The sequence below is a fragment of the Oppia nitens genome, unplaced genomic scaffold (genome assembly GCF_028296485.1).
Source record: "Oppia nitens isolate AA-2021 unplaced genomic scaffold, nextdenovo-longstitch-racon4-pilon3 scaffold4_pilon_pilon_pilon, whole genome shotgun sequence".
NCBI classification, from domain to species: Eukaryota; Metazoa; Arthropoda; class Arachnida; order Sarcoptiformes; family Oppiidae; genus Oppia; species Oppia nitens.
Genome location: NW_026533232.1, coordinates 6,560,872 through 7,046,919, shown reverse-complemented (window position 1 = coordinate 7,046,919; position 486,048 = coordinate 6,560,872). Strand labels below are relative to the sequence as shown.

Sequence of the window (486,048 nt, the reverse complement as noted above, 5' to 3'; positions counted from 1 at the left end):
TTTCTTTAATTTTTTTAATCAGAAAAATAGTTTTATCAATATTTTAATTATAAGTTATAATTTATAACATATACTTTCAAGTTATTAAATTAATGCAATGAAATGAGTATTTTATCTCTAATAATATATAATAGTAACAAATACTATAATTTTATTTAAACAAAATTTAGAAAATAAATTTATTTAAAATATAATGTCCTCTTTTATAATTATTTTTGAGATTTACTGACATAAAAACAAGTCAGATATTAATTGATAGGACATAGTGTTTGATAATATTAAATTAATTAAATGTATAAATAAATACCAATTAACATTGAAATTAAGTTATTTGTCTAAAATCAAATTACATGTTTGTATAAATTGTACAAAATATAAACTTATTACAGTATATATATATACTAAAATTACATTTGCTTTTACTAACAGCAATACATTTTTGTTGTCAATTTATAAAACATTTTAAGAAATTGTATTAATAGTATTTAAATTATATTATTATTATACTATATTAAAAAAAGCTGATAATTACGTGTATGTATACTAACACTTGGAATGGCAATTAAAAAGGATATCAAATATATTAAATAATAAATTTTATAAAAATTTATCAAATAGATATTTCAATTAAGTTTTACAATAATACTAATACAGTATTTAATATTTGAAAATTTTAACAACTTTGCCTATCAATAAACAAACTAATTTGTCTATTAATAAAGTTAAAGGCACTGAAATAAGGCTTAAAAGTTTGTTTGTTTGTTTGGATAGTTAGTTATCTAATAATTATGATATCCTCTGTGTTTAGATTGACAAAAAATAATACAGTAATAATGTGATTATTAAATAATAATATTAGATTTTTTTAAATAATATATATATATTTAAAAATTAACATAAAATATTTAGAGTATTGAACAAAACCAGACTTTCGACTGTTTTCTGGTCGGCTCATTGGCTCTCAAGTGATGACTCCCTCGCGATGGGTTCGACGCCTCCTATAATATATATTCAAACATACAATTTATTAGTTATCATAATTGATATAAAGTTTGTTTGTTGTATAAAAATTGTTATCTATTTTATTTGAAATAAATATTGAGTCTTCATTGAGAAATACTAAACAAATAATTGTTTGTTTCAAATGTTTATGTTATAAAAGATACTATATTTTGAGTCATACCTTCTTTGATACAAAAGACGGTAATTGAGTTTAAAGACAGATATTAGCGATGAAATGACAATTTAAATGTCAAAATAAATCAAGAAAATAATAGAGAAAGTGTTAACAAAAAAGTTTAGAAATAATAGTAAAATGATATCAATTGGTCAATGAATCGTCGATTACTTACAAGTTTTTTCTCCATTTTAGTCTTAATATCCTTTGCTAAGGCAAAGAAGGCCTCTTCAACATTGATAGACGCTTTAGCACTGGTTTCCATGAATTTGATGCCATATTCAATGGCTAACTGTTCTCCTCTTTCACGTGACACTTGTCTGCGGTCGTGAACATCACACTTGTTTCCCAAAATCATTTTCTCCACATCACTGCTCGCGTGTTCTTCAATATTTCGGATCCAATTCTTAATGTTTTCAAATGACTTATCATTGGTTACGTCGTAGACCAACATAATACCCATCGCACCCCTATAGTAGGCCGTCGTTATAGTGCGGAATCTTTCCTGTCCTGCGGTGTCCCATATCTGTAGCTTAATCTTCTTGCCGTCCAATTCAATGGTACGGATCTTAAAGTCAATACCTGTTTAATAGACAACAAAATACAAATTATCAGTTATTAGACAAAGCATTGTCTATAGTTGTGGCCAATGATAGCCAATAAAAAATAAAAATAATTAACAAAATTAGTCACCAATTGTTGAGATGAATGTCGTATTGAAGGCATCTTCAGAGAAACGAAACAGAATACACGTCTTCCCGACTCCGGAGTCACCAATCAGTAAGAGTTTGAATAAATAGTCGTATGTTTTGGCCATTGATGTGATGGTGTTGTTGTCAAAGTTGGTGATCACCGACGGAATCAATCAGTGATTGCTCTCAATGTCGACACAACTGTCAAAACAATTATAACAAACAATGAATTCAATGAATGTTTAGAGCAATCAATGAGTGATTCAATGATTCAATGAAATGATGGCAACGTTTACACCAAACAAACCATTGAATCATTGGTAGCAACAAAGGGATCGTTAAGTCATTGCATTCACACATTAATGTTTTTTACCTTTACTTCAATCTTTAAAGCAATAAATTAATTTTTTTTTACTAATAATGCAATTTATTTTTATTTTATTCATAATATTTAAAAATAAAAATACAAATATATATTAGTTGGCCCTCTCTATCAAAATTATCATGCACAACTTATTTGCAGATATATATATATATATAGTCTAGGAAACGCCCTAGATCACATTGTTATCAATAATTGCATTGTTATATCATATTTAGTTATTCTACAATATTATAGATTATTAACGACTATTTGAACTAATTGTTTGCTATAAGGATTAGGGCATACCTTATAATAATTATTATAGACTACAATATCTCTAATCTGTTTGGTTGGGGTTCACATCAATTGATCCCTCGCACTGACCTACTGTTCCTGCCATACAATCAATCCTCACGAAAACAAACTTTGACTTTACCTTTAAGTCTGAAACCAATTAATAAACTTTTTTGTTTTTTTTTTAAATTATCTGTAACTCTTATATAAATATTTATATTTTAAAAAATATGAAAGAAACTCGTTTATAATTATAATAATAATTATTAATATCACTTATTAAATATATCGTAAATTATAAGCTATAATATTAGTAAGTAATACTGTAGGCTATTACCTCATTTATAATCTTTAAAAATATAACTTTCAGTAGTTATACACTAAATGAATAATTGGCATTAATTAGACTTTATTCACATCACTCACGTTATAGTTACTAAAAAGCATTAGTAATTCAAATTAATAACTATTTATAAATACTTTTGTTTTGAATGAAATCATAACTAATAAAATTATATGACAAAATCATTTGAATTGAATTGACTGAAATTCAAGGTTTGCAAAAAAAATATCAAAAATGATGAAAATATAATTCATATTATATTCATTTGTATATTCAATTCTATATATTATTGAATATTTTATTAAAGTGATAATATTATATAACTTCATATTAAAACATTAATTATTTATTTAAAAATACTATTAGACAATATTAAAATTATCAAAAAAGTATATTTCAGTAAATCATAAAATATTTTCATTTTCATATTCAGAAGCGATTCCTTTTTGTCCACTTTTAATGACTGCGGCCTCTCTGTCGCCGGCATTGACTTGAAGTCCAAACCATTTGTTTGTCTCAAATACTTGTGTCTCAATAAGTCTTTTATTCAAGTCATCAACTGATGCCTCATCTATGTCTGAATGATCACTGATTGGTTCTGAAGTGTCATCTAAGTTGTCATTCCAGAGGACTCCTCCATAATGTTTGGTAACTCCGCAAGCGATTTGATATTCAGTCCAATTCAAAACTGGCAGATAATAGTCAATTGAATTGAGAGCTGTTGAACAATAGCATGAGTTGATGACAACAAAACCATTGAGTTCACCAAAGTTTCCTAATTTATATTCATCGATGGCTTGTATAAGTGATATATAATATAATTTTTTATGCAAACGTTTGCTTAATTTCTTGCTTTGACAACATATTTCATTGACATTAGGCAAAGGATTTGTGATAAGAAATCCAATTAAATGACAAGATTTTTGTTTAAACTTTTCAATTAAAGCCACTCTTTTTCCTAACTCTTTCGATCCATTTATTAATCGTTTTGTACTATTATTGACATCTATTTCTAGTAATTTACTACAATTTAATATTAATTCAAGTGAATTGCATTGTCCTAAATATATGACTAAATCATAGCTTGAAATATCGTTTGTAATTTTGAAAGGACCTAACTTTGTATCACTTGTTTTGTCATCTTTACTATCAATAACTGATTTGACACTATCTGTAAAATACCATTTGTCTGATTGTTTGTTAAGTTTAGCTAACGATACAATTGTCTTCATTTTATCATTGCTTTCAAATCTCTCAATTACTTGCATTGCAAGAAATGCATTGTTTGTAGTGTAAAGAAATAAACAATTTATTGGATCTATTTCGACAATCGCTGACTCAATGAAGTCCAATGATTCGGTCTTTACTATAAATTTGGATAAAAACGTGAAAAATAGCAAATATAATAAATAAAAATTAATTAACTATACGAACCATTTTTAGTGAAAACATACAAAACTGGTAGTGAATCAGTCAATTGTGATGTTGTGAGACAAACGTTACCGAAATATATGATGCAATCAACAGAATATTGGTTCAGATGTTTGACCGATAGATAGTCTACACAACACATCATTGAATATGATATACAATAATCACTTTGTGTTCGTTTCTTCAGAATTAAAGCAATTGTCGAACTGTATTGAAGAACATCTGAAGAAAATTGCAAACAAGTCCTCAAATAATTGTTTTCTTCAATCCATTCAACACATCCATTCAAATCAAACAATTCTGTTAATTCTTTTTCTTCAATATCACTAAAACTCATTTTTTTATTATTATTATTATTAATATTACTATTTATACCAAAAATTTAATTATAGTCCAAAAATAACTTTTTTCATTGCATTTAAAACTGTCGCCAAAAATATGATATATTTATTTGACACTTAATATTGTATATTCCTAATAAAAAAGATGGACCAAAAAATTCATAGAAATATTAGTAAAAGTGTTTCATTACCGGTAGTTATTATACTGTACTGTATATACTGTTATTAACTTTTAGCACATGTGCTCTCCTTATATTTAACATTAATTACAACTACATTATTAAATATATATATATAAAGAGAAAACATTTCTACTTCTAGTTTTTATATGTTTTATATAATTATTGGTTTATTTTCAAACAGTGATGTAATTATAACTTTTATTTTATTGTACAACAGGTCTGTCGACGAGATAACTGTGCAAAACAGCGAATGCGTGTCAAGAATATTGTGATTTTTATGTTAAGACTTCTGACTACTGATAATATACTGTAAATATATTTATATAGTATTTGTTTCAACTATTTTTATTATTGGCTCACAATTCAAGGCAATACTAATTTTATTCAGTTTATATTTTTAAATAATATTAAATGTTTATTTGTTTTATAATTAAATAATCCGAAAAATTACTAATTTTTTTTTTAACCAACTGATTTCTCATATTCAACATATTTAATAAAATTTATAATTTAATAAATTAAATAACCTATCTTATCTAAATATTTTCAATATGTGTGAAAATTATTTGGTGCATGTAAAGTGTGTCAATAATTATTTTTTTATAATATAAAGTCTATTTTAAATAATGTTTTTATATCGATTTATTAATTAATATCGATAATATATACAAATAAAATGGAAAATAATGCTCAACAAAATGATACCAAAAATGATATAAATACTAATAATAGTAACGAAAATTATAATGAAAGTGCTTTACAACTCTATAATCTCTCCCAACAATTCCTTAAATTATTTACAAAACTATGTTTTATATATATATTGGGTTATATGGGATTCAGCATCGCTTGGATACTAATTGGAGTATTTATATGGACTTTGAGACACAAATATTTCGCACAAATATATCAAAGAATTAGTTTTTTTAGACAATTGGCCACTAATGAGGAACCAACCATAACCGGTGCCATTAAAGACCTGCCCTCATGGGTCTACTTTCCGGTAATAAACTAATATAATAAACTATTACAAAATAAATAACTTAATATTACTTATATTTCTAATAATATTATACAACAATTATTGCATTATTCTTGCATTACTAATACTGCTTTAAGAAATGTGTTAATTAGTTACTCATTAATCATTAAACACTTGATTAGATATTAATCTCATGGGATTAATGCAATTATAACAAAAAATAAAATACAATACAATATATTAAATTATAGACTTTAGAATTAAGTATTTGTAATTGATAAATTTAAATTTAAATAAAAACTAAATATTATTTATAAGCGTCAATTCTATGAACAACCTAAATAAAACATTATTGTTTAGTTAAACAATTTTAATAAAAATAGGTAATAAAATTGTATTTGTCTAAAAATTACAGCAAATTATTGATAATACTATCTAACTATAGTAAATTAATATGTACATAACTGTACATAACTGTACATACCGTTATATTAAACTATAGTTGCTTAAACAACTGTTATAATAATTATTAAGAAATTTTAATAGTAGTTATAAAAGTAATAAATATAAATTTATTTAAGGACTCAGAAAGAGCCGAATGGATAAACAAAATTGTCAAACAAATGTGGCCTTTCATTGATGAATATGTAAAGACATTAATAAAATCAAGTATTGAACCAAATATCAAGTCAGCACTTCCCGACTTTCTCAAGAGTTTTCGTTTTGAAAGAGTTGATTTGGGATCAATTGTAAGATTAAAATCAGTTATAATTAAAATAACATTACTTTTCATATAAATATGTTGTTATATTTTTAACACATTAAATTATTTATATCATTTAACACGATATAAGCAATATTTAATGCAAACAAAATCATTTACACAGTATATAATGTGTAGAAATAATAACAATTAATTTCAAGTAATTATACAGTATTATCATTTGATTAATAAAAAAAATGTGGTGTATTACAGAATAGTTATAGTATATGGCTTATTCAATTAAGTATTTCAATAAGCATTTAATTGAGCAATATTGTTTTTACAATATTATCAAATAATCATGTTAATATTTAAGTATTTTTTTAAGATAATGCATTAAAATTATTATTATTATTTAAAATCATTATTATATAATCTCGTAAAGCCTTTACGTATCGGAAGTGTTAAATGTTACGATGAAAATACCTCAAGAGATGAAATTATTTTTGATATGGAGATAATGTAAGCGATTTACAGGTTATAAAAAATAGACCAATAAATATGTCATTAAATATTCAACAGTTATGCCGGCAATTGTGACATTCAAATCAGTATCAAGAATATGAAAGCAGGTATCAAACACTTTCAACTTTATGGTAGAATTCGGGTTGAATTACGACCATTACTTAAGGACATACCTTTAGTGGGTTGTGTTTCCGTTTATTTCCTCAATAACCCGGCAATTGAGTTCAGTTTAACTAATTTAGCTGATATTCTAGATATACCTGGACTGAGGTACATATTATTTATTTCTAAATAATTAAAAATAATTTTTTAATTATTATTATTATTAAATTATGATATAAGATATTATCTAAGACAAGCAATTCGTGAAAAATTATCAGCACTTATGGTTTTGCCAAACAAATATGTGTTTCCTCTAATTAATGATATATCATTAAAATCAATTAAATTTTCACAACCCGTGGGAGTTATTAGGCTTGAGATTATAGAAGCGAGAAATCTAAAGAAAAGTGATGTCGGAATGTTAGGTCAGTCCTATAAACCAATTATTAAAAAGTGAGAAAATAACAAATGTATTATAACTATATTAGGATTAGGAAAGAGTGATCCATATGTAATCGTCTTAATTGGTAATTGTGAATATAAATCAAAAGTAATCCCCAATACAGTTAACCCAAAGTGGAACTACATTTGTGAAACTGTAATCTATAATCTTCACGACCAGAATATTGAGATAGAGGTCATGGATGAAGATCAGGGAAGTAAGGATGACTTCTTAGGCAGAACTACACTATCATTAGCCACAATAGCCAATAATGAGTTAAATGAAGCGTGGATTACACTCAAAGATGTCAAAAGAGGTGCAATTCATTTAAAGACAACATGGTTTACATTAAGCACATGTATTAGTGATTTAAATGAAACGATTGAAAATAGTGTAATAGTCAGAAATAAATATGATAATGATAATGATAATAATCAAATTGATTCACCCATATTTGGTGCAGTGGGAGTCATCTTAATCTATTTGGATGGCGCCCGCAATTTACCGGTAACTAAGACAATGGGTGAACCCGACCCTTACTGTGTAATAACAGTGGGTAACGATAAAAATGAAAGCATTGTTAAGAAAAGTACGGCTAATCCCAATTGGGAAGAGGAGTTCAGTTATCTCATACAACATTGTAATGAAAACACTGAAATACATTTCAATATAATCGATAGTAAAGCTGACAGACATTTGGGAAGTGTTTCATTAAAACTTGAAAAAGTTATTTCCTCTGAAAACATGTTATTCAATGAACCCCTGCCTATCTCTGGTCGTACAACTGATTGTCAACTAAACATAAGTGTTAGCTTAAGAATTATGAAGTGCCAAAAATGCCAACAAATTCCCAGTGTTGTCATTGAAGAACCCATAGAAGAGATTTGTGATGAGCCAACCCTACCAACTATTGAGGATATGATTAAAGGAACGGTACAGCCTATCATTCATACAAGTGGTTATCAAATCAACAAAGATGTCATCGAAAAGTCTCAAAATGATAGAAAACATAAACCAATAAAGACTTCTGAAACTAATGGGTAAAATTCAGTTATATTATAATATTTAAATAATAAAATTGTTATTTATTTTTTAGGAAGTCTGAAGTAACAGCAAATTTGAGTGATGATCAAGAAAATCATGTAAAGTATCCGAGAATTTTGGTGACTATTCAAAAGTCAGGCTATACTAGTAAACCATTTTTGATTGTTCATAAGGCTGAGTAAGTAATTGATATTAATATCAAATAAAATTATTGCTTTGTATCTGAATATTAGTAATCTAAACTAACTATTTTATAAATAATAATAGAAATCTACCATTAATTGATGGTCAAAAACCTAATCCTTATGTTAAGATATACGGAACTCAGGGTAAAAATTCAATGACATTAAAGAAAAGTTTAAAATCAATAACAAAAAGATATACATGTAATCCATTATTTGATGAAAAGTTAGTTTTTATAAGTAAATTCTTTTAAAAATTAAATACTAAAAAATTAATCATTTTTTAAAAAACAATATCAGCTTTGAATTGGATAATAAATGGAAAGCTATAGATATATTGGTCTTCTCGAGGAATGGATCAGCTCGTAATGTATTCAAAAAGAAGTCTAATATAATAGGACTGACATCTATTCAAATGAATACATTGACACTGGAATCTCAACTAATTAAACAATGGTATGAATTGGAACAGCTGTCAGACTAAATCTCTGGTCATTAATAATATTTAGTAATAGTTAGTATAAAAATACTGTTTTTTAATACAAATCATAACAGTCTTTATTTAATCAAATTATTCAATAATCATTAAAAATGCATTTGTAATCATATGTTATTATTTGTTATTTAAAATTCATTTGTTAACAACTTATTATAAAAAAATGCTATAATTAAAATTATTTGTTGATTACCTTTACTTGATATCACTGATCATCTATAATACAAGTTTTTAGCGGACAGTTATCTGTTTCAGCATATATAGATTTTTATACAACTACGGTAATTGAGATATAATATCCAATATTTTTGACATATTTTTAGGAATAGAGATTTTGAATGAAAGAGAGAGAGACAGATAATACATATGATATAACTTTTATCAAAAATAATATGCAATTTAAAAATGGATTAATCTTAATAATCTAAAATGTAATTTAAACAATTTATGTCATAAATTTTATATATTAGAAATAATTTCTAATATTTGTAATATACAGTAGAAGTATATAGACTGTAGTATTACAATTAATTTTGTTGCAGTGATTATACTCTCTTTTTAATTCCAATATTACATTACACTTTATTTGTAAAATATATAAAATTTATTATATATATTGTTTATTCAATTAATTAATACTAAATTATATTCATTTTTTAAAAATTGAAAAATTACAGAATCATAATAATAGTCATGTTCTCTCTCTCTCTCTCTCTCTCTCTCTCTCTCAGAATTACTGCTGGTACCGAATCAGCAAAAATCAGAGAACACAGTTATAAAAAAATATACAATAACCAGTGTTAGGAATGACCATTGATGTTAAGATAATAAAAATTTATTGTTATGTGCTCTGACCTCAACAAAACATTATTTCAAATTAATGTGAAAATGTTTTATATTTATATTGTTTTTTGGATAAATGTTTATTTAGCAATCAGTAGTTATGTAAATTTAACAATTGTTTTACAGTTATTTATTGTATATCAAATTTTCATTACCGTATATTATCTAATATGCTATAAATGTACTTATATTGAATATTGAATATTATATTGTTCATTAAACTTAAATATTTGTTATTAAATAGTTATAAATTGTAATAAAAATATTTAAGATAAAAATTGTACTAAAATCTACACTATTAGTAGCGCTTTTACTATTGTCTATAAATATGATAAAAATGTGATGAATAATCACTTACCGTAAATTAATTTGCAAATACCATTAGAAAAAACCTGTCGTACATCACATAAGTTATGTCATTGAATCACTTAAAATATAAATTATTAATATATATATACATATTGTAATAAAGATTATAACTCACTATAATCTGTTATGATTGGGATATCTATAAAGCCAAACAGTATCAATACCGGTGCCAATTATTTCAATAGGTATCAAATTTGGTAATGGGAACCGACAGGCTATTACTTTAACCGAATTTCCACTTTGTTTGCAATCTTTTATAATTTTAGTTTCAAGTAAAGACATCATATCTTCAACACCGAAAATAACGATATTATCATAATTGGATGTATTTATCTATTATGTTATAAATTAAATCAAATAATAATTATAACATTATTAACTTAAATACCGGTAGTACTATAAGACTACTAAATGCATACTTTCCACAAATCTTTTCTTTGAAAATGTGTCAATCGATTGGTACCTAATAATCGTGACCTAAACTTGGAGTATAAGACAAGCCTGAAATATAAAATTTTTATAATTATCGTAAATAATTTTATATTATTGCTTTAATATATACAGTATGATTAAATAATTATACGATTATATTACCGGTACAAATATATGACAATAGGTAATTTACCGGTAATTTAATCAATATTTTTAGTTAATTTATGAAAAAAAAGTAAAATAAATATTATAAATTAGTTATAAAATATTATTTAATAAAAGTTATATAATGCAAACTGATAGTTATTAATTATACAATTTAAAACAATGTTATCAAATTTTAATATTACCGGTAAACTAAATGCATAACTATTTAATCAATTTATTATATGAACTGTCAATCAATTGGGGTTCAAATAAAGTAAAGGTATGTAAAAGACCTGAAGTGCACTGTTATCTCTCTCTCTCTCTCTCTCACTCACTCACTCACTCACTCACTCACTCACTCACTCACTCACTCACTCACTCACTCACTCACTCACTCACTCACTCACTCACTCACTCACTCACTCACTCACACACAATCAGAGCTTATTATTTAATTAATGGGATATTGTTTTTCTACAATCGGGTAATTGATTATAAGATAAGCACCGATAGTAAGTATTATAAGTTATAGCCAACAGATTTAAAATAAAACAATGGCTTTTAAAGTAAATAATACCAGGGATTGAGTTCAACGCCGTGTGATTGTAGGCCAAGTCGGGCGCATTCAATGACCTGTTAAATCAATTCATTAATACAAAGCAAACTTCGGGTCATTTTACGAGTAGTCATACAATTCTTCCGTCGCCCGAACCCAAGTCAATCACTGATTTCGTTTCAGACCGTCTTAATAGTGACAATACGTTACGGACCTGAGTATCGGTGGCCGGAATATATGGTAATACTTGTCGCCGAAATGCTGGCCAAACAAACGGCAAACTAATGGCCAAAAGACTGACTGAAACGCCGCCAAACACTGCAATACCAATGGATGCAATTAATTGCGATCTTTTGGTTTTGAGTTGACTGTTGTCTGGCTTGAAGTGGACGTCAAGTGTTGTGTTTGTCATTCAAGAAGTGGTTAAAAACAGTGGTCACTGTCTTCACGTGTAGTGATGTTTGTGTTGAAAACAATGCGAACATCGCTTATGTATCGCACTATCGAACCATTGGTTTCACGCAATCAATGCGTGAAACTCTCGACTCTCAGCTAAACCTTACGTAACCTTCAATTGACTTAAAAGAGAGTGACTTTAGTAACACTTAATTGAAATAAAAAAGCATTGAATAGTCATATACTCTATAATATAAAGTACTTTCATTTGAATTGAATTTAATTACATTTTTATAATCGTTTTCAACTAATATTAGCTTTCAATTGACAGCTTATGTAAGTTAAAAATAATAGTAATCACTATAGTTATCAAACATTTTCATTACACTACTGTTTAAATGATAAAAATATATTTAAAAAGTATATAAATAGCTATAAAATTGTCGTTTTCAGCGATTTCTCTCTCAAATAACATTTCAATTGAAACCACATTTCATATAAACTTTGAATTAATTGGTAAGAATATGACAAACACTTTAACCACATTTTATCTGAAAATTAATTGTATTATAATATTGATGACAGAGACAACTGGCCGATAATGTCTTCACCTACAGAACACATCCCTTTCCAGATGAAGGCCAACGAAGCCGATTCAATGCTGGACCACATGAGTGCCCTCGACATCGACTCCAAACCACAAGTAGTTCGTTTGACAGGAATTATCTGTACTATTGGTTAGTAATATCGAGGATTTGTATTTGGATTAAATGACAAATACTAACTGACATTTGAACTGTACGATAGGTCCGGCCTCACAGAAAGTGGAGACATTGGTTGAGATGATTAAGTCAGGAATGGTAATCTCAAGGATGAACTTTTCGCACGGAGAGTATGCGGTCAGTTGACACTTACGATTGTTTAGTATTATTATTAATATTTATTGATTGTCTTATGTTTTGTGACACAGTATCACAAGTCAACCATCGATAACGTGAGATCGGCGGCCAAATTGGCGAGCGAACAGTTGCAGATTCCCAACTATCCCGTAGCCATTGCTTTGGACACTAAGGGACCCGAAATAAGAACAGGTCTTCTGGAAGGAGTATGTTTTTAAACGATTTAATCCATTTTTGATTATACTATTATTACCGGCAATTTATTTTAACTGCTATTCAGGGCGCCTCCGCTGAGATTGAACTCGTAAAAGGAAATACTATTAAACTGACAACTGATGAGTCGTATTTTGAAAAAGGATCACAAGATATCGTTTATGTCGACTATAAAAATATTGTTAAAGTATTAGTTCCGGGAAATCGGGTTTATGTTGACGACGGACTTATCTCACTTGTAGTCAAAGAAGTCGGTCAGTAGTTTAGCATATATTTGATTTTATTGACATATCATATAATTTTTGATATTAAATATGAAATTTATGATAAAAGGCGCCGATTTTCTTGTTTGTGATATTGAAAACGGCGGCAAATTGGGATCTAAGAAGGGTGTGAATCTTCCCGGAGCTATTGTCGATTTGCCAGCTGTTTCTGAAAAAGACAAAAAGGATCTCGAGTTCGGTGTCCAGAATGGCGTTGATATGATATTTGCTTCATTTATCCGAAACGGTTCTGGAGTTCGTGAAATACGGGAAATTTTGAAGAAGGCGGGACCCGGCGGTGAAAATGTTAAGATTATATCAAAGGTTGAGAACCACGAAGGCGTCAAAAAGATTGATGAGATTATTGCTGAAAGTGATGGTATTATGGTTGCTCGTGGAGACCTTGGTATTGAAATACCGGCTGAAAAGGTGTTTTTGGCACAAAAGATGATGATTGCTAAGTGTAATGTCGCGGGAAAATCAGTCATATGTGCCACACAAATGCTTGAAAGTATGGTTTCTAAACCAAGACCTACAAGAGCTGAGGTGTCCGATGTGGCCAATGCTGTCCTCGATGGAGCCGATTGTGTCATGTTATCGGGAGAGACCGCTAAAGGACAGTATGCTTTAGAAACAGTGGTAATGATGCATAACATATGTTTGGAGGCTGAGTCCGCCGTTTTTACAAAGGTTTGCATTGTTTATCTATATTTTTGAGTAATTAGTTAATTTGAATCAATTTCATTACAATAAAGAGCGTATTTCATGAATTGACATACAAAACGCCGACTCCGGCCGGATTGACCATTACTATGGCTATTGCAGCCGTTAACGCATCACTCAAATGTGGTGCTTCTGCTATCATTGTGTTAACTACAAGTGGAAAAACAGCGTATGAAATATCTAAATATAGACCCCGGTGTCCTATTATTGCAGTTTCACGTAACGAACAAACCACAAGACAGGCCCATCTCTTCAGAGGTCTTCTACCTTTCCATTACCCTAAACCTAGAAACGAGTCCGAAGAATGGGTTAAAGATGTAGACACTCGACTCAAGGAAGCGGTAGAGTTCGGTAAAAAGAGAGGTGCACTCAAAACTGGTGATGTAGTTGTTTTTGTGACCGGTTGGCGTAAAGGGTCCGGTGCTACCAATACTTTGCGTGTCATTGCTATTGAATAATCGTAATATTTAATTGAATCAAATATTTAACATTTACCGGTAATTATAAAATTACAGAGACATGTATTATTATTATTATTATTATTATGTGAAATTTAGTGTAAAATCCATTGTCTATATTTATAATTATTTAGTTAAATTATATTTTAATTTAAAAAGATCTGTATTTTTATTATTTTATTTAGAATATATATATATATAATATAACCTATATATACAGTATAAATTATATATATATATAAACTAGGATTATTAATTAATTTAAATTATTTAAATAAATTACTCAAAAATACTGTGACTTGTTAATTACATTTATTAAAAATTAATATAACCAAAAAATAACAAATGTTAGAATTAATATTACAATTAAGTATAAAAGTTAACTAAAGACTAGATAAAAATCAAATTCAATTAATTGATGGTTAAATTAAACATTACTTAATTGAGTTTTTAAATATACATTTAGATATAACGTAAATTATAAATTTTATGTGTGTATATAATATATTTATTTCCCAATTATACAGATGATATAAAACAATAAAACATAACAAAATAAATTAAGTCTTAAAAATATATTATGATATTAATAATTGCCATTTATATGTAGTTTTTAATTATTTGTAAATGAGATTCAAATCTAACTCAGAACTTAGTGATGGATATAGTAATCAATATATAATATGTCGTTAATTGTTAATTATTATTTATTTATATTACGGTTATGACCGCATACTAATTTATGGCCATTAAAGTGATAAATAATGATAAATATATCTTAATTTGACATTAAGTTCTGGTTATTAACAAACAAATAATATATACTTTTAAAAATAAAAAATAAATTTCATCTAATAATAAAAATCACAAAATGCTGTATAATTATGGCTTAACCGGCTTCAGCCCAGTCTGTGTTTTGACTCTAGAAGTATGTATAGCTCTATTAGACTTGGTTTGGCCTGTTTTGGGCACCGGAATCATTGACTTGTAGTGACTATTTGTTGAGTTTTCAGTGTTAAGTGTTGTCGGCCGAGGAATCGATGACTGAGGTCTTCGTAAAACTAATTTTGGTTTTCGAGCGATTTCTGGTTTACCCGCGATTTTATTTGACATCTGTTTCGACCTCACCTGTGATGTAGAATCTTTGGTTTCGACTTTGGAGGCAATACTCTCTTGATTTATAACACCATTGATAGAACTGTTAGGTTTTAATTTAATATCTGAGGTGATTGTAGCCAATGACTCCCAGCGTTGTTTTAACTCTTTAAAGCTGTTTGAATCGGTGTTATATTTAGCCGTTTTAGTCGATTCGTAGCCGTTATCGATATTCTCATTAAAAGCATTTTGTGGTGTATTTTGAGTACAATTTTCAGATTGTGATCCTTTATTTATTGATACATTTTGTCCATTAATTATATTCATAAGTTTTTTAAAACTCAAATCCATTGCCAATAATTGGCATAATTTATCGATAGAATTGGTGTTTATATCAGTATATGGCGTCTGAACAATGGGTTTGTCTGCTGAGGTCATCGGTGACTGTCGTGGGGTTCGACAGCAAGAATGGCAACAATTATGGCAACAATGTTGATGACAATGACATGAATTGTGACAGTTAGGCATTGTTACGCTTCGAGGCATTCCTATCGGTATGTTATGAATACCGGTATTATTGAGCTCATCATTAATATGGCACTCGGGTTGTGGCTCACAAAATGCTGAAAATGGATATTCTTGTAATGAAAAACGTTTGTTTCGAATGTATTTTCTATTCGACGACTGATTCTTATTAAATAACTGTCCATTGCTTCGATGAGTTCGCATTCGTACACCATTTGTGACATTTGATTGAAAACTTTCAAAAACTTCTGATTCATTGTTTGTTTCATTAGTTGTATTCGAAATATTGTTAACCTTTTGAAACAACTCTTTAAATTCGTTCGGCAGAAGTATATTAAGTGAATCCCAATCCTTAATGTGATTAAAATTTTGTTTCGAAAGACTCTCAAAATCGTTGAATGATTTGGGCCTTCCTTTTGGTCGAGTCTTTTGACGCATTTTAACGGATACCGACTCTCTGGCAGGCATTTGATGTTTAGTAGGCGACATATAGACCTTTTGTGGTACAATATTAGATTGTTCTTCAAGTATTTGTTCCAAAAAGCTTAAGTCAGGTAATGAATAATTAGGATAATAAACATAAACAGATTTCAATGAATCGTTTGGTGATTCCGGTGTCATCAATGGTGTCTGATTGGGCACATAATTAAGATTTTGTTGAAAAGTCATATCTGATGTAAATGAACTCTGATTTACAAATTGAGTGTTTGCCGATCGGGAGCTCGGAGTTGCATAAATCGGTTGTTTATATCTTTGATTTATATTTTGTTGATTAGATCGTGAAATGAAAGGATTGGTACAATAGTTTGCATCGCTATTATGTGAAGCTTTGGTCAATGGATTTGTTTTGGAATAATTCTTTTGAGACTCTGGTTGTGACTGAAGAAATGGATTTAAATTCAGTGGATTTCGATTGACATCAGAGATGTTAGAATTGATTTCATTTATATCAACACTTTTCATATTGATATCAGTTGTAAACGAATCCGATATATTTTCATCGACTTCTTTGATCGGGAAAGTATACATTCTTTGAGATTCAAATCTTGTATTTTTATATATATTATCATCATTTGTAGTCATATAAGAGCCAAATGTATCCGATTTTTTAGATTTATTTTCTAACATAATATTATTATTAGCCTCGCGAGCCATTTCAAGAATATTGTAATAAATAGGTCTGAATGAAGCGTCGGGTGTATTACCAGCAGTTGATTCTTGAGAACGACTCTCATAACTGAGTGATGGGCTAATCTGTTGACTTGAAAAAGGAGACCTATTCTGCATAAATGCCTTAACTAGAGAACGGGGTGGACTAAACTCACTGCCAGATGAATGCGAGTTTGATGATTGACTACTTTGCAAATCATATAATGGTATAAAACCACTGACCGGACAATAAGGCAATCTATACTCTCCATTCATTTTAAGTAAAGTCTTAACGTCGGGAATACTTTGAGTTAATTTTGCATTCAATTTGATCACACCTTTTACTAATCTATTGCTTTTATTACATAACTTGTCTTCAAGTTGTGAGGATTTTGTCATATTTTTGACATTTTCATTATTTTCATAAAAATTAGATTTATTCAAATCGGATACTTTATCATTATGTAAACCATTGAGTTCTTGAGATGATGTGATACTTCCCTCAAAAGCAATGGTGTAATTCTTTTTGTCTCTTATGGTACACTTTTGTAATAATTTTGATGTATTTTTTTCAAATAAACTCGAGTCTAGACTGTCCACTGAAATATCATTAAAATAATTTTTATCGCCATTTAATTTTGTATTATCAATGTTTTCACTGTTTATAGCATTAGTATCTTCAGAGAGCTCTTCGCCACTATTAAGTGACTGATAAGAACTAGTTTTAGAAAATATAAAAATTGAAATAAAATAAATAAATATTACATTATTATATGTTATACGGTATAATAATGTGTATTCGCCCACATTATTGACCCAAAAGGATAATTACCTTAAAGAGACTGATTCATCAAAAATAGATCGCGAGAGTGACAGAGAGTCATTGGCCGTGTTCTGCAAGAAAACAGCGTTTATGTCCTCACTTCTGAACGTCTCGATGTCTATTTCAGCCAAATTTGCGTCCAATTTGTTACAAATGTTTACATATTTAGACGAGTCGTGTGAAGGAGGCGTTATATAGCTGTTTGAAGAGGAGGCCAACAATGAGTTTTCAAATACACTTTTTGGTGCCGACCGGCAATAACTAGTATTTGCATCGCTATTTTGTATAACATATAAAATAGTCATTTAAATTCAATATTTCATCTATTATTTGTTGTTAAAACTAAACACTCATTAATTGTAATACTGACCCGAATTTTAAATAATGATCTTAACATTTGTACAAAATTATCATCTATTAAATGATTTAATTATAAATCATACTTAAAAAGGTTGTATAATGACTCAGGATTTATTCATTAATTACTATAATAACTAACTTTAATGTTAATGTCATTGTTTAAAAAAATTAAAAAACAAACAATTATTTTATATACAAACAAACCTCTTATATTGATAATCAACTTCTGCACACCACTGAAGATCATCAGTGCTGTCCTGAATTAAAGATATCTCTTCTGAACCGAGTTTTATCTTATCGACGCTTATCAATGGATTGGTTATCTCACTGATTGGACTCTTGGTTGAGGCCATCAATTAGTCAATGAATTAGCTTCATGTCATGCATTAAATTTGCAATATTAACCTATTGAATAAATTTTAAATACAATTAAATATAATATTGATATATATATACTGTATAAATGTATATAAGAATAATTTAATTACTGTATTAATCAATAAAAACTGAAAGCATAAAAGTAAACTCTCATATAAGTGACAACTGGACATCAATTTCTATGTTAAGACATTTATTTTTCATTAACCATATCTATCAAGAAACTAATGGTAGCGCTAATGTTAATCAAAATCAAATAAATTATTAAAATGTTAGTCTAATATATTGTATATATAGTAGTATAGGTATACCTTATAAGAGAAAAATAAATAAGAAAAAAGATTAGTTCATAATAATGGTATCACTAAAAGTAATGAAAAAATTAATTAAATATTAAAGTATAAGATTTAAAGACTAAATCAAAAACAAATCATAAAGTTTTTTATTTATTATAATTAACATCACTATAATGTTTCTCATTTAATAACAAACATATCTTTTAAACCACTAATACATAAACACAATAATGCACTTAAATGTCATCAACTTTGTTGATATCATATATTCATGTATTAAATATATGATAACTTTAATAAATCAATTAAATGGTAACTTATAATAATAATATCAACTTTCAAATTGATAACTAATTTTTAAAAAATAAAAAAAAATAATAACAGATAAGTAATACCAATTGTGACACAAACCTCACGTTTAGTTCATCACTTAAGTCAAGACATTTGAGGCCACGATCTCTTGTATTAAGACATTTGTGTCGAGTCATCAATGGTTTGGTTTGGCGTCAAGAATTGGGTCAACAATTGATGAATATATTTATGGCAACCAATTAAATGAAAAGACAATTATTAGATATAAATAGATTTATAGGAAATGATTAGTCATTTGAGTGATAATAATCTCATCCAATGTCTGAAAATGTCTGCAAAGTGTTTGTCTGTCAAAAGTAATCAATAAATCGATTTTATGTACCAAACAGTCACTCGTATAGCATATCATATATGACTAACTCATGAGTTTGATGGTCAACAATGAGTATAAGTGAACCAATTGGTGATGTCTTTTATGGTGATTGTATTGATTTCGGTAAACGAGTCATATTTGGTCAGAAAATGCGGTAATGAGTCACAGTCTCTAAGTTTGGCGCCCGTCTCACACGTACTTAGTGTACGACCCGTTGTTATTGAGTGTGACATCTAGTGGTGATTAATGTGATTGAATGACGCCATTGATACACATATTGGTAGACATACTGTAGTTGTTGTCTATTGTTTGATATGTATTGATATACAGTATGTAATGTGTATAATGTTGTGTGTGTGCAATGAAAGTCATGGCATAGAGTGTGCCATAGACTGTGCCATAGACTATAGTATAGTATAGTATAGAGTGATGAGTGCAATGAGTGTTATAACAGCTATAACTTCTATGACTACTATAATAACTATAAGTATAACACAATCGCTGTTAGTATTGAGTGTTTGATAGACTGTGTGTAAGACTGAGTCAGCCTTTGCTCAGTCAGTCAGTGATCGCTGTTGTCGGTCGGCAACCATCGCAACGGTAGTAACACCCGTGAGGACATCGGAACCAACTGTCGACCAGCTCTGGTGAGTCTGACGAGTGGGTCATACATACACTTTAGGTGTGTGTGACAGTCAGTGATCTCCGTCTAGTGAGCGGACAATGCAGAACAACACGTCGTCGTCATCGGCATTAAACTCGACAATGAAGTCAAGTGATGGCAGTGTTGGTGTTAGTAGTGTTCAGTCTGACGCCAATCAGCCGCGAACCCTATATGTTGGCAATTTGGACGCATCCATAACTGAAGAATTGATATTAGCCTTGTTTTCACAGATGGGACCCGTAAATGGATGTAAGATAATCCATGACTCGGCCAACTCTGATCCCTATTGTTTTGTTGAGTACAACGACCACCACTGTGCGGCCACAGCACTTCTTACAATGAATAAGCGCCAGTGTATGGGCCGTGAGCTCAAAGTGAACTGGGCTACCAGTCCTGGCAATACGGGACCCAAACCGGACACTTCAAAACACTTTCATATATTTGTTGGCGATTTGAGTCCAGAGATCGAAACACAACAACTGAGGGACGCCTTCAGTCCATTCGGTGAGATATCGGACTGCCGTGTAGTCAGAGATCCGCAAACATTGAAATCGAAAGGCTATGGGTTTGTGTCGTTTGTGAAGAAACAGGACGCGGAAAATGCTATCTCAACGATGAATGGCCAGTGGTTAGGCAGTCGTGCCATTCGCACCAATTGGGCTACACGTAAGCCACCGTCCAGTGGGCGCACACAAGAGGTCGGCCCCGGTATTAATCTTAATACCCGACAATTAACATTTGATGAAGTCTACCAACAGTCGAGTCCAACCAATTGTACCGTATATTGTGGCGGAATAATGACGGGATTATGCGATGAATTGATACAAAAGACATTTGCGCCATTTGGTCCCATTCAAGAAATACGTGTTTTTAAAGATAAGGGCTACGCTTTTATAAAGTTTGCGACTAAAGAGGCGGCAACTAATGCCATAGTGTCGACACACAACGCCGATGTATTGGGACAGACAGTTAAATGTTCGTGGGGTAAGGAGTCGGGCGATCCTACTATCACTCAACCGACCCATCAGTCAGGAACCACTGTTGCCGCCGCACAATCACTGTGTTATCCCTATCAACAAATGGCCGGCTATTGGTATCCACAGACAGCTGGCTATCCACAAACGTTACCGTCGGGTCAGTTTGCAGTACAGGCAGGCGTAGCGCAGTATCCATACTCCCAATATTATACCTCCGCTCAAACAACGGCCGGTTTCAATCCGTCAGCCGCCGCAGGACTGGCAATGCAGATGGCCTGGCAATCGGGAGCCGCTGGTGCTGTTCCCGGACAACAACACTTAGGCGCCCAAACACATCAAACAGGATTAGCACCGGGCATTCAGCAGCCGGCTATGATTGGTGCCTACCCTATGCAAGGCTATCAAGCTCAGTAGTGGACAGTCGGGTCGATATAGTCGGCCACCTATTATTCATCATTAGCTATATTAGTGCACTCATTATATAATTCATACAACAACTCAATTGACTAAACAGCAACACAACAGACGGCAAAGTTAACCAACAATTATAACAACAATAACTACAACACTACTAAACAAACAAAACATCATAACATTGAACTCTATGAACGGGTAAACCATCCCTTCATTTAATTAATTAAATGATTAATTAAAACCCAAATGTTATAAATATTATTAAATAATTACTGACAATGTCTCACATGTGATGCAGAAATGTAGACATTTATATATTGATAAATACATAACAAAATATAGTAATAGTATAGCATTTAATCAATTAATGAAGCGTTCAATACATTGTATGTCATTCAATAAAAATAAATTGAATGTCATTTAATATATTGAATAAAAAATTATGAGTTTTTTGTATAAAGTCTAATAAAAAGTTTAAAATTTTACACAAGAATTTGTAATAAGCTTTGCTTTGCCATTAGTTGATTATAAGAGATATCATTATACAGATTATATATACTGTATATATATATATATATATATTTGTATGTAATAATATACATATAAATTATATAAAATATATGGTAATAATCAAATCATAACTACAAGCAGACAAAATTATGCACAATATTATACAAAAAATGAAATTAATTGAAAAAATAAAAAGTCATATGACATATATTATTATTGTTTTTCATATATTGATTATCAAATGATACAAATTCTCTACAAAAAAATAGAGAATGCAATCCCTGTTAACTAATTTAAAAATAAAGTTTGCAAAAATACATTTAAATTTATATAAATAACTCATAACATTAAAACATCAATTAAATATTCACAGTTAACATTAAAATTGTCAGTTTATTTTAATTATGTATTAATTGAAATGAAAAACTTCATTTTTTCATTTAAAGATTTCTATGTAAATCTTAACTTATAAAAAATCATGTCTTAAGTTATATTATTATTATTATTATTGAAAACATAGGCCTCAAATCTAACGGTGATATTTGTCTCTATTATACCTGTACTATACCATTATATTAAAAAATATAGTATATGATACATATATGATATGATATATATATATATATATATATTGCTAAACATAAATATATACAAATATGGTCATTTTCAGACTCATAACTCCATATATATAACTATTTCATAATTATCTTTGAAAAACTTGTGAGTTGTTTATACAAGTCTTTGGTAATACATGTTTGAAAACAATCATCACATCCAATGGTCCATCATTTGATGGGTTGTTACTTCATAATCGATAAGTTGATCCTTGAGTTGACACAAACTCGAAGAATCATTTGTTATAAAACATATTTAACTAATAGTATACATATATCTGGATAAACGCAATGTTGGGATGAATTTATAGTATTTTGTTATTATTAGTTAATTGATATAATGGTTAACATTCAAGTGATGTAATGAAGAGAAAGCATGCATATAATGTATGGTAAAAAACACTAAAATTGTATATAATTTATATATAATATTATTAAAAGTGTGAAATCGATGAGAAAGAGATAATTATGTTTTTATAATACAGTATATAATAATAAAAACTATGAATTGTATGACACTTTAAAAGGTGCTATAAATTAAATAATTGAGTTTATAATTGATGTGTGATTTGCTATTCAAATGAAAAATCAAATGTTAGCTAACTTTATACTTTTATTTGATAAATTCATACAACATATACAATACATATAAATTATAACTACATAATAATGATTGTTGTTTTGTCAGTTGTATTAAGTTATTGAGTTATATTGATATATACAGTATACATATATATATATATATACAAAAGTAAAACAAAAATACATAATACAAATACAAATACAAATACAAATACAAATACATATACATATATCATACATTCATTTGTAAACATATATAATAAAAAAGTATTAATCACAACATTAGTGCCAATACGAGCATCTATTGTCATGACTTGAGGTTAGACATTGCAGTACTTGTGATGTCTATTATATTGTTTATATCTTAAGTCAAATCCCTTGACTTCATCATCAATGAAGACACAGAAGTTGAGGACTAACTTATAAAATAAGAACGATTTTCTAATGTTATATATAGTTATATGAATAAGAAATTGGTGTAAAAAGACAGCAAATTATATGTGAATGTTCTGTAAGTAACACAATATTATATTACAACAGAGGTATCAATAAAAGCTACGGTTGTTTGAAACGATATTATGTCATAATATTTTAATTAAATGATATTTTGAAACACTATTTCAAGTCAATTATTCTGGTAAATGAATTTGAAAAAAAATGATGAATGCCTTTAACAATAAATAATACAAAAAATGTATAACACAATTATAGATTTGTTATAAAGTCATTAAATATAGACTAGTATTCAGCAAATATAATAAAAGGCAAATGTTTTTGCAATGATTTGTACGTTTATTGATACAAAATATTGAATAAAAATTTTGAATAGTGTTGGACATGTTTAGCAGAAAAATATATTGCTATATTTAAAAATGAAAGTCATACAAATTATATATATATATATATATATATATATATATATATATATATATATAGTATATAAATATATTATTATTATAATTATATATGTTTATAATGAAAACCAAATAAATAAAAAGAGATTCATAAAACTAATTTTGCTCTTTATTTCATTTTAACTCTAGTTTTTAGTACTCTTGTGTTTCATTACTTAATTGTTTTTTGTTTAACATTAATGGTTGGCTATTGATAGTTGCAAAGGATGTATTTTTAACAAAAAAAACTGGTCTTAACTATTAAATGAATTATATTGTCTTTTGATATTTTATCATATATATATATATTTATATATATATATTATACAATGGAGACTATAGATAGTATTGGGTTACAAGTGTAGTATAATTAGTATAACAAAATTGGTTATTTGTATAATATATAAATTTATATATAAAAAACATTTATCACAAAAGATTGAATGGTAAGCGATTCTCTGACAACAGTTGTTTTAAAAGTGGACCAATTATTGTGAAATTATTTTATTTGATCAAATGAAATGAGATAAGATTTAACATTGGTTTTTATTTACACATAAAAAATTGTTTTAAGTAAATATATCGACTCATATTTTTGGTGATCAATATCTATTAAATTAAAATAAATGTTTCAATTGTAAACTATAAGTAGTCAATATTGATAATATAAATGAAGTGATTTTCAGTTTAGTATTACTCCTTATAATCTATTAAATTTATCAATAATATAAATGAGTATATACTATATAGTATACTGTATACAGGTATATATATATATATATTATACTAAACTGAGGATCTGCATTTTATTTTGTAATGGTTAAGTTATTTATCTTACTACTTAGTTAAATAAGTAAAAATTATTAATTGCCAATATTAACTCATTTTTTTTATAAATATTTATAAATTATTACATTTTAATTAAATTATAAGAGACTTAAAGTTTAATAATATTAACAAATTTAATTGTATGAAAATATTATGTTATTATATAACTGTATATAAGCACGACATGGTTTGTCTCAATAGTAAAAATATCTCCACATAAATAGACAATAAGAGCATAAAATTAATATTTAAGTTGAGACTAATTTCAATTATTTACTAATAGATTAGTGAATTAGTTTTTATAACAATGATTTCAAGCTTGTATTGTTTGTATGTGAATGATAGTGAGTAAATGAGTTAGACTTAGTGGGTGAGTGAGAGATATACAGAGAGAGAGAGAGAGAGAGAGAGAGAGAGAGAGAGAGAGAGTTTGGGATAAATGGATGAACTCTAAGATCTCTGGATTTATATTACTTTGAGCCGAGACGACAACACACTCTCACACACGAAGCAGATATACTGAGAAAATAGATGAACATTGTTGTTGTTTTGCTAAGATTGTTAGATAATGTTAATAATGATGATTATTTGAGTAACTGTGCTCTTAGTGTATAACTTTGAACTAAAAAAGATAAGTTTATATATTGAAGAATATGTGGAAAAAGAGAAAAGAAATGACAAATAATTAATAGTCATTGATCTGAATGTGTGTTCAGTTATGCAGATTTATATGTGTGATGGCATTCACATCACATCAATTGCCACCGATTTGTTTGCTTCAGATGGAGAAGCACTGGCAAAGTCAGAGGTAATTAAAAATCAGAATTAATGTCTAATCATTAGAGACCAGATCTCACGCTAAATATATGTTTTATGTTATCAAATGATATAAATATTGGATAATAAGATACACATAATAACATTAACAACATATTAAAAATTCTGCTTGATATTCTTAAGCAATGTTAACATTATATACAGTATACTATCATTTTATTTATACATTAATTTACTTTTAGATTAAAGTAAATGCATTTTCCAATTACAACATGCATTCATGTAAAATGCATTTAAAATTTATACCAAATATTATGAAATTTTTGCTATCTTTAAAAAACAAAAACGTTGATCAATTAAATGCAAAATATGTTAACTTTATCATAAATTATGTAAGCATTTGATACATTAAATTATATTTATCGGTTTTAATTGTAAAGTAAAATAAAAGCAAACAATTTTATATTAGTATGATAATAGATATGGATTCAAAACGACTTTACTGTAATACAGTATTATTGTAGAGTATATGTTAAGCATATTAAAGCAGTCATATTAGTTTTATAACATATTAAACATTTTGATTATACAGTATATGGTTTGATGTGCCTTTAGATAGAAGACAAATATTTTTTTGTTGCAATTTTGTTACAAAAACATATGATAGTAATAGTAAAAGCAATATATTTAAAGCGTTTTCGCTGTTATTTCAATGCATGAAACCGACCGGAAAGCAATGTAAACCACCAGTGATTTAGCCAATGAAAAGACATACCAAATAGACATACATATAGATAGACAATATGTATGGCACCGGCATATGTATGTCAAGTCATAAATACAACTGTTCTCATCAGTGGTCAATCAATTGGAAACATTCTTCACTGCTTTTTCTTTTGTCGTCAAAATATGCATTTAATGTAATAAAAATATTTACTTAATTTTAGGCGATTAAACACTATTTTCAACAATCACTTTGGCGATAACCAAACATCTCTCTCTAATATTTATATTTATTTCATATATAATACTAGATTCTACTGTATAAATGTTTGTTTTTATGTTTTATTACATAATATGTAAATTATTTTTATGTTACATTATTTTATATTACAGATTAAATAACTACAGCAATATATACTACCGGATAATTTAATATATTTTATATGTTATATAAAGTACTATATATTGTGTTTTATGCTTATGTTTTGGTATGAATTAGGTATGTATTTATTTCATGCTTTACTAATTTAACTAATTTAAGAAAAAAAGTAAATTAAGAAATGTATATATATTTCAATGTTTATGTCTAACAACATTAGTTTATATGACTCTCAATTAGTATAATAACTAAGAATTAGCGGGAAATATAATTATAAAAATTAATTGAATTTATAATCAAATTCTTGTTTATACACTCTTTATATATATAATTATATCCATTTGAAAAATTATAAGCTAAATAAATTATAATTAAAATTTGAGCAAGTAGCATTAAATTAATATTTTTGCATAATAGTTTTTAATTTGTATTTATATTTATAAAATATCATACATTATCTGACTTTATATAAGACTTGAGCTGATTTTGTTAACATTATTTGTCTCATAGTTTACTTATTTAGCTTTATTTAGCTATTGTCTTGACTACCTATATAAATATTTACTTAACTTTTTTATTAACAATAAATAAATTTTACTGAACTATATCATTGATATACTTAAAAGATTACATTTGGAGTTTAAATCTTAAATTGACAGTTGATATAACATTACACATCGAGTAGTAAACAAAGAAAAAACTAACTTTTAAAATCAATAAATCACATTAATTGTCAAATAAAGAGGTAATTCCTTGAAATTAATTTGAGATTACTATATATATACCGGTATAATAGTATTTTGTGTGTATGTGTTGGCAATGGCTTATCTGTATTTTTTTGAAAACCCTTTTTGAATGGACAGCACTACTAGAGATATATAATATACTGTATATGCAATACTATTACTTTAGCTTTTGTTGTTTATGTATGTATTTTATTTTATATCTTTAATAATAAAGTCAATGAAAAGTTTGGATAATTCATTTGATGGAGAAGCCAAGTCTCAGATGATTTGCTTCAGTAATTTAACTGTTTATTTGCTTTGTTTTATATCACTATTTTTATTATTCACATCAGAGATGCAATTTGACTATTAATTAATATAAAAGTAAACTTAATGTAACCAAAAAAAAAAACAAGTTATTAATCAATAAATTAATAAAATTCCACAAAATGAAGTTTTTTTTATTCAACATAAATTGTATACGAGTTATATTCAATACTATAAAATTTTAGTAAACCTTATGATTACATTGTTGACTATTAAATTGAGGAACACTATGAAAATGTCTATTGTTTATTATAAAGATATGTGTGGTTCTTATATTATTAATATGAATGCCTCTATTTCTCTATTTCATCTATCATTTATCCCATACCAGTGCACATACAATACAATTGTAAGTACTCTACAAAACAATTTCATTGAATTGCAAGTCATATCCAACAAGAATTTGTAGCCCTATTTCCCTCAATTGTATTACATCTCTATTTTGCTTTTCTCGCACTTATTTTCATACATAATATTCTCAACACTTTTATAACGTTATTATAAGTAAAAGTATTTTGTTATCATTTTTAATATCTATTGAATGAGAGATTTGATACTGAATTGTTGTTTGTATTAAGATTTTCACATTTATTGCTCTATAATTTAGTATTTTTATATTACAATATATATATATATATTATGTACATTTTATTTATACATATATAATATGAATATAATTTTTTTTGAGGATAAATTTTAATATTTTGATCCATTCGTTATGCATATTGTTAGCGGAATTATGTATTCTATGGGCGCTATAAATATAAAAATGTTATCCATTTTTATAAATATCATATGAAAGATGAGATGCAAAATATTTAGAAATATAAGTTATTACTTCAATACTTTTATATAACATCTTAGATATGGCAGTAAAGCAAATCTTGTTAGTAAAATATTATACATTCATCCAGTAGTGCACTTTGCCTACTAGTGCTGAGGACTAGGACTATGTTTTATACTTTTATTATATTATATACAGTATTTTGTTTGTTATAGCATTTTGTGTCACACAACATATATATATACCTCTCATAATAACTCACTTTATTTATATAATAATGATTAAAATACTAGCATTTATAAAGCATTATGCACTTTAATGAAAATACATGACCAACTGTAGCAACTGTGCTATGGATATGGCTTTAAGTTAGTGTTCACTACTTTACTATATTATTGTCTATTATGATGACTATGACTATGACGGAGAAGCAAACAATTTCATTAAAATTTAATGATATCAACTAAAGTACGCAAACATAATACAAACACTATGTCACATACCTGACCAATATATACAGTATATAAATTTATACTGTATATGTAATGAATATATGCAATTTGTGTATATGTGTATATGTGCTTCTCCATCTAAATTACCCATCAATCAGTTTATTGGCTCATCATTACCTTAAAAACATTATTCAAATTCTCTCTTTATTTCATTTTTTAGTAATCATATTATATGAACATAACATATAAAATATTGATAATAAAAAATAAATTATTTTTATTAGATATTGTTTATATAAGAAGTAAGTATTTATTATTTTTTGCACTAAAATTTAGATAAATAGCCCATTTTTAATAATTTAAATCTATGTTCGTCCAAATTGCATTGACCCTCTCATCAGATTATATGGACACTTATTTGATATACTAATAATATGAAATACCAGTAATATAAGTTTATATGCAAATGTTCTCAAATATTGTATAAACAATTAATTTTAGTGAAAATTTAAAACATGCATATATATTATATTATATTATATTATATTATATTATATTTTTTACTTTCTTTAATATTAAATGAAACTTTTTGAAGAAACAATTCTATACTTATAAATAATCTTCAATTATTATTTTGGATTATTTTTAAAAACTTGATATATCTTATAAAAGTTTAATATCATTTCAAATATATGCATCCCATGAGATATAGATGGATACCCAATGTATGACAACTCATTAATTACTTTTCCGGTAGTTTTTCACCACTCCATTAAAGCGGTTGCAGTCTTTGAAGTCATAGATATAACTGTTTTATTGCCACGAATTTTATCAATGCTTTGGTCCAAAAAAATAAGAATCAAATTTAATAGAAATTCTTGTCTAAAGTTTTTAAGTTTTTCTTATTATTTTATTTTATTTTTATTCTTTTTGCATTACGTTTACTGTATTTAAAATGTGTATTTGTTTGAATGTATGTATTGTGTGTGTGTGTGTGTGTGTGTGTGTGTGTATCTATGTATATATGTATGTATGTATGTATGTATGTATGTGTGTGTGTGTGTGTTAAAAAGAAAACGAGAGATAAAATTAATAAAATAAATGTCTTTTTCTTTATTATATCTGTTTAAGTATCATATAATAGACAAATTTATCACACAATATATTTGACTTATTTTAGTTTATATTAATAAATTGTATAATTATTTTTTAATATGGTATACAGAATAAATAAATAAATAAAATGTAAAATTATAAACATTAATTATTGAAGTTAATATATTTAAATATTAACTTTATAAAACTATAATTATGATTTTAATGTATAAACTAAATTTTAATGTATAAAATCTAATTTATTATTAAAAACCTATACATTTAAAAAATAACACATTTTTATTTGACATCTTAAATATTAATGAACAATATATGTAGTAATATGTTTTTATGTTATTAATATTACACTAAAATTTACATTCAATACAATAAATAAAAATCTTAATCTGATTGATAAACTTAAACATTTTATATACCAATACTGTAGTCGACAAGAGATTATGACAGGAATCCCGTGGGACAGGAGTTCTGACTTTGACACAAAACTTTATGTTATGTAACATAGTATAAGATATTAATGTTTGATAGTATTTTATGCAATACATTGTGTTTCTCAATATAAATTTATATACCAATAATTTTAATAAACTATTGAATAATTTAAAAATTTAAAAACAATTAAATAAGTTTTTAAGTTATAAAAGTAAGATACTGTATTTTTATTGGTATTGTTGTTATAATTTATTTTTTATTTGTTTTATTATTATATCTATATTGAGAATAAAATGTTGACCTACGACGAGATATTTTATATTTACTTCATTTATGACACAAAATATTGTATTTTGAATTGAAATAAAAAGATATTGTATTTGAATGTTGAATATGGCAATCGTTTGGTTGTAATGGAGTTATTTTTATAAGAAAGAGATGAGAGAAAACTGGTACTTAAGGTTGGCTTCAATTGCATATTTGCATTGATTTTCACATTAAGCCGTTTGGATAGAGAATTGCTATAACGATAACTATATTAAGGATTTGCACATCTCTTAAACTTGTATTCATTGATAGTTTATTTTTTACGTGTGTTTAGGAATAGACTAATTTTGGTGATGTATATCATTGCAAAAGAAAAGTGATATAACGTTGTGTTCGGTCGATGAAAAAGTTATCTCTTTTTGAAGTCAATTAGGATTCACTACTTTAGTGATACCACACAACTAGCAATTCAATTGATTGCAAGAGAATGTTAGTGAATAAAATATATATACCATATATATATATATATATACACTATATATCTATAACATACCAGTTGCCAGTTTGCGTTATGTATGTGTATATAAGTTATCAATGCAATCATATATATTTCATTTATATACTTTATATATATATATATACTAATAAAATATATAAATATTCTGTGAATATATGGTTACATGAATACTAAGGGCATCTACATTGCACTTGTATGTTAAGTTATCACACCAGCTCATGAATGCTGCAAATTTAATACAATATTATACTGTATATACAATTTCATTTGAATGACTATTACTTTATGGCACCGACACTGATATCTACTGAATATCAGCTCTACTTAGTTAATACAATGAAGTTATGGCGAGAAAGAGAATCAAATGTAGTCTTAAAAAATTGTTTAAAAAGAATATATTCTTATATAAAACAATTTGAAACATTATTTTAAAATAGATATTAAAAGAAAAAATTTAAATTTCTATAAATTGTTTACATAATATATACTGCAAATTCAAATCATTTTTACATGAATGCTATTTCAATTCATTGCAATGTCTAATAATATATTTATATGAGTTAAAATTATTTTTCTGAATAATTTTATATATTGCTTTCACTTTCAATTTTTGCCAATACTAAAGAGTATTACAAAAATTTTCAAAAATGGTAATTTTTACTTTTCTAAATAACAATATTAAATAAAAGCATAATAACAAAATTTTGTTAAATTGATAGCTTGCTTTATAACTTCATCGCAAAATTTGATTTAGTTGTATATATATTTAAGTTGTTTTTTTGTTTACATATATAAATAAATAAATATTTAATTAAAAGATAAGTTAACTTTAATTTTTAATTTAAATAATCTAATATGAATTAATTTTATTTAAATATTAGATAATAATAATATTATTATTACACGTACTTAGAGTTTGTCAATTTTTTTTCTTGTTTTATTAGTAGAAAAATTCCATATTTTTCTTATTTTTTGAAAAATTCTATGGAATTTATTTTGCGGTACTACCTATTAAACACTAATCCACAAAATTTTATCTTAATTTTAAAAATATGTTATATATGTCAATTGTATATTAAGTGGTATTATTAAATAGTTTAACTAAATGTAGTAGTTTTAGTACTTTTTATTATAATATAAAATATATTATCTCTTTTAACTATATAGAAGAGGAAAATAAAACTATTCTCTATTTTTTATGAAAATTAGAGGGAATTTTTTTTTGAAATCTCTTGGAAATCTTGAATTTTCCCTCTTTAAAAGTTGACATACTCTACATGTACTATACATGGTGTGGCAAAAAGATAAATTAATAGAGAAATCTCTTGAAAGTTTCTAAAAGAAATTATTAACTATTATATGTGATTTTGTTGTCTCGATATTTGTTATTTTGTGACATTACATTGTTTTTACAAATAACAATTAAATATTATTATTGGTATTTTAATTATTAATTAAAATAAAAAATTATATTAAACTATAATATATATATATATATATATATATATATATATATAATAGAATGAATAAAATTTTACAAAACTGATTATTTTTGGTATTATTGTATACTAAATGAAAAAATTACAATTTAGAAGATATTACTTACTATTAATATATACTATAATAAATCATGAATTCATTTATAGTCGGTGTCATTAAAAATATGAAATATAGTATAATAATAACAATTATCGGTTTGTCTGTTAGGGTTATAAGCATAGATTGGGGTTTAGGGGACATGTTTTATAGACGTCCAGATTTTCATATTATTATTTGATTTCTCAATTTCGTAATTTCTTTGAAGACATTATAGTTAATTGTGTAAATAAATGGTTTAAGTTATATACTGTACAGTATTATAATATAATATATATCAATAATAACTACATTTGACTGACCCTTTCCCTTACTATTTGAGTGAACGTCAATTAAGTGTATTTCTTGATGTCATATCTCTTATGTATTATATTTGTCTTTTTTATTGATTTCAAATAAGAATTAATCAATAATACAAACAATAATAATAATAATTACAGTAAATGTATTGCAGTCTATCAATAGTATACTCGTTATCTTTAATGTTGTGTCGGACATCATATCGTTAGGACAAACGTTGACATCATTTACAACAAAAAAAAATCATTAAACACTTTGTCTTACGTATGCTTTGTAGTTATATTAATGTAGTTATTTAATTAATTTATATTTTAATAAAATCTATTAATTTATGAATAAAATAATTTTTTAATCAAATAAAACTTGAAATATTTAACGGTAAATAGTAATATTATTTAACTAATCAAAATTTATTAGTACTATACAGGTTAGTACATAGTACAGTATATTTGTATATTTATTAATGATATAAAAAATGATTTGACAAAATATCCAAAACTTAATTGAAATGTAAATTATTAATTTAGATAAAATTGAATTTGTTATAATGGGATGATGTGGTAAAAATAAACGATAATCGTAATAGTAATACAATGATGATGTTGATGATAATGATAGACACATAACAGCAACAAAATGTATTATGTTTTTCTAGATTCAAGTAATTACATTTAACAATATTTTATTATAACCATGTTTTCACATTGTGGTACATGTATTGCGATAATAGGTGATATATGTGCAAATGTGTGTACATTTAATTTGACCAAATAATGTATATAAAATAATCGTATATAAAATGTTTAATATATATATAAATTAATTATTTAAGCCAATGTTAGCACAAAATGATTTATTTGTCAATTAGTCTAAATTAATAAACTACTTCATGTTATTAAAAATTATTTTTCAAAAATGTAAGTGAATTAATTTATTTTATTAATTGATTTACATAGCAATTTTTATATGTAAATTAATGAAAGTTAATGGTTTTAATATTCTTTAAAAATATCACATAAAAATTGCTGAGATTTTTGTAATCAATTACTGTTAGAAACAAGTGTCCGATTGTTAAATGTTTGGCACATAAAAAGCTTTTTCAATATAATAATATATCAGTATTGTAATACTGTATATTTGATTATAAGTTATATCGAGAAAAATGATATAAAAAGCAAAACAACATTTTTATTCATAATTTTATTGCCAAATATATATATATATATATAAGTTGTACTAAACTTACAACAATAATTTGATCAATTTTAGCACAATTTGATCATCATATGCCCAACTTTAAGTGCATCAATCCATTAACTTATACAACACTACTAATAATAAATATAAAATTAAGAATAAGGTTATGTCAATAGAAACTCATTATTATATAATTGAATTTAAATCTATCGCAAGTTTAAGAGAGAAATAAAATTATTTTTCATTTTCCATTAAAATTTGCCAAAATTTAATTTTGTGTTTTATAACAAAAACTATAAACATATAATAGGCACTGAAATTTTATTACATTTATATAACTTTTTTTAATGTGTTTAAAATTTATTCAAACTTTTTTGTTATATTATATTATTGTTATAACTGGATTATATGCGATAATATCTCTACTTTTATTACAACAAAAATTAATTTATTTAATTGAATAAAAAAAGATTTAAAAAAATTTTGATACGATATGAAGGCACGTAAAGTAGTTATCATAACTGTTTCTTATATAAAAATATCCCATAAAAACAATACATTTTAATTATATTATAGAATAGAGATAATGTGCATCAAATTTATGTAATATATGATATATTATATAAATTACTAACTAAAGTAATTATTACAGATTTTTAAAAATATTATAGAATTGAGTTCAATATTATTTCAAACTATGTTTTGTTGTTTTTGTTAATAACAAGTTATAGAATATTATTATTTTATAAGATATGGTGTTTAGATGTTAACAATTATGTCTTTGTCTTGTTTTGTTATACTTAACAGAATTTCCTGCAGTCCTGTAAAATATATTTTAATATATATTTTTTAACATCAAACGTAGCTTAAAACTTTGTATAATATACACATACAATGTATATAAATACAGTATATGAATAGTAAAGATTCCCGTTATGATGTGTTTTCTGCCATTTTCATGCTTTATAACTAATTGTGTTTTATTTCTGTCTTCTATTTTTGGAATATTTGAATAAATAGGGATAAAAAAGTTTTCTAATAAATACAGTAAAATAAACAATATTTCAAATCAAACACTAAATATTAATTATGATATGAACTGTAGAAATAAATTTATTGTCTTTAAAAATATAATTAAAAATATGTATTTTTATTGCATAATATTAGACACAATACTCTTAATGTAATAGTTATTCAATTAACTCAATTTCAATTTAGATTTTGTTTAAATATATGTACAATAATAGACAAAACAATCTGTGAAAGGTTTGAGAATCAATATCTTAAAAAATACAATTTTATATCAATTTTAATACACGTTTTTTGCTAAATTTAGAGTATATACTCTAATTTGTAAACAATTACTAAAATTAATCAAAAAAAATCATAAGTGATTTTATATATTTAATTAAAAAATGCCAAAACGTATGGAAGCAGTCCTTAATGCTGGAAACAATCTTAATGACAAACATAAAACTTTTCACTTATTTAATTTTATCTTTTAAATGTCTGATTTAAAAAAAATATGTTTTAATAACCTTATATAAAAACTTGAATATATACAGTATTTCAGTATTATATTTCAATGTAATTCAAAATTCCAAGTTCAAGAAAATATTTCTATTATAAAGAATATACTATTATTTCAAGGTTAAGCAAGGTTTTGGATCTTAAGGGGTATAGGGTGGGGTAAAATTTGAAAAATTTCAAAATAATCTTGGGGAGGGTATAGTGTGGGTTTACCTTATACCTATATTTAATTTTTAAAGACAATTTTTTCAAAATTTAAAATCTAGGGGTCAAGAGATAATTCCAAAAAAAACCAAAATTCATTTGTAAATAGGAGGAAATTCTCAGAAAAGTAGGAAAATATTCCCTATAAATTTCCTAAAATTTCAAATTATTTTCTTAAATTAATAAAAACTTTAATTTTAATTAGTTTGAAAAATAAAAAATAATACTGCCTTTAAAATGCAAAAATTAAAATACTTAAATTATACAATATAATTAATTATTATTTTAATTATCTTAAAAAATAATATTCTATTTGTAACATAATTATTTTATCTTTTATATGAAATTCAATATTAAACTATTAAATATATTTTATTTTATTTAAAGATATGTTTGGAAATATCAATGAAATGTAAATCAATTATAGAATGATTAATATTTCTAGAACTAAATTAAAATTTCTTTATTAAATAATTTTTTATCAATTGTAGTTAATTTTAAACATTTCTTAATTTAATAAAAACAATATATAACATTTAGTGATAGTATACTTAATATTAGTATAATAAACAATATATACGGAAAAATTAACACTTTAATTGATATTGTTTTTTTGTTGTTAGAAATAACTTTACATTTAAATAATGATTATAAAATTAATATAAAAAACCAAATTAAAACAGTTATATAAATAGTGGTTATAAAATATTTTAAACTTTAAAATTATAGCAACAAATAATAAAATTAAAATTGTTTGTTATATTATAAATTCAGTTTTTATTTTATTAATACTAACGTTGTTATCGCACAGAGTTATTATAATACAGTGTAAGTAAATATTGTATTCTGAATTTTATTAGCAATAATTAATAATTATATTATTATAAATAATAATAATAAACTTATTTAACTGATATTAATTTAATAAAATAAAATGTATTATACTATTTTAAGAATACATAAATTTTTATTTATGATTTTCACATATAAATGTTTAATGATTAATAATTATTTGTTTTGTTAATTAATTGACATATTTAATAAGACGACCTGTTATGTTTTGTTAAATAAATCAATTTGAGACAATTTATATCATAAACTATATTCATTAATTTAATTTTACATTAACACTGTATAAATTATTTAATTTGAAATTTTTATTACTATTTATATGTTATGTAAATTAATTAATGCAAACAATAGTATAGTATTTTATAATATAATTCCATTTGAATGGTAATTAGTGTTTGAATAAAAATTGATAATAAATTTGGTTTAGATTTGGTTGGATTAGATTGTGTTCAATAATTAGCAATAAAGGCAATAAAAATCAAGTTTAATAGCAATCAATGGTTAGTATTGTCTTTAGAGAGTAGCAGTTATGTTATGAGACATACATTTATACATCTATATGGAGTATATATTATAGTTGGGTCACAAATCGTGATGTGAAAACAGGATTCACTACTTTATGCTAATGACCAGCAAATGCCATGAAATGCTATTATAGTGGTTACGGGCTTATGCTTTGACCAAATATTGAGCTCAAAATAGTATATATATATAAAGAATATATATATGTATATACAGTATTGGTATATATAAAGTATAAGTGAACACTTGGAGCACTCTGAGGGCCCATAATTTGTATTCAACTTTTATTATAGAGCATTACTGTTTAGTCTATATTGATATATATATGTAATATTTTGACTTAACAAATATAACAGTAAATATATATGATATGTCTTATAAAATATATACAAATGTTTGTTTGTTTTTATATTTTCTCGTTTTCTCTTTCATAATCGATGCACATATTTGTCGATTTGGAGAAACAGACATTTTATGAGAAAATGTGTCCAATGGCTCAGGTATTATATTATCTCTGTATACATCATGTATATATATATTATCCAAACAGTAGTATTTCGTGAATCAAACCAACAAAATGTAAGTTTTTATGTTATTTTGTGGACTTAACTTTAAGATCACAAAGATTGCTATACCTTATGTCATATAAATATATTGTTTATATATTTATATATATATATACTTGTATTTAAAGAGAGAAGTGAAAAGAGAGAGCACACGATATGTGTTGAGAGAAGTGTATGGAAGAGTATGGAAGTGATGGGAAGCAAACATAAATATTTTAAAGCTTCAAACGTCCGCAGGGATGAAGAGCATGAGGTTTCATATGAGTCTATATCCTAATAGGAGTTGCTATGGAGAGACCGGCACCAAGTCTTCAGCCAATCTTTATCTCAATTTCCATTATCTCTCTCTCTCTCTCTCTTCTTTCTAAGATTGCCATCAAATATTAAACCGAAGTGGTTGTGAGCACACCATAAACCAGAATAACATACATAAGCGGAGCACAAGCACATTGAAACAGTATCATAGTGTATGACCTGCTAACTGATAACAACCTAAACATATACTCACATGAATTGGACACAAAACTGTCAAAATATTAAAATTGATGACTTTGTCTAATAAATTAATTTTTTCACTCATTTTCCACAAACAAATTCTTGTATGGCTTTGTTTTTGTTATATATAAATACATATATATTTCTATTACATTCACACAATATATTTATATTACTTTGTTATTAAGGAACAAATATTTTAAAAGAATACAATATATATGTATATACTGTATATAACAGTAAATAATAAATATTCGGATACATTATACAAAAATCAAGAATTTATAAACAAAAATAAAATAAAATTTTTATTATATTGATAATCATATATTATAGTATAGCATAAAATGTATGGGAGAATGTTCAAGATTTATTGCTTAATAAATTAACTTTTGATATTACTTTATCAATTATTTAAATTAATTCAATAAATAATTCAATAATATATACTTGCAAAATATCATTATCGACAAATAATATATATTTATAAATAAATGTAATTAAAAATGACATTTAATTATGCTGTAAAAATAAATGTCTACAATCTTTTTTATTTGTTATCTAAAAATTTAATGAATACACTATAAAATGCAATTAAAATTACATGATAAATAAATTTTAATATTGAACATTTTAAAAATAAATTTAAATGCATTTATTTGATTATATAATTTTCAATATTTTATAAAATTTTAATTATGTTAATCATAAAATTAATATATATGTTGTTTATCTTATTTTATTAATATTTAATTTTACAATATTTATAAAATATAAATATTAAATGGCACTTTTAATGATATATTAATACATTTTGAGTTATGACATTGTTTTTGATATAAATCTTTATTTATATTTACAATATTATTAGTTGTTATTTTATAATAATTATTACTAACGTTAATAAAAGTTTCTAATATTTCCAACTTTTTCCTGTACATAGAAAATAGTTTTTTTTCACGTAATTTAAATATTATCTTATTTTCAATATAATATCACACATCGAATTTTAATCATTAAATTTACAGATTATATAATTATTTATAAAAACTATAATTAATGCATGTTTATGAGTTATTGCTTATATTATAGTAGTATTAATTATTTTTTAGATTAAAAAAATATATAATTATTATTTTAAAAATAAAATATCTAATTATTATATTTTTAACAAAACGAGCTAAAGAGAGAAAAATGTTGAAAAGAGAGAAAATTGGAGAAATTTTCTTTAAAAACTTCCCATTTTGGTAAAGTTTCGCAAATTCTTATTTTTATAAATATAATTTTTAAATTTCATCGATTTATTATTAAAAACTTTCCTATTCTCAGGGAATCTATTTCTTTGTGCTACCACTTATTGAAACATAAACAACAAATTTTATTTTAGTGTTTGAAAAAAATGTTATATTAAACTGACTATTGAGTGGTATTGTTAAATACTATTAATAAATTTATTGAAGTTTCCGGAAAAATAGGAGAGATTTTATTAGGGAACTTATTTATCTGGGAAAGTTGCCCGAACTATAATATGTAATTAACAATTATTATGTGTATTTTTGTACCCATTAATGCATCTATTAATATGTTTATATTATTTATTTCGTTTTGATTTAATTACTAATTCTAATATTAAATTTTATTTATTAACTAAATAGTTATTTATAAATAACATTATATTTATTGTTTTTCAGTTCAAAAAACACAAAGATTGATAATAGTAAATAATTTTAAAATTGACAAACTATTATATTGGATATTATTTTATATAACTTATACAATTGTATTGTTTGTATTTCACATTTTCTCCACACAAATGACATAAAAACTTGAAATGATGTTCAAGTGATTAACCGATTGAATGACTTAAGTCTATTGAAAACATATTTCTAAAGTTTCCAGACATGAGTTGAGATGAGATGTCTTAATATTACCAGACCTTAGAGCAAATGTATGATATGTTGTTAACATAAACTTAATATAATTTGGTTTCAAACTTAAGTCAAGAAATTTAACTTACGATATGTTTGTTGTGATATAATTATGTGAATGGAGTGTTATATACTGTAGTTTTTATTATGTGACACTAATTTATATTTTTAGTTTAACTGCAAATCAATTGTAAACTTTAAAGTAAAACAATCTTTTAGTAGGTTTTCTTATATATCAACTCTAAAACATCATAAAAACTCCAAACCATTTGTTTTGATTGCTTTCTATAATAAAAACATAGATATGAGACTTCTTTAGTAATTCAGTTATCAAACTAACAGCAAAAATATAATATGAAGTAAATAATTATTTTATAAAAATCAATTCTTATGTAACTTTATATAATGTATTTCCCTTTTTTTGAAAGTCATTGTTATTATAACATACATTGATAAGTTTTCCTTCATTTTGTTATCAATATTTTATTTAAAAGTATAATTTAGATCAAAAGCGCATTAAAACATAAATAAATAAATAAAATTATGATTAAATTGATTTTATAATGAAAAGCAATGTTAATTGAAAATTCTGTATTTTACTTATCACTGGAAAGTTATAGCATTTGTATAGTTTTTTATATTCACTATCTTTTTAACACATTTTTTATTATTGACTTCGATATTAGGTATTTAAATAACAGAATCATTAAATAACGAGTTATCAAATATTTATAATATTTTGATTGCTTACATAAACCAATCTTATTATAGCAATATTTTTTAGTTACAAACAGTAATTCCCGTAGTATTGGTATGTTTTGTAACAAATATCAAATGCATAACAACAAGAATTTAATATTTTTTTTATTGTTAGCAATTTTGTAGACATTAAATGACATGAATGTTGTGCTCACAACACTATAAGAGAAAATGATTTTTTGCTCTAATAGTAATCGTTTTTTATTAATACTGTATATATATATACAGACACATACATACATACATTCATATATTATATGAATAAAAAAGAGTCGAAAAATGAGTCTTTCAAAAGATAATACAATGAATTGTTGAGCCATTGATCGCTTGCCAGTTGACTATCATTTGCTTTTTTATAGTATAAAGATATAGCACTGAATTGGGTTGACTTCGAAAAAGGCAATTATTGCTATTATAGTAATACTGTTGTAAAACATTTGGGGTCAACACTGTCAACAACAACAACAACAACAACAACAACAACAAAACTTTCGATCAGTTGCTTAACACGTGACAAGATTTTTGGATAGGATTTTAAAATCATAATTTGGATCAAATATAGTAAACTTTTTTTTTATTGCTTACACTTTACATTCAACTAATTCTTGCCATAAAAACTGAAATAAATTTAATACATAAACTGCTGAATAATAAATAGAGAACTAATAAGTTAATATTATTAACATTATAAATATATCAATATTTACTTAAATAAATTTGTATTGTTTAATATTATTATAGCAGTGATTAAATTATAAGATAAGTAAAAGATATACACAATTATGTATAAATATAGTAAACTATATTTGAAAGTGTGTGGAGCACTCATTTTAAGAGCTAAACTGAGATAATCAAGTTTTTTATTACACATAAAATAAAATCTGTTTTTTATATAAATTTTACATTTATACAGTTAACACACACCACACTCTCAATCCATTAAATTATTTATATTATTTTTTTATATATATATACGTATATAATGCTATGTATATGTATGTTTAGTTTAAAATTAAGTTTTTATACTATACAATATAAAAATTTTACGATAATTATGTATATTTAATGGCATTAATTTTAAATTCAGAGTTTGGTAATATTATAAAGTGTTACAGTATTTTGATAAGATATAGTATTATAAATATTCATAAAAAGTATTACTAACATACGGTATAATATATATGATTATATAAGAAACTGCATTATAAACTATACATTGTTTTAAATTATATCTAAAATATACATTTGCATTACACTGAAGATGACATAATTTGCAATTATTTTTAATTTTAATAAAATTTGTTAAAAGTTTATATACTTTGTTATAAAAATATAATTACTTTGTTATGAATTTATCACAGAAAACATTTAAATAAATAATTAATAAATTTAATATTTATAAACTTTTCATAAAGTATTTTTATTACAAACTAACAATTATTTTTTTAAAAACTTATTTTATTATAACTACTTATAAGTATAACTATTTTTAAAAATTTAATTTAAATATATTATTATTAAGATAAAATTGTGGCATCAACTTAGTAAATAATAAATAATTCAGCAATAAATATCAAAATTATTGATTTTTCAATTTCATTTTTTAAATAAACACTTTTTTTGCACATTTATAGTTTGTATTTTAACTCAATACATTTGATAAAAAATATATTTTATAATACCACTTAAATATATATACAAATAAAATATAATTTCATTTTGTTTTATATGTTTTATACGCAATTTAATAAATAAATGTAATTTAATGATATATTTAATTATTTTTTTCTGTACGGCAAACATGCATTTCTGTAAAGCCATCTATACATTGATTGATAAATCATTTTATCGATTAACAGTAAAACTATAAGTATTGTTTTGAACATTAATTGTTAATTATACTTATAATATATATATACTGTATTAATTAACAGTTAATTAATCATTTGTTTTGAATCTTTGACATTAAAATATGAATTGATATCTATAATATTTTTTTCACAAATATATCTATTTATAGCTTAATTTAAATTTATATATTTTACTTTATTTTATTTAATATTTATATAAAAAATAAAATTTACTGTATAATACTAAAATTTATTTATTTATTTATTTTTAAATATCAACAACTATTTATATAAATTAAACAATAATAAAAAAGAGCTATCAAATATCTAGCAAAAAATATATATCAATTTTGCTACTAAGTTATAATTATAAATATGATTTAATACTAAATTTATATATTGTATTTATACTTATTTTTATAAATTTTAATATATCATACATAAAGAATTTGATAAATTAATTAATATTTAGAAATTACATATTATTTTAATATCAAATTATTTAAATATTTATTATTTTCAGTTTCATAAAAATTATAATAAAAATCTATTCATATATTAGATGTGTCGTCAATAGAGGGCCGGCACTGGTATCAGTGGATGAGATAGGGTTTACATAATTGATTGAAGTTAACTATAAGGTCTTATTGGTAACGACTGCACAGAGATGTTGTATATTATATACTGTACTTCAGTGTTAAGAGAGAATCTATTGATATCAGTAGTGGTGAACACATAGGAATGTTATGGCAAAAGCACAGCACAGGGAGGCTGACAATCAATGTTTGGATTGTGTTTTGCAAAACAATAATCATATAAAAATTTTTGACTCTTTTAATAATAAAACTAAATTTATAGCAATAAAAACAACAAAACTTATGAAATGCTGTGAAACTCCATGTGTTTAGTTTGCATAGCATTGCACTGAAATTTAAGCATTGCATCCAATTTGTTATTTGTTGGCTATATATATATATATATATTTATATATATATATATATATTTATATATATGGATATCTATACTATATTTTAAAAATCAATTCAAATGATTCAAAATATTTGGCGCTATTTTTATTTAATTTTATTCGCTATTTATCGATATTAAGTGATTAACTATTTTATGTCACATTATATCTCTGGTCTGGCAAATGGATCGCAGCTTTTGTTTGATAGCTTACATTCATTCAAATATAATATTATTGACGTTATTCGCAATATTATCGCAATTATTAACAATTCAAAACTCATTTGTCGTTAGTTTGGTCACAGATCGTGACGCCAGTGGAGTCGTCAGTACTGAGAGTAAGAATCAACTGATCTGGTCATCCATCCAATGGTCTCCATATAACTCATCGACATCTCAGGAAACTAGAAACAAAAGGGATGGTATGTCTTATCAATCCATTTATTATTACTATAAATACACTACTCTTAGTATATCTCATATCATATCATAATTTATATAATAATCCTATATATATATATCATGCCATTTATCATAAATATATGTATACAAGTGTAATCATATTTGATATATAACTTACAATACACTTTATATTAATAATGATCAACATTTTAATTTAACTAATATGTAGTACATTTGAAATATTAAGAAAATGAGAAAATATAATTTTAAATGATGTTTGTTATTATAAAGATTATTAAAGCTTAAAAATTTTGTTATAGAAATATGAAACTAACAAAAGTATATGACTGGAAATTATTAATAAAAAAAGTCATACATCTATTTATTAAACAAATTGTATATAATATTTATACATTAATTTAGAAATATTAGAAAGTGGAAAAAGCTTATGATTTTATGTTTCAAATGTATTGCTTTTAAAAACAACATTAATGAATAAAAATATTAATAATTGTATGTAAAAAACGTTTGTGACATATAATAATAATAATATAAAGAGATGTTTTATTTTAAAAAATAAATTAGAAATGATAAAATATTGTAATGCTAAAAGAAATGCTAAAACCATATTTTAATTTTAAATTTAAATTTATTTTTAGCTTTTATATATATTACAAAATATCTTTTTATAATATCTTAAAAAATAATTTTTATATTTTTTTTGTACCAATTCTTTTATATTTGTTAATAAATTTTCATTAAAAATTACTTTGTAAGTTAAGATTTATAATTGATTAAATTTGAAAACAATTTATCATAATTTATTAAATAAAAACAAAACTATTAGATATATTTAATATATATTTAAATTATATATTTTAAATCTATATTTTATACAGTATAAATAAATAAATGCAATATATCGTGTTAAAATAATATATATCAAATTTATAATATTGATCGATAAATATTTTATAAATAAATCGAAAACAAATGTGAATTATTTATAGAGTTTATTACATTTATAGACAATTGTAAGGTATCTTAAATTTTAATAAATGCTTAAGCCTTACATGCTTTACATTAACTTTAAAGAAATTTAAAACATAATTTTAAAAGACTTTGTTATAAATTTATTTTAAAAATTGTGTTTTTATTTTGATGTTTAACATTATAGAAGCTATGAAAGTATTAATGTTTATAAATCAACAAATAAATAAAATATTATGAATTAAAGCTTATGTTAAAGATATTAAAATTATTTTTGTAGTAATTATTATTAAGAATTTGATAATTACGACTATTATGATTGTAGTTTAATTACATGAGACAAACATAATCACACATTACATAAACATAAAATAGTAGACAATAAATAAAAATATCACATATAAATTGTGGACTACACCAAAATTGTAGTCAATTAGAGATATTTGTTGAAATTGTACCACAAGTTAATTAATAATAAATTATTTAGAAAATCAAATCAGATAATAAAAGTTTGAATTATTAATGATCAAATATACATAATACATAGAATATACAGTATATTATTACAAGTATAACAATTTTATTTATATGATTTACGTCAAGACATTAATTTCAGTTTTAAACTAAAAATTAAAATTTATCCGAAATGATATTATAAAATTTTATCAATAATACATAAGAATAATATATAATATTTTAAATTATTTTTTGACAAATTATTATAATTATCACTTTTAATCTTTGAAAATCTCAATTTTTTTTCTTAATAATATGTTTTGTGAAGCAATTTATTATTAATTAAATTTTTGGTTAAAAACTATTACAATTGACACAAATAAACGTTTGTAACTGAAGATGTGATATGCATTATAGTATTTACTATTTTTTTTATTAATTTTGTCAAATTATAAATTATAATATAATTAAATTTATAAGTCCTTTGCTACCTTACAAATAATAAAATTGTTTACAATTAAATCATTTAGATTATACAGATAAATTAATTCTTTAAAAGTCATGGTTTTCAATATATAATACAATAATATTTTGTAAATTATACTGAATTTTTATAATGAATTAAATTTTATTTTTTACTTATATATATCAATTTATTAATATACATTAAAACGAGTTAATTAAATTAAAAAATTAAAAAGTTTTTTAAAATTTAAAGATACATAAAAATAATAAAATACACAGTATTAGTATTACATAGAAATAAAATTTTTATTAATTATACATGGTCGATACTTATATTATAAATAAAAATAAACTATTTTTATATGTATATTATGTTAAAACAATGATATACAGAATATCAAAGATAAATTAGCAAAAACAAACAATTGAAATATTTTATATTATAATTTAATTTAATTAAATAATTAATGTCATAATTTTTGTTTGGTTTACATGAAAAGTATTTTGTAATTAACAAAAGCTGAATAATCAATATATACCAGAGATTGCATTAATAAGATTGAAGTGTTTAGTGGCACTGATAGACATTATGAAAGGTTTAATTCATGCCATTTATCAGATAAAGAAAAACGTTTAAAAACAATAGATTAAGCAAAAGATTTTTATAGATAAAGTAAAAATAAGTTTTACATTAAAGCAAAAATCATTTATTAGATTTAAATACTTTACTATTTATTTACAGTATTTTATCAAATTGTTATAACTCTTCATTATATATAATATTATTATATATAACGATAACAACCAGAGAATGAGATATACATATAAAGTGAATGAATTGTTTTCACACATTAATGTATTGGCTATACTGTAAAGTAGAGGTTTTTTGGACAGTATTTTTGGAACCGAATCGTATCTGAGCAAAAAAACCGAAACCAAACCGAAAAACATACATAAATAACTAATATATAAATATAATTTTATAATTATAAATTTTTAATTAAGTAAAATAATAAAATTATAATTACTAAATAAATAAAATAAATAATTATTTAATAAATTATATTAAAATTAATAATAGTTAATTAAAAAAATATTTAAAGTATTTAAATCATCTATCATAAAAATATTAATGACAAGATTTATATAAATATTTTTATATGTTATTATTTTAAACTTAAAACGGTTGAAACCATTGAAACCATTTTCAATCTAAAACTGTATTTAAAACCGAAAGCTTAACATAGAAATCGAAACCAAACCACAAAAACCGTGAAAAATTGTTTCAGTTTTATGAAACCGAATCGTTTCTGTTGTTTCGTCTATTGTATAGTAGTATAGCTTAATGTTGAAATTTATTGATTAAAACAAGTTATCTATCTGTAAGCAATTTATATAAAATTTTATAATAAATTACTTGATATTGTAAACATCCATTTTATAAATTAAAACATCAAAAACACTAAAAATTAATTATAATTTATAGCTGAAAGAGTGTATATTGAAAGCAAATTGATGCTGAAAATATTGAAAATTTTAAACCAAAAATATAATATACATTTATTTTAATATACAGTACCGTATAATATAACATTATATTTTTAAATAATATAGTTTAAAAAATCAAATTGTTATATCTTTAATTTTTAATTGTATTCAATTACTGTATATCATAGTTTATGAAATATATAAAATCCTGTATATAAAAATTATATATATATATGAAAATAATTAATCTGTTTATGTTTTCAAAGTACAATATTATGATATACAAACATTAACTAATTGTAATCTGTGATGAATATTTGAATAACATAACAATGTTATTTAGATATACTGTATATTATAATTTACGTAATAATTGATAATAAATGTGTTTAAATATTAGATTTACTGAGATATTAACTATTGCTTAAGTTTCTTATTGATTAATTAAATTTCATTGAAAATACACAATTATTTTTATCTTTACTCATCACTGTCTTTAATAACTGTATTAATTTTAGAAATGAAAATACAATAATATAGAGAAATTTGAAACTAAAATTGACTCTTTAGGCAAATTTGTGTTTCTTATTCTTGATTTTATTTTTTGTTTGTAAAAGACATTTATCTAAATTATTGCTTATTATTAAAGTCAAACACAAACTGAACATATAGTGAAAACTAAATCCTGAAACATTGCCTCTTAATAATGTTTGATTCATAAAATTAATCAATTAATAGATCATTTATCAATATAAAGAAAATACATAAATTTTTGGATTTATTAATAGATACTAAAAATACTGGTGTTTACATTTCAATAAATGAAATTAATTATTTATATTTATAATTAAATAATTAATTTAATTTGAAATAAAATGCTTTATATTGTTTATAATTTAAAATACATTTTAATTGATAAATGACATAAACTATAATAAAGCATTGATGGGCACAACAGTATCCATTTGAGTGAATGGTTTGTCTATCCTATGATCCGGATATTCATTACTTAGTTATGAATTGTTAGAAAATGGATATAATATATGAGATCTAATAGAGACAACAATAATGAAAATAATAGCCAAAGCGTGCATTTGATTCACTCTATTTTGTCGTTAATTAATATAACGTTCATTTAGTATTACGAATAGACTTTCCTCTAAACTAACAATCCTATCATTACTTGACTGTTATTTTTATTTTTCTCTTTCATTATAGAATATAAACTATAAAAACTAGTAATAAAGAAAAAAGAGATTAAAATAAAGAAATTAAGAATTTATAAAAACATTAACTCGTTATTATGTATTACAAACTATATGAATGTGTAGTCATTAACCACTTTTGGATTACATAAGAAAAATGATGCAATTTTTTACATTTTAGTTTTTCATTATTAATACAAATAGTTACGATTATATATTAAAAATAACATTTTTTATAATACATTTTACTGTATATCACACTTGACTAATAATATAAAAGCCAAGTTATATGATATATAAATTTAATTTAATATAAAATTAATATATTTTATACACTAAAAGTTATATACAATAATAATAAAAATTTTCATTAAACTTCATTAAATTTCTAATTTTTATGATGTATTATTTTTGAGAGATTTAAATACAAATAGGAATTTATATATTTTTATATATTTTAGACTTCTAGTATTGAACATTGTTTTTCCAGTATTAAAATATTATTTTTAGTACATATTATATTAATTTTATTATATTTATATTTACAATAAACATCAATAAATTCTATATCCTAAATAATAATTATGTATTAATATAATCTACTTAATTATTTACTAATTTAGTTTAAATTTATATTATACTTAACTTATTATTATAGGTTATTTGAGGACTGAGTACTCGACAATATTTTTTGTTGTTTAATCTGTGAATTGGTTTATTGCTTTATATTTGTATTGCTATTTATTATATTTTTTTGTTGTCCTTACAATTTCATACCTCATGACTGATGTCTGTATACAATTAGATATAATAAATTTGATAAACTTTTGATCTTAAATACAAATATTTAATTAAGAAACATAATAAAAATATTATTATTTATATATATTTAAAAAAAATAAAATAATAGTTAAATATAGTTATGTAAAGTAGTAAAAGTAATCGATTTATATGAAAAGTCTTTACTATAATATATTATCAAAATGTGAATCTAAGTGTCACTTTTGCTTTAAATTCAATTTTATTTATCAATCATTTTCAGTTAAAGATCAATGAATGAATTATTAGTCAACATTGATGTCATAATATATGAATACAATAATAAAAAGTCTCTTTTAGATAAATCATTAATTAAATACTGTACATCTAAAATAAATAATTTTGATTTTATATAATAATTAACAATAATTGACATAAAATTTATTTAATTATAAATATATTAAATTTTATATCAATTCTCTTATATAAAATTGTTTGAAGAAAACAAGATCTTATTAAAGAAATCTCTAATCAAATTGAAATCTAACAAAAAGAGTATGTATTAAATAAGAGATGACTAGACATGAAAGTGTATGTGCCGTCACTTTTGGTCAGTCCTTTTATACAGTATTACAGTTATAAGCCATTGTTTGTGACCAACACATTGTTAATGCTTTTTAAGAATTGCTTTTTCTATATACAGTATTATATTTCATACAAATCCATATCCATATCATTGTATTATATTTTGTGAACCGACATACTGTGAAACCTATTATATGTCAAATACAATATTAAAAATATACCAAATATACCAAATTCACTATTATTATCAAAATTTGACTTAAAATTCTGTGTGTATATATATAAAGTAAAAAATATAATATAATACATAATATGATATTTTAGTATTAATAGAATATTCTGCACTGAATTTATGGATGAATATTATATACACTTTTAAATCCAAAACTTTATTCACCAGACATTTCTATATTGTAAAACAGTAAACAGTAAAATCTATATAATATTTACAGTATACTGTATATTGTATTATAAACACTAAAATAATTTATCATTTTTTTAAAAAATGAATAAAATTGCCTCAATGTTAATGTTTTACCTATAAAATAAAGGTCTCGGAAACACTGTTTTCTATCAATGAGATATGTATTACATTTTTATATTCAAAATTAAAGTGTTACCAGATTATTGGATAAATTAAATTAGTATATTAATGTTGAATTATAATAAAAATGATATATTACTTATTTATATTATAGAAAATACTTTATTTCTGACTATTATTTTCTAAGTAATCAATCATTTTGATGTCATTCAAGATATACTATGATTTATAGTGACTTTAATTAATGCATTGAAAGTGTAATAATAAATAGGGTGTGATTCACATATTACGTTCGCATTTGGGAGAGGGGGTGTCGACCAAAACAAACTTTTGCGAACGAGGGAAGAGTGTACTTTAAGAATCTTAAGTTAAGAACTTTAGTATTTAAATAATTTGAGAAATTTTTATCAAAGTTAATCTTTTGATAAAAACGGTTTGAATATGACTTTTGAATAGAAATAGTTGTATTTCCAGTTTTTTGTGTATATTTTAAAAGTGAAAATAATTTTTTAAAATATTCATTTAAATCACAATACATATCTCCCACAACATGACCACTTCAAACACTATTTCTAAAATTATTGTCCATTCGATGTTTATAATACATGATTTATAAATTATTGATTTAATTTTAATTAAATTATTTATAAATATAATGATTGTATAATGAATATATTATTTCTTATGGTGGGGTTTAGGGCATGTGAACGTAATTTTTTTAAAAATCGCTAAATACGAACAATACAAATGCAAACAGAGAGGGGAGGGGTCTAGATTTCTCAAAAAGTGCGAACGTAATATGTGAATTACCTCTAATAGAAAATATAGTTATTGAACTTATAGTACTTGTAGTTAAAAGTCAATAAATAAGGAAATTAAAAAATAGTTGTTTATTGATATTTAATAAAACAAAACAGTAATAAAAAATTTTGCGATCAAAATATTCTTTAATTAACGCGAAAGATATATAATTAACACTATTTGCTAAAAGTTATGATTTTCAATACTTGTTTGGTATTTGTTGTCATTTTAGTAATCAATTGATTGCTTTGTTTTTTGTTATTTACAAATTAAATGCTTTAATTGTCACTAAACATAATACAAGTACAACACGAGTTTGTCTTAATTTTAATAATTTATTTTTTACAATATAAAAATTAAATGTTATTTAATGTTATTTAATGTTGATATTGTTATATAAATTATATGAAACAAAATTACAATTAAGGTTAAGTAAATAAAACTGAAAAGTTTAGAAAAACACATTTTAAATAACTTTATTGGAAATGCATTATAATATTTGAATTCACATTACCTAATATATAAAATGATAAAACTTTTTAATATTTATTTTTTTTAATTATATACAAAATTTTATAGATATTAGTAAAATTTCTAAGAAATTTTTATTTGTTCAATAATATTCAACTATTATATAATTACAATGCAATGAACACATTGAACAGTCAAAAGAGTAGAGCGACTCTTGAATTATTCATATTTTTTGTTGAATTTGACTTAAATTTAATAAAACACAAGAATATTCTGGTCTCAGTATTTTTGTGACAACTCATCAAAAATGAATCTACTTTTTGATCAATCGATTTATATAAATATATATTTCAATATGTGTCTGATTTATGTAAATCTTATTTGTAAATAAACTGTCACAAAATTTTGTGCTACAATTTAAATAAATATTACTTATGATATATTTAGCATTAATATTTAACAATCGATAAATTGATATTTTATATCAATAAGAATATAATTTGCTAAAAATTTCTGTTACTTAAAATTAATATTTTTACGTTTAAAAAACAAAAACATTATTTTTAGTTATTATAAATTGTTATGAAAAATATCAATAATTGTAAAATGTTTTTCTAAAGTGTGATGTTTTATTGATTGTCTTCAAATAAATTAGTCGCTTATTTTTGAGCAACTTTTTTGACTTATGTTTTAATTTAGTGTTTTCCTATTATCTAATAATTAGTTTTCACTTTATATTTTACTCAAATTTTTATTTCTCTTATTTATATACATTTATTATTATTTATTTTCTAATTTATATACATAGCTAACTAACTATACAATAAAATTCAAATTATTATATTGATTTTTGTATTTTATATTTATTTTATACATATAAATACTCTCATAAAAGTCTATTAAAAGAGAAAATATTAGTTTTTAAAGTTTATTATAATAAGTTTAATAATTTAGACATTTTCTAAAAATTTAGGATATATATTATTTCTCTATAAATTAACTGACAAAACATTAAATGTTAAAAATTACTATATTTTTTTTTAGTTTACGTTACATAATATCCAATAGGTTAGATTAAATACTCAAAAAACTTATACTTTTATTTTGTTTACTTTTGAATATTGCATAAAATAAATTATAGTTTTATTTATATAAAAAATTTTTAAAAACTTTTTTGACAGATTAATTAACGAATTAATGATTAAACAATATTTTATTGTATAAAACAAATAGGTTTTACTGTAAGTATTAGTTTAATATTTTAATAATACATAACCAATATTTATGGTATGATTACTAGTTATGAATATTATAGTATAATATAAAAACAAACTAAAAATGATCGATATATACAATGATTTATGTAATAATCTAATCGATTAATTTAATTCTCTTTTACTGTATTTATTAAATAAGCGCCAAATATTGTGAGTTAAAAATAATTAAATATTTGATGAGTTAAAACCATAAATGATTGCATGTGTGAATTGAATACATTGTTTGCTTATATATTATATACCGTATATATATATATATATATATATAGTGTTAATTTTGTAATATTATTGATTGCATTAATAAATAATAAGTGGAAAGTTTGTAGCATTTGGTCATTTGATTGACTGTTCACACCATTACATCAATATTTTCTATTAGAGAGGCTTTCATTTAAGAGCTGTTTCTTGCGCTTCGTTGGCTCACAAACTTACTCACAATATAACACAACTTATACCATACATTATCCAACAAATAGTCTATAAATTTCATACATTTCTGACTCACAAAATATATTGGCGATCAAAGTGTAGGCAATGATAGTTTCTATCATATACTGTATACTATATACAGTATATATATATATATATATATATTTATATTTATAAATGAGAAAAAGGGAGAAACAAAAGTTGAGTTTCAAACATATAGACAAACTCATAGCACCAGCATTTGAGATGAAAACTCAAGAGAAAGACATAACCATTGAATCGGAGAGTAAACGGAGAGTCCAGATATAATAGTTCCTCATATAGTACTGCATATACCCAATGATAACGCGGATAAAACTATTATTGAAGATATTGAGTGTCAAAAATGGCAAACATTACTCTTTTGTATGTTATTCACCAACCAATCTCTTATATAATACCAAATGTTTATTTAATATATGAAACATAAAATTTTATCTCAATTGCTATTACGGTATTAAGAATTGAAATGAGAAATGTATTTTACAATTTATATAATAAAAAAATAAAGTATTAAATTAATAACAAATCATCATATGTTGGGTCAAACTGTGAAAAGTCAAAGACTTAGCGATAGATTTTGTTTTTTTTTGTCTTTTTTCTCGGAGTATATATAATACTATTATTAGAAACTTTATATTAATAATACTATCCATTTATTATATAAAAAGCTTTTGCTTTTATATATATATATATATATATACAGTAGTATAATACTCTACTAATATTATTTATACAATATTACTGATGTTTTTAATGGTTTCGCTTTTCCATTAGTTTTTCTAGCATTTCATTGCTAAGTATGTTACAGTAAATAATAAGAAAAAATAGATTTGAAAATTTTTGAATTCATTAAAATATTAATGCAGTTTTTTTTAAAAGTAGTGACTATTACTGGAAATCATATTACTATTGTTGTTGTTTTTGTCATATTTGTTATGCAAATATACCATTAAATGCATAAAAGATGAATAATTGAAAGTCGATAGAAATTATTTTAGTAAATTTTTTTTTTGATGAGACAAACCTAAACATTAGAAATATAACATTAGTAGAAAATAAAGCGTTTTATATGTAATAGTATTGCTTAAATCGATTATATGACACATAAAAATAAACTTAAATAGCAGTGAATTTTTTGTGCAATACATAAAATGCTATATATATATATATATATATATATATATATATAATGTATAAATATATATAAATACATACAAAACTTTTTTATAGTGTTTGTATTAAATCAAGAAAGTAATGATGTAATCATATAGAAAACACATTTTAGGGAAAACACATAAAAAATGTTTGAATTCAAATGTTACAAAAATTACTATTTTTATATCATAAAGTGTATGTATGTATGTGTTTGTGTGAGTCTGTGTTTTGAACGAATTGCAAGAATATTTAGTTTAAGAAAATTATTTATTACCATAAAAATCTAAATTGTTTTATTATTATAATGCTTTAACTGTTTTAAACATGAATTTATTTATATAAAATGCTAATATTTTTATTTTTTCTATTACATATAATTTTAAATACGAAGTAAATGATATTATGACAAATGTTTGATTTATATGCAAACAAATTACAAAAAAACATTTGTGTTAACATTAATACATGTATATGTTTTCTAATTAGATAATTAATTTCTATAATATAAATAAATATAGTAGCAATTTTTTAAATAAATATTTTTTAATTTGTTAAAAGTAATATTATATAATTTATAATATTGGATATTAAAATATATCAAATTAAATTAAAATAAACTAATAAAATAAATCAAATTAAAAATATATATTTCCAAAATATTTTATTAACTATTTAGTTATTATTCTATTTACTGTATATTAGTATTATTAATTAGTATTTAATTAAAAATTATTTAATATATATTGTATAAATAGTCAAAATGCTATATATTAATAATTCATTTATGAACCATTTATTTAAAAAATTATTTGAATTTAATGTTTAAAAATTCATTTAATGTTTTCTGTTGAGTTAAAAAATTATTTAAATTTAATCTTACGGAAACTCAATTTTGATATATTAATACTGTATAAAAAAATAATATAATAAATTTTTTTTTTGATATAAATATGATATAAATATGATATAAATTGATATAATCTGTGATTCAATAATGTAATCGGATATAATCAATATATTTTGATTTTTCAAAAAATTTAAAAAATACGCAATTGTTTTAAAGTATATGACTTTTATGTGTTGTTATTAATTATATGCGTAATTTTCCAGAAATTTGTTAGTATTTATTTTTATTATAATAGATAATTTTTTATGAAATATATTATTATGTATAAAAATGGTTTAGAATTTTATTTACGATAATACGATATTGTTGGTTTACTATTATTAATATATGTATATTTATTTTTTCAAAAACTAAATCTTTTTTTAACCATATACAGTATTTTATTAATATGGATTTATAATGTATATTAATAATTATTTAACAAAATATATTATATTGTATTATATATTTTTTATTTTAAAATTATTTTTATACTTGATTTCTAAGAAACTTTTAGTATCTCAACGCTCACTAGTATTGCGGTTATTAATGACTGGTTTTGTATTTTTTTAAAAAAATAAAAAATATAAGAATAGAGTCATAATTCTTGTGTTTTCGACAATCATTTGGGTTTTTATTACTTTTTTCTTAACAAAACTATTATGTTTTTAGATAAACGTTGACTTATTATTGTTTCAAAAGTCATAAATATAAGGGTTTTGTGACGAATAGCTATAAAGTAATAATTCAATGACCATTACTTCCTGACAATCTTTTGCAATATATTTTTTATATTAATATTTATAAATTTATAAATAATACATATTTTTATAAATGCTAAATTTAGATTCTATAAATATAAATATACAGTAAAATATAATTTCCTATTTAATACATAAATTACTAAAAAATTTGTTGTAATTATTTAACAATAAAATATAGTGCAATAGTTCAGAATATTTATATTAAAATAATTTTTTATCTTAGATTTTTTTATTTGTTATTACAAAAACTGATTATAACAAATAATATTATATTGATTGTTTTTTTCATATGAAATTTAATATTATAGTTGATAATAACCTATAATTTATAAATGAAATTCAACTATATTTTAATGGTTTATTTTTATAAAGATATACAGTATGCAGTATACAGTGGATATATAAAATAGTAAATTATAATTTATAAATATATTATGCTTTAAATGAAATTTATGTTACAGTATATGGTTTTGAAATAAAGAATGTTTTTATTAAAGAATTGAAAAAAATAAAAGATATCTTCGTTTGGATTTATTTGATAACTTAAAGCTGATTAATAACTCTCCTTAGAGTTTATTTTGTTTATATTTTTTGAATATAAAATTTACTAAAAACGTGAGTTTCAATAATACTGTATAAAATAAAAACAGATTTTATAATATACTGTAGTCATAGTTATTTAAATAGATAAATTAAAAATATTAAATAACATCATATTTGAAATTTTTCTACTTTTATTTATAAATTTAATTTGTTTTATGTCATTTGTATTAATAACAAATATTTACTATATCATTAATATATATATATTAATTTATTAAATATTTTTAATTTATACAATATATTCTTATACATTAAATTTGTTTTTAAAACAAAGAAAAAATAATGTTAGAATAAAATATTAAAACTATTTTCAACTATCAATAAACTCGTTTACGACTTTTATAATATTATTGTTAAAATCGATTGAATATACGGTATATACAGTATATATATATATGTGTGTGTGTGTGTGTGTGTTTGTGTTTTCTAGTTATTTGTTTTTATATGTTTAATACAAATGCAAACATACTTTTGATGGAGAATTGTTTAAATGAAATTGAGACTAAAATTTATTAGCCCAAAATAATACAGTATATCTTTTATAGTAAATTATTAAATAATACTTATATTGTACAATATATACTGTGGTTGTTATATTATTTACATATTTATAATTTTACTTTTCTTTATATATGATGTGTTATATGTTGTATCATATATTAAATTAAATTCTTGTTTCATTATTTTTTGTTTAGAAACTAACATTAGCTACAAATTACTAATACAGTACTTACAGTAGTTTATTGTGACTCTAACTGTGAATATAAATTACAACTTTTGCTTAAATGACAAGATAACAGTTCACAAATTATTCACACAAAATAATAACAATAAAAACATCACTAAAAATAGATTTATTTGTAAAATACTTGATGTGAAAGCAAATAAATATGAAGGCTGTGGGCACTAGTAGTATATAAAAAATATATTTTACGACAATCTATCCATTAAATAGTACTATTGTTGTGATGAATGTATAGATTAGCGACAAATAGTAAGCGACAAAACAACGATGATTTTGAAGCAATGTTATAAAATATTGTTAAGACTCAACTTAATTGATGAAATATTAACTATATTGACAATCAAATCGGATTCAATAAGGTCTATATCAAAGACCAATTCAAAATTATATTCATTATTCAATATTTTAATGTACATAATAATTAAACACTGAATAAATATTTTTTAATTAAAAACTGTTAAATAACTATTTTACATTTAAAGATAAAATAAAACTAGTTAATAACCTTTTGATATTATTTGTTACTTTTACTGAAAAAAACAGTAATAAAAATTATTTTTCTGTTTTTAATAATAATACAAAATATTTAGTATTATAAGCTAATGTACTAAATGAGGAGATAACTTTATGAAACATCTAGTTATGTGATCACAACAATATAAAAATTTATATATTAATATATTTATAAATATAAAATATGATAAATAATAAAATAATAAAATAATAAAATAATAAATAATAATTTTAATGGAACTAATATAACAAAAATAGATTTTATGTACACTAAACAAAATTGATGAATTATTTAGAAATTAAAATTTTTGACAATTTGTCGATAAAATTATAATAGAAAAATATGAAAATTTAAAAAAAGATAATTAGATAATGTCTTATTTGATTTGACACTATTTTCTATTAAACAACAAATGCTTCATTAAATTATATCATTTAGTTTAATCTACAGTACATCATAATACTGTACATATCATACATTAACACAAACTATCAATGGCTCAAAATTTTATACAATATATTTTTAAAGATTTTTAAAAATATCATTAAATAAGTTATCTCTAAATTGTGTGAACAAAAGAAGTTTCATTTATGTTTTGAAAAACAGTATATAAGTTATGTACTGTTTTGTGTATTGAATTAAGTTTTTTTTGTTAAGAAATTCTTAACAATAAATAATAATCAATTTCATTGACAAAATAATCACTAGATTTTAGTCTACAGAATATTCTGTTTTGAAAATTCTGTCAAAATATATGACAAACAAAATATAACAAGAAATTTATATATAAATTCAATTTTACTGTAAAAGTATTGAAAGATCACTACATTTTAATATTTATATATACTGTATAATAATAATAATACCATTTTTCAATAAACATTTTAATTTTAAAAAACTTTTCAAATGAATGACATATTTTAAAAATTGAAATTTAAAATCAATATTTTATTTAATGTTATTTATTTTTATATTATTTATTATATTGTCATTCAATGCTTTATGGATTAGTTCTGACAATAAAATCATAAAATTTTCAAATGTTTGCCTAAAATGTCAAAATATTTTATAACAAATTAGTTTATATTTGAATTTTTATTTAAATTAAGGATTTGATCGTTTGTATTGTTTTATTTGAATAAATTTTAAACAACTATATTAAAACAAAAAATATTAAAAATTATAATGCAATCACAAATATGATTTTGTTATAAAAATTATTATAATATTTAGGATTAGTTATTTTATTTTAAAATAATAAACTATATAGATTACTTATAGTTGAAAAGATATGTTTTAATTAATATAATAAACAAAAACTAAAATTTTTAATTCAAATATTAATAGCATAAATGTTTTATGAAAATGCACTAATAAATAATTATTATATAAGTTTATATACACTATTGTTTATAATGAATAAATTAATTAATTTACTTTATAAATAGAAATTTATTATTTAAACAAATCTATTATTTAGATAAAAATTATTTATAAAAATTTCTTTTAAATTATAGAAACAGAAGATCCCGGAAGAGCTTACGGAAGGGGTATGTCTATCATTAAATTAAAATTAGATAATATTAATTAAAATTATTTTTATATTTTAGGTGTTGGATTTTTTGTTGGTAATAATAAATATTTATTAGAGTTTAATTTATTTGAATGACTTAAAAAACAAAATAATAATATAATTGATGAATAAATTTGATGAATACAGGAGAACCGTGTGAATCGACGTGTAATCAAATTTTATTTCACGTATTTTGTAATCTAACGACTCATTTGTGTGAATGTCTATCAGACTATCCGGTAAATGTTGACAACAAAATCTGTAGAAAAGGTTTGTTAAAATCAAAAACACAAAGTATTTATCATTTTATATCTACGCTATTATTAACAATAATAACATACTGTCCAAAGCCGTATCACTTGGAGATAACTGTGAGGCCAGTGAAGAGTGTAGTTATTTGGTGACAAACGCTGTCTGTGGTGTCGATGCTAAGTGTCAGTGCAATCAAGGTATGTATTAACATACTGTTCATCACATCTTAATTATAACCCATTATATGTCGTGGCATTAAATTTTTAAATAAAAATGATATCATGTTGTATATAGTGATTATATATACCATCTATATATGTGATTATATGTAATAAACTTATCTGATTTAAGTTAACGGTTGATATCAGCTATGCATTAGTCTACAATTAAATTGTGTGTCAAATAAATAATAGGTAGTTATTAAATGATATTATCAATAATTTGGACAAAAATGTCTTTTTTATTTAGCTTACAATTAAACAAACATAAAAATCAATAAGGATTTTCAGATAATATGTATTGCTATCAAAATTATGTAAGATTTACTGTAAAAAATTATATACTGTATAAACTTAATACTTAAGTAAATGCACTTATCTTTTGTTGAAAAAACAATTTAAGCAAATATCGATACATTATAATATTTAAATACAAAATCAATTACTGTTATATTTAAATGATCAGAGAAAGAGAAAGAAAGAGAGTAAAAGAAAGATTAAATGAAATACAATTTTATGTCACAATTATTTAGTATTATTTCAAATATTTAACGATAAAAATAAACACATGTAATAAAATATATGTTATGTCATCAATAATCGGTACAATTAATCTCTATTTTTAGGTTTTAATGTTAAAAGTAGTGACAAAATGGGAACTGCCTGTGTTGCCGGTATGACATTTATAAAAATAGTTAATTTATACCCAATGGCTGTATTTATTTGTATTTTTAAACATTTTATGATTAGGTGAGTCACCGATGCATTTACGTATAGGTTCGGCCACTTACGAGTTCATCAATAATGCCGATGTGACCACTTTGTTGAGCCTTATTACTAGTCTTTTTATGCTTATATTTCTACTCTGTTTTGTCATCAAATTGTTCAATAAGTGAGTCTTTACTTCAAATTAATTTTTACACAATTATATTGTGTTATATAATTCATATTATTGATAGTTATTTTAATAATAAAATATTTAATTGTTAAGTAATTATTTATTTTATCAATATTTGGTCACAAAATTAGAGCCCGTTTTAATGGCGCCGACGATCGTTGTTATTCGCGATCATCAGCCGTACCCCCCGTTATACTGACCGGACATCTCCAGCAAACGACTCCATCGCGAGACTCGAGTATAATCAATGACTTCCCCTCACGTCGAGCCAGTTATACACTATTAGCGCCTCCGCCTTCAAACTTAGGTATTGTACTATTAATATAATATTCATTGAATTTTGTTGAACTGTTATTTCGGGTAACAGCGTCTCGACGGCCGAGTATGTCATCCATACGATCTCAAAGTTCATTAAGAAGTTATTCATCGTATAGAAGCCAATCGTCGTACAGAAACAACTATAGACCAGGAAATGGTTTCCGAGAGTCTGTCCGACGAACCACATCCTCACCAATCGATTCAATGCAACAAATTGTGTCAAATTCAGCGTTTAATAGTCAATCATATCGTCAAAACCACTTCACACCAAACTTAAGAAACAAAAGTGTATGTATTGAACATTGCATTCAAATTAATTACCAAATAATGGTCAATAAATAAATGACTTATATATTGTAATAAAATCAACCTTGATACTATTATTAGACTAATTAATCAATTTTATGATAATTTAGGAAACATGTATTATTCATGACTCGTCTGGAATCAACCCATCAGTGCCTAACCATTGATTTTCATTATTTTAGTCAATACAACTATTATACAGTAATTTTCAAAACTATCTCTAAATGTTTGAAATTGAATACATTAAGTAAATATATATTAATTAATTTTAATTGAATATAATGTGTATATACAAAAAAAATAAGATTTATAACTAAGATAAAATACAAAATAAATAATAAATTGATTTAAAATGAATTATTATTTTAGCCAAACATTTAATAAATCTTCATTAGATAAGTGTGTGATACATATGATATATAATGTAAATAATATATACAATATACAGTATATAGGCTTTTACTTAAACATTAAAAGTATTATCAAATTCAATTCATAACATTGTTTTAACATTTTAATAAGTATTATATAGGATTTGAAAAATTAAAACATTAAACAAGACATTAAACAGATTTTCAATCAATAATAGTCAATAGTAATGATAATTATAGTTATAATTTAAACTATTTTGTAAATAATAATTTACATTGTATATATCAAATTGTTAATACTAGCAATAAATAAAATATATTTTTCAAATTTAAAGTATTAGTTTTATTTACAACAATTATTTTTCATTACTAATAAGTTTTATAAAAACTTACAATATAATACAACTATTAATTTAAATTATACAATAATTATATAATATTAAATAGCTACTTATATAGCATAATAAATGTTAAATAATAAAGCATGGTCACCAAATTATACTATAGGTTTGGACTTTTTAGATTTAAATAAACTATAAAAATAATTGAAATTCTAACATAAAATTAAGTATTTTAGTTTTTATATAATCATAATTATTTGAAAACTATTATCAGAAAACTATTATTATTTAGATATTATAGAAATAACCTTGATCAAAATTTATTTGTTATATACATACTGTACTTAGGGTTCAATGAGAATCTCATCCTGGTCAAATAAATTATAAATAATTATTTAAATGTTGTGTCATCTATCCAACACTAATCATTTTATTAACTAATTATTATTTAATTACTCTCATCTTATTTTATTGTTTGTCCAAAGTATATAATTAACAGATACTTATATAATCTTAATTTTCATATTTTTCAAATCTTATAAAGATATGTTAATTTTTTTGTGTTTAAACTATCTTAACTGTAATATCTTTTTCTAATGTAATGAAATATAAAAACTTTTTTAAATATTTTTCTGAAAAAATGGAGGAATTTTAATTGTTAACTCTTTTGGAATTTTTTTCAAACCTATATTAAATAAATAAATTTTTATTATGTTTTTTTCTTTCAATAAATATTTTTAAGATAAGTTTTAATATTAAGATAATCGCTAAATCTTTAAAATAATGTAATGTATTTTATCAATTGGTAAAAGTTATATTTTAGCTCAAAATTTGTGAACAATTGACGCTTTTATGTCGATATTAACTTTACTGACAAAAAAAAAGAAATTTGTTTCAAAAAATATTTTTATTATTTGACATAATATTTGAATTAGGATTTTTTACATCAAATAAAATAAAGATTTGATTTAAAAATAAATAGTTTTACAGAAAAATTTGGTTCAATTGAAAAGTTATGATTCCTTAGAAATAATAGTCAATAATAAATAACTTAACATTTAGTAAGAACTGCATTAAAGTAGCAAATGTTTGACACATTAAGCGCTTATGTAGACTATGGACACGGAGGACGTGTACACCTTTTACAGAGAGGAAATTGATCCTCAATTTGCCATAATTTGGTCAAAAGCTGTTGAAAATCCTGATTCTTGTGATGTGAGACTCGAATGCATTAATGGTCAGTACTGTCATTGCCATCAAAGTCTGTTATCAGTCATCTCCCGGTGCTTTGAGGCCGCCTTCAACTGTTATCATGCAAATCGTATTCGTGAGTTACCACCCGATGAGGAACTAGTCATCACAATGCCATACTCAGTGTCCTTCAATGAGTTGTCTGCAATTATTACATTTATTTATAACGGAGTCGTTTCGGTGGCCGAGTCTCGGGTCTCAGAATTTCTAGAGGCATCAAAAGTTTTGGCCATTAATGGTCTTAAAGACATTCAATTATTGTTTATCGATGACAGGTATATCAATACATTAAATAAATCAAATAATTATCAATTGTTTAATATTGATTTAGCACTCATCTGAGTCCAAGTCAACAAATTAATAGTCAAAGTGATTGTCAAAGTGACTATCAAGACTCAGATGACGACAAATCATTATATGAATCAATGGATTTTCAGAAAGACTTCAATCAATTTACAGCAATCAAAGAGTTTACAACTGAAGACAAGATTGATGACAGCAAAAAATATTTGATGAATAATCCCATAAAAAGAGTATTTATAACTAAACCGGAAAAGACAGGTCTTCAGGGACGTCGACCACAAGTGGGGTCGCCATTGATTACCGAAGAGTTCAAATTAGGTGATCGCTATCAATGCAAAGTATGCTTTAGGAGCTACTTATGGAAGAAATCACTCGTCCGTCACTACAAAGACCAACACCCAAATACCGTCCAATTGGTGACCAAATAATTATCAGTTATTTTCTTATATCATTGTTTTATCATTTTGTGTTTTACCGGTAACTCATAACTGTTTCATTGTACTGTATTTATCAAATCTTAATATAATTTAAATATAGTGTTTGTAATTATAAGCATTTATAGTTTGTTATTTAAATTAATATTATATAATTTATATAATGAATGTACAAATTTTTACTATTTAACAATACTGTATATTAATATAATACAATATAATATTATTATTATATGTTAAATTTAATTGTTTAAAACTCACAATTTATATATGTAATTTAAATTGCAAATGTTAAATCTATTATTGTGTAACTTAAATACAATTTTTTAAATGTTAATTTTGATATATTTTATTACATATTAATACAAATATATTTAAGTGAATAAATATTTATTAAAAATCGTTTATATCTTTAACAACAGTTGCATTGTTGGTGTCATTAAAATCCGAGAAGATATTAGACAAAAATGGTGTCAAATCATAATCATTTGAATTATTTTGTTTATTATTATTATTAAATATATTTCCAATAGAGTCTAGAATCGATGGATTTTTATTATTTGCTAACGATTTGGTTAAATCTTGTTGTATGGGATTAAACAAACCACTAATTAATGTACTCATCGGACCATTAATAGATGAATTAGTTTTATTAACTTCTTGAGTAATGGGTTTAATATCGGACGCCTCCGATATATATTGACGGTTATAAAGATCACGAACAGAATAATTAATTAAAGGATTTTCCGTTGGTTTGGGAAGAGATTCAATTGGTTTGGGATTGGGATTAGGATTGGGATTGAAGATCTCTCTGAACGGATTCAATATAAACTCAGAATTGCTATTAACTTTTGGTTGCTTAACATTGTTTGTCTGGTATGGTATGTCACTGATGTATATGTTTTGTTGTCCACCGTTTGTATTAAACAATTGGGGAACAGTTTGTAGGATTTGTGGTACAACTGGTTTTTGTTGTGATGTTTGTGGTGTAAAAAATCCTTGAATAGTATTGACGACATCACCCACTGAATCCATAACACATTTTCCAGCATTAAATCCTTTACATGAATGTCTTATATAAGTGTTTACTGTTGAATCAGTCAATGTTGAGATTAGTTCATCAGATATCGAGTCCGGACATAAATTGGCGGCTTTGGCCACTTTGGCCGCATCTCTCACACCTTCAATACAAGCGGTGTGTCTAAAATGAGTACTTTTTAAAAAAATTATAAATTGAAATTTAAGATAATATAAATACAATATTATAAACTATAATTACTAACTATTAATATAAATTTATAATATGTTTTAATAAAAAAATATACTTTAAAACATTAACATACAATATATTACAACAAACATAGAATAAAACAAATAAAAGTAAGGAATAACTTGTTTTAATTTAAGTTTATGTATTTGGATAATACATATAAGATTATACAGTAGTTATTACTGTATTATACTAACAATATCTATATAATATTATTTGTTATCTAACTTTTTAAACTCAAACAACTTTAATTGACTATAATTTTCAATGACTAAAACTTCAATGTTATACGTTTCAGTTGAATATTCGCATAATATTTCATGTTTATTGTACTTTAATTTTGTAATTTAATGTAATTTATATTTGAATATTTAAAAAGTAATTGCTTTTATAAACAAAGCTTAAGTAGAATCAGTTTAATATAACATTTAAATCTGATATATCATACAGTATACCGAACATTATTGAAGTTAATAATTTAAAAATTTCATTTTATAATAAATATATATAATATAATAAGCATATAAAAAAATATTTAATAAAACATACCAACAAAGCGACTCTTTATTACCGATCAAGAAATCGGTAACAAATTTGATGGGAGAGAAGTACTGCAGACATGTGGCCACACCAGAGCTGATGGTGCGATCACATTGACTGAACAAATCAAAATCATCAGTCAATGCATTAATGCCTTTGATTTAATTATGATATAATAAATTTAGTTAAATTATCAATAAATTACAAACTATTAAAACTATTCTCACCTATTATAAGCAAAATCAGCACAAAAAGTCTAATTGAAAGCTTCATTGTATAAAAAAATAGTTTTCACTTATTATCCAAACAACTAATCTAAATAGTGTTGTGTCAGTAGTTTAACGAAACGAGTATTTTATTTTATTTAAGAGATATCATAATTATGAGGTTTTCTTATATACTTAAATGACTTGTTTTTAATGGATATTATTTCAGAGTGAAAAGTGAGTGCTTTTATATAAATGAAATAAAATGAATAATACATTGAATTTCATAAAGTTTTCCTCCCATTTGTTGCCATTTGTAGCGTCAATACTAGCATATCATGAGTTGTATCTGAAGCTGATGTACTTGAGCTGTGGTTTCACTTTTGCTCATTTGAATGTCATTTTTAATTAAAACATATAATAGAGACATACCATTAGTTTTTTATGTGAGTTGTAATAAACAATTTTTCATTTACTGAATCGTTGATTTCGTTTAAAAAATCATTAATATTTTATTTACAAGTTATTAGAAAATTAGAAGAAAATTACAAACAAATAAAAATATATAATACAACTAAAAATTATTGATATTTTTTATTAGAATATAATTGTATTTAATAAAACAAATTAATAAACAAACTATTATTTTATTTAATTTTTCTTTTGGTTATTACCACTATTTCTACGAAGATCTTTATGTCCATCTGTGGCATCAATTTTACTTTGAGTAAGTTTGAAGACTTCGGGATCAATATAACCGACTGATTTGGTGGGCTTTACGATAATACTGCCGGTGTTGAGTGTCTTTTGCTTTGAATAGCTGTCATCAGTGATGTTGTCCTCCAAACGACTTCTGGTTTCATTTGGTGACTGACACTTCTTTTCCCATTTTTCAGACTTTTCAGACTTTTCAAACTTTTCAGATTTCTCTTCTTTAATAGATTTCATGTTTGTTTCGTAGTCTTCAATAGATTCATTAGATTTAGATTTTGCTCGACTTAATGCCGACAATCGATAGATAAATCTAATGACACTAAATATTGGTATCCATATTAAATAAATGACAATTACATTGAAGACAAGAAGCAACAATAAAGACAATACTTCAGTCATGTAATCATCAGAGGATCCAAGCATTTGTATCTTAAAATTGTGTGGCGAATAATAAATGTCAAAAACAGATAGACTTAATGAGACAATAATATAAAATCCTAAATACGAATAACGAAATATTTGCCACAAAACTGACGATTTGTTGAGCTGTTGTTTCAAAGGACTACAGTGTAAGTTGTAATGAGGTTTTAAACCAAACCTATAGGCAAAGGCTGTGATTTGGGTGATAATGAATGCCAATAGACTGGACACTAAAATTGTTATCACAAAATGCCCGGTTTGTAGATCTCTTTTATCGCCAACAAAATGTGTCAATAGTGTGACCATAATTGTTATGTTTACTTGTATGAGAAATATGCCGAAAACTAATGATTCAAACCAATTGATTTTTGGTTCAAGTTTGACGGCATGGATCTCATCGGGACTATCAACCAATACATTAATAGGTTCCCCATATGACTCGTAATCAATAATAATAAAATCGGGAAAAATGGTTTGTTTGGAGAAAAATGTTAGTTTTGTTGGCTTTACGTTATGAACGATTGCATTATCCAAATCAGTGCTTTCAATATAGCTTTCGACGGCAAAGAATGTTCGCTCACCTGTCATCTGATTATTGATTTCAAAGCCATCGAAGAATATTTTTGAATCTATTTTTAATGCAAATATTAATTTTAAATTATATTAAATTAATTATTGATAAATAGGTTTAAGAATATATCGAACTTTTGGAACTGTTATGAATGGCTCTAATTTTGGTAATCATTGGTAACGGCGAATGTCGAAGAATGACAAACAATCCTATAATACTTGTTTTACAATCACTTTTAATAATATTTGTTTTGTTTTGTAAATTAATGTCAAGTTTTGCCAATTTTACTTTTTGTCTTTTCTTTATGTGAATCAATTCGACTGCAATGATTGCATCGCTGGTGTTAAAGCCATCGGTGGCACCGCTGAAGAATAATTGACACTCATATCTGTTAATCTGTTCGTTAATAACAGTGTCAGTGCGGACTCCTTTGGACATCACCTCAATCGGCGTCTTTGTGTCAAAATATTTGATTATCACTTTTATTATATATACGATGACACAGAATATCCAAACTATTGAACTAAATATCAAAATAGTTTTATTTTTGTTGTCAAAGAAACTCATTTTTGCCAACTATTTAGGATCTAATCGGTGACTAATTATGTTACAATGAAAATACATAAATTTAAAATAATATTGACTAATGTTTTACCACGTTAGTTATAAACATTTTAATTGTTAACTATTTTATTATCTTACAATGATAAATAAATTTATTGTAATACAAGTAATTATATTTATAATAATCAATTTGCGCGCTTTCATATTAATTATAATTTATAATTAAAAATAATAAATTGTGATAATTTTATTTTATTAAAAAATATTTTTAAAAAAATAAGTTTACTCTAATTGTTTTTGATTACAACTAAACTCAGCCGCGCCTCCAATGATACCAAAACATATATTTGATAGGATGTATATAGTCATGGGTGGGATGTTTGGCAATAGTGATGTCAATTGAATTAATATGGGATGAGTTCTTATAAATGATAGGTTTGGCAAACGTGGAAGTGATGGAAATGATGATATCAATGGCAATGACGACAAAATTGATTTCTTTGATAAACTGTTTTGCAAAGATTTGTCTCCTTTTTTTAAAAAAAAGTAATACCAAAATCAATACAAATATTCATAAATCAAAATTTTAAATAAATATATCTATAATACAGTAAAAATATGATATAACATGATATAAGATTGTATTTAAAATAATTTATGACTAAAAAATATTTTTATATTATAACTTACGGAAACAACAGGGACTCAATTGTCGGTTGCAATTGATTGACACAAATGTCTTGTCATTGATGTATAAACTTTTGAAGTACGCCTCAGTATAATTGTTTACCGATATTTTGTTAACGATTTCAGTACCTCCGTGTCCAACACATTGTCTTATATTAGTAGCGCATCCAACCATTGAACACATGGGTAATGGCAATGCAGACAAACCTGTCTCTTGTAATGCATTCATCAATCTTATAGTTAGTGAACTATCGCTATTATGGTGATCAGTATTTTCCCAAATTGTTATATTCATATTCATATGAAGACAATTATATTGATTTACATTAATCAATATAATTACAAATATCACAATATTTAGATACATATTTACAATACCTTTAAAAAATGAATATTTTCAACAAAAATGATTAATTTAAATATTTTGAATGTTGAATGATAAATAAGGACTAAAAATAAATATAATAATATCCGGGACAACAAATTTATCATAATCTGTATAAAGAGCTTAAAAACTTTTTACCTCAATTAATATATTAATGTCTATAATGCAGGGTTGAAAAAATACAAGGTTTTGAATTTTGAATGTATAAAATGTAATACAATGTACTGCTTGTATACAATTTCTAAACAACAACAAACTAATGTTGAAAAATTTATTTTTAAAAATTAGTAAAAATATAATTGCTAGAAAATGCATTGTTGTATAATAATCGTTGTCACAATAAAATGAAATTCAATAAAAAATTAATATTAAATCTATATTTATTATAAACATGGCTTACTTTGCTTATATAAATACTAAGTGTTTATACAAATTTGGTTTGTATGCAAAATTGGCCATATATTATACTTTGTATTATACAAACACTTTGTCTCTGCCAACACTGCTATGTCAATGAATATATATATATACAGTACCTGTATATAACTTACATTTTATTAACAGTATTACTAATAGAGTATTAGACTGTAGTCATGATAAAGAAATCAAATATTTTTAAATATATATTATTATATTATATAAATTATATTATGTTATATTTGGTTATTTTTATAAAAATATTAAAATAAATTATATTATATTAAATTAATAAATTTATTATAATAACTATAATTTTTTAAAGTAAAATAAATTAAAAGATATAACAAACAATTTAATTATATACCACAAGACGATGTATTAAATTAAATATATATACATATATTATACAATAATTTGATTTTATTGAAATTATAATATCTATAAACATCTGAGCATTTTGTCTATAAATGTTTTAATTAAACTCGTTATGCAATATAATAACAAATGTAAAAATAATTATAATTAATTCATTATATATCAAAATGATAATCTATGATATTTTTATATAATTTAAAATACACAACATTTTACAGCAATTTACATATAACACAATTGCCTTTTAATTTTTTAATTAATTAGTAATTTTTATAAATTTTAACATGCACTAACTTGTTAAATATAATATTGATCGTAATATTTATATAACTATTAAATACATAAATATAAATATTTATAATGTTATTACAATATAATCATTAATAATAAATCTATTACGGTAATATTGCATTCAATTAGTTACAATTGTAATTAAAATTATTTTAAATATCCATTAAGTCACAAATGAGTTCACATTAGACACGACAACAAATTAGATGAACGGGTGATCAATGGTCAGGACTGTTGGCATCGATTAAAACCTAAGCATTTAAAGAGTCTATTCATGTGCGTTACGCGACGGTGAGACCGTACAGAGGAACGGGCGTTTCTGATAGTGGTCTCACACGTATCTATGTGTTGATCTATATCTAATTGCGAATCACTTGACATCAATTGACGGTCAGTTGCATTCATATCACAATTAGGTCGATGCAAATCACATAGAAATGGCAGTACAGACATTGAACGAAATTCCTGTCCGCCTTGTTTTTGAGGTATTTGGACGGCCGGACATATGCGCGGATGCTTTTTCTTAACCCAATCATGATATTTAATGTCTTCAATTGAAAAACGTTCATCGGGTGACTTCTTAAGCATACCACAGATAAGTGACTGCAGTAGTTCATCCATATCTGATGGGATGGTTAGCTCACATTTACTGATGTTCTCAAACAACCGATATATGTTGTCGCCTTCAAAGGGATATTTACCGGTTGTTAAGTTATACAAAGTAACACCCGATGACCAGATATCCACTTTAAAGCCTGAAAAATATTCGTTTCCGTCGGCAATCTCAGGCGGTTGAAAAGCGGGCGATCCCTGACTCAGGTAACACTTATCACTTTGTTGAAAGGTGTCCAACATTTCAGAGACACCTAAGTCTGTAATTTTGACTACACCGGCATTTGTCAGCAATAGATTACCCGGTTTTATATCTTTATGTATAATTCCCTGACTGTGGAGGTATTCAAGACCGGAGACTAATTGGCAGAAGTAGTCGTGTGACTGAAATATAGGCAACTTTTTATCGGCAACTGAGTCGAGTAGTTCTTGAAGAACGGCCACACAATACTCCATTATCATATAGAGCTTCCCTTTCGGCTCATTGTATATCACTTTATGCAATCGGATTACATTCTTGTGGTCCAAACGTCGCAACAATTTAATCTCTCTGTAAATGTATTTTATATAAAACATTAGTTAATATATACAACGTTTACAGTAATCTTAATTTTATATTCAATATATCAATATATCTCCAGTATATTTCACTAAAAAATATATAATAGACTAATTCAAGTTATTAAACTTAATATCATATATTTAACATTAGTATACATTTCATGCATAGTGTCAAACATTGATTGTCATTTATTTTATTTATAGAAAACTAATATATTATATATATATATATATATACTAACCTCTTAGTTGTATTTTTATAAAATAAATTACCTGTAATCACATTGCTATAAAAACGATTCAATTTAACTAATTTAGTGTACAATATCACTACAATTTCAACAATTATTTGTACAAAACTAAAAACTTTACATATATTTACATTTATTGAGTTATATTATATTGTATTCATTGCAATTCATATACCATTAATACCTAATTTTTGAGACAATAATTGATGGCAATTGAATGGATAGTAATTTTACAATACTTATTCATAGCTATAAATCTAACTTTCCCCATAAATATCAAACCCCTTTACAATTACATGCAATAATAATAAGTGCTGTCATTGAACACAACAGCTGACAGTAAATCAATACCAATGTCTGAGTGACTAACTGTCCCCTCAATGTGTATCCCTCTCTCTCAGACAACTTTTCTGTTTATTGTTACCATATATTGCATTATAATTGACTTAATTAAAAAAAATAATATAAATTATTGATAGTGAAGACAATGAGAAATTGTTTAAAAATATGTGATATGAATACCATTAGTGGTAGTAATGCATCACTTGTTGTCAAGTGTTGTCAAAGACAACTCTTCAATCAATACAAACCTTTGGACATTTTGTTCGCCGTTCGGTATTTTCCTGAGTCTCCTCTTTTTCATGATCTTCGCTGCCATCCTCTCGAGTGTGTGTGAGTCGAGACACTCTTTGACCTTCGAGTACGAGCCCTCTCCGACTACATCTCCCATCACATACTTATCGACAAACTTTGCCTTTTTTTTCTTCTTTTGATACAAAATCTCGAAACTGTGGACTCTATGGAAAGCAAGTGGTTGTCCATCGATGTTGTCGTAGAGATAGCTCGACATTGTATTGTTATTGTCTGACTTAATGTCTTGTGTCTGACAATCAATGTTTGGCACAATGGCTGCTGACTTCTTGTTGACCGCCGTATCGATCATAAGCCCAGACATAACATGTGTACCGCATGTATACTAATAAATGGTTGGACCAAATGATTGGTCAAACACTATGTCTATGACTGTTATAGTTGTCTTGTAATTACATGCAGTCATCACAACAATGAGTCCAATGTCTTGTGTTTTGCGGACAAAACATTTGTCACTTGTTTTCACTCTCAACACAAACACTGAGAGTGCGTTCAATACATGACTCACACATAAACACTGTTACACATCAATCATATAAAGTATTAATACATTATTACAAATAATATGTACTTTAATACTAATCATTGATTATTAATAAAAATAATATTGTTTTCAACAAACTATAGGCCACTTATACTAAATATTAAAAATTATATTAATTATCATTTGGTTAAACAATCAAATTTTAATAGTTTTAAATATATTTAAATATATTTAAAAAGTATAACAAATATTGTAAATGTGGTGCAATTTTAAGTTACATTTTTCAAATTCAAAAGTTTATCTTAACATTATATGAGATCAATTTATTGCATACAATTTACATTTAAAAAAATTATTATAAAAATTAAAAATAATCTAATATGTGAATAACCAAATTTATTTTATCAATAAAATTATAAATAATTAAAAATTAATTTAATATAATAAAAACTATTAACTTTAGTGAAATCAATTAAAAATCTAAAGAATATATAATTTTCGTATATTATAATTTTGATTTATTTTAATTTTTAAGTTGTAATTATATTATCAAAACTATTTTTTTGAAATAATTATTGTTTTACCAAAGTTACTACAAACTAAACATATTTATTAAATCTAAAATACATTAAATTAAATGTTTTTAAATATTATAATATAATATATTATTTGTATTTTAGAATAATATTTATAAATATTTGTGTAGTCATTAATAAATATAATTTATTTATTCGGAAATTTTTTTACTAACCGTTATAATATAATAAAATCAATTTAATTAAAAACAAATCTTTTAATTGCAATTTGACTCTCTTTTATCGTATTTAACTAATTATATAACATTAAAAATTGATATTAAATTACAATTATAATCATGAATTTGCGCTTAAAATATCAATGGATTGTATAGAATATATAGAATAGATATTACTTTAATGAGTGCATAATGAGTACGAAATGATATTCATAAATATAAACTTTTTATATATTATTATGATATTTCATATACTCTACTCAGTCTACTGTATTAATAAATTATATTATAATATAATACTATTTATAAATCCTAATATATTTTATATAGAATTTTCTAGAAATGTTTTACAATAAATGAATTACTTGTAAAATATTTCAAAATTATAATAAATGCCTTAAAAACTGTCTAAATTTTTTCCTCTAATATTATTTTAGAGATAATAAATTAAATTGATTCCAAAGACATTTCTAATTTATATTTTATTTATTAAATATGTTATATCAAAATCTAACTCAAAATTAAATAAAAAAATAATTAATTTAATTAGATATGAACTCCATTTCAATAAATATTATGATAAATTACAAATGAAAGTAAGTGTTTAAACTTTAAAACACTTATAATAAAAAACATGTGATATTAAATCTATTGACTATACTTAGTATACTGTTTATAACAACCACGAGTTTTGGGTTTTTCTGTTATTTTCTTCAATGTTTGTCATTTAGTGATAAATAACATAAATAATAATCAAATTTGTAATAATCAAATGAAACAAATATTTAAATAATTTTTTCAGTTGATTCATAAAATATAAATTTATGAAACTTTTATTTATCAAATTAAGTTAATAAAATTAAAAACAACTGAAAATTTAGATAATTTATATTCTATAGTTAAAAATTTATTAAATAATATCAAAAATCTCATTAATTTAATATAATTAGAAAATTTTATACAAATATTACTATTTAAGCTATAATAGATATAATAAACATCACTAAAAAAGTAAACTAAATAATATTAATAATTTCTTCGAATTATTGAAAACTGATTTATGTAAATAATTTTTTAATTTTATTACTTTTTTACATTATTAAAAATCACTAATATCTGAATTTGAAATCAATTTTGGAATTGACATTATATGTCACAACAAAATGATTAATTAATTAATTAATTTTTAATTTGATGAATATTTAATAGTATTTTCGAAAATTATAATAATTAACACCCTTACAATTTTTACTTTAAGATTATTAATTATTTTAAATTAACATTAAACTTCTCACTGAATGTCAAATACTTCATTATTTGCTCAAACATTAATGATTTTATTTGTGATTTTATTAAAATAGTATTGAAACAAATTTTTATAATTAAAACTCTAAAATAAAATAAAATGTGTTAATAATTTAAATTATAACCATTTTAAAATAATATTAAGTTAAAAACATATAGTATCAATTATTTCTTTAAAAATTATAAATAAATTATATATTTATTTATAACAGTTAATCATTTGATGGCTAATTTTTTTAATTAAACTACTGATAAAAATACTAATCGAAATATTATTTAACAATATATTTATGACAATTATGATATATTTATTTTAAAGTCAATAGTTTTTTAAATTATTATTTATGCTAAAAAAGAATTAAATTTTCAAATAATTTAATTTATATTAATTATAAACCTTTTTCTGTTATTAAATATATTTTGTATGAAAAAATCGTTAGTAACAAAACTTGAAGGTTATCTAATAAAATATTTGAATCGTTTATATAAATGAAGACTCTCTTAACTTTTATCAAATGATTAATAATTTATATATAAAAACTAAGATAATTGACAAAAACATGGATTTATATAATTATACAATACTATAGTTTATTATATATAAATATAAGTATTTAAAACTTTACAAATGATTTATTTCTTTTTTATTGCATGTGATGTTGTAATATTAAAAACTAATTATTAATATTTGTTAAAAACAACTTTTCAAGTTCATGTCTATTATAAGTATAAACAAGTTATTTATATTTACTTAAGTTTAATTAAATAAAAAAAACACAATAATTGATATAATATATTAACTGTTTTTTATTTTAATTATTAAAAAAACTTGCTTATTATGAATAAATAATGAACAATCATAAATAACAAATTATGAAACCAATCAAAAATAAAGTTATTTAATAACCAGTATATGCATATCAAACCTTATAGATTAAGATTGTTAACAAAAAATGTTTATAATAATAGTAATAATCATAACAATAAAAATGTTGACAAATGATAGCAAAACATGTTTAGTATTAATATTTAAAATAATGAAAAATGATTTTTAACAATAATGCAAATCCAGTAAATTAAGTAATAAAAACATTAAAAATGATGATATGATAGATATTGAAAAGCATTTGAGTGGTCATCAAATACTTTTGTTAAGCAATTTCTTGCTAAATATCGACGACTTTTTGCCGTAAAGGGCGCACTCAAAGGGTCGGACACATTGACTGTACGGACCCTTATCTACTTTGATGAACCCCTGATGACACTCACAACCAATGGCACAGTTAGGTACACAACCTTTAGGTGGATTCAAGTAATTACTGCAAGTAAGCGGACATCGGGTTAGACAGCGTTTGAACGATGAATTTTGGCCACAATCTGTAGATATATTTTGTATTTTTTAACACTTTATTTATAATTATTATTATATTAGTTAAGTCATACCCGTATTAATTTGTGGTACTTGTGGTACACTCGGTGGCAATTCTTGACTTCTCAACCAATCAATCATTAAAAATAAACAAATTATTGTAATTAAAAATTTCATTTTCTATCACAAAATATATGTATAGTTTTGCCAAAGGCTTGATAAGAGTGAATACCAAAACTTTTTGAACAACAGATATATTTATATAACTTTAATGTAAGCATTCAATAGGTTCTCAATTTGAAATATCAATCAAAAGAATTGAACCCTAAATATATATACAGTTTATATATATATATATATATATATAGACTGGGAGTGAGAGAACATCGGAGAAGGGGATGACTGGCTATAGAGTAGAGTGTCCTCTAGGAGTGTCTGACTAATAATAAACACTCCGGTTTGAAGTCCATATGAAGGACTTATTGACTGATTGGGATGTCATTTCTCTCTCTCTCTCTCTCTCTCTCTCTCTCTCTCTCTCTTCTTTCTTTCTCTCGTTGTATATGTGTGTGCGTTATAAAAACTTATAGGAAAAGTTCAGATCAATTAAATCATTTAATTGGTTAACCTATTTAGCAATTGATGTAAAAGTGATAATACTTTTATGTCGTGTGTGTACTACACTATGTAGTCATCAGAATATAAAAAATATAAATGAATGATAATTTACTATCGGTACTAATATTACACAAGTATTTTTTAACTATGTATAAATAGTGGCTTATATTTCTCACATTTTTTAAGATATGATTCTGTAAAAAAAAATCTGTTTAATTTAAAAAATCTTAAAATATGTCAAAAATGTGTCAAAAATTGATTTTGTCATCAAAATCATTGCGCAAAGACATCAAAAATACTTCCGTTCAAAATGAGATACAAATTATTATATATCAGATATAGTTATTAATAATATAATTATTTTTTAAATTATCCGATAAACTCAATTTTTGTGATTTTTGTACACTATTGAGGTCTATTGAAATTGGTTTACAGCCAAACTCATTAAATTAAACGCATAACCAATAATAAGTCGAGTCATCAGTAAAAGTCATGTCTGAAAGTCGTGAATACTCTATTAGTATTGTTATATATTATGTCATACGACAAGAATTTAAAAAAATAGTTTATAATAATTTTTTAAACTTTCAAAGCTATCAATATATTAATTTATTTATAATCATTTAAGCAATCCCTCAAAAAATATATAACAAATTATTTTGATTTATATTTTAAAAAACAAGATTGACGTCAATATGGGTCTGGTTTTTGAGAAATACAGCGTTAATGTAATATTTGTCTTTGAAATACTCACCTTTTGATTACATTTTGTTATTTGAACCCTAATTATAGCATTTAACCTAATGATGACCTGTATATCCTTGTTTTTATCAACTATTTTATTATTTAAATTTCTTCTAAACATATCGACAATGTTTTAATAATTTTTTAAGAATTTCAAGAATTTTCAAAATATTCCAAAATATTTTAATATATTAATTAACAAATCAACAAAATATCCATTAATTATCTTAATTAAATTGATTAAATGTTTAATAGTAAATATTTACAATTTCAGAAATTTTATTTAAATTTTCAACAAAAAACCTGATGTATACATATAAGTTTCAATCTCATTATTTGTATATACAGTATATATATATATATATATATATATATATATATATATATATATATATATATATATATATATATAGACTTTTGAATGTGTGAAACACGTATTTATTGCGGTTAAATATATTGACCCAGGTAATCGATATCTATCATATAATAAGGAACCGTTTGACAAATTTTCAAAACACAAACAGATATGATTATATTTTTCAATAAAAAATAGTACTTTTAACAAAAAATATATACTTTTTAAATGTATAAAATATTCATTTTATTTAAAGTTATTAAATTAGCAAAAAATGTTTATAAACAACGACTTGAGAGTAATTTAGACACTGTGTGATTAAAAACATTAATATTATAATAATAAAGTTAATTTTATATACTATATTATGGTTATTTTAAAACAAAAATGTATCAAAATTAATTTTTAATAATATACTACTAAAGTATTAAAATTGATTTTTAAAAAATAAAATAAGCACATATTTTCACATATTTTGATTATTTTAACACATATTTTATTAAATATTTTAGAAATATCGACAGCATATTTTGATATCTCTATATACAGTATATGTAACTTTATAGATAACCTTGAAAATATCAATCAAGTTAAATAATACATATATACTAATGATGATACGTATATATACTGTACATATTATACACAAATTTAATCAATCGTTTCATTCATTGATCAAATTAAATATATTTCTTATCAGTCAATATCATAACATTTTGTTTATATTATTTTCTCATTTGTTTTTCTTTTAAAAATGAATAAAAATGTATTATTTTGTATAAAATTAAATATTATGAAAAATAAATTCTAAGTTCAATATAGCAATTAAAAATTATCTAAAACTTAAATACAAAATAAAACAAATATAAATTTATTTTGAAACATTAAAATTATGATTAAAATAGTAAGATAATATTAGAAATAAATTATAGCAATATAAAAATCTTGACAAATAATTCTATTTATTGAAAATTTTATGAGATTTATTTCATCACAGTCCATATCAACTTGTATTTATGTAAATAACTTAATTAATGACAATATATGACAATTTAATCATTGTAAACAAATTTGGAAAATTTTGCAATGATTTATAGTTTCTAAATAAACATTTTAAAAATACAATTTTTATGAATAAAATTGTAAAATATACAATATTTTTAGTATATACGTGTATAGTACGTCTATAGTAATAATACTGTAGTTTAGCAATATTCAATTTCCTGATTAATTATTATAAATTTTAAATTATTTAAATTAACAATATTTTAAAATTCACAACAATTTAAAAGTAAAACTAGTTTTAGATAAAATAAGTAATTTTTTTATTTACAAGTTGTAAATTACAACACTTCATATAATTTGCAGTTTAATTCAATTTTATAGACTGCGCGACGCTTTAATATAAAGTTATAATGATATCGTATTAAAAAATAAAATTATAATGTATTGATAATAAAATTGTTTTATTGTTGTGAAAGTATTAAAAATGGTTAATTAAATATCCAAATATATTATTAATATTCTATAAATTATAATTTGAATTTAGAAACTTAAATATTTTATTTATAAAATGTTTACTTTATTAAATTTTTATTGATAATTATATTATCTAAATTAGTTTTGTATAAAATTAAAATAAAGTATAATAATTTAAATAACTTTTAGCGTACTTAGAGTTTATTAAATTTAATTTGACATAAAAATATTTTGCAATATTTCGAGCACTTTAATTAAAATAGTAAAATGTGATAGTATATTTTAAATATAATGTATTTGAATTTATATATAAAATTAGTTTATTTAAATTGATATGATAGTTAAGTTTAACAATTTGTTTGACATAAATTAAATTATATTTAAGTATTGTAGATAATAAATGGTTTATTTATTTAAAGAGACGATAGCAAAATTAGCAAAATATAGTTTATTTATTGATTACTATTTATAATTATTTACTATAACTTATTACTTCCTTTTAAAATCCTTGAATTATCACTATATTTATTATAATAAATTTGTTTTTTGCACATGTTTTTAAATTGTATTTTCCATCTATTTTTCCATAATTTTGAATACATTTTATTAAAATAATATATATTTTGTTTTTTCAATATAAATAGATATTTCTGACTTATTAATATTCCAATTAATATTGAAAATAGATTTATATATATATATATATATTTAATAGTAATGTTGAAATCTAATATACAGTAACATAATTATAGCCTAATAAATTATGTTTATAAAATAATATTATTTATATGATAATTATATTATTTTTTATCAATTACTAATTAATATTTTTATACCTTTGGCTATTTATTGTTTTATTACAATATATAACAAAATTGTATTTTCTTATATTAAAAATAAATTTTATGATATTGATATATAGTTTATAAAATTACTATTAATTTGTTATAAAAAATAGAAATTAATTATTAAACTTACAGTAATTATCGAATTTTATTAATATTAGTTAATGATACTGTATTTATAATGTGTAATATTAGTACTTTATATAAATTCTTAAATATTTAAAAATTATTTTCTTAAGTAAATTGTCTGATGAATTGTTTTAATATTTAGTATTTAGGAATTGTCGCATATATTTGTTAACAATATCTGGTTTATCAAATGGTGTCCAATGAGAACAGTCTTCAATCATTTTGATGGTATAATTGTCACAATGTTTGCAGCTATCGGCCGGTAAGCCATCAGTGAGTGCCAAATCATTGCGACCCCATATGACAAGTGTCGGTGCTTTGATTTTCTTGTTTTTGATATTTTGCCAAAAATCAAGTGCATAGTTGCGTTGAAGGGCCCGATAATAGTTTATTGGGCCGGTTAGTGCTCCCGGTCTACTAAAGTAGTACTTATAGGCTTCAATATCTTCTTTTGTGCCCAACTTTCTGAATATATAGTCAAATGCTTGCAAATCATTGCAAGTAAGTCTCAGTTCAGGTAAATATGGAATATTGAAAAAGTATATATACCTACAAATTGTTATAATAATTAAAAAAATAATAATTTAGATTATTATAGTAAACCGGTTATTAAAAAATTAATTAGAGTACTGTTATTAATTAGCCAAAAATTTACCATGATGAAAAAAATTGTTTCCAATTGGTCTCAATAGTATCCATAAATGATTTGATATGCGGGGCATTACATACAATAAATCTATCAACAATTTCGGGATACTTAGCGCTGACAGTCCAGGCCACGAGTCCACCCCAATCATGTGAAACTAATATACACTTTTGTTTTCCGATTCCGACCACAAAATCTCTGACATCATCTACCAGTTTATCCAATGAATAGTTGGCGACACCTATTGATTCATAATATTAAAGTTAAATTACTGTTAACTAATTGTTTTGAATTAATTAAATAAATTTAGCAAAAAAACGTTATCACCTGAAGGTCGGTCTGAATCTCCATAACCTCTCAGACTAAGTGCTACGGTATAGTAATCTTTACTAAACTCTGGTAATTGATTTCTCCACGAATACCACACTTCGGGAAAGCCGTGAAGGAAAAGCATTAATGGTTTGTTTGGATCACCGTTTGAAACATAATGTAGTTTTATATTCTGTTTAAACATTAAATAAATTTATTAAATAAATTTTAAAAATATAAAACCTTTACTTTAGTTTGAAGGAAGTGATGTTCCCCTAAACGACTGTCCAAAAGACATTGAGGCGGTTGTGGTCGGGGTTTGACTGTGAAAAAAGTCTTTCGTTTGATAATTATTTGCACAATTGTACCAAAAGAAGTCATTCCGCCATAAATAGTTGCCATCATAACGTTGAAGACATATCCTCTGGTGGTTCCCATTGGGAACAAATACGCCGGTGTTATCATTGCCACAAAATTGTTGAATTAATATAACTTGAATATTTAAATTCAAATATATTTTATATGAAAACTAATTTTACAAATTTTAGTAATATTAAAATATCTTTACTATTAAAGTGATTTTAATAATTAAAAATAATATAATACTTTATTTTCATATTTAAGTACAGTATTATGATTAAATAAAAATGACTGTCACCTAATATACTATGCTTATATAATTTTTATGATTATGAAATATAAATACTTACTATTCTAGTGCATATCAGTGCAAAACTATTTTAGTACATTTTAGTGCTAAATTATAACTACAAATTGTAGTCTACAATATACTGTATGATTACAGTAATGATAATACTTTCAAGCAGTAAATTGAGTAGTTGTCAAAAATAATAATAAAAGTTTTTTAAAGTTATTATATTCTATATAGTGTATATACCGTATTATACTGTATTGATATACCAATATACGGTAAATATACTGTATATACTACCGTACATTATATATATTATATTAAATTTACAGTATATGGTATAATTTAGTTTCCAGCATAAACTATTTTTTATTTATATTAATAAATTCAATTATAACAAATTAAGATTAAGAAATTAAAACATAATTCTGTATATTTAAAGTTTACATGTTTACCGATACACATTATAAAACTTAAACAATTAAAAATTTTATTTTTAAACAATATAATTCTATATATTTAACTATTGATATCAAACTATATTGAAGTTTAGAAAAAATTGTTGCCATACACTCAAACTATTGAAACAAAATTATAATATTAATAAAAGGTTATTATTTTGAAGGTTATTATCGGCAAAACATTGATAGCATTAAATAGAGTTTATTTGAATGAAGGTTAGTGTAAATACTAGAGTTGGAAAAATACAAGGTTTTGAATTTTGACTTTATATAATAGAGTAAAATACAAAGTTATTATACAGTATTATACAAATTTTAAAACTAATATACTGTATATTAAGTTAAAAATTACTTTAAGACATTTAGTAAAAATATAATTTCTAAAAAATGCATTATTATTATAATCGTTATTTCTAAGTTATAATAATCAAATAATTTTAAAAAATGAAATTCAAAAAATAATATTAAATCTATATTTATTATAAAACATGATTTACTTTGTTTATATAAATGCTTTTTGTGGCGCTATTTTTTTGTAAACCAAATTTGTCATGTATTTTACATTGTATTATACTGTATATTACGCTTTGTACAGTATTATACAAACATTTTGTACTGCCAACACTGGTAAATATATGTATTTAAATATATATTAATAGTTTATATACTGTACATTCAATTGCAATCAATATTGAATACAACCAATAGGGTATGTGGAAAAAAGGGTAAAACTGGGGGAAATTTAATACACATAAAGTATTGCTAGTATTACTAAAACTGTTTTTTATGATAAATAAATACAGAAAAATACTCCATTATAAGATTTTATATAAATTTAACTAAAATAAAAAAAATATTTAATTTTTGTAATGTAAAAAATAAACGACAGCTTTAATTATTTATAGAAAATTAATTAATTATTTTAACTGTTATTTATATTATGTTATTTTCCATTGTAAATATAATATTTATTTAATCTAAATTATTGTGTTCTCTAATTGACACAATTGCAATCAACACTGATTGCAATATTCAATAAAATAATTTTTTATTAATATCTAATTTTGCACAAAATAATTTGCAATTTAATAGTGCTTGATAACAACCTGGAAGTTTTTAATATATTTTCTATAATTTTAATAATTAAATTTGATAAACAAAATGACAAAATAAAATAATTTAATAATAAAAATCTTTACAAATTAGAATAATAATAATAAAAATGAATTCATATTTTGAAATCAAAAGGATTTTTTCAAAATAACCAAAATGTTAACTAAAAATAATAATAAAAAATATTTTAAATAATGTGAAAAATTACAATAAAATTGCAAAAAAGAAAAAGAAAATACAAATTGTGTGAAAATGAAATAAAAGTTTAGGAAAGAGTAAAGAGTGGACACAAATGATTAGATATTAGATGTCCAATGAGTTTGGTGTTGAGGCGTGACTTTTAACTGGACTTTTTGTCCTTCTCTGGTCACTTCAGCAATGACTTCGTTGCCGTTTTTTATCGACTCTTTGAGTTTTTTGACTACATCTGTATCTCCTCCGATACTAACAATTTCATCTTTTGCTAGAAAGCCTTGTCTGCAATCATACAGTATATATAGTTTTTATAGTCAAACACATCAGTTATAAATGATATTTATAATTAAAGTCAAAACATATATTGATATATAAGACAAATGTTAAGATGACATACGGATTCTGTGTCAACACATTGACCACTGTTTTGTCTTTCAATGTAATTCCGAAACTTCTTCTTTGTTGTACTTCTGGTATTCCTCTTTGTATGTGTTCTTTAGCTCTTCTGATAAACTCTTTAATTGCAAATAAAATTTTAGTCTTTTTTGTGTATCAAACAAATCAATTGAATGATTAATACTCATACCATTCACATCTTTCGAATTAACGGCCAACTGATGGTGATCTTCGATATAACGATTAGCGAAACCAATCATTTTTGACTCTATATTAAAGACGGGTCCTTCAAAAAAATCTTTTGATCCGTTTGTCCACAATTGCATATTTTTTCTTTTATTGTCTGCAAATGTTTTGAAGTGTCTTTGATGGTCTTCAGAGAAGCATTCCGTCATTGATGGCGTACTCAACACTCCTTTGCAGAAACTTTTCTTCACATTCTCCGTGTAGATCATAATTATAGGACTTCCCTGTTGTAGGTTCTGATCAACAATTGTAACATTTTTCAGAACATTGCTTTTAATTCCATTCAATTTAAGAATTGCTAAATCGAGGTTTGGATCCGTATAGACAACATCAGCGGCTAAACTACTAATTTGATTATTACCAGCATTTGCATGATTTATTAGATCGCTTTCATTGTATTTGTCTAATAATTCAATCGGACATTGAAAACAATCCAATACAGTGTGATAAGCGGTGAGAATCAGATTTAACTGATTATCTACAATAACACCGGTTTTAATTCCGCAATCAAATCCCTTGACTTTAACCACACAATTAATCTTATCGTAAACTTCTGTGATTTGTTTGTCATTGAAAGCACATCGCAGACCAAAATGTGATCTAAGTCTTGACTGAAATGTCTGATTCTCATAACATTTATTGACAATTAGTGTTGTTGTCAATATAGGAACCGATACCAATCCTAAGAGTCTAAAAACAAACAAAAAATAGTATTTTTTAAATACATTGAAAACAAAAATGATTATTTAATTAACTTACTTTGTTGTGTTAATCTTATTTGTGATCAATTTTAGTCTAAACATATTGAAGCAAATTTTAAAGACTCGATTGATCTCAAAATCTAAACTTTTGGTCACAAAACCAGTGAAAAATGGATAATTAATTCAATTATTAATGACTAATGTTTTTCAGAAAAAAGTAGCTTAAAATCGAAACTAAATTCAAAGTTTTTGCAAACATTCAAAATCGCGATATAATCATAAAATTTAAGCGAGACTTGTATTTAATAATTTAATTGCAATTTATTATATTAATTATTGAATGCTTTTCATTGCAATTTAATCATATTGTAGATCTCACTAACAATTAAATTAACTGCAAATCGCGCGCTAATTAGTTAATTATTTTATATGTATTTTTAGATGAAAATCAATTGGCAATTGAATTACTGTATTATTTTTTATAGAAAACATAGAATGTATTAAATGCATTGATTTAACTATTAGCGCGTGAAATGTACTAAATTTATTAAAATAAAAAACAAATACTAATATAAATACATTAAAACATAGCAAACCACCATAACTTTCACCACATCTTAACCCCACTCCATCCCATCCCATCACCACTTCCTAACCTCACACACCCCACTCACCTAACCCCCAAACTAACCCAAATATAAAAGTATTATCAATATAATGGTATAACATATAAAAACACTATTAAAAGCGAAACCCCCCTAAGGTAACTAAAGCCCATAGAATTTAGTGATTTCATTAAATTTCTCGTGAATTTAATTATAATTTTATTGAAGTTTTCTTTTTTTATTATTAATCAATTGAGTAGTTTTTAACAAATTTATTACAGTCTTATATATTAATTTAAGTTTAGCTAACGGTTCAAACAAAATGATTAAAAAACTTTTGCTCTTAAACTCAAGTATTGCAAAATCATATAAATAATTATAATCTTTTTGATTAATTCATTAACATTCATAATATTTAATTAAAATTAGTTATTTGTTTAACGCTGATGGTTGACATTAATGGCGAATCAATACATTTATGTAAGGCATTGAAAGACAATACCGTAATAGACTTTGCAATTGCTGTTCCCAATGATAACGTCTATCAAATGTTTATTGTCATCGGAAACAACTACTGGGAACTGGAGTACAAATTAAGTGGTAGTCGTCGTCGACGAGATGTATACGACATGTTAGGCATTCCTTCGGATGGAAATCAAGAAAATTCAAAAAATAATTCAATCGACAATATTAACCAAAGAAGTGGTGAGGATATGTCTGTACCGAAAGGAGAACTCAAACTAAAGAGCAGTTTTAGCAAACAAAGCAAATGGTTGTCCGGTAAATACCAGACAGGATTTGGTCTTAGATATGATGACAACAATCAAATAATTTTGACTTTAGTTGATGTAATAATAATACAATTATAAACTAGTGCTAAACAAAATTGATACAAATTAAGTTCACTCTAACTTTAATAAAATAGGTCATCAATGGTAAGATAAATTGGGCTTTATTTCCAAAAAACATCAAAGTATTGACACCAAAAGGCCAAAAGTCGACATTTAATGCAAACTTCGATGAATTTAAACCAAACGTTGCTTTCATTCCTATTTCATATCTTAAAGAAAATCTGATTTTAGTAATCGAGGATAATATTGGCTCAAAAGCAGCAAATTATCGCTTTTACAAACTAAATGATCCCAACAAAGGTTGGACTGAAGACAAAACTGCTTCATTACCACCGGCCGTTCAAAAGTTGTCAACAATGACTAATGTCTTAATTAAAGGTTTATTTGGACTTCAATTGCCCGGTTCAAGTGATGCCCAGAAAAATGGGTTAATTGTATTGACTGAACGCTGTACACAAACTCCAGCGCCCACTAACCCTTGCAGAGGAAGTATTACATATCATTATTGTATTACACGAGAGTCCACTACTGATCCCATACTCGGAGGAAATATGGAGGTCGGTCTTAGGGATAAAGATATAAGTTATTAATAAATGTATTAAATCATCCATTAGTGTCATCCGGCAAAGTCAAAGTCTCTTATAGATTGTTCAAAGGACTGGTCATCAGAGGTACCTCCAGTGGACTCAGCGAATGCTGACGATGAAGATTTACTATCAAATGGAGGACAAAAATCTACAAATGATAAAAGTGATGACAATCGACAAGTCGATGGACACAATGGAACTACAGATATACTTTCATCTACAGAAAAGACCACAAACAGTGATAGTGGTGGCAAGTCTTGGATAATATACGCCATTATCGCTGTTATCATTTGTGCCATTATAGCTGTTCTTTGCATTGTCTTGTTTTGTGTAATGAGAAAGAAAGGAACTGGTATTCAATTATTCATTACAATTGAAGATTTGTTTTTCAAAAATGTCATAAAATTATATTTGTTTATAGAATCAGAATTTAAAGACAAATCTAACAGTAATTCACAACAAAACTCCGCCACAAGTGATGTCAAAGCGACTAAAGGTATGACAATTATGTTTATAAATGTTAATAATTATCTCCTAAATTGTTAACAATTATTTTTAACAGTCTCATCATCTATTAGTCGGGCACTTAGTGTTAGAAGTGGTATTCCTGATAAAAAATCATAATTATCTGTTTATTTATTTATTTAATATTTATATAATCCAATTGTTTGATGTATCTATATTTTGATTTAAATTTTGATTTATTTGTTTGTTATTTTATTTTTATTATTTCAATATTTTTTGAAACGTTATTTTAAATAATTTTTTCAATGAATTCTATTTTCTTATATAAAACAAATTATTTAATATTTAATTTAAATTAATAAAATTATATTAAAAAGCTAATTAAAAGCTTCATTTACAATTGATCAATAAATTAAGGTTTTATATTTCAAAATATTCAATAATTAATACAACCATTTGTGAAACATTTGGTAAAAATTTACTAATAAAATGTACAAAATTAATCAAATTATATTTCTATTAGTCCTATTAAGTTTACATTATAAACCATGTCATTTATGTCAATGTCCCCCTCAAATAAAGGGTCGTTTATGTGGGGGTTATCTGACAACAGTACTGCCAGCAAACACGGGATGTAAGTTCAAGACTATCTATTCGTGCGACGGATCAAAAAGCAAGTCATCGGCAAAACAAGAGAAATCCTGTGACGACATGCCGTGTATTACCCGACAGGATATCGAAACAGGATTAACACAAGGGGTGTGTTTTCCCAAATACCCGTATATTATTGATTTTCAAAAACATAAGCTTAATGTGGCTGAAAACTATTATGGCTAACATTATTGCATAAACCATATTGGAGTCTAATTTAATTACATTACTATATTTATAGTTAATAATCAATAATTATTTTTTATTTATAATTACAAGTTTGACATTAATCATAATTTAAAAATATACATATTAAATAATATTAAAATTAAAAATGACATAAAATGAAATTTAAATATTAATTTATAATATTAAAACATAAGTAATTGTATATAATTACAAACAAATAATAAATGTCTTGAGTAAAATCAATTAATTGGTCACTCAATTGTTGGTAAATATTAATAAATTCATAAAATTACAATCAACGTATCATCGACTAGTAATTTATTAATACATTTTTAAAAACATGTATATCTAACATACATGTAATTAATATATTTATAAATTGTAATTAATAAACAAATATTAATACAAATTCTCGTATCACAGATGCCATCAATTATAAGCATTTATAAGTCCCGTGCAAATGGGTGTGTGTGTATGTATGTGAGCACCGGGACTAAGTAATAGATATCTACCATTAGAAACTATGTTTGGCACTAAATGTTTTTGACAATCAATTGTATAAGTATTACATAATTGAAACCAAATTGCCTACAACTTTGTCAAAACATTATTGATTGCAATCTCGCATTGATTTTAGTCTCACTTTTAACGTGTTTTAAAATGATATCGATTTTGATTTCATTGTATGTTTGCTAACAGATATAATAACTGTCCATTTGATTGATGTCATCAAATATACAGTATATACTTAGATATATATATATATATATTTAACAGTTAATTAAAAACAATTATAGAGTATATCTATTTTTATATCATTTAAGTCTATTGACATCAATTTTCTTGTCTTCCAAATAGATAGGCGTTACGTGCGATGGTTTGAATGATGAATAGGGACTGTTGGGTACGCCAACCACCAAAATCTGGTTCTGCTTATAGAAGAACCTCCACATTGAGTTGTGATATCCGCGGGGATCCAAATCCCATATCTTGAAACACTTGGCCACTGCCAGCCACGTGGCGTAGTCTTTGGGTGTTATCATACGTATGAATACCACATATGTCTGGCCTCTGGTATTTGGTATAAAGGACTGTTCGCACGGACTCTTGCTGTGGTCAACGACTATGGCTTTTCTCAATAGGTTATGAATGAGACGCTCGTAATTGTCTTTTTTGACACTGATTTATTAAAATAAATATAAATTATAACAATTATTTTAGTTATATGATTTGAATTTGAAATACCTATCGATATCTTTTAGTTTAATGTCAGGCATCGTATTGAAGGCATGTTTCTTAAAATAAATGTCTTGAAAATAGGAGTTCATATTAAGGCCTGAAGAGCCAAAATGATAGGTTCGCGAGACATCGGGAACAATGCATTCGCGTTGACGTCTAATATCAGGTAAACGCATCCACATATCCCAATCCCATAACTTTTCAGGTGTGGGCCAACTCTGCTCTAACTGTTGTTTATAGAGTTTACGGCTCAAAAGCCAACCTAAACCGGGCATTGTCTCAACTCTGTAGAGTAATGCCGGATCAGCACTGGTATGTTCATATCCCTGATCATTCCAAGCGCTAATACAATATATTGACTCGTCTTCATCAAGAAGTTTCATTGTTTGAGAAAAATAAGAGAAAAAATCAGGAGAAACATCCAAATCTTCTTCTAATATAATAGCATATTGAGAGTCAGGGAACAGATTAAAAGTGGCCGTTAGACTAGCCTTATAATGTTGACTAATGCGAGCATTACCGACACCGATAGGTGTGTGTTGAATGCCTCTCAAACCAAACAGTTTTGTTACTTCTAATGGCTCTTCAAAATAGCCGTCAATGAATACAGTAATCATTGATGGATTGCATCCCGAGGAAGACAATAATGACCTCAACATTCTGTAGAGATAATGGGGTCGATTGGAAGCCACAATAGCGACCGGAACTTGTGATATGGGAAGTGAGTGGTTGATGGGTCCGCTCAGAGTCAACGGCGCCGGTTCTAAACAACTACAGACACTTCCATAGCCCTCAATATGCGAACAAAAATTTTTACGTCTTGTGTTATCTTCACTATCACTCCAATTGCATTCACTTTCAGAAGCAGAACTCAATCCGATTTCGACCCGCAAGACAACTGGTGCGCCCCAACTGTTAAACTCAGGCGATCGGCTGTAACTCTCGGCTAACATTTTGCCACCTTTTTGAGTAACCATTGCCCACATGTCTCGCCAACCGATTTGCTGTGATTTCTGTGAGCCTAACCTCTTAAGCACATCACGTGACGATTGTTTCATTTGAAAAGTCCCCTCGTCTTTTATAGCCATTATGATAATCCTCCCGTCTGTGATCATCGATAGGAACAAAGACATGGCTTCATCTTCATGGGGAGAGTATGTATCAAAGAGACGCTGAGCCATAACGGATCCGGTCGACTGGTGAAGAACCAGCACATGTATGCCTCTTCCCTTGTTTTCATCCGAGTCGTCTAATATCTATATAGTGATAATTCATCATCAAATCAATAACCAAATGATACAATTAAATGGATGATTCATTCATACAGTAGTTCCGTCCACAATGACTGAAACTTTTGACTGACTCGACAGTACTTCCACTTTGAGTACTCTGTTTTGGCTCTCCTGTAGTTTAAGACTATTAGGTCTGACGTTGTTTGCTGAGGAATCGTCAGCTATTATACAATAGGGAGAGAAAAAACAAACCATTGAAACAAACCATTACACGAGGGGTTATAAACATATCAATGGTTTTGTGATTTTTTTTTTGCTTTAAAAATCTATTGATTTTACCATTAATTTTAGATTCATTTCGCAGACGTTGAGTAGTGTCCACAATAAACAATATATTTATTATAACAGTTACCATCAAAATGACAAAAAATATAAACTATAAAACAAAGAAAACAAAAAATTAATAAAATTATTATTAGTATTCATTTCTAAAATTATTTGCAATGCATAGTATTATTAGTATAATATTTTTTATATAATACAACTATATTATTGAAATGTTTTTTGGATATATTATATAAAATATAGAATAACATGAAAATGTAATAAAATAAAGTAAATAAAATTGATTTCAAGTAAAATAGAGTCAATAATAACTGTGTTAAACACATTATGTTTGTGTGAAAAGCAATGACTAATTAGATATAATCTTTAGTTGTAATGTTGTGTATCATTAGACCAAATGGTCAAATGTTAGTCACAATGGTTTACAATTGTGTTTATAAATTATTATGTGTACGACAATAGAGAATATAACTAAACTGTATAATCATAATAGTTATCGAAATGATTTTTTCTTTGATGTAATACACCATTTGTTGCCCCATAGAGTATAAAACTGTATACACCATCCCTTATAAGCTATGCCTATATGGTATGGCATCCCATTTGCAACTATAACGGTCTGACTTTCAATAACCAGTGCCACCCAAACAATCAATACAATTGCCTTTACATCACTATTTTGTTGTCCAAATGACAAGTCATGGAAACAAATCTGGCAATTCTTGTATAGACATTGTGTCACAAATAATGGCAAACCATTTGTTCATCCCTTACATTAACAGACAATTCACTGCAAAACTCCATTCAATTTGAGTTTTCCTACCAATCATTTCAATGCTATTCCAATACTATTACAAATACTATTCAAACTTTTCTCTACTATCGATAAGACTGTCTTTATTTTCTTATAACAAAATATTATTCAATACATATAATGGTAAGAAAAAAATAATAGTCAACCAAAAAATCAAATCACTTTTTCATTATATAAATCGCAATAATAATAAAAAAGATAAAATTGTTGTTTGCGAGAAATACATTTGTCAAAATGTGATATTTTATGCAAAATTTATAATATAAAACTAACTATAATTTACTTATTTACACATTATGTAAATACATATTATTTTAATTGATTTTTACAATTCTTGCTTTCAAATACTTTCGAGTTTTAAAAAATAATTTGTTGATTATGTGACTCTTGTTTTTATATAATGATCAGTCATATCTAATAATTGCAACATTAATGACCTAAACATAGCCCATAATACTAGAATTGCTTGTATTGACAAAACAATAAAATTTCTATTTGTATATACAGTTCAGTCAATAAATATCTATTTCTTGATACAAAAAATAATAGTCACGAGTAATCTATTAGTCAATACATCACTGGTTTTGATAAAGTATTTGTGAAAAAAATTAGCACTCCTTTCGATAAAACCATAAATAATATAAAATGTATTGGCTTTGAGATATACAACACTGTTTGTCTTTAATGTTAACCATTACTGAAAATGATTTATTAGATATATTAAAATAATTAGCTTTTGTTTTTGTCAATATATTATATATAATAGTAAATTTTCTCAATATATATATATATATATTATACAATATGTATATATTATTAAAGTTATATATATATATATATATATATATATATATATATATACTGTATATACAGTATATATGATACACACATTATCGCGCATATATAAACACAAATTAGATTAATTCATCTATTTATTGCATTTTAAATGTATTAATATATTAAATTTAAGCAAATATATATATTATATAACCTATATATATATATATTTATATATATAGACTATAGACTATATAATTATCAATATATGACTTACTTGTAAAACTTTTGCAATCATCTTTCGGGGCATAATTGGTGTGAAATAAAACTGTGGACTTGAGTTGATTAAGTTGATGGATGACTGATGATGATAGTGATGGTGATAACTGGATCGCCTCCCAGACAGTGACGGTAGTGAACGCGCCGGTCTTAAGGCATGCATGTCTTGTTTAGATAGTATGTAAACGTCAATTCAATATACAGTATTTATATCATATATATTATATATAAACATGAGTTTTTAAAATGTTAACATTTATAGAAAGTCAAAAGTGATTTCTAATTTATATAGACTGTACGGTATGTATACATATTTCATATCGTGTTTATACAATCATCTCACTATTTATTGTAAAGTGTTTTCCCTCTTAAATGAAACTCTATTTTATAAAATCAATATAAAATATTGTGACTCAACATAACTCAATGATATAAATTATTTTGAGAGCTTAAAAAAATTTGAGAAAAAGAGAGAGAGAGAAAGTATGAGAGAAATATGACACAAATATTTGGATTGTTTATGTTATGTATTATTTTGCATCCAATAAACATAAAAGCAATTCAACGTTAAGGTTAAACCATTAAAAAGACAGAAAGCATATCATATGCATTATTATTATAGGGTATAACTTAATGTGTAGCAGACCTGACATTTGAGCAAAACTTGTTTTTTATGGGAAAAATACTTTTTGACAAAATGAAAATTATACCAAAAAACATAATATGAGTGAAAACGTCGTGAATATTATTGTAAAGTCATTTTATTTATGCTTTTCATTTGTTGGTTGCATTTGAAATGTACTCTCCGGTGACTTGTATTACAAACTATATATAACTTATTTTAAACAATAATTCACTTATTATTTAGGTTTGAATGAATCACTAGTTTCTCTCAGTTTAATAAGGTTTTGATTTAAGATTTTATTTCAAATGTCACTCAATAACATAGATTTTATATAATTTACAAACAATTAACTTTTTTATGACACTTGTTTGTATAGAAAAGAGTTGCATCAAACTAAAACAGTAGACAATATAAGTACTCTCAATTGTAATCAATAAATTTTTGGGCATAAAATTCAATGAAAATAACTGTTGAAACACTTAATAGATTTACAAATAGATGACTGAATTACAGTACAGTATGTCATACATTGAAAAGTTTGTATTGACTGTGAAGTGATCGCTGAAAATGTTTGAATATCTATTGAATTGCGCTTATAGTGTATAACACTAAACACTTTAATATACATTCAATTTATAATTTAGTTAACTTGGGATTTAAACTAATGTTTTTATTGAAAATATAGTAAATTTGGTCACATAATTAATTTTATATTATTAACAAACGTTTTATGTCTATCTTATTAGAGTATTAGAGTATTAGAGTATTACAGATATTTATTAATGAAAATATAAGCATTTGTAGTTTGACTAACCCTTGATTGCAAATTAAATGATAGAAAGTTTATATATTTAGTGTTAGAGAAAAAAAGTTATTTTGTTTTAAAAATGAAGACAAAAGTTGAGCACTGGTAGGTTGAGCTCCTGTTTGCCTCAAAAGCCGACAAAGTGTTTGAGCAAAGGTTAGATAAATATTTAACTTAAGGTAAGCATAAAATGTTTGTTATTTTTGAGTCTCAATTGCAATGAATCTCACGTTGCGTTTAGCTCTGGTTTTTGTGTAATATATTTATAAAATTATATACAATAAACAATACTATAGTAATAGTGATATCTATGATATCAAATGCATTACTTGACATCATTCATAACATTATTGCCTTTTGAAACAATCGTTTCGCTCAAAAATTTGTTTGCATTTTTATTGCAATATTATTAACTAAACGATTTGGTTCAATGAACCTCTCATTTGACACTAAATTAATTGCATTTTATTTCACTAAATAGTATATTTTGTTTTTTAAGAGACGATAAAGCATTTATTAATTCATGTAATTTAGTTAATATGTTTAACATACAGGTATTAATATTGGATCACTTCATAAATACAAATATTATATAATTTTATATTTATATAATAACTATTCAAACAATTTAATTCAATGACAAACAAATTGCTTGCGACAGTATTTATTGCAATACTAAAAAAGTTTATTCTTAACTAATTTTAGTTAAAACAGTTATTTCAAATGTTATTTATATTTATATTGTATTAAATTATATATTATTATATTTAAAAATTATTGTTAACTTCATTTCTTATACACTAAAACATAAATTTAACAATTATTTATAAAATTATTAACGACAGTAAACTTTAGTATTAATGGAAATACTTATTAGTTATCCAATGCATGCAATTAAAAATTAACACTTAAATCAAAAATAAACTTTTGTGGAGTTTTTAAAAACAAAAATTATAAGTAATTATAATTTTAATTAAACTAAATATTTTAAACAATTGCTAAAATAACATGTGATACAAAACATTTACTAGTAATTATACTAAAATGATATCTAAACTAATGAGTATATTAAAAATCTTAATAAAAGTCACGTCTTTTATAATTGAATCAAAAAATAAATTTGTGGCAAACCGTAAATTATATAATTTTTACAATACTATTAATAATATTGATATTAATAAATATACATTTATTAGAATTGCTATTTTTAAAACTAAATACTATTTTTAAAAATATTTTATTAATGCATAAGTCGTATATTTTTTACAAATACTCTTATTATTACTTAAATCATTTAATATAATTTTTTTTAAATGATAAATATCTTGATTTATTGTTTATATGATAATTATATTCGTAGCTGTTTTTAAAGTTTTTATCTTATAAGATATAATTCAAATTAAAAACTAAATAAATCATTGTTATAATAATAAATGGTTTTCATGTAAAACAATTAAATAAACTTAATTAATATATAATATATTTGTTGTATTTATATATTTTTAAAAACAAATTTTGTGAAATTTTCAAATTAATGTTTTTTAAATAAACAATAATTTATTATTATTATTATTATTAAATAAAGTTATAGTGTCAGCTCGGTTAGCAAAAGTGTCATGGACAAATATTACAGTCAGTCAATCTAGTTATTAATGTTTACTTTAAAAATTTTACACACATATACAGTATATTATTGTACATAAAGATTACAGTCATTATTTTTTTATAGTTAATTTATTTTTGTCTAATTTAAAGTTTATTTTATTTTAGAAATTACGAGACTATTTTAATTAAAAAAAAGTTAAAAATTATTACTGTTTTTTAAAAACTAAAAATTGTAATTAATTAAACTTTTTTCGTTAAATCTTAACTATTCAATACATTAAACTGATTTAACAAATTTTCTATTAAAAATGTGATTCAATTTACGGGTATTATTATTATTATACAGTATATATATATAATGTCTTAGAGTGAGTGATATATAATATTTTTATATAATAAATATAACAATTAAGAGATATGGAGGGAAAGTAAACCCCAAAATAATAGGATTAAGTGGTTGTCAATTCACACCGTATTTGATGCGTTAATATCTGAATTTATGGGCATATAATCAGTAAAATTTCTAAGCAATAAAAGTAATGATATTTTATTTAAAGAAATCTAGGATTCATCCTTTAAGGACGACTATAGAAAAATAACAACAACATTACAATACATTTTTGAAATTTGAATTATGTAATTAATCAAGTGTTTCATGTTTACAGTCAATTAGTGTTGTATTATCGTTTCCTTAATTTAATAATATTATTATTTTTAACAACAAGACACTCATAAATTTTGAATAAAAGTTTTGCTCCTGTATCCCACAATTATGACAATTTAAACTTATCCTAATGTTAATTGAAATATTAAATTGATTACTATATTTGTATCCGCTATATATAATCGTCCACCATTTAGTATAATAAAAAATATATAAATAAAACAAACTAACCAGTGTCAAACTTTATACAAAATATACTATTAATGGATACTGTAAATTTATATAATAATCTATTTGATAATTATTTGAATAAAAACAACAATAGATTATTTTATGCTTATAGTTAACTGTTTAGAATGTAATAAATTACTAAAAAATAAATATCTTGAAATGAAAAAATTGTTAAAATCAACTAAACATAGATTTAGAGGGAATGGGTTAATAGATATGACCAAAAAATACAGACGTCTTTAAAGTTGACTGTTATTTAATTGAACATTCATTTACTATTTTACATAAAATATTTATGATATTTGAGCTATTTTTCAACAAAAAGTTGAAATATTTTAATACTGATAAATAACACATTAAATCGACCATTACTTTCCCCTTTATCCTAATAGCTTTATTGCAATATATAAAAATATTTAATATTTTTCTACAGTAATGGTAATTGTCAAATAAACGACTTGAATTTGAAAATATATTTTGAATGCAAAATTTTTTATTAACATTAAACCATTTTTATTTAGGAATTTTTTAGCATGTTTATTTTGTATATCTAATGTTAGATTGATTAGATAAATTATATTCTATTCTATTATTATTACTCTAACATAAAACATTGTATATTACTATGTAAATAGAGTATTAATAACTCGAAACAATAATATTAAATAATAATATAAGGGATATAATAATTAGTAATTATATAAATGTTTGATACAAAATAGACATTAACTTACCCACATGTATGCGGAAGTATTGACACAATAAAACTACTACTTAAAAGATATGGAGACAACTTATGTTGATATATGATATAACCAGAGAGAGTAAGTGAAAACTATAAGAAATATAAATATTTTTATTAATAAAAATATAATTCATTAAATAATTTTTATTTTAAGAAAAACAAAGAAAAAAATAAATTAAAATATTAGAAAGTTTGATATCATTATAAAGCATATTATCAAAAATAACACATTTCTTGTTTGTTATAATGATTAAAGAAAGTTAGCTATACTTTTAATGAGATATATTATATATGAGATGCAAAATCTTTTTATTTCATTTTGTTAACAAAACTAGTAATTAATGGACAAATCCAAGCGTTAATTCACGATTAAGTTAATGATAAAATTTTTGTAAAAATATAATCTTTTAAACAGTGTTACTATTATTAATACAATATAAATTTTATATTTTTATACATACAGTATATACTGTATATAATTTATAGTGTATAATATTTTATACAAAATATATGCCCATCTATTTGACTGTCTTATTGATTGTAAACTTAATAGTTTGTCAGATATAAGCACTCAATAAATCATTGAAAGTTAGCATTTAATACAATATATTAGCTGAAGAGCTCAGTTATGTAATGTGATGTACAGACAGAGAGAAAGACAGTGATTTTCAGTACTTCCAACACTACAATCCATGCATTTAATATACTTTATTATATGTTTGCATATAATGTCTCTAACATAAGCTATACTATTGATTTGTGATATATTTAATGATTTTGAAGCCAAATACAGTTATGCATACATTTATTTATATAATATATGTATATATTGGATGCTCATTAGCAATACTCTGACCAATACTTTACTAAATATAATATCAAAGGAGACGTCAAAATTGATTTATCGAAACACAGTATTTGGAAATTAAATAAATATATGGAAACCAAATGACAACATAATTAATGAGATCAACAATACTATGTTTGCCTATATTCACATCAAATACATTCATATCAAATATATTTTATATGAATTTTCACCAATTTTTATGCAATATATATATAGTATTTTAATGCCATACATTTCATATGTAAATTTATCTTTATATTATACTAAATATATTTACGTCTGGTTAAAATTTTATTTATGATCCAAAATAATATTTCTATAAAAGTTTTGAAAATATGTAAAACTTTTTTTGATATAAATTTATTTGCATATCATAGTGACTAATACCTCATTTTAGGAAAACAGTCTAATAATAACAACAATAAGGCTATTATCATAATTATTATATAAGAAAGACATATAATTCAATACATAAATATTCATTGGTATAAATTGAAATAAATTAATCCCAATAAATTATTGTATTCACTATTTGTATAATTTGACTAAATAGATATATTTATTATTCAATTTGATAATAAATATATACTGTATATAGTATAATATTCATAAATCAAGTGTATTATAAATCGATATCTTAATATTTATATGATATATTATATAAACTTGTATAATGATAAATTATTTATTTATATATATATATATATATATATATATATACAATACCTGAGTATTTGTTTGTAATATTATTGTGTGGACACAATTGAATAAATCAATGAATGAATGAATGAATTGAATATTAAATTTATTGTTAAATTGAGACATAAAGGCCTTATTATAAGTCCGGTATATATTTTATATTAGATTTATAAATAAATATATGATGTAAAATATGTCGATCCTTATAGACTTGGGACCCGCAGGGGTTGTCAGTGTAGACCAAACAAATTGGCAAAACTTATTTGTGTTATATTATATACAGTATTTATTGATGTAAAACACTTATATATATAACAATAATCCTAAACAACCCAAGAATTTATTGATAATAATCTTTACTTTAATATTATTTATTATATTTGAAGCACACTCTTAATAAAATAAAACTAAAGTTTGTTGATTACAAACATATTGAATAAAATCAATGAAAACAACATTTTTCTATTATTTTATTTTTCATTGAAATAATAGATAAAATTGAGATATATATTGATCAGTAATACTAAAATTACAGTTATTTTTACTAAACTTTTTTGTCTGTATTATTTGCATTGTATTAAACCACCTGTATGTCACTTTAGATATCAATTTTTAGTGATATTTAAAACCAATATTTGATTATTTAATATAAGTGAATTTGTGTGATTAAAAGAGCAAAATTTAAAATTAATTATCGATTGTTTTTTGTGTTTCAATTTTAATATCATTTCCTTCAAACATAGTTTATCACGAATTTGGCTCAGCATTTGATCCAATTTTTACATTAATTTTAATTTACACGTTATTATGATAGCCACTATTATATAATTTAAAATTTTACAGTTATTATAATAACAATAACAATAATAATAAATATTAATTTTCAAATGTTTGCCACAAAATATAATTTATTCTGTGATACACGTTATGAACTATTATAACAAGTACTGTATTTTATGATACAATTATTAGTTGCTAACGATTTAGTTTACACGACATGACTGTCCCTTAATTAAAATTAAACCTTCTGTAAATTATGTATAAAATATTGTTATCATATACGGTATTAATGACTTGTTAGTGTGCTATTAATACAGTATATACCAGTATACATATATAAGATAAAAATAATCAAATTTTTAATATATTATATTTTATCAAAAATATTGAAAAATTTAATTTTGAAAATTAACCTAGGGTTTAATTAAAAGTTTAAAACTATTTTATTATTTATAAATTATTTTACATATAAAAATTATATAATATATATATACTTAATGTGACATTTTATAAAATAAAAATACAAAATACTGTCTAAAACATTGCTTTAATACTATTTCATTAAATTTTAATAAATGTACGGTATTTAAATTATTTTTAGCAAAATGAACTATATTTAAAAATACAGTAAATACTGAAAAACATTATCAATATCTAAATAAAATATTTATAAAAATTCAAAATTATATTATGTTAATGTATACATTTATCAGGCAAAAGTAAATTGATATTTACTTAATATTAATGTTATCTTAATGTAAATCAACTTTTGTACCAAATATGGTCACTGATTCAGACGAACTAAGATAAAAGTGGGTAACATATAAAACACAAAATGTTTAGTTATAGTGATCAACAAATTTTTCATAAATCCGGGACATTGACTGGACATCTCTAGGTGTGAAATTGTAATTAAAACAATATAATATAATACAATTAGGGTTAAGGCAATCGGATTCATTCCCTTGTTTTATTTTACAAAAGTTTCACATTTTCCTTACTCACTGGGAATCTATTTTTATGTGGTATAATTTACCATAATGAACCATAATTTACATATTTATCATACGGCTTGAAAAACATATACAGTAGTCTATCAAATTATATATTGACTGAAATACATTTTTTTTGCTAAATATTTGAGTTTTAGTAATTTATATCATAATTTGATAAATATTAAGTAAATTATTATGAAAGTTGTCCGACCACTAAATACAATATAATTAAAAAAAAATTAGTCCTACATTGTATAAGTTATATCGTCACCTAAATTTATTAGATTCAATCCCTAAATTGTCCAGGTCAATTGAACGTATTGATCACTATAATATAAAATATACTGTATTATGCAATTAAATGCTTCGTCAAACAGTGTTATGCTATAGATGTATATAATTTTCGTGGACATTACACTCAAATTTTGTCTAATATTTTATTATTTTTATCTCAAATGTCAAAATTTATGATTTCATTGTCAACTATGATAAAAACTTTGTTTATTGAACCAAATATAATGCAACCAAATTATGCAAACAACAGGTACTGTACATTCAAACTATGAATACAGTGAATAATTATAGCAATAAAACGGTTTCAAATTTGTCAATAGGATTGTCGCATACAGACTATTGTTGGAAAATAAAAAGTGTATTGGCTTTTAAATTGCAGTTAACTTATTAATATTAATAGCGTGTTATTGTGAACATATTTATTAAATGCAAATTTATTGCCCACTACTATAAGGTAACACAATCTCGTATAATACGGTAACACTATGATTGTGTTAATGATGTATAACATTAGTGAGTATAAAGTTAATGAAAATAACAACTATTGAGTTGACTATAAATGTGTTCAATAGTTTGGGTAAAGCGCTCCCGGAAGAGCCTTAAGTCTTATATTATTATTACTATTATATAATCATATAAGTAATGTATGGATATATGGATTGGCAAACAATTTCATACACTTTTCCTATCTTTCGAGTGGAACTAACAGACATTTGGCGTGAAATATAGCGATATATAATACAGTTATATACTGTATATATAAATTGCATATACTATACATAAACCTTTAATATATACATTTATAAATGTATGTTATTTATGCTATTTATGCATAAACTCATTCAACGAAAAAGAAATGCATTTATTTGATTGCATGGCTATTGAAGAGCTCAACTATAATAAAAAGGTCTTCAAAATGGCGTAAAAGAAATTGGGATTTACAGAGAAGGGTGAAGACACTGAAGACATGTCCTCATATAGAGACTCCTTCCATGTCATCAATTGTCAGATAATATCCCAAAAATAGGCATACAATGTGTCGATACAGTTGACAGAGTTCTTTGAATATCAATAATAAAACTTTACGCCAAAGTAGATGAAGGAGAAGATGATATCAAAGTATTTCAAGACATCGAAGAGAGAAAAAGAGAGAAAAAGAGAGAAAAAGAGAGAAAAAGAGAGAAAAAGAGAGAAAAAGAGAGAAAAAGAGAGAAAAAGAGAGAAAAAGAGAGAAAAAGAGAGAAAAAGAGAGACTAAAACTATGAAACCAACCATAGCTTTGTCTCTAATACTGTTTTACAGAATTTGATGGCATATTTCTAACACATATAAGACATATATAAAGACACTGAATCCTAGACCGGGATATATAACATATTAATATATATATATAAATAATATCATATACTGTATGTTCACTCGTCAAACCTCAACATTAATATCTTTTTTCTTCCTCTCTTTTGACTATATTTTGTGTCTATTTACTGTTCATTTACTTGTGATGACAATATCTGAAACACTGTTTGATAACTTTATCACTAGTTTTTTTTAAGAAGCAAAACATTATATTGAAAGACAAAATTGATAACTAAATTGAATGTCTATTAATCAAAAAACAAAAGGGAATTGAAAATTAATGCCACTATTATTCAAATGATTTCTTGCAATACTTTTATATTTATCAAAAGGAAAAATTCAATTTTAAATCCTGTTTTTTATAGCAATGCCTATAAATCTTAAGGCATTAAACCATAAGATTTACTATTTATATATACTGTATGTATAATAAGTCAGGAATGAGTGTGAAAATCAAGTGATTATTATTTAGCAGAAAATATTTTTTTATTCAAAAAATTTCTTTAACTCTATTTGTCTTATTTTCAAAGATCCTAAATGCTTATAAAACTAAAAGTATTGCTAACATCATATACAATGTATATGTATTGCAATAATAAAATTAATTTACAAATAAAAACAAGTTTCAATTTGAAAGAGAAGAGAGAGAGAGAGAGAGAGAGACGAAATTAAATAAATATATATATAGTATGCACCAAAAAGTTGATATAATAAATGACCACAAAATTATAGATCACCTCTTCCTCCTCCTGTCAAACAAACGTTGATAGAGTTCATCCAAAACTTTACCCAAAAAGTTATTTCATTTTTTTTTGTTAAGCGATCGACATTACACTACAAATCATGAGCTGATGCTATAGCTTAAGGGCCTATTTAGGGCCGACCATACCTGAGTTTAGATCCACAATCAATTAAAAACAACATATACTATAAAATAATTGTTTTGCACAAAAAACAAGACTTAAAGCCAATCCCAGACCCCGTCTGAGGCGCTCTACTGTGCGCTCCAGCCGTCAAAAAGTTTGATAGTTTGAAGTCCGCTCAGAGATCCGTAATCCACTTGTTTATAGTCTAACTTCACTGAAATATGGTATTTAGCTGTTTATAAATTGTAAGACCAGTGGATCGAAATTCAAATTATTTGCCTACCGGTGCCAATAAGCATGACATATGTACTAAATATTAAACCACATAAAGTAATGTAATTATGAATATACAGTATAAACAACTGACAAAACTATAATTTTATATAACATTAAACATATATTTTTATAACAATTATAAAATCAAAATAAACTTTAAAATAGAGTTTAGATAAGATTGAGAAATATCTCGATTCTGTATAAACTTACAGAGTTTTTAAAATAAAATCAATTAAATATATTTTAATATAAATTTTTTTGTTATTTTGTATTACACTTGAATATGCTTGTCTATAATTGAAAATTAATTAATATTAAAATTTAATTTGCAATGTTTTTTTTCAAAAACAATATACTAGTAAATGATTTCAAATAAAAATCCTATGAATTATAATGAATATTATAATAATATATATAATTGTGTATATAATAAAATGTGTTGATCTGTGGGTGTAAATGAATCTAAGCTATAATTTATAATAAATCAAAAATAAGAAACATAATAGTTATGAACAATAATAATTTCAATAATATATAGCAATTTTACTTTTATATAAAGTGTATTAATAGAGTATTAAAAATGAATTTTTACAAAAGTATATTAAAATATTATTTAACAAAAATGAGTTTTAAACAAATGCTATAAAAATCTGAATTTCAATAACTTATAAACAACTGTGTATTTTTTGAAATTTTTGAATTTAACATAAAAATGCATTTATAAATTTTCAAATAATACATTTTAAAATATTATTTATTACTAATTGACTTAAATCATAAATCAATGTTTTCATATATACAATGAAAACAAAATAATAATACAATAAACATTAATAACTTTTGAAAAGTCAATAAAATAATATACCGGAATATTTTTTATTGTTATAATTATAAATAAATAAAACATTTCTATAAGGCATATTATTAAAAAATAAATAAATATCTTAATATATTCATATCTTAATTTACTAGTTTTTTCAATAAACACAAGTATTATTTAATACAAATCCATTATATTTTCTATTTATATTATCAATTATAGGTTTTAACAAAATGTTATGTATTTTTTGGCATAAATACATAAAGTATGATAAGGAGTGTAATGTTAACAATCAAGTATTTGACAGATTCTTTGTTTTTCCTAATCAAACTCTGGGTCCTAATTAAAGCTACTTTACAGTACATGTAATACAATGAGATAATTGTTTCAAATATTTATAGAATGAATATAACAGTTAACTAAAATTGTTTTCTTTTGCCAATTATTGTTCATAATATATATGTATAAATATATGCATATAATTGTATTTATAAGATGTCTAACATTCAATATTTTTTAATGTTTTTATATTCTTATTATGTTATATTTAATTTATTTTAAAATTCAGTTCTCAATTGTCATAAATTAAAATGCCTTATATTTAGGATATCATGTCTGGTACAGTACATTGGAAAATATGCTATTTTTATTTTCGGTAGAAATATTATCATTATAAACACATTAATGGCATAATCAGCGCAATTTTTACTGTGTAGCAAATTAAGAAAATTGCTATTTTTAAAATAATATCAATAATAGGTCTGTAATACAGTATTTACGCTTTAAAATACAAATCACTAATTCATAATAATATAAATAAATTAGTTGTAAATGTAGTTCAATACCAACAGTAATAATGTATACAGTATTATAAAAAAATAATATAAAAACTTCATAATATATTATACATTAACCACTAATATTATAATTATTATTAACTTAGTATACAATTAATTTACATTAGTATTAAACTTTTAAAAATAAATAATTATTAAAATTAAAAATGTTAAATATTCAAGCAAAATTAAATACTATTTGCCAAAAAAATAATAAATAAAGTTTTATAATTATTACTAATTAAAACGTTTACATAATTACAATAAAGTTAAATATATGGTAATAATCACAATATAACAATAAATTAAAATAGAGTTAATTATAGTAATAAAATTGTTATCACATTCATAAGTGTAATATTTATTACAATATTTTCATGTCATTAACAAAAAAAAAGTTTTTGTAAAGTTTAACTAAATATTACGGAAATCATTAATGATATGTAATAATAGTAGTTATTTTTATATTTTATATATAAAAACAAAACATCTGTTTTATATCAAATAATTTTATTTTTATTTTTTAATAGTCAATCGTAAAAAAACTATTGAATATCTTAATATTTCAATTACTAAATTTATTTAAAATACAATTTATATTGTATACTAAATTTATATAAATGTTTGTCTTAGACAAAAAATTAATAATGTATAAATGTGATAAAAAAAACTATTTGGGGCAATATTGACATAGAATTTATAATGTTAAACAAATAATAATAATAATTATTATTACAGTATCATACCATCACTAAATGATGAGCTAATTAAAGCTACGATAGCCTATGAATCCATTTGAATGGTTTCAATAGTTAATGGATTTGTAGATTTCATAGATATATGTTTTACGGCGACTCATATACATTAAGTTCATTATCTTTTAATATACATTTGTATAAAACTAATCAAATGCACAACTAATGGATTTGTCATTTTGCTGTTTAAATAAATTGAATGTAATAGAGAGGCAAATCCTAAATGAATGAATGAATGAGTTATTTAGAGACAACTTATAGACGTTTTCATATGTTATTTGTCTTTAAATATTTCTATGCTTTCTATAAGTCAATGAATTTTAAAAATTATTTATAATAAATTATATATTATAGCATTTTGTTTATTAATATAACAAATATTCATGACGAGCATATAAATTAAAGTTAACTTATATGCAAATAAGTATAATAATAAAATTATAATTTCATACTTACTAAATATATTCAGAATATTCTATTAAAAAACAATAAATTTATTATATAATGTTATATAATGTTATATAATACATAATATACTTGTAATAAAGCGATTATACGTAGCTTTTATATTATATATTTGTCATCATTTTTATAAATAAATATATCCATTACTAGTCAAAGACCTTATATTAATAATAGTAAAATATAGACAACCAAAATATGAAAACAAAGTATTAAATAATAATAAGTGATTACTATTATTAAAAATAACTATAAATAATTTAAATTTAATTAATTTTGAGTTTATCAAAAAAGTATTACTTAAATATTTGTTATTATAAATTTTTAATTTAATTTCTAATATTAAATTATATATTTAAAGTAATGATAAAATATAAAACATAATTTTATAATAATTAATTGAAAATATATAATATACGAGAAACATATAATTACATAATAGTCAATTTTCTTGTAATTATACAAAATTATAATAATATAATACTAATAATCAATATATCAATAGCAATTTAGTGTCAACCTTTTAATAATAAAAGATTATAAAATAACAAAACAATATGTGTTTCAAATTATTTTTTATTTAATATATAGGATTTATATCAAATGAATTTTTATAAATAGTAATTATAATATTTTATAACAATAAATACAGTACTATACAATAAAACTAAAATTGAAAGAAATAAATAAACAGAAAAGTTTGTTGTTATGTAATTGAGATTTCAAATGATTTCATTTGTAGATAGATTTTATGCAAATTTCTTGAGACACTGTTTGGTAAACTTTGTTAATATATAATATCAAAATGAAAGCCCATTTTAATCTAATAAAAGTCTGTAAACAACAAACAAATGAAAAGAAATTTGCATAAAATTTAATTTTTCGTTTAGCGCTAACAATAGGTTGTGATTTAAATTGAATTAAATGGTAATCATTAAATGCCATTCAAAAGCAATGGTACAGTACTTTAGCTGAAAGTATTACAAAAATAGTTTAAAAATCGCTTCATTGACTATTTAACCGATCTTTACATAAGAGTTTTCGTTATAAAAAATCGATGTTTGCTTTTGTATGTCTGTTACATAACACAACAGCTAAGCTCAAGTAGCTCTTCATAACCATCCCAAGGCATAACCAATACATCTAATGCAACACTGGATGCCATCATTTGTATGCATAGGAAGTGTTGACTTGAAAGGAGAGTCTATTGTATTGTCAAACTATGTGAAGAAGTGGAGGAATACAAAGACAACAAAAATAGATATTCATATAAATAAATACTAAGAAAGAGAGTGTTTCTCATCTTTTAACTCAAATGTGTTGAAGACATGCAAATGCTTTCACACAACAAAACTCTATTGACTCTTAAAATAGTGTTTTTATTTCTTTCACATTCACTATATTATATTATATATATATATATTTTTGCTTATTTTAGTGATGTTTGCAAACTGTGACACTAAATAGTGAGACAAAAATATCATAAATTTACTGACACTTTATTGGGTGTCTATCGTATCGGATGGAGTGGGAAGTATTGGCCTCACCAGTACTACCATTACTATTAGTTTTTATTTTATCCTATTTAATGAATATTGTCTTATCCTTGACAGTCATCTTTCACATAATATGTATGTCTTTTAATCACATCTTTTGAAATATCAAAACACGTAATGGATTTGATAGTCTTTTCCACTTATCGCACGGCATTCACTCCTTTTTGCTGTGAATTTTAAATTAAACTTTAAATATATGACTACTATATAACTAAACACAATGTAAAGTCGTCTTTAAATTCAATAGCAAAAAAGAGACAAAATGTTGATTAAAACATTTTTAGTTTAATTTATAGTTATAGCCATAGTTTATATTCAAACAATCGCTGTATACTATGCTAATGATAATAATAAATGTTATCATAATTTTATTCTATTATAGCTTTAAAAGTTTAGTGACATTAAAAAATGCCCCTTTAAATGGTTATTATTATTTAAATGATTGTGATATATGTAGAAAATATTATAAATACCATTAAATATTATTATTTTATAATATTTTTAAAACATTATTTAAAAATTTGTGCTAAACAAATGATATAACATTGTGTTTAAAAAATCATGGATTACATTAAAAAATAAAAGTTTAGATTTTCTGCAATATCTGATTAAAAATTCAAAAAATAATAATATAGTTTTTCATTTTTATAATACAAACATTTACCATTTACATCACCAAACAGTATAATATTTTTGTTTTGTTATATATTTGAATAAAAATATGAATAATAATAACAATAATAAAATAATAACTTCATAAAAAATATCATTACGTTTGATGTAAATATTACTTGTTTAACGAAATAAAAGTACAGTACATCTTATATAATGTCACCAAATTTTTAAATAAAATGTAAAGAAAATATGAATATATATCATATATTCAATAATATTCCATCTTTTTTTTAGAAAATATACTATAGATGTGTGTTATTATTAATATATGTGAATGTGATGTATAGTATACATTGCATACATACATAGAAAAAAGTTTTTAAATAAAATATGTGTCAAACATTACATTCATCACAGATTATGTTTCATTTAAACCATAAGTCTGTGAATAAATTATGCAATCGCTTAATATTCGCAACGATTGATAAACTTTTTTATGTAAGAAATTTCTAAATGATTTTTAAGTTTCAGAAAAGTCGGTAAAAATATTTGACTTGACTTTCAAATATAAATTCCAACGAGAATTAGTTAAGGAATAAGAAAATATAATGTATTATATATATACTGAAGTTAGAAAAGAGATGTATAATGTCCTCCCAGTGCCATAAAATAATAAACAGGCAAATAATGCTATATTTATACCATGCATTCATACATAAGTAATATATATATCCATAGATTTATATGAGTATCTATTTATTTTGAAATTTTCACAGAGCGCTGACATTATTTTCAGAGGCTTTTCAATAACAAAAAATATTTTTATTGACGCTTTTAAAATTGCTAAAATTATTTTTTGTTTGCCTGTAATGTTTTATTCATCACCAATATATTTATTGATCATTAATTATTAGATCACCAAAAAATGACTCTCAAGTGTAATACTCTTTTTTCAGACGAAAATTTTTGTGACATTCAATGAATTATCCGAAAAAAATCTAATAAAAAACACTTCACTTGAGAATTGCTTTTTATATAATATTATGGTTTTTTTGAAAAGTTGAAAACCAGGACAACAATAGAAGAGAAATTTGTTTGTGGTTTTCCTAACTCATTGTATTTGAGACAACAATATATATATAAATTTTGCTAAAATTTTTCAGTAGATATGAGCTGTACTTCAATAGTGTTGATAAATTTATGAGAGTATGCAATGTATACATACTTATCTAACACCATATTATAGCCCTTATGTTAACCGGATTTTCTAAATTACCATAAATTTGTTAAAAGAAAGTTCAGTTTTCGCAGACAAAGGTTACACCATTTAAATTTGTGATAAAATATTGCCACAATTTTTTTAGTAAAAATAAAACCATAAAAATCTTAACTATGATAACATTTGCAATGCTATCTATCTGTCAATCTGTTTATCAGTGAAATATATTTTATTTAATATTATCTAAAATATGTCGGATATGAAGTCTTGTTTTTCGGTGCAGAAATTGATACCGGAGCTACGGGTGCCCTCAAAGTACAACTCAACTGTAAATTCATGCTATGCTTTGCCTACAATTCAGATGACGTACTGACAATAATATTGTATAAAAAGAAACTATATTTATAAATATCTTGAAAATCGTAACTTAATTTCGTAAAAGATGTTTCATATTAGAAATGATGAGTGAAAACAATTTTGGTTAACAGTTAATAATAACCAAAAACCAATAAGAAATTTTGTGAACAACTTAACAACAGTTTATTATTACCGGTATTGTCTGACATTGAATTGTAATAGTTATTATATATAAAAAAAAATCTGAAAATTTTAAAATTATAACAACAACAACAAACACAATATTAACAATGTTAGCAAAAAATATGATTTTCAAGGCTATTATGTAATAATGATTACACAAGTGAGACCAACAGTGCTTATGGCAGCGAAACCAACACATTTACTGATGCTGTCATTGCTGTCACTTTTAACAAAAATGTTTTAAAAACTTTTATTTCATATACCATAAGGACTTTTTAAAACATAAAAACATAATAAGGAAACTCATAGTGCTTTTATAATTACCAGTCATAAGGGGAAAAATATCTATAAAAAAAAGTTTTATCGCAACAAAAATGCCTCAAACTTTGACTTTTGCTATGAAAGCCTTGACAATGAAAATTAGTGTCAATAAACTATTGCACGAAAAGGTCAATAGTTCGTTAAAATTTTTATACTATTTTATGCCAAAAACGTTTGGCACATATATATATAAATATATAATATGGTAATACTAAATGCTATAAACATATACATGTGCTCATACCATACGTAGATAATTGTTAAGAGACGGGTGTGAAACTCGTGCCTCTCTTTATAATATATTTTTTTGCAATCAAGAGTTAAGTCAAGAGAGAAAAACGTAAAATAAAACAATTATTTATTATACTGTATATACAGTATATCTTGAATTGAAATTAATCAAAATAAAATTTATAAGCATTTAATAATTTATTTGAAAGATAGCTGTTCACTGACACCACAATTTTTAATGAGAATATTATAACCAATTTTTGCTTAGTTTGCTCATAACGTGTTAATCATATTTTTGTTGTTGTGTTGTATTACTAGTTTAACTTAAATGCAATCAATCAATTATTTTTAACACAAAAAACCATAATCGCAGTCAAACTGAGTTAGTATTATAATAAAAATAATATAAGAGGTTATCCTAAAAATACCAAAATTGATTGGGAATGCAATGAATTATTTATTAGGACATAACCGGAATCACCGTTTGTATTGTTGAGGAATAGTGGGATGTATTGGGATGTATAGGAATGTCATCTATTATTGGAGAGTTAGTCTTTTTCGTGATTTTTAATACCATTTAGTAAATCAATGGTTATCGATGCGTAACACTGACACCGATCTCCTGGATATCTTAACACAAACTTGTTTTAAGTGATACAGACATGCATTTACATAAAATATTTGCCAATTTATCCCATAAAACACTTAAAACAAAACAAAAATATTCACAATTTATTAATGCAAATCTTAGAAAAACTAATTTTAAAACAAAAACTAATAAAAATAATTAATTCAAACAAAAACTAACAATTAAATTTTTAAAATGTAATTTTGTTAAACCTCTCTCTCTCTCTCTCTCTCTCTCTCTCTATTTTTATCTCTCTCACACTCAATCAGTAAGTCCGTTACTAACTCACGTATTGTTTTTATAGTATACAAGAGAAACAAAATGATAAATAAAAAATATTATTTCAATTATACAATTGTTTTTATTTTATGTTTAAGTAATATATATATATTATATTATATCTTAAGGATTTAATTACTAAGTTGAGAGGATTCAGTCTAATAAAAAACTTATCAAATAATTATATGTTATGTAATGCTGTTTCCATTTGATGTAATTATTATTTCATTTCATCTCATAATATTAATAACACGATTATTACTCTATCTATAAATAATAACTAAAAGATTAGTTTTTAAATATAAGAAATCGTACATTGAATGAACTCTTTTTAATTAATATTTTTAATGATATATTTTGCATAGCATTCAATGTATATTAAAATCAAAGTAAATATTAATTTATGGAAATACTTTTTTATATATATTTTATTTCTATAAAAAGATTTTATATAAACAAATACATTATATCTTTTACCACTTTATGACTCACTTATGTCAAGTGATACTTAAAGTCTGGCATCAGATATCATATTAAAATTATTCCGCTTTTATCATACAGTTTCTACCTCTGAGGGCATCCAATGATTTTTTGTGAACAAACAGACATATCTTATTAAAATACTCGTCCATTCATATTGAAGTAAACCTGTAGGTCTTGAGCACCAATTGATTTTGACAAATGATAATAATTAGTACTAAACAAACTATTCAATTGATTGAATGACATGAATGATAAAAAATGAGGTCAGATATGAATTAAAAAAAATCATAAATATTATTATTGTTATAATCATTATTATTATAAATTGTTATTATTTTATTGTCAAATAATTCATTTTATCAAAAAATGCTGTGCATTGGCTTTACTCATATTTTTTTATATACAGCTAATGTATTTTTATACTGTAAAAAAGCAATGAAATAGTCAATACAAGAAGTCATAGTAAAACATTACATAACATTAAAACGTGTCATAAAAAAGACAATAAATAATTAAATAAGTGTTATTTGTTAACAAAAAAAAGGATTTGTAAAAACATATACAACACAACACAAATACAATGAAAAAAGTGCAACAATTTATTGGTAGCAATAATATTCAGTATCGCAAGTGTTGATCAGCAAATATCTAATGTATAAATAGTTTATAGTTTTCAAACTATTATTTTATTATTGTTATTATTATATTTCACACAACTCTTTCGTCTAATCGTTTAATACTTTAGCCAAAAAATGGCAAACAATAAAATAAAATAAAAAGTTTTGGCGAATCTGATGACAATAATAATAATTTGCAAAAATAAAAGAAATTCGTATGAATTGTTAAGGTATTAGTGGAAAAAATCAGTGCTTATATATTATGTCTCATCAGAGCTTAAATACAATAACAAAAAAAGGATAAACTGTTTTTAGACTAACTTTGAATGTAGTTTATACTTGTGTTACATAAATAAACAAAACTTTTTTTTAGGTACAAAAATAAAGTTAACTATAATTATATAAATGATTATTTACTTACTTTACTGTCGAATAAATGATTCAAACGATGGCAAAAACGGGTAAAACAGGGATGTGTTGTATATATGCACTAATGTTTGTTGTGTCCTATTGACTGATTTTTTTGTTGAATCTGTAATACAACAACAAAAAATAAGTTTTCAAAATTATTGCAAACACTTTGTTGTACATAAAATAAGTATTGATATTTTATTTATATAATAAAAACTAGAGTTAAATAAAACGCTTCGATTGGTAACACATTTTATAATTTTTTGTGTAATAGTTATCAAATATTGAATGTATAAATAATATGATGAAAAAATTGAATATTCAATGAATGCACTCCTTAATCTTTTAAAATAACTACATTTAAATATGAATGCATCAATATTTTTATAATAGTTGTGTTTATTTTAGGTTATTTATATTACCAAAAAAATCTAATGCAAAATTTTGAATAAAATTAGAGCATTGTATAAAAATTATTGATAAAAATAATGTTTGTTTGTTATTTTAATGAAAACACGCCAAAAAGTTAAGTGTCATAAAATTAAATTAGTGTTAAAACATATTGCACTATAATTTTAATCAATTTTCACTACTTAATCATTTTTAATGAGAAAAATTCATTATATAACGTATGATGAAAGTTAATAAACAATGTGTAATGTATTATCAAATTTATTATTGTTTTACTACAAACATTGCACTCTTCCATCAAACTTTTGTTTTCATTAAAATTAAAATCAATGTTTAATTAATGGCTTTATTTAGTGACAAGTTTTCTCATTGTTTACAAAAAATTTTAACCCTATTATTATCACTTCATTTTAAGTAAAAATCATATTTTTATAAGTATTCGATATTTTATGCCTCTATTAATATTATAACTATTTATCATTATTATTAACAATTATATAATACAGTGTGTGATATATAAATTATTTAAACAACATTTATTTTCTATGTTGATATTATTTTAAGGTATTTAAATTAATTTTTTATATAAAAATTCATTATATCGTGCATTCAGTAAAAATTAATTATTTAAAACATACTTAAGCTTTCTAATTTTAACAAAATTATTACTATAAAAAACTTAAAATTATAAAATTACTATTAAAACTAAGTAATTTTATGTCCACCCTGTAGATAAAATTATATTATATAAATGAATAAATAATGACATCAGCCTTCAAAAATGTCTACAAATTAACTGCTTGTTTGATAACTTTTTAAAATGACATTTTAATTGAAGTTTTAGGGTTTAATATAATAAACATAAAAATTAGCACTTAATATGAGATGTGCTATTTTTGATTTTATTATTATTCAATTTAATGTTTTTATTAGCGTATAATATACTTATTTTAAAACATATCATAAATAGATTATAATATGAATAAATTAAATGCATTATTAAAATTAACTTACACATTTATTTAATAAAATCTAAGCGTAACATAAATTATATCTAATTTTAAAAGATAATTAAGACTAATGTCATATAATATCAAAAATATTTTGTTTAATGAATAGTTTTTAATTAAATTTGAAAATGTTGGCAATACTAGTAATAATAATTATAATCATAATATTTAATACGATCTTTAGTTGACATAAAGCATAACTAACTAAACATAAAGTGTTAAACAGTTATATATATTTCTCATGACTACTATTTGGTTATAGTGTCCATAAGTTTGCGATTATTTTAATAGTTTGTTAGTAAAGATGGGTTCAGTGGAGTGAATAACTGTGCAAAACATGTGTGACTTAAAGAGATTGTCATTAATTATCATCAAAGAGATTATGTGGTGATAGTCATGGACTGCAATGACTGTCAAAAGAAAAATTCTCATTCAATACCATTATGTGTTGTATGTGTTGTATGTTTTATCTACCAGTACTATGAACTGCAGTGTCTGCAAGTGTTTTGTCGACCGAAACATTACATAACACGAGTATTGAATTAAAAACCGTCAAACAGTTGATGGAGTGCTCTATGGTTTGGATTCAAAGAGGCGGACAATCACCACAAGAGATATATCAACAAAATAATTAAAAAATAACAAAAACTAAACAACAAGAAGATGTCATTAAGTGTATAACTTAACACAATTTAGTCCTTAATCAATGCATTTTATTAATTATTTTAATTATACGTATTGTTAAATTACTTTCAATAAGTATTTTAAATCAATTAAACTTTTTTTTTATTGGTGTCTTAATGGTTGTAATTTGAAAATGTAATGACATATCTCAAGTTTTTTGTTTTTAAAAAATGATATATTCATAGCTATTGGCATATTATTTGATGATTTAATTCACGTTTCATAAAAAATATTACCAGAAATTAGAGCAAATATTTTTATTATAAAAACTTATTCAAGTTTTTTTTAATTGCATTGCATTTTTAATTTTTAAAGTTTATAAACCTAAAAAGTTTTTTTAAAAATACAAACATTTTTTTATCCATTATGCCATACTATATATAAACTAAACTAAAGTAAACTTTTATCGCCCATTTTATAATTACATTTAACCAAAAAAAACTTAATGTTATACTTGTTATGAATTTATTATTAAACTTATTATTTTTCACTGTAAGACTCATTTCTCTTTCAAGACAATAGCGTTTAAAATGTTTTTGATATATAAATGATTTTGCAATCATTCAAAAAGCGATAAAACCATTCAATCAAACAAAACACAAATGTATCAAAAATTGTTTTATTATTATTATATAGTTTAGTGGTGTTATTGTTTGATTTAATGATTTTGTACCAGAAATCTAAATCGATTGAAATGAATTGTATTGAATTCAAGTTACTAAAAGGGTTATCAATAATAAAATAACTGACTGACTGTCTGTACAGTTGTAATAACATGTATGTGTGTCTGGGTTTGTGTGTATATATACACTATGTTTTCACTTAACTCGAAAATACTATAGCTTTTTGATGGCTTAGTTGATGATATAACTCATCAAATGTTGATTTGATGGCAGAAATAAAGCAAAAAAATATTTTATTACTTAACAAATGTCTTTTAATGCCAAGCATTTGAACCGAAAGAATGTCACCAAAAAATATTTTGTTTTCATTTTTTTCTTTATAAAACATTTCAAATATTCTATCAAATGTAATATCTTTTGTATTTGCATTCATGTCTTGAAAATTTTCCCATAAGAAACATATGAATAAATATATATCAGCTATAAGTTATAAATTTAATGATATTATATATATATATGTGTGTGTAATACTATGCAAACATAAAATTATCTCAATAAAAAGCCTTAAAGTTAATATTAAAATAAATAAAAACTATTATTTTTATGAAATGAAAACTTAAACAATAACACATTTAAAGTTAAGACCAAATCAAATCAAAATTTCCCTCAATTTCTACTATCAGTTATTGTATTTTATTTATTATAATTGTTTTTTTTAAAGAATTGTTAGAAAACAATATATTAATATATAATAAATAATAACAATAATAATACAAAAATAAAATGGATATAGATTTAGTTTATTATTATAATAAAAAACTAATTATTTAATAATAAATAAGTTAAAGTTCAGGAAATAAAATGAAAACTTTCATTATTTTGTAATTTATTTTGTTTTGTGAAATATAAATATAATAAATACAATATAAAAAATTATATACAGTGTATAATAATATATACAGTATATTTAAACTATATATTATATGTAATTGATATACAGTAAAATAATCTCACATTTCATAAAAATTTATTCAATAAATCTCACACATATTATATAATTAAAAATGTAGATATTTGAATCAAATTGTATATTAAAAATTATGAGATTTAATATAAGATAAATAGAGATTAAAATTAACATTTTTAGGTTTATTGGTTTCATTTATGGTTTAAACTGATTTTTAGTTAAAGTACTAATAAAGTTAAATTTGAGATTTCAAACTTAAACCCTTAACAACAGGAAAATAAGTAATGCAATTAAATGGTGAGAGAAATATAATAAAAAGTACTGTAAATTTGAATAACATTTTAATAGATTTGTAGTTTTATTTTTATTCTTTGATATATATTTGTGAACTTTTTCAAAATGACATTAAGCTATTATTATGTAATGATATACAAAACAAAAAATATAAGAGAGAGAGAGAGAGAGAGAGAGAGAGAGAGAAAGAGAGAGGTATTTAAATCGCATTTCACTTGAAAACAAATAAACATTCAATACATATATATTATATACCAGTTATATTGTTTAATAATAATACTATATATAGTTTTAATAATATTAAAAACAGTTTTCCTTAAAAAGATTTTTATCACAGAATAAATCACATATTTATTCTATGGGTAAATGATATGATATATACTTTATAATTATTTTTCATTCATCACAACTCAAACATTATTATTATGTAAATTCTGTGACTAAAACAGACATCTCTCAAGAATTTTTTTTTTATTATTGTTATTATTATTGCATTATTATTGTTAATAGTATTTTGTTTTAAAATGAAATACATTACTATAATTATAACGAGTCTTTCAAAATACCTGTTATTTAATTGCGGTTAAATTGGATGCTTTGTTAGAGAGAGAGAGAGAGAGAGAGAGAGAGAGAGAGAGAGAGAGAGAGAGAGAGAGAGAGAGAGAGAGAGAGAGAGTATTAGAGAAACTATTAGAGAAACTATATATTTTTTGTAAAAATATTAATAACATTTAATTTCATTGTTCCTGAACTCTAACTCGTGAATCACAAAACTCAGACACTAAAAGGTAGGTATTGTTTGTGTATATAAATTTATCTATCCTGTATTAGGATGCATGTAATTTATATATATATATACAGTATGTGTGTGTGTGTGTGTGTGTGTGTGTGTGTGTGTGTGTGTGTGTGTGTGTGTGTGTGTGTGTGTGTGTGTGTGTGTGTGTGTGTGTGTGTGTGTGTGTGTGTGTGTGTGTGTGGGTAATATAAATATGAAACTTTAGAAATTATAATTATATTCAGTTATAAAATTTTGTGTTTATCTAATAATCCCACACAAACACAGGCAGACAATGTTAGCTAATATTTTGCCCTCACTTTTAAATCATAAATTTAAAGTAAAGAAAGGGCGGTAAACCCCCACCTCTTTGGTCTAAAAATATGGGTCTTATTTTTATTTGTTTTTCTCTATTATTTTTATCCTTAAAACAAAAAAATCTCTTTTTACTCTAAAAGCTATAATCTATTCACAAATATTACATCATGTGTTTCATGTGATTATCGGTTAAGAAAATACAATATAAATGGTTGGGTATAAAGTGGAGTCGTGTTAGAGTTAATCTATTGTAAAAAATAGCAGCAATACATACATATATGTAAATACTATATATTATATACTATGAGTTGAGTTAAAATAGTTGGCATTTTATATCATATACAATATATTGAAGTATTTTGAAGTTTGTTGAAAAGGTTTGCGATAGTTTTACTACTTATAGTCAGGACTTATATAGTAACTAAACTACAGTTTATATCGACTTTAGCTTTTAATTTAGTTTCAGTTTCTCGTATTACACAACTTTTTGATTCATTATTTCACTTAAGAGAAAAATAATTTTCATGAAAGCCTTCAAATACACTTACAATAGCACATCAATAGCCAAATGTATAGCTCATTATTTTTTAGCACTCATTTTAGTTGATATTTTTTCAAAATCAATTTATAGCTTTCAAAGTTGGAAATTGTTGTTTAAAATTATTCTTTTTTAATATATTTTATTTATAAAGTGATGTTTTCTTTGACAAAAACATACACAACAAACATATATAACTACAAGTTTTTAAAAAATGATAAATAGTTTTTCTGTACTATTATTGCTAAGATATTACACGAAAACTATAGTAAAAATACAGTATATTTTTGTCCACAAAAAAACTATAAATTATTGGCCGTTGTTTTAGACGAATTACAAATCACTGCATGAGATCATTAACAGTGAATTAGTTTTTATATGTATTTATATTTGTTTTATTTTATGTCCAAAAAAACATAACTCATTTCACGTTTTTTGTTTTATTTTTTATTATATTATATAAATGATAAAAATGATAATATATATTCAACACAAATATTCATTTATTTTAGTGTCTAAAATAATTTGAAATCAAAATTTAGGTTTTATTTTAATGACTCTAATGTTGTATTCACCTTACAGTATATGTTAATAAATATTTATAATTATTATTTACATATTTTAATTTTGCTTTTATCTTCATAAGTACCACATTTTTATTTTTAAAATGGTATTACTTTTAAAAAATGTTTTAATATATAGTATTATATAATTTTTGTAAAAATATAAAATAAACCACAATAAAGATTATTTCAAATAAAGTATCTTTGTTTTAATTTTTATACATTATCATTAACATATTAATTATTAACTATATTTTAATGAGTTGTTTACTTAAGTAAATTAAATTGTTTCTAAATGATATTAAATGTCCTTAAAATTTGATAAAATTAATTTTTCCTTAAATGACAATTTTATTTCTTTAGCACTAATTTGCATTAAATGCTATATTATATAAAAATTTAATAAAATAAAGGTATAATTTTTTAGCTACACACACACACACACACACACACGTACAGTATGTAATGTATATGTATATATTATATTTAAAAAGAGGTTAATTAAATACAATATTTTTATTAAAATGACAAAAATATAAATAGTTGTGTGTTGTTTAATAAGGATTTGTTTGCTAATAATTAATGATAAATTAATTATTAATTAGCTTATTTAATGTAATAATTAATAATAGCAGTAATAAAGCTATTATTAAAATTTATTTTTTTATAATAAAATGTTTATGAACTTACATTATATGGACAATTGAAACACACAGTTGTCAAGTGAAATAAATCGATAATCAACTGAGAAATGTTGCATACATTCAAAAATAGTCTATTAAACTAAAATATCTATTTTCTTATGCAACAATAATAATTTTATTATACACTTAATTGTATTAAATTTAGTACTTTTTTATAACCAGTGATTTAATAGTCACATAATGCTGTATTTATACCCGATATTTATCATAAGTATTAATACTTTATATTATCGTGAATGTGACTCGTAGTCAGTATTTGGTCACAACAACAGCACAACAAAGAGTTTTATTGTATTGTTTCTCAAAAAGTAGGGTTTCGTTGACTATAATGTCGATCCCAGCACTTGAATGGCAAAAATCAGAGACAAACACCAAAATAATAATAAAACAAAGTTAACGCCGATAATAGACTTTTCTCGCTTATACTCAGAGAGTGTTATAACTTTTTTTCTCATTCAATAAAACAGTGCGAAAAATATAATAGAAATTGTTTTCTCTTTCAATTTAGTATAAACTTAATAATAAAATATAAATAAATATTAAAGTAATGGTTATTATTATTATCCAACAAAAATAAAGTCTTCAACGAGAAAACAATTGAAAACAATTTCATCAAAAAACAAAACAAACTGTTTTTATAATTTTTTTGATTGCTTTTAATAAATATATAGTCAAATGATTATTAGTCAGTGAGTTAGCGTTTATATTGTTTAGTTAACACCAATCAAATGTCTAGCAATAGGAACAATAGGTTTTAGTCATAGAGATTGCAAACCTTTTATTGCCAGTGAAAAGGGTAGCACAAGAAGTAGTGGTTCACTGTTTTTGGATGCGATGGTTGATAGTGATGGTTGTGATAGTAGTGATGGTTGTGATGGTTGTGATGGTTGTGATGGTCGCTGTTATAATAGTTTTAAAGTCTTATAAATATATGTGAATTTCTTCTGATAATGGATTCAATTAAGCGCTTGTTTTTCCAGAGAACTCTTCACAAGTCAGTCAACAGAGCACTGGTATTACAGCACTAGTATTAGTGGTGCCAAACCAATAGGTATGAGTGCTTTTAGTAATGCAGAAGCCGTGTGTATCGGCAATAGTGAGTACACCTAAGCATATAATATATAGAGAGTTACTGTGAATCAGTGGTTCACTGCTGTGTCAGTCCTTTAGACGAGTATTACTACAACTCATGAGCCATGGCTTTGGTATGCATTCAACAGAGACTCTCAACTGTTCAAAGCATTTGCCTCACAGACAACACATACACGACTCTCAACTAAACAACTGCACAACAATTGCTAAACAAGAGAGGAGAGGCCTGTTTTACACCCGGAGCACACTATTTCATAGTCGGGGGTGATTTAGATGGCATCATCTCATCACTACATTTCGTGGACTCATTGACTCTCTCAGTGCTTACAGTCCGTACCCATAATGAGACACACAGACAGCATATCTTTCTCTCAATTCATTAATATATATATAAATATATTATATATAATATTGTTTTACATTTTTAGATGCGGTTAAAGAAGTGTGAGAAGAGAAGAGAGGAAGAGGAAGGATACGGATAATAGACACTCACATAACAACACATAACAACACATAACTACCCATTCATTAAATGCATTCATAAATGTTGTCTCTGTTTCTCATAGTTTTATTATGACTTGTATTTGAATTACAAAATACTACTAAATCAACTCAATTGACGAAATGACAAAACTATTATTTCAATGAAAAACAATCGCACAGTTAATTGTCGCTAATTTATTGACAATATATGAGCTCACTGTATATACAATTAGTTTATATTAAGTGTAGTGTTTAAGTGAATATCAGTTTTAAAAATCCTGTTTTTGACAGATAAATATTTCCATTAAAAATAGGCTCTCAAAAAAGCACTTGACTTTTTGTTGGACCAAAAATTTTTGAACTCAAAAATAGAGTAAATATATACCATATATATATATATAAAGTTATATATTTTAAAAAATATCTTAAACGTTGTATAAAAAGGTTAATTTACTAAAAACAGCAAATTATTTATATAATTGTTTTAACAAAAAACATGAATCTGTAAAACTATGTCTGGAGTGCAGACATACATTCGTTGAGATGAGAAATAAAATTTATTTTTCGCATTATTTAACAAAAACCTTGTTATTGGTTGTAAACATAGGAAAAAACAACTCTTAAAATAAGTTATAAAAAAAGTTATATAACATCATATTTATATATTATATATTTATATGTGTGTACATCTGTTATAAACTAATAAAAATTCACAGACACGAAAAAATTATTACACATAAGAAAATTGCAGACAAATGTTCACAACATTTAACCTTTAATTAAATCAAAAACTAAGTGATTATTTAAATAACGGATTATTGTGTGCATTATATAAACACACGATTTCTATAAACACATTAGACATTAGACTAGTTTTATTGTTATTGTGGGGTAAAAGCAGTCCTAAATATTATATATATATAATACATATATATATATGGCACATAATAATATAGTGAATAGTTATCATATAATATAATTGAAGCAAACAAACGGCACACTCGTTATCCAAATCAGACAAAACAAGACCTTTGGCCAAAATAGGGCTCAATTTGAGGGCCAATTGACGGCCTATTCAGACACCAGTCAGCGCTTAATTAAAGTCACGAAAATTTCTTATAATAAACGCTATAATAATGTTATTGTTTGTTTCATATGTTGTGTGTATTGTTTGCTATCAAATTGAATATAATCACACAATATTTAATAATACTCACATAACTTATACATTATATTTTGTTTCATTCAAAAACATTTATTCAAGTTATGAGATATGGAGAAAATTATATCATTTTTCAAAAATAATTTCTATGTAATTGACAAAAGGTTTTAATACAAAAGTTAGTTTAACTTTGATTATCATATTTCATGCATTTCTCAAACTGTGGTTCCCATTCCCTCTCTGTGTAAATGTTTGTTTCAAAACACATACACATAATTTCTACTATTTATACAAATAAATATATTAATAAATTATTAATAATATTATATCAGTATATAAAATCAAAGTTTAATAAAAAGTGTTTTAAAAATAATTATTAGCATATATTGAATTGATTTATTGTTTTCGTTAAACCATAGTTGCGGTCCATATATTATCGATTTTCATTTTACTTCCAATACTTAATGATATTTTTGAATATACTGTACATTGTATATTGCAAATGAAAAATTTAATAGCAATAATAACAATATTATTATAATTTTAATGATATATTTGAAGGCTAAAAGGGAGCAAAATTTGGCATTAAATTACAATTAATTTTTTTCACTGTTTCATTTTCATTATTAAATCATTTAATTTATATTCTAGTTTTTTATTCAAAAAAAGTTATGCTTAACTTCATATTATTATTTTATAATACTGTATTATATCATATGTAGGATATAATATCTGCATTAATAAATTGCCAAAATATAACATATGAAATATTAATTGAGACAAATAATCATTTATTTTGTTTTAAATGAATACGTCCTTCATTTATATTAGTGAATACCGTAATAAAAATATTATATAATTATATAATTTAAAAATGTTATTACTTTTAAAATCATTTTTGAATATACTGTATCTTATTATTAGTTTCATTTCGTTTTGTTGGTAATGTATATTATATAATACAATATTATATATTAATATTAGTCATATACAGTATATACAAGTGTATAGTATACAGAGTAACCAAATGATATTCAAATTATCTATATAATAAAAATAACCAATTCATATATTCTACTGTATTTATATAAATATTATTTTTTAATTATAAAAATTTTCATATAAAATAAGTATATAATTTTAAGTTCATTAGTATTACTTATGATAGATTAATATTTATTTATTTATTTTAAATATAGACAACATTTTATTATGATATTATTTTTATTATTAACAACTTTATTTTGATTTTTGGTTAGTACTAGAGATGGGCAAATAGAAATTTTCTAATAAATTTCCCTAAGAAAATTTCTAGAAAGTTTACAAGGAATAAATTTCTATAAAAATTTTACTTTATCATTATACTATGGGATACCCTAATAATATTTTAATAAGGATTTCTATAGCTATTGTAATACTGTACTAATGATACATAATATATACCACACACTACTATATTAATTCTTATTTATAAAATTAATATAATTATCTAATTATAATTATAGTTTTTGTAAAATTCATAATTAATTTATATTTCTAGTTTGATTTAATTAAATGAATTATTTTTTTTTTATTTTCAATATTAATTAAAATACTAATAATAAAACTTAGTTAATCTTTATAGTTAAAATGAATTCTTTCAAGATTACAAATATGGAGATAATAAAATTAACCATGGTCATCTCATAGACAAAAATTTATCTATTATTCTAGAAATTTTTCTTTTTTATCCAACTCTAGTTAGTAATATTTCTCTATAATTTTATGTTTAAAATAATATTTTTTTAATTTGTATACTACAATGAATTTTATAAATTTATAATACATGGCACATCTACAAAGTTGGTCAGTCTAAACATATTATATAACAAAACATAAAATTTTAATCAATATCAATTAACTTTGTTTAATTAATGTCTTGTGTATATTTACTATAATAGCAGTACATTTATATTAATAATTTATTTAAATAAATTAATGATGTAATATAAGTATATTACATTTTTTAATATCATATAAAATAAAACTAAACTATACCTAAACATTTTTTACATTTAAAAAAACTAATTTAGTTTAGCTATTAATTATGTAAATTAATATTAATTTTGTGGCAAATTAATAATTTTTATAAAATAAATAAAAATGTAACATTTATTTATTTAATAAATTATCAATAAGACAATGTTTTTTATTTTTATACTCTTCAATACGAAAAGTGTATAAAAAGTTATTTGGTTTTAATTAATAATAAAAATGTTTGTTTCTCATTAACAAATTTTTGATATAATTATACACTATATAGTATATACTATATATACATCATCTAAATCCACAACAATTTTCAGTACAATCTTCACATAAAATCACGTTTTTGTTTAGACTTGAGATAAGAACTCTAATTAATTATTTTTTTGTTTGTTATTATTGTTTTTAAATGTTTAATAAAAGTTTTACCATTTTTAGCCACAAATTTTATTAATATTTTCTCTATGATACACTATAAAAATATTAAAATCATTTTTAAATATTTAAAATCCACTAATAAATGATCAGTTCAGTCACTAATTATAATGAATGTATCTATTTTATGGCCAAAATTTGTTATCACATAGGAATTGATAATTAGTTTTTAAGGGCCTTTTGTTTTGTAATTTTATCCCTTTAAATGAGATTATTGTTTAAAAAATTAATTTATAAAAATAGAGTGAAATGGGTTTTTATAAAAAGTAAATATTTGTTATTAAATTATTAACTAAGTCTTATGTAAATAATTTTTAAAAATAACACTAAAGTACATTAAAATATTATACTTTTATCATATAAAATAATAAAAACAAAAATATGACATTTAAACCATTTTTAGTGATGCAATCATTTTTTTAATTTTAAGTTTTCAAACATTTGTTTATGTTTAGGATTTTATCAAATATGTATTTTTTAAATACAAACATAATTATAATATTATCTTTAGGATCGATTTGTTGTGTAATAAAAAATGTGTCCAATTTTGGAGGATTTGCTTAAGTTTATCGACACATAATTTAATCATAAGGACAATCACTAATAATTAACTAAAAAAATACATAATATAATCTAAAACGTTAATTATCAATAAATTTTATATTTTCGTTTATCTAATAAAAACTTGAGATTAAATTTATTGAAAACCAATTTAGTTGTACATCCCTAATAAAAAAACACATTTTTATACAAAAAAAAACTATGATTAGTATTTAAGTTATACCGTTAACTATAAAATCGTAATTACAGTTATATAGATTACATAGTATTATTTATTTGACTTATTGTATAAATTTTAATTCAATAATTAATATTTAAGTCAAAATAAGCTCAATAATATAACTTTAACAAATTTTTATAACATCATAAGTAAATCTTAATTTTTAAATTACTTCTAAATGTTATTTTAAAGTAAATTAACTTTAATAACTTATTAAAAAAAGATTAATGGTTTATATATTAGAAAACATAATAAGAGAATTGAAATGTTTGATAATTTTTATTTTAATTATTGTATAAATTTATATAATTCGCTAAATATTGATATGAGAAATTGTAATAATTTGTATTATTGTAATATTAACAATTTATAATTTTATTATAAATACAACTTTGTTATGTATTTATTGCAATTTTGCTAAATAAAGATTATTATTATTATTATTATTAATATTATAGTAAAAATAATTTCAAAGTTTAATATAATTTAAGTTATTTTAAAATAAAAATTAAATTAAGACATCTAACATTCAAAATTGTTATTTACAGCAACAACATTAATAATAATATTTTTATAAAAATTAATGTAATTATAATATAACTATTTAATAGTTATTAGTAATATTATGTTTAAAAAATAATTACTTATTAATAAACACAGTGTAAGCTATGGAGTCATACAATTAAATAATAATAATATTAATCTCATTAAAAGTGCATTAAATGAGCCAATAAAGCAAAACACAAAGTGTCTAGTGTTGACTAATTTGCTATCAATGAGTTGACATAATCATAATATTATGTAATAATAATAATTACAATTAATTGTATGATTTATTAATAAACATTTTTAGCTTTAATAAAAATTGCAAAAACCCTAAACGGATTTTGCATTTAGTCTAACGTTTTTTTCACGGCATTAAATCGGAAAAAATACAGTAATATATCATAAAACAAAAGCAAATTGTCATATCATTAGTCAATTGATCATAAATGCTAATGTCTACAAAACTCTACACCTATTTTCTAATTTATTCAGTTTTTATTTTAACCAAACAATTACTTATTAGTATATATTTATACCAATGTCTGACAAATTACTTTTTATATATATTTATATCTAAAATAAATCAAAGAATCGTTGAATTTTAGTCAAAGTTAATCCATTGCACACAAAGTAACTGATTTTTTTGACGTCTAATTATTTTATCGTTTATTAACACCAAATATGTTTTGTTCATTATTAAGAAAAAAGATTTTATTTTTTTTATTAGAGAAAAAATAATAAAATTCTTAGATTAACAAAGTTTTGTTAAAATAGCTTTTAATAAAAATTCGTTTTTATCCATCATTTCGTAAATAAAGAAAAGTTGTGCAAAATATTGATAAGTCTATCAAATATGCATTTATTGTATCTCTTTTTAACTATTTATAATTAAATATTTATCAAATATGTCAATCTATGGATATAAATTTATATTTCAATTTTTTTTATAAATTGTTGATCTCTAATGTATCTTTTCTTTATTTTGAAAACGCGTTTTTGGTTAAAAATAAAATTGCTATAAATTTATATACCAATAATTTTTTTTAAAGTAATAAACATTATTTGAATAATATTAATAAACATAATATTAGTCACTAGAAATGAATTTATTTTTAATATCAAAAAATCAAGTTATGTTGCATTGTTTAACATTGTTGTAAAAAATAAATAAGTAATATAACATAAAGTGATAAATAGCCAAACTGTTAGCCTGTTTTGGGCATGAATTTGCAATTTTTAACATAACTTTACAATTGCCACTCAACTCATTCAAAGAAATACCGCAAAAAAGTTATCATTTATTTTAAAATTGGGCTAAAATATCACATATAATATCATAATAATGTATGACTTATTTATAATTTATTAGTAACACAGATTCAAATATATGAATAATAAACACTCTGTGTTTAGCCCACTATTGTAAATACAAACGTATATTCAGTACATAAAGGTATACAAGTCATTGAAGTTATCAAAAAGCATTGTTTTATAAACAATTCAAAGAAAAGTTAATAAAAATAGTTTTTATAAATAATAATTTTCTAAATTCATTGTATTTTTATAAATAGCATATATATATATATAAACAATTCAAATGATTAGTAAAAATTCCAAATAATATCTTTTTATAGTTATAATTATTTAAATAAAGCATTTAAATTCAAAAATTTTAATTATTATGCAATTAAAAAAATTAAAAATAATGAGAAATTTTATAATAAATTATATTTAGAAATATGTGGATTTCGTAAATGTAATAATAATAAAAGTTTATATATAATAAATTTCTTGAATATTTGAAATAAAATTGTGAATATTTATATTTATTTCAATATATCTGTAAATTTAAAATTAAATATATTTATAATTCATTTGGTCAAGTAATGAATCATCAATTTTGAAAGTAAAATACACTTTTTTAATACAAATTTTAATAAACAATGTCTAACTCCATTTATAACAACAAATAATAAGCAGACAAATCAATTCAACAAAATAAAAAAAATTATATAATATTTATAATAGATTTTTAGACAACTATTATATAGTAAATAATAAAACGGAAAAGTATTGAATTTTAAAATGCCATATATTTTTATATAACATATACAGTACAATCATATAAAAGTTTATTATACTAAATCAATTGAGTAAATGATTGAGCCGTTTGACATAGTTTTCATATATTAATATTAAACAGACGTTTTCAGGTATTAATAGAAAATAAAAAAATATCATAAAAATAATAAAAAGTAATACATTTTTAATTTGATTGCTACTCGTCATACAAATTGATTGACATATATTTAAATAAAATGCTAATTATATTTATAAGGATTCAACATTTCTCCAGTGACTTATAAAAACATAATTCAATGAAAAATAGGTTTCTGGTTATACTGTATTAAAAATCTTGAGTTATTCATGTGTGTGATGTTATGTGTTATAAAAACAAGCCCTCAAATTATAATAATAAATATTTTATATACATATAATTTATAATGTACATATATATATATATGATAATAATATGTTTTACAATCAATGTCTGTCTCCAATAAAATATCTCTAAACTAATTATTTATTAAAGTATTGATAATCAAAAATATAGTTAACTAACTTTTTAAAAATATCTTACTATTAGTATAAGAATTTTTATTTAAAATACTAAATCATAATCAATTAAAATAAATGTTAATAATAGAGTTTATAATTAATTGATTGTCTAATTAAATAAATATCTACAAAATTAAAGTCGACAGTCAGCATATTTATCGGCAAATAGTTAGACATAAAAAACAGTAAAATAAGGTTTATTACGATAACAAAATAGTCATTTGAAAAATGCATTCATTAATATAATTGGATTTTTCGGTTAAATAAAAAAAAAATCTGAAATAAATGCATTCAATCGGTTTTATAGCTATCCTTTCCTTTTACACTCTTTATATACATTACAATCCCCTCTCCCTATTGAAAGATGCCTTTTTGATGCACAAAACAACAATAACAACAAGTTTTACAACATTTTCAACGTAGTGGCTAAAAGTATATGAAAAATCAAATACACTTACAAAGAGATTAAATAACAAATAAAAAACGTGTTTTGACTTTATTTTATCAAACAATATGACCATAAAATCAGATATATATATATATATATAATATGGATGTTTAAATACAGAAAAAATGTCAGTCAAATTTTATATTATATTATAATTTACATATAATAATATAAAATAAATTTTATGATTTACTAGATTTTCTTTATGCTTTCACTTAGCAAATGAAAAGGGAATTATGGGGATCACTAAACTTTGACGGATGGGTGTAATCTTAGGTTTGCTATCAAATACAATATACTATTGAATCTCAAAAATTACATTATTTAACTCTTACTAATAAACGCCTAAATAAATGTCATTAATTTAGCGTACATTTCAATAAATTAACGATATCTCTGGGATTATGGATTCACAATTAACCTCAAAAATTATATTATATTTTTTAATAACTCGACAAACTTTGCATTTTATTTTAATGACTAATCCTTTTGTATAAAATAAGATGTAAAAAATAATTACATTGTTTTTGTTCACTACATTAGAGATACTGTTTACTCATTTTACTCTATTAGTTATAATTATAACTGAATAGCACCACCAAAATTATATATTATATTTGAAAAATGTTTTATTTTATAAATTACTCATTTATTATAAGTTTTTTAATAAATAAAAGTTCTTCATTCATAGTATAACTAATTTTTTAATGACACAAATATGCACAGTATATATATATAAGTTATACCGTATTATACCATTTTGTTAACTAAAATGCACAGTCAGTTAATTTCATTTGTATCTTACAAATTGTATGTTTGACTTTAAACAAATAATTAGGTTTATATACTATACTGTTTTGAATACTTTTATAAATACATATTTATAAATACTGACTAATGTGTAGAACAAAACAGAATATTTTATATAGAAATCATTGATTATTATTGTTTTTATTGTTTATTGAATATTTAACAATAAAATTTAACATTGATTTCAAGTTGATTAAAATAATATGAAAAACACCCATTCTTTGCATAAAATAGATAATATATTTTTTAAAAATAATAAAATTAATTATTTATATATATATATATTAGTAATACTTATTAGCGATTAAAAAGATTAGATTTTGTTTAATTATGAAAAATATGAATTAAATGAGTATTGCATCTATTATTAAGGTTTTTAGAGTAAATCTATTTGTGTTAATATATATTAAATATAATACAAATACAATGTAAACTATTTTCGGATAAACTAATAAAAAATATTATTAATTGATAAAAAGATTATCTTTAAGTCATCAAAATATACATTTCGTCAAAATATTACCAAAAAAGGATTTAAGTTTTTTAAAAAATATTTACTAAATATAACAAAAAGTATTATTATAATAATAATAATGCTTTTGGCCTGATTTCATACCTCAAAATCTCAATGTCATCAAACAAATTGAACATAAAAATATCACAGTATTATAATTATTATTATTTATGTTTATAAAAAACATTAAACTTAGGAATAAAAAAGATAAGCATAAAAACATTAAATAAATAATTTACGGAATAATCAGTAATTATATCAATAAAACTTTTTGTTTTACTGTATTTTATGTATAATAAAGTATATAAAGTATTTTTTCATACAATAATTTCACTATAAATAAAAAAAGCTACTGTTATAGTAGCCATAACATAATATATTGATAATAAAGTTTATATACTGTATTATAAGTAACTGTGCAGTTGATGTTTAGCTCATTTATCACAAATCATTCATTTAGATTTAATATTATGCAATTTATATAGATATTTAAATATCATGAGTTTTATTTTGTTTCTTAATTGTTTAATACTTAATCATAATATAAAATAAATAAATACTACTCAAAACCAGTAGTTTTTATTTACTCGATTATTAATAATATTACAGTTTTTTCTCACAAAATTTTTATTTTATTTCGATAGCCTTTCCTTCCCATAACATAAATATAAGTTATATTTAAGTAAAATATATGTTGGACTTCAATGGGATCATTGATCTTTTGAAAGTTTTTATTGCATATATATACACACAATATTTATGTTTGTAATTTTTTGTTAAAAACTAGTATCAAATAAATTCAAATATATTTTGATAAAATTTTTAAAACTAGGATTTTATTAAAAATGAATGAATTATACAATGTTTTTAATACAATATTATTACAATATATTTAAATTTTTATTTATTATCTATTATAGGTAAAACACATCAACATATTAGTTCTACTTATTAGAAATTATAAAAAATAAATGTTTAATTAATAATAAAATGTATATAATATAATATATTAAATGATCATTGCATTCAGCATTAAGGATTTTTTAAATAAATATATTTGAGTTGATATAAATGAAATATAATAATTATAAAAGAAAATAATAATATAATATAATAAAAGTATATTAAGTATTATGTAATTATAATTGTTAAATTAAAACTATTTTTTGTAAACAAAACAAAAAAAGCTAACAAAAAAACTAATTGATAAAAACAATTATTTTTTTAAAAAATCAAAATATACATTTCGTCAAAAACACATTTATGTCGAAATAAATTATAAATGTAATGCAAAATATATTATAATATAATTTAGTTTATATAATGCTGCTTACTATACAACTCAGACATATTTAAAAAACTACTATTTATATCTATATATAGGAATCAATCTGTTTTAAGAACATAATATATATATACAATATATTTACCTTAAAATATGTTTATCGTGTTTTCATTTCATTAATATAAGTTACTTAAAATAAGTTACAAAATATTGTTTATTTTATACATAAAATATCAAATATATTAGTGAATACATATTTTAACTTTGTTTGTGATGAGAAAGAGTGAGAGAAAATAAACGGAAAATACATTAATTTCATGCTATAAATGCATTTTTATATAATAAAATCAATGTATGTATAAAAATATGGTAAAAGCTTTTAACTAAAAGAAACTACACTAAACTAAGTTATTAAATATTTGGTTTTATATATTGTTTTTATTAAAAGTTATATTTTTTGTTAATTTATATATTTTGATATTCTTGAGGTTCAAAATTAAAGTAATTTTTAATTAGAGTTTATGTATTATCAAATTTCCTTGTTAATTTTAAAATAAAATAATATCATAATATATATACTGAAATTTAATATGATGTATAGAATTTTTTTTATAAATGTTATGCTTTTATATCTTAATTAATTTAGACTACTTTATTACATATCATACTACAATATATTTTAAAAACATAAAAACACATGCTTAAAATCATATTTCAAACTCATATTAATTATTATATAATAATGATTTAAAATTATTATAATTATTTAAACGCGTTATTTTTTCTTTTATTTTTGAAAAATATTATATTTAGATTTTACATTATAAACATTAGAAGTCTTATATAAATTTATGTGATTTTATTTTTTTTATTTATGCAAATATGAAGATCTTTTATAATAGATATTGCATTTTAGTTAATTTTTCTTAATTATATGATTTTTGCTGTATTTCATAGTTATTTATCTACAGTATATGTACTAATTTACTGATAGTAATATATATAAAATCATTCATTTAAGTGCCAACCAAATGAAAGTTTACATTTTGATAATCTAATTTTGTTTATGTATGAGAAAATTTTATAAAATAAAAGTTTTCAATTTATAAACTATTTATTTAGAAAATTCTTTACAATTAAAAAAATATTTTTCTTAATCTATCGATATATATGTCTAACATAAAAAATTATTCATTTAAAGTTAGAAAAATAAAATATATATTCAAATAAGCGTTTTCCTTTGCATACTAATAACATTAAGTAAATTATTTTTATATTTCAATGTTTTATTAGAACTAAAAAATTGAGATACTTATAATTTAAGATTTTAATATACAAATATATATAATTTATATATAATTACATTGACAATTTTTTAATTAATTTTTTGTTGTTTTATTTAATCTAAAACCTTAAAATGTCATTAAAATAAAATGTAGTTGTAATACATTTTAAAGTATTTTATTTTAGTTTCTATTAAATATATAAAATATAATATTGATAAACATAATTTTATTTTACTATAATATTGATATAAAAGTCAACATAACATATTTAATATACCGGTATATACTGTATAATATACATATCATATTATTTATGCATTATTTTGTTACCAAAGAAAATCGCATAAAAGATATGACACTTCCTAAGCGGTAGTGGCAGACAATTGAGACAATTGATGTCAATTTGATATATCAGTAAAGTTGTCATCACATCTAAACCATAGCATGCATTTTATGCTATTATTACACTATAGGCTGTCTATAATGTCAAACTTATTTATGTAAACATATACATAAGGGTATCGCATAAGACATGCAATCATCACTTTTGCAATTTTCTTAAATTGTAAAGTACTGATCAATAATAATAATAGATATGTTTATATAAAAGTATCAAATAGTTGAGTCACACATAAAAATATACTCACATTTGTGTATATATTTAATAAAATAATTTTCAAATTCTTCTAACATAAAGACAGACAGAAATCGGCTTTTCGTTTGATTTGATTTTTTTTGTTTGTTTGTTATGAGAGAAAAATCTTGACACTTATATCACTAAAAAGTAAATACAGTATAATATAATACTAATAGTAAAGTTAATAATAATACTAATAATACAGGTTTAGAAAATAAATAGTTGAAAATCGCTGGCAATTAAATTACCAAAAGTGATAATTATTTATTCAAATGTTGTAGTTTTATGTGTGAAAATAGTTATTCCCATTCAAACATCAAATATAAATATTATTTTTATAACAATGGAAACATTTGATTTTGCATTGATCTCAATGTAATGTAAAGTAACTTCTCATATATAACTTATAACTTGCAAAAGAAAAACACATAAATATCTAAATGTATAAACTTATGAAAATCACACACAATTCTAATGCAAATACAAACTAAACACAATTATCTAAATAATTATTGTATTTTCCTCTTTGTATATGACTTTAACAAACTAATGCTAATATAAATCGTAGAGTTTTGTTGAATAACAGACACAATGATTATCATTGAAGAGATTGTGAGGAATGATAGGCAAAGTATGTGTTAGTTATGTGTGGTGTGTATGTGTTAGTGTGCACACAGTTATGCATACATACCAGTGCTGCTGACATGCAATCGGTAATCATCTGAATCCCAGAGAAAATATGTTTCTATTGAAACCCAGATGTTATGTTTGGTTTGGGTTTGACTATCGGTCTCAATGAGATGTGCAGCGCATTCATATCAAACCATATCTATTGCCCACTTATATTATATTACTTTATACTATATTATCACTTATAACTTATAACATGTCATAAATATATAATCATTGGTAATATTTACACATATTTACTACGATATATGAGTCCTTGGTATTCAACCGGCACTTAAATAACAATAAATATCACAATTGATTTAAAGTCCATTTTTATGAATCACAATCTATTGTATTAATAATATTGTATAGTTTGCTACAGTGTTGATAATAACACAATAGTAATATTAATTAGTAAGTGATTTATTAGAGATGACTTGTTTTGTCAAATTGTTATCATTTCCTTTGGTCTAAAAATAAATTGAATTTCAAACAAACTTATTGTTTGATTTAATTTTTGTTTTTCTGTCAAACACCTCAAGCAATGTCTATTGTTTTTTACTCTAAACCACAATATTTAACAATTATTTATAACTTATTTATCAAATTTAATATTAAGTCATTAATAATCTATTATAAAAATATGGTATAATTCTAAGTATTAAACTATTAATTTTTATTATTTTATTATAATGTAAGTGTAAAGTAAATTTAATTTTCATATCAATTTAATGTGTATATTGATTTAGCACCCAAGATATGGGTTATGATAAAAACACTTGTAATTTACACAAATATGATATAAACGTTTAGAAATAAACTACATTGCCGATACACGCCCTGATTATAATAATTTTCATTATTTTATAAAATGAATTTAAAACCATTTTTATAATAAATCAACAAATTTTAAATTTGATTTTATAGATTTGCAGTAAATTTTATTTTGTTTTGTTTGTTTAAAATTTGTGTTAAATTTTAAAATTAAACTATAATTACTTTTAAATAAAAAAAATTTATTATAATGTTTATAATAACAATAACATAATAAAAAATATTGATGAATTAAAATTAAATTAAAAACCATTTTAATTAAATAAAATGTGTGTCTTTGATAAAGAATTTTTGTTATTTTTATTTATTTTTTGTAAACAAAAATAAAATAAACACAAAATGTGAAATCAATTTAATTAAAATTAATGCTTTAACAGTAACAACAATAAAAAAAGTTGAGTTCAACTCAGTTAATACCATTAACATTAGAAGCTCAGGGATACCATACCATACCATACCATATCATATAAATAAACAAACAATTGTCGTGCTATGGGTAGTTGTGTCTCAAAAACAAATTCATAAAACTATAATAATAATAATCATAATAATCATAAAAAGACATAAAATTGTTGACTCAAATTGACTAAAATTGTCAATTATGAGGAAACCCACAAAAAATTGTTCAATAAACTGATAAATATTTTATACGTTAAAGAATATTCATTTAATTTTATTGAATATTTATAGTAATAAATCAATCGTATTTATTACTTATTTTTAAATACAGAGCTTTTTTTTTGACAACAGTATTTAATATAAAAAATTTTGCAGTTTATTGAGTACTTAGTACTTAGATATACAACTGAAGTCTATCAACAAAATCAATATTTGTTTCATTGACAATATGTGTATGTAATGTCATCTAATATATCCAAAAACTTATTGATATATCAAACATATAAATCAAACGACATTAAAATCCATCTCTTTATTTATACAATTTGTTGGCAAATTACTGTCTATTTTGTTAAACATTATTTATAGATTGCATTTACTTATATTTGACATAACATTAGATAATTACAAGAATATTTTATCCTAGAGTTAATTAAATTAAGTTATTATATGTACATAATTTGTTTGTATTAAATTATATCATATAAAGTTACGCGTATTATAAAGTTAATATATTTTTCAAATTACCTAAAATCATATCTTTAAATCATTTATAAAAATATGAGATATAAATACTATAATAAATATAATTCAATCTATACAAAATATTAATATTATAACGTATATTTTTGACACAGTATATTATTATTATTTTTTTTATTTTTATTATAGTATAAATTTATCCATTTAAAAATATAAGAAATTAATTTTTATATATAAGTAGTAAATGTATGGATGTTTGCTATCATAGGACACAAAATCAAATAAATCTCCGAAAAGGAAATTGAAATTTCTTGACATAAGAGAAAATATATTCTTTTACTTTAAAAACAACTTTTATTGAAAAGAGAAAAAATATTTTTAAACATAAAGTAAAATACATTGATTTTTTGCCTACACTGTCGATAACTATTCACTTAAATGTTTTTTGTGTTGATGTACAGTATATTTGCAAAAAAGCTTTTTACTTATCTAATAAAATATTTTAATATATTTTTTAATAAGATTATTTACAAACAAAATAATATAAATGCAATATTTATTTTTATTATGATTTCATTAATATAAGCATATTAAATTCTCATATACTATTAAATTAATTAATAATAAATATTAAAAATTACATTTTTATGTAAATGAAAGCCTATAAAATGAGATAATATTATTTATAAACCAATATTAATTAAATTAAATATTTTACTAAAAATAATCTAGAATAATTAATTGTATTTTCAAATTATAATTAATATTTTCAAATATTTTTTAATTAGTTATAAATGCTTACTATTTACAATATTTAAATAGATGATATACTATATTTATTAAAATAATAATTGCATTGTGTCGTTAATGTAAATTAAATGACATTTTTAAAACAAAATATAGATTATATAATAGTTTTTAAATATAACGTTTATAACATAATTGTAATAATAATAATATTAAATCCTATTTTTTATTTTTTATTAACATATATTTTTCTATAATTATATATCCTTAATATTAATTTTGTTTATATAAAACAAAAACAGTATATTTTTATTTAGAAATTATTATGATATAAATAATAATGATTAATGAAATAACTAAACAAAACAAAAATAAAAACAAACATAAAATTAATAGCATTAAAATAAGTAACAAAACTCATGAATTGGAGTCAAACTAAAAATGAGAAACAAATATTCAGCTCTAAATCATTGGTATAAAAGACTAGTTTTATACAACAAAATATATATTAATAAATAATAGTAAGTATATGTCGGCAATAAAATTTAATAATTTGATTTTGTAAAAAAAGTTGTTAAAAAATTTCTTAGAATTATAAATATATCTGTCGTTAAACAAAATTTTTAATTAGTATATATATATATACTTATATTTTTGTCATTTTATTATATATTTTCTTAACATATGAATCGAAAATAATGTTATAATTTAAGGATATCATTTTTATATAACTTTATAATCTCAATAATTTATGTATGTGTTTACCTTATTTTTGATAAAAACATTCTGGTTTTAAAAAAATCACAATCTATTGGTACAAATTTCTATTAAATTATTAATTATTTTTAGCTATTAAATATAGCTTATAATGCCATAAAAAATAAAACAAAACCATAAGCTCTTAGGTATGTATGATTAAAACCCATATATATTTCATGTACAGAAAAGTGGTTAAAAATAACTATAAATCTTACTTAACTGTAAACTTAAACCAAATTTCTTTCACACACAATGATTGGTTAAAAGTTAGTTAATAATAAATCACTAAAAAACTACAATTTAAAAACATTATACAATTAAGACTCAAATAACTGTTTTAGTTAACTTTGATATGTTTTGTGATAATATTAATATATTGTGTTTACATTATAAATATTATGCTTTACAGTATTTAAAAGTTAAAGTTTAATATTAAATAATAAAATATATTATGATATTTTATTTTCTAGAAATAAAATTCATAATTTCAATCATGTTTTAGCTAAATTTTGTTGATAATTCATAAAAATTTATTTTATAAATATTAATATTTAATAGCATTAGTATATGCATCAAAGGATTTTGTATTATCAAAACAATTATCATTATTTTATGCAAACGTTAAAATCGTGAAAATATATCTATTTCATGAACAAAATTAAATGTTTATTAATTTTGTAAAATAGGTTTGAAGTTCAAGTTTATTTAAAATTAGTTGTTAATAAATATATTTTAAAATAAACGTTTTATACTGTATGTGTTTAAAATATACTGACTTTAATTTTACTAATAAATTTTTTAAAAATTTCATCTGACTTTAATTAGTATAAAGTTAAAAAAATACTGCAAAAGTCTTTTTTAATAATATTTTATAGATGTAAGTACAGTAAACATAAATATTAACAGAAGTTACTTATAAGTTATAACAAATAAGTATATTGTAGGAGTAAATGCCATAAATTTATGGATATAACAAAATTATGACAAATAAGTTAATATGATTAGAAAATTTAGTTTTAATGAATATTTTATCGAATTAGACTAACCTAATATGTAAAGTAATATACAGTATTAATATTTATTGTTTAAACTTATTTAATTGAAAATTTATAGTTATATACTCATTATTAATGAGTCATTAAAATCAATTGAAATAGTTTTAAATTATAATAAATAGGTCGGTGTAATAAAATATTAGATATGGAATATCACTAAAGGATTTTAATGGTTTATTTACCAAATATTTATTAATTATAGTCACTATACTGAAGTTTGTTTCATTTATATTTTTATTTTATATTTAAATTTGTATATTTTGATTTTAAATCTTTTATATCTATAATATTGTATTTAAAAATTAATTTAATAGTAAACAAAATTAATCTGAAATGTTTTAACAAATTTTAATATTTATAATTTTAAAAAAATAGATCCGATTTTATTTAAAATAAAAATTATTTTAATATTTTAAAAATTTGGGTAAATAAGTTTGTTATAATGTTTGGTATATATATATATATATATAAATTAACCATTTAAATTTAGTGCGTAAATAAGTGATAATTTAAATCTAAGATTTAACAAATATGTAAAATATGTGAAAAATATTGTATCATTTATAACAATAAAATGTATATTGCTATGATGCTATTTTTATTAACTTTATATTTATAGTATAAGCAATTTATTTTACTGTTTTAACAATAATAAATGTATTTGTAGTATAAAATATGTTTCTAAATATTTTTTCTGTTTCACACAATATACTAACAATTTATAATCATTTTATGTATAAGCTTTGAATATTAAATAACAGTGTAGTTTAGCTTAAAAATATATGACATCCTATTTATCCATTTAAAAACTAACAAAATTTTAATGCAAATTGATTTATGACTTAGTCCACTGATATTATATGATATGAAAGTTAATGAGAATTGCAAATGTTTTTAAATAAAAATATAATACTAAATGTAATTGTATTTTTAATTAGTTTAATAAATTGATGCCATTGTCTGTATAAAATTGTATAAAATACTGATATATAATTTTAATTTAAAATATTTCTACGAATTTAGGACATAATTTCAATGTCAAGGATATGATGATAATTGTTTAGTTATTGTTTTGTATTATACTTTATTAAATATATTGTAAGTCATTTATAAAATGGTTATAATATATCATAGAGTTATCTTTAAAAATTTGTTTGTTTGTCTATTCGTCTATCTATCTATCTATCTATCTATCTATCTATCTATCTATCTATCTATCTATCTATCTATCTATCTATCTATCTATCTATCTATCCATCTATCTGTCCATTTATATTAGTATTTGAAACCATAAATTATTGAACTAAAATAATTTTTTATATACTGGTATTTAATAGTCTGTAATAACATTGATATACAGTACAACTACTCTTTACTATGTAATTGGAGTGAATATATTGGAAAAGTCAGTATTGATAAATGCAATGTTTGACTATTGGGGTATATTTCAGTTATAGTTATATCTAAATGCAATAGTTATAACTTACAATTGTATATTACATACAAGTATTGATAAAATATGCTTCAGTGAAGCGATCAAAATTGCAGTGAATTTCAACTAACAATGTCTGCTATTTAATCGACAACAATGCTATAAATTGTGACTTTTATGATAAAACTATTGATACATTTGATGTCACAGGACGTCATCCGAGAGGAAAGATTAAAGAATTATATACCACTATAATTGCATTCAATATACTCTGTATAATATGAAATGTGGTATATATTGATGAAAATATAGCGGATTATTGAAGGATTCACTTAAAGAAAGAAAGAAAGAAAGAAAGAGAGAGAGAGAGAGAGAGAGAGGAGAGTTCATCCTTTTATAAAACTTATTAATTAGATATTAATATGAAATATGTCTCTAAGGTATAGTGAAAATTGGACCCATAATAATATATAAATATAGTATAATATGTCTTATAAAATATATCGAAAATGTTTTTATGTATACATAATTAAAATAAAATAAATTAATATATTACTAATACTGTATTTTCAATCTAATAATTTTTTTCTGCTATTAGAAATTTACTAAATAAAAATTTATAAATTACTATTATAGCTAATTAGCTATTATTTTCAACAACATAAATTAATATTGATGATTTTTTTTGCGTCAATGTGATGTTGATATTAGATAATTAATATAACATAAAATATTTTTTAATTATGAGAAATACGGAAATAATGTACAGTAATAGTAAACTGTTTGATGACTTTTTATATATGGCATCACTTGAAACTAACATTTTTCATAACTTACATTAAAATAGTTGTGAATTAAAGTATAGATACAGTTAGTACTGCCAACCGTCCGGTTTTTAACCGGAATGTCCGGTTTTAGTGGTTTGAATGTGATGTCCGGTTAGGACACAAAAACGGGCGTTGAAATGTCCGATATTTATTTGTAAAAAATATTTGTTGTAATTTATTTATTACATGCTATTAAACTTTAAAAATATTTACAAATTAATAATAATTTTAATGCAGTATAAGATGAATTATTATTTATAAAATTATTAAATATGAATAATTATTAGTAATAAATTATAATTTGAATAAGTTTATTTGTTAATATCTTAAAAATTAAATAAACTAGCTTTTTGTAATAAATAGATTAGTTATACAATATTGAAGATAAATTTTTTCAAAAATAATAGCAACAATAAATTAACTTGACATTTTTATTTTATAATAGATTATAATTCTCGAATTTTAATGATCAAGGCTAATTTATTCAAAATCTAATTAATATTTTTAAAAATACCAAATGATTTCTAATAATTTGAAATTTAAAGAATTTTATTATTTCATGTACTTTCTAGGATATCAGATATACCGGTGCTAACATACCGGTGCGGCTATTAAAAAAATGTTACTAAACTAATATATATATATATATATATTACTAAAAAACATAGTTGGGATTAAAATATATCATTGCTCTAAACCTAAGTGAGAAAAGAGATATTTCCAAAAAAAACTATTTCTGCCTATTTTGTCACTGATTTTATGTAAAGATATCTATTCAAATAAAAGTTGTCCGGTGTTTGTCCGGTTTTTTAAAATAAAAATTATCCGGTTTTTATTAAAAATGAGTTGGCAGGCCTACATATAGTACTCTTTGAATTTAAAAAAATTAAATATTTATTATGTTAATTGTGAGTATAGTGTAAACATTAAAAATGTAAATTTTTCTTAAAATTAACATTAAATTGGAGAGAATAGAGAGAAACATTTGATGTACACTCGAGATAATGAACTTGTTTTATAATAGTAGAAAATTTTCCAAACAATATATTACAAAATTATGTATACATTTGAAAGCGTATAATAAGCAAAACACGTCGAGAAACATGATATAAGGCTTACGTAACAATAATTTCCATACAAAATGGATTAAATCACAAATTCTTCCCAATTGAGTAAATAATTGTATGAATAAATTGTAATTTAAAATGACTTATAATTAATAATTTTAAAAAGTTTCTAAATTTATTTTAACATTTTTTTTATTAATTGGTTATCATAGCTATTCAAATGTTATTCACTTTTTATGTACTCTACACTCAGCAAAACTTGTACTTAACATTTACAATATTGCAAATTAATATATATATATAAGGTTTGCAACTTTTAAAAAATGTTTAATTTTCTGGTCAGGCATTTGTTGGCAATTAAATATCATTTGTATGCCTAACTAATTGCACAAAAAAAAAATCAATATTATATATAATATTTGGCAGTTAAGATCATTTTAATTATATTGTCATCATATAAGCAAATCGTAGCCGTTGTGAAAAATAATTATAAACATTTTACTGTTTGACAATTTTTAATAATTTATTTTTTCTAAACTATTTAATATAAAATAAATAGATAATATAAATCTATTTTATATAAAAAGCAATGCAGTAATCGATTGCTAAAAAATGACTTAAAATATATTATTTCAATTACACGACTTTTGAGACATGATTTATACAACTTATTTATTTTTACTTTAATTTAATGTTATCGCAAATCGACTTTCAATTAGGATTTTAATGACTATTATTGTAAACCATTGTCGGGATATTGATTGGTGAGCCAAACATGAAATGATTAATAATAATAATAATACAAAAAAATTTCTAAATAATAAAGTATTGAAAAAATAAATACTTTTTATTCTATTATATGTTTGATTGATAAACACGTATATTTATATTTGGCTATTTTTTTAATTACAGACAATTTTATTAAATCATATTTAATTTTGAATTTAATTTTTATAATTATATACATTTACATTGCCAATTGATGTCTACAAAATGCTTTATGGATAAAAACAATTGAATTCAAAAAAAATTTATTGTTCGATAAAATTGCATTTATATTTTTATACCGCTATCTCTCTATAAATAGAGTAAATCAAATTGTATTACATTTTGTATAAGTTATTATTGATTTGTTTTATTTATAAAACATTGAAATACTTATTGTTATCGCCAAATATATGAACATATTCACTAAAAAATATCATGAAATATGCATTAAATTTAAAATATATATTCTGTATAATAATATAATATTTACTGTATATCTAATATATCATTGAATAATACTGTATGTTAGGAATGTCAGTGATATAGAGCCCATAGTTTGACACTAAGATTAAACGGTACTATTAGTGATATGAGTGAATTTATTACATACCAGTGCCAATAGCTTCAGTATTATTTTTTGGACTGACATCTCAAAACATATATTGATAGCCTTTTACCAGTCCGTCAATATAACTAATTCAATAAAAGTTCATATATTTATCAATTGCTAAAACTTGCTTTTATATAGTATTTAATGTATATAATAGACATCATATTTATTTATATGTTGAAATAAATTATACTGTATTACATTTAAACCTTTAATACAGGTAGACATAGACACACTTACGCATACATATTATTATTATATATTATTATTAGTATATTAAAATAAATGGATAAAAAAGAAAACATGTAACTATGATTAAAAATAAAATGAAATTAATTTAATGTTTAATAATTATAATTTCATCTACATTTAAATTTGATAAGTCATAATGCTTACTTTACAACAATTTTTTATTTTTTACTCTCATATAATAAGTGCGAATCAATTGTCATTAAGTTTTATATTAGTACTGTATATTAAATAATAGCAATTTCCTAACAATTTATTGTTATAATAACTTAATAAATATATTGTAAAAAATTAATAAATGTATATAATTAAAATTTTTTATAAAACTCAATAAATAGTATACATTATTAATGAAATTCTACTAAAACTGTCAAACAGTATGAAAAGACTATATAAAGTGCAATAAATGTTAAATTATTTTCACATAAACTCTAAATTTCTGGTTTTAAGCTTTTATGTTATTATATGATACATTGGTTTCGCTATTAGCTAACATAAGATATACCGACAAACCAAAAATTCATTGTTTTTATAAACCCATTAATTAAGAATTTAATAAAACAAAATAAATAACTAAATTAATTTACATAATAATATTTTTTTAGAAATCTTTACAGACTAATACATTTCATTTTGTTGAAAATAACAATTTATTATTATTGGCCAATAAATATTGATTGACTATAAAATGAAAATAATCGTAAAGTTAAGACAAAACAAATGGCTAACTATAAGACTTGTTTTTTAAAACCAGATGTTTTTATATAATAAAATCATATAACAAAAATTAATTATTAAATTAAAATCAAATCAAATAAATCAAGTTCATTGGCATCAAGATATTCATTAAGATTGCTTATTAATGGTATCTATGAAAACAACATAAATAAATTAGTATTATCATAATCTAATATTTTTATAAAAAAATTAAAAAATATTTTTTAATTTATACTCTACAATATTAAAAATTGTATAAAAATATGTATTTTCTAAATTATATGTACACTAAAGAGGAATCTATAATACAAGTAGTAATACTAAATATTATTAAATATTATTTAATCAAATTGAAATTAATTAAAATGTTTCAATCTCTATAATCAATATATTTTCTTATAAATTTAAAATATATTATATTGAATATTAATTGCTAGATTACATAAATAATTTTAATGCGGAAAACATTTTTTATTATTAAAAGGATGTAATATTTTACGCATTTCAAAATTTTAAAATCATAGATATATTTAAAAATTAACAACTTTTTAAATCTGGAAAATATTATTTATATTTTTAGTATCTTTTAAATTATGTAATTTATCTAATATATTTTATATTACAAAGAATTGTAAACAGTTATACCGTATATAATATATATATAATTTATAATATTCAAAACTCTATCAAATATATATATATATATATATATTGAAATATAATAAAAACAAAATATTTTTTTACTTTTATAAAACAAGTTTAATAGCAGTAATATAAGTCGTTATTTAATTATATCATTTTTTTCTTTTAATCATCAATACAAAAATATAATTAAATTTATTTTGTTTTACTTATATGCTATTAATAAAACTTGAAATTAATAAACTAAAATTAAATTTGTATATTTATTAAATAAATTTTTAATATTTGTAAAAATATACTAATTATAATAATTTAGATTGTTTTATATATTTATTAATTTTAAAGCACTTAAATTAATTATGTTAGATAATGTGTTTTCTTATAATTTTATAATACATTTTTTACTAAAAATATATGCTATTTCTAAAAAAGAAAACTTTTGTTAACACAGGGTGTTTGGTCATTAAATTACATAAAATATTCAAATATTTTTAAACAATTTTAAATAACTTCAATTCACATTTAATTTCAAATAAATTATAGTCTATTTAAATTTGATAAAATCTGAGATAAAGTCAACAAAAAGTCTCACATAATTTGACTCCAAATGACAAAACAAATGATGCTATCATTTATACTGTATTTGTAAGTTTTAAAGTCAATGATATAAAATGCCATAAATATTCATCATTAAAAATATTATTAAACCATAATATTTTAATATACCAAACAAAAGATTGAATTACATCACGACTTTAAAATGCATCAAAAGTTTTTCATTAATGCGTTTATTTATATTCATAAATGAGTGTATTGTATATAAATATATATTTTGAGAACATATCACTAATTAGTCTTAATATTTTAGACAAGTTTTAACTATTAACAACAAGTTTAGGATTATTAAGCTTAATATAAATTTTATATAATGCATTATACAGTATATATTTAGTTATATCATAATAATATATATAATTTCATAAAATCTAAAATTTCTAATTAATGAAATGTTATTTATAAAAACTGTCGTATATTTAGATGCCAAAAGTTTGAAAACTAAATAAAAATACTGTATATTTATTTAAATTCAAGTAAAATCTCAAAAACATTACAGTTAATATAATTTTATGTGATATTTAATTTACTGCATTTACCAATAGGTTAGTGATTATAAATATTATCACTTATTATTAATAGTATTCTATTATTATTGAAAAAGTAAAACAAACGGATGTCATCAACAAAGTAGGGAACAGTTATGTTAAGTGTATATTAACACACTTTTAGCTCATCTATAGCTGAAAGCTATCAAAAATTATATTTTTTAAGTCCTTAACGACACATACGAGAGAGTTAGCAGTTTTTTTTGGATACGAGCACTAACTTAATGGTCATCTCATTAATGATAACTTTGAACGGCAAGTAAATAGTATATAAAAATTACAGCAATTTTAAGATTTTTTACTAAATTAAATGTAAATTAAATGCCAATCTAATGCATAAACTTTAATATTTAGTATAAACTAATATTAAAATAAAATAAATACATGTTTAACTTTTGTAATATATATACTGTATATATATTTTTTGAGTCAAATGTGATATCATTAATCAAATTACTGCTTAACTGAATTAATGTTTATTGAAATAAAAATAAAATATAAATAATTACTTAAATGATTGACTCAAACCTCTTAAGAGATTTTCTAGTTTAACGGACGTACAAAATGCCTAAATATGACGTTACAGTCTAACCCATTATTTCATTAAAAAATATGTCTTTTAAAAAATATTTTAAGTATAAATGCACACAAAATAATATTAAACTAACAAAAAAGTCTAAAAACAAAATTTTTAATTACATATAATACATGTTAATATTAAAATATACAGTAAATATGCTGTATATTTTATAATATTATATTAGTGTTTATATTTATTTTATATAATACAATATTTGGAGGCATAAAGTTTTATGTATTAATAGGATTTTTTAAAATTTAATGATTGAATGATTTTTTTGTTGGGTATTAAGGGTCTGCAGAGGAGATCAGTACTTCAATTGATTGGCTCAGAGCACCGGGATTTTGGCTTTAAATGATGTTAGGCTTTGACATTATAGATATTTTTATACCCATAATAGAGAGTAATGTATAGTACAGTAAAGTAGACTAGTTTTTCATCTCAAAAAACACTTAATGAGAGAGTTTAACATTTAAGCGGAAAAAATCAATTTCACTCAATTAACTTTTCATCATTAAAATTGCATGTATTGTACTATAAGTTCAATATAAGAGCCAAACTGGCAAACAATCCACACTATGATAGTTATGTGAAACGTTTTTTCATAGACTAACAGCAAATAAACTTTTTTAGATTATTTTAAATTACAATTTGATATGACCATGATCAAAATATTATATTTAATGCTCAAAGAAAATATTTATATTTATTTTTATAAATTTAATTTAATTTATTTTTACAGAAATATATATATTTATATAATTTATAATGTAATATAATAATTTTTTAATTGTTTTTGATTTAAATTAGGCCTTATTTTGCTTAATTTTAAAGAAATTTTATTATTATATATTAAAATTTGTAATTTAATAAATAGCAACAATCAATAGGAAATATATTTTTAAAATCTATTAAAATTAATAAACTACTAAAATATAGACTTTCAAAAAATATCAAAATATGCAAATATTATATTAATATTTCAATTAAAGATAAAAAAATATATAATTATATTTTCAAAATGTTTATATCATTCATTAAATTATTTTTTTTGCTGATCCACATTTAAAAATTTAATATTTATATATATAAATGTGGTTATATATAGCAAAATAGAAAAATTGTTATTTGAATTAAGGTATTATATAACAAAATCTCTATTCATAAATACTACTCATAAATTATAATATGTCTATTATAGAGTTATATAAAATGATAATATTTTATTATTAAGTAAAATATGCTTTCAATGCATATTACAATATATAACAATATATAAATAATGTTAGTGTATAATGAATATGCAAAATATTTTTAAGCAAATTGGCTTAAAGCCATACATTATATTATAAAATTGTAATCACAATTTGGATGTTGAATATAGTATATACAACACATTGTATATCAAGTAAAACATGGTTTTTATTATTTGGTAAAAGCATTCAAATGTTAGTCAAAAATCTTTGACTCCATTAACGATATTTTGAATGAATGAATGAAATACTAATACAAATTTGTGTGTTTTGTCAACTCGTTTGGGAATTTTGACACAACATTAGGCACTCAACTAAAATCCCAATGAAATAAAAAAGAAAAACAAACTATTATTTTCTATTTATAAGATATATTTATTTTTATTGGTTTTTTTCATTAACCAATAATTTATCAATTTAATCAATTTTAATTTTGTTAAATTACATAAGTATAATTTTTTCAATTTAAGCTGCTATTTGTATTTTTTATATTTAATTGTAATAATTTAGTTACATTGAAGTATTGTGTATGATAATTTTTAGTTATTGAATTAATTTTAAATAACATTTTTTGTATATCACATTTATAAAATTACTTTCATTATTTATAATATTAATTGATAAAAAATCATAATTTATTAATAATATAAATAAATTAAGGTTAGATTATAAGTCTACTACAGTATATTTAGTAAAACAGTATAAAGAATAATTGTATTAGTGGTAAATAAATATTAATTATATGTAAAATATACAGAATTGACCACAAAGTTTAATGTTGTATATGTTTATTGAAATGTGTACAAGAATTTTGAATTATATTACTTTATCTGATAAAATAACTAAAAAATTGAGATATTTTAACACAAAAAAACAAAACAAAAATATGTATTGGATTTTTTTAGAAAATCGTTTTGTTAATTTAGAAATTATCTATAAAAATATTATTGTTTAATATAAAACGGATTCAATAAAAAATTATTTAATAAACTCATCACTATATAAGCAGCAGATATGCGGTTAGTATCTTTGAACGATAACATATTTTGTAATATTTATTATATTAGTATATCAATTGTATTTTCTTTATAATTTATAAAAATAAATTTAAAAAATAAACTTTTAAAAACTACGTCTCTCTCGCATTAGTGTATTGACACAAACAGTAGTTAATGTTTTTTGACAACAAGTATTTGTTATTGTAATTCATTTTATTTTATTTAATTGTTTTATGCTTTTTCAATAATATTTACAATTTATGAAAATATTATTGTGTAATTAATGTTTTTATTTAATTATAAGTAATCTTAAAAATAAAATTAGTGGCGACCTGAGGGAAACATATCAATTAAAATTAAAAATACAAACAAATTTTGATATTTTTAATTATAAATTATAATTTATAATACTTATATTACATTTATTTTATTTTGCTTTTATATATAATTAATCATTAAACCAATTTTTAAAATTATAATTTTAGTTATAACTTTTATTTTTTAGTTTATTTGTTTAAAATTTAATAAATTTTTAAAAAACAAAACAAGTTTAAAATGTTTATAAATATTATTTTTTTAAACTCCGAAATAATTATAATATAATTAGTTTTATATAATTAAATCAAAGTATTGTTTCTGTAATTAATAATATTTAATACAAATTAAATATTTAAAACTTAAAATAATATAATTTCTAATATAGATTAAAATGATACTTTTTAAATAAATTAATTGTTTGTATTAACCATAAAAACAATAAACTAAAAAATTATAAGCCTTAAGATATTATTGATAAAACAACAACAATATTATCAATTTGTGAGACAATTCATATAATGATAGATTTTGGCATTATTTTTATAATAATAAAAGCAATAAATTTCTAAATCATTGTAAGTACTGTAAGTCTCGAAAATGTTTTCAAAATTTATTGAATTGCTATTGTTTTCACTTTTTTTGATTATAAAAATTGATAAAAATAAAATTGTAAAACTTGTAAAACGATTGTAATACTTTTTGTATTTAATAACATTATTGTTTTTGAAAATAAAATTATTTATTTATTATTATTCAATGTATTTGAAAATAAAATAATATATAAGTCTACTTAACATTTAGCTCTACTATCTATACTATAAGATCTATGATTATAATTTATTTGCAATTTAACACAATTTGTGTCCTGTAATACATTAGATATTGAATTGTTTGTCTAGAATTGTGAGTCCATTAACAACAAGTAAACGCTTTTTGTGTTTATTTTCTCAAAATTAAGTCATTTGTTATATAAAGTCATCTAAAAAGACACCAAATTTTCAGACAAAAATCAATGTAATTTTATTTGTGAAAATAAAACCAAATAAAACTTATTTTATATTATGATGGCGTATGGCTTCATATATTGTTGAATCATTTAAAGATATTATTACTGTACATATTGATTAAAATGATACAACCTGTTATATTATCATAATATAGCAATAAGATAACTAATTATAAAACAAAATATAATATTATTAAATGTAATAAAATTCTTTAAAAATAAATAAAAATTTATAAATATTAATGATATAGTATTAATAATACAAATAATATCGATATTAATTAATATTTTTATATTAGAAATTTATTAGTTTACAAGTTCAACAAGCAAATATTAGTTTTTAATATAAAATTTTAATAATAATTGATTTTTAATTTAATAAACATATTTAACATAAATTTTATGTTAATTTAATCAATAAATATAAATAATATAAGAGATTTTTACAAAATTTGACATTTATGATAATATAGATCAAGTTTATTAAACATGTTTTCAGTTTCATATAGATTTACATTTTTCTAAATACTATATTATTAAAAGATTATGAATTAATCAAAATGTAAAATCAAAAAAAAATCGTGATTTGCTTTCGGAAGCAAAAATACTTAAATAGAAATATTTTTCTAAAAAAGTTATATAATATACAGTTTAAATACACGATAACGTATTGTTATTATATTATATACTTATAAGTTAAACATATAAATTATATATATATATATATATATATATATTGCATGAGAAAGTTTTGAGATACAGTTGTTATATGATGTGTACAACACGTTGTGCCCAAATCGGTATATAAGCGAATCGACTCTTTTTCATATGTATTGTGAGTAGTTATCTAACATATTGTGTTATCCGATATACACCACCAAATCATTTCAATATTTACTGTCTGTTCCGTGTGTCTCATCAACAAAAAGATTATGCTTTTTAATATATATATATACTGTATATATATATATATATAAAATATAATATATATTTTTACGTAAAATACAATACACAACTAAAAACATATTATAAATTAGAGAGTCATTTCTCAAACTACATAAAATCCTGTCCGCAATGTCTGAGATATCCATATATTAAACTCTCTCTCTCTCTCTCTCTCTCTCTCTCTCTCTCTCTCTYTCTCTCTCTCAGGGAAGAGATTTTACAAATTATATGTTTATCAATAATCTCATAGAAATTTAAGTCTAATGTAATGATTTTCAAATTAACTTTTCTAAGATATTTTTCAAAATTTTATTTGACATCAATTCTGTCTACTAAATATAAAAATAGTAATTATTATATTTTTGCTATATTTAGAAAATTGCTATAAATATTAAAAATAACAAAATTGTTGACTAATTTTAAGCAAACATAACATTAATTTTTACCATATATATTATATTAAATTCAAAATTATATATATTACTATTGGCAATTATTTGCAAATTAAAATCAATAATTACTTAATTTATGAAAATACTGCATCATATTGAATAAAAAATAAAATTATTTATATGTATATACAGTATTTAATTACATCATTTCCACTGAAGTTAATGCAACAATCAATACATAAAAGTTTTATACGCTTTTAAAGTTTAATTTCTATAAGAATATGAAAATTCTGTTATATTTCATAATGAATTTGTGTCACGAAATACTGTATGTATTCAATAAACATTTATAATAAAAACTATGTGACAGTATATACAAGATATTTGTGTTTTTTGGCTTTTAAACTAATAATAAAATGAAAGCATTTTTATATGTTATAAATATGAAACATGAAATTGCAGGTATTTGACAATTATATGATAGTATATTTGATATATCTGGATAAATTATATCTATGTTTCATTAAGTATTGTGTGCGCATACATCACAAAATATCATAAATTTATATATAATACATACAATATATATATATAATAGTAAATTATTGATTAAAATGATATTTTATAGACTATACTCGTTTTTATTAAATAAATAACTAATTAAATTAATTAAATTAAAATATGTAATTGGTTACTAAGATATTAAATTTATCTAAAATTGGATAAAAATATTGTATCAATTCTATATTTAGTTAATAGCCAATAAATTAATATAAAAATTATATAAATTATATTAATTATTTATAATATATTTATATACAAAAATAAATTAATTATATCGTATTGTATAATATGTACCGGTGCTGAACAATGTAGTCACGAGTATTATGCAAATGAAATGTCATTTATATAAAGGCAATAATCGTCGAAACATTTACTCAAATAGTCGTGCGATGCTTATGACAAATACTATACCATAAATGAACTGTTATATTGAAAGCAATTTATTGATTATTAATATTATTATATGACTTAAAAATAATTTTTATAGTTGAACTTCATTTTAAAAATTGGATTAAATTATATGAAATAATGGATGAGATTTACATAAATCGTACGATAAGGCCGTTTGATGTGTTGTTTCACAGGGAATGGTTCGCCCAGAACTGGCATTTGTCTGTTTACGCCAGTGTTGTGTATATCATATGTGTGGCCAACGGACAGAAGTGGATGAAGTGTCGCAAAGCCTATCGACTGAAGAATGTGATGCTCTTCTGGAATATAAGTCTTTCTTTGTTTTCACTCTGCGGTACCTCAAAGTTGTTGCCGGAATTGATCTCTTCTGTGATGAACAAAGGTTTCTATCACTCGATATGCAACAACTCATTCAAGAAGAGTTGGCAAATAGAGTACTGGATTTGGCTCTTCACGTGGTCTAAACCTCTCGAGTTTGGCGACACTTTGTTCATTATTTTACGCAAACAGAAACTTATTTTCTTGCACTGGACTCACCATATAATCACATTTATCTACTGTTTCTTCGTCTACAGTGACTTACCGGCAATTACTCGGTGGGGTATTACACTTAACTATGCCATCCATGCAATCATGTATTTCTACTACGCTCTCAAAGTTATTAAGATATCGGTTCCCACATCGGCTGCAAAATTTATTACATCCGTACAAACCTTACAGATGTTTATCGGCATAATTACGAGTACCTGTGCTTTATATTATGTGGTCAATGGTTATAATTGTGACGGCAGTGTAAGCACTATTGTGGCCACCATTGCTATGACAGCCTATTATTTAGTATTATTTATACATTTCTATATCGATAGATATATTAATAAAAATTATTCAATTTGTAAAACTGATTAACATTTGAAACACTAAAATCAATAATTTGTATGAATAACTTTTATATATCGTATAAATTATATAATCAGGTATTTATTAATTGTTTTAGATAGAAATCACTCAATTGTATTGAAATTATCAAAATTAACCAATGTCATTTATTCTGATATTATTGCAATACACTGCAAAATAAATATATTACAAAAAATATAATTAATCTATTTATTTATACTATTTAATTTCATTTGATTGCCAATTTAACTATATTTATAATTAATTATTTCAAATCATTTTTAAAAATTAATTTTTATAATTAACAATTAAGTGATTTTGCTTATTGGACACCAAAACATAAACAATGGTTTGTATATTATGACAAAATATATTGTAAATTAAATTACATTTAATAACTAAATACATTAGATATTACAATATATTAATTCAAATTTTTTTTTCAAAACTTTTCATATGAATTAACAAAAATTGTGATTAATTTGATTGTTTCAATGTTTTCCACTTTCATCTGTTGACTTCACATCCAAACAAATCAAATAATAACCAGAATTTTCATTTGACAACAATATCATCACTAAGTGATACGGTTTTTACAAACAAACAAAATAACATTATATTAAACGCCTTGAATGTATAGTTTAGACCATTTTTGTATTTTATTACTTTATCTTATATTAAAGTAAATACTGCATATTTCTAATGTCAATTTATATAAACATTTAAATAATTTAACTAATTTTACATTGTCAATATATCATTTTTAAAATTTTAATAATTTAAAAATAAAAAAGTAATATTAATTATATATTAGTTAATCTGTGGTAAAACTAAAGCATAAATCATAATTTAAGTGTTATCTGTTGGTAATTATAACACATGTTTATCGATAATTACTCTCAATAGATAATCAAAGGGGGTCTTAAATGCTATAAGTAGTTTAAAACTTATTTGAAGTAATATTTATAAAAAAAATTATATTATGAAAATCGTTTATACTTTAATTTAAATCAATCAAATATACTATAGATTTAGCTTTAAATAAATTTTAATTAGAAATGAATGAAATTAAATATTAAAATATTTCAAATTAGCGATTTTCTATAATTAATCCGTAAAACCTATTAATTAATCAAATTAAAAGTCTTTCATATTAACTATACTTATAATTTTAATTAAAAACATCACGAAATTAATTTCGAAAATAATTACAAATTATGTAATATTACTTTAATAACATTTTGTTTCAAGCAAAACGTGATTTTGGTTGCCCTCTATTGTGGGGTCAATGAAATATATTATAGTTGTAAATTTAATTATTGATTTTAATAATTAAGTAATTTATTTTTGATCATTTTTCAATATTTAACATAAATACTTTTTGTATATATTAATATTAATATAATAGAATATACTCTATACTAAACATTTATTACATATTATTTACATTATTTACGATAGTTATATCCACTAATCAATTGAAATATTTAATTACGTTTAGCTAGATTTACAAGATAAGCAATTAATCAATTTATTAAAATTCAATAAAATTCAATAAAAATAAGATTTTAAAATAGGGTTTATTGTATCCAATAGTGGCTTAGGTTAGAATATGGGGATAAATATTATTTCGTATCTCGATTTTTGTGGTTATTGAAGTTAATTGTTATATATAATACATTTAAATATCTTATTAACAATGCATACAAGTAAATGGTGAATGAGATGCCAATAAAGTCTGATTTGATTTGATTACTTATACTATAAAATATTAATAAAACTTTAATCGCATTATAAAAATATAACACAAATAATAATTTAGGAAACAATTATTGAAGTGTTAATTCATTAAAACATATAAGTCATTGATTGTTACCATTTCACGTGCAGTTAAAACAATTAGGATTTGGTATAAGTTAGGGTAGTTTGATATGTTTTAATGTGTTTATATTAATATTTGTTTTTTAAGTAAATAAAATTAATTCATTTCATGAGCTAATAGTTAAATCAATTCAATGAAAAGAGTGTTGTATTGGACGCGACAATAATGTTAAAATCAAAGCTCTCAAAGTTAACCGAAGCCTTAAATTGATTACATTTTTGAATTTATATTTTATAAGTTTATTTGAATTTAAATTCATAATAAGCAAACAATCAGTTTGTAGTGTAATCTAAAGTTAGAAGAATCACATCAAAGAAATGTATTTTATAAGGACTCACATTGTTAACTGATTTGATTGTTGATATTCACTTATATTACAGTTTAGTTTAGGTTAGTTTAGTAGTGTTAGGTTAGGTTAGGTTAGGTTAGGTTAGGTTAGGTGAGTCCTTATAAAATACATTTATTCCGGATCCAAATGAAGAAGAGTCAAACCCATTGAAATCCGGAGGCAAGACATCTGAGGCCAGATGTGGTTCGCGTCGTCGCAGTCGCCGATCAGGTGGTCGTCGCGGACGAAAAGTTCGTTACAGAGCTGTCAAAAGGTTTCTTATGATTGAATTAGAAGAAAGAGGTGGCAAAGGATCGAAAAGAAGTAAAAGAGAAGGAAGAAGAAGCAGAAGTGGTCGCAGAAGAAGAAGAAGTAAAAGAGGTCATTAACTATGAGTTTGCTCTTTAAAAAAGTGTGTTTTTCATCAATATATCAACTGATTTGGTGTTTGTTTCAATTCAAACAATTATTTATTGAAATTATTTTTTGTCTTCTGTTGTTTCAAAAAATAAAATCTTGAAATTCTTGAAAAGAAAATCTCTCATTGATTTGTTGTATAAATTAAAATCAATAAATTGAATGAAAAAATAGACTTTAATTATAAGAAAAACTATTTATTAGATAATAATAATGTAATTTTGATAATATATATGATTTAATGATTGAATGGCGAGTGATCACAGTTGCATTTGGTGCCACCACTCGCCGGATCAGTTCGACAAATGCGTTCACAATATTTTTTTATATCCGGATGAGGGGGTTGTGGTGGATGTCGTTTGTGATCATCAGATTTGCCATGAGTTGAATGATCCGATGGATCTCTATTTGGATCCAATAGTTTAGGATTCATAAAGTTATCAATAGCTCCCGACATGTCATCGGCATCGGTGGTATTATCACTAACGAGATCACCATAATTATTATATTGCATTTGTTTGGTGAACACCAATACAATTATTAATAATACAGAAATTATAAAACATGTAATCAATGAGTTTACTAAATATTTTAACAAATAGTTATAATTTATATTTTTATAATTATGTTGTTTTATTAATTCTGTTAAAAACATTTGTAATTACATTATATTTTCAATTTTAAAAATCACACAAAACTAGTGAACAGTTTAAACTAATCATATGTTGAAACTATTTTTTATTATACTTATTATCCATGTTATTTCATTAATGTTATGAATTTATAAATTATTTTATAACAAAATAAATAAAATATAATATATTTTAACAAAACATACAAATAAGTTATTTGTCAATAAGTATCACTTAACACACATCGAGTTTATCTTAATTAATAATTTTTTTTATTTACTTAATCACTATAGATATAAGATATATCATATAACTTATTGTTAAATAGTTGATTGAATTATTGAAGTTTTAATGGACACAAAATGTTGATTTATTTATAAAATCTTAATTATTTGTCTTATTATTAATTTTTATTACTCAAAATTATACATTATTTCATAAATAGTCAAACAATACAATCCTTAGTAATAAAAACGGATGTTATTTACAATTATTTAAGACTTCTTAGCAAAGTATTAATAATTAAGTCGTTGTGTTGAATGTCATATTGGATTAGCAATGAATCGATAAGATTATTGAAATGTTTTTAAGTGTTAGTAAAAGTTCTAACTATTCAATAAAACACTTGATTTTTGATATTTAAATATTCAATGCAATAGATTACCACACAGACAGCTCTCATTAGTTACTATTGTTATGCAATTTATTTGCACTAAATTTGTCAAAATTGTGTTAACTCTGATTATAATTTGTAATTACAGATACAAAACTTTTTTTTAATTACTCTATTTTAATACAATTATTATAAGATATAATAAAAAGTCAATTGAATTCTCCCTTTTTAGACAATCAGATCTTTTAGTGCAAATAAAAACAATCATTTGGTAAAAATAAGATAATGTTTGAGTAAATTGAGATATTCAATTGATTATCTCTTTATAAATATAATTTTAATAATGAATTTTAATTTTACTGTAATATTAAATTTAAAGTACTATTTAAATAAATCTAGTAATTGATTGTTGTTGTGTTGTAAATAACAATATAGCGTAATAAAGTGCAATCATCAAAATTATTTTTCACCATTTGATTATTGATATTATTATTAATAAATACATTATTATTTTTTCTATATTTGATTTGTTAAATGGCATTTATGTGTCTATTTAAAGGCACGAGATGTCAATAAAATTAAAATCAATTTATTATTTAGAGATAGTTATCCAATAATAGTCTACAGGTATATAAAGGTATAGAATCTATAGATTTTATGTTAGAAATTCTAACACTGCTATAATCATATAATATTGTATACTAATTGCATCATCAGATTGTAAATGTAAAACATATCAATCAAATGAAAAACAATTACATATTTAATTGAAATATTTGCACAATTTATATACCATATATACATGTATATATACAATGTCAATGTCAAAAACATGTCAATATGTACAATATTGAATATTAATATAATCATTATATGGTATTGTAGTATACTGTAAGTAAAATTTACAAATAGATAAAAGTATAAAAATAAATGTAGAAATAACGTATTTCTTCAAATAATAAATCTTTCAAAATTAAGACCTAAAATCAGCTGCAAAAACAAAACAAATGTTAATTTATTTCAAATCATATGATTCATAAACACATAAAATTAGTTTTGAAGACTCAAGAAACTACTTTACTATTATATGCACTAAAAACATCAAATTTATACTTCATATACCACTTAAATTATATAATTTATATACTGATAAAAAAGAAAGTTTTTTGTGCTTTTTTTGTATCAAATATCATCCAAAATGCAAATAATTGTAATTATTTTTAGGATTAAAACTATTTTGCTAATATTTTGTATTTTGCTATTTTTGATTAATTATTTAGTTAATTATATACCAAACAAATAATACTAAACAATAAACAAATATAATGCCAGACATAATTATTCTACATTTACAATATATACAGAATATATTTATATATATATATATTTGTGTGCATTAAAAGTAACTACAAATCAATTAAGTGCTGAAAATAGATATATAAATATAATTTAAAAATAAATGATTGGCGTAACAAACAAAATAAAAACATCCGTTCCTTTAATTAGATTAAACCCTCTTTTTGAGATATTTTAATATTTGTCAACAAATTTATTAATACAAGTTTTACGTAAATTTATTATATTTTTTTATTTTCAATAATAAAAAATATTTTTTATATAATTTGTTAAAATAATATTTTTGATACATTTTTATTTTGTTTGTAGGTTTGCTGAGAAAAACAAAAATACAAAATACATTATTTTATAATATTTTGAACTCATTGGCAATTATTCAATGCTTAGAATTTACATTTTGTTAGTTATAAAACTCATAGACAGTAATGTCTATGAATTTAAATGTTAATAAAGAGTAAAAATCATTGAGTTTTTGTTTTTTAAAGTAAAGAGTTTGGGAACAACTCGTGATACCAGTGCTTAAATGACTTTCTCTCTCTCTCTCTCTCTCTCTCTCTCTCTCTCTCTCTCTCTCTCTCTCTCTCTCTCTCTCTTTTCTAATACACTAATTAATGTTTAAAAATTGCTATTTTTAGATTAATTTCCACTAACACTGATTCATTTGGTCTCTTGCTTATGGATTACAATTTCCACATTTTATTATTATTATTATTACATATATTTTATACTTTTTCAGAAGTAAAAAGTTATATAAAAATATATTTATATTAATATCAACAAATCATTTAAAGATTACATTAAAAATGCCAATCATTACATTACTAAATATTGAAACACAATTTAAATTAATATTAAATTATCTCATTATGACATTTAAGATTCAAATGGCATAATTAATAGCTAGAATTTTTATGTAATTATGAAAATCACATGAAAATTCATATTTAGATAATTTTAGGCCAAATAAGATATTTATGGTAATTACTAATTACAAAAATAATTGTTTATAAAAAAATTGTTAGCTTTTTAGCTATAATGGGAAAGTTTATGCAATAAATTTACAGCAATCGACAGTCCGGTGACTATGTATTGACTGATCGCTAATATGATAGTGAAGGCCAACAAATCTTTTTTGACATAAGAAGATATTTTTGCCAAAAAAAACTTTTTCTTGTGTCACAAAAATTGACTGTTTTTTCAAATATCATACGTTTGTCAAGCGTTTAGATATTACACTACATATGTATTTGGTATCCAAGCGATGAATGTATTGATTTTAGAAAACCAGTTGAAGTGAAAAGCAATGTTTGAGTACTTTATTTTGTTGAATATATTGCATACTATTTGCTGGTAATATATGCTTACAAATGATACTTAAATATCAAAGTAACTGTTATCCAGTTTATACCTATTATGCAATCGTGACGTTAATATAAAGTCATAGAGACGTGCATTTAGTGGGCGTTTGTATTATGAATGAGATTTTGACATAAATATTGGTTTGAAAACTGCATTCACAACCATTGCTACCACTATTTGACCCATACTTTCATACATTACATGTGTCTCTCTATCACTACTTTTATTTAAATTTCAATTTTTGTCAAAACTTTTTTATTTGTAAAACATTTTGCTTTCACTGATAAACTCATTGAAAGGTATGACACTATTTGTTGTTCATATCTATTGATTATATAAAACATTTTGATTATATTTTTTTGTTTTCTACTGATATAACAAAAATATTCATATAATTTGTTGAATTAACAGTTTTTATAAGTGAAAAGTTTGCATATTTTGATGACATCTATTGAAATACCTAACTATGGATACGCCTAACGACGATAAGTGTCGAATGGATCAAATGAGTGATCGACTCTTTGGCCTGAGTTTACGGCAAACCAATGATGACATGTATGGCGAGGGCAGTAGTAGTTGCGGGTCTTCCGGTTGTCGACTGCAACCTCCAGTTCTTTTATCGCGACAAACCTCTTACATAATTGATTCAATGGACAGATTTGGCGACGATATGATGGAACTGATTCTCTCTTATCTATCATTCAATGATAAAGTGACGTTAGAATCGGTGTCCAAACAATGGCAACGAGTCGTATACAACACACAGACTGAACTGGTTTTGAACCGATCGGACACTGAAGAGCACAATACGTTGAATAAGCTGTTGAAAGACATTGAAGTGACCGACTATGCGACCGGTTTTGCCAATTACGCCGGTTTTAAGGCCATCGACAAACCCTCACTCGAATCGATTCTTAAGAAATGTCCACTTCTTCGGAAACTCAATTTTCAGTGTTATATTGACGGAGATATCATGCAAATGGTTGGTAAACACTGCCATTATCTCAAATCAATTGAATGCAATCCAATTGGTCTGAAAGAGTCAACATTAAGAGAGTTTGGTCGCAAATACGGCGATAAATTGCAAGTAATCCGATTCAATGACTCCAACTATTGCAGTGCATTCCTCAAGAAGTTCTTCATTTATTGTCAAAATGTAAGAGAAGTCTACACTGAAGACAATTCTGCTTTCATTTGTGATGACCCAATGTTTTTGCCCAAACTTGAAGTCATTAAGTCGATAGACATCCGAACGGAACAATTAAACCAATTGAAGATATTGAGTGACAAATATTGGGAGACAATGAAGACCATCAAAATCTATACCTATCATATGATAGGTCATCAGTTGAAGAATGCCTTAACCCATATCTCACAGTTTAATAATCTGGAATCGTTGGGACTGTCGATCAGTATTTTCGATGAAGACATTCAAGTGATTGACGAAAATATCGCCGAAATTTCCAAAAACTGTGTTAAACTCAAGAAATTGAATTTCACACTAAATAACGAGTCTGTGATTTCTAATAAGTTTTTCAATGCCTTTAATAAACTGCAATCAATTGAAAAGTTGAGTCTCGAGTTCTTTGAGATCACCAAAAAACTGGACGGAAGTGTCGAATGCCTCAAAAACTGCTCAAAACTTCGTCATTTAGTCATTTCGTATAAAGAACTCACTGAAGAATTTTTTCAAAACATTCATTTATTTCTACCAAATCTTAAGATCATTGATATCGACTCAGATAAACAAATGACAAATAAATTTATGGAATCGATGTCGAAGTTAGCAAATCTCAAGAAAATTGTTTTAAGACATTCATCCAATGCACACAAAGATATGACCGATGAGGGCCTTTGTTTGGTTATTAACAACTGTTCACTGTTGCAGACAATGGTGTTCAGCGCCCGTCCAAACATAACACATAAGACTATTGAAGTGTTGATCAACTCAGCCCTCTTAAGACCCAAAATTAACATCAATTTTAGCTGCGGTTTCTCCGGTGGTGGAGATGAGGGAGAGTTCGCCACAATTGATATCAATAATTTTGTCAATAAAATGCCAGAAAATCTTAAGATCAGTATTGATATGGGAGTTGTCAATGAAGATAATAATAACGTATAATTTATTAAATAAATAACTTATTCACTATTTGTTACTCTAATATCAATAAATTTATTTATTTATCAATAATGAATGCAGAATTAACACTCATATTGTTACTATAATTATTTGCAATATAATGTATAATGTTTTTATCAATATATTATTTAACATATAAAAAACTACTTAAAAAAAATGATATACGCTGTCTAATATATTGAAATGTTATTATATAATGTAATCTTTAAGAAATTAATATAAATTGTAATATAATATAAATAAATCGTTGTTATAATCATATGAATAACAGTGTCATTGTTTTAGTTAAAAAATAAATGCATTACTCAGTAATTTTGAGTTCATTAGCTTTGATGCGATAATTATCATATTTAGTTTGAAAATAACATTTATGTTTACATTGCATAAGAATCATGACTTAATTTTACTAAACCTAAATAAACATTTATTATAATTAATATAAAATATTTAAATGAATTTATGTTTATATCATATCTTATAAATATTGCCTAATAGTACAATGTATATAATATTAATAGTAGTTTATATTATTGTGTAGTAAATATTTTTTTTAAATGCACAGAATTTTGTATCCTTTTGGTAAACATAAATAGTTTTCAAAAAAAGAGAAAAATAAATATAAAATAGATTTATTCGTCATATATTTTGTCATCTTTAAAGACATGAGTAAATCAAATTCAAATGTCAGTTGAGATTTGATGGCAAAAGTAGTGACGGCAATGGGTTTTGGGTATGTGTTGGGTATGACGTTAATGTATGGCTGGTTTGTCTGACAATTTGTGTGATTTATATATAAATACAGTATAAATATTGGCCACAATATGAAAAACTTGTTATAACTTATGAGAGGATATTTTTAGTTAGACTATCAATGAATAAACAAAACAAACACTGTATATGTAATGAAACATTTTATTATGGATTATCTTAACTTTTTTTATAAAAACTTAAGAATCAATAAAGTATTCAATAATTTTTGTTTTTTATTTACAAAATAATATTTAGTAAATATGTTTACAATATTTTTTGTTTTTAAACTTTTTCATTATTAATAAAACTATTAATTGTAGTGTAATAATATAATATTATTATTATAAAAAGTTTTACAAATATCAAGAATAATCTTTCAATTATTACAAAAATTTGAAAAACGTAGATTGTATTTAAAAAATATTTTTATATCAATAATTATTATATAACTATTTATATCTATAATTAATTGTTGTTTTATTAAGATAATGGCACACATAATGTAATGTCAAATCGTAGCAATATTTATATTCAGTCTATAAGAAAGTAAAATAAATTAATAAATAATAAAATTATATTTTTATTTATAAAAACAATTCAATAGTAATATACAATATTTTCGATGAGCGCCGGTCTATGTCTTCGCACAGTTTTAACGGCATTAAAAATGTCCACTTCTTCGTGTGCGACCACCTGTTCAATGGCCAGATTAGCCGCACAATAGACACCAATCCGTGATTTGCCATTTCTGAAAACGTTAAACATTTAGTTATTATTTATAATACTGTATTAAGTTATTATATTATACTATATTATAATTGTTATAAGTTAATACATAATTAAATATATTATAAATTTAGTTGATAGTCGTAAAAATAATTTAATTTTTGTGAAATACAAATTATTTTAGTTTTGAGATTTACATTGTGAATATGAATGTCTAAAATAAAAATTTTCAAAAATATAAGGTAATTAAAAAGTAACCTTAAGTGACAAAATTGATAATTAAATTGTGATTTAATTATATTTATTCAAAATACTAGATTATAACTCGAAATTACTAATTATGATTTAAGTAAATTTCTTAAAAACAGATTTTGTGTAGTATTACAAAATTATATGTAATTAAATAATAATAAATTTTTTAAACATTATTTATGTTGTATTTAAAGTAATTTCATAGATTAGATAGTTTTTAATTATCTTTTTGTAAAAATCTGAATACAATTTCACATCAAACTTTATTGGCATCACATTCAGCAAAATTCTAGTATACATTGCAAGTCATTGAAAATCATTGAAAATCATTGTATAAATAAATTTACAAAAGAGATTTTAAAAAGTTAAAAAGTATATAAAAATTAAATATTTAAATATGATTAACATTTTTAAGTTTATGAATAAAAGATCTTTAGATTTTCTCATTTCTAATGGTAGGCCATTCCAACACTTAATACCTTTAAAAATAAACTGTTTTTCATATAATTATTGTGCATTTGCGGTATATTTATGTAATTTCAGTCTTTTTAACCATAAATTTATTTAAAACTAATTTTCAATATATATAAAATTTTGTTTAAATATTATAGTTTCTTAAATTATTTTTATTTAATTATCTAGGTAATTGTAAAAATTTGTAGTTTTATTCTTAATGTTATCTCAAAATTTTTATAAATACTGTACTTATACTGTATTAATACTATACCGTATAGTATTTAGTATATACAGTATAATACTGAATGATATGTTGCATAAAGATTACATAAAATATATATTTTATATAACTATTGAATAACACATTTGAGAATAATAAGAAAATTTAATTTATTTCAACGACACATAAGAGACATAATATATTGTCTCAAACATTATAAGACTTACGCAGAGATGACCAGAACTGGTCCGTAGGCTGTCCTCTGTCTCCACCTCTCAACCATATTAATTAGTTCAACCAAAGCATTAGTAGAAGTGGGAACTTTATGACCGTAAGGCCAGGCATTGAATTCAAATATTTGGGTCACTTTGGGCTCGGCTTTAATGCCAGCCATAAGTTCAGTGAGTGATGCGACCTTTTTATTGATCTTAAATACCCACGAATTGATACTCGGAGGACTGTTCTTTGACATTGTTTCCACTGAAAATATTGGTCCATATTTTTTGCATTTAACCGTTTCTTTTGGCCAAAATTGAGGACATGACTGATCAATATTATAAAAATTTATAATAAAAATAATAATAATAAATATTATTTAATAATAAATTATTAATATTATTAATCAATACTTTAGTATTATTAGGGGGAACGCCTCCCAAAATGACCACTGAATTGCAGTCGTGATCGTAAATAAGTGACCAAATATCTGATATAGTCTTATTCATTGGCCATTCAGTCGCTATATACTCTTTAGATCGCGTGTAACCCTAAACAAACAATATTTTTAATTAAAATATAATATATTAATTAATTATTTAAAAAATTGAAAATATTATTTATTATCTCACATCAACAAAGACAGCGTTTATATAATCAGTACTTTCATTACATTGAAATGATGATAGATATGGTCTAAAATTATCAGCTAAACATAAAAAACAAATAGAAAAATCATGAATAAATTATATAAATATAATTATTATTAAAACAACATTATATATAAACATTTAGTTTGATAACAATTTTAATTTATAGATCATTTAAGCAAAACATTTTTACAAAGATGTAAACGACACTTGAAATTAATGACAATTTTCAGAGCAGACCTTCATTTGAACGGTTGTTTTGAAAGTAACACTCAAATAGCAATTTTCTTAATTAACAAAATTATTGCTTTTTTCACAAACTAAAAATAAATGTACTTAATATCTATTTTGAAAATTAATTTTTTAAATTTACTATTTATCATAAGGAATATTCCATAATATACTATATAAAGATAGGATTTATATAACTTAAGTATATTCAACAAAAATAACCAATAATTTATTTTTTTAGACTTAAAGCTTTTATACGTTTAAATCAATTTTCTATTTTATATAATAACAAAGTTATTTATTTTATTTTATATATATTACATACTGTATTTTGAATTGAAAAATATATGACATATAAAAATTGAATAAAAATGTTTTTAAGTGTCATAAAAGTAAGAGAAAAGTATTTCGGTTATAAACAGTATTATCATAGAAATGATTTCCACATGAAATTTGTTTTTTCAAATCAATTGAAGCAAATATTTTTTGAAATTTAGCTTTTCTTCAGCAGATATTTTCAGTCGAATATTTGAGTCTTTATTTAATATGAATGCATGACTTACGGGGAACTATAGAGACGTCTCTATTTTTGTCGCGATTTTCAATACGATGACCGCCAGCGCAGTCACCAATTGATAGCTTAGATGTCATTTGCATCAGTTTCTGGAAATTTAATCATAAAAGTCATCAATTTTTTTTATTACTTATCACTTTAGTTTCTAAACATTTAAATTGAAAGTTAACCTCAAATTCTTGTTGGTATTCATTTTGTTTATTCACTGGATTTTTCATTGACTTATATTTCAATAGTTGTGATATTTCTTTAGAAGGAAACCACGTTTTGCCACAACTCAGGTATTCATCGATGAGTTCATAGATGAATCTGTACTGTTCCTAACAATTGGACATTCAATTTGTTTTGAATTTATATCAAAATATAATCAAATATAAAGTCATTAACTCAACGCTTAGAGCACCTCATTCTCAATCATCCCTTTCCGAGATTCACGCAATAGTTTAGTGTAATTGAAAATATCGACAAAGCCTTCGTCTTCAGCCAATTGCAGGTTTGCATCCAAACAACAGTAGACTCCCGTTCGCCCGCAGCCATCACTGATCCATCAAATATACAAATAATTTTATTTATATTAATTTATATTACAATTTTATTTTTTTTAACAAATACCTGCAGTGAACAACCAATGGACCGCTATTTATATCACTTAACTCTTCACAATAGAGTCGAACTCTTTTACGGAATTTCAATATAGAGTCAGAATAAGGGCACGAATTGGCGGACCAACTGAGGTAATGGAGTTGATATATGATTCGGTATTCATCGGTATCCGAGTCCAAACTCGATGACCGCTTACTTCTTAGACATTCCTGTTAATTATCCGATGCATTCATATGTGTAATAAAATGTTTAATTAAGTGGAAAACATATTAAATAAATATATATATATACTGTATATTAATACAAACATTTGGACCGCACTTGAGTTTAATGGTTCGGATGACATAATCGGCAGTCTTTTCCTCATCAATTAAGGTCACCTCAAAACAACCGTAAACTTCGGATGAATTAAGTGTTGTCGGCCAGTATTGGGCACACATTACTCGGATAAAGTCAAACACTTTTGTTAACATTACGACGATATGTGACTCATTTATCCAAATCATTGACCAAAAATCAACGATTGTGTGTTCATTAGGTCCCTGAGCGCAGATGTAAGCGTTCGGTTTAACCAAACTCTAATTATAGATAGATAGCAAAACTATATTATGATAGCACCGGTAGATTTTCACCCATTTTCAAAATACAATCACAACTCAATATCTAAAACACATCAAAAAATTTATTACTTAAATGTATGTAAAAATGTTAAGTTTAAACCCATGTCTTAAATATTTATTTTAGATGTAATACTGTATCTCATCATAAAATTTACAGTGAATTTATTTTATTACCAAAATATTATACATATTCTCATATAATAAACAAATATAAATTATAAACTGTATATAAATTTATTTTTGATGATATTTTTAATGTATGAAAAGTAATTTAATTTTTAAAACGTTTTATCGTTTTTTAAGTAACATTAAATAAAATTTATTTTTAACCAAATAATAAAATATAAATAAATAAATACTTAAATAATCAAAGCATGAAATAAAACTTACGTCAATATGGGATGCGTTTATGTAATCAGATTTAAAACTTTGAAATGATGTCGATTGCAATATAACACGATTGTAGTCATCTTCACATAAAAAATAAATTTAAATTTTATGAAATTTGTAAACATTTATATAAATATTTTTTTTCATTATTTAATAGATAAAAATTTAAAATAATTAAATTGAAATAAATCAATATTTAATATTATATGTAATTATTTACATTTGATGTATGACTTACAGGGAAGATATCTTTTGTAACTATTTTTAATTTGATTTTCTCGTTTGTTTGCCACACGACAAGTACTACTCTCGACATTACATATCAACTAAAATTAAATTAAATTTATTTTAAATTAAATTTTAATAAATCTAATATATAAAATTTTAATTTAATTATATTTACTATATTAAACTTAAAATAAAATATAAATATTATCCGTACATTGGATAAAGTTATAATAAAATTATAAAAATATATTTATTAATACAATTTATCTCTATTATGTCAAAAGTATTTTTGAAAATTATGAAAAATTATTTTTGAGAGGAATTTTAATATTAACTTATAATAATAAACTTGTAATAAGTTTACATTTATCATATGCCTATTATAATGCCTAACAAAAAATTCTAAAAATTAAAATATTTCTTAAATGTTTAATAATAAATTTTGTCAACTATTTGCAATAATAATTTGTATGATAATAAAAATCCTAGATAAACATATTATTACGTTACACTAAATTAATTATAGTTTATAATAAATTTGATAAATTAAATAAAATAATAAATTAAGAGTCTAAAAAAATCTAGTAAATTATAATGAAAACTTATCTATTATTAATAAATTACAATATTTTTTTAAAAGCTATAAATAAAGATTAAATTATTATAATAGTAAATGTAAATGTAATAATATCATTTTACTTAGGCGTTGTTCACATATTACGTTCGCAGTTTTTAAAAAATCTAGACCCCCTCCCCCCCTATGTTCGCAATTGTTCGCATGTAATGATATTTAAAAATTACGTTCGCATGTCCTTACCCCCCCCCCCATCATTTAAATGAATATTTTATAAAATTATTTTCACTTTTAAAATAATCAAATAATAAAATAAATTAATATTATTCAAAAGTCATATATTTATTCAAAATTAGTTATTAAACCGTTTATCAAAGGATTAAGTTTACTCAAAATTAATCCCTTAAATTCATTCATTATTTAAATGCGAACGTTCGTATAGACTTTACCCCCCTCCCCCTCGTTCGCAAAAGTTCGCTTTGGCCGACCCCCCTCCCCTCAAGTGCAAACGTAATATGTGAACAACGCCATTATTCAAAATTTTATAATTACTTGACTATAATTACTATGAAAATTATAATCCTATATTATGACTTCAATTGTCTAACGGAAGACAATTTTTAAAAGTAAATATAAATATAATGCTTAAAATAATATAAGTTTTATAGTATAATCCTATTTCAAGTGATTGAGAACTTCACAGTTAATTTGCTAATAAGTTAACACTAAATTTTACATGGTTTGTTAATATGATATAGGTCAATTACTTCAACTATTGCTACTAAACTTGTATAAATTAAATAAACTAATATAATAAGTCATAAATATAACTGTGAATAACAGTTAACAAAGTTTTTTTACTACATAACAGTAATATCAACAAAAAATAACAAAATTTCTATGTATGTTATGATTTATCAATAAGTTATTATTGTACTGTATTTTGCAATAAAAGCATAAATATTTTGCCAACACTTATGGCTTATTTGATTATTTATATTATTTTATTCATAACTTTTTTGACGTATATATAAATACATTGACTTCTATAATAATATATAATATATATAATAAGGAGATGACTTAAAATAACAGTTTTTATAATATACTGTATATGTATTTTCTAATAAAAACAATTTATTTAACTTAAAAGTCATTATACATTAAATTTAATGTTAGCGGTCAAACAATAATTACTCTTTGATTCAATGATCTTTTAGATCAAATTATAATGTAATTGATTTTATTAATAAAAACAATAATAAACACATTTTAAATATATTATTGAATAAATGTTGAATATTTTTGTAATATTTAGTTTAATTATTATATAATAAAACCTAAATATAATGTAAAGACTTGATTATATATTAAATATAGTAAATATAGTAAATATAGTAAATAGAGCGATAATTTAATATTATATAACAAATAAACATATCATTAAATTTTATTTTTTCTGTTATAATATTTTTTTATTTTAATAAAACCATACAATTTTTATTTAAATAGTTTTGTATGATTTAAAATAACTTAAATTATATATATATAATTATAAAAGTTAATAAATGTAATTGTAATTTTATAGAAAATTTTTTGTAAATTATACAATTATGAATATAAAATCAAATATAAATTAAAGAAATTATATTTTGAAATTGTATTTTTTAATAAAAAAAGCTTTTTAGAAAAGGAAATACAATTTATTTAAACATATATTAGATTACATAAAATCTTATTTATGCAAATCTACATTTATTTTTTATTTGTAAATATGCCATATCCTATAATATTTTATCAAAATAACATTTTAATATAGATTTAAATATAAATTTTAATATTTGATACATCAAATTATGGATTTATTAAATAACTTTATTGTTATTGATTAAATATTTAATATGTAAAACATTACATAAATAGAAATTAATATATTAATATATTTATTTTAATTTATGTAATATAAAAACTGCTTTTTACTGCTTGAACATTTAAATTTTAAAAATATAAATGTTAATAAATATTATTGTTTATAAAAACAATTTATTTTCATTATATTATGTTTTAAATTTTGGCCCAAAATCTAATATAAGATTTATAATAATTTGTGTTCAAAAACGTTAAATCATTACTAATGTGTTGTCAGTTGTGTTTCACAAAAGAATATTCTCTAAGTATTCACTCAATATATTCGTTGTTTTTCAATGTTGTTGTTGTAAGACATCGACTGTTATTTAAAAGTATATTTCATTTTTCAAGGAGTTATTTAAAGGCTATTGAAGTCAGAGATAAATTAAATTTCATAATTTATATCATATATTATTTTTAATTCAATTGTATAACAAATAATTTATTTTCTAAAATATAGAGTTTAATTCAAAACTAAACATTACTTAAAAATAAGGTATAAATAGATCAATGTTAACAAAAACTTATAGAAATCTTATTATGGTTTAGGAAAACATCCATTTAATTATTAAAATAATAAATATTTCTAAAATTTTATATTTTTAGTTCACTGTTTATTATTTGAATTAATTACTAACTAATTGCTTAATCGCGAATATTTGTAAATTACAAAATTTAAATAACTAAACATCGATTTGTGTACTAATATATAATTTAGGCTAAATTTAATCTTAATTAATATATAAATATTTCAAATTGTTTTTGATAAATATCATTATAATAGTAAAATTGATTTACAATTTTCATTTTTAAAAATACTGATTAAATCACAAAATATAGTTTAAAACAAATAATATGATACATCAAAAATATTGTAAAGTAAATAGATTTCTAAAATATCAGTTGAATTAAATAAAGTTATGTGTTATCGACTAAAATATTTGATGTAATTTAATATTAAATCTTTTATTTCGTTAAAAAATTTATTGATTAAAAACAATAGTAATGAAAATATTTTTGCAATGAATTGCCAATCGATTAATGTGTTTAAAAACATTGAAAAATATTTTTTTAAATGTACTAAAATTTTCTATTAAAAATTTATAAAAAATAAAAATAAAAAATGAATTTAATAAATATATATTATAATAACAACAAAATCTAATAAATATACTAAATATGATGATAATATTAATAATAAACTACTCTTTGCGCCATATAAAGATAGCGAAACGTTATTTATGAATGTTAGACAAAATTTGATTATACACTCTTATTTGTAAACATTTCATTTGTTTTTGTTGTGGTTTTCATCAGTTTATGTTTATTTGTTAAAAAGTTATTATCATTTAAACAAGTAGTGTCAGTATTTTTTTGGACAACAAAATGGATTTGAAATCTGACCATATTCGGGCCATCATCTATTATCAATGGATGCAGACTAAAGAGTTGGATGAGATTCACCAGCGCATCAACACAGTATTAGGACATAATACTGTAGGTTTTAGTACAGTCACCAAATGGGTCCGTGAATTTAAAAGAGGACGGCAGTCACTTGAAGACACCCCTAAACAGGGTCGGCCCGTTTCGGTGAATACCCCGGAAAATGCAGCGATTGTCGAAGATATAATAAGAGCTGATCCAAGTGTTACATACCATGAGTTGGAGCAGAAATCAGGCATTCCGGGCACAACACTTAGAAGGATATGTGCTGACCAATTAAAGGTACAGAAGAAACTTTGTCGTTTTGTACCCCATCGTCTAAGTGATGAGCAAAAAAAGGATAGGTTGGAAAAATGTCAACAAAATCTAAAGCTCTGGAAGAAAGGCAAAGATAATACCATCAATAAGATAGTAACAGGTGATGAAGTGTATGTTTATTATTACGAGCCAAAGCTGTCACGGGAAGCAAAGATATTTGTGTTTGAAGATGAAGAACCACCGAGTGTTGTGAGAAAAGAAAAAACGATTGGCAAAATACTTTATGCCATATTCTTCAGCTCATCAGGTTTGGTGGATGCGGTCAAATTGGAAGGACAAAGGACTGTCACGGCTTTATGGTACACCACACAATGTCTTCCACGTGTGCTTGAAAAGGGCCCAAAAAATGGTATTTTGTTGCATCATGACAATGCACCTGCTCATACAGCATGGTTGACAACAAACTTTTTGGCCGAAAATCGGGTTAAGTTGGTACCCCACCCCCCCTACTCCCCCGACCTGGCAATGTGTGATTTCTGGCTCTTCAGTGGTTTAAAGCATTTTCTTCGAGGTAAAGCCTTTTCTTCAGAAGAAGAGATTGATTCTGCAGTAATGGAGTATTTAGAGTCGATTGAGAAAAAGGACTGGGAGGAGGCGTTTGAAAGGTGGAGGAGGCGTATGACCAAGTGCATTGAGGCAGAGGGGGATTACTTTGAATAAAATTATATTTAGTTTTTAAAAATTGATTGTAGTATTTTAATCGCTATCCTTTAATGGATCAACCGGTAATATAGTATTAAAACTCTTATTATTTTTGATTGATCAATTATTTGATTTAATTATAAATAATGTTAATTTTCATTTTTATCTACATTTGTATAGTATTTGTTTGTGTTAGTGTAACTTATTTATAAATTTTATGTCTTTTTTATTAATCAATACAAAAATTATATGTTTTTAACTGAGTAAATGGCATTCAACTGTCAAAAAGCATATAAAATAGTCACATGTGTTGACATCCAGTTATAACTTTAATGCAATAATTGTTAACTTTTATATTGCATTCAAAAAAATTATATATGATTTGCAAAAATGTTATAAAATGAAAGAGCTCTCTATTTAAATGAAATATAAATTATCTCATATGAAATCTTTTATTTTCTATACAAAGTATATTTAATTTATCAAATTAAATATCATAATAATTTTAAACAAATTTTATACTGTATTTTAATTAATAAAACCTATTAAGATTGTAGTTTGAGTTAACAAAAATTATTTATATTTAAATTTTTAATGATTTAATATATTATAAATTATTATTATTTAATAGTGTATATAATTATAAGTTTTTATTAGTAATGTATAAAAATTGATTCATTAAAAATAAATTCAGTATTTAATGGAGAGATTAAATTATAGGTTATATGAAAATGTCATAAAAGTGTACACAAATAGTAAACTTTGTTTGGCATAAAAGTAAATAATCACTAATTAAACAAAACGTCAAATAAAATCAATTGATATGTTAAAGCATTTGTTGTATACCTTATACTCAATTTTGGTTAAGACATCATATTTCTTCATTCTTTGTACATAACGTCTGAATTTTGATAACTCAAGACGTGTTTGTGGTATTAATCCTTTGATGAGACCATCGATGTCATTGCCATTGATTGATATGAGGCCTGAATTAAGTAAAGTTAATTGCATTTTATGAAAGGACTCCGATTTCGGAAGTTTGCCATAAAATGCAAAACAATTTGTTGACTCTTTAGGTGTCTTTTGATTGTCTTTCTTAACTTTAGACACGTGTTGTGGTGATGTAAACCCATTAACTTTTATATAATTTTCACGTATTTTACCCATTATTATCACAATCAATTGAATATATATATTATAATTTAATTTCATAATTAATGATAAAATTCATTTTTAGATAAGTTTATCATTAAGTTTAGTCATGTAATACACATATAGTCTTTATCTCTCAATAAGTTTACTATTGAGATGTATTGAGAAATAAGTTTCCAATAATAACATCATTGGTAGTGAAGATTGTGAGCGAATTGTCAAATGTTTAGTTAAAGTCAAATACAAACCAAAATGCAAACCAAAATCAATGGACTTCAGAGCGCATTCACCAAATGTATGTCTCATTGAATCTCTAACTTCTTAAACATCACTTCCATTACATTCTAACTATTGATTGATATATTCTTCATGTCTTAGCGTTAGTTGTGTTTTAAAAAGGAAATCCAATGATAACAGACAGTCATAACTATTTTTAGACTTTTACAACAATATATTTAATCCTTATTTATAAATATATATATATATATGTATATCATATACAGTATTTATCATTTGAATCTACTAATCATTTTTAATATAAATATTTTTGTATATAATAAATGCATTAACGCCTGTATACGTAATATTTTATGTCATACATTGTTAATATAATTTTTGAAAAATTTTATGACATTTTTTGAAGCAAAATTCAAGTGAAATCTTTTTTAACAACTTTAAAGCAAAACAGAATAATCTAAGTATAAACTTAGTATAAGTTATTATTTAGTTATATTTATGTTAATATTTTTATCTTTATCAACAACTACTTATCACTTTTAGTGTTGATTTTCACTGCATTAATCGATTTAATACATTAATGTATTTTTAGTGTAAATTTATTTATAATTGCAAATATGAATTAATTTCCTTTTTAGAGACATAAACTACAGTGAATAAAACAAAACAATTAACAAAAAAATCATTTATATAATTATTTATAAACTATATGTACAGTATTACAGTAATACTACCAGTAAGTGCTATTGTACATTATTGTATATTATTACAGTATTTATATTATAAAATCTTATTTTAAATTTTTGAATTTATTTATAAGATAATTTACGTTTATTTTATAGATATTTATATAACATTTCCAATGAATTACAATATTTTAAGAAATAAGTGTAAATAATTTAAATTACTTAAAATATTTTGCAAAAAACAGCCATTTGAGTATTGATAAATAATTGGAAATTTTTTATTTTTAACAAATTATTTTTAATTAAACTAGATTTTAAAAATATAGAATATAAATATAATATATTAATTAATTGTAGAATTAATAATATTTTTAATATAAGACATTTATTTTATTTTAATTCCTTTCCAATTATTACAGTAATGACTTAACCGGTCTTTTTTAATATCATCGTTACAATCAAAATAAGGTTTACTCGGATCTCTTGGATCATAATTATAGCATAATATTCGAGACCATGAGATATCAAAAAAGTTGGGATAATTATTATATTGGGATAAATGTTGTTTAATTGCATATATATCACTGGATGAACACAAAACGTTTGCTATAATTATGATTAATAAAAAAAGTTAGTGTAGAGTATATTAATAGCAATAAAAAAAATAAATATTACATTTATCAGAACCGAAAAATGATAATTCATTGAGAGGCCCTCTATTATTATTGCCAAATAATAATGGGTATAAAGTAGTCCAGGTCAATTGTTTTATATTATTGTAATCCAATTTCAATGCTTTTAATTTAGGCAAATATTGTAATAATCCATTAGGAATAGTGCTGATGTAGTTTTGGCTTAAGTCAACTGACCATAGATTAGGCAAATCAGTCAAAAGCCAGTCCATTGTTTCGATACCATTGTTAACAAGTGATAACATTTGTAGATTAGTTAGTCCACTAAAAGCACCATGGTCAATTAGTTGAACATCGGAGGATATTATTGATATTATCTCAATGTCGACTATATTTTCAAAACTAAATTGTTTGTTGATAATATATAATTTGCAATTTTCTATATAAATAGCTTTTAATTTATATGATTTCAATAAATTAAATTTAAATTGAATTAAATTTAGATTAATGAAATTTAATACTTTTAGTTCATTTTCATTTAATCTAATAAACTTAGATTTAAAGATCGGTTTCATCCCTGAAAAGCCAGTTATGTATAAATTATTAACAGTTAATCCCGGAGTAAACTGATATTTTTCCAGTGGTGTCGAAATATAAGTAACTAAAGTATTGATTGGATCCAAATTTGTCAAGTCTTGAGCCACTAAATCGTTTAAATTTTCACAAATTAAACTCATAGAGCCTTCAATCCACGGATAGTTTACTATATTTTAAATATATAAATCCATTTACTTATAATTTAATATAAAATATAATAACAAATAATACAATTTGAATACCTTTCGGCACTTCATAACATTCACATTTTTCTGGACACTTGTCGTAAACTCTATTTTCACTAAAACATGATAACAAATATATGCAAACAAATGTCTTTAATAGCATTTCAAACTAATTTCCATAAATTCAGAGTATTTATAAATTAAAATATATATATATATATTAAAATACATAATTAATATAAGAATATTAATAACAATATTTTTTTTGAATTCTTTTGAAATACAAATTGTAATTTACAATTAACTCTTAATATTTAATGCAATACTCGAGATAAGTGTATTATAAAAAAACAATTGTTTAATATATGGATTAATTTTGTTATCAAGTTTTTGTATTTATTTTATGCAGTAGTTTATCAATAATATATTGTATAAAACAAATAAAATAATTGTTGAGAAAGATATCTCATAATTCAGAATAACAAAATTATTTTATAAGGCGTTGTTCACATATTACGTTCGCAGTTTTTAAAAAATCTAGACCCCCTCCCCCCCTATGTTCGCAATTGTTCGCATGTAATGATATTTAAAAATTACGTTCGCATGTCCTTACCCCCCCCCCCCATCATTTAAATGAATATTTTATAAAATTATTTTCACTTTTAAAATAATCAAATAATAAAATAAATTAATATTATTCAAAAGTCATATATTTATTCAAAATTAGTTATTAAACCGTTTATCAAAGGATTAAGTTTACTCAAAATTAATCCCTTAAATTCATTCATTATTTAAATGCGAACGTTCGTATAGACTTTACCCCCCCCCATCCCCCTCGTTCGCAAAAGTTCGCTTTGGCCGACCCCCCCCCTCCCCTCAAGTGCGAACGTAATATGTGAACAACGCCTAAGTAATTTAAAGAAATATAAATTATTATAAAATGATTATAATTGCATTTTTTATTTCTTAACAATAATTTAAGTGTTAAAAACACAGTTTAAAAGTATTATATTTTTAAATTTAAATTATAATTTAATAAATATTTTAGACTTAAAAACAAATAATAATTTACTTGTTTATTATATATACTTCATAACTTTTAATAAAAATTTACTAAAATACCTGTACTCATGTAAAATAATATGTGAATAACTTTAAATTGAATTAATTTTGTTACTTTAATATAAAATTTTATGTATTTTTAAATGAATTAAAATTTGTTTTTTTTAGAGTAAATGCACTTATTTTTAAAAATTATAATTTGGATCAAGTTATCGATTTTAAGTTTTTGCTTTATTTAACTCTCAATAAAGTATAGATATTGTGTAAATACATTATAATAAAATATAATAAAATATAATAAAATATAGTAAAATATGTCATATACAGTATAATAATTTACATTATTTACAATACTCATAAATTTTTAGTATGTATAAATAAATTTAGCATGCTCAATAAACTTATATCTAGTACTTTTATTTAAATGAATTGAGTTTATTACTTAACTTAAATACTTTTAATATACAAGTATTTACATATTATTGGGATTTTAAAATAAATTTAAATATTTTTCATATATCAATAGATTATTAATCAAGATTTCTATAACATTAATAATTATTGATAAACATTTAACTTATAAGTTAGTAGACAGAGTTCATAATGAAAATAAATCTAAAATATTATGTATCCGTTATATTTGACTATTAAAACATAAAAAATATTTTATTCAATGAATGGTTCCAGAAGTTAATCAAAAACATCAATTTATTATAAATTTTGGAAATATATTTAATTTAATTTGATTGATATCTACAATATGCTAATGTATGTTGAAATCTCTTAGTGCCCAATCATTCCCATTTGGTTAACATAGTTGTTATACAGTACTATATTATACTGTAAATTAATATCCAATTATAACATCACAGTTATAATATTACTCTAATAATAAACTCTAAATATAGTAAATATATTTATAATTAATGAAAAGCCTTTATTTTTAGAAAATTTTGAATTATTACAAAATTACATAAACCACTATACAGTATATATGTAAATCATAACCTTTACTATATTTAAATAATACATTTTATAAATTTATATATATACTTTAGATAAACAATTATTTAAAAATTTTTAATTGTTTTATGAAAAAAAAAATCTTTTATAGTTTCATAAAATATACAAATTAATAGTATACATATAGTAGAATAATCACTGAAATTATAATAGTAATAATATTTATAACTTAAACAAAATCTTAGAAGTGATTTAATAAGTTCTGCATATGTTGTTGTTGATGATGGATCAGTATCTGCAAGTCTTGTATTTGTGGCAAAGGCGGCAAATTGTTTAATATTAAAGGCGGCGCTGGATTACCATTGGGACCAATGTTGGGATTCAAGTTAAACTCAATTACGTGTATGTTTTGCGCCACTTCACCCATTGGTGGAAAATTGGGTGGCATTTGATTACCATTTCCAATGTTACGGATATTAATCTTCAAGTTTTGCGGTATATTCTTATATTGATTCAAATCAATTGGTGCGAAGTGAGCCTCATCTCCCAAACGGGAAAACCCGGAATAAAATCTTATAATATATTTGGAGTTTTTGTTTGCAAATTCAATCAAATTGTCGATCGTTTGAGTGGTAATGTTTGGCCGCGAGAAGAATGTCATACCTCTGATTTGTAAACACGAAATCATAACCTTATGGATGCCGTTATCCGTAATATTTTTCAAAGCTTTAGTACCGCTTCCCAGAGATATTTTCGTCAAATTCTTCAACTTTGACAACGAATCCATCAAATCATCTGACAAATCATATTCTGTAGTCAATTGCAATGACCTGAGATTCGGTAAGTGATGGTCAATGTCTTTGAAGAAAGGGTCGCCCACTTTGGAGCACCTAATAGTCAAATCAGTTAAATTAGTTAACTTTTTGAGACACTCGACCGACTCGTGAGTATCCGATAGTTTAAACGATACATTCAAATGTCTTAAATTATGAAATTTTCCCAAACAGTCAAATATATTATTTCCTATGATTTCACTTCCATTGATAAAGACATGAATATTAAGCACAAATCGACTCACTTTCTGACAATTTTTTGCCATTTCATTGATTCTATCATTAATTGTGTCAATATTTTCGGGATTATTGGCCATTAAATTGAATGACATGTCTAAGTCCTCTACATTAGAAAATCGAGAGATTTGTTGCAAAGTATTTCTTAGATTTTGGACTTCAAGTTCTGATGAAAATATTTTCAATTTCTTAAGTTTTGACTCATATTTGGTGACAAAATCACCGAAATGTAAGGCATCGTTACGTTTGAGTCTTAAGTCAATTGACTCTAATTTTGGTAAAAAGTCTCGATTTTTATTGTTAACAACATTAATGTCTTCACAAACAAATGACTTAATATTTTGACAATAAAACAGCAGTTTTTTGCCGAAATCATTGCAAAACTTGTTTGAATACTCTCGCGGACTAAATGTACGACAATTATTAAACTTTATTTGTTTTAATTGTTGGCCACACTTCTGACCAAACCTTATAATATCTGATTCTTCTAAACCAATTAAATCCAATTGAATTGACTCTAAGTTTGGACTGTAATCGCCGATCACATCCAATAGTTCACTGTCCACATAGACTCGAGTCAACTCAATCTTCTTAATATATTTACATTTGATTAGTAGGTTCTTCAGCGCAGTCTTATCAATGGTTCTCATATTAAGATTCGAAGCAAAACCGCTGACAAAGTTCTTCACTTCTATTGGTACCAACAGATCATTCAGATAGTGATTATTGATGTGAGGGATGGCCTCAATCGGGTGGACACTAAACACACGAAGAACTGTCTGTTTGTTATAAATACAACGCTTCCACTGTTGAGACACGTCTTCCAACACTATCTTGTCTTTCAGCGACAGATACGACAACAAGAGGTCACACAAGTCATCGCCGAACCGATCAAATGAGTTGCGACCATAAGTACGACCAAACAAAGTCTTCTCTCGGTTAACATCCGATTCATTTGATAACACTTTCTGACATTTTCTTGGATTATCCATCACTTGTGGTCACCAATAATGGGATCAATTATAAAGTGATATTAATATTATTTATCAGTCAATGTGTCCAACAATTGGTCCAACAATTGGTCACTCAATTCAATCCTTCTATTGATAACAATATTGTCTATGAGTTCAATGTTGTGCTAAATAACTGTTAATAATATACTCTATTATAATATTATATATAAATATAAATATATGGCTCAATATATGACACACACATACACTGTAACCATATGTTTGTGGTATACATTAACACAATGTTTAAGTCATATAAATTAATACATAATTCCATAAAATCAGTGATAATAAAGGGGACACAAAAAGTAATGATATTTTTGTAACAAATATATTATATATGAATTAAGTACTAATACGTTGCAACAATATATTGCATTTGTTGTACTGATTAACAAAATCATGTAATTTTAAACCAATGTTAACATAGAATACATTTATTAAATAGTAATACAAATAATGTGTTATATAATTAAAAAATGGGTTAATAATCGTAACAAATGATTAAAAGACACTAAATGTTTGGCGCGTTATTCATATTACAGATATTTGTATTAAGACTTGAATTTAATTAAATACTATTAAATAGTTTTCAAACAAATTAATTATTATTATTGAAATAAATAGCAAATAAATATTAATTCCTTCTTATAATGGATTTATATTAAACTTATATAAAGTAAATCATATATACAAACATAACATTGATTTATTATTATTTATATATACTAAATATATATAGGTATTAATACTACCTTATTATAATGATTTTGCAAAATAAACATAAATACTATTAGTACTTAAATTTATATTAAAAAAAAATTATAATAAGTCAGATAAATTATATTTGTTTTTTATAATGATATTTAAGAATATATTTATAATATATATATTTACATTATTGTAATATTATGATAGACTGATAAACTGTTATATTATAATATTTTTTATATAAAGTGGATTTAAAGCGTGACATAATTTTTAGTATTTGATAATATTTTTCAATACAAAATAATAGCTATTTTGTAAATCAACCTAGATAGTTTCCTATTAAACTTTCTGATTTTAAATATTATTCTAAATGTTATTAAAAATTTTTGGCATATTTGAAATTGACATTACTCATATTAAAAGGTATACATGTACAAAATATAATATTATAGCTAATTTATTTAATCGTAATTTACTATTTAAAAGTAATTATAAAATTAATATAATATATAATAATTATGAAATTATATAAAATAATAATAATAAGTAATTACAATTAAATACTCCCACTTTGAGGGCATTTATTATTATTAATTAATTTTTGTTTTTTTATCAATTTAATATATCTAAAGTGTCACTCATGACTTTAAATATAATACTTAAACTGTAGTCAATAATAATAATCTATTTTCAATTAATATATTATATATTAGAAAAATAGATGTGAAAACCGGGTAAAATTATGGACTAAATATTTTTGTTTGTAAAATTATTTAATTATTTCCCACAAAACAAACATTAATTGAGCTAAACCTTAATTATTAAATATATATGAGTGCTGTCAATAATATTTATCTATTTATAAATAATAGACATTATAGAAATTATCTAATATATATTTATCTAATTTAAATAAATTATTTAATATACAGTAGTTTGCTTAATAATTGATAATAATTTATATATTAGAATAAATATATATTTCAAATTTTTATTTATATTTTTTATTTAGGTTTCTTATTGGATCGGATAATATAAAATATATTCTTATTTTAATATTTAAATAAACTAATAATATTATAATTGTTATCATTGAAGATATAAAAACAATTATAAGTATTGCATTAGATTTATTTGTAATCAAAAAAAAAGTTATAGTAATAAATATTTAGTGCAACTAATCAAATAAATAACAAAACTTATAAACTAATAACTAATGTAAATGAAAAAATGTGAGTTCATCTAAGATCATATTTTATACGAAATCAATTCAAATTATACATATTTATACTTTAATTTAGTTTAAACTAAATAATAAACACAAATAAATAATTAATATGTAAAATGTCTCAATTTTGTACATCAAGCTTTTGGGTGAGTCTATGTTTTAAATTTTTAATTATATTATTTATTTTACAAATAATTAATTAATTAATTAATTAAAATTATATTCTAATTATTATTGGTTTACTTATTTATAACTTAAGGATTGGGACATATCATGGAATTCCCAAACGTTCCCTGATTTTACCATTTGTTTTGAGGAAACAGTGCTTACAGTTATTCCATGTTTAATATTATTAATCATATCGTGTTTAGAAATTCCCAAATATTGTACTGAATTAACTGAACCCCCACTTCCATACACTACTATTTTGTTAACAAAATTTGTAAGATTTAAATAAATTTTAAATTATAATTATATTTTATTAAATTTAAAAAATTGTATTTTTATAGGGTTTAACCATTGCATTAATTCTCATAAATTTAATAGATTTATTGAACAATTTGTTAAATTATTTTAATGGAGATCCTTCTCTATATTTTATATCAATTATTAAAATATTAACTTTTGTAAGTAAATTATATTTTTCTAGTTAATTATAAAATATAAAAATTGTTTTATATAATTATTATCTTTTTATTCAGTCATATGTTATTATTTTACAAAATTATCACCGAAAACATCGCATATATTCTTCTGGTGTCTTATTTATATTTTGGATCTTATATTCAATTGCGTCAGTCTTTAACTTCAGAACAATATATACTATTATTTTTGAAAATGTAATTTTAATTTTGATTGTAATATAAATTACATTTATTATCTTAAATTGACATTATTTTAGGAATCTGGTTACGACTCTGCGATCAATGAAATTACATTCGTAACAAAAATGTTAAGTTTTCCTATAGTTATAATGCAACTTATATTTTCATGTGTTGCTGAATTGGATCCATATTATGAAAAAAGTCATAAAGTTTGTTTATATAAATACAATTTAATTTAAAACTATTAATTTAAAATTATTAATTAAAATGTAGAATTTATGTCCTGATCACAATGCATCATTTTTATCTTGTATTACATTTCAATGGTTCAATTCAATGGTGTTTAAGGGATATAAAACTTCATTGACTACTAATGATATGTGGGAATTGAAAAATACAAATAAAACCAATTATGTTATCGAAAAGTTTAACAAAGTATTTATACCAATGACTGAAAAGAAATGGAAACCAAAAGATGAGACTTTAAGCATAAATATTAATATATTGACGGCTCTATTGAAGACATTTTGGGCTAATATACTGTTTGTGGGATTTCTTAAACTAATCGGTACTTTAATGTTATTCGCTAATCCATTAATATTAGATTTATTGATTGAATACATGACACCAAACAATAATGATCCCAATTGGAGGGGATATTTTTATGCCACTTTAATGTTTATATCACCGATGATTGAATCAATTTTTAACAGTCAATATGAATACTATAACAGTGTTATGGGTATGAATATGAGATCATGTGTTATATCAGTTGTCTATAAAAAGGTTTGACCCAACTATATATTATAATAATTTATGAAATTTTAATTTCTATAAACAATTAATTTTTTATTAAAGAATTTAAAACTTTCAAACACCGGTCGAAAATCCTATACAACCGGAGAAATAGTAAATCTGATGGCAATTGATTCGCAAAGAATTATGGATTTCTTGCCAATGATTCACGTGTTGTGGTCGGCGCCCACACAGATCGGGATCGCAATGTTTCTGTTATGGCAACAGTTAGGTATTGCAACTCTGGCCGGACTCGCATTTATGCTATTATTGCTTCCGACCAATACGTTAATTGCTGCTAAAATGAAAGCCATTGGAAATAGAGTAATGAAAATGAAAGATAAAAGAGTGAAACTCATGAATGAGATTCTCAGTGGTATTAAAGTATTTAAACTGTACTCATGGGAGACATCGTTTAAAGATCAGGTAACAGATCTTCGGGAGAATGAAGTGAAGTCACTCTTTACAATGGCATACATAAGCGGTGCTATGAGTTTCACATTCATTGCGGCGCCTTTTTTCGTCGCTTTATTCAGTTTTACCACTTTTTTGATGATATCTTCAGACAATATATTGGATGCAAACAAGGCTTTCGTATCACTTTCTCTTTTCAATATAATGAGTATATATCATAAAAACATATTATAAAAGTATTTTTAATAAAAATAATTTTTCTTTGAAATTATAGGACTTCCACTCGGATTTCTTCCACACTTATTATCGTTTGGAGCATTGGTTTGTAAAAATATTTTTGTAAAATTAAAAATATATATATATATTATTGTGATTTTATTTAATGTAGTTTTTAGTATCTGTGCGAAGAATTAATGAATATCTGAATGCTAATGAAATCGATGAGAACTGCATTACTCGACACAATAACACCGAAACACCAATAGTGATGGAAAACTCGAGTTTCCAGTGGAGTAATAACAGTCCGACAGTCCTTAAAAATGTTAATCTAAGAGTTAAGCGAAATAAGTTGGTTGCTGTTGTAGGTCAGGTTGGATCAGGTAAGTCATCTCTATTGGCGGCACTATTGGGAGAGTTGGAAAAATTAAATGGTATCGTAAATGTAAGCGGAAGTGTTGCTTATGTACCACAAGAAGCATGGATTCAGAATTCAACTCTAAGACAAAATATTTTGTTTACGAGTTCATACAATGAAAAGTTTTATAAAAAAGTTTTAGAGACCTGTGCTATGGAACCGGATTTAAAGATATTATCCGCCGGAGATATGACCGAAATCGGCGAAAAAGGCATTAATATATCGGGCGGTCAAAAACAACGCGTATCACTTGCACGGGCTGTCTATGCAAACGCAGACATTTATTTAATGGATGATCCACTCAGGTATTCATTAATTATTCAATTGTTTAAATAAGCATTTGTATAATAAAATAAGTTTTTAATTATCTAACAGTGCTGTAGACGCACACGTAGGCCGACACTTGTTTGACAAAGTCATTGGACCGCACGGTATACTTAAACACAAAACACGAATATTAGTCACACATAAGGCATCCGTTCTGACAAATGTCGATCAAATAGTTGTTCTCAAAAATGGATCAATTTCTGAATGCGGAACTTTTGAGGAATTAGTCGCAAATAAAGGAGATTTCGCTGAATTTGTCGCCGAATACATTCTTCAGCAATCGGAAGATGACATTAATGATGAAGAGCTTAATATAATTCAACAATTGAGAGAAAGAGTTCAACCATTTATTGAAAGATCGATATCAAAAATATCGGAATTTTCCGACAGAAGCGATATTAGGCGACAATTTTCAACACAACGATCCACAAGTGTCACCAGTTCTAAGTCAAGAACCACTGAACAGAGTAATCAAGAGTTAACACAAAAACCCAAAATCAAAGACCAGAAGCCAAATCGCGGACGACTTATTGAGGCTGAAATGGCTGAAACCGGATCAGTTAAGTTTGAAGTCTACAAACAATACTTCCAAATGATTGGGTTTGGTTTAATTGGTATTGTCTTATCAGTCAATGTTTGTGCAAATGGAGCCACAATTGCTTCTGGACTTTGGTTAACTAATTGGGCTAACGATGCACTCGATCCTCAAAAGATTAATGATTCGGGTTTAAGGGATATGAGATTAGGTGTTTATGCGGCCATTGGTATCATTGAAACCATATTTTCGTTATCATCTCATTTGTTAATAAGTCTGTCCTGTATTCGTGCGGCAAAACTATTGCACAACAAAATGCTGTTTCGTATTCTTAGAGCTCCAATGGCTTTCTTTGGTCAGAATATACTGTATTTTATATGAAATTATGATTTAATATTAAAATTAATTTACAGACACAACACCAACCGGAAGAATATTGAATCGATTCTCTAAAGATGTCGATACAGCAGATATGAACTTATTGTTTAATATTCGTATGATTTTCAACACTTTCTTCAGAACAGTTGTTTCTTTTATTTTGATAAGTCTTGAATCGCCTATTATTTTGGTTGCAATTATGCCTTTGGCTGTAATGTATTATTTGGTTCAAAGGATATACATATCAACATCTCGTCAATTGAAGCGAATTGATTCAACGAGTCGTTCCCCAATTTATACACATTTTAGTGAAACAGTAAACGGATCGACAAGTATTCGGGCGTTTGGAGCCACAGATGAGTTCATCCAAGAGTCAAATAACAGAATCGATGCAAACCATTGCTGTTATTATCCCAGTTTTACAGCGGGTCGTTGGCTGGCCATTAGATTAGAGTTTTTAGGTTATTGTATTGTGTTTTTAACCGCTATATTTGCTGTCTTATCTCGCGATACATTGAGTCCAGGTATAGCTGGTCTGGCTATCAGCTATTCAATGACTGTTACGAGTGTGCTGTCTATGCTAATCACTAGTATGACTAATCTGGAGACTAATATTGTTGCAATTGAAAGAATCATTGAATATACTACTACTCCGGTTGAGGTATTTATTTAATAAGTTATTTAAAAATAATTTATATGTACTGTATATTTAGACAATATTTATTTTTTATTTCAAATTAAGGCTGATTTATTTAACGAAGATACTAAACCAGAGGACGACTGGCCCAACCAGGGAGTCATAAAATTTAATAACTATAGTACCAGATATAGGGAAGGACTAGATTTAGTGCTCAACAATATAACACTTAATGTAAAATCGAGTGAAAAAGTAGGAATTGTTGGCCGAACCGGTGCTGGAAAGTCATCGCTTACTTTAGCACTGTTTAGACTCATAGAGCCCGTCGACGGAAATATTTCTATAGATAATATAGATATTAGTAAATTAGGTTTAAATGATTTGAGATCCAAATTAACAATTATACCACAAGATCCGGCATTATTTACTGGTACTCTACGGATAAATTTAGATCCATTTAATCAATACACTGATTCACAGTTATGGAGAGCTATAGAATCAGCTCATCTCAAGAGTTTTGTTGAAAGTCTTGATAATGGATTAAATTATCAAATAGCAGAAGGAGGAGAAAACTTGAGTGTCGGTCAAAAACAATTGGTTTGTTTGGCCAGAGCTTTGCTCAGACGATCCAAAGTCTTGGTTTTAGATGAGGCCACAGCAGGTATTTATAATATTATATTTAATTTTTTTTAGACTAAATATATTTTATTAAATTGATATACTTTTTTAGCTGTTGATATGGAAACTGATGATTTGATTCAGGAAACAATTAAAAAAGAGTTTTCATTATCAACTATTGTAACAATTGCTCATCGATTGAATACAATCATTGATTACGACAGAATACTAGTGATGGATAAGGGAATGGTAGCTGAGTTTGACTCACCAAACAATTTGTTGGCCAAACCAGACTCCATATTCTTTTCAATGGCTAAAGAAGCAAATTTGGTCACTAAGTAATCGATACAATTAATATAAAATTTATTAAACAAATCAATATTAATATAATAAGACCAGTAATTAACAATACAGTATATCATATCAAATATTAAATTTTTAGATAAATAAATAAAATTTACTTATCACTAAAATAGTAATATTTTCTATAATTATTCCATAAATTGTAACAAATATTAATGTAAAATTATAATACGATTTATTTATTTTAAAAATCAATGATATTTTTAATGTTTGCAATCTATGAGTTATTTTAAAAATATGATAAGAAATTTACACAAAAAATGAGTAATATTTTATGATTAGCAAGAATTCACTGATAATCTCATATTTTTTTAATATCATATCTTAAATTTTGTACAATATTTTGACACTTATTTTGAGTTTTATAAATAATTTAATTGCATTGAAAATCAGTCCCATTGTTGACGAAGCGGTTGTGGAGTTGTTTTCATTGATTGATAATAATTCTCAAGAAGTTGTGAGAAGTCTTTTAGACAACATTTGATTAGAGGAAGCATTTGATTACATTTGGATCGTTCAAAGTGTCCGCACCCGAAACCGGAGTCATCATCAGCAGTCATATCAGTCAGACAACAAAGTCTAACCCGAAGTAACCGATCGGTAGACCACTCGTCACACATTGACTTATTGAATGTCTCGCACTTCGCGCGTGCGGCAGAATTATATAATGAAAAACGCGTTCGTTTAGGAAATGCTTGCGATTGATTGGGTGTCGCACCGGTAGTATTGGTAATATTATTGGTGTCTAAACTATCAATTGTTGTCGTTTGGGTCTCATTGTTAACATCAAGAATATCGTAATCATTTTGAGTGATACTTATGTTATAAATGTCATCAAAAACTTCTTTATCCGTCCGATTATTTTTGGATCTAAAAATATCTAAGACTTTCCACTCTTCTTCATCTTTTGTGTCATTATTTCCCGTAATGTTTGTAACAATTAATTCATTTAATTCTAAAATCTCTTGTATCGGTTGATCACCACTTCCTGAACCACTGCCATCTTCACCAATAAACAATTCATTAGTTTTAGTGGTTTCCACATTAAATACATTGTCATCTTTTAATTCATCAATTGTGGTAATATTTGGTTCAGAAATGGTTTCATTTAAGATTTCAGTAATTATCTCTTCATCAGGCCTTGAGATAAATGACATCTCAGTGCTTGAGTTTGAGATAATGGTTGTCGTTGAAGGACTAGTCTCTGATGCAATTAAATCACATGTTGTAGTGCAAGGATTATCAAAATAGGTCGACAAAAGGGCCGCTTGTAGTATAGGTTGTTGGGCGTGAACAATGCTTAACGGGAACGGTATGTAATAATTTAATAAACCACATCTAAGGAATAATACAAATTACAGATTAACAAAATAAAATAATAGTAATATAATTATAGTGACAATAGAGATGACAAACCTATCAAATATAAACATATCATCCTTTCCGCCATCAATTGCAGTCCAAACTAATTCACTGTCAGTTTCCTGATAGACATTAAATGACACCTTTTGAGACAATTCTTTAAACTTTTGTTTTGATTCATTGTCTTTGGAGTTAATTATTATAAAATTAATGTCTTTAAGACCAGACTTTTTAAGAAATCTTAACATATTTTCAAGACTTGATGCCTGTTTAAGACCGAACCGATACGAGGCGTTAATTAGTATAACGAGAGTCACGTTTCCCAACGATTCCTTCATTATATTTCTTCCATTATTGACAGTCCATTTGGGCGAAGACTCACATAACTGTACCTTAGATTCAACTAACACTTTGGAGATATCATTGATGACAATAGCAGTGATCATCAGATAAAATATAATTAATCGCATTTTGGATACGATTAATGTCCAGTTTTGTAATATTAATATTATTAAAATTCACTAAACAATACAAAAATAAAAGTTAAATATAACAACTTTACACAAATTTAATTTCATATCGCGCTTAAAATTGTAAATTCACTTAAAATCAAACAATTTAATCAAAATATTTAGATAAAATCATTTAGTAATAAATATAAATTAAAAAGTAAATTAAAGTGTGTTTGTATTGATTATAATCAACGATTAATAACTTAATAAACGTCGCGCAGTCTTCTCTCGACTAACTTTTTATAAAGACTTAAATCAAATGCGATTTCTAATTGAAAATTCAGAGGTCTTTATCAAAAAAAATTATTATTAATAATAACACAACTATTTGTTTGGATCTCTCGTTGAACTTTAGACTTATAAATGATTATTAATTTTAATTTATACATTGAAAACAAAGTCACTATTTGTTAAATTTAATTTTCAACAGAAAACTTTTTATTCAGTGATCTCAATGCAAAACTTTAATACATATATTTCGCAATCATTAAAAATTACATTTATATATATAGTGTATATTTGTGAATATGAATATATGACAAATAATGATTGATATTTCATTTTTACAATTATATCTAAATTTATGGAAAATTTCAATTGAAAGTCAAGTTTAATAAACTTATTTTTTGACATTTACTACATTTACGGTTATATTTATTCAAATCAATAATTATTACTCATTAAATTTTTTTATCATTTTTTAGTAATTTGTTTATTTTAAAAATAGTTTCATAAATTCAATGTTAAATATACCTATACACTGATAATTACAATTGTTTTTAATCAAATGTTCAAAATAATGATAAATTTGTACATTAGATATATCGATAAATAATGATTATACGGTAATGTATTAAATATTAACTAACAAAATCTTTTTACGTTTTGATAATTTAGTTTCAATGAGATAACAAAGTAATGGTAAGTAAGACAATAAGTGGACATTGAATTACATTAAAAAATAAGTCAATAAATGTTTATTTATAGCCATCCCTTCTTTTACTATCTTTAGATTTAGGTTTGTGTTTATGTCTTGTTTTATGTGAATCTCTTCGATGTCTATCACTGTCACTATCAGATGACTCGGACTCTCTTCTTCCTCTTTTATGTTTGTGATGTTTGTCTCTACTTTTATCCCTATCTTTACTTTCACTCCTTTCACGGCTTCTACTTCTTCTGTGTTTAACTTCAGAATTCGGACTGTGTTTGTGTTGTTTCTTATGTTTCTTGTGCTTTGACTTCTTGTGTCTAAAAAGTGATCCATTATTTAAATATGACAACAAATTTATAATATAATATAAAGCTTTTTCAATTGTCACCCAAAACCCACTTTCTGTGTCGTTTGTCTTGTGATTGTTGATTATCTTTAGTATCATTAGTATCTTTGGCAATGAGTTTAAGTGAAGTGTTTAGATCTTCATCATCGCTGGCGTCAGAACTGGTAGAACTCACGTCCAGAACAATCTCTTGCGATGGATTGACCCGAAAAAAGTTGCGGCACTGGTATGTGAAATGACCGGCTATTCATCAATACATAAAAAGAAACATTTATTATTGCATTGATTGTCATCGATGGCCAAAATGATATCATCAATACTAACGGTAACCACATTTGACACATGCAGTCCTCGTTTGTCCGCTATTTGATGACTGATGAGACAGTTTAGCCATTATCTCTGTTTTCATACAATTTTTATTATATTTTATCGTTAATATCATTATAATTACCTTTCAGTGGATTATTCATTGTTAGCAATGCTTTGATTGTCACCAAAATGTGACCAAATTAGTGGACAAACAGACAATTGAAATGTTTTTGTGTTATTGTTATAATGTATTCACAAATAATAAATAGTAAACACATTTGTGTCTCAATTCAAGTGATTTTTATCGTTATTTATGTTTAAAACATTGCATTTGTTTACAAGTGATGACACAAATCTAACATTGAATGCATTTGAATGTCAATCGACTATACATTCGATCTATTAATTGATTGATTGCTTTACTATAGTATTAACCGATTAATTGTTAATCCAATGATTGTATGATTTGTATCAATACTCTTAATATTAGGCAATACTTGACATGACATCAATGTATAGGTTTGTCAAACAATTTGTTAAACATGTGTTAGCTATACATTGAATGTATGCATCAAATGCTAATTTATTTGTAATTTACTGTTATTTTAAATAAATAATTTATTTATTCAAAACAATTAATACAATTATTTATATGATCAATACATTCATATAAAAATGTGTTTTATTTCCTATTTTCCTAAAAATTGCTAAAAACTTGATAATTATGTGTAAAATTAATGAATGAAAAAATAATTCAATTATTGAAAACTTTTATATACTGTACTATACAGTAGTATGAAATGAATTGCAAATTCATAGAAATTTTGTTTGAATTACCTATAAAATAGTGATTGTATTTCATTATAAATTATATTTATTTATAATATAAAGTATAATGAAATTTAGTTTTTAAATGATAAATAAATGTTTTATTTTAATATTAAAATTATTTAATATATGGCAGACATTGACGACACAAATATAATGATTAAATTTCTGTTAAATATCACATTGTTTTATAGTTATGTAATAAAAAATAATTTGTATTATATCAGGAGTTATAGGCTTATAGGCAAACATGTAAACTGATTGATGAAACCACCCCCTCCTCACTAATTTTAATTACTTTATATAATGACTAATTTAGATGTTTTATAAAAGTCTGAAAATTTCAATTAAAAGATAATATAAAAATAAAATATGAATTTTTAAATAAATACTTATAACACTTGAGGAAAATTTGAATTTAAAAGTAAATTACATGATTTGTATGTAACAAATGATTGAATGCATGCATACATATAATACTGTATATAATAACAAGTTTTGATTTAATTGATTTTTATATATTTATTTAAAAAATACTTTATACTATTATGCAATTGTTTTAGTCAAATGTGATCTAATTATTAGTGAAACGAAATTAAATGACTCATTGATACTATTTTAGTAATTAATAATTACTAATTATTATTTTTTAATTAAGATAAATATTTAAAATATTTAAAAATGGTTATAATGAGTGCTATATCATATTGTTATCATTAAATTATATGTAAATTTTTATATTTATTTATAAGCGTATTTTATAACATGTAATTTAATGATGATTAAAATTTATATAATTTCTGATAACTACCTGTAATATAAAATTTATTTATAAACAATTTATTTTTTGTTAATTTATTAATTAAATTGAATAGTTATTTTTAATCATACATTATATATATTAATATACAGTTTATATCAATAAAATGCAATAATTTTTTATGATATTCTAATGATAAAAATAAGTTGTTTAATATGTTAATTAAGTGATATATAATTTGAAAATATACTAATAATAACTACAATATATTTTCAAGATTCACCACAAATATTAAGTTCATATTTAGTGCATTTTAATATAAAGTAAAGATTTTTGAAATAATTAATATTTTTATATTTATTTATATTCTTGTTTATAATAATATGTATTAAACTGTATTTATATTAATTAATGATGTGTTGATGTGTTTGCCATTATTTATAAGTTTTTTATTCATGACTAATTGTAACATACGTTTGTCACACACATATGGGGAACAATAAGTTATGTAACACTACTGTATTAATCTTGTGATTGCTATTATTTGATATGAATTTTATTAAATATTTCAGAAAATTAAAGTCATTTATTTAAAGTGTACTTTGGTTTTATAAATTGATTGAACACTTGCACACAGTTAATGAAACTACTATTTAATAACTAATATATATATAAATTCGATAAAAAAAATAATTTACTTAAAAAATTACAAAGTATCTAAAATTATCAATAATTCATTTTTTTGAATTATGAATATTTTAGCATTTAATTGACCGAAAAACACGCTAAATATTATTAGTCACTAAAAACTATTTTGTTTTAAATAATAATTAAATATTTATAATTTTGATATAATAAAGATATGATAAAGCAAATAAAAAATGTATTTTTGTATTTTATAGACATTTGTCACATCACGAGTCAATAAAATAGTTTTTAATGATATTCTAAGATTAATAGATATATTACATATAAAAAAAATTATATCAATTAATACATTCATTTAGTGATGCACTTCACTATCGGAGTCATTCCAGTGTTGATAACGTTAGGCACAAACTAATTGTTTTTATATACCAAACCAATTGATATCATATTTAACATTTAATATAACACCTCTTGCTATAGGCTGATAAATAATTTATTAATCTCTATTTATGATTGAAAATTGTATTTTTATTTCACTGTTTGTTAGTTAGTATCGTTTAACATCATCCAAGTGTTAAACATTTTACAAAATGTATTCAATATTTTGCAATTTGAAACATTAGTTATTTTTTAGGACAATTGAATACTTTATAAGTTTATATTTATTTATATCGAAGACTTCCTGAGATATTTATAGAAAACAAGTTAATAATCGTATTTCATATATAATAATAAACATTGAATTTATTTTACTTTATGTAAGTTAACTATTGAAAAAAATATTTGTATATTAATATGATATGTATATTAATTTGTATGTGTTAGTTAACTAAACGTCATGTTTTTATTTATTTAATTAAATATTGATTAATTGTAAAAATTTTATCATTCTGTAATTAACAAAATTTATAATTAATTTGTCATTTTTTAATATTTTTAAATTATCAATAATCTGCTAAAGTTTAGTTTATTTTTAATACTTAAATCATATTTAATTGATTATTTTTGTTTTATTATATATAATAAATATTTTTTTAATTTGTTTTTAGGTTTTATAATGTTTTCATTATTTAAAAATTATATTTATTTATTATTCATCATATATACATTAAAATCATGTGAGTATTTTAAATATTATTTACATTATTTTTTTTGTAATAATTATTTATTTCTATAATAAAGGTTTTGCTTCAAATTTAAACGATTTAAAATCAAAGTACACTTTGAAAACATCTGTTTCAGACATAGCTATTGAAATCAATGAGAAAACATCTTTTACTTTGAATATTAGGTAATTTCCAAAAATCTTTATTTTTTGTTATTATACTGTTTATTGAATTTTATTTTATTAAATAATATAAAATAATTTAAAAACTTTAATCAAATACTAAGTCCTTCACCGACCGAAATAATTGAACTAAAGATCTCATGTGAAGACCCATTGACTCCAAGTGATTATAATAACAATAAATCCAATTGTTATACAATTAATGGATTTAAGATCGCTTATTATATAAAGCCAAATGAAAAGACTATTGACATCGAGATAAAAGGTGCCGAACCGGGAAAAACAACTTTAATTATCAATACAAACATTAATGGGACAAAGTATTGTTTGACAATCAATTGTGTTTTTTGATAAAATGTATTATTAATGATAAAATGTGATAAAAACATGTTTTTCAGTGTTAAGGATGCATTTGTTCGGATCAGTGTTGCTCGACATAAATCAATTGATACGATAGGTGTGGTGATTGGTTGGATCTACTTCTTAGCCTGGTCGGTCTCGTTTTATCCTCAAATGTGGATCAATTTTCGTCGAAAATCAGTGGTTGGACTCAACTTTGATTTTTTAGGACTAAATATAACGGGTTTTCTTTTCTACACATTCTTCAATGTCTGTCTTTTCTTTTCGTCCGAAATAAAAGACGAATTCAATGAAAGATATCCGAGAAGTGTATTACCCGTTGAGCTGAATGATGTGGTTTTTGCAATACATGCAGTATTTGCCACATCTATAGTAATAATTCAATGCTTTATCTTTGAAGTAAATCCAATTTCTTTATTATTATAATTTTGTTATCATTTAATTGATAATTTAATTAATTTTTTTAGAGACAAACTCAAACAATTTCAATATATATAAAAACATTTCTCGGTATTGTTTGGATAGTGTTTGCTATATTAGCAATTATAGTGCCAACAACTCATTGGTTCAATTGGTTGACATATCTTTACTGTTTTTCTTATGTTAAGTTAGCCATAACTATAATAAAATATATACCACAAGTATTTAATATAATTTTTTAAAACTATTTTTATAAAGTAAACTAAATATATATTTTTTTCAAAGGCGTGGTATAACTACAAGCGTCAGTCAACTATAGGCTGGAGTATTGAAAATATTTTACTTGACTTTACCGGCGGTTCTCTCTCTTTACTTCAAATGTTTTTATTGGCCTATAATTACAGTAAAGTTTTACATTATATGATATCTATTGATTGTAATTAATAATGAATTCAATTGATTTGTTTGTTTGATTAGATGATTGGTTAACGATATTCAAGAATTTTACGAAATTTGGTTTAGGAATGATATCAATCTTATTTGATGTCCTCTTCATTGTTCAACACTATGTCCTCTATAGGAATGCCATCGAATCTGAGAGCACTGGACTCACTTCAGGCATCAATGTATGTGATATCGATAGAAAAGAAGTCAAACAAATGTAATCATAGATTATTCATACAATTATTATTTGCACTGAATTTGAAATATTAATTAAGTGTCGATTTAACATTATTTTTATAGTTTTTGTTTTAGATTCAAACATTAAGTTAAATTAAACATTTTTTATAAGATTAATTATTTATAAATATATGTAAAAAGTATTACTAACTGTAGTTTAATTTATTACCGATACTAATAATTGTTTGACATTAATTGCATGATCTGTACAATAAAAAATAATCACTTTATGTTTTCACAAATAACAAACTAATTAATTATAAATACTAAAAGAATTATTAAAGGATTTGTAACCGACTCTTATATTTAAAAATATATCATTTTCAGACTTCAACATCAGATTTGGCATCTATTGATACAATTGAAACAAATGGATAGAAAACCTCAGTCACTAACCAAATATTGTAATTAAGATTGTGATATGTTGTCAATCGCACAATAATTGTGTCTCATATTTTAAAAAATAGTAAATAATAAATATAATTCTAAGCTATTATAAATAGCGTTACCGTAGTTTTGATATACAGTAAATAATTAAAATTGAATTTAAAATTTGGATCAAATCATCAATTTGTATATTAATGTATAGTACATATAGAGTTTAATTTGCCGCAAGAGAATTAAAATTTCATTAAATAAATTTTATTTAGTTAATTGATATACAATTTAAATTTACAACTAAATTTGAAAACTTAGGTAAGTGTGCAAACAAATTAATTTGATTTTAACAAATATCATTGAAATCATAAATTAGAAAAAATAATACAAATTAAAAAAGATATAAACAATGTTAACAATCATATTAATGTTTAGTGTCGCCAATATTTTTGTTATCATTACTACAAATAGTTTTGACTGTTAACTCATTTTGTGCCTCCAGTTCCTCATAAGTGGGAAGTTTGTCGTCGATGATAACTTTGACGGGCTCTTCATAGAGGCAAAGGTACTTGAGATCACTTCCCTGTCCTATCTGTACATCAAATAAACAGAGTATTAATTGTGATATTAATTTTAACAGACTATTAGATAATATTAATCAATTACTTTGCGAGTTCTGATATGCTGTTCCGGTGCTGTAGCTGTAGTGGCACAGCATATCCAGGCCAATACAAATATGGCTAAAAATAGGGCAGTGCCCAGTATCCATCGGGGAACACCTGATTCGTATGGAAAGCAATTGGACCAACTATTGTCTACATGTCTACTGTGTACCACATTTAATGGGCTCTCTTGAGACCAAAGAGAAACATCTATTTTTGGCCGATTATTATCAGTAGTTATGTGTTCTTCACTACCGGTAACCGATTCGCTATCATATTCTTATAAATCAATTAAATAAATATTCCATTATTTACTAAAATATATTATCACATCAATTGTGTAATCTATATATTTAATGCATTTTACTTATTATATATGTTTACTGTTAAGATTAAACGAAAATTATTGTTAATTTAAGTAAATGCTATTATTTATTACTAATATTCTCATATATCATGTATTTATAAGAATTTGTTTTCAAGCAAAACATCTAATCGATACTATTTTGTCAATAACTATATGTAAACAAAATAACAGATTTATTTTGTATTAGTAATCTATTTCATAATATAGTGACTAAATCATACAGTTTTATCTGGACATTACAAAAATTGGTTAATTTATAATAGGTTAAGATTGATGTAGATTATACTGTACAGTATAAATGATTAAATTAGGAAAATTTTGAAAGTTTAATAATTAAATAGATAATAATTAATAAAAATATAATTAAATGTTTATTATTTATTAAAAAGTTATGAAATGAGTAAAATAATTATTATTTCTCATTTTATCAACTATTAAAAACACATTTAGATGAAACTTAGATATCAATAAATAATAGTTTGAGAAAATATTTAATACATTAAATGTTAATAATTAATAATTATCATTAAAACTGTAAACTATCTTAGTATAAATATGTATAATTATTTTACTGTTTTTAAACCGTAAAATAATTATACATATTTAATCTAAGTATAACAAAATACCATTAATTGAAATAATTTACAATTTACAATAATACTGTATTATTTTATAATAACTTTATGCAGCTTTGATTATCTAATGTTAACATAATATAGTCTACGGGTAATTCAAAATTTTAAACTTAATTTTTCTCTTTGATAGATGTTATGAAATGTCCAGTTATAACATAAATTATTGATCACTATATAATATTTCACATAAGATTTACATTATACTGTATATTCTGTTAACATACGAATCATTACCGTATAGTTTACAATACATTTAATGCAATTTTAAACCAAAAATGCATTGAATGCAGAAATAAAAATGTGAATATTAAACAAAAATCATTAACTGATCCAAAAGTCTACTACAATATAGAGTGAAGTGCTGTCGAGATTATGTGCAATGAAATGCTTTAATATTAGTAGAGTTTAAATGATCTCTAAGTAAGACAATAGTGAAAAATAATGATCAGTTGTTTATAAATTACACGAAAAGGGAATAAATTTCGTGAAATAAGGATTAGATTAATGAAAGAAAGAGATGATATTAGACACTAAATTAGAGATATTGAAAAAGACTGTGTGAGACTAAGAGAGAGAGAGAGAGAGAGAGAGAGAGAGAGAGAGAGAGAGAGAGAGAATAAGAGAAAAATCAACAAAATCTTAGCATAAAAAGTGAATACACGTAAAGCTGGAAAAGTAATCAATAAATAAGAAAAATAAAGTAAAAAATGTTACATTAAATCCATGTGATGGGAATGTCGTGTGAAATAAGAAGCGATTGGAAAGAGAGGAATAATGTAATGAATGTGAAAACGATTGTGAGAGTAGACATAGACAGTGATTAGGGTTGTAAATGTCTGATAGGATCACCAAAAGTGCCTAAAAGTTAACTCATTATGATTTTGAAAATGACTGAAATATAAGTGACATTAAAGTAAGGCTTAGAGATATGAGTTTATATAATATTAATTGGTTTTGATATATCAATAGAAATATGAGTGAAACAAACATTGATTTATTGTTTACAATTGTCTTACCATTGACTGCCATTAAATCTGGATATTGATGGACCACCACTTCAGGCTCTGACTGTACGACAACCAGTTTGGACTGACCGTCATTATCTCGGCTAAAGAATACAGACATTGATGAACGTTCGACCACTACGGGACCCGATGTACGGCTGACCAGAGATGAGAATAAAGATCGAAACAAATTGATTGGAGATATAAACATTTGATTGCTGTTTGTATTATCATTTTTGTCCACATTATCAATAATACTCTTCTCATGACTGATGGCTTCATTGATCACTTGGTCGACATCATTGGTATTGAAATGCACTTTAGGACTATTGTTGTGTGAATTGATTGCATTATCACCTGTACTCAAGTGGACATTATTACAGCCGACACCACACGCATAGTATTCACTTGAGTTTTGATTCGTGTCGTACGCTTGGGAACAGTCTATAAGTTAAATAAATAAAAATATTTTTATGCTATTAATCAATAAATACATTTTAAAAGCGCCCAAAAAATAAATAATAAAAAACATTTAAAAGCTTTTTTGTTTCGTATATAATAATTCAATTCAAAGCTTTTATTTTGATAACCATTGTTAAAAAAAAGTAAATCATTTTACAATAACCATGATATCGCATAAAGTATGGAAACTGTCAAACATATTGAATAAATTAATGTCTTGTAATACCATATTATTAACTATAATAATTAAATTTTATCGAATAACACAAACAAATTTTCATAATTAAAATAATCAAATGTTGTGTCTGTTAGAAGAGACACAAAATATTGAATACATTAGTGATGAATAAGACTAAAAATAACAAAATGTATGAGATTTAGTCAATTTGATAGTCATGTTGTGTTTGGCATCGGATGTCATATTTAGAATAATTCATGTGATAATCAGCTCAAACACAGTCAAAACAATTGCTTGTTATAAGTTATATAATATAATATTAATATAATAAACTGAATTGACGTCTATTGACATCAAAAGCAAAACAAAATCAATCAAAAGTATACATCACTTGAGAAATCTCGTGTCAGAAACAATTGTAAGACTGAAAACAAATCAATTCGTGTCACGAAAATATAGACCAAGTCTGAGATCTACACTCATTGGGTATCAAGTGATTGACTTTAAATCATATATTGAATAAAAGTCTTCGAGAAAACACTGAATAGTTCATCACAAGAGAAGATATAAGAAGATAGTGTGAATCAGTTGGTATTGTTTGGGATCCGGTCTTTAAATCTCATTAATTATTTATATCATTCATCTCTTCTAAGAAAAGCATTGAAATCCCTTTTTGTCATAACTTTTGGCATAAATTCAGTTTAAGGAAACACACTGTGAATATCGTATATTATAAGAGTATTAAATCAATATTTTTAATTATAATTCTTATGCCATTTATTTGTTAAAATAACATTCAATTCAATTAATCAAAACAATGATTCAATGTTTTCTTTATTTTATATTTTATTATATTTAGTTTAGTTTTATATAAATCAAATCAAGTGATTTTAGTTAAAATTTAATTTTATAATCATTAGTAATGATTCATTACATATATTTAAACATAATAATAATTTTAACATTATATCGATATTATACATTAATTGAATTAGTTGTTAAAAAATTTTCAATATAAATATAATAAAATTGAAAAGCTCTTTATTAAATTGAAATATTAATAATAATATCTAATGCTGAATATGTTATACTTATTGTAGTTATAAGTTAAGAAATATTAAGTGATTTTTTAATATTTATTTATAATAATTTTTAATATAATAATTTTAATTTTCATCTAATTTCGATAACAAAAAAGTTATTTAATTACCAAATATTATTTTAAAAATTATTACAAATCATTTATATCCTGAAATTTATATTTTATAAAATATATATATTATATTTATAATTATTTTATTACTTATTTAAATGTCTATATTTTCATAACCTTTATAATATAATTCAATTAATCTACAGAATATTCTTTTGTTAACAAATCTTATCCCTGAAATTACTGTAATATTAATCTTTTTCTATTAAATTTTTAAGTATCATAAATCCAATAAATTATATTTTTTATATTATTAATATTATTTATTATTTAAATATTTGCACTCAAGTGTGAGAAAAAATATATTCTTATATTAATTGCATTACAGTTAATCTAATTAAATATTAAACATTTGACTAATGAATTATTTTTCCACTTTTTACTTAGTTTGAGATCAAATGATGTGATAACCAAATGTCTGTAAAATTGTAAAATGAGTTAACGCTTCAAAGGCTAAGAATAACAGAAAAATAATGTCACAAATAGGGTAACAATTATCGGATAAAAGGTTTATAATGTGACACCACTTGTAGTCAACAGAGAATTTATGTCATAAAATCCAAAACAATTTAGACAAATGCGCTAATATTTGAGGTCTAACTAAAAAAATTGAAAAAATAACATATTGTACACTATTTAACAACAATAGTAGGAGTCATGCAATCAAAAAAAAAGAGATGATTAGTTTTTCGCTTCAATTCGTGTCTACAATGGCTGATAAATATCGATAAAAACAACTATTTTCGCTCATACTCTGTATAATGAGATTTAACAATATATCTACAAATATCATTCAAACATTCATATAATCACTTTTTACTTATTAATTACTTCATCACATTATTAATACTATTGACAAAAACAATATAAACAAATCTAGATAATGATAATAATAATAATATAAACTTATAATTATACAGCTCGTTAGCCACACAACAATAATAAATATTAATTTATAGTATAATTTTTATGATTTATAAATTATAAATTGTTTATCCATAATATAGTGTATATAGTAATTTATTTAAAAAATCAATAATATTAATGTTTCATAATACAATTAAATTTTATAATGTAATGACACTACTACTACTACTACTACTACTAATAATAATAATAATAATAATAATAATAATAATAATAATTATATAATATATCATTTTTCATATGTTATTGTCATCAGAATATCTAATCATACTATTCTTGTTTTTTGTTTATGAAAAATGATAGCCAAAGGGATGTTTTGTATGAATTAAGACATGGCTTATGTATTGTTAAAAGTATATGTTTTTTAGTTTTCAATATAAAAAATATTTTCTTGAGTTTTTTCGACAAAAATAAATTGAATGCCAAAAATTGCATTCAAATAGAAAAATGGTTTATTGCTGCAAAACATCATTTTTCACTCTTTTTATTTATGAATCACTTATATCCATATCGAGTAAATACAGTTCACAAAAACATACATATTTTATATACGTTTGTTTAACAATAAATACAGTATTCAATCAATTGTTTGTATTTATCTAAGAATTTTATACATTTTTAATATTATTACTTTCTATGCAAATATGTGTGTATTATAATTTATATATCAAAATAATTAAATTTATTTGCAAAATCACATTTATAAAGCAAAATAATTCAATAGAATTTTGCTTTTTTAATGTTCAAAGTATAAGAAAATTTGTTTTATTATGAGATAAATCATTTTACACGTATGCATACATATAAGTTTATACATATATGCAATAAAATGATCAACAAATGTATTTTTTTTAATGATTTTCTCATGAAATTGTTTTAAAACGAGAACATGAATATAAAATAAAGAGATTATGTATTGAGAGTATAAAACTAAAGTATATAAAACAAAATATTTCTACCATTATTTGATCAATTAATTTAATTTCAATAATACAATTGTAACCCATATACTAGAAATATCAAGAGTTGATTATTTTTGACAAATATATTAATATTTGAGAGATTTGCTAAACACCTCTTTAAAAAATATATCTTTCATTAGTGATCACTAAATATTTGTTTTAATTGATTATAAAAAACAAATATTTTGTTTAAAATATTGTATTAAAATAATAGTATAGAGATTATACTGTATAGTACTACCATTAATGTTTTAAATCAATATAATTGTCAAAATTAGTAATTGATGAAATTTAAAGATATTTGATACTTATTGAATTTAATTAATTAAAATATACTCAAGAAAAATTATTTCATGTAATTTCAATTTTTATAATTTGTAAACTTAATATTTTTAACGGCTATAATACCGTAATTTAATGACAAATGCTAATAATTTGAACACAGAATTAATTAATTAAAGGTTCAATGTTTGCTTAAATTTTCATTTATTCATTATTGTCAAACTGTTATTCAATATTTAATAATAAATATTTTACAAATTCTTATAAATTATATTTATTGATTAAATTGAATACTATTTTGTAGTCAATAGTAAGCCTCGGGAAATAAAAACAATAAAAAGTGTAACACATTATTGACTTTATTTTTCTAATAAATAGCTTTGAGTTTTAATATCTATCATTTGATGACTAATTCAAGCCTTATATTCCAAGTGAGAGCACAAGTATTTTCTTAGCCTTTATTGCCCTATAGTTGAGTCAACAATAATCGCAAGTATTTATAACAAGAATATCAACAAAAATAATATCAAAATTCAGTTCAATCGTTAAATTCTTGCGGAGAGTGAAAGCAACCAAATATTATAGAAAATTATTGATTTTAACAATAAGTACAACTTTTATGGTTTCATATATAATCGGTTTGTTGTTGAGAATAACATGACTTATAAGTTATAACTGATCTCAAAACTGTGCATTCACTTGGATCTGATTATACCATTTGGTGTCAAACATAGTGTATTGTGTTTAATACACAGTATTGATTTAACACACAAATTAAATCATTTTTTTCAAATGTATCAAATCAATAACAAAAATTATGTAAAAATCTAACAGTCAATAAAACTCAAAATTAAATTCAGATAACTAATGATTTAAAATCTTAAAATATAAATAGATATTACAAAAATATACCACTAAATAAAATTTTATTTTAGATTATTATTGAAAGATATAGAGAATTTAGAAAATGAAAATTTAATAAGAAATTGATTGAAAACGTTTTTAATCAAAACAACTTAAGTTGACATTAAAAACAAAAATTATTTATAAATGTGAGGATATATTTGACACATTCAGTGGAGTCAACTATAGCATAAAAGTCTCCTTTAAAAACTTTTTTTATGCATATTTTAAATTCATTAAATAAATTTTAATTACATTTTACTGCAATTTTGATATGTAGTTGTGTTAATTTAGTGCAATAATTTAGTTTTTTATTTATCTAATATAAATTTTTATTTTAATATTTTAACTACCCTAAAATTAACAAAACAAATTTTTAATATACATAACATTTTAAAATTCAATTTTTACATTTGCATTTTGTAATTTGCAATAATTTAAACTTTAGTTTAGATTTTATGTTATGCGTGACACAAATTTATATAATAGACGTCAAATAAATTATTAATATTATTTGTTTTCATTTTATGTTAAAATGATAACATAAACATTCAATCAATAAGAGTATAGAATTTCAAATATGAATTTTCAGTATATATATAATTATATTGTGAATAATTTTCAATTTAAGAGCCAATTCTTGTCGATTCTGTGACACTTCGATAACTAACTTACAAATTATAGTTCAAATAAACTAAATATTTTTGTACATTAAAACACAAATAACCTTTTGATTACAATATTTTATGAGAAATAAAACAAAATCCATTTTATGTGAAAGTAATTAATTTTAGGAAATTCATGTAATAAAGTCATTATTGCGAGTAATATAATAAAAAAATGTACAAATGTTTTCCAAGTCATTCATCAGTATACGAAAATTACATTATATACTGTATAATAATACTTTATAAATAAATATTATTAGAAGTATTTATAATAGAATTAGTTATTTCATGAATATATATATATATATCTCAATCATAAGCAAAAATTGATTTAAAAAATGTTAGTTAATAGCAGATGTATAAAAGCTTAACAAAATCATTGTATAATATCGATACAGATATCTATCCGTTTAAAAACATAAGTTTAGATTACAACTCATATCAATTATGTTATTTAAATATCATATAATTATGTGCTCTCACAAGCATTAAATTATTCGTAATGAGAAACATTTTACGGTAATTTAATATAAATTAAATAAAAAATTCATAATAAACTAATATTTTAATATATCTCAAAATATATTGTTAGTTAAGTATTTATATAAGTAAATTTAATAATTTATTTTAAATATCAATAAAAGTAAAATACAGTATTAAAAAAATAAACGTTTTATAACATTTATTCAAAAATATATAACCTAGGTCTTATATTTAAGTAACATATAAAATCGGGAATTATATTAAATTTGATAAATCACACGAAAACATTTAATATAAAATTATTACCGGTATTGTGCAGCATATATTAAATAAATAGTAATATATAGTTTATAAACTATAATATAAACTTATAATACCAAATGCATATTGCAATTAAATTAATACAATGCATAGTAATGCTAATAAATTGTATAAAACATACCATTACCAGCTTACACATTATAATTACATAAAACATTCAAAAATAATTTGCTAATTTATTAATTGACTGATATTGTATTTAAATAATATTTTTAAAAATTTTGTAAACATATATATTGAGATAATATTAAAAATGCTTAATTTAGCTTATTTGACAATTAGCTAATAAATTATAACTAAACATTAAAGAAAAATATATAACAATTTCTTTCTTACACATTGTATACATGAACACTAAAATATTAATAATTAAGTTCTTGATATATAATTAATGTCATAATAGTTTTTGAATATACAATATATGCAAAGTATATAACAGTGAGCTTTAAATGTATTGATTTTTGTCAGTTTTCATTTGTTTTTTAATATTTGCTTAAGTCATTTGTTTTGATAGTAAAAGTACTGAACATATGAATGTAATGTACAGTAATGACAATTTTATTATACGGAATATATATCAATGTTGTTCTGACACTAAAATAATATTAAAATTTAATTGTTAAGTTTAACTTATTTTAAAACTTTTAACAATAATCAATTATTTTAGCTATAAGTGTATAATTAACTGCATAATAATAATAATAATAAAGTAACTTATATAGAAAACAGTATTATTCTTGTCTTAATTAGCAGTATTACATTATTTGAATCCTCATAATCATTATAAATGAATTAGATATGAATAAAAATTTTGAGTAAAAGACAAAAATCTAATTATTTATGTTAAGTAAATTAAATTTAAAAACCCGTTTCAAATAACTTCTGTAAATACATTATAATATAAAATGTTTTTGTGTGTGTTTTTTATGCTTCAATGATTTTTAATGATTTTAAATTAATAACATAAGACATGACAATATACATCAAAAGGGTTTCATTATTATCAATGTTTTGTGGAGGTGTTGTTGACTCAATGAAATTGCTTTTGTTTCACATATCCAACACTATATACAAGTACTAACTTAATATAAAATCTCGTAAATTGCCTGAAAAATCAATAAACACTATATTATTTTTGAGACTAACTTATTATCCTTATAAAAAACACAAATTACTGTCCAAATGTTTTAACATAAGATTATATAAATAAAATTAAGTCAAAAACATTTTTTGATCATTAATTTAACGATTTCATTATATATACTGCCATAAATTGATATCACAATAAATGTAATCAATTTGGGATGAAACTTAAATAAAATATCTTTCTATTATTTGTCACATCATTTGCATACTATTGGCAATAAAAGGATAAAAATAAATTGAATTAAACACAATTATTCATTTAATAAGCTTAACAATAGCTATCATTTCAAATTGAAAATATAATTGAATAAATTAAGCCATTATAAATAATCTAAACTATTATGATGTAAAATATGTAAATAAAACTATTATTATTAATAATATTAATTTAAACAAACCACAGTCTAAATGGCAAAAAAATAAAATAATGAATTTTATTTTTATTTATAAAAATTAATAAAAAAAATATAATTATGGTTACATAATAATAATATAGTATTTTTAGAGAAAATTGTTTTTATTAGATTTGCTAATGTATTAAATTGCTCTATAGTTTTCATGACATTCAAACATTTATGTTTAATATCAAAATATTTAAGTTATATATTATATTATGTAAAATAGTATTAGATATAAATTAAATATTAGAAACTTGAGCCTAAATTTCTAAAAATCCAAACCATAATTTTGTAAATACTGTACAATGAATGATAAATTGATTTTTTAAATTATAAATTAGATTTGCATACCTTATAAATATTTTTATTTTTGACAGTAACTTTAATATTGATTTATATTTCTTTATTTTTAATATATATATATATATATATAATGTAAAAATGATAATTTCTAAATTATAACAACACAATCAAAAGATAAATCAATAAACCATTTTGTAAACCAAACCGAAATCGTATACAATTTCATACTCTAACACATTTTATATCACAAAATTCATGTAAACCAATGTTTTTTATTTAATAAATATTTAATAACTTTTTTGTTAAACTTATTGTTTAATATTATGTTATATAAAAATATATTTATATTAAAAACAAATGTATTTTATGTCAAAATGTTTGTCATAAACGCATAACAAATGATGCGTTCAATGCATAAGTTGTCACAAAACAGGTTTAAAATAATTAAATATAACAATACTTACAATGAATACAATTGTTGGTCACAAGTTTGGGATCAGTTATCAGTGAGTTTGCAGAGTTTTTGGCCAAATTTAGATGAGATAGTATTGAGAAACGACATCCCCGTTGACATGCAGTCAAGTGTTGGGACTGTTAGACAATTAAATGTTTAAAACGTTAGGTATGAGCTCAAGGATTCAATTGTTATTAAATATTATATCCTATATATTATAACTAAATCACATGATATTATGTTACCTATGGATAGGTATGTAATAAATATGACTTACCTTAGGATAAGTATGTAATGAATAGGTTTTGTCACACAATTGATAACAACTTTCCTTTTCTTCAAACGTCTTGCCATCAGTTGATCCGTTTGTAGCTTTGCTCACAACTGATCCTAAAGTGAGCACAACTAAGACTAGTATGTGATTGAAAATCATCATATGATTGACAATAATGTATTAATCGGTGATTTTTTAGATGATTTTGTTTGTCACTCAACTGTTTATATGATATTATATCATAAAATAACTTAAAAATACTAAACAAAACACTAAATGCAAAGTCAGATAACAATGTTATGCAATGACTGTATTGTTGACGACTGACTCAACACAACGTTCAGCACAACTCTCTCAATGCTATCCAATGCTAATCGACTGTCAGTTTGTAGTCATAGAGAGAGTCACTAAACATTGTTAACAACGACAACAATACTGTTAATACTGTACTGGCATTGCATTGCATTGTATGCATTGCATCAATAATTACTGTGTTTTCATTCAATAAATTTTGTTTCATATAATTTGTTTGATTCAACTAAATTGTTTTGATTGCATTTACTGGTACTATATATTATATGAAATTTATTATTTGTAACATAAATTTATATTAAAATTGTCAGCAAATAATATCTAATTGAATGTTAAAATATTGTTTAAAATGAATAATATTAAGTTAAAAAAGTTTTACAAAGTTTAAATAAAATAGGATTTATATAATTGATTGTAAAATATTTCGGTTCAAACTAAACTAAATATAATTTGAAACAATTAATTAAATACATATATATTTATCTAAACATTTAACTATTAGTTTCACACAATTTACACTTTTAAACAAATCACTTTCCAAATGATTTTGAACAAAACAATATAAACTTTTTAATTGATTATAAGTTTGATATACGATATTAGATAAAGACTATTACAATATAAATTTATAACATTTCACGCGATTGACAACAATATTGTGAATCTGTTTAATTGAATTCATTTCAAAAGTCATTTCAAATCATTTCAATCAACCGTTGAGTTAAACAACAAATTCTTGCTTTGATTTTATCGGCAAAATTCTCGACAATTCAGAAATGAATCCAAAAGAAAACGAAGTCAAGTCTGAAGAGACGAACACTCAAGAGGTGAAAGAAGAGATGGCCATTGATGTCGACCTCATGGCTGACGACGAGAACGACGAAGATTGGTCTCCGGCTTCAATGAAATCCGGCGGAAAGATTGCGGAGTCGAGACATCGTCGACGAAGATCTGGTTCGAGAAGTCGAAGAGGAGGTCGATCGCGATCTGGCGGTCGACGCCGTCGTCGGTCTGGAGGTCGAAGAAAGGGTGGACGCAGAAGAAGGAGAAGAAGTCAAAAATCAGGAGAAGAAGAGTAGAACAGATTTGAGTGTTTCTCAGACTTTGTATTTCAATATTTATATCAAAATTTCAAATTCAAATAAATTTCTGTAAACTCTTTGAATTACAATTACTGTATATTAATCTCAATTTTTCAAAATACATTATAAACTCTGTATGAAATAAATACAGATATACAATACAATATCATACGGGTATAACATATCTATATTTATATAATTTTTTATCTAATTATGTATTGTATTTTATTTCTATAATTTTTTAGATTATTTAAATCAGTGAATTAAAATTATTTATAAATTTAATAACTTTATTAATCACAAACATAAAATACACTTTGTTTCCAAATTTTATTTAATTATAACATCTATTAAGTATTTAGATTATAGATATTTAATTGAATTAAATTTATATTTATTTAGATTGTAATAAAAACAATATCATTTAATTTGTAATTTATAACAAATTTATTTTATACTATTTTTAACAAAAAAAAATAATTTTCAGTATTTAAGCTTGGTTAACATAATCATTGAATCACAGTAAAAGTTATAAACAATGTATAGAAATATTTTTATGGAAATATCCATTAGAGTTGTCTCAAAAATTCTCACTATTATTAAAATATAAAACATTTTTTAAGTTTCAATAAATAACACATAAAAATAAATTTTATTCATATAAATTTTGTTTTTAATTTTAATTCAATTGCCACATGTTATGTAAAATATATTTATAAAAGTTATACCTATCAGTTATCAGCAAACTATTAATTACCGGTAATTAAATTTGCTATTAGGCACTCAATCATTAATTAAAATATTTTATAGTTTAGATCTCCAAAAATTATAAAATTAATATTCAGTAAATACCACATAAAAGTCAAATATATCGAAATCCATTGCTTTAATTTCCATTGACAAACTAAAACATTGAATTCAGTTATTATATCGTAATAAAAACAAATTCATGTTTTGAAAGTATCTCAATATTTGATATATTATGTGATAATAAAATCAACAAATATGACTAAATGACTAGTAATGTAAAGGCATTTTTTGATGTTTTATAATAAAATATTTTTATCTAATTGGCTATTGATTAGCTATTATTTGATTAAAATTACAATACAATTGATATATTATTGTGGTTCCTCTTCCCATCTTCTCGATAAAAATCTTCTATAAATAATAGTCACATATATGGCCAACAATAATACAACAAATATATCGTCGAGTAAACCAAAGAGGCCAAAGACAGCCTCGGGAATCATATCTAAAGGCGATATTAAATACATAATTGCGGCCACAAAACACAGAACAATGCGGATCCTAAACATATACATTAGTCCACCGACTGTGAAGAACTCTGAGGTCAAATGACGCAAAAGTGTGGGTAAATCGTATATATAATCCATTAACTAAACAATAATTAACAACACAGATGTAAATTAGCGATTCAAATGAGATCAAGAAATGAATTTAACGACTCGAAAGCCGGTAACCATAACTTTACCGGACGGGGAGCTCCTGAATAACGACGATTATAATCATTCACGTCATGCATTATACGTGATCTCTCTGACGACTCTTCATCTGATAGTACAGTATTTGGTTGGAAGCACTGTAACATTACAGACACTTGTTGTCGACATACAGGACACTTGATGGGACCACCTCTCCATTGACCATGTTGCCAATACACTATCAAACATTGAGCTAATCATCGGAAACAACATCAAAGTATTGTTAATTATGTTATTCAAATAGATGACAACATACCACAAAATAAATGTCCACAATTGGTCTCAATTGGGAATCGGGGCTCATTAAGACATACGGGACACTGATTATCCATTCCGTAGTGATTAGAGTTAACTAAATTCATGTCATTATTGTCATCAATGGTGTTAGAAGTGTTAGAATTTCTGACAAATCGATTGGAAAACAAATGAGTTAAGTGTTCGCGGGTTTCGTTGACCACCGACTCGTTTGACGGATGGATGCGCTGATAGTATACACTCCGACACCTAATCAACACATAAACTATTATTAAAACATTTCTTAATACATAATAAATTTAATTAAAATATTTCTTTTTATTTCATCATAAATAGTTAAAAATACTATTCAAACAAAATTATTATTTAGTCCACAGACTGGACTTAGACTTAGATCCAAGGATTACACCATTAAATGACTTAAATTAATAATCAATTTAAAAGTAATTTTGGTTATAAACTATAAATAAAGCATTTCTTTAGTTATCATTTTTTAGTGTAAGATATGGTTTCACGCGATTAACCATTTATTAAATCAATTGAAGACATCGATCAATGAGATAATGAATATCAAGGCCAGACATTAACACACATTTTAATTACATTTTATTAATTGATATTATCTAACCTTCAAATTTGTATTTAAAATTAAAACTTTTATTACTAAATATGTTTCAATAGTCTAAATTTTATGCAAACTTTTGCAAACAACAAAAATTAAATTTCCAAAAAATATTTTTTTTTAATTAAATAATAATTAACTAATAAAATAAACGACAAAATAAATGGTTAACCTCTTGATGATAATGAAGAGTACAGTAATAGCAATGCCAATGAAAGCGGTGGCAAAAATGACCACTTCGTTGCCGATGCCGTCGATCAATGGCTTTTCATTCAATACCATATCAATGGCCAACAATCAGGACAAACACTAATTGATATCAATATATAACTTTGAGTGACATAACCATCACATCCGTGTCAATGACAGCTATATTAATGTCAATAAACAAACCACAGTCTTGTTGTGGACCAACTGTTTCAAGTGATCATCAAATCAACAAATGGATGATTATATTACACTTCTGTCATCACTTTATTGTTGGCAAAAACTATTGATAATTAACTGTAAATTTTGTAACAAAATAGTCGTTTATAAAACACTAAACCATTGATTATAATGATTGCAATGAAAAGTGTGATTATAATCAGTTATTACACATTAATTAATGACAAAACAATAGATTAATAAACAAAAGTATAAACAACTTATGTGTAGATATTTGTCGTAATCATAGTTTTCTACACTTTTATACAGTCAGTCCCCTAAACTAAGTCATTATATGTTTACTTAAATTATTTTTATTTATTTATTTACATAATATTATATTAATTATATTTTATTAAACTAAATATCTTATAAAATATTAATAATAATATTCATTTTATAATAATACTCTATATCTACCTGTATATTATAAATACTTCAATTTATATGTGATTAAATAACTTTAATAAATTAAATTTAAGATATTTTATTATTAGATTACATCTGAGTTATTAAAAATTTTAATAAATTATTTAAGAATTATATTTATTTATTAAATATATTTGATATTAAATTTGATAAAATGTTAAGAATTATATTTATAATTAAATATTTAAAAATTATATATTAATCGTATTTATAATTATGTAAACCTATAGTGATATCATATATTATCCATAGATTACGTTTGAAAAATGTTTTTGTTTTGATTATACAGTACTTTATTAGACATAAAATAGCAATTAATTTGACAAAACATTTGAATAGTTGGAGAAAAAAATAAAAATTGTAATTAAATAAACATTTAGTTGTATTAATCGGTTAAATGTATTGCATTTGTTTAAACTAATAATTATATGTAATTAAGCACATAATGTATTTAATATGACAATTGATTCATTCATTGATAAATGTATTGTAAATTTATTTTACTTTAATATTTACGGCAATATTTTGCTCCATCTTATGGTTGAAAAGTTGATTAAATTGTTTACCGATTGAATGTAATGTATTAATACATAATATATGAATGTAATAATGCATTGAAAACAATAATAGTCTACTGTATTGTTAATACCTGTTATTGAATGCATTGAATGCATTGATTGCTAATTTGTTGAGAGATTGACTATTGAGTTGATATATTAGACAACAAAGCGATTAATTGCTTAAACAATACTCACTGTTATCGCAATATATGTGTTATTAGTGTGAATGCAATCATCAATGATATCATGATTTGTGCGATCAGTTAATTATCACTAAAAAACAAAAAACATTTAAATAAACGATTGTTTGTATCGATTTAATTGGTGACCAAATCTGGTGATAATTTTATTATTGCCAACAATTATTATCTCAGATTAAATTGTTTTATATGACAATTGTGTGACATTTAATTGATTGACCACCTAATCGACGACTCGGTGACTGTCATAGCCGGCAATGGCTGTCCATTCCTCGGCATCGATGGCTTCATCTGTGTCTCAAACTAAGCGCAAAGAGATCTACAAATATGAGGCCCAATGGACAGTGTATTCAATGAATTGGTCGGTCAGACCCGACAAACGGTTCCGATTAGCTCTCGGGTCGTTCATCGAGGAGTACAATAACAAAGTATTTGTCACTTATTTTGATCACAATTTTAATTTAATTTATAATAATTGACATCAAATCTATACATTTTTATTTAGTAATTAGTTTTTATATAGTTATTAGTAGTTATTAAGTAATCATATGATATGATATGATATACCGGTATATTATTAATTAGACAATACTTACAGTTTATATCATATACTGTATATCCTATAAAAATAGAAAGTTAATTATAATTACATATAAATAATTAAAACTTTATTAACTTAATTAAAAATAGGTTTAATTAATAATAAACAATAAAATTAAAATTTATTTTAACTTATAGCGGTTGAAACTATTATTAAACTGTATTATAGTTAACAAAATTGATATGAATATTATGCAATTAATTTGAATGAAATGTATAATTTATGTTAATTTGATTAATATGATTGATATATTATTGTATAAATACCATAATTGTTATTAATGACAACATTTGGCATATTATAGGTACAGATCGTTGCATTAGATGAGGAGTCAACCGAGTTTGAGGCCAAGTCGACCTTTGATCACCCGTACCCGACAACCAAGATTATGTGGATTCCCGACTCTAAAGGCATTTTTCCCGATCTATTGGCTACAAGTGGTGACTATCTGAGGGTTTGGAGGGCCGGAGACACTGAGACACGACTCGAATGTTTACTTAACAATGTAATACTTTATTTAAACATTTATTTATTAATTTTAAACATTATTTAAATTTTGTTTATAATGAATGAACACAGAATAAAAATTCAGATTTTTGTGCGCCATTGACCTCATTTGACTGGAATGAAGTGGACCCGAACCTGTTGGGCACCTCCAGCATAGACACGACGTGTACCATATGGGGCCTCGAAACAGGACAAGTGATAGGTCGCGTCAATTTGGTCTCCGGACACGTCAAGACACAACTCATAGCACATGACAAAGAAGTTTATGACATAGCATTTAGTCGGGCCGGCGGTGGACGCGATATGTTTGCTTCGGTTGGTGCCGACGGTTCCGTCCGAATGTTTGATTTAAGACATTTGGAGCACTCGACTATCATTTATGAGGATCCACAACATCACCCATTGTTACGACTGGCCTGGAACAAACAGGATCCTAATTATTTGGCCACATTTGCGATGGACGCGTGTGAAGTGATCATTTTGGACGTACGCGTGCCGTGCACTCCAGTGGCCCGACTCAATAACCATAGAGCCTGTGTTAATGGCATCGCATGGGCACCACATTCATCGTGTCATATCTGTACAGCAGGTATTTATTTGTTTTATTTAAAATTATTTGAAATGTTATTTATACTTAAATTAAATAATATTAGCCGACGACCATCAAGCACTCATTTGGGACATCCAGCAGATGCCCCGAGCCATTGAGGATCCTATTCTCGCTTATACAGCTGAATGTGAAATAAACCAAATTCAATGGGCCAGTACTCAACCCGATTGGATTGCCATTTGCTATAATAATTCACTTGAAATATTAAGGGTTTGATTTTGATATAAATTGTCGACATTTACCGTACATTAACTTATAAATATCGTAATCATTTAAATCAAAATACTCTCATAACAAGCATTTAATTTTAACATAACGTTTCATATGTTTATTATTATACATATTGTATTTAATATTATTTACAAAAAATTCAAAATAATCTTGTTCGTTACATTGCATAAATTCATTTATCATGTATTTACATTATTAGTAAAATAATATTAAATTTTTATTTATTAAAACAAAAATATATAATTGAATTTATAACTTATTAGTACTAAAGAATTACTGGTAATGTATTTTTAAAACATTATTATACTTCAATTGGATATTATAGACAACTAAATTTGAATGTTTATATTTACAATTTATTTTATATCATATTATTCATATTTTAAATTGATATCAAATATTTTTTTATTTAATTTAATTACATCAATGTTTTGAAAATGCTAGTATTTAATACATGTAATAATGGTTTATTATTACGGTAATGATAAATACACTTTCAAAACTGTTTATAATTTAAAATTAATACAGTTTATATTTTACTACATTATTACTATATTTTACATGTATATCCGAATTGATATAAAAATTACGATAGCTTTAAAAATTGATTATTTTATAAATATGAAATAAAATTATTTGTAATACCAAAATTATGTAATCAATCCATTTGTAATAAATCTATCAAATTTATAAATAAACAATTTTAAATTTAATTATCATATTGCTTTTGTATAAAAATTTATTTAAAACAGTTACTTTATATTATTGATACAATATTTTGATAAATATATAATAATTAGTTAATCTATTAAATTATTACTTAAATAAAACTATCGGTAGTTTTCTTTTGCTTTTGAATGACTATCTTATTGTCTCTTGAATTGTGTTTTGCGTAATACATTTTACCATTGAATCCGGTCAATGATTTTAATGCCTGACTGTAATAAATTAAATAAATTAAATAATTGATATTATATAATAAATTATATATATTTTTACCCAATTTTCAAATTGACGACTGTATCACTTGAGTTTTGGGTCCAAACGGCTATTTTATTGAAATGATGTCTAAACATTAAGGCCACACCATTAATATCATTTATAAATTCAATAAGTGATCCATTGTTTGTATTGATTCCTGTGATGTCAAGCAACTAATATAAAATATTTAAATAACATATTTGTAAAGTCAATTATACAACATTTCATTACCAATTTTATCCAAATTTCATTCAAATGACTAGTTTTTCTCCAATCCTCTTTTCCTGGGAACTCCATAACCCATTGACCTCCCATATTGTTAGCCGAGTCCTCCCACATGGGCTTAATTCCCTCTTTGAATACAAAATAGTTGAAATGGGAAGTCATAAGACCAAACTCAAAGCCGTTTACTTCATTATAAGACCTTTATTAACAGATAATTAAAATTTGTTATTTATTGATAATCATTCAGTACTGTACCTCCAGAAGTCATCTTTAGTGACAAAAGTGCTTTTAATCTGCAGATAGTCTTCCCACTGATTGATACTTTTATGTCTTTCGTGTCCATCATTTCGTTTCCATTTCCAGATCTGCCATTTCTGGTCATTAGCTGTCAATTCAGTTAACTTTTTTGATGACTTTCTTTTATAGACACCATTGAATGCCTCTATCAAAGAGATTCCATCCTTAAAATGCATTTCCTTTTTATGTAAATTATAATTTTTTAAAAATAATTTAATTATAATTTAAATAATTATTACAATATTTTATCAATTGATTGTATAGTTAATTAATTTGATTGACCTCTCAATACAACAATATTATTCACGAAGAATCACAAATTGAAAGTAAAGCAATGACTTGACTTAATATTGTATTACACAGTAAATAACTAAAATAATAAGTAATAATTATTAAGTTTACTTAAAATATTCTCAACTTTTTAACACTTATTAAAATTAGTATTAATTTTTAAGTTAAGTCAAATTTATCTAACTGTAACAGTATAATGAAACTGATGCTACTGTACTATTATAAGTATATAAATGTGAATAATATTCATATATTTAGGTAGAAGCATTATAGAAAATAATATATTTTTTTTAATTTAATATATTAAGATAAAGTCAATGCATTGTATAAAATAATATAAATAAAACTTTAGTTATTTAAAAATGTATTTTTGTAAAACTATGTAAATATTCCAATTAAGTTGATTAAAAATTTACTTTAATAGTAATAAATTATAACATAAGTGTTTTCTCATAAATATGTTATTAAAGCTTTTTTTAAATTAATATAATTTACAATTCAGAAATCTTTGATATTATATAAAATAGTAATTTCATTATAATTATAAATACAATTTTAACTATCAGACAATAATAAGTTATTATTAATTACTAATGTTTGTATTTATTTTTTGTTGTTGCTAATATCAAGTTCAGTTTTAAATAATAAATAAATATATTTGTGTTGTTATACTTTTTTTATATTGTAGTAATATACTACTGTATAGATAATAAACTATTTGTTTTCGCTTAATTTACCATGTTTTTTAATATATCTATAGCAACTAAAATTATATAATAATTAAATTTTATTTAGAATATATTTATTAAATTTAAATACAAAACTTATAAATTGATTGATTATAAATCTTATGTCATATAATTTTGTTACTTGTGGTCGGAAAAAATACAATATTGTATTTGAATTGTAACTGTTAAATAAAGTGCAATAAAAAGTGAAAATACTTTAAAATAGTTTGTGATAATTGTTTTTTGTTTTTACTACTCGACATATGGGAAGTGGTTGTCTCAATACAGATACTTTTTGGATGATATTATCCTTTTCTCAAAAACGATTGTTTTATGTCTAGACTTTTATGTTTAACTACCTTATAGTCATACACTGTCTGTGCCATAATTTGTCGACAAATATCATGTAAATTGATAAACCATTACGCATGTGATGATACAATGCATTAAATAATAAATAGTGTTATAATTCAATATTAACAGTGATTCTGTCTTTTATAGTAAAGTTTTAATATATTCAATATTAAGATACAAATGATATATTTTTGATAATTATAGACAACATTGAAATCTTATAAATATTATTATTTTATTAATATTCTTTACAGTAAAACTAATATCTATGATTTATAAAGTCTTATATTATAATAATAAATAACTTAATACTGTATATTATTTATAAAATAATGTTTCAATACTTGATGGATAAAAATTAAAATTAGATGACATTTATGCTACACTATATAATATATCTTATATTAAAGCATAAATAGTAAGTCTTCTTTGAAGAACTTTATAAATACGGTTTAATAACTAATATTAATATAAAAATTATCAAAATTATAAATACTTTACTTTATTTTACAGAATCTCATTATAATATATAAATTGTATGGATATTATTAATACTATAATACAGATATAAAAATATAAATTTCTATTTGAGTATATAATTTTGGGTATTGTGTATGGTAACAATTAATATTATAAATTAATTAATAATACAAAAATACTATAACTAATTATATAGACAATATAAAATAATTTATATGTAGATTTGTAATAAATTAAAACAAAAATATTGAGAATTCTGATTTTAAGATAAAAATATTAATTAATTTACATTTATTGTAAAAATATTTTTAGTTTAACTATTCTATTTATTTACAAAAATAATAAAATATATTAAATACTTATATTATATGCAACTACAATAAACAAAATTTTATTACTTGTGTTACTACACAATCCAATAAATTTTTAAAAATTATAAGTTTAATATCTATATCAAGATTAAGCAAGTGGGTAGGGTGGGGCCATTTTACTCCCAGACTTTTTTCCAAAATTAAATATACTTTTTAATGAATTTTCTTTTGACCCCCTCCCCCTCTCTATTTTAAACTTTTGAGAAAATTGTCATTTAAAAATACAATAAAAGTGTACACCCACTTTATATACTCAAGATTTTATCCCATTCTATACCCCCTATAATCGAAAACCTTGCTTAACTCTGATCTATATGTAATAACTATAATATAAATGGTAACTCACTTATAAATAACAAAAATAATTATATATATATATTTGCTGTGTATATATATTTTTTACGGTTATATTTATAATGTATATATAAAAATTTTGTTAACATTAGCTAAAACTATTATTTATAACTTTTATAATGTATTAAAACAACACTTTATGTTTATTGCTATTTTGAAATTCGTGTATTTTTGTCGTCAAATTTTATTAATTTTTGAATAAAATATTTTTCAAATTATTATTTATATAATGCATATTCCATATATTATAATAGTTTAATACAGTATATTGTTATATATAGTATGTAATATATATAATTTATATTACATTAATACATATATAAATATTTATACAGTATATTGTATATATAACTACAATAAAAATATTTTTGCCATTTAATTTATATTAAATTCATTGATTGTGTCGCATGATTTTGAAAAATATTATGTTATTATTTAAAAATATGATTCATTATTATAAAAATATTTGTTAATATACTAAAGTATAAAAGATTAAACCAAAAACACTAATCAAATATAATAATATTATAAATTGTGATGAATAAGGATGTATGTAAATAACACTTTCAATAATTAAAGTTTTATAACTTTTATGCATTTAAACTAAAAGTGAATACAGTCGTCATAAAAATTGTTTGTATTTTATAAGCAATGATTACTTGAAAACTCAATTAAAACATTTTGAAATAATTTGGAAAAATATTAAGTCTTTCGAGTGAATAATTTTATTTAATACTATAAATAAATTTGAGTAAAAAGTGGTTTCAATTTAATTAGAGACTAGTGTTTCACATAATTATTAATTAGCATAAGTTTTCAAACACAAAATATTTTAATGTTTATAATGATATTCAAATACAATCTCTTTTGATATTATGTGAAATATATATCTATATACAGTATTTTATAATATAAGGCACGCATTAAAATGTTTTGATAAACACTTGGATATTGTGTCGCGACTACCAAACCAACTGATGTATCGTTTACTGTATAAACAGCCATAAAATATAAACTTAACATAAAAGAGCATAATTTACAAACAAATATCCCTATTATTTATATAATATATTTTATTATACAATACTAGCTCTAGTAATAGCAATATTAGCGGAAGTCTTGGATTTAAGACATTAGAATAGTTAAGCTTTAAATTAAAAGTGATTTAAAAGCTCTCTCTCTCTCTCTCTCTCTCACTCTCTCTCTCTTCTATTTGGCTCAAAATTTAAGTACTTTTTATATAATGATTTGTGAGAAGATTTATATTTTAAATACCATTTTATTCAATTATATAGGATGTTATATATTGTTTATTTTATAGAAAATTAAAATATAAATGTAATTCACTTTCAAATAAAATATATATTTAGATACTTCTAAATAACAAGATTACTTATATTGACAACAATTTTATTAAAATAACACATTTATAGATTTAAAAACAGTATTATTAAAATATAATACAATTAAACATTTTATTATTAAATATTTATATTAATTAATAATTTTAAACAAAAATATTGTATTTAAATTAATTTGTAATGAAATAATATTAAACTGACTAATTAATTAATTTATGCTTTATAATATATATAATATATTAAATAGTAGTCTTAAATTACTGTTTAATTGAAATAAATTCATAAACAATATAGATATATAAATTATAAATTTTTATAATATTATTTATAATATTTATTATTTGAATAGTAGATATAACAATAACAATTATACATGATAAAATTGCAAATGAAACACATTATTTATATTGATAAACAATATTGAGTTATAATTAATATAATTTAAAAAGTATTTTGATAAAATAAGTAATTAATTAATTTATAACAAATAACATAATTTACTATAGATTTTGTATATTTTAAAAATAATTATTGTAAAATCTAATAATTGTATTTAATATTTATTTACTAATACAATATATGATTTATATGACTAACTTGTTTTTTTTATTTAAAAGTTGTTATATTATATCATTTAAATTTATATAAATTTTAATATAATATTGTTTTATATTATCTAATAATTATGGTGGATATTTTATTAATATTTGTAATTATAACATAGATTATTATGTTAGATATGTATCAATAAGGTCAATAAACATTCAATTTTATATAATAGCAATACTAATAATAAATTATCTATATTATGTAATATATTATATATATCACTACAATTTTTGAAATAAACTAATAATTAAAATATTAAAATTTAACAAAATAGTATTTAAATTTTTGAAATATAAACCCAAAACTATTCAATAAATATATTATTATATACTGTTCACTCAAGTTATTCAAAAGTTTAATTAATTGATGACATTTAACTTAAACATAATATATAGTTTGAAAGTTCTGTTTTTGCTATATCCTTAAGCTTCACAATTGATGTATATCTTTACTAATAAAATTTGAGTGTTTTATAATAGTTATAATTTCATTATTTATCTAAATAAACAATATTATGATTATACAAAAAAACTATATAATAGAAAATATAATTTCACAAAAAATTATGATTTAGCGCTATATTATAATCTTGTGTTTTAGTGGATGTCTAGTTATCTGAGACATGATTTATCTGTTGGTCTGATACTTGTTGTCCATTCAAGTGAACAGTTGTATGACTGGTCTGTTTTTGTTCAGTATTCAAAAGGTTAGTGAGAATTGAGTGATAAAATGTGAGACTCTGTTGAATATTCAGTGAATTTTGTAGAGAAGTGCCAAATATAGGTTCGCTTTTCAAGTAGTCATTCAATTCAGTCTCACTGTAGATACCATTCCTATTGCTTCCCAATATATTATCAATTCTATGGTCTGTAAACCTTTGGTTCATATCATCACACAGTTGGTTGACATTTGATTTATGTCGAGTCGACCACTGTTTGTGTGACGGTTGACGGCCCGACAATATCTGTGCTGAACTCCATATCTCTCGACATTTAAATAACTGATTGCCGCCGATATATACAGAGTTAGTAGCAATTGAACGGCTTTTATATCTATTATATGTCTCACTTGTATTCAACGACTCTTTTCTTTTATTAAAACGCAAAGGTTTGCCATTTTCTGTCGATAAATGTTTAGATTGTTGTTGTCTTTCCAACATTTCTGTCTCTTTTAGCTTTGACTCAACTTTTTTTCTTTCATCTAAAAGTATACACTTTTCACAGATGCAGTCCTTGTGCTTACAATCCTTTTTGTGACCTTTTCGGTGATTTAATATTTTATTAAGTATTATATGTCATAAACTTAATTGTATTTTAAAAAAATTCCTTTTATTAAAAGATAATCAAATATTTAAATCCTTTACAATAATTGTAATTATTGCTTTTATTTTCTAATAAACTAATTTTTCTTTAATTATTTTTATTTTATAGCTAATAATATTAATTTAGATAATAAATAATATGACAATAAAACATATATAGATATATATCACCTTTTTTAGCAATTCTTCGGCCGTGATTTCGGCAGCGGACGCATTCCGGTACTGAACGGCCGGACTTTAAATCTAATTACAAATTTATTTATGATTTTATTGATACCAAATAATGTCATTTAAGTTTATCAAACCTTTTAATTTTGAATTTATTATCTTTTTTCTAATAACTTTATCCGTTGTTTCACTCATTATTTTATTAATAATTTTTTGTCAAATATATTTTATATGCCGTACTATTTAACACAAATCACTTCAAACATTTTAAAATTATTTTATCAAGTTTTTTCAAATTAATTACATTAATATTTACAAATATATTTCATATTAATACTTTATTACTATTACTAATACAATGTATTTATAACAATAGATAATTTTAAGTAAATACTTGTATAAATGAGTGGACAGTTGTCAGACAAAAACTAGTCTATAATACGGAAATCTTGTTTAAAATCACTGTTATTTGTAGCAAAAATGTTAGTTATGCGCAAAATCTTCAGATTTGTATCCATCGTATTGTATAATATATAGGAAAACATGTATCAAGAATTGGTTAATCGATTTAGATTTTCAAGATTTTTGGATCGCTTTAGTTTAGCGACAGAATATCACTTAAACAAATGTAGTCTTTAAATATTACTTTTTTTAAATATTTGTATTTTCATAAATGTTAGTTAAAATTTGTTATTATTTTAAAGATTTTTAAATTTAAAAATAAAATCTTTTTTTTAAACTAAATATCGATATTATTGAAATATTGTTATTTATATTTTGTGATATTGAAATTTATAATTATATATATAAAGAATAAAAATTTGAGAGAAACTAATTTAATAATAATAAAAATAAGTAATTTTATTAAATGAATTTATTTGAAAAGTGAAAAACATTTTCGTGAAAGTGTTGATTAGCGGTATTATTCAGACTTTAGAAAAAACAGACTTTTGGCTATAAATGAGTAACAAAATCAATATTTTATATTATTTGTCAAAATAATCACACAATTAGTCTATTTTAGTTGCAAACAAAATTATAAGACTACTTTTATTTGTATAAATATAAATAAAATAAATATCAATTTAAAATATTTGTTAAAAATCAAATAATAATTATTTAATTAAATTTTTAAAAATAAGTATATAACATTTACAATTACAAAAATTATATAATTAGTACTATAAATTTATTTTTAAAATGAGTTATTGATCACATTATCAGGCATATTAATTTATAGCTATATAAGTATAAATATTAAGAAATGTTTTATAATTAATACAATTATATATAAAAATTTTTAATAATATTTGAATGATCGGTATGGGAATTGTATAGCTTTAGGCAATTGTTGGTTAATTAAGATATTTAATGTATTTGAAAAAACTATTGGTTAGTACGGTTCGATCTAAACATAGTTTGCAATCTTTGGTCATTTTTATACAATTAGTAAAAGTAATAAACAATAATAATTATAACTACTATAAGTTTAATGATCATTATTAATAAATTGTTAATCATAAGCTATGTATTTACTGTATTTTAATTCTATATTATATTAAATAGTTAACTATTAATACATTAATAAATCATTTTTACTATAAGCAAACTGACTATAATATCTAAATATCATTATATAAATATAAGTAATAATTAATAATTAATAATAATAATAAATAATAAGTATATATAAGTATAAAATAATAATTTTATTGATTAATTGTCCGATAGATAAGCTAATCTACTACAGCATAACGTATTAATAATATTTTTAATTTATTGTAAATATAAGTTTTTCTTACTTTCGAAATTAATGATAAACTTATCAATTATTTTAAAATTTAACTAAATAGTTGTTAAAATACTTTTAATTTATAAGTTATTTTAATTATAATTGTAAACTATGTACAAGTCTATCAAAAATTATTAAGAATAAATAATATTTTATTTTGTGACCAATTTAAGGTTTTAATATTTAGATAATAATATTAATAAATAATTTTTTATCATTAATAATTATTTAAATTACTAAATTATTAGATTACTTTTGTTGATATTTATATTTATTTTTTTAGATAAAATCTCGTAAATTATGTAATAATATTGAATTAATTATTATCGATAACTCTGTAGATATCGATAATGTGAAGTTTCTAATTACTGTATAAATAATCAAAAATTTAAAATTACTAAAAAAACTTTAATAAGAGTAAACTTTTTCAAATTAGTGACATCTTTCATATGTTTTCGTTATTTACTATTAGTAGTGTTAATAAATCTACAATAATTGTAATCAAGTATATCAATTAATATAATATAATATATCATACAAATAATATTAATTACATAACTTAAAAAATAGTAGACTTGGATTTGAATAAATTTCTACAATTATTATAATCTAATGAATATTTTATCACTTACTATAAAATTTATTCTATAAATTATATAATACTATAAATATGTAATCATTAGTACTTTGATATTAACGATAATAATGTACTTAAAAAAATGTAAAAAGCACTCAAAAAGTATACAATTTTAACAGAATTTGTAAGAAAAAGTAGTCAAACAGTAAAACATTAATAATATTATATATGAGTATTAAAAGTGTCTACAGATGTCTCCATACAATGTTTGCATACATTTAACAATTATTTGTATTATATTTAATGCAAAACTTGTCATTGATTTGATGTTTTGTTTGTATCACTCAAATGAATACTACTGTTTGGTTAATAATAATGTATTTATTAATGATATAATGGTATAAATGTTTTAATTGATAATTGAAATTAAGTGATAATTTTGAGTCTAAAAGTGCAAACATTTCTGATAACTCAATCAATTAATTATTTATCAGTTTTTTCACCAAAATCTCAGTCAAAACACATCTAAATATTAAAACTTAAAATTTTGTTAAGTAATTGAATTGAATTGAATTTTCATATTTATATTATAAACTATTATTTAATTGAATAGCAATTGATTTCCTTATTTGTAGTAATTATATGTAATTATAGCCATAATTATCATATAATTTGTTATTTCAATACACGTTTTCATTGAGTTTTGAGAAAACATTGAAAACAATGTCAAAACTTTTGTTAAGACAAACACTGCGATTACCAACAGTCTTATCGGCCAAACAGGTGACCACTGGTCAACAAACGGCTGGCCAACAGTTAATCCGTTTGTTTAGTAAGACAGCGGCCGTTAATCGCATCGAAAATGTCCTCATTATTGGATCGGGACTTATGGGCTCAGGTATGTGACTATTATTTTGATGATATATTTTTAATATCAATTGTGTGTCCACTTTGTCGGTGATGTCAGGTATTGCCCAGTCGTGTGCCACAACTGAACGATTCAATTCAATTACATTACAAGATGTAAACAATGAACAGTTAGCTAAAGCTAAGGATCGCATCACTAAAAGTCTTAACAATTTAAAGGAAAAGAAAAAAGGTTTTTATTATTTTAAATAATTTGCTTTTTATTGATTAGTTTGTATTAAATCTTAATTATTATAGTTTTTCTAATTTAATTTATTAAAATTCATTACTAATTACTAATTATATTTTATTAATACTGTATTTATTATATTATTTTATCATTACATAAATTTATCAATGATTTGTTACTTAATATAAAACAATACTCTAATTAATTGTTTAAAATATAACTATTTATTTGAATATACTTTTATGAGATGACCCGGTTATCAGCAAAAATACCGGTAATTTTATCGGCTACCGGTAATTTAATATAATACTTAACGGCATTACATCATTGATTCACATGTTTATTGCATAGTATTAACTATTAATACTTTAATGAAGAGAAAGAGAGGAAATGATAGCTAACGAAATCAATGGTGTTTTGACCTAAAATTAATAAAACAAATAATACAACTTATTTACAATTATAGTAAATCCGTACACAATATTAATAACCTAAATATAATAAATATAATTGAATAAAAACTTGTATTTGTATAGATAATTGCATATATGATACTACAGTATTAATAGTACTATTAATGTCTATTTTTTAAATTTAGTGAATATTAATAGCATTGATGAAGTGGTCAATCGTATAACTCTATCGACTGAACGCAAACCAGTTGTCGATCAGAATCTCTTAGTTATCGAAGCGATTCCCGAACTTTTGGAACCAAAACAAAGAATATTCAAAGAACTTTGGTTTGTTTTTGGACACAAATTATTGAATGTTTATTAAGTTTAAGTTTAAGTATAAATATATATATATTTATAATTTAGTTCACAATTCAAAGACAACAAATCAGTAATATTTGTTACGAACACATCTTCTCTTCCCTGCTATGAGATCGGCAAATATGTTGACTGTAAAGAAAGATTTGGAGGTAATTATAGATTTAATTTAAATTAAAAGTCAAAACTATAAATCATGTTTTTGTGTGATTAGGTCTACATTTCTTCAATCCGGTACCAATGATGAAATTGGTTGAAGTAATCCGTGTATTGGACGCAACAAATGATCATACATTTGAAGCACTCATTCAGTTTGTTAAAGATATGGATAAAGTTGGTGTCACCTGTAAGGTATGATTTGCACTATTAGTATATTATATAATTTACAATTACTGCAAAATATGAAACATTAAGTAACTAAAAAATAAACAATTGTTTACTAATATAGGATACGCCGGGTTTCATAGTAAATCGATTACTTGTACCGTATATGCAGGAAGCCGTCGCTCTTTTGTAATATATTATTATTATTATTATTTTGCAATTACCGTAAATACTGTTTCGGTAATTATAGTTTGTTTTACTTATTTAGGGAAAGAGGTGACGCTACCGCCCGAGACATTGACATTGCAATGAAATTAGGCGCTGGATATCCAATGGGTATTTTAATTATTAATTTGGATTAAAAATTCAATTACTTTATTAATTTCTGGTATTTGCATATTTATAATATAGGTCCATTCGAATTAATGGGTAAAATATTGTTTTAAATTTGTTTGAGTTTAAATTGATTTTAAAATATGCTATTTATATAGATTATGTAGGTTTGGATACCAATAAGTTTATAGTAGATGCTTGGGCTGCAAGGGGTGATCCAAATCTGAAAATATATAAATCAAAATTAATTGAAAGTATGGTTGCAAAGGGACATTTAGGCAAAAAAACGGGTAAAGGTTTCTATGATTATACCAAAAAATAAGCACTACTTTGGATAATATTTTTATATTATATGAAACCTTTTATATTCTATTAATTCATTATAATTTACTATATTTTTATATAAAATTAAATTAATGTTACATACAATTTGCCATTTGTTGTGTTTGTTTGGTGCTATTGTTTTCGCAAGAATTGAAACTATATTTTCACATGAATTACAATTCAATTAATAATACAATATATTTTGATTGCTTCTAATTGATGATAAATAAAGCAAAAAAATCAATATTTGTAACTAATTTTTGAAATTCTTTATAAATAAATTATTAGGTATTTTTACATTTATATTACTATAAGTTTAATTTTGTGTAAATAAATAATATATTACCAAAGTTTTTAAGAAAATGATTACATTTTTGGCAATTCATAGGAAATGTTGAAGGCTTTAAACGACCCTTAATTACTAAATAAAGGTTATTCTGTCATATACTACACACACACTATTTGACGACTTCCTTAAACATTTTGTAAATATTTTCAACATTAACATTATATTTGAAATATTTTAGATCAAAACATTTTAGATTTAGTTTTTAACTAATAATACTTTTTAGGCAAAGTATATCGTTTCAATGTTTTTACTTAATAAATACTATTGAGTTTGAATGAAAAGTCAATTTTTAAAAGTAGTTTTCTATACATTTATGATAATAACGAATATTCTTTAGAGAAATAAAATTTTAAGTTATTAATGAAATTTGCATATTTAGCTAAACTATAAAAAATATGCGATAATTCTTGTGATGAAATGTTTTCATTGGATTTAAACTTAAATATAATATGAATAGAAAACATTGAAATTCTGTACAAAATTCTTATGAAAACTCTAATAGAAATAAATATATGAGAAAAGTGTTAAAACTTTTTAATCGACGATTTTTTATGAAGTGTTAAGTCTTGCGTATTGTTGTGAATACACATTAAATGATATTTATATTAAATTTAGAGCTATTGTTATATGATTTAAAATGTAAAGATTTTGTTATTATTTCAAATGAATTATTGGTGTGATTATTATTATGGATATGCAATGACTTTACTGTACAATATGTTTGTAAAGTCGAGAGTCGATTGTAGACAAGCCTTGACAACAGCTGAAGAACCAATAAGAGAGTAGAGCCAACTCATGACAGATCCCATTGAGAGCACAGACAGAATGAGGGAGAGAGGCATACATTGAGAGGAGAGACCCATACAGTGGAGAGTTGAGTCTGGATGTGCACTACAAGTGCAACACTGGACTTAAAGCAGCGCAGCTCTGGTTAGGGCTGTTTGACTCAACAGTACAGACATTGAGAGCATCTCTGCATCACTTCATTCATGTTTCCCATCGTTTGCTTCTTTAGTTTGGTTTGTTGTTTGCATTGAATGACAAATACAACAAACAACGTATCCTATGGCCAAACAAAGCACTTCATGTGATAATACAGTGAATCACTACCCGATCCGTGGCGGAGGACCCGTACTTATCGATGGATCCACTGATCTCATTGAACTCGAGAGCGATCAGAGTTTAGATGATTTGGTATAGTATTTGTTTATATATTTTTTATATAACATTACATAACATTTATTATCGATTTCACTCTATCTTTGTTTCCATGTGTTTGATAACAAACTCTAAATTTCTTATACTTTGTATTTATTTCTTATTATTTCTCATTAATTTCAATTGTTAACTAATTTTTTAAATCAAACTTTTCAATGTTAAGCATATCTTATTAAAAAACAAACTTTTTTATATTATACGACAAGTGATGCCAAATAAATATTTATTTAAAAGTAGAGTTTATTAGTGGTATGTTATTATTATTTTTAATTTACAGTATAGACCGTATTTAGTAAATACAGAGTAGCCTTGAATTTGATGTTAATTCATATAATTTATATATATATACTGTATTTCATGACTTGTGATAAATTATAAATATGACAATAAAAGGCATTTTTTATAATTAATTGTCAACAAAATTTCACGTATTATATCTGTTTATTTGTTATGCTAATCAAAAATATGATAAAATCAGAAAAAATACAGCGAAAGCAAAATACTAAAGATTTAGAATTAAATATTATATTAATTTGTATTATTTTTTTGCATTGAAATGATTTTTTAAAATATTAATTACAAGTGATTGAATAAATGAATGAATGAATGAATGAATGAATGAATGAATGAATTGATTGATTTATAGTATGTCATTGATCTCATATATTATACATTTTTATATCTAACTTATTATAGCGCCATATAATTATCACATTTTTAGAAAGTAATTGTTATTGTATTTCTATGGTTTTGTATGTTTTGATAGAAAAAATAATGTCATAGTTAGTCATTAATGCAATTTTGGTTATAATCCAAAATAATTTTTATACAAATGTATTAGTTATTGTAGATTTCTATTTATTTTAATGTTTTTATAAACTAATATAATCTATGATTTAATGTTAAGAAAGCAAGTAATTTATTGGAGTTACTGTTAAAAGAATTTTAGAAATTTTTAACAAATATTTTAAACGATTCCTTTATTTTTAGTACTTATTTCACTTATTTTCCATTTAATTAAATCAAGTTAACAATCAAATCAGATATAAATAAATTAATACAATTACTAATAGACTATTTATATTTATATTAAGTTTCTATTTATAAATTACACTATCTATTGAATATATGTAGATATAGTTATTTAAAAATTGATTTTTAATTATTAATACAAGTATTACATTAATTTGTATTTTATTAATTGTAAAATTATCATTTTTACTTAATGTTATACTTATAGTGAACAACAAAGTTATAATTTATAACTTATAAATTGTTTACATATACATAGTGTATATTTTACACTAAACTACAGTTAATATAGATTTTTATATTTGATACTTAACACTGTTTTTGAATTACGATCCGCTTTAATATGTCATCACATTTTAAAATACATTACATATTTAATAATATTGAAAATCAATTCTTGTTTTCAAAAATAAATGAATTAATCGAAAAATACAATAAACTTCATTTAAAGTTACACAATGTATTATGTTATACAAACTGATTATCATTTAATATTATTGTTTCCGAAGGGCATATGTTATAAAGGCACTACAATTCAATCTAAAATTATATTTATACAGTTAAGGAAACAATTTTTTTTAATGATTTTATCGGTTATTTAAAAAATCATTTATAATTTCACGATACTTTATAAGGAGATAAATTATATTTATTTACAATGTGTTATATAAATTAAACAATACAACTGTTTTGGTTAATTATGCTTAATTTATCTATTATTGCTTATTACAATATTATTTAATCATTATAACTTTTTATTATATAGATGTTGAAATAAAAAATTTTTAAATCACACATATTTGTAAATTATTTATATTAATTATCAAATAATTGTCTTTATATAGTTATTTCATCGAGTATTTTATAAAATATAAGATATAATTCTGGTCATTAACATAACAACTAATTACAGTTTTTTAAAAATTATTTCTTAATTATAATAAACAAGTTATTAATAGTTAAATGTAATATTAAGTATCAATAACTTGTTTTATATGATTGAGAAATATACGTATAAATTAAATATTAATAAAAAAAACAAGATTTACTTTATAATTAAACTTAAATTTAAAGTTCAATGTCTTTAAAGTTTTTCTTTGATCATATGTTTTATAAATAGTATTATCTTATATATACTTTAATGATTTATATAATTTTATGTCAAAATTTCATCTTTTTATGTCAACCTTAATCTATACAAAAAAAACCATCTCTTTGTTTATAAACTAAAATTATTTTATATGAAATTCAGAGACATTTACTGTATATAAACATTAAATCTTTTGTTTTATTTTTAATTATTTAAATAATATATATTAAAAACAATACTAATTTATTTTTTTTAAAGTGTTTAAAATACATAAACTGATTAAAATTATTGATAATATTATTTTTTATGTATAAAAATGATTTTATTCTCAAGTTGTTGCAATTTCAGTGTAACTGCAATAAAACAAATACATGTCTATGAATATAATTTTTATTAAATAATTTTGAAAAACAGCAGAAAAACTAAATACATTATAATGTAATTGCTTTTATTTAGTTTAAATCTATTGAAATAATCAGTGAAATGTATTTGAAATAATCAAGTGACTTGACTTGCATTTTATATAAAGTATTTATAGAAGTAAAAAAAATTATACCACTATTTAACATATTTTGTTATTTTATATTATACTGTAATCAGGGTTAAGTAAGGGGGGGTAAGGCCAAAATACCCCCCCCCTAAGATCGAGAAATTGGGATTTTACCCCCCCAGACTTTTTGACCAAATTGAAAAAATTGTCGCTTAAAAACGAGGAGAAATGACCCCCCCCCCCCCTAAAATTTCGGCGCCGAAGGCGCCGAAAATTTTTTTGAAATTTATAAAAATTTTAATTTTAGTTGATACTATTTTAGTAAGTGTTTTTATGTTTTTAATATTTATAAAAATCTAATTATTGATTAAAAATAGTTAAAATAACGTTAAAAGTCATCAAAAAATAACATTATTTTAATTAAAATAAACTAAAAAATTAAAAATTACCTATTTGTTGAAAAGAGTAATCATATTACAATTTAAATATAAGTTTAAGAAGTTAATAAAACAATAAATACTTATGTTTTTATTAATAATTTTTAAATTTTAAATAAAAAATTTAAAAATATTTTCAATTTTGTACTTAATATAATTAAACTTTAACGAAATTTGAGTTAAATAAGTAGTATTCAGTCAGTATTTGTATAAAAATAAAAATATATAACAAACTATAAACATTAAGTATTGTTTAAAAAATTAATTATGTTAAAAGTTAAAAATTATTAAAATACTAAAAATAACTCATAGTGTATCATTAATGCTTTTATCAACTATTTTTAAATCTTAAATACATTATTTTATTTTTTTATTAGTTATATAAGTTATAGTATATAGTTTTTATTAATTTAAAAAAATTTTTTTTAAAAATATTTATTTTTTGTTAAAATTTAAATTTTTGTTAATTTTTAAGTTTTTAGTTTTTTTTTATATTTTTGGAAATTTTACCTATTTTCCCGGGAATTTATACGGGAACTTGTGGGAATTTTATTGAATTTACATGGGAATATTCGGGAACTTAAGGAATTTTTAGGGAATTTTCTCTAGACCCCCCCCCTTGATTTTGGATTTTTGAAAAAATTGCCGTTTAAAAATGCAATAAAAATCTTACCCCACCCAATACCCCCCCCCAAGATTTTTTGAGAATTTTGTAAATTTTACCCCGGTCTACCCCCCCCTAAAATCCAAAACCTTGCTTAACCCTGACTGTAATGTATTCTGTCGTAGACTGAAAATTAAAGTCATTATTCATAACTATTGATAAATTATTACAGTATTATAAAGTAAATAATTTAATACATTTGTCATATGAACCGAAATCAAATGTAAAGCAATATTTAAATAAATGACTGAATAAATATATTACTAATTAGCAAAACCAGACCTTTCGGGTTATACTTTAAATTTCATCGGCTAATGGTTTTCATATTTGACACAATTATAAGTTATTTTTACAAAAATGCATTTTATATGTTTAGGATATTAATTTTAAAAATCGTTTGTTTATTTATATAATGCTAAGCTTTATTTAAAGCAATGTCTTAAAGATACATAATTGGCATTTAATGCAGTATTATGTATGACATAATTATATTGTATAACTATATTATAAAGCATTTCTTTTAATAAATTGATTACTCACTGTGAAAACAAAATTATAATTTAATATTTTGATAAAATCATCTTTTATTATATACATTCCACTATTGTATTTGTCCACTTGTTTTCACATTTTATACAATTTCATGTATTTTTCCATTACTATTAATATTTTTAATAACCAAATTTTCAACACAATTTTTACTCATTTATAGGACAATAAGAAATATTGGGCTTAAATTGTATTTTGTCATATAATGAATTTTATTTATAATTGGATATATTGTAGATGTTTAATAGATATTGTATGTCATTGTATTATTTATTTTGATAGTTAATAATACGACCCATTTTAATGTGATATTTATGTCCACTGAGAATTAAAAGTGGATTAGAAACACATATACAGTAATATTATTATAAATAGTGTAACAAATTTCATGTGAAATACTATTATTAATAAACATCAAAAAGAGATTTAAAAATCAACTGAAGATTCACTAAAATAAAATAAAATAACTTATTTTATATCATATTTTCTAAATAATGATTATATAATTTGTAAATCAAATAGCGATTTTTAATTATTAACTACGAAAATATTATTGATTTTTGTATTGTATGACATATATGACATAATTATCTTTATTTTCTGTATAACATATACATTATATATATACTTATTATCAAAATATAATTTTTAATATTTTTTCTGTTTGAATTTATCATTTGCTTGTTATTATGAATTATATAAAACTTTTAAATAAAAATATAATTGGATTAAAATTTATATATTAATATATATTTCTTATTGATTACAGTACTTATGTGCCAAAACTGAAAGCAACGATATAACGGCCGGTTCGTCGAAAAATACAAATAATACACAAATTAAGAAACAAAAGTCGCAACAAAATAGTAACAAACTGTCAAAAGTTTCAAATATAAAATATATTTGTCAATCGGTTAATAATAAAGAAGAAAATATTGAAAACGATGACGAAGACAGTGAAGAAATGGATGACGAAATGGATGACAATAAAAGACTTAACGTTAACACTATATCGTGTCGACCAATATCTGAGACATCATTAGTCAGTGAAATGACTGTTTCTACCGATTCTTTAAGTGATCCCAACTCTCCAATGTGTAAGATATGTCACATGAATGCTAAAGACAACGACCCTCTCATCAGTCCGTGTCGTTGCTCCGGAACCATGCAATACATGCATTGCGGGTGTCTTATGGTATGATATATTCTTAACATCACTACTAAGACAACTAAATTACATTTTTAGTCAAAATATTAATTTATTACCAATTTTATTGCCAAATCAAATAACAGATTATGTCAATTATATCAAATGAATTTTAGAAATTTTTTCTTTAAATAATTTAAATGTTTATTGAAATTTTGGAATTTATATTATAATTAATTATAATATTTATAAAAATATTTATGATTACAGCGATGGCTGGAAATAACGTCTAAGAAGTCACGAAAACCATTGAGTTGTGAATTATGTCAATATCAGTATCAGTGGCACAAAAAATTTAAGGCAAGTGTCACCACATTATTATTATTTATATTTTATTAAAATCCATACAATTATACTTGAAATTTAGTGAATGTTTAATATTTTAAAAAAAAATATTTTATAAGTTTATTAAATATTATGTACAGTATTTTTTTAAACATTTTCTCTAGATTTAATTGTTAATTATCTACTGTACTATACTGTATAGATAGTATATATATTTTGAATTTTTAAATTAATGATAGAAAATATTTAAAAATGTTTGCATAGAAAATAATGTATGTTAACAATAAAAATAGAAACCCACTGAACTATTTTAAATAGAGGTCAGTCAGTAATCGCTTAGATATATACCTCTTTAACCAAAAGGGTTTTCCTCAAAAATTATAAATATAATGAAATATTTTCAGCTAAAATACATTTAATATATTTGGAGTTTTTTTTCTAACGGTAAAGAAAACAAAATCTTTTTATATACTGTATTATTAACTTTAAGAATCTAAGAAATAAAAATTATATTTTATTATATGTTATTATTTTTTATTACTTATAATGCTAATGCTAATGTAAAACTATTTTAAATAATATCAAACAATTTTATATAAACCAACACTTTCATTAATTATACTTTTAATACTGTGTGCTTCTAAGCATTGCTTCCTGAGTTTTTTTTTAAATTACTCAAAAAATATGTTTTATTATAAATTTTTTTACAAAAAAATAAAAGTTATAATCTCATATATATGCGAACATACATACGTGAGTCTCATTTATAATTACATGACAGCATACATAAGCTTATACATTATATACAATGTAAATTTATAGTATTTTATACATGTAAAGCGTGTTAATTACTTATTTTCAATTTTGTTATTTATTTATTTTTACTATAGCTATCACTAAAATTTTGTTTTTTCCATCAAAATCTGTATGTTATATACAATAAATAAAAATTTTTATTTTTGGTTATCATTAAATCTTTTCATTAAACACACAAATGTAACACTATATAAGTAAATGTTTAAAGTTATATTTATACAATAATTTTTGGTTTAATTTACCTTATGATTTATAATTGAATTTATTTAATGTATTTATATGTTTTATTAATACATTAGTTAATAATGTATTTTTTATAGTACTGTATAATCTCTAGTCTTGAATTAGTTGTCATTGAATAATAATTTTGTTGAAATTTATGAAACTAATAATATTGATGATTAATAAGATTATTAACTAAAAAAATTATTTATTTAAATAAAATATTTATTGTAGGCATATTAAATTAGTTAAAATAATTACATAAATAAATGATTAAAATTTAAAATTAATAAATAATTTGAATGAATAGGTGAGTCACTGGCAGTTTCCTCATTGTTCACGCAATGACAAGATATTGCATTCACTATTTATGGTGTCGTTGGGTGTGATGGCCTGTTGTGCGATCATTACAATAATGTGTTTCAAACAGGACAGGGGTCATAGGGTTGAGACAAATCAAGCAGAACTAACACAATCGGAAATCGTGACACTTATATGTGGAGTACTTTTCTTTTTAGCCTTTTTTATGGCAATGTATGTGGAAGTCAAGGCCAGACATACCATCTATAAGTTGTTTATCAAATTTATTTACCTCAACCAGCAGTGGTATATCGATGAATACGACAAAAAGGACTGCCAACCCGTACACGTATGACATTCAATCATATTATCACTTTAAACACCGATAATCACTAGTAAAACAATTTAATGAAACATTATGTTATTCAAACTATTTAACTGAGTTTGAGTAACAGCTATGCAACTGTTGAAACAGTATTAAAACAAATAAATACTTATACTTTTTGACAATTTATTCAGAATATTCTTTATACTATAACTTATGCTTATTTATATTTGAACAACAAATATACACTACATGTTTATTAATTTATTTAATGGTAATTGTTAGATTTGATAAATGATATGTATTATTAATATTAAATATATTGATTGTGAAATTATTATAATTAATTTAATGCTTAATTAGTCAATTTTTTTATTTATTGTATCTATAATTTACTTATAATATTGTACTTTTAATATGATGTAAATTGTAAGACAATGAGACATATCTCATGCTTATTATGTATTTATATACGTTTTATACTATCAATTGATTCAATCATTAAACTAAAAAAAATTACATAAATTAAAATCAATTGAATTTCCATTACAGCTATATTTATAATGCTATGTACACAAATGTAAATAATATTATTTGAATTGGCATCAATCAATCAAATTAAACAAAATAAATATTTGTACACATTTTAATAAAAATTTAAATAAATGTAAAATAATACTTTTTATATTAAAAATAAAATAAAAATAAGTAAAACTAAAAATAAAATTCAATCAAAATTTTAGATATTATTTTTAAACAAAGTTAAACATTCAATCACAAAATTAAAAAATAGTAAAATATGATAAAATTTACTGTTTTTATTCAGCGCTGTGTAATCATAAAAACAATAAATATTTTTAGCTTTATATAGTTGTATATTAAACATTTAAAATATTGTATATATATATTGTAAATCAATACTTATTTATGTAAAAAATATTATACAAAACAATCATAGATTGTACAACAAATTAATAATATTGTATACAAATTAACGATAATAATAATAAAACATTATTTAGATTTTTAAAGTAAATGACATTTTGTGATAAAATCATTTGATAAAATCAATTTCAGTAAAAACTATTATATTAAATAACATAAAATTGTTTTATAAGTTATTTTTTACTGAATTTCTGTATTATTGAAAGTCAATCAAATTAATTGTCATTTTGTTGCTATTCTTATGTTTATAAAAGGCATTTATAAATTTAAAAAAATATTTTCAAGTAATTCAGAAATTTAGTAATAAATCATTTTAAGTCATATGTTGTTTATTATTGAAACAGAAAATGAATTGCAATATATTTTATTATTTTTTAAGTTTAAATTTTCTGTGTAAATATTCACAATAATTATCAAATAAGTTAAAAATTTATTACTTAAATATTAACTATTTAATATTTTGTTTTATTAATTAAATTAATATATTAAATTAAAAATTTAAGATATTTTTAATATTATTATTATTAAATAAAATTATACTTAACAAATATTACTATTGAATGAATCAATAATTGTCACATAATTATTAAAATTCAAGTTTATCGTTAGAGAGTTATAAATAGAAATTTTTAATAAATTGCTATGACAATGTTTAATATATATATTTAGATTATATAAGATTAAAATTTGTTTTTTATAGTAATTTATATTACAGTATATAATATTATTTATTGATGTGTACACATTGATGTGTGCGACAATATAAATATAAATATTTGTATATTAAATAATTTATACACTATTGTATAAAGTTGTTTCTACTTTTTAAAAAATCAATTGTAAATTGATCATGATAACTTTTACTGCAAGTTAATTATATAAAATTTTGTCGTTTTATTCATTATCAATCTGTATTAGTGTATATCAATTATACTAAAATATATTTTCGAAAATACCTCTAATTTTTTTCAATAATATTTTTTTAGAATTTTCATTCATTCACTAATTCACAAAATATAATAATATATTTTACAGCATTTTGTAAAGTATTTGATACCTATATAAATAGTTGTACTATAAATATACTAAACGTATTAATAAATACTGTATATATAATTATTGCTTAATATTTATATTTTTGTTTATCTTTTTTTATTTATGTCTAAAAATGAGTTTATATCAATAAAAATATTAGTATAAAATAATAAATTTTACTTTTAAATTATTTTTCGCTTAAAATAATAATTTTAAGCGTGTTTTTAATGTCAAAACTAAAAATCCTTGTGATGTATGACAAGTAATGCGGAAAATATCATATAAAATGGTATATAAATTACTTATCACGAGTTATTGCCATTAAAACTAAAATAAGTTAAATTAATAGTTTTATTAACAACTTTCCGCTTAAATAATATTTGTCTGACGTTACGTTAGAAATCATATATTTTTTATTTTTGTGTCATAAATAAAAAAAATAAATATTTATATATATATAGAAATAACATAAATTTATACCAATATCTTAATGTAAAATTATATTCGTATATATAATACAAAAATAAAATTTTAATACTTTTATTTCATTACTAAAAAATAATTTTTAATATATAATTATATTTTAGTATCATAACTACAAAAATGGATTATAAATTTTGATAAATACAAATATTATTTTTTTAAATATAATGTTTTTATTATTAATGTTTTAGAATAAATAAATAAATACTCAAATATGGAAATATCAGTTTATAATTATATTATTTAAAATATTAACTTAATAATATAAACATGTAATTATCACTTAAATTAGAATTTTTAAATGGTAATCTATTAATATTTATTTTGAAATTTTAAAATTAGAAATTATAATCATTATAATTGATTAAAATCACGAGTTTAGAATTGACTATAATGTTGTTTTTATAATTTATAATTTTAATTATATTAACATTAAAATAATTTTTATTACAATATCCTTTATAGTTGACAGTTTTGAATACAATTACAGTATATCACAATAAAATATATAGTGAAAAATAACTAATTTGATAATACTAATTTAAATTATTTTTAATTATAATATATATATATATATAAGTTTATTTTTACATATTAAAATATTAACAATTCTAATTTATTGAAATTATCTATTTTATTTTTATATTTATACTCACATTTTCATAAATACTCAAATATCCATAAATCAGGAAAAATGGCAAAAACTAAATGTTAATTATGTAAACTTATATAAACTTTATTTTGTTTACAATAATTGACATTTAACTTTATCAGTAAAAATTAATATAATAATTAAATTCTAATACTATTTTTTAATTTTAATTGTATTTTTCAAATTTAATCAACACTTTAAAATGTGTGAATTGAACCCTCAATTCATTACAAAAACATAATTATTGCCAAAACTTTAGTTTACTTAAGAAAATAATGAAAAACTAAAATTTAAATATTCTGTAGTTTTCTTTTATGATATCATATCAGTACCAATGAAAGCATTAATAGTAATGAATATAAATAGTTTTTTTAGTAAAAAATAAAAATGTTGAGTTAAAATACATTCACTTTTCTCTCATTTTATAAATATCATAATACAGTGCAATACACATCTGTATAAGTAAATAATATATAAATAAAAACACAAATATATAATTTAATATTTTTATGCATTACAATAATTGTCAAATAAATCTACAAATAAACTAATGAGATGTCAATACAATATTATAAGTTATGTAACATTTATTTATAGATTAATTGTTTTTAAAAAGTTGCAAACATTGCTTTTTAATATTATTTAATATCTAAAGATAGTAACATTAATTAATAGTTATACCATACAGAATAAGTATCTATTTTTTTATTAAATAAAAATGTTAAACATTTTTATTTTTTAGTTTATTATAATATTTAAAGTATTAAAATAGCATGTAATTTACAATAAATATAAAATTCAATTTCTTACAAATAATATAATAATAATCTTATTATATTTATAAGCAGTAATTCATTTATATATATTTGTTACTTTTTATAATTTTAAAAAATCAAATCAAATAAAAATTTATATTAATTTATATAATTAAGATATAATAAAAATAAAGTAATAATTTTAGTATTTCATGATTTAAAATAAATAATAACAACCTTAAGTATTATTTTTAATCTTATTTAGATTTTCATTTTATTTTTATTTACATTATTTTAGACAATTAATAATGATTAAAAAAATTATGACATTATTTTAACAACAGTTAACAATATTTCTATAGCTTTTACTTGAATTATGAGAAATTAGAAATAGAGATAATAGTAGATAATAGAGAGGTGCGACTGTATTATGTTTATTGAAGTATAGTATTAAAAGAATTGACTGTATATTATGTTATGAAAACTTGATTTGAAAGATCTTGCAATACGGGACAGGACAGGACAGGACAGGACAGGACAGGACAGGACAGGACAGGACAGGACAGGACAGGACAGGACAGGACAGGACAGGACAGGACAGGACAGGACAGGACAGGACAGGACAGGACAGGACAGGACAGGACAGGACAGGACAGGACAGGACAGGACAGGACAGGACAGGACAGGACAGGACAGGACAGGACAGGACTTTCATCTTAATTTACACCACTAGTATATATCAAATAAAGTCTGTGACAGAAGGGTGCGAACTGGTTTTTGCTTAATATCTTTATAACTAATTGAGCTAGATGAACAAAAATTTTATGAGAAACATGGAATCCTGGGACGTATAACTTAGTATAGTTAGTTTTTATAGATTTAAGCTTATGTAGCTAAGCACCGGTATGTGCCATATCTCTAAAACTATAATAAATATCTAAATTCTGATAATGTGAATTTAAACTAGTTGAAAATTTATTAGACACGTGTTTCGGTAATTTTTTAAAAAATTAATAAATTTTAAACAAAAAGCAAAAAATTGTAAAATTTGTGATATTTTGATATTTTCTAGAAAAAAAGTATCAAGGTATTTTATTATGAGATTAATCTATTATTATTTGTTATATAATAAGGAATAATTATTCTATTTATAATTTTTAATTATCATGTTTAGTTTTTGAGATATTAAAGAAAAACATTTTTACCATTATATAAATTAAGTAATAAATATAATTAATAAAATTTTATAAGAAAAAATTATATAATAGTAAAAATGTTTTTCTTTAATATCTCAAAAACTAAACATACAAATCATATAATACAATATACAATACAATATACAATACAATATACAATACAATATACAATACAATATACAGTATGTATATATGTTTTGTTTGTGTTAATGAACTATCATTTCATCTAAAGTATAGTTTTGATGTCAAATGTTGTCAAACCTATTATTAGTAGAATTTAAATGTTTTTTTTCTAGTGATTGCTATATAATTTCACTCTATTTTTAGTTTTTTTATTTTTAGTAAATAATCATAATTTTTATTTAAAGTACTAAATTGAGTAAGTTTAATTTATATATTTTTTTAACCAATTTTTTAATGTTAATTTTGTTGTTTTATTAAATATCAATAATAAAATTCAATGAAATTTATATGATTTGCTGAGTAATTAATATACTCTAACTTTATGTCAGAATTTTATACAATATTATTGTAATAATGTTTGTAAAGTAATAATACTTTAGTTAGTTATGGGAATTATTTAGGAATTGGAATATTATTATAACATTTTTAGGGAATTAAGTTAAAGGGAGTAATAAACACTTGTTTCGAATTTCGAATCATATATTTTGAAAGCAAACAATCATATCGAACGTTATTATAAGGTATTACACAATATTATAGTAATTATTGTGTAATCAATAGATTAATGCAATTCTATTGAAATCCAATTGACATTCAATTTAATAGATTCACTAAATGTGTGACAAATGTGTGACAAATGTGTGACAAATGTGTGACAAATGTGTGACAAATGTGTGACCAAAATATACACTAACTTTGAATCCATTGATTATCACATCAATTGATCCACTGATGGACATACACTCAAATCACGAGCTCATTGCTCTTTATGGACAAATCAAAGAGGTTTTTGTCTTATTTAATGTTATTATTATTATTAATAATTCATCGTTTAGTTGATCACCGAAGAGACGCAACAAAAGGAAAGACTTAAACAAATGTTGATTAATACTGAAGACAACAAAGACTGGAATCAACAAGTGATCCAACAATTGAGACAATCATTACAAGAGGCGCACAAATGTATTAAAAGCCAAAACAAAGCTTTGGATCAAATTAATCAATTAAAAGGTTTGACAATATTTATGACATAATATTCATATTAAAGACTTGATTTGTTACCAATTGTTTACAACTAAAGAAACCAATCGTTTGTCGAATGAAAAGATATCTGAATTAAACCAAACATTGACCACAAATGACAAATCGATGAATTCAAAGATTAATGAATTGATGACACGTTTAAATTCAAAGGAAAAAACTATTCAAGAGTTGAATTTGAAGACCAGTGGCAAAGAGATATCATTGAATCAAATGAAACGCGAATTAAGTGACAATAAGGAGAAAAGCGAACAAAATATCGCTGAAATCAAAGATTTTTACGAACAGAAGATTAAAAGTCTTTACAAAGACTCTGACGAAAAGTTACACAAATGTATGCAACGGAATGACGAAAAGATAATTGAAGTAAAAGCTAATTGTTTGCGAAGTATTGAAAAAACCAAAGAAGAATATGAAACAAAACTCAGACGATATGAAATGGAAAACAAAGAATTAAACGAAAAATATTCACATATGAGACTTGAGTCGGAGGCCCGCAAAATGTCCAACAAATTTGCCACAAATGCTACCAAAAGTGGTTGTCATTCAAAGACCAAGTTTTCAAAGAATAAACTATCGATTCGAGTCATGGATTCAGAAGACGATGAACTGAACGCACCTACTGTTGAATTGGTCGGACAAAAGCGCAAGAAATTGATGCCAAATAATGATTCTTATTTGGATTATCTTAGAGATGAACCATAAGTTGTTTAATACATTAACTAAAATATAAATATTAATTTGTATTTTTATGTAAAATTTAAAAAATATAAATTTATTATCAATTTGCAAATCAATACTTTCCATAATTACCGGTACTTTTAATAATTTATTTTTTGTTAATATACTGTAATAAAAATACTTTCATTTCATTCTTTATAATATGGTATAAGATATTGTATATTACAATAAAATATAAATAATTTATTGAAGTTTATAAAAAAGAGATTTTGTTAAATTGAAAGACAACAATATTATACTGTAGTAATAATAATAAGTGAATTTTTATATCTATTTTTTCATATACTGTTGGGTAATGAACTCTAAATTTTGAAATTACTGTAATTTGAGTGATCAGACATACAATGGTATGACTAATAACTGTTTTTAAGATTTAAAGATAAAAATTTTAAGATGTTATCAATTTGGGACAACAATATAAACATATAAAACTGTCATATCTTATAATAATAACGATAGACAAAAAAATGATAATTTTGAACCAAATAATATCTAATCCGAGAACGACTAGTCTGTACCGCAAATATTTTAAAAGGAAGACTTATATAATAAAATTTATTTGAAACCTAAAAAAGATGTGGCCATTGGTTGTTATTGTTAACCATTGGGCTCAGTCATCGAGGAATGTCATCTGTCCGGGACCTCCTTTCCTCATATATCTTCGGTAACGTTTATAACTAGAACTCTCTGCCATTTGAGCCTTTGTTTCGTCGTCTTTATTCTTTTTCCAGACATCAAACTTGTCTTTCATCCACAACTCATCAATCATATACTCTTCGATCTCATCATCGGACAGAGCTTCCCATTGAAGTTGAGACAATGACATGTATTTCCTTATTATATATTTTTTCTCTTCATCTCCTAATTCTTCCTTATTAATGGTAAATTTCCAGATCCATCTAAAGTACCAAATGAGATACATAGTGATAGTATAGGGAAGAAATATCAATTGAATCCAAAGGACATTCTTATACGAAGGCTTTTGATAACCGCCTTTAATATCCATTTTCTCTTCAATTATCTTCCTTAAGATATTTTCTTCTTCAATTTTAATGTCATCTTTATTACGGAACCGATTCTTCTTACGATTGGCCGCTGAATTGTCAATAAGTCCGTCAGTTTTGGCTATTTCTTGTGCTTTCAATCTATATTTAGGAACTGTTAAAAAATAATCGATGGCTTCTTTAAATCGGGAATGCATTGCATAATATTGAAAGCCAGATATGACAGTAATGGTCACAACAATGACAATACGGACGTCCACTTTGGGTGTATACATACGCCGGTAGTATCGGTAATAATGGGCATACATTTCGTCGGGATTGTCTAACATATAATCATAATCTCTACGACTTTCCTCTTCCCGTAGCACTTCGTAAGCGTTGGCCAACTGACGGAACTTTTCGGTAGCAATTTGTTTGGCTTCTTCACCCTTATGGACATCGGGATGCCATTTGCGGGCCAACTTGCGGTACTCTCTTGATATCTCATCGCGTGGCGACTGTCTGGTCACTCCCAATACTAAATACAATAACATTCATTATTTAAGACATATATTTAGATACAACTCATCGATGTCTACATACTATCATAACAGTTGTCTCGACCGCAATACAAGCCATCGAAGAATGCAAAACCTCTTGAGATTTGTGTTGAAAATGACAACAATATTATAAACCATTTGATTGTCATTAATGTGTTTGTCGTGTATTTAAACAACATTTTCAATCCATTAATACTAACTTTATATTACATATCAATAATTATAAAATATTAATTAACAAAATTAAAATTAACTAAAAAAAACTAACAAAACTTAAATAAATAACATATAAATTGACTAAATTAACAAAATATAGCTAAGAAAATATCATTTGCGATAAAATTTTATACTAAATATTAAAAAACAAAATTATATTAATTTTAAATTAATATATTAATTATTAATATTATTTAAAAACTTTTTTGTTTCCAAATTTAACTAAAAGCCGATTGAGACGTGTCTTCAATATTGTGAAACATATAACACATTCAACACAAATGTTGTAATCACTGCTCTATTAATGGTTTACACATTAAAACAGTGCTCTCAATGAAAAACACCAGTTGTTTGGCTGAGAAGCGCTTCATTTAAATTATATTTTATTTTTTAAAAAAATGACATAAATTAACACATTTGTCATAATCTTGTTATATATTTATTAATTATTAAATATTTTAATTAATTATATTAAAGAAATTATATGTGTATTATTAAATATAATAATAATAATAATAATTAATTAGAAATTTATTAAATTGTCTATAAAATTAAATATGAAATATTCTTAGATTAACTAAAAATATTTAATAAATTATATAATATATGATATTAAAAAACTCTTACCATTAGATATGGTTTGTTTAAATATCTTTGATTCAAATAAATATCTTTACACATATTTATAAGTTTTGTTATATTTTAGCAACAAAAAAAATATTTAACTAAAATTATACACAAAATTAGGTCATTAAGTGTCAAAAACCTGTGCACTTAAGCGTGTATTTAATTAATATAAATGTAATTATAAATTATTTTAAAATATAGTTAACTAAATATTTATAGATAGAAATAATATATAATTTTTTAAATAAAAATCACACTTAGAGTATACTCATTTTACTGCATTATATGTATTGATAATACCATATATATAAATTTTATAATTTAATTAATTTAACATCTTAACTAAATTCAAAAAATATTTTATTATTTTTAACTTAACATTTTTATCACGAATACTTTAAATTGATTATTAACTTATTAATTAATATTTAGTTGTGATTGAACAGTATTTATTGGTAAGCTATAAACTTTGTAATTTTACAAAAACAATTTATTTTAAATTACAATCAAAATTTAATACTACCGTAATTGTTTCAATAATATCCATAATAAATTGATTGTAAATTATATTGCAATTAAAATGCATTAAAACTGGACAACACATTTAATATACAAATAAGTGCTAATTATATTTATTCAATAAACTATTAGCATAATTAACATATAATTTTTGAAAACTTTGAAACATTTATTAATTTGATGGACAATATAATAAATGAATGGTATTATTGATGTACAGTATTATAATAAATGAGATCACAGTTTCCAACTCTGTCTCATCATTAGATCAAAATAGATGTCTTCATCTATTGAAGCGCTAACTCCTGAGTAGTAGTCTATGAATTCTTCTTTTGTTAACTAAAAATATTTTAAATGTAGTTTTAAATTCATTAATCATCCAAGAGTTGGTATACTTATTATGAATGACTCTACCTGTCCATCAATATAACCTCCCTCTTCAAACTTCTTGATGAATCCCTCCAGAAGTTCTTTTTCTGTTTGCTGTCCGTTTTGATAATCGGGATGACTTCTGCTATTATAGACACCTTTCAAATCATCTAACGTTACGACTCCATCACCTGTTTTGTCCAACTTTTTGAATGCCATATCTATTAAATTAAGTCGAGTCTTATTCATTGGTGGCTATATATGAAAGTAAATATTATTAATTTAAATGTATTTATAATATTAGCAAAACATTATGTCTTACTCTAACAGCTTTTAAGAACTCATCATATTTAATGGTTCCGTTGCCATCCCTATCAAACTGTTTAAACATATCAACAATTTCATCGTCGCTAACATCCAAACCAATATCTTTGACACCATTAGTAAATTCTTCAAGTGATAGATCACCGTTTTGGTTGTCATCCATTATCCGAAAAGTCCTTAAAAAATATAATACATTTAAATGTTTTTAATAATTAACGATTAATATAGTATTTTATAATTAGAGTATTGTAGATAAATAACAAATATAAAAAATAACAAACATAATAAAATGCTAACTAAAAGTTACAATATTTCAAATAATTAATAAATATTTTGAATTAAAATAATAAATTAATAAAAATAAATTTATAGATAGATACTATTCAAATAATAAAATTTGTTCTAATTGTTTCAATGAAATTTTTTATTAACTATTAACTAATAGATATTAGAAAAATGTATATTATATAAGTTTAATCAATAAATTAATTTAATAAAAGATGACACTTAGAAAATGATAACCAAACTAATTGTTAATGTTATACGAATTAATGATTTTATATTTAAACATTTATTCATAGAATTTTTATCATAATTTATTTATCAATTACAGTAATAATAATGATATTTTATTTTAATATTTTTTAATAGCTTTAATTATATATACATTTATGAAGTACTGTACTTACAGTATCTAATACATTTGTTAGATATACTGTATACTGTAATATTAAAGAATATAATCCATAAAATATAATAAAAATCAGACTATTGTTTATTTGTATAACTAATTTAATAAATTATAAATTAACTATTAAATACAGTTGTATTTGATTTATAAATACTTAAGATATGATGTAAGACACGATTTTGTTGTAAATAATAATCTATGTTAAGGACAAACATTGCTTAAAGGCTTTAAACAAATAATATCCAATTCTGTACACAAATTCACTTTTAATTTAATTGAATGGTATTATTGTGTAGACATTATTTTAATAATATTTGTATTTTTTAAAATATATTTTATTAGTAAAATTTAAGTGGGCTAATTTTTTAATCAAATATCGTAATATTTGTCGACATACTAAATATTTAATCCATAAAATACTTAATAATAATTTGGTAAATGATTATATTTTTATTAAAATGTGCTAAAATTACATATATGGTTATCTCAGATTATGCACTACATTAACAATTGACTCATATTTGATGCAATATGTTGTTTGATTAAAAATCATGCAATAATTCAAACTAAAATTCAACTCTTGAATGAACACATGGCTTATTTGAGATAAAACTATGAGATAATCTGATTATTATATATATTAATAAATAACAAATTTGTTAACTAATAAAAATAATGTCTCATAAATATGTCAAAATTAACTAATTATAATAACAATTAAAAAAATATGAATGACTTACTTTCCGAGCCCTAGTATACCAGTGGCACCTCTTTGAAGGCACCGGAGTCTCAATTTCTCGATCGGATCTTTAGTGACGTTTGCCTGTCGTCCGGCCTTTTCCTGCATTCGCATCTCATTACGGGACTGTGCGGTCACTGGTCTCGGCATAACTTTAATAGTACTTTACTTTAACGTTAAACTATGTATTGTATGAAATTGAAACAAACTTATTAAATATTAGTAAATTTAGTTTGTTTTATAAAATATTGTTTTATCAACAACAACAACAACAATATTTAAATGGCCTTTAAGTTAGATATCAATAGTTTTTTTAATTTAAAAATTCTGGATATTATTAAACAATAAAAAACTTGGAAAATGAGTAAAACATAGAAATACTTAGTAAATTGAATTATATGTTAACTTCAATAATACAGTAATAGTAATACAATGAAGAAACAGATTAAGGCATTGAAGGAAAACTCCTTTCTATAGAGTTTGTAGTAAATACCGGTTTGACGTATAATATAATAGTGCTGTAAATAGAGGCCACTTTCATGGATACGACTAAACTGATTATATTTCTTCAAATATACACTATTATAAAACATAAGTTTGCACACCATATGTACAATGTTTTATTTATTGAATATAATTATAAATGACTACAAAACGTGAATTATAATGCATTTGCTTAATAAGCAACAAATGCTTATTATAATATCTTTTTATTATAAAGTACAGTACATTTTAAAGTTTTTTAAAGGTTAAAACAAATGAGAGATAGAGGGAGAGGGAGAGAGAGAGAGAGAGAGAGAGAGAGAGAGAGAGAGAGAGAGAGAGAGAGAGAGAGACAGACAGACAGAGACAAAAGTCTAATTATTATTGAAATCAAAAACATTTAATGACATATTCTTAACACTTGAATAACTTTTAAAGGTGTCTGACTTTAATGGAGACAATCGACATTCAATAATAAAGTAAATATTATATTGTTTTGAAAACATTTGAAAAATTCGTCAAAATTTTAGCAAAAATTCTAAGAAAATAATGATTTTTCCCTAAATTATTATCTTTATATTTCTAATAAAATTGATTAAAAATAATAATCAAAATAAAATTCAAATTAATGATCAATAAAAATAATATTTTATTAATAGGAAAAATTATTAATTCATAACCATTGCTTTTTTTGTTTGTTGTATTTGTTGATACTTAAATTGAAATAATTAAAGTCAAATCTAAATTTTACTGTATATATTGTAGTTTATACTATAACTTACTGTCTGTAAGTACTGTATAGTATACAGTGTATACGATATATAATATATTAAATTAAATATTTATAATTATATAATTTCTGACTATGTTAAATTGATAATTATTTATTTTGTACTTAAAAATATTAAGTTTTAAACAATACAAATTATTAATTTATTTCATTATTTAATATATATTTTAAAATAGATGTTTTATATGTTATTGATGTGGATAATATCGATTTGTGTAACAAATATGAAGTAGACTTATAAATAGGCTAATGATATAACTGATATCACAAAAAAATTATTCATCTCTATTATGTACAAAATTTTTCAAATAAAACAATTTAATTAAATAGTATTATAATTTATAAAGTACTTTTTGATAAAAAAATATAATACAATAATTATTACTGAAACATATAAAGTTGTTTTACAGATAATAAAAGGTAAAAAATATAATACTGTATTATTATACAGTATTTTATAAATAATTAAAACTGTAGTATAACTTGTAATTAAATATTATATATCTGTTTTATAATATTTTAATAACTATTATTTATTAAAACTTATTAAATAAATAAACTTTAAAACATAATAATTAATTATTTATTGTTTTTAAGTCATATTTATAAATAATAATTCTAAGTACTGTACAGTACATTAAAATATAATTAGAAAATATCGATTTTACTATAATTATATAATACAGTACATAAAAATGTACAATAAATTATCTAATTGTTTATATTTTTAATGAATAAATCAACAATACATAAAACTATTGACTGAAAACATGACACTTGTTTTTTAAATGTAATACAAAACAATGTTTATATTGATTGTTAAAACTAAAAGTTGTTTAAATGATAAAAATTGGTCGAAACTTACATAACAAGCGATGTCTTAGTATGTCTTAGTGTCGTCAAAGTTGTCGCAATGCAGCTAAAGATGAGATACAATATTGAATGTAAATATAATACGTTTGCTTATATGATATCAGAATATAATGCTATTTGAGAGCAATAGTAGAGCCAAACCCAAACCCAATACTAGTTTTATTCTCGTTTAAAATGTTAGATAAGTTTTATTATTAACTATTATTATAATTATATTAAATATTAAAAAGGGAGTAAACCATCAAAATTTGAAGACAAAGTTTATGATTATTCTGTTTATTATTATATTATATAACAACTTATGAGAGAAACTCCTCCGCACTGTCTGTGGTCTTGAAGTCGAGTGAATGTGAATATCGTTGATCTCGTCATACGTTAGACAACACCTCAAAGAAATATAATATAAGAATATGTGATAAATCTTCCGTTCCTTAACTCATAATTAAAATTATAAAATCAATTTACAAAATAAATAATTAACTATTTATTTGCTAATAAATCCAATGTACAGTATTTTATTATAGAAAAAACTAAATGCTTTAATTGATTGATTTATATATATTAATTTTAATCAATATTTTGGTATTAGCTCTCAATATACTATATATTATATTATATTAATTTATATATAGTATATACAGTATAACACTTTGTATATAAAAGCGTATAAAATTTGATGTGAAATCCTGACAACACCATTAAAGACAATTCAAACATTGGGTTTATGCAAAAAAAAGTTGGTTTAATACTGATATTGTTAGGTTAATATGTTTAGCAAAAATAGGACGTTCCTCGAGTAACTATGGAAATACTACTGCAATATAATAATTATTTGTGTATATTATTAATACTAACTATTACTTGTTATTAAACACCACTTAAAAAGTTAATTTTTATTTTTTATCGTTTAATGTCACAAATAATATAAAATAATACTATAATATTGACTTTCTTGTCTTATATTTATTTTTATTTGTATTCATTTATTTGTCTGTTAAACAATTTGATAGGAAATAAATGTTAGGAAATTGTATTTTTTGTGCTATTAATCGATTTTATTTATTATATTAAATTTATTTGTAAATTAATATTACTTAAAATTATAAAGTTAACAGATAATTAAGCAATTAATTCTACAATTCATTGTAATTGCATAAAAGGCTAATCATTAATTATTGTCATTAATTAATAATTATATATCATATATATGTATAACTTTTATTATAACCTTATCTGTAAATTATTTAAAAATTTAGAAATCAGAAAAAAATAAAACACAAGACATGACTTAATTTAAATGTTATATGTATTTGAATTATCAAATAATTTGTTCTGTATTTTAGTCAAATTATTCATTAAATTTTTATTTAAGCTATAAAACAAAATTTATTATAACTTATAAATGTAAACATTAAAAACAATAATTTCAATTTATTTAATAACACTTATATTTGGTTGACTTTCCAATTAATTCAATTACTTCTTAAATACATTTAATACAATAACATTAATTTAATGACATTCAGATATTTGAAGCAAAAATTATTCACTACTTATATACTGTGTATAATTTATATGCAACATATATACAGTATTAATAGTATTAATTTAATACTTTGATTATATATTAAAATGTTAATATATAATATTTTATTAGCACTTTTATCATAAAGTGTAATCAACAAAATGTAATTTCTATAAAAGTTATTAAAAGTAATAAATAAAATAAAAGTATAAGCAATTATAGTAAAAGTGAAATACATTTATGAAAACATTTCATAAGTTTAATGAATTTCTATATAACTTAATATTTTACAAAATTAATAAATGAAATAAAATTTAATTAAATAATATAAATAAAAAATGAATTATTTAGATATTTTTCGATGACATGGATTTGCTTAAAGAGCGAACTCTTCTAATATGTAAACTAATCAAAACAATGGTTGCAATTGAGAAACACATTATTAAAATGAGAAACAATACTCCTATGAAATAGTTTTCTTTGAAATCTATTAATAAATTTTATAAAAGATATTATTAATAAATTGTCAAAATATGAATCAAATATTTATTTACCTGTTTTCAAATTTCTTACAATAACTATCAGACCAGCGATTATTTGAATTATAAGAAAAAATATACCAAACGATAGACAAGGAATTATTGAACGATAGGTTCCGAACCACGAAAGACAGTGACCTATAATACTGACAATCAAAGACACACTAATGAATGGCTCAAATGCTTTCAATTCTTTCATTCGGACTAATGAAATGGTTAACAAAATCAAAGACAATACAATTGTGATAATATTAATCCATTTTAAGAAACTACTAATATCTTTAGGCAATTCTTCAAAAGCGGTTCCAATGATATTATTATTTGATTGTTGTTTAGGTTTTGATGATATTTCGGGGTCGAGTTGTGCCCATTTGGCCGCTTCGTTGTCAGTAAACGCCTTACTCTTGGCATCGGTCACTGAATCAGAGTCATCAGCGATGACACTATTTATCTGATTTTTAGACTCTTTTTTAACTTCATTATCTGATAAAGACTGTGATTGAGACATAACCTCTTTGGTCACAATATTTATTAAATTATACAATAGTTTGTAAAAAATCTAAATTTATAAATGAAAAATAAGTTATAACTGAAAAGTATATTACAAATTGAATAAATTAATAACAATATAAATTTATATTTTGTCTGATGAGTTAAATTAATTAACAGTTACATTATTATATAATTGTTAGATACAATAAAATAATATAACAAATTATTTAATCAAAAGAAATAAAAGTCAAACACAAATAAAATCAATATACAAATAAAGTATTAAAAAATAAAAGAGAAATTATGACCAAATTTGATCAAAGTGTTAGTCAAATATTAAAAAATAGAAAAAAGGCATCATTTGAATAATGTTTTTCAATTAATAAAATGACAATTAATTGAAAGAAACAAATCTAGATTATAGACATACAGTAAAAACATACTATATTTGTATTACAATTATTGTCAAACAACTACTTTCTATTTTACTGATATCCCTATCAATCCTCACAATGTTTTTACTGATTGTCTATAAACTAGATTTAAACCAATCTTTTTTAAGTTCAATAGAATTTCAATAAAATATACAATAAAACAGATTTTGGAAAATTTATTTACAGAAATTTATTTGAATTTGAAATTTTGATATAAATATTGAAATTCAAATGATTTGATACTAAAATATAATTTTTGGACTGAAAACTGGAAACTGAAAAATGGTTTCATAAGAATGAACTGATGATAGAGAAAAAGCACATCAATATTGAAGTAGAAGATTATCAAAGATTGGATTAAATCTGTATTTATTTCATACAGAGTTTATAATGTATTTTGAAAAATTGAGATTAATATACAGTAATTGTAATTCAAAGAGTTTACAGAAATTTATTTGAATTTGAAATTTTGATATAAATATTGAAATACAAAGTCTGAGAAACACTCAAATCTGTTCTACTCTTCTTCTCCTGATTTTTGACTTCTTCTCCTTCTTCTGCGTCCACCCTTTCTTCGACCTCCAGACCGACGACGGCGTCGACCGCCAGATCGCGATCGACCTCCTCTTCGACTTCTCGAACCAGATCTTCGTCGACGATGTCTCGACTCCGCAATCTTTCCGCCGGATTTCATTGAAGCCGGAGACCAATCTTCGTCGTTCTCGTCGTCAGCCATGAGGTCGACATCAATGGCCATCTCTTCTTTCACCTCTTGAGTGTTCGTCTCTTCAGACTTGACTTCGTTTTCTTTTGGATTCATTTCTGAATTGTCGAGAATTTTGCCGATAAAATCAAAGCAAGAATTTGTTGTTTAACTCAACGGTTGATTGAAATGATTTGAAATGACTTTTGAAATGAATTCAATTAAACAGATTCACAATATTGTTGTTAATCGCGTGAAATGTTTAATCAAATTATAGTTATGATTGTTTAAATAACTATACATTACTTGTATTTCTCGTGATATTTTAACATTTATTTTATTTATAAGCAATTAATTGTTTATTTCATATAATTTCATAAAGTTTTTATATATTTTAAAATGTGATTAAATGAACATTTATATTAATAAACTTAAGTTAAGTTAAGTGATTTGTCATGAATTTTATAAATTTATTAAAATACATTTATGATAAAATTTTTAAAATTCAAGTTTTCATATTTCAATGTGATTTATACACAAACTAAACAATATTATCTAAAACTTATTAAATAGTGATTTTAACATCTTTTAAAACTAAAACAACCAATGCTTTACATATACCGAAGCTGTTCCCCAATATCTATTAAATATAATACTTTACAAAAATACATATTTCTTATTTAAGTTTGATTTAGTTATTAATATCTCAATAAACAAACAAAAAACAGTTAAAGGGATTATAAAAATAATTTTTTAAATCTTTTTTAAATTCTAAATAAAGTTTCAAATAAACAGAATTTACTATTTAATAGAATTGTTTATTATTAGTATTAATACATTAATTAATAATTATATAGTAATAGTCATAATGTAGTTCAACTCTATTATAATTAGTGTCAAGTATTTTATATTTATTAATATATTATTTAATTATTTATTATTATTTTAAATCATATAAACTGTTATTCAATTGATCTCAAGTCATGTGAATTGTTTGAGTTATACAACAAGTGTTACATTGTTTGCGATCAACACTTCAATTGTAAACAAATGGATAAATGAATCAAACATTTCATACAAAATATGAATCAATGAATCAAATGATACATCAATTTGACAGACAATGTCTTCGTACACAAAGATCACCGCATATATACTGTCGTTGTGTTTATGGTATCGATTCAGACATTATTTGCAAGACTGGATCAGCTCGAGTGATGACAAACGTGAACCACAATCACTACAAGTGGTGCTCTTCTTTCCCGATACTCAGATCAAGTGTCATGACTTTCATCAAACAAATTGTGGTAATTATTATTATTATTATTATTATTATTATTATTATTATTATTATTATTATTATTATTATTATTATTATTATTATTATTATTATTATTATTATTATTATTAATTTCATTAAATGTTATGTCTTTTTATTTGATCCATAGATGAAGTAATAGCAAAACATCCGATGTCATCGTTATGTCAATTATTATCATTATTAAAGTCATGTCAGCGATCGCTATATATCTGTATGTATTGTCTATCGTATGAACCAATTATCCAAACAATTGAAGAGTTAAGTCTTAATAAATACATTGATATCCGTATTATATTAAATGGCAAACGAAATGTGGTGACCAATGAAGAGGTTGATCACTCAACTACTCGATTAAGACAATTGTTTAAGAATGGGATTCAATTAAAGACTATTATTGTGTCCAATGATGGTCTGATGCATAACAAATTTGCTATTATTGATAACAATATTCTCATCAATGGATCGCTTAATTGGACACAAAATGCTATATTTTTTAGCTATAATGATATGATCGCCACAACTGATCCAAAGCTTGTTTTGCAATATTGGAGACAATTTAACCACTTTTGGTCACTTAATTAATAATAATTTATTTTAGTGATATAAACTATTTTTAATGAAAATGTTTTATCAATTTTTAAAAGCCTTGAAAATAATTTTATTAATTACACAGATTATTGACTGTTATGTGCTTTTTATTTTTGATTACCATTTGTTATCAAATTTGTATATTAAAACCACTAAAACAAACAAATTTGACAAATATTTCTATCAAAACATACAAATCTGTTGTTATAATTACCGAAAATGATTTATCACTTATATATTGTCGATGCCTTTGTTGTTGACAACCAGTCCTTCACCGGTAATCCGGCGGCCGTATGCCTATTGGACTTTGATGTACAGTATATATAATATATTTATGATTACGGAATACATTAAATTAGAGGTAAATAAATTAATTTTAATATTTTTTTAGGACGACATCACAGATGATATCAAACAGAAAATAGCGTCCGAAATGAACTTAAGTGAGACAGCATTTGTGGCCAAGAGTTGGACAAAATCACTAAATGTTTCGCCAAATAACTATACATTGAGATGGTTTACACCCACTAATGAGGTCGATCTTTGTGGTCACGCGACTCTGGCTACCGCTTGTGTTATATTTAATGAAATACTAAAAAATTCAAATGAAAATATCATTAAATTTGAAACTAAGTTCAAAGGATACCTTAATGCCATCTATTCTGGCAATGGATTAATAACTCTGAATTTTCCAGTTAATGATAGCAAACCATTAACTGGTTATCAATGGATTCCTGATATTATAAGATATACATTAGGACCACATTTGAGTGATAAAAGTGTAGAAGAAGTTGAATACTCAAGTGGTACTAAAAAAATATTGTTAAGATTAAAGGATAGCTTGCAATCGGAAATTATCCATAAAGTAGTTCCGAATTTTGCAGAACTCTTAAATATTGATACAAACGGTATGGTTAGAGGTATTATTGTCACCAAAAAGTCTGAAAGAGTTCATTTCTTGTCGAGATATTTTTCTCCGTGGAATGGCATCAATGAAGATCCGGTCACGGGATCGGCGCACACAGTACTTACTCCCTATTGGTTACGACAATATAATAAAGTCGGTACTGAGTTGGATCAACTCATTGGACATCAATGCTCTCGCAGAGGAGGTATTATTTATTGTCGTTTAGCAGAAGATAGGGTTAAGTTAAGTGGAAATACCAAAATCGTAGTCTCGGCTCAAATCAATGTATGACTAATTCATTTACTTAAAAATCTTATTTTATTAAAAACGATATTTTTATATAAACTTTGAAATACTGTTTAAATATTGCAATAAATCATTTGCAACATAATTGAGATTATTATATAAGTGTAAAATCAATAAAAATTTCAAATGTAAAGATTGAGTTTACATTTATAGATGACTTTTCAAACCTTAAAAGTCAATTACTTTTTTAGTTCTGCTCTCAGATTCTCTGCGAGTTTGTCGAAGAATTCAAATGTATTTAAATAATCATTTTTCGTTATGTTATCCATGCCTTTGATACAAATGGCCAGATCTTTGGTCATAAAACCAGACTCAATGGTATCGACGCACACTTTTTCTAGAGTCTGTGCGAAGTTAGCCAATGGCTGGTTATTGTCGAGCTTTGCTCTGTGAAGAAAACCTTGAGTCCACGCAAAGATCGAAGCGATTGGATTAGTGGACGTCTCTTTGTTTTGTTGATGCATTCGGTAGTGTCGAGTAACAGTTCCGTGCGCTGCTTCGGCCTCAATAGTCTTGCCGTCGGGACAGATAAGTACAGAGGTCATCATACCGAGTGAGCCATATCCTTGAGCCACAGAATCTGATTGGACATCACCATCATAGTTCTTGCAGGCCCAGACAAAGCCTCCATCAGATTTGAGTGCCTGCGCCACCATATCATCGATGAGTCGGTGTTCATACCAAATGCCGACCTCTTCATAGCGAGACTTATATTGTTTGTCATAAATCTCTTGAAAAATATCTTTAAACCTTCCGTCATATTTCTTAAGAATCGTATTCTTAGTACTCATATATAGTGGATATTTTCGATCCAATGCGTACTGAAGTGACGATTCGGCAAATGCTTTAATACTTGAATCCGTGTTATACATTGATAGTGATACTCCTCCGCCGTCTTTAAAATCAAAAACAGTATAACTGATGGGTTGTCCGCCGGTCTCAGGCGTCCACTTTATCTCTAGTTTTCCATTTCCTGGAACTACAAAATCGGTAGCTTTGTATTGATCACCAAATGCATGTCTACCAATGATAATGGGTTTCTTCCACCCGGGAACTAATTTAGGAATATTTTTGCATATAATTGGCTCACGGAATACGGTTCCGCCTAATATATTACGAATAGTTCCGTTCGGAGATTTCCACATCTTATGATAAATAATTCATATAAAGACAACATATGTTTACAATATATCGAAACAGAATATATATTTATTGCAAACCTGTTTGAGTCCAAATTCTTCGACCCGTTTCTCATCGGGAGTAATGGTCGCACACTTAACACCGACATTGTATTTGAGTATAGCATTGGCGCACTCGACAGTCACCTCATCATTGGTTGCGTCTCTGTTTTCAATACCCAAATCAAAGAAATGTAGTTCAGCGCTGACAAAGGGAAAGATAAGTTTATCTTTGATTAGATCCCATATGATTCGTGTCATTTCGTCGCCTTGCATCTCAACTATAGGTCCGCAACTAATTTTATCCGACATCTCTTCAATTTTTTTACGATTCGATACAAAAACTAATAACAATTTGTCTCAATATCTATGATACAAAAACATTGAAAAAATTATAATATAAAATATAGTATTTATATATTATTTATTTTTATAATTTTCAACTGAAAATATAAGTTAAACCATTAACTCTTTATATATATGTCATAAAAACTAAACTTTATACCTCGGATAGTAAAAGAAATAAATTGTTTAATCAATTTAATAATCTATATATTAATAAATAATTGTCATTTGATTGACATATTTTTTGTTGTAATTTTGTACTCAACTAAACTCCAAAGTTTAATAATGTATTACAATTCAAGTACTTTTAAGTGAAATCAGACAATTATTGTCAGGTAAAGTAATACATATATATTATTACTAATAATAAATATTAAATGTAACAAATAAGTGGAAAATTTCCAAAGTTGTCACTAAAATTAAGGATGTATTAAGTGATTAAAAATTTTGAAAATTCAGTTTTCAATATTCAAGAGTACTTTCAGTGGATTAATTCAGTCGCTTCTATAGTCCTCTGATATCAAACTTTAAATTTGATAAAAACATGTATTAATTTACGATTTTTGAAAATAAATTTTAATTTAATAAAATATCTTCAAATAATCTTTGATACAATAAAATAAAACAATAAAAACTGAGATTATTTAATAAACTTGTTAAAATAAATACAAAATTAAAGTTTAAGTATTTAACAAATAATTTTTATTTTAATCATTTTATTGTTCACTTTAATGTTTTTATTGATAATCGCAGATTATTTGAAGATTTTATTAAATTAATTAAAATTAAATTAGATAATATAATTTTATTACTGTTTTATAAATTCAATAAATTATCTGAATTTTCAATTGAATATTCAAATTAAAAATAAATTCAGCTGAATTTTGCATCACTACTAAAGTTAGACAAACAAATTTTGTTTATTTATTATTGGTTTAACCAAAATATATAATTATTATTCGCAAGTTTTAAAATTTAAATAATATTATTTTAATTAGCTTACATTTAAATATATAAAAACAAATTTTTTAAAATCACTTAAATATGAACTTTAAAGTACTGTATATATTGAATAACAATCACTTGATTTAAACCGATATTAGCCTAAGAAACTAAATTTGAAAATTAAGGATCAATATTATAGTACAACTCATACTTAAATTAAATACACATTTTCAATACACTAATGTTAATATACAGATAATATATACGGTATTATAGATAATGAACCGGTATTATGACAACCTTATGATATGTCTCAGACATTGCTTAATACAGTATAAACACCGCTATAAACACCGGTTTTCTGGTGTTTAACATATTTTCTAATTATTAGTGAAATTGTGTACAAAAATATATGTTTAAAAATATTAGAGAAGATATCGATGTTTGCAGATATGAATAATTTAACTGAAAATAATTGAAAAACAAAATTCAAACCATTTTTTAAGGAAACTATTAACTAAAAATAAATTTGTATTTTAAACTTTAAATAATAAACAACTGACACAATTATCATTTATTTAAATAAATTAATAAATAAAAAATATTTATATAGATTATTATATGAAAAATATTATTTTTTGTTTAATACAAATAACAGTTTAAGCATTTGACAAAAATCCTTGAATATTTAATTTTTTATTTATTTATTAAATATATAAAAATTAATATCATTTTGAAATTTAATTCCATTTAATTGTGTAATAAAAATATGTTTTTCTAACTAGAAATCACATAATTATTTATTAATTAAAATAATATAATTATTTGTCTAATCATTGATATTACATGACATACATTTTAAAATTAAATAATTTACTTGTAATTTAATATCAAAAATACGTATTTTTGTATAAATAGTTTGATGGATACAAATATTTATTTTAATATTTACGGTAAATAAAACCAAATTAATTTTATTATATAATGATTAATGTATTTAATTAAAGTTTTATATTTATGTTTTTATATGAGAAAAAGTTAAAATTGTAATTTTAGTAAATGATATTGATTTTTGCTAATCGGATAAAATTTATATATTTTATAATATAATAAATTATGTCAATTTATATATTATATGAAAGTCAATGCTTTTAAGGAATTATGTTAATAAGGAATGGATTTATAAAACAATTAATTATTTGTTAATTTGATAATCAATTTTTGTGATTAATATGTCATTAGAGAGCTATTTATATGGTCTCTCAAATGTAATCATCAATTTAATGCCAATTATTATCACAATAACACAATTGTGTCACAATTAAGACTACCTCTGTTTAACAATATTAAGAACGTAAACAATAGTAATTTTAAAAAATAATTACAATTAAATTAACAAATAATTAATTAATTTTTAATTTTTTTAATATATAGTATATATCAATAAATAGATTAATTGAAAAAACAATGACTATTATTATGGTTTTGATTTACTTTTTAATTATTTAGTCATTTGATTACTAAAATTTAATTAAGGAATGGATAACAAAACGATTGAATGACAAGTTATTAGCCATAAATTATGACAAAAAATAATAAATTATTTTCAAATTGTTAAATACCTTAATACATTACATTAATGACCATTTATATATCAATAACACTTTACAATATAATAATACCGACTTACCAAAAATAATACCGACTTACCAAAAATAATACCGACTTACCAAAAATAATACCGACTTACCAAAAATAATACCGACTTACCAAAAATAATACCGACTTACCAAAAATAATACCGACTTACCAAAAATAATACCGACTTACCAAAAATAATACCGACTTACCAAAAATAATACCGACTTACCAAAAATAATACCGACTTACCAAAAATAATACCGCCTAACCAAAAATAATACCGACTTACCAAAAATAATACCGCCTAACCAAAAATAATACCGACTTACCAAAAATAATACCGACTTACCAAAAATAATACCGACTTACCAAAAATAATACCGACTTACCAAAAATAATACCGACTTACCAAAAATAATACCGACTTACCAAAAATAATACCGACTTACCAAAAATAATACCGCCTAACCAAAAATAATACCGTCTTACCAAAAATAATACCGACTTACCAAAAATAATACCGCCTAACCAAAAATAATACCGACTTACCAAAAATAATACCGCCTAACCAAAAATAATACCGACTTACCAAAAATAATACCGCCTAACCAAAAATAATACCGACTTACCAAAAATAATACCGCCTAACCAAAAATAATACCGACTTACCAAAAATAATACCGACTTACCAATACTAATACCGACTTTTATATCGAAATACCATGTTCCCATAGAAATATTGTTTTTTATTACCGTGTTCCCATATATTTTTTTTATTCTCATATTATAATTAAGATAATTTTAGGTACAAGGTATAATATAATTAATAATGTAACACGGTACTTATATAAAAAACTATTTGCTGGGAAACGGTACTTATTTTTGAAAAAAAACTATTTTTATGGGAAGACGGTACTAATTTTAAAAAATATTTTATGGGAAGACGGTACTTATATAAAAAACTATTTGCTGGGAAGACGGTACTAATTTTAAAAAATATTTTATGGGAAGACGGTACTTATATAAAAAACTATTTGCTGGGAAGACGGTACTAATTTTAAAAAATATTTTATGGGAAGACGGTACTTATATAAAAAACTATTTGCTGGGAAGACGGTACTTATTTTTGAAAAAAACTATTTTTATGGGAAGACGGTACTAATTTTAAAAAATATTTTATGGGAAGACGGTACTTATATAAAAAACTATTTGCTGGGAAGACGGTACTTATTTTTGAAAAAAACTATTTTTATGGGAAGACGGTACTAATTTTAAAAAATATTTTATGGGAAGACGGTACTTATATAAAAAACTATTTGCTGGGAAGACGGTACTAATTTTAAAAAATATTTTATGGGAAGACGGTACTTATATAAAAAACTATTTGCTGGGAAGACGGTACTTATTTTTGAAAAAAACTATTTTTATGGGAAGACGGTACTAATTTTAAAAAATATTTTATGGGAAGACGGTACTTATATAAAAAACTATTTGCTGGGAAGACGGTACTAATTTTAAAAAATATTTTATGGGAAGACGGTACTTATATAAAAAACTATTTGCTGGGAAGACGGTACTTATTTTTGAAAAAAACTATTTTTATGGGAAGACGGTACTAATTTTAAAAAATATTTTATGGGAAAACGGTACTTATTTAAAATACATTTGTATGGGAACACTGATTATTTAAATATTAATATATATTGAATATTGATATATATATATGTACTAATAGTATAGTTTTTTATTTAGAGTTTTACGGTATAATGTTATAAATTTATAATCACTATATTTATTGACATTATTGATGTCCATTTTGGTTGTTATTAGTATTTTCTATTCTTTATATTAAAATAAATTCATTCTTTAAAAGCATTACTTATCATAGTAATATTGATAATAAAAATATACGACAAATTTAATTAATTAAATTATATTTCATTTAAATATCACATAACTAATAACTTAATAGTTGTTATACGATAATTGAATGATATATGGATTTATAAATTGAAATTTAATATATCTGTATATCAATCACTTTTATTAACACTTTTATTAAGACTTTTATTAATTTGATTAATAATAAAGAAAATAATAAAAAGTTAGAAAACTTACAATAAATTTGCGGTCGATTTCAACAGCGATTTAGCCGTCAGTATAAACGCTATGAGTGTTTGAAAGTAATGTTTAATTATTTGACAAATGTTTTGGCATTTGTGGCAATACTTCACTAATACATGTATTTGTCATAACATTGGAGTCAATAATACAATCAAAGACAACATAAATAACGCTTTGTTTACAATCATTCAACTGTTGGGTTGTGTTTGACATCAAGTGATTGACAATTAAATTAAATTAATTAAATTAGTATTTCATTTACTATGGATTCAGTGGTAAAATTTACATCAAAGACACGGATCAGTTGTTTGGATAAATCATTGCCTAAGATTAGGAATGAGGTATAGTTTGCCATTAATTTAATGATTAATATGACTCATGTCTTGACGATTGTCCTAATGATTGTCTAATTTTATTAACAGATAAGTCTTAGCGCTTACGCGTTGCTCATCAGCGAAATGGTTCAGTACTGTCACAATCGGGTCTATACTGTTCCCGAACTGCAGACCAAGTTTGTCATATCAATTGTCTTCTCATATCAATTACTAATTATATGATTATTTTTTTGACAGATTAGCCGAAATGGGTTATAGAGTCGGCCAAAGAGTAATGGACGCGATGGCCATCAGAGATAAAAACTTCAAGAGAGAGACACGAATTATTAATATGTTAGTACTGTTGAGGACTAAAGTGTGGATCAATTTATTTGGCAAAGAAGCGGATAAACTGGAACAGGCAAATGACGACGAAACCACTTGTAAGGTCACCACTGATGACAACGTTATCTTCAAAAATTGATTAATCCATTAATTACTTGTTTTATAATAGATTACATAATAGAAAGCGAACCATTGATTAATAAATACATATCTGTTCCCAAAGATAAGGGAGCACTAAATTGTGCCGCTTTTGTGGCCGGAATTATTGAGGCCGTACTCAATGAAAGCAATTTTGTAAGTCATTTGTCACCACATTTTACTTACGAGAATTGATTTTTATTTATCACTAATTGATTTGATGACAGAAAGCAAAAGTGACGGTTCATTGGCACAAAGGAACCACTTTTATGATTAAATTTGATGACTCGGTTGTGACCAGAGATAAAACACTCGATAATAAATAATATTTATTAATATTTATTAATTTACTGTAGTATTTATTTTGATACAATTTTTAAATATTTAAATCTAGATTACTATTTCTAGATATACAGATATTTGCATAAATGAATATCCATATTATAAGTGTATTTTATTGTTATGACTTTAAAAATAATTTTTAAATGAAAAATAACTTAAGAATTCAATTTAGAAATAAATTTAAATTACATTTTTTTTGCTATAGTTATGGTTTTTCTTGTAGTTTGTCTCTCATGTGTTGGGTTTCGACAGCATTTGTTAAAACTGGATAATAGCATTGCTGAGAAATACCACAGTTATTTAATTTAGACCGGGCCACTTTTATGTAACCCTCATCTCCCCATTTTGGTCCCCAACTATCACAAAATAATTGTATAATTATTATTTTTTTTTAATTAATTATCTTTATGTTATACCTGTTTCTGAGGATGAAATAATCTGGAGTATAACCGACAGCAACGACCGCGTGATTAACTTTTTTGGGGTTACATTTTGGATCATCAAAAATACCGGATCTTTTTCAAAGTGATAAATAAGTTTTTATGTAAATAATTGCGATCAAGAATTTTAAGCTAAAAATAATACTTATAAGAAGCCATATCTTTGGTCAGATGTAAGGCAATAGTGACGGGTCCGTAGTTGTAGATAGCAGTGACCAAATCGTTGTCCTGACCCGACTTCAAACGTTTTCCTTCTTTTACTTCGACGTCGACTTTCTTTTTTGGATTATACGTACACTTGGTTTTCTATTAATTTATTTGAACTAAATTTTGATTTACTATTAATTAAATTATTTATTATGTAAATTACTATTCCGGTGTACGGATATTCAGTGATGCTATTAATTCCTTGATTTGCGGCCACATATTTAAAGCCCTGTTGAGGCATACCTAAAATAGTTATATACATATTATAAGTTAATTATTTAATAATAATTAGATTTACAATCAATGGCAGACCTCCTTCGCAACCATTAGTTCCGAAATCAGCGGAACAATCAATCAGATTCTGTTCACTGACTGTCAATGGCTTCATTGGATCAAACTTTCCCTCAGCAATCTGACGCTTCATGTTATGACCTAATGGATAGTAATTAATAATAATATTGAAAATTATTACATAAATGGTTTGTTTACTCTCGAGGACAGCGGCCGCCGCAAAGCTCCAACACGAACCACACTTATCCTAAAATACAATTTAATAAATATATTTAAATTAATAAATTATTAGGAAATGTTTGGTCAAAATCGATATAAATAAATACTTGATTTCTTGGTGTTGTTAATATACCATACTTTCTCCAATCCCATTCTTTTGGTAGATCAGCGACAGACGGTACCGGCGCTGAAGCTATTTTTCATACAAAAGACAATAAAAAATATATAATAATTGTACCAAAAATAAGAACAAATATAAACCTTTGACCATAACATCTCCGCCGTCTTGTTTGAAACCTAATTTTAGTTTCAAAATTTCAGCGAAACTCTTATGAAAGAAAAATTATCAAATAATAGTTTTTGTTTAAAAATATATTTTTTTAATAGTCTTAACAAACCATATCTGACAGTTCATTCAAACCCTTAATATATTTAGATTTCATGTTTGCATTGTGTTGTCTAATCCTTTCAATGGTTCTCTTGAATAAACTACTTCTTTCTTCTTTTTCCTGTTCGTTCGCATATTTTTTGTTAAAGATATTCTTGAAAAACAATTAACAGTTATTCATATTCTATAACTTTTTAATTAATTAATTAATAATAATAATAATACAAACTTTATATTCTTCATAAAATGGTATGAATTGAGTCAAGTTTCTGATATCGAGTTTAGTTAAATCAAAGTGAAGAATATCCTTGAGTTCTAAGTTAAAGAAAGAAATGAAATATTTATGAAGATATGGTTTAATCAAATAAATTGATTAAATTTTCAATACTCTTTGTCGTGTCGTGGATATAAATTTTTGCTTTATTTTTAAACTTTTTGTATTTATCTTTAAAAGATAACTTTTTTGTCGGATCCAGTGTTGTTGCTTCTGTTGCCGCTTCGGCAGTGGTTACCGGCGGCTTAGCAGTAGTTTCAGATGTAGTGTCTTCCGCAGTGATCGCTTCACTGGTGGGTTTAGCAGTGGTAGTGTCTTCGGCATTTGTTGGAGCAGTAGCTGCCAATCCCTCGTCGTCATCACTTTGACATACTTTCGTAAGATATAAAATGGATACCAATATCAGTAACACAATTGAAGACTTCATTTCTTTTACACAATTAGTTAATCAAATATAGTATTCATTTAATTAAAAACAAACTTCATTTTATTTTACTACAACTACATTATTACTAAATTAAATTTACTTTAATATTAAAATGCTGTTCATATATCCAGGGTTAAGTAAGGGGGTAGGGGGTAAGGCCAAAATACCCCTAAGATTGAGATTTTATGATTTTACCCCCAGACGTTTTGACCAAATAACTCATAGTGTCTCATTAATGCTTTTATCAACTATTTTTAAATTTTAAATACATTATTTTATTTTTTGTTAAAATTTAATTTTTTATTAATTTTTAAAGAATTTTTAATTTTTTTTTTATATTTTGGGAAAATTTACATATTTTCCTGGGAATTTATAGGGGAACTTATGAGAACTTTATAGAATTTACATGGGAATATTCGGGAATTTTTTCTTGACCCCCTTGATTTTGGATTTTTGAAAAAATTGCCGTTTAAAAATGCAATAAAATCTAACCCCACTCTAGACCACCCAAGATTTTTCGAGAATTTTGTAAATTTCACCCCAGCCTAACCCCCCCCCCCCCCAAAAAAAATCCAAAACCTTGCTTAACCCTGCATAACTATGTATTTCATAAATAACTATTTGATGTCAGTTATAATTTTCTAATTAAACAAATACCATATTTAACATATAATTATTATCAGATTTTATTTATAATTATTAAAATTTCAAATTAGATTTTTTTTTATTAATTGGTCATCAATCTGGTTAATAAATCTGGTCATTATATTTATGATATCTTGTTATATTAATCATATTTTTAAGAAGATCTCATCATGTTAAATTAATGAAAAATTATCAAATTGCTATTAAACATTAGTGACAAAAAAAAAATAGAAATGACAAAAGTAAATAGAAATTTACTAAATATATTGTTTTTATTTTAATTAACTTTGTGTGTTGATTAGGTAATTACAATAAATCAATTAAATATACAGTATTATTTGAGTAAACAAATATATATTATTAAATAAAAACAAATATTAAAATTTTACTAATAATTATTAGTAGTTTTGATAAAAATTCTATATAATTTTTTATAACTAAATTAATTATTTTTATTAATTTCAAGATTTAATTGAAGTTTATTAAAATATGAAATAAAATATTATTTATAACATATTAAAAACAACAATATTTAACATTTATTATTTAAATAACTTATAATATTTATTTTCATTATATTCTTAAAAAATATGAACATGTATGAAATACATTTAACATGTATAATTAGTAAAAATTTAATTTAAAACAATAAAAAAAATTGTTTTAAATAGTAGTACAAAAATATTTATAACACGAATTTAATTTCTTTGATGTTATATAATGAAGTTTACAATAATTAAGGAAATAATCAAAACTTTTAGCGCAAACATAGACCCAAACATAATGGTCTTCTATAGTAACGATAGCGTCTAACAATACGATACGGACGTAACCCATAGTTATAGCCATAATTGTAGTCATAAATGCTTAGTGGACGGGGAACGGGATATGGACGACCATAGTATGCGTTATAATATTGGGAATCTATTTTTTTCACCATTGATACCACTAAATATACCATAAATATATAAATACACACTTGTATTTTCATTATAACAATCTTTTAATTAATGATAACTAAAATGCTATTTTTTAAAACTAAAATAAATTCAACAAACAAAAAGATTTTTATACTCATTTAAAACACAAAAATCTATATTGTATTGACAGATATTTTATATAATATTTAAAACTTTTTAAATTAAAATTAACAATTCAATATTAGATCAACAATAAAAGTGGGAATTTCCTAAAATTTTTCTATTAAAGGTTATCATAAATCTAAGTGATTTTGACATAAACTTCATAATAGTATTAATTAACGCTTATTAGTAAAAATATTTATTTCAATAAATAATAATTTATCATGTATTGTATAAAAGATTATTTTTTATTTATTAACAATAGTACATATTTTGTAAATATAATACAATCTTGTATTATATTGATATTACAGACTCTGTAATAAAGAGCATTGAAAGTAAAATTAAATAAAATCAATGAAGCGGTAAAAATTAATTACAATAATAAGTCTTTTTCATTATTTAAAATATTTTATTCTTCGAAAATATAGGAATTAAAGATAAAACATCCTATTTGTGTGAAAAACATCAAATCATTAAATCAAATATTTAATATATGATTGATTGACTTACAATTGTTTTTCTTTAATTTATTTTAAGGATAACCATATCGGGTATCTCTATATCTGTCTCTTCCGGTGTAATAAGGTCTTCCCTGATTGACTGGTCGTCCGTGTTGTGAGGGATAGCCATATGATGGTCGGTCGCGATCCTGTGTCTGCCACGGCTGTCTGTAATTCACTACTCGAGAACCAACTGATCCCAAGTAATCGTTATAATATTGCATTTGAACACCACTGATGCTAAACATCATTAAGACAGACAACAATATCGCCAAACAGTAGACTTTCATTTTCAAAATGAATAATATTAATAAAATTATTTCGTTTATTATTAATAAATTATATTTAGAATAATTTGTTAAACTTTTTTAAAAATCTTTTTAGTAAAGTAAGTAAACTTAATGAATAATTGCTGATCTGAAACTACTATTTATATACTTATTAATAAATTAATAAATATATAATTTTATATAATAACAATTTATCAAAATTAACAAGAAATCTAACTTGTTTATTATTTTTTTGATAATATAATAACTAAAAATAATATAATAGTGTTAATATAGCATTAGTATTTTTTGTTTATAAAATTAGTGACTTTTCACTAAAAGTTGCAATAATTTACAAAAACATGTTATATTTGATTACATTTTTTTCAATAAACGTCAGTAAATCTGTGATAAATTTTATGAATAGCCGATAAATTTCTTAAAATTACTTAAATTTACGTAAATACAGTTTATGTCCATTTTGTTTGTCTCACATGCTATTGCAATAAATGATAACTTTCAAACAATAAGCTTATTATATTAAAAATTTAAATCAGTTTTGATTACCATTTAAGTTAATAACATTAAAGTTTCATTCATGTTTAATTTACTGTAATTGCTTTTAATTTGATTAGATATTAGAAATAAATGTATTTGTTTGTTAATATTATTGTAAATATTATTGTAGAAAATTAATATTGTTTTTAAACACTATTTCTAGTTTAAATTGAAATCAAATAAATTATTATAAATATAACAATTAATTCGTTTATTAAAAATTAACAAAAAATTAAAATTTATAATTAAGTATTTCTATTAAGTAAAGTATTATTACAAAAGTTCACACTATTATTGTAGAATATAATTAAATAAATAAAACTTTACATCAATTGGATGTAATGATATTATTAATATTAAAATACAGTACATATATGTATATATATACGCTAAATATGAAGTCTTAACCGTAATTCAACATTAAAATTGTATAATAGTTTATTAATTTCTCTTTTAAAAATAATTTTACAATACAATAATTATTGTACTGTAAATTAATTATTATAATATAATTTATAACATATAAACTCGTCAATATTTATTTAGAAAATCTGAAAAATTAGATAAATTAAAATATTAACAAATAAATTAGTATTATTGCAATAAAGCAATTATTGTAAAGCATAAACTATAATATATTTTTATTTTAATAAATTTTATATCATTGTCAAAATACTTAATAATTTTAGTAATATTAATATATATATATAATATATTCATATACAGTATATATATGTATAAATTTAAATGAAATAAATGTAAACAAATAAAAATGAGACTAAAATAAAAATATATGCAATTAAGCACTCTTTGAGCAGAGAATAGGCTTTCCCTCATGAGTTTGGTTGTGATGTATTTTAAATAATCTCTTATTTGCAAAACGATTGGAACAATGAAGACATCGATATTGAGCCATAGTTGATAAACCGTTTGAACCGGGAATCATTTCGGTGATCTCTAAGATAGACTTCGGCGGTAAATTGACAACTCGTCCGCCTTCAAGACGTATGTGTTGTTTCCTCTTAAATAATAACATAAATGAATCAAATTTTGGTTTTTAATTTTGTTAAAAAAAACTTTTGTAACATACAGTATAAGGTGGCGATACTTCACAATTCAATGGAGTAATTGAAATACTATTATCGTTAGAGATATTGTGATGCAATGGATTAAACTCAATGCGATTCTTCTTTTCCGAAACACGTTTTCGGTAAACACAGTCACCAATCAGTCTCTCGAGTCGTGGAATAACCAAAGTCTTGGGAAAGTTTTTGATGACCAAAGACATGGACGATCCGTCCAACTTATGCTCTTTCATGTGATTTATTGCTATTGAATCCAAGTTTGGCACTCGAACTATACGGCCATTTCTTTTGCAAATAATACATTCATAAGGAAAGTAATTTAAATGCTTATGGATGTGACCACTGAATTGAACGTCATTGTGTCGAAAACAAGGCATTACACTATCAGATATCTGATTGCCCAACAACTTGATACAAACGGGACAATTATAACTACAGGAACAGGTCATCACTTTTTTAAATAAAATTTGAGAGTCAAGAAACTCATTGACCCATTTAACAAGTGTCTGATCTTCACATATCTCATAATCGACATCAGCTCGTGTCGAGTGTTCAGACTTATGATGTGACATAAGATGATCGACATCTGAGAAGTTTGTATCGCATATATTACACATAACCGGCAAATAGTCAATGTGTGAGCCGTAATGAGAATAGGCCTCTATTTTAGTGAAGTATTTGACTTCAGGACAAAATATACAGAAATAAAGTTCATCATCGCATACATTGCCGGCATTCCTCTCTATCAATGGTAAAGGCGAGACATTGACTATCATATCACTATCATTGGAATTATTGTTACTCTCATTAAGAACTGATTTTTTGTCGTTATTATTATTCAGTAAAAATATGTCGACCTCTGGTTTAACTTCATCTTTGTTAACAACTTTGGTATAAGTGATGATATTATTATTATTAGATCGCGGAGAGATGTGCGGTGAATCCAAAGAATCAATATTATTGGAGAAAATCATATTTAAATTTAAATTAAGGGAAGTATTTGCAATTTCAAGTGAATCGACTGTTTTTTTGTCATCCATTTCATTAGTGGTGTCATTAGGGGAACCATATTTTAATGACTTCTTGACTGGTCGTCTCTCCATTTGCATTGAAATTCCAAATTGTGTCAAATAGTTTTCTATAAATTCATCCAATTTGGGAATCGATATAGTTTTCTGAAAGACATCCCATCGGGCTTCGTTGTCATCTATTTCCGGGTGTTTTAATTTGATATGACTGTGCGCTTTGCTTTCAAAGTAAGCCACGTAAAACTCATTACCCGCCTGTTTGCACAAAACACATTCATACGGCAAATAACTTAAATGTCTGTTCAAATATTATAATAATATTAATATCAATAATAATAATAATTTAAAAAAATGCAAATAAATAATACCTGTAGAGGTGATCAATCTTTCTATTGATAGTACATCTTCTGGGTTTATTCTTCATGATATCTTGTTTGGCGAACACCCGATCACATACCGGACAGGTCTCTCGTGGCGGAAATGACCGAATCATTGTTGTCTGTGAGTAAAGATATGCAGAAATCCATTTGTCATATAATGGCTGTTCTTTTTTCTTATATTTTCCTTTGACAGCTTTAGGATGTGTTTGCCGGTGATGTTTAATAAATTCTTGTATATCAGTGATACCTTCACCACATAGTAGACATACAATGGGATAATAGTCAATATGTTTCTGGATGTGTTGATATGCAATCTCTTTTACCGTAAAGTTTTCGGTACAAAAAATACAGAAATAGCCGGTATTGGACTCACTGTTGAAGTTGTGTTCATTTATGTCAATCTGTTGAAACTGATTGCAATCTTCAGTGTCCATTAAATCTGAAAACTGTTGACTCAAATTAAAGTTTGTATTCGTATAGACAACTGGTTTGGTCTTTATTATAGCGCCAGTACTTTGACTCCTTTTATTACACACTTCGGCCGATTTCTTAATAATTATTTGATCTCCAGAAATGAGATTTTGTTTGGTTTTTATAGACATATTTGTGGATAAATTTGAATAAGTCTTTACAATTGGTTTGAATTTGATCTCCACTTTATCTGATTTGATCAGTGAATGTCTGTTAATTTTCATTACAATTTTCTTTTGAGAATCAGTCTTAATCTTTTGCGGATTAAATCTTAGAGAACCGCTTGAAGTATTATCTGTTGATTTAGATCTTTTAGTTATGACATCTGATCCGCTAATCTTAATCATTGGTTCATTTAGATTACTATTACAATCATTGTCGCAAACAATTGGTATAATTTTTGTTTCAATTCTCGATCTTTTGATAAGACATTTAACATGTTGTTCGGTCGGAGTTCTCTGTGATTGACTTAAGACTCGTTTGGAAGTTCTGGTTGGCGTCGGAACATCTGGAGGTGCGATGGACTGTGAATTGCTTTTGCGTTGAGCACAACAATAGTGAATAAATTCTTCGAGTTTATTAATTTTCACTATTTTAACCAAAGTCTCCAATTGATTATCTCTAAGACTATATGAATGACTGTTCCGTATATGTCTAGTGATTTCGGCTAAATCACACTTCTTGTGGTAGCGACCATCGGACTCGCATTTGTTGCATTCAAACGGATAGTACCTGAGATGACTACACACATGTCGGACCTCATTAGGAAGTGCCTCGTTATGTGACCACTGGACGTTTCCTTTTGCAAACTTGACATCATTGGCGGCACTCAGTCTTAGAAATGTCTGACAGACGGCACAACCGGTAAATAGTTTACAACTCTTGAATAGATCGCTATATGTCTTATCGATGACTTCGCTCTGGTAGGAGAGGAACCGTTCGATCCACATCTCGATGACACCCGTCTCGTCGACACTTAATGTTTTATCATTGCTATTGTGGTCTTCTTCCACACATTTGCGGTCATTATCGCAATCGTTGCAATAGTAATGTACTTTCATGTGATTCTTGTAATGATTGTAGGCTTCAGACATTGTCTCGAAAGTGATACAATTGTCACAAAATATGCAAAAATACTTTTGCAACTTTTTATCCATGTTTGCGGACAACTTCGGCAATCAATGGATATCACAACACATTAATGTCAATTAAAACCACTGACTGACAGTCAAATCAATGACTACAACATTAGTTGTCGGTCTGGCGTTGGTTTTCCCGTTAATTATCTATTAATATCTTGTAATTAAATATATATAGTATAAGAGGTTTTGGTGTGCGGACACTTTGCCGTCGAAATTAATGTGTTGATTGGCCACTACTACCAAACGATAAGGTCATTGACAATAGGATCAAGTGTTGGACACAACGACACCATAAGTGTAGTCATATGTGTTGTTGTGATGTTTGGTTGCCTTTGCCAGTGTTGACTCCCTATCCTCGTTGTACTCCCTGTGCCACTCAATGTATGCGCGGATATTACATCTCGTGAGCGCTCAATAGGGTTGTCCTATACATAGATTTCTCTGGTTGTGTTGGTTTAGTGCACTGGTATATAGCGGTAGTGGTGTAAGTGCTGCCCCTATGCTATGCCTGTGCTGTTTGACGCCAAACACTCCAATAACGGGAAGCGAAGGCACACTCCATGACCTGACAGACAGTAACGCCAGTGAACGCCACTCCCGGCGCTGTTGAGCACTGGTATGACATTGACTGGTTGTATGGGATATACACTCCAATTGTCACCTATGGTTTGGTCAACTGTCCACTTATTTTATATATGATATACCCATATATATATCGGAGTTAGGGTTTAACCGGTTAATCCAAATAAATCATTGTATATAATATATAATAATACAAATGTCTTTCCCCAACAAAATAACGGTTCGCTCTTTTGGTTCATCAAATATACTGATTTTGAGGCAAACTTTTACTGACAATCCATGCAAACCATTGATTTGTTTGGAGAGATAAACATTTAATAGACATTTTAATGTTAGACATATTAACCAAATTTAAGATATCAATCGACAATTTCATCTCTATTTTAACTATTTTTGGAATCACTTTAATTATACTAAAACTATATCCAAATTAATAAACTTTTATTTTATTGGAATTAATTTAATTAAAAAATAATAATAATTAACTAAAATTCATTGATTTTTTTTCTTTCAAACCTCAAAGTAGTTTTAAATAAACTTTATTTATTAGTAATTAAATATTTAGATGTACTTCCAAAACAATTAAAATATGATTTAATATATATTTATTTATCTTATAAAAGTAGTCTACATATGTATTAAATACACTAAACAATTAATAGAAATTACTGTAAATATATATTATTGTAGAATAATACTGTACTTTACTATAATTACCAGATATTTGCATATAGTGTACTATAACTAACTAATACTAATATTACCGGTATATTTACAACTGTTTGTAATACAGTATATAGTATTATATAATATAAGTAATATATTTATAGTTTATATTATATGAGTGTTGTGTTATATTACAGGCCTCAGGTAATTAATTAGCTAATTAGTAATTAATTTTCAATAATATAAAATTAAAAAAGTTAATTAAAGTTAATATACTTACATTTTAATTTTGAGCTGGTCTAAATATTGTCACGAAAGGGCGGTAAGTACCATTACTAGCATAAAACGGTGCAACAATAAAATCATGATTGATTTTTAAATGGATTAAAATTAAATTAAATGAAATGCTATAATGTTTGCAGATTTTGCACATATATTCTCTTTCATTGTGCAAAAACTGTGTATTATCCATATTAATAATGAAATACAAATGAATAATCTTTTAGAAATTTAAAAATAATTTTCATAATTATAAATAAAAATAATAAATAATAAATAATAATTTCTTATAATACATATAAATTAATATCATAAATATTATATATGTGTTAAAAATTTTGTAAAATAAATAATAGTTAATGTAAAATAACAATGTAGTAGATATATAAAAAATATTTTTAAATAAATAAATAGTGCTATAAAAATACATAAATAATGAAAAAGTATTTGTATTTTAAATACATGTTAAAAATTGTACAAAAAATATAATGTAATTAATAATAAATCAAATTATTTTTAAATTAAATGTTAATAAAATACAATAAGATTATCAAAAACATGTGAAAATTAATATAAACGATTATAATAAAAATACAAAATTAATTTATTTTAAACAAAAATATTTGTAAATTATTATAAGGTTGTGAAATAACAATAATAAAAATTATAAATATGTCAAACAATTATTATTGTTAGATCTAAATTATAAACAAAAAAAAATTGTAATTTATTATAAGGTTGTGAAAAAACAGTCATTAAAATTATAAGTATATATAAACAATTAATATTGTTATATCAAACATAATATATATAAATAAATGTTAACATATTATTACATTAAAAATATATTTTTTAGTATTAAATAACAAATAATTATTTCCATTTATGGTTATTATATTTGTTTTTAAAAATAATTTATATGTTATTTGGCATAATTTCTATTAGTATAGAATTATTATACAGTAAAATCATATATAAGCAACAGACACTTTCACTAAAAATCATTCAAACAATTTTTGAGATTAACTCTATCTCTAATTTGTTACTTACTGTTACTTACTTTTTTTGTAAAGTTTTTGCTAAAGTACTGTTATAAAATGTCTACAAATGCTAAAGATTTCTTGGATATTGAGGCGTTGGAAGTATCCGATACAGACGAGTCCGGAGCCAGTGTTTCAGGTGATGAACCTATATCTTTGGTAGTCCCAAAACAAACAAACAAACGACAAAAAAATACTTCTACTCCCTCTAAAGGTAGTACATCCAAAACTGCAAAAAAATCTAAAGTCGATGACAATGAAGGGTATGCTATTGTCGATAATACTGGCTTCCAAGGAGAAAAGGATAAATTGCTTCACAAATGTCGTTCCGGTAATTTATTAATTAAAATTTAATATAATTATTTTGATTCTTATAATTAATTAACTAAAATTATTTAAATATATTTAAAACAGATTATTTTGGACAAGCTTTAACTGAGGGAGGTAAGGTCGTATTTTATTCACTTAAACGGCACCCCACTACAGGAAATCTGATTCCAATCTACTCATACCGCTTTGAAGTGGGTAAAATAAAACATGCAATTAAAGTACTAGGATTTTTGGCAAAAAAATATGGCGATGAATGTCAAAAATTATCAAAAAATGAGCTAAAAAAATTATCAAAATAATTAAATTATAAATGAATTGATTAATTTTATTTATCTAATTAGTTTGAATTATTTAATTAATTTGATTAATTTGATTAATTTGATTAATTTGATTAATTTGATTAATTTGATTAATTTGATTAATTTGATTAATTTGATTAATTTGATTTAAATAATTTGATTTATTTAATTAATTTGATTTTATTATTTTGATTTAATTAATTTTATAAAATTAATTTGATATGTTATTTGTTTTAAATGCATTTTTGTAACAATTCTATAATTATAATTACTTATTAATAATTTTTATTTTGATTTTTAATATATCAAAAATTGTATTTTTACAACCCTGTATTATTTGAAATATTTAATTTTTTATCATTAATTTTTGAATCAATTTATTTTTAATATTGTATTTTATCAACCCTGTAATAAATAAATTTATTATATATATATATATATATTTTATTTTATGTAATGTTATTAATATTTAATTAAATATATTATTATTATTAAAAATATATTATTATTATTAAAAATATTATATTTAATTTATAATTTTTTATAATTTTTTTTAAATAAAAACTTACGTATTAAATCTATACTGTCGAATGTGAACTGAAACTCAAATAATACTTATTATAAAATTAATTTTAATATAATAGTATAAATATAACTATATAATATAATTAATAAATAATTAATCACATTTTTTATTTTCAAAAAACATTTATTTACATTTATATTATATTTATATACATACAAAATAAATAGCATTTTTACTAAATATTAAGCCATATATGCTAAACGGCATTAGCTACTAGCTGTTGCCGTCAAATAAAATTTTTTTTTATCGCAAACTTGTTTTACATGTGATTATATGATTGTAACAAAACTAATATTACATTTTAATTTACTCCAATGTACACTAATAGTGCCATCTATTTAGTATCAAATGTAATAATTTTAAAAAAATTAGTAAATAGAAAAACAATGATAAAAATTGTAAAGACATTCAATATATTAATTATATATTTTTTAACATTAGTCTACTATTTGTGTAATTTTTAGTGTATATTGAGTTTGCGTTCAAATTGTTTGCACTGTTGTGTCAAATGAGTGTTCTATAAGACATTCCTATGAAATGTAATGAATATTTGAAAAACAATTTAATGTATGAAATGCTATGAATAGTAAAGACAGATAAATATATCACTTGTATTGCATTACATATACAGTAGTCAAGTATTGAAGACTATTGTATACTATTGTATGTATAGTCCAATCAAATTGTACAATAAAAATAATTGTCTAAATTAATAATTATTTATATTAATATATTTGTAAAATAATATTTATATTATTGTAAACATATTATTAATTTTTGTTAATGTTATGTACGGACTGACTGCTTTTTTAAATGTATTATTATGTTTAATATAATAAATAATTTTATGTATTAATCAAATTTGCAATTTATTAAAATATAATATATATATATTGCAATATTCAGTAATATAATATTGAAAAATATTAATTGTATATTATTGTATAAAATTGTTAACTGTTTCAATACAACCAAAACCAAAACAATAGATGTGTAATCAAAAAATAAATAAATAACATAATTAAATAAATTTAAATTTCCCATAAAAAATATATATTTATGTTTAAAGTATAATTTTAATTATTATATATAATATTATTGTCGGCATAAACATAAAATATATGTTATAAGATATAATTGTTTGCAGGATATTATTGTTTTGGTTTAAGTTATACTGAAACAATTATATGCTATTATATATTAATATATACTAAGCAATACATTCACAACATTATATAATATATACAAACAATATATACAATTATTTTAACATATATACTATATATACTGTATATACAGTATATATATATATCATATTTGATATGGCATTAAATTAATATATTTATAAATATATATACTTTAAATATCTCCACAGTATTGATATAAATATACTGTATATTATGAAAATTATATGTAAATTATAATATACTTTATTAACTAATAAACAATTGAGTTTTGGTTTCAAATAACAAACAAATATTAAATAAATAAAAAAATGAAAAAATTGATTACAATTATTAAATTAATTGTATATAATTGTTGCCATATATTTGATACAATTAATAGAGTATTTTAATAATATTTGATATTATTTATAATAAAAAAATTATATTTATTAATAATTGTCAAATTACAAATTAATTATATTAATTAATTTTTAGCAATTATTTTTATATATAATCAGGGTATTAAAATATACATGCCCAAATAATGTTTAAATAAAACTATATAATTTTAAGTTTATAATTATTTTATATTATTTATATATTTATATATTTATATAACCAGGGTTTTTAAATAAACTTGTCTTTAAAAATTTTAATATTTGCATACTAAGAATATATATATACAATATTGTGTAAATTAAAATTAATTTAATTAATCAATAAATAAAATTAATTTAATAACTATTATTTTATATAAAAAATATTAAATAAAAAATAGATAAATAACATGAAAAATAAAATAAAATATTTTAAAATAGTTAATATATCTAACTAATAATAACAATAACTGATCATTAATTAAAATTCTTATGTACTGTTTGACAAAGGTTTTTAACAATTTTATATATATTTAATATAATAATTTAAGATATTGACAAATCTTATGCTTGCCTAAATTGGCATCTATTATATATGCATTATATTTTTAAACCCTGAATATATAAAAGTAATTTTTTATATATTATATTTTTTTAATTTATAATATATTTTATAATAAATTATAAAAACTATAAAATCAAAATTATATAATTATATTTAATTTTAATGTATTGTAAAAGTATTTTTTAAATATAATATATTCTAATAATATATTATATTATCATAATTAATATTTTGATAAAACAGATATTATTAAAATCTATATAATAAATAAAATAATATAATATTGAATTTTAATCCATTAAATTTTTTAGTAAATTTATTATTTTTATATTAAATATAATATTATTCTATAAAAAATAATTAAATTTATTTTAAAAAATATTACTATATATAATATAATAAATTATATATATATAAATACTCTATTATATAAAATTAACTATTTTGACCGAAAAGTCATTAAACTAAAATTAATAATAATTAATTTTATTTTTTTTTAAATGATAAAAAATAATTTATATTTTTTATAAAATAAAAATTAAAGTAATTTCAATTATATTAATAAAATATTTTTTAAAGAAAAATTTTATATTATTACATTATTTATTAATTTTCTATGTATTAAATTACATATCTGATTTATTCATTTATTATTTTAAATTATTAAATTTAAAAAATAAATATTAATTCAACATATTATAAAATTTAATTTTATTTATTTTATATAAATTGTTTTTTTTAATTTTTAAATTTTTGTTGTTTGTTTGTTTAAAATATTTTCTGTAAATACTAACTATTTATATTTTATAAAGGTCCTTTGCCATACATTAAAAGAAGAATTTTGCGCCTAACATGTCCATTATGCGATAGCGATGCTATTAAAGCTATTGATGCTATTGATCATATTCTAAATTGTAATAAAAATGAAGCCAAGAGAATTAAAGAACCTAATCAACTATCGATGCATTTTGTTATTATTAACTTAACTTTATACATTATTGGACTAACAAACAAAATTCATAAAATTATTCCCCAACATCTAATGTTTTACCCTGGAGTAATAACTCAAATTTGGTCACTTTACGATATTGCTTACAAATCTGTTAATAAAATTCAAATTCCAGAAAATGATTGGTATTTTGTTGATAGATATATCGAATATATATTAAAAAATTGTATAAAAGTTGAAGATATTTACTTACGAATTTTACCCAAATTTACTATCAATGATTTTAATATGGCTTTTGGTTCTGATAGAGATTATAGTTATGTGATGACTGATGAAACTTTAAAAACTTTAACATTGGCTGATAAAAATCATGCTGCTTTTACACCATCATAAATTTAAAATTAATATTAATAAAAAACAAAAATTTATATATATATATTATATGATAATGGGATTTTTATATATATATTATATGGTAATGGGATTTTTATATATATATTATATGTTAATGGGATTTTTATATATATATTATATACTAATGGATTTTTATATATCTAATGTATTTTTATATATCTAATGTATTTTTATATATACTATAATTTAACTTACTGTTTTTTAAAAATTTTTGTAATATTTATATATAACAATAAATATATATTTTCTTTTTAAATATTTTTTTTATTCACAACATAAACAATTTTGAGTAGAATTTTTAACCATTTCAATTAAATATGGTTTTGAATAATATGAAATATATGTATAAAAGTTTTTTTTATTATTTATTTGATTATCAACAATTAAATCAGTTTTATTATATTTAAATGTTGTGTTGAATGACACAAAATTATGTAGTGTCAAATAGCAGTTATCAAATTGATTTTTTAAATCATAATCTATTATTTGATTGGAATCAGTTGTCTTAGTAATTTTATATAAACTTATAAAAATTAATAAAATTATAATAAGTTGAAAAAATATTAAAATATTAATTTTATTCATTATTAAGCAGAAAATATGGATACTATATTTAACCCGTTCCCTATATGTGAAATATGTGGACTACAATTAGATAGTCATCGTTTATATATACAACATCAGAGAAAATATCATAAAAAAATAAATAATACTTATACATGCGATTACTGCTTTTTAAGATTTACAACTTTTATGGATCTTAAAACTCATTATATAACTTGTTTAAAATTACTTTTTCCAACAAAATGTTATTATTGTAATAAGAAATTTAAAAAATTATCAACATTTCTTAAACACAAAATTAATGAAAATCAACAAATTGGTTTTGGAAAATTTAAAATGCCAATACTGCCCATAGAATCAAAATTTCATTTAACTAGACATGCATTTAAAAATTTTTTGATGCAATATGAAATGTTTCCAGAAATAGATTTTAAAACAGCAGTCGATTTTTTTATGCATTATTTTGCTGATATAAATAAATTAATAATATTTATATTAAATTCTTTATCATCTATAAAAATACAAATTTGCATTCAAGCTACTTTTTTTAAAGAAGTTAACGGACTAAAAGTATATACAATTTCTTATTTTATTAGTGAAAACTACATTGTAAATAAATACATAAATATTAAATACATAATCAATAAAATTGCTGATTATATGGATAATAAAATAACTAATTTTGAAGCAATTGGTTCAGGTTGGACAATAAGTGAAATTGATAGAATGGATATAAGAATTGCAAATTATAAACCACTTAGAGGTGGTTGTGTTAATAATATATTACCTAAACAATTATTAAATAAACATGCAATAATTTCAATTAAGTCAAATGATAATAAATGCTTTTTATATTGTATACTTGCTTATATTGCTAATAACTATTACAAATTTAATGATAAAAAACGTCATCGTATAGAACAGTTACCTCAAATTTTACCATTTATAAAATATCTAAATTTAAATAATATAATATTTCCTATAGATATAAGGCAAATAAAAAAATTTGAAACTAATAATAAACATCTTAATATAAGAATAAATATTTATGGATATGAAAAAATTATTAATGAGTTTTCAATAGTACCATTATATATATCGAAAAAGACAGCAAAACATACAATTAAATTATTATATTACAAAAATCATAATTATTTTATTAAAAATTTTAACGCAATATGTGGGAGTTATAGTTCTAATTGTCACCATTTTTGTGAAAATTGTATGACTGGCTATCGTAATAAAAAATCTTTGCATTTACATTATAAAACCTGTCAACATTTTAATCCAACTAAAATATCTATGCCTAAGAATAAAATAATGAAATTTGAAAAAATTGAATACATGTATAAAGTTCCATATGTAATATTTGCAGATTTTGAATCGTTATTAGTAAAAGACAACAAAAAAATTAATAATAAAACGTTTCAGACACATAACCACATTGCATCAGGATATTCCATAATTGTAATAAAAAATAATAATGATGTTTTTTATAATAAATCTTATCGTGGAATAAATTGTTTAAGTAATTTTATTGAAACACTTTATTTAATTTATTCAAGAATCAGTGGTGAAATATGCAATTTTAATAAAATTATAATAAATGATTATCAACTTAAAACTCATATAAAAGCTACTGTGTGTCATTTATGTAATAATTTATTAAATAATGATAAAGTATATGATCATGACCATTTAACTGGAATATATAGAGGTGCTGCTCACAATTTATGCAACTTAAGATATCAAGTACCTAAAAAAATTCCTCTCTTTCTACATAATTTAAAAAATTATGATTCCCATTTTATTATTTCAAGCTTAAATTCACATTATTTTAAAAAATGCACAATAATACCTCAAAGTTTTGAAAAATTTATTTCCTTTAGTATTGATAATATTCAGGTACTAGATTCATACCAATTTTTAAACGAAAGTTTAGATAAATTAGTTAATAATTTAAAAAATTCTGGAAGTAAATTTGAAATAACAAGTAAGGTATTTAAAAAGTATTTAATAAATAAAGATAATATTGATATACTATTTAAAAAAGGAGTTTTCCCATATGAGTATATGGATTCATGGAATAAATTTAATGATAATTGTTTGCCTCCAATTGAAGCATTTTATTCTAGTTTATCAAATACAACAATAAATAGTGATGAGTATAATTTTGCTAAGAAAGTTTGGAATTTATTTAATATAAAAACATTAGGAGAATATCAAAATTTCTATTGTTTGTTAGATACTTGTTTACTTGCAGATGTATTTCAAACATTTAGAAATACAATATATGATACATATAAATTAGAGGCTTCACATTTTTATAGTATTCCAGGTTTAGCTTGGACTGCAGCGTTGAAATATACTAAAGTAGAAATTGAGTTAATGACAGATGTTAATATGTATATGTTTATAGAGAAAGGCATTAGAGGTGGCATTTGTAATACAATGAAAAGATATGCAATTGCTAATAATAAATATTGTAAAAATTATGATAAGAATAAAACAGACATTTTTTTAATGCATTTTGATGTCAATAATTTATATGGCAAAAGTTTAAGCGAAAAATTACCTTTGAAAAATTTTAAATGGGTTTCTACCGAAATATTAAATAATATTAATTGGCAACAAATTGATACAAATTCTGAAAAAGGATACATTATAGAATGTGATTTAATTTATCCTAATTATTTACATAATTATCAAAAAGATTATCCATTAGCTCCAGAAAAAATGAAAATTTCTACAAATATTTTAAGTAGTTATCAATTAAAAATGTTAGAAAAATTAAAAAAATATGGATATAAACGTTCTGCTACAGATAAATTAATGTTAACTTTATATGATAAAAAAAATTATATTTTACATTTTAAAAACTTAAAACTATACTTAAAATTAGGATTAAAAATTTCTAAAATTCATAGAGGTATCGAATTTATACAAGATAATTTTTTAAAATCATATATTTTGTTAAATACTAATTTGAGAAAAAATGCAAATAATGATTTTGAAAGAGATTTATATAAGTTAATGAATTATTCAGTTTTTGGTAAAAGCATTGAAGATAAACGAAAACATATGGATATTAAATTAGCATTGAATTATAAACAAGCTGAAAAATGTATTCAAAAAATTAATTATGAAACTTTTCATATTTTATCATCTAAAGCATCTTTAATAAAAATGAAAAAAATAAATATTAATTTAGATAAACCAATTAGTATTGGTTTTACAGTTTTAGAATTATCTAAAGCTTATATGTATTCATTACATTATAACTTATTTAAAGCTCATTATAAAGATAATATACAATTATTATATACTGATACGGATTCGTTGGTCTATGAAATTAAAACTAATGACATATACCATGATTTACAAAATGATTTTTCTCCTATAATGGATTTTTCTAATTTTTCTAAAAATCATTTTTTATATAATGAAAAAAATAAAAAATTAATTGGTTATTTAAAATCAGAATATGGCGAAATGATAGTAAATGAATTTATTGGATTAAAAAGTAAACTCTATTCAATAAAATATAATGATAAACTTAATAAAAAAGTTGCTAAAGGAATAAATAAATCTATTATAAATAATAATTTATCACATGATACTTATCATAACGTTTTATTTAATGAAATGTATTATAATACAAAAATGAATAGAATTCAATCATTTATTGAAAACCTTAAAATTAAATAAATTTGTAATGCATCCATTTGATGACAAATCATATTTATTAAATGATGGAATCAGTACCTTTCCGTTTGGGTATTATAAACTATAAGTTATATATTTATTTTTTTATAGAAACATCAAAAATAATTGAAACAGAAAAAAATAATGTTAATGATTTTGAAGTAACTACAACTGATGAAAATAATAAAACTCTTAATAATAATATAATTGGAGATAATAATAAAATTGAAGATAATAAAATTGAAGATAATAAAATTGAAGATAATAAAATTGAAGAAAATAAAAATAATAAAATTGATAATACTGCAACTTTAGCTGTTGAATCTCCAACTGTTAACAAAGAGATAAATGGTTTTATTCGTGTTGATTGCAACAATTCAACGACATATAACACAACTTTCAATAAGCAATTAAGATCTACAGTTATTCAAACTAATAAAAAATGTAACATTCCTAATGTTACAATAAAATCATTTGAAATGCTAAAACTTGTTTGTTTTGGAATATTAAATATATTACCACTTGAAACTTATATTATTGAGCCTTATCACAGACTTGTTATAAATATTAAAAATGATCGTAATTATCCTGCATATACATTTGGAGAATTAATGCCAAATTTAGATTTTGATAGCATAAAATTATTTTGTAAATTTTTTTGGGTAGATTCTGATACAAGATATATAAGACTAGGAGTTTCTAATAAATCTTTAATAGAAAGGAAAATATTATTAGAAAATAATAAAATTGGATATTGTTTAATTTCTTCTTTGAAAAATGGTGAAGAAAGAGGAATTAATAATATATTTAAATATACACCATATTGTATAGCACCTAAAGGTAAATTAACATAATAATATTTATAATTAAAATTACAAATTTTAAATACAAATTAGAAAAACAACTACGTGTTAATTTGGAAGAGGGCGCTAAATTACCAATTAAGGCTAGCTCAGACAGTGGATGTTTTGATTTATTTTGTAATGAAATCGGTACTTTGGCACCAGGTGAAAGAAAATTAATTAAAACTGGCGTTAAAATGCAAATTCCTCAAAATTGCTTTGGAAAAATATTTTCAAGAAGTTCTTTAGCGATTAATGGTATTGATGTAAGCGCCGGCGTTATTGATGCTGATTATACTGGTGAAATATTAGTATTACTCATAAATAACAGTATAAATAATTTTGGTTACGTTTGTGGAGACAAAATAGCACAAATTGCTATAATAGAAAACAAAGATTTAACTGCATTTGTTGGGCCAATATTTGACACAAAAAGAGGCAATAAAGGTTTCGGATCATCTAATATATAAATAAAATTATTTTCTTATTATATTTGTTATTTTTATATAAATCTTTTGTCTATAAAATATTTTTATAAATAAAGGTGAAGGGAAATAAGTTTAATATAAATATATTATTTTATGTTTTAACATTTATTTTATATTAATCTATTTTTTTAATACATTTATTTTTATTGATATAATTTTATACATTTATTTTTATTGCTATAATTTTATACATTTATTTTTATTTGTAAACATTTTATACTTTTATATATTTTTATAATAAAAAATTTATTTAATCCGTTTGTGTATTTTCTGTAAATAAAATTGTGCCAATTAGTAAAAAATAATTAATTTGTCACAATTTTACTTACGAAATAAATCGTTTATACCAAATTCATTATTTTTGGTTATTTCCTTGTTCTCTGAGTGATCACAAACATCTTCACTTTTCCAATGTTTTAAAGTGTTAAGTATATTTTTTAAATCGGTAAGATTTTCTAATGAATATCCATATTGTATAAACATTTCTTTGATATCTGCTTTACTGCGAATTGCTTGAGATCCTAACATAGATTTAATATTTTCTGCGTCTTTTAATATAATATCAAATACATAATCAAATTCTTCAGATAATATAGTGTACACTGTTTGACGTGTGCACTCAGATTTATATAATTTGTTAAGACTTGGTTGATCTTCTCTCACTGACTTCATATTTACAAATAACATCTTATTGTATAGTTACTGATGAGTCGATTTGGTTTTTAAGTTGATCATTTAATGATTTACAATATGTATAAAGATACTCAGCTTTATTTTTAGCACACAATGGTTTATAGGTAGACAGTAGTCTGTCATGTATAGCACAGGGATTTATATTTAAATCTTTTGATTGAATTATCATTAATTCAGCATCTGATGGAATTTTATTTTCACACAATTTAAATATATCAAGATTTTCTAGTTCGACAATTAATTGACCAAATCCTGCTTTATATAGCAAACCTTTAATGCCATCATCGTTTTTACAAATACCAATATATTTGGCATTATTATCAGAATTTGTGTGATATAATGTTTTTAATACAGAAATAAATTCACTTGTAGATAAACCGTGTTCAAACTTTTTATTAAATTTTATTCCATGTTTTTCATTTTCTAAATAATCGATTAAAAATTGATTAGTTACATCAATTTTATTTTTGTTAATTCGACAATTAAACGGAATTGAACCACATATATTTTTAAAACAATATCCAATTTCACGTAATATAAATTCACAATCAACTTTAAAACCGTTTGAACAGATTATAATTTTTATATTTTCAAAATTTGGAGAAATAAATGCCATTGTAATAACTAAATTTTAATTTTTCAAAATTTTAATTTATATATAAATTTACAAGGTTATTACATCATTATAAAATGAATGATTATGATTTATCTTTTAAACATCCAAGGAGATTTTTAATTTATGGACCTTCTGGATCTGGAAAAACGACATTTGTTGTTAAATTACTAGAAAACATGTATGATTTATTTGGATTTTATTTTGATAAAATAATTTATAGTTCAGGTCAGGGTTATCCTAATGTAGATAAAGTCCATGGAATAACTATTCAAAAAATTGATAGCATTGATAATAATGTACTTGATAGTTTCTCTAAACATGAAAATAATTTATTAATAATAGATGACAGTATGAATTTAATTGGAAATGATTTATTAATAAGTGATTTATTTACTAAAACATCACATCACAAAAATATTACTGTTATTTTATTAATTCAAAATTTATTTCCAAAAAATAAATATATGCGTGATATTTCCACTAATTCAACATATATTATATTAATGTCTAACCCTCGAGAAAGCCTTCAAGTAAAAATATTGAGTAATCAAATTGATAGTTTAAATCCTAAATTTATTTATGAGTCTTATATAGATGCAACTAAAAGTAAACCATTTAGTTATTTATTTTTAGATTTTGATCAAAATACTTCTAATAATATGAGAGTTAGAACTAATATATTTCCTGATGATAATGAAAAAATTGTATACATTAAAAAATAATAAACTTAATAATGTTTTAAAGTGTTTGCCATACTTAAAAAAAATAAGTTTAGCAAAATCGTTAAAAAATAAAAAATATTTAATAAATAAAGCAAATAAATGTGTAATAAATGCTATTTCAGAGATAGCAAAAAATTGTCTAAATGGAAATATTCCTTTAAAAACTTGTGATTTCAAAAAACTAAAAATTTATAAAAATTATTTAATAAAGTTATCAAAAAAATCAACAGTATTTAGACGAAAAAAAATATTAAATCAAAGTGGTGGAAATATCATTTTAAAAATTTTAATTCAGCAAGCAATATCTCATTTAATGCAATATGCTGGTAAAAAATTATATAACAAATTAAAGTCAAAATGAGTTTTAAAAAAATGAAACTTGTAAGTTCAGATTTATCAAATGATAATAAAACTAATGAATTTTTGAATATTCAAAAAATTCAAACCGACCCTAATTTATTACAAATAAACAATTTGGATAAAGAAATTTATATAATTCTTAATAGTAACTATAATGAACGTGATAAAGCTAAGTTATACGCCGAAGCTTTAAGAAGATTTCTAATTTTTAAAAGAAAATTTCAAAACATAGAAGAAAAAAATTATATTAATGTAACTAATGCAATAGAAAATTTACCAGCTAATGTTGACCCAGATAATGTTTTAAATTTTCTAAAAAAACCTAAAAAAATACGTAGTAAAATACCTAAAAAAATACCAAAATCGAAAATTATAGATGATTTTAATCCTGTTTTGGTAAAAAATCCATTTAGACGGAATAAAAGAGAATTAATTTCTACTCCCTCTGAACGTAAGCGACAGAAATATAATTCAGATAAAATACAATCAAATATAAAAGTAAAAATAAGTCCAAAAATAACTTCTACTGATAAATTAAAAATTAGTCCTAAAATAACTTCTACTGATAAATTAAAACTTTTGAAAACTAATAAAAAATACAATTTACGTAATATTAAAAAAATAAATTTAAAAGATGTTAATTGGGAAAAATATTAATAAAATAATATCAAAACACTATTATAATGTTAAATTATCCTCAAGTTATAGTGGAATAAATAATTTATATAAATCAGTAAAAAAAGAACTACCATTTATTACAATGTCTAATATAAAAAATTGGTTATTAAAACAAAAAGTTTATTCTGTTCATCATAAAGTTAAAATTAATTTTAATAGAAATTCTATCGTATCAAAATATATTGATCATAATTGGCAAGCCGATCTTATGGAAATTAAGCAATTTAAAGAAAACAAAAATTATAAATACATATTAATTATTATTGATAATTTATCTAAATTTGCATGGGCAGAATTATTAAAAAATAAATCAGCTAAAAATGTAAAAGCAGCTTTTTTAAAAATTTTTAAGTCAAGTAAAAGAAAACCTACAATTTTATCAACAGATGCTGGTCGTGAATTTACTAATAAAGATTTTAAAAAATATTTAAAATGGCGAAAAATAAAACATTTAGTTTTAAAAGATACTGCTAAAGCAAGAGTTGTTGAACGTTTAATACAAACATTAAAATCTAAATTATTTAAATATATGTATAAATATAAAACAAATAAATTTATTAGCGTTTTTGACAATGTAATAAATAATTATAATAATACAATACATAGTAGAACAAAATATAAACCAATTGATGTTACAAAAAAGAATGAAAAATATGTTTACAGAAATTTATTTAAAATTTATAAATCACAAGAAAAACAAAAATTTAAAATTGGTGATAGTGTAAGAATACAATTATTAAGAAATATATTTCAAAAAGGACATATACCTAATTATAGTGATGAAGTTTTTATAATTCATAAAATATTATTTACTTCTCCTTATTATAAATATAAAATAAAAGATAAAAATAATTTTATTATTAGAGGTTCATATTATGCTAATGAATTGCTAAAAATTTAATAAAAATGAATAATTTTGAAAATGATGACAAATATTTTTATTTAACTAATGATAATAATGAAAGTATTATTGAAGTAGAGTATGATCCTCAAATTTCATTTAAACAACCTCAAGAATGTGCTTTAACTGAGCTAATTATACCAAAAAAACTTGAATTAAAAAAGCCTTTGGAAAATTTAAAATTAATATTACATTTCAAATGGGTACCTGAAAGTTTTTATGGAGATATAAAAAATGACTTTGATGCAAATGACCAAGATAAATTAAACAATATAACTTAGTTTCTTGTTGAATTTGATCCAACTTATTCCCTTGGTGAAACTATTACTGAAGAATATCAAATAATACATAATAAAGAAATTCATTGGAAAGATAATTTAAAAGATACCATTAATAAAATTAATTCAAAAATCGAATATTATATTCAAAGTAAATATCCAACTGTTTATATCATGCCTTCATCAAAAACATCTAATTTACCAACAGTCTCATTTAAAAAAATTCAATGGTCAATCAATAACATAGAATTTGATTTTAATAAAGACAAAAATTTATATAAAATTAAAAATGGTAATTTTTATATACCAACAAAAGAATGGTTTAATTTAAATGATGATATTATAATATCAGATAATGATTACCATGAAATGGGAAAGCCAATAAATAAATTTCCCTTAAAAGATAATCAGAAAAAAGTAAAATATTTTTTATTAAGAGGTGTTTTTTACATTGATTTCAATGAAAAGTTAAAAAAATTGTTAGGTTTTAAAAATTATTATCTTGGAGAAGGTGATGAATTATTTGATAATTTTAATTTATATGAAAATTTCGAATCTCAAAAAAGACATATAAGAGATTACGAACCTGGAATATTGAAAACAACACTTAGTGAAAGAAATGAAATAATAAGTGATATTCGCCCTTTAAGTATTACAAGAAATATAAATTATTTTATAGTTTATTGTAATTTAATTATAGATTCAAATTATCAAAATAAAAAAACTAATATTTTAAGAATAATTCCAACAAACTGTACCGAAAAAGAAGAAGTTATTAAATATGATTTTAATATTAAAAATTTTATTCCTTTAAAATATAATCAATTTAACTCAATTAATTTGATAATTACTGATGAAGAAAATAATGTATTAACTTTTCGTAGAGGAAAAATTTTTGCTACTATAATTATAAGACCACATTATAATTTATAATTTAGTTCTGTAAAAGTTATCAATATGTTTACATGTTTAAAATAATGGATTATAGTTCTTATTATTGTGCTCAAGCAAAAAGTAATCAAAAAGGCGCAGGTATACCAATTCAAGGTATTAATCAAATAGAGCCATCAAATATTGATTTCTTACCTCAAAAATCAAAAAGTGTTAAAACAAAAAAATTAATTAATAAAACACGCTTAATTAAAACAAAAAATTCTTCAAATAAATTAATAAAAAAACGACCATCAAAAAAGTTAAAGAAAAAAAGAATTATTAAAAGAAAAAAAACGCGGAAACTAAATATTTTTAATTAAAAATGGCAACAGAAATTTTGAAAGAAGAATTAAATTTGTTTGAAAAAGTTAAATTTCAAGGAGCTATTGAAAGTCAACAATTACTTGAATACAGACCAAAATCAAATGTTCTTGAATCAAATACAATTGATTTTGAAATTCAGGCATCAGCTGACGAATATATTGATATGCAAAATATTTATTTAATGTTAACATGTAAACTAACAAATAGAGATGGGACAAACTTTGCAGCGGCAATTAATAATTTTGCCCCAACAAATTATATTTTAAATACATCATTTGATCAACTAGCAATTTACTTAGGCTCTACATTAGTTAGTCAGGCAGCCCAAAATTATAATTATATGTCATTTATTGAAGCCGTTACTAAACAATCAAATTATTCAAATGGAAGTGTAACACCGTCAGGATTTGTTACAACATTTTGGACACCAGCTTATAACTACGAAAATCCAAATGAACATTTAGTAACGTTATGTAATTCTAGTAAATCAATGCAATTTTATGGAAAATTACATGGGCCAATCTTTTCATCAAATAAATTACTTATTAGTGGTGTACCTATTAAATTAGAGTTTACTAAAGCAAATGAAAGATGGCCAACAGTTTCAGAACAAGCAGCAATGACAGCAGATCAATATCCATTATTAAAAATTACCGATATGAGTATTTTTGCTAGGAAAGTAAAAGTAACACCAAGTTTACTTAATGCACACGCACAAGCATTAAGAATATCTAATGCACTATATCCAGTAAAACGACCTAATATTAAAGTAATTAATTTGACACAAGGACAATCATCTTTCAATATAGATAATTTATTTCTCGGGCAATTGCCTAGTAAAATTATATTAGGAATGGTTGATGATGCTGCTTATAGAGGAAATAGTTACAGAGATCCTTTAAGATTTCAAAATTTTAATTTGAATCATTTAGTTTTGAATGTTAATGGAGAAATGGTACCAAAAATACCATATCAACCAAATTATACAACTGATTTATTTTCTAGAGAATATCATGATTTATTGTTAAATTTGGGTTATAACTTTGTTAATAATCCATCACCAATTGATGTCAAAAATTATAAAAATGGTTTATGTTTATATGCATTTAATTTAAATAATGATTTTAGCTTTACAGATAAATACATTAATTTACCTAAAAGTGGATATATTAATGTGCATTTAAAATTTTCAGAAAATTTAGCTAATGCTATTAAATTAATTTGTTATGCTGTTTTTGATAATACTATTGAAATTGATGAAAATAGAAATATAACTACTGATTATTAAACATGAACACATTTGATTTATTAAGTTTTATTAATAAAGATAAACTTACAAAAAATCAATTTTGTGGAGTTTTAGCTTTAGATAAAATAGCTCATTTGAAAACTAATAAACCTTGTGCTTTTATTGTTAATACACACAAATCAACACAACCTGGTGAACATTGGTTAGCTATTTATGTTCCAATCACCGGGCCTATTGAATATTTTGATTCATTTGGTAAAAAACCTTATCATAAAGAAATTTATTCTTTTATAAAATTAAATGGTAACAAATTTATATTTAATCATATACCTTTGCAACATATTTTTTCTACTACATGTGGCTATTATTCACTTTTTTATTTATTACTTCGAGCAAGAAATTATAGTATTAAAAATATATTAAACTTTTTCTTACGTAACAGATTTTTAAATGATAAAATAATTATAAAAATATTTAATAAAATTAAAAAATGAAATCTGTTCAATTTAATGATGATGTAAAAATCAAAACAATGTATGTTTGGACATATGCTTCAAAACAAGCAAGAATTTCTAATTGGCATTGGATAATATTTAATAGACGTATTTTTGAATATAAATGTAAACTTATTGAGAAAAATATTTCATATGTATTAAATAAAGAATTTCGTAATAAAATATATTGTGGACGTTTTTTATAAATAAAATATAAATAAACACTTTAAATTATATCTATATTATTTATTTCAATTTTAACATAACATATTGATGATTTTTGTAATTTAACTTAATAAAACTTATTAATTTTTTTAATTTTATATTATTGAAAATTAATTACTAATTAGCTAATTAATTACCTGAGGCCTGTAATATAACACAACATATGAGTAAATATTTCAATAAATAGTTGAATTTGACTTTTCATTATTTTCTATAATTGAATTATATATATATTGTATATACTCTTTTTAAAAACTTATTTTAATTATATTAAGTTGATAGTAATATAAACAATGAAGATATAATGTAATAATATGTTAAGTTATTAAATTTATATCTAATTATTTCATATGTAAATAAATTTATGTTGATAACTTTAAAAAATATTCATTAATACAACAATAGTAAATAATTTCATAATGTTACTTACTAACATTACTTATACTTATACTTATACTTATACTTTATAAATACACTTAGCTAAGTTACCTTGGTAATATATTTTAAATTAAGTGATTATTTAATTATAAATATTGATTAATTTTTATAAATATATAGTGAAATGATTATATCAAATCAGATTTTATCATTTCTATTTATAAATATAATACATGTAGTATTTCAATGAAATAGTTTTATTAAAGCCCTATTTCATAAATAATAATTTGTATTTCATTAATATTAATGTAAAAATTGTATGTTATTTGAATAATTATGCAATGAAAACAAATAACAATTATTATAAAACAGGTACATATTATATGTATTATACTATTGTATTTTATTATTGAATACTGTATCATAAAATTATTATATGATATTAAACTTTATTAGAATTACAAAATACTTTTAGTAAATATGATATATATTTTATAAGTTATTTGTAAAAATATAATTAAGCTAAAAATGTTAGAAAACTAAAAATGTCATAACTTTTACAATAATTATTAATTATAATAATTAATAATAATTATAGTGTTAAAGTATTAATTATTAAAAAAATTAATTAATATGAGAAGTGTCAATATTAATACACTACTGTATTAGTTGCAGTTATACCTGTATTCAAGTAATATTAATACAAATATTATTTACAGTTAATATATATTTAGTAAATGAGTGTCCAATAGATTGCACTACATATGTGTTCATATAGTGATTGAGTATAGAAAGCGTTTATCAAACAATTGAATTCAATTGAATTGAATGATTAAATCAATAATTAATTTAATTGTTTGTGTAATTCAATCAATAGTTTAGTGTTTGATTTGGTTGTTAACTGAAGACATGTATTAAATATATGTATTAAATGATGTCATCGACAGCAGGTTTGGTGTCAATCGGCGGAAACTCGACATCAGGTGTGGTAACCGTTGCGAGCGCTCAACCCGTAGATCACGAGAAGATATATCAATGGATTAGTGAGTTGTCTAACGCCGAGAGCCGAGAGAATGCACTCTTGGAGTTAAGCAAAAAACGAGAAGTAGTTCCCGATTTGGCCACAATGTTATGGCATTCATTTGGAGCCATTGCTGCTCTCCTTCAAGAGATTATTACAGTGTATCCCACGATAAACCCGCCGACATTGACCGCTCATCAGTCCAATCGGGTCTGCAATGCATTGGCATTACTGCAGTGCGTGGCCTCACATCAAGAAACCCGAACCGCCTTTTTAGCCGCTAATATACCGCTATTTTTATACCCATTCCTTCACACGACTTCTACTTCAAAGACCAGACCTTTCGAGTACTTACGGTTAACCAGTCTTGGAGTGATCGGCGCTCTCGTCAAGACTGATGAACAGCAAGTGATTAATTTTTTGCTCACCACTGAAATCATACCGCTTTGTCTCCGAATTATGGAAAGCGGTTCTGAATTATCCAAAACTGTGGCCACTTTTATACTTCAGAAGATCTTATTAGATGAAACTGGTTTATCATATATATGTCAGACATATGACCGCTTTTCACACGTGGCTATGATTTTGGGTAAAATGGTATTGTCTTTGGCTAAGGAACAGTCCGCTCGACTCTTAAAACATGTCATTCGATGTTATTTGCGTTTGTCGGACAATCCGCGCGCCAGAGAAGCTCTTCGACAGTGTCTTCCCGACCAACTTAAAGATAATACATTCGCCAGTTGTCTTAAAGATGATAAGTCCACACGTAATTGGCTGACACAACTGCTTAAAAACTTGGAACCAACTCCTGGAGGTCTAACCCCTCAACCACAATGAAGACTACAATGATTTGCTTAATTAAATTCAAATATTTTATTTAAATTATAAGATTACTTAAACAGTACTTTTCACTATATATTGTATATTTTGTTATACATATTTGTATATCTTTTTTGACCGAAAAAAATCTAAACGCTATCTCATGTCAAAAATATTTTTAGAATTTTTCTTCGAAATGTGCTTTTAATTGTATTAATCTTCTAATGTAAACATAAATATTTAATTGAAAAACCAAAACTGTATTTGCATTTAAAAATTGTATCTAATTATAGATAATTTAAAATAATAATAAATGTTTTAAATGATTGTTTTATCAGTAAATAAAATGTATTTAATTGATTGGATTTGATGTATGCTTACATAAAAATATCAATTGATATGATTTGTAAACCGTAATTGAAGTTATTTTTTATAAAATCAATGTAATTATCAAAACAGTTAATACAATACATATTAGCGTACATTTGAGTGCTTTCAACACTGCATTTCACACTCACTCTAACCTCTAATATATTAATAAAGACTTAAAAAAATAGACATTTATAGTAACAGAATAAGTAATCGACTAAAACTGTATATATATTTAATACCAATTAAATAATATATTGAAACTAATATTTAATTAAAATCTAAAAAACAATTATAACAAAATTTCATAGATTTACTCATCACTTAGAAAGAATGATAAGAAATTAAAATTAAAAAAAATATTGCATGTCTATTTTTAAAAAATATATTCAATGTATATTATAAATTATATGATACACAAGTTTTAATTACATTTTTATGTCAAACAATAAACATTGAAATAATTGATTATATTAATAATGAAAAATTCAAAAAATAGATACTGTAATCAATCTAATTGATTGGTTATTTACAAATTAACATTAAAACTAATCACATTTAACATTGCTTTTTATATTTATGAGTAACATAAAAATAAAATAAACTAAAATAAACATGTGAAATTGTGTTAATATTGAAAATTAATAAAATATTTAAATAAAATATTTGGTTTATTTGTTGATCTGTTTTTGATAAACTATTTAATATGTAATTTGTATTTTTGGTTTCTCTATATATGACTCATACATTATATGAGTTTGCATTGCATCACAACAACAGTAATTGCCATACAATTTGTCAGTCAGTCATACATAACATACAGTGGAGTAAGTGTTGACTCTAACGACACGTTTGTTAAGTGATCTTTCATATGACATGTTTAGCATCAGTGAAGACAATCGTTGGATGAGTTGAACACAATTGACAACAATTTTGATTGACAGAGACATCAGAGTTACCAGTGATGGACAGTTGTCAACACATCGATGATATTAAATCACATCAACAGTGAAATCATTATTTACGATAAGTAACGACAAACAGATATTATTTGAACCATCGATGACTAGTAATGTTGTGAATGATATGCACTGAAGATAATGTTGTCGTCATTGGTTGCGTGGGTTCTCAACTCATATATTGGCGAATACTTCGATAATGTCAATACAGATCAGCTGTCAATTGCTCTTCACAATGGTTTGCATTAAATTATCATAAATTACAAGATATTGTTCACTATTAATGACCACAATTTGCATATTTAGGTGAAGTCGAGTTAGAAGGACTACCGTTAAGAAAGGATGCATTCAAACATCTGGGTCTTCCTCTTGAGATAATCAATGGTTTGTTACAAATAGATGTCACGAATAAAATATAATTTTAATTTTTTTTATGATATTTAGGATATATCGGCAAAATAAGTCTTAAGATTCCTGTATATCGTCTTAAAAGTGAGCCGTGGGTTATATCAATAGATGAACTCTTCCTCATTGGTCGACCCATAACTGATTTTAATGTATGTTTTCATTATATATAAATCATTGGATTAAATTAAATTTTTAATTATGTTATTAGTATAATGAAGAAGAAGAGACAAAGAGTGAACAAAATATTAAGATTAATCAATTGGACGCAACAGAGTCCCGATGGAAAGCCATTCACGAGTCAACTAAAGAGGAGTCTCAGTCATACTACGCCTCTTCATACATATCATGGCGTAACTATGGCTCCAATTTTATAAGTAATATTGTAGAGAATGTACAGTTGAAGATCAGATCAGTTCATATCCGATATGAGGACTGTTCGACAATACCTGGCATTCCATTTGCCGCCGGAATTATCATAAAAAGTCTTTCGGTTCATTCAACTGATGAAAATTGGATACCAAAGTATGTAACCAGAGATAACTCGGAATATTTGAGAAAATTGTTAGAAATGGACGGTTTTAGTGCCTATTGGGACACCAATACACAACTATTTAGTCATTTAGATTTACCAGAAATGGTTAAACAAATGAGAAACCATTTGGATCGTGGCTGTGATATTGATGGTACGCCAACAGATCACGAATATATATTGGCACCTGTATGTGGAAAAGCATATCTTAAAAGAAATTGTTCAGAAAAGCCGCTGACATCACGTTTAGTGCCGAGAACTGTGATTGATCTACAACTAGATCAGGTGCCGGTTCTCTTAACTGCTATTCAATACAAACATATAATTGAGTGGAGTAGTGCTTTCAGTAGAGCTAACACTGCTTGGAAATACCGTAAATGGAAACCTAAAGTTGCAGTAAATGGTAACAGTAAGGACTGGTGGAAATTTGCAGTCGACTGCATTATGTCTGCATATCGAGAGAGGAAACGACGTCGAAACTGGCAGTTTGTCTTAGGACGTGCTCGAGATTGTGTCAAATATTGTGATGTGTATTATAACCATTTGTTACATCCCGAGACACTTACCCGTGAAATGAGACTAATTAAGGAACGGATAGAATATGAGTTGTCATATGAAGAGATCTGTTGTTTACGTGAAATAGTGTTTTCAAATTGTGATAAAAGTCAACAAAATATTGAAATTCAAACCCCGAGTGGAAACTATTTATCATTAAATTATTGGTTCTCCGGTTGGTATAACTATAATACCAATGATAAGACAAACACCGAAAACAATATAAGTTCTGAACAACAAAATGAAGAGACAATTACTGCTAATAGTTTTTGCGAAACGAATAGTGAAAGACGTAAATCTATGTCTAATTTGTATAATTTAAATGACATATTTGTGACCAGAGATGCCGTTTTCGGTCAATTAAACTTTACTATAACTAACGCATCCTTTGCTTTAATGACTTTCTCTGAAAATCCTTCTTCTCCTACCTTTACTTCCGAAAAATTGATGAATAATTTGATGGAATTTGAGTTTTCAAATGTTAAGATTGGAGTCGAGATATGCAACAAAAGTCTTTGTGATTATGAATTCAATACTTGTACTGACATTACATTTCGGACTCAAGCATCTGATCCGCTATCAAATGAATCCAACATTCAATTAAATTTACTTTTTGAATGTCATTATTTAAATTTAGTTATTTTGAGAACAAAAAGTGCAATAATTGCTGAAAACGATGCCTCAAAATTAGCCACAGCTTCTCTTAACGGTTGTCTCATTACAATTAAAGTGGCGTCAAATGAAATTGGAGTCGACGGACATCTTAATGGATTACAAGTCATTGATTTAGTCACTGATCAGACCAGTAATAAACATAAAAGAGTAATCAATTTGGGTAAAGAGGTTACACCCAGTGATGTCGAATTAGAGCCCAAAACATTCAAAATGTCTTTAAAGGATAACACAGATAATGAAAAGGCTTTTAACTTTTCATTTAGACGTCTTCTCAATGAAAATATTCTTAAAATAAACATTGAAATGGCATCTCTCTGTTATGTCCATTCAAGTCAATTGATATATGAATTAACTCTCTGTTCACAAAATATTAAGAAATATATGACAACTTTTTCTGATAAAGTCAAAGCTGCCGCAACTGAAGTGGCCTTAGGAATGGTAGCTAAAACAAAGTCTAAGTCACCTAATTTGAGGAGAACTACGACCGGTTTTATTGAAGATTTTAGACTAAATGTTTATTTGCAAACACCAGTTATTATTCTTCCAATTTCTTCTTCAAGTTATGAAGTAATGGTCGGCCATTTAGGACACATATCACTTAAGAACCATATATGTCCTGATTATCGTAATTTTAAAAATAGGAATAATAAGAATCATATCGTTTCCGCTGAAATACGTGATTTAAGTCTTTACTCATTAGACTGTTCGAAGAATATTAAGAAAGGGAATCATTTGATGAGTTTAAGTGTTGAAGAACTGTATTCTTGTAAACCAAACGGTATTTCTATATTACAAGAGACCGTCATTGAAATAAGTGTTGAAAATAAGAACATAACACCAAAGTTTGAAAAATGTTCCGAAGAGAGTGGTCTGAATGCTGTTATGGCGGTGTCCGACATGAATGCCACCAAATTTGCTGTCACTTCCCTATCAACTACTAGACATCAAATGGTTACAAATCGTCAAATTAGTTATCAAAGTGTTAAAGAATTAGTTCTAACTTTTGAGATCCCAAACATCAATCTTCGCGTTTCGTATAATGATTTACTTATATATTGGCAAATAATTAGTTCACTTTCATATAATCCATCAAAAAATAGCACTGAATATCATAATGATAAACACAAATTAGTTACAGAAAGCAATGCATTGCCATCAAGTATTAAACAGTTGGAGTCATTGGGATTTGCTTACGAGGATTGTGTTAAAGCACTTGAAATATGTTTCGGAGATATTAGTGAGTCTGCCATATGGTTAACACGAAATGCTAAATGCAAATCAGATAAATTTATTGATAACTCAAACAACTCAAGTATTGAACGTAATCTTCGTCTTCAAAATCAACCATTTTATTCAAATTTTTCTGTAATTGAGATCCGGATACAGAACGGAACTCTTTGTCTAATTGATGACTGCAATGAAACAGATGTGCCTCTTCTTGAGCTTAATATCAAAGATTTTCGTCTTATGCAACACAATAGTGAGCCGCTGTTGGAAGGCTTTTCTCAAATGGCATTTTCTTGTGATTATTTTAATAGCGCTCTTTCAGGTTGGGAACCGTTTATTGAAGACTGTAAGCTCCAGCTTAGCTGGAATGTGATTGACAGACCTTTTCATATTAAGACATTAGATTCACATAAAAAGAAAATATCATTTCATTTTGAACTTAAAGAGATGTTAAGTATTAATATGACATCACATTTCATTGGACTCATCAAAAATGTTAGTCATTCTTGGATTCAAGACATACAGGACTTTATGAATTTGTCGCCAACTAAGAGGGCATTCCGTCACAGAACACCATTCATTCCTTACGCCATAAAGAATGAGACGGGTTGTCGACTCAGGTTTTATGCTATTCAAGATTCACATCAATCCAATGTCTTATGTGATCAAAAAATGTCAGATCTATTGAATGAAACTCAAACTCAGATGAATTGGATTACAGTCGAAAAGAACCAAACAATTCCTTTTAGCTTTGATTTGGTTACAAAAACATTGAAAACACGACACTATGACTCTCATATGGAAAAAGCACATAAAATAGTAGTGGCTGTCGATGGATGGAAAGCTGTATTTCCGGTTACTATCAATAGAGTTGGTATTTACTTCAGAGAAGCTATGTCTGAGATATTTATCAACCAAACGGCCCGTATTGTCTTCTCTATTGAATTGGAACCAAAGTCACGAAAATTAGTAACCATTCGATCAGCTCTTCTCATATCAAACAAGACTTCTAACGCAATTGAACTTAAATTTCAAAATACAAATGAAAGTCTTTATATAAATTCAAATGCAATACTACCGGTGCCGTTACGTTTAGTGCGTAATAAAATACAAGTGCGTCCGTGCGATGTTGGTGTCAATATGTGTGAAACAACATTAAATTGGGAACACGTGCGAAGATGCAATGAAATAAGTAGTGAATTACAAATCTGTAGTCCCATAACTGTCACCCGTAACCAACATTCGTCATATTCAACTGCTTCTGCCTATCGATACTGTGTTTTAGTTGAAAGAAACAGATTTCCATTGGATGTCACATCACAAGGACTTGGATTGCAATCATATAGAGCACAACCGGCGCATACCATTACTTTAGTGCCACCACTTCAGATAACTAATCTTTTACCTTATGAATTGAGATTTCATATATCAGGAACTGCTGTCATCGGTACTATAAAATCAGGAGAAGACATATCTATTCATTATGTTAATCCATTGGAACAAATTACTATAGAAGTATCGATTGAAAACTTCCCAAACTGTAGACCACTTGTTATAAATCCCGGAGCTGTTAGAGATTATGTAACACATATTGATTTATTTGACAGTAGAAAACGTCTTCTTGTTTTGCATGCATTGGTTTCATTAGTGAACGGTTCGACTACTGCTTTAGCCGTTAACATATACTCTCCATTTTGGATCATCAATAAGACAGGTCTTCCAATTATAATCAAACAGGAGGGGGCCTCAGATTTTGCGGGACAATTGGCTGAACACGAAGTGGCGCGAAGTATTTGTCCGCTTTTATTCTCATTTTCAGAACCGGATTTAGTCAGACAGTGCTCTTTAAGATTAGGAAAAACTAAAGGAACAAACCCTCGGTGGTCTAATCCTTTCTATTTAGAAAAAGGAATGTGTTTTAGAAGCTTAAGAGTTGGTCAAAATGATGTACAGAAATTCGATAAGGTTTGTGAATTTGGAATCGACATTAGGAATGGTAGGGATCGATATCGAGATACCAGAATTGTTACGATAACACCACGATATCAGATTGAAAATCTCAGTTCTTATCGATTAGAGTTTGCACAGAAATGTATGACTATTAGTGATTCAGCTGAACGTGAAAATCCTATTAGTATTTTACCGAAATCTAATGTGTCATTTCATTGGCCACGAACTGATAAAGACCGACTACTATGTGTTAGGATAGCATCGATACCAGACTGTCACTGGTCGGGAGGGTTCGTTGTAGAGCCGTCCACATCGTTTCATCTGAATATTCGAGACGATAACCGAAAGTCGCATTTCATTAGAGTAGAGATACTCACACAAAGCGCCACATTTTTTATAGTGTTGACCGACGCCAATAACCTCCCGCCGCCCATTCGGGTCGAGAACTTATCTCAAGTTTCGATTGAGTTCTTTCAAACCAATACTAAACATTCATATATGAGAACCAAAGTTAGAGCCAATTCACAAATGCCTTATGCATGGGATGAGTCAACATTAAAGCCTCACATCACTGTAAGAGCTCCGGGAGGTTCTGTTTCGACATATGATTTGATGAGTTTAGCACCGGGAGATCAACTGACTTATGAGAACTTTGTTTATCTCGCTTTTAACGCTACATTTAATGTTGAAGAATCTGACGATGAAATGGTTACAGTTGGACCACATTTTCCTAAAGATGACAATAATCATCAATTAGTGTTTGATGTGATGGACGGTACAAATAGAGTATATTTAGCAAGAAAAGAAAGGGGTAAAAGATCACAGTTATGGAGACTCGATAAATCAAAGAGACTCATACATGAGGGTTCATCACCACCTATTGATCCAAATGACCCAAAAAAGACATCGCTTTATAAAACAAATAGAAATGAATTAGTTTTAGACATCGCAACTGAATGTGCACAACCCGGAGGATATACACAATTAATGATCCGTAAAATTGATGCCAAACGTGCGTGGACTCAGACCTGGACTTTTGATGAAAGTGGAAGATTATGTTGTGAATATCCTAATCTATGTGTTCAGCCAAACGAACCAAACAATGGTAGTAATGGATTGCAAATTGGAAACCAAATTGTTTTGGGACCCAAAAAATCTGATCCAACATCTTTGAAATTTGTATCTAACGAACAATCTATTAGTGCAAAGAAAATGAGAAAAGGATCCGGAATTTTGACTATTGCTGTCTTAGCCGAAGGACCGACACGTGTATTGAGAATTAGTGATAGTAAATGTCGTGACAGAGTGTCGACATCAAACCCACCCCTAAAACTAGAAGATATCAATAATGAATATAAAGGTTTCTTCAAAAATATTGATTTAAATGTTTTATTTACCATTGAAAGAGTTGGTCTTTCGATTATAAATAATATGAATGAAGAATTGGTTCACATATTCTTTCGTAATTCTATTATTTGTTTTAATTTTAATGCTGAAGAATGCGATTTCAATACATCGATAAAAGACATTCAGGTTTGGTGTCTAAACAATTATTATAATTATTTCTATCCTATTGTTTACTATTTAAAAATTATTTTAATAAATAGATCGATAATCAGTTAAAAGGAGCCGAAAAGGCAGTTATACTTCAATTGAATTCAGCCGTTAATAGCGTACAATTACCCGCCATATCAGTGTCGGCACAAAAACAATTTGTTTCAAATGTTGAGGCAAATGTATTCAAAGTAATTCAACTAATTTTTATTGATTACATTATATTTTTAGTTTATCCGATAATAATCTCTCGATTTTCTTTTAGAGTTTTCAAATATCAATCAAAGATATGATATTTAATTTGGAGGAAATTCTGTTATTAAAGATATTAGAGTTCCTCGGGATTGATATAATAGACAATGAATTGGATCAAATTCATAGTCAAGACTCAGCAGCCAATCGAGCCATCTCTTCAATATTGGCTAAATCTTCACGTTATTACTTCACAATATTTTTAATACAGTTATCTCAAGTAAAACTCAGTGTATTTACATCCAGTCATTTACCAAAACTATACGCAAGATTAAAGAAAAGATTAGGCATTAAACTGATCCGTTTCGAGGACGCAACCGTTCAATTGTCACCATTCAAGAAAGTCTATACATTGATGACCAAAAATTTTTTGATTGATTCAATTTACAATCACTATAGAGCTGAACTCAAAAGTCAAGCCGCAAAGATATTAGGATCGGTTGACTTTTTAGGCAATCCATTAGGTTTTGTCAATGATGTAACTGATGGTCTTAATGAGCTGATACATGAGGGCAATTTTGGTGGTCTCATCTGGAATGTAGCCCATGGCATATCTGACTCTACAGCTAAAGTCACTTCTGTATTATCGGATAGTTTGGATGTCGTCAATATGGATCAAAGACATCAAATTATTAGAAAACGTATCAAACAAGACAACACTAACCACTTGACCACTGGATTTAAAGGGTTAGGGGTTGGCATTCTTGGAGGGTTTACAAGTATTATCACTCAAACATATGAGGGAGCAGTTAAAGAAGGTGTTCCCGGAATATTTGTTGGTTTAGGTAAAGGATTAGTTGGCACTATAACCAAACCGGCAGTAGGAATGTTAGATTTTGCAACTGGAGCTGCAAGTGCTGTACGTGAGTCTACTCGTAAAATTTCAAACCATAATAATTTTATCACTGAAAGAGTTCGTCCTCCAAGAGTTAACTCTATTAATGGTTTATTAATTAAATACGACTCAATACAAGCTAAAGGACAAGAATTCTTTAATTATTGGCATCTAATCACTAATAGAGAAGAATTGGAACGATTTGTTTCAGTAGAAAAGTTGCGAAATATGTATTCAGTACTGATTACCACCGAAAAGATAATATTCATACAAACAATTGCTTACAATGGTATTGAAGACTACAAAACAGAGACGACCATCGAGTTTGACAATCTTGAGAAGTGTCTCGTTTGGAGTGTCGGCTCTGCATTTGTAGCCAATTGTCTCGATTACTATGTAGTTGTCATTAGAAGTAATTGCAAGTCTAATGACTTACAAAATACTATTAATATTAGTCCAAAGTTTTTATGTGAAAATCAAAAGATTGCTAATAATGTTTGTCATAACATAAATTCAGTCAAACATTTCCACGAAGAAAGAAAATACTTTATTACAAGTTCTTAGGACAGGGAAAGACAGTGACGACAGTGACCACAATGAAGACATCAATTAAACTATTATTAAACAATTTCTAATATTAATTTTAATTTATTATATTTATATAACTGTAATTATAATATTAAAGGATTGATTAACTTATTGAAATCACATGAAAATTTATTTGATTTTAGATCAAAATATATAATTATCGATTCAATTAATATAATATGATATTTGAAACATATATTTTGTGACAATAGATTTACAACTGTTTTAAAAGTTTTATTTAATTAAATACTAATAATTATATTTATTAATTTATATAATAATTTCAATAAATATCTTTTAATAATAAAATATTTACTTATTAGACAAGTTATAGACAATTTTATACTTAATATATTTATAATTAGTTCTTGGTCAATTGAACCTGTTTTAATGAGTCTGATTCAATTATCTGACCAATCATAAAAGTAAATAAAAAATGACCAATTATAAATATATTCAGTATAAAATTTTCTATAACTTTAACATTGGTCATTTTTATATTTAAAATATGGTTTACTAGATATTTAAAAAAAAATCATGAGTCGAGAGTCTGATAGTAAGATAGTGCAGTATTTTTATAATAAATATCTTGAAAATTATAGTATAATATAACAATTTATTAATTCGTTTTAAATTAAATAAAATTTGTTTAGATATTTAATTTACTATAAAATAATTTGTCATTATTAAGAAATAGTTTATATTGTAACGGATGTGTAATACTGTATGAATACAATAATAATATTTATACAGTATTACTATACAAGTATACATACTATAGTATAGTAACTATACTGTACTGTCTACAGGTATTCAATATTATAAAATTTATAATATTAATAAATTATGAATACATTTCATAAATTTAATGATTACAATAATTTATTTGTATTATACATTATAAATGATGCAATTTTATACTACAGTACAGTACAGTACATATATAATTTACCGGTTTAAATAACAAGTTATCATTTATAACAAATAAAATTAAAAATTACATTAATGTCACCGAAAAAGTTAGTTAAATGTTATGTTTTATTATTTAATATTAACTTAAAATTTACAATTTATTAGACATTATTGCATATCATTGACATTAAGAGCAAACACGTGACAAACATATGACTTGTGTTTACATTTGAGTTGTGAATCATAATAGAGATTACAATTGATTTAAAATATTTATCAAAATTTATATTAATATATAAAACGAGTGATATTTGTTAGAAATGTTGTTAAGACATCACCTCAAGAGATATATTATCTGTAAAAACATTATTCAATGTAAATCAATGCGAAGATTGAGTCAATTGAGTGTCGAAACCATCGATGAATTGGTTACAAGAAAACAAATTTTATTACAAAATAGTTTCAGCAAAAGCAAGAAAATGTTAGACTTAAGCACCAGAAGTGATGGTTTATCTGATCCATGGATGACAATGTATTGTTGTGGTCCTACTGTTTACGAAGACTGTCATTTGGGACACGCATTGACTTACATAAGATGTGATCTTTTGCGACGAGTTTTGCGCCAATACTACAACTGCGAGGTATTGTTAGCCATGAATATGACGGACATCGACGACAAGATTATAGCAAAAGCCAATCACCTTAACTGTGATTTTCGCAAAGTGACCAATCAGTACACCAATTCATTTATTGAAGATATGAAATCATTGAATGTAATGCCAGCCAATTGTTACCTTAGAGTTACGGATCATATGAATACAATTATTAATTACATTAACACTATTAGAGATAAAGGATTTGCTTATATCAGCGATCAAACCAATGATATTAACTTTGATTTTGAACACTTCATCAAATCATATAATATAAACAATTATTTAGGTGGAGATGACATGAAAATTACGGACAAATCTGTCGGCAAAAAGTCGCCCAAAGATTTTGCATTATGGAAGTCAGCAAAAAACGGTGAACCAAATTGGCGTTTAGTCACCACTGATGGCATTACAATACCTGGACGACCAGGTCTTGTATTATTATTATTGATATAAATAAATAATTTGATTTTTGTTAATATATCATATGTTTGACCAAAGGCTGGCACATAGAGTGCAGTGCTTTAGTTCATAAAGTATTTGGCACTCAACTGGATATTCATTTTGGTGGACACGACCTACGGTTCCCTCACCATCACTGCGAGTCCTGTTGTAGTCATGCTTTTCTTGAGTTGGATGACTCTAAACCGTTGTATAGTTGGGGCAATATATGGCTTCACTCCGGGCATCTCAACCTCAAGTCTGAGGTATTGTTAAAATTTTAAAAATCGTTTTCATGTTTTTAATGTATTTTATATATTATTGATATAACTATATTAACTAAATGCTATGTTTTTCATTTGTTTTATTTTACGGTATAAATGTCTAATATTTAATAAAATTTACGACTCATTGACTAAAAAAAGTTATCATTTGATTGATTTCGACGAATCCTTTATTATTGTATTAATTTAATATTATATTAATTTCTTGTGATATAATATAATGCTATTAAGTGATGAGCTATTTTATTATTATTTATAGATTGAAAAATTGGTTTAACCCAAATTTAATGAAGCTTTAAGTTTCGTAACAATAAGAGATTGATTTAAATTAATAGATATGTCAATCAATCAATAGATAGCATTTTATTATATATTACGGTAAATGATTTTTTTCTGATTAATATCACTGTTGGCAAAGTATTATTAAAGTTATTTATAAATTATTATTAAAAATTAATCATTTATTTGTTGTTTTATTTATTTATAGAAAATGAGTAAATCTTTAGGAAATGTGATTCTAATCAAAGATTTTTTGAAAAAATATTCACCAAATATTTTGAGGTTATTTTGTATTAAACTTCACTATCGTTCAGGTATTTTATTAATTAATTAATTAAATTTTTTGTATAATTAATATTTATTATAAATTATTCAATGATTTATTTAACAAACTTATTAATTTTAATTTATTATTAATATTAATAATTATATATTTTTTTATTATAAAATATTATTAATAATATTGTTGTTTTATAATATACATTATGTGCTAATGTATATAATTTTACAATCTTAATAAAAACTGAAAAGAGATTATAAAATTTAATTTACTTTAGATAATCAATGGAGCGATAGTTTTAGCAAAAATTACTTTTTAACATCATTTAAATTGACTGTTATTATAGATCTCTTTCTTTTTCTTTCTTTCACTCAATTAAAATAATATTACATAATAAATATATTGATGCTATTTTTAAACTACTGTAAAATAAATTTACAAAACAATTGGATACTAAATAATAGGTTATTTATAATATTTTTTAAAAAAGATTTTCAATATGAGGAACATTTAATCGCTGAAATGCAAAATATCGATAAAAAACTTCTTGATTTTAAAGAAAATCTGAATTTAGAAATTTGTAAATTGTGTTCAAACAACATATCATTGAATTTAATTAAAAATCAAAGACAAGCATTATTTTCTGAGGCTATCGACGAAACAGAGAGATCTATATTAAGAGGAATTTCTGACGACTTGGATCTTGAAATGGGTCTCAAAGCAGTTCTACTTCTGGCCAAACAATTTAATTCAACCGCCGATTACTCGCTATTGGATCTGATAAGAGTCAAAGCCTTGTATGACAAATGGTTAGACGGCATGGGATTAACATTTATATCATCAATAGAGGACACAACTGCTAGAGAAGCGCTTATATTGAATGCTTTGACTAAATTTCGGTCAGATGTCCGCCAAATAGCATTGAAATCATTGAAAAATATCGACAAAACTACCAATAATACAGATGTAAATAATATTTCTAATGAATTACATCAAAATACTAAAGATTTGCTCACATTATGTGATACATTAAGACTAGAGTTAGACGGCTTTGGCATTAAATTTAAGGTTTGACTCATTTATATATTTAATAAGTAATTGTTGTTTTAATTATCAAAAGGCAATCAAATTATAATGAAAAATAATTTTATTTTTTAATTATACAAAAAAATTAAGTGTTATTTTTAATTTTTATCATTTACATTATTCAGGATTTGCCGGTTTCAACAATATTGAAATAGGAGTCTAATGTCTCAGTTTTATTGTAATATTTTAATTGTTGACATTATATACATAACAATAATATGTTTGAAGTCATCAACACATCTAATGGATTAATGACAGTATAATTGTTAAGACAAAAGCAATTGAAAAATAATTAAAAATTGATTTAATAAGATATAGTAAGATATAGTAAGTCAACACAACTTCATTTCAATCTATTTATATGCGAACAATGACCTCAATTATTGTCTCAATATTTTAATTATAATTTAAATAGTTAATTAATATTTAATTTCTATAATAACAAATTAATGTTTCAATGAACACAAAAACCATTAAATTTTATAAATATGTTAATATATATTTAAACATTCATTAAGTTATTACACATTTACTATATTTTGTTTTTACTTATATTATTTCTAAAAATATTTTTCGTATTTTTTGTCACTTTTCATTGAATGTATTTTTAACACTATATAACTATTAGGGTTCAACAAAATTCCTTTTCTATAAATATTTTTCCAAAAATTTCATATAAATTAATATTGGGAAAGATTGAAGGAATTTAAATGAGAACTTTCTTTTTTTGTGATTGTTGTTCAATCCCTAATAATTATAATATTTGTAATGTTATAACTAAATTAAATAAAGATACAAATAAAGAAGTTTTAAAAATTTAATTATTATTATAAAAAACTAGTTATGCATTTGTTTGTAAAATTTCAAGTTAATGTTTTATTAATCTATATTTTAAATTATTACTTAATTTTTTTATCGCCAATACAACAAAGGAATTGCATTTAAAGATATCGTTTATTAGATTATATTTCTTACGATTATATTATTAGACATAATAAAAGATAAAATATTGATAACAGGTATAATACTTAATACAGTATATCATACAGTACTATGATAACAAATATTATTTGTAAAACATTTAAATAAAAAATGTTAATAAAAAGTATTATATTTTTAAGTATAATTTAAATACAAATAAAAATTGAAAAAATATGAAATATATTTTTGGATACATTTGTAATATTGTAATACAATAAGATACTTTATTGCCATTGAATTATTTGTTTTTTATTTTTAAAGTTTATACTTAAATTATGCATATTTATAAAATAAAAATTTAAATACTCTGTTATACTAAAGTGAAATCATGAAAATAAAGTTTTCGTTAATTTTAGATTAATTTGTGATTTTTAGATTAATTTTTTTTAATATAGTATGTATGATAATAAAAGATAATATAATGCTTATTTATAATACAAATTTATTGAATAATAATTAAAATAAAATATTAATAATGTCAATATTGTATATCAGTAATTTTAAACTGTTTTTGACCATATAATTAAATAACCTTAAATTTACTTATAGATTCATATGTCAATAATAAGATAAATAGTTTATTACTTAAATGATTTTATACATTAAATGAAATATTTTTAGCCGTTTATATATTAAATGAGATCGTTATCACAATTAATTTATTGGCCTTAAAAACTTTCTTAACTCTGAGTATAGTACTATAATAAATAAAAATTATATTTTAATAAAATAGATAATTATCTTAATATGATATTAACATATTTCAAGTTTATTCAAATGACCTAATAATAAAAAACAACTCTCTATTTAATATACTGTATTTGTTATACTGTATAATCACAACTTATTATATATAGTTAGTTATATAACAATATTATTAAATTTTTTGTTGAAAAAGAAAATAGCGTTTCGTGACCATTGAAATAACAGAATACTGAAACTTTCGCCTAAAAAATAAAAAAATTGATAACTAATTATATGTCATTTAAACTAATCATATGTATGCACACAAACACTGTAAGTATGTTATATATCGACCACAATAACTGATTTCAATTTTAATATAACTTTTAGGTCAACTGATATTATGATATGTTTTAAACAGGTATGATATTATGAACAGGTTCTCTGAGTTTAGACAATTTGTTGGTCAAAGTTATATCTAACAAATTATATCTCCTCTTTGTTACTATTATTACTAAATTATATTTTTGATTATTATTATTTATATATAGTAGATATGATACAATATAGTATACTGTATATATTGAATATATCATACAATATAGCAATATTATTAGTTACTGAGTTAGATAAACATGTTATATAATAAATACATATAAATTGCATGTGCAATACAACTTTCTGGAAAAAACAGTTTGTATTAATTATCTGTTTATAAGTTTATAATTTTCTATATATATTATACTTATAAATTTTAAATTGAAATAAAAAATACCGGTATCTATAGCTCAGTTAATATACTGTATTATACTAAACATGATTTGACAAATTTTATTATAATAAACAAAAATTCTTTCACTGAAATTTGAATTGAAAATAATTTATAAATTATAACAATACTGTTCTAAATAATTGTATACTTCCCATGATTTGGCGTTTAAGAAATTAAAAGTAATCACAAATTTTATAATTATATTTAAACTAAACTAATAAATAATTTTAATTGAATGAAATTAGTTAGTTATAAGTTATTATGCAAACTACTTGTGATTATATAACTAAGTTTATGTAAATTAGTCATTATCATAAACATAAACAAATCTCTCTCTCTCTCTCTCTCTCTCTCTCTCTCTCTCTCTCTCTCTCTCTCTCTACACTTTTTACTGGTATTTATTTAGTTTATTTTATATAATATATATATATTATAACAAAATATTTATTGTAAAATATTAACAAAAAATATTGCATTAGAGTGAACAAAAAATTGAGATCCAGTTTATATAAAATAATGAGTCACTATTATTAAGCTATTTTTATTTCCATAAAGTATTGCTATATAAAATCCTTAACAAAATCAAGTAAACCAAATCCATTTATACATATTTTATATTTTTTTTATGTCAATACAAATCAGATCAAAATATTGATTACATAATATTAGACAACATATAATAATTTTTTGTTATTTTATTTATTTTTATGTCAATAAAACAACTAAATTGCAAATTTTATTTTTTTAATAAATATCTTTAGTATTTATAACTTTAATATAATTTATAAACGTTATATAAGTTTGATTTGAAATTAATCTTTGATTTGATTTGCAAATAAATTATGTGCACAATTAATGTATGTATGATATATTTTATAACTATAAATATATACCTTTATTTATAAATGAGTAAATAATTTATTAGTAACAAGAATGTAACATAAATATACAAATGTTGATTAAAATTTACAATTTTAGTAAATTTATAAATATAAACATAAAAACAAATTATAATATATAATAAGAAAATTATATCATTACAGATTAATAATAAAGAATAACTAAAATTAATTATATTAAAGAATTAATATTTGTTGTTAAAAAATAATTTAATTGTTGTTATAATAATGAGAATAAAAATATTTACATTAAATATTATTTATAAACTCAAGATTAAGAATATTAAAATCTATAAAAGGAATAATATTAAGATTATTGTATTTGTGTTTAAAATTTACTGTTTTTGTTTTTATATTTTAATTTTTTAAAAATTATATCTAATATAAAATTATTTTATTTTTTTTATTAAAGACAGCTAATGTTGGAAAAAAAGAAATTTCTAGAAATATTTTAAAAGAAATTTCTGTCAATGCGATCTTAATGTCAATTTTGTTCTCTCGATATTAGTTATCTTTTAACAATACATTTTGATTAAAAGTAACTTAATAGTTAAATATTATTATTATTTGTATTTTAATTAATAATTAAAGTAAAATATTAACATTTTTTATTATATTAAATTAAAAATGTAATTAAATCATTAATAAAATTTTACAAAACTATAATTTAATATATAGGGATCCCATTTGTATGTATATAATTAATAGTTATAGTATAATAAAAAGTAAAATTTCTATTTAAAAGTTATTCTAGAGAAATTTTCCCAGGGAAACTTATTAGAAATTTCTATTTGCTTATCTCTAAATACAGCTCAATATCCAAGACTTGATAGCGAGAAACTCAGTTAACGTATTGTATATTAAAAATGTTTGACACTTAATGTGAGACAAACATTGATTTATTAAAAAAGACTTTTAAAAAACATATAAAATGGATTGAAATTCAATTCAGAATATCTATTGATTTGATAATACAATGCTTTAAATTTTATTAATTTATTAAACAAATACCAAAAATTATGTAAAATTTAGTTCATTTTTACAAAATATTACAATAAATTATGATAAATTTTTATAGACATTGTATAGATTAAAATTAACTAAACTGTATTATTAAATAAATTTTATTATATTAAATAGTTAAAACTACACAATACAAAGTAAGTAAAAACTAATATTTTTAATGTAAAAATTTAAATTTTAAAAATTGGTATAAAAATGAATTTTAAAAATGAATAACAATTTGAATTGTTTTCAATAAACTGTTAATTATATTATTTAAAATTTTCACTATTAATTCAATTAGTTTTGCCCCACTTTTTTAGATATGTTATAAATTTTATTTTATAAATACATCTAATTATAAATTGTGTAAAAAACTTCATTTACAGCTTATTTAAAGTGAAATTATGTTTAAGCACTATCAAGTTATTTTGCAATTCATTTGTATTGTATATAATTACAGTTAATTGTTATATAACTAATGTAGTAAAACATCTATCAACTTATGAAGTATATATTAAATCTATTTTTTTAATAATTTTTAAGAATCATTATTGGCTTAAATAGAGATAAAGTTTAATAACTAATGCAATATATAATAAGTTTATATAAGAATTATATGTAGTTTAAACAAATCTATTCACTTATAAACTATAGCCCACTCTTTCAAATGAAAAGTTGTCACAAAATTAATAATAATTAAAAGATTTGCTGACATACCTTTCCATTGTGTGGAAAGTGATATAACACTGTGTGGTAAGTGTTAATTGTTATTATTGTTTTAAAATATAAGCCATAAATATGAGATCAGATGAGAGGTCAGTTACCCAAAAAAACGGCTATTTATATAGCAGTTACCAAAGCGTATGCAACAATAAGTTAGTGTTGAGATCGAGACCATTGACTGCCAGTTGTGTTCAGTATTTCAGTGAATAACTTATAAGAGTTATGTCGACACTGACTGAGAGTGGAGTTACACTCAATTGACTGCCAATATTCAAGTCTTAATAGTCAACTAACTCTTAGTTTAGTTCATTTCATAATAAGGTCTTATAAAACACACATAACTTCACTTCACTGTCTGTTTTAGTCAACTATCAGTCAATTTTGCATTTTATTTTGTTTTCATAAAATTTTGTTTTATATTTTATATACAGTATATATATTTATTTATTTTCTATTAATTTTTTCAATATATATTTTTCAACTAATATATTTAATATATAAAATCAAAACATGGATATCAAGTGTGAGTGATTTAAGTGTTGGATTTGTATACACTGTAAGTAATTTGATAGCATTTTGTTTTAATTTTTTTATATTAGTTAATTTATAATAATTCAATAATTTCAATTTATTATAATAAAATAATATTTTATAATATTTACAAAGGGTTGGATAATTATATGTTATGATAAATGAAATATCTTTTAAAAATGATTATTTGATCTGCAATAAAAAAAATGATAAAAATTTTATCCATAAGTTTAAATTATAATTAACACAAATTTGTTTTTGTAACAGTTATATAACTACTTATTATTTAATATAACATCTTACAGTTGAATAGGATATACATATATTATTTTATTGTATTATAATTATTATTTTATAAAAATGTATATTTAAAATGAAAAACCAATTTTATTTTCAAATTTTTATATTCATTTTTATTATTTATTATTAATTTAATTTTTGAGTTCACGAAACACACCGCAATTGTTGAATTTATTATCATTATTATACCCTTTGAATACTATATTATATATTTTTATAACTATTTTTCGATTAATTATAAATTGAATTTAAATTAATTGTTTATATAATCTTTTGTTTAACAATTCATAGTCAAAATTAGAATAATGTTTTCTATTATATTATTATTTTATTTTATTATTAATGTAAGCAAAATCTCAAATTATATGCAAATATATAATAAATTTCGTTTACAATTCTATGCAAATAAGTCATAATATAATAATAGTTTTTATTTTAATAAATTTATATTAATATATAATAGTTTTAGTATATTTTCAAGAAGGCATCAATGATGAGATGTGCCTCAAAAGCATAACTAATTGAGGTCTCAATCGAGTAATACAGAGCTAACTGACCCTAAAACCAAAAATTTTGATGTTTTGCCTTAAACTCTACTCGTTTTTAATGTGTATTTAAAATCCGTGTTTTCAAACAATATTTGAATCAAATATTCAATTGATAATTAAATATAAATTATTTAATTAAAAAATTATTTATGAAATTAATATGATTTATTTAGCCCATAATATTCGCTTCAATTTATTTTATAAATATAATATTGTTTTCACCTTTTTATAAAAAAATACAAGTTAGCATACTAAGAAATTTTAATAATAAATACTTTTAAAATTTTAGATTTAGAATTATATATTATTAAATTTAAATAATTAATATATCAAATTTTCCAAATAATATAATATTATAAAAATTAAAGTCCTAAATTATATTAATACAAATTTTAATTTTTAAAGATTTATGTTAAGACAAAATTTTTTATAAATGTAAAAATTACTCGAAACTATTAAATGATTTGTTAATTTATTAAAAGACAAAAATGTAGTTTTATCAATTAAAAAAAATTTAAATCTTTCTATATAATTTTTTAATTTATTTATAATTACATTGGTTAGTATCAATAACATTATAAGTATATGTTGTTGATTTTATATAATTGATAATTAACTAGTTGCTATAATCCCAAAATATTTAAATATTGAAGTATATTAAAATTATCTCATATTTTAACAATATAAAATGATATATTACATTTAAATTACAACAATTGATTGTGATAAAAAGTGTTTTCTTAAAATATAAAGTTTAAGTTGGGCTTCAAAAATATAACCTCTTTTTGTGTCCTCTTTTATTAATTTTGAGCATTTTAATAGAAAGTAGTGAAACCCTAATTAATAATGTAGATATTCAAGTATATAAACTTTTATTCGTTACATAACTGTATAATACATATATAAATTATATACAAATATAAAAGCAAACTACTGTATAACTAATTATAATTTTAATAAAAATTTTAATTTATTGATATATTGTTATTTATTTTAAATTTAGTTGAATAATAAAGATTTACTTTAAAAGTTTACTTTATTAAACAATATATTACAATATATATTAATATGTAATAATTTATCATTTTCATTTAAGTGTAAAATTCATTAATTGATTTAAGTTACAAACTATCATATTTTAATAATTATTACAAACCTACTGTAATTGCTATTACTAAAATTAGCATTTTTATTAATATAATCTTTTATTAATATTAAATAATACTAAAAGTTCTTATAAAGTCTTTAAAATATAAAACAAAATTATAAAAAGATTTAAATATTTGATTATACAAATAATACAATAATAATAATCACAGTTATTTAAAAAAAAAAGTTATTTATAGAGAGAAATTGTTTGTTAAATAATAGTTATGAATAGAAAAGTGAGGGGAAGGGAGAGTAGGGGGGCTGGTGTTTGGCGAGAGAGAAATGTTGGCCTCATTATCGGTGTTTTGGCCCAAACTTTCGGAGTCAGTGGCGTCTCGTTAATGGAGCGGTGGATCACTTTTGTCACCCAATCACTGGCAATACAACACTTGTAATGTTTTTTTTAGTAAAATTTATGCTCAAGTGATCAGCAACTCATAACCTGATGGTTGAGTATATTGTCACAGATACGAGTGTCGGCCGTGACAGTGAACCCATTATGATTTATGTAGCCCTGGCCTATATATGGCCTCATTTCCTAATATAACACATTTATGGCGAGAGCTCTAACATATACACAATAAGCGCCGTAGGCTTACGTATTGCGGTGCATAACATGTGTCATGTTTTTAGGTACTTATATTTTACTTATATATATCGTATTATATAATAGTATATATATTTGTTTGGGCTGTTGGGTGTCAAAAGTGATCCACCGCTACATAAACACATAATACACAAACTATACTACACTTGAAAGTTCTGTTCACAAAATTAGGACAATTCTCTCTCTCAGCTAAACTAATTCAATTCATGGCTTTCTTTCACACAATAATAACCATTATATTATACACAGTATATGAGTCATAAATATTTTGTTACTATTAACTAAATTATGTTTACTTTGAATATCGAAACAAATACTGAAAAACATAAATAGATATATAGAGAAAAAGAGAGAGAGAAAAAAAGAAAGAGAGAGAGAAAGAGAGAGAGAGAGAGAGAAAATTATCAAATAGTTACAGAGAAAAAATAATATAAATGTATAAATTTTTGGTAATCATTTTAAATGTAAAATTTTTCTATTAAGTCTTATTATTTATTGACTAAAATAGAATTAACTTTAGATTTTTAATTATTAAATATTTAAATATTTCTTATATTTTAAAGAAATTCATGTGAATTTTTTTAGCTTTATTTTTCTGAAATTTTAATATCATTAAATTCTAATCCTTATCTTTTTATGTATAAACTAAATACATTTAATGCAATAATATTAATAAAAATTTTGAGATTAAGTAATATTATATAAATTTGTACAATATTGATTCAATATTTTAATACAAATATTAATAATATATTATTATTTGAGTAAACTTAAGCATTTAGACTATTAAAAATAATTATCATATACTGATAAAATTTAAAAAAAAAATTATACTTGTTACGATAAACTAAAAACATTGATTAAATCTACGATAAAAAATGTAGCATTAAAACCAAAACATTAAATAACATGTAACTTAAAGTACAATATATACATAAAAACTATTTAATTTAATGTAATTTTGTAATAGAGATAGTTTTGTGATTTTTTCAATCTATTTGATATTTGATAAATAATAATTAATAATTAATAAAACAAACTTATGTAAATTATATCAAAGTTAAAATCTAATTATATATTCATTTATAATAATAGTGAACAATAGAGAACTTTATGAAAACTCGATGACTTTTTAATTATGCTGTATATTAAAACTAGAAAATAAAACATAAAATAAAAGATATATTAATGGTAAAAATAATTTTCAATGTGATAAGTATTATAGCAGTGAAAAAAGTGCCAAATATTTAGAGCATTAATTAATTATTTTCAAAATGTTTGCTCAATTGTCATGAAGTGAGACAAAATCCATTGAATGTTGTAATTGTTATTTAAATTAAGTGTAATACAAACGACTCATTTGTTTTCTAAGTCAAAGATTAAATTTTTTTATACAATTTATATAAATATATGCAAAAATCAGTTTTGTTTCAATCGATATTTTAATATTTAAAAAATCTATTGATAATCTAATCTTATTCATTAACATTGAATCAAATTTTTATTTATTTTTTTTTATTATTTTTTCTTATTTGTGATATTTTTAAATCTATAAAATCTAATTAATAAGACAATTCTATTGACTTACTATTTAATAATTTTTATTGTATAATTTTTTTGAAATTAATTGCTTTTAAAACTTATTTAATAATGATTAAAAAATCAAATAATTTTACATAATATCTTAACTAAAATATAAATTTAATACTTTTTGTTTAAAAATATGAATAAACAAAAAATCATTAATTTTAATCATTTATTAAAATTATTTATCATTGATTAAGACACTCATTTTTATTTGTTTTAAAAATATAAAAAATAAAACAAAAATTTTAATTGTATTTCATATTATATTATATATAAATATAATTTCATTATTTTTTTAAAAAAACATGCATGATAACTAGTGTTATAGTAATTATTTTAAAGATAAAAAAGTGAAAAATATTTTATAACATATTTTTACATATTTTAGTAATTTTAGCATATATTATATATTTTGATTCTAAAAACACATTTTATTATTTTTAGTCGTTAAATATGAAACAATATACTTAATATGCTTATAATTTTAATTTATCTTAAATTTATTATAAACTACAGTCCAATAGTGATTACGATAAGTGCAATATACAACAATAAAAGTGGATAATGATAGATAAATTATATAGATAGATAAATAGTTAAATTATGTATTATTTTTATAAATTTAAGTTTATTTTTATACTGTATATTAAAAATCTATTTAAATATTATGTTATTTGGGAAAACCTTCTCTGCCTTTAATGGTCTGTCTATTATCCAATACCAACGATACAAATACCTGATATGATTTCTAGGCCGTTAGGTTGTAGGTCATGACTAGTGCGGACATATACTCGATAACAGGCTATGAGTATATTAGTAGTGAGTTTTGGCACAGGCAGTGATGGTAGTCCTGTCATACCTTGACTAGTCAGGAAGCAAGTACTTGGACTTGAACCCAGTCAGGCGGATATCATTGATCAGACCATAAACCTATAGTCCTGTTAAACAGACAAATACTATTACTATTATCACTACCACCACAACTACTTGAAATATATATTATTTTTTTTTTAGTTTTATAACATATGATATTTAGTTAGTTTGTGTTGAATATATGACTAAAGTCTTACGACTTTATGGATTATGAAAGCTGTGCTCAATTGTAGAGCTGATTAAATGATGATTTATATTATAGTTAGTCATCTTTTCTAATATTATGTGCGATATGTTGTTATGTTTCTTAACATTACATACTTTGTTGGCTAATCTTTGAAGTGAACATCAAATCATTATTCATATATATATATATATATATATATATATATATAAAAATATCAAATTTAGGTTAACGTGTAATTGGATTATTGAAGTGTTTTTACAATACTATTAAACAAATACAATAGTGTTGTATATGTTTTTAAAAGTCTAATGCATTGACCATTTTGTTGGCACCAATACAGAGCCACCGATGCATACTTGCGGGAGGGTATGCAAAGAGGATGCTTTATGCCTTATTCGTGATCCAAGTGGTCAACCTATTGTCAACACCTGTCCATACTTTTCCAGAGTCTCTAACTTATGATTTATTCTTTAACCGCACAGAGCATAGTGTCGACAGAACAGCACCGGATAGTAAGTCATCAAATATTTTGATGATATATAATGTCTGCAAGTTCTATAAGAGCTGTTTGTAAATTCATTATCTTATGTTTATAAGCATCGGCCGGTTTTTTGACGCGAGCAGTGGGTAATGTGGTTCGCCTCCTGCCCCCCGTGCGCATTGGCAGTCGCCAACAGGGATGCGTCGGTGGCACCCGCTGTCAGTTTTTCGCATTCTGTTGGGTTTCGGGCGGTTCGTTGGGTGCCTCGTGTGGTCCACTTCATACATGTTGTGTCACTCCAAGCAGTCAAGACATTCAGCCCCAGTATTGGGGACCCGTCATCAATGATCCACGTAATATATATATATATATTAACTCATTAATATTATTTTTATAATAGAAATTATTTATACGGTAGTTTAAATTTATAAATATATATATAAATATATATATAAATATATATATAAATATATTTATATAAACTGTTTCTTAAGACTGCGGCAAAAGCGCGGCCAGAATTAGCCGAATCGTTGGAGGAAATGATGCCTCATTTGGACAGTTCCCGTGGCAGGTATGATATAAATTAAATATTTAATCTATTGTTAAAATAATACTTTGTTTTATATGTTAGGCCTTTGTCCAGGTCGGTGGCAGCCGTTGTGGGGGAGCACTCGTTGGTCCGGCACATGTAGTAACAGCGGGTCATTGTGTGGCCAGGTTTATATATATATATATTAATTTCAATTATTTTAATAACATATAAATTGTATAAATAATTATAGATCTCAACACAACCCTAACAGCATCCGAGTAACTCTTGGAGATTATATTCTTCACTCTGAGATCGAGAGCTTACCTCATGAAGTGTTTACTGTTCAAGAAGTGAGACTTCATCCAAATTTCCGATTCACACCACAAGCAGATCGCTATGATGTGGCTGTCCTCGTACTCGACCGACCCGTTGCTTACAAAGATAATATCAGACCTATTTGTTTGCCACAAAAAGATGTTGGCTTTTTAGGCAGAATGGCATATGTGGCCGGTTGGGGGGCTCTACAAGCAGGTTAGCACTACTTTTAACTAATTATTTAATAATATGATATAATTCATTATTTTAGTAAACAAGTAATACTAGTACTGGTAATAAAAAAAACTAATAACATATTTTATATAATTTAAAGGTTCAAAATTACGACCAAAAGTGTTACAACATGTACCGGTGCCGGTCATTGAAAATGAAATATGCGAGGGATGGCATCGACAAAGAGGTATCAATATTAGGATATACGACGAAATGATGTGTGCGGGCTATGAGTTTGGTGGTCGTGATGCCTGTCAGGTAGATATTTGACATATAAGTTATATTTTAAAAAATAATTATTTAATTGACAAATTTATATAAATATATATATATATATATATATATATATATATATATATATATATATATAWAAGGGTGATTCGGGTGGACCACTCATGTTAAATGATTTTGGCGTTTGGTATTTAGTTGGTATAGTATCAGCCGGTTATTCGTGTGCCAAACAATATCAACCCGGGATTTACCATCGGGTCAGCAGTTCATCTGATTGGATATCAGCCAATGTTTACAAAAATTAAACGTAAAACTAAAGCTTTTTCACACAGAAAGTCAATACTTGTTATTAATAATAATCTTTGTTATTAACAAAAAACTTTTTAATTATATTAATAATTATATTGACTTAAAAAATGTGTGAAAAGACACTATCAATAAATACAATAATTTAGTATATATTAATACTAATTTTATTAATATATTTTTAACGACCCAGGTATAGCTTGCCATAATTTGTTATGACTTATTTTATGGCAACTTATAATCTACATCATTAACATCTACAATATACACAGTTATAAAGTTAATTATATATTTATTAAAACTTTATTTTATATCACTTTTTCCATTTATAAATATTTTTGTTTTAAAAAAGTGATAATAGGAACAACTAATTGCAGTACTTAAATAATTTAACTATTGGTTTACAATCAAATTTTGAAATATTTCAGTTGACACGATTAGCCACATTCTTGTCAATAATATTAACATAAAATAAATTAAATCAATTTTGTAAGAAATCATTAAATAGAAGAATCTTCTAATAAATTAATTTTATATTTGATTGTAAATATTGGATAATTCAGTTTATTTGAGTTATACAAAATGTATATATGCCATAAATAAAGCAAATATCATAATTGTCAATTTTATAAATTTAACTTTATATGAACTTATTTTAATTATTACTTTAATATATATATATATATATCATTTTGTATTAAATTAAGACATTATTATTTTAACAAATATTTTTATGTTATTTAGTATTTATTAATTACTTAACAATTAGAGCCATATGATATATTTTATAAATAATAGATATTAATTTAATTAAAATTACTTTATAATTAAAGTACATTATATCTCATAAACTAAATCAAATATTATACTATTTAAATTTGTAATTGATTTTTAGTTGTTATAATTTAATCGATTAATAAATTTGCTTTTTATTACTGTTATATAGAAGATAAATGTTACAAATTTTTCATTTATATTATTTATACTTTATAATATAATATAATAAATTGTGAAATATTATGTATATTATACAGTATCTAAATTTTATTCATTGCTAATTTTATTTTATTTATAAAAATCATAAAAAATTAAATCATTAATTTACAATTTTTTTAAATTTTAAAAACAAAATTTAATTGATTGATAAATTAGTACATTTATGATAATTTAAAAAAAATTGTTTTAAAATTGCAATTAAATATTTTTATATAAAAAAATGAAAAGTTGTTCTACAAAATTGCTGATATAATGTTTGAGGTCATCATCAGTGGTGATCATCCAAATCTAGCGCACTATTACACAGACTATCCATTTGAAAGTCCTTTCCTGACATGAATTTGCCAAAACTGATAGTCAATATTAACTGAACTTTTTAACAACTTTTATATCAATTGTGACATAATTTATTAATTAAAAAAAGTAAAAGTCAATAATAATAATTATTATTATAATTATAAAATCTTTTTTGATGATTGCTACTGATAAATATATTATATCTTTCTATCATATGTCATATATACTGTATGTCAATTTATTTGTTTTTTTTGTCAAATTAAATAAATTATTTAATAAAAATAAATATATTATTTTAATTATTAAAAAGAATTCTTTAAAAATTAATTATAGAATATAGAAATTATGTCAACATTAAAGAACAATAGTCTCATATAAAACAATTATTGCTGTAATATATTGATAAATAATTATATTTTGCTATTATTTGTATCACTTATTATTATAATAATTAACTTTATAATTAATAAATTGTTTCACTAATTTATTTTTATATCTAATCGTGCTTGGTGATTTTTATATTAAAAGTAATATAATATTATTACTGTAAATGTAAAGTAAATGTTGCTTACAATGTACTATTTATTATAACATTATTTAATAATTTATTTTTTAAATGTCTTCAAAATTATTATGAAATAAAAATATTTTGAAATATTGTTATAAATGAGTTTCACTGTTTAACAAATATAGAGTAATAACAGAGAACTCATCATTTAAGATCGTCCATAATTTTAATTGAAATTTTTACAATCCAAGTATTAATCCATTTTAATTCTAATGTTATATTTTGTGAAATTATAAATTGTGTTATACTGTATAATTTAAGTTAATTTGTTATAAATGCAAACTATTATCAAGAATATATTTATAATTAACACATTTATTATTTTTATACAGTATTAGAAAGCTTATTAAGAGATAGTTATGTTATATCACTGATTCTAACATCATTTAGTTTTTACATTTCTTGTTTTTAATAAAAATATTTATATATATATATATATATATATATATATATATTATATTCTAATTTTAATAATTGTATACAAATTATTAGTAAAATATATAATCAAAATTCGATTCAAATTATATTTATAGACAGCAATGCAATGATTTAATGAATATAATAATAATTAACAAATAAGAATACAGAATACAGAATGTATTCAAAAATGCTAATAAAGTCTGAATAGAAATTATATATAAATCTATTGTATTAATAGAAATATAATACAAATTCAATTTAAAATAGTTTATTTGATTTAAATTAAATTTTATTCAATAAAATAATTTTCATTTAATAAATATGATTATATTTTTGTCTGATATAATACGATATTAAATGAATATCAATTGAAACTGAATTTGATAAATTCTAATATTTATAATAATTTTTTAATAATTTAAATTATTACTAATCCTCCATATATTGACCCCATATGTAGACTTCTTTAATGTGCGAAACCAAAGTTTATAAGATAAACATATAAAAACACAATACAATGTAAGTGATTGTTTGAATGTACAAAACGATTATTTCTAAACAATAATAATAGCGTATAGTATACCATATGTGAGTATCTTTTTTAGTTTAATTTTCCTGATCTAAAACATCAACGAAAACAGTGCTACCAGTGCTCTGTGTAAGTGAAGCAATGGTTTTTTGTCTGTGTGTGCAATTGGCCCGAGGCATTGGGTCGCTTACCTATTCAATATGTGTACTGCACTGCCTTCCCAGTCATGCCTTCCCAGTCAGTCCTGACTTGTATTCAATCAATTCATTAGAAACACTGAGCACTCAAACACACCAGTGCTCTACAAAAACAGCCGAAAAATTTGATTTCAATCGGATAGACATTTCAAATAATTAATAAATCTATGGTTTTAATCAAATTTAAGATAAATAATTATACTAAAAGTTGACATTTTATTTATTTTTCTAATAAAAAATATTAAAATTAATTTATATAAATTGTGTGAAAGTTGAAAAACTGTTGATTTTGTTTTCAAAACTTTCAAATCATTACATTTGGCTTTCAAAGTGGATTTGTTTCAAAAACTGAAAGTAAGTCAATATAATCTTTTGCCAAACATTTCTATTTAAAGAAACAAATTTAATCAACTTTTGCTAATTTTTAAAAATGTATCAATAATTAGAGTAAAATTATATATATATATATATTATTAGACTAAATTAATATTAATTTATTTATAAAAACAAAAAATCCAATTTAAATAATAATAGGAAATGAGTTTTTTTTAAACGAAATATTAAGTTTTTTCAATAGATTTTATTTAAAAATTGTCATTCATTTTTGGACTACTTTTTGAGTTAATATTTAATAATAAATAATCCAATAACAATATAAAATTACTTTAAATTGTTATCAAAATTAAGTTTTTATTTTATTTTTAAAAACTAAATCGCAATTCAAATGAATTAATTAAAAGTATAATTTTTAATTTATTTTAAGATATCTTTTTAAAAATCATTTTTTTCTTTTAAGTTTTATATTTCTCATTTTATACATTTGTATACCTTATAATATGATTCAAATCTAGAGTTCATTGAAAGTAATAAAAAGTTTATAAAAGTAAGAGTTAATGCACTCAATATTTTTAAAGTCAATTATAAGAAACTTTTACTTTTATCTTTGTTAGTGTTAACATATATAATTTATATATATGTTTTATACGATATTTTCAAAATTATTATATTTACTATTATATTAAAAGTATTTTTTTATTTATAAAATCTGTTACTTTGAAAAATGAGTTTTTAAACAAATTATTTTACGGTTTAAATCCTAGCTTTCGTGAGAGATCTATGAGATATTTGAGTAATTTTTTGTATATTATTGCAATTATATTATAATATAATTTATATATTTTATGATAAAGTAAAATGATTTTTGATTAGAAATGTCATGAAGAGTGGGAGCATAGGTCCGACCTCTTTGATTGTCCCAAATATAGGAAATATAAGATTATAAATGTATTCAATGTTTAAATTTTATTTTGATCTACAAATATATAAATTGTATATAAAATTTAAATAAGTAAAATTAAAAGCATTTGATTTGTTTATTTGTAGGATATTTAGTATGTTAATACAGTAATTTAGGTAGCTTAGAGTTTATAAAATATAAGTATTACATTAAAAATTTATTTATATATTTTATTTAACTTTAATATCATTTATAATCTTATCAAAGATTTCTCTTTCATTAAAAAACAAATTAATGAAAACAAATTTATTTAATTTGTATTTATTTACTATATAATCTTTAAAGATTTTATTGTTTATACACTTATACACATATATGTAGTATAAACTTAATAAATTGATACCAAAAATAATTGTATTTTTACTATTATAACTATTAATTTATAAGAAAAATTAGTTACTTATTAAATGTTATTTGGATTATTTATTTATGTCAGATATTAAAAAATAACGCTATTTATTACAATTAATCAAAAAAAAAATTGTCAAAATATTAAAAGCCTTAAACCAAACCCATGTATTGCTTTTAGCAATATTTTAGCAAAGATTGTGTAATAATTATTAGGTTTGAGTGACTAAAAAATATTTATTTAAGTACACTATACTGTATAGTATACTATCAAACAATTACAGTATATAATAAAAAGGGATTGTTTATTGTGTTTGTGTTTTTTGAACTTTCTTTATGTTTTTAAATTAAGTAAATAATAAGTATTTTCAAAAAAAACTTGAAAAGTTTTGTTTTCTGAAATCTATACGAGCCTTTTTTGTGTGTGTGTGTGTGTGTGTGTAGCAATTTTTTTGCGAATTTTGAAATTCTGACTTCAGATTCGGTTAGAGGACTACTAATAATGTATTGAAAAGTTGCATTAAAATTTTGATATCTCTTCGGGATCATATAGAAAATGGCGGCCAAAGTAAAGAAAATTTTAAGAAAAAATATTTTAAGTATAAATTTGAATAGAGCATCAAAAGCAAGCATAAAAATATGCATTAAAATTTTGATATCTCTTCAGGAACATAGAGAAAATGGCGGCCAAAATAAAAAAAATTTAGGTAAAAATTTTAACGTTTAGAATTGTATAGAGCATCAAAAATAAGATATAATAAATTAAAATTATTTTTTTTAAAAAAATGGTGACGTATAAAAAATTAAGGTAAATTTTAGCGCTTAGAATTGTATATAGTATTAAAAATAAGATATAATAGATCAAAATTATATTATTTTTTCAAAAAATGGCAGCAAAAGTATGATTTTAACTGTTTATTTTGTTATACTAAATCATTTAATACCAAACATGATTATATTTGTTTATTTCATTATATTAATCATCTGATACTCTACATGACTAGAGTTGAGTTTATTTTGTCATACAGAGTAATTTGATACCCTACATGACTATGGTTGAGTTTGTTTTGTCATACCGAGTCATTTGATACCCTACATGACTATGGTTGTTTATTTTGTCATACCGAGTCATTTGATACCCTACATGACTATGGTTGAGTTTATTTTGTCATACCGAGTCATTTTATACCCTACATGACTATAGTTGAGTTTTGTTTGTCATACCGAGTCATTTGATAACCTACATAACATTATTTAAATTATGTATATTTTACCAGTTTTTTATTTTTGTTACTATATAAATTAATACTATATAATTATACCAACTATTTGGTTTCAACATATTTATGATATTCAAGTTTTTTTTTCTAATAATGCTTTCTAGCATTCTTAACTGGTTTGTAATATAAACTAAAATAATATCTTAAAATAGTAATATTTAACAGCGAAAGTTTGCCAATTGGGTTGTTTGAAGTATTTATTATAATAAACTAATAAATCAAATATTTAATAGTCGCACGATTTACTAATTAAATAAATTTAAGATCATTTACCAACCAATGTAGTCATTGACACATCCATTGACCGCATATTTACAACACTTAATGACCGATATTATTGAGTCAGTGGCCGGTTGGCTATTGCCTGTACTTTAATATTACCCTATAATGACTTATGCATCAAACTTGTCTTGAAAGTCAAATATTTAATCAAAAAAAAAAACAACAAGTTTTATGGCCAATGATCTCACACTCATTCATTTGTAATCAATTGTAAATGTTATAAACATTACAACTAATTTCATTCACTTTTCAATAACATATAATATATTATTAATGTGATAACGAAATAAAAAACAAAATCATTATTTTTGACCCATTATTTTGAAAATTATTGCCGAAAACCACAATTTATGCAAATCTACAAAATATATTCATGTTTTATATATAATAATATAAGGGTTCGTGTTTTATGTGTTATGCAAGACATTGTTGAAGATAATAATTTGACAATTTAAATAATTATATAAACATATTATTATTATATAAATTTGAATAACTTGTAGTCTATAAATTAAATTAAAATTAATTTGATGTTTAAATTTACTTAATTATGATGTAATTTTTATTAATAATATTTTGTTTTTAATAATATTCATTTAAATCTTTCTTTTTTTTAAATGAAGAAAGTGTTTAAAGATTAAAATTGTGCTATAATTTATAACTTATAAACTTTAAAATTAAATAAATGACAATGATGAACTATTAATTTTGAATAAATCTTACATTTTTGTTTTTATTGTTTTAAACTAATTACAAAATTATTAGCTTTTATTGTTTCAAAAGAAATGACTATAAGATAAACAACATTTTATGATATTTAATATATAAGTTAATAGTAAACTGTAAATACCTGTTGTACAGGTATACTACTGTATATTATAATATATAGTCTATATATTATATAATTTATAAATATGCGGAAAAATTGTAATTAGCGTCAATACAAATAAGATGACAGATATACTGTACTATTATATAACTATAGGTAATTATTATATTTTTACTTATTTTGTTTTAATTTTAATTGTAATATAAAATATTGTAAATTAACACAATATCAGTAAATATGTTTAGTTTTTTTCAGTGAATAATTAGATACAGATCTGTTTCACTTTTTATAACTGCAATAAAGTATTTTTTATAAAATAATAATCAAAATTTATAATATATTTTTTAAATAAATTAATATACATTATATACATAAATTTAATTAAAAATTTTTATTGACAATTTATTAGTTGTCCTAATTTTAAATTAATATATTTAGTTATTTTAGTGTAAATTTGAATTTAGGTTTCTAAAATTGCATTTTAATTTTGAAAATTCATAAATAGTATTAAATATATATAGATTTAAATTAAATTGATTTTAGATTTATTGAGGCCATAGCTAAAAGATAGGATAGGATTTCATTTAATTATCAAAACTATTTGTCGCTTCAAATATCTATTTCTATCAAATAAAAAATTCTTATTTTTATTGATTATATCTCATCAATATTTTTATTTAGAAATTACTTCAAAAATCTATATCCATGTAAATAATTTTTTTTAATTTGAAAATTTAACTTGTAGTCAACACTAATTTTTTTAATTATGAAAATTTGAATAAATGTTATGTAATACATAATATGTATAATACAATTAAACATCAAAATATCGTCAAAAATATACGAAAATGTGATGTTACTAATATCTACCATAAATTGCAAAAATTAGTAAATTAAAAATTTGCTTATATTTAATAGATTTGTGTCACAAATGTTCTCCTAAAGCATACATATATTAGATATACTGTATTACTGTATATTATCGATAAACTTGTTATTTATTAACACATTTAAACATTAATAAATTTAGAGATTTGCAATGTCATACACCAGACATTTGTGTAAATATCATATATAAAGTGTTCAAATAAATAATAATTTATAAACAATATTCATTTATAGCTTTTAATTAACACAACAAAATGCTTATTAAAGAGTAGTCGAGTGTTTTAAGTAGAAATTATATCCTTAAACTTGATTTAATACATCAATGACTATTACTGTACTAATCCCGGTGCCAATTGTGTGACCCTTATATAGACAACAATCAGAACAGAAAATTTTTTGTATGCTATCTCTCTCTCTCTCTCTCTCTCTCTCTCTCTCTCTCTCTCAATCCCAAAGACAACTAACTATACAACTAAACAAAGCACAACATAACTGTTCATTAAATTTTTACTATTTTTTGTTTTGTTTTTTTTTTTGATCGTTTAAGTGTAACATTCGATAAAACATTACTTTATAGCATTATATCACTGTCTTGTTCAGTGAACACACACTCAAAATATATAATTTAAATATGTATTCCTAGTATTGTTGAGCACAAGTTTGAAATATAATTTATAAGTTATAAACAACATTGTACCAGATTTTTATGTTTAAAACTTGTGTCAAACTTTGTGTTCAATTATTTTTTAAGTTTAAATAAAGAGTTTTGTTGTAAACATAAAATAATTTTAAAATGTATTTGATGTTATTTAATATTAAACATTTCCCATAAAAATTGTTAAGTTTTATAAAAAAAAATTATTGTTTATTTTATTGTTTAATATGACAGATATATTTATTTGAGAAATTGTTTGATAATCATTGGCTTAATAGAAATGAATAATCCATGAGATGTTTATCGATGTATCGGAACGTTTGGATGCGTTCCGTGAAATGGTTGGCATTTGTGGCCACACCTGTTATACTCTTAATTGTCGGCACAACTGGTCATTCAAGTAAGTAATTGTTGGTTTTTAAAATGATATATTTAAATATACAATTAAATGTATATAATTGTAAAACTTATTGTATGCCACTATAGGTTCATCATTACCACCAGTAATTAGACACCCTGGGACCTGTACATTTGAACGTTCCCAATCAGCATGTACATTTAGTTTATTATGTTATTTAGCCGGTGGTGTTCCTATGGAGGGCTGTGGGGGTGACTTTTCAGTTACATGTTGTATGCTTTACAACTCTCATCAAATGCATTACCCAACGTTATCACCGCCACAGTCATCACCGGCTCCGCCATCATATCATTCACAACATAGTCCATCACATAAAAGTTATGTGACCTCTCAATCGCACATTTTTGAAAGTCATGACTTTCCTTATTCAATGGTCAGAACAACGCCTCCCACTAATGATTTTACAGACATTGATCAAAACGCTATCCGAAGATCTCGACCGGAATCACCATTTAAGCCCATCTTTCGGGAGGTTTCCAGAAAAGCTTACGCAAGAAATCTTCACGACGACAGTGAGTACTTGTTTAACATTTATTCATTTATACTGTTTGTGTCATTAAGACAATTAAAACAAAAAATACTGTTATTTCTACGGTATTTATAATATTTAAAATAGTGTAACAAAAATTAGCTTAAATTGTTGACTAAATATGTACTATTAATATATATTATATGACGTCAAAATTATTTTTAAATTTTGTGTGATTATTGACAATAAATCTCTGCTTTTAAAATGAATTATTTTGTTGTCATTTTTCAGTATTAACTATTAAATTAAATATAATTTTAATGTTTAATTGTTGTATACTTCTACATAAAATCAATGGTCATCGATATTATATATATATTTTAAGAGGACATAATTGTTTTAGCATTCAACTAGTTTTTATCAATACTTAAAATCTTAACTGTTATATAATAAGCAGTTTTGTCTATTTTTAACTGTTTGTGTCATTTAAGAGAAATATATCAATAGTTACTGTGATATTCAAGGGTTTTCTGATTATTAAAAATTAATTTACAATAAGATAATTATGTGATAATCATTAACTAGTTATTGATGCATAAATATTAATTATATATTAAGATATTTATAATATTTAGAATATGAAGTACAATACAGTTATTTATATTATTACATCTATAAATATATAATTATACTTTGGTTTTGAGCTTTTATTTTTAATAACATGTATTTCTATTTTTTAAATCTTTGATTTAATTTTTTAATTTACTCTATTTATAATAATTAAGTTATATAAAACTACTGTACATGAAAGATATAATCTATATTTTTTTATATTTTATATCAATTATTTTATTGATCACATTATATAAAAATTTATAAATTACTTTATTTATATAATTTTATATTATAATTCTCAATTTTATTTTATTTTACTAAAGTATAGTAATATATAGTTAATCTAATTCTGCATACAAGCATATTTTAAAATGATGTCAATAATCATAATTTATTTAAAAATTATGTTTAATGTTATATTATATTTTTATTTATATATTATATTTAAATTTGAATTAAATTTTTTATTTTATATAATTATAACAATTGATTTTACGATTCACTAATTTAATTAGTTTTTTATTTGTATTTTATATTAATTTAATTTGCAAAACTAATGAGTTTCTATAAGGTTACAAAAAATTATATCTATGATTCAAAAACAAATATTATAATTCAATGATAAAATTTGTATTAATTAAAGACTTGAATTAATGATTGTTATAGTTTGTGGTCGTCCGTCAGCCAAACCATTGAATCGTATAATTGGAGGACAGGACGCATACTTCGGTATTATTTATAAAATTTATTATATATTTATTATTATTTTGTAATTTTATTATTATTTATTAATTTATAGGTGAATTTCCCTGGCAGGTCTGTATATCTATACTTTATATTTAACTATTGTTGGTTCTAACAAAAAATCAACTTTATATTTTAAAATTATATATATATATATTTAAAATATTAGTAATTAAAAATAGTATTTAATGCATTATGCTATAATTTAATAATTAGTTTTAAAGAATTACAGTTAGATATGTATAATTATATTCATTAAAAAAATAATAAAGTATAGAACAATTAAGAATATAAATAAGAAATCTTAATAAGTTAGTAAAAAAATAATAAAATATAAAATAATCTAAAAACTATATTTTATTAATTAAGATTTTTAAAATTTATTTATTTAAATTTTCTTTTGTATTTATCAATTTTTTTATAAATTTTTCAATTTAAGATTAATTGCGTTTAATATTATAATCTATGTTATTATATATTTTGTATTATTTTTTAATAGGAAATTACCGTAATATTTACAAATTAATTAATATTAAAACAGGTTCACATCAAGATAACAAAACACCAGTGCGGGGGTGCTTTAGTCAACCAACAATACATAGTAACGGCAGCCCATTGTATATATCAGTGAGTGTTCATAAAATATAATAATAGTTACTATTTTTGTATATTTTTTTGCTATTTTTTGTAATCTTCAATGAACTAAAACATTTAGTATACTTTTTTAACAAAAACTTTTAAATAAAAAATAATTTTCAATTTATCTATAAATGAATCAGTTTTTTCATAGTGATGTTTGTGTAACACATCAAACACAACAATAAATAAAAAATTAGAACAAAGCTTTCAAATAACAAATACTTCCCATTTATAACATGTTTTATACAATTAGAAGTTTTTATATATTTTACTTTAAAACTATTATTTTTCTAAAATTAGTCACATTAAAATTGAAAATTATTTTTAAATGTAATTATTTATTATTTATAAACTTAAAAATAGCTACGATTTTTGTAAAAGTTTATCAATTTTTTATTCTTTGTTAATGCTAATTCATTTTATATGCTACAGTAAAATACAATAGATATAGTTTTCATGAATAAATATTAATAATTATTTAAGATTGCTTTCTAAAAAAAATTAACTAATTTCTAATTATTACTAAAAATTGTTTTTATATTTAATAAAAGTGAAAAATAATAGTATTTAATAATAACTAGAAAAATAATAACTTATAGCTATGTTATTGAAATAATTGACACAGAGCTCCATTGCCGCAATTGAATGTAATAATAGGAGCGCATGATATAGAGGACCAGCGTTTTCAGGACATACCGGCGCAGTTTTTTGGGGTCACTCACGTCAAACTTCATCCTAACTTTCGGTTCTCAGCCTCACATCCGGATCGATACGACATTGCAGTGTTACGTCTGGACCGACCCGTCCGGTATAACGATAACGTATTGCCTGTATGTTTACCACAACCAGGATTTCGTTATGAGGGCTGGTATGTAATCAATGGTGTTATATATTATAGGTGTTAGTTAGGTGTTCAAAAACAGCCCGGAATTGAAAACAAATTTAAAAAACAATTTTTTTGTTTAGACTTTCACTAAGACTAATATGATATAAATTATGTTTTCTATATAATAAAAAATTTATGTCAAAGCTATGAAAGTGTGCCAAAACTAAACATTAATTTTTCTCTGATATTAGGTATGGTGTCGTTACCGGTTGGGGTAAAACAGATCCAGCACTGAGTCAGTATTAAACGATGACATTTGTGATAAATTTTTAAACTTTTATTGTTATTATTATTTGTGACTATAATTTATAGGTAACAGATATGGTACTCGACTCCTTCAAAAAGTAGACGTTCCCATCATTGATAATGAAGAATGTGAACAATGGCACCGAACTCGAGGAATTGATTTAAGGATATTTCCTGAGATGATGTGTGCCGGCTATGAGGACGGTCGTAAAGATGCCTGTGTTGTCAGTATATAATCATTAGTCTTCTATAATAATAATATTTTTCAAAACATTTAATTATAATTATATCATATTTAGGGCGATTCTGGCGGTCCTCTAGTGATCAACACAAACGGCAGATGGACTTTGGCCGGCATAACATCAGCCGGATTTGGTTGCGCTCAGTCCAGACAACCGGGCATTTATCACAGGGTTTCCCACACTGTAGACTGGATTATCGATAATATTAAAAATTAGTTGTTATTTATAAAATCTAAATTGTTTTTAATAACAAACTCAAAATGTTTATAATTTTATCATATTATGATATATACCATAATATAATTATGATTGCGATCAACTGTATTGTATTGCAATTGTTTTTTTGCCATTCATTGTATTACTATTTTTTAGGGGAAATTTAATTTTCTAATATTATTTATTTAGTTAAATAAATTGTATTTTATATAAATAATTATATATTTTTCATAATTATTTAATATTTAATTTATGTTAATAACAAAAATAGACAAAATTAATAGTAATAATGTTGATAATAACATTGTTGATAATAAATTAATAATAATAATGATAGTAATTTATTATTAATATTCAGATAAGAAAAATTGTTACTGTTATAAACATTCAAAATTTATTTATAATAATAATAAAACTTATTCAGAAATACTGAAAACCATTAATATTTCAGACAATTATAAATTTAGATCCTTAAACACATCCTGTGGTCATCTATTATATATTTTTGTAGTTTTTTAAATTTAAAGAAATATTATACAGTATTAAAGTAAAATATAAATTACTGTAAAATATCTGTTATTTGGGCGTTAACTTTAGGTTTTAAATCCTATTAACATTTGAATTATCTCTAACAAAAAATCTTTATATTGTTTACAAAGAAAAAATTTTATGGATTAGTATAGAATTTTTAAAACAAAATAAAAATATAATAATAATAATATGTTATATAATTTATACCGGTTTATATATTAATATATAGTAATATATATACTTTATAATATAACTTTTTAGTCATTTTAAAATTTAATTTGAGAGATTATATGGTCTGAATCGTGACTTAAAATATAAATTTAGAAAATACTGTATATTTATATATAGTTTTGCTTTTTATATAAAATGACATTATATAGAGTACTGTATTTGATTGACTCAGACATCAAATTATTTTATTGTCTCATATTTACGGACATTACTAATTCCCACTGTTTAATACTAGTTATTAATTCATTAATATTATTTTATACAATATGTATATAATTTGAGATTCATATAATAAATTGAGATATTATTATTAGAACAAACTATTTCTCAATTTATTGTTTACTTTAAATCAACTCTTTTATTAAAAATAACTTTTTTTAATTTTAATTATTGCATTATTTTAAATGTAAGCAATATATTTAAATTATGTTTTATATAATCATTAATATTGTAAGTCTTGTTCATAATCCAAATAATAACCAAAAATAGTGTTAATTTCTGCACTAAAAGTGATACACTTATGTCTACTGTTGGTATCTTAACATACAGTATATCTTTCGACTAAAAGATCTGACATTTGGTGACAACTCATGTCAATTATAACTGCAATTAAAAAAAACAAAGTTATGTTCTTTGATAATAAATTATTTAAAGTAAACAATAAATTGAGAAAAACTTTGTTATAATAATAATATCTCAATTTCTTGTATTTATTATTATTATTATTATTATTATTATTATTATTATTATTATTATTATTATTATTATTATTATTATTATTATTATTATTATTATTATTATTATTATTATTATTATTATTATTATTATTATTATTATTATTATTATTATTATTATTATTATTATTATTATTATTATTATTATTATTATTATTATTATTATTATTATTATTATTATTATTATTATTATTATTATTATTATTATTATTATTATTATTATTATTATTATTATTATTATTATTATTATTATTATTATTATTATTATTATTATTATTATTATTATTATTATTATTATTATTATTATTATTATTATTATTATTATTATTATTATTATTATTATTATTATTATTATTATTATTATTATTATTATTATTATTATTATTATTATTATTATTATTATTATTATTATTATTATTATTATTATTATTATTATTATTATTATTATTATTATTATTATTATTATTATTATTATTTATATTTTTATATTATATTTTTTTATCTATAACTTTGATTGACATAGATATACATAGTTTTGAGAGATAACATATCTTTTATGAGTCTCACTCAGATAATGACCACTAATGCCAACACATATTGTGCTCTATGGGTGTTAAACTCACAATTACCACAATTTAATGATTTATTTAAATTGTTTGTTATATTAGAAAGTTTGATATTTATTTTATTATTAATTATTAACAGATTATTATTGTTGTATTTATATATATTCAAATTTTAACTGTATATTTTGCCATAAGTATAATTTCCCATTAATTAGTTGCATAAATTTTGACAAAAAGTAAAAATTAGGATTTTTAAATATGTACTCTAAAAACAACGAAATATTTATAATATTATATTATATTAATATATATAATGTATAATAATATACATATAATATAATATAATATATATATATATTAATATTATAATGTTATATAACTAATTTATAAAAATAATTGTATTGTTACAAAAAATGTCTAATATTAATGCAACCTTACTATTATGTTCAATTACTAATGATATAATACATCAATCAGATATATAATTATAGCATAAATTTGCATTTAATTAAATATATTGCAATTTTTAATTAAATAGGCAATGATAGGCAAAATAGGCAAAATAAAAATGATATCTAATAAAAAATATTTGAGCATTTTCAATGTATATTATACATTATATTTATTACACTACATTTCACTGAAATTTAGTAGAATAGTTAATCACTACAAATAATAATAATTTGTTAAAATTAGCCAGGTAGTGTTACTACCAAATTAGTAAAATAGAGGAATTTAACCGCAAGTCAAGTATGGCAAACATAAATTAAAAATTATATATCTTTAAGCATTTCTTTATTTATTTAAATTTATTTTATACGATAGTCTGATATCCAATTTACCAGTAATTTTCAAATCTAACATACTTTTGATTTTTAAATCTAAGGCATCTTTTTTGAAAAGTTTTTATTGGTTTAAATTTTGTTTTGATGTTAATGTTATAATATTATAAATATTAATTCAAATTATCCAAAACACTAAGTAATACCCATATCTTTATTTCTTGAATAACAAAATAGCAAAAAAAACATTTCTCCATTTCATTAATGATATTAAATGTATATAATAATGAAAATCTGTGCTGAAATATGACCTCAAACTATAAATATATTACAGTATAATTTTTGGTAATCACAATATAAAAATGCATTTATGATATATTGTGAATATGTTGTTTTTATAGCATATATAACATAACTTTAATAATTATTACATTGTATTAATATAAATATACAAATAACAAATAAAAATTATAATTTCCACATATTTACATGAAAATCTTTAAAAATAAAATATAATGTATAAAATACAGTATAATTAACAGGGTATAACTATGGTATAATCATTATATTATAATGCAATAATTAACAAGTTATATTTATTACTAAATGTTAAAAACCACTTTTTATTGATAAACTTTTTAATTAAATTTATTTGTTGTAGAAAATTGTTTTAATGAAAAATATAACCTTGTTTAATAATAATAATAATAACCGTAATACTATATATAGCTAACAATAGATATTTTATAGACAACAAAATAGACTAATTTTCTCATAAACTAAACAATTGTGTAAAATGTGTTGAAACATATAAATAATATATAAAAACACAAAATGTTATGTTAATTATAAATCGAGAAAACTATTCATCGCTTCATTTGATTGGCGACATAGAGATTGTGAATCACAACATAAAGTGATTGAAATATTGTTAAGTTTGGATAAATTGTGTCTATATATGTCTATAATATATATTATAATATAAGTAATGTATTTTATATACATTATACTATAGTTTATAAATTAGTTAGTATATACTGTATAATAAACAACATATAAACTAATGTATTAACGGTAAGCAGGATTTTAAACCAATAACCCTGATCTTGAAATTAGCGTAAAAGCATAATAGCATAGAAAATAGTAGTAATAGTACTGAGAATAGTGTGTTTGTGTAGGAAATGGGTCACCAAATGGTAGAGTAGTTTGTGTGCCACTAATAGCAGTCAATAACTGGTCTATAAACGAGACAATACTGCTCTGGCATTACTATCGAGAGAGGGTCTCATTGAACAAAACTACTTGTATTAACTTATATCAACATTATATTAACATCAACTAAAAAAATCAATTATTTTTAATCAATTTCCACATTTAATCACAACTAAAATTTATTTTATGAGTCCCAACATTGACTTTATTTTATCATAAACTGTGATTTATTTCTTAAAAAATAAATAAAAATTAAGTAAAACTTTTTAGTCGATGTTTTTATTTGAATTAGTTATATATAAGTTGATGTAAAGAAAGAGCAAAACTTATAGATTAATAATAATATTGAATACTCCGGTCGTAATCAAAATCTTCAACTATTGTAAACATTTTGCTAATATGTTGTGTCTGTAAGTGATGTAAAACAGTTGTTTTTCTTTAGATAATAGGAGTCATTATATAATAATAATAATAAAGTGAATCATTGGATGCATTGAATGGTTATGAATGGTGTCAGCAAAACAATCGTCGCTTGAAATGTACGGCATTTGTCATAGTTTTTGCATTAGTTGTTGTCAGTGAAGACGACTCACACCATCAAGTCTTCACTCAGACCTACTTCCAGAACTGTGAGACTCCAACATAACAGCTCTCCTTAACATTCATTGAAATGGTGTAAAAAATCTGTGAAAATCACAATTTATTAGTCATGTATTTTTGTATTTATGCGCTAATATATTAATAATAATTAATAACTAATGATTTGTTATTAAAATAATTAATTAATGTTTTGTTTTTTAAAAAGAAATATCAATTTTAATTGCTGTGTAATTAATGTATTTTTACATTATATTTTCAAATACTATTAATAATAATTTGAAGTTAAAAGACCAATGAATAGTGTTTTAATGTATGCTTTATTACAAAAATTAGTGATTCATTCAAATTCATTGCAAACAAATAAAATAGGATTTTATCAAAATTATTTCATTGCAAAAATAGGTAACTATGATATAATTTATTTTTATCAGTTAATATTTGACCACTTTTTATATTATTTTTGTATTATTCACTCTATGGCCATTGAAATACTTTATTGCATTTTTAAATGATTTATTTTAACATATATTAAGATTTAATTTTTTAATTAATGTTTATAAAAATATCTGACCTTTTTTTCAATATGTGAATGAATTAATTTAGAGATAACTTAAAAATATATTCATATATATGGAAAGTATAACATTTAATTCCCGTAAAATTTATTTTGTCGTCTAAATCGTCTAAATTTTGTTTTTATTGAAAATTAAATTATTTATGATTTCCAGTCTTTCAAATCATTTTAATAGACCATATGAGGGATGATATCGTAAACTAATTTTTGTATTACTATTAAAGCTTTAAATTTTGTCAATTCATTTAAAGGATGTTTAAAAGCATTGATGTATTCCTAGTCATCATTTGTATAATAAAAATTGAGCCAACATTTGCATATATTGGTGGCCGTATTAGCCCACTGTCATCGTTGACATCCCTGTCCTCTCTAAATCCGCTATCAATTGCCAGTTCATTGACATCTTATTTATCAAAAACTCAACGCCAGAGTCAAAGTCATAATGAAAGCCAAAATATAAAACAAAGTTCACAAACATTTTGGAATCTATTAAGTATTGCCCGCTATATATTGTGTATGTATTTCAATAGATTTTTATTATATTTTATACATAATAATAACATTTGATATATTGATTGATAAAAAATGTATATAAATTTTGATAAAAAGTTTTGATAAATTGAATTAATGTATTTGAAATGATTGTTATAGCATTTCCGCAACAATGTTTATACCAAAGCGAGACATACCCGTGTGGTTTGGGTATATCGTGTTGGATGCAAGGAAAACGACCACTTGATCTCTGCAACGGTGGTGTATTGTGGAGCTGTTGTATACCATTTGATACACCAAACAATATTACAATTCCTACCAACACTTCCGAACCAATCAATGATCCCGGTTTGATATATTTATAAACAAATGCTTGTTTTATTACAGATGATTGATTAATGTTGTATTAATTTACTGACCAGAATGCGGTAAAGTATACTTCAATAGAGACCCGAAGATTGTCGGCGGAGAGAACGCCCGATTTGGTCACAACCCATGGCAGGCGGCTATCGTTAAACAACAATATTTTAACCAAAAGATTTCGTGCGGCGGAGCTTTGATTAAGAAGCGCTGGATTGTGACGGCAGCCCATTGTGTCTACAAGTATTGCATCCATTTATTCATTAATATAATATATTTTATATCTCATATAATAAACTTCCTTTACTTTTATTTTATTATTATTATCATTAATTTAAAATTACTATCAGTATTAAATAGCAAATTATAATACAAAACAACGAAAAATTTATTGTGTTTTATTAAATATTCATTTTTTTATTTAAAAACTAGAACTCCGGCTAACAATCTGAGAGTAAGACTCGGAGATTATAACCTAAGAGCACATACAGAACAGTTAGCACATGAAGAATATGGTGTTCGCCGTAAAGTAGTCAACGAAGCATACAATCCGGCGACCTATCAAAATGACATCGCTTTGCTTGAATTAAGTCAAGAAATCACTTTTAGGGAACACATTATTCCCATTTGTTTACCACAAAAAGGTATTCATATATGACTTTTCATTTTATTTTAATATATTGTAAATATATTTACAAATCTATAAACAAAATTGATTTTCATTTATTAACATTTAGTTTCTTAGTAAACAATAATGAAATAAATTTAGGTTTTAAATGGTTTTCCTTTAAATTTCATTTTGAGGTCACAATCTCTCTCTCTCTCTCTCTCTCTCTCTCTCTCTCTCTCTCTCTCTCTCTCTTAGACACACTCATTCTGAGGTCATTTGCTTTATTTGTTTTCATAAGTCAAGTAAACTATATATTTAGTAAAATACTTATTACTAAATTTTTGGTTTTACTGAATATATTACTGTTTATCAATATACAGTAAACTGATAATCTTTTATTCTATAGTATAAGTTTTGCAAACATTTTTAAGCGTTATCTAAATATAACTTATAAATTACAAACACACTATTTTTAGAAATTACTGTATTTGAAAATTTCATTAATTTATGTAATACACGGATATTTAAAGGAATTCATTGCCAGTTATATAATAGGGTTAATAAATAATATAATTAAGTATTAATTCAATGCCCCAATAGAGTTTTATTCAATTGAACTAAAAGTTAATCATAAATTAATTATAATAAATGAGATAATTATGATTTTTGTTATCAAATAGATGATAATGAATACCTTTTGTTTTTTATCTTTTTCAATGATTGCATCTAATTTTATGTTAAACGATAAATATGTATATACAGTATATATTAACTATGAATGTTAGGTCAAAATTATACGGGAGAAAAGGCGACGGCCACGGGTTGGGGTCGGACTCAATATGGTATTGATTGACACATTTGTTAAGTTATATTAATTTTAATTGTGGTAAACATTTGATAGGTATCTCAACGTCACCGGGAGTTCTTCAGAAGGTTGACGTAGAAGTGCTCGATTCGGATGAATGTCAGAAATGGATGAAAAGTGTTGGTCGTCGGGAAAGCATATTTCCTAATATGTTGTGCGCCGGCTATAAGGAGGGCGGGAGGGACTCGTGTCAGGGAGACTCCGGTAGTCCATTAAGTCTTAAAGAAAAAGGCAAAACAACACTTATTGGACTCGTGTCTTGGGGTCAGTATTGAAATGCTCTTAAATTAAATGCTTATTCACTTAATAAATATTTTAATTCATTATTTAACTGTTAATTTCAGGTGTTGGTTGTGCGCGACCTAACCTTCCGGGTGTTTACACCCGTATAACAGAGTTTGTTGATTGGATTACAATTCACACCTCATAAACACATTTTGTTTTACATAACACTTGAACAGTATTACAATTTTATTTATATGACATACAAAAATAATAAATGCAATTATAGTTATGAAACACCAAACATATAAATCTCACATCACTTTTGAAGTAATATCATAGTAATTATTAAATATTATTAGACCATTACTTATATTATATACAGTACTAACTATAATTGTATACAACAACATCAACCACTACACAACTAGTTTTTTTTGTAAATATATAAATATTTTTTTTTATTTAGTATTTTTTTATTGATTTCTTGTTAAGTTTTCTAATAATTTATATAAAAATTTATTAGTGTTTAAAATAAATTTTTAAAAATAAAAAATTGATCAAATTTAAATTAAATTTTTTACTGATTTTTATAATATTTTTTAGATAATAATAAATTAGTTGAATAAAAAAAGTAAATAAAACTAATATTAAAATATTTTTTTATAAATCATATAAATAATAGTTAGTCATAACAATTATAATAAGAATAATAAAGAAATAAAAATAATTGTCATTTAAAATGATAATTAATTGAAGGGAGTCTTAAATTTAGCAGCAAATCCATAGTCGATATATTATTACTAAATAGTATTGAGTTGATGGTTGAGGTCACGGATTGTAACGGCAGTCAAGTTGTGCCACAGGTTCTCATATATTTTGAGGTGGAGTTTGTAATATTGAGATACGAGTCCACACAACAAGTAGTCACAAGAGAGACAACAAAATTTGACGGAAAACAGATGAAACTTAAAATGCTTTAAATGTTTTTCGCGCGATATTTCAGTAGTCTTTTGCATTATAAAATTAAAGTCAAAATTTTTTATGTGTTTCCAAATGATTTCAAGTATTAAATACTTTAAATTAATTTATAACAATTGATATCACTTATGAATGATTTTTAAGAGTTGTTGAAAATTGATTTTAAATAAACAGTTAATATTATGCAAATATATATCATCTATAAGATATTAAGTTCAATATTGTTTAGTAAACTGATTTTATCAACTCCTGTTACTACTGAAAACCCACCAACTGGTCAGTTAGTTTTTTTTACAAATTATGTATTTTATTATATAATATATATTTAACATATTGTTTAATATATAGAGTGTGGAGTTAATAAATTCAAAAATGAAAGCCCTCTCACTGAGAGAATAGTGGGTGGAAATAGTTCTCAACCGGGAGAATGGCCCTGGCAGGTACAGTATAATACAGTATAATACAATACTACAGGTGCTCAATACAACAGTCTACAAACTATACATTTTTTAATGCTTTTAGGTCTCCATAAGACTTACTCATCCACAGGCAGGTAAAGTTGGACATTGGTGTGGAGGTAATGATTGCATAAATATTTTATTATTCATAAATTTTATAATATTATATGTAATATTTACTAATTTATAATATTAGTATTTATTAAATCACTATATCATTATTTGTTAATATTGACAATATAATTAAATTTTATTTTTTTAGGAGTATTAATAGACAATCAATGGGTAATAACAGCAGCTCATTGTATTATTAAGTATGAAAATTGGTTATTTACTTTTTTATTATATGCAGTACTAAATTTATATAATAAATAAAAATATTGTAGTCTAAAAATGAAAATAATATGTGGTTTATGTTGTAAATGTCAATTTGATTGACATAAACTAGTAGTTAACTAGTTTTACAAGTTTTAATTGCAGACATTTAATATGACATTCCTTGAGATCATATGTTAAATATTATATATAAAACAGTAGTTTCATAATAATTAAGTTTTACTGCTATAAATTGAAAAGTCATTCAACTTAATTAATATATTAACTAATTTGATGTTCAAATTAACATTAACCACATATTTTAATGTTCAATAAACATAATATAAGTATGAATTGCTATATAATTGATATTTATTTTTTGATGGCTATTACAGTCCACTCTTTACATTACCTCAAGCAATACATTGGGAAGTTAGAGGTAATGAGTAATTTTCAAACTAGAAATGTAATCATAATATTCATATTTATGTGATTAATATAAATGAATTGTCGTTTAAGTTGGAGAACATCACCAGAAAGAGTCCGAAAGCCATGAGTCAACATATGAGGTGTCAAATGTGTTTCACTATCCCTGGTATAGGGGTTATGACAATGATATAGCACTGATGAAACTAAAAGAGCCAATTGAACCGTCAGAATATGTACAGCCCTTATGTTTGCCACCGGATATTAAGGCAGACTTTTTTGATAAAGAGTGTGTGGCCACCGGTTGGGGCAAAATTGATTACAGTTTGTGTTTTTTACTATATTTATACCATATTATTGTATTATTATTATTATTTGCAATTACATTAAACAATGTTATAGATAAAAAAGGAGCCGAAATATTACAAAAAGTGAGAATTCAAGTATTTGACAATTCTGAGTGTCAAAAGGCATATTTCCCTAAATTCAAGATCGGAATCAAGAACTGGCACCTGTGCGCCGGTACCAGTGATGGCAAGGGTACGACCACTCATACAATCAAATCAAATAAGTCTCTCATCTAATTAACAAAATTAATTATTTTATATTTTTTTGTAATAGGAGGACGGGGAACGTGTCATGTAATAGTTTATAACATTTTAAAAGATTAATTGTCAACTTTGTATATAAGTTTGTTTTATTTGATTGTAAGGGAGATTCAGGCGGACCACTGCAGTGTAAGATAGGAAATCAGTGGCATTTGGCAGGAATTACCTCTTTTGGCTCCGGATGTGCTAAAGAAGGTAATATCACTTTATATTTATTATATATATATATAATTATATCTGTATTTTATTTATATAAATAACAAATTATTTTTGGGTAAAACACAGTCAGTGGTAAATCAATTAAATATTAATCTTCAGTTAATTAATTTTCTTATTAAGAATAATAATAAATAATAATATGAGCATTTGGTATACAAACTAAATACTAGCTTTAAAATGCAAATATAACTTATAAATAATAATAATCATAATAACTATAATAAAAGATAACTTTTAGACCACAAAAATGTGATCAAAAATACACCAAACGGTTAACAAAAATAAGATCTTTTTACTTGAATAACAGGATTTCCAGATGTCTACACTCGTGTTACATATTTCATGAATTGGGTCAATCAATTGCGATTGTTATATTAAATATACATTAAATATACACTACTGTTCAATGTTTTTCAAGTTATATAATTATCGACATTTAGTTTAAATAAACGTTGGGTTAAGTTATGGTACGCCAACTGTACATCACTTGTCAAACACCAAACTTAACATTATTATCGCTAATCACGTGATTAAATCAAATTTTAATTTTTTTATTTATAAGTAGTTATTATTTAGTTTATCTATCAAACAATCATTTAAATAGTTATATCTGACTAAATTTAAAACTTATTTTTTCAATTTTATTTATTTTGTAATTAATTATATCTACTATTTGATAATTTATTTATGTATTTTTAAAATCATATATAAAAACATTTTTTTAATAAATTGTATAGTAAGTTAAGTATTGTTTTTAAAATTTTCGTTGTAATTAATTAATATATAATTATTATTTTAGTTAATTAAAATTAATTAATTTTTCAATTTGATTAAAGTACAATTTATTATATTAACGATTTAATTGTTAATTATATAGTTATTTATAAACTTATTTATTATAATTCATTTATTAAATCCTTATTTCTTTAAGAAAATTGTTAGTAATTATGAAATATATATATAATTCTATTATTATATTAAAAATTTATTTTAATATTTTTAATTTTAATAGTAGCCTATGATAAAGCATTTATCGTAATTTAACTATAGATTATGAATGAAGTAGACATTCATTATAATTTTTCTGTGTAATTATTATAAATAATTAGCAAAAATAATATCATAGTTAAAATTTTTAACTTAAAATTGATATTTATATATTAGTTCAAATACAATAACGTTCAATCAATTGATACAATTAAATACATTGAATGTATTAATTTAATAGCAAATCTATGACTTTGTAGGTACAGCTATACAATGTAAACATCACTGACTATATACTTTTGACACATAAATTACTGAATTCTAATATATTATAAAATTTTTTATTTATTGAATAAATTTGATTAAAATGCAAAATAATGGAGAATTTTCTAATGATTTATAAGATACTGTATTTTTAATAATAAATAATCTATATTTATAATAAAATAATAAATGATTACAAATTATACATTAAGTTACATTTGCTTATATGATCAGCTCAGGTATGACTTGTCTATCCGGTGACAATTGTATTGAATCTTTCATTTCACTGCTATTATCACATTTATGTCAAATATTTTTGATAAGTTGTTGAACCAGATCTGAGCTTTCCTTTTGAAGTCAATATACAGAATATAAGATTTCAAGTTTGCATTCATTTCCTATAAGTATTGCCAAAAAATATTTAAAAAATAATAAACATTTAAAATGTAAATTATATGTTAAGTTAAATATTGAAACATCAAATCTATAGATTGAGTGATTATTTTAATTTAGATAAATTCTGATATATTGATATATATTAAAAATAACATGTCCTCTAGTAATCTGATTATATTTTTAACTACAATTCAAAGCAATTTTAATGATAAACTAAAGTATTGTCTGATAGCAAAATTAATTAAATTGATTGCTTTTTTAATTACTATCAAAGTTTCAAATATATTCACAAATATCAATACTTAATCAATTACTTTGAACTATTGTACTATAAATTTAGATTTATTATGTGTGAATTAGTGATTTATCAAAACTTTAATTTATAGAAATTTATATAATTAATTAAATTAAAAACTTGAAATAATAATTTTTTATTATATAAATAAGTATACAAATTTCCAGTGAATAGTATATATAAATTATATTATTTAATATATAATATAACTGTAGAACAGACAGTTGCACAGGTAGTTCAGGTCTATTAGCAGTAATTTTTGAATTAGTATATAAACTATTTTAATAGTCATTTATTGGGTCTCTAACACTTTAGGGGCGATTAACATATTACGTTCACACTTTAAGAAATTTACATCCCCTCCCTTCCCTATGTTCGCAATTGTTAATTTTTTCGGTCATTTTTAAAAATTACATTCGCAAACCTAATCGCTAACCCCCACCCCTAAGAAATAAAATATTTAAATGCGAACGTTCTTAAGGTCTATACCCCTCCCCTTGTTTGAGTTCGTTTTGGTTGACACCTCCTCCCCCAATTGCGAACGTAATATGTGAATCACCCCTTATGTTAAAAATTGCTTTTTCAACAGTAATGTCACTAAAAACAAATCTATAGTAATATCATTAAACATATTTTAAATCGTGGTTAATATAATTGAATATTATAGTCCTTTATTATTATTAATATAATTTAAATTAATACTTATCTAAATCTTCAGCAAACAAATGGTGTTTTACACGTGTAAACAATAATGTAATAAATTATATTATCGTTAAATTCTGTAATATTTTAGTTATAAAAATATGAATATACAGTAAATGTATTTATATTAGAATATTGATAAAAAGTTAGAAGAAATAAATAAAACATTTTATAATTTAATGACAAAGAATGGCACTCTTTATTAGTTTTATCGATCAAAACTATTTGAGCAATAGTTGTCATTACTGTCCAAATATTGCTTCAACATTATAAACCTTTTCATTTTAATGACATTTTGTTTTAAAAATTATTTATCACTTATACATAACTTTCTTCATGTACTTTTTAATAATTATATAAATGTAACCAAAATTATTTAAATGAAACAATTTAAATAAATTAAAAAAATAAACTAATATAGAATAACTTTAAAGAATCAAATTAAATATTATAACAAAGTGCAGACAAATTTCAACATAAAATGCATTTTACAAGTGATACCTAAACAACAAACTAAAAATAATCAAATATTTTATGTATCACTCGTTTGTAGACTAGACTCAAATTTCGTCTGATATTTAAATATAAAAAGTTTACTTAAAATGTAAGGCTATGTAATTGTAATTTTAATTAACTAAATATGAAATACTGTATTAATCTAAAAATTAAAAAAAATTTTTAAAATAAATTGTGTTATAATTTATCTTATAAAATAATATTATCTTTAGTTTGCTTAGGTATGAATAAAACATATGACCAATGATTGCACTTCAGTGATGATGATTGTTGTAAAAGAGTAGTAAAATCCTGGAGTTTATTGTTAGATGTATTGCTCCAATAATACAGACCAATCATTTGATGGGTCATTATTTCAAATTTGTTAATATATATCACATAATATGTTGTGACCGAAAAACATTTTTTAACAATTAGATAACAAATGGCTGCTCATCGGTAGCATTACTAATAAAGATCACCTCCAAGTGATATCATATTGTTTCCAAGTAGGTGGAGGTGCCAAATAAACACGTCTACCTTTACGCATGAATGTGACTACTCCTCTATAACCAGTGCGCGGAACTCCAGACTGAATTAAAATAAATATTACAATTAATTACCGATAATATAATCATTCGTTTATATATTAATTATACTTTGAAGTCATCCATCAAACCGAGAGCTTTGGCCGCTTTCTTATATCCATCTTTTGAACCGTAAGTGATCCGAATCGGACCATCACTTGGAATATCAGATCGTAGTAATTGTTGGAGAGTTACCGTTGGACTGCCGTAAACCGTTTTAACCCAATCCACGTCATAATTTTCCTATCATTTCATTAATTTATCACTTATTTATAATACTATATATAAAATCATCAAATACTCACTTTTAATAAATATGTTAAATTAATTTGAGTAAAAGGCACAGACTCTTCATTGAGTTTAATAAATTTCAAATGTTTTTCATAAAAAAGACCACTAAATTGAAAACATAACAAAATACATAAATAATTAAAACTAAAATACCATATTATTAGATACTATATACTATATAAAAACTAACTTGCTGACTCCTATTTTACCAAATGTGCGGGTGCGGGACATTTCTGGTCTAATACAAGCTCTATCTTTACGTTGTGCCGGCTCTCTAATCCAATCGTCCCAAAAACTATTTATATACATATTATTTAAAAACTGACAAAAATTATTAGTTTATTAAAATTCCTACGCTTTCGGCCATTTATTCTCAAACTCCAACCAAATATCTTTAGTTAACATCCATCCGAGTCCAGGAAAGAAATCAGATCTGAATAACTTATCTATAAATATATAAAATAATTACTATAATAATGTATTGATAATCACTATCACTTAAATACCCGCTTCATTAGAAACGAGTCCATCCTTTCCGTTATCATTCCAGGCGCTGATACAGTAAAGAGTGGGATCTGTTTTGAGTAATGGATAGAGAGCTCTAAAATATTCAAAAAAATCTGGAGAGAGATCTAAATCGTCTTCAATGATGATGACTGTGTCATAGTTAAGAGTATGAAACGTTTGGTTGAGTGCCCACCCGTAATGTCGGGCTATTTTATAATAGCCTTTAAATTTTTTAGCTTTTCCTGTCAATGGTATATCCGATTGATCCGGTTGTCTAATAAGTGTCAATTGTTCGCCATATGATTGAATAACTTTACGGGTGGGTTCGTGACCACAATCCTGACTGACAACTATTGGAAAATTTCGAGGATTTGGTCGATATTTGAGTAATTGATCCAAATTTCTCTTAATTGTAATTCTATTGCAAGCAAACAATAGCACACATATAACGGGATCCTAATGTTTGAAATAAATATAAATGTAATTTAAGACAAATAGTGTAATCAAATCGTTTGCCAATTTTTACGATTGATTGCTATTCTAGTAAAAGCAAAGGTGTTTATAATCAAAACAAATCTCACTTTATTAATGTCAACAGTTCTGTCCATTGAAAGAGCCGATGGATTTTCAGCCAAAATATGTTTTATATCTTTTCCCGTTTTAATGATCTGTTCTTTAATATTCTTGAGTGTCATAAGTAATGCTTCGTTAGATTTGAGCTGTTGTTTCAATTCGTTCTCTAAGATGTCAACCTCTTTGTTAACTTCTTCATACTTATAGACATACTTTAAGACAAATAATAATTTATTAGTTTATCAAAGATTAATATATGACATACTTTAATAGTGTTTGGTTTGTGAACAAACAGATAGCAGAGGACAGCCGTCCAGCAGATGAAGGAAAGGCATCCAATCAAATAAAATGTCTTTCGACGCATACTTCACCACTTCTTCATCGCTTTTCATCTCTATTCAGACCAAACACTTGACCATCGCTTCAGTTGACAAACTAATGGTACTATTATTATAATTACCGGTATATTTAAAAATGCAAACATTTAGCTATTATTTTATATATCAGTTAATTAATATAAAATTGAGTTCAAAACTAATAGTCGAGTCATTCATTCATGAAAATGATAATATTTGTCACAGATTTTTAAATAACATTTTAATTAATTTTAATTTTGTTAGAAAATCATCGATTTTTTAGAGCATAATATATGAATATATAATATCATATAATATCATATATGATAACTAATTTGTTTTTTATTGTAAATTTCGATAATAAATAAATTGACTTTTTATTTCCTATTAAAATAAATTATTATTATAATTGTTGTCTACTTTAATGAATTTTCTGTTAATATCATATCATATCAAATATCAATTGTGATATTTTAAAAATAAAATCATACATTTTTGCTGACAAATAACAAAAACAATGATTATATGATATCCTATATAAATCGTGTCTAAGATATTAAAAAACTAAATATAAAATTATAATTAAATTTACTAAAGTTATATTAATATATCATAAATATAATAATAATTTCAAATAAATACAAATATATTTTTTGTGTCAAATATGATAACAAAAATCGATAGAAAAATAAATGTAAATTTAATAATAATTTGTCGACAATTGTATGATAAGTATTGTACTATAGATGTGATTAAATACTTACAACATGTTTGCAATCAATGGCACAAAACACGTGTCAATCGGTGGTCAAAATCGGTGACCAATTAAATCATGTAATCAATTGATTAAACGACTCGTTTGACACCAAATCAGTGTTGAATGAAATGTTGAAAACACAAAATGTAAACACAATGTTATAATCAATTGAATGACAATTGTATTAAACAAGCGATACGTTTGCCATCACATCAATAGTTGGCTTCAAATCTATTTATTCACAGTTTATGTCGAAATGTTATATTAATATCAAATGAATTATTATTTTGATTGTTTAGACACAAACCGATTGCCAATCAATAGTCAAAATCGCATTGCATTTCATTTGCATTGGCTTTCAATGCAATTCAATATACAGTACTCTAAAGCATATATTATTATTATTGAATGCATTTATAAGTTATAATTTACAATACATACACAAATACACTGCCATTGCCTATAGATGGCACACAATGGCATATAAATGTATATTTAATATCAATTTACAGTATTTAGTATTTAGTATTTAGTTAGTTACACAACATTAGTTATTATTAGGCTATCCATTTAAAGGTGATTTAAATTAATGTTTTAAGTCATTATAAAAGTTAGTAAAAAATTGGTGAATAGTTATTTATTTTCAAACAATTTTTAGTAATAAAATTTTAAAAACATTTTTTTCTGCATTATAATGAATACTTTAATTTTATGATCTAATATTTTATCAAATAGTAATTTGTTTTAATTTAAAATTATTTATAATATGAAAAAACTACGTTTATTGTCAGAAACTGTAAGAAAAAATTATTTGTTTTATGACAAATCATAAAACGTTAAATGTTTTTGTAGTTATTATTTGTCTGAACTTTGGCTTATTTCTCTTTATTTATTTTTTTTTGATAATTGCTTAACTAATTTTATTTATAACTAATTTTTCATTTTTATCACAAAACTGTTAAATTAAAAGATTTTAGTCAAAAATTAAGCATTTAACTAAACTAACTAAGTTAAGCAGTTAACTAAAAATTGATAAAAGTTAACAACAATATTATTTGTGTAATCACTTATTTTTATATGATTTAATATGATTCTTATATATTTAATATGTGCTTATTCTCCGACTTCAAATGGAAACCCTAGTTATTATAGAATAATAGTAATGAAAATAAAGCTTTATTGTACAGTATATAATGTACAGTATGTTAAAATTTATTAAAAATTAATTAAAAATTATTACAATACCGCCATTATGATATAATTTAATTAATGATAATTAACTATTATTAAATAAATTAATAATTATAACAATTACACTTATTTAAACTATTTTTTAAATATTTCACATACTTTAAACATTTAGCGAAAATAAAATAAAATTGTAAATTAAAAATGGTTTTTTACATTAATTCATATGAATGTGTTTAATAATTTACATATTGATATCAAACACGTTTAGACAAAAAACAATTTCACAATAATATAGTAACACGATTTGTTTTTTATGCACAATAAACATTATATTTTATTGATTTTGTTTATTATATTTATTGAATATAAATTTAAGTCATAAAAATGAAAAGATAAATATTATTAATATAATACATTTTTTATGTTTTTTATGAAAGCTTTTCATGTAATTTATAATTTATAAGAATATGTTTTAATTATAAATATTTAATTAATTAAAATGATTTGAATAATTCTAATGAAATGAGATAAATATTAAGGATAAATAACTATTTTTATATGAGGAGAAATTATTAATTTTGAAAACATTGATATACTGTAATACTGTATACCAGTGATAAAAATTAAGTGTTATCATGATAACTTTGTGATTAGTGTTGGCAAAAAAGAGAAATTTAAAAAATAATAGAGAAATTTCTAGAAAGTTTCTAAAAGAAATTTCTAGAAAGTTTCTAAAAGAAATTTCTATCTATGGGATCCCCATGTTAATTATGTTATTTCAATATTTTTTATCTTGTAACATTTTTATTAAAAGTAATAATTAAATATTATTATTAGTATTTTAATTATTAATTAAGGTAAAAATTAATTTATTTAATTATATTTAACTATAATATAATAAAATGATGAATAAAATTTTACAAAACTGATTATTATTGGATAATTATACTTATTTATATAAGTATCCCATTTGTATAATATTAACATGTACAATATTATGTCTCATTAATATATTTATAGTATTTCCAATAACTATAGATATGGGGATCCCATAGTATAACAATAAAGTTAAATTTCTATAGAAATTTATTCATGAGAAACTTTCTAGAAACTTTCTCACGGAAATTTATTAGAAACTTTCTATTTGCCCATCTCTATTTGTGATACATATATAACATAACTAATTTAACAGATATTTAATAGTAATTTTCATAATTTATAACAAACAATGAGTAAGTTTAATATCTCATTTTTCACTTACTCATTTAATATGTACTAGGTTATTTGTACAATTTAGTTTTATAAAGTTTAATTTTGATCACTGCTGTATACAGTATTTCATATAAATTTATTTATGTGTATTTCATACTTAGTATTTATATCTTCATTTATTGAATATATATATTACAGTTTAGATTTGAAAGTATAAAATAATTTTTATTATCATTATAAACAATTAAAATTATAAATACAAATATTATTATAATCAACTATAAAATTTCATTATTATTATTTGATATAATATTTGTATGTGTTTTACAGCACAAATATTTTGTCTTAATTTAAAAAAAAAATTAATTATAATGATGTAACCATTGTTCCAATACATAATAATAATATTGTAATAACAATTATGTATTTAATGATACCTTAAAAAATTATAGTGAAAATTACTTTCAATTTTTTTTATTGAATATTTCAAATAAATGTTAGTCAATGTAGAAATCAACGATAACATTAAATAACCAATGATTTTGATAGTAAACCTTAAAAGTTTTATATTTTTCTTTTTTTTTATTTAAAAAATATCATATAAGCTATTTGTTGTTAAAGTGCAATATCTTTAAAGTGAATTTTATGTAAAGTGTTATCATTGCACTAGAAATGGTAGGTTTTGGTTCATTGGTTTTATAAACTTCATTCATATATAATTTTTTACGATGATTTTGCTTTAATATAAATTTGTTACACAAAAATACAGTATATTTTATATTTGAAATATTAAAATTTCAATTTTGAGAAAAATGTGTATATATATAAAATAATTAAAAAATAATAATTTTCGTTAATATACTGTATATCTATAATAGAAAGATAAAATAGTACATAACACATAAATTGTATATAAATATAGAGCAAACCGAAACTGATTTTAATAATATAAATGTATATAAATTTAAAAAGCAATGTATTTTATTTAACTATTTTTTAATAGCAGGAAGATAATTTTTGATTTTTTGTTTTGGCTATTAATTGAGTAAATATAGTAACAGTAGATACTGTATAAAATATAATACCGTATAAACGATATATATTCAATATAAAATTAAACAATATATAATTATTTTTATATACATTTATCAAGTATTTTTGTTAAGTTTAACTAAACTGTTGTGAAGCATTGTTTATTTGACCAAATAATTATTTTGTTTGTATTATTGTTTGTTGTTTTATTTATATTTTTTGCCATTGAATTTAATCCAATATTTTATATCTAAAAATGTTTTATTTTTCAATACATGTTTTACATGAATGATCTAAAAATTTTTTATATTTAATTCTCTCATATAATCATTGCCTAACCATTTTGCTTATGGATATAAATAAAAATTATTTATAAGAATAAAAATTATTATTCAATAACAACTCAATTACTATTTTATGTATTTTTATATTTCAATTTTGTAAGATTACTGTAAGATATTGAACTGGTTTTTCACTTTTCTCTCTCTCTCTCTCTCTCTCTCTCTCTCTCTCTCTCTCTCTCTCTCTCTCTTTCAATTTCTTTATTTCTTTCACTCACTCTTTTGAGAATCTCTAGAAAAGACATATAAAATTATTATTATTATTATTTAATATTTTGATAAAACACATAATAAGTATATAACGCTAAATGTTTGTTAAGATTTTGATTCAGAACACAACAAAATTATATGAATTTAAAGAAAGAAATATTTATGGAATTTGTTGGTCTTATAATAGGGTTGTTTGGGTTTTCAATTTTCATAATTGGTTTAGAGTTGTAGTGTTATAAAGGAGGCAATGAGGGGTTTTTATATTAATTTAAAGAGGGTTAACATTATTGTTATTTTATAGAAATATTTGATTGTAAAAAACTAAATTTTTTGTTATGATTTACAAACTATAGCTCCTATTCTTACATTAGATCATATGTTTTTATAGCATTAATATTTGTAATAATATTTCCATTTGTCACTAAAAATTTTATTGTAACTTTGATTGACTGTTTATAAAATTTTTATTTTAAGTAAAAAAGTGATTTTATAAACATATATTTTTTATTAAAAATTTATTTTTTGTATAATAGTGATTGCCTTTCGTATATAAAAATCGAAATTTTAAACAACTAATAACCGGATTTTTATCCAAATAAATAAATAAAGAGAGAGAGAGAGAGAGAGAGAGAGAGAGAGAGAGAGAGAGATATTGGAAGATCTGTGTGAGAGAGGAATGTTATATGAAATGAAGGCTTGAAAGGTTACATAAAGTGAATCTAATTTTCATTACCATTCAATACCTGTAGTCCTCAATTGATAATTTCTAATATTTTTGAGGATTAAATATTTTAAAAGTATTATTAGATTTCCATCATTGAAGCAAATATTTATTTTAATAAAAAACAACGTTTATTTTATAAAATATTTATTATAAAATTTTTTACAAAATTATGTAAATGATAGAATATGTTAAACAAGTAAAGTTTACAAACCTTTAAATTATACAATATTTAAGTTTACAATATTATTTAAGTTGTTATAATTAGTTTTTATCAATTAGTAATGAAATTAAATTAGAGATAAAATGCATTTTATGTATAAAAAAATGTGAGAAAATTCCACATTTTTCCCTTTATATTATATATATATTTCTTGTTTTTAATGTCAAACAAACAAACCTGTTATTTATTAAAATATTTTTTTGAACAGAATTTTACATGAGTTGTAAACATATTTTGTTGGTCACAAAGTTGGCAAATGTGTAACACAATCAGTAAAATGTTTCTTACAATTAGCTTTAAAATTGTCATTATTTGTTAATTTGAAAAAAAATGATTTATTTTAGCAGAAAATCTAAGTGATTAAAAGTTTTGTTAACAAAAGATTGATTATTATATAATTTGGTGTTTTTTATGTATGTGTTTGTGTGTAAAGAAAAAGACTATAAACACTATTAAGGAGTGAAGGCATCAAATATCACAGTCAAGAGTGGGCTCTCTATCTGTCTGTTAACTGGACTCGAGTTCGTTGTCCTCAACACTACTGTTTTGAAGACAAATAGTGAGGAAAAATAAAGTGAAGAATAATTCAATGAATGACACAAACCGTGAATTGTTTGAAAATAATTCCTATAAACTCTTATTTTTCTGCAATTTTATTATATTATTTATCATTGCTTTTGTGTTATTTATAATCGCGACTAACGATATTTTGTAAAACTATTCATTCAGACCATTGAATAAGAAATTTTGTGGTTTGTTTGACATAAGGAAGGTATACATAAGTCACACAGTATTGACCATAAAACATATGTTTATAAATCATAGTTTTATTTTAGCGTAAAATATATCTTTTTATAAATAAAATTTCAGATCATATTTGCACAATAAGTTTTAATATAAATTTAAGACAGACATGAATCGTTACATTTATTGTATGGTTATAGTTGTTTGGATAAGTGGACTCACGAGGGTAAGTGACCAATTGAGTAACCAAAGTCATCAAACAATTCTCAACACATTTATAGACAAAAAAATATATGCTTTTCATTTGTTATAAATATTTCAATTGAACCCAACAGTCAATACAAATAAATGGAAATTTTGTAAACATAACAACAGAAGAACAGCAAATAAATAAAAAAGATATCAAAAGTAAGAAAGTATTTCAATTGTCAAACATTTTATTTAAAAAACAATTTTTGTCAAAACATTTATAAAAAGCCTCTATTTTCCAATAGCTTCTGTTACATGCAATAAGACATCTCTTGTGGTTAACTTTTCATTCAAACAACCATTTAATGGTATAATATACGCCAATCAGATATTTTCAACTACAGCCTCCCGGTGCCGGTCATATGGCAATGGCTCTGAGGTGATTCACTTTGTAACCAATATCCATGAATGTGGTGTCAAATATACCGCCAATCATGAGGTAAATGAATATACAATACAAGCAATAAATCATTTATTCAGTGTTCAAAAGATTTTTATTATCACTTATTATTATTAAATAATTAGTGATGTTTTATGTTTTATGTTTTATTTAATTATTATTATTAAATATAAGTAATAAATAAAATTTTGATAGACTAATAATGGATTGAATGAGACATACTATGAACTTGTTTTGTATGTCCAAAATGACCGAAATATACAACAAGGTATCGATGAGTACATTGAAGTCAAATGTTGGCCACAAGAGGTTGTGGGCAATGAGCGAAATAATCAGACAAATACAAAGTTGAGTGCAAAAAGTCTTTATGGGGCCACATATGTAACCGTCCAAAGAAGCAATGACTTAACCCTTACTGATATAACTGATTCAGTCGAGTGCCGAATGGATGTCATGAAAGGTCGCCTACCGTTTCTCAAACCAATTGACAGCTTTGTTGACTTAGGACAAGACGTTACTGTATTAATCAAAATCAAGGAAATCAGTAACAATTTTATCAATAATACATTTTTAAATAAATCATATAATGCTAACAATTTTTCTAATAAATGTTTTACTTGACTTGTCTTACATGTAGACGGTATCGATTCAATGATCTCTAGATGCTATGCACACGAGGGCTCACATGTGGTCAAACAGGAGTTGACTAATAGTGACGGGTAATCATATTGTTTGTGCATTACTTTTATTTAAATTTAATAACATTTCAATTTTATATATACTGTATTATAACTACAGTATTAATGCTTACAATCAACAATCAATTTCTATACTATTTACTTATTAAACTTTCAACATTTAAAATATTATACTCAATGAAAGATCGATTGAAATGCAACAATACATTGCATTTATTATTATTATATATTATATTGCTTTCAATCAATTATTGTCTGCTAAATTGAATCTAAATTAATTTTAATTTGTTGTCAATACAAAAGTCAATAATCTTAACTTAAATGTCATTACCATTATTACATTGATTACTGTGATTATAGCTTTTAATTTGATATTGAAATTATATTGTAATAGTAAATTACTTATTACTTTCTTCAATAAAAAGTGAAAGTATATTCAAAAGTAATTTTAATAATTGACATTTTGCTTATATTTCACATACATTGTTAGTTAGTCTACATTTTATTATTACCGACTCTTATAATATCACTTATATGTTAACAAGAAATTCATTATTCCCTCAATACACATATCCATCATTTTTATAGAGGTTTTTAAACCACATTTCAATCAATTGATTTTTCCACTATATTTAATTAAGTAGCAAATAAAATGCACTCTACATTTGCCAATGACTTACTATAACCCTAACTTCGCGTCAAATATTAATATTAGTATTTTTATTGTTATTATTTGCAATCTTTTCTTTTTTAAGACTTAAAGCTTTTTATGCAAACCTCATAAACTTCAACTTCTTTAAAAAGTAATCAAAGGATCGCAACTTTTTGTTGTTATTTATTATTAGCATTAAGTGTTATTTTTAAAGCTCAAACCCAATTGTGTTGAATAGGTTTAATAAAAAATACTGATTGATAAGTAACATAACAATATTTTTGGGATTATATTACATTTTATACGGTATAAGATTATGATTATTATGATGTTGTTTGACTCAATAAGTTTTCTCATGAATATTAAGCTTATAGACTAACTACTTATCAACAAAAACATCAACAATAATATAACAAATATGAAAATAAAAGAGATTTACAATTAAAATTAATTTCAAAAAATTCAGTGAATATATCAACAAAATTTATCTGAAAATTATGTATAACATAATTAACACTTAAAAAGACAATCCCTTAGTTTTATTTTTCTTAATTTGTCATATTTTTAAAACAGGTGTTCAATTGATGCAAACATTTTGCCAAACTTTCAACTGATGTCAAGTCCGCCCTCAGATTTTAAAGTTTATTTCACAACTTTTCCTGCATTTAAGTTTCCCGACAAAACCAATTTGAATATTCAGTGTACTGTCATTTTATGCAATACTACATGTCCTCAGGTAATATAATGAGTATTATATATTTTTTTTTAAATTGAAAAATCTCATTCAATAATAAGATTAGTAGTAAAATTTATTTCATTAAAGTGTTGAAATAATTTGATACTTTAGTAGTTTATAGGTTTGGGTTTTAATTTCTAATAATACAATAATAATATTTGTATTAATAGTAACTTTAGTGTTGAGAAATCTATACTCTAAAAGAGCTTTTAATGTGTGCTTCCAGTGCTTTGGGTCAGAGATCTAAAACTTTCAAAAGTTATTACTAAATAGTCAATGGCTTTTTCAGTCAAATCATTTTTGTTATTGAACTGAAATAAAGAAAAAAAAAACAGAAATAAATGATAGGTTTAGTAGTGAAAGTCATGCACACATACAGTAGTGGTGAGCATTAAATACTAGGTATTTGAGCGTTGAATGGCCACAAATAACTTCAATAACTTTAATATACATTCAGATGCAATGTGACAACACTAAAGCCAGAGGTATAACCATTACTGAAAGTCGACCAGCGCTTCACCGAATAAAGAGACTTACATTGGCTTCAAATGTCAACAAAACTATAATTATTGAGAGAAAGTTGATGGCAAACAACTACAATAAACAACACTATCATCACTGGGATTGGGATTTAGGCGATACACTCGATCCCATCAAACTACAAATCACACAACTAAACATTAATACACCTATTAATGCTACCTTACAAACAGCCCTCACCGATAGTGACGGTGATGGTGGCCGTGACGGTGGCACTCACACAAACCACCATCACTTGAGCGACAATGAAAATCACAAAATTGTCAAAACATTCAGCTGTAAGGCAATTGGCGAGACTTTATGTTTACAACTATTTCATTAAATAATGATTTCAAACTTTTTTAATTTTTTCTCTCTAATAGCTATCCATGAAATATATATCAAAAAATTTGGTCAAAGATGTCTTACTTCACAGTACCTGATGCTGACATTCATTGTACTCATACTAATAGCACTGTTAGCCTACCTATGCATCAATTGTTATGGGATTCGATCTAAATTAAAACACAACAATCAGCTGAAAAATCATAAATTAGTTAATCATCACTATCTCCATATAGAAATGCATACAAACAAATAGAGTATAGATATGTATGCAAATTAATAGTAAATAATACTATAATAATACTGTTTCAAATCAATCATAAGCATATTCGTCCTATAAAATTAATTAATGTTTCAATAATTTACTAATTATTATTTAATATTTATTTATTTGATATTTAAACTTAATTTTATAAATAAATAATTAAAATTTTTAAAATGCAATAAATGTAAATTAATGTCAAGATTGTATATTAGTGTATAATATTTTGTTGATTAACTATAATAGTAGAATATCTTATTGTACTATAATTACAATAATATAAGTATACAAAACTAAGTGAATCTAACTTATGAAACAACTATTTAGTGAATCAAATCACATAATATTTACTTATCTTTTTTTAAAAGCAACGATTGATTGTTTGATTGATTCTTTCACAGACATAGACACACATACACACATCTATATATATATATATATATATACATATACTGTATATATACTTATAGGTTATAACACATACATACACATAGATATCGACATGAAAGGCGGGTGCAATCAAATGCATTATTTTAAAGCCATTTTTTTAACTTTCAGGACATCTCAAAATTATGAAGCCTTATGTCTAACTTTAACCCCAACATTAAGAAATAGCTCAATGAGTTCATTGCATTTTGACAATAATAATGTGCAGTTCATTGCATTAAAGCTTTGAATTTCATAACATAACACACAACACAGTCTAATATTGCATTACTCTAACATTTGTAACAATAATAACAATAATATTGTAATATTAGGTATAAAAGTACTATAACTTATCAAATGTTGACCAAAACACTAGTTCTCCACAAAAGTTGCATCAAATCAAATGTATACGAGAAGTAAAACCAGTATTTATGCCAAAAATTATTATTTTTCTTTAAAAAGTAAATAAATTTATTTGTAAACAACACATAAAGTACATTAATGTAGAACTAAAGTATCTTTACTTAAAAAAGATAATTTTAAATTTTATTATATCAAGGGATTAATATTTTAAATATATATACTTTTTATGTTAACAATTGTTAATAAGAAAATATAATATTTTTACTTTTTTTCTCACTCTCTCTCTCTCTCTCTCTCTCTCTCTCTCTCTCTCTCTCAATCACTCTTTCTCTCTCTCTTTCTCTCTCTCACTCTTTCTTTCTCTCTCTCTCTCTCTCTCTCTCTCTCAATCACTCTTTCTCTCTCTCTTTCTCTCTCTCACTCTTTCTTTCTTTCTCTCTCTCTCTCTCTCTCTTTCTTTCTTTCTCTTTCTCTTTCTCTCTCGCTTTCAGTTTTTTAAGTGAGTTTATATAAATTTTTTTGTTTGATTTGCACACAACAATACCTATGTTATTAATAGACAAGTGATAGGTTTACAAACCACTAGAGTTACATTTGAATTGATAATAATATGATATTTGGTGAATAAAAAATGAAAGTATATAAGCCAGGGTTGCTAAAGGGGGAGGTAGGGTAGGGTAAGACCTCTTACCCCCTGAGATCTAGAATTTTTGGATCTTACCCCCCTGGCATAAAGCCAAAAAGTTATGGGACCCCCTACTAATTTTCGGCGCCGAAATTTTTTTCATCTATGTAAAATTTTATATTAAACAAAAAAAATATTAAATTAGTTTTAATATAAAATTTATATTATAAATTAATATCTTATGTATACAAAATAAATAGATAAAAATATTTAATTACATCTATTTAATATTATTACGTTAACAAAATGAACTTAACTAAAGTAATGCGAACCAATTAAATGATTCATTTGACAAAATAAACTCAACTATTGTCATGTAGGATATGAAATGATTGAGTATTAAAATTTATAAATAGATTTATAAAAAATTATTGAATTACTTCTATATTAATAATATAAATCTTAGAAAATCATACATTACATCATTAATTTTTTTATTACTTTTTCCGCATTTTTTTTGAAAAAAACTGATCTATATTTTATTTTTGATGATCTATACAATACTTAACGTTAAAATTTTTATCTAAAATTTTTTTACTTTTGTCGCCATATTCTCTATGTTCCCGAAGAGATATCAAAATTTGAATTTTGATTTCCTATACATTATTTTTGATGTTATAATCGAATCTGAAAACAAAATTTCAAAATTGGGAATATGATAGTCAATAGACACACACATAGTGTATATATATATACAGTATATATACATTTCAATCAACTATTTTTTCTAAAAAAGTTTGTTTGAAAACGAAAAAATCTATTCATCCATATATCACATTAAATCAAAAAATATTTTTTAATATTATAATACAGTAATATGTTATTTTCAATAATAATAATAATAATAATACTAATAATTAATAAAAATATAATAATAATAATAATAATAATAATAATAATAATAATAATAATAATAATAATAATAATAATAATAATAATAATAATATACAGTATTGTAATATACTATATGACACACCTATCTGTAATCTTATTGGACAACTCTCTCAACATAAAACTTACATAATATAAACACTTTGACTGATGAGAGTCAGTCTGTATTAACCTTTACTTTACTGTAGTTCTAAAATATTGAATACTTATATAATAAATAAAGTTATTTCCTTACAATTGTGTATTTTTATTACACATTTATAGCATTATTTGATCTCTTTATAAAACTTTAGGCAGCTTTCAGTGGATTGAAAATGTTATATCAAACTAATGAAAAGCAGTACAGACTTCATATCAAGCCTTATAAGCACTGGTTGTTTGCAACGATTTCCCTAATATTTTCAGTGAGACTTATATTTAATAATCATTTATAGTATTAAAACTTTAATTATTATTTTGATTCTATGAATAGTCAACTAGTTTTGTGTATCCATTGGAACCAATAAATAGTTTATTATTATTAAATGGCAATCAAAGCAATGAAAGTGAAAAACTGTTACTTTTGAGCACACAATCAGACTCTTTGATTGAGTCAACAGTGATGTCCAACACAGTTGATGACACAACCGGCAACTCATCGATTTCTGCAATATATGTAACCACAGAAAGTCCTATCAATTCAACGACAACCACAACAACACTTGTCGATACACTGCTGGCATCGGGAAGTGAAAACCGTTTCCGATGGATGGACTTTCGTCGGCCTCAGTCGTATCCCCCAAGAATGCCAGCCCTTCCAGGAATTCCCAGTGGATTTCGAAATCCTGCGGCAAATAATAATAATAATCAGGTTTTCAATCCGGGAATGCCTTTCACTGGCTTTGGTGGCAGTAGTACTCAACCGGTGGGCTTCGGAGGCAGTGTTGTCATGAGTAACCATTTGGGACCAAATTCTGGATCTGTTAGACGACCGGCGCTCAACATTACACGAGTTGAACGTATGAAACAAACTTTTTTTTATTTTTTTATTATTTACTATTATTTTTCATTTTATTAAAAGCTTTGCAAAGTAGAAATAAAATTAAATATACAGTTATTTTTGAAATATTTTCGATAAAAAACTTATGATAATTAAAAAAATCAGATTTAATAGAAATTGTTTGAGCTATTAATGACAAAACTTTACAACAAAAAAGTCATTAAATTTGTGACAATTGTAATGAAAGACAACAAATGACAATAGTTTTGGTAAACATTGAAAGGGTAAGACATTGAAAGGATTGTAATGAATAGGTTAGGTATATGTATAACAATAGGATATAATAATTATGATATAAATGTTAGATAATGTCATGTGTTGTATGTGTTTGTATGTTGTGATCCATTATATTAGACATAACCGCTGAATGCAGTGATGAGTACATGAAAGTGAGTATTCATTTCAACGGAACGTTTACCGGATTGGTGTACAGCTCTGGATATGTTCACGACGTTAACTGCATCTACGTTAACGGATCCGGAAGAAATCACTACGAATTCTTCATTAGACTTAACCAATGCGGTACTTTAGGGCGACAAGAAATGTATCACCCAACACTTCCAGGAGAAGCACGGGTATCATCATTACCATAATCATACCATACCATTACTACCATTACTACCATTGCTTCTATTAATATCATATCTATGAATACAGAGAAGGGATCAGTTGATGTGGAATACTCTTTCCATACAATATAATGCATTGATTGAAGAGGAATTTGATGAACACTATCGGGTCACTTGTGAATATGGCAGTGACTTCTGGAAAACTGTCACTTTTCCATCCGTTAATGTCGAGTAAGTCAAACATTTTCAATATCAACAAAACTATTGTTAATAGGAATTATTTATTTAAATAAACACTTTTTAAGTTAAATTTTTAATTAATTGCATTTATCTCCGGTCATTGACAGTAAATGATTCATTAAACACTTTTACCGATCAGGTCTATGATTACTTACATCTAACCAACTGTTAGTTTTAGACTACCGTAAAGTCGTGTTTTATATCCCATATGGAATTTTAAAAAATGAAAAATAACATTTTCATACGGTAAAAAACTCGCATTTTTTACCACCCCTGATAAATTAAACGAGTCTGTGGGGAAAAGCAAAATTGGGGGAATAGGGAACTGTAATGACCGATAATTAACATTAATCTATTAAAACCGGTAAATTTAGATATTACCGGTAATTAATTAATTAGTTATAACAATGTTTAACAATAAATAATTTTTGTATACATTTATAGTATTTTTATATATTATAAATCGGTAAATATATAGCATATTCAAAGGGTTTAGAACAACTAGAGACGTCCAAATACAAGGGGTGGGAAATCTTGAAAATATAAAAAACAGGGATGGGAAATTAATATTTAAAGTAAAAAACTATATTTTTCTTATGGGAGAAAATTTGCATTATTCCCCATGACTTTGACATTTCCATATGGGAGAGAATACACAATTTAACGGTAAATAAAATAAAAGACAGCTTTTGAGAAAAATATATTGAAAATAACAAATATTGTACACAAAAAACTTTTTTTATACAACAAAACTTTTATCAAAGTGCTAATGAAAGCAATGCCACAAATTTAACCATTTTTTTCAATTAAATAAAACTTGATTACAAAACAATCGAAGCATTAATTTTCGAATCACATGATAATAGGAAAGTCATTATCTATAAAAAAAATAACTGAAAATAATTGTAAAATCAGGAAATACTATTAAATTTTGAATAATTACTTTAAATGAGATTTAAATTAAAAAATTGTAAAGACTTTAAATAAAACTACATTTAAAAACTCAACATTTTTAACGATAAATCTAATCAATTTGATAAATGATTATTAAATATATTTTTTCTCAAGCAATTAGTATAAAATAAGCTAAACTTTCGATAAAAATAATATATCATATTATTTAAATATAAACAATAATACGTTGCTATAAATGTTTTATACATTACTTGAGTAACACATTATAATCCTAAAGATAAAATCTGTATGATTTTGAAAACGATAAAAAATTATATAATAAAATTATTTATTTATCACTTATTATAGGAAATATATTTTTCTAAGTCAACTTTTCAAAAAGTTAATAAATATAATTTTGAAAATTATCATTTATTATAATTTAATTAGTGATTTATTAAAATTAATTATTCAAATCAAACATTACAAGAAATTACAAAAAACAAATAACATTTATATACTATAATTACTGTATTATATTAATTAATTATTCTTTAAGATAAATGATGACAGAATTTTATTATTATGAGATATGATTTTTTAGCACTGATATTATAATCAAATAATAAGATAACAATTTAATTATTAAATGTTGATAAATAAAATTTAATTTAAAGATGAGTTCTATAACTAGAGTAAACAAAATACTATATAAAAATTGTGATCAAAAATACTCGTCTCTCAACTTAGTATATGTGAGATATAGCCCCCTACCAAATGTTGAATTTTAAATTTCAAAAATTTGTGAGGGGGTATATACAGTGTTATACGGTACTACTGTTATACTGTATTTATCAATATCAAATTATTATTTTTTTTAATTTTATGGCCAAAGTTAGCTTATTAATTTTTTTATTGTATTTAATCCTAATAGTTGAATATGAAAATATGAATAAAATTTAAATATTGTAAATTTAAACTTTACTTTGATCACACTTTATTTTTTTTGCAAAAAATATATGCATTTATTTTATAGGAAATTTTTAATGACTTACTTTAAAATTTATATTTTTTATCTATTATTCCTTTTAACTATATAAATATTATAATAATTTAAGAAACATTTACTTATACTTTCTATAGAATTTAGAATTTGAATAATATTAATTTTTTATTATTATCTATCTTATATTAAGACATAAATATTAATTATTTAAAAAATAATGAATTAATAGATTTTAATAATATAAATATTTGAATATATAGAGTAAACACAGGAAGTCCAGTGGTGTTCACTATAAACCCCCCTCAATGCCAAATGGAAATCCGGAGGGGATTTGGTATCGCCGGCACCCGTACTTCAGGTCCCGTTACAGTGGGTGACCCTTTGACTCTACTAATTCACATGAAAAGCGAAAAGAGTAAATGAGTTTTTATATTAATTGATCATTTAGTAAATATATGATAACAACTCATATAATTTAAAATAACTACTATTTTATTGATTTACAGCTGGATTTGACATTTTAGTGAAGAACTGTGTGGCACATAATGGCGCTCAACAGAGATTACAACTAATCGATTCCAGCGGGTATGACATGACATGACATAACATAAGAGAGAGAGAGAGAGAGAGAGAGAGAGAGAGAGAGCTTTAATTAATTTAATTATTCTAATATAATAGAAATTGAAATTATAACATTAAAAAAATAATAAATTTTTAATTATTATATTAAGATTATCAACGATATTACTGTACATATAGTAGAATCTATAATTTATATACTATATATAGACATTTTAAGAGAAAAATTTTTAAACTAAATTATTAATATTAAACTTTATGTTTAATTTGTTTCAGTGTTTTTATTTTTCTCGTGAAGTAAAGCGATAACATTATAATTGATTATTTTAAGCGATAACATAGAAAATACTATAAATAATTTATTATAAAAATTTATTATTTTTATTAAAACTAATAGATATATGACAACAAAATCAAGTTAATCTGAAAAATTATTTGTAATTTGTTATAAAGACAAATTGTTAAATTAATTTTTAAAAATTGTTGAAAAAATTGTTTGATTTTGATATTTGTGAAAACTCACTCAAATATGTTAAAAATCTACAATATATTAATATTTCATATTTATATTATGTTGAGATACATTTGGTATTACAATTATGAACCCCTGAAATAAATACCGGTATAATAACATTACATTTTTCTCAAATTGTTTCAATAAGATTTTCAAGCGATGACTCATTAATTGAATGAAAATATATTTGAAATATTGATATATTGAATACGATATGTTAAAGCTATTTGAATAGTCTATTTAAATTGAAATGAACCCTAAACTGGCCAAACATTTTGTTGGGAAATAAATTTACGGACAAATACTCCATAAAAGTCACGAACTAATAGTTATAACAAATGGCAATAATTTTCTAATTCAGCACTTCTTAGATCTTCATAGCCTTAGATAGACTTCAAAAATATCTTATATTCTCGAATGTGTTATATAAAGTCTAGATTTATTTTGAGTCTCCTTAGGGGCGATTCACATATTACGTTTGCACTTTTTAGGAAATCTAGACCCCTTCCCTCCCCTATGTTCGCAATTGTTCGCATGTAATCATTTAAAAAAATTACTTTCGCATATCCCTAACCACTACCTCCCTCACCACAAGAAATAAAATATCTAAATGCGAACGTTCTTAAAGTCTCTACCCCTCCCCTACCCCTCGTTCGCAAAAGTTCGCTTTGACCAACCCCCCTCAAGTACGAACGTAATATGTGAACCAGCCCTTATGGGTCAGGTATAGGTCAGGCGGTTCGTAGTGTATAAGTCATTAGTTTATATTTAATTCATATTAATATCACATTTATGTGTTATAATAACTAATCTCTTAAAAAGTTTTAGAAAAACCTCAATAGAAATTGCATTAAAAGACAAAACTTTGTAATATATAGCCCAGGGATATATACACACAAAAACTATGGACCAAACAACTAGATTATTGCACTCAAACATCAATAACCGAGAAAGTAATGTTTGAGTGGAGTGTCTGAGTTTGCACGCAATCGACACAACATTTAGACCAATAGACCGATACAATTAAGACAAGACGTGCCACACATTGTGGACACACATATGTTTGATAGTCTCTGTGATCGTTACTTCACTCCAACTGTACTTTCAATTATAATACTGTATAACAAAAGATACATATATTTCCTCTATTATTGCATTAAATTTAATAAACATTACAATCAAAACTTTATAAAGCATTCAATTCTATTACATAATCCAAATCTTTCATAATCTTACAATTGAAACAACAAATTTATTTTTCAATGAAACCATTATAATATGTTATGGTATTATAGTAATAATACAGTAGTATGAATGTGCTCAGGGATGTGTAATGCGCTTGTAATGTCTGTCCCGACCCTTGTTTTGTTTAATATAATATAACAGAAAATTAACTCAACAACTGTTTTGTCTTTTTAAAAGATGTGTTACGAATGAGAAGCTGATCAGTCCTTTTAGAGGAACTTATAATTCAGAAAATGGACATCAAGTCAGCCTTTATTCATATCTTAAAGCATTTAGGTATCCGATCGTAATAATCAATACTATATTTTTTGTAATTTATTTTAAACTTTAAATTGATTTTTAGATTCACTGGCAGTCCTGCACTTTATTTGGAGTGCGATATCCATATGTGTCATAACAAGTGTCCCGTAAGTAAACCTTTAAGTGAAATAATATTGCATTTAATAAATCAAATGAATTGTCAATAATTAGCCGCAACGGTGTTATTGGCGTAATCTCTCCAAACGTTCAGTTGATGCACAGCTAAATACAACTACAGATAAGCCTATTGTCTCTGAGAGTATCAGTTTGTTTCAGTCTTTGGAAGTGAGACAAGAATCAGAAGAAAAGGATATCGCAAACAATACATCGGAATTCAGTTAATATCCATAATTTTAATTACCGGTAATTAATTATGAATTAATATATATATTATTATTATTATTTGTCAGATATGGATATTAGCCAAAGTAATGTGTGTTTGCGATCGGATGGTGTGGCCGTCATAATCATAACAGTGTTTGTACTGTTGGTAATGTCATTCTCGATGTCCATCGGGTGTTGTATGAAAATGAGACGAATGAAGTACTGTCAGAGGCATATGATCGACGCCTCTTCACTATATAAGAACAGTTATGATACCATCTATTCCTATCCTCACAACGAAACACATCATTCAAGACGTTTCTGATAAACACCAAGAAATGCTTCAAATAAAACAATAACTTTTTGCAAATTTATTTCATCAAATTCTACACATAATTTGTATTTAAAACATTTTTATCATTAGTTTAATTGTCTTATAATAAGTAAAATCCTTTGACAACACATCCATTGAGTGGTGAAGGGATGGGATCGGACCTCAATAAAACTCATGTTCATTAACTTTTTTATAAAGTAAATCATATTAATGCTTAATTTAATTTATTGTAGCAATCAATCATTATCAATTTATGTTTTACTAAATTATTAATTGTCAAGTCATAAATAAAACAAATCATTATTTTAAAAAATCATTTAAATTACCGGTAATATTTATTTATTTTTTATTTTAAAAAAAGTAATGCTCAACAAAACTAATATTTTATTTTAAATATATATATAATATATGCTTACAGTATAGTAGTTTTCATAATTATGTTAATTAAATAATCTAATATTTTTAAATATACAGCATATTATTTCTTTAATTTAAATACCTATAAATAAAATTTAATATGATTTATAATTATAATTAAATACATTTTCTATATGTTAATTAATTATATATATATATATATTTATACTTCTAATTTCAATGATATGAGATAATAGCAAGAATTACATTGAATTATATCAATCATTCACTTTCTATCTCTATTTAATTTTATTAATTACTTTCGATAAATAAATCATAAGATAAAATATAATATCACTTTAAATATCGAATCAAAACAATCATTATATACAATAGAAAATTAAAATGTTTTGATCCAAATTGAAAATAAATTTTAAAACATATAAAACAAGAGAAACTAACTATTAGTAAAAGTTATGTTATGAATATTTGGGATTAACTGGACATTGAGTGAATGATCGTAATTCATATGGTAATTGTCCATTAATGGTGGCCACATCCAGATCGTGCTTTCGGAACACTATTATCCTGACATCCGTATGAAGATATATTCGACCCGATTTAGAGCTCTCGACCCTTCAAATCACAAAATAAAACAAAATTACATTTAATATTATATTTTAGTTATATCAATGTGTTTGTCTAGTTTATCATTTTAACATATAGTATAAATAAAATTTCTGTCATTTTAAGCATTATATATTTATTTGTTATTAAATTAATATATACTGTAATCATTTTTTCGCACAGCAAACTAATTTCTAGTTTATATATTATATAACATAACTGTATATATAATATGAAAATTAAACATGTTATCATATTAAAATGACAACATAGAATATTATAATAAATAAACTAAATTATAATATTTAAATGTAAAACAATTTGTCATAATATAAATATCAACTAAACAATAAATGATTTTATACTGTTTGCTAATACATTAACTATAAAATCAGTCGTAAAATAGGCAGAAATAGTTTTTTGATAATAACTTTTTACAATTGAATACAAATATTTTATTTGTAACTACGGTTTTTGTTAACGTAAACATTTTTTTGTAACTACTTTGATATATTATATAAGGGCATTGTTAAGTTACATATGTTTAAAACCTTAAGATAATCTGTAAATACCAAAAACGATACTATTTTAGAAATTATTAAATATATGTATTGAAATTTTTAATATAATTACATATTGTTAAAAAATATCTAATTCTCGAACTATAAATATATACCATTACTATAAATATCAAAATATATTTAATAAATTTAATATATCTTAATTTTAAAAAATATCCGATGCAACACATACAGGTAACTTTATATTGATTTGAACGTAATTAGAACATATGAAAAACATAATTATAAATAAAATATTTTGATTTTTTCCAAATCTAGAGAGAAGTTAATCTGAAAAAACTAGTCCTTCCTATTTAGCAATTTATGTTATACTATATATTATATAAACAAAAATATACAAAAATAGTCACTCTTAATACATTAATACTCAAAAATACAACACCGTTAGTATAATTCACTAAATTTAGATTTAGTTTACATTTTATTTGTATTCACTGAATATTTTAGATTAATGTATATCTCATACTATTTGGAGTCATATATAAATTAACTAAACCTCAAGTCTAATCAATCATTTATCTTTCTGTAAATAAATCTACATATATTTTTAAATTAAATTATTTTCATAAATTTATCATTAAAAATTATCTTAATATATAAATAGTAATATATATATATATATATATTAGACAGTTAATTAATCAGTTATTTTAAGTAGTTATAGAAATAACTATATATTTTGTAAAAACATTTGAACAACCATGTTATATATTTTAGCAATATAAATAAAATAAATAAATAAAATTATATATCTTAATAGTGGATAATACTAATATACATTTCACACATGTATATAATAAAAGCACAAATTAAGATATAAATATACCGGTACTTAAAACTTTCACTGAAATTATATTTATATACAACATATACAAAAACTTTAGGAACAAAGTACATGTGATTTGCAATATATTAACTTTTTAATTGATAACTGTTTTAGGTTACTGTAGTAAATAATATAAAACCTTTTAATATTTACATTATAGATATGTATTATATAAAATTTATAAATATTAAATTAGATTTTTAATTAAAAACTATATTAAAACTAAATTTAAATGCAATCTTTTCAATAATTAAATATTAATCATCCATTATTATGTTATATTAAATATTAGTTAATATAACATAATAACAGATGACGTATTATAGTTTACTTAATTATCAATGAAAACATGAGTTTAATATAGTTATAGATAATATAACATGTGATACAATTTCCTATGTCTTAAAATAGATTTATCTATGAAGTGGTTTCAGTTTATTGATAAAACTGTTTCTATAGATAACTATAATAAAGATTACAATATTTATACTTCAAGTCTACTGTTTATTATATAACATATATTGTAATTTGTTCCACAAATTGTAATAAAATTTTTTAAATTGAATTACCGGTAAAATAATTAATATTTTAAGGACTTTGCGTAAAATCAATTTTAGGATTAAACAAATTAAAAGAAAAAATAACTCGATTTACTTACATATAATCGAATAACAAATATATAAATTTTATCTAATAGCACATTAGACACTACAAAAATTTACTATATAAATATTTATAATAAAATTATATTTACAAAATTATACAAATTATAAAATAATTATACACTAATATCATTATATTTTTTAATTATATGTATAACAATTTACTTTTAATAACATTTTATACATACAATTTTATAGAACTGTTTGAAATAATATTAAAAGTCAAATATTTTTTATGTCATTGAAATTTGTTTATTAAATTTTAAAAGTATTATTCATTTAAATTATCAAAAGTTAATTTTTGTATTTATGGTCATCAAATATATTTAATTTCCTATTCATATATCAATTCCTATACATAAATATCACTTTAATTTATTGACAAATCCTTTAAACTAATTAATCACTTTTCGTTTGATTACATCTCATTTAATTACTTTACTAAACAACAAATTTTTAACAGTAGAAAACATTTTGAATAATTAATTGAGATAGCAATTAGTAAATAAATTAAATGTATGCCACAATCATACCTGAGATGAATGAGATATCGGAGCCATTTTCTATTATCGGGATCTCTCTCATTGGCCTCACTCGGCATAAACAGAGTTCTTTGTCGTATAAATGTCTTACAATTGGGCGGCATATCATTGAGATCGTAGGGCACAACAAACATCTTAACGACAGTGCCGTGAGGGTTGAATAACGTCTATTAGATCATAATTATTCAATCATTATAAACATTATAATACAAGTAATTTAAGTACTAAATAACATACCACTTGAACAGTGCCTTGACGTGGGATATGATAACCTTTTTTACCTAAACTAATGTGACCCTGAAGTTGAAGAATACCGTAATTTAAATTAAATTCATGTCAATGACAACAAAATTAAAAGTAATACCAAATAAGGTGACGACACTTTGTCCATCTTATCCGTGTCTTGTAATGTATAAAAAAATACAGTTACAGCGTATGTCTTATGTCGCGGACAAAAGCTACCGCTGGCCCCCAACTCGGCTGTAAAGCCTTCAACTGTGCTGACGGGCTCTATCCTACCATTTAATACCGATTCCTAGTTTATTGCAATGCATTCATTATCATAAACATAATTATCAAAATTACAATTTTATTGTTAAATACTTCAAAATTTCCTAATAAACTGCTGGTTGTGGTCGACGGCGGGGCACTTGTGCTCAGTGTTATCATTCGAGGATTCACCTCTGGATCAGCTTCGGGATCCTTTTCAAACAGTGCTCTACATTGCAGTTCATTAGTTAACATTAATATATTAAAAAACATAATATATCATAATTAATAATACATTTACACTATTATATAGTTAAATGACTTATTTATTAATCAATTGTGTTATAAGTATTTACTTTTTGATGGCTTTTACAGAAGTCAAGGAACTGTCGAAATCAAAACAAGTGCCGGACTTTCGCATCGGTGCCTAAAATGGATCAAACATTTGTATTATTATTATTAATCAATAATTAATTGTATAAATCATATGGTAATTACATTGTGATTCAAATGTTTTATATGTGAGTTCCAGTATTGCGATAAATTTGAATCAAATTTAGTTAAATAAATCATTTTTAGACATCAATTGTAATGATTATAGTTTACTAATCATACGATTAATTCATTAAATCATTAATTCATTTATCAGATGATGTGTGCGATTGTTGGCTATTAATACCTAATGGTTGGCATCAATACTACTATAACTATAGATATCAATGCATAGACATAATTATACTAAATATTTGGACATATATTACACGTCTCATTGCATCTTATTTTTCAAGAATTATATCAAACAAATTGAATAAACATTTTATTTTTTAAATTGCAATTAAAAGCAATTAAATTATTTGATTTAAATACTAAACGATTTGATAATAATTATTGTGTTAACACTGAATGACATACAATAGCATACAATACTATAGAATGCAATGCAATATACAATGCAATACACAATGCAATGCAATACACATCACACAAACCACTGAATTCACAGCTGACTCACACTTGCGTGAGATTTAATTCAATACTCATGGCTTACATACGTGTGATACAATTGGCACATATGATTGACACACTTTTACTATTACTTAATCGATAAGCGTTTACTTAATTAATTAAATATTCAATTAATATAAAAATTGCAATAAATTTTCAACTCTTGTATTGATTTACTGGAAATCCAGTGTAGAAGTGAAGCATTGAAGGCATCGATATGTTTGGTAAGTCATAGGTATGCATACAATGTAACCATTAGTGGTAATACTGGAGTATTATAAGTGTGTCAATCATATGGTAAACACATGAGTAGACGCCATACAGGAAAGCATTTAAAGGTTTGAATGGCTTCACTAAAAGCTGTGACGCAGTAGACTGTCGTCTGTTGTCTGACAGCGCACTCTATCAATGATATGTCATGTCATGTGACCAATCAATACATTGTTATACAGTTAAGTGTAGTATTGGGCGCATAACACATACACATAACATAATACTCTATAATATTACTGTATTTGTACTTAATTTATATTACTGTATAATACAGTGTATATAATATGTTTATATTAGAAATATTATAATTTATTAATACATGCGTACAGTATATGATTACAACATTGATATACCATTAGATGGCAATCAAGTCAATGATTAATCAATGCATTTAATGGCAATTCATTACATTTACTAATTTAATTAATTAATAACACATATAATATTAAACTGTTAATTATTTCATGTAATGCTAATAAATTATATCATTAAATCCATTATTTATATGAAATAATTTACAAATATTTTACACATTTTCACGAATTCCTGAAAGGAATACGTATATGCATTCTATAAGTTGGTCTGTCTGTCCCACGAGGACATAGGTTCGAATCCACTATCCGCTACAAATTTTTTTTGATTTTTTTTTGTTTTTTTCTTATTTAAGTTTATTTTTAGGAAATTGAAGAAAATGGTGTCCAAAAATTAATTAAAAAAATTTTGAAATTTTTTTTGAATTTTTTTAAAAATTTTTTTGAATATTGATTTTTTATTTTTTTCGTTTTTAAGTTTATTTTTTAGGAAAATAGTAGTTTATTTTGTAATACTGAATCATTTGATACCCCACATGACTATAGTTGTTTATTTTGTCATACTAAATCGTTTGATACCCTACATAACTATAGTTGATTTTATTTTATCATACTGAATTTAATTTTTAATTATGATTAGGAATTCGTGTGGAAATGCTTTCTAGCATTCTCAACTGGTTTACTTTTTATAAACTCTCAAATTAGCAAAAGTACAGTAATTATAATTAAATTAAAATTTACATAAGTTAATATACCGTATATAATTTAACTTTACACTATGTACAGTATATAAGATATCTTTTATATATTGTAATTATATATATATACAATTTGAGACAAAAGTGCTTGACACGGTTTTTTGGCTATAACTTTAAAAGTAATAAAGTTTAAATAATACAAATTTTTTTAGTACTATGGAATCATGGAACGGATGTTATAGCATTAGCACATTTTGTATATTACGGCTCCGGGATGCGGGGACAGGGATGTTCGATATCTAAAAAACTATAAGGGATTTTTAGATTCTGAAAAATGCATAATATACTAGAAACAAAATCATTTGATACGTGTTTAAGGATTTAAAAAAAATTAATGAAATCAAATAAAAAATATATAAATGTGAAAATTGCAATATTTTGACATGGACTAAAATAAAAATGCCAATGTATTTTATTATGAGATTAGTCAATTATTATTTGTTATTTTATAGAGAATAATTAATCTATTTACAATTTTTAATTATGATGTTTAGTTTTTGCAATATTTAATAAAAACATTTTTCCCATTATATAATCTTGTCTTATAAAATATTAATAATGATATTTATTACTAAATTTATATAATGGTAAAACTGTTTTTCCTTAATAGCTTAAAAACTAAACATCATAATTAAAAATTGTAAATAGATTAATTATTCTCTATAAAATAACAAATAATAATTGACTAATCTCATAATAAAATACATTGGCATTTTTATTTTAGTCCATGTCAAAATATTGCAATTTTCACATTTATATATTTTTTATTTGATTTCATTAATTTTTTTTAAATCCTTAAACACGTATCAAATGATTTTGTTTCTAGTATATTATGCATTTTTCAGAATCTAAAAATCCCTTATAGTTTTTTAGATATCGAACATCCCTGTCCCCGCATCCCGGAGCCGTAATATACAAAATGTGCTAATGCTATAACATCCGTTCCATGATTCCATAGTACTAAAAAAATTTGTATTATTTAAACTTTATTACTTTTAAAGTTATAGCCAAAAAACCGTGTCAAGCACTTTTGTCTCAAATTGTATATATATATTTAAATACCGATAAATAACATATGTTTATTGCTATACGTTATATCAATAAATATTTATCAATATATTTATTAATGTAAAAGTTGTTTGATATCCGTACGGAAACATAGTATTAATGTTTGTCTACAGTTAAACACCAAATTAAAACATTGACTAAACAAATAGGGAAATCAATGTTTAGTATTATAAATACATTTACAGAATATAATGACTATATTTCCAACAAATAGATTACAATATTTTTATTTTCATTTATTTGATATATTTAGAGGAAATATGATGTCAAGGTAACTACAAAATATTAATAAATATTTAAAATAATTATGTATTAATATATACTTTAAAACCTAAATATTTATACTTTAAACTTGCAATTTCTAAACTGGTTTAATAATCCTTAACTTATGGTCCATCAGGTTATATATAATATAAATTTATTCAAAAAACATGATATGAGTGTTGAAAATATCCAAAATCATTTGACCAACTCATTTGAATTGTGAATTTGGGTCAAATGTGTTAAAGTATTTCAAGTTTGGATTATTTTGAGTATTTTGTAAGCAACCGATATTATAGATAAAAGTTGATATATCAATAAATTATTGAAGATTATAATTTTTGTGACCAAAAATTTAAATTATTATACCATATACTGTAATTACTATAAATAACTACTTAATATTTAGTTACTATTAAATATAATTTATTTTGTTAGTCATGTGTAATAATGTTGGATAAGTTGAATCATAATTGGACTAAAATTTTATATTCTTTAATGAATTTATTGTAAAATGAAAACTGATTGTGTAATCACTAAATCATGAATCTCTTAACATTAGTTTTTATCGAGTTTTGAGTCAAGGTTAAGCACTGGGGGGGGGGGTGTGTATGACCTTGCTAATCAAATTACTATATTATAAATTAATTAATTTATAATAGAATTATTACCAAATATATTGTATATAAAATTTTTATATATATTATATATTATGTATATTATTAATATAGATTGATAATATTAAAATAGTATATAATTTTAAACAATACAATTTTAAATAGCTTTAACATAATCATTATTTTTAATTTGTGATTTTTTGCCGGAATTTATTTAAAATATAACCTTATGTCCGTTTTACAATATTTTGTTATTATAATGTTATTAGTAATACTGTATTTAATATTTTATTTAATAATATACTGATTTAGTATATGGTTTCAATACAGAATTTCATGACAATATGATTGCATATATTGTACAGTAGTTATTGACAAAAATATATTTCTGTAATAAACAATTTATTTATAAACTCAGTACTTTTGTATAAGTTATAATCAATCTTATTTATTTAATTATGCTAATTTATAATCTACAAGATATTTCTATATTTTATTTATTTTTAAATAAAAATAATATATATATAAATAGCTTAATTTTGTTTAAAATATTAATATTATAAAATTAATAGAATATTCTTATATAAAATTACTTGTCTAACAAATATTTTTTACATTTTATTAAATAATTTACCGTTAATTTTATAATAATCGATTCATATTGATTTATACTATATTCTTGAATTATAATACATACAGTATATCTCAGTTTTTATAATAACGTGTAATTAAAATAAAATAATTAAAAATATTATAAGAATTTTTATTCTTAGTAAAACATATTATATCAATATACCATAAAATAAGATTAAAATATAGTAATAATTTATTAAATTATTAAACTATTCAAACATTTTACAATTGAAAAATATTTTAAATGTTCATTACATTTAAAAATATAATTAACTTTATAAATAATAAGTTATTGCAATTATACCGTACGGTAATAGTATTTGAAATATTAATAAAACAAATAATTATTAATAAATTAATAACTAATTATTTAAAATTTATTAATCTTTGGCTCCTTTCGATTCTTTGCAGATGTTATCACTCAATGTCTGTCCATTGTGTGAATCTTTGTGCGGACGTTTAACTCTTGCAAATGGGCCGATGTTGGGATCAACTATGTATTTCCAGATGACTTTGGTCCAGGATGTGTGATAACAAAGTGTGTCATAATATTCAGGTGCTATTTGGCGGACCTTTGGTAAGAGTGTTCCCGGAATAGATGGGAAGTCGTGGTGTTCGACATGATAACCAACGTTGAATGTTATGGCATTCAAAATTCCGTAATAGGAACAGGTCTCAGGTATAAGAAGTTTACCATTATTTATATAAACACCGTTTTGAAGATTATTTCCGCTGTACTTTCGGACCAACTCTTCATTTTCTTTAAACATGATGTAGTGCTCGGAAATGAAATGACCGGCCACTGGATGTAAGCCCATAGCTATTAGAGAACCCCCAATCATATACCACACTATATGCCAACCAAATGTTTGCCCAATTATAATGTTAAATGTTATTTGAATCACGAAATTAAATAATTCCAAAAGTGTCGGATCTTTCGGGTGAACAAATAGAGGTCGAAGAGCATAGAAGAAAGGCTGAAGAAAAACCCAAATCACTTTAGTTGCAGTCGTTGTGAATACTTGTGCCTCAAATCGTGACGGAATGTCAGTATCAAGAATATCGTCGCCTTGATATCGATGGTGTTCTAAGTGATACTTCTTGAATGACACCGAAAATGGAAAACCAATGGGAAGATTGGCTATAATTCCAAACAATTTGTTGGCCATCGGCTGTGAGGCACCAAAAGCCTGATTGTGTGATATCTCGTGAATGGCTAACATCAGAGAGTGATTAATAACACCACCAAAACAGTAGCCAATAAGCAATAGTTGCCAAAAGGATGTCATGTTTCGCAACAAATAAAACGATACGATTTGTATGAAAACCATAGCCAGAACTGTCCACTTGAAGTTCGTGTCCACTTTCATCAACTCTTTAATCTGCGGATATTTGGCCAAAATTAACTTACGCCGAGTTGCGTGCGGTTCGTCTGAATAGACCTAAAATGTCAAAATTAATACTGACTTCAAATCACTGTTTTTCACATCACTTACCCATTCATAGTCAGTGCGCGAAACACGGGCTCCCATTTGGTCTTAATTAAGTTAATCACCGGTTGATCACTATTTATGCCAATTCAATGCTATCAACAATATTTATGATTGATTTCAAATCAGATCACAGATCAGTTAATTATTATTTTTATTAAACATTAACTTAAATCTAATAAAATTAATCAAAAGACAAACCAAATCAATGGTAATATGAGATTACACTTTAAAAAAGTTTTGTCTTTAAAAAGATGAGATTAACTAATGATTATGGGATTAGTTTGAAAACTAAAAGATATTATTAAATCAATTGTATTATTGAATGTTAGTTATCGATGAAAAAGTTGTCATTAATTTGATTATAGACTCCCATTGATAGACAAACTGTAAGAAAGAAATGAAATAATAGTTATATTACTCGTTGTTGTTATCAATGATTCATTTGATACTATAGAGAGTCACGTAATGCAGTAATCAATGTATTAATACTATTAATATTAACACTGTATTACCAATTGTATAGAAATGATTTTAATGCTTCAATCGACTGTTGTTTTAATGATTTTATTTTTATGACTTTAATTATTATTATATTAATATAGTATATATGCAGTAATCACGCCATTCATATAAACAAACATTTAATCAATCAATCAATTAACTAATAAAATGTGATTTGATGTGACATTTGCTAAAATGTATCACTCATTCAAAATACATGACATTAGCATTGATTTGAATGATCATCACTTTGACAGTTCAATCCTATTAACAATTATTTCTATTAATAATACGGTATTACTGTATATATAAAAACATAATTTATATTCAAAGGGTTTATTGCAACACATTATTTGTGTTAACAACTGTTATAATAATATAACACAACCTATACATACAGTTAGTGACAATTTTTCACAATAATTGCTTGAAATTGCGTGCATAAGGATTGTATAAAAATTGAATTAATTTACAATTATTGCTAACAAATTGTTTCATTATACATATAGATTAAGATTATTTACTGATTTTTTTGTATTTTTAACATGGTTTTTAGATAGTGGCATTTATTGATAAAATAATTATTTTTTATAAATAATTTATGTTTTTTATACATATTGTTTAAACATTTTAAATTTTAGTTTTACCTTGTTAATTTTTAAAAAATTGTCTGTTATAATTGCAATTTTCGCAATAGATTTTTATAGGTAATTTTGTGACAATTTCACGCAATTGCTAATCAATAAAATTGCGCATTTTGCAAATATAACATCACTACTTACAGTTAAAAATCATTACAGTATTTCATAATCTAATTGAACAGAAAACTAATCAAATAATTTAATTACTTTTATTATTTTATATATACATTACTTAAGTAATAGATCATTGATAAATAATCAAATATTATATCATTTTTTTTTGTTTTACAATATTATTAAAAAGTTTTAATAGTTTAAAGTAATTTTCTTGACATTAGTGCTGCAACTCTATTCCCATCCCATTGGGATCTGTTTGTTATACAAGTGTTGTACTGTATTATCATAGAGACGGCTAATTAAAAGTAAATTTAATAAAACTGTTTACATATTTCTACAATTATTATATAATTAATGCAAATTTAATACATAATGTTTGAACAGTATATCTATTGAATTATCATATTATATGATATGACAATCCATTTATAATGACTTGAATTAATGTAAGTTATTATTAATAACATAATTATCATTAGATATGAACTGATATTGTTTTTGATGACAAATACTATTGAAATAATTATTGATTTTTCAGTAATGATTTCAAATGAATCAATGAATTTAAAACAAGTCATAGAAATGGCAAACAATATATGAGATGATATATTATCAACAAATACTGACCACTGTTTAAACGCTACAAACAATCAAATTGATTAATGATATGATGGATAGTAATGGTGTTAATAGTGATGACAGTCATAGTGACAGTCATACAGACCAAAGACAAGAAAGTATTTGCCAAAAGTTGCCGACCGTTGAAGTGGACGAACAACAAGAAAGACAACATTTTTATCATATCGTCAATTGCTTCAGGAGTTACAAACTCAATGGTTTTTGTCGGGTTTCTAAAGCTTATCATTATCTCAATTCACTCAACGATAGACACAAACAAATGTTGACCACTTATAAGACACACTTAGAAAATATATCTAAATGTATTGAACATAACTTCACAATCATTGAGTTGATCATTGAGGACATCTCCAGTTTGTTTGAAAACATTGATTATACCACCGCTTCTAACGTGACTCATGAAGATAATATTGATTTCAAGACTTTCAAACGTCAACCGGCATTAGATTCAGATAAAGTAAACTCTGTTTTTAAACAATTGGTTCGCGAGTGGACTGATGAGGGATATAATGAAAGAAGAACCTGTTTTGAGCCAATTCTGAATGAAATCGAAGAATATTTCAATTATAATGACGACCGAAGTAGTGTACACGTGTTAGTTCCCGGCGCAGGATTAGGAAGATTGCCGTTTGAGATCGCGAAACGTGGCTTTACGTGTCAGGGAAATGAATACAGTCTATTCATGTTAATCACATCTAACTTCATATTAAACAAATGCAAAGACAAATATATTCACACATTTTATCCGTGGGCTCAACACTTCACTAATAATGTCCGATCAGCTGACCAGTTGACTGCAGTTCGCTTTCCGGACATCAATCCATCTGATTTGACGCCAAACACTGACTTTTCAATGGCTGCCGGAAATTTCACAGAAATATATACAGAAGCCAATAGTTGGGATTGTGTGGCCACCACTTTCTTTATTGATACGGCCAGTAATGTCGTTGAATATATTGACACCATTTGGAAAATTCTTAAACCGGGTAGCATTTGGGTCAATATCGGGCCTCTTCTGTGGCACAATTCGGCTGAGTTTTCAGACAATGACTCATTGGAACCGAGTTATGAAATAATACGGGAAATCATTGTTGAAATTGGATTTGAAATGATAAAAGAGATGACAAATGTTAGCTCTTATTATACACAAAACCCGCACTCAATGTTGGCCTATGAATATCGTTCTGTATTTTTTGTTTGCAAAAAACCTATTTCTTAACACTTAATTTAAGTAGTTTTCAATCAATTTTTAAATTAATTTAAAATAATTTTATTTTTGACGACAAAGAGAATTATCAATTACATCATGACTTTCTAATTACATATTTTTAATTCAAAATTAGAAAACTAAATACAGTATATTAAAAATTGAATATTAATTTTGACTAATAAATGTTAAAATCTATTGAAATTAAAATATTTCTTTGTTTTGTTAAAATAAAACATATCATCAAATTATCACACAATCATGTCTTTGACTAATTATTGATTATATTAAATTAAGGATTAGATTAGTGGCTAATGTTGGGATAATTTGCGAAAAACAACATTTGTTTATATATATATATATATATATATATATATACTGTATATATATAGAGCATTCAAATGATTTGTTTTATCACAGAATAAAATCAAAAAATTAAATTACTTGACATTTATATAATTGGCCGTAAAATGCAATCATTTGTATGATTTCAATGACAAATGAATCGCTTGTTTATGTGTTTAACAATGAATATTATTACAACCATTTGATAATACTGTACAATATTAAGAGGTAATGAATTGTATTTTGTTTTGTAATGAGTTTCTTAAGACTTATGAAAGACGACTAGATTTGACTACAATAAGATTCAATCGATTTTAAATATTGAGATATAATTATCATTAATATCAATAGACATCTTACAGTATTTTTGTGACACTAATGGCTGGTTTTCCAATAATCGGGTTTAATAGATGTTGTTGAAGTGTTGGCGCCGCTATTGCTGGACATTTGATATTTGAATCGTTAGAAGACTTCTTCCCTAACGGTTTAGTAACTAAATCTAATTCAGTGTTGATTTTGTTATCAATATCTGTTTGCAACTTAAGCATAACGGGAAGTGCATCGAGTCTCGACTGTCCTCCTGACACTGTAAGTGACTGTAGTGGTCGGCAGCGGACAAATGTCGCTATAATACCCTCTTTTGCGGCCTGGGATAAGGTTTGATTGGTAATTGGAGTTTTGCCAATCAAAGTTGTGTTAGTTTGCACTGAACTTGTAGTCGTTTGAGTGCTTTGAGTAGTCTGTGTTTGTATGGGAACTGATATCTGAATGGGTAACTGTCCCGAAGTTTGGGTCTGAGCCTGAGTTTTAGTTGAACTGTTGGTATTGTTACAAGAGGTGGATGTTGTTATGGTTGTAGTGGTTGTACTACTATTTGTAGTCTCAATGTTTGAATGGTGTACTTTCTTGTGATGTTTCAGTCCGTGAGATGTTTTGTATATTTTGCTACAAAAGTCGCATTTGTACTCTTTGTGTGAAGCGGTTGATTGACTGCATTATAAGATTATGGAAACAGTTAATAACAATAATCAGTAAATGTCATATAATTGCATAATCATTGGTATCATCACCCGGTTGTTTGATCTTCACATTTGTGAGCCATCGGATTATTTCTGTGAATATTTCGTATGTGATATTTGAGTCCATTCGCATTGCGGTATCTTTTCTTGCAGTTGCCATTAGTGCATACATAAGGTCTGTCTTTATCGTCAAAACCGATGGAACCACTACTCGCTTGACTCGATGGCGGACTCATTATTCTTCAGCCGTTATAAAAGCTAATCAATTATATTGTTACGTAAACAACATTCAAATCAAGTCTCACTTAAGTATAGCGTTGGCCGAGTCGTCGGCGGGATTATTAACCCACGAGTCAATACTACTCTCGTCATTATCAGATCCATTATCTTCTTCATCCATTTCACTGCCTATTAGTTTTTCTTTATTAGACAAACTACTAAAACAAGTCTATTATTATGTAAAGGTCTTACCGGTTGGTGTAGTGCTCGACAATGACAGCGCCGGTGAATGCGAACGAATCCCTTTCCGCATGTGATTGTGGCCACCATTGAGTGACTCCTTTCGACAATTGTCAGCAAAAACCCTATAATCAAATAGTTATTGTCTTATCAATCATTTATTGTGATAACAATTTCGTGTCCAAACCTAAGAATATAACTAATAGGAAGACATGACGGCTGTTGTGATTCGTGTTCTTCAATAACTCGCGGATCAAAGTCTGTGCCAACAAATAGTCAATTATTTTTAATTAATATATGTTTATGTTGGGTATGGGTTGGGTTGGGTTGGGTCGGGTTGGGTCGGGTCAAGTCGGGTGAGATGTAAGGTCATGATTGACAGTAATCGCACCTAAATGTGTGTCTTCAATGTGTCGGATCAGTTCAGTGAGTGTGGGGAAAGTGATACCACAAGAGTTGAATTTGCATTGATTTATTAGAAACACTGCCATTAAGTGGCCATAAAATGTCTGCAAAAGTGTCAAATGGGTTAGTAATCAATCAATTAATTGCAACAAATTGTCGATCAATTAAAAGCCATTTTTGTCGATAAAGTCATTGCTTTTGCGCAGACTTTGCATTCAATTTAATACTTATTTCAATTGGCTATCAATTTATCGCAAAATTCAATTCACTTACCATTGATTGTCAATTAATGGACAAACTTTCGGCTTTTATATATCACTAGACATATGACTAATAGACACAAAATATTAATTAATTGTCAGTTAAAATATACGCAAGAATTTTGTTTTATTTATCACATTAAATGTGTATATAATTTGCAAAAAAAAAGTTGAGTTTAGATCAAACTAATCAAAAATATGTTTCATTTAATAAATCATTTATTGATAATTTATTTATTATCAAAATTAAAATGCGTAAACTAATAGTTAATAATTAAACTAATTTGTCATTTATTTATTTTTTAAATATTTTGGTTTATTATAATTTTGAAATTATTTTGTCATTAATTACTTTTACTTTGAGTATCAAAAATTTAATAACTAAAATAACTATTAATAATTGAAATGTTTAATTATACTGTGATTGTGTGTGTGATTTAAGACTAATTATAGTGAAAATAATAGGGTTATCACTGCTATGTGATTATCAATAGTATTTATTTATTAATAATACTGTGATAGGGATTTAGGATGTTTTGGTAGAAAATAATTATAAGATAATAATTAAAGTTATACAGAGACTAACAAAATGTTTCATCTTTTTTCCTAATATTTCTAATAATTTATTTTAAAATTAAATTTTAATTAATATTTAAAATTGAATTATAAGCATTCATTAATAAAATTTAAAAAATACGACATAAATATTTGTAAAATCTTATGCATTTAATTTAAAACTGCATTTAATTTAAAACTAAATTATAAATAGCTTTACTAAAGTTTTAATAAAACTATTTAATTTTGTAATAAATTTCATATAAATTAATTAAACCATTTTAGATAATATATGGTATACTAAACTACTGTATGTCGACACTAATAGGAGATAAACTTTTTTCATCACATATTTTTTGTTAATGAAAAAATGCAAACTAAAGGTATTAATTAATATTTCAATAATATGTCTTAAATTAGTGTTTTATTATGAGATCAAAGATTATATCATAATTAATGCTTTTTATGTTAAAAATATGTAAAAATATATTCAATAATAATTAGAGCTATGTTTCTTCGGGAATTCCCGAAACGTTATTATTCATTAAATTGTCGGGAATTTAATATTTATAGAAATATGGCAACATTTTGAATGAAATTAACGCCTATTATTTTTCCCGATTTTCCCGAATTTTTGTATTTTTTGAGAAAATCCCGAAAAACGCCGAAAAACACTATTTAAGTGTGTTTTTCGCCGAAATTCGCTAAATATTGATTGACATAACACTTAAATACATATTGATTACAATATTATCAGTACATCTAATACAATATTAACTCAATAGCAATGAATTATACGATATCTATCAGAGGAAAACACACTTTAGACAATATTTTGCTATAAAAACTGTAGTTTAATATGTATTGTAAAAATATTTACTGTAATACATAAATTAATTAATGTTTTTGTTTGTTAACTATGGTAGTTTGCTAACAAAGTTTAGTTTATAAATAAAAAATAAATGCATTTTATAATCAATTACTCAATTAAAAACTGAAAATAAATTATTTTTAGCAAATGTAACCGATTTTGGGACGTATAAACTATTTATTATTATTACTATAAGAATAAAACAAAATTTAGTTTCCCGATTTATATCCCGATTTTGCCATTTTTTACTCCCGATTTCCCGACCGATTTTGGTCATTTTTACTCCCGAAGAAACATAGCTATAATAATAATAAATGAATGAAACAAATGTATGATAAAAATTGAAAGTGTATTCAGTTTTAACACATAATTGATGTACACTTTTGTGATGACCTTCTCTACAGTAAAGGATATGCATTGAAGTCAACACTACTATAGTCTATACACTACTAGTCTATAGTCTATAGTATCGGTCAACACATGCGCTCAGTTTGTCTTTGCCTTCATTACAGTCTTCAACAACTCATACCAATGTATGTATTGATTTGATTTGATTTTAATTCAATTATATTTATATTTAATTCATTTTAAATCATATTTAATGTAAATCTAATGAATTGAATGATATGATGAAAACAATAGTGAATTGCATTGAATTGAATGAAATGAATAATAATATCTAAATGACTGATGTATTGGCCGGCAATGTATTGCACTTATATGTCGGCCATTAATGCCTTAAACATAGCATTCAATTGAATTCAATACAAATTTCACTAAAAATTTTCATCAATTGATTCATTTCTTAATAATAATTATAATTTTATTGATTATATTTAAAACAGTCTTTTCGTATATTAATTGTCGTAAATTAAGACATCAATCATTAGAGATGGCATTCATGGCATTGAACTCATGTCAAATGGGTCTGACCCGAGCACTGGTATGTTGTCATAAATTGTTGATATTATAATCAATTAATCAATTTTGATGTGTTTGTCACAAATAGCTATTGAGGGGACAATCTATCCGACCTGTAGTGAGTGCCGTCAATAACAGTCCCGCAATGAACGGTCAGACATCAGTTCCGACCAACGATAAGATGGTTTGTCTTCAATTGTTACGTCGTATTCATTCAACTGCTGTTCAACGAGATATCGATAGTGCGGCCAAATTTATCGGTGCCGGTGCTGCCACTGTTGGTGTGGCCGGTAGTGGAGCTGGTATTGGTTCGGTGTTCGGCTCACTAATCATTGGTTACGCTCGCAACCCATCCCTTAAACAACAACTGTTTTCTTATGCCATTCTTGGATTTGCTTTGTCTGAAGCCATGGGTCTCTTCTGTCTTATGATGGCTTTCCTCTTATTGTTCGCCTTTTAATCAAATCATTTACATATTAATTATGTTTAAAATTGAATGATTAGTTTTTAAGTAATTATTTTTGTTTGAAACAATTTTTCAACAAATTGTAAAAATCGCGATTTTTGAATATATTATATTTGATTTGATTTAATTTTATTATTAAATAGAAATTTTCAAAATCTTAGGCACTTCTAAAATAACCGAAATTAAGTAAAAATGTAATAAAGTTTAGTTTTAAAATTTAATGTTTGCTTAACTGTTTTAAGTGAAAATTATAAATTACCGGTACTTTAAATAATGAAAGTTAAAGACATAAAACAATTGGATTATAGGGTATAATCATATTTTTATGTCTAATGCTATTTGTGACAAATATTGAAATTACAGAATATTGTGTTAAAATATGGTATAACACGTGTTAATGATTTTACTAATCGATAGCAATATCTTATCAACAATTTATAATACTAATTAAATTCAGTAATACTAATAAATAATGGTTAATAATATTTTTAATATACAGGTAAATACGATATTTAAAAAATAATTACAATTACCGGTACTGTAAGTGATGTTTATTAAAAAAAGTGAATAAAATGTTAACAACTGAATTGATATACTCATTAATGACTGTTTGGTATCGATTGACTAACTTTTGTACAAACACTAGACATGTCATCTCATAATAGCGATATAAAAGTTTTTGTTGAAGATTATTGAATCGTTACATCCATTGAGTCGATTTCAATGTGATGTCAAGTTTGGTAAATTTCGGTACTCTTGATCTTCTCGTTTTGATTTTTTTTTCAGTTATTTTTGTTGTCACCAATTGTTTGTTTCTATGTTTTTAATCAATTGATTATAATTTTACAATTAATTACTTTTTTATGAATTTGTTTTTGATTTATATTTGTTTAAGAGTCCAAAACTATATAAATCTTAGAATTCAAAATAAATTTATCTCTCTCTCTCTCTCTCTCTCTCTCTCTCTCTCTCAGCTCATTTAGTATTTTGATCCATAAGCGACTACATGTCTCAATAATAGGTAGTTTTGTTGGTAAGTGTTGTCCACTTTAAGTATTAGTTAGGTTGCAATTTTTGGCCAAATGTAAAAAGTTTGCCGATTAAGCAAAAATAACATAAAGAAAATTGTATTTAAAAAAATAAAATTTCAATAATTATATTATGATTCCTCTAAAATGTCTATTAATTATCTAAATAATAAAAAATCATTTTTATTATAAATTTAAAATTGAAAATAAAGTTTTTCTTACTTTCTTACACACTGTTAATGAAAATGGATAAAAAGTTGTTATATCATATATTTATAACTTAAAGTATTAATTAATAATTATTTTAAATGTATAATATTTTATGTATTAAATTTATAATAGTTACTAAAAAACCAAATAGTTGTGAGTTATTTATTTTTTAATATTTGCAAATAATTACATTAATTTTTCCATTTAATCGATCAGGTGTTTGCCATTTAAAATATTTTCAAATTAAGAAAAAATTCTCAACTGTTATATTGCCAACTATTCCTAACTGTTCCTAAAAAGCCAAATAGTTATTGAAATAATTATTTTTTTTATATTTGAAAATAATTTATGATTCAATTGTTTTTATCGTATTTACAATAATGAAGTAAATAAATATACTAATTATTTATATTGAATTAAAAACATTTTACAGTTTTATATGTTTTTATAGTATCAAAACCCATCAGTTATTTATATTTATAATAAAATTTCTGAAATAGTGTCCATTTATTATGTTCGGTGGATATACTAGTGTTAGACCTAAAAAGTTTTTAATTTTCATTATTAATCCTAAAAGTCCTAGAAATGGTGTATATTTTAAAATTTATATTAATTAAACTAAAATTATATTTAATTTCTAAAATATGTAAAATATACATGAGTTATATTATTTAATCAAATCATTAATTGAATTTACAAATACTTATAAATAAAATATAATTTTTTACATATTTATATACTTTTAATCTAAATACAAGTAATTTTGTTAAAAATGCAATAAAAGTCTACACCAACTTTATACTCTTTTCAATATTTTTTGAGATATTTTATATTTTACACCACTCTATACACCCCCAGAATTTATAATCTTGATTTAAATATACAAACAATTTTAATAATATTGAATCTATATGTATAATAAAAATTATTGAATTTATTATTTTTATTTTATAAAAACATTATACAAATTTATCATACACAAATAACCTAGTTGCACAGTGAATAATTAAAAATTATATTCAAACTATTAATAAATTTAATTAAATTGTAATTTTATAGTCTTTTTAAAGTTTTATAGCAAGTATTTAAAGTAAAATTTATTTATTCAATTTAATTTATAATTTTTTACTTTATAATTGTTTTATTTTAATACAATGAAATTTTATTAATACTAACTATAATCTAATTAGGATTTCAACTGATATTAGAATAAAGTTTTCAATATTTCATTCAACGTTACGTTAAATTGTTGTGTAATACTTAGTTTGAAAATAGTTTTCTAATTAGTATTAATAAGATTATCAATAATTTATTTCTATATTTCAATTTATTTTTTAGCAATTTAGTCATTTAGTTTTTGAAACCTTTAAGTGACAAAATATAATCTAATTTGACTTTTAGATTATTTATTTACTGTAAATATTTTATAAAAAATAATAAGTTTTTAAATTAAATTATCAGTATTTATTTTCAATTTTATTAAACAAAAATAAGTTCAATTTATATATATTTTTTGTTATATTATTTAGTAAACAATTACATATCAGAATTTTATTTGTTAGACTATTAAATTTATACTTAATTATTTACTAAGCAATTCAATTAAACAAAAGCTAACAATAAGTAAATTAAAAGTAAATAACAATTTTTGTGACAAAACAACTTTTGCTTACTTTTTTAGCACTTAGTTCTAGTCATTACAGTATAACTAATTTAATAAAAAAGAGTTTATATATATATTTAATATATTGTATATTGAAAGCTAATTGTGAAACACAATTTCTTTTTATGTTAAATAATTTCTATTATATTATCTAAAGTTGTATAAAAGTGATAATATCAAAAATAAAATAAATGACTAAATAAAATAATAATAATAAATAAGGAAATACTGAATAAACTAAATTCCTATCTAATTCTCTATTAATAAAAATATATCCTTTTTTATTATTTACTTTCAAATAATAAGACAATCATATGGTATTTATATATTATTAAAATATTAAATTATAAGATTATATAATAAGTTATCTTGGATTAGGTTTTATTAAAAATTATACCATTGTTTTTAAAAAGAGAATATAATTTATTAAACAATTTTTAATACACATGGGATTAAATTAATATTTTAAGAACATAAAACATGTTTTATTAAAAAATTAATTTGACAAAATAAAAATAAAAATAGTTTATATTAAATATTCAAAAACACATTAAACATAATAACAATAGGAAATTCCAAGGAAATTATTATTTATAAAAATATTACGTTTTCAAAGCTTTTAAGTGGATATTAATTGAAATGTAAAAAGTTTTTAAGTCTAATGTTTTAGCGCTGAGACTGAAATTTTCACTGTTTATACTGGATTTTCATCCAAAATAGTGCTCCACTTATTTTGTTATCCATGAAATTACAAGTTTGTCATAATATATAAGTTTATTACAATATGAAATAACTTAAAATTATACAATAAAATAACTATAAATGTTTTTATAATAATAATAAAAATCTTATTTTGATTTTTCTCTCCGTTGATATATATGTTAAATTTATATAATATGAGTTCAAAAATACGGAAATCTTGAAAGACATCAATGAATGATTAAAAAAAACTGTTTTCCTATTTTTCATAATAAATTGTGGATAATAGACATAAAAAACTTATTTATAACAATTTATTAATTATAAGAAAGTTAAAAAAGAAAGTTGAAAATAGGATAACTGTTTGAACATTGGGTTGGGTTATAAATGAGACGGCGTTTACTTATACGATATTTTAGTACTAAATTAACATTAATAGTAAAAGTGAGAGAAATATAATAATAATAAGATATTAATGTTAATAATACTTTTATAACAATTATGCTATGTTTGTATTGTTTCTATTTATTTGATATACAGTACACTAGCATTTATAAGTAACAACATTTGTCAACAATTTTAAAATAGATTTTATTAAATAAAGAGATAATGTAAGAAATAAAGTTAAATGCAATGATAAATATGATGTCAATCAAGTGCTAACCAAAAGTGGTACTATAGTTCATATGCAGTATGTTTTGGAAAGTATTGTTAAACATAACACTCCTTTACTCTCAACTATTATTAAACATTTAGATAATATTGTGGTTTATTATTATAAATCTCAAACAAAAATTTACTCAAATATGATAAGAAGTGTAAATTAAGTAAGTCTTTAAACTAATGATTTAACGTTCGCGTGAATGTCTTGTAATACATTTATTGTGTTAAAACTATACACAAGTGTATTACACACTAAAGTAATACATATTTAAAAAAACTATAATAAGTAGTGGATTTAATTTTTTTTTGTTGATATCAAATATATCTATATTTATAACAATTGTCGGACTCCTATATTGAAGAATGTGAACAAATTTCAAAACAAAAGAGAGAAAGAAAAGGCAATTAAAGTTTGAAAAAACTTTTAAATATTATATTATATAACAGTGAATGAGTACATCACGAAATCATTTTAAACACCCGGTTCTCTATTGTGAGAACCGTTTTGATGTTGGAGTGCAAAGTAGGCCAACCTTAACGAAAAGGCTCTCTAATAGAGATTGCTTTCATTTGGACGACTCGATGCCAAACCAGAAAATGCAGTTATAATCCACAAGAGATCACAATTCACTAAAGATTTGTATGTCATTCAAACCACATCTCCAGCAAATATATTCAATGCTTTATTTTTATTATTATCTTAAATATTTGTTGTCTTCTAAATAGTTAGCAAAACTTTTTTCTCATCATTTAATCGATAAATGTCTATAAATACGGAATTCATTTCTAATAATTTCACATTTTGTGTGCAAATTCTTTGGTATTCATTCATGTGATGTCTTGTAATGATTGATACATTGATTTAAAGAATGTTTTTTTCTATTTGCAAAAGAATTGCAGAAGAATTCTAAGCAAACAATTATTTATTCATTTATTGATATTTTTTATTTAAAACTAATGTTTGGATATTCTTAACGTTTATAAATGTTATAAAAATTAGTGTTATAAACCAAAACTGGTATATTAGGAATCGGATCCTAAATGGGATTATGCGAAGAAAACCTGCAGTTTGTTATAATATAATTCAATGTTGTCTAATATATTGCTTACTAATAGCTCTAATTATAGGTAATTATCATAAATCATATATATTTCTAATTTTTTTTACTAAGCTTTCACTGAATATAACTAAAGGCATGACATTAGCGACAGCATTGACAGCTCTCGGAAATTATACGGAAACGAAAAATGCCGGAATCGGTCCGTCCATTAAGTCATCAAAAGTGACCACAAAATATGTCAATACATCTCTAAGTAATTTGTATGAGACAACAATGTCTACACGAGTCAAGAGTCGTACTAAACGTAGTATAATTCAATTGGCGGGTATGATTAGATGTGTGTCGGGTATGATTTGATTTTATTAGTCCATTATCTTTATTAAACTATATATCTCAGGATGTGATCCATTAAGTTATAAGAGTTATGGCTGTTATTGTGGTTATTTAGGCGGTGGAGAGCCGGTCGATGTGATTGATAGGTAGAGATACTTTTGGACGCTTAAGTAGTTATTGACGGTTTGGTCATAAATCTAAATTTGTTGATATGTATAGTTGTTGTCTGGAGCACGACTGGTGCTATACGATGGCCTCATGTCCACAACTACTCATATATTTTGTGCCCTATCAATGGCAGTGTGTAATGCCCGGGTATGCTCGATGTGGTAAGTCATCAAATTTTTTTATCATTTATATTAGCAGCTCTAATGGATACTAATGAATAAAATAACCAATTATTATGACTGGTTATAAATGATAGGTGTAGTGCCATTTGGAGGCATAACCGACAAGTGCTCGTATCAGTTATGCCAATGCGATCGCGCTTTTGCCAAATGTTTGAGTCGTAATCCCTGTCCTATTGATAAACCTCTTTGTCAGTCATCATCAATAATTGCCATTCAAAACATAATTATTGGTTAACATTAAAAATATCATTTGTTTTATATTTCATTTGTTTGTTTAGCAAGAGTTTAATAAATGTTACACTATTTAACAAATAATTTATTTGGATTTTAATCATAATATTATAAAAGTGACCACAAAGTTAACGCACAACATATAGGCAATATAAACAACTTATTAAATATTTTTGGATTTTTAAATTACTTTTTTTTAAATATTTTTGAATATTAGCAGCAAATTATTAAATTTTCCAATATTTTTTTAATAACAACTCAAAATGTTAAACTCAGTGAATCCAATTATTTTAATAATAAATATGAACAACAATTTCTTGTGATATTCATTATTAAATATTTGTTTCCCAGTAATCAAAACATTAACAAAATTATGCAATTACTGACATATTCTATGTTTTATCAACAAAAAAATTATTGGAAATAATAAATTGTTGTTATGTATTTAAACATATATTTAAAAAATTATTTTAAATATAACCATTAAATTCTGTTATCAATGAATAGTTTGTACAATATATGTAGAGTTCTTGTAATTAATTATTGAATAATTATTATTAAAATTAATAAATATCTATTTAAAAAAATAGAAATAAAGCCAAAGTTGTAAAATAATTTTAAGTAAAAACTTCGATTTTAATAATAAAAATTTTAATCAATATAAAACTAATATTGTTTACATATTGATTATTTATTTCTTTATATAATAATTTTTTAAAATAAAAATTATATAAATAATTAAAATATATAAATATAAAAATGTTATAATACAATATATATTTGTCTATAAAACTTGTATGCCTCCCATAATGTTAACAAATCTGTTTTTATAACGTTTAGAAATATCGCTTTCAATCTTTAATTTAAATAATTTAATTATTAGTTAAATAAAAATGTTTTAAACTAAATAAAAACAAAAAATATTTATGATTTACCTTTCGTTGCAAATCTCGAGTTTGATTAATAAGAAGTGGAATTTTAGGTTCAATTTGTCTCATATTTTCAATAGCTGTCAATCGTTTGCTTTCAAAAAGTTTCGACCGATTAGCAGCTCTTTCGGATAAAGTCTCGATATGTTTCAGCTTTTGTGATACATTTTCAATGTATCTAATAATACAATATATTTGCCATTAGTTTATATCAAATCAATTATAATAAAAAAAATCATTACTTAGTGCTATCTTTCATATAATAAAGAACTTTCATTTTGGGTGTCATTAGTTTTGCTAAAAGTCTTTTGACTGCTTCAAGCATTGCTGAGACGCCATCAGGAGTTGTCAACTGTAACAATGGCGGAGCGTTTTGAAACTGATTGGAAGACACTATATCTTCATCGGATCGCAACTCAAATAGTCTCTGATCAAGAAAACCCTCGATCTGTTTGAATAAATACATTAATATAAATGTATTGATTTTTATATCAATTAAAAACATACTTCAATTAATTCATTAATGAAATCATTTCTTGAATTTGTATTCATGAGAACACTTTGTGCGTCCTCTCCTTTGGCAACATTTCCAATGTTATCGTCAGATGACTTTATTTCATCATTGGGTCCACTCGTTATATCCCAATTAATGCCATCACCATCACTGCCAAAATCTATTTGTTCAGAAGATAAGTCATCCTATAAGAAATCAAAAACAATTATCAAATAAAAATTATTGTCAAACCAACCAACCCTTTCAATATGAACGAAATCTCCGTTTCCAGTGGAAGGAGTCTCAGTGCTAGCCGTGTCGTCACCAAAATCAATGCCATCGCCAAAATCAATCTATAAATCATATAAATCATTAAATTTTTCAAAAATTAAATTAGCGTTACTATTGTTATTGTATTACATTATCATTGCCTGCATCTGAGTTAACACCGTTATCATCACTAAAACAAAGTGTAGATTTAAATTCTTCAATAACTTCGGGGACAATACCCGTACGATATTCAAAATAAGTGGTATTTCCCCTCTCAAGCAAATAACACAATACTTTTAAACAATCCATTTTGTCTCTAAGTAAACAAATAAAAATTATTTTAAATAATAAAAAAATAAATATTATTTTACTTTTTGAGAGTAAACGATAAGAATGTCTGATAATAATCTTTAACGAGAGATAATTCTGGGATTTCTTTATATATTTTATCCAATTTTGTGGGCAAATCATTGAGTTGAGCCGTTAACTCTTCTTTTATATTTTGTCCCTTAATTTACATAAAATTAATATACAATTATTGACTAATTTAATAAACTTTTATATAATAATAATATTACAGTAATTCCTAAATTATTTGCAGACAAAGTGTACTCATTTTTGTAAGCATTAGACTGTTTAAGACAATCTTCAACTCCTTTTTCACATTCTTCAATAGTTTGCTGACATTTAGCCAATTGTTTCTTAAGTGATGGCACTTCATAGTTAACATTGCGGATCAAACTCTGAGCCCAATCGGCTATATATTTCAATAAAAACTTTTTAATAAATAGTTTTTGTCGACAATCGATATCATTAAACAAATCAAACCTAAATAAATGCTATCCTTTTCATAGAGTTTTGTGATTTCCAACCAGTCTTTCATCCGTTGAGATGAATAATATCCGAAAACATTTTTTGACTCTTTTTCAGTCACTTTCAACACTTCCGTTATCTTCTGACAAACTGAATACTCGATGTCTAAAATATAATAATTTTTATGTCAATTATCATTTGATCACTATTTTCATTAATTTTCATTAATTTATATTAATATTTATAATCATCTGACATATTGTCATAATTTAGTCAACAATTCTTACAGTTATTAGACAACAATTGTGTAATATTATCATTGGGTGGCATGTCTTCAATTGCAGACTTGATTTTATTACGGATTTCTGTCAACGACTGCTGCCATTCCTTAGGACAATGTCTTCGACTTATTAACCAATCTTTCCATTCAATTGTAAACATTTTCAGTGATAAATATAATCATTATTTAGTGTCCAATACATACCCAACAGTTTATTGGTGTGAATATCAATGGGAAGATTACTTTCACTCATTTGTGACTATAATTATTGATAAAACAAATGATTTATTTAATTAAATATTGTATTAAAAGTCACTTCAATTGATTAAATGCCACGCATTTCATGCTTTACTCTATTATAACAATAATATTAATATTAATATAATACACATATGTTTACCATTTATTACATTAATTACGAACAGAGTATTGAAATTGTTTTTTGTTTGATTTAATTATATAATAACTAAACAGTGAATTTGCAGTATATTTTTACTTTTAATAAAATATTAATTGTAAAATTAGTTATCTATCGAAATGACATAATAATGATTATAATTATTACAATAACAGATAATTTGATTACTTGAATGAATGCATATTTTTATTAATAAGAAATAATTGCTAAAAATAATTGATTTTATGTATTATTAATATATCACTTTTATTCTGTATATTCCTATATATTAATAAAATAAATATTAGAAATAATTACTATTTGTACGGATAATTATAATGACTGTAATTATTTAAAAAACAAATCTTTAATTTTTACAAAATTCTTACACATCATTGTAATAAAAACAAATAAAAAAAAAATATATATATATATATATATATAAATGTAATTTATTATTTAATTACAATATTACACATGAAATATTCAAAAATATTTTAATGCTATTTCAAAGTTACTGATTAATATACAAATCGCAGTATATTGTAATGTATTATACTTTATTATAAGGTAATACATATTAAATTACATAAGTATTTAACAAAATATAAGAAAATAAGTATAATTTTTATATCAAATTAAAAATCAATTACAATAACAATAATAAAAATATTAATTTATAAAAATATAAAAATATTAATTAAAAAAATATTAATAACAGTAATAAGCAGTACAACATACAGTATAATAATTAAACAAAATCACAATTATTAATCTAGATTTGAAAACTTATATTTGAAATATAATTTACAATTATAATTTATATAATTATATTATATAAAATTATGTTGACTTGATTCACACATTTAATATACAAATTTTATATTTGCTAAAAATTCACAAAAATCGATATATATTTTATGATTCATACATAGAGTATATAATCGATTATTGAATAGAAAATCAGTCATCTATTAAATCTATTAGATTTTTGAGCAAATGATAAACTTTTCCTATTTTACAAATTTAATTATAACTTTTGTTCATAAGTTAAATATTCATTAAATCACTCAGTTATCAAATCTAATATTTGTTTTAATATATAAAAATGTCATTCAATATTAGGAGTTAAATCAATAAATTGAGTCAAAAAAATGAATTTCAAATATAAGCCATTTTCACAAATGATAACATTTTTGTGTCAATTGAAGACTTGGTTTCAATGATCAGAAGTGATTGGTTTTCTATCGTAAATAAACTGTGGATTACATAGAATGACATATTTCTTGTAGTGTCGAGCGGTTCCGTATAACAGTAGTCCTGATTTTATCGATAGGAAACTAAATATAATGGCAGGAAAATAGTTATATCCATACATATCAAACATATCTGCAAAATATGATAATAAAAATATATTGTATTAAATATTACCAAACAATTACTAAATTTATTTTTAAATCAAAACCTTGTTTTCGTGTTATAAATAGTGAGAGATAGACACCAAAGGCTACTAAAGAGCTGAGACAAACAATAAGACCCAATAGTTTAAGATTTTCGAGATTATCCGGAGTATACCACTCATCGATCTTATTCTTCAGATATAAATAGTTCAGATGAAACACACAAAACGAAAATATCGCTAATAATTGCAATTATTTTTAAAATAAATAATTATAATTAAATTTGATATTTCATTAAAAAATATAAACTCAAAGTTATACCAGTAATGAATCCCCAAAGAGATGCGTTATAATTGTTGTATTGTATGATAAATATCAGAAATATGGATCCACCGGACAGTATGCCAACCATAGCAATGGTTAGCTTACATATTACGGAACAACTGCTACAACACAACATTCCCCACAATGTATTCATCATTTCAAACATTTATTATCAAATATATTCATAGATAAAAAAAATTACATCAAAATATATATATATATTATAATTTTGTAGATATTTTAATTTTTTAACAAATAATAATCAATTTTATTATATTTGATAAAATGATATAATGTTAGCAAAAGTTGAGTACATTTTGTAATTAAATACTAAATAGACTTTCCTTTAATATAAAATACGCCTCACTTTTCATTTAATTTCAAAAGCACTTCAATTCATACAAATCATATAAAAATGACTTTTTTTTTGACACATTTATTGTTGGCTTAAAACATAACATTTGCTGTAATTTGTTGTGAAGTAGTGATAATATGTGTAAAATTGGTTGAAAATTGTTTTAAAAAATAGTTGAAACAAATATTAAATGCAAATGCAATGCATTTTTATAAACTTTTGACAACAGTTCACATATAGTGACGTCTAATGCCTTTTCATTTAGTTTTTAGTCAATGTTTACAAATAATTGAGTATTAGTTTAGACAATGACTGACACATTGAATGAGTGTTTAAATCAATGACCGAAGTGTATGACTGTATGTCCTAAATGACTGCCCATCCTATCCATACCCTATGCATACCCTATCCATAGATGTAGTACTTATAATGTGATCACTTGTTAACATAACAGTAACATTGATTAACAAAAGGACAGCCCATGTCTTGAATGCCATCCCTTAAGAGTTGTGTCTCATACTGTCATCCCTGAGCTCTACATATGAAACATAAAAACATCGATTGAATGGCTTTTTATGTGATATTAAAAGTGATGTCAAAACACAATCAATATAACAGAGTCTGTCTTATTGTTGATAACACAGTGCTATGACTCCACCCATAGATACTGATATTACCAGTGCTTTATCCAACTGTTCACAAGACATGACAGTACTGTGAATATCATGTTTAACAGCTGTCACTCAATTGGTTCTCAACTTCTTCTCGCAATTATAAACATCTGTTTGTTATTTAACTTATAAATCATATAAATTGTTTGTCAAAAACTTTAAGCATTTTCTAATAAACGACAATATATTGTATAATAAGTGCATTATTTTTAACACAAAATTCAATGTATTTGAAGACACTATTGTCCACACAAAACAAATATTAATCATCAATAGTATCACTGAATAGATCTCATTTGAATTGTCATAATCATCAAAATGTGTGGCGGATTCACGTGTACTAAGAATGCTCTGACGGCTCTTAATTTAATATATATCGTAAGTATTATTGTTTGACGACATTTGTCACAGACATTGATAATATCTGATTGATGACCAAACTGACCAAATGATTGTATATATGATATCATATATATAGTTGGTTTCAATTATCCTGATATCGGTGGCCGCCTATGGTATGGCCGCCAGTAAAGTAACGAGTATTTCGATAATCGGTGGTATCATTGCCTGCGGAGTATTCCTATTGTTGTTGTCGTTGTTAGGATTGGTTGGCGTCCGAAGTCACCATCAAGTGATGCTATTTTTTGTATGATATATCATATGTTTTAACAATGTATTGATTATAATGAAGTTGTGTCCTATTGTATAGTATATGGTTGTATTGTTCATCTTATTTGTTGTACAATTCAGTATTGCCTGCGCTTGTCTGGCATTCAGTAGTCAACAACAGTCACAATTGGCCCAAAAAGGTTGGAATACTGCATCCAAACGGATCCAACAGAAAGCACAAGTATTTTATGATTGTTGCGGTTATGAGACCAACAATACTATAAATCTGATACTTGACAGAGACTGTCCCAATGTATGTCTTAATAATAAAGATATTTGTTATCATATAATTAGATGATATGCTCTATAGGTTAAGTGTTGTCAAGATATAGACAATTGCCAAAACTCGTGTCATCCCTGCGCTCCTCAGATCAAAAAAGCCATCAAAAATGCATTGGAAATCTCAGGTTACGTCGGATTATTCTTTAGCTTTACGGAGGTATTAAACAACTTTTAATAACCAAATGATTATTGACTCTTAATGTCTATTATTATGTAACTAATACTAATTGAATGAATATCTGCCTTTCCTTTATTTACTAATAGTTTATCGGTGTTTGGCTAACAGTGCGTTATAGAAACCAGAAAAATCCCAGAGCTGATCCCAGCGCTTTTCTCTAATATATTAATATTTGAATGTTTTATTGCTGTTAACTTAAATTAAACTCTTATAAATTTTTAATAACTTATTCAATAATTACTATTATATGATATTTTAAAATACGGTAATTGTTTTTTCATAAATTACTAATATATTCATCTTTTAGTTTCAATTAATCAATTTCTTTAATTTATAATTAACTATTATTTATAAATTAGTTAATATTTTTTAGTTAATTTTTTACATTTACATTTAATGCCAAATGATTGATACTATTATTTTTTAGTTAATATCTGTTTGGTTTGCATTTAAATATCGTGGACTCAGAAATCCCGAAGTAAATCCTTATCATTATTTTGTTGATTGATTTTTGTCATAAAACTAGTCATTGTTTTTATAATTATAGTTCATTTCTTTACTAAAGAAATTTTGATATATTTATGAACCAATTTATGTACCAATTTATGATTTTTCATTATATTGACACTAATCTAATCAAATGTATTATATCATGTATTTATTTGTTAAAATTATATATTAATAAATGTTGAAACAATAAAACATTAAATGTGTTATACATTTACTATTTGTTATGTGTTTTATGTTTACCTGAAATTAATTTGATTTTCAACCAAACTAATTAAGGTTATCAATTATAACGACAATAATTATTATAAGTTTATAATAATAATAAATAAAGTATTGATTAATAATTATTTAAACTACCGGTATATCAAATAGTTGTATAATAGTTGCCAAGAAAGTCGAATAGTTAATGAAATAGTTATTTATTTTTAATATTTGAAAATAATAGCCTAATATTACATATGTTTTATGAAACATATTATGAAATAAAATAACAAATTATAAACCAAAATATTACATTTTTAATATTAAAATATTTAAAATTCTTATATTATAAAAAAAAAACTAATTGCAAATTAAATACAACAATACTTCAAATAATACAAACAATTATATATTGACAAAAATAAAAAGAATAATTATTAAATTAATATTTTGTTTAATTTCACAATTGTTACCATAGATTAACAATTAGTTTCTTTTTAAATTGAAACTATATATTGTATTTTTCTTAATTTATTAGGAATATTAATGGCTTTTATAGAATAATTAAGTAAAAATAACATTTAATTTAATTTTAATTAAAATTAACAATTTAAACTATTTTACTCTCTGGTATCAGCAAATTATTTTGCATAAATAAATTTAATGTATTATTAATTAATTTTTTCATAAAAGTTTACTATATAATTGAAGGTAATACTATAAAAAATGAAATTTAATTATATTTTAATTGTATAAATCAAACAAAATTGGCTTTTATATCAATTATTATTTTTAAATGTCTCTGTATTTTGTTAAATAAATTTAATTTATAATAATTTATGAATTTATATACTATTAAAACTACAGAATATTAATATTAATTACTAATATTTATAATTTACTCATTGTATGAATGAATGTTAGTTTTCAATATGAATTCAATGATGAAATGATTCAATCGATACAAACAAATGTGTTATTATATCAACACATAAAACATGTGTTACAAACATATTGTGTGAATAAATATAATATCAATAATAGATATAAATTTATTTATTGTATTGTATATCATATATCAAGATATTATTTTGCCTTATTATCACCAATGGCTGATCCCATTAGCTTATCTTATGATGACTTTGTGTCTACACATTCAAACCAATTGTTGTCATCAGATGTACCGCAAAAATTCTGGCCAACACTTTATCGCAAATTAATTACTGAAACATTTGATGCGGGAATTGATTTTAGGATAGAAAAGATTGTCTTTGAAGATACCATTGATGTCGATGTGATTAATGGAGATTACGAACAACAAGATGGTAATGACGACAATGTTGATGATAGTCACCAAACATATCGAGTCATTTGTATTAAAGAAGATGGTATTGAAGTGAACGGTCAGACCAGTGATGGTATATATCTTATCGATCATATGATTACATACAGAACTGAAGAAATTTGTAATATATTGATACAAAGCAATGGATTAATTGAGAGATTATGTAATTTATTTGAAATGAGTTGCGATGCAGATATCGACAACAATCTAGAGCTCAAGCAAGTGATAGCCCGAAGAGTGGCCAAAGAGTTGTGGAAATGGAACCAAAGCTATTCCATTGAGAGCCAAGAAGTGGAAAATTCATTACCCGTTTGGTATCTCATGGATGAGTTCGGTAGTCGTATCGGACACTCATTTGAGGCCAACTGCCGATGTGTTCCCTTTTATTTTATTCCCCAAAGAATTGCTTATTCATTACTATTTGCCAAAAGTAATATCTCTTTTGAAGAAGAAGTGACTCGTAATTATATCGAGGGATCACTTAATGAGGAGTTTACTGAACACAAGGACTTGTTATCTAAAGCATTGATGATTCCCTGGATTTACGATGACTTATCTCAAGTGGACTCAAACCAAACTGAACCCGACATCGCCTTCATTAGGAGGGGAAGAGTCGAGGAAAGTATTGTTGACAGCAATGCAATGGTTTTACCGAAATTACCTGAAAACAGAAAATTGAAAGTTTATTCTCAATATAAATATATTAATTCATATTTAACTAACAAATCATTTGAAATGACTGATCATTTGTCTGACGCCGATATCCTATGGTTGAGCACTCATTTCAAAGAGTTTAGGGAACTTCATAATGAAAAATCTAATGTCTTTATCAATCAGTTCCCATTTGAACACATAATTACTGTTAAAGATTTGTTTGCTATTGTTTGCAGACGTAAAAACTCTAGTGATTCCGTAGATGAGAATACTTTAGAGACAAGTCCTGAATGGTTGGCCACTACTTATAATTTGCAGACAGAGATTGTTAAGTTTGTCGCTTATTTTCAGAAGCGAGCAAAACGTCATTTGAATAATCTTTGGATTATAAAACCATGGAATTTGGCCCGAAGTCTGGACACAGTTATCACCGATGACTTGAATTGTATAATTCGTTTACGAAATACAATTCCTAAAGTTGTCTGTAAATACATCACCGAACCGGTTCTCTTTCAGAGGTCGGACCTAAACAACGCTTTAGTTAAGTTTGACATCCGATATATTGTTCTCTTGAGATCCATATCACCTCTCGAAGTGTATGTCTATAAATATTTTTGGCTCAGATTTTCTAACAAAGCCTTTTCTTTGGATAACTTTGATGACTATGAAAAACATTTCACAGTAAGTATTGATTTTTATAATCAAAGATCTAATCAATGTTTAGACAGTTTAGTAAAAATAAATTTATATTTTAAGGACATAATATCCCATTTATTGATATACAGTATATTAAACAATATTTATTATAATATATATATATATATATATGTGAGATAAAGACATAAATATAAAATATTGTTAATTTGATTTATTAGGTTATGAATTATAAAGTAAGACCAGAAGGAGATCTCACACCTGATAATCAACAAAATAACTCACAATTTAAACAAATATATTGTAAAGATTTTATCCAAGAATTTAACAAACAGTACGAACCAGACTATGATTGGAATACAATTGAAAAGGATATATACAAGACATTGAAGATTGCATTTGAATGCGCGACTCTTAGACCACCTCCTCATGGAATTGGAGATAATCCTCAGTCCAGAGCCTTATACGGAGTCGACATTATGTTAAAGTGGAAAACTGATAGCCAAACAAAGCGTCGTTATATTCAACCTGTTTTACTTGAGATGAATTGGGCCCCCGATTGTCAAAGAGCTTGTCTTTACTACAACCACTTCTTTAATGATATTTTTTCGACACTATTTCTTAAGGATTTTAATACAAAAGAAAATAATGTCATACTTTTATAATTATTATTTTTGAAAAAATCAATACATAAATGAATTGGAGTTTATTTTTAAATATTAACTTAAAATTAAGGCAATAAAGTATTTGATGGGCATTTGGTGTCGATATCTGAATAAATTGGAAAATTCATAACCAATTGTGAGCACTGGTTGTAGCGTTTAATTCGTGTTTCAATGAGTGGCCAAATCAACTCAAACATGAGTTGCGAACCCTTTCTCGAGAAGTGAAGTCCATCGCAAAGCAAGGTTTCATGATTTGGTTGTTCACTGAAATGCTTATAAATATCTAAGAACTCGATGTCATTGGTTTGTGCCACTCGTACTACTGCTTCGGCATATTTGCCAACTGTTTGGTTATCCTTCTTCGATATGGGTTTTTTCTTTTCATTACAAAACATAACCCATTTATGGTGACAATAAATAGGAGGTGATATCATAATTATTTTATCTTTTGTTATACCAATGGTTTCTAAATGATTAACAATGGCCGTCAAATTATCTTCAAACTCATTGATGGGCACATGTTGTCCGGACGGCGAATCAATATCATTGGCATCATTGGCACCCAAAAGAATGGTAACACACGAAACATCGCTAAAGTTCATCACTGGTGGGAATACTTTGTGTCCAATCATTCTTAAGTAACGACTGTTATAACCGGAGAATCCGCGAACTATGACATCACTGATTCTGTCACAGAATTTATATTATATTTAATGTATAAGTATTGCATAAATTAGTTGAAATGTGTTTCAGATAAACCTCTGCAGTCTGTCGGCAATCAGTGAACCCCAACAGCCCTCCTGTGGTTCAAAAGCTCTCTAATTAAGAAATTATCGGTTATTTAATAGATTTTATATTTTTTTAGTGAAAACCTGAGTTAAAGAATCGCCAAAAAGTATTACTCGATTCCAATTGTTTGCCATCAATGGATCAATTGATCAATAATTTCAAATCAATTAAAATTTTATTTAATAAAACGTTTTGAAAAGTTTATTTCAATTAATTAAACCATAAGTTTAATGTTTGAAATTGTATCATGCTAATTTCAATTTCTAATCACTATTTATTACTAAAATTTAATTTTTATTTTAAAAATTGTATTTTATTTGATGTCACAAATACTTAAATACAAACATATATTAAATGATATAAAAATTGATTTTATTTTCAAAATTGATATATTGTTAATAAAGTACTGTATATTTGAAATTTTGAATCAAATTTGACTAAATTGTTGTCAAATATTAGAAATGAATGTTTGAGTTGTGATACACAAGAGGTCACAACAATCGTTGAAATCATTTGTTGTTTGATTGCAAACGATATAACATTTTCAGCCATTAATTGATTGATTGAACAGATTGTCAGCAAAATGCTAACCAAAGCCCTGTTATTACAAACCCGTTACCAATTGATGCGGTCAGCGATCCGTCGGTCACATGAGACACACATCCCCGAGAAGTACGTCAAGTTCAGGACGGGTCATATGGACGAAGCATTGAAGCCGTCGGGCGATTGGAAAGAGGCCTATAATCGGCAACAAAGCAAATACAATAAGCAACTGATTGCGTCCATCGGCTTCTTTGTGGTCACAATGGCCTATATGTTCAACTCGGGTGACATTCAACTAGTATTGCCGCCGCCGTACAAAAATGAGTGATTAATTGTCGCAAACTATTAATAATTGAGATTTTATTTCAACAATACTTAGCTATTATTCATAACTTAATAAAAAAATTGTTTTTTCAGTATTTTAGTCATTTAGTAGATGTAGTAAAAGATATGTTAAATTGAATAAATTATAACAAAGTTATATTAAATATATTATTTTGTCATTTAATTAAATAATGATATGAAAAAACATTGAAACTTATAATTAAAATGAATACTCGATTTAGAAGTTGATTAGTATTTAAATGAATAGAAAATTTACATTTGATTTGATATTAACATATTTGTGTAAATAAAATGATAATTAAAATATAACTCATATTTAAAAATAAAAAGAACAATTAACTAAATTGTGATAAAATATTACAAAATGATTGTATAATTAAATGATCAAAAATATATATATATATATATATATAAATATATAATTTTTAAGATAATCATTACATTATGTAAAACTCATTTTTTTTGAGATATAAATTGTCACATAATGTGTCTGATAGCTAATACCACAATTAATTACAAACAGTTATTACTGTATTATACAAAAAAATTGAATTAAGCAATGGTTTGAACTCATCAGCAATTATTACCAAACATTTTTAGCATTTGAACTCTTGATTTGCCACTTATTGTGTGGAAAAATATAAATTATATATTTATATATAAATGAAATTTTTAATTAATTTAATTATAACATCTCATGTCAGACCATTAGATTCTAAATTATTGTTAACTATTTTATGTAAATTCCCGTTTGTGGTCGAAATTGTTATTATTTCTATTAAAATATAATAATTCATTAAATATGTTAATATATAGTATATATCTTAGAAGAAAATATACCATTAGATGAAACTGTTTTCTGTTGCTGTTGTTGAGTGACGGGACAGTCTTTGTGTGCGAGAAGTGCTGTCTTAAGAAGAGTGACTTCACGTCTGAGTGAAACCACTTCGTTCTGTGAAAAACAATATTATTATTCATAACTATAGCAATAAGTTATAAATGTGTAAAAGTATAGATTCAAGTCATACATTAAGTTTTTCATTGTGTCTCTCATATTCATCCGCCTTCTCTTCGAGCGAATCGATCCAATGTTTGCGTTTAAGACGACATCTCATGGCAGCAGCTCTGTTGCGCTCAAGAGATCGGGCCTTCTTTTCTTTGGGATCCTCTTCTGGTGCAAACTTACTCTTTCTTCCAGGTTTTGCTTTGGGTGGAAGTGAAGCCAAGGAGGCGTCAACTTTGCTTTGAACACTTGATGACAGACTAGAGCTCGATGTGATGGCAAGTGATTCGCTGTTTGTCACAGTTGTCAATGCGTTCTCTTTCGGTGTAATGTTTGTAACAGTTGTCGGTTGAAGTGATGTTTGATTGATTGGTGTTTGAATTAATGGCAACTGAACTGATCGACCGTCTGGAAGCTTAAGAATCACTTTATAGAGTGAATTATTGTTGGCAATTGTGATCGCATTATCAGCTTTTATTTTGGGTGCTATTATTGCAGTAGTTTTCTGAACGGTTTGTTGTGCGATTGGAACCGTTCGTAATTTAGTTGTATTTATTGTGTTTATTGTCTTAATTATCTGATGATTTGGTTTTGAGATAACAATGTTTGGTACTGTTTGAGTAATTGATATATTATTGTTAAGACTTATGTTAGTATTGGCCGTTCGAATCACTGGAACCGCTTGAAAACGTTGTCCTTTGATAGCAATACTTTTTTGACTTAATGTTTCGGTAGTCGAGTGACCATTTGATGCAGTCGTCACTACACGTGTAACCAAAGTAGTCATTGGTTGCAATGATTCATTTGAAGTGTTATTAATTGCGTCCACTTTGTCAATGTTAGCCGTGTTGGCACCGGTCGTATCCAATGGAAAGTCATGATAGGGTGTATTTAGTGCTGCGTTAACTATAGCCATAAGACCTTCATTCGGGAAAATCGATGGCGTATTGAGCGGTGAGTCTGATGTTGTAGTAGTGGTCAATATATCGGGTATTTTCAGTTTCGTAATCGGATTTTTCAATGCATTTTGAAATGACTGCGCAAATGGATTGCTAACGGAACTGGACTTCGAGTTACAAGTATTGCTATCTTCAGCGGTCTTCGATTGGTTCGTATCGTTCAAAATTGGTGTCAAATTTGTGATCTCTTGCATCTCTGAATTGAGTCCAACTGCTTCCCAATTCTGCAAAAAGTTGCCCAAAATTCGTGACGGAGTGGGTGTTTGGTCTGCTATTGTGAACGATGTCGAAGATATCGTCGGAAACTTTAATTTCATTTCGTGTCTCTTCTGGTGAACCATTAAGTGATCAATAGTTGAAAATCTCTTTTAAAATCAAAGATATAATGTATTTAAATATAATTGTTGTCATCAATGGCACCAATGGATCATTTAATGATAATCAACTACAAAGACATACCATAAGACAATCCTTATCGCTGCAGACAAATGGCTTGTCGTTGGTGTCAGTCATGGTGTGAGCCAACCATTCAATACATATCAATGTGGATCAACTCAAGTGATGTCTAATTGATGTCAATGTCTATACATTTACTTGTATTTAGTGTTTAATGTTTAGTATATTTTCAAAACTATGTAATTCTATTGAGTATTCATTAATGCATTCAATGTATGGCTTAATCTATACGGCAATACATTTTGCATAACAATAATAATGTCTACAGAGTGTCGCTTTCAAACTACAATATATATACATCAATAGCACTAATGTTTTATTTAATTTATATTTATTGTCCAAACTTTTTAAAATAACATTTCAATTATTTAGAACTTTATTTGTCTCTAATTTAATGTTATTTATCATTCAATATACTATTAATTCAATTAAATTCAAATAAATTTCCGAAAGCCTTACTCTCTATCGCTTTATTTAATACACAATTTCGTTGGTAAGTAGAGGTGTTGATTTACAAATCAAATTGATGTCAACCAATCGGGTGTCGAGATTTACATTTGAACACCTCTATTGTCATCTAAATTTATTACACAATGCGAGGGTTTATGCAATGCTTGCATACAATACAATCTACTGTCGATTTAAATGCCGTTATTTATGATATAATATAGACTTTGAATGCATTTATTTAATTATAATTAACAGAGATATGGCTTACGGACCATATGTTTGATATAATATACACTTAAAATCAAATTAATTATCAATTAATTTGATTTCATTTATAATTAATAAATATTATAATTATTGTCTCAATTGAATGATAAATGTATTGAAATGTACATCACTTGTCACATATCAATGACGACATCAATTGATTTGATTTAATACTGTATTGTATATGAAATGTCTAAATATTTAATATATTTGTTTGAAAATATTATGTAATATTTATTATTTTATGAATTATATTATTAATTAGTAAATGCAATGACAGTTATGGTTAGTGTATATATAGTAATAATAATATGAATTGTGATTATTAGTGGTAAACAATGTATTGTCAATATTATGATTGTTGTTCATAGATGTCATTGATGTGTATTATATGATATTATATGATATTATATGATAGAGTCAAGTGTTGTAAGGCATCCATACTATGCTATACTGTATTAATAGAGTTATAATATATGAATTGATTGTATATTTTGAATATTCCTTATATTCTGTATATTTTGTATGCAATTCTGTGATCTCATCTGAAAATAGAGTGAATATCTTAACACAAGAATCTTATATTAATTTTTTAATGTTTTGCTATTATATTAAGTTATCGCACAGTTTTAACACTATTTTAGTACCGATTCCTAAATATTGTACAAAAAATGTTAAATCAAATGATACATTGATTTTAACAATTAATATAATATGAAAATTTGACAATTGATTTGTTACATACATTGTGTTTCACTTATAACATGACGAATGACTTCAATATATTGTGTAAGCAATCAAATGAATATCAAAAACAAAACTTTTTATTAAAAAATTAATTTTAAAAATACATTTAGAGGTTATGTTCAGCTATTTTTGGCTCTAATTTACTATTAATTTAAAGTCTATTTATATTATTTGCTATTAAAATGCTTCAAAATTTGAGCAAAAAATAAATGCAAACAACAGTTATTTTTGACTTAAAATTTAAGTGTAATTTTGAATGAAATGTGAGGCACAACAACAAAATGCATACTAAATATCATTTAATTAATTATATTATTCAATATTATTGATATGTTATTGCATTTTATATACTTAGTTAAACATAATGTTGATTAATGTTGAGATTAATAGTGAAAATATATTGTTTTGATAATTGATTGTTTAATATGAATTGCATTTACATTGACTCTACAGCTCTGACATTATTATCATTATTTGCATTAATTATTGTCGGAATTAATGCTGAAGAGGAATGTCTAAGTAAGTGATGATTAACTTATTTGATGAGTAATTATAATATAAATGGTAACAAAAAATTATTGTCATTAATGTCCAGAATCTCGGGTTTGGTGTTATGAGTGCCAGTCTTGGAGTGACAACCGATGCGCCGATCCGTTCAATGTATCGGTTGAACAAAATATGATGTCTTTATGTGAAGGATGTTGTGTTAAAATAGTGATGAATAGAAACACTCGTGAGTTATTAAAGTTATATATATATTATAGAAATTATTAAATATATAACTATTTATAATTGCATCAATTAATTATAATTCTAATCAATTTGTTTTTATAATAAAACTTTAGGTTAATATCAAATATTTAATAAGTGAATAAAATTTATTTTAATTTTGTTTTTATGAGTTTTGGAAATTGAAATTTGTATTATAAAAATTAACATTTTTCATTTATTTAATAATTAAAAACAATAAATTATTACTTGTAGTGCAATGAATGTAAAGCTAAATTGCATGCAATTGCCATAATATTAAGGTAATTAAACGTAAATTAAATAAATTCATTTACAAAATAGTTTGGGTTTTCTTAAAAATGCTTTTAAAAATTTGAGATAATCAATATAATTTTAAGCTTTTTTAAAAATACGTAAATTTTGCATTAGCTTTTTTGAAATAAATGTTTTTTAGCTGCTTTGCAAATGAGTTTATAAATAATTTATTATTAATAAATTAATACAAATAAATAAATAAATAAATATTGAACATACCTTTTAATTAATACTACGATAACGTATTCATCAACCATTAGAGCAAATTATATTTTTAGTTTTAGTTTAAAAAAATAACAAAAAATCTATTATAATAGAGTTGTGATATAAAATAATAGTATCAGAAAAAGTATAAAAGTATAAATGATAACATTTTATTAGTTTAGGTTTTCTAATATATTTATCTCATTTTAGTTCATTTAAACTTTTATTTTCTTAAAAATGCAATTTTAGAAAATAAAAAATTTACTGAATTTATATATACTGTATATAAATATATAAATATATATATATATATATATATAGCTTATCAGTCAGTACGACGAACGTGTACATCGAAGATCCAAATAAATCTCTTTATGGTAGACCACGTCTGTATGGAAGAATCTGATGGACACGGTATGACCATAGATGACAATTAGATGACTATTAGATGATATAATTTAACTAATTATAAAACTATTGTCTGAGTTTAGGGCACATGTGTTTCTGTGAGAGCGATGCCTGTAATTCAGCCAAAACTCTAAACCAAAACCTATCGAAATACTTCCAAATTGAATGTCTAATCAATTACTTGATTCCAATTGTCATCTTTTGCTTAAATCATTTAAATCGGATATTATTGTGAAATATAATAATCAAAATACTTTATATAGTCATCAAAATCATATAAATTCTTTGTACAAAATCATTGATTGACCGCAAAAACACCAAAATGATGATAAAACGCGAAACAAACTGTTTTATCATGAATTTACAAACAGTCGATTACAATACTATTAGTGTTTTATTGATTAGACATCAAGACATCATCACAAATGTCTTTAATGTTATATATTTTATAATAGAAACGATTTTATGGTAAATAACTGTAAATAGAAGACTATAAATACAGTTATTTATATAATAAGCTGACAATTCATATAACAATATAGACTAATAAGTGATGTTTTTGTATTTAGTGCTGACTCTACTACTACTATAAAGTTCATTCAATTTTAATCTATATATTTATCGACTATTATTTAAAGGAAATATTAGTATATAATATTTTCAATGCATATTTTTAGTCGATTTTTAAGTGAATGGACGCCAATCCATAGATTTAATGCTCAAAACATCTAAATAACATTTTAAACGCTTTTATATAAGTTTTAGACATTCATTCATACAGTCAGTCAGTCAGTCAGTCAGTCAGTCCTATCTCTTGTGTCGATAAATGCGATATAAATGACAATTACATAAATTAATGCACAAAAAAATACATTAATGGTTTCTTTGGATTTATTACTATTAATAAGTAATAAAATAAGGGAATTAGAGTATAACTAACTTACCGTATGTTAGATATTAAATAAGTAGTGAGTTTTAAATCAAGTTTGAGAAATATACAGTACAGTACAGTACAGTATATTATAAAATCTCTCTAAATATAAATTATTATACAAATACCGGTACTGTTTATACTGTATAATACATATGTATACCAATTCTATGCAAACATTATATCATTATATATAATGTTTAATTATAATACAACTAACAATTAATTTGAACAAAAAAAGCAGCAAGAGCATTTATATTATAACTAATATAAAACTATATAATGTATGATTATATAAATAAATATATTGTAATTTTAAAATTATATAATTTAAAGATAGGACAATTATTTAATTAATAATAAATTTAATGTTATTGTTATAAAATAAATAATAAAGATAACTTTAAAACATAATATTAAGTATTATTTTATTCAATTATCAAATTATATAATTATAAAAATTATAGACATTATCATGACTTATGAATATTATTTATTAATTAAATTAAAAAATAATTTAAAATATTAAATATGAACTATATTTCTTATTAAATTACTAAATTTAAAAAATGGTTTTCATAGATGAACTTTAACTAAATTTATGTAAATAATTATTATATCAAGTATTAAATAATTTAATTAAATTTTCCATTTTAATATAAATATATTTTTTTGTTCTAAAATTTATGTTAATTTTATATATTGATAATATAGCTCAAGTATATACAGTAGTTATAACCATTATAAAAATAATTTGTATACACTTTATACAGTGTGTATAACATAAAGCGGAATAAATAAATCTTTAATTACTCGAAAAGTATTAGAGATATTTTAAGCAAAATAAACTAAAAATAATAGGGAATAGTTAGGGTTTATGAATCTAAAATTTAATAGGTGACACCTCCTTTAACAATAAAAATACAGGTTATTATGTTTACATGTAATTTACATAAAATTTTCGAAAAAAATGATTTCTACAAAAATCTGGCCTGGATATTTTTTCAAAATTTTTACATTTTGCTTTTTTTAGTGACTAAAGTGCAAAGAAAGTGTATTCAAATCAATCCTTAAAAGCATTAGTGAAAAAATTAAAAATTCATAAAATGTGAAATTTTTGATTTTTTTGCATGTATTTTTGAAACTTGTTCCCACCTCCTTAATATTAAAGGAGGTGTCACCAAGTAAATTTTAGTTTTATAAACCCTAATTATTTCAGATTATTTAAAACTTTATTTGCTTAAAATATCTGTAATACTTTTCGAGTAATCAGTTTTATTTATTCCGCTTTATCTTTGTACTTGCATTACAGTAATTTATAATTATATAAATTATATAATTATATATATATATATATAATTTGTTATTTATTTATAAGCACAGCTTATTTTTAAAAATAAAATAATTAGTTAAATGTTTCTCAAATTCTGATATCAATTGATAATCTATTGATAGGTTGGCTAACAATTGACTTAATATTACTGTACTATACTATATGTATATAAACAGCTTAACTAAGTTAGAGTCTATGTTAGGATCTGCCAATCAAGTGATGGTTAGTGTTATTGTAGCGGTCATTGTCTTATAGTTAGGGAAAAGTTGTTTTCACTGACGAGTAATTTTATACTCATTATTATTATTAAAGTTATTGTAATTGAAACCAATGCCAGTCATGGACTCGCTATCTATCTATCAATAACTTGTTTAGTAAGCAAAATATAAGTTCAGGCGAAGAAAATATATAATTTTCTCAATAGTATACAGTAATACATTATATCATAAAAAAATATTTTATTCTTTATAATATAATAATTATATAATGTATTTAAATTTTATTTTACTATTAACTTTTTATTTGCTTTATTTAATTCTCAGGTTTTTTCATTCAAAATATTTGTACATAACTTAAAATATTTGTTGTGTTTTACTATTTTGGGAAAAATAAAGTAAATTTTGAGAAAAAAAGAGTTGAAATAAGCATAAAACGAGTTTAAAATTGAAAAATAAATGTCACCATAAGTTACATTTGAAGATTATATGTGTTTTCATATAAACATCAACGTGAGAGCACCTGTACTATCACTGGCATCACAATTGGTTAAATGATGATAATCTTTACGATTTATCTTCATATGATATTTTAATAAAACCCTTTTAATCTTTTTATTATATTTTATTATATTTTACTTTATTTTATTTTGTTTTGTTTGGTCAGTTATTTAATTAAAAACGTCTTAATTATTAAATGACTATTTTTATTCATTAGCTTTAACTAGAATTTATTTGTTTCAATTGAATTATAAATTAATTTTGTAGCAATGTATAAAATTTATATTAATAATTTATCTTTATTAATAAATAATAATGTTCATTAAAATCAGTAAAATGCAATGAGTTAAAGTAATTTAAAATTTAGCTAAATATTAATGTTAAATAAGTATAGAAATGTAATTTATATTTAGATTTATTTGATAAAGTATAAATTTTTATTAATATACTGAAATAATATTGCACATCACTAATGCATCATTACTTTGATAACTATAAAACCATAGCAAAATTTTATTTGTTTTAACGATTTATGTTTAATTTTTTAAAATTCATTTTATAGTATGCCGTTAATAAAATAAATGATTTATTAAATTAAGAGTGTTTTTATATAGATAACAAATTCATGAAATAATAAACTGACTCTTATAGACACTGATAACAACAATGACATAATCATTAAATCTTAGTATAATTTAAATCATAAAATTTAAATTCATTTACACAACGTTTTTGTTGAAATATTTTATTGAATTAAATATATTTTTTCTATTTATTAAATTTAAAATCCCCCTCAAAAAGTTGTTTTATTATATTTTACAAGTAAATAATAAAAATAATACTTTAATTTATTTTTTTAGTTTAATTCCTATAATAATTATTTAGACAAATAAATTATATTATGTGTGCATAAATGAATGACAAAAATTTGATATTTAAAAATTTAAAATCTATTTGCATTTAAAATTATTTAATATTATAAACAGTAGTATAATTCATACTAATGAATTGATATTTATGATTTATGATACAATAATTTTATGAATTAAAAAGTTGACAAATAGTAAATATAATTTATATAATTAACTTATATTATTGTAAATACTGTACTATATTATTAGAATATAGAAAAAATTAACAAAATATAGTTTAACTTGAAATTAAAAAATAAATAAAGTATGATGAAAATAAATGTATATTTTGTAGTTTATTTTCAATATTTACAATTTTAATTTTTTAGTGCTTAATAAATACTTTATTTTTGTTATAATAAAAAATTTCTATGAGATAAATAATTTTATGAGTTATATATTTATATTGTAAATATTGACAAATACTTGTATATAACTGGGCGTTTTCTAGGTTATTTTAAAAATACAAAAAATTAAGTTTTCAATTATTTATTTATTTAAACATCTACAAAAAAGATAAATTTTATATTTAATATAGTTTTTATTTTTTAACAATATTCATGTATTATTTTAAAACAATATTTATTATAATATACAAATTACAATATTTGTGTAATTTTTTTTTTTGCTACGAATACTTAACTAATTTATTTATCTATTTATTTATTTAATTTTTCAAAAAAAAACTTACAAAATGAATTCCAAAAATAAGTTATTAACAAATTGTATTAAATTTACAATTATTTTAAATGGATAATTTTCAATACTAAAATAAATTAAATTTAAAAGATATATAAATATTTTCTTATGTGATATGTTATCTGAAATAAAATTATTTAACAAATGATATTTAATTATTAATTCTAATATTAGGAAAAATCAAAGTAGTATTGATTAAACACTAATTCATTAGAATCACAATTTCTTTTATAAAATGATAATGATTTCAATGTATTTTTTGCAATGATTATTATATAATAATGATTTCTATATAAATTATGATATTTATAATATATATATATATATATATATATATATATATATATATCATATAAATTAATATTATCAATACATATGATCTGAAGGCACTATATATTTTGCGAGACTATATAAAAATTTTGGATACCAGTGAACACCGATTTGATTGGACGACACCATCTCATCTCTTGACTTCTGGTCTCTTAACAAATGAAGATAAGAGGCCATTGATATAATGGTATCTTTAATTGATTCAAAAAGTCTGATTGGTATGAATGACATGTGAGCCACACTCTGGTCATTGATCACTGCATAACACGAAGCGATTATATTATTTACGACCAGATTTCCGGCCCGAGTTAACGGTGCAAAAGCACCAGTCGATACTCTGGTGCGAACATTGACGACACGGTCCAGAAATGTATAGTGTTTTTCATTTGACTTTTGAGTGTTCACTGTGGCTGTCATTGTTTGGTTATCACCCAATTTGGAGGTATAGAGGAACTGATCCGTTTGCACACTCCTTGCATACACCGCTCGAGTCATTTGCCGACTCAATACTGTGGTGTTGTCATCGGAAACAAATATCAGATGAGACGGTGTCAGTGATATCTTAGCGCCGGACTCTGTCTCGATGTCATAATATAGTTCATTCACATCGGGATTTCGGTCCAAAAAGAGTAGGACTTCACTGAACTGCATATTGCCGTCTGAATTAATGGCCATTATTTCATCGCCTACTTTGACATCTTTAATAGGCAGTACACCATCTTTTGTATAGACACTACTGGTGCCATCAAAACAACCACCAGAACGGGTAGCGTCGGACTTCTCTATAAATACATTTAATTACAATAAAATTGTTATCAATTAGTTGATTGTCTCTTTAAATATCTATAATATATTTAACTATTTTGTGGTCACCTAATAACGTAGTCTATCAATAATAATATTGTGAAAGCAATTAAATTTGTGCCCAAATTTTTAAGATATAGAGAGGCGACAGCAAAACACAACATAAATAAGAAAAGTAAGTAAAACTTTTTTTTTAGTTTTGCAAATAAAAACTAAGCGATGACTATAAAAGTGGTTATATTTTGTTTAGTGAATATTATTGCACTGGTATTGTATGTGACATGAGTTGCATACATATAAGAGTGAGGATTATATGGTCTCCTAATTCAAAGCGATAAGAGGTTGCAAAGCAAATGGCATTTTAACGGCCCATTCAACACAAGGGGACAAATTTTACAGCAGGTAATTGAGTCCTACCCGGGAGGTAACCATAATCACTCATCAAATAAAACTATATATATTATACGCAATTCTTGTATATTATAACCATATATTGCAGTCCTAACTATACCTACTGTATATAAATATATTATATATTATTTGATAGTAAAATAGATTCCTATGAGAGCATTGCGTCCTTTTAAACATTCAAATTACTTTATATATATCAAGTTTGGGTCCAATATATCTCATAATGTCCTCTAAACAACAACAACAAGGAATGCAACCGTAAATCCCACCGTTTCCTAAGTTTTACAACCAGTCCAACAATTATAGCACTACTATATACCATATATACACATATATATACATATATACTGTATTGGAGTCGATATGATTTGGTCGTCAAAATGTCATGAGATCATGGATTGGGGCACTTCTCACGCCCTCACTGTCACTATTAGTTCAATTATTGCAATAATATCCTCAATTAAATCTTTTAAATTTATTTATTGAGACAATATTTTACTGATTGAATTCCCACCGCTTATTCATAGTTTTCCAATATTTTTTTAAATGATAAAATACTTTTAAAAAGTTAATTTAAAATAAACAAAAGATTATATACACAATCTTTTGATAGTAAGATATATGAGTTGAATGTAAAATAGTAAAAATTCAAAGATCAATAATATATAAATGTAGTCAAATTGAATGCAATATATTTACTATAATAACAAAGTAAAACACCAAAACAAAAATTGATTAAACAGTTTGTCAAAAATTTATAAATGTTTGTTATAGCTGGAGATGTAAATAATTGGATAAATAGTTGGCATATATTTCTAAACATTAGGTAAAAGCTATGGGGAGTAACTGATAAAAATCTGTTCAATATATGGACGCTTAGTACTACTCAATATATAACTAAGTTGGCCGACAAAGTTCACAGGTTGGGCACGTATACTAAACATAGGTCCCTTAGCTTACTATGTTTAACATATAACCATACTGTGTATATATAATATAGTATATTGAATATTGTTATGCATACAAATGGTTTGTCCATTATCTGAGTGGGCTTTAAGAGAGGGGCAGTATTTCACTCAATGATTGATGGATTTACAAAATTATTTGTAAAGAAATTTAAAGTAAAAATCAATTTCTGGCTCTTTTAGCTGTAAATCAAATGAAAAATTATAGCCAAAGACGTATGACGTGATAGGCTGTGATGCTTGTGATGCACGGCATGACACACACCAGCCCTCAACCGGCATAAGACTGTATAGTATACTATGATATAGAGAAACAACACTCGTCTATAAACTGTCGGTCCATTTATAAGATTCTTAAGTTATATATTACATATTCATTGTATATAAAAGTCAATTTGTTTATATATTAAGAGAAAATGGGTATTGGCTTAACACTGGTATACTTGCATAGGGATACAGGAATATATTTGCAATAATGGTAAATATAATTTGTAATACAAAACTTGTATACATTTTTAGAAAAAAGGTGCAGCGCTTACATATAGTAAACATATAAATAGAAGAGCACCGATAGAGACCAGTTATCTAATCTGATCCCTTCATATCATATATACATATGAATGATATGAAGCAATAACGACATAAAGACCTTTGCTTAACACTCAAAATACATTGAAATACATATAAATCTAAATAAACAGTTGTGTTTAAGTGGTGTTCCTTTCATTTACACAAAATTATTGCATTCACATCATTATAAAAACTAAGATTTATAGTCATAAAAATAAATATGTTTTCAGTTTCTATTTTTTTCTTATCATTTCGATTTAAGATTAACAATAATTTTTGATATACTGTATAGAGTCATAAATTAATGAAATATTAGATTTTATGGTCATAACAATTGTTAAATAAAAATTATGGATTATATTACTAACCGGACTTAACGGAGCAGTGAATATGAAATCGAGATTCATAGTAAACCCAATCAAAACCGGCCTCAACGGCAAGTCGGGCCAGCATACCATACTTGGATCGGTCCCTATCACTGGTTGTTATATCAACAGCTCTGCCCTCATAATGAAGTGAATCGATGGCGTGATGTCCCTCTTCATCCCATCCCTCAGTCACTCTAAGTTTAACTCCAGGCCATTGATTCATCACCGAAATGGCCAAAGTGTTTAACTTCTCCTTCAATCTCTATATTTAATAAAATAATAAATAATTTTAATATTTATTTATTCTATAAATAGGAATTGTATTCAATATTTGATATATTTATGTATTTGTTTATTCGTTTAAAAATATGAAGTAAATTAATTTTAGATTTGTTTTTATGTTTAGTGTAAGAAAATGATAAAACACTTAAAATATTTGTGTTTTGTTTGTTAATATATTGTTTGTAAAGTATGAATGAATGAAAATTTTCATAAATAAAGTGATCTATAGTTTACTTATTGAAGAATTATAAAAGGGCTGTAAATAGGGATAAAGTGATAGAAATAAGAATATGTGAAGAATATATGAATTTATATATAGTATGGGATATACATGTATTTATGTTTTTCATGAGGAAAGGTAGTTGAGTGGTGTGTTTGGTAAGCTGTTAGCTGTCACGACAAATGGCTTTGGCTGTGAATCAAATGCTTTATTTATTCACAGGTGTACTCAACAAATGTTTTGATAGACACGAAAGACACGAATATACACCACTATTGCATTGATTCAATTTATTTTAATATTTGGTGTTATTTTAGTGAAAACCCTTCAACAAAGGTGGCCAACAAAAGACCAATCACTTATAGATTAGAGGCCAACAAAATCAGTCAATAGGCATATACTTCGGCGGCCTTTTCGGGCATTTGGTGTTGAGGGCTAAATCTGAGCTCTAATAATGGATATCTATTGTTATTTTAATCACATACCTATCGCACAAACTATAACTCATGAAAAGCTCGTTTTACAAGCCGTTGCCCACTAATGGCAGTTCAATGCAATACTTTTGTTTGTCTTTTTGTGGTCAACACTACCTCTCATATCGACTTAATAGAAATTGTACTAAATATACAAACAGTTTATATATAGACCATCAACTTAGTTATAGGGTCTACCAATTTGGTCTCAAATATTTGTGTTCAGTTAAGCAAAAACTAAGTAAATGTATAAATTGAATATAGTATTGAAAAAAATGATTTCAATGTCAAACAGGATGTTATAAAAGCACTTAAAATCTAAACTTCAAACAATTGGCCACAAATAGCCAAATCAACCGTTTTTTCTTCTTTGTGTTTCCGAAACCAGTTTTCGGTCAAAATATATCAATGATTTTTTTGGTTAGTTATTGCAAATGGTTGGTATATACAGAATATTACTGGTGTTGTATGGAATTGTGGTTATGGATAATGGATAGGGTATGATAAGCAAAGAAGTGACCGCTTCTAATGGTAAGGAATTGAGAGTCACTTTTGGGAATCGTTGGAATTCAAGCCCTGAAGCACACCAGCAAAAGCACATCTATTGCTCACTTCAAGTGGATGTCGACCAAAACACTGGGATGGGGTGATAGAGACCGTGGGAATCGAGTTGTGAGGGATGTCTACTTTAAATATTACAACTAAACCAGAGAACAGAGAAAAACACCGAGAGTAGAGTTTTGAGTTGAATGCTGTTAACGTAGGCTCAGGTAAGTTAAAGTGAGGCGATGTGAAGTAAGCTGAGGGTGAGGGTAGTTGGGGGTGGTTTGAATTGGATGCCACAGTGGGTGGCGATTGGCTTATGTCTTGAAATTAGGACAATAAAACTTTTACGCTTTCTTATCGTTTGAACAAAAGTTATCAGATATGCCATACCTGTGCTCTCTCTCTCTCTCTCTCTCTCTCTCTCTCTCTCTCTCTATCTATCTATCTATCTATTTATCTATCTATCTATCTATTTATCTATCTATCTATTTATCTCTCTCTATGTCTCACTCCTTGTAATTTGCACCTTCCCGCTAGCTCAGGGTGACCACAGTTACTTTTTTGGTGCACAACCAGCACCTCAGGCACTGATATAATGGGCATAAAGTATACTCTCTGTGTTATTGCTTTACTTATACTTACAATTTCTACACTACAGCTAATCATTGTTAATATTAGAGGTGAAGAGATTATATTATATATATTATTATAATTATATACAACACGAGAGAGAGAGAGAGAGAGAGAGAGCAGGAATGGGAGACTCATGTACTCTAAGTCCAAACAAGAGCACAGGGAGTGATGGGAGAAGGAGGGAGAGAGAGAGTACACGCTTGCGCTCAATCCTCAAAACTTTACATCATTTCAATCATATTTTCAATATCAAGTTTATCATTGATTGTATTGATATTATTTTTTTTTTGTATACATTTATATTTTATATATCATATAAAACACCTAATTGTTAGTAAAGTATAAAATATAATTAATAGCAAAACATGTTTTCAATTATTAAAGTTTATATTTTTGTGAATAACACGAATAGGAGTCAAATAATTAACACCTGAACTCTAAAACCTTTGCAAAACCTTTTCAACTCAGACATCATTTTTCAATAGACAATCTAATTATCACTCAATGGCTAAAAACTTATATCAAATGTATAATTGGAAATGAATTGAGAAATTTTAAGAATTATTTTAATTTTATTTTTACTTTAAATACTGTATTAAAATATAAACTTTTAATAATAAATGGTATTTTTATTGAATATAATGTAGATTTAGTAGTATTGGATTTAGTTGTATTGGATTAGATTTAGTTTTATTTTGTAATATTATATAATTGAAATAATAAGACATACCTGTGTCATGAGTCTATCAGCTCCAGTTCCCTCTTCATCTTTGAATATGATGTCTGGATTATAGTTTGGCACTAATTCTTTAAACCTTTGGTGATCTTTGGACACTTTGCCGTCTGGTTGTCCGCTCGCACCTAAAGTATTTTCAGATACATTGGGTACGTGTTGTTTAAAGACAAGAGGAGTTAATTTGCGAGGACTTCGACGTCTACCTCCACCTCTTCCCGGACCACAAGCATGAGTCACATCAAGCAATAACATTATAATTAATGTTAAAGCTATGGTTGTTTTTGTTGGACACAATTTGGTCACTGAATAGTTTCTGTGTCTATGTTTCACAGTTTTGTTAGAATTTGCCGAAGAGGTGGCAGAGATGAAGGTTTGTCCAAAAGACACACACAAACAATGCATACAATGAGACAATGGATGATCAAAATTGTAAAGATAATCGATGAAAGTTTGTTGTTTTCTATGACATTGGCTTCTATTGATGGGCCAAATGAATGGCCAGTTTGGCCTCGGAGTCGGCATATCATATGAGATGTGATGTGTTGGAACAATGGCTGTAAAAATTGAATTAAAAAAAGCTTTTCATTGGAAGAAGAAGTTGAGGTGGGAAGAGAAGTGATGCCACAACTAAACAACCTGTAGGCAGGTTTGATAGGTATGTTCAGTCTAGAGAAGCACACATACAAACACATTAACAAACATCCAATGATGTGTTAGCAGATGTACCTCTCATACCTCTAATGTTTTCCAATAAGTTTATGTTTGCCATCGTTTTAACTCAACTTAATTACAATCAACTTATATAACGACTAACGAGTCCCGACTCACACAACATAACATGTTATCATCTTATGGCCGGTTATGGGCACTCTTGCAATCATCATATATATATACACACTATTAGAATATATTGTATTTATACAGTATATACAGCATATATATATAAATACACAGAAAACAGTATCTATTGGAGAGCACCGAGAAGTTAACCACTAAAATAACCCGAAGGCAGTCCCGATCACTAAAATACTCAATGTTTGGAGCAAACAGTTAGACATAAATAAAATGTTTAAAACATTTTTGCGAAGAGCACTGCATTAGTAGTGGTCATCAATTGCCAACAGTTTGAGTGTTAAGAAGTAAATTCATTTTATTATTGATTTCTTTTAAAAACATTTGTCCAATCATTAGACACATAACCAATACTTGACGAAAAACCATAGCTTACATACCTGTAATGCCAACACACTTAAGGGGTTTGGCCTATTGGTAGGAGAAAGTGCAAAGGGTTTGACCAACCAATCCATGTACTCATAGGTATTAACATTACAACAATATTCTGTACCATATATTCTGTATTACAAATAACACGGTGTCTAACACATTGACAGTCAATCTAATTGTCAATTATTGACAACAATTCAACTGATACTACACTTGGAGTCAATGTTCAAAATACTGAGACCACAACTAACTTGTATTTCACACTTTCATACATCTTAATGGTTACTAATGATTAATAAAATACACACACATTTCACTATCACCTCAAGGCTTACTGTGTTTCATAACTCACATTATAAAATCAAATCAAACACTATATAATATAATTGAATTTAAATATTGATTTTTAAGCAAAATTGCATTATTAAGTTAACTTAAGATAAACTTTATGAATCAATGATACCAACACTTGTAATCACATAAAAGTCAACAATGTTTCAACAAAGTTATTCAATATATATATTACTGTATTTGAAATATGATAAACAAGAGAAACCACTAATACACAAGAGATTAGTTACTCAATAATATGTTTGATATATTGAAATTCATGAGGAAATCCAATACAACAAATGATAAGCATTTTATTGATAGGTAATGATAATGACCACAGATATAAATTTACAGTAAATATTGTACTGTAGTTACAGTATATGTCATTTTAAGTCTTTTAATACTGTATATTGTATTAATTACAGTATATTAACAAAATATTAATAAATATTATATATTTTTTTATAGATAAGTTATAATAAATAAATCATTTATTTAAAAAATAATGTCCGAAAAAATGAAAAATTTATTTATTAAGAGACAAAATATGTGTTGGAAAATACACAAACATTTTATTTATCGGTCGTCAAAACTGTTGGCAAAACCTAAAATCTTGTGATTATTACCGGTTTCATTGATTCTCTCTCTCTCTCTCTCTCTCTCTCTCTCTCTCTCTCTCTCTCTTCACACACATACTGTTTTTTCAATTTAAAACTGGGCCCCAAATATTATGGGGAATATAATGTTTAGAGCACCCATTGGTTGTTTGGCTCCAGAAACGATTTGATGCCATTGTGTGCGCTAACCTGTGTTTTCTGTGTTTGTAATGTTAGCACAGGTATGCATTTTATATGCAGTATATACAGATACATATATTGGCAAATGTTTGCAAGTTTAGTGTTATGACTATCTATTGACTTATTAATGCATTTATGTTTTGGTGCCTTTGGAATATAGAAAGAAAGAAAGAAAGAAAGAAAGAGAGAGAGAGAGAATTGATAAATAATAACAAATTGAGTTAAATAGTAAGCAAACATAGGAACAGTAGTTTCACAACTGGCCAATTAAGTATTTAACGCTTCACAGATAATTAATGAGAAACTTATCCCAAAGGCTAACAATTGAAATGATTATTAGGCCTTAATCTGGAATACATTAGTCGTCTTAATGTTTAAAGTTATGCCATTTATATGGATCTCATTGGAAATCATTTTTAAACAAATCTTATACAGTATAAGTTATACTGAATTACATTTTAAAACAATACTTTTGGATACAGTACTGTATATTATATTTATAAGTTTATAAGTATATAGAGTATATTTATTTTTATATTATATTAACATTAGATTTAATGACAAATTCACATATAATCAATAATACTGTATAATATTATACTGTAAATTATTTTTATATATAAAGTATATATATATATCTTAATGTTGTAATATATTTTGTGTGAAATAATTTTTCTTCAATTTAGATAAGATATAGATAATAATATTTATAAATACTGTATTTTTGTTTTATATGTTAGATATATTTTTATATATTATCACACTATTTGTGATATAAATGTTAATATACTGTAATAGTCATAATGATTGTAATAAATGCGAAAACATATCCATAAAAAGCACTTTTCAGTATAACGTTAGAAATCTTATAAAAAAGTTATTTAATTAAAAATTTCTATGAATAGCTTATTGTCTGGTGTTTTGTATTTTAAAATTATTTTACTTGTGTTTGAATTTGTTTTTGGTGCTCAGGTATAGACACTATACTATAGTATAGACAGTCAAAAAGGCACTTATGTTTTATGTTCTCCTAATCTCTCTTTCTCTCTCCCTCTCTCTCTCTCTCTCTCTCTCTCTCTCTCTCTCTCTCTCTCTCTCTCTCTCTCTCTCTCTCTCTCTCTCTCTCTCTCTCTCCACAACTAATAACTAATTGGAAACACCAGTAAAAGAGCATAAAATCAATAAAAATATTTACTACTTAACAAAGTAAAAGTTTTAGAGAAAAGTAATAAACGCTACAAAAATTTAATGGAATTTTTAAATAAATAAGGCATTGGAAAGACAGAGATTTTTTTATTTTGTTAAAAAAAAGAAAACACTTTTTAATACATATGTCTAATAATTTTTGTCGGTTTGTGTGCGCCCTCACCTCCCGTTGACTATTTTGCTGCCAATCTTAAGTTAGACACTAATTGTATGCTTTAATTTCAGTAGTGATTCTGTTATGTGGCCATTGAAATGAGTTGACAATTAAAATAAGTATTTTGTTTTTATATGTTTCTTATGTTTATTAAAATACAATTTATAATCACAACTAAAAAACTGGGGGTTTTCAAGGGGTTAAAAGAGATTTTTTCACATTATTTTAATTGAAAAAGTCGATAATATTTATTATTATAAAATTAATTTTTATAATATAAATTTGCAAATATAATTCAATCGAAAATATATTTATTGGATAACTTTGTCATTAAAACATTGTTCAAAGATAACAAATTAAAAATACATGTGTAAAATAAAATGTTTATTAGAAAATTGTATACATTAGATGTATTTAACGTAGTATTTTTTTTAATGTATTTATAAAATTATTATTATTATAAATTAATTAATTTAATAGCAAATAATTTAACTAAACTTCGATAATACTTTCAATTTAATTAATCTTATAAGTTATAACTCTCGTTGAGTATCCCTTCAAAAAAGGTAACCATAACCCCCCAAACCTACTGTTTGATTATAATAGTTGACATTGAATTTATAGTATGTCATAATGTAGTCATTTATAGTATTAGCGGCCACTGAGTGCCGAATACAATCAAAAGCCAATCATTGTATTGGTGTTAATACTATCTTATGTCTAATGAATTATCTTTAACTACTGTTCCCCGCTATCACCGTCCTATCTGATGGTATTTCTTATCATTTACTTTTCAACAGTAAGATTACCTTACGTTGCCTTTTGAATAACAAATACAAAAGTAATCCCTAATATAAATTCTATAGTAATATAATTAAATGTTTAATTTAGGCACTAATTCTCCATATATTTTAATGGTTAGTAATGATAACAGAGACCAATGCAAGGCTTAACTCAAACGTAATTGCAATTCAAAAGTATGAATACAAATCTTAGGGTTTTAGAGGATATTTTTAATACATAGGGTTTTTGGGTGGTTTGTTAGGTCTATTGATATACCGTTTCTATTATTGTTGTATTTGTTGTTTTGGCTAATTTTGGTCAAATTGAGAAAATATTTTCTCATTTTGTGTTAATTTAAATTCATGATAGCATTGATAGCAATGATAGCACTGATAGCATACCAAATGGATATATACTCTCATCAAATGTTGTTGAATGTTGTGGTGAATGGTCGGGCACTGGTAGAAAAAGAGAGAGCATAGGTATGTGTCTACTGGTGTGAGTTGTGATTGCCTATTGCTATACTATTGGCAGTAAATGATTGTCTGTATCTCTCCCTCATAGGTATCACAGTATGTTAAGTTGTGTTGCTTAGTAGGTTCGCTAGTTTGTTGGCAATGTTGGTGAGGTGTATGGCCTGAGGGATGGCATTAGCAATGGGTGAACCTGACGGCCTCCCGCTGGCTGTGTATGAGCTATGTTTGCCATCGCAATCAGGTCTACATATATTACTTACACATTCCGCTCAATACCTGCAATACCTCAACCAATAGGCCGCTCATGTCGTTTGTCTGACTCAAACACTCTCTACATTACTATCCAAAGGATTCATTAGTTTTCCTTATAAAGCATTTGAAATAAACTACAAAACTATACAAAACTTTAGTGCAAATAATGCATTCAAATAGTGACCCATAAGGAGACAATTATTTTCATATACAATATATGTTAAGCAAAGTATTAATGCATTTTTGGGACAACAAAACACTCATTTGAAATGACATTTAACTATTGATATGTGACACCCATTTGGTTATTCACTGTCTGTATACATCCTGTCATACCTCTCATACCAAACCAAAGCAATCGGTATCCAAATAATTGCTTTAAATGTTGTACTCATTCATAACCATTTGGTAAACATTTTCTTTAATAAAATATTACAAATGTTATATCTATTTGCGCTATCAATGCTTTTTCGCTGTCTATTCAACTTTTCCAATACGTTTGGACATATTTACCATACAATACATATGTATATACGGGGCACGAGGTCCAACACTGTACTCTTCAATGTAGGTCCTACACCGTGTGTGTGTGTGTGTGTGACTGACCCCTCTTTAACCTATCACTTGTGGGGTCTTCATGTGTGAGGTTCACCCAAAACCAGGTAATTATCTTTTTTTAAAGGTTTTCAATGGAAGACATTATTTTGTGATAAAAACTTTTATTAAAGTTTATGTTAACATTAATACTCAAAAATCCTGTTATTAAAATATGTATTACTATATTAAAATAAAAAGGGGATGTTATAACTAACATATTAAAAGTTTCAATTTGTTTTCAAATCATCAAATTTTGTAATAAAATATTTTATTTCTATCAAAAACATGAATTATTGATTCATAAAATTTTGTATATTAAATAATTTTGTATTTATGAAAAGACATTAAATACTAAGATTATATATATTTACAAATATAATATCATTTATAATTTTTAAGTTATATAAACGGCAAACAAAGCAAAGTGTTTGTCCAAAAAAACTAGTGTTAAGAGTAATGATGTTATGAGAAAAAAACGATAAGATATGAAAAATTAAGTTTAATATTACCAATGAAAGTGTTTTCATAAAAAGATTAATCATTTCCATTGAGTTTACATTTGCTTTTTTATATAACAAATAACTACTTATATAAAAGAGTACTTTCTCTGAATTTACTTAATAACACTTTATTAATACCACTTAAAATATTTAACAAATAATTTTTATATCACTTATTACTAATACTGAAAATATTGAATAAATTAATAAATTAAGCAAAAAATAAATAATACTTATAAACGAAAATGATTTATAAGCCTATATTAGTTTCATTTATCAAATAGCATTACTATTGTATTATTTTTTATTTTCAATTACATTTTCAAACTTATTCATAATGTTTTGTTATTACAAACGATATTACATTTATAGTACTTTAATAAGTAGTCAGAGATGGTAAAAAATTTAGCATAAGTTTGGTATTTATTTTATTTAAAACTAATGCATGTATTAAGTTATTAATATTTAATAAAAATAATATAATAGTCCAAAGTTTTGACTCCAAACAAAACATATGTAATTTGTTTTCATTTGTAAAATTTTTATATTGAATTAAAAAAATCATATTATATATAAAATTTTATTATAACCAAAAAATTAAACAAATATATTGTATATAATTTTAAGTGTAGATAAAATAAGTTAAAATTGGACTTAACTTGTTGTTTGACTTTTGGTTTTTTATAATCACGGCATACATTGGTTTGGATAGCTTGGGGTCATAACAAACCATTATTCACAGAAAAAAGTTAATATTTATGTCTCGATTGAAACACCGATAAAACATTTGATGTAAAATTTAGTGAAATATAGTTAATATATGACTTTAATTAATTACAAAAATATAGCGAAGGATTTTAATACATTATTTTTAAGGAATTAATCTAAAAGTTTATTCAATAAATTTAAAATTAATTGAATAAAATTTGTATTTATATTTAATATATGTTGTTTAAAAATATTTATTACCTGATATATTTTTTTAATTAAACCATTTAAATGATGGAAATGTTAATTGCAAGTCGACTGAAACTTCATAGATTAAGAAACATAAATAAACATATCAATGATATCACATTCAAATTTATTTTAATAATTATTATTTTAAATAAACTAATGTGTGTTTAATATGATAAACACAAACTATTTGGCATTCAATGTCAACTTTCAGAGACAATTGAGTTTATTGTAAAATTTGATATAATATACAATTTTTTCAATTTATATTATATGTTATCACTTAATTTTTATGTACTTTAATTTATATCAATTCATACACTTTAGCACAAAATATGTTTATTCAATCACTATATAATTAAAAATCTAATAAAAATTAGCATGCTAATTTATAAATTAAATAGAAACATATTATACAATACAGTATTATATTATTATTATACATGTATTTCTAATTTATAGATACTGTAAACTTTTAACTAAAATACAATATGATTATCACACTTTCATATGTATACATCAATTCAAACAATAAATTGTTGAGATATTTGACTTATGAAATACAAATACAGTATAACAATAAAAATTAAATAAACAAATGACAAATCATTCACAGGAAAGGCATTTGACTCCACATTTAAAGGTCTGGTTTTTGTTAGATTCACTTTTTATTAATCAAATTACATTTAAAACATAATTTGAAACATTTATTTAATTTATTGTTATACTTATATTTGATCATTTAAATTGTAATTAATCAATTGTATTTTGAGTCTAAATTACATTAATATAAAATAATGTAATTTATGCTAATTATCTTTAGCAAAATTTATTTCATAATATATCAATTAGTATGCTAAAATATTTTTTAAAATAAAATAATATATAAATATTTTTTTATCAATTAACGAATAAATTTTTAATAATAAAAATAGCAATTATTGCTGATATGTTTAATATAATATAAAATTAAAAATAAATATTTGTAAGCAAAGAGCACACTCTACTCTTAAATGATAAATATTGAGTAAAGCATTACTAAAATGATTATAAATGTTTGGCACGAGTTTTAATGGCATGTCTTTTGATAATAACTATCAATAATTGGTTCATTAGTTCTTATACTTCTCGCCATTCAATCTAATCAATGGTTTTTAATGACTAATTCATTTGCTTAAAAGTTATTTAAAGTTATTTTTATTAAAACACTTTAAAACAGTTTTTTTTAATCATTACTCATTCATATTTATGTTGCCATTCATTGCAAACATGAAATGCTCACAAAATATTTATATGAATATTGTTAAACATTTTAAATGCTTTTTTCCATTAAAAATGAGTTATTTTGTTGAATTAATTTTTAAAAATATTCAATTCCAGTTTTCAAATTTAACAGCTTTTGTTTTTTATATAAAACTATTAATATTTTTCACGTTTACTTTCATTAAAAAATTTAATAATAAAATATTTTAATTTAATGCTAAGAATTTATAAGAATTTAAGATATTATCTTAATTTTTCTAAAGTTGTATATAATATTTTTATTTGCTAGCAATCCATAATATTATGACTTAAAATATTATTAAAATGTAAATTATTAATAAATCTAAAAAATCTATTTATAATACAATAATATAGCACATAATGTATAACAAATATTACGAAAATTCAATAAATTATTATAAATACTTTATAATTTGCTAATAAATTTGCCATATTATGGGTTTGTCATTCAAACAGTTTAATTATAATGTTTGAATACATTGAATAAATTATAAATATAATATATATTTCATATATTTATTTGCAAATAAAAAATGAATACAAACGTCAACACCAATGAAGACATTTGTTGAACAAATCTAAGACTAAATGGAAACTAAAAAATAGTCTGTCATTCAAATGAAGTCCTCAAACATTTGGGGAAAGTATATGAATGAGTCAATCATTTGGATATAATATAACATCAATATTACGACAAATCCATTTAAATTTACCTCAATATGACAATAGCTGTCAAACCTATTGAATATTAAATGTATTTTTTAATGTAATTGTTGACTAATATTGATAAAGATTCAATAAAATTGCTAATAAAATTCATAATTGATATAAAAATAACAATTAATTTGGTTATAACTTATTCATACATAATATGCATATTTATATTATTTCAAGTATTATTTTAAAATACGTATATTTTTAAATTTTAGGTCACTAGTTTTATGTGAATTCAACTCAAATAAATCTTATTTATTTATATAAATATATAGTCAATAATTTGTAATACAGTATACATTTATTGTTTTTACATACACTTACTTTAGAGTACAATATAAAGTTATATAACTTATAAAATATTTGACAAAAATCCAAACAAAGGTTTCTATTGAATAACTCTCTAAATATTTGAATTAAAATAATATAATAATTTTCTCAATTATGCAAGGTTATTTTTGTATATTTAGTATTTTTAAATCATAGGACATAATGTAGGGCCAGTAAACTCTAATATTTTCTCTCTTAAATTAATTTTGTTTAAACAACAGAATTTATCGTTAAAATTTAAAAACATTTCTAATAATGACATATAATTTAATATATTAATACATTGCATAAACTTTTACAGTACTTGTTAATACTTTTATAGTCATATAATTTTTAAGATATTATATATATATATATATATATATATATATATATATATTGAAATAATCGTAATTATAATTATTCTATTAATTTATCGAAAATATTTGGAGAGTTATTTAAGAAAAACCTTTGTCGGACTTTTGTCACTCAATGATACATCAATTCAATATATACTGCAAATACTGTACACTACATGTATATCCCATATATACTGTAGTTTATAATCCCTGTCCTACTCTCATCTCATATAGTGTTGTCATTTGAATTTTGACTTAAAGTATGTTTTTTTTTATAAAATTAAAGTAAAATTTTATATTATGTAATAAAAAACGTTTTCACTCTCTCTGAGGTGCAATAAATAATAATTTAAAGTCCAATATATTTTATATTTGATTTTATTTGTCACGATTTGATATTCTATGATAATATATAAGAAAATAATGAATGCAATAATAGTCATCATTTGCTTTATCTCTTATGACTTTCAAATAATATTGAAGACATAAAATCATAGATTGTTTTTACTTATTCTGTCTTTGATTTTAAATGTATTTTTTATAAAGACTTTATTCTTTAAGATATTATATTAAATAATATTTTTTTAAATCAGACATTAATGTTGAGATGATTTGATCGATTAACAGCTTAGTATGTCTTTGCAATACCTGTGCCCAACCGACAACTCGTCTAATTTTATCTGAAATCAGTACCAAAAATGTTTTCTTTATAATACTGACTAATATACCGACAAATAACTCATACAAACCGAGATCTGCCATAGGTTTATAAGTATGACATTGTTTTACAGTCAAAATATTTGCAAACATAATAATATTAATAACCCTATCATTTACTTTATCTCAAATCTTTTTCAAAATATTATCGTTTATAATAAACTTCAGTATCAACTAATGCTACAATTGTATGCTATTGTTTATCGTAAATATAACAAAATTATTTATTATAATATAATAAAAACTGATATTTAAAAACAATAATATATTAAAATACTATATAAATATTTAGTTTATACCACATGAAGAATTGTAGTGATATTTTTGCATTTTTAGTATAACTACTATTAAAACTACTGATCAATCATATCATTAAATGGTAAGCAATGACCTTAAGATTAGAGACCAAACAAATGGGAATTAAAATGTCATTTTAAATATTTGTATGAAAACATAGTTATGAAAATGTTTGGTAAAAGTATTTGATTGTAAAAACCGATACAATAACTGATTGATGCTATCATTGAATATGATATAGCGATCACTCATTTGTGAGAATATTATAAGAATATAATATTTCAATGGTATTTGTCTATGAGGTTGACTATCAATATCTAACAAACTATATGACTGTCCAAATGAATGCTATATTATATTGTTTAACTGTGATTATAGCCATAATTCCGGTGCCAATTGAAAGTTCAGTCCATAATTTAGAGGAAACTATTGGCTTTTGTAGTGTAATGTGTGATAACAAGAGATTGTAATTTCTAAATCATCGTAAATATTATGTACATTACTGTTGAATAGTATATAATTTGCAGTTAAAAACCAAAGAGAAAACATTGAATTTGAGAGCAAATATAGAGAAAAAGTTGGAGTAAACAAAGGACAGGGATTGCAATGGCATAGGAATCGGCACTGTTTGGCAACAAATTCAAGTCAATGCATGAGCGGAACGTTTGGTGTATATATTTTTAGGAGACTGTTGGGTCTAAAATTGTTTGTCCAATAAGTGTAGACAAAGTGAGGATACAATGTTTACACAACAATATGATTGTTGAAAAAATTGAATTAAAGTTAGAAATTAACTGTTAGTTGATTTGATTTGTTGGTGGTCTCAAACTTTCACAACAAGTTTACTCAACTCTATGTCAACGAATGCACAATAATTTGCTTATCAATTGTAATGTTAGTCATATAATTGAAAGCTAAGTGCTGTCAATACATACACATAACACACATAACATCCATAAGCATAAGTCATAAGCATTTAATTCATTTGATAGAGTCTCGGAAAGTCTGCACTCATATGACTATCGGATATCAATTGAAATCATAATAACAAATATTTCATTGACTCTCCCTTTTCCTCAATAAATCTTTATAATAACAAACCAAACAATTTATAAGTATTTTCCGCACATAGTTTGTATGAAAATCTGAAATTCACGTTATATTAAACTAGCATGCTCAATTTTATTTTATTAGTAATTGTTAACTATCGTACATAATAAATATTGTATGTAAACTTACACATATATAATATATTACACATGTATAATAATTATTGCAAAAAACAACTATTTGATGATAACATTATATTTTACAGTATTTGGAAAAATTATATCATTAAATATACTCTTCAAAAATGACATTTACCAGTAGTTTTAATAAATTAGTGACCGATTCATTAATTCCTAATTGTAAACTAATTAAATATAAAATTTTTAATTCAATTAAAATTTAATGCAAAGAAAATAATGCTACGATGTTATGGTATTACTGTACCATAAGTTAAAATTGTTTTGAAAATAAGTTATACAGTTTTAAATATGTTTTGACATAAGTTTTAACTAAAAGATCATATAATTGTTTATTAAATATTTTTCTATTTGAATACCGATATATATACAATTAAAGTTACATTTAAAATTTTAAATACGATAGATAATATAAATAAACAATTTAACTATTTTATTGTATTATCGGTATAGATGTTTTTTGTATAAATTATAAATTAATGCCACAAACCAATTAATTTGTTGGATATTTATTTTAATAAATTTATATTATTGGTAAAACATTGCTTCTTTTATCCCAAATTGTTTGTATTAAATCATTAAATATTGAAATAATAGAAAACTTTATTTATTAATAATTTGAAAATTACGGTAATTGAAAAAATAAACAACAAATGAGGTTTTCCTATGATTTAAATTAAAATCAAATGAAATTTACACAATGCTGATACACAAAATAATATCTACAAATATTTGGTATATAATATTCATATATAAAATATTATTTTTTAAATTAAATTATATATAATTTTAATCAAAAAAGGTGCATTACAAGCATTTAAAAATAAATGCTTTTTGATACTAAGTTAATATTAAATGTAATATTATCTATCAATATAATAAAATATTTTGTTAGTCAATCATATACTTCACAAATAGTTAGTAATTAGTGTCTAATAAAAGACAATTCATTTATTTATTACACATTAAATATTTCCCTATTTTATGTTTAATTTATAAAATTTAACTTAATTTTAAGTTCATTTTCCATAAATTAATTGATTGATTGATAACAAACAGTCTATAAATGACAGAAATTATTTTAAGTGGTTTTATAATAAAATTACCATATTTTTGGTATTGTGTATAATATATAAAATAAATGAATTATTTGTGAATTATAACGATTTATGAATTGATTGGTGAAAATCAATAAATCAAAATTAAATTTAATAGATATTATCCAAATTGATGGTCACATAAGAAACCAAATGAAATGATAATTAATACAAATTTAAAGTTTTAATTTCTTGTTTTGACGCGTCGGTGACTTCTTTCGTGTTTCAAGTGGTGTTGTCTGCGATATCTCTTTATTTGCTGATATTTGGCTCTAAAATAAAATAATTCATTATTTAATATAAACTTTAAATAAATTAATGTTTAATACAAAACCTGATTAACATTATTTTGGTCAGCATTTTGCTTAACATTTGTTTGTAAATTATTTTTTGTAGATTTTTCACAACTGTTTCCTACATTTTGGTCACCATTTTCTTCATTTTTCAATAATGAGTGAATGGTTTCATCGGCCACTAATAAACCGATTATTACCGAATTATCGATAACTCCAGTGGTTAGCGACCTCTGATAAGTCAACATTTTATTAACCAAATCATCGGAAACCGATCCGTCTTTTTTGTTGTCCGTTTGATCCAACAATTTATCCTTTGATTTGATTTCCTTCTTCAAGAGATCAATGCCGTGATTGAGTGATGCAATCAATCGTATTAAGGGAAGTGTCACGTGTTTGGACAATGTTTCTGGATTAGTGCTAATCATATAAAAACTCCACTCAAACTTCAAAATAATTAACTGATTCTTGACTTTGAGTGTCAATCGTGATGTGTGACAGTCAACCAAAAGTGTCTCAAAATGCCATTCATAAGCTTTAGTTACGTCAGTCAATAATGTCTTGAGATGTGATATAAGTCTTTCCCGTTTAACCTCTCCTTTATTGAAACGTCGATAGTGTTCGTCGATATCTTTGCCTTCGAGACACTCGAAGTATGTTTGTGTCATATCTGTTACCATCACTGCATAAAAATCCTCTTCAATCAGAAATTTAAGTAATAATGTCGTGTCTTTGCCGTGGATTTGACAGTTGATTGAATACATCCACGAGACAGACTCCAAACGCTGTAACAAAGTGTCCGATGTGTTGGCCATTATGTTTGGTCACAAATTGTCGGTTCACACGATTTCAATCAAATAATTATTTACTTTTATTATTGATTTCAATTAATTTACAATTATATGTATTGACATTTGATTTATGATTTAAACACAAATTAATTACAAACTGTTTGATTGCAATGACAATAATAATAATCAAATAATAAATAGTCTTTAAAAAAACATGTGGTAATCATGAATCAAAACTTAAGTGAACTGATATTTGGCAGATCCGGTAGTTTCATGTCTTTGATCTGTTGCGGCAAATTCATTGACTTCATGGCAGACACGGCTCTCGCGGGAGCGGCACTGATGCCGGCCTACAGTATTGACAATACATTATTATAGACAACAATATTACACACAAAATGAAAGACTAATACATTGTCATCAATACACACATCAAACACATACTACTGCCACCTATCGTAACATACAGTGTATGTCATTATCAACCAATTAAGCTGTCATTTCAATAATTATTATTATCTGATCTCATTAATTGTTTTATTTGATCCAAAAGTGATCAATTGTATTATTATAAATATTAACAAAATCAACAATATTTCAATTCATCATTTTAATTATAAATGTATGGTTAGTCAGATAATTGTCCAAAAGTCTTAACAAATAAAAGTACTATTAGTAGGCAATTATGTGTCCAAAAATACTATTTTAATATTTTCATTCATAAGTTGCAATTTTATTAATAAAAATATTAATTGCAATATTTTTATATATATAATATTAAACTACAATTTTTGTATGGGATGGACGGCTAACCAGATTTACGATACTTTAATACTAAATCGTTTTAAACTATCTGTAAATTACTTTATAATAATTATCATTTTTAATACTATTATAATTTACTTAATTTTTATATTAACTTGTATATATATATAAAGCATATTATTAAAAATACTAATTAAATATAATAAGCTAATAAATAATTTAATAAATACCGATACTATTTATATACTCTAATTTAATTACCGGTAAATATAGCTATAGACTATACAGTAGTATAAGTTGTCTCAGTGGTTATTACCAGTAATACGAAAATTTAGTAAAAAACAAATTATTATATTTATAGACTATTAGTAAACAAAAATCAATTGAAAATTTTATCAAAAATAATAATATAATCATCTTTTATAACCAAAGGTTAGACGTAGTTCTGTATTGTAAATACAGTTAATAATAGACTTACTTCTTGTTTCTCTAATTTATTTTGCTCTTCAATTCTTTGTGTGATTTCAGCCATATTGGTCTCCAATACCATTCCTCCCATAACCAGTTCGTTAAGTATATGATGAACCTGTCATCAGATGAATAGACAATTAGATCAAATGTATGGTTAATGTGATGCCATTGCCAAACCTTGTCGACGTGGAAAATGAGATCCAATTCACACACATTTTCAAAACACTTGTCCAAAGTCTCGACAAATACCTAAATCATTCAATCAATTAACTAATAGTAATATAATTGTCACAGAAATCAATCAATTATTATAATATCAATGAAGTAAAACCTGAATCAAATCAAGTATTCCTAACTCGCTTTCTGACGAATCCACACAAAAGACAAAGTAAAGAGTGGCGTAATGTCTATAAATTAGTTTATAATCTGATCCACCGATTAAACTACAAATGAAGACAATTTCATTTAATAAAATCTAAAAAGAGGTCATCAATAGTGGTGTCAAATGTAAACCTTCCGCCTTCAAGAAAATTACAGACATTTTCGTCCCGTTTGGACACCAATTGAAATGTCTCGCGAATGATCTGTTGCTGCATGTCTTCGGGCTTACCATTCAATCAAAAATAAAAGATATTACAAGACATTCAAATATTAGTCAGTTATGACATGTCATACATAGTAGTGATAAAACTTAGAGAGTCTCGGCTTTCCATAGTTGTTGAACACAAGGATTGCTTTAATCATGTCTTCAAATAACTTATGATATTATCTCATCAATGGTTATGTTGTTATTGTTGTGATTATAATCAGACATATGATTGCAATGTTATGTCAATTAGTTTTATAAATATTATATCAAATAATGTAATAATAAATGGACTAAACATTTAAATTGATTGACATATACTGTACTCCACATTCATATATAACGTATTAATATTTTGTTAGTTTTTAATTTAATAATTAATAGTTAATAATGTTTGAAATTTATTAATTTATAAAAATAATTATTGATAAAAATATATTGTATAATAATTTATATTTATTTTAAAATATGATATTTTAATGTAAAAATTTAATTAAGTTATTACTCTATGTTAATTATTATATATTCATATTAAAGTATTGTACTATATTTGTATAATACAAAACTTGACATTTTACATAATTCATAAATAAAATTAAATTAGTAAATAAAAAAATATCTATATTGTATAATACAGTATTTATTTTCAATTAAAAAATAAACAAATAGACTTTATTAAAACATATACAGGTAGTATGCATTATTATGATATACTTATTAATTAAGTATAATTATTAATAATAATGTACCTGTATACTAAAATTATATAATATATAAAATATTACCAAACATTATAACTTATTTATAAATTATATTACTTTTTGCAATAAAATTTAGATAATAAACATTTTAATATATGTGTAATAATTTGAAAAACATATGTTTTTCATATTATATATTTAACATAGGATATTGTTTTATTGAAAATAATATTAAATTAAAATAATTTCCATTTATATTATAGTAAATAAAAACAATTAAATGGAAATATTGGTCATAATATGAGTTGCAAACTCTCGATAAATTAAAGTTAAGATAAGTCCAGTGATGAGTCAATATAATACTGTATTTATTAAATATAATTTTAAATCTAATAAACTTTGAAATATTGATTTAAAAAATGTAGACAACATTTAACTGATAATCGTACGAAATATAGAGCATATAATATGATAATTGTGTTTAGTTAGACTATATTTATAAATTATAATTATTATGTTAGTAGTGATTGGCTATAATATATTATTAAGTATCGGTCGAGACCTAAGTTCATTAAACACTAAACATTGATAACAACATTACTGTAGTTAGGTTTTGAAAATTATTATATAATATAAGTAAACTATAAATGCATATTTGAAAAATTCAAACCTTGAAAATTCAAGGACTGATCCGATAGTACTGTATATATATATAATACAGACATAGAGTTTAGTGTTATTTTCCATTTGGAAAAATACAACTAATCCCTTAACATCACAGTTCTAAATGTTAATATAATATATAGTATATAAACCACATTATAATACTATTTAGTTTTATTTGAAAACAACTAGTTTTCACACAAGTTTCAGTTTTTTGCTAAAATAGTAAATTTATATTAAATAACAAATTTTGCCACTAGTATAGTGATATTGTGGTGCTTTCAATTGCTGTCCATTTTTACCATTATTTTTTTATTTAATTTTATTTAATACACATCAAGTTTTATTTAACATTTGTAAGTACTACAATTAAAATTAATTTTTATTTAAAATATCTAATATCTTTTTTTATATGCTTTAAGTTTAAATTAATTTATTTTTTTTAAATTCAAAAATCAAAAAAAGTTAAAATTTATTTAAAGAAATAGCAAAATTATTTACTTTTTATTATTGTTAATTTTAATGTTACATATATAAGATAAAAACTTAATTTATTTTTTTGTTATAATTTTTAAAATTTTACTTTAAATCGATTAGATTTTAATTATATTCTTAGTTAAATTAAATGCATGAATGAATTGTTGTAAATGTTTACTATTATAAGTGTATTAAATTGGAAACATTATTACAAAAAAATGCTCAAGTTTCTTTATCTAAAATAAAATCTATTTAAAATTTTTGATAATAAATTAGATTAAAAAGATGTTTTTAAATATACTGTATATACATATTATTTTATATATAATAATAGATTGACGGTTAGCACACTGTTAGACTATAATAGATAATTAAATAGATTGTATGACTATATAATTTATATTATAACTCCTACTCACAAAAAAAACATTAGTCACTATTTAATCACCATTTCCTCAAATTATTTTTTAATTAAATTATTTACTTAAATTAATATAAAATAAATTAATAAAACGGTATAAAATACACTAATTTTTGCATTTTATACTGTAGTTTATTCACAAAAAATATTTTAACTATTTATTATTTATAATTAAAATCCACAATTACTTCATAATACTGTATGTAAAACAACATTAATAAGTTTTTAAAATTTCAAAACAGAAAAAAATTATTTGATTGCCATATAATAGACTATAATTCCTTTACTTGATTTTGACTCAAATGACAGATTCTTGTTTAAGCACATATGGCAACCCTACTTACTATTGCATATTATATTTTTTTCAATACAATTTTTATCTATTGAATGATAGAATTTATTTATTTAAACATCAATGTCAAATTTAATAATATAAAATTTAAAATCTACAATTAATAGTCAATATACATTTTTGCCATAATTTTTAATTCAAGTATTAAATATTTAGATATTTATTATTAGATGAAATTAATTATTGTTAATTGCAAGTAATGCAAAAGTTTTTTATGCTTTATTGTAGTAAAACTACACTAAAAAATAGAAATAAAGCTATATTTTGCTGAATTAGATAAAAGTATATACTGTACAGTAATTCAGTAGTAAAACTATAGACTACTCTAACCGATTCAGTAAAGCATTAGTATTACAATTGTATAATTGAAGTCTATGTCTGCGCCTGACTGTTATCAATACATTTGACATTAATATGTAATTTAACAGACCTTTTGCTGTTTAACTGTAAAACAATTCAATAAATATCATAATAATAGCATAATTTGTGGTTAAAACTGAAAGTCCGATTTTTTATAAGCATTTTTTGTGTCTTGAGTATGTATAGTGTCTAGAATATAGAATATACAGAATATATAACAATAGTTTACTAATTGTGTGTATTTTAAGTTATGTTGATTTATTGATTAATATGTGTATTACTATTATTATTATATAATTTCTTAATCCAGATCTCACACACAATGAGTACTAAGAAGAAGGTCGCTATTATTGGTTCCGGCAATTGGTTTGTATTCACATATTGAATGAAAACTAAAAAATTGTTGTTTTATCTAAATTTATGATTTATTGATTTGTTTAGGGGTTCAGCCATAGCCAAGATTATTGGTGTAAATGTAACAAAATTTGCATATTTTGATAAAGAAGTCAAGATGTATGTCTATGAAGAGATTGTGAACGGAAGCAAATTAAGTGAAATTATTAATACTGAACACGAAAATGTCAAATACCTTAAAGGACACCGACTTCCCGATACTATTGTATAATATATTGAAATTTTGTAATTACCGCTAATAACATAACTTAATGTAAATAAATCTATGATTATATAGGTAGCGGTTCCCGAAGTGGTCGATGCAGCCAAAGATGCAGATATTCTGGTGTTTGTTGTTCCGCATGCATTCGTTCCCAGAATTTGCCAGAATTTAAAAGGAAACATCAAACCGACTGCTGTCGGCATTTCACTTATAAAGGTATTGTTTACTACCGGTAATTATAAATTATAATTTACTAAATATTTAATAATAAATTAGGGTTTCGGTGAAACACCAAACGGTGGCATTGAGTTAATTTCCGATGTAATTAAAAATATATTATCAATTGATTGCACTGTTTTAATGGGTGCCAATCTGGCCGGAGAGGTGGCCGACGAAAAGTTTTGTGAGACAACAATTGGTATGTTAAACATAATTTGAATTAAAATGAAAAAACTATCTGAAACTTAACTGTTGGACAGGGAGTCGAAACAAAGATAACGGCATTTTATTGAAGGAGTTGTTCCAAACGGACAATTTCCGCGTTACAGTAGTTCCTGACACTTATACCGTCGAGATTTGTGGCGCTCTCAAGAATATTGTTGCTATGGCTGCAGGTCTTTATAGTTATTAAAATCTCTCATTATATTGATTTTAATGAATATTTTTAAATAAAAATTTAGGATTTTCTGACGGTTTGGGTTACGGAGATAATACAAAGTCTGCTGTTATCCGAATTGGACTCAAAGAGATGATTCGTTTCATAAAAACCTTTTATCCCGACGGCACCAAAGAGACCACATTTTTTGAGTCGTGTGGTGTCGCAGATCTCATTACCACTTGTTATGGCGGAAGAAACAGAAAAGTATCGGAAGCTTTTGTTAAATCAGACAAATCGATAGATGAATTGGAAAAGGAGTTACTCGATGGTCAAAAACTTCAGGGATATCAGACCTGCTGTGAAGTGATGACTATGCTTAGGACAAATGGACACATAGATAGTATGTGACTTTTTTTTGATGATTAATGCAATTACATAATATTGATTGTCATAATTATCTATAAATAATAGGATTTCCATTGATTGAAGCGGTTTATCTAATCGGTCGCCGAGACATTCCTCCACAAAGAATGCTTGAATACTTACGGCGAGAGCCGGAAGATATGTAATGATATTAACATTTTTTTGTATTTTACCCTTACTTTTAAAATTGTTATAATGTTATAAATCAGATTAAAAACTAATTAGTTTTATATAAAATTAACAAACGGTAAGATTTTATTGCAACTCAAAATACTAACGCGTAAATCGTGCCTCAAATCATAATAGGATTAATTTTTTGTTAACTTTTTTCAATTAAATTAAATTTAGTAAATAGGTTGTGACAGTTTCATCGAAATTGCATTTTACTATAATTTTTATATTTTTAAATATTGTTTTATTTAAAAAATTGTTTGGAATTTAGTTTTAAATATCAAAGTTAATCAAATTTTAACAAATTTAGTCTTTATTTGAAATATTTTAAACAATAAATGATTTAATTTTCATATATTTTGTTGAATTATTTATTTTTGAATTGAATTATTTTTAAACTTATTTTTAAATATATTTGTTTGTAATGGTATTAAAATTATACAAACAATAGATGAGACTCCTGTTCCTCATCGGATAACTGTGTCTTTACTTTGTATTTTTCTTTCAATTTTTTCAGTCTCTTAATCAGCAAATTATAATCAAAAAACTTGTCGATCTTAACCATTGAACTGATCAATCATCAGCTGTTGAGACAAACTTTTTTTTATTGTATATAAACTTAATAAATGTCTTAACAATAGTTTGTCTATAATCTTATTTTGTTATAAATTCATATATTCCTATCCCTTATAACTTATTAATAATAAATTACATGATTTTGTATTAAAAATAATTATTTATTTACTTTTTCATATCATATACTCATTATATAAGAGTTGGTGTTTGACTACAATCAGAGATATTATCATTTTGTATGACATATACTATATATTTGTTAATAATTAACAAACGGTTCACTTGTTATATAAGTGTTGGGATTAAATGTAATCATTTGGTTGACAGTCTTCAACAGTTAACATCAAATATGATATCAATAGTCAATCAAATGGATAATTGTTTGACATATAATGTTAAAGAGTAAAAAATGGTATATATTTTGGTAATGTTGTCCTCATTAAGGATCGGCTATAATGTCATACAATGTATGGACTAATCATATGATACTATAATAGCAATAAACACAATGTCTTTACATTCAAACCAATAGTTAAATAGAAATTCATTGAAAATAATTATTTATTCAATATATCTATTGATATATCAATTGAATTGATTGTAAACCAAACATTCACAGCGCGTGCGCACACTTTCACCACAAGTTTCTAATCGAACACATATTACATAAAACTTTAATTATATGCGTAAAGCACTCAAGTATTGTGTAATTCAATGCATTACACATTCATAGGGTTTGTTATAAACGCTTTAATCAATACGTTATTAGTTTATATTTATAAAAAATAACTTTAAAAAGTTGACAATTATTATTAGAAAGTGATATATTCCCATAAATTTATTATATTTTATTTAATTATTTAAATGCTTTAAATTAAATAATTAACAAAAATAATTATATAAATAATATATTTTCAATAATAATAATAATAATAATTATATTAATATTACAATTTGATATTACAAATAATAATTTATATTGAATTGATTGGGAATATAGTGAATGAATTGAATAGTAGTGTTGGAAATAGTAATAGTGTTGTATTAATATTGATGTGTTAACTATACGAATGATGTGTTGTTTAGTTATATTTGAGTGAAACGTAAGCTCAGGTGTTGTAGTGTTTAATGTATTGAATGTATAGTAAGTAATGGCGATAACCGGCAAACAGTCTTCGCGACCGCTTTCGGGCCATAAGTCGATGTCGAGTCAGGTATTGGGTCGACAATCATTGCTTCGGGTGACAGTATTGGCCTTGTCGTGGTTGGCCGGCTTCTGTTCCCGACTTTTTGCGGTCATCCGATTTGAAAGCATTATCCATGAGTTCGACCCCTGGTTTGTATCACTTGTTTTGTTACAACTCATCACTACTTGTTATCTTCAAAGAGACAAAACATTACGATTGCATGCAATGTGTTGTCAAAAACCTATACATATGAAGAATATAATTGAATTGATTGATGCAAATGTGGTTATTATTATAATTTCAGGTTTAACTACCGGTCCACACATTATATGGTAGAACATGGATACTATAACTTTCTTAACTGGTTTGATGAGAGAGCGTGGTATCCATTGGGACGTATTGTTGGAGGAACGGTAGATATACGATACATTGACTTATCATTTAATGACAATCATCTGATGCACCAATAATGCGTTCAATAGGTCTATCCGGGTCTTATGTTAACGTCGGGTGCCATCCACTATGGGCTGACATTATTGAATATTCCGGTCCATATCCGGGATATCTGTGTATTTTTGGCCCCAATTTTTAGTGGTTTGACAGCTATCTCAACATATTTGTTGACAAAAGAGTTGTGGTCAGAGTCGGCCGGACTTTTTGCCGCTTGTTTTATAGCAATTGGTATTTATGATATATATTTTGTAGTTTATTTGCAAACTATTATAACTACTGTTATCGTTGTATTAGTTCCCGGTTATATCAGTCGGTCAGTTGCCGGCAGTTATGACAACGAAGGTATTGCCATATTTGCCCTAATGTTCACATACTATCTTTGGGTAAGTCTTTAGAAAAATTTAAAATATACTGTATTTAAATATAATTATCGTAATAAAAAATCAGGTGAAATCAGTGAAGACAGGATCAGTGTATTGGTCAGCACTGACAGCACTGTCATATCTGTATATGGTGTCCGCTTGGGGCGGTTATGTATTCATTATAAACTTGATCCCATTGCATGTATTCTTTTTGTTAATTATGGGTCGATTTTCTCATCGCATATATGTTGGTAAGTCATACAATGATATTAATAATATTGTAATTTTATATTTAAACTGATATCATATTATTGTATATCTTATGTTTGCACTGTTAGCTTACAACACATTTTTTATTTTGGGTCTATTGTTTTCAATGCAAATACCATTTGTTGGTTTCCAACCGGTCCGTACATCGGAACACATGGCTTCGGCTGGTGTTTTCCTTTTGCTCAATGCCTACGCATTTTTAAAGTATGTCCAGAATTTTATGACCCGCTCTGAAATGAAGACATTTTTTGTGTCGGCTGTCATCGGAGTGGCCGGACTTGTGTTTTTGGGTGTCGTTGCACTCACATATGCAGGTTATATTGCCCCCTGGAGTGGGCGTTTCTATTCTCTATGGGACACGGGTTACGCCAAAATACATATTCCAATTATCGCATCTGTCTCTGAACATCAACCAACCACTTGGTTCTCATTTTTCTTTGATTTGCATCTATTGATTCCTACTTTTCCCATTGGTCTGTGGTATTGTATCAAAGAAGTTAATGATGAACGAGTTTTTAGTAAGTTTTCAATTGAATGAGTGAATAAAACAATAATTAATGTTTTGTCTGTTGTAACCATTTAGTTGCTCTCTATGCCATAACTGCTGCATATTTTGCCGGTGTTATGGTTAGACTGATGTTGACTCTCACACCAGTTGTATGTGTTTTGAGTGCGATTGCATTTTCCGAGTCCTTCTCGTACTGTCTTCAGGACGAAAAACCTCCTCAGAAATCACGAGCCAATAATGACGGTGCAGTTGACTCGAGTACTGATAGTGAGGAAACCAATCAAAACGGACCCGAAAAAAATAGTCACAAACATCTTTATGATAAAGTATTTACGATCTTATTATTAATTTGTTAAATAGTTTTGTAAATAATTATTTTATTAAAGGCGGGAAAAATTCGCAAAATTAAGACCGACAACAAAGAAAATCAAGGAATCGGTGCAAATATGCGCACATTTATATCAGTCCTATTAGTTATGATGCTTATGTTGTTTGTCGTTCATTGCACTTGGGTTACTAGTAATGCCTATTCCAGTCCCAGCATTGTGTTGGCCAGTTATAGTGGTGATGGGTTAGTTTGATTTGGCGTTTAATTGATTACTTTAATAATAACTTTGATTAAATGTTTGATCATAGATCTAGAGTTATTTTGGATGATTTCCGAGAAGCTTACTATTGGTTGTCCCAAAACACTGCAGATGAAGCTCGAGTGATGTCGTGGTGGGATTATGGGTAATGTTATTATATTTATTTATTAAAATTTGAATTATAAGTTATACTTATTTTTAAATAGCTATCAAATTGCCGGAATGGCTAATCGGACAACTTTAGTGGATAATAATACGTGGAATAATAGTCATATCGCACTTGTATGTAACGGTAATTTATTTTGTCTCTTAAATGTATACTAATTGCCGTACTATTACTCTATTACCGTTAGGTGGGCAAAGCAATGTCATCCAATGAAAGCGCTGCTTACACTATAATGCAAGCACTTGATGTTGATTATGTGTTAGTCATCTTCGGTGGTGTTATCGGCTATTCTGGTGATGACATCAATAAGTTTTTATGGATGGTTAGGATTGCAGAGGGAGAACATCCCAAAGATATTAGAGAAAGTGATTACTTTACTGATAGGGGAGAATTTCGAGTTGATTCTCAGGGGGCGCCCACTCTTCTCAATTGCCTTATGTATAAACTCAGTTACTTTAGATTTGGCGAACTTCAGGTATTACTATATCTTACCTTTTGTTATAAATTTGATTAACAGTAATAATCTGTTACATACTTATAGCTTGACTATAGAAGTCCGGCTGGATTTGATAGAACCCGTAATATGGAAATCGGTAACAAAAACATCCGATTGGAGCACTTAGAAGAAGCGTATACTACTGAGCACTGGTTGGTGCGTATATACAAAGTGAAAAAGCCAGCAAATCGGGTCAAAATCCCGTACGCTGACCGTAAAGTAAAACCCAAAAGGATAGTGACGTCAAAAAAGGTAAAAAAGTATTGTTAGTGTTATAAAGTATATTAACATTATATATATATATTACAGACAAGTAAGAGAAGGAAGGGAACCATCAAAAGTAGACCCGTAGTCATCAAAGGCAAGCGTATGATAACCAGCTCGACATAGGCGTCATTAAGTGGATTAGTAATAATTTATTATTGAGTGCCTCATAATTTTGCAAATCATTATTTAGCATTTTTACTATTATAAATTGTTTCATTATCTCATTCAATGATATTTTTTATTATTACACTTTATTTTGTTTGTTTTGACATAATCTTAAATTTATTGTTATTTCGATGAAATTTTTATTGAAATGAACACAATTTTCTTTAATTTCAATAACGTTTACTTTTAAGTTAATGACATGTTTTCAATTTATGATTCAAACCTAACGGTGCAATTCAATTTTTTTTTTGTCAACGACTGATTAATTTTAATTTATTTGTTAATTAATATTTGCCATCAATTGATATAATTTGTTAACCAATTTATATAACGAGAAATATAATCAACAGATAACTAGTCATAAGTGATGAACGAGTCTTTAATTATATATTTTCATAACAAATAATATTGTAATGACATTCCATAGACAAACATCATATGAAACGTCGATAGCAATCGATATATGTATGGTTTTCGGTAAATTTGGTCATAAATTGGCCAACAAATAGCAACAACATTCACATCTATACTTTATATTTGTATAACAGAAACGCTCTCATTTCCATCAATAAAATTGGGGACACTATTAATATTTACTAATTATTTGAATTTTATTTATTATTTCTAATTAATTTTTTAAAAATTTACAATTTTATAAATATTAGACAAATATTTTTAAAACAAATTATAGACTATTGATGTAAAGCTTTGGTGGATCTGATCTTATTATAGCATTCATGTAAATCAGTTCTTCTCATTTGATACAATAGTTTCTTCTCAATATCTCTGACCGCATTCAATGTCAACACAAGAGTCTCATGTTTTAACATTGAGATGACATTGAGTCCAAAGACGGGCATCAAATTGATGTGTTTTATTTCATGTGTTGCCAGAGCTATATTTTGAGGAAATATATCGCAGGTATCGATAATGAGGACACTGGGACCCCAACCCCTTTGTTGACACATTTTTTCTATATATTCGGGTTTATCGGTAGGAAATGACTCGAGTGTGTCCACCACTTTGAGGTCGTCCTGAGCTAACTTTGTCGACAACATTGACGTCAAGCCTTTGACTCGTTTAGCAAAAGGCAGTAAATAAAAGTAAGTCCGCGGACCACGTGGTCCGTGACACCACTCGCCGCCGATCCACTGCGGAGCGCGAATACCTCGTGCTCGTGCCCTACCCGTACCCTTTTGTGGCCATGGCTTACGTGTTGTACCAGAAAGTTCATGGCGTCGGGGAGTCCAACGCCAGTCAATGTGTTTGTATAGTGTCTGCCATTTATGATTCTCTTGGATCAGGTCTACGCGCGGAAATGTGCCGAAGATATAGGGATGTAATGACACAATCGACAACTTGCGGGACTCAACTGTTGACATGTTTTCCAACCACACCTCACGTATTGGTGTTACTTTTGGATTAACATTATCCATGTCCTCCAAGTGATCACTTCTAGTGATAATGGATGTCCACAATGGCATATCTCCAGCCTTTTCGTCCCCACTTTTAGCAGATTCTTGAGTTTCGTTGAGAGTCGAGTACTGTCGACATATCGGTAATAATCGGTTGTCAACAGCCGTCGGATGACTCAAAAGTCTTACAATTTGTTTGGATATTAATCTAAAGTTAGACATCACTTGATTTGATTCAATCAAAACATTCAAACAAAACAATGCTTAAAGTTGTGTACATTAATAGAAGCGACATTTTGGTACTTTTTTAAAACTCGCTTTAATATATAAATATCTGTAAACTTATATATAATAAAAAGGCCTGTTATTGTACAGTATTGTTATTGTAATAAAATTTTTAATTATCAGTATTTAAATTAAAGATATTTTACATAAATTTATTTATTAATAATTAACTTTAATAAAGATTCAATAATTAAATATTAAAAATATATATTGATTTTATTTAAAAAATGATTACCGTATATTGAAAAAATAATGACAAAATTAATGACAAATAAATTAAATATTAGTCTTCATCGAAGTCCACATTGTTTTGAGTCGCTTCCAAGTCTTGAGTAGCGGTCGCTAAATCCACTACAGAAGACTCGCGAAGCCTTTCACCTAAACATTAATGAATTGTTAATATTGTTTGTTTATAACAATTTAATTAATTTAAAAATCAATAATTAAACGAAAGACAACTAACGGATCAGTTCGGCGATAGCTCTTTGAGTTCTTTTCTCGAGTTTATCTAACTTTTGTTGTAAATTTCTCTTCAAATCCCAGTCCACTTTACGCGGCGCTAAACTCGTTAAGTCCTGAAATTCATAAAATGTTTGATTAAATTTTATTATAACTAAAAATCAATTCAAATATTAATTAATACAATAACAGACCACTTCATCCAAGACTTGAGGATTGTTAGCGACAGTCAATTGGTCTTCAATTTGTTTTTCAACTGTTTATATATATATATAAATAACTTTAAATAAATTAAAAACAAATACAAAATTAAATCAAAAGACCTGATTCTGGCTTTGGTTTTGGTAAAGAATTTTCCTTAAGTTTTTCATCCGTTGGATTATATGACCGAAAGATTGGTCTGAAAACAATGATAATCAGTAAACAATATCTCATAACAATTAAGAGACAATCAGTTAATACTTCGGCAAAACAAGTTTGTTGTCCTCAGAGGTCGAGTCGTTGTTTTCATTGTTCAAACGTCTCTTCATTTGTTCTAATCTTTCCTTTCGTTTTCGGGCCTCTTCTTCAAGATTACCAACACTTGAATCGTCAGATTTCATGTTAGCTAAAGAAGTGATTCAAACTTTTTGGTCACAAATAAACAAAAATTATTAATTAATAATTCAATCAATGAGTTGACTGACAAAACAATTTAAACATCAATTGAATGAAAATAATAAACATTAGACTAGAGATGCAAACTGTTTGCATAAAGACTAATACAAATACCTAAACCGTTAAATAAATACAATTTTAATTATAATTTATTTACAAAAATAATTTTTGTTTTAATATAAAGATTTATTACAATAAATATTTTTTTAATAATATATATTTAATAAGATGTTTAATAAGTTTTTATATGTATGGGTTATATCAATAATTTTAATATAAATCAAATCAAACCAAACCATATAAAACGGTTTTACACTTTAATGTATTTTATTTACGTTTGCAATGAGTTATAATAACAGTGAAGACGTCAAGAAGTTGATGGCAAACATCGGAGATCTCAAGACATATGCCGTGATTCCCGCCGCCGGTAAAGGACTTCGAGTGTCCGGTGATGTGTCGGAACCGAAACAATATAACATTGTTTGCGATAAACCATTGATTTATCACACAATTAATGCTTGTCTTAGGTCTGCAATCAATATGTCTTAAGATTGATGTATTAATAATAATATTTTTAGGATTAAATGGATTAGTAAAGTGATTGTAGTGTTTGATGACAGTAACTATCAGAAGATGAAGAATATTGTGGACGATATAAAGCATCAAAAACGGGTTCATTTAGTTGTTGGAAGTATTACAAGACATGGGTCGATAGCTAACGGTATCGATTCAATAGCGGCGATGAAGTGGCCGCTGCCGGACATTGTAGTCATTCACGACGGGGCGCGACCTTTGCTTGAGGAACAACTGCTCATTCATTTGGTAGACTCTGCTGTCAAATATGGAGTAAAAATTTTGCATTTATTAAACACTTTAATTATTTGATCCAAATATTTATTTAATGTATATTAACCATCAAATGTTGCTTTTGTTATATCGATTATATGTGTCATTATATGTGTTGACCACTAATCAAATTGACGCCATTTTTTAACCACTATTACGCTAAACAAGGCCTCGGGTGTGATCTGTAAGCTGACCTCAACTGTGCTGTCGGTATCTAATGATAACTTATTGGACAAGGCTTTAGACCGAAGCCAATACTTCGCGAGCGAAACTCCTCAAGCTTTTAGATATAATCTCATTAAAGACGCCTATAATCAGGTTTATTATAATTTTATTGACAGGCATTTCATATAAGCGCCGGTTATTGTCTTTAGTGTTCACAACAAGACTTTGATTTTAACACTGAATGTCTGGATTTAGTCCAGAAATATACTTCATCGGCGGTCAAACTAATTGAAGCCAACCCTTCCGAGTATTTTAAAGTAAGATTTTTCTGTGAAAATTGTTTTAAAATGTTAAATAATATTTTCAACAATTTTAGGTGACATTTAAAAAAGATATCTATACTGCTGAAGGAATGCTTAGAGGTTTTTTGAAATTATTTAAATTAATTTACCGGTAATTTTAAATCAATATTAACAGAGAAAAAGGATGTTTTACTTCACTGTGACTTTCATTGCGAATCACAAGTGGATTATCGGTTTATTAGTGAACTAAGGGAAGGGTTGGAAAAGACATTTTCAAATGTATTATTTTATTTATTTTTTGTACATTTATTTATAAAACGTGTTTAATCAAAAATGCAATTAATAATAATTACATTTTGCAGTTTTAATAAATTAAAATATAATTTCTAACTTTATACAGTAATATTATTGATAATTCAATTTACTAACCGGTTTTCAATTATTTTTATTTCAAAAATTATAATATCTATATTGTATATTGAATTGATTGAATTATTGTTAAATAGTGTAATATATCATTTTAATTTCTAAATTAAAAAACTACTATTTTTAAATAACTACTAAATAAATTTAGTTAATAGCATTTTTGATTAAACTGTTTAATATTTTAAATAAAAATAATTGAATATAATATTACATTTAAAATATTTAATGCCTATTTAGGTGGCTTTCTTTAATAATTCCTCAGCCATTCAACTAACATATAATCCATTAATTGTGAGAATATTAATAAAATTTTGCAATTCTTGGAAAGATATAACTGAAAAATCGCTTTCAAAATGTGATTCAATGATATACTTAATCATAACGTGTGATAATACCATCGATTCCTTATATAAAGAGATGAATTGTTGGGTCAAATCCAAAACTAATGACATTAAAAAGTTTTTTGTTATTCACTCCAATCTTGACGTTAGTGTTATTATAATAAATATTTAGAAAATTTAAAAAATATATATAATATAATATTAATTATATTTTTTAGGAGCTTAACAAACATAAGGACAGACTTATAAAAACAGTATTATATTTAAGCAAACAAAGTCCCATTGAATTAAGTGGACAAATATTTTTCATGTAATCGTATAACAAATTATTATTTTTTGTTTTTTAATGGATTGTTTTGTTTAAAAATTTATTGTTAAATTGATTTAATAAAAAAATAATGTTAAATATATTAAAAATTAAATTAATTATTTTATATTAAATTATAGTTATTTAGTAGTTTTACTATATTTACTATATTATTATAATAATAGATTGCTTTCAAAACTTTATTGACGTAACGTTTTCTATGAAAACATGAACTCATAATAAATACATAAATATTTTGATGTTTGACTGCAAAACATGTGATTCAGTGACCAATTGAGTGATAGTCTTGAAGTAAAACTTTTTGTTAATACTATTTAAGACGAGATGTCGACAAATGAAATGAATTTGTCGTATCTGTTGATTAGTGAACACTTCGGGCCGATTGTGGCCAATGTGGCCAACGTTTTGCTTCACAACGGACTCTCACCATTAGGTCTGATCGTTAAGACATCGAAAGAGACGATGGAAAACGTGAAGAAGTCTTTAGTGATATTAATACAACATAATTATGTGATCCATGAGATGAACAAAAAAGGATTCATCGACTATGACATCGACACCAAACAAGTGATGTCTATCTTAAGATATCCAAAGTATATCTATGTCTCGAAAATGCTTTTGGGAGACGAAGCAGAATATATGTGTGAAGAACTTCTCAGACATGGAGTGATGACAATGAGTCAAACCATACAACAAGTTGTTAATCGGTTGGCCATTGCTTTGGACCACAAGAACTGTCATCAATTGGTTCATAATGTGTATAACGTGTTCACCAAATTAGTGTCAATACATTTCATTCAAAGAGCTCACACTCTTAACGATAACCGAAACAATTTTACGGCCATTAAAGACAAATCACTCGTTGATGATAATGAAGACAACGATCATCTTATGTATACATTGCCGGACATTGATCTCAATCTTATCAAAATTAATAACAATAAACAACAAAATAATGATAAATCAGATGTTAAAATAAAAAGTGAAGACATTGAAGAACCTCTTCCAAAGAAACGCCGAGTTAGTAGTGATTTGCCAAATGTTAGACAAAAGGATTTAGATATCTATTGGAAAATTAATTTAAAACGATTTAATCAATACCTTAGGGATCAGTTAATAATTGATGCGATTAAGACTCATTACGACGACCCGATTGCCGGAGAAATTGTAAGAAATATTCTGAGATTGTCTGAAGTAAATACACATCCAATGAAAGCCTCTACTCATCCGCTTTCAAAACATGAAATCATTAAAGAAGTTCTCAAAGAGAAAGTCTGTTCCGAAGGTGTTTTTGTGGAACAATTACTCCATTGTTTTAATGATGACATGAACTTTAGGTTTGTTACCAAAGCTGAAGATCGTAGCGATGGTATGTTTTCAGTTAATTTGTTGCGAACATTAAACAAGTTGGTTGAAGACACTTTGGTGACTATCATTCAGACCAGGTTTTGTAGTAAAAGTGCCAGAATTTTCCGATTGTTGTTGAATAAGAAATATTTACAACAAAAACAGATTGAAGACATGGCAATGATTCCCGCAAAAGAAGCCAAAGAATTGACTTATAAATTATATACCAATAATGTGCTTAAAGTACTTCAATGTCCAAAAACTTCAGACTATGCGCCCTCCAGAACCTACTTCTTGTTTACTGTGGACACGACTGCTATTGCTAAGCAAACATTGCAGCGCTGCTACCAATCGGTTTCCAATGCAATCAATCGACGACTCCATGAAGTACAACAAAATAAGACATTACTCGAGCGCAAGAACTTTATTGATGCCGTTATATCGAGTCTAGAACACCAACAGACTTATCAAGACGTTGAACAACAGATCCAGGATTTGAAAAATTCTTTCACTACTCACGACACGGAACTTCTTGAGAAAATTAATAAAAATATCAAAAAATTAGAAGAAAGTGAATTACAAACTGAAGAGACCATCTTTTTAATGCACACTTGGCTTAACTTAAGACTTATAAATAGTAAAGAAGGAAATATTATTGATAGTACAGTATTGGCTAAAATGTAACCAAATTTAATGGTTATGTTTAACCAATGATTGTCTTCTATAGTCTTCTAATTCCTAGTTTTTGTGATTAAATTTTATTTATATTAATATTAATAATAAATTTAAGATAAAATAAAACATTTTTTACGTTATCTTTTTGCGCCCGAATTAAGTCAATATCTCTTTCTTTGAAATTGATATCTTTTGCCGGATCGTCGGGAATAACCACTTGAGTAATCATTTGAGGAAATATTTCTGTGAACATGCGTTTGACGGCATCTATTGACTCATATCCTATCTTTTGAAAGGAATCGCTTCCAAATGGTATGACAATAGGTTTGGTATAATCACTTTGAAAGTGAAGTGAATCAATGGTTGTCTCAAAAGCCAATGCATTCAAAACGGGCCGAATTCTTGTCATAAGTGCTTCAGATTTTGTCGACACAAATATCAATTGAGCGCCAATTGAATGACAAACTATTCGCAAATATCTGACGATTAGTTTTTTCTTTTCCGGATCTAAATTCTTAAGTAAAAAAGTTTAAGAATTGGTTTTTAATATTAATAATTGCATTTAAAGCTAACCTGAAAAACATCAAATTTGGTTCCTATTATTACTAATGGAATCGGAAAATAATTAATTTGATTGATATCCTGATGATTGATACCAATTCTGTTGATTGCTTTATCTTTAAGAATATTCTCTAAATTTTTGTCAATTATATTAGATATGTGTTCGCGAATGCTATTCAAAAGAGTCTCAGTTGTTATAATCATTTCTTCAGGAATAGAGAGATCAATAGCTAATAAAAGTGATGTTTTCCTATATAACAATAATATTTATAGTTATATAACTGTAATAAAAGTTATTAAAATTACTGTAAATGTTAAAAATTGCTTAAAAACTAATTAACAAACTCAAGCATTTCACTATTTATGGCAAATTCAATGAGATTAGTAAACATGACTCCACCGCCTAATTCCCATATATTGCAAATAACTTTATTCTGAAAATATTAAAATATTAATAAATTAATTTATAAAAAGTTAAAAAATTAATAAACCGTTTCATTATTGATGTGTTTGCGACAAAACATATACTCCAAAGCAATTGTAGGTTTTGGTACATCAGTTTTGTCAATGAATCTGTAAATATGACTTGTTTTGCCCTAAATTATAATTAATTTATTCATAAATTCATATAAATATTTGAATAAATATCAATTTACTCCTCGTTTACTTCCGATGACAACTAGCGATGATTTTCCATTTAGTCCATCAAATTGAGACTCAGATTTTGATAGTTGTATTGCAATATCCCATATATTTTTTCTGTAATTTATAAAAATATGATTTATTACAATTTTGACAAAATCTTATTTCATACTTTTGAGAACTCATTTCTTAAATAATATATGTGTTTATCAAAATTAGAAATATTTTTTATAATTTATATTATTTGATATTATTATATAAATACTAAATTAAGCAAACGTTAGCAACACTGAGGTTAGCAACCAATTAATAAAATCATAACAAAAAACATTTTTATTTAATTGCTAATAAATGCTTTAACAAATTTAATGATTATATATTTAAATATATAAATTTAAAAATGTCATACAGAGAATTGAGAAGTATATAGATATTAATTACAATATATTTTAAAGTAAATTAAATGTAATGTTAAAAATTGTAGATTTTATAGAAATACTGCGAGCATTGGGTTATCCGAGACTCGTATCGATGGAAAACTTCCGAAATCCTAACTTTCCATTAATGGCTGAAATATTACAGTGGCTTATGATTAGGTAATTAGTAAATAAATTTTGTAATAATTTATACTAAATATTAACTCTAATTTAATTTTAATAGATTTGATCCATCGATAGAAATCTTTGGTGACATCGACACAGAGCAGGATCGGGTCATCTTTATTAGATCATGTGCTCAAACTATGGTAAGAAAATTATATTATTTAGAATATAATTATTTAGATTTTTAAAAATATTTAAAACATTATTAAATTAAACTTTAAGGCAACGAAAGCTCAGATAAATTTTAATACCAAAAAGCTTTATATGGCTGACGGACACGCAGTACAAGAACTCATTAAAATTGCCAAACTTTTATATGACGCCTCTAAACAATCAGATCCAATAAATCAAGACCAAGACAATGACAACGACAACGATTTGTCCGAATCAACCATTGTATCAAAAGTTAGTCTTTTATAATATTAATTTATACATATTTTAATTTAAAAAATCAAATAAATGTATATTTATTTATTAAGTTAAATGAGTTGAAAGTTTCGCGACAATTGACATCAGAAATTACCCAAAGAGGTGCTAATGTTTATGATTTATTAGCGCAGGAAATCCAAGTCAGGGTATTTAAAATTTAAATATTATTATATTTTTATTATATTTATATTTTATATATTTTTTGGTTTCAATTTAAATTACAGGAACAAAGAGTTTCAATAATGAGCCGACAGTTAGAGATACCAGAAATCGAGAAAAGTATTTCTGAATCAATAAAAGAGTTGCAAAATGAGATACAAAATATCAACTATAAGATTGATAACGTGGCCGCAGATGAAGCAAATTTGGACGCAAAGATTGAAAGGAAAAAACAAGAATTAGATAGAAATCAAAAACGATTGCAAACTCTTCGTTCAGTTCGGTATGAGTTTAAATATATTTTCATATAATCTATATTTACTTTATATATACTGTATATACTGTATATTTATATATGAATTTCAATAATATATAATATTTAATTAATAAATAATTTTATTATGACAACAGACCTGCTTTTATGGATGAATATGAAAAATTAGAGGAAGAATTGGCCACTATTTATGAACTTTATATAACTAAATACAGATGTTTATCATTTTTAGAGCAACAATTAGAAGAGATTGAAGAAAGTGAACTCCAAAAGATTCATGTAATTTATTATTCATTATATTATAAACTAATTAATAAACAAAATTAATTTAATTTTAAAGCAAAGAGAAGAACAAATTAAACAAATGGTGGAACAAATGAAAGACGAAGAACTGTTGAGAAATGAAAATGAAAATATTGATGACTTGATTAATGATCATCAAGAAGATGAAGACAGCGATGAAATTGCAGATAATTTAGGTCCAGAAAAGGAAAAGTCGAGACGACCCATGAATACGGTCACTCTTAACAAGAGAAGTGCTACAACTGGAAGAGTCAGAATGTTTGGCTCACTTTTAGACGAAGAAAAAGAAAACAGTCTCGACTCAGATCTTGATTTAGATGAAGAGGACGACGGATCAGATCTTGATAGTGAAGATGAAATGGAAATCATGAATCTTACAAATAATAAAACACTTAAATCTGATGTTAAAAAGTCAAACGAAGACATTCACAAAATGATCACTAATTCTAACGATAGTGACAATGATTTTTAATTAATTATATAAAAGCGTATTTTTATTATAATTAATTGTAATAAATTTAACCCAAAATATTATTTATTTCAGAATATAATTTAATAAATAAAAATTTGAAGTAATTGCTTAATTCATGTAAAATTTTGTTTTATTAATCGTCAAAATTTTTTATAAATATTACGTATTCTTAATTTTCATAGAAAATAAATTACAATATTATTAAATACTTTACTAATTCTTTAATTTTTCTTTTAATAAAAAATAATTTTTCATATCTTATTTAGTATTAATTTTATTTATTCATAAATATTATTAATTCTTTAGAGATTACATATAATTTGTACATAATTTTTGTTTTGCAAAATTATTATTATAACTTATTTAAAATTAAATATAGTTAAAAAATAAAATAATTTTATATGTGAGTTTTTTCAATAGATAATTTTATACAGAGTATTATATATAGTATTCAAAAAATTAATAATAATGTGAGAACTGTTTATTAAATTGTAATACTGTGCAACACATTATATATTTTTATAATTTGTAATATAAATATTTATATGACATTAAATTATTTTAAATTTCTTATACTTAAAATAAATGCTTAAATAATATATACGTATAATAATTATTATATTCATTTAACATTAAAAATAGATTTTAGATCAAATTTAAAAGATTTTCTTGATTATGATATTAGATCACTAAATATATTGTTATATAAAAAGACTAGACTTTGAAAACATAACATATAGTAAATATACTGTATATATCATATATTATAAAATCGACATCAAAAATAGCATATCTGGATTTTAAAGATATATATGTATAAATTTATATATAATTTATACAGTATTTATGTTATACAGTATATTTGAAACAATTAATCTAAATAAATGATTTTTTGTATTAATAAAATTTAAATAATTATTCCACTTTACGAGCTATTTGTACGCTGATCTTACATACCGGTGCTGTAATAATCAAGAACTTATTATACCATTGTATAGTTCATTAAAACCAATAGTTGAAAGAAAATAATTTATTATAGTTTAAACTATTTCATATATATTTTCTTTAAAAATCCAGTTATACTAATTATTGTTGTCACCGATTATATAAATATATTTATATAGTACGGTATATATATATATATATAAAGGTATGATTAACCATGGTGCATTTTGCTTTTATTTTGCAATTTTTACTTTGGCATAGATTTGACATTAGATACGTTTATATAATTTAAATATATTTTCAAACAAAAATATATATATTTGTGTATTTATGCTTTACTATCATTACAGTAATGATAATTGAGTGCATTATTCAGTACATTAGAGTACAGTATTACTTATAGAGAATTCATAGGAATGTCCTGTAAAAAAGTTAACAAATTTTAGCAAATTATTTGAAATAGTTATATATAAAGTGTTAAATACTTGATCATTGATATCCACAACAGCTTTATGGATGCGCTCGACATTCTTGTCCTCGTTATTAAGTTCTTGTGCGACACAACTCGAGTCAAGAGTTGTTGTGTTATTGGACTGCTTAGGTATCCAATGATTTGACTGATTGGTAATGTGGTTGTAGTGAAGGCCCGTTCCGTTACAAATGGCTGACTTAATGAGTGAATTATTAAATAATTGATTACTGAATAAATAAGAAGACGACGGATTCATTAATGGTTTATTGCTTTGACTTTGCATTGAATCGTTTGGCGATTCACTTAATAATTCATTTAATGAATTCAATAAATGACTACTAGTTTTGTCGATAACAGCATTCATAACATCAATTGTAATACTTTCGGCCAAATTTTTTGCAAAAACATCCAAATCTGGAGACATCTCATGATTTTCATCTGATGTCTTTGAAACTAATGGCTGAGATTCAACATCGACATCAATATCAACATAGATATAGTTATTTGAGCCGTTAGGTTGAGAGTAGTTTCGTAATAGTTTTGCTGTTACGGGATGTTTAACTGTTCCCTTAAAGCTATCCTTACGACAGGGACAGTAACTCTGAGATGATTGGGTGCGCTTAGCATTCATTTTTGGTTTAGGTTTTGAGTCAATCAACTGTTGGACATAACAAGAGTTCTCTTTCTCTGTCTTCTTAAGCTTTTCCTTCAGATACGCCACTTCGTGCTCCAAGTCTTCCACTTTGAGTATCAATATATCAATCTTATGCTCGCAATGAGTCCTTTCTTTTTCGCAAACATTCAATGTGTAGACAATCCTTTGCTGTGAGTCTTCAATCACTAACTTAACAATTTGAAAGAATCTCCACAACCGTAATATAATCAACAATAATAGAGATTGTTTGCCACAACTTTGATCCCGAAAATTATAAAAATAAAAGATAAAACTTAAAGAAAATACTATAACAACGAGTATGGCATCCAATAAATCAAAAAGTTGGACAAAAAGTTTGCATTTTCCGCTATATATCCGAAACAATACCTATTTTTTGTATAAATATAATATAATTTATAATATTTATCATAAGATATACTCTAATAATGGATTTCAAAGTCTTACTTCAATAAAGAAAAATGATATCATAGTTAACGAAATGTATTGAAGTATATGTCTTGTTGTGGCCAAAGAAGGACTCAAATCATTCATTGAATTCTTACTATAATTAGTTGTCGTATTTGTAGTGTTAATGAAGTCAACGATTGGTCGCCACTTAGGATCTGAAGTGTCAAATAAATAAGATATCTATCAAGTAATGTGACAATTGATCAAACCTTGGATCCAATGGGAATCAATCAGTATTTGTGATATAATGACAAAAGTGTCGATTAAGACCAACACAACAATCACTACATTAAAGATCTTAGAGTTTATTGATTTCCAAATACGGGTCACAATTCTGTTATCAAATTAATCAATAAATCACTTAAATGTTAGTAAAATTAATCATTAATTATAGAAATACTCAAATTTAATGACAATTACTTATGGCTAAGATCTTCATCATTATTGAGGTCAAGTCCAGCAAAACCCCAAAGCGATGGATCCGATGATCGGATCAAATGTTCTTTACTTTGAAACATATCAACAATAATTATTAGTTAATGACGAGTGAAATATAACATTGTTTGACATTGTCTGCCATCGATGGTCATCACCAGTGATGACTAATCACCAAATAATATCATTGTTTGTCTTAAATGATTGTTATTATCACTCATTCAGAGATCAATCATTTGACAATCAAATCAATAGTACATTCAATTCATTCATTAAATAGTATTAATAGTATTGTATGTGTAATACATTTAATGTTGTAATCAAATTCATTCATAAAAACAAATTCACTACTATTTCACTATTAATACATTGACTTTCAATACAATGCTTTCATAGACTGATCTCTAGTGACAAACCTATGCTATGAGACAAAGCATAACAACAAACATTGCAAACAACAGGTGGCTCTCAATGCACTGTATATACTGTTATACAGGTATTATACAGTATAGGTATACACAGGTATATCATAATAAAAATTATTATTATTGCTTGAAATGTTCAAATAATTCAAGTTTTAATTGATTTACTTAAACTCTTTAAATTATAGACTAATAAAGATAAATACTGATTTATTTATTTGCATGTTTTAATAAACCGATATACTTTATATTTTAATTAATTTATGATAATTTAATTATAATTTATCATGGTGACATTTTTCTATTAATAATTAATAAAATTTATTTTATGGTTAATTCTTGTGATAAACAAATGAAATGCTAAAAACTCTAATTTTGGTAAATTAATAATAGCAATGATTTTAAAAAACAATATTTTATATGCTATTTAATAAAAAAATAGTGAATTAGTGGAAAAATTAGTTAATTAAATAAACTATTTACAGTATTTATTAATATATTTGATATAAGTAATTGTAATAATTATGTAATAATAAAAGTATAATAAAATAGGAAATCATAATAAATTGTAATATAATTCATAGACATTGAATTTCTTTAAATTGAAAGCAAAAGTTTAGCATAAGTTTGTCGATTGTCGACATCACCGGTGTATGACTTGTTATGTTTGATTTGGGTCACTGTTTATGACTTGTGTGTGTGAATAATATAACAAAAAATATATATCATATATTGAAAATGTAGTTATAATCGTTTTATACACCAAATTACATCATAATTAACAATACATATTATTTTATAAACAGTAAGTTTCAAAAAAAAAGTTTAACGAAATTGCAAAAATAATAGTTTTTTTCATTAAAAATATGATTAGGAAATTATTTTATTTATCAACAAATTTATCTATGATATCTTACAAAATATTTTTTTTTTAAATAAAAATAAAGTTTACTTTAAAATGTGTGTTCAAACAAACTGTGTGCTAACTATATAACTAATTAATTGTGTACAATATAATAAATGATGTTGAGCAATTATTTTAGTAATTTCAAAAAATTTGTGTTGTTTTTAGATATAGGTTTGTTTCAAATAAATTTCAACAAAAAAATACTATATCTTAATTGCAATCAATATATATTTGTCAAACTTTAAAAAGTTGATTGAATTATGTAAATTAGTGAACATGATCTTGGCAATTGACAGTATCTAATCATTTTTAGGTTTAAATATTTAATTATTGATTTAATAGCAGAACTTATATATGATATAAATTATATACAAATAAAAATACAGGAAATAAGAAAGTGAGAGATGAAATGATATCACATTTGAAATCGTGAACAACATTATTAAATATATATGACATTTATTAATTTATTTTAGTAAATGATTTGGTTTTGTTTTTAATAAAATAAAAATAAAATAAAAGAGTTATAATCTACTTTTGACGACTAATATCACAATTGAAAGCATTACTAAAACAGTGTCGACTGTGTATCGATTACTAGTATTATATTGTTTATGATAATTATATATTAGATGTGCTGCTTTAGCACCTGAATCGTAGGTCATATCTTTGACATTAATCCAGGAGCCGTTGTTTGGTTTGGCCTGAATGCCCAATATATAGCATAAATAGTTATAGTGATCGGTCATCATAAGGGGTCCGGATGTATAATTCTTTCTAAATCCTATAATATCACAGTTAATATATAATAAGCTAAAGAATCATACAATTGTATTAACGATTATATTGACACCTACCTGGCCCGCGGGCATACATAATTGTCCGCATCTCTTCAACTGCATAGGGATCATAGCCATGATGTCCACTATAAATAGTGCTTAAAATTAGTCTATTTTAAGAGGAAACCGGTTTATATTAATAAAAGTAATGACTAATGACATGCCCGTAGAGTACATCCCAAACTGGTTTAGTTTTAGATTCTTGTGAAAACTATATTTTCATAAACAAAATCATTTAATGAATAATTTGTTGGCACAACACTTGTGGCAATACCTACTCCTCGTACAAAATATCCCTTCTCTGCCATCACAAGTATTGGTGATACTCTTCGGTTATTTTTGATGTGATAGCGAACTGGTATTTCATCCTTTTTATAAAACTTGAGGCCTTTAGTTCTTGATTTAGTCAATGCCTCCAAAATCTATTTTGTAACACATTTTTAGTTTTTTAGCTTTAAATATTTAAAACATTTCAATTTAATTAAAATTACATTTGTTTATATAAAAAATATAATACAAATTATATATTTAATATATAAAAAATGTTGACTAACTTTAGTTTCTTTGTTGGGTTTGGGTATAATGAAAGATGTTGTTCCTCTGTCTAACATCACTTCAACATCATTAGCGTCCACTATATTCTCAATATTAATCATTTTTGTATTTTTACTTTCATCGACTTCAATCATCCCGTGATCACTGACCACAACAACATTAACCTTATATTACAAATAATAGTATTATTTAAAACAAAATAATGTAATAATATATTTATATAACAATGAAAGCGATATTAGACCTCATTATCGAGATTTCTCTTTTCGATTTCGTCTTGTAATGAATTCAACAATTTGTCGAACTCTTGAACCGCTTCTATTCGTTCCTTAGATTGTGGACCAAATGCATGACCTAAAGCATCGATAGCTTCATAATAAATGAGACCTAAATGCCATTCCTCTGACTCAAAATTATCAAGTATTTCATTTAAAGCACTCAAAGTGTCTTCAGTAGGCTTAGGCCACGTCCAATAGCTCTGATACTCTAAGCAAAAGGTAGGCTCTTTGCCTTTAATCTTAACCTGACACCCATCCCACCAATAAACCCCTGTTTTAAGACCATTTTTTTCGGCATTAATCCATATGGGTTCGGCACCGTTCCACCAGTGGGGGTGCGACGCATTGGGGTGGGGGGCCATCAAAAACATGTCCTTTTCTTTTGGGTCATACATGTAGTTCTGGACCATTCCATGACTTTCCCCGTACAACCCTTAATGAGGTTTTAAATAAAATGTTTTATTTAGACCGATTGACTTTCGTTGATAATTATATTTTTTAATTAATTAATGCATTTTTTCTTAATTTCTTAATGTGATGATTATGATTGCAACTCAAGTGAAACATGCAATTCAGGGAATATTTCAATTAAATAATATCTTTTAAATGGGTAATCAAACATTATATTTTTTTACTTATAGTACTTTAACAAATTGATACCAAACCATAAAAATGTGTATAAATAGCAGTTACCGGTAAGTTATATATACTTATAAGTATTGTATATACTGCAAGTTATATTGCATGTTAACTTAATGATAAGTTGATGAAAAAAAAGTTTCCGCAGCTATTAATACAATAATTTAATTAAAAACTGTTTTGAACAGCTTATTAAACGAAAATAAAATAAAAGAGATTTAAGTGATCAAAACAAGTGTTTAAAATTTTTATAATAAAAAAATAATGGAAAATGTTTTAATTTCACTTCAAACCAGTGAACAAATAAAAATAAAATAAATATTGTCATAATTCAAGTAATTGTTTCTCTCAATAATTAATGACTTTGTAAAAATCAATGAAGTAAAAGCTAATAATTTTAAATTATAATTAATGGTAATTGAATGCAAATTATTGGTTTAATATTTGCACTTAAACTCCAAAAATGCAGAACAAAAGTCAAACAATTTTCACTAATTACTGAGGATTTGACCTCTTTTGATGAAAGTTTTTAAGAGGTTTTTATTATTGCCATGTCTTTCATTAAAAGAGGTCATATAATCATCAAAAATACACATCAAAAATAAATCTATTATTGGCATCTTTCATAATAATAATAATAATTATTATTATAGAAATAATCACACATACAAATGCAAAATATTTTAATCAATACTCTTAAAAGAAACTATTGAAACAATTTTAAAACCAAATAATAATAAGTTTGTGTAAAGATTTAGCAAAACTCAAATACAAACTTAAAAAAAAGAGATTTTGTTTATATTAAAAATAAATAAGAAATAAAAAAAAATTAAGCCATTAAAAGATAATGTTAAAGTCATCTAATGTCCACTTTATTATTGATGAAACTAATGACAAAAGTGCCAAAAATTATAAGCAATAGTCAAAAATATATTATTTGTATCGCTATTATTGAAAGGTTAGTGGGTTTTGAGGTTAGTTTAACAAACAGTAAGTCTTTTACAGGAAGTCTTGAGAAGAGAGAGAGAGAGAGAGAGAGAGAGAGAGAGAGAGAGAGAGAGAGAGAGAGAGAGAGAGAGGTGAACATTAAGTATTGAAAAAATATATTTAGATATAAGTAATAGACAATAGGTTTTTGTCTTACCGGTTATTATTGTGTACCAATTGGGGTATGAATTTGCTGGAAATATTGGCTGCACGTATTTGGCGCGGACACCGTTACGTGCAATTCGAGTAAAACCTGTAAGACTCGTGTCGTTGACATAATCATAACGAATACCGTCGGCTAATATTAAGATAGTTTTCGGTCTCCTATTTGCCGATTCTTTTAGTTTAAGATCCGGTTCATAGCATAACACAACACTTATTGTCAAAAGTTTCAAACAAATCAATGATTTCACTGAAAACATATTTGAAAGCACTCTCATTATTAAAGTTTCAAATTTTTATTATATTTAAAACTCTAAATAAATAATTTAATGCCAAAAAGTTTTTGCCAAACTTTTTAATTCAGCTCCAAATGAGACCATTTATGTCAGACACGCCTCGGGGAAGGACTCCAACATTGCTTTACCTATACGTATGGATATACCTATCGCTAATACACTACACTATATGTTAGCAATAATCAACTCTACTTTTAATCTCTATATAAAATTTTAAACAACTATTTGTATCCTTTCATTTGAATAAATCTATTAGCAATAAACAACTTTTTATAAAACAAAATACAATTTTAATAATAAACAAATTTGGGATAATATAGACATTTGTTTATGACCACTACCGGTGCCCTTATAACAATCCTTGAATAGCCAACAAATTAGTAAATTTAATTTCCTATTTTTAATTATATCATTTTAAATTTATATAATAATTATATAATAAATTATGCATAAAAACTGAGAAAATTTAAAAACATTTTATTGAAAATATAACAACAGAAAGATCAGTAGCAATAAATTAATGTAAAAATTTAATTAATTAATTAATTGATTACTCGATAAACTTTTTTTTGTATTAGTTCTTTGTTGACGAATCCTTAAGAGAAACGGTTCGGTTAAAAACAAGTCGACCTTTGGTAGAGTCGGGATCGACACTAAAAAAACCGATTCTTTCAAACTGAAACTTATCGTAAACTTTTGCGTATTTAACCGACACATCAACCAAACCCTCTTTAATAACAGTCAATGAATTCCTATTACAATCCGATAGAAAACCGTTGGGAACTTCATTAGGATCTTCCGGATTCTTGTGGTTAAACAATCGGTCGTAAAGACGTATTTCACACATCAATGGAGTGCAAACCCAATGAATAAAAGATTTTGGTTTATCGACATCAGTTGCCTTATGACACTTGACTTCCAAGTAATCAATTTTATCGTCAGCTGTCTTAACTATATTTGTCACTTCAATCACATAACCCGTATGTTTAAGACCAACCATTTGATTGGGTGTTAGTCTTCGATAATTTTTATCTTCTGTTTTTTCCATAAAATCTGAGCTCTCAATATATATTGTACGTTCAAATGGTATCAAATGAGTTGATTTGTTATTAGGATCTGATGGAAAATCAGGTACTTCAAGATATTTAGGAACTAATCTATATTCAGATGGAAAATTAATAATCTTGACTTTAATGGGATCTAAGACAGCCATACATCGAGGAGCTGTTAAATTGAGATTATCTCTGACAAAACTCTCTAACATTATTGGATCGACAACAACAAGAGCACCGGTTAAACCCATTTGAGCTATAAATGCATTGATAGAGTCAGAAGGAAAACCTCGACGTCTTAAAGCTGTCAAAGTGAAGAGTCGCGGGTCATCCCAATCGGAAACTATCTTTTCTTCAATCAATTTTGCAATTTTTCTTTTAGATACTACAGTATAGTTGATGTTAAGGCGTCCGTATTCCCACTGAACGGGACAATAAACATCAACACTATTGCAAAGCCAGTAATAAGACGATCGACGCGATTGAAACTCTTTGGTACACAAAGAATGAGTGATATTTTCAATTGAATCACATAAACAATGAGTGTAATCATAAGTCGGATAAATACACCATTTATTGCCTGTTCGGTGGTGTTCTGTATATCTTATCCTATAAGCAACCGGATCTTGTTTACCCTCTTCAAGGGTTATTTTCATGCGAAGAGTTGCCTCTCCCTCTGCAAACTTGCCTTTTCTCATGTCTTCAAATAATTTAAGACTTTCTGTAATCGATCGGTTCCTCCACGGAGATGGCGGAGGATTAAAACCTTTCAGTTCTTCTTGTTTCTGATGGCACACATATGCCATATCTTTTTGAATCAATTTAATAGCGTATTCATAGAGTTGATTGAAATAATCGGATGAAAATGTAATTTTATAAGCTTTAAATCCTAACCATTCAACAACTTCTTTGATTTCGCGCACAAATCTTTCTTCTTCTTTCTCTGGATTGGTGTCATCATAACGAAGATAACAGTGTCCGTTGTGAGCTTCTGCGTAACCAAAGTTGATATTTATAGCTTTTGCGTGACCAATGTGTAGAATACCATTAGGTTCGGGAGGAAACCGAGTCATTACTTTACCGCCGGTAGCTTTCAAGTGCTTTGCAATCAAATCATTTGTTTTATCTGTAATAACATAACCGTCTGTCTTATAGTTTTCGCCAACTTTATGGAAGTGTTCTTTTCTTCGGATTAAATCAATAAAATTAGTTTCCGTTATCTCTGATGTCTGACCATTCAATTCGGTCACAGATTTCGTTTGTTTTTCCTTCTTCTCTTTGGTTGGTTTTGCCGAATCTGATTCAGTTTTAGGTCCCAACAGTTCCAGTATTTGTTTATCGACTTCATCTTTAATAACCTTTCCGTCGGCAAACTTCAATGTCTTCTTTAAAGATCCCAAAAGTATTCCGACATTAAATCGATATCTTTTTTCAATTAATTCATTTTTATTACTTTCAATTAAAGACTTAACGGTGTCTTTAATTTCTTGTTCACTAACAGTGACTCCAACTCCACAATTGGTCTCAAAATCTTTAATACTGATATTATTGGATGGATTAGTCAACAAATAATCGATGGCAGCAATCAATTTGATTTCAGAATCAATCTTTTCTTTGGCAATATATTCGATAAGAAGTGGTAAATGAGACTTAATTTGCAATTTAATAGTTGTTGCCGTTTGATATACCAGTTTACCGATTGATTTACTAAAACCATTGTCGGTCTTCAAGTATTTATTAGTTTCATCAATCAATTCATCCAAAGTTTTGCTCAGACTTTCATTCTTCAGCGTCTCCTTAGCCTTGGCTTCACTCAAACCAATTGATGCAAACTTTTTAATTAATTCTTCATTCATATCAATTAATTAACAAATTTGATAACAAAAAGTATAGACAAACTAATCAAAGAGTTTAATTAAAGACAAAAACAATTATAAAAATTATTCATTTCTTAATAATAATTACTTACAATAAATATACCAAAACTTGTATTAAATGTTTGTAATGTTTAGTGCAGTTGTGATAATCACAATATAATCTAACAAATAGTTGATTAAATAATAGACAATATGGTTATAAATTTGATTTTATAAAACAAATTATTGAAAATTAAATTATAATTTTCATTAAAATAATATTAATATTTTAATCAATCAATTGATAATAAATTTAAATGATTAGTTCAGTGATGTGTTAACAAATATTTAGTGATTGACATCAATAGTGGCGTCAATGCAATCATAACTACAAACATGTGCTTCAATGCAGTGTCTCTACTGTAGTGAAAACACATTCAATATTACAATAACTTTATATAATTTACAAACAGTATTATAATATTACATACAAAGAGTGCATTCATTAATAATGTCATAAAACGGATATATAAAATGGTTTAATGTTTTACAGTATAAGTTGTAAATGTATTTATTTGGATCAGTTGAGAGACATCGATATCATCTAACAAAACATGTTATGCTTTACATATGTCTTGGATTCACATTATTATCAATACATACTAACATTTCAATGAAATTGTCTATTAATTAAAACAATTATTAATTTGCGTTTACTATTGTAAACAATTAATTGTTTAAAAAATAGCAGACATTCAATCATTAATAGACTTAAATATATTATTACCACAAATGGTGATCACATTTTCAATTATATTTAAAATATATTTGTATTAATGTATTTCTAATTTGATTATACTGTACTTATTTCTATACTGTAAATTTTAGTACAGTATATACTGTACTATTAATACAGTATATAAAATATATTGTATAATATACCGGTACAATACAATAATACTTTACTATACAGTATAATAAACTGTATAAAAATATAATATAACTTTTAATTTATATGATTTTAAAGTTTGACAGTTAATTCAAATATGCAATCAATTATAGGATTGCATCAGATTTATAGACAAAACTAAAATGTAATCAAATGTCAAATATTATACTAAATACTTGACAATATCGCCAAAAAATGTTTATTTACTTACCATATGTTTGGACACTAATTATAATTTATTTATAATGAAATAAATGCCAAATAAAGCTCAAAAAAATTTATTTGTAAACAAAACATAATCAGAGATCAACAAAATGTGTTAACAGTAAAAATATGGCATTTGTTTAATTATAAGCCATAAGCTGACTGACTAGTAATGAATCTGATTTTTTAATAAACGTTGTTTTATATACAATATATAAGATATTTTATATTTAAACAAAATATTGCAAAAATTATTTTAAAAATTTCAATACTCTAAACGCTAATATAATTATATTCAATATATAGAATATATAGGTATATAAACATTAATTTTTAAATAGTGAACAAAACTAAAAACAATATAAAGTTCAAGTATTTATAAAAAATTAACTCATTTTGATTGACTGATGAAATTACAACAATATTTAAAGCTTATGTATAAACAAAATTAAACAAATGGTTATAACCATTATTAATAAAAAGCTATAATAATAATAATTAAAAATTTGATAACAAATAATAATTGAGAACATCAAAATTCTATATTATCAATAAAATCTAATTATTGAATAAACATTAAGCAATAATCTATAAGTGATAATAATTATGATTTTCATTATGATTAGAATTCATTACAATAAGAATATACTGTATACTAAAAGATTACACTAAATATTATGATAAGTCATAATAATAATGCACTTAATTAACAAATAAATCAAAACAATTTGTGGGAGGGATTCAAAAGTACCGGTAATTAATTGCAAATTATAATCAATCATATGATAACATGTGATGGCATGACTGATGGTATTTATTGCATATATGAGGCCTTACATCTCCTTTCTATAAAATATAAGAACTTATTGTTGTAATTATGTATACAATTAATTACAAGAGACATACCATTGAAACAATATCTTCGAGAAAAGGGATCAATTTAAGCAATTCTGAGTCACTTTTGTCGACAAACCAGCTCTCGATAGGGATTCCGTTTTCCAGCTATAATAAACAGTATACATATATTGCCTATAATTTACTTTAACCTATTAGTACAGTACTTGATATCCAAATGCTTGCGGAGAGTTGTCAATAATTATAGTTTTGGACAAATCACGGCCTAATATATTCAGATCCTTAATATAATTGCCCGAAACACAGACACAATGTTCACGAAATAGTCGAAACCTTTAATATATAATACATTTTTATATTTAATTTTATTAATCTAATGAATATAGTATTACATACTTAACAAGTTTGCGATCGGGATCTAAAAGATTAAGAAGTTTGTCGGCATAGACTTTCTTGGATGCAGTGAATAGTATTACTTCAAAAAGTTGAGAAACTCTTTCCAAGAAATCCCTAAAGTATGGTCGGGTTCGCACATATATCTTGTACTCGTTGTCCTGAAATGTGACCGGAAATGTAAAGGTCGCGTCCGACAACTCGGTCAAAGAACAGTGAACTAATGTTTCATCTAAATCTAAAACAAGAGTAAATTCGGGTGAACTTCGGGTTTTCAAAGGTAAAGCGGAACAACGGGATCTCATTTCGGGAGTCAATGGCGGTAAGGTTTTGATGAAATAGTACGGATCCATAGGTTCCCAATCGGATGTTTCTTCATTACTGTGATCTGAAGAGTAAAAGGATGAATCGTATGAAGAATTACAATATATTTGTACTCTTTTGTCACTATTTATGTCATTATTATTACTGTCATTTAAATTATGAATTAAATGATTATCGTTTATGTGGTCGGCATTGATGTAACCATTAGTTTGTTGTAACAAACAGTGAGATTCAACTTTAGATTCATTACCACACAAATTATCATTAGATTTCTTATACAACAAATTCTTAGTAAAAGTGCTGTCATTTGTATTGACATTAAATTTTCTGAGACTTGTTTTACGTGATTTGTTGGCCAACAGATGATTCTGTGTTTGGTTTGTATCAGTCATACTATGATTGTGTCCGCAAACAATTGATGGCAAAGATTTGTTCTTCACTTTATAAGTTCTTAAGGATGTCTTTCTCTTGTGTTTCAGATCTGCAGTTTCGGCAAAATTGTTGAAACATTTCTTTTTCGTTTTAATAAATTTTTTCTTCTTTTTGTGCGAAAAACGTTTATATCTTTTGTTTGAAAACTCAATTTGTTTATCATTCAGACATTTCTTGTGTTTGCTTTTAATTTTGTCTTTAATGTCAAACCTTTTGCTATCATTTATGTCATCATTGGATTGATTGGCGCAATGTCTCGACAAGTGTTGTCTCAGGTTTGTAGCCAATGGAGGCAAATGTGTGGCCATCGGGACAATGGGTGATGATCTTAGAGCTGGCATATCATAACATTAGTGGTTAGTGATGGCCATCACTTGTGGACATCAAATGGACAGTCAGTTTATATCGCAGTAAACATTGCGTCAAATGTTTTGACAACACTTTTGGCGCAAAAACAACACATTTATTGACAGTTATGTCAATCTATTTGTCACTTAATTAACAAATATTCAACACTTTTATCATTTGCTATCATTTAATAGATATTAACAACAAATCAATGTTTTTATGAGTTAACTATCGATTAGTCGATAGCTCTTTAAAAATGGTTGAATGGCTTATCACTTATGGCTATAACTCTATGGCTATAACTCTATGGCTATAACTCTATGGCTATAACTCTATGGCTATAGACTTGGCTTCAATTGAGTCGAGATATTCACTACACTATTGACTACACTATTCATCAAACCATTGACTATACAGTAGTATTGCTCACACTTCTAGTCAAACGTCAATCCATTCATTTGACTCTTTTAATACAATATAGAGGTCGACACCAATGCTATCAATTTAATGTAATGTTTGCGATAATTATTATAATTGTTATAAATTTAGAGTAAAAGTTAATTACTTAATACTTTTTGATTTAAATTAAATATCAATATATTGTAAGTTTTATTGTATTAGTATTTATTTAATTAATTTAATATACAATAATATATAACTATTTTGAAATATACTGTAAATTAGTCAATAAGTTTATTAGTAATTAAAATTAAATTTAGTTTACGATATTTTTTAAAAAATAGGATTAAAAATTCAATCCATTAATTGATAACAAAATGAAAGTAAAAATACATATTTATATAAATTATAGTAAAATCTTGAAAAGGATTTGTCAGGAATTGACTTTCAAAGATCTCAATCAAAATTTCACATAAAAGTCTTCTTATAAAATGATTAATTTTAATATAAATATCACTATTAATAATATCAGATAACAAAAAAAAATAGTTATATAAGTTTTTAGATAAAAAATTAATTCATCATAATTTAAAAATTATTAAAGATATTTGAAAAGTTATTTTGTTATACTAATTAAAATAACAATATATTTAACATATATGAAAATTAAGTCGTAATAACTTCAAAAAGTATAACTAAATTAATATATAATAATATTGTCATTTTTCACTGTATTGCCAAAGAGTAACTATTAATATTTTTAATGAAATAGTAATAATAATACATAAAATTAAAATATTAAAAGAAAGTAATAGTAAAAATGTGAAATTTAACAAAAATGTTACAAAACTTTAATATTATCTACAATTTTGCAAAATACTGTGAATTTAATTTGTTGACACAATATAATACGTTTCATAACAATATTATTCATTTTTTATTCTGACAAAACCTTTGTGAAAATTATTTTATTATCTGATTATTTTAATTTTAAATTAATTGGTATATATATATAATATTATAGTTTTTAATAGATATTGAGAATAATAAGCTATTTTAAATAAATAAATATATATATATTAAAGCTTTAAATAAAATTATAGAAATAAATTAGATTTTGCTGAATATAATTATTCTGAATATACATAAGTATTTAATATTATAGTACTTTAACATAATTGTAAGTACTATTGTTGATTTTATTTGTTATAAAAAATCAATTTCTTTAATTATTATTAGAAAATAATTATTTGTGTAAATTGTTTTTTATTAATAAATTATTAATACATTTTTGTTAGATTTTTCCCAAAGATGTCTTAATTGAAATCAATTTTTTTATTCTCTTTGATAATTGTTTTTCGGGTAATTAAATATAAGTATTGAAAAACAAAATTTTCTCATTTAATTGAAATAGTGATCCCATATAAAACTTGATTATATAATTATATTGAGTTATTTAATATGAATGTCCATGGCAACTTTGTCATATTCAAAATTTATTTAGTAATTTGTTATTTGTGAACTAGTACATTTTAAAACTAATTAAAATTTATTATAAATATTACTATAATATTTATACTATTATACTTTATACTATTCCACTTAATACGGTTAACATTTAAATAATAAAACTATTATATATTATTTTAAGAATGATATAATCTTAAAATACATTTTATAATAACAATTATGTAAAATATTTATCAACAATTTTATTATATTTGTTTTAAGTACAGTATATATTAATATGTTTTAAATCTATAAATTTTGCAATGCAAGTATATATAAATAAATGTATGATTTATTACTTTTATAACATATCTTTTAATTAAAACATGATTATTTTTAAAGATAAAATTATTTTAAAATTAACTCCATTTTATAATTTCTTTAAAATTGAATTTTTAACTATAATATATAATTAAAAAAATTATTGACAACATATGTGATTTATAACATTATTTGGATTCATGCAAAATAATGTTTATATTTAGTTAACATTAATGAATAGTAAAATTAATAATTTAAAAATTTTAAAAATATAGTAAATTTTTTTATATTGCAAACAAGTATTAAATTTTATAAAATTTTTATAAATTATTACATAATTAACCTTTTTATCTAAAACTATTAAGTATCATATTATAAATACAATATCATAACTCAATTATAAAAATAATTGGTTTATTCAATTCTATCCATATAAAATTTTTAAAAATTATTTTATTATTTTACATTATAATAACTAACATTTATTGTAAATTTATGTTTTAATATTTAATTTATGGAATATAACTTTTAAATAACTTTAATGATGTTCTTGATTTTTAAACATGAATAACAACAAAAATAAAAAGTATAATTTTAATATCAATTCACACTTTTTGACTAAATATATATCAATTTATAGTCATTATTAACATAATTTTTGATAATTCTGATATTATGGTAATTATATAATATGTGCTATAATTAAAATTAAATAAATCGATATATAATAATAAAGTATTAAAATTTATATAAGTATTAAAAGCAAATACATAAATGATTTTTAATTAGAAACACAAATAAACCAAACAGGAGTGTGCGGGATAGTCAGTGATAAATTGTCCACATTTTGCACTCTATTATGTTTATATGGATTATCGAGTTATTTATTATTTTATTGGTTTTTTATTTTGTTTCAACTAATGATTTATAACTTTTATAATATTTTCTTTTACTATATCTTTACACTTATATATTATATTAAATAAAGTATATGAGGAATATATGTTACACTGTATAATATATAAGTCATATACAAACTCACCGCAAACAGTCATTATTTTTTAGAGTAATAGTTTTGTGTAACTCTCGTATCTTAAGATTATTATTAAAATGCTAATATAGTAAATATATAGTAAAAATTTTATAATATTTTTTATGTTTTCATATAATACTTAATAATAATAAACGTAAGCATTATATATTTGCGCTAAATTTATCTAAATTTATGTAAATTAAGAAAAGCAAGTAATAGTTATAATGCTTTTTGTAGAAATTACAGACAACTTATAATATGAACTCTCTTTAATGATAAATGCCTTCAATATGTTTAATAGCGATGAAAATGCCGTTTCGCTGTTTTACATTACCTTTGAATTCACAATTCATTATAAATACGATTCAAATGGATTTGTGATGAAAATTACAAAAATAAAAAACAAAAAATGATTATTAAGTCTTATAATATATTATTAAACCAAATATAATCTCTTGTTTTCTACAATAAATTTATATTTCTATTCTATATATTTGTGTATAGTGTGTGTCTGTGTGTGTGTTTGTACTGTATGATTGTGTATATGTTATCACTATAACTGTATATCATATGATAAA

The 486,048-nt window shown here is 24.0% G+C and overlaps 79 protein-coding genes across 98 annotated transcripts; 38 read left to right on the top strand and 41 right to left on the bottom strand.

The window, feature by feature from the left end:
- Window positions 1–841: 841 nt before the first annotated feature.
- Window positions 842–2,191, bottom strand: LOC128960440 (ras-related protein Rab-8A-like). The gene is made up of 3 exons (XM_054306524.1): window positions 1,871–2,191; window positions 1,353–1,759; window positions 842–998 (listed from the first exon to the last, which is right to left on the bottom strand). Exons 1-3 carry the CDS (start codon window positions 1,992–1,994, stop codon window positions 906–908), a joined length of 624 nt encoding a protein of 207 aa, XP_054162499.1. The 5' UTR covers window positions 1,995–2,191; the 3' UTR covers window positions 842–905.
- Window positions 2,192–3,274: 1,083 nt separating this feature from the next.
- Window positions 3,275–4,658, bottom strand: LOC128960355 (2-(3-amino-3-carboxypropyl)histidine synthase subunit 2-like). The gene is made up of 2 exons (XM_054306426.1): window positions 4,305–4,658; window positions 3,275–4,236 (listed from the first exon to the last, which is right to left on the bottom strand). The coding sequence occupies exons 1-2, from the start codon at window positions 4,636–4,638 to the stop codon at window positions 3,275–3,277; spliced, it is 1,296 nt and encodes a 431-aa protein (XP_054162401.1). The 5' UTR covers window positions 4,639–4,658.
- Window positions 4,659–4,702: 44 nt separating this feature from the next.
- Window positions 4,703–12,072, bottom strand: LOC128959937 (ATP synthase subunit C lysine N-methyltransferase-like). The gene is made up of 6 exons (XM_054305975.1): window positions 11,784–12,072; window positions 11,669–11,724; window positions 10,932–11,013; window positions 10,628–10,845; window positions 10,502–10,570; window positions 4,703–4,775 (listed from the first exon to the last, which is right to left on the bottom strand). Exons 1-5 carry the CDS (start codon window positions 12,057–12,059, stop codon window positions 10,555–10,557), a joined length of 648 nt encoding a protein of 215 aa, XP_054161950.1. The 5' UTR covers window positions 12,060–12,072; the 3' UTR covers window positions 4,703–4,775; window positions 10,502–10,554.
- LOC128960354 (extended synaptotagmin-2-like) lies at window positions 5,501–9,302 on the top strand. The gene is made up of 9 exons (XM_054306425.1): window positions 5,501–5,827; window positions 6,388–6,555; window positions 6,955–7,031; window positions 7,092–7,304; window positions 7,377–7,561; window positions 7,625–8,618; window positions 8,675–8,800; window positions 8,890–9,030; window positions 9,105–9,302. Exons 1-9 carry the CDS (start codon window positions 5,501–5,503, stop codon window positions 9,286–9,288), a joined length of 2,415 nt encoding a protein of 804 aa, XP_054162400.1. The 3' UTR covers window positions 9,289–9,302.
- A 144-nt stretch (window positions 12,073–12,216) lies between the features above and the next one.
- On the top strand, window positions 12,217–14,781 carry LOC128959935 (pyruvate kinase PKM-like). Its single transcript, XM_054305972.1, has 8 exons — window positions 12,217–12,379; window positions 12,497–12,559; window positions 12,629–12,780; window positions 12,851–12,942; window positions 13,014–13,148; window positions 13,223–13,409; window positions 13,489–14,108; window positions 14,174–14,781. Exons 3-8 carry the CDS (start codon window positions 12,645–12,647, stop codon window positions 14,597–14,599), a joined length of 1,596 nt encoding a protein of 531 aa, XP_054161947.1. The 5' UTR covers window positions 12,217–12,379; window positions 12,497–12,559; window positions 12,629–12,644; the 3' UTR covers window positions 14,600–14,781.
- A 457-nt stretch (window positions 14,782–15,238) lies between these two features.
- Window positions 15,239–20,171, bottom strand: LOC128959933 (WD repeat-containing protein DDB_G0292056-like). 2 transcript variants are annotated; one of them, XM_054305970.1, is made up of 5 exons: window positions 19,958–20,171; window positions 19,637–19,884; window positions 18,756–18,956; window positions 18,201–18,467; window positions 15,239–18,086 (listed from the first exon to the last, which is right to left on the bottom strand). In XM_054305970.1, the coding sequence occupies exons 3-5, from the start codon at window positions 18,902–18,904 to the stop codon at window positions 15,482–15,484; spliced, it is 3,021 nt and encodes a 1,006-aa protein (XP_054161945.1). In that variant the 5' UTR covers window positions 18,905–18,956; window positions 19,637–19,884; window positions 19,958–20,171; the 3' UTR covers window positions 15,239–15,481. The 2 variants fall into 2 exon arrangements, with proteins under 2 accessions (XP_054161945.1, XP_054161946.1); XM_054305971.1 differs by having other exon boundaries at window positions 18,201–18,389; window positions 19,637–20,171.
- An 88-nt stretch (window positions 20,172–20,259) lies between these two features.
- Window positions 20,260–22,312, top strand: LOC128959936 (nucleolysin TIAR-like). Its single transcript, XM_054305973.1, has one exon. It carries the CDS (start codon window positions 20,634–20,636, stop codon window positions 21,963–21,965), a length of 1,332 nt encoding a protein of 443 aa, XP_054161948.1. The 5' UTR covers window positions 20,260–20,633; the 3' UTR covers window positions 21,966–22,312.
- Window positions 22,313–44,840: 22,528 nt separating this feature from the next.
- LOC128960353 (uncharacterized) lies at window positions 44,841–63,056 on the top strand. Its single transcript, XM_054306424.1, has 10 exons — window positions 44,841–45,078; window positions 60,755–60,787; window positions 60,848–60,865; window positions 60,958–61,080; window positions 61,161–61,259; window positions 61,907–61,954; window positions 62,031–62,172; window positions 62,310–62,485; window positions 62,546–62,784; window positions 62,913–63,056. The coding sequence occupies exons 1-10, from the start codon at window positions 44,841–44,843 to the stop codon at window positions 62,967–62,969; spliced, it is 1,173 nt and encodes a 390-aa protein (XP_054162399.1). The 3' UTR covers window positions 62,970–63,056.
- Window positions 63,057–64,564: 1,508 nt separating this feature from the next.
- LOC128959951 (uncharacterized) lies at window positions 64,565–65,542 on the top strand. Its single transcript, XM_054305991.1, has 2 exons — window positions 64,565–65,040; window positions 65,097–65,542. The coding sequence occupies exons 1-2, from the start codon at window positions 64,631–64,633 to the stop codon at window positions 65,494–65,496; spliced, it is 810 nt and encodes a 269-aa protein (XP_054161966.1). The 5' UTR covers window positions 64,565–64,630; the 3' UTR covers window positions 65,497–65,542.
- Window positions 65,543–65,884: 342 nt separating this feature from the next.
- LOC128959909 (uncharacterized) lies at window positions 65,885–67,734 on the bottom strand. Its single transcript, XM_054305944.1, has 3 exons — window positions 67,540–67,734; window positions 67,322–67,466; window positions 65,885–66,715 (listed from the first exon to the last, which is right to left on the bottom strand). Exons 1-3 carry the CDS (start codon window positions 67,583–67,585, stop codon window positions 65,896–65,898), a joined length of 1,011 nt encoding a protein of 336 aa, XP_054161919.1. The 5' UTR covers window positions 67,586–67,734; the 3' UTR covers window positions 65,885–65,895.
- A 435-nt stretch (window positions 67,735–68,169) lies between these two features.
- On the bottom strand, window positions 68,170–69,779 carry LOC128960351 (uncharacterized). The gene is made up of 2 exons (XM_054306422.1): window positions 69,358–69,779; window positions 68,170–69,281 (listed from the first exon to the last, which is right to left on the bottom strand). Exons 1-2 carry the CDS (start codon window positions 69,659–69,661, stop codon window positions 68,170–68,172), a joined length of 1,416 nt encoding a protein of 471 aa, XP_054162397.1. The 5' UTR covers window positions 69,662–69,779.
- A 2,255-nt stretch (window positions 69,780–72,034) lies between these two features.
- LOC128960651 (serine/threonine-protein kinase stk11-like) lies at window positions 72,035–74,543 on the bottom strand. Its single transcript, XM_054306783.1, has 2 exons — window positions 73,960–74,543; window positions 72,035–73,107 (listed from the first exon to the last, which is right to left on the bottom strand). Exons 1-2 carry the CDS (start codon window positions 74,322–74,324, stop codon window positions 72,171–72,173), a joined length of 1,302 nt encoding a protein of 433 aa, XP_054162758.1. The 5' UTR covers window positions 74,325–74,543; the 3' UTR covers window positions 72,035–72,170.
- A 2,795-nt stretch (window positions 74,544–77,338) lies between these two features.
- Window positions 77,339–78,253, bottom strand: LOC128959920 (venom peptide SjAPI-like). The gene is made up of 2 exons (XM_054305954.1): window positions 78,007–78,253; window positions 77,339–77,940 (listed from the first exon to the last, which is right to left on the bottom strand). The coding sequence occupies exons 1-2, from the start codon at window positions 78,107–78,109 to the stop codon at window positions 77,702–77,704; spliced, it is 342 nt and encodes a 113-aa protein (XP_054161929.1). The 5' UTR covers window positions 78,110–78,253; the 3' UTR covers window positions 77,339–77,701.
- Window positions 78,254–82,160: 3,907 nt separating this feature from the next.
- Window positions 82,161–83,836, bottom strand: LOC128959811 (epoxide hydrolase 4-like). Of its 2 annotated transcripts, XM_054305826.1 has the most exons (5): window positions 83,768–83,836; window positions 83,307–83,549; window positions 83,076–83,250; window positions 82,758–82,989; window positions 82,161–82,651 (listed from the first exon to the last, which is right to left on the bottom strand). In XM_054305826.1, exons 2-5 carry the CDS (start codon window positions 83,520–83,522, stop codon window positions 82,234–82,236), a joined length of 1,041 nt encoding a protein of 346 aa, XP_054161801.1. In that variant the 5' UTR covers window positions 83,523–83,549; window positions 83,768–83,836; the 3' UTR covers window positions 82,161–82,233. The 2 variants fall into 2 exon arrangements, with proteins under 2 accessions (XP_054161801.1, XP_054161802.1); XM_054305827.1 differs by lacking the exon at window positions 83,768–83,836 and having other exon boundaries at window positions 83,307–83,586.
- Window positions 83,837–85,532: 1,696 nt separating this feature from the next.
- On the bottom strand, window positions 85,533–87,089 carry LOC128959921 (uncharacterized). The gene is made up of 4 exons (XM_054305956.1): window positions 86,880–87,089; window positions 86,065–86,810; window positions 85,876–85,993; window positions 85,533–85,760 (listed from the first exon to the last, which is right to left on the bottom strand). Exons 1-4 carry the CDS (start codon window positions 86,921–86,923, stop codon window positions 85,580–85,582), a joined length of 1,089 nt encoding a protein of 362 aa, XP_054161931.1. The 5' UTR covers window positions 86,924–87,089; the 3' UTR covers window positions 85,533–85,579.
- Window positions 87,090–87,709: 620 nt separating this feature from the next.
- On the top strand, window positions 87,710–89,488 carry LOC128960350 (uncharacterized). Its single transcript, XM_054306421.1, has 6 exons — window positions 87,710–87,779; window positions 87,856–88,274; window positions 88,352–88,834; window positions 88,892–89,216; window positions 89,286–89,360; window positions 89,427–89,488. Exons 1-6 carry the CDS (start codon window positions 87,749–87,751, stop codon window positions 89,486–89,488), a joined length of 1,395 nt encoding a protein of 464 aa, XP_054162396.1. The 5' UTR covers window positions 87,710–87,748.
- Window positions 89,489–90,937: 1,449 nt separating this feature from the next.
- On the bottom strand, window positions 90,938–123,720 carry LOC128960666 (protein O-linked-mannose beta-1,2-N-acetylglucosaminyltransferase 1-like). Of its 5 annotated transcripts, none has more exons than XM_054306817.1 (8): window positions 123,082–123,720; window positions 115,430–115,540; window positions 99,520–99,620; window positions 94,854–95,020; window positions 92,980–93,076; window positions 92,734–92,861; window positions 91,415–92,664; window positions 90,939–91,348 (listed from the first exon to the last, which is right to left on the bottom strand). In XM_054306817.1, exons 4-8 carry the CDS (start codon window positions 95,016–95,018, stop codon window positions 90,985–90,987), a joined length of 2,004 nt encoding a protein of 667 aa, XP_054162792.1. In that variant the 5' UTR covers window positions 95,019–95,020; window positions 99,520–99,620; window positions 115,430–115,540; window positions 123,082–123,720; the 3' UTR covers window positions 90,939–90,984. The 5 variants fall into 5 exon arrangements, with proteins under 5 accessions (XP_054162790.1, XP_054162791.1, XP_054162792.1 ...); XM_054306818.1 differs by lacking the exon at window positions 123,082–123,720 and adding an exon at window positions 122,293–122,303; XM_054306819.1 differs by lacking the exon at window positions 99,520–99,620.
- A 31,936-nt stretch (window positions 123,721–155,656) lies between these two features.
- Window positions 155,657–159,035, top strand: LOC128960349 (elongation of very long chain fatty acids protein 6-like). The gene is made up of 3 exons (XM_054306420.1): window positions 155,657–156,331; window positions 158,699–158,708; window positions 158,800–159,035. Exons 1-3 carry the CDS (start codon window positions 155,657–155,659, stop codon window positions 159,033–159,035), a joined length of 921 nt encoding a protein of 306 aa, XP_054162395.1.
- A 4,104-nt stretch (window positions 159,036–163,139) lies between these two features.
- On the top strand, window positions 163,140–165,204 carry LOC128959615 (uncharacterized). Its single transcript, XM_054305609.1, has 2 exons — window positions 163,140–163,322; window positions 163,435–165,204. Exon 2 carries the CDS (start codon window positions 163,490–163,492, stop codon window positions 165,143–165,145), a length of 1,656 nt encoding a protein of 551 aa, XP_054161584.1. The 5' UTR covers window positions 163,140–163,322; window positions 163,435–163,489; the 3' UTR covers window positions 165,146–165,204.
- A 1,191-nt stretch (window positions 165,205–166,395) lies between these two features.
- Window positions 166,396–170,382, bottom strand: LOC128960347 (receptor-type tyrosine-protein phosphatase U-like; the record flags this gene model as incomplete). The annotated part of the gene is made up of 10 exons (XM_054306419.1): window positions 170,150–170,382; window positions 169,851–170,050; window positions 169,642–169,777; window positions 169,409–169,558; window positions 169,228–169,327; window positions 168,416–168,492; window positions 168,197–168,334; window positions 167,795–168,111; window positions 166,526–166,661; window positions 166,396–166,449 (listed from the first exon to the last, which is right to left on the bottom strand). Coding segments are annotated over exons 1-10 (1,506 nt in total), but the record flags the coding sequence as incomplete, so codon positions are not given.
- Window positions 170,383–174,947: 4,565 nt separating this feature from the next.
- Window positions 174,948–175,982, top strand: LOC128960346 (histone-lysine N-methyltransferase SETMAR-like). Its single transcript, XM_054306418.1, has one exon. The coding sequence runs from the start codon at window positions 174,948–174,950 to the stop codon at window positions 175,980–175,982; it is 1,035 nt and encodes a 344-aa protein (XP_054162393.1).
- A 9,630-nt stretch (window positions 175,983–185,612) lies between these two features.
- Window positions 185,613–186,611, top strand: LOC128960345 (multidrug resistance-associated protein 1-like). The gene is made up of 6 exons (XM_054306417.1): window positions 185,613–185,646; window positions 185,760–185,942; window positions 186,010–186,126; window positions 186,202–186,339; window positions 186,402–186,525; window positions 186,598–186,611. Exons 1-6 carry the CDS (start codon window positions 185,617–185,619, stop codon window positions 186,609–186,611), a joined length of 606 nt encoding a protein of 201 aa, XP_054162392.1. The 5' UTR covers window positions 185,613–185,616.
- Window positions 186,476–191,055, top strand: LOC128960643 (ATP-binding cassette sub-family C member 3-like). Its single transcript, XM_054306772.1, has 9 exons — window positions 186,476–186,533; window positions 186,598–187,110; window positions 187,183–187,741; window positions 187,808–187,854; window positions 187,922–188,472; window positions 188,543–189,384; window positions 189,443–190,068; window positions 190,150–190,705; window positions 190,775–191,055. Exons 2-9 carry the CDS (start codon window positions 186,661–186,663, stop codon window positions 191,002–191,004), a joined length of 3,861 nt encoding a protein of 1,286 aa, XP_054162747.1. The 5' UTR covers window positions 186,476–186,533; window positions 186,598–186,660; the 3' UTR covers window positions 191,005–191,055.
- A 182-nt stretch (window positions 191,056–191,237) lies between these two features.
- On the bottom strand, window positions 191,238–193,320 carry LOC128959450 (uncharacterized). Its single transcript, XM_054305402.1, has 2 exons — window positions 192,442–193,320; window positions 191,238–192,363 (listed from the first exon to the last, which is right to left on the bottom strand). Exons 1-2 carry the CDS (start codon window positions 192,855–192,857, stop codon window positions 191,415–191,417), a joined length of 1,365 nt encoding a protein of 454 aa, XP_054161377.1. The 5' UTR covers window positions 192,858–193,320; the 3' UTR covers window positions 191,238–191,414.
- A 521-nt stretch (window positions 193,321–193,841) lies between these two features.
- Window positions 193,842–194,785, bottom strand: LOC128959453 (protein SREK1IP1-like). Its single transcript, XM_054305407.1, has 4 exons — window positions 194,628–194,785; window positions 194,501–194,575; window positions 194,230–194,419; window positions 193,842–194,147 (listed from the first exon to the last, which is right to left on the bottom strand). Exons 1-4 carry the CDS (start codon window positions 194,644–194,646, stop codon window positions 193,877–193,879), a joined length of 555 nt encoding a protein of 184 aa, XP_054161382.1. The 5' UTR covers window positions 194,647–194,785; the 3' UTR covers window positions 193,842–193,876.
- On the top strand, window positions 194,377–200,173 carry LOC128959451 (cystinosin homolog). 2 transcript variants are annotated; one of them, XM_054305403.1, is made up of 9 exons: window positions 194,377–194,501; window positions 197,771–197,839; window positions 197,904–198,012; window positions 198,114–198,329; window positions 198,408–198,768; window positions 198,837–199,010; window positions 199,075–199,192; window positions 199,267–199,415; window positions 199,798–200,173. In XM_054305403.1, exons 2-9 carry the CDS (start codon window positions 197,779–197,781, stop codon window positions 199,846–199,848), a joined length of 1,239 nt encoding a protein of 412 aa, XP_054161378.1. In that variant the 5' UTR covers window positions 194,377–194,501; window positions 197,771–197,778; the 3' UTR covers window positions 199,849–200,173. The 2 variants fall into 2 exon arrangements, with proteins under 2 accessions (XP_054161378.1, XP_054161380.1); XM_054305405.1 differs by lacking the exon at window positions 194,377–194,501 and adding an exon at window positions 194,865–195,004.
- On the bottom strand, window positions 200,174–211,863 carry LOC128959452 (transmembrane protein 59-like). Its single transcript, XM_054305406.1, has 5 exons — window positions 211,494–211,863; window positions 211,227–211,353; window positions 202,529–202,960; window positions 200,515–200,789; window positions 200,174–200,440 (listed from the first exon to the last, which is right to left on the bottom strand). Exons 1-5 carry the CDS (start codon window positions 211,650–211,652, stop codon window positions 200,273–200,275), a joined length of 1,161 nt encoding a protein of 386 aa, XP_054161381.1. The 5' UTR covers window positions 211,653–211,863; the 3' UTR covers window positions 200,174–200,272.
- A 715-nt stretch (window positions 211,864–212,578) lies between these two features.
- Window positions 212,579–212,881, top strand: LOC128960344 (female-specific protein transformer-like). Its single transcript, XM_054306416.1, has one exon. It carries the CDS (start codon window positions 212,579–212,581, stop codon window positions 212,879–212,881), a length of 303 nt encoding a protein of 100 aa, XP_054162391.1.
- Window positions 212,882–213,905: 1,024 nt separating this feature from the next.
- On the bottom strand, window positions 213,906–215,950 carry LOC128959802 (E3 ubiquitin-protein ligase RNF170-like). The gene is made up of 4 exons (XM_054305816.1): window positions 215,439–215,950; window positions 214,646–214,893; window positions 214,380–214,582; window positions 213,906–214,284 (listed from the first exon to the last, which is right to left on the bottom strand). Exons 1-4 carry the CDS (start codon window positions 215,546–215,548, stop codon window positions 214,006–214,008), a joined length of 840 nt encoding a protein of 279 aa, XP_054161791.1. The 5' UTR covers window positions 215,549–215,950; the 3' UTR covers window positions 213,906–214,005.
- An 813-nt stretch (window positions 215,951–216,763) lies between these two features.
- Window positions 216,764–218,894, top strand: LOC128960657 (DDB1- and CUL4-associated factor 7). Its single transcript, XM_054306796.1, has 4 exons — window positions 216,764–217,309; window positions 217,787–217,987; window positions 218,062–218,578; window positions 218,643–218,894. Exons 1-4 carry the CDS (start codon window positions 217,139–217,141, stop codon window positions 218,813–218,815), a joined length of 1,062 nt encoding a protein of 353 aa, XP_054162771.1. The 5' UTR covers window positions 216,764–217,138; the 3' UTR covers window positions 218,816–218,894.
- A 717-nt stretch (window positions 218,895–219,611) lies between these two features.
- LOC128959932 (eukaryotic translation initiation factor 4E-3-like) lies at window positions 219,612–220,736 on the bottom strand. Of its 2 annotated transcripts, none has more exons than XM_054305968.1 (5): window positions 220,573–220,736; window positions 220,292–220,512; window positions 220,043–220,235; window positions 219,830–219,984; window positions 219,612–219,768 (listed from the first exon to the last, which is right to left on the bottom strand). In XM_054305968.1, the coding sequence occupies exons 2-5, from the start codon at window positions 220,507–220,509 to the stop codon at window positions 219,651–219,653; spliced, it is 684 nt and encodes a 227-aa protein (XP_054161943.1). In that variant the 5' UTR covers window positions 220,510–220,512; window positions 220,573–220,736; the 3' UTR covers window positions 219,612–219,650. The 2 variants fall into 2 exon arrangements, with proteins under 2 accessions (XP_054161943.1, XP_054161944.1); XM_054305969.1 differs by having other exon boundaries at window positions 220,616–220,736.
- Window positions 220,737–229,283: 8,547 nt separating this feature from the next.
- On the top strand, window positions 229,284–231,665 carry LOC128959459 (probable 3-hydroxyacyl-CoA dehydrogenase B0272.3). The gene is made up of 9 exons (XM_054305414.1): window positions 229,284–229,637; window positions 229,707–229,838; window positions 230,434–230,575; window positions 230,654–230,757; window positions 230,820–230,956; window positions 231,054–231,118; window positions 231,198–231,265; window positions 231,341–231,358; window positions 231,421–231,665. Exons 1-9 carry the CDS (start codon window positions 229,463–229,465, stop codon window positions 231,582–231,584), a joined length of 1,005 nt encoding a protein of 334 aa, XP_054161389.1. The 5' UTR covers window positions 229,284–229,462; the 3' UTR covers window positions 231,585–231,665.
- A 1,030-nt stretch (window positions 231,666–232,695) lies between these two features.
- LOC128959898 (E3 ubiquitin-protein ligase MARCHF8-like) lies at window positions 232,696–240,637 on the top strand. The gene is made up of 4 exons (XM_054305926.1): window positions 232,696–233,129; window positions 238,185–238,610; window positions 238,833–238,922; window positions 240,256–240,637. The coding sequence occupies exons 1-4, from the start codon at window positions 233,001–233,003 to the stop codon at window positions 240,598–240,600; spliced, it is 990 nt and encodes a 329-aa protein (XP_054161901.1). The 5' UTR covers window positions 232,696–233,000; the 3' UTR covers window positions 240,601–240,637.
- A 5,695-nt stretch (window positions 240,638–246,332) lies between these two features.
- Window positions 246,333–247,618, top strand: LOC128959939 (uncharacterized). The gene is made up of 3 exons (XM_054305977.1): window positions 246,333–246,605; window positions 246,656–246,830; window positions 246,901–247,618. The coding sequence occupies exons 1-3, from the start codon at window positions 246,552–246,554 to the stop codon at window positions 247,563–247,565; spliced, it is 894 nt and encodes a 297-aa protein (XP_054161952.1). The 5' UTR covers window positions 246,333–246,551; the 3' UTR covers window positions 247,566–247,618.
- Window positions 247,619–248,013: 395 nt separating this feature from the next.
- LOC128960507 (dnaJ homolog subfamily C member 25 homolog) lies at window positions 248,014–249,385 on the bottom strand. Its single transcript, XM_054306608.1, has 2 exons — window positions 249,188–249,385; window positions 248,014–249,122 (listed from the first exon to the last, which is right to left on the bottom strand). Exons 1-2 carry the CDS (start codon window positions 249,321–249,323, stop codon window positions 248,212–248,214), a joined length of 1,047 nt encoding a protein of 348 aa, XP_054162583.1. The 5' UTR covers window positions 249,324–249,385; the 3' UTR covers window positions 248,014–248,211.
- A 1,309-nt stretch (window positions 249,386–250,694) lies between these two features.
- Window positions 250,695–254,943, bottom strand: LOC128959519 (calcyphosin-like protein). 4 transcript variants are annotated; one of them, XM_054305491.1, is made up of 5 exons: window positions 254,768–254,943; window positions 252,631–252,810; window positions 251,198–251,375; window positions 250,921–251,130; window positions 250,695–250,845 (listed from the first exon to the last, which is right to left on the bottom strand). In XM_054305491.1, the coding sequence occupies exons 2-5, from the start codon at window positions 252,777–252,779 to the stop codon at window positions 250,744–250,746; spliced, it is 639 nt and encodes a 212-aa protein (XP_054161466.1). In that variant the 5' UTR covers window positions 252,780–252,810; window positions 254,768–254,943; the 3' UTR covers window positions 250,695–250,743. The 4 variants fall into 4 exon arrangements, with proteins under 4 accessions (XP_054161466.1, XP_054161468.1, XP_054161469.1 ...); XM_054305493.1 differs by lacking the exon at window positions 254,768–254,943 and adding an exon at window positions 253,123–253,228; XM_054305494.1 differs by lacking the exon at window positions 254,768–254,943 and adding an exon at window positions 253,011–253,063.
- A 3,339-nt stretch (window positions 254,944–258,282) lies between these two features.
- LOC128960343 (female-specific protein transformer-like) lies at window positions 258,283–258,585 on the bottom strand. Its single transcript, XM_054306415.1, has one exon. The coding sequence runs from the start codon at window positions 258,583–258,585 to the stop codon at window positions 258,283–258,285; it is 303 nt and encodes a 100-aa protein (XP_054162390.1).
- Window positions 258,586–259,457: 872 nt separating this feature from the next.
- Window positions 259,458–260,371, top strand: LOC128959954 (uncharacterized). The gene is made up of 2 exons (XM_054305995.1): window positions 259,458–259,775; window positions 259,917–260,371. The coding sequence occupies exons 1-2, from the start codon at window positions 259,592–259,594 to the stop codon at window positions 260,369–260,371; spliced, it is 639 nt and encodes a 212-aa protein (XP_054161970.1). The 5' UTR covers window positions 259,458–259,591.
- Window positions 260,372–260,523: 152 nt separating this feature from the next.
- Window positions 260,524–261,593, top strand: LOC128960413 (phenazine biosynthesis-like domain-containing protein). The gene is made up of 2 exons (XM_054306485.1): window positions 260,524–260,689; window positions 260,769–261,593. The coding sequence occupies exons 1-2, from the start codon at window positions 260,597–260,599 to the stop codon at window positions 261,573–261,575; spliced, it is 900 nt and encodes a 299-aa protein (XP_054162460.1). The 5' UTR covers window positions 260,524–260,596; the 3' UTR covers window positions 261,576–261,593.
- A 92-nt stretch (window positions 261,594–261,685) lies between these two features.
- LOC128960411 (isocitrate dehydrogenase [NADP] cytoplasmic-like) lies at window positions 261,686–267,896 on the bottom strand. 2 transcript variants are annotated; one of them, XM_054306483.1, is made up of 3 exons: window positions 267,818–267,896; window positions 262,811–263,135; window positions 261,686–262,735 (listed from the first exon to the last, which is right to left on the bottom strand). In XM_054306483.1, the coding sequence occupies exons 2-3, from the start codon at window positions 263,078–263,080 to the stop codon at window positions 261,770–261,772; spliced, it is 1,236 nt and encodes a 411-aa protein (XP_054162458.1). In that variant the 5' UTR covers window positions 263,081–263,135; window positions 267,818–267,896; the 3' UTR covers window positions 261,686–261,769. The 2 variants fall into 2 exon arrangements, with proteins under 2 accessions (XP_054162458.1, XP_054162459.1); XM_054306484.1 differs by lacking the exon at window positions 267,818–267,896 and adding an exon at window positions 264,359–264,374.
- A 100-nt stretch (window positions 267,897–267,996) lies between these two features.
- Window positions 267,997–268,976, top strand: LOC128960414 (trafficking protein particle complex subunit 5-like). The gene is made up of 5 exons (XM_054306486.1): window positions 267,997–268,164; window positions 268,246–268,334; window positions 268,396–268,580; window positions 268,652–268,776; window positions 268,848–268,976. Exons 1-5 carry the CDS (start codon window positions 268,087–268,089, stop codon window positions 268,944–268,946), a joined length of 576 nt encoding a protein of 191 aa, XP_054162461.1. The 5' UTR covers window positions 267,997–268,086; the 3' UTR covers window positions 268,947–268,976.
- Window positions 268,977–269,075: 99 nt separating this feature from the next.
- Window positions 269,076–271,304, bottom strand: LOC128960410 (crustapain-like). The gene is made up of 11 exons (XM_054306482.1): window positions 270,896–271,304; window positions 270,737–270,822; window positions 270,518–270,661; window positions 270,381–270,447; window positions 270,227–270,312; window positions 270,099–270,147; window positions 269,922–270,041; window positions 269,773–269,852; window positions 269,548–269,708; window positions 269,379–269,477; window positions 269,076–269,318 (listed from the first exon to the last, which is right to left on the bottom strand). The coding sequence occupies exons 1-11, from the start codon at window positions 271,206–271,208 to the stop codon at window positions 269,168–269,170; spliced, it is 1,356 nt and encodes a 451-aa protein (XP_054162457.1). The 5' UTR covers window positions 271,209–271,304; the 3' UTR covers window positions 269,076–269,167.
- A 3,747-nt stretch (window positions 271,305–275,051) lies between these two features.
- LOC128959447 (uncharacterized) lies at window positions 275,052–278,933 on the bottom strand. The gene is made up of 3 exons (XM_054305400.1): window positions 276,747–278,933; window positions 275,356–276,676; window positions 275,052–275,286 (listed from the first exon to the last, which is right to left on the bottom strand). Exons 1-3 carry the CDS (start codon window positions 278,384–278,386, stop codon window positions 275,065–275,067), a joined length of 3,183 nt encoding a protein of 1,060 aa, XP_054161375.1. The 5' UTR covers window positions 278,387–278,933; the 3' UTR covers window positions 275,052–275,064.
- Window positions 278,934–299,813: 20,880 nt separating this feature from the next.
- Window positions 299,814–301,077, top strand: LOC128959409 (CCR4-NOT transcription complex subunit 9-like). The gene has a single exon (XM_054305353.1). It carries the CDS (start codon window positions 300,006–300,008, stop codon window positions 300,930–300,932), a length of 927 nt encoding a protein of 308 aa, XP_054161328.1. The 5' UTR covers window positions 299,814–300,005; the 3' UTR covers window positions 300,933–301,077.
- A 963-nt stretch (window positions 301,078–302,040) lies between these two features.
- LOC128960668 (intermembrane lipid transfer protein VPS13D-like) lies at window positions 302,041–310,826 on the top strand. Of its 2 annotated transcripts, XM_054306821.1 has the most exons (7): window positions 302,041–302,313; window positions 302,381–302,480; window positions 302,549–302,626; window positions 302,687–302,799; window positions 302,859–309,119; window positions 309,194–309,331; window positions 309,406–310,826. In XM_054306821.1, exons 2-7 carry the CDS (start codon window positions 302,384–302,386, stop codon window positions 310,789–310,791), a joined length of 8,073 nt encoding a protein of 2,690 aa, XP_054162796.1. In that variant the 5' UTR covers window positions 302,041–302,313; window positions 302,381–302,383; the 3' UTR covers window positions 310,792–310,826. The 2 variants fall into 2 exon arrangements, with proteins under 2 accessions (XP_054162796.1, XP_054162795.1); XM_054306820.1 differs by having other exon boundaries at window positions 302,041–302,480.
- A 1,138-nt stretch (window positions 310,827–311,964) lies between these two features.
- LOC128960342 (cysteine--tRNA ligase-like) lies at window positions 311,965–314,905 on the top strand. Its single transcript, XM_054306414.1, has 5 exons — window positions 311,965–312,810; window positions 312,882–313,087; window positions 313,593–313,698; window positions 314,155–314,732; window positions 314,876–314,905. Exons 1-5 carry the CDS (start codon window positions 312,048–312,050, stop codon window positions 314,903–314,905), a joined length of 1,683 nt encoding a protein of 560 aa, XP_054162389.1. The 5' UTR covers window positions 311,965–312,047.
- Window positions 314,906–325,966: 11,061 nt separating this feature from the next.
- On the top strand, window positions 325,967–327,694 carry LOC128960341 (prostasin-like). Its single transcript, XM_054306413.1, has 7 exons — window positions 325,967–326,108; window positions 326,194–326,430; window positions 326,572–326,648; window positions 326,709–326,794; window positions 326,860–327,140; window positions 327,259–327,416; window positions 327,533–327,694. Exons 1-7 carry the CDS (start codon window positions 325,976–325,978, stop codon window positions 327,692–327,694), a joined length of 1,134 nt encoding a protein of 377 aa, XP_054162388.1. The 5' UTR covers window positions 325,967–325,975.
- Window positions 327,695–336,587: 8,893 nt separating this feature from the next.
- On the top strand, window positions 336,588–340,756 carry LOC128960340 (serine protease 27-like). The gene is made up of 9 exons (XM_054306411.1): window positions 336,588–336,681; window positions 336,768–337,211; window positions 338,450–338,512; window positions 338,583–338,599; window positions 339,069–339,154; window positions 339,792–340,034; window positions 340,244–340,287; window positions 340,365–340,522; window positions 340,598–340,756. The coding sequence occupies exons 1-9, from the start codon at window positions 336,588–336,590 to the stop codon at window positions 340,754–340,756; spliced, it is 1,308 nt and encodes a 435-aa protein (XP_054162386.1).
- Window positions 340,757–345,719: 4,963 nt separating this feature from the next.
- On the top strand, window positions 345,720–351,920 carry LOC128960339 (transmembrane protease serine 9-like). Its single transcript, XM_054306410.1, has 17 exons — window positions 345,720–345,814; window positions 346,238–346,500; window positions 346,638–346,826; window positions 346,901–347,081; window positions 347,271–347,482; window positions 348,234–348,290; window positions 348,350–348,577; window positions 348,658–348,735; window positions 349,865–349,956; window positions 350,039–350,093; window positions 350,237–350,288; window positions 350,685–350,728; window positions 350,809–351,039; window positions 351,118–351,255; window positions 351,337–351,356; window positions 351,428–351,518; window positions 351,850–351,920. Exons 2-17 carry the CDS (start codon window positions 346,239–346,241, stop codon window positions 351,918–351,920), a joined length of 2,001 nt encoding a protein of 666 aa, XP_054162385.1. The 5' UTR covers window positions 345,720–345,814; window position 346,238.
- Window positions 351,921–354,880: 2,960 nt separating this feature from the next.
- Window positions 354,881–358,145, bottom strand: LOC128960540 (alpha-1,3-mannosyl-glycoprotein 2-beta-N-acetylglucosaminyltransferase-like). Of its 2 annotated transcripts, none has more exons than XM_054306650.1 (9): window positions 357,760–358,145; window positions 356,905–357,083; window positions 356,648–356,851; window positions 356,066–356,522; window positions 355,915–356,005; window positions 355,750–355,854; window positions 355,574–355,664; window positions 355,341–355,511; window positions 354,881–355,273 (listed from the first exon to the last, which is right to left on the bottom strand). In XM_054306650.1, exons 2-9 carry the CDS (start codon window positions 357,001–357,003, stop codon window positions 355,160–355,162), a joined length of 1,332 nt encoding a protein of 443 aa, XP_054162625.1. In that variant the 5' UTR covers window positions 357,004–357,083; window positions 357,760–358,145; the 3' UTR covers window positions 354,881–355,159. The 2 variants fall into 2 exon arrangements, with proteins under 2 accessions (XP_054162625.1, XP_054162626.1); XM_054306651.1 differs by having other exon boundaries at window positions 356,905–357,074.
- Window positions 358,146–370,216: 12,071 nt separating this feature from the next.
- Window positions 370,217–376,695, top strand: LOC128959798 (uncharacterized). The gene is made up of 9 exons (XM_054305811.1): window positions 370,217–370,653; window positions 371,049–371,269; window positions 371,352–371,494; window positions 373,664–373,818; window positions 373,910–373,988; window positions 375,919–376,017; window positions 376,085–376,148; window positions 376,213–376,378; window positions 376,452–376,695. Exons 1-9 carry the CDS (start codon window positions 370,257–370,259, stop codon window positions 376,688–376,690), a joined length of 1,563 nt encoding a protein of 520 aa, XP_054161786.1. The 5' UTR covers window positions 370,217–370,256; the 3' UTR covers window positions 376,691–376,695.
- An 816-nt stretch (window positions 376,696–377,511) lies between these two features.
- LOC128959906 (atos homolog protein A-like) lies at window positions 377,512–381,875 on the bottom strand. The gene is made up of 7 exons (XM_054305939.1): window positions 381,282–381,875; window positions 381,140–381,210; window positions 380,898–381,012; window positions 380,659–380,829; window positions 380,532–380,591; window positions 380,286–380,461; window positions 377,512–377,692 (listed from the first exon to the last, which is right to left on the bottom strand). Exons 1-7 carry the CDS (start codon window positions 381,354–381,356, stop codon window positions 377,536–377,538), a joined length of 825 nt encoding a protein of 274 aa, XP_054161914.1. The 5' UTR covers window positions 381,357–381,875; the 3' UTR covers window positions 377,512–377,535.
- Window positions 381,876–386,006: 4,131 nt separating this feature from the next.
- On the bottom strand, window positions 386,007–387,969 carry LOC128960490 (sphingolipid delta(4)-desaturase DES1-like). 3 transcript variants are annotated; one of them, XM_054306586.1, is made up of 3 exons: window positions 387,715–387,969; window positions 387,206–387,294; window positions 386,007–387,151 (listed from the first exon to the last, which is right to left on the bottom strand). In XM_054306586.1, the coding sequence occupies exons 2-3, from the start codon at window positions 387,239–387,241 to the stop codon at window positions 386,090–386,092; spliced, it is 1,098 nt and encodes a 365-aa protein (XP_054162561.1). In that variant the 5' UTR covers window positions 387,242–387,294; window positions 387,715–387,969; the 3' UTR covers window positions 386,007–386,089. The 3 variants fall into 3 exon arrangements, with proteins under 3 accessions (XP_054162561.1, XP_054162560.1, XP_054162559.1); XM_054306585.1 differs by lacking the exon at window positions 387,715–387,969 and adding an exon at window positions 387,401–387,657; XM_054306584.1 differs by lacking the exon at window positions 387,715–387,969 and having other exon boundaries at window positions 387,206–387,375.
- A 1,003-nt stretch (window positions 387,970–388,972) lies between these two features.
- On the top strand, window positions 388,973–390,334 carry LOC128960489 (carnosine N-methyltransferase-like). Its single transcript, XM_054306583.1, has one exon. The coding sequence runs from the start codon at window positions 389,129–389,131 to the stop codon at window positions 390,317–390,319; it is 1,191 nt and encodes a 396-aa protein (XP_054162558.1). The 5' UTR covers window positions 388,973–389,128; the 3' UTR covers window positions 390,320–390,334.
- A 407-nt stretch (window positions 390,335–390,741) lies between these two features.
- LOC128959722 (uncharacterized) lies at window positions 390,742–392,751 on the bottom strand. Its single transcript, XM_054305727.1, has 6 exons — window positions 392,522–392,751; window positions 392,318–392,390; window positions 392,143–392,255; window positions 391,977–392,079; window positions 391,723–391,911; window positions 390,742–391,642 (listed from the first exon to the last, which is right to left on the bottom strand). Exons 1-6 carry the CDS (start codon window positions 392,619–392,621, stop codon window positions 391,009–391,011), a joined length of 1,212 nt encoding a protein of 403 aa, XP_054161702.1. The 5' UTR covers window positions 392,622–392,751; the 3' UTR covers window positions 390,742–391,008.
- Window positions 392,752–394,647: 1,896 nt separating this feature from the next.
- LOC128960613 (ATP synthase lipid-binding protein, mitochondrial-like) lies at window positions 394,648–395,844 on the top strand. The gene is made up of 3 exons (XM_054306732.1): window positions 394,648–394,754; window positions 395,067–395,164; window positions 395,231–395,844. Exons 2-3 carry the CDS (start codon window positions 395,114–395,116, stop codon window positions 395,600–395,602), a joined length of 423 nt encoding a protein of 140 aa, XP_054162707.1. The 5' UTR covers window positions 394,648–394,754; window positions 395,067–395,113; the 3' UTR covers window positions 395,603–395,844.
- A 5,223-nt stretch (window positions 395,845–401,067) lies between these two features.
- Window positions 401,068–401,850, top strand: LOC128960338 (basic phospholipase A2 PA-10A-like). Its single transcript, XM_054306409.1, has 4 exons — window positions 401,068–401,278; window positions 401,330–401,411; window positions 401,485–401,594; window positions 401,690–401,850. Exons 1-4 carry the CDS (start codon window positions 401,068–401,070, stop codon window positions 401,848–401,850), a joined length of 564 nt encoding a protein of 187 aa, XP_054162384.1.
- A 780-nt stretch (window positions 401,851–402,630) lies between these two features.
- On the bottom strand, window positions 402,631–404,982 carry LOC128959623 (CDK5 regulatory subunit-associated protein 3-like). The gene is made up of 11 exons (XM_054305617.1): window positions 404,836–404,982; window positions 404,639–404,770; window positions 404,367–404,516; window positions 404,117–404,295; window positions 403,910–404,046; window positions 403,689–403,854; window positions 403,529–403,621; window positions 403,283–403,474; window positions 403,018–403,223; window positions 402,782–402,953; window positions 402,631–402,702 (listed from the first exon to the last, which is right to left on the bottom strand). The coding sequence occupies exons 1-11, from the start codon at window positions 404,882–404,884 to the stop codon at window positions 402,631–402,633; spliced, it is 1,548 nt and encodes a 515-aa protein (XP_054161592.1). The 5' UTR covers window positions 404,885–404,982.
- Window positions 404,983–406,035: 1,053 nt separating this feature from the next.
- On the bottom strand, window positions 406,036–406,930 carry LOC128959959 (uncharacterized). The gene is made up of 3 exons (XM_054306000.1): window positions 406,750–406,930; window positions 406,494–406,667; window positions 406,036–406,417 (listed from the first exon to the last, which is right to left on the bottom strand). Exons 1-3 carry the CDS (start codon window positions 406,916–406,918, stop codon window positions 406,248–406,250), a joined length of 513 nt encoding a protein of 170 aa, XP_054161975.1. The 5' UTR covers window positions 406,919–406,930; the 3' UTR covers window positions 406,036–406,247.
- A 39-nt stretch (window positions 406,931–406,969) lies between these two features.
- LOC128959536 (tetraspanin-13-like) lies at window positions 406,970–409,068 on the top strand. Its single transcript, XM_054305512.1, has 5 exons — window positions 406,970–408,156; window positions 408,257–408,424; window positions 408,488–408,700; window positions 408,758–408,886; window positions 408,994–409,068. Exons 1-5 carry the CDS (start codon window positions 408,097–408,099, stop codon window positions 409,066–409,068), a joined length of 645 nt encoding a protein of 214 aa, XP_054161487.1. The 5' UTR covers window positions 406,970–408,096.
- Window positions 409,069–410,669: 1,601 nt separating this feature from the next.
- LOC128959483 (tubulin--tyrosine ligase-like protein 12) lies at window positions 410,670–412,972 on the top strand. The gene is made up of 2 exons (XM_054305442.1): window positions 410,670–412,298; window positions 412,493–412,972. The coding sequence occupies exons 1-2, from the start codon at window positions 410,727–410,729 to the stop codon at window positions 412,934–412,936; spliced, it is 2,016 nt and encodes a 671-aa protein (XP_054161417.1). The 5' UTR covers window positions 410,670–410,726; the 3' UTR covers window positions 412,937–412,972.
- LOC128959484 (isoamyl acetate-hydrolyzing esterase 1 homolog) lies at window positions 412,939–413,904 on the bottom strand. Its single transcript, XM_054305443.1, has 3 exons — window positions 413,809–413,904; window positions 413,696–413,754; window positions 412,939–413,623 (listed from the first exon to the last, which is right to left on the bottom strand). The coding sequence occupies exons 1-3, from the start codon at window positions 413,857–413,859 to the stop codon at window positions 413,002–413,004; spliced, it is 732 nt and encodes a 243-aa protein (XP_054161418.1). The 5' UTR covers window positions 413,860–413,904; the 3' UTR covers window positions 412,939–413,001.
- A 1,396-nt stretch (window positions 413,905–415,300) lies between these two features.
- On the bottom strand, window positions 415,301–417,233 carry LOC128959600 (cyclic AMP-dependent transcription factor ATF-7-like). Its single transcript, XM_054305596.1, has 4 exons — window positions 417,035–417,233; window positions 415,642–416,940; window positions 415,454–415,565; window positions 415,301–415,388 (listed from the first exon to the last, which is right to left on the bottom strand). Exons 1-4 carry the CDS (start codon window positions 417,086–417,088, stop codon window positions 415,309–415,311), a joined length of 1,545 nt encoding a protein of 514 aa, XP_054161571.1. The 5' UTR covers window positions 417,089–417,233; the 3' UTR covers window positions 415,301–415,308.
- Window positions 417,234–418,463: 1,230 nt separating this feature from the next.
- LOC128959917 (protein quiver-like) lies at window positions 418,464–420,455 on the top strand. Its single transcript, XM_054305953.1, has 5 exons — window positions 418,464–418,537; window positions 418,949–419,014; window positions 419,091–419,228; window positions 420,065–420,157; window positions 420,235–420,455. Exons 1-5 carry the CDS (start codon window positions 418,513–418,515, stop codon window positions 420,384–420,386), a joined length of 474 nt encoding a protein of 157 aa, XP_054161928.1. The 5' UTR covers window positions 418,464–418,512; the 3' UTR covers window positions 420,387–420,455.
- Window positions 420,456–425,107: 4,652 nt separating this feature from the next.
- Window positions 425,108–438,082, bottom strand: LOC128959870 (sonic hedgehog protein-like). Its single transcript, XM_054305896.1, has 4 exons — window positions 438,061–438,082; window positions 431,074–431,633; window positions 428,190–428,451; window positions 425,108–425,853 (listed from the first exon to the last, which is right to left on the bottom strand). The coding sequence occupies exons 2-4, from the start codon at window positions 431,599–431,601 to the stop codon at window positions 425,108–425,110; spliced, it is 1,536 nt and encodes a 511-aa protein (XP_054161871.1). The 5' UTR covers window positions 431,602–431,633; window positions 438,061–438,082.
- Window positions 438,083–444,387: 6,305 nt separating this feature from the next.
- Window positions 444,388–445,562, bottom strand: LOC128959880 (uncharacterized). Its single transcript, XM_054305909.1, has 2 exons — window positions 444,717–445,562; window positions 444,388–444,654 (listed from the first exon to the last, which is right to left on the bottom strand). Exons 1-2 carry the CDS (start codon window positions 445,488–445,490, stop codon window positions 444,559–444,561), a joined length of 870 nt encoding a protein of 289 aa, XP_054161884.1. The 5' UTR covers window positions 445,491–445,562; the 3' UTR covers window positions 444,388–444,558.
- A 19-nt stretch (window positions 445,563–445,581) lies between these two features.
- LOC128959883 (AP-3 complex subunit sigma-1-like) lies at window positions 445,582–447,611 on the bottom strand. Its single transcript, XM_054305912.1, has 6 exons — window positions 447,378–447,611; window positions 447,216–447,307; window positions 447,034–447,145; window positions 446,880–446,951; window positions 446,710–446,817; window positions 445,582–445,816 (listed from the first exon to the last, which is right to left on the bottom strand). The coding sequence occupies exons 1-6, from the start codon at window positions 447,444–447,446 to the stop codon at window positions 445,697–445,699; spliced, it is 573 nt and encodes a 190-aa protein (XP_054161887.1). The 5' UTR covers window positions 447,447–447,611; the 3' UTR covers window positions 445,582–445,696.
- Window positions 447,612–448,995: 1,384 nt separating this feature from the next.
- LOC128959877 (glycerol-3-phosphate dehydrogenase [NAD(+)], cytoplasmic-like) lies at window positions 448,996–452,259 on the top strand. Of its 2 annotated transcripts, none has more exons than XM_054305906.1 (8): window positions 448,996–449,008; window positions 450,573–450,628; window positions 450,704–450,881; window positions 450,954–451,094; window positions 451,155–451,296; window positions 451,358–451,492; window positions 451,559–451,876; window positions 451,948–452,259. In XM_054305906.1, exons 2-8 carry the CDS (start codon window positions 450,585–450,587, stop codon window positions 452,043–452,045), a joined length of 1,056 nt encoding a protein of 351 aa, XP_054161881.1. In that variant the 5' UTR covers window positions 448,996–449,008; window positions 450,573–450,584; the 3' UTR covers window positions 452,046–452,259. The 2 variants fall into 2 exon arrangements, with proteins under 2 accessions (XP_054161881.1, XP_054161879.1); XM_054305904.1 differs by lacking the exon at window positions 448,996–449,008 and adding an exon at window positions 450,395–450,438.
- Window positions 452,260–453,655: 1,396 nt separating this feature from the next.
- On the top strand, window positions 453,656–457,684 carry LOC128959866 (dolichyl-diphosphooligosaccharide--protein glycosyltransferase subunit STT3B-like). The gene is made up of 13 exons (XM_054305890.1): window positions 453,656–453,982; window positions 454,138–454,246; window positions 454,316–454,514; window positions 454,581–454,669; window positions 454,734–454,899; window positions 454,987–455,436; window positions 455,502–455,752; window positions 455,813–455,997; window positions 456,063–456,158; window positions 456,220–456,295; window positions 456,367–456,654; window positions 456,721–456,927; window positions 456,985–457,684. The coding sequence occupies exons 1-13, from the start codon at window positions 453,798–453,800 to the stop codon at window positions 457,063–457,065; spliced, it is 2,382 nt and encodes a 793-aa protein (XP_054161865.1). The 5' UTR covers window positions 453,656–453,797; the 3' UTR covers window positions 457,066–457,684.
- Window positions 457,685–457,782: 98 nt separating this feature from the next.
- LOC128959879 (39S ribosomal protein L4, mitochondrial-like) lies at window positions 457,783–458,825 on the bottom strand. Its single transcript, XM_054305908.1, has one exon. It carries the CDS (start codon window positions 458,742–458,744, stop codon window positions 457,800–457,802), a length of 945 nt encoding a protein of 314 aa, XP_054161883.1. The 5' UTR covers window positions 458,745–458,825; the 3' UTR covers window positions 457,783–457,799.
- Window positions 458,826–459,044: 219 nt separating this feature from the next.
- LOC128959885 (coiled-coil domain-containing protein 12-like) lies at window positions 459,045–459,971 on the bottom strand. Its single transcript, XM_054305913.1, has 5 exons — window positions 459,729–459,971; window positions 459,590–459,666; window positions 459,461–459,522; window positions 459,271–459,382; window positions 459,045–459,185 (listed from the first exon to the last, which is right to left on the bottom strand). Exons 1-5 carry the CDS (start codon window positions 459,866–459,868, stop codon window positions 459,091–459,093), a joined length of 486 nt encoding a protein of 161 aa, XP_054161888.1. The 5' UTR covers window positions 459,869–459,971; the 3' UTR covers window positions 459,045–459,090.
- A 277-nt stretch (window positions 459,972–460,248) lies between these two features.
- Window positions 460,249–462,317, top strand: LOC128960336 (D-ribitol-5-phosphate cytidylyltransferase-like). Its single transcript, XM_054306408.1, has 8 exons — window positions 460,249–460,450; window positions 460,502–460,769; window positions 460,938–461,087; window positions 461,144–461,251; window positions 461,311–461,356; window positions 461,412–461,515; window positions 461,900–462,148; window positions 462,222–462,317. Exons 1-8 carry the CDS (start codon window positions 460,266–460,268, stop codon window positions 462,315–462,317), a joined length of 1,206 nt encoding a protein of 401 aa, XP_054162383.1. The 5' UTR covers window positions 460,249–460,265.
- A 246-nt stretch (window positions 462,318–462,563) lies between these two features.
- LOC128960335 (DNA-directed RNA polymerase III subunit RPC3-like) lies at window positions 462,564–464,362 on the top strand. Its single transcript, XM_054306407.1, has one exon. The coding sequence runs from the start codon at window positions 462,656–462,658 to the stop codon at window positions 464,360–464,362; it is 1,707 nt and encodes a 568-aa protein (XP_054162382.1). The 5' UTR covers window positions 462,564–462,655.
- A 6-nt stretch (window positions 464,363–464,368) lies between these two features.
- On the bottom strand, window positions 464,369–465,742 carry LOC128960334 (cytoplasmic dynein 2 light intermediate chain 1-like). The gene is made up of 7 exons (XM_054306406.1): window positions 465,729–465,742; window positions 465,571–465,673; window positions 465,406–465,510; window positions 465,260–465,348; window positions 464,927–465,164; window positions 464,490–464,867; window positions 464,369–464,416 (listed from the first exon to the last, which is right to left on the bottom strand). Exons 1-7 carry the CDS (start codon window positions 465,740–465,742, stop codon window positions 464,369–464,371), a joined length of 975 nt encoding a protein of 324 aa, XP_054162381.1.
- A 214-nt stretch (window positions 465,743–465,956) lies between these two features.
- On the top strand, window positions 465,957–467,795 carry LOC128960333 (clusterin-associated protein 1 homolog). The gene is made up of 8 exons (XM_054306405.1): window positions 465,957–465,978; window positions 466,041–466,152; window positions 466,217–466,301; window positions 466,381–466,563; window positions 466,638–466,733; window positions 466,812–467,029; window positions 467,158–467,299; window positions 467,361–467,795. Exons 1-8 carry the CDS (start codon window positions 465,957–465,959, stop codon window positions 467,793–467,795), a joined length of 1,293 nt encoding a protein of 430 aa, XP_054162380.1.
- Window positions 467,796–469,096: 1,301 nt separating this feature from the next.
- LOC128959872 (uncharacterized) lies at window positions 469,097–471,090 on the bottom strand. Its single transcript, XM_054305899.1, has 5 exons — window positions 470,756–471,090; window positions 470,545–470,669; window positions 470,333–470,490; window positions 469,226–470,254; window positions 469,097–469,161 (listed from the first exon to the last, which is right to left on the bottom strand). Exons 1-5 carry the CDS (start codon window positions 470,851–470,853, stop codon window positions 469,138–469,140), a joined length of 1,434 nt encoding a protein of 477 aa, XP_054161874.1. The 5' UTR covers window positions 470,854–471,090; the 3' UTR covers window positions 469,097–469,137.
- Window positions 471,091–473,074: 1,984 nt separating this feature from the next.
- On the bottom strand, window positions 473,075–475,837 carry LOC128960332 (glycerophosphocholine cholinephosphodiesterase ENPP6-like). The gene is made up of 5 exons (XM_054306404.1): window positions 475,555–475,837; window positions 473,738–474,204; window positions 473,493–473,657; window positions 473,217–473,360; window positions 473,075–473,149 (listed from the first exon to the last, which is right to left on the bottom strand). Exons 1-5 carry the CDS (start codon window positions 475,835–475,837, stop codon window positions 473,075–473,077), a joined length of 1,134 nt encoding a protein of 377 aa, XP_054162379.1.
- A 575-nt stretch (window positions 475,838–476,412) lies between these two features.
- On the bottom strand, window positions 476,413–479,939 carry LOC128959867 (probable glutamine--tRNA ligase). Its single transcript, XM_054305891.1, has 3 exons — window positions 479,924–479,939; window positions 478,877–478,945; window positions 476,413–478,805 (listed from the first exon to the last, which is right to left on the bottom strand). The coding sequence occupies exon 3, from the start codon at window positions 478,761–478,763 to the stop codon at window positions 476,430–476,432; it is 2,334 nt and encodes a 777-aa protein (XP_054161866.1). The 5' UTR covers window positions 478,764–478,805; window positions 478,877–478,945; window positions 479,924–479,939; the 3' UTR covers window positions 476,413–476,429.
- Window positions 479,940–480,651: 712 nt separating this feature from the next.
- LOC128959873 (CTD small phosphatase-like protein 2) lies at window positions 480,652–482,683 on the bottom strand. 3 transcript variants are annotated; one of them, XM_054305902.1, is made up of 5 exons: window positions 481,634–482,683; window positions 481,168–481,552; window positions 480,978–481,104; window positions 480,823–480,918; window positions 480,652–480,762 (listed from the first exon to the last, which is right to left on the bottom strand). In XM_054305902.1, exons 1-5 carry the CDS (start codon window positions 482,259–482,261, stop codon window positions 480,691–480,693), a joined length of 1,308 nt encoding a protein of 435 aa, XP_054161877.1. In that variant the 5' UTR covers window positions 482,262–482,683; the 3' UTR covers window positions 480,652–480,690. The 3 variants fall into 3 exon arrangements, with proteins under 3 accessions (XP_054161877.1, XP_054161876.1, XP_054161875.1); XM_054305901.1 differs by having other exon boundaries at window positions 481,168–482,052; window positions 482,131–482,683; XM_054305900.1 differs by having other exon boundaries at window positions 481,168–482,683.
- Between the last annotated feature and the right edge of the window lie 3,365 nt (window positions 482,684–486,048).

Bases quoted from the DNA above. Each gene is read 5' to 3' on its own strand.
- LOC128960440 (XM_054306524.1), bottom strand. From the start codon at position 1,994: ATGGCCAAAACATACGACTATTTATTCAAACTCTTACTGATTGGTGAC. The intron at 1,760-1,870 runs GTGACTAATTTT...TCTATTAAACAG, and splicing joins GACATTCATCTCAACAATTG to GTATTGACTTTAAGATCCGT. The intron at 999-1,352 runs GTAAGTAATCGA...TATATATTATAG, and splicing joins CTAAAATGGAGAAAAAACTT to GAGGCGTCGAACCCATCGCG.
- LOC128960355 (XM_054306426.1), bottom strand. From the start codon at position 4,638: ATGAGTTTTAGTGATATTGAAGAAAAAGAATTAACAGAATTGTTTGAT. The intron at 4,237-4,304 runs GTTCGTATAGTT...CCAAATTTATAG, and splicing joins GTATGTTTTCACTAAAAATG to TAAAGACCGAATCATTGGAC.
- LOC128960354 (XM_054306425.1), top strand. From the start codon at position 5,501: ATGGAAAATAATGCTCAACAAAATGATACCAAAAATGATATAAATACT. The intron at 5,828-6,387 runs GTAATAAACTAA...AATTTATTTAAG, and splicing joins CCTCATGGGTCTACTTTCCG to GACTCAGAAAGAGCCGAATG. The intron at 8,801-8,889 runs GTAAGTAATTGA...AAATAATAATAG, and splicing joins TTGATTGTTCATAAGGCTGA to AAATCTACCATTAATTGATG.
- LOC128959937 (XM_054305975.1), bottom strand. From the start codon at position 12,059: ATGACAAACACAACACTTGACGTCCACTTCAAGCCAGACAACAGTCAA. The intron at 11,725-11,783 runs GTATGACTACTC...TTGATTTAACAG, and splicing joins GTTCGGGCGACGGAAGAATT to GTCATTGAATGCGCCCGACT. The intron at 11,014-11,668 runs GTATTATTTACT...TTTATATTTCAG, and splicing joins GGCGTTGAACTCAATCCCTG to GCTTGTCTTATACTCCAAGT.
- LOC128959935 (XM_054305972.1), top strand. From the start codon at position 12,645: ATGTCTTCACCTACAGAACACATCCCTTTCCAGATGAAGGCCAACGAA. The intron at 13,410-13,488 runs GTCAGTAGTTTA...TTATGATAAAAG, and splicing joins ACTTGTAGTCAAAGAAGTCG to GCGCCGATTTTCTTGTTTGT. The intron at 14,109-14,173 runs GTTTGCATTGTT...ATTACAATAAAG, and splicing joins AGTCCGCCGTTTTTACAAAG to AGCGTATTTCATGAATTGAC.
- LOC128959933 (XM_054305970.1), bottom strand. From the start codon at position 18,904: ATGGCCTCAACCAAGAGTCCAATCAGTGAGATAACCAATCCATTGATA. The intron at 18,468-18,755 runs GTTTGTTTGTAT...TATACAAAATAG, and splicing joins GTTGATTATCAATATAAGAG to CGATGCAAATACTAGTTATT. The intron at 18,087-18,200 runs GTAATTATCCTT...TTCTAAAACTAG, and splicing joins GATGAATCAGTCTCTTTAAG to TTCTTATCAGTCACTTAATA.
- LOC128959936 (XM_054305973.1), top strand. From the start codon at position 20,634: ATGCAGAACAACACGTCGTCGTCATCGGCATTAAACTCGACAATGAAG.
- LOC128960353 (XM_054306424.1), top strand. From the start codon at position 44,841: ATGGATCGCAGCTTTTGTTTGATAGCTTACATTCATTCAAATATAATA. The intron at 61,081-61,160 runs GTTTGTTAAAAT...TACTGTCCAAAG, and splicing joins CAACAAAATCTGTAGAAAAG to CCGTATCACTTGGAGATAAC. The intron at 62,785-62,912 runs GTATGTATTGAA...ATGATAATTTAG, and splicing joins CAAACTTAAGAAACAAAAGT to GAAACATGTATTATTCATGA.
- LOC128959951 (XM_054305991.1), top strand. From the start codon at position 64,631: ATGGACACGGAGGACGTGTACACCTTTTACAGAGAGGAAATTGATCCT. The intron at 65,041-65,096 runs GTATATCAATAC...ATATTGATTTAG, and splicing joins TTATTGTTTATCGATGACAG to CACTCATCTGAGTCCAAGTC.
- LOC128959909 (XM_054305944.1), bottom strand. From the start codon at position 67,585: ATGAAGCTTTCAATTAGACTTTTTGTGCTGATTTTGCTTATAATAG. The intron at 67,467-67,539 runs GTGAGAATAGTT...ATTAAATCAAAG, and splicing joins GCTGATTTTGCTTATAATAG to GCATTAATGCATTGACTGAT. The intron at 66,716-67,321 runs GTATGTTTTATT...TTTTTTAAAAAG, and splicing joins AATAAAGAGTCGCTTTGTTG to TACTCATTTTAGACACACCG.
- LOC128960351 (XM_054306422.1), bottom strand. From the start codon at position 69,661: ATGTCCAAAGGAGTCCGCACTGACACTGTTATTAACGAACAGATTAAC. The intron at 69,282-69,357 runs GTTCGATATATT...CATTAAAAATAG, and splicing joins CATTCATAACAGTTCCAAAA to ATTCAAAAATATTCTTCGAT.
- LOC128960651 (XM_054306783.1), bottom strand. From the start codon at position 74,324: ATGTCTGGGCTTATGATCGATACGGCGGTCAACAAGAAGTCAGCAGCC. The intron at 73,108-73,959 runs GTTTGTATTGAT...ATACATTTACAG, and splicing joins GGCGAACAAAATGTCCAAAG to AGAGATTAAATTGTTGCGAC.
- LOC128959920 (XM_054305954.1), bottom strand. From the start codon at position 78,109: ATGAAATTTTTAATTACAATAATTTGTTTATTTTTAATGATTGATTGG. The intron at 77,941-78,006 runs GTATGACTTAAC...ATATATCTACAG, and splicing joins AGTACCACAAATTAATACGG to ATTGTGGCCAAAATTCATCG.
- LOC128959811 (XM_054305826.1), bottom strand. From the start codon at position 83,522: ATGATAACACCGGCGTATTTGTTCCCAATGGGAACCACCAGAGGATAT. The intron at 83,251-83,306 runs GTAAAGGTTTTA...ATGTTTAAACAG, and splicing joins ATCACTTCCTTCAAACTAAA to AATATAAAACTACATTATGT. The intron at 82,990-83,075 runs GTGATAACGTTT...ATGAATCAATAG, and splicing joins AGATTCAGACCGACCTTCAG to GTGTCGCCAACTATTCATTG.
- LOC128959921 (XM_054305956.1), bottom strand. From the start codon at position 86,923: ATGTTTAGACTAAAATTGATCACAAATAAGATTAACACAACAAA. The intron at 86,811-86,879 runs GTAAGTTAATTA...GTTTGTTTTTAG, and splicing joins AATAAGATTAACACAACAAA to ACTCTTAGGATTGGTATCGG. The intron at 85,994-86,064 runs GTATGAGTATTA...TTGCAATTAAAG, and splicing joins TAATTCGAAAGATGTGAATG to AGTTTATCAGAAGAGCTAAA.
- LOC128960350 (XM_054306421.1), top strand. From the start codon at position 87,749: ATGATTAAAAAACTTTTGCTCTTAAACTCAA. The intron at 87,780-87,855 runs GTATTGCAAAAT...AATTAAAATTAG, and splicing joins ACTTTTGCTCTTAAACTCAA to TTATTTGTTTAACGCTGATG. The intron at 89,217-89,285 runs GTATTCAATTAT...ATTTGTTTATAG, and splicing joins AATGAGAAAGAAAGGAACTG to AATCAGAATTTAAAGACAAA.
- LOC128960666 (XM_054306815.1), bottom strand. The intron at 93,077-94,853 runs GTAAGTCATATA...TTTGTTTTATAG, and splicing joins TGATTGCAAAAGTTTTACAA to TTTATATTTTTTGTCATTTT. The intron at 92,862-92,979 runs GTAAAATCAATA...ATTGTATAATAG, and splicing joins AAATGAATCTAAAATTAATG to CTGACGATTCCTCAGCAAAC.
- LOC128960349 (XM_054306420.1), top strand. From the start codon at position 155,657: ATGGATGAGATTTACATAAATCGTACGATAAGGCCGTTTGATGTGTTG.
- LOC128959615 (XM_054305609.1), top strand. From the start codon at position 163,490: ATGGATACGCCTAACGACGATAAGTGTCGAATGGATCAAATGAGTGAT.
- LOC128960346 (XM_054306418.1), top strand. From the start codon at position 174,948: ATGGATTTGAAATCTGACCATATTCGGGCCATCATCTATTATCAATGG.
- LOC128960345 (XM_054306417.1), top strand. From the start codon at position 185,617: ATGTCTCAATTTTGTACATCAAGCTTTTGG. The intron at 186,127-186,201 runs GTAAGTAAATTA...CTTTTTATTCAG, and splicing joins TTATTAAAATATTAACTTTT to TCATATGTTATTATTTTACA. The intron at 186,340-186,401 runs GTAATTTTAATT...ACATTATTTTAG, and splicing joins ATACTATTATTTTTGAAAAT to GAATCTGGTTACGACTCTGC.
- LOC128960643 (XM_054306772.1), top strand. From the start codon at position 186,661: ATGGTGTTTAAGGGATATAAAACTTCATTGACTACTAATGATATGTGG. The intron at 187,742-187,807 runs GTATATATCATA...TTGAAATTATAG, and splicing joins TTCTCTTTTCAATATAATGA to GACTTCCACTCGGATTTCTT. The intron at 190,069-190,149 runs GTATTTATTTAA...TTTCAAATTAAG, and splicing joins ATACTACTACTCCGGTTGAG to GCTGATTTATTTAACGAAGA.
- LOC128959450 (XM_054305402.1), bottom strand. From the start codon at position 192,857: ATGCGATTAATTATATTTTATCTGATGATCACTGCTATTGTCATCAAT. The intron at 192,364-192,441 runs GTTTGTCATCTC...ATTATTCCTTAG, and splicing joins GATATGTTTATATTTGATAG to ATGTGGTTTATTAAATTATT.
- LOC128959453 (XM_054305407.1), bottom strand. The intron at 194,420-194,500 runs GTTAGTATTGAT...ATTGATGAATAG, and splicing joins ATGTGTCAAATGTGGTTACC to CCGGTCATTTCACATACCAG. The intron at 194,148-194,229 runs GTGGGTTTTGGG...ATCACTTTTTAG, and splicing joins CAAGACAAACGACACAGAAA to ACACAAGAAGTCAAAGCACA.
- LOC128959451 (XM_054305403.1), top strand. From the start codon at position 197,779: ATGTTTTCATTATTTAAAAATTATATTTATTTATTATTCATCATATAT. The intron at 198,013-198,113 runs GTAATTTCCAAA...TCAAATACTAAG, and splicing joins TCTTTTACTTTGAATATTAG to TCCTTCACCGACCGAAATAA. The intron at 199,416-199,797 runs GTATGTGATATC...TATCATTTTCAG, and splicing joins GACTCACTTCAGGCATCAAT to ACTTCAACATCAGATTTGGC.
- LOC128959452 (XM_054305406.1), bottom strand. From the start codon at position 211,652: ATGATGATTTTCAATCACATACTAGTCTTAGTTGTGCTCACTTTAGGA. The intron at 211,354-211,493 runs GTAAGTCATATT...ATTGTCTAACAG, and splicing joins CATTACATACTTATCCTAAG to TCCCAACACTTGACTGCATG. The intron at 200,441-200,514 runs GTAATTGATTAA...TTTGATGTACAG, and splicing joins AGCATATCAGAACTCGCAAA to ATAGGACAGGGAAGTGATCT.
- LOC128960344 (XM_054306416.1), top strand. From the start codon at position 212,579: ATGAATCCAAAAGAAAACGAAGTCAAGTCTGAAGAGACGAACACTCAA.
- LOC128959802 (XM_054305816.1), bottom strand. From the start codon at position 215,548: ATGGTATTGAATGAAAAGCCATTGATCGACGGCATCGGCAACGAAGTG. The intron at 214,583-214,645 runs GTATGTTGTCAT...TCCGATGATTAG, and splicing joins TTGTGGACATTTATTTTGTG to CTCAATGTTTGATAGTGTAT. The intron at 214,285-214,379 runs GTAAAGTTATGG...ATTATTGTTTAG, and splicing joins ATTCAGGAGCTCCCCGTCCG to TTAATGGATTATATATACGA.
- LOC128960657 (XM_054306796.1), top strand. From the start codon at position 217,139: ATGGCTGTCCATTCCTCGGCATCGATGGCTTCATCTGTGTCTCAAACT. The intron at 217,988-218,061 runs GTAATACTTTAT...GAATGAACACAG, and splicing joins TCGAATGTTTACTTAACAAT to AATAAAAATTCAGATTTTTG. The intron at 218,579-218,642 runs GTATTTATTTGT...AAATAATATTAG, and splicing joins GTGTCATATCTGTACAGCAG to CCGACGACCATCAAGCACTC.
- LOC128959932 (XM_054305968.1), bottom strand. From the start codon at position 220,509: ATGCATTTTAAGGATGGAATCTCTTTGATAGAGGCATTCAATGGTGTC. The intron at 219,985-220,042 runs GTAATGAAATGT...ATTTTATATTAG, and splicing joins ATGAAATTTGGATAAAATTG to TTGCTTGACATCACAGGAAT. The intron at 219,769-219,829 runs GTAAAAATATAT...AATTTATTACAG, and splicing joins GTCGTCAATTTGAAAATTGG to TCAGGCATTAAAATCATTGA.
- LOC128959459 (XM_054305414.1), top strand. From the start codon at position 229,463: ATGTCAAAACTTTTGTTAAGACAAACACTGCGATTACCAACAGTCTTA. The intron at 229,839-230,433 runs GTTTTTATTATT...TTTTAAATTTAG, and splicing joins TTTAAAGGAAAAGAAAAAAG to TGAATATTAATAGCATTGAT. The intron at 230,758-230,819 runs GTAATTATAGAT...TTGTGTGATTAG, and splicing joins CTGTAAAGAAAGATTTGGAG to GTCTACATTTCTTCAATCCG.
- LOC128959898 (XM_054305926.1), top strand. From the start codon at position 233,001: ATGGCCAAACAAAGCACTTCATGTGATAATACAGTGAATCACTACCCG. The intron at 233,130-238,184 runs GTATAGTATTTG...TATTGATTACAG, and splicing joins ATCAGAGTTTAGATGATTTG to TACTTATGTGCCAAAACTGA. The intron at 238,923-240,255 runs GCAAGTGTCACC...TTGAATGAATAG, and splicing joins AGTGGCACAAAAAATTTAAG to GTGAGTCACTGGCAGTTTCC.
- LOC128959939 (XM_054305977.1), top strand. From the start codon at position 246,552: ATGGACATACACTCAAATCACGAGCTCATTGCTCTTTATGGACAAATC. The intron at 246,606-246,655 runs GTTTTTGTCTTA...TTCATCGTTTAG, and splicing joins TTTATGGACAAATCAAAGAG to TTGATCACCGAAGAGACGCA. The intron at 246,831-246,900 runs GTTTGACAATAT...TTACAACTAAAG, and splicing joins TCAAATTAATCAATTAAAAG to AAACCAATCGTTTGTCGAAT.
- LOC128960507 (XM_054306608.1), bottom strand. From the start codon at position 249,323: ATGTTGTTTAAATACACGACAAACACATTAATGACAATCAAATGGTTT. The intron at 249,123-249,187 runs GTATGTAGACAT...TATTGTATTTAG, and splicing joins TCGAGACAACTGTTATGATA to TATTGGGAGTGACCAGACAG.
- LOC128959519 (XM_054305491.1), bottom strand. From the start codon at position 252,779: ATGCCGAGACCAGTGACCGCACAGTCCCGTAATGAGATGCGAATGCAG. The intron at 251,376-252,630 runs GTAAGTCATTCA...ATATTTTTTAAG, and splicing joins GGTATACTAGGGCTCGGAAA to GACTTTTCGGATAATGGATG. The intron at 251,131-251,197 runs GTAAGACATAAT...TTTCATATATAG, and splicing joins AGTTCTTAAAAGCTGTTAGA to CCACCAATGAATAAGACTCG.
- LOC128960343 (XM_054306415.1), bottom strand. From the start codon at position 258,585: ATGAATCCAAAAGAAAACGAAGTCAAGTCTGAAGAGACGAACACTCAA.
- LOC128959954 (XM_054305995.1), top strand. From the start codon at position 259,592: ATGTCTTCGTACACAAAGATCACCGCATATATACTGTCGTTGTGTTTA. The intron at 259,776-259,916 runs GTAATTATTATT...TTTGATCCATAG, and splicing joins CTTTCATCAAACAAATTGTG to ATGAAGTAATAGCAAAACAT.
- LOC128960413 (XM_054306485.1), top strand. From the start codon at position 260,597: ATGATTTATCACTTATATATTGTCGATGCCTTTGTTGTTGACAACCAG. The intron at 260,690-260,768 runs GTACAGTATATA...ATATTTTTTTAG, and splicing joins TATGCCTATTGGACTTTGAT to GACGACATCACAGATGATAT.
- LOC128960411 (XM_054306483.1), bottom strand. From the start codon at position 263,080: ATGTCGGATAAAATTAGTTGCGGACCTATAGTTGAGATGCAAGGCGAC. The intron at 262,736-262,810 runs GTTTGCAATAAA...ATTTATCATAAG, and splicing joins AAGAATTTGGACTCAAACAG to ATGTGGAAATCTCCGAACGG.
- LOC128960414 (XM_054306486.1), top strand. From the start codon at position 268,087: ATGGATTCAGTGGTAAAATTTACATCAAAGACACGGATCAGTTGTTTG. The intron at 268,335-268,395 runs GTTTGTCATATC...TTTTTTTGACAG, and splicing joins GTTCCCGAACTGCAGACCAA to ATTAGCCGAAATGGGTTATA. The intron at 268,581-268,651 runs GTAAGGTCACCA...GTTTTATAATAG, and splicing joins AAATGACGACGAAACCACTT to ATTACATAATAGAAAGCGAA.
- LOC128960410 (XM_054306482.1), bottom strand. From the start codon at position 271,208: ATGAAGTCTTCAATTGTGTTACTGATATTGGTATCCATTTTATATCTT. The intron at 270,313-270,380 runs GTTTATATTTGT...TATGAAAAATAG, and splicing joins CGGAGATGTTATGGTCAAAG to CTTCAGCGCCGGTACCGTCT. The intron at 270,042-270,098 runs GTAAACAAACCA...ACTATCCATTAG, and splicing joins GGCGGCCGCTGTCCTCGAGA to GTCATAACATGAAGCGTCAG.
- LOC128959447 (XM_054305400.1), bottom strand. From the start codon at position 278,386: ATGGATAAAAAGTTGCAAAAGTATTTTTGCATATTTTGTGACAATTGT. The intron at 276,677-276,746 runs GTATTATTTATT...ATATTTGAACAG, and splicing joins AAGATTGATCACCTCTACAG to ACATTTAAGTTATTTGCCGT. The intron at 275,287-275,355 runs GTATGTTACAAA...TTATTATTTAAG, and splicing joins AAGTATCGCCACCTTATACT to AGGAAACAACACATACGTCT.
- LOC128959409 (XM_054305353.1), top strand. From the start codon at position 300,006: ATGATGTCATCGACAGCAGGTTTGGTGTCAATCGGCGGAAACTCGACA.
- LOC128960668 (XM_054306821.1), top strand. From the start codon at position 302,384: ATGTTGTCGTCATTGGTTGCGTGGGTTCTCAACTCATATATTGGCGAA. The intron at 302,627-302,686 runs GTTTGTTACAAA...TATGATATTTAG, and splicing joins TCCTCTTGAGATAATCAATG to GATATATCGGCAAAATAAGT. The intron at 309,332-309,405 runs GTAATTCAACTA...ATTTTCTTTTAG, and splicing joins TTGAGGCAAATGTATTCAAA to AGTTTTCAAATATCAATCAA.
- LOC128960342 (XM_054306414.1), top strand. From the start codon at position 312,048: ATGTTGTTAAGACATCACCTCAAGAGATATATTATCTGTAAAAACATT. The intron at 312,811-312,881 runs GTCTTGTATTAT...GTTTGACCAAAG, and splicing joins TACAATACCTGGACGACCAG to GCTGGCACATAGAGTGCAGT. The intron at 314,733-314,875 runs GTTTGACTCATT...TACATTATTCAG, and splicing joins GCTTTGGCATTAAATTTAAG to GATTTGCCGGTTTCAACAAT.
- LOC128960341 (XM_054306413.1), top strand. From the start codon at position 325,976: ATGCTTTATGCCTTATTCGTGATCCAAGTGGTCAACCTATTGTCAACA. The intron at 326,109-326,193 runs GTAAGTCATCAA...TATGTTTATAAG, and splicing joins CGACAGAACAGCACCGGATA to CATCGGCCGGTTTTTTGACG. The intron at 327,141-327,258 runs GTTAGCACTACT...TATAATTTAAAG, and splicing joins TTGGGGGGCTCTACAAGCAG to GTTCAAAATTACGACCAAAA.
- LOC128960340 (XM_054306411.1), top strand. From the start codon at position 336,588: ATGTATCGGAACGTTTGGATGCGTTCCGTGAAATGGTTGGCATTTGTG. The intron at 339,155-339,791 runs GTGAGTGTTCAT...TAATTGACACAG, and splicing joins GCAGCCCATTGTATATATCA to AGCTCCATTGCCGCAATTGA. The intron at 340,035-340,243 runs GTATGTAATCAA...CTCTGATATTAG, and splicing joins GGATTTCGTTATGAGGGCTG to GTATGGTGTCGTTACCGGTT.
- LOC128960339 (XM_054306410.1), top strand. From the start codon at position 346,239: ATGTTTAAAAGCATTGATGTATTCCTAGTCATCATTTGTATAATAAAA. The intron at 347,483-348,233 runs GTATTCATATAT...TATGAATGTTAG, and splicing joins CATTTGTTTACCACAAAAAG to GTCAAAATTATACGGGAGAA. The intron at 351,256-351,336 runs GTACGACCACTC...TTTTTGTAATAG, and splicing joins CGGTACCAGTGATGGCAAGG to GAGGACGGGGAACGTGTCAT.
- LOC128960540 (XM_054306650.1), bottom strand. From the start codon at position 357,003: ATGCGTCGAAAGACATTTTATTTGATTGGATGCCTTTCCTTCATCTGC. The intron at 356,523-356,647 runs GTGAGATTTGTT...TTCAAACATTAG, and splicing joins GAACTGTTGACATTAATAAA to GATCCCGTTATATGTGTGCT. The intron at 355,855-355,914 runs GTAGGAATTTTA...GTATATAAATAG, and splicing joins GAGAATAAATGGCCGAAAGC to TTTTTGGGACGATTGGATTA.
- LOC128959798 (XM_054305811.1), top strand. From the start codon at position 370,257: ATGTCCAACACAGTTGATGACACAACCGGCAACTCATCGATTTCTGCA. The intron at 376,018-376,084 runs GTATCCGATCGT...ATTGATTTTTAG, and splicing joins TCATATCTTAAAGCATTTAG to ATTCACTGGCAGTCCTGCAC. The intron at 376,149-376,212 runs GTAAGTAAACCT...GTCAATAATTAG, and splicing joins TGTGTCATAACAAGTGTCCC to CCGCAACGGTGTTATTGGCG.
- LOC128959906 (XM_054305939.1), bottom strand. From the start codon at position 381,356: ATGATTTATTTAACTAAATTTGATTCAAATTTATCGCAATACTGGAAC. The intron at 380,830-380,897 runs GTATTTAACAAT...GCAATAAACTAG, and splicing joins GTTTATTAGGAAATTTTGAA to GAATCGGTATTAAATGGTAG. The intron at 380,462-380,531 runs GTATGTTATTTA...ATGATCTAATAG, and splicing joins GTCAAGGCACTGTTCAAGTG to ACGTTATTCAACCCTCACGG.
- LOC128960490 (XM_054306586.1), bottom strand. From the start codon at position 387,241: ATGGGAGCCCGTGTTTCGCGCACTGACTATGAATGG. The intron at 387,152-387,205 runs GTAAGTGATGTG...TTGACATTTTAG, and splicing joins CGCGCACTGACTATGAATGG to GTCTATTCAGACGAACCGCA.
- LOC128960489 (XM_054306583.1), top strand. From the start codon at position 389,129: ATGATGGATAGTAATGGTGTTAATAGTGATGACAGTCATAGTGACAGT.
- LOC128959722 (XM_054305727.1), bottom strand. From the start codon at position 392,621: ATGGCAGTGTTTCTAATAAATCAATGCAAATTCAACTCTTGTGGTATC. The intron at 392,256-392,317 runs GTTTGGACACGA...ATTTGATTATAG, and splicing joins CCTATTAGTTATATTCTTAG to GGTTTTTGCTGACAATTGTC. The intron at 391,912-391,976 runs GTGAGACTTGAT...TAACGGCTGAAG, and splicing joins TCGGCCAACGCTATACTTAA to AATAATGAGTCCGCCATCGA.
- LOC128960613 (XM_054306732.1), top strand. From the start codon at position 395,114: ATGGCATTCATGGCATTGAACTCATGTCAAATGGGTCTGACCCGAGCA. The intron at 395,165-395,230 runs GTATGTTGTCAT...TGTCACAAATAG, and splicing joins TGGGTCTGACCCGAGCACTG to CTATTGAGGGGACAATCTAT.
- LOC128960338 (XM_054306409.1), top strand. From the start codon at position 401,068: ATGACATTAGCGACAGCATTGACAGCTCTCGGAAATTATACGGAAACG. The intron at 401,279-401,329 runs GTATGATTTGAT...TATATATCTCAG, and splicing joins TATGATTAGATGTGTGTCGG to GATGTGATCCATTAAGTTAT. The intron at 401,595-401,689 runs GTAAGTCATCAA...TATAAATGATAG, and splicing joins GCCCGGGTATGCTCGATGTG to GTGTAGTGCCATTTGGAGGC.
- LOC128959623 (XM_054305617.1), bottom strand. From the start codon at position 404,884: ATGAGTGAAAGTAATCTTCCCATTGATATTCACACCAATAAACTGTTG. The intron at 403,475-403,528 runs GTTGGTTGGTTT...GATTTCTTATAG, and splicing joins ATTTCGTTCATATTGAAAGG to GATGACTTATCTTCTGAACA. The intron at 402,954-403,017 runs GTAATGATTTTT...TTGTATTATTAG, and splicing joins TATATGAAAGATAGCACTAA to ATACATTGAAAATGTATCAC.
- LOC128959959 (XM_054306000.1), bottom strand. From the start codon at position 406,918: ATGTTTGAAATGATGAATACATTGTGGGGAATGTTGTGTTGTAGCAGT. The intron at 406,668-406,749 runs GTATAACTTTGA...TGCAATTATTAG, and splicing joins TCTTTGGGGATTCATTACTG to CGATATTTTCGTTTTGTGTG. The intron at 406,418-406,493 runs GTTTTGATTTAA...CATATTTTGCAG, and splicing joins ATTTATAACACGAAAACAAG to ATATGTTTGATATGTATGGA.
- LOC128959536 (XM_054305512.1), top strand. From the start codon at position 408,097: ATGTGTGGCGGATTCACGTGTACTAAGAATGCTCTGACGGCTCTTAAT. The intron at 408,701-408,757 runs GTATGTCTTAAT...TATGCTCTATAG, and splicing joins TTGACAGAGACTGTCCCAAT to GTTAAGTGTTGTCAAGATAT. The intron at 408,887-408,993 runs GTATTAAACAAC...ATTTACTAATAG, and splicing joins TATTCTTTAGCTTTACGGAG to TTTATCGGTGTTTGGCTAAC.
- LOC128959483 (XM_054305442.1), top strand. From the start codon at position 410,727: ATGGCTGATCCCATTAGCTTATCTTATGATGACTTTGTGTCTACACAT. The intron at 412,299-412,492 runs GTAAGTATTGAT...TTGATTTATTAG, and splicing joins ACTATGAAAAACATTTCACA to GTTATGAATTATAAAGTAAG.
- LOC128959484 (XM_054305443.1), bottom strand. From the start codon at position 413,859: ATGGCAAACAATTGGAATCGAGTAATACTTTTTGGCGATTCTTTAACT. The intron at 413,755-413,808 runs GTTTTCACTAAA...TTTCTTAATTAG, and splicing joins TTGGCGATTCTTTAACTCAG to AGAGCTTTTGAACCACAGGA. The intron at 413,624-413,695 runs GTTTATCTGAAA...ATTCTGTGACAG, and splicing joins ATTGCCGACAGACTGCAGAG to AATCAGTGATGTCATAGTTC.
- LOC128959600 (XM_054305596.1), bottom strand. From the start codon at position 417,088: ATGACTGACACCAACGACAAGCCATTTGTCTGCAGCGATAAGGATTGT. The intron at 415,566-415,641 runs GTATGACTTGAA...TGTTTTTCACAG, and splicing joins GACACAATGAAAAACTTAAT to AACGAAGTGGTTTCACTCAG. The intron at 415,389-415,453 runs GTATATTTTCTT...ATATTTTAATAG, and splicing joins GAAAACAGTTTCATCTAATG to AAATAATAACAATTTCGACC.
- LOC128959917 (XM_054305953.1), top strand. From the start codon at position 418,513: ATGACGAATGACTTCAATATATTGT. The intron at 418,538-418,948 runs GTAAGCAATCAA...TTGACTCTACAG, and splicing joins GAATGACTTCAATATATTGT to CTCTGACATTATTATCATTA. The intron at 420,158-420,234 runs GTATGACCATAG...GTCTGAGTTTAG, and splicing joins GGAAGAATCTGATGGACACG to GGCACATGTGTTTCTGTGAG.
- LOC128959870 (XM_054305896.1), bottom strand. From the start codon at position 431,601: ATGCCGACTCCGAGGCCAAACTGGCCATTCATTTGGCCCATCAATAGA. The intron at 428,452-431,073 runs GTATGTCTTATT...TATTAAATATAG, and splicing joins CTGATAGACTCATGACACAG to AGATTGAAGGAGAAGTTAAA. The intron at 425,854-428,189 runs GTTAGTAATATA...ATGTATTTATAG, and splicing joins TCACTGCTCCGTTAAGTCCG to AGAAGTCCGACGCTACCCGT.
- LOC128959880 (XM_054305909.1), bottom strand. From the start codon at position 445,490: ATGGCCAACACATCGGACACTTTGTTACAGCGTTTGGAGTCTGTCTCG. The intron at 444,655-444,716 runs GTTTTGTATTAA...ATTTTATTTTAG, and splicing joins ACCAAAATAATGTTAATCAG to AGCCAAATATCAGCAAATAA.
- LOC128959883 (XM_054305912.1), bottom strand. From the start codon at position 447,446: ATGATTAAAGCAATCCTTGTGTTCAACAACTATGGAAAGCCGAGACTC. The intron at 446,952-447,033 runs GTTTTACTTCAT...TGAATGATTTAG, and splicing joins GAATACTTGATTTGATTCAG to GTATTTGTCGAGACTTTGGA. The intron at 446,818-446,879 runs GTTTGGCAATGG...ATCTGATGACAG, and splicing joins TCATTTTCCACGTCGACAAG to GTTCATCATATACTTAACGA.
- LOC128959877 (XM_054305906.1), top strand. From the start codon at position 450,585: ATGAGTACTAAGAAGAAGGTCGCTATTATTGGTTCCGGCAATTG. The intron at 450,629-450,703 runs GTTTGTATTCAC...TGATTTGTTTAG, and splicing joins ATTATTGGTTCCGGCAATTG to GGGTTCAGCCATAGCCAAGA. The intron at 451,493-451,558 runs GTCTTTATAGTT...ATAAAAATTTAG, and splicing joins TATTGTTGCTATGGCTGCAG to GATTTTCTGACGGTTTGGGT.
- LOC128959866 (XM_054305890.1), top strand. From the start codon at position 453,798: ATGGCGATAACCGGCAAACAGTCTTCGCGACCGCTTTCGGGCCATAAG. The intron at 454,900-454,986 runs GTAAGTCATACA...TTGCACTGTTAG, and splicing joins TTCTCATCGCATATATGTTG to CTTACAACACATTTTTTATT. The intron at 455,753-455,812 runs GTATTTACGATC...ATTTTATTAAAG, and splicing joins ACAAACATCTTTATGATAAA to GCGGGAAAAATTCGCAAAAT.
- LOC128959879 (XM_054305908.1), bottom strand. From the start codon at position 458,744: ATGTCTAACTTTAGATTAATATCCAAACAAATTGTAAGACTTTTGAGT.
- LOC128959885 (XM_054305913.1), bottom strand. From the start codon at position 459,868: ATGAAATCTGACGATTCAAGTGTTGGTAATCTTGAAGAAGAGGCCCGA. The intron at 459,667-459,728 runs GTATTAACTGAT...CATTGTTTTCAG, and splicing joins AACAAACTTGTTTTGCCGAA to ACCAATCTTTCGGTCATATA. The intron at 459,523-459,589 runs GTCTTTTGATTT...ATATATAAACAG, and splicing joins AAAACCAAAGCCAGAATCAG to TTGAAAAACAAATTGAAGAC.
- LOC128960336 (XM_054306408.1), top strand. From the start codon at position 460,266: ATGAGTTATAATAACAGTGAAGACGTCAAGAAGTTGATGGCAAACATC. The intron at 460,451-460,501 runs GTCTGCAATCAA...TAATATTTTTAG, and splicing joins ACAATTAATGCTTGTCTTAG to GATTAAATGGATTAGTAAAG. The intron at 460,770-460,937 runs GTAAAAATTTTG...ACGCTAAACAAG, and splicing joins ACTCTGCTGTCAAATATGGA to GCCTCGGGTGTGATCTGTAA.
- LOC128960335 (XM_054306407.1), top strand. From the start codon at position 462,656: ATGTCGACAAATGAAATGAATTTGTCGTATCTGTTGATTAGTGAACAC.
- LOC128960334 (XM_054306406.1), bottom strand. The intron at 465,349-465,405 runs GTTTATTAATTT...TAATATTTTCAG, and splicing joins AACACATCAATAATGAAACG to AATAAAGTTATTTGCAATAT. The intron at 464,417-464,489 runs GTAAAAAATGTT...CACAAAAACTAG, and splicing joins TTCGGGCGCAAAAAGATAAC to GAATTAGAAGACTATAGAAG.
- LOC128960333 (XM_054306405.1), top strand. From the start codon at position 465,957: ATGTCATACAGAGAATTGAGAA. The intron at 465,979-466,040 runs GTATATAGATAT...TAAAAATTGTAG, and splicing joins GTCATACAGAGAATTGAGAA to ATTTTATAGAAATACTGCGA. The intron at 467,300-467,360 runs GTAATTTATTAT...TTAATTTTAAAG, and splicing joins GTGAACTCCAAAAGATTCAT to CAAAGAGAAGAACAAATTAA.
- LOC128959872 (XM_054305899.1), bottom strand. From the start codon at position 470,853: ATGTTTCAAAGTAAAGAACATTTGATCCGATCATCGGATCCATCGCTT. The intron at 470,670-470,755 runs GTAATTGTCATT...ATTTGATAACAG, and splicing joins GATGAAGATCTTAGCCATAA to AATTGTGACCCGTATTTGGA. The intron at 470,491-470,544 runs GTTTGATCAATT...TTGACACTTCAG, and splicing joins TGATTCCCATTGGATCCAAG to ATCCTAAGTGGCGACCAATC.
- LOC128960332 (XM_054306404.1), bottom strand. From the start codon at position 475,837: ATGAGAGTGCTTTCAAATATGTTTTCAGTGAAATCATTGATTTGTTTG. The intron at 473,658-473,737 runs GTCTAATATCGC...TTGTAATATAAG, and splicing joins AGAGAAATCTCGATAATGAG to GTTAATGTTGTTGTGGTCAG. The intron at 473,361-473,492 runs GTTAGTCAACAT...GTTACAAAATAG, and splicing joins AACCCAACAAAGAAACTAAA to ATTTTGGAGGCATTGACTAA.
- LOC128959867 (XM_054305891.1), bottom strand. From the start codon at position 478,763: ATGAATGAAGAATTAATTAAAAAGTTTGCATCAATTGGTTTGAGTGAA.
- LOC128959873 (XM_054305900.1), bottom strand. From the start codon at position 482,261: ATGCCAGCTCTAAGATCATCACCCATTGTCCCGATGGCCACACATTTG. The intron at 480,919-480,977 runs GTACTGTACTAA...TGTTTATTATAG, and splicing joins CGCAAGCATTTGGATATCAA to CTGGAAAACGGAATCCCTAT. The intron at 480,763-480,822 runs GTATGTCTCTTG...TATATTTTATAG, and splicing joins TCGAAGATATTGTTTCAATG to AAAGGAGATGTAAGGCCTCA.